The sequence below is a fragment of the Nomascus leucogenys genome, chromosome 13 (genome assembly GCF_006542625.1).
Source record: "Nomascus leucogenys isolate Asia chromosome 13, Asia_NLE_v1, whole genome shotgun sequence".
Taxonomy (NCBI): Eukaryota; Metazoa; Chordata; class Mammalia; order Primates; family Hylobatidae; genus Nomascus; species Nomascus leucogenys.
The window spans coordinates 28,003,142-28,545,534 of NC_044393.1; the positions used below are offsets into that span (position 1 = coordinate 28,003,142).

Genomic DNA, 542,393 nt, shown 5'->3' on the forward strand with positions numbered 1-542,393 from the left:
ACTTCATCTTTAAATATTTTTGCTGTAAACTGTTTAAAACCACATTCCTGACATCCACCCCCCAACTGTGCTTCCCTCACAGCCTTCCTTATCTCAGGAAGCAGCTTCCACTTGCTCAAAAAACATTTCTGGAGTAATTCTTGATTCTCTTCCATTCCTCACATTGAGTCCAACAGCAAGCCCTCTCAGTTCTGCTGTCAAAATATGGCCAGGATTGGTCCCATCTCAACACCTCCACCACAACCCCTCTCATCCAAGCCTCCATAATCTCCTACTCGGATCACTGCAGTGCCTTCCTCCCCGACCCCTTCCACGCTGGTGCTTCCCCAGTCTAGCCAGATTCTAGATCCTAGATCTCTGCTAAGAACCTTCCAAAAGCTCCCTTCACATGGTCATGATCTGGCCTCCACCCCACTTCTTGCAACTTTTTTCTCCTTTGACTCCATTCTGGACACACTGGCCTCCTTGCTGTCACCTAGCCATGCCAAGCATGGAACATTCCTCTGCCTGGAACATTCTTGGCCTCGATATCTGCAGGGCTCACTCCCTCACTGGTGTACTCACCAATGTCATATTCTTGATAAAGTGTTCTCTAATGACCCTTCACAAAGTAGTAGTCTCCAACCCACCTCCACCCCCTACCTACCCTGATTTTTCTTGTGCACTTCCTGTGCTCATCATCGATCCAGAACATAAGCTCCTAGAGGCCAGGGACTTTGTTCCATTTGGTTTGGTGCTGTCTCTCTAAACCTAGGCCAGCTCCTCTCTCCAGGGCATGTGTGCTGGTTGGATTCTTCTAGGTTTTAGATTCAGTGGTGCCAGCTCTCCTAGGCCTCCCTGTCTCATGGAGATGCCCAGGAGCCTGAAGGTGAGGGGACTGAGATGGACAGAAGACAAGCGCTGTTTGGAGGGAGGGGAGCAGGTAGCAGCCAATGGGCTCCAGGGTGCTTCTCTCAGAGGGGGCAAACCCCATGAGCTGATGATCATCGAAGCTGATGAGGATGTGGATAATGGAGCAATGAGCGAGTGCAGAATGATCGCTGGTGAGAATTTTTTTTTTTTGAGACAGTGTCTCCCTCTGTCTGTCGCCTAGGCTGGAGTGCAATGGCACGATCTCGGCCCACTGCAACCTCCACCTCCCAGGTTCAAGCGATTCTCCTGTCTCAGCCTCCTGAGTAGCTGGGATTACAGGGACCTGCCATCATTCCCGGCTAATTTTTATATTTTAGTAGAGACAGGGTTTCACCATGTTGAGCCATCAGAGAGCTCAAAGCCAGTTGTTTTGTTTTTTTTACAGGCTCTATTTTCTATCGCAGTTTTAGGTTCATAGCAAAACTGAGTGGAAAGCACAGGGATTTCTCATATACTCTCTGTTCCCGACACATGCACAGCCCCCTGATTGTCAATGTCCCAGACCAGAGTGGCACATTTGTTACAATTGAGGAACCAATACTGACACATTGTTATCACCCAGGGTCAGAGTTTACACCAGGGTTCACTCTGGTAAGTTTACATTCTATGGATTTGGACAAATAGATGATGGCATGGGTTTACTATTAGTAGTAGTATTACAGGGTGTAGTTTCACTGCTGTAAAAATCGTCTGTGCTATATCCATTCATCCTCCCCTCTCCTCAGCCCTTGGAAATGACTAATTTTGAAGAAAACTCCATAGTTTTTGCCTTTCCATAGTGTGATATAACTGGACATACATACAGTTTGTAGCCTTTTCATATTGGCTTATTTCACTTAGTAATATGCATTTAAGGTTGCTCCATATCTTTTCATGAGTTGATAGCTCATTTCTTTTTAGTGCTGAATAATATCCCATTGTCTGGACATACCACAGTTTATTTATCCATTCACCTACTGAAAGACATCTTGGTTGCTTCCAAGTCTTAGCAACTACAAATAAAGTTGCCATAAACATTTATGTACAGGTTTTCATATGGATATGTTTTCAACTCCTTGTGTGGTAGGAGAATGTTTAATTTTATAAGAAACCACTGAACTGTCTTCCAAAGCAACTGTACCATTTTGTACTCCTGCCAGCAATGAATGATGGTTCTTGGTCCACATCCTTGGTGGTGTCAGTGTTCTGGATTTTGGCTATTCTAATAGGTGTGTGAAAGCCAGGTTTTGTAATTATCATGGCTAATGCTTACACAAATCCATAGTGACTTCCTCCATTTTCTTCTTGGTCTTGTCTAATTTCTAATAAATATGTTTCTCTTTTTAATCCTGAATATCACGGAGCTTATCAATGATTTTTTTTTTTTTTCTTTGAGACCGGGTCTGGCTCTGTCACCCAGGCTCACTTCAATCTCAGCTTACTGCAACCTCCGCCTCCCAGGCTCAAGCGATCCTCCCTCCTCAGCCTCTTGAGTAGCTGGGACTACAGGTGCACACCACCACATCTGGCTAATTTTTGTATTTCTTTGTAGAGACAGGGTTTCATCATGTTGCCCAGGCTGGTCTTGAACTTCAGAGCTCAAGCAGTCTGCTCACCTCAGCCTCTCAAAGTGCTGGGATTACAGGTGTTAGCCACCATGCCCGGCCTCAACAAACTTAAAAATCAATTTTTATCTAATTATAAAGTCAACTAAAGCCAATATTTATGCATATCCATATTAGCTTCCTTCACTTTCTTCCTTTTTTCAGTTGTAATTTTTATTTTAAAATAATTTCACACTTAAAATTGCAAGAATGACAATGCCACTATGAAAAATATGGCAGTTCCTCAAAAAATTAAAAATGGAATTACGATAGGATCTAGCAATCCCACTTTTGGATATATAACCAAAAGAATTGACAGCAGTGGTCTCGAGGATGTATTTGCACCAATGTTCATAACAACATTATTCACAATAGCCAAAAAGTAGAAGCAACCCAAATGCCCATAGGTAGATGAATGGGTAAACAAAGTATGGTATATACACATAAAATGGAATATTGTTTAGCCTTAAAAAGGAATGAAATTCTAACACATGCTACAACATAGATGAACCTCGAGGACAACATGCTAAGTAAATGAACCAGCCCCAGAAAGACAAATATTGTATGATTCCACTACTCTAGGTGCCTCCGCCACTGCACTCTAGTCTGGGCAACAAGAATGAAACTCTGTCTCAAAAAAAAAAAAAAAAAAAAAGAGGCTGAGGCGGGAGGATCACGTGAGCCCAGGAGTTTGAGACAGGCCTGGGCAACACAGTGAGACCCCACCTCTGTTAAAAAAAAAAACTTTTTTAAAAACAATTCCTAAGTACACTTCATGCAGATTTGCCAGTTGTTATTTGACTATTTTCTTTGCCATTCTCTCTCTAAATGTACATATTACAATTTTCTCAATAATTTGGAAAGTAAATTGAAGAAATTATCTCTCTTAACTGCCAAGTACTGCAGTGTATATTTCCTAAGTACATGGAGATTCTCTTACATAACAGTACAATTACAGACATCAAGAAACACAATTACGGCCGGATATGGTGGCTCACACCTGTAATTCCAACACTTTGGGAGGCTGAGGCAGGCAGATCTCTTGAGCCCAGGAGTTCAAGACCAGCCTGGGCAACATGGTGAAACCCTGTCTCTACAAATAATAAAGAAATTAGGCAGGCATTGTGGCACACGCCTGTAGTCCTAGCTAGTCAGGAGACTGAAGTGGAAGGATCCCTTAAACCCAGGAGGTCAAGGCTGCAGTGAACTGTGATTGCACCACTGCGCTCCACAGTAGGCAACAGAGTAAGACCCTATCTCGGAAATAAATAAATAAATAAATACTATTATCTCTCCCACAGTTCATTTTCACATGTCACCATGGGGTTCAATAATCCACTTTCTTTTTTTTTTTTTTTTTTTTTTGAGACGGAGTTTCGCTCTTGTTGCCCAGGCTGGAGTGCAATGGCACAATCTCGGCTCACTGCAACCTCCGCTTCCTGGATTCAAGTGATTCTCCTGCCTCAGCCTCCCGAGTAGCTGGGATTACAGGCATGTGCCACCACACCTGGTTAATTTTTGTATTTTTAGTAGAGACTGGGTTTCTCCATGTTGGTCAGGCTAGCCTCGAACTCCCGACCTCAGGCGATCCGCCCACCTCGGCCTCCTAAAGTGCTGGGATTACAGGCGTGAGCCACTGCGCCTGGCCTCAATAATCCATTTCCTTGATCCTGACTTTCTGTTGGGGGTGGGTGGTTTTGGAAGTACAAGATAAGTGAGGACAAAACAAAAGAGAGGCAGGTGGGGCCCTGCTCAGCCCCTGGGGTGGGGGCTATGTGTGCAGAACACCTGCTGGACCCCTGGAATTGCACAGATGCTAGGCATGAAGCTCAGGAAAGGGATGGAGCCTGGCTGAGAGTCACACAGCACACATCTGAACTCTGCCACCTCTCACTGCCCCAGCCCTCGAGTGTCTGTCCCCAAAGCCCACAGTTTGGCAGCAGCCATGAAAAACCTTTGTTTATGCTTTGGTCCTGCTTATCAGCCACCTAGAAACTGCTACTCATCCTCATTGTTTGCTCTGAACCAGTGATTACAAATTCGGCAACTCAGCACCCTTGCAGTTAAGTCCCATAAACGCCCCAGCAGTAGAAAGGCATCATGGTAAAATGGCCTGTACATGTACTGCCCTGAAAGTATTTCCCTATGACGTAGCCTTGCAGATGAGCGAAAGGACCCATTTCACCCCTTAACTGGAAGGTAAGATTTTCCTAGGAGTTAGTTATATGAAAGGAATAGAAGATTTTTCTTTTTTTTTTTTTTTTTTTTTTTTTTTTTTTGAGACAGAGTCTTGCTCTTGTCACCCAGGCTGGAGTGCAGTGGTGCAATCTTGGCTCACTGCAACCTCTGCCTCCTGGGTTCAAGCGATTCTCCTACCTCAGCCCCCCGAGTAGCTGGGATTACAGGTGCCCACCACCACACCCAGCTTTTTTTTAATATGTTTTAATACAGATGGGGTTTCACCATGTTGGCCAGGCTGGTCTCGAACTCCTGACCTTGTGATCCGCCCACCTCAGCCTCCCAAAGTGCTGGGATTACAGGCATGAGCCACCACGCCCTACCAGAATAGAAGATTTAAACAATGCCTTTCTTCCAACCCCAAGTTGGGACCTTAAACACTACCTATAACAAACGCTGGTAATGTGTACTGTGTTTATTTTTCAAGTGGGTTTTTTTATTTTTCCCCCAAACAGTGGAAGCTTTTCGCACTAGGGGCTATATTTTTGGCTCAAGCTTCTTGGGCGTGCTTCTCCAAGTATGACTATGCTTATTTACATGTGGAAAATAATTCCAGAGGGCAATTATATTCTCCCCAGCACAGTTTCAGGGCTGTGTGTGCAGACCTCCTTTTTTGAAAATAGGTGGCTCATTTGGGATAGATGAGTAACGGTGGTGTAACTGTCCACACACGTCAATGCTGATTAACTAGGAGGGTGCTGGGCTGTGGTTTTCCTGGATTTTCTGGAACTACCACCTGGCAGCTGAGTGAGCTTTGCCTTCGGGGCCTCGGGCTCCTCATCTCTCAAATGGATGCTGCCATCCAGTTAGCTGCCAGGAAATAGTTTCAGAGTAAGTGATGGCCTCTGTAGAGTGCCTCGCATAATGCCTGGCACACACTGGGTACTCCATACCTGAGCCCGGGGCCCTCTCCCTGGCTTCTTAGGCATGGCAGATCACCCCAGGCTTCCGGGACCCTTGGATCTGTGCCTAGGTGGCAGTGAGGACCTCTGCAGCACTGAAAATGTCATTTGTTCCAAACACTTGTGCCAGGGGGTATCATATTTACTCCTTCTGGGTGAACTCTCCCAGGTAAATGCTCATGTCATGTCTTCCACTGCCCACTGCCTGATTCTTTTTTCTTTCTTTTCCTTTTTTTTTTTTTTTTTTTTTTTTTAAGAGAGAGTTTCACTCTGTCACCCAGGCTGGAGTGCAGCAGTGGCATGATCATGGCTCACTGCAGCCTTGACCTCTTAGGCTCAAGTAATCCTCCCACCTCAGCTCCCTTAAGTAGCTTGGACCACAGGCATGCACCACCATGGCTGGCTAATTTTTGTATTTTTTATAGAGACAGGGTCTCACTATGTTTCCCAGGCTGGTCTTGAACTCCCGCCTCAGCCTCCCAAAGTGCTAGGATTATAGGCATGAGCCACCACACCCAGTCTCCTGCCTGAATCTGATCCCATGTTGTTGTGTATGTACGTATGTGTGTATGTGTATGTGTGTGTGTGTATGTGTGACGTGTGTGTATATGTGTATTTATATATATGTATGTGTATATATATGTGTATGTGTATATGTGTGTGTGCATGTGTATGTGTGTGTGTGTGTGTGTGTGTGTGTGTTGGGGAAAGGGAGACTTGAGAACTGGCGCTCATTCTGCAGCTCACAGCCTGGAAGCTAGGCTCACACACAAGTCCCACCGCCCCCCGCCCTACATTCCCCACACTATCCCACTCATTCTTTTTCCAAACAGTACCCTCCCCACACAGTGCTTGGTATGGTTTGCTGCCCTGTCTCCACTCTCCCCTGAGAGGCTGCCGTTCATGTTCCCATGAGCTCCTTCACCTAGAGAAGAGTGTGGGGGTTGGGTGAGAAGTCATTCAGGCTCCTCCTACCCCAATCCACTCAGTGATGGCCTTTATCACTGATTATGAGGTCTCAGCTTTCCAAAGTCTCAGTTTCCTATTCCACTGAAGGGGAAGAGAGTTTCTAGATGATCAAATTGACCTTGGTCTAAAAGACGTGAATAACACTTAGCGAGTGCTGAGCACTTACTCTGCCGGGGACTTTACACCATACGCTAAATATAACAAGCACCTCTTACTGCCCCCTCCCTGCTTGGTTACTGGATTCAAAGAGACAGCAGTTCTGCCTAACCCTATAATTCTATTCAAATGTTCACTTGGTTTCTCAAACAAGTGCCAAAGAGGGACATATTCTCAATGCACAGAAAAGCACAGAGGACTCCTTGAAGTCCTCTTCAGACATTTCTCCTTCTCAAGTTCTTTTGTCACACAGTGGCTTCAGGAACTTTGCTCTTCCTCAGCTTCCCTCAAGACCTCCTGAAGCCCAACCCAGAGTCTCTCTCCCTTCTCAGTACCCTCACCCTCAGTTGCTCTTCCAGGCTATTTTCTCACCCATTACTGCCCTAGAAAACATGTCCTGCCTGTTATTCTGGAAGCATTTTCTTATTTCCCAGGAAGCAGGACCCAGAGATCTTGGTGAAAAAAATCTTCCACCTTGTTATACACATACCACCTCTTTTAATCCTCAACAGCCATTAAGTGGCAGAGCCTACAGGATTCAACTGGTCACTGAACTCCACAGTCAGATGCTCAGCAAGGTGACTGTCACGTAATAAGTGCTCAACATGTGACCCCTTACATAAAGAGTTTGGGCTGGGCACAGTGGTTCACACCTGTAATCCTGGCATTTTGGGAGGCTGAGACAGGAGGATCACTAGAGGCCAGGAGTTTGATACTAATCTGGACAGAACAGTGAGGCCCTGTCTCTACACACACACAAAAAAAAAAAAAAAAAAAAAGAAAAGAAAAAATTAGGCATGGTAGTGCACACCTGTAATCCCAGCTACTTAAGAGGCTAAAGCAGGATGATCACTTGAGCCCAGGAGTTTGAGGCTGTAGTGAGCTATGATCATGCCATTGCACTCTAGCCTGGGTGACAGAGAGCGACCCTGTCTCAAAAATAAATTTTAAAACATAAAATTTAAAAGGAGTTTGGTGACCCCTAGCCAAGAAAATAAAAGGCAACAGAAAATGCATCTTATCTACCCTTTGACTCTCTCTGCAGTGCTCAATAAATAAATTTCAAGGCTGGGCACGGTGGCTCACGCCTGTAATCCTAGCACTTTGGAAGTACCAAGACAGGTGGATTGCCTGAGCTCAGGAGTTTGAGACCAGCCTGGGCAACACAGCAAAACCCCATCTCTACTAAAAATACAAAAAATTAGCTAGGCGTGTAGCCAGGCCTGATGTCACACACCTGTAGTCCCAGCTACTTTGAGAGGCTGAGACACGAGAATCGCTTGAATCCGGAAAGTTGCAGTGAGCTGAGATTGCACCACTGCACTCCAGCCTGGGTGACAAAGCAAGACTGTCTCCAAAAATAAATAAATAAATAAATTTCAAATGGACGAATAAGAAGCCCACACCATCATCTTGGAGCCACAGCCCTAAAAGCAAAAAGATACCTAAATATGGTCAGACACCCCAACTTACTTGGTCCCCAAACAGTGACCCCTTGTCCTTGTAGGTCACAGTCGACCTTTCCAGGACTGCTGCAGACATCCCTGACTCCTTGATTCTGGAGCTATCAGGGAAGTGAAGATCTGTAAGTCCACTGCTTCTTTACCCTTTACGTCCACACCCCCTTCAGAGAGAAAAATTTCATACTTCTTTTCTGGTATGCAATGAAAGCGGTTTTCTTTTAAATTCAACAGAGTCCCAGTGTAGTGGCTCTGTATGAGTTTGTCCTCACATTGCTAATAAAGACATACCTGAGACTGGGTAGTTTATAAAGAAAAGAGGTTTAATTGACTCACAGTTTCACATGGCTGGGAAGGCCTCAGGAAACAGAATCACGGCAGAAGGGGAAGCAAACAAATCCTTCTTCACATGGCAGCAGGAGAGAGAATGAGAGCTGAGCGACGGGGAAAGCCCCCTTATAAAACCATCAGATCTCGTGAGAACTCACTCACTATCATGAGAACCGTATAGGGGAAACTGCCCCCATGATTCAATTATCTCCACCTGGTCCTGCCCTTCACACATGGGGATTATTACAATTCAAGGTAAGATTTTGGGTGGGGACACAGCCAAATCGTATCAGGCTTATACCTGTAACCTCAGCACTTTGGGAGGCCAAGGTGAGCGGATCACTTTAGGCCAGGAGTTTGAGACCAGCCTGAGCAACTCAGTAAGACCCTGTCCCTATGAAAAAAAATTTAAATTAGCCCTACATGATGGTGCATACCTGTACTCCCAGCTACTTTGGAGGCTAAGGCAGGAGGATTGCTTGAGCCCAAGAGTTCGAGGCTGCAGTGAGCTATGATCGTGCCACTGCACTCCAGCCTGGGCAACAGAGCAAGACCCTGTCTAGCAGCCATAAAAAATGATGAGTTCATGTCCTTTGTAGGGACATGGATGAAACTGGAAATCATCATTCTCAGTAAACTATCGCAAGGACAAAAAACTAAACACCACATGTTCTCACTCATAGGTGGGAATTGAACAATGAGAACACATGGACACAGGAAGGGGAACATCACACTCTGGGGACTGTTGTGGGGTGGGGGGAGGGGGGAGGGATAGCATTAGGAGATACACCTAATGCTAAATGACGAGTTAATGGGTGCAGCAAACCAACATGGCACATGGATATATATGTAACAAACCTGCACATTGTGCACATGTACCCTAAAACTTAGAGTACAATAAAAAAAAGACCCTGTCTCAAAATAAAAATAAAAAATAAATTCAACAAACAAAACTATAATGTTGAATATACTTTTCAAACTAGACTCACCCCCATTCATGAAAGCCATCGATCTTGTCCAACTTGCTCATTTCACCACTGGAGAAACTGAGGTACAGATAAGGGAATCAAAGTGCTCAAGAGGGTCCAGTGAGACAGAAGCACATCTGGGACTGCCAGAGCTCCTGGTGCCCAGCAAGACGCCCAGGTGTTCCTCAGAGTCTATGCCTTGCCAGGGACAGGGTGGGTGACTTGGAAACAGGCAGGCTCCTGTGCCGCCATGGCCTCCGCCAGGCTCCTCAGTGCTCTCAAGCTAACCTATGGGGTTCTTGAAGGGAAAGAGGTGTCTGGAGCTTGGTCTGTGGTGCTGAGGCTGCTGGAGACAGGAACCCTGAGTTCTAGGCCTAGATCAGTGTTGGGCAGCTCCAGATTAAAGACCCAGCAGAGAGAGTGAGGAGCCTTCTTTTGTTCCGACTCTGCAGCCTCCTTGTCTCCACCTTCTCTATCACAGCTGCTCACTCCTCATCCTGGACCTGATGCCTGCTCCTGTCATGCTGTCCCATCAGCGTCTCTCTGGCTCCTGTACCCTCCTCCCAACCAGTCGCAGCCTCACTTCACTCTCTTGACAGGGACCCAGCCCACCACCTGCAGGCCCATATATGTTTTGTTTGACACTATTTGAAAACAATCTGAATTAGTTGCTCGTGTTTAAAAACTGGTAGGAATCATCTAAAATATTGAATTTCTTGATTCTCTTGAAGAATCTACAGACTGACAATATGAGGCCGAATTATTTTCTGACAGGGCAGCAACTGACTGGGCTAAGGGGCAGCTGCCCCATCTGGATGGGGAACTTACACAGCAGGCCCCAGCATCCCTGCCGCTGCACTCCTTTAGATGACCTGTCTGGCCTTGGAAGGCATTTGCAACCCTAGTCTTGACCACTTTGATTTGAGCCTTCCCCACATCCAGCTTATCCGACAAGACCCTCCTACCCTGAAACTATGCCCAGTGATTAACCCGTCCACACACAGCCTCTGACCATTCATTCACTCAGCCCAGCCCTCAAGCATCAAGGGAGACTGTGCCCCCATTGCTGTCCCCCAAACACCTCTCTGGACCCACAGCTCAGCCCTCCAGGTCCCCTTCCTCCAAGTCCCACAACTCCCATGGTGGTCATTCAGAAAGCATGGCGGCCAATCCACCATCCTTTATTTGTCCTAAATAAGGACCCCTGCGCTCATATACTAAGCCAAGAGTTCTCGGATTTTGTACCGAGGTGCTTTGATGGCTTGGACAATCCTCAATGGAGGGAGGTATTTCTGGGGTGCCATAAAAATAGGATAACAAGGTTTAGTCGTCTTGTTGATGCTGCACAAATCCAGGACCACAGACCTAGGGTTGTAGATCTCTTTCTTCTTGGGCTGGTTTGGAGTGAACAGTTGACTTTGGCGAGGCTCCACGAGCAGCCGCAACAGGTCCTTCCGAAACATATTCCAGCTATTCTCCTGGAGGAACTTCTGGCACATATCTTCATCACTAAAGGGCAGGCACAGAAGCCGAGGTTCTCATGCCAGTCCCACCCCTCCAGCCTTGCCTCCTGCTACTCTCCCCTCCCTAAGCATGTGGTGCTTCATCCTGCTCCTGTGACCCTCCCAGACCCTCCCTCTGCACCCTTTCCCTTTCCACAATTTTCTTCCCTTAGGCCTGTGCTGTCTCATGTAGTAGCAATGGGCCACATGTAGTTACTGAGTACCTGAAATGCAGCCAGTCTGAAATAGAGATGTGCTGTGAGTGTAAAATACATAAACAGATTTCACAGACTTAGAACAACAAAAGAATGTAAAATAGCTCATTAATCATTTTATATTGATAAATGGATAAAGTGTGGTATATACATATTACATGATTCCGTTTACGTGAGATGTCCAGAACAGGCAGGTCTGTAGAGACAGAAGTAGATTGGTGGCTGCCTTGGACTGGCCATGGTGCTCTGGCTCCACTCTGCCCCCTCCCCTCATAGCAAGTGAGGCTGAGGAAGGTGGAAGAAGGACTGGGGCCTCCTGAGACCACAGCAAGGCAAGGGGGTATTAAGCTTCAATTAACTCACCTGTACTCTCTTACCTAAGCAGACAAGCTGAATACATCACTAACAAGTCAGAACATTCTTCCAGCCAGATTATATCGACAAAGATAAAGCCAACTTTGATCCATAGAGATTGGCTTAAGAAAAAACCCAGAGGTCAGCATGGCTATAAGCTGGTCCTGTAGTGTCAGCAATATGACAAAGCCAGCTTCCACCCGCTCATGAAAGCTGACCGTGTGCACCTCTTCTCAACTCCATGCTTGTGGCAGCAGGTTGGTAGTGTGAAACTGGCCATGGTAGGAGTATTTACACTATGGAAATCAGCAAACACTGCAAGCCAGGGTCCTCCTCTGGCATCTTGGAGAGCTGGTTGTTAAACATCCATGAGCACACTACTGGGTAGTCCTCACTTAAAAAGTTCCATTAACTCTCAATTTCTTAGATAATAAATAACAAAACATCTCACTCTGACTTAGAACTTACCATGTGTCAAGCACTTTACATTTGTTAACTCATTTAATTTTCACAACCACCCCATTTCAGAAACATAGAAATTGGGGTGAGGCTAAGGGATTCACCAAAACCTAGGAGGGGGCAAGCATGTGATGACTAATTCTTAGGGGATAGTTTTTTTTTAACCTAGATTCTAAGCTAAGACAGACAAGACTCCATGTCACTTCCTGATGCTGATGGTCACAATGATTTCTAGCCTACTTTTTCACTGAACAGGGTAGCCTCAGCTTCACACAGCGGTCTCAGTTCCAATCCCCTGTCTCACTTGAACTGAAAGCTGCATCTGTTCTTTCAGGCTTTAAAAAATCAACCCATGGCTGGGTGCGGTGGCTCATGCCTGTAATACCAGCACTTTGGGAGGCCAGGCAGGCGGATCACTTCAGATCAGGAGTTTGAGACTAGCCTGGCCAAGATGGTGAAACCCTGTCTCTACTAAAAATAACAAAAATTGGCCAAGTGTGGTGGTGCACGCCTGTAATTCCAGCTATTCAGGAGACTGAGCCACAAGAATCACTTGAACCCAGTGGGGGAACATTGCAGTGAGCTGAGATCACGCCACTGCACTCCAGCCTGGGAGACAGTGAGACACCGTCTCAAAAAAAAAAAAAATCAGCCCGTGACGCCCTTAAGCCCTCCTGGGCAATCCCCGGCATTAGTTCATACTATCTGTCTGTTTTGGGTGATCCTCTTCACTTTGGCCTTGGGGGATTTCCTGACTTTCTTGTGGATGCAGCCATGCATTCTACCCCGAACGGGCCGCCCCGTGCTCTGTAGGGGTGATTTTCAGGATATCCAGCCTGCCGCTGTTCACAGGACAGGTACCTCTGCCACCGGCTCTGTGATCTTCAGGACCTCAGAGTCTTCGGTTACAACGTGAGGGATTTGAGCTAGATAATGGATATGTTTTCTGCCTGTTTTAGCAGTCTAGAAAGGCATGAGTTCAACGATTAATGAATAAGACAGAATTCTGTGGGTCAGCGTTTTAGATGAGGGCTGCAAATGCTGACTGAGCAGGGCGGATGCTGAATGTTCCATCTGCCCTCGCTCAAGTCTATGTAAACCTTTTCTGAATTTCCATTCAACAGATATTAACTGATCCCCATCATGTGCCAGGCAATATGCAAGGAGCTAAGGCTCCTTAAACCCTTTTTTGAGTGGCAGGTCTAAATGGCCATTTCCTATATTGGTAGTACCCAGGAATCAGAGAAGTGTGGCATCCTTGAACCAGAAGGAACCACCAGTATTTTTCAGCTTGTTTTTCTCACAAGACTGCCCCAGTGTTGGCCTTATCTACATATCATCTGCTCTTTAAATTTACTAATGATTTTCTGGGCTGGGCACGGTGGCTCACACCTGTAATCCCAGCACTTCGGGAGGCCGAGGTGGGCGGATCACCTCAGGTTGGGAGTTCGAGACCAGCCTGGCCAACGTGGTGAAACCCCATCTCTACTAAAATTAGTCAGGTGTGGCGGCAGCGCCTGTAATCCCAGCTACTTCGGAGGCTGAGGCAGGAGAATCACTTGAACCCGGGAGGCAGAGGTTGCAGTGAGCCAAGATCACACCACTGCACTCCAGCCTGGGTGACAAAGCAAGACTCTGTCTAAAAAAAAAAAATTACGAATGATTTTCCTTCAATCTGTTCAGTTCCTTTTACTTAAATATTTACTTTAACTTTGTCTTAAGCAACCAGATCTGTCAGATCACATGGTTAGTAAGCTAGTCATGCTGCTTTTTCTAATTCACACAAATAAATACATAAATGTTAAAACTAAAAACGTCAATCTGTGAGCCGCCTAAAATTATCCTGTAACCCTCCTGTGGAATATGTTTCATACTTTAAAAAATACTGATCTATTCTAATTTTCTTGTTTTGCTGATTGGAGTTGGAAGCCTACAGAAGGTCATGAAGACCTCACATTGCTCAAGGTCATGAAGATCTCACGTCAGAGCCTTTTGTGTGCTTATTGGCCAGGGCTGGAATCACCTGCAGCTCTGTCTGCCTTCATACCCCCTTTCTCTACCATTGGAATCACTCGCTTCCCACACCTGCTGCCAAAACCGTGTCTGACCACAGTATCACCGTAAGTAAAGAAAATGTGTAAGAAGTATGAGCTCCATTATGAAAACAGAGCATGACAATAAATGCATATTTGGCACATATTCACGAAGTGAATAAAACACTAAAAGGAAATACAGAAGATGCTAACTGGGATTGCTGGAGGATTGCAAATAATTTGGGTTTTGTCTTTTTCGCTGTTCAGTGTTTTTCAATCTTCTGCAATGAGTACGGCCGAATCACATTTAGTTAACATTTGTTAAGCACCTTCTGCATGCTGGGCACTGTACAGGTGCTAGAGACCAAGGGCGGATAAAGCACAGCCTTGCCTTCCTGAAGCACTTAATCAGGTGGAAGGGAAGGAGCTGTGCAAACATGTAACTGTATGACAACATGATACGATCAATGACAGAGCTGTGTAGAGAATATTATGAGTGTGCAGAAAGGGGGTACTTATCCCAAACTGGGGTTAGTCTGAGGAGGTTTGCTGCAGAAGATGAATCTTCCAGAATAAGCAGGAATTTATCACAAAGGGTGGAGGCAGGACCGGGGTTAGCATTTCAGGCAAAAGGGCCAGCATTGGCAAAGGCAAGGTATGTGCAGCATCTAGCAGGCAACCCGCCTGAGTTGCTGGAGTGAGTTGGAGGTGGCAGGAGATGCTGCAGGGGGCTTGAGTGGGGGGTCAGACTGTGGTGGGTCATTGAGGTAGCACTGAGTTTGGACTTTATCCTATAGGCAGTGAGATACCATTGAAAGGTTTCAAGCAGGAGTTTAACACAACTAGATTAGGGTTTTAACAAGAACACAGTGTGCAGAAAGAATCCAGCAGGGAGGAGACTGAAGGGGAGGAACCCGTGATAAGACTTTTGCAGGAGTCTAGCTAGGTGGTCCCGAAGTGGGGGTGGAGGCCAGGCGCGATGGCTCATGCAATCCCAGCACTTTGGGAGGCCAGGTGGGTGGATCCTTTGAGCTCAGGAGTTTTGAGACCAGCCTGGGCAACATGGCAAAACCCCGTCTCTACCAAAAAATACAAAAAAATTAGCCAGGCATGGCGGCGCCTGCCTGTTGTCCCAGCTACTGGGGAGGCTGAGGTGGGAGGATCACTTGAGCCCGGGAGGCAGAGGTTGCAGTGAGTTGAGATTCAGCCACAGCATGCCAGCCTGGATGACAGAGTGAGACCCCGTCTCTCACACACACACACAAAACAAAGCCAGGGTGGAGAGACACGTCACCCAGGGAGATGTACAAGATCCACTAGAGTATGTGAATAGTAGGATTTCATTTATACTTATCTTTCTCTTATTCTTTTAAAAGATCAATTTTTATATGTTTGTAATATATAGGTACAGTAATATTATATGTGGATATAATAAAAACAAATTAACAGATGTTATTTATATTACATATACATACCAGGGAGTGCATGCTTGAACACTTTTTAGTAATAGCAGTGTGAGATGAAAACAGTTTTGAGACCACTGGTCAGGGCAATAAGTTAATTTTTATATTTTAAAAAAGTTATTTGTTCCCATTATAAAAGCATTAACATTCACTCTAGAAAATTTGGACACTATGAAAAAGTAAAAAAAAAAAAAATTATCTAATCTTTCAAGATACATATTTATTTTTAATAATTATAAACGTAAATCTCAGCATTTTGGAAGACCAAGGCAGGAGGACTGGTTCAAGACCAGCTTGGGCAACATAATGAGACCCCCATCTCTACAAAAAAATTTTCAATTAGCTGAGGATTGTAGTGCACATCTATAGTTCCAGCTACTCAGGAGACTGAGGTGGGAGGATCCCTTGAGCCCAGAAGGTCAAGGCTACAGTGAGCCATGATTGTGCCACTGCACTCCAGCCTGGGGAACAGAGTGAGAACCTGTCTCAAAAAAATAAGTAAATATAAAATGAAATAAAACATGAGAGGAATATATAACCAGAAAGTCCCCTTTAGTCTCACCTCCCAGAGAAAATGACTCTTACCACAGGCATTGTCATTTTTGCTTCTTTCCTTCTAGGTTTCTCTGGGATAAGTGTTTTACAAAGGCATGGTCATAGCACATGTACAATTCTGTACCGCCCTTTCCCAGTATCATTATACCGCCCATTTTACCCTGCTGTTACACAGCCATTAAGCTGACCATTTTTAAATAAAACAATTATGTTCTATCAAGAGAATATACCACAATTTTATAAACTATCCCTTTAGTGTGGCACACACGAATGTTGTTGTCATTGTTTTTCTATTATGAATATGGCTGCTATGAACATCTTATTTTATTTATTTTTTATTATTATTATTTTTGTTTGAGACAGAGTTTCGCCCTTGTTGCCCAGGCTGGAGTGCAAAGGGGCAACCTCGGCTCACCGCAACCTTCGCCTCCCAGGTTCAAGTGATTCTCCTGCCTCAGCCTCCTGAGTAGCTGGGATTAAAGGTGCCCGCCATCACATCTGGTGGTGTGTTTAGTAGACTATGTTTAGAGAGACAGGGTTTCACCATGTTGGCCAGCTGCTCTTAAACTCCTGACCTCAGGTAATCCACCTGCCTCCGCCTCCTAAAGTGCTGGGATTACAGGCATGAGCCACCACGCCCAGCCTATCATTATTATTATTTTGAGGTGGAATCTTGCTCTGTCACCCAGGCTGGAGTGCAATGGTGTAATCTTGGCTCACTTCAACCTCTGCCTCCCAGGTTCAAGTGATTCTCCTGTCTCAGCCTCCTGAGTAACTGGGATTACAGGGGCCCACTATCATGCCCGGCTAATTTTTGTATTTTTAGTAGAGGCAGGATTTCACCATGTTGGCCAGCATGGTCTCAAACTCCTGACCTCAGGTGATCCACTTGCCTTGGCCTCCCAAAGTGCTGGGATTACAAGCATGAACCACTCCTCCCGGCCTTATTATTATTATTTATTTTTTATTTTTTGAGACAGAGTTTCGCTCTCGTTGACTGGGCTGGCGTGCAATGATGCGATCTTGGCTCACTGCAACCTCCGCCTTCTGGGTTCAAGTGATTCTCTTGCCTCAGCCTCCTGAGTAGCTGGGATTACAGGTGCCCGCCACCATGCCCAGCTAATTTTTGTATTTTTAGTAGAGACAGGGTTTCACCATGTTTGCCAGGCTGGTCTCGAACTCCTGACCTCGGGTGATCCACCCACCTCAGCCTCCCAAAGTGCTGGGATTACAGAAGTGAGCCACCATGCCCAGCCTTATTATTTTTTAACACAGAGTTTCACTCTGTTACCCAGGCTGGAGTGCAGTGATGCCATCTCGGCTCACTGCAACCTCTGTCTCCCAGGTTCAAGTGATTCTCCTACCTCAGCCTGCTGAGTAGTTGGGATTACAGGCATGTGCCACCATGCCTGGCTAATTTTGTGTTTTTAGTAGAGATGGGGTTTCACTATGTTGGCCAGGTTGGTCTCAAACTCCTGACCTCAAGTGATCTGCCTGCCTCAGCTTCCCAAAGTGCTGAGATTATAGGCGTGAGCCACCGCGCCTGACCCTGCAATGAACATCTTAATGTAGGGGCTTTCTTCATATTTTGGCTCTATAAATTCACAGATGAATCTCTGTCTCAAAGTGTTGGGACAGTTGTATAGCACTTGAAATGTAATGCTAAAATTATTATCAAAAGGATTGAGCCTATCTAGAGTGTACCAACAACTCCCAGTTTCATTTCACCCTTGTCAGCAACAGGTATTATATTTTTCCTTCTTTTACTAAAATAACAGGTGAAAAATTGTTCATTTCACCTGATAGGACTTACGCACATTTCCAGTACTGACCTGGGGAATGCGATATTGAGCTTTAACAACTTTTTCATCATCTCGTCATCATTGTCAATCAGTTTGTAAAATATTTTCTTCCTTATCCGTATCAACTCATTTCCCAAGCTCATCAGGATCAAGGGTCGTGTGTCGCATTCACCCTCTGGAAGGAAGGCCTGGTGGAGACCCTCGGGAGAAGTCACAGAAAGTTAGACCTCAGAGACTGGCCAGGTCTGCCCGCAGATTTTCATTATTTTTTTTCCTTTTATTTTTTGAGACGGAGTTTTGCTCTTGTTGCCCAGACTGGAGTGCAATGGCCCAATCTCAGCTCATTGCAACCTCTGCCTCCCAGGTTCAAACGATTCTCCTGCCTCAGCCACCCGAGTAGCTGGGATTACAGGCATGCACTACCACGTCCAGCTAATTTTGTATTTTGAGTAGAGATGGGGTTTCTCCATGTTGGTCAGGCTGGTCTCGAACTCATGACCTCAGGTGATCCACCCGCCTCGGTCTCCCAACGTGCTGGGATTACAGGCGTGAGCCACCGTGCCCAGCCTACCCGCAGATTTTCTAGATGGGAAAAAGAAGGCCTCAAACAGGAGGAGAATTTATCTAGGATCACTGAGCAAATGACAGGCAGGAGAAATCCTGGGCCCCTTTTGCTACATCACATGGAATTCCTCTAACCGTGGAATTAGAAGAGCACCTAAATCAGATTACCCACTGTCCCACTCCAGCAATCTCACTGCCACTATTGCTCTCAAGTTTTCCCCAATGTCCAATTAAAGCTTTTTGTTTTGTTTTTGTTTTTGTTTTTGTTTTTGTTTTTGTCGAGCAAATCTGTTTTCTCTTCCTAAGGACTTACAACAAAAATCAAACAGCTAGGCACCAGGTGCAGTGGCTCACACCTGTAATCCCAGCACTTTGGGAGGCCCAGGCGGGTGGATCACATGAGCCCAGGAGTTTGAGACCAGCCTAGGCAACATGGTGAAACCATATATATACACAAATTACAAAAGTTAGCCAGGTGTGATAGTGCATGCCTGTAGTCCCAGGCTGAGGTGAGAGGATTTCTTGAGCCCAGGAGGTGGAGGTCGCAGTGAGCTGAGATCGCACCACTGCACTCCAGCCTGGGCGACAGAGCAAGAGACTATCCCAAAAAAGTAAAATAGGCCAGGTGTGGTGGCTCACACCTGTAATCCCAGCACTTTGGGAGGCCGAGGCAGGCTGATCACCTGAGGTCAGGAGTTTGAGACCAGCCTGGCCAACATGGTGAAACCCCTACTAATAATACAAAAATTAGGGCTGGGCGCAGTGGCTCACGCCTGTAATCCCAGCACTTCGGGAGGCTGAGGCGGGTGGATCACGAGGTCAGGAGATCGAGACCATCCTGACAAACACAGTGAAAACCTGTCTCTACTAAAAATACAAAAAATTAGCCAGGCATGGTGGCACGTGCCTGTAATCCCAGCTACTTGGGAGGCTGAGGCAGGAGAATCGCTTGAACCTGTGAGGCAGAGGTTGCAACGAGCCAAAATTGCACCACTGCACTCCAGCCTGATGACAGAGCGAGACTCCATCTCAAAAAAAAAAAAAAAAAAAAAAAGAAAAAGAAAAAGAAAAAAAAAGAATTAGCCGGGCATGGTGATGGTGGCCAGTGCCTGTAATCCCAGCTACTCGGGAGGCTGAGGCAGGGGAATCATTTCAATCAGAGAGGTTGAGGTTGTGGTGAGCCAAGATTGCGCCACTGCACTCCAGCCTGGGTGACAGAGTGAAACTGTGTCTCAAAAAAAAAAAGTAAAATAAAAAAATCAAACAGCCAACCAGTCCTCTTCTAGACCTTATCTTTGCAGCCACCTACCCCACCCTTTCCTGCAGGCCTCTGTTTCTCCTCCATCCCTCACAGACTTTGGTGGCCACAGGTCCTCCTCTCTCCAGCTGCCCTCCTGCTCCTTGGCTTGAATTCCTACTTTGTTCTATCTGGAAGGGAGATGGAAGTCCACAGGCATACTTGCTTCTGTGATGAAGGGTGTAATCCGCTTTTTAAGGAGACACCCTGGGACAGGCATAGCCAGGACTAGAATCCTTGTTGCTAAACTCCCAATCCAGTGCTCAGTCTTCAGCCTCTCAGCTGTTAATCAAGGCTCAGGCAAGGAAGGGGCAGGGGCGGGAATGGTTAGTGGCCCCAGAGCCACCAATGCCAGCTGTGTAGGGCTCAAGAAGAAAAAGGGCCACAAACCAAGAGGCCCACTCTGTGGAGGACACATGGGGTTGGGACTAATCCTGGATCCAAGTTGCTGTTGTTAAAGTACAATATACACATCTAGTTTACCATCTTTACCATTTTTAAGCATACAGTTCACTGGAAATAAAAACAGGCATATTCTTTCTTTTCATTCCCTCTCTTCCTCCCCATCCTAGCCTCTGGTAACCACCAATCTACTCTCTATCTTCATGAGATCCAGTTTTTAGGTCCCACATATGAGTGAGAACATGCGATATTTGTCTTTCTGTGCTTGGCTTATTCCACTTAACATAACAGCCTCCAGTGCCATCCACGCTGCTGCAAATAACAGGATCTCATTCCTTTTTATGGCCGAATGATATTCCATTGTGTATATGTCCCACATTTTCCTTATCCATTCATCTGTTAATGGACACTTAGATTGATTCCATATTTCAAAATTGTACTTATGTGATTTGGGGCACACGGTACCTCCTGGGCCATTGCTCGCCTGTGAAATGCAGGTGAGAATATCTACCGACACGTCTCCAAAAGATTCTGAATTTGAAAGATGTGAAGCGGGATCTGGAACACCGTCCCCACCTCCACCATTTGGGTTCTAGACCTTGAAATATGACCACGTACAAATTTTTGGGTGCTCTGAGCCCTGGCCTTGTCTCTCTTTGGCAAGACTGGGGTGGAGCTATGCCACCTTTCCTCTAAAGCTGCTGAAGGTCTACACGAGATGGCATGTGTGAGAGTGCTCTGGGGGACAGGAAGCACCTCGTGTGTCTCTCATGTTGAGTACAGTGGGAACAAAGGCCCTCCTAGCCAATGCCAGGACTTGCACAGAAACCAGAATGGCTGCTCTTTAGCTAGCTCCTACTCTGGGGAGGAAACATATATATATGAATTTATACCTTATAACCATCCTAGGATGTGGGGGTTATCCTCAGATGTGGAAAATGAGGTTCAGGAAAGGAAATTTACCTATCCACGGTCAATCATCTTATAATTACAATAGCAATGATGACAAAATGGTAATAATAGCACCAACGAACATTTATTGAGCACTCACTAAATTCCAGGCCCTCTTGTAGTTTTTGCGTCTATAACCCATTTAACCCTCACCACAATCCAGTGAGCTGACTCCTATTCTCATTCTCATGTTACAGGTGAGGATGCTGAGGTTAAGAAAATCGTCCAACATCGGCCGGGCACAGTGGCTCACGCCTGTAATCCCAGCACTTTGGGAGGCCGAGGTGGGTGGATCACGAGGTCAGGAGATCGAGACCATTCTGGCTAACACGGTGAAACCCTGTCTCTACTAAAAATACAGAAAATTAGCCAGGCGTGGTGTGGGTGCTTGTAGTCCCAGCTACTTGGGAGGCTGAGGCAGGAGCATGGCATAAACTCGGGAGGCGGAGCTTGCAGTGAGCGGAGATCGCGCCACTGCACTCCAGCCTGGGCGACACAGTGAGACTCCGTCTCAAAAAAAAAAAAAGAAAATTGTCTAACATCACACATCAGGAAAAGCAATAAATCTAAGCTTTGAACCAGGTGGTCTGTCTTCAGAGTCTGTGCTTTCAGCAACTACAATGAGGAAACAGAGGCACAAAGAGGTTAAGTAGCTGGCCCAAGGTAATGAGACTAAAGTGGCAGAGCCCAACCTTGAACCAGGGATCCACTCAGGACCACTGCTGTCCTGCTTGCTCTCTCAGCCACCTCCAACCCACTTGCTGCATGCACACAGCTGGAGTCAGTTGCTTCTCTGGCTAGATGCTTCAAACAGCGTTCCAAAGCACGTGGGATCAAATAAATCTCATGCCTCCTAAGGCCTGGGCTGTCTCACCCTTCCAGGCCCTCCATCTCAGCCTCATGTCACCGCTGCCTTGCTTAGTCTGTTCCAGCCACCCTGCCCTCCCTTCCAATCCCCTCAACACACCTTCTCCTTCCTGCCTTGAACCTTGAACTTGCTGCTTCTCTGTCTGGAACACTTTTCTGCCAGGTCATTCCATAGCTTATTCTTTTTTTTTTTTTTTTTTTTTTTTGAGACAAGGTCTCACTCTGTCCCCAGGCTGGAGTGCAGTTGCATGATTTCAGCTCACTACAATCTCAACCTCCTGGGCTCAAGGGATCCTCCTGCCTCAGCCTCCCGAGCAGCTGGGACTACAGGTGTGCACCACCACACCTGGCTAATTTTTGTTTTTGGTAGAGACGGGGTTTCACCATGTTGCCCAGGCTGGTCTCGAACTCCTGGCCTCAGCCATCATCCTTCCTTGGCCTCCCAAAGTGCTGGAATTACAAGTGTGAGCCACTGTGCCCAGCCCCATAGCTTATTATTTTCATCATTCAGGTCTCAGCTTAAACATCACCTCCTCGGAGCAGCCTTCCCTTAGCCACCCCATTTAAGAACCTCCCCACCCACCCTGCTTTTCATTCCATTCCTAACAGCAATTTGTAACTTTCTATGTATTTACTAGTTACCTGTTTGTTGTCTGTCCTGACTAGATCATAAGTCCCATGAGGGCAGGAATTATGACAGTCTACTCAGCCACAATGGCACTTTGTGCCATGCTTGGAGCATGGTAGGTGCTCAAGGAATATCTGCTGAATGAGTGACCCAAATGGAGCCACACAACTTTAGAGGTGGCAGCTCACCCAGATGAATCTCCTCATTTTCCCATGACATAGATTCAGAAAGGGAAAGTGATTTGCCTGCAGCCACACAGCTAACTATTAGAAGCAAAATCAAAATAAGAAATGCTGCTTGCCACCTCTCTTCTGCGCTGCCCATGGCTCTGGCCTGCCCAGTCTTGACCACCTCAGAGGCCTCAGCCTGCCTGTTCCTTGGAGAAGTTGGACTTCCTATATCTCCTGGCTCAAAACCTGGGTCCCTCTACCCTAGGCCCCACCCTCTGCTGTTCCCAGGGCTGATCCAGCTCCACACTGCTACTCCCAAGGGTGAGGACGATGTGACCTACCTTCCAGGGGGCGGGTTCAGTCAAGCAGTTACCACTCTCATTCTCCTACAGCTGAAGCCAGGGCCTCAACACAGGGAGCTCAGAGTCCTACCACAGGCACCTCACAAAGGCATCCACAGACATTTTCTTCAAAGGCGTCACGTTAACAAATATTTGTTGAAGGCTTTCTATGTGCTGGCCCTATGTGGGAAGCAGCAGCCAGGTCCTTGTGCTAAGTTCCCACCCAAAGCCTTCCAGAACTTCTAGGAAATCAAGGCCTTACTCCCTGTTCCAGCATTGCAGGGCCTGGACAAAACAGACCCTGTTGTTCCTGTTCCTGACACAGCCTCCCCTCCTGTCACCGCCTACCAAACTGGGCAAGGCCTTTTCCGTCCTCGTGCCTCCATCCTGCCCAGGCCTCAGTGTCCCTTAGTGCCCTGTGTTCAGCTCTGAGCACCTTACTCTGAAACATTAACAAATTGAAGTGAAGCAGACACCGCCTTCACTAACTCTAACAAAGACGTATTAATGTAAGATGTTAATAACAGGGGAAACTGGGCGTGGGCCATATGGGGGCTCTCTGTACTATCTTCTCAGTTTTTCTGTAAATCTAAAACTGTTGTAAAAAATAAGACCACTGAAACAATGAATCCAGTAGTGGGGGTGGGGGGAGTGTGGGTGACCATGCTTGGCTGTGAGCTGATCACTATGGAGGCTGGGAGGCAGGTGACAGAGCTGAGTGGCAGGAGGAGCAGTGTGTGGGTGCAGAGGTGGGGCAGGCAGAAGGGCTTTCCAGGAGGAGCAATGGGCTGGAAGGCTGGAAACTATGCCCCTTGAAGAATGACCGAAAGAATGGAGGCCACTCTGTGTGAATATGAAAATAATTAACGGAACACTGGCACTGTGCCTGGCTACATAAATGCTGAATGAAAAACAAAACAGCATTCTTTAAATACCTAAGGGCATCACATGCTAAGGAAGTGGATTTCTTCTGTTTTGGGGGACAGGGCAGGGAGAGGAGAGGAGCTAGTTTAAAGTTGTAGGAGGCAATGTTTTACTAAACAAAAGGAAGAACTTTCTAAAAGCTAAAAAATAATCAGCATTGACAGAGGGCTGTGCTAGAGACTGGACCTCCCAGACAGTACTGGACTGACCTTCCCAGCCCTGAGGTCATACAGGCTGGTGTGAGTGGAGGGAAGGAGCATGCACAGTTCACCATAACACACGGGGAGAATGGCGTAAGGACAACCTTGGAGAAAGTGACAGAGGAACAGAGGAGAGGGCTTGGTGAGGGAACAGTTTCCCAGATGCCGAATAACCACACATGAGGCTTCAGGAGACAGCCCTCTGCAGGCACAGATGGGCCAAGGCCCATTGCTCCTCCTGGAAAGCCCTTCTCCCGCCCTACCTCTGCACCTGTACACTGCTCCTCCTCCTCTCATTCAGCTCTGGCACCTGCCACCCAGCTTCCATAGTGATCAGCTCATAGCCAAGCGTGGTCATCCATACTGCCCTCGCTCCCACAACTGCATTTTTTTTTTTTTTTTTTTTGAGACAGGCTCTCACTCTGTTGTTCAGATTGAAGTACAGTAACACAGTCATGGCTCACTGCAGCCTTGACTTCACAGGCTCAAGCAATCCTCCCACCCCACCCTCCCAATTAGCTGGGATCATAGGCAAATGTCACCATGCCCAGCTAACTTTTTAATTTTTTGTAGAGACAGGGTCTCGCTTTGTTGCCCAAGCTGGTCTCGAACTCCTGGGCTTCAGCAAGTGTGAGCCACCATGCCCAGCCTTGGATTCCTTTTTTTTTTGAGACGGAGTCTTACTCTGTCACACAGGCTGGAGTGCAGTGGTGCGATCCTGGCTCACTGCAACCTCCGCCTCCCAGGTTCAAGCGATTCTCCTGCCTCAGCTTCCCGAGTAGCTGGGGTTACAGGTGTATGCCACCACACCTGGCTAATTCTGTATTTTTAGTAGAGATGGGGTTTCATCATGTTGGCCAGGCTGGTCTCAAACTCCCAACCTCAGGTGATCTACCCGCCTCAGCCTAGCAAAGTGCTGGGATTACAAGCATGAACCACTGTGCCCGGCCTGGTGGTCTTATTTTTTAAAACAGTTTTAGATTTACAGGAAAATTGAGAAGATAGTACAGAGAGTCCCCATATACCCTACATCCGGTTTCCCACATCTTACATGGGTATGTCTTTGTTACAATTAGTGAACCTCTACTGCTACATTATTGTTAGCTAAAGTCAATGAGTTGCTTAGATTTCCTGTTTCACCTAATGCCCTTTTTCTATTCCACTATCTTATCCAGGATACAACATTACATTTAATAATAGGGCTCTTTAGGCTCCTCTTGGCTGTGGCATTTTCTCAGGCCATTTTTGACGACCTTGGCAGTTTTGAGGGTACTCATTGAGTATTTTGTGGGATGCCACACTGTTAAAATTTGTCTCATGTTTTTCTTCTAATCATGTCTCATGATTAGACCGGAGTTATAAGATATTGAGAGGATGGCCACAGAGGTTAAATGACATTTTCGTCACATCCTATCAAGGGACAATACTATCAACATGATGCTTTACTGTTGATGTTGGCCTTGACGATCTGGCTGTGTTTTTCAGATTTTTTCCACTGTAAAGTTACTTCATTCCCCCCTTGCCATACTGTACTCTTTGGAAGGAAGTCCTATGCATGGCCCACATTTAAGTAGAGAGTTAGGCTCTCTCTCCTTTAAGACAGCGTATCTACATAAATTGCTTGAAATTTATTCTGCAGGGAGATTTGTCTCTTCTCCTCCATTTATTAATTCATTATTAATTCATTTATATCAATATGCACTCATGAATGTTTATTTTGTACTTTTGGTTATAATCCAACACTGCTTTACTTTGTTGTTCAAATTGTTTCAGCTTTGACCATTGGGAGATCTTTTAGGTGGCCCCCATGTCCCTTGGACATGCTCCCATATTAAAGTAGTTCCTGCCCCCTCCCCCAGCTCTTCCTTACTTTCTGGCGTTTACAATATGTTCTAGACTCATCCTGTGTATTTCCTGCCCTAGTCCTAGATTCAACCATTCTTCCAAAGAGCCCTTGTTCCTTTTATTGGGAAATTGTATTAGAAATCATGATCTGGTTTCTTGACCTTGGCCTGGGCAATGGTGTTTTTGGGGTATGACCCCAAAAACACAGGCAACAAAAGCAAAAATAGACAAATGAGATTGCATCAAACTAAAAAGCTCATGCATAGCAAAGGAAACAACCAACAAAGTAAAAAGACAACCTAAAGAATGGTAGAAAATATTTGCAAGCTGTACATATGATAAGAAGATAATATCTAAAATGTACAATGAACTTAAACAACACAGTCTCAAGAAATCAAATAGCCTGGTTTAGAAGTGGGCAAAAACTCTGAATAGACATTTCTCAAAGGAAGACATACAAATGACCAACAGGTATATGAAAAAAATGCTCAACATCATTGATCATCATGGAAATGCAAATTGAAAATCCAATGAGATGTTGAGTCATACCTGTTAAAATGGTTACTATCAAAAAGACAAAATATGACAAATGTTGGCAAAGATTTGCAAAAAAGGGACCCCTCACACACTATTGGTGGGAATATAAATTAGTACAGCCATCATGAAAAACAGTATGGAGGCCAGGCATGATGGTTCACGCCTGTAATCCTAGCCCTTTGGGAGGCCAAGGTGGGAGTATTGCTTGAGGCCAGGAGTTCCAGACCAGCCTGGGCAACATAGTGAGACCCTGTCTCTAACGAAAAATAAAAAAAATTAGTTGGGCATGACAGCACACACCTGTAGTCTCAGCTATTCAGAATACTGAGGTGAGAGGATTGGTTGGGACCAGGAGTTCAAGGCTGCAGTGACCCATGATCACTTGCCACTGTACTCCAGCCTGAGTGACAGAGCAAGACCCTGTCTCTTAAAAAGAATAAAAGAGCCCAGGTACAGTGGCTCATGCCTGTAATCCCAGCACTTTGGTAGGCCGAGGTGTGCAGATCACAAGGTCAGGAGTTCCAGACCAGCCTGGCCAACATGGTGAAACCCCGTTTCTACTAAAAATACAAAAAGTTAGCCAGGCATGGTGGCGCATGCCTGTAATCCCAGCTACTCAGGAGGCAGAGGCAGGAGAATCACTTGAACCCAGGAGGCAGAGGTCACAGTGAGCAGAGATGGTGCCACTGCACTCCAGCCTGGGTGACAGAGCAAGACTCTGTCAAAAAAAAAAAAAAAAAAAAGAAAGAAAAGAAAGGAAAGAAAAGAAAAGAAAAAAGGAAAGAAAAGAAAAGCGAAGAAAAGAAAAGAAACCAACCAAGATCCAAGTGCTAAGTGTGCTCATTGCTGGAAGGGTATCATTTCTTTTAGGCCCTATTATCTGACAGAGCAAAACAGTTGTATGTTTCTACCCATACCTATACATATTTCTTTTTTTTTTTTTTTTGAGACGGAGTCTTGCTCTGTCACCTAGGCTGGAATGCAGTGGCACAATCTCGGCTCACTGCAAGCTCTGCCTCCCGGGTTCACGCCATTCTCCTGCCTCAGCCTCCTGAGTAGCTGGGACTACAGGTGCCTGCCACCATGCCCGGCTAATTTTGTTTTTATATTTTTAGTAGAGACGGGGTTTCACTGTGTTAGCCAGGATGGTCTCGATCTCCTGACCTCGTGATCCGCCCTCCTCGGCCTCCCAAAGTGCTGGGATTACAGGCGTGAGCCACCATGCCTGGCCTACCTATACATATTTCTATACATAATTATCTGTAAGTATATATTGAGTTAAATTTGAGTGTCTACTGATGTTTTCAACTCTAATCCATTACTACATGTAGCATTCTAGGCTCCCCCTGCTTTCTACATATTCCTGCTTAAATTGTGAAAAACCTGGCTCCCAACCTCTGCCATCCATTTACTGAACTGATTTAGTTCAGTGTTACCACTGTGTACATGTATAGTAGTAGAAGTATTGTTAATCCCTACCTTCATGAGAAACAGCTTTATCACTAGGGCACAGTGCTCAGACACAGTTCCTTTTTGCTTTACTCTTACCAGCTCCACTCACTTCCAAAGTTACTTAAGTCAGCATCTTTTCCCCCCAACTCCTTCACAGAGATGGTTTCATACATTTGTAATGGTTAGTTTATCTTGTCATAGTTTGTATTCCTTCCTCAGATCCACTGACCTCCTAGATAATTTTTTTCTTTTCTTTTTTTTTTTTTTTTGAGATGGAATCTCGCTCTGTCGCCCGCACTTGAGTGCAGTGGCGCAATCTCTGCTCACTGCAAGCTCCGACTCCCGGGTTCAAGCAATTCTCCTGCCTCAGCCTCCCGAGTAGCTGGAACTAAAGGCACCCACCACCACGCCCGGCTAATATTTTGTATTTTTAGTAGAGACGGGGTTTCACCGTGTTAGCCAGGATGGTCTCAATCTCCTGACCTCGTGATCCGCCTGCCTCGGACTCCCAAAGTGCTGGGATTACAGGCGTGAGCCACTATGCTAATCAGCCACTAGGCCAATTTTTTTCTTTTTTAACAAATTGCATACATTAAGATTCACTCTTTGTGCTGTAAAATTAAATGGGTTTTGACAAATGCTTTTGTATCCACCATTACAGTACCATAGAGAATAATTTTACGCCCTAAAAGTCCCCTGTGCTTCACCTATTCATCCCATCTCCTGAACTCCAAACCTCTTGCAACCACTGATGATTTTACTATCTCTATATTGTTTTTCTTTTCCAGAATGTCATAGAATTGGAATCATGCAATATTTAGCCTTTTCATAATGGATTCCTTAGAAATTGAATTCTTTTTTTTTGAGACGGATTTTCGCTCGTTGCCCAGGCTGGAGTGCAATGGCGTGATCTCGGCTCACTGCAACCTCCGCCTCCCAGGTTCAAGCAATTCTCCTGACTCAGCCTCCCGAGTAGCTGGGATTACAGGTGTCCACCGCGCCTGGCTAATTGTGCATTTTTAGTAGAGACAGGGTTTCTCCATGTTGGTCAGGCTGGTCTTGAACTCCCAACCTCAGGTGATCCGCCCACCTTGGCCTCCCAAAGTGTTGGGATTACAGGCATGAGCCACCATGCCTGGCCTAGGAATTGAATTCTTTAGAAATTAGATTCTGTAAAAATATTAGCTAATTTATTTATTTGGTATTAATTTTTTTTTTGAGATGGAGTTTCGCTCTTGCCACCCAAGAGGAGTATAGTGGCACAATTTCGGCTCACTTCAACCTGCGCCTCCTGAGTTCAAGCAATTCTTGTGCCTCAGCCTCCCAAATAGCTGGGATTTCAGGTGCCTGCCACCATACCTGGCTTTTTGGTTTGGGTTTTGGTTTTTTTTTTTGGAGATGGAGTTTCACTCTTGTCCCCCAGGCTTTAGTCCAATGGCATGATCTCAGCTCACTGCAACCTCCACCTCCCAGGTTCAAGTGATTCTCCTGCCTCAGCCTCCTGAGTCGCTGGGATTACAGGTGTGTGCCACCATGCCTGGCTAATTTTTGTATTATTAGTAGAGATGGGGTTTCACCATGTTGGCCAGTCTGGTCTTGAACTCCTGACCTCAAGTGATCCAACCTGCCTCAGCCTCCCAAAGTGCTGGGATTACAGGTGTGAGCCACCATGCCTGGCCCCAGCTAATTTTTGTATTTTTAGCAGAGACGGGATTTCACCACGTTGGCCAGACTGGTCTCGAACTCCTGACCTCAAGTGATCCGCCCGCTTCAGCCTCCCAAAGTGCTGGGGCTACTGTGCCCAGCTGGTATTGTGTTTTTTAATGTCAAATTCCAATTGTTCATTGCTGGTATAAGGAAAGCAATGGACTCTCGTATATTAATCTTGTATCCTGTGACCTGGCTATAATCTCATTAGTTTCAGGAGGTTTTTCTTTTTAAAAAAATTGTTTGGAATTATCTACATAGACAATAATGTTATCTGCAAACAAAGATAGTTTTATTTCTTCCTTCCCAATCTGTATAACTTTTATTTCCTTTTCTTGAATGGACTAGCTAGGACTTTCAGTACAATGTTGAACAGGAGTGGTAAGAGGGAACATCTTTGCCTTGTTCCTGGATTCAGCTGGGATTACAGGTGTACACCACCATGCCCGGCTAATTTTTGTATTTTTAGTAGAGACAGGGTTTCACCATGTTGGTCAGGCTGGTCTCGAACTCCTGACCTTGTGATCTGCCCACCTCGGCCTCTCATAGTGCTGGGATTACAGGTGTGAGCCACCGCGCCCGGCCTATTCTTATCACATCTTTACAAATCAACATAATTCCTTAATATCATCAAATATGGAGGGAAGTGTTTTTAAACTTTTACTGTCATTACTTAACATTCCAGCCCATTCATGTTATGTACTCCATGGTGAACAAAACTCTTGGCACACTCACCAAAATTTCTCCCTGCTCCACAGTGTGCACCTTCACGTAGGCCCCCACTGCAGCCTCCTTGGGGAGCTCACCAAGCTTGGTATTGATCATGGCACATTTGATCGACTGAGCAGGCCTGGATCTGAAATGTGACAGCTTGTTAGAGGCTCATCTGTAACACAGTCTGCTCCTGAGGCCCTGGCTAATCAGCCCTCACTCTTCTGCACATGGAGGGCTCCCCTCCCTGGGGAATTCACAGCTTCCCCAGAAGGCGAGAAAACTCAAAATCAAGCCCTGGGAGAGATTGACTCCCATTGTCAGGAATTGGAGGGTGCAAAAGAGGAGACTTGGGAGAGGAAGGTGATACAGGCCCTCCCCATAAACACCTGAGGGCTGTTCTCCTGGAGGCAGGGGCTGATGATCCCATGCAGCCAAGCCAGGCCTAATGGGTGGGAAGTCCAGGCTGGCCTTCTCATGCTCAGCATGAGGAAGGAATTTCTTTCTTTTTTTTTTCTTTTTTTTTCTTTGAGACAGAGTCTCACTCTGTTGCCAGGCTTGAGTGCACTGATGGGATCTCTGCTCACTGCAACCTCCACTTCTGGAGTTCAAATGATACTCATGCCTCGGCCTCCCAAGTAGCTGGGACTACAGGTGCCCACCACCATGCCCAGCAGAGATGGGGTTTCACAATGTTGCCCAGGCTGGTCTCAAACTCCTGGCCTCAAGTGATCCACCCGCTTTGGCCTCCCAGGGTGCTGGGATTATAGGCGTGAGCCACTGCGCCCAGCCAAGAGGAAGGAATTTCTTTTCTTTTCTTTTTTTTTTTTTTTTTTTTTTTTTGAGACAAGAGTTTTGCTCTTGTCGCCCAGGCTGGAGTGTGCAGTGGCACAATCTTGGCTCACTGCAACCTAGATTCTTCAGAAGGATTATCCATAACACCTCAAAAGTCACAGGGTGCTCGTTATGGAGGCCAGGAGCTTGGAAATGTTAACAGGCAAAGGACTCATGTGAAGTGGCCCTTGTAGGAATGCAGGGATTGTGACACTGGTGCCATTGTTAGTCTCATTATGACACTTCAATTTCAAAAGTAGCAGGGGGAGGGGGCTGTGCTGCTCTGGGCCCAGCAGTGAGCTGAATCTAGGCTGGTCCCCACTGAGTCTCCTCTTCTGCTCCTCAGTCTCTCCAGAAAAAACAAAAGCACAGCACCCCAATGTGCATCCGCCTCACACCAGTTGTGACAATCATACCGATAACAACACTGAGCTGCTCAGGTTTGAATCCTGGCTCTGCCACTTTCTACCTGTGCAACCTGGAACAAACAACTTAATCTCTCTCCGTACCTTGGTTTTCTCACCTGAAAAATGGGAATGATTATAATAGTACTCTTAGAGTTGTGATAGAGATTAAATTAGATAATTCAGTACTGGGCACAGAAAAGGGGTTTTGTTTTGTTTTTGAGATGCAGTCTCGCTCTGTTGCCCAGGCTGAAGTACAGTGGCGTGATCTCAGCTCGCTGCAACCCCCGCCTCTTGGGTTCAAGCGATTCTTGTGCCTCAGCCTCCCAAGTAGCTGGAACTACAGGCGCCCGCCACCACACCCAGCTAATTTTTGTATTTTTAGTACAGACGGGGTTTCACCATGTTAGCCAGGCTGGTCACGAACTCCTGACCTCAGGCGATCCACCCACCTCAGCCACCCAAAGTGCTGGGATTACAGGCATAAGCCACCATGCCCAGCCTGTTTTCTTTTTCTTTTTCTTTTTCTTTTTTAAGAGACGGGTCGGTCAGGCGCAGTGGCTCACGCCTGTAATCCCAGCATTTTGGGAGGCTGAGGCGGGTGGATCACGAGGTCAGGAGACCAAGACCATCCTGGCTAACACGGTGAAACCCCGTCTCTACTAAAAATACAAAAAATTAGCCAGGCACAGTGGCAGGTGCCTGTAGTCCCAGCTACTCGGGAGGCTGAAGCAGGAAAATGGTGTGAACCCGGGAGGCGGAGCTTGCAGTGAGCAGAGATCGTGCCACTGCACTCCAGCCTGGGCAACAGTGCGAGACTCCATCTCAAAAAAAAAAAAAGAGAGAGACAGGGTCTTGCTCTGTTGCCCAGGCTGGGGTACAGTGACAAGATCACAGCTCACTGCAGCCTCAACTTCCTAGGCTCAAGCGATCTTCCTGTGTCAGCCTCCTGAGTAGCTAGGATTACAGGTATGTGCCACTATGCCCAGCTACAAAAAGTATTCTGTAAGTGTTAACTATAATTATCATTATCTCATTTAATTGCTGGCTTGCAACAACCCCAAGACTTAGATGCTATTATCTACGAAGAAATACAGCTTAGAGAGGTCAAGTCCTTTGCCTGGGGACACAGAGCTAAAATAAGTGGCCAAGCCAGGATTAATTCCAAACACAGGCTCTTATCTACTATGCTGTAAGTGCCTTCCTTAGATGGACAGAATTTTCTGAAGTAGCTCAGAATCAAAAGGGCCCAGAAACACACAGACTGACAGAATGTCAGAGCCAGAAGATCTGTCCAGCCTCTTCTTCCTTAAATGGGTTACTGAGGCCCTGAGAAAAGAAGTGGCTGAATGCCTGACGTAGCCTTGCGAGTTACAGGTGGAGAATGCAGGTCTTGGCTCTCAGACCCAGGACATCTCTAGGCTGCCTCATGCACAACCGTTTGGGATTGACTTGTGTCCTCCACCTTTGCCCCCTCTCCACATCCCTGACATTCTGCCATATAAATATTATCTCCCTTTGCAACCACAATCTGGACCTGTCTATCTGCCAAGGGCTGAGCTTACTGGATCTTCGGGCCCAGCATCTTGGGGAGAGTGTCTCCTGAGGTTCTGATCTTCCTGCTGAAGCTTGTCCCCTGTAGCCCCCAGGCTTTTTTGAGATGCAGAAGTTTCAAGGAGCTAAAGTCTTGTAGAGGATATGATTTGATCTGGAATTCCTTAAATCTTTCCATAGGAGAGTATTCTGTTAGAGAAAGCACAGGAAAAGATACTTACGGATCTTTGCATATATGATGGTTATGGCGGTAGTAGGTGAAGCTTATCACAGGAACCTGCCTGGATGGTCTAGCACATGGGGAAATTTTTTTTTTAAAAAAAAAGATAAGCCGGGCGAGGTGGCTCAAGCCTGTAATCCCAGCACTTTGGGAGGCTGAGGCGGGCGGATCACGAGGTCAGGAGATCGAGACCATTCTGGCTAACACGGTGAAACCCCGTCTCTACTAAAAACACAAAAAATTAGCCGGGCGTGTTGGCGGGCGCCTGTATTCCCAGCTACTCGGGAGGCTGAGGCAGGAGAATGGCGTGAACCCAGGAGGTGGAGGTTGTGGTGAGCCGAGATCGCGCCACTGCACTCCAGCCTGGGGGACAGAGAGAGACTCCGTCTCAAAAAAAAAAAGATAAAACACTGTGGCCTCCATGTAATGTCCCTGGGTGGCAGGCCCTGTGCTAGAGCCTTTACATCTATTACATCTGGAGAAGGGTGATTAACATACTTTAAGAGATAAGATGAACAGCAGAGAGCTCAAGTCACCCAGAAAAAGGTTAAAGCTTAGATTTGAACTCAGGTCTCTTGGATTCAAAGCTCATATATTCCATTAACAGACCACATTTATCCCGGCCTTCAAACTGGGCTTTCAAATTGGGGCAGAGTCAGCAATAAAAGATAAATGGATGACTGGTCATGGAACCTTGGACAAGTCATATAATCATTAGAGCCCTCATAGAACTATTGTAAGAATTACAGGCTGTGCATGGTAGTTCATGTTTGTAATCCCAGCACTTTGGGAGGCCAAAGTAGAGGATCACTTGAGCCCAGGAGTTCAAGACTAGCCTAGGAAACATGGCAGGACCTCATCTCTACAAAAAATTAAAGAATTAGCCAAGCATGCCGGTGCCCACCTATAGCCCTAGTGACTGGAGACACTGAGATGGAAGGATTGCGTGAGCCCAGGAAGTTGAGGCTGTAGTGAGCTGTGTTCACAACACTATGTGCAATCTGGGCAACAGTAAGACTCTGCCTCAAAAAAAAAGAATTACAGATAAAGTATGTGATATGCCTAGCATAGTGCCGGCATATAATAGGCCCTCCATGAGAATTATTTAAAAAGATCACCAAAAACCAGTTGCAGTGGTGCACACCTGAGTCCTAGCTACTCAGGAGGCTGAGGCAGGAGGATTGCTTGAGCCTAGGAGCTCAAGTTCAGCCTAGGCAACATAGAAAGACCTCATCTCTTAAAATAAAATAAAATAAAAACTCGAAGGAAATATAATTCAGAAATAAAAAGGAGTAAACTACTCAGCATGCTAAGTAAAAGAAGCCAGATACAAGAGTCCATACTGTATGACTTTATTTATTTATTTATTTATTTATTTATTTATTTATTTATTTATTTTTGAGAGGAGTCTCACTCTGTCGCCCAGGCTGGAGTGCAGTGGCGCGATCTCTGCTCACTGCAAGCTCCACCTCCCGGGTTCATGCCATTCTCCTGTCTCAGACTCTCCAGTAGCTGGGACTACAGGCGCCCGCCACCATGCCCAGCTAATTTTTTGTATTTTTAGTAGAGACGGGGTTTCATCGTGTTAGCCAGGATGGTCTCAATCTCCTGACCTCGTGATCCGCCTGCCTCGGCCTCCCAAAGTGCTAGGATTACAGGCATGAGCCACCGCGCCCGGCCTGTATGATCTCATTTATATGAAACCATAGGAAGACAAATCTAACCTATAATGATAGAAAACAAATCAGTGGTTGCCTAGGGCAAGGGTGAGGGGTAGAGATTGACTGGGAGGGGGCACAAGGGAACTTTCTGGGGTGATGGAAATGTTCTATAACTTGATTGTAGAGGTATAAATTTGTCATGGAACTATGGCCGGGCGCAGTGGCTCACGCCACTGTAATCCCATGCTTTGGAAGGCCAAGGCAGGAGGATCGCTTGAGCTCAGGAGTTCGAGACCAGTCTGGGCAACATGGCAAACCCCCGTCTCTACAAAACATACAAAAATTAGCAGGGTATGGTGGCACATGACTGTAGTCCCAGCTACTCAGGAGGCTGAAGTGGGAGGATTACTTGAGCCTGGGAGGTCAAGGTTGTATTGCGCCATGTTCATGCCACTGCACTCCAGACTGGGTGACAAAGTGAAACCTTGTCTCAAAAAGAATTTTTTTTCTAATTTGTCATTTAACTATACACGTAAAATATGTGCACTCTATTATATAAAAATTATATGTCAAGAACATTGATTAAAAAAGAGATCTCCAGCCGGGTGTGGTGGCTCATGCCTATAATCCCAGCACTTTGGGAGGCCGAGGCGGGCAGATCACGAGGTCAGGAGTTCGAGACCAGCCTGGCCAACATGGTGAAACCCCATCTCTACTAACGATACAAAAAATTAGCTGGGCATGGTGGCGCATGCCTGTAATGCCAGCTACTTCAGAGGCTGAGGCAAGAGAATTGCTTGAACCTGGGAGGCAGAGGTTGCAGTGAGCCAAGATCGTGCCATTGCACTCCAGCCTGAGTGACAGGGCAAGACTATATCTCAAAAACAAAAAAAAAGAAAAAAAAAATCTCCAGTATGAGAATCAACTCTTCAAATTAATGTCTTTTGTTTGTTTGTTTTGTTTTGTTTTGTTTTGTTTTTGTTTTTGAGATGGAGTCTTGCTCTGTCGCCCAGGCTGGAGTGCAGTGGCTCGATCTTGGCTCACTGCAAGCTCCATCTCCCAGGTTCACACCATTCTCCTGCCTCAGCCTCCCAAGTAGCTGGGACTACAGGCGCCTGCCACCACGCCCGGCTAATTTTTTTGTATTTTTAGTAGAGACAGGGTTTCACCGTGTTAGCCAGGATGATCTTGATCTCCTGACCTCATGATCCGTCTATCTCGGCCTCCCAAAGTGCTGGGATTACAGGTGTGAGCCACCATGCCCGGCCACTCAAATTATTGTTACTGGGAATAAATCCAAATTCCACAAGGAGTAGGTCTGGCCTAACAAAACACATATAAAAAGCCCTGAGTATGATCTTTCGGAAAGGCACTTCAAAAACATCTATCAACATTTTAAATGTACGTAGCCAGTATGCACTGGATTAACTATTTCAGGGGTCCCCAATCCCCTGGCCATGGAATGGTACACATCCGTGGCCTGTTAGGAATGAGGCTGTACAGCAGGAGATGAGTGGCGGGTGCTGAGCATTATCACCTGAGCTCCACCTCCTGTCAGATCAGTGGCGGCATTAGAGTCTCACAGGAGCACAAACCCTATTGAGAACTGTGCATGAGAGGCATCTAGGTTGTGTGCTCCATCTAATGCCTGATGATCAGAGGTGGAACAGTTTCATTCCAAAACTGTCACCACCTGCCCCCATCTGTGAAAAAATTGTCTTCCACGAAACCAGTCTCTGGTGCCAAAAAGATTGGGGACCGCTGAACTATTTGATCCAGTAATTCTCAGAATTTGTCTAATACATTTCCTTGCACACAGATGCAAAGATAAACACACCAGGAAGTTTGCCACAGTAGGGTGAACATTTGAAAAAGAATTCAAAATATCTGTAAAAGGTAATTAAATTAATTATGATATATGCATATAATAGAATAAAACTCAACTATTAAAAACATAGATCTAGACTTCTGCTTTTGCGTCCAGCCAAGATAGAATAATAGGGACTAAATTTTCTCTTCTACTTGAAAATATTGGGCAACATTTATGGAAAAAATTGTTTTAAAGACATTGAAGGATGGATGCGGTGGCTCATGCCCGTAATCTCAGCACTTTGGGAGGCTGAGGTCGGAAGATCCCTTGAGGCCAGGAGTTCAAGACCAGCCTGAGCAACATAGTGAGACTCTCTCGCTACAAAAAAATAAAAAATTAGGTGGGTGTGGTGGCTCATGCCTATAGTCCCAGCTACTCAGAAGAGGCGGGAGGACTGCTTGAGCCCAGGAGGTCAGGGCTGCAATTAGCTATGAATGGATCACTGCACTCCAGCCTAGGTGACAGAGTGAGACCCTGTCCCCCCAAAAAAAACAAAAAAAAGGCATTGAACATCAGGCAATAAAGGACAATCATCCATGAAAGACAGAAAACAGATGAGGTGAGCCCTATTACTGCCCCAGCTTGCTGCCTAAAGATTTTCTGGGCCATGGTGCAAGGAGGGGGAACTCAGATGGAGCCCAGCAATCTCCTTGAATTGATGAGACAGAAGACATAGTCAGGGGAGGGCAAGGCAGCTAGAGTCCACAGAGCAGGGAACCAGAGAGAAGAGAGCTGCGTAGAGACAGAATTCCAAAGATCTGCAGAGAGTTTCCCTTGACGCTCAGCTGAGTATTGATCAGCACATGTGTATTGGGAAACTACCAGTGGTAGGCAGCCTCTGAGATGGCCACCAGTGACCCCCACCTCCTACTAGTCACACACTTGTGTAATACCCTCCCATTAAGTGTGGGTTGGGCTCACGTCTAACAGGATACAGCAGAAGTGATGAGATTTTATTTCTGAGATTAGGTTATAAAAAAACTGTGGCTTCCATCTTGGGCATGTTCTCTGTTGCTCTCTCTCATTCTCAGGGAAGCATGTCATGAAACAGCCCTGTAGAGATACCCATGAGGCCAGACACTTGGCCAATGGCCATGTGAATTAGCCTGGAAGCAGGTCCCTCCCAGATGAGCCTTCAGATGAGACCACAACCCTGGCTGACAATGGCAACCTCAAGAGATTTTTTTTTTTTTTTTTTAGATGGAGTCCAGCTATGTTTTCCAAGCTGGTCTTGAATTCCTGGACTCAAATGATCCTCCTGCCTCAGCCTCCCAAGTAGCTGGGTCATAAGAGGTCTTCAATCAGAAGCACCAAACTAAGCTATGCCCAAATTTCTGACTCACAGAAATTGGGAGAAGTAAATGTCTGTTATTTTAAGTTGCTAAGTTTTGGGGCAATTTGTTACATAGTATACTACCCAAGGCTGGGGAAAGAATCACCCCAAATGATTAGAAGAATAAATCATCAGAGCTCAAACAGGACCAGAAATAGTCCTGTTCCCAATAACTAGAATAGAAAACCTCCCAAGTCATGGGGCATTCTGAAATACACAAAATGGTTTTACTTCATGAATGGGAAACTAGCTCTAGATTAAATACTGTTCTGACCCCACATAACAAATTTAAAAGCTAGCCTTGAAAAGATCAAAATACTTCCAAGTAACTACATCTTAACGTTCAGAAATATTTATAGGAATAAAACATATGCAGTACCCAAAATTCACATTTTCTAGCATCGTATTAAAAAATCATGAAGAATACACAAAGAAGTAGGAAAATATAAACTATGTGAAAAGGAAAAAAATGAATTGAAACTGACTCAGAAATGACACATATGATGGAATTAGTACATAAGGGCATTGGAAGAGCTATTATAATTATATTCCAAGGAAAAAAATATTGTGTATATTAAGTAGAGTTGTGGAAATTATAAAAAGACCCAAATCAAACTTTGAGATATAAAAACTAAAATGTCTAAAATGAAAAGTACACTAGGTGGAATTAACAGCAGATTAGACAATGCAGAAGGAGGATTAGAAAACTTGAAGACATAGCAATAGAAACTATCCAAAATGACACAGAGAAAAAAGAAAGAATAAAAAAAATGAACAGAACATCAGTGAGCTGTGAAACACAGCAATCCAATATACATGTTGCAATCCAATATACATGTAATTGGAGTTCTCCAAGTGGAGGAGAGGGAGAGACAAATAATTTTTTTGAAAAAATCATGGTCAAAATATTCCAAATCTGATTTTAAAAATACAGACCCAGGAATCCAAGAAACTAAATGAACCTCAAGCACAGAAACATGACAAAAATTATACTGAGGCGCAACATAATCAAATTGCTTAAAACTATTATAAAAAAATTCAAAATCAGCCAAAGCAAAAAGGTACACTGTGTACAGAAAATATACAAGGTTATATAAAGAGGTTATACAAAAATAAAAATGTTGGCCAGGTGCAGTGGCTTATGCCTGTAATCCCAGCACTTTGGGAAGCCAAGGCAGGTGGATCACTTGAGGTCAGGAGTTTGAGACCAGCCTGGCCAACATAGCGAAACCCCATCTCTACTAAAAATACAAAAATTAGCCAGGCGTGGTGGCGGGCACCTATAATCCCAGCTACTCGAGAGGCTGAGGCACAAGAATACTTGAACCTGGGAGGCGGAGGTTGCAGCTAGCCGAGGTCGTGCCATTGCACTCCAGCCTGGACGACAAGAGCAAGACTCCATTTCAGAAACAAACAACAACAATAACAAATACAAAAATTAGCCAAGTATGGTAGCGCATGCCTGTAGTCCCGGCTATTCAGGAGGCTGAGGCAGGGTAATCGCTTGAACCGGGTAGGTAGAGGTTGCAGTGGGCTGAGATTACACTACTGCACTCCAGCCTGAGTAACAGAGTGAGACTTTATCTCAAAAATATAAATAAATAAATAAATAAATAAATAAATAAATAAATAAAATGTTAACGAACTTCTTGTTGAAAACAATAAATAAAAATGTGAACGGACTTGCTGAAAACAATGCAAGCCAAAAAACAGACTTTAATGCAACATCTTTAAAGTAGTGAAAGAAAAAAACCTGTAAACTTAGAATATTACATCCAGCAAAAATTTCTTTCAAAAATGAAGATAAAATAGTTTTCAGACATAGAAAAGCTGAAATAATTCATCATTAACAGACCTGAAATACAAGAAATGTCAAAGGAAGTACTTCAGGCAGAAGGAAGTGGTTATTAGGTAGAAATCTGGATCTATACAAAGGAACAAAGAACATCAGAAATAGTAACTATGTAGGTTAACGTAAGAGTCTTTTCTTATTATTTTTTAAATATACTAAAAATATACTTGCTTAAGCTGGGTGTGCTGGCTGATGCCTCTAATCCCAGCACTTTGGGAGGCTGAGGCGGGTGGATTGCCTGAGGTCAGGAGTTCAAGACCAGCCTGGCCAACATAGTGAAACCCTGTCTCTACTAAAAACACACAAAATTAGCTGGGCATGGTGACGGGCACCTGTAATCCCGGCTACTAGGGAGGCTGAGGCAGGAGAATCACTTGAACCCAGGAGGCAGAGGTTGCAGTGAGCCGAGATCGCACCATTGCACTCCAGCCTGGGCAACAGGAGTAAAACTCCATCTCAAAAAAAAAAAAAAAAGATACTTGTTTAAAGCAAAAGTAATAACCATGTATGGTAAGGTTTTTAATATACATTAAAGTAGAATATATCACAATAGCATAATATCTAGGAGGAGAAAATGGAAATATATTGTAAGATTCTGATTCTATACATGAAGTGGTATAATATCACTTAAAGGTAGACTGTGATAAGTTAAAAGTATATACAATGATCATAAAGCAACCGTGAAAATAATACCACAAACAGCTAATAAGCCAACAAAGAAAATAAGATTGAATTATACAAAATACATAATCCAAAAGGCAGGGAAAAACAGAAGAAAAAGGGAATAGATGTGACAAATAGAAAAAAAAAATAGCAAGATGGTAGAGTCAAATCCAACCATAATCAATATTAACATTAAATGTCAATGATTAAACATCTCAATAAAAATTGGGTCTTTAAGCAAGATCCAATTATATGCTGCCTTTAAGAAATTCACTTTTACATATAAAGACACAAATAGGTTAAACACAAAAGGATGGAAAAAGATATACCAAACTAATACTAATCAAAAGGAAGCTACATTAAATCAAAAGAAGTGGCTGAATTTATATAAGAAAAAGTAGGTTTTAGAGCAAAGAATATTACCAGGGACAAATAAGTTCATTTCATAATGATTAAGAGTTCAATCCCAAACATCTATGCATATAATAAAAGAGCTTCAAAATATATGAGGCAAAACAGACAGAAATACAAGGAGAAAAATGTATCTATAATTATGGCTGGAGATTTTAACAACTCTATTAAGAATTTTTTTTTTTTTTTTTTTTGAGAGACAGACTGGAGTGCAGTGGCACGATCTTGGCTTACTGCAACCTCCACCTCCCGGGTTCAAGCAATTCTCCTGCCTCAGCTTCCCAAGTAGCTGGGACTACAGGCATGTGCCACCATGCCCAGCTAATTTTTGTATTATTTTAGTAGAGATGGGGTTTCACTATATGTTGGCCAGGCTGGTCTTGAACTCCTGACCTCAGGTGATCTGCCCGCCTCAGCCTCCCAAAGTGCTGGGATTACACGCGTGAGCCACCACGCTGACCTCTATTAGCAATTGATAGAGCAAGTAGACAGAAAGTTATAAGGGTACAGATGACTTGACCAATACTATCAACCAACTTCACCTACTTAACATTCATAGAACACTGCACCCCAAAACAGCAAGTTTTTTTCAAATGCAAATGAAACATTTACCAAGACAGACTATATTCTGGACCATAAAACAAGTTTTAATACATTTCAGAGGATTCAAATCATATAAAGTATGTTATCTTAGAATTCAGTCACAGAGGCCAGGCGCGGTGGCTCACGCCTATAATCCCAGCACTTTGGGAGGCAGAGGCAGGCAGATCACCAGAGGTCAGGAGTTCAAGCCCAGCCTGCCCAACATGCTGAAACCCCATCTCTACTAAAAATACAAAAATTAGCCGGGTTTGGTGGTGCGTGCCTGTAATCCCAGCTACTCGGGAGGCTGAGGCAGGAGAATTGCTTGAACCCGGGGGGTGGAGGATGAAGTGAGCTGAGATTGCACCACTGCACTCCAGCCTGGGTGACAGAGCAAGACTCTCTCTCAAAAAAAAAAAAAAAAATGAAAAGAAAAAAGAAATCAATAACAGAAAGATAGCTGGATAATCCCCCAAATGTTTGGAAACTAAACACTCTTCTAAATATTCCATGGGTCAAAGAAGAAATCAAAAGAGAAATTTAAAGGTATTTTGAACTGAATAACATTGAAAATACAACATATCAAAATTTGTGGTATGCAGCTTTTTCTCTGGTGGATTGACAGTGGAAAAGTGACAAACAAGAAATGACATGAGAAGAAACATTTACTGAGTACTTATAAGGCCTCATGCATACATCATCTCACTCGGCCTTCCTAGTAGCCTGTGTGGTAATGATAACAAACATCTGCCATCTGCCTATGCAGCCAGGTAGTGTTCTAAGAGTTTTTATATATTAATTTGCTTAATGTCATTACAATCCTACGAGGTAGGGACCATTATTTACATTTTACAGACTCTGAGGGCACTGGTACACGTGGACATAGGGCCCACTTGCCCAGTATCACATCACTATAAGAGAAGGACCCTGTATTCAAACAGAAGCAGTGGACTCTGAGCCTATGCTGCTCACCATGACACTAGGTAGATATGAAGAAACCAGGCCCAGAGACTTTGAGTACTCACCAAAGCTACCCAGCTAATAAATGGGACTCAAACCCAGCTCTGTTCAGCTCCAACCTCTCCTTTTTCCACCCTTCTCTGCCTCCCTGTGTTGGCCTCAGTTCTAATCTCAGGAGGACTGGCTGTATCTATAAGGCAATCCTTGGGGAGGAGGGACCAGGATACATAGATTACAATCTCAAGGGATGTGGGGGGAAGCATGCCAGTACTGAGCATGAGGTAAGAGATAAGACATCTGAGCCACTGCAAATACCTGTTGAGGGCTGGGGTCCTTGACCCAAGTGTGTGACACAAAAAGATCTGCAGAGGATGGAAGGGGAAAAGAACAAATAAAAATGCCATCACAGAGCTGTGAATGGAAACAATACTACCCTGGCCAGTTCCAGAGGCTGCTACTTGACAATGTCTATGTCCAACAACAGGAAATGGAGAATGAAGAAGGCTGGAGATGTTTACGAAGAGAAGAAAGTCTGGGCTCTGGAACCAGTTGTCCCTGGGTTGGAATCCCAACTCTACAGTCCTACATTGCTACTTATTTGCCCTATGAGCCAGTTTCCTCATGTGTCAGACAGTACAATCGTACCTTCTTAAAGAGTTATTAGGCCAGGCGCAGTGGCTCACGCCTGTAATCCCAGCACTTTGGGAGGCCGAGGCGGGCGGATCACGAGGTCAGGAGATCAAGACCATCCTGGCTAACACGGTGAAACCCCGTCTCTACTAAAAATACAAAAAATTAGCCGGGCGTGGTGACGGGGGCCTGTAGTCCCAGCTACTCGGGAGGCTGAGGCAGGAGAATGGCATGAACCTGGGAGGCGGAGCTTGCAGTGAGCCGAGATCACGCCACTGCACTCCAGCCTGGGTGACAGAGCGAGACTCCGTCTCAAAAACAGAAAAAAAAAGAGTTATTAGGCCAGGTGCAGTGGCTCATGCCTGTAATCCCAACACTTTGGGAGGCCAAGGCAGTCGGATCACTTAAGGTCAGGAGTTCAAGACCAGCCTGGCCAACATAGTGAAACCCCATCTCTACTAAAAAAACAAAAATTGGCCGGGCATGGTGGCGTGTGCCTTTAATCCCAGCTGCTCGGGAGGCTGAGGCAGGAGAATTGCCTGAACCTGGGAGGCAGAAGTTGCAGTGAGCTGAGACTGCACCACTGCACTCCAGCCTGGGCAACAGAGTGAGACTCTGTCTCCAAAAAAAAACAACAAAAAGAGAGCCATTATGAGAATTATGCAATATGTATAAACAGTCAAGCTAACATAATAAACATACAATTAGAATTCAATAAGTGATCACTGTTATTCATACTTGTTACTAGATATATGAGTTTGGATAAGGCTGTGGAGAGTACACATACATTCACAGCCTGGGATGCGTCCAAACCACATACAGCAGCTGAAATATGTTTATCCATTAACCCTGTAATTTGCTTCTGAGCACCTCCTAGATGCCAGGCATGATACGAGGCCCTGGGAATGCAAAGCCCTCACAGAGCTTATATTCTAGCAAGGGAAACAAATGTTTAATAAGCATTTCAGACTCAGTTGTATGATTTCAGTGGGGTTATATAACACGGAAGAGTACTTGAATGGTACTTGAAGGGTACTTGAATGGGATATAGCAGAGGATGGAAGATCTGGTCCAGCATGAGAAATCAGGAAGACTTCTTCAAGGAAGAATGTATAGTCTAAGATCTCAAAGACAGAAGTGCTCCCTCTCCATGTGATGCCCTTTGCTGCCCTGGGACTCTGAAGAGTCCCCACCAGCAAGAAGTCCTTCACCAGATGCAGCCCCTCAACCTCAGACTCCCTAGCCTCCAGAACGATAAGAAATAAATTTCTTTTCTTTATAAGTTACCCAGTCTCAGATATCCAGTTATAGAAATAGGAAACTGACTAAGATACCATATGACCCAGAAATTCCACTCCTAGGCATATAGGTAATACCCAAGAGAACTGAAAAATATGTTCACACAAAAACTTGTATACAAATGTTCATAGCAACACCATTCAAAACAGCCAAAAAGTGAAAACAATCCATTCACCAACTGATAAGTGGACAAAAAAAATGTGGTATATGCATACATTAGAATATTATTCAGCCATAAAACAGAATGAAGAAATGATGTCTGCTACAACATAAATAGACCTTGAAAACATGGTGCTCAGTGAAGGTAGTCAGACACAAAAAGCCACATAACGTATGATGCTATTTATATGAAAAGTCCATCATTGGCAAATCCAGAGACAGAATGAATAAATGAATAAATTTTAAAAAGCAGAAGAGAGCTGGGTGAAAAAAAGGGCGGGGGATATGTGAGACAAGGAGTTGATGGTCACGTGGGAGAACCTGAACAGCAAAAGGGAAAAGGCTCAATAAAAAAAAAAAAAAGGCTGGAAAGGAGGGCAGGGCCTTGCAGGCCGGGTTTCCACCGCTGGTAGAAGGGCGCAGATGATATACGCTGTCAGGCCGGCCGACTCTAGATTTCTAAGGCTCTGTGGGCTGGGAACTGGAAACAGGACAGGCCCCGGCGCCCCCTGCTGTCAGACAGGCCAAGGCGGCTTACCACTCAGGTGGGTCTTCAGAGGCCTGTCATCTATCAGCTCCAGGTGCTGCCAGACCCATCTGTGGTAGGAAGGGGAGGCCCCAAGGTCCAACAGCCGCAGGACTTCACAGCTGCCCTGAACACAGCAAGGGACACAGCAAAAGGGTTAACCCCTAAGCCTCCAGGCAGGCCAGGCTTTGAAGAAAACCTCTCTGAATTGCATCTTATCCCATTTTGTTTTATTTGCTTAATGCAAGTGGTTTCAGGTTCTTTTTTTTTTTGTCTGAGATGGAGTCTCACTTTGTCACCCACGCTGGAGTGCAATGGGGCAATCTCGGCTCACTGCAACCTCTGCCTCCTGAGTTCAAGCGATTCTCCTGCCTCAGCCTCCTGAGTAGCTGGGATTATAGACATGTGCCACCATGCCCGGCTAATTTTTGTATTTTTAGTAGAGACGGGGTTTCACCATGTTGGCCAGGCTGGTCTCGAACTCCTGACCTCAAGCAATCTGCCTGCCTCGACCTCCCAAAGTGCTGGGATTACAGGTGTGAACCACCACGCCCAGCCTGGTTCTTTTTTTTTTCTTTTCTTTTCTTTTTTAATGAAAACGTTAATTACTCACCATAAGTAGTTCAAGTAACTGAAGAAGCATAAGAACTAAATATAAGCCAGGCACAGTGGCTCACGGACTGTAATCCCAGCACTTTGGGAGGCTGATGTGGGAAGATCACTTGAGCCCAGGAGTTCAAGACCAGCCTGACCAACATGGCAAAAACACAAAATTATTTTGTCTCTACTAAAAATACAAAAATTAAGCCAGCGTTGTGGCTCATGCCTGTAATCCTAGCACTTTGGGAGGCTGAGGCAGGTGGATCACCTGAGGTTGGGAGTTCGAGAGCAGCCTGACCAACATGGTGAAACCTCATCTCTACTAAACTACAAAATTGCCAGGCCTGGTGGCTCACGCCTGTAATCCCAGCACTTGGAGAGGCCAAAGCAGGCGGATCACCTGAGGTCGGGAGTTCGAGACCAGACTGACCAACATGGATAAACCCTGCCTCTACCAAAAATACAAAATTAGCCGGGTGTGGTGGCACATGCCTGTAATCCCAGCTATTCGGGAGGCTGAGGCAGGAGAATCGCTTGAACCCAGGAGGCAGAGGTTGCAGTGAGCCAAGATCACATCATTGCACTGCAGCCTGGGCAACAAGAGCGAAACTCTGTCTCAAAAAAAAAAAAAAAATACAAAATTAGCTGGGCATGGTGGCACATGCCTGTAATCCCAGCTACTCAGGAGGCTGAGGCAGGAGAATTGAATCGCTTGAACCCAGGAGGCAGAGGTTGCCATGAGCCAAGATCACGCCATTGCACTCCAGCCTGGGCAACAAGAGCAAAATTCTGTCTCAAAAAAAAAAAAAGATTAGCTGAATTAGCTGGGCAAGGTGGTGCATGCCTGTAGTCCCAGCTACAGGAGTTCTTTGTACTGTTCTTATAATTTTTTTATAAATTTAAAATATTCCAAAATTGAAAGTTTAAAAATATTCAAACCAGACAGAAAAACATAGAGACAAAAACTACATTAGTCCTGACACCCAGAAATAACTAGTAGTAACGTATTAGTGAATATTATTTCAAACTTTTCTCTATGAACATATAAGATGTATATCTACAATTTTTCATCAACGAATTCATTTACATAAAACAGACTCTTGTAACTTTTTAAGAAACTCAATAATATATCAAATACCTCTTTTCATGACAGACAATATGGTTCTATAGTATCATGTTTAATGGTTACATATTATTCTATGCACACCATAATTTATAAAATTAAAAATAACAAATATTCAGTGGAGCAAAAGAAGTCAGAAACAAGGAATACACACTGTATGATTCCATTTATATGAAGTTCAAAAACATGCAAAAGTAACCTGTGGTGACATAAGTCATAAGAGTGTTAAGCTTTGTGGGGGGATTTTGTCTAGGAAGGGGGACAGGAGAGCCTTCTGGAGTAGTGGAAATGTTTTTTATCTTGATCTTGATTTGGGTAATGATCACTCAGGTGTATACATATATAAAAATTCATGAAGCTGTAAAGTTTAGATTTGAAATCTTTACTGCATACTTTTTTTTTTTTTTTTTTTTGAGATATAGGGGAACTGCAGGTGCCAGAGAAACAACATAAATCCTCAAGTATTTAGTGGGTCTTTAATTGCATCTATGGAGAGAACAGTTCCACTATGTGTTCCCCAGTGATAAACTGTTAGAAATGAGTTGATAGTGTGCATTAAGTTTTCGATGCCATCAGGAAGTCTCTAGCTTTCTGAGGTGCCAAGGGTGTCCAGCCACCCGCAGCTGATTTCGCCCTCTAGTGGCAATATGAGTAAACTACAGGAGTCGGGACAGCTTGGTCTCCCAGAGATGAACACTCAAAAAACGCTGGCCAGGTAGGAAGAAAAAAAAGAGAGAAAAGAGCAGCCCTTTAGAGGGGGCTGGTGCTTTTCATTTCCAGCCAGGGTCGGGGGACGGGGGAGGGGGTGCTGTACCAAAATATGGCTTGGTGTTGCCTGATCCTCTGAATTCTCAAAAGCCAGAAATCAGAATTTTTATGTAAAATCTTCACATTGATGATTAAATCAGATTTTAATAAAACACTGTAAGGAACAAACCAGACTCATCTTCTGGCCAAGGGCTCCCTACCTTGCTGTCCTTTAGTGACTTCCGCATTATTTTTCTCAGAATGAAGGCTCAGCACTCCTGCATTAGAATCCCCTACAGCACTTGCTCAAATGCAGATTTCAGAGTTAATGAATCAATCTCTGGGGTGAGACAGCAATCTGCCTTTTTAAAAGCACCCTACATATTTGTATGCTTACCAAAATTTGAAAATTCCTCCCTTAGGAAGCACCCTACATGTTTGTATGCTTACCAAAATTTGAAAATTCCTCCTGTAGGTCAGGGGTTCTCCTGCATCAGTGTGCATTGGAATCACCTGGAAGCCTTGTTCAACCACAGATCATTGATCCCTTCCTCCTAGAGTTTTGGATTGAGTAGCTCTTGGGTGGGCCTGAGAATTTGCATTTTGAAATGAGTTCCCCACCAGGTGCTGTGGCTCACGCCTGTAATCCCAGCACTTTGGGAGGCCGAGGCGGGTGGAACACCTGAGGTCAGGAGTTTGAGACCAGCCTGGTCAACATGGTGAAACCCCTTCTCTACTAAAAATACAAAAATTAGCCAGGCATGGTGGCGGGCACCTGTAATCCCAGCTACTCAGGAGGCTGAGACAGGAGAATCACTTGAACCCAGGAGGTGGAGGTTGCAGTGAGCCGAGATCGTGCCATTGCACTCCAGCCTGGGCGACAAGAGTGAAACTCCATCTCAAAAAAAAAAAAAAAAAAAAGGAAGAAAAGAAGAAGAAGAAAGAAGAAAGAAGAAGAAGGAGAAGGAGAGGAAGAGGAAGAGGAAGAGGAAGAGGAAGAAGAAGAAGAAGAAGAAGAAGAAGAAGAAGAAGAAGAAGAAGAAGAAGAAGAAGAAGAAGAAGAAGAAGAAGAAGAAATAATGAGTTCCCAGGTGCTGCTGGTGCTGCTGGTCCAGCCACCGCACTTTGAGAAGCACTGGATTGCTTCTCACAAACCAGTGAGGAATGCTGTGGAGGAATGAATGCTCCACTCAGTGGAGGAATGCTCACTGAGTAAGCATGTACTAAACTGATTCTCATCCTTACCAGACTTTACGGGGTGAGTGGTACCATTTCACAGGTGAAGCAATGGAGGCAAAACAGATGAAGAACCACCCCCCACTTTCTGCCAGTCAGAATGTAATCATTATGCTGATTAAAGAAAATATTGTAAAGGATTTCTATTCCTCACCACACATCCCCCCATCTTTCCTGGCTATATAGTATCAAAGAGCTTAGAGTTAAATTTGGAGAGATATGGCAGAGGTGATCACCTCAAAATTTTAGCACAGAGAAAGCAAGTATCAAGGAGGAGAAGGAACTGTCAATTGATATCTGGCAATAAATCTTTTGCGACTTATATTAACTAGACTTGATTCTGTTCTCTGGGACTGAGCTGAGAATAACAACACACACACCACTCCCCTGGTTGTGCTGGTAAGTTTAACAACCAACTCTCCTAAAAAACATATGCCTGCAAATAAACCTTACTGTTACAAAGAATGTGTTACACACAATTTATAAATAATAAAATATACCATACAGGAAATTCCATACAGCCAATCAGCTCTCACGGACTTCTTTTGCGGGTTTTGACTGAACTCTTGTATCCATGGCCAGTTTATAGTTGCAACTCAACTCAAGTTGGACAAATGAAGTTGCATCCCAATCCATTCTCTCCCAATAAATTCAATGTTATTAAATCTGACTTGTGATATACTGTTCTATTTCTCACTCTCACATAAATTATATTAAACTGAAACTTTTTTTAGCTTTAGCACTATGTACATTAGAACTTCACTTGTTCAATGGTATAACTTCTATGATGAATGATATAATAGCTTTTTTTTAATTAATTTTTTTTTGAGACTCTGTCACCCAGGCTGGAATGCAGTGGCATGATCTCGGCTCACTGCAACCTCCACCTCCCAGGTTTAAGTGATTCTCCTGCCTCAGCCTCCTGAGTAGCTGGGACTATAGGTGCGCACCACCACACCTGGCTAGTTTTTGTATTTTTAGTAGTGACAGGGTTTTACCATGTTGGCCAGGCTGGTCTCAAACCCCGGCCTCAAGTGATCCACCCGCCTCGGCCTCCCAAAGTGTTGAGATTACAGGCATGAGCCACTGCACTCAGCCAGATAATAGCTTTTATTTGTTTTGATTTATTTTATTTTTTTGAGATGGAGTCTCATTCTGTTGCCCAGGCTGGAGTACAGTGGTGAGATCTCGGCTCACTGCAACCTCCGCCTCCTAGGTTCAAGCAATTCTCCTGCCTCAGCCTCCTAAGTAGCTGGGATTAGGCGTGTGCCACCATGTCCAGCTAATTTTTATATTTTTAGTAGACATGAGGTTTCACCACGTTGGCCAGGCTAGTCTCGAACTCCTGACCTCAAGTGATCCACCCACCTCAGCCTTCCAAAGTGCTACGATTACACGTGTAAGCCACCGCGCCCAGAGAGATAATAGCTTTTAAATATTGTTAGACAATTTCATTCTCTTTGCAGTGTAGCAGCTATAGACCCAGGCCACTTTTAAATTTAATCTGCATTACAAGCATTTTCTTTTAGCACTTTCCTAAGACAATCAGCAAAGCCCTAAACCAAGACCTGACTTAGGGTGTTTGCTGATTCCATTGTATAAATTATCCAACCATGGCTGATTGTAAGCTACCAACATGAGGTCACTGAATATGGAGTTGGGAAGAGATACTCACAATCGCATAGTATTTCTACCATAGAGACACAATAGACGTAACCTGAAGAGAAGAACTAGTAAAAATGCAGTAACATCAGTAGGAAATGATGAGTTTTCAGTATGTATTACCCTCGTTTTCTTTCTTTCCTTCTCTCTTTTGTTTGCTCCTTCTTTCCTCCCTTCCTTCCTTCCTTCCTTTCTTCCCCCTCCCCTCCCCTCTTCTCTCTCTCTCTCTCCCCCTCTCTCGTCTGTCTTTCTTTCTTAGAGATAGGGTCTTGCTATGTTGCCCAGGCTGCTTTCAAACTCCTAGGCTCAAAAGATATTCCTGCATGAGTCTCCTGAGTCGTTAAGACTATGGGCGTCAGCCACCATGCCCAGCTCCTAATTTTCCATATAACTTATTTAATTGTAGGTTTATAGCATCTAATTTTTAATAATTATTATGTTTACCAAAACTCCTGAAAATTTAACAATCAGCTCTCACAGGCAGGTACAAGCCAATGCCAGCACACAACCAATCTTGCTTCCTCCTTTTGTCTAATGGTTCAATATGTCAGGGCTCATCTCCCACCTCACCTCCTCCAGGAAGCCCTTCTTAAAGCCTCCAGCCTTTAGAGAGTTCCCTCTCCTGAATTCTTGTAACTTGCAGAGTTTGCACCAATCACTTGGTACTTGGCATTGACACTTTTCTTTGTCTATGTGTGGAATCTGGTGGAGGAGATCTATAAAGAGAGAAAACCAGTCTTTTTCATCTTTGTATCCCTCCAGAGCCTAGACCAATGTGTCATGACCTTGGCAAAAACTCAACAAATGCCTGTGATGGCTTAATCTGTAAGAAACAGACAGAAAGGTCAGCCCAAATCCTGAATCCAAGTTCTTGAAAAGAGCTTTGCAGTCAGAGAGACTTGGGTTGAACCCTGCCTCTGCACTTCATCAGCTGTGCGACCTTGGATAACCACTTCACCTTACTGTGCCTCAGTTTCCTCCTCTGTAAAATGGGAATAATGACAATACCAACCTCCTCCGGGCTATAGAGACTAAAATGAGATGAAGCATGTGAAACATAGAACCTGGCATACAGTAAGCACTTGAGAAATGGGAGATTTTCTTTTCATTATCAACCAACAGAGAAGATGGCAAAGGACATAAAGCAATTTGCAAAAGATAAAATGTAAATCATAAACAAACATGATAAATCTCACTAGTAATCAGAAAAAAATATCAAATCCTCAGTATGGCAGCAACTGTGACCTATTAAACTAGAAAACTTCTGAAAAAATGACATGCAAGGCTGGCAGAGCTGTGGTGGCACCAACAAAAATGTACATCCTGGACACTAGATAAGGTGGGGCTCTCCTTTTGGAATGCAATTTGTTGCAGGAGCCATTAAAATTATGATACTGAGAGTTGAGTCCAATCTCTCTCTCTGGCTGCAAGACTCCATTGCAGTGGTTCCTATACTTATGGCTATGGCCCCTTTGAATAAAGTCTGCCTTACAAAACAAAATTATGATACCAAGAAATTCCACTGTTGAAACTCTACTCTGAGATGATGGTTTATGGATGATTTCTTCCCTTTTTCCAGAAAGTTTCCTAATGTGGTCATATCACTTTTACAATTTAAAGATAATTTAAGGTTGGGTGTGGTGGCTAACATCTGTAATCTCAGCATTTTGGGAGGTGGATCGCTTGAGGCCATGAGTTTGAAACCAGCCTGGCCAGTATGATGAAACCCCATCTCTACTAAAAATACAAAAAAATTAGCCAGGCATGGTGGCACATACCTGTAGTCCTAGCTACTCAGGAGGCTGAGGCAGGAGAATTACTTGAACCCGGGAGGCAGAGGTTGCAGTGAGCCAAGATCTCATCACTGCACTCAAGTTTGTGCCACAAAGTGAGCAAGACTCTGTCTCAAAAATAAATAGGCTGGGCCTGGTGGCTCATGCCTGTAATCCCAGCACTTTGGGAGGCCGAGCAGGCAGATCACCTGAGGTCAGGAGTTCGAGACCAGCCTGGCCAACATAATGAAACCCTGTCTCTACTAAAAATACAAAAATTAGCCGGGCATGGTGGCAGGCACCTGTAATCTCAGCTACTCGGGAGGGTGAGGCAGAAGAATTGCTGAAATCCAGGAGGCAGAGGTTGCAGTGAGCCAAGATTGTGCCATTGTACTCCAGCCTAGGCTGACAACAGCGAGATTCTTGTCTCAAAATAAATAAATAAATAAATAAATAAATAAATAAATAAATAATTTTAAAAGTGATCTGGCATCACTAAGATTCAACAGCCAAATGCATAATTTAAATATGCATCTATATGTAAATAAGCATGCTTAGGAGCTCAAGGTGGGAGAATCCCTTGGTCCTCTTTCTAACACGATAGCCATATATCTAACGTCTCTAGCCACGCTCTGAGAGAAGCAGGCCTCTTACAGCTGGGACATGGAAAGTCTGAAAAGGAAGTGAATTGCACAGGTTGCAGAAAGGGGCTCAAACTCTGACCATCAGGTCACAGGACATGATCTTAGGCATGCTCCTCAGAGGTTCACCCTCATCCCAACCCCCAGACTTTTCACCTTGCTGATAAACATGATGAAGGATGACTCTCCAAAGTCTTTTGAGATCAGCTGCCCATACGAGAACCTCTCCGTCTTCGCCATGGTTACAAGCTGCCAGAGCTTCTCATCAGACCATGATGCAAACAGATCCATTTTCCTGTGGGAAGAGCCTGTTAGAATTCATCAACTCCATCACACAAGGTGCCCAGACCTTAGCAATCTGCAGAGGGCACATACTCTTCTCCTGTCGAAGATGCCTGGGTGGAAGATTTCGCTGCTACCTGTGCGATTACCTGGCCTTGCCTGTAGCCACTCTCCTACCTGCTATCACCTTGGCTCCCTCCACCTTTTCCCAAGGCCCTCCCCTCCAGCCAAGCTCCCCTGTTTGCTGTTGCTCAGATGTCCCTGGGTGATCCAGCCTCTGTGCTTTTCTCACCTCTGCTCCTCCTTCCAAGAACCTTCTCCTCCTCCAGCCCTGCCAACCCGCCCCACCGTGGCCCATGAAGCTAGTCCCCACTCCAGCTCACAGCTGCTCTGTCCCCCAACTTAGCAGTTCTGGCCCTACCTTTGCTTTGGGCAGCTCATCCAACCCCTGTGTCCCCCTGGCCTGTTGGCTTCAAATACTCAGCTCTGGGCCTGGAGAGTGGGACATGTCTGGACTCCCCTCTTTCTGCCTGTTGCTCCCTGTGGGTGAACCCACCCCGCAGTGACTGCCCCTTCCTCTGACCTTGAACACCACCTTCACAGGCTTGCCTGCCTTCATATGCGGCTCCAAGGGCTGCCAACAATCATCTCAGATTTTCTCACCTCCAACAGGTTAAGGGCTCGTAACTTAACTGACTCAGGTGGACTGAGTTCATTGAATCAGGTTAACTCAAGGTGACTCAGGCCTCGATGCGTGCACTGAGTTAAGGTCAGGGCACCAGAGGTGAACACGCTCAGTGCCATGTCAGGGACGAAGGTCTGGAGACACCAGAAGAAAAGTAGGGCCACCGTAGAAGAAGTACCTACCATGCGCCAAGCACTGGGCCATACACTTCCCATGATCATCCCATTCCATCCTCACCATGACCTTGGGAGAAAGGTATCCTTATCCCCATTTTACAGAGCAGGAGGCTAAAGCACAGAGAAATGACATGACCTATCTAGGGTCACATCGCTGATAACCTAAGAGCTGAGATTGGAGCCAGACCTATTTTTCCAGAGTATGGAAAAAAAAAAAAAAAAAAACAGCTCCTCCCTTTAGGACTAAATCCCCACTTTTCCAGGGGATGAAGCTACCTCTCTGAGCCCCAGCCACAGGAATCAGATCCCTCAGCCATCACACTTCTCTGTAGCTGTGCAGCCCTACAACCTGAATTTTCAGGGCCAGTGCAGATACTTCATTGGATTTTTACTCCTTTTACATAAAGGCAAATAACTGAAGAGCAATTAAATGAGATTTCACTTGCATATCCTTATGTGGCCTTTCATGTAAGCAAGTATTCAAAAACCAAAAATCTTTTGCTGTGTATGAGTTCTGCTTTTAAATATGATATCCAGTTATGGTGCTTACTTTCTGACTCACATGTGATTGTAATTATTTATATCCTGTTATTCACCTTACCCAATATTTATTAGTTGAGCACCTGCATGTGTCTGGCAGTGTGACAACATAAGGATTATAGTAGGGACAAAGACAGATCTGGTCCCTGTCACCATACTGCTTACTGCCTGAGGGGGCATATAAACTGTGAAGAAATTACTATGCAATCAAGAATTATAGTTTGGGCCAGGAGCAGTGACTTACGCCTGTAATCCCAGCACATTGGGAGGCCAAGGCAGGCAGATCACTTGAGGCCAGGAGTTCAGCACCACCCTGGCCAACATAGTGAAACCCCGTCTCTACTAAAAATACAAAAAAATTAGCTGGGAGTCATGGCACGTGACTGTAATTCCAGCTATGTGGGAGGCTGAGGCAGGAGAATTGCTTGAACCCAGGAGGCGGAGGTTGCAGTGAGGTGAGATCATGCCACTGCACTCTAGCCTGGGCAACAGAGCAAGATCCTCTCTCAAAAAAAAAAAAAAGAATTATAGTTTGGGCTGAGCACGGGGGCTCATGTCTGTAATCCCAGCACTTTAGGAGGCCAAAGTGGCAGGATCACTTGAGACCAGGAGTTCAAGACCAGCCTGGGCAACATAACAAGACTCCATCTCTACAAATAATAGAACAATTAGCTGGATGTGGCAGCACACCTATAGTCCTAGCTACTAGGACCACGCTCTGTCACCCAGGCTGGAGTGCAGTGATGTGATCACAACTCACCACAGCCTCAAACTCCTGGGCCCAAGTGATCCTCCCACCTCAGCCTCCCAAGTAGCTGAAACTATAGGTATGTGCCACCACACCCAGCTAATTTTTTTTTTTATTTTGTAGGAACAGGATTTCACTATGTTGCCCAGGCTGGTCTTGAACTCCTGGGCTCAGGGATCCTCCCACCTTGACCTCCCAAAGTGCTGGGATTACAGGAGTGAGCCACTGTGCCCAGTCCTGTGTTAGCTATTCTTACTATTACTATCAATAAGGAAGGGATATTTGAGCTGAGACCCGAAGGGATAGTAGGAGTCTGCAGAGAGAGAAGGTGGGTACGAGGTGGGACTTCAGAGCATCCCAGACAGAGAGAACAGCAACCAGTATGTTTCCCACCAGGCCTAGGACAGACAAAGTCAGGCAGCTAATAAACACACAAGGGGAAAAAAAGGTTGAATGAAGGCAGAGTTACCTAAAAAATTCAAACTGATACTGAGTATCCTTCTGAACTTCCTGGTCCAGCTTATTAGCAAAGAAGTCCTCCCGGTCAACAACCAGGAACTCCGTTTCTTCCATACAGACGATGGTGCACCTCCTCATTGAAGCATGCAGAACATCCGTTTCCTGTTGGGTGGACAGGGCAAGGGCAAGTGTGAGGCCACCTCCACTTCCTGTCCTCAGCCTTACGCACATCTTCCCTGCCTCCATCTTCCCCCTGAATTCTCTCCTCACCAGACTGTGTGTTCCCCAGCCCCCTCTATTCTCCTGCACATTCTCCCACTGGGGCCCACTCCCCTTCTTCTTAATCTGCTGCTTATGGAAAAAGAGGCAACAGGCCTGAACAGGCCAGAGGGGAGGAAGCTGGAGAGCCCTCACTGTGGAGTCATTTCATCTCTAAAGGGCTGTATCAGGAACATACTTCTTAAACATCACAGATGAAGAGGCTGATCTTGGTCCAACTCAATTAGCATTTGACAGGTAAGGGCACTGGGGCCCACACGGGACAGTGACTTGTACAGAGTACTAGGCAGGACTGGGCCTGGCTGAGAGGTTGTAGCAGAAGTCCTGTCACCTCCACCCACTCCACCCCAGGAAACCGGGTCCTTCCCCTGGGCTTACCCCAAAACAGCTACCCTTGTGCAGCAATTTTGGGTGGGGATCTAGGAAGGCACTGCTGCCATCCTCGTCCTTGGTTATTGCAACTGTGCCCAGGTAGATGAAATAAAAGCTGTTGCCCTTCTGCCCCTTCTTGATGATCACACGCCTACGACCGAACCTGGGAAAAGACCACTGCTAGTTGATTGGGTAGTGACACGGGGGCAGGTCCAAGCTGGGAGGAGCTCTGGACTGGTTGTGCTCTTTGCTCTGGGATATAAGAGCACAGACTTGGACCAGAAGGGCCCTCAGGACAGCCCAGCCCTGCCAGTCAAGCTGGAGCCTTTCACTAACACCTATCCCGTTGCCTGCCTCGGTTGGACTGAAGCTTCCTGAGAGCAGAGTCTTTGCCAGTCTGGGTCACTGCCGCGTGTGCTTGGACACAGTGAATGTTCATTGAACATAGTGGAATAAATGAGTGAACACATGCTGAAAGCAATGAATGGGTTAGTAGAGTCGCTAAATGATTAGGAGGACTGGCTTTAGCGTTAGCCCAGGATCCAAATCCTGGTTCTGCTCTTAGCTGTGTGACACTGAGCAATGGATATCCCCTCTCTGATCCTTGGTTTCTCTTGTCTCTAAAATGCAGATGAGTATGCCTAGGATGAGACACAGATAATGGTCTTATCATAATTACCAGCAGCCCACTACCCAACTGGGCACCCTTAGGGTAGAAGTGCCCAGGCCCAGAGCAAACAAGGAGTTCTTAAACTCAGAGGGAAGTTTCATTATTTCGTATGCATGTCCAAATCTCAATTCTTTCGATATTTATTCTTTTCCTTCATTCATTCAATAAGTTAAATATCAGTGGTGTCTATTAGGCACCGTGAGGTCAAGTGTGGTGGCACACGCCTGTTAATCCCAGCACTTTGGGAGGCCAAGGTGGGAGGATCGTTTGAGCCTAGGAGTTTGAGATAGGGATAGGGTCTCACTATGTTGCCTAGGCTGGTCTTGAACTCCTGGGCTCAAGGATCCTCCCACCTTGGCCTTGCAAAGTGCTGGGATTACAGGAGTAAGCCACTGTGCCCAGTCCCATGTTGCCTATTCTTACTATCAATAAGGAAGGGATATTTGAGCTGATACCTGAAGTTGCCACATCCAGCTAATTGTTCTATCATTTGTAGAGACGGAGTCTTGTTATGTTGCCCAGGCTGGTCTTGAACTCCTGGCTGGGCAACAAGGTGAAACCCCATCTCTACAAAAAATGCAAAGATTAGCCAAGTGTGGGGGTGCACACCTGTAGTCCCAGCTGCCTGTAAGGCTGAGGTGGGAAGATCACCTGAGCCTGGGAGTTTAGGGCTATGGTGAGCCATGATCATACCACTGCACTCTGGCCTGGGTGACTCTGTCTCAAAAAAAGAAAAAAAAATAAGGCACAATGAACAACACAGACTTTGTTTTCAAAATTATGGTCGCATACAGGATGTAAATGAGGTTTAAAAATGCTTTAAGAGATGTCAGTGCAGGCTACTTGAGGAGCACAGAGAAGGGGCCTTTATCCAAGCTTAGGAAGGTCAGACAAGGCTCTAGCATGGTGCTTCAAGTGAGTCATGCAGGTGGGCAAAGAGATGGAATAGGGTTCCAGGCACAGGGACCACCATGACCAAAGGTGCAGAGGTGGCCCAAAGCACGGCACATACAAGGGATAACGTGTACTTCATAGGTAATGTGCACTTCACGGGAAAGGAAAATGAGAGAAGGCAAGGTCAGGGGAGTGGTGGGAGAAAAATTCGACTGGTCCCACCATAAAGGGCCTCCAAAGCTCAGCTAAGTTTGGATTGTACCCAGGAGACAATGGGTAAAAAAAAGTCTGCCCTTTAGTCTCTGCCAGGACTGATGAGCAGCCATTGTGGAAGTACCCCGATAGCAGGGCCATTGTCCCCAGCTCTGAGCTCATGGCCCTGCCCTCAGCAGTTCCTTCTCTTCCTCCTCCCCCTCCACACTGCCACCTTCTGTTCCTTCCTGACTCATTGGCTTGACCAGCAGCAGGGGAACCAACACTCTGCTCAGGGCAGATGATACCCACTTTGTTCCATCAGTTTGTCCATGTTGCTCCCCTGCCTGCAATGGCCTTCCCTCTCTTCTCCACTATTCAGATCCTTTCAGGAACTCAGATCCTACTTCCTCCAGGAAGCCTTCCCTGACCCAGCCCCCAGCAGCATCTCCTCTTCTGACCTCTTAGAGAGTACTCACTGGCCTTGTGATTCTGTGGCAAACTCCTGAGGGAAGGGATCAGAGGACAGACAGAGGACCACACCAGGCTGGAGTCAGTACTGCCCAGGCTCCACTGTGGCTGTGGGCTTCATGAGCTACAAACCAGTATCAGCCTGGAATCTTTATCAATGTAGGAAAGAGGCAAGCCAGGTACAGTGGTACATGTCTGTAATCCCAGCATTTTGGGAGGCTGAGGTGGAAGAATCACTTGAGCTCAGGAGTTCAAGACCAGCCTGAGCAACATAGTGAGACTTTGTCTCTACAAAAAATAAAAGATAAATTTAGCCAGGAAAGGTGATGCCTACCCCTTGTCCCAGCTACAAAGGAGGCCGAGGTGGAAGGCTCACATGAGCCTCGGAGTTAAGAGGCTTCAGTGAGCTGTGATTGCACCACTGCACTCCAGCCTGGTTGACAGGATGAGACCCATCTCAAAAATACTAATAATAAAAAGAAAAAAGAAAGAGGAGATGGCCCAGGTGATAATGACTAGCTGGGAGATAGCAGGAATATTCAGCTAGGAAATGAGATTTTGAAGATGAGGGAGCACAGGCACTGTTCAGTGAAGTAAAGATGACTAGAGCTAGAGCCAGAAAGACCCTCAGAGACCATCAAGCTCAACCAACATTTTTGGGAAGGGGAAAGGAGGACCCAAGGAACCCACAGCTTGCTGAAGGTCACGGCAAGCCACAATCAAGTCAGAGCTAGAACCTGAATCTCCAAAAGCAGACATCTGTCGCTTTTGCTGTCAAGCATCTGGTCATATTTTTCCATCAGTCGCACCCTGATTCTCCTTTGGGGAAACTACCCTTTCTCAACTCTCAATCAGAGCATCACTGACCTCAGTGGTAATTCAAGCAAAGCCAAGCTGTTTCAGAAAGAATTCATCCCAAGCTCTGATGTGAGTGACTGAAAAGAGCTTCAGCGCTGTTTCTTTTTGTCTGGGTGATGTAGGAGGAGCCATTTTCCCCCACAGAGCCTCAGTTTCCTCATCTGAAAAATGAGGGAATTGGACCAGATCCTCTCTGAGGTTCCTACTAGATCCTCTCCAGATTTAATGGCCCTTTAATTATCTAAGAGTCTCAATAAGTGTGCAAGATAAAGGGTGCTGCGACCACAGCAGTGGGAGCTGAAGTGAATGGACAGAAGAATTCATTCATGGCTGACAATATGCAGAGGGGTGGGCAGGACCTGCCACACCTTCTCAGCCAGGCTCTTTTGCTCAGTCCAGCCTCAGCCTGGTGGCCAAGGGCTGTGCCCCTCACTGACCGTTCAAAGCGCATGACTTTGGCCAGGAGCAGCTGCAGGGGCTCCGCGTAGTTCCGATAGCTATCCAGAACCTGCAGGATGTTACAGAGGGCCTGGATCTCATCCTCTGTTCTCCAGGAAGGCTTCTTCTGCAATATTTGAATGGCCTTTGGAGGAAAGTGACCCTAAGGAGAGAGGACCAGAGTGATACAGGGGACCCAGCAATTTCGCTCATGGGCCAGCGGGCAACACCCTACAGTCCTGCTTGTATACTTTCCCGTTCCCTGTACCACAGTGGCTGACATGTGATGAGTGCTTACTGTGTGTCAGGCACTGGGATAAACATTTTACATGCCCATCTCACTGCATCCTGCCAGCCCAAGAGCTGTTATTCCATTTGACAGATGAAGAAACTCAGGCAGGATTAGGAGTAGATCTGACACATATGAATGCTGACATCCCCCCGACCTGTGCTGTTCATTGACCTTCCTAGGCAATACAGGCTTCCCCGGGCTTCAGTGGTCCTGCAGAGTCTGCTCAGCACATACACAAAGCAGTCAGGGGAGACCTTCGCCTGTGTCTCAGCCTAGAGCTCGGCATGCTACAGGAGACTAATGAGCAAAGTGAACCTTCCGGAGACTATTAGCTAAACCTTTTCTTCTCCAGTGAATCAGGCCTCATGGACCAGCACGTTCACCTACCACTCCCACCTGCTGAAGAAGTGACACCGTGAGTTGTGAACACCCTCAATGGCTTCTCTCCAACATCATCTCCTACCTCTCCCCTTTGTTCTCTACTCTGGAACTTTCTACCTGTCCCTGGCATGTGCTAAGCTCGGCTCTGTCTTGAGGTCTCTGCCTGGGCTGTTTTTTTCTGCCTGGAATATTTGTCCCCTGGGTTTTCTTGTGGACATGGCTGACTCATCATTCTGGTCTCAGCTCAGATGCTGCCACACCCTCAGTGAGTCCCCACTGGGTCATCTTAGCTAAAAGAGTTGCCCCTTCCCCAGTAGGCTCTTGCTATAGGGTAAACGTCCCCTCCAAAATTTGTGTCGAAATATAATTGCCATTCTGACATTATTAAGAAGTGGATGCTGGGCGCAGTGGCTCATGCCTATAATCCCAACATTTTGGGAGGCCAAAGCAGGGGGATCACTTGAGGCCAGGAGTTTGAGACCAGCCTAGGCAACATAGCAAGACCTTGTTTCTACAAAAAAATTTGTAAAAGTGAGACCTTTAAGAGGTAATTAGGTCACAAGGACCCTGCCTTAGTGAATGGATTAATGTAATTATCATGAAAGTGGGTAACTTACTAGTTAAGTCTCGTCATAACTCCTAGTTAGCTCCTCAATGGCAGGGTGGGGACGTTACACAGCCTAGTATTCCTCAAGACCACACACAGATCTAGGCCTACCTTAGGAGCTCAAAAAAATGTCTGGGATGGGGAAAAGGGAATTCACTTCAAACAGGGCCTAGGAGACTTGGCCCGTCTGCTTCTCAAACACCATTTCTCACCATTTTCCCTTCACTCACTGCAGGTCAGCCATACTCCTACTGTGTTCCTCCATCAGACAGGAAGGATCAAGAAAGAATGATTGACCATAATCCCACTACCCAAAATTAGCCATTAACATCTGGCATACTAACTTCCTCTATTTTTCTCAGGTATAAGTAAAATTTTTGGAAACAACACATATTTTCCATTAGAAATCAGAACAACACAGATGGTTAAAATCCTCTTATATGTATACACCACCCCAATCCAGATCTGCTCCCCACCATCTAAGTTTACCACTTTTATGTATGCATATATATGTACCCACAGAATATATAAGACTATTTCGTATTTTAAAATTTACTGCTGGGCATAGTGGCTCATGCCTGTAATCCCAGTGCTTTGGGAGGCCAAGGCTGGAGGATCACTTGAGCCCAGGAGTTCGAAACCAGCCTGGGCAATATGGCAAGACCCTCATCTCTACAAAAAATTTAAGAATTAGCCGGGCATTGGGCCAGGCGCGGTGGCTCACGCCTGTAATCCCAGCACTTTGGGAGGCCAAGGCAGGTGGATCACGAGGTCAGGAGATCAAGACCACCCTGGCTAATACGGTGAAACCCCATCCCTACTAAAAATACAAAAAATTAGCAGGGCATAGTGGCGGGCGCCTTTAGTTCCAGCTACTCGGGAGGCTGAGGCAAGAGAATGGCGTGAACCCAGGAGGCGGAGATTGTAGCGAGCCCAGATTGCTCCACTACAGTCCAGCCTGGGAGACAGAGCGAGACTCCGTCTCAAAAAAAAAAAAAAAAAAATTAGTCGGGCGTAGTGGCACACACCTGTAGTCCTAGCCACTGGGGGGCACTAAAATGGGAGGACTGTTTGAGCCCAAGGAGGTTGAGGTTGCAATGAGCTGTGATTGCATCACTGCACTTCAGCCTGGATGACAGAGGAAGGCTCTGTCTCAAAAACTAAAAATAAAAAATTTACATAAATGTCAGACTGTAGACATCACTTGTGCAATTTGCTTTTCTTCACTCAGTGTTTTTCTAAACAATGTTTTTTAAATGTATCCATTGTTTCCACTATCTGACAGTTGCTGCAATAATTGAGTCTGTGATTCTAAGCCTCCCTAATACTAAGGGTTCTCTGTGAGAAGTTTAGCGTTATTAGAAGCCCAATATGGACTATACTGAGGCTTAGTTTTCCATCAGAATCCAAATGCTGTGCTGAGGGGCAGGTTATATAACTATATATGTGTGTGTACTATATATTATATGTCATTTTTACTTAGATATAATTCACATGCCATGTAAATCACCATTTAAAGTGTACAATTCAGTGTTTTTTAGTGTATTCACAGAGTTGTACAACAATCACCACACTGTTTTGGAAGCTTTTCATCACTCCAAAGAAACCCTATACTCATTAGCATCACTCAGAGGGCTGGGATTGTTGTTTTTTTGGGGTGGGGTGGGGGCAGGGGGACAGGGTCTCACTCTGTCACCCAGACTGCAGTGCAGTGGCACAGTCATAGCTCACTGCGACCTCGATTTCCCAGGCTCCAGCAATCCTGCCACCTCAGCCTCCCAAAATTCTGGGATTACAGGTGTGAGCCACCATGCCCAGATAATTATTTTTATTTTTTAATTTTTAGTAGAGACAGGGTCTTACATGTTGCTCAGACTGGTCTAAAACTCCTGAGCTCAGGTAATCTTCCTGCCTCGGCCTCCCAAAGTGCTGGGATTACAAGCGTGAGCCAGCACATCTGGCCAAAGGGCTGGTTTTTAAAATGAGTCTCCAGCTGGGCTCAGCAGCGCACACCTGTAATGCCAGCTACTCAGAAGGCTGAGATGGGAGGATAAATTGGCTCTCTACTCTTCTCTGTGTTGGAACCAGAGTCAGGCATGATTCATTTGAGGACCACCTATAGGCCTTGCCCGTAACAAAGAATTTTCCCTTTGTGCCCTCTTCCCGCCCTCTACTGCGGTGCACAGAATTGCCCTCATATCTAGAGTTCTGTGGCTCTCAGATAGGCCCCTAGTTTCTCCTGCCTGAAGGAAAGAGGCTGATTAACCTTCAGTGGTCAGTGTCACACAATAGCCAGCCTGAAGAGCTGAAGAGTCACAGAGCTTGAATGACTTAACTGAGCATGCTTCATACACAAGGGGGCACGAAAAAATAAGGCTGTGCCCAGGAGAGGCAGGCAACAGAAGCCATACCTGGGCTCCATGAAGAGAAAGGGGTGGGTCAGGAGATGGGCACAGGTGGCCCTGATACCCATTATAAAGTTCTGTTCTTTCCCCTTTCCCTGAGGAAAAAAAAAACAACATGGCTACTCCAAGCCAGGGTCAAGTCAGGTCTGCATTGGTGAGAATTTCAGATCTTCCCTATAAATAGGTAGGCTCTTTTAAATTTTAAATTGGATTTTAATATTTAAAACTCAGGATATCATGGAGAGAAGCCAAGAAGAGAACAATGATGAGATTGAAATTCAGGGAACAAGTCACACAGTCCATAGCTCCCACAGATATAAAAGCATTCCCTCATCAAAATGAGAGGACTCTTTTTTAGAGAGGGGGCCTTGCTCTATCACCCAGACTGGAATGCAGTGATATGACCACAGCTCACTGCAGTCTTGAACTCCTGGCCTCAAGTGATCCTCCCACCTCAGCCTTCCAAGTGTGAACAGGTGCGCTGCACCTGAATAAGACTCTAAGGGTATCTGACACCCAGGTGTGAGAGGTATGCCCAGCATCTCTCAGAGAATTCAGGGCAGAACCAGAATTCACACAGGTCAGCCCTTTCTCACCACCCAAATTCTTCCTCTCTCTGGGACTCTCACATCCTCTGCTTTATCTTTTCCTGCTGTTTTCCCACGGGTCCAAGCCCAGGAACTCTCTCTCATTGGTTCTGCTCAACTGTGCAGTGACAGCTGGTTCCTAGATGCTCACAGTCTTGGAGCTCCAGGGCTGGAGGAATCACTGAGATCAGCTATTTTATTGATGAGGAAACAAAGTGGCCAACTCAGGGTGACAAGCTGAGTTGGTGGCAGAGCCTAGACTGAAACCAGCTCTGCTGATGCCCAGCCAGGGTTTCTTCCAAGCCAGGGTGCAGAAGGAAAATTCCACCACAGCAAGGTTCGAGCTATGCATACCTCCTCTGCAATGAAGTCCATGGTATCAAATGTGACTCGGCTTTGCATCTTTTTCTGAAAGAAAGAGGGCAGGGAGAAGAGGGAGAATCAGTAAGACTGCCCCTAGAACTTTGCATCTAGAGCCCTCCTGTGTACCTGGACCACCATGGTGGGCAGGAAGCCATGGGAAACCTCATAGCAGCCAGCCCTTTCAGGCCTGCCTCTGCTCGAAGGCCGCAACTCAGCACCAGGCTTGGGTCCAGCATTGACAATATATTATTGTGAAGGCAGAGAAATATGGGGGAGGGGAGAAGGAAAGGAGGATAAGGAGGAAACAGGAAAGGAGAGAGAAAAGGAAGGGGGAAAAGCAGCAAACAAACAAGTATAGAGGAGGAAGAAAAGGAGGGATAAAAAGAAAGGAACAGGCCGGGCGCAGTGGTTCACGCCTGTAATCCCAGCACTTTGGGAGGCCGAGGCGGGCAGATCACGAGGTCAGGAGATCGAGACCATCCTGGCTAGCACAGTGAAACCCCGTCTCTACTAAAAATACAAAAAATTAGCTGAGCATGGTGGCGGGTGCCTGTAGTCTCGGCTACTCAGGAAGCTGAGACAGGAGAATGGCATGAACCGGGGAATCAGAGCTTGCAGTGAGCTGAGATCGCACCACTGCACTCCAGCCTGGGCAACAGAGCGAGACTCCATCTCAAAAAATAAAAAAAAGAAAGGAATAAATGAAGCCAACCTTTGTTAAGTGTCTTTAATGAGCCAAGCACAGTGTATCTTCCCTGCCTTACTCCATTTAGTCATCAGGACACAGCAGGTTTTATTAAGCCCCATGTGGGACTGAGATGGTGAAGGAACTTGCTCAAGGATCACACAGCAAGTCAGTGGTCTAGCTGAGACCCCAACTCAAGGTTTTCAGCAAACCCAATTCCGTGTCTGGAGTGTGGCCTCAAGCCACATGTCATTTGTTCCTTTGAGCCACTCAGACCCGTCTTGCCCCCACCACCTGTTTATCCTTTGCATAGCCATGTGGTGCTGCTCAGGGAGGCTACTGAAGGAAAGAGGCAGTGCTCAGAAACATCCAGATTCACACATCTACTGAAGCAGTCTAGGGCTCCCCACCTGATCCTGCACTCCAGCCACCCAGTGCTCTGCCTGACAACCCTATGACCCTTATAGGCCGCCTTCGAGAGGCTTCTGCTCTGCTCAAGCCACTCTGGCTGGCCAATGTGGTTAGGCTTCAGCCTCACATTCCCCTGACAACAAGTGACTCTGCATCTTAGCTTCCAACTGCCCCATGCATCAGGCCATATCTTCTGGTAACCAAAGCCCTCTAATCTCCAGGGCCCATTGCATCACCATTGCATGCCACCCTGAGAGTCAGGAGGTCCTTCCTGAGAGCTAATCTGAGTCTTTTGGTTACAGTTCTTCTACTCCATTCGTTTTTCATCTCAGCCCAACCATAGGGCTGCGGCCTTCTTTGGTTTGGCCAGCACAGGGTCTTAAAATATAATCTTTGTATCTGAATGTCTTTAGATGAGGTGTATCTTTCCTCTCCAGCTAGCCTGCTGTATCTTAAACTCAGCTACATACACACTAGTTATATCACCTGCTGGCCCCTCAGAAACCAGTTTAAGGCTGCCTTTCCTTCCCCCATCACCAGCCCCGTATCCCCCTTTCTTTGGCCACTATCTGTCAGAAGCCCTTTAGGGAAATTTCTTGGAGTGAATCACTAGATGTAGAGGGGTGGGGACTGGCTCTAGTCATTCCTGAAACAACAGAAAAATGGGCAGGATTTGTCCAGGTGATTGCTGGGGCAACTTTGAAGCCCTGAACAACACACCCAGTAGCAATGAAGATACCTCTGGGGAACTAGAACAAGTTAGCAGAAGGGTGACCAACTTTTCTGAGCTAAAGAAGGGCACATGATCTACCACTGGGATAAAATATTTTAAATTGGGACCTTCTAGGAAATCTAGAAACACGGTCACCAGGCCGGGTACGGTGGCTCACGCCTGTAATCCCAGCACTTTGGGAGGCCGAGGCAGGTGGATCACAAGGTCAAGAGATCGAGACCATCCTGGCTAACAAGGTGAAACCCCGTCTCTACTAAAAATACAAAAAATTAGCTGGGTGTGGTGACGGGTGCCTGTAGTCCCAGCTACCAGGGAGGCTGAGGCAGGAGAATGGTGTGAACCCAGGAGGTGGAGCTTGCAGTGAGCCAAGATGTACCACTGCACTCCAGCCTGGGCAACAGAGTAAGACTCCGTCTCAAAAAAAGAAAAGAAACATGGTCACCACAGTGAACAAGGCCCTGAAAATGCCCCCTGCACCGAAGTAGGGGTGTAGGAAAGAAAGTAGAGACGCGAATAGAGCAAGTGTGTGGGCATTTAGAAAACCCTGGTTATTGTGACTCCTGGATTGCTTCTGGCTCTTTTGATCACCATTGAAATGGAGACCACTTCTCTACTCCCAAGGTTTCTTTCCACATGGAGGGAGGTGTATTAGTAGAACACTACTGGCTTCTCTCCTTTTACACTGAAGAGTGACTTAAACTCTTCAATGAATTTGGAAAAAGAAAAACTAGGCATGATCGTCTCCTTCCCTCTGAGCCCATATTTTGCTCCACCTTTCCCTGCCATGAGTTTCGGCAGCAGGCCTGCTGTTGCAGTGGAGACTGCCTTGGTCCAGCGTTGCCTGTGGCTAGGCATGTAAGGCTGTCTAAATCTGGGGTTCAGTATTAGATAAACCTCTTGGTTGATGATATAAGTCACCCTCTCCAACAGAAGTCTGGCCATTAATAAAAGTGACCATTGGGTCTCTCATCTGCTTCTCCTTTTGTCTTCTTTCTCAGTTCTAGCCTGGGCCAGGAAGTGGGATGCAATTTATTGGGCCTCTTTAAGCCCTCATAATCCTGCTGAGCCCAGCTGCTTACATCCCAGAAGGAGAAGATAGGGTGCTTCCAGTGAGCAGTCTCAATGATTTGATATTCCCGGAATCCCCTGAGACCTTGGCGGAACATTTTACACACTCGGATCATTATGATGATATCCATGGCGAGCTGGTACAGTCCCTATGGAAACAAAGCAAACAAGGTCAATAGAAACCATCTGTTCTCAACAGTCAACAGCAGGCTGGATGGTGCTGAACAAGGTGAAATTTACCAGGATTAAATGCAGTATTGTGCTGGAGTGATGGTTACATTTTCAGGAAGTTTGCAAGCCTGCTGAAATTAAGTTGGTAACTTAAAACTGGCCATGGTAGGAGTACTTATGCCACAGAAATTGGCAGCTACTAGTCAGGGCATCTCCTCTCCCCAGAAGCTAGTTGTTATGCACCAGCAAACCAGCTAAATGTCAAATCCTTCAATTCCATCCACAAAGTAAGTGGCACGACTAATTGCAGGCAGTATAGGTATGATGTACAGAGCCTGGATTTTAGAATCAGATAGATCTGAGGAAATAATGGTAAGAGGAATGCAACACTGCTGGCTGTCAAGATGAAGGAAAGGCCCACAAGCCAAGGAATGTGGGTGGCCTTTAGAAGCAGAAAAGGCCGTGAGCCTTGAGAAAGGAATGCTCACACCTTGATTTTAGAACAAGAACATCCATGTCAGACTCTCGCCTATAGTACTGTAATATAATAAATTTGCTTTGTTTTAAGCCATCAAATTGTGATAATTTGTTATGGCAGCCATAGAAAACTTATATAACACCTAATCCAAGATGGGCCACCCTACCTTTTCCCCAGGAATTTGGAATTGGACTGAGAACATGTGAATACAGAGGATAGGGAAAAATCCAGGATGTAGAACAATCTATAAATCAATGAACCTAGTTTCTTCAAAAAGTCAATTTCATGATGAAAAAAACAAGGCATGGGGGCTGCTCTAGACTAATAAAGATTCAAGAGACATACCAACGGTATGCTTCTTGATTGGATCCTGATTCAACGATAACAAGCTATAAAAGGCACTCTAGGTCAGGTGCGGTGGCTCACGCCTGTAATCCCAGCATTTTGGGAGGCCAAGGTGGGTGAATCACCTGAGGTCAGGAGTTTGAGACCAGCCTGACCAACATAGTGAAACCCCTTCTCTCCTAAAAATACAAAAATTAGCCTGGCATGGTGGTGCATGCCTGTAGTCCCAGCTACTCGGGAGGCTGAGGCAGGAGAATCACTTGAACCTGGGAGGCAGAGGTTGCAGTGAGCTGAGATCGTGCCTCTGCACTCCAGCCTGGGTGATAGAGCAAAGCCATTCTAGGGACAAATAAGGAAATTGAATATGACTGTACATTAGATAATATTAGGAAATCAGTGCCGATTTTCTTAGCATGAGAGTGGTATTTGGTTATGTGGGTAACGTCATTATTTTTAAGAAAGATATGTCATAAAGTATGCAGCTTACTTTCAAACAGTTCAGCAAACAATATACAAATACATAAAGCCAGGATGGGCACGGTGGCTCATGCCTATAATCCCAGCACTTTGGGAGGCCGAGATGGGTGGATCACCTGAGGTTAGGAGTTCGAGACCAGCCTGACCAATATGGAGAAACCCCGTCTCTACTAAAGATAAAAAATTAGCCAGGTGTGGTGGCGTATGCCTGTAATCCCAGCTACCAGGGAGGCTGTGGCAGGAGAATCGCTTGAACCCAGGAGGCGGAGGTTGCGGTGAGCCAAGATCGCACCATTGCACTCCAGCCTGGGCAACAAGAGCAAAACTGCGCCTTAAAAAAAAAAAAAAAGAAAAGAAAAAAGAAAAAAAAATACATAAAGCCAATACTGCAAAATGGTGAATGATAGATCTAGAGGATGATACATATATATATATATATATATATATATGTAAAATATTTCACATTTTATGTTTGAAAATTTTATGTTTGAAAATAAAAAATGTAAAAACTTTAGTTTAGGGAGGGGTTAGAAAAAAATGCAAAAACTAAATAAAAGTCTCTGTTTACTAACTTCTGTTGAAAGTACATCGTTAGCTAGGCACAGTGGCACTCGCCCTTAGTCCCAGCTACTAGGGAGGCTGAAGCAGAAGGACTGCTTGAGCCCAGGGGGTCAAGGTTGCAATGAGCTATGATCGCGCCACTGCACTCCAACCTGGGTAACAGAGCAAGACCCTGTAACAACAACAACAACAACAACAAAAAAAATGAAACAAACAAACAAAAAAAAACAGCTCTGGAACCATGACTCATGCCTGCAATCCCAGCACTTTGGGAGGCCAAGGTGGGCTGATCGCTTGAGACCAGGAGTTTGAGACTAGTCTGGCCAAAATGGTGGAATCCCATCTGTACTAAAAAAAAACAAAAATTAGCCGGGCGTGGTGGTGGGCGCCTGTAATTCCAGCTACTCAGGAGGCTGAGGCACCAGAATCACTTGAGTCTGGGAGGTGGAGGTTGCAGTGAGCTGAAATTGCACCACTGCACTCCAGCCTGGGCAATATAGTGAGACTCTGTCTCAAAAAAATAAATAAAAACAAACAAAAAAAGGAAAAAAGAGAATGTTCTTTTTAAAGTGTATCATAAACAAAGTCACATGACGAACTGCAGACTGGAAAAATATACTTGCTATGCATATAATCAACAAAGGATTACAATTCAAAATTTATTTTTTGTAATCCTACAAATCAAAAGAAAAATACAAATAACCCAATGGCAAAACGAGCAAAGGTAATTCAAAGGGAAAGTTCAAATTACCTATAAATTGTGAAAAGATTGTTTTTATTCATTTGTATTTATATTTACATTGTTTGTAAAGAGGGGGTTTCACTTTGTTGCCCAGGCTGGTTTCCAACTCTGGCTTCAAGTGATCCTTCCGCCTCATTACAGGCATGAGCCCTCATGCCCCAACCAAATTGTGAAACCATTCTTAACATTGCTAGAAATAATGGAAATGGAAATTAAACATGATATTATTTTGCACTTATCACTGGGAACTGGGAAACATGGTACAACCATGTTGAAGAGCAATTTGGCAACATTATATAAAGTTGAGGATGTGTGTACTTCACAATGGAAGAATCGTATGTACTTTATATGTCCTCTTCAGAGAAACATACATGTACAAGGGGATAGCCATGAGGGTAATCATGGCAACATTGTGTGTAACAGTGAATGGCTGAAAACAAGTGTTCATTAGTAGGGATCGAAGGGATCAATATATTATGGTTCAGCCACAGGATTGAACATAGCACTGTCTATGTGTGTCAATGTGGATAAAGCTGAAATGATTTTCGGGAAAAAAGAACTATGATGCTATTTATGGTATCATTTTTAAAAAGTGTGCCACATACTATATATTGTTTATGGATATATACACATGTGATAATATATAAAAATATAAATAGGAAGGGTGACACCAACTTCAGGAAAGTGGTTACTAGTAAAGAGAAATAAAGGGGCATGGGATGGTAAAGAGCTTTCCCTACACCTGTAATGTTCTATTTCTCAAAAATAAGATATCTATAGAAATATGGGGAAAGGTACTTTATGAATAAAATTATACTTATTGAGTACAATTTACTATTGTCAGGCATTATCCAAAGCACTATTCTAATATGTAAATCATTTAATCAGTAAATTTATGCAGTAGGTACTAATATTATCATCTCACTTTACAGAGGAGAAAATAAAGGCACAGCAAACCAAGCAACTAGCCTAGGGTCACATGACTAATGGGTGATGGGGATTTAAACCTAGGTAGCTGGCTCCAGAGTTCACAAGCTTAACCTATGACTCCATGTTGCCACCCTGCCTTGTTCTCTCTGGATCTCATAATAGCAGGAAGAGTGGGTACAGAACAGGATTCAGTGGCTCCGAGTGTGGCCTATGGCTTGCCCAGTGTGAGGGGCTGGTAGGCTACAGGGCAGGGGTCCCTCCTTTGTGCCATGCTGTGACTCCAGAAGGTACAGGATGGCCACCATTCATCCAAGAACCCCTCCCACACCTGCATCTACCTTCCTCAAAACACCTGTCTGTTCAATCTTCTGCTCTTTCCTCCCAGGGCCCTTGCCCCTCCTCACCAGTTCCTTCTTCGGGAGCTGCCAGGCATAAGTTACCATATATCTCCTCATGGTTCCTGGGCGGGCAAATGGCACAACTAGCCCCTTTGCCTTTCAAGGGGAGGACTACAAATTTTTCCCCAAGAATCCAGTAATACTAGAAAAAAATAAATTTCCTCAGTAATAAGGCAAGAGCTCCTCTCCACTCCTCCCACCATACCATCAGCTACTGGAAGCCCTGCTCTGAGAAAATCATTCTCAGAATCTCCTAAGGTCACAATGAAAGATTCTGGAGGCAGGGCGCACAAGGATTGGAATGTAGGAGTCTAACATTTATTGGATACTCACAGGCATTATCTCAGCTAATCCTCACAACCACCCAAACTTTTACCCAACTCCATACATAGGAGACTGGGGCTCAAAGTAGTTAAATGGCTGCCAGAGCCCTGGTGAGGTAGGAGAATGGCAGGACTTGTTTTCTGGTCAAAATCCTGCTGACCAAAACAGGATCTAGGACCCCCTAGCTGTCCCCATCCCTCATTAGCATAAGACACTCCCACCAGTGCCATGACTGTTTACAAATGTCTTGGCAATGACCAGGAAGTTGCTACCTCTTTCCTAGAAAGCTCTAAAAACCCACCCCTCAATTTGCATTAACCTGCCCCTTAATTTGCATGTGGTTGAAAGTGGGTAGGAATGAGTATACTACACTTGATCTTAGCCAAAAGGCTGAGAAGGGACTAGGTGAGTATAAATACAGGTGCCAACATCCCATACACTGGGTATTCACTCTGGATTCACTGCCTATGAGTTAGCCCTGCTCCATAAGGAGAAGCACTATTCAATAAAAGATTGCTGTCTAACACCGCTGGCTCACCCTTGAATTCCTTCCTTGGGCAAAGCTAAGAACTCTCCTGAGCTAAGTCTCAATTTGGGGGCTCACCTGTCCTGCAAAGATAGGGCTTTTTTGTTTTTTTGAGACACTGTCTCACTTTGTTCCCAGGATGGAGTGCAGTGGCCCAATCTCAGCTCACTGCAACCTCTGCCTCCCAGGTTCAAGTGATTCTCCTGCCTCAGCCGCCCAAGTAGCTAGGATTACAGGCGTGTGCCACCACGCCCGGCTGATTTTTGTATTTTTAGTAAAGACAGGGTTTTACCATGTTGCCCAGGCTGGTCTCAAGCTCCTGACCTCAAGTGATCCACCCGCCTCGGCCTCCCAAAGTGCTGGGATTACAGGCATAAACCACCACTCCCGGCCAGGGCCTTTTTTTTTTTTTTTTTTTTTTTTAAGAAAGCAGTGTAGCTAAAATTCAGGTACACTTGCTCTTCATTTGTAGCATCCAATGAACAGAAGCAAGGTCTGGTCCAGCCTGGCCAATGTGGTGAAACCCCATCTCTACTAAAAAAAATACAAAAAAATTAGCCAGGTGAGGTGGTGGGCACCTGTAATCCCAGCTACTCGGGAGGCTGAGGTGGGAGGATCACTTGAACCCAGGAGGCAGAGGTTGCAGTGAGCCGAGATTGTGTCACTGCACTCCAGCCTGGGTGACAGAGATTTCGCCTGAAAAGAAAAAAGGAAGGTCTGGTATAAAGAAAGTGACTTTTGCTTCCAAAGCTAGCTTAAGGGGAAGAGTATAGGCTTCCTGCCTTACAGTATCTCTTTGCTTTTGGAGCAGAGAGCGGGGGCTTTTAAAAGAGGACTTGGGGGCTGGACTCGGTGGCTCACACCTGTAATCCCAGCATTTTAGGAGGCTGAGGCGGGCGGATCACAAGGTCAGGAGTTCAAGACCAGCCTGACCAACATGGTGAAACCCCGTCTCTACTAAAAATACAAAAATTAGCTGGGCGTAGTAGCGTGTGCCTGTAATCCCAGCTACTCGGGAGGCTGAGGCAGGAGAATCGCTTGAACCCAGGAGGCAGAGATGGGGCAGAGTTTCCTGGTAGGCATACTTTTGGTTGTAAATTCACTATTGTCTCTCAAGGCAATCTGGTGGGAGAGGTTTCTACTCTGGAGCTTTGAAGTAAGCACACTGATACACTTGCTCTAGGAGTATCTGGTGAAGGGAAAGTAAAAGGTTATACATCTCTAATCAGCTAAGTAGGAAGTGGGGAACAGAAGAAAAAGATGAAAGAGAAAGAAGAAAAAAGCTGATTTTAAAAGGTAACTCATTCTCTATCTCAAAGAAAAATGGGTGTACTTGGTTACAACGGGAGGCTTCTAGGCTGGGAGTAGGTTCATCCAGCACCTTAGCCCAGGGACCACTCTGAGGCTTAGAACTTGGAGGCCCTGGAACGTGGGTGCATAGTACTGTCCCATAAGTCTGGTTAAATCAGGACAATTAAAAAAAACTCAGCAAAACAGAAGACCTCACCCAAATCACGTGTCAAATATTGAATGGAACTTGGTGACTAGAACTCAAACCTCTGGGGCCCTTCTAAAGGTATAGAAAAATATAGGATCTAAAATGCTTTTTTCTATTACAGATGACAACTGAGTATCTCAATTTGCTCTTGCACCAGGATCCTCAGTAGAAAACTGATTTCAAGCATCACCTGCTCTGCCATTCCTATCCCGTGGGGTGTATCTGTCAACCTCCTCCAACTGATAGGTAGACAGAAGGACACTGAGTGCAGCAAAGATGGCTGGACAGCTGAGAAGAAAGACAAAGGCCACTCTTGGGTGGGACAGTAATCACACACAGAGGTGAGAAGGGACAAAACTGGTTTTTCCCCATACCCTGAGAAAAGATGTAAAGAATTCAGGGAGAGAAAGAAGAGAAAGTTTTAGAAAGAGAGACGGAGAGATGAGGTATGGAGTTTTTGCCTCCCCTACTGCAAACCTAGTCTTAAGGAAGGAAATATAAGAGGATCCCCTTCAAAAGTTTAGGAGGCTTCTGAAAGAAACAACTGGGCCTGGAGAAAGCAAGAGAGATGGTAGGAGATGGCTATAGGCAGGAGGGGTGTCCCATCAGTCCTCTGAACTGCCTGAGGATCCAAGAGTGACAAGGAAAGTATCCAGGCTCATAAGGGGCATCAGATGATGCCAGTAAGACCTGATGAGACCCCAAAAATGGTTACTGCCAACCTCACCTCTTGCCAGCTGTGGTTGTACAATTTCTCTAGGAATTAGATCAGCTTTGGGGAAGAAGAGGCAGGAAGTTTGGAGAGCTTTGAATGGGCCCACGAGGAATCAATAAGCCTGAAGTTATATCCACTCAAAATTACTGGATTATATCTCAATTTACCTGAAGACATCCTAAATTAAATTATCTGCAAGGAGGCAGGCTGGGGATTCAGAGTCAGACATTTAAGTCAGTTCTAGAAACTAAGAAAGTTTCGTTTCTATTACAGTTCCTGATTTTATAACTGGAACTATTACAGGGTAGAATGCCAAAAAGAGCACTGGTCCTATTCCTATGTGATCTTAGATAAGTCACTTAACTACTTGGGGCCTCATTTTCATAATGTATAAAATGGAGTTCGATTCAATTCCACAAACAATTTATGAGAAGATTCGGTCAAGCGCGGTGGCTGACGCCTGTAATCCCAACACTTTGGGAGGCTGATGCGGGTGGATCACCTGAGGTCAGGAGTTCAAGGCCAGCCTGTCCAACATGGTGAAACCCAGTCTCTACTAAAAATACAAAAACTAGCCCAGCATGGTGGCATGCACCTGTAATCCCAGCTACTCGGGAGGCTGAGGCGAGAGCATCATCTGAGCCTGGGAGGCGGAGGTTGCAGTGAGCTGAGACTGCGCCACTACACTCAAGCCTAGGTGACAGAATAAGACTCCGTCTCAAAAAAAAAAAAAAAAAAAAAAGAGAGAAAGAGAGAAGATTCTTATTGTTTTGCTGATTATAAAAGCTATACAACAAATGTTTGCAAAGCATATGAAGGTGAATAAGATATGGTCCCTGCTTACCAGGAGTTCACAATATGGTGGGGAAGTAAAATCCTCAGAGAAAGTCTTGCTATAATAAAGCTATGAAAGATATATGAGGCCAGGCGTAGTGGCTCACGTCTGTAATCCCAGCACTTTGGGAGACCAAGGTGGACAGATGATGAGGTCAAGGGATTGAGGCCATCCTGGCCAACATGATGAAACCCTGTCTCTACTAAAAATACAAAAATTAGCTGGGCTTTGTAGCGGGCACCTGTAATCCCAGCTACTTGGGAGGCTGAGGCAGGAGAATTGCTTGAACCTGGGAGGCAGAGGTTGCAATGAATCGAGATCATGGCACTGCACTCCAGCCTGGCGACAGAGTGAGACTCCGTCTCTTAAAAAAAAAAAAGAAAGATATATGAAGAGGTGGTCGGGTGCAGTGGCTCACGCCTGTAATCCCAGCACTTTGGGAGGCTGAGGCAGGTAGATCACGAGGTCAGGAGATCGAGACCATCCTGGCTAACATGGTGAAACCCCGTCTCTACTAAAAATTAAAAAATGAAAATAAAAAAAATTAGCCAGGCGTGGTGGCAGGCGCCTGTAGTCCCAGTGACTCAGGAGGCTGAGGCAGGAGAATCACTTGAACCCAGGAGGCAGAGGTTGCAGTGAGCCAAGATTGAGCCACTGCATTCCAGCCTGGGTGACAGAGATAGACTCCGTGGTTGGAGTTTGAGACCAACCTGACCAACATGGAGAAAACCCATCTCTACTAAAAATACAAAATTAGCTGGGCGTGGTGGTGCATGCCTGTAATCCCAGCTATTCGGGAGGCTGAGGCAGGAGAATCGCTTGAACCCAGGAGGCAGAAGTTGCGGTGAGCCGAGATCACACCATTGCACTCCAGCCTGGGCAACAAGAGCAAAACTCCATCTCAAAAAAAAAAAAGAAAAAAGATATATGAAGAAAGGGCAGGGTCTGTTCAGGGAGCATGAGACATAGCTAAAATGTGAGATGCTCAGGAGGTGTGGTTATGAGGAAGGAGGCTGGGCTGGCAGAGGCCATAAACTAGCTATGGCACGTGATGTGCCAAGTGAACTTGCAGACTGTTTTATTTGACCTGCATAGTGTTTTGGTTTAAATATTGTTTAAAATTAACTTGTTTGTCTTTAGTTGAGGTATTGGCTCTCTAATTCACCAAAGTCTTCACCTCACATAATTAAGTCATCTGCCAGGCATCTTACCTGTTTGCAACCCCCAGTATGGATCCATAGGGCCTCTTTCAGGTAGAAAATTCTCTATCTAGTGATTGCAAAATGGCAGTTCACAGGCCATAGCTAGCCTACTGACATGTTTCAACAGAGGTTATTTTTAGGAATTTGAATGGGTCTTTTAACACTTAAATACTAGATTTTTATGAATAATCTTTTAGGAAAAAATAATTTACCAAAGTGACCCCAATAGAAACTATTTATTTATTTATTTATTTATTTATTTATTTATTTTTGAGACAGAGTCTCTCTTTTGCCCAGGCTGGAGTGCAGTGGCACGACCCTGGCTCACTGCAACCTCTGCCTCCTGGGTTCAAGCGATTCTCTTGCATCAGCCTCCTGAGTAGCTGGGATTACACGCACCCACCATCGTGGCTGGCTAATTTTTGTATTTTTAGTAAAGACAGGGTTTCACCATGTTGGCCAGGCTGGTCTTGAACTCCTGACCTCAAGTGATCTGCCACCATGACCAGCCGAAACCATTTAAGCAGACTAATTTTCTGATTTTCTTCCCTTTTTTTTTTTTTTTTTTTAATTTGGAGACAAGGTCTCACTCTATGCCCTAGGCCAGTGTGCAGTGGCATGATCACAGCTCACTGCAGCCTCTACCTCCCCAGACTCAGGTGATCCTCTCACCTCAGCCTCCAAGTAGGTGGGACCACAAGTGTGCACCACCATGACTGAGTAATTTTTTAATTTGTAGAGATCTGGTCTCACTACATCGCCCAGGCTGGTCTTGAACTCCTGGGCTCAAGCAGTCCTCCCACTTCAGCCTCTCAAAGTGCTGGGATTACAGATGTGAGCCACCACGCCCAGCCTAAATAGATTAATTGTCATAGAAGTAGAGAAGCTGTAAAAGAGGTCTCTCACCACCACCACCACCTAAAAAGAAAAAAGCAGTGCCATGATCTCGATTCATTGCAACCTCTGCCTCCCAGGTTCAAGCAATTCTCCTGCCTCAGCCTCCCAAGTAGCTGGGACTACAGCTGGGACTAAAGGTTTCATAGGCAACTCCAAATAACCTCAATGTTTCTTCAACCGTTCCAGAGCCTAAAAAGAAGGAAAACTACCAAATTATTGTAATGAAGTGAGAACACTGACACTAAAACCTAATAGAGGTTGCACAAAAAGAGAAAGCTACAGATTCATCTCATTTATAAATATTGTTTTTAAAATCTTAAAATATAAGCAAATAGAATTCAGCAGTACCTGTAAAAATAACATATCAATTTGGGAGTGCAAAGATGGTTAATTATATAAACATAATTAATTATGTTAACATAGCTAAGGAGAATAATCACAGGATCTTCTATAAATTTGTTTTTTGACAGAGGTGCATGAACATGTCACCCCTGTGGGCCAGTGGGGCTCCAATGTCCTGGGGACCTTAGTAAGACTGCAGGGGGCTGGGCGTGGTGACTCACACCTGTAATCCCAGCACTTTGGGAGTCCAAGACAGGCGGATCACAAGGTCAGGAGATCAAGACCACCCTGGATAACACGGTGAAACCCCATCTCTACTAAAAATACAAAAAAAATTAGCCGGGCGTGGTGGTGGGCGCCTGTAGTCCCAGCTACTCGGGAGGCTGAGGCAAGAGAATGGCGTGAACCCAGGAGGCAGAGCTTGCAGTGAGCCGAGATCGTGCCACTGCACTCCAGCCTGGGCGACAGAGCGAGACTCTGTCTCAAAAAAAAAAAAAAAAAGATTGCAGGGAGCATGCCTCAGAATTGTCGACTTGAGAGCTGCTCCTGGAGGCATTAACTTCCCAGCCTTTCTGGGTTAAGCACTCCAGTGGCCAGAGGGTGACGGGTGACGGTGCCGAGAGTAGCAAGCTATCACATCAGCCTGTGCGGCAATGAGGGGTGCTGAGAAGATCCAGGTTAATGCCAATAGAGAACGCTATGGCTGCAGGCCTCAGGGAGAGCTGTCAAAACTCGAAGTTCTCCAAAAAAGTGGGCTACACCTTGAGGGCACAACTCACAACACCTTCAGTAGAACATTGGGATGGAGATGGACAGGCTGGCTCTGGGAGCCTCTCTGGTCCCACTGGGACCAAGGAGAAGTAGGGGAGTGGGGTGACCAGGGAAACACACAAATGTTCCATTTTTATAGCCCTACAGCTGCCAAGCTCCAACTGATCGGAAGAGGAAAGGGCTAAACCAATTCACATACTCACACAAAACCCTGTCAGAAGGAGCTTCACTATGAAGCCAAGAGAATTCCTGCCAGCCTGGAATTCTACTCTAGACCTTTCTCCACACACAATCCCACAAGCAGCTGGTCCAGAAGAACTCACTTCATCTAAAGGGGAGTTATAGTAAAAAAAAGAAATAGCAACAGACTTACACAAATATATTACTGAAAAAAGCAGGAGAGGGAGGCAGGGAACAGGAAAAACAAATGGCAGATGAAAGACAATCACCAAAAAAAAAAAAAAAAAGAAAAAGAAAAAAGCTAACATGAAACAGATGATAATCATGAACAACAAAGAAGTCAAAGGGCTTAATGAATTTTAAAACAAGAGATCAAAGCAAAGATGTAACAGTTCGAAGAAAAGACACTGAGACAGCCAGAGGAGAGGACACTGGCAGAACTCAGGAAAGAAGGGATTTTAAAAATAACCATCTCAGAAGGGAAGATCATTCCAGAAACATCAAAAAGAAAGCTAGCCTTGCTGAGAACAGAAGATAGGACTGCAAAAACAAATGAAGGAATTGGGAACGAATGATTTAAAAAGAGCCAAGAGGCCGGGCGTGGTGGTTCACGCCTGTCATCCCAGCACTTTGGGAGGCTGAGGCAGGTGGATCACCTGAAGTCAGGAGTTTGAGACAAGCCTGGCTAACATGGTGAAAATCTGTCTCTACTAAAAACACAAAAAATTAACCGGGTGTGGTGGCAGGCGTCTGTAATCCCAGCTACTCGAGAGGCTAGGCAAGAGAATAGCTTGAACCTGGGAGGCAGAGGTTGCAGTGAGCCAAGATCACGCCACCACACTCCAGCTGGGTGACAGAGCGAGAGGAAAGAAAAAGGGGGGGTGGTGGTGACAGAGCAAGATGAAAGAAAAAGGGGAGGGGAGGGGAGGGGGGGAGGGGACGGGAGAAGAGAGGAGCGGGGAGGGGAGGGGAGGGGAGGGGAGAAGAGAGGAGCGGGGAGGGGAGGGGAGGGGAGGGGAGGAGAGGAGAGGAGAGGAGAGGAGAGGAGAGGAGAGGAGAGGAGAGGAGAGGAAGAGAAGGGAAGAGAAGGGAAGAGAAGGGAAGAGAAGGGAAGAGAAGGGAAGAGAAAGGAAGAGAAAGGAAGAGAAGAGGAGTATGGCAGTATAGAGACAGAGAAAGTGAGAGGTAGGGCCAGGCATGGTGGCTCATGCCTGTAATCCCAGCACTTTAGGTGGCTAAGGCAGGAGGATTATTTGGGCCCAGCAGTTTGAGGCCAGCCTGGGCAGCATAGTGAGACCCTGTATCTACAAAACAAACAAACAAAAAAACAATTAGTGGGGCATGGTGGTACGCGCCTATAGTCCCAGCTACTCATGAAGCTGAGGCAGAATAGTTTGAACCCAGGAGTTTGACGCTGCAGTGAGCTAGGACTGCAACACTGCACTGAATTTTCTGAATAACTAATGACACTGAGCTTGGATGACAGACTCTATCAAATGAAATACTAAGTGCTGATGAGGATGTAGAGCAACTAAAACTCTCATTCATTGCTGGGCCCTGGATTCTACCGTGGCTAGTACTTCTACTTTCTGAACTTTATTTTGCCCATCTGTGAAGTAAAGGGGTTGTCCTAAGGTTCTATGAATCAAACACATGTCTATAGAAAGAAAGGTGGCAATATGTAGCAAAACATTTCAGTCAGTCCTCTTTTGGGATTACAGCTTAAGGAAGTACTGGTATCCCTTACCATCCAAGCTCTTGCTATCAGAATGCTTCCTTTTCAAACTCAGAAACCAAATAGATTTGATAGCAATAGATGCTTATAATTCAAAATCAGAAAAAGCTTAAAGCACTATATGATTATCACATTATTTTCATGAAAAATCAGAAATAATCTAACTGTTCAGCAATAAAGCAATATTCTTTACAGTGCATCCAGACTGAGTCTCCTAAAACACAAATCTGATCACATCCTTCCCCTGCTTTAAGTCCTTCCATGGTTCCTACTGCCTATGTTAAACATGGGTTTGAATCCCAATCTTGCCATGGACTGGCTGAACCTGGGCAAGTTAATTAATCTCTCTAGACCTTAATTTCTCATCTGTAAATAAAGTATCACACATACACAGATGTTCAAGAATGACTAATTGATATGGTTTGGCTGTATCCGCACCCAAATCTCATCTTGAATTGTAGCTCTCATAATTCCCATGTGCTGTGGGAAGGACTCAGTGGAAGATAATTCAATCATGGGGGCAGTTCCCCCATACTGTTCTCGTGGTAGTGAATAAGTCTCACGAGATCTGACGGTTTTATAAGGGGAAACCCCTTTCACTTTCTCATTCTGTCTGCCTGCTGCCATCCATGTAAGATGTGATTTGCTCCTCCTTGTCTTCCACCACGATTGTGAGGCCTCCCTAGCCACGTGGAGCTGTGAGTTCATTAAACATCTTTCCTTTATAAATTACCCAGTCTTGGGTATGTCTTTATTAGCAGCATGAGAACAGACTAATATACTAATAATAATATCAATGCCTGTGACTTTTAAAAATACATACTAGAACTTACAAATTCAAGGAAGTATTATCTCTTCATAACCATCATTGTTTTAAAAAAGTGACTAAGTATATACTCTGTGCCAAACCCTGCACTAGTTCCCTTACATATATTTCTCCTCCTCGACTATTCAGAGCCATCCTGTGTGGTAGTTACTATTTCCAGGCTCAGAAAGATAAATGATTACCCAAGGCCATGTCATAAAACAACTCATAGCAGTTCTATTTGTAACAGCTCAAAGGTGGAAATAACCCAAATGTCCTTCAATGGATGGTTAAATATACCATGGTACATCTATACCATGGATTAGTACTCAGCAATAAAAAGGACAAACTATTGATACAAGCAACCACTTGGGAATTGTGCCAAGTGGAAAGACCCAAGCCCAAATGATTACACACTATATGATTCCAAGTATATAACATTTTTTAAATAACACAGTTATAGACATGGAGAATAGATTAGTGGTTGCCTGTGGTTAGGGATAGGGGAAGGGAAGATGAATGGATGCCATTATAAAGAGATAGCACGAGGGATCTTTGTGGTGACCAGACAGTTCTAGATATTGTGGTAGTAGCTGCATTAATCCACACATGATAAAATTGCATAGACCTTCACACACACATACACACACAAATGTAGGTATGTAAAACTGGGAAAATGTGAATAAAGTCTGTAGATTGTACCAATGTCAATTTCCTGGTTTTGATATTGTACTATAGTTATGCAAGATGTTACCATTAGGGAAAACTGAGTGAAGGGTACATGAAACCTCTCTGAACTATTTTTGCAACCTTCTATGAATCTACAATTTCCAAATAAAAAACTTATTTTTTTGAGATGGAGTCTCACACTGTCGCCCAGGCTGGAGTGCAGTGGCACGATCTCAGCTCGCTGCAACCTCTGCCTCCCAGGTTCAAGTGATTCTCCTGCCTCAGCCTCCCAAGTAGCTGGGATTACAGGTACCTGCCACCACGCCCAGCTAATTTTTTTGTATTTTTAGTAGACATGGGATTTCACTATATTGGCCAGGCTGGTCTCAAACTCCTGAACTCGTGATCCGCCTGCCTCGGCCTCCCAAAGTGCTGGCATTACAGGCGTGAGCCACCGTGCTTGGCCAATAAAAAGCTTTTTAAAAGACGTATTCTCCAGTGTGATGGCTCTGATAAAAAAGAAAAGAAGTATCCAAGCTTCTTTTCCACAACCCTCAACAACCAAGTGCCATCAAAAGGCACTGAGGTCTCTGAAAGAGTCTGGGACTCATGAGAGCTCTGCCTTCTCAGGGATGGTCCGCAATCCACATTTGTCCTCTTTCCTTTAACCAACACTGAGGCTGGCTAGAAGTCAGGCCTTGTGTTGGAAGCTAAGTGATATGAGATGAATGAGTTATGATCCCTTCCCAAGTGAACTCCCAATCTAGGGATAAAGAGGCATAATAAGATAAGAGTTTGGACTAAAAGTCAAAAGATTTCTGTCCTCATGGAATCACTTACTAGCTTTCTTATTTTGGACCAATCCTTCATCTTCTGACATCTTGGTTTCTCAATCTGCAAAATTCAAAAGAATGAAATATAAATGTATATTTTAAGCTTGATCTGGGACTTCTGGGAGGGTTCAAGGATATATGTAAATTACATGAAAGTAGGTAACTGCATCCCTTTTAGAAGAAGAGGCATTATATATTTTTTTTCAGACTCTGGGAATCTGAATGTTTTAACTTTTATCATGGACATTTTCAAGCATATACAAAAGTAGAGTGTACATATTGCCAATCTTTCAAGCCTTCCAAAGTGCTGAGATTACAGGCATGAGCCACCGAGCCCAGCTAATTTTTTGTATTTTTAGTAGAGACAGGGTTTCATCTTGTTGCCCAGGCTGGTCTTGAACTCATAAGCTCAGGTGATCCGCCTGCCTAAGCCTCCCAAAGTGCTGGGATTATAGGCATGAGCCACGGTGCCCGGCCAATAAATGAAACTCCTTGTTTCATTTATTCCCTCCACATTATTTATTATTTACTGCTGAATCACTTTAAAGCAGGCTTACCGGCCCATAAAGGGCTGGATTTTTAAATTCAATTTCTAAGGGCCCTTCCAGTCTAACATTCAATGATTCTAATAGATCTCTCAGGTCCCTCCTTCCATCTCTAATAATTCATGATTTCAATAGGGATGGAAGAAATAGACTAGAGATCTAACATAACATCTCATGATTCCAGGTGCCACAAAAGTTCATTCCCTTTCACAAGAAGAACTAAATTTTAAACAGGGAATTCTAAGACATTTATGATTCAACCTCCACCAGTGTTCCAACCTCATCTCTCACTCCTTCTCCAGATCCCAACCACTTTCCCATATAGCCTGCAGTTTCCACAGTTTTGCTCCTACTCACTGTGTGCCTTTGTACAGGCAGTACCTTCTACCTGGAATGTCCCTGAGCCCCACCCATTTTCTTCTTGAGTCTCAGCTTGAAGTCTCCTCCCCAGTGAAGACTTCTATCACCTCTTGCCTCCACAGAAGGGTTTAGTGTGCTCCCTTAGGCCTGGAAACTGAGTACCCGTTACCACACAGGGAATAGCACTGTTGGTCACTCTGGGCAGCAAACCCAACTACTAAGGGGCCAGATAGAAGTCAAAGTTTGAAGCCAGTAGGCATAACAAACACTAGGACCCTGCTTTCTCACCTCTAAAAAAAAAGAGAGAAAAATATCAACTCTAAATAAAGCAACAATCTGAGAGCAACGGCAAATGCAAACAACATTCTATTTCAGAGAACCACAGGGAATGGTTGAGATTGAGACCAAATGGGACAGAGTATCTTGTCTAAAGGAAGTCGTCTCTACTCAGTGTCAGCTGATTGTTGCCTGGCAGGAATTTGGGTCCAGTGTGGCCAGCGCTTCCATTTATTCAAGAAAAACTAGAAATCCAGATTTGCATGTGAAATCTCCGAATTTTTACATGTCAGCAACTAAAAAACATTAAAGGCCCATTGCAATGACTTTCAAGGTTTTCAGGCTATGGAAATGATTTCATGAGGGTCCACTTCTACCCATCCAAAGGAAACATCCTATGGTAGGGCTAAGTTTTATATCAGGGCTAATGGCATGTTACTGGTTGTTAAACCTGCTCCTCCGTCCTGCACAGGGCTCAAAAGGACTGCAAAGTCATACAAAACCTTTCATACGAGGCCCCTGTCGTTTCAGGGCCTCAGTTTCCCCTTCTGTAAAATGAGGATATAAAACCTATTTGTGGCCCGGCGTGGTGGCTCACGCCTGTAATCCCAGCACTTTTGGAGGCTGAGGCAGGCGGATCACCTGAGGTCAAGAGTTCGAGACCAGTCTGGCCAACATGGTGAAACCCCCCATCTCTACCAAAAATATAAAATATTAGCCCGGTGTGGTAGTGGGCGCCTGTAATCCCAGCTACTCGGGAGGCGGAGGCAGGAGAATCGCTTGAACCCGGTAGGCGGAGAATGCAGTCTCAAAAAAAACAAAAACAAAAACAAACTATTTGTGAGTCAGCTATCAAACAGAAAACCACCTGGCCGAGGGCTGTCAGGGCCACGTGCTTTTACCTACATCATCTCACTGAATTCTCAATTACCTCTGAGAGGTAAGTTCTATTACATCCACATTTTACTGATAAGAAAACAGTAGCTCAGAGATAGCAAGCAGTTTACCTAATAAAAACAAGAGCAAACTTCTTAAAAGCCCTTTCTCTCCAAGGGCTTAACTTATTTAATCCTCCTAACAACTCTGAGCTGGGTATCATCAAAGGAGATTCCACCAAGGCAGCCTCACTCCAACACTCTAACCCAAGGCTGCTCAACAGAAATATAATGTAAACTGCACATGCAATTTAAATGTTTTTAGTAGCTGCATTTAAAAAGTAAAAACACAGATGAAATTAATAACATTTTTATTTGACCCAATATATGCAAAATATTATATTCCAACATGTAATCAGTATTAAAAAGTATTCAGATATTTTACATCAGTTTTTTCGTACTAAGTCCCGTATTTTACAATACAGCACATTTCAATTCGCTATATTTCGAGGGTTATCAACTAGCTACGTTGCAAGAGCTCAGTCAACTCGGGCGGCCAGCGGCCACCATAAGGGGCAATGCATTTACAGTTCACTTATTAAATGCTGAAGTTAACAGAACCCAGAGCCGCATTTCCCTTGGTTTCGGAGGACACGCGAAAAATAACAATAGCAAAGGGTTCTCGAGCATTTCCTTCGCGCCAGACGGTGTGCTGTAGTTTGTCATCGTCGCAGTAAGGCGGGTGCTATCGCCCTCCTAGTTTGACCAAGCGAGAGGACTTTCTCCAGATGGGCCCCTCCCGAGAGAACGGCCGCCGTCCCGCTCCCCTGTTTGGGTCACCGGCCGGGCGCCACTCGAACGAGCCCCGGCCAGCCGTCACCCTAATCATTCCCGAAGGAGGGGCCATCAGAGCTACAGCTCATCAGGGTCAATCAGGAGTGGCGCCCGCACGCAAAGGTCACCTGCAAACCGAAGCGGCGCACGGATAAGGTCCGGGACTTGAAGTCTGCCTCGAAACATTCAGGCTCCTCCTCCGACTCCTCCTCGAACTGGCGCTCAGAGGCGCCACCATTCGGAAGGAGCCCAGGCCACGCGCAGCTCGCCCTCCCGCACCGCGAGGGCAGCAGCCGCCTCATGCGACTAGAGAACGCTAGGGGGCGCCGCTTCCGGGAGACCGCAAGCGGCTTCCGGGGGCTCGCGCGCCGACCTGGACGCAGAGAAGCCAGAGACTTTCGCTTCCGGCTGCCGCAGGCGCTTCGCTGGTGCAGGTAAGCTCCGCGCACTCTCGGCCAGTCCCGAGTCCGCCTCCCTCAAGGGTGACGCGAGCTCTGCCCTTTAACCGGAAGCGTCTCCCTGCTTACCCCGCCCCCGCGCAGACGCAGTGCTGAGCCCACAGCTACCGGACAAAGAGTGACGCCCGGAGCTGGAGTTATGGCGGCTGTGGATTCGATCTTGGCGGCCACTGGGAGTCCCGCGGCGGTGCCACCGGAGAAACCGGAAGGAGCCGGTTCGAGCTCAGACCCTGAGCGTAACTGTGTGGGCTCCTCGCTGCCAGAGGCCTCACCGCCTGCCCCTGAGCCTTCCAGCCCCAACGCCGCGGTCCCTGAAGCCATCCCTACGCCCCGAGCTGCGGCCTCCGCGGCCCTGGAGCTGCCCCTCAGGCCCGCACCCGTGAGCGCAGCGCCTCAGGCCGAAGCTGAAGCGCGCTCTACACCAGGCCCCGCCGGCTCTAGACTCGGTCCCGAGACGTTCCGCCAGCGTTTCCGGCAGTTCCGCTACCAGGATGCGGCGGGTCCCCGGGAGGCTTTCCGGCAGCTGCGGGAGCTGTCCCGCCAGTGGTTGCGGCCTGACATCCGCACCAAGGAGCAGATCGTGGAGATGCTGGTGCAAGAGCAGCTGCTCGCCATCCTGCCCGAGGCGGCTCGGGCCCGGCGGATCCGCCGCCGCACGGATGTGCGCATCACTGGCTGAGCGGTGGAGCTGCGGGCGGCCAGGGCCGGGCGCTCTGTGCGGACTGGGGCCATGATCGGGTCTGGGGGCCTGAGCCTGGGACCCCACCCCGTGTTAATGAAAAATGAGTTTTGGCAGCGCCTGTGGTCTGGTGTGTCTCTTTCATTCGTTCTTTATTGGGTTTATTTTACCAAGCCTATTTCCTACCGCTTTTCTGGCTGGTGGCGAAACGAAGTTGGGAGTCCATAACAATAAGGCCTTCGTTGGCTATAGTGGGATCTTTAGATGTTGACCGAACCTAGGTTATCCCTGTACCACATATGGGAAGTTTTTCACCTGGGCTCCCAAGGACCCACTTGGGTTTCTTACACGCAAAATAGCTGGCTCTATTAAATGCTCACTTAACTGGCTACCTCTGTACCAATATGGGCACCCACTTGCACCTGCCCTTTGGGTACAGGCTTCCCAAAATGTCCAAGTTACTGGGCCATTTTAATGTGAAGTGTTTACTGCACACCTTCACAGAGATAGGCTAGTTGTTGTGAGCTCTGGCTTATGCCGCCGGGCTTGCTCAACTTCCTTGCCAAATTTTAGGCCTGTGGTAGGAATTAAGCAGAACTAGTTGAAGTAATGGATTATTTACATTACTGAAGCTACTCATTTTAATGTCTCTCCGGCTGGCTCCGTTTTGGTTTTTTAAACTAGCATAATCGTTTACAAAGGGAAGAAAGAATTTGGCAAATAATGAGGACCTGTTCTGAAATCTTAAACCTACTCTGTTTCCAGAGGCTTCTGCCCAACCAGGAAGGAGCTAGTTAGGGTCCATGGACAGCTTGGATTGGTCCCAGATAGGTCCTATTGCAGTGTGTGCCATTTGTTAATATAAGGAAGGCCAGACTTGTCTTCCTTGCACTGCTCTCAACAATCAAAATCAGCCTGCAGTTCACACCACAAAGCATGAGTGAGACTGGGCTGGAAGTTGGTGAGGGGCATTTTGCTTTTGAATATTAAAGACAGACAAATTGACAAGTATTTTTGCATTCTTGGGATTTCTTGGCAGAGTTTGCACCTGCCTCACTGGAAAAAGATAGTTGTTTAGAAGTTAAGAACAGCCTTCTTTAAAAGGGAATGTTTAAAGAAGATTAGGTGAAGAAGGACAAGCGCAGTGGCTCACGCCTGTAATCTCAGCACTGTGGGAGGCAGAGGCGGTGGATCACTTGAGGTCAGCAGTTCGAGACCAGCTTGACCAACATAGTGAAACCCCCATCTCTACTAAAAATACAAAATTATCTGGGTGTAGTGGCACATGCCTGTAATCTCAGTACTTTGGGAGGCCAAGGCGGGCGGATCACTTAAGGTCAGGAGTTTGAGACCAGCCTGACCAACATGGTGAAACTGTCTCTACTAAAAATACAAAATTAGCCAGGCATGGTGGCGCACGTCTGTAATATCCCAGCTACTTGGGAGGCTGGGGCAGGAGAATCGCTTGAAACCGGGAGGCGGAGGTTGCAGTGAGCAGTGATCACGCCATTGCACTCCAGCCTGGGCAACAAGAGTGAAACTCCGTCTCAAAAAAAAAAAAGAATGGTGAAGAACTTTATACAGTCATGCATCTCTTAATGGGGATACGTTCTGAAAGATGAGCCCTTAGACAGTTTTATTGTGTGAGCCTCACAGAGTGCACTTACGCAAACTAGATGGTATAGCCTACACACACCTAGGCTTTGTGATACAGCCTACTGCTCCTAGGCTACAGCCCGCACAGCATGTTACTGTACTGAATACTATAGGCAGTTGTAACAATGGTAAGTATTTGTGTATCTATACATGGAAACGGTTAAGTAAAAATACAGAATAGGCCGGGCGCGGTGGCTCACACCTGTAATCCCAGCACTTTGGGAGGCCGAGGTGAGTGGATCATGAGGTCAGGAGTTTGAGACCAGCCTGGCCATCATGGTGAAACCCCATCTCTACTAAAAATACAAAAATTAGCTGGGCTTGGTTGCGGGCACCTGTAATCCTAGCTACTCAGGAGGCTGATGGAGGAGAATTGTTTGAACCTGGGAGGCGAATGTTGCAGTGAGCTGAGATCGTGCCATTGCACACCAGCCTAGGCAACAGGGTGAGGCTCCATCTCAAAAAAAAAAAACATATACACACACACACACATATACATATATACACATACATATATATACATATATACACATATATACATATATACACACATATATACATATATGTATATCAAGGTAAAAAAGATTTTGTAGGACTGGACATTGTTCTGGCTGGGTAAGTGGTGAGTGAATGTGAAGATCTAGGATGTTACTGTACGCTACTCCAGCATTTATATAAACACTGAACACATAGACTAATTTTTTTTTTTTTTTGAGACAGGATCTCACTTTGTTGCCCAGGCTGGAGTACAGTGGCACAATCTAGGTTCACTGCAACTTCTGGTTCCCAGGCCTAGGTGATCCTCCTGCCTCAGCCTCCCAAGTAGCTAGGAATACAGGTGCATGCCACCATGCCTGGCTAATTTTTGTAGAGATGGGGTTTCACCATGTTGCCCAGGCTGGCCATGAACTACTAAACTTATTTTTTTAATTTTCTTTCTTCAATAATAAATTAGCCTTAGTTCACCATAACTTTTTGTTTTTGTTTTTTGTTTTGTTGAGACAGAGTTTCACTCTGTTGTCCAGGCTGGAGTGCAGTGGTACGATCTCGGCTCACTGCAACCTCCTCCTCCTGGGTTCAAGCGATTCTCCTGCCTCAGCCTCCCAAGTAGCTGGGACTACAGGCATGCGCCACCATGCTAATTTTTGTATTCTTAGTAGAGATGGGGTTTTGCCATGTTGGCCAGGCTGGTCTTGAACTCCTGGTGATCTGGCTGCCTTGGCCTCCCAATGTGCTGGGGTTACAAGCGTGAGTGACGGCACCCAGCCTTTCATTTAGAGACAGGGTCTCCAGCCTCAGCCTTCCTAAGTGCTAGGATTACAGATCTGAGGCACCTTGCCTGACCAACTTTTATACTTTGTAAGCTTTTAAATTTTAACTTTGACTTCTGTAATAACACTTTGTGTTTACACACATGGTACAACTATACAAATATATTTTCTTTATATCCTTATTCTATGAGTTTTTTTCTAGTTTAATTTTTTTAATATATTTTACTTTTTAGATTTTTGTTAAACACTAAGACAAATCCACGCATTAGTCTAGGCCTATGCAGTAGGACCATCAGGACATCACTAGGCGATGGGAATTTTTCAGCTCCATTATAATCTTATGGGACCACCCTGTGTATGGGGTCCATGGTTGACAGAAACGTTATATGATGCATGACTGTTAACAATATGTAACTGAAACATAGCAACAAGAACCTGTTTTATTTTTTCCAAATACAGATACAGAAGTTAGCGCGTTTTGCAAATATTGCTTCAAAGCAACATTTCTATATACAGCGCCTTCTGTTCTAATAGCGCGTAAACATAGATAAGTATCCACAGTGCAATGTTGGCTCATCAAGGATCCACCTTGCATACACTTACCACTTAAAGAAACAAAATGATGAGTCAAACCGGAACTATTTTTGTCAAGGTAATTTTTTATAGGTGGATAGTTTTTCTAAAAAGACAAAACTTAGGTAGTGCACATATTTCTTTCTTTTTTCTTATTTTTATTTTTTTGAGACGGAGTCTTGCAGTTGTCGCCCGAGCTGGAGTGCAATAGCACAATCTCGGCTCGCTTCAACCTCCGCCTCCCAGGTTCCAGCACTTCTGCTTCAGCCTCCCAAGTAGCTGAGATTACAGGCGTCTGCCACCACGCGCCCAGCTAATTTTTGTATTTTTAGTAGAGACGGGGTTTCACCCTGTTGGCCAGGCTGGTCTCGAACTCCTGACTTCAGGTGATCCACCTGCCTCGGCCTCCCAAAGTGCTGGGATTACAGGCGTGAGCCACCGCACCCGGCTGATAGTGCACATATTTCTAAATGGTAACAGCAATGTTTGCAAATAACGGTTTCCAGTGCCCCAACATAGGGTTAATTCACCTTGACCCAGGAATTGGGAATGGAGCCCCTCAACATGGCTTTAAATTAGGGAAGCACACTGAGGTTATAAGAACTTGGGGAGTCTTCTCTGCTTCCCTAAGAACAAAAGTCAACAATGAATGAAACGGGATTACTTCCTTTACCAAAAACTTAAACAATAAACCCAATAATGGCCAGTTGGCAAAATTAGGGCAATTCAGTTTCTGCTTACATCGTTGAACAAGACATGAAATTGACTACCTTAAAAGTTACAGCTTCCACAGATGTGATTAAAACTCAAATGTATTTTCAGAAGAGAAAAATCAGTAATCTAATAATACAACAATCATCACACCTCACAGTTGTGGCTACAGAAAGCCATCCTGTTTCTTCCCTTTTCAGACTGCATGACAGAACTCTTACGATGCAGTGTCAGAACGTGCATGCCATGCACGCCTGTGCATTTCTTCCCACGCCAGAAACACCAATGTTAGCTGTGAGAAACAGCCTCTTGTAGAGGAATCGTCAGTTTTGTTATAGATGTTATAGCCACGTGTATTCTCTCTGATGGATCAGCTATAGCAGATCAGCTTATACTTGTCCTATAATTCATTATATATCAAATGGTGAGCAAATCACTAGACAGAACATTCCCTGAAATAGATTTTAGTACAGAGGCCTGAATTCATGTCCACAATGACCTGTGCTTAACTATTCCAAAGGTTGCTAAAGATACTGTTACTACTATTGAGATATTATTGGCTACTTCACGTTTACACAGTAAATGTTTGCAGCATATAACATTACAGACTCATAAACCCATAATTAACTTATAAGTGTTAATGGACAACTGTGCTTTGATTTTTGCCTTTAGCGATAAGAAAACAAAGTAGTGAAATGGGTCACTCCTCAAAGCATGGAACATTTTAACTTTGCCTAGTAAGGAAAAACAAAACAAAATATAGCAATTACATGTGGAACCGTAACCTGCAAAAGTAACACAAATATTGTCTCAAAAGGTACAAATAGGTTGTACCTGGACCTTAAGCAGCATAATCACCTTGATCTCACAAAATAATACAAACAGGAAATGTAAAATGTTAAAGTATAGTAACAAAACAATTCTGAAAATGCTGACTATTGAACATACCCTTCAGGAAGGAGAAAAGCGGCACATGTAGAATTTGAAGTTTGTTTACAACAATATAAAATAAGGTAATTCCCCAAACCACATTCTTTGTAACAAATCTTTACAGTGAAAGAGTTTCAAATTTTGGGAAACATTTTTGGACATTAAATAGAACGGGGAAGCTGTCAATATTAAGAAGTGGGTAGAAAATGCTGTCCTTTGGGTTCCAGACCCTGCCTGCTTCGGTTTGGAATTCCTCCTAGATTCTTATTACTGTGAGATTCTAGTTCTTCCATAGGCTGTATGGGCTCTGCTACAAAAGCCATAACCCAGCCAGCTCTGGGGTGAAAGCATACAAACTTGTCCCCGGTACCATGAAGTCATGCAAGAGATGTGGTGAGAAAAGTGAAGAGTCCTAAGGAGAAAGCAGGGCAGCCAAGACTCTGCTCCTTCCCAACCTCCACAGCATGGTGAGCTCACAACATTCCTATGAAGCTAGAAAAGGAAAATGATGCCTGCTGCCCAAACACCATGCCAGGAAGAAACCAAGGAGTTGGCATGTGCCCCAACCTGACAGGAAAGTCAATTAAATAAACTGCAAATTGAATTTACAACTGTTTCCAACTAAACTTTTTTGGCTCTCATTCCATTTATCATCAGTGGCACGATTTCAAGTGAAGTTTGTGCAAAAAGACTCTCTTCATTCAACGATGTGCACAGAAGAGGGGAATCCCAAGAGTCTATTTGCTACCTTTATGGTAGGCTTCGAGATCAGAGTGTCCTCCCGCAGCCAAAATGGCCTCTTTGTCCAATGTCCACCACACTCCTGGCCCAGATCCCTGAAGTCAGTCGGTGTCACGTGCATTCAGCATGCTAGGTTTATTTATTTAAATATGCGAAGCTCCTCCTGCAGGTGCCCCAGGATTGTGCCCCCATGAGTTTTGGGTGCCCAGTTTCATGTTGAGCAGCAGAGGGCGATCTGCTGCACCTTGCCCAGGTCCATCAGCAGCTGCTTGATACAATGCTTGAGCTGCGGAAGCCTGGCCAGCGGCTCAGGGGGCTCCAGTTCCCCAGTGTAGTCCAGCCAGCTCTCCAACACTGTCGGCAGAAGAGAGAGATGAGACCTAGTGAGCTCCCAACACTGGATTTGCAAGAACATCAGCAAGCATTTCAGCACCTTATTCCATCAGACATGGGACAAGGGAGGAAGGGCCATTTCAGCTAACACTGTGTCAACACCTGCTTTACAAAGTGTTACTCCCAGGACAAAATACAAATGCTTTAGAGCAGCACAGTCCAAAAGAACTTTCTGCGATGATGGAAATGGTCCAAGTCTGTGTCATCCAATACAGTAGCCACTAGCCATATGCAGCTATTGAGCGCTGGAAACATGGCTAGTGCAACTGAGGAACTGAATTTTAAATTTTATTCAGTTTTGGTTAAACAGCCACACATTGCCAGATGCTACTGTTACCAGAGTCTAGAAGTCTTGGAAGGAAGCACCTTTCTGAGTGTTACCACTCACTCTTTAAAAAGCTTTCCCGGCCGGGCGCGGTGGCACATGCCTATAATCCCAACACTTTGGGAGGTCGAGGTGGGCAGATCACAAGGTCAAGAGATCAAGACCATCCTGGCCAACATGGTGAAACCCCATCTCCACTAAAAATACAAAAATTAGCCAGGCATGGTGGTGCGCACCTGCAGTCCCAGATACTCAGGAGGCTGAGGCAGGAGAATTGCTTGAACCCGGGAGGCGGAGGTTGCAGTGAGCCAAGATCGTGCCACTGCACTCCAGCCTGGCGACAAAGCGAGACTCCATCTCAAAAAATAAAATAAAATAAAATAAAATAAAATAAAATAAATAAAATAAAAAAGCTTTCCCATGTTGAAAATCAGAGAGCCTGGTGTTTTAGCATCCTGTCAAGAAAAATGCAAATCTATAGGGTCTTGAAAAGGTCTATTTGTATATCATAAACTCTGATTTGCTTCGTATTAATTCCTGATTGATACATAATCATCAGTGGCACAGAATACTCTGATATTATTTTCTCCCTTTATTTATTTATTTATTTATTTATTTATTTATTTATTTATTTATTTTTGAGATGGAGTCTCACTGTGTCGCCCAGGCTGGAGTGCAGTGGCACGATCTCAGCTCACTGCAATCTCTGCCTCCCGGGTTCAAGCGATTCTCCTGCCTCAGCCTCCCAAGCAGCTGGGATTACAGGCATGTGCCACAATGCCCGGCGAATTTTTGTATTTTGGTCTCAAACTCCTGACCTCAGGTAATCCACCTGCCTTGGCCTCCCAAAGTGCTAGGATTACAGGCATGAGCCACTGGGCCTGGCCTTTTTTTTCTTTTGAGACAGAGTTTCGCTCTTGTTGCCTGGGCTGGAGTACAATGGCATGATCTTGACTCACTGCAACCTCCACCTCCCGGGTACAGGCAATTCTCCTGCCTCAGCCTCCTGAGTAGATGGTATTACAGGCACACGCCACCACGCCTGGCTAATTTTTGTATTTTTAGTAGAGACGGGGTTTCGTCATGTTGGCCAGGCTGGCCTCGAACTCCTGACCTCAGGTGATCCACCTGCCTTGGCCACTTTGAAAGTGCTAGGATTACAGGCATGAACCACCATGCCCGGCCCCTTTAAATATTTATTGTAAGATTTCAGGTATTAATTAACGTTATCATCATTGATTGAATATCTAGAAAGCTGTCTTGCTTGTGAGAACAAGTATTTCTCTACAGAAAGATGTTTGTTCTTCCCTAAGCTACCCCCTAAAGCTCTGGCATTTGGGGAGAGACCATCTGGGAACCCTGCACCTTTGACAAGAACCACCCCCTGCAAGTAGCCCCTGTGCTATCCCAGCCTGCCTGTAGCCTTTCTAGTTCATGCACCAACCCATACTGAGCACCTTCTGGACCCTGGAGTGCAGCAAAAGGAAGGCCCACCCAGTACCTCTTCATCAAGCAGCCTGCAACCTACTGCACAATCCTCTCCTGTCCTCAGATTCAGCCCTACCTTCCTCTCCACCTTTCTAAATCTTCTGTTTCCTGTGAGCTATTCTTTAGGGAAGCCTTCCCCAACCCTATACCCTGAATCTGGTCCTTGCGTTACAGGTGCTATAGTATCACATGTTCTCCTTTGAGCATTTACTATGGTTTGTCATTACAGATAATGGGATGATTTGATTAATATATGTCTCTCCCACTAGATCAAGTTCCATGAGGGCAAAGGCTGAGTCTGCCTTGCTTGCCACTATATCCCTAACACTCACCTGTGTCTGAAACGTGGCAAGCCTGCAACTAACACAGTGAGAGAAGGAATGTGTGGTCCAGCAAAGTGCCCTACCCATTGCTCTGGGCCCTATGTAGCTTATCCTCCTGCATCATATTTCTTGTTGGTATTTGGGGGTTCCAAGAAGGAGGAACCTTCTCTCTTCCTAATTCCAGCAAGTACAAGGACTTGGAAATAAGAAAAATAAGACCACCTCCTCAGACTTAAGCTTGAAAACCATGAGTAAAAGATCAGTCACATGAGAGGAACTAGTGGCCTGCTAAGCAAGAAAACTGCATAGTGACCAGTTTCAAAACACCACTAAGTCTTTAAAAAAAACTAGAAGGAGACAGGGGACTGTTCAGCAAACAGGCACAAGAATAAATGGAGAGGCCGGGTGCGCATGCCTGTAATCCCAACACTTTGGGAAGTCGAGGGAGGTGGATCACCTGAGGTCAGGAATTCAAGACCAGCCTGGCCAACATGGTGAAACCTCATCTCTATTAAAAATACAAAATTAGCCAGGTGTGGTGGCAGGCATCTGCCTGCTACTTGGGAGGCTGAGGAAGGAAGAATCGCTTAAACCGGGGAGGCAGAGGCTTCAGTAAGCCGAGATCGTGCCACTGTACTCCAGCCTGGGCGAGAAAGAGCAAGACTCCGTCTTAAAAAAATAAAATAAAATAAAAATAAATAAATGGAGAAAAGGCAGTCAGGACTGGATGGGTCATTCCAACAGCAAAGAGAGTCAGTCAATCTTTTGCAAGATGATCCTACAGTTGCTGAGAGGCCCCCCTTAAGGTCACCCTAACTACCTTGGATCTAGTTCCAGGCTCACCAAAGACATCCCGATACTACAGTGGCCCAGGAGGCATGCACAGTGTGAAAGCGCACCAACGCTCAGACTGGAAGAGTCTAAGCCACTCAGTAGTGCCTGAGCTTGTTTAACAGGAATGTGTGGAGTTCCTGGGATGGAAGCTGTCTGTCTAGGTCTGCTAGGCTGAAGAACAAAGCCAGGACTGTGGGAAGTCAACAGCATCTCCTCTGGACCCCAGCATCCAGCAGGCCACCCTCTCCACACCATGTGCTGCACCATCCCAAGTGTCTCTTTTAAAGATGCAGAACAGCTTCCAACTAGTATAGTGGTTGCTAGCAAGACAGAAGGTTACAGAGCAAATATTTCTATTCAAATACACTAAGATTATGTGTATAGAGACCACTGCTCACCAAGGCAACATTTTTTATTTAAGAAAATAATATCTCTAATGCCAAAAGACTTTTTTACTTTTCATGGTCATTAAATATCCTTTGTCTTTTAGTTTTAAAGTACTGTTAAGGCCGGGCACAGTGGCTCACACCTATAATCCCAGCACTTTGGGAGGCCAAGGCAGGCGGATCACAAGGTCAGGACTTCGAGACAAGCCTGGCCAACATAGTGTAACCCCGTCTCTACTAAAAATACAAAAATTAGCCAGGCATGGCGGCGCATGCCTATAATCCCAGCTATTCGGGAGGCTGAGGCAGGAGAATCGCTTGAAGCCAGAAGGTGGAAGTTGTGGTGAGCCGAGATCGTGCCACTGCACTCCAGCCTGGGCAACAGACCGAGACTCTGTCTCAAAAATAAATAAATAAATAAATAAAGTACTATTCACATAACTACATAAATAATTAAATAATGGCCAATTGTAAAACAATGGCATATATATATATATATATATATATATATATATATTTCATATAATAGCTTACTAGGCTTTTTTTTTTTAAAGAAATGGGGTCTTGCTCTGTCACCCAGGCTGGAGTACGGTGACACGATCATAGCTCACTGTAACCTTGAACTCCTGGCCTCAAGTGATCCTCTTGCCTTGGCCTCCCAAAGCACTGGGATTACAAGTGTGAGCCACCACGCCAGGTCAGCTTTTAAATTTTTTAAAATTTTTTATTTTTTAGACTGAGTCTCACTCTGTTGCTCAGTCTGGAGTGCAGTGATATGATCTCGGCTCACTGCAACCTCCGCCTCCTAGATTCTCCTGCCTCAGCTAGGATTATACGTGTGCACCACCACACCCAGCGAAGCAGGCCAGCTTTTTAAAAAAGGAATGTTACATCCAAATTCCTATTTTAAAACTTGGTTATGAAAGCTTAGTTTATCTTGGTGTTTAAATAAAGAGTTGATTCCCTAAAAAGGGATTCTGATTAATCTTAAATACTATGCAAAAGTCTGTTTACCTAAATAAAATCTTTAAGCTTTATCATTTATTTTAATGCTTTCTTGGTATCTCTCTCAGGGCCTAGAGTCTTAGAAATGTACAGAATATGTGGCTCTGAATTAGCAAGACACACAAGAGGTCATCTGTGAGGCCAAAGAAGGGGGTTCAGGCCTACCATCCTTGCCACACTGCCTATTCGGCAGGGCTAGAGAGGTCGAACCTGGCTGAAGAGAGGATTAAGGAGGTAAGATGTGAGTAGACTTTAAATTCTCCCCTGAGGGAAGGTCCCTGTGGCAACAACCGAACATCCAACCTGTTTCCATGGTGCTAATCCTCTTTTCAGGGACTCAGAGCCACTCCTACTCCCATTCTCTCGAGAGCTACACTTTTTTGTCTAGCATTATATCCTCCTTCAGCTCTCTAATAATATGTTTTTCACAGACAGTGGCATCAGTTACAATTCCTTTTTTTTAGTTTATTTTTTTAGAGACAGGGTCTGTGTTACACAGGCTGGAGTACAGTGGTGTAATCACAGCTCACTGCAGCCTCCAACTCCTGGGCTCAAGCAGTCCTCCCGCCTCAGCCTTCCAAGTAGCTGGGACTACACCCCTACTACACCTGGCTAGTTTTTTATTTTTTTGTAGAGACTGTGATGCCCAGGCTGGCCTCAAGCAATCCTCCCACCTTGACCTCCCAAAGTACTGGGATTATAGGTGTGAGCCACCACACCCAGCCTAGGTCTTGCTGTCTCTCTCACTGTCCTCCAACAGGGCAACCCTTTTTCCAGTCTAGCCAGATCATCCACCCTGAGTCCTCTCCAGTAGGAAACACCATCACTCTGCTTAAAGCTCAACTTCAGTCTCAGGAGTTTTAGGAAGCCCTCCTGTTAGCACTCTCCTCCCCTGGCATGACATCAGCCACATGTGTCCCGGCCACACCTCATGGCCTCACTTGTACAACAGATGGCATTTTCTCCTGAGTTATTTCATGTATGTTTTATATTCCCAGTTACAGTAAAAAACCATAGCCAGACTGTACCCAGAATCCTCAAACAACATTTCTTTCTTAACTGGGCTCCATTTTTAACATGAAAACAAATAATTAGGGAATATTTCATCAACCAAAACCATCAACTTCCTGTAGACAGACTGAACTTGATCGTGTTCATCATCACAGGTTTGATCCTCCAGGCCTGTCCATAACCACCAATATCTGGAAGGAATACCTGGGGCCATACAAATGACTCAGCCAAATTCTCAAATCTCTACTGGCTTACGAGGAGAAAGCTTCATTTTAGATTTTATCAAAGATTGGAATAAGAGGTTTTTCAGATTAAATCCTCAGATATCCTAAAACTCAAGTCAAAATTTTAATTTCTCACAGAACTTGTTTGTAAAGATTGGCTTAGATCACACATTTCCTGCAAGCAGGACTGCCAGTTGCCCTCTCTCTGCGTACTCAACTTTACAGAAGGGATCAGACAAGTGAGGCAGGACCCAACATCATGCAGATCTTGCGCCTGATAAATACTAAAAGTAAGGCTCATCCATCCTGAGGGGAGAATGGAGGTGGGGAGAGGCTGAAAAGAAGAGAAGCAAAGAGTACAGCGGTCCCTGTAAACTCAGATTAGGGGGCTCAGAAAGCAGCTCGTCTTGGGGTGCTCGGAGTGCATGCAATGCACAGGGGGCCAAGGAAGGAGCCCTACCATCCAACTCCTTCTCAATGGAGTCCATCCTGTGCGTAACTTCATCCTGAAGAGATTCCACATGGGTCAGCAGGTTAAACTGCCACTGGTGCTGGGAGCTCAGCAGCCCCTCTCCACCTCTGTCCAGCAGCTTCCGAGCAGGGGCTTCCTCTGATAGGGCCTTTTTGGAGACATATTCCTTCACCTGGGGATGCAATGGCATGGAAATTACTGAATGGAGATAGCCCCTGGCCCATTTTTCAAACAGCCAGCGTTTCCAGCCATCTGAAATACTAGCTGCAGTTTCAATACTCCTAATCCTTACCTCCCTTTCCTATTTTCCACTTAGGAACTGGGCAGAAGCTTGCCCACTGTACCAATTCCAGCTACCTCAGGGTAACACTCTAGCTCAGGGGACCCACAGCTGCTTCCTACTGACTAGGCCAATGTCCTAGCCTAAAGTAAGCCTCACAGAATGGCTTCCAGAGCCCCGAGAGCTGATTAGAGCAGGGCTAGTGCAGACAAGGGTTAGTACGTGGGAGTCGCACCAACATGTGTCAAGTCTGAGCTCCATCTCCTGCGAATGTGCGAGTCTGGATGGACTACTTCGTGTCTCTGAGCCTCTGCTTCCTCGGTGGGAGGATGGGGATACTAAAACCTATTTGGAAGGTTCATGAGGATGAAATAGGGTAAGGCACATAAAAGCAAGGCCAGCTTACAGTCAGCTTACCATCAATGGAAGAGACTGTTAACCCTGGTTGCTTTGCTGAGGCCTAGTATTTCCTGGCTTTATGTGCCAGATATCTCCAGGAAACCTGCCTGATCCACAGGACCACAAACCTTTTCTAGGATTCGGTAACTCAACCTTTCATTCATCCATTTGAAATGAAATAGATTCTAGCCAATGTTTATTTAGTACTTACTATGTGCAAAACAATGTACTGAGGGATTTTCACAAATATGTTCCACAGTAACTGAGGGGGCTTCACTGGCCCCATTCTACAGGCGAGAAAACAGGTCTGGTCAGAAAGGTGAAGTAACCCGCTCAGAATCACACAGTAAGGGGCTGAGCTCAGAACTGAAACTGTGTCTGTCTCAAAAGACTGTGTCCTTATCACCTTGCCCAACACTGTTTAGACACAGTCAAGGGTACAAGGATGAATGAGGTACAATCCCCTCCCTTGAGGGGCTTGTAATCTAGGATCCCCTTGGCACTATGCAGCAATGTATTTAACGCTGGTGGCACCAACCTGCAGGAGAAAGTCTGGGAAGTAAGGATGAAACTCTCAAATCATACAAAGCCTCACTGACAACTGAGGACAGGGCACAATGAGCCTAGTGAGCAGTTAGAGATGAAAACACCGGCAATGAGGTGACACAAGGGGGTTCTAGAAGAGAATGACTTGAATAACAAAAAACCAAAACTGGCTCTTGGGAAAACTGATGAAACCAGCAATATTTTGACAAAGCGTACCATTTTTATCACAGGGCTTCAAAGTTAAAAGTCAAAATAAAGCTATCATGCAACTGTATTGAAAAAATTCTGCCTGGCCGGGCGCGGTGGCTCACGCTTGTAATCCCAGCACTTTGGGAGGCTGAGGCGGGCGGATCACGAGGTCAGGAGATCGAGACCACGGTGAAACCCCGTCTCTACTAAAAAAAATACAAAAAATTAGCCGGGCGTGGTGGCGGGCGCCTGTAGTCCCAGCTACTCGGAGAGGCTGAGGCAGGAGAATGGCGTGAACCCGGGAGGCGGAGCTTGCAGTGAGCCAAGATCGCGCCACTGCACTCCAGCCTGGGTGACAGAGCGAGACTCCGTCTCAAAAAAAAAAAAAAAAGAAAAAATTCTGCCTAACAAAACATTTGACTCATTGTTTGCTCATGCTAAGAATTAACATCTAGGTGCAATTATAATGCAAACTGCCTTAAAGAAAAGATGAGTTTTCCTAACCCATTTCTCCTTGCTACTTCCCACCTCTCCCTCCCTCCGCACCCGCGCCCCCCTCCCCAGGCGCCACACTTGACTATGCCATTTTGTGGGTGCTTCCTGGAACCAAGGATCTTTGGCTTAAGAGAGCTCTCCTGACTTTGCACCCATTTTGGCAAACCAAAAAATATCTATGGTAAGCAAATTTAAATACAGTTTTATTAATAAATACCTTCTATAGAGTATTCAAACCTAGGAGGATAACTTACAAGCACTCACGCAATGAATGAAGAACAAGTACAAGGCAGCCACATACCTTTGGGGAGGTGGGTTTGGGGTCACTGTCCCCCTTGCTCCTGTCTTGGTCTAGAGGCCAGCCTAGGCGCGGGGAAAGGGAATCATCGCCGTTCTCATGGAGGGGGTTGACTGCATCGTCGAGGGCAGAGCCCCTCGTCTCCACCACCAGCTTCTGCTCCACGGCAGGGTAATAGGCGCGGGGCTTCTGGTAGCAATGCTCACTGGTGATATAGGACTCCTCCACAGAACGCGGCAGGGGCAGGGCCAGGGGCCTGGGCTTCTCCACTGCCCCGTTCAAAGTTCTATAGCTTGGAGCTTCCTCCTTGCTCCTGGTGTCAGTGACAGGGATGTTTCTGAAATGAGATCTCCCCTCCCCTGAGTGCTGTTTCCAAGGCTGGCACCACAGCGGCAGATCAGGATGCTCCCGGCTTCTGTGGAGAGGACAAAGAGGGCATGGGCTTTGGAGTAACTGGCACCATTGCGGGTATTCTCAATTCCTAAATACTCTCCCAGTAGGGACAGCAGCTCCACCTGGGCCATCTGACCACACACTACCATTTGCTAAACAAGAGGGAATGTGAATCCGTGGTCTCCAAGGAGACCACTCCTTAGTGAGCTCCCACTGTGGTCACACACAGTGAGTGGGACTGGACTCTCCGTCAGAAGACCTGACTGGATTTCAACTCTGGGACAACTCACTCAACCAGAATCATTCCTACTTCCTCCTCTGTGAAACTGGGCTGATTACCTGTCTGATCTGTCTGCTATTGTAAACCAAAAATAAAATTCTAAGCCCCTCAACCAACTTGAATGGACCCCTCCTTTTGGCCAAGAGCATTCCAGCATTAACCTGAAATACTAGTTCAGGCCATGATGGGAAGGGAGTCAGACAAGCCACATTATACCCTTCTCCCTTTGGAATTCATGCACAACTGACCAGCATTAACATTAAAACAGAGACCCTAAGACTGACAAAACAGACTGTTTGTAGCAATTGAGATACCAACATAACAGATAGCAGGTACTGAAACAAATCAAAGTATTTTACCCCAAAATATACTTCTTTGACATATTTTGAACTAGCCCTGGAAGCTGTCTCTTGTAGGGAAATCTACATTCTATAGAGAACCCCCTTTCCTTTCCAGGTCCTTTCCTGATCCAGGAGAAAATTAAGGAAGAGTCTGGCACCTTTTTAGGTCTGATAAGAAACATTTACAATCTATTCTCTCTGAAGCCTGCTACTCGGAGGCTTCATCTACATGGTAAGAACCTTGGTCTCCACAACCCCTTATTTTAACCCAGACACTCCTTTCTTTCTTTTTTTTTTTTTTTTTTTTGAGACGTAGTTTTGCTCTTGTTGCCCAGGCTGGAGTGCAATGGTGCGATCTCAGCTCACCACAACCTCCGCCTCCCAGGTTCAAGCAATTCTCCTGCCTCAGCCTCCCAAGTAGCTGGGATTACAGGCATGTGTCACCATGCCCAGCTAATTTTGTATTTTTAGGAGAGATGGGGTTTCTCCATGTTGGTCAGGCTGGTCTCGAACTCTCGACCTCAGGTGATCTGCCCGCCTTGGCCTCCCAAAGTGCTGGGAGCCCAAAGGCGTGAGCCACCGAGCCTGGCGACTGGCCTTTAGATAATAACTTGACTCTTTAGATAATAACTCTTTCAACCAATTGCCAATCAGAAAATCTTTGAATCTACCTATGACCTGGAAGCCCACCCACCCCTCAAGTTGGTCTGCCTTTCTGGACCCAACCAACGTACTTCTTATATGTATTGATGTCTTATGTCTCCCTAAAATGTGTGAGACCAAGCTGTATGTAGCCTGACCACCTTGGGCTCATGTTCAGGACCTCTTGAGGGTGTCTCACAAGTCAAGGTCCTCATATTTGGCTCAGAATAAGTATCTTCAAGTATTTTACAGAATTTGACTCTTTTTGCCAACACCATCAACCACTGAATTTCATAACAAGTGAATTAATGGTGGTAAAGTGCTCTTCAAATGTGACTTACTAAAAATAACCTTAACTTATTAATAAACAGTCACAATGATCCCAGCATGTAATGGCATTCGATTACAAAAATGCAATGATTACCCAGGGGTTAAAAAAAAAAAAATCAACTGTCCTTTATGTATAGGTCATTAATGATAAAGCTTCTAAAAACTATTCTGAAACTTTGTTCTCACCATTCCAAAGAAAAAAGTTTGTTATTAAAGAAAAGAACAGGGATTCTTATCCTTTTTAGGGCCACAGACTCCTGTGAGCATCTACTGAAAGCTGTGCCTCCATGTATGTGCACATAAAATGCTGTGGATGCCTTCCTGCACCTTCCTGTGAAAGTGGAAGTGGTCATATACATGAAAGCATAGAGTGATGTTACAGAACTAAAATTCTGCTCCCAAGGGCCTGCAACTATCCCGTCTCAGCTCTGCCACTCCAGCAATCCCATACCACTGCTAGCCACTGAGGAAGAGGGGAAACAATTGGCATCAATTGTTTGGGACACCTCCAGACAGGGTATCAGCCTGTCCCAGGAGCCTACCCAGGACCCAGACACACCACTAAAATCACAACTACTCAAGGGAAATGGGAGTCATTGTTAACTTTCAGGTCCACTACCTGTTAACATGGAACACACGAGCCATAGTACAGACCTGCTCTTTATTAAAAAAACCATTAAAGTCTTTGCTTCCTCCCACCTACAATTTTCATCCTTTCAACTGGGATCTGAAGGTGCTACTCCTCACAAGCATGACCCTGCCATTTCCTTGTAAGCCCTGTCAATCATGAAGAAGGTAAGCACAGCCATCCAGGCCATGTTTTTTATGATGACAGATGCTCTGAAGTTACTCCCAGTTTTATTGTTCGTCTTTGAAAATAAATTCACCAGGTCACTGGGGAACAATATTTCTGAGAATAAAGACCCAGAGCCCATGACAACAGAGACCATACATGAATACAGAGACATACTGGGGCCACCTTCCCCTTTCCCAGGATCTTTTCTCCATCTGTAGTACCAAGATCTTCCTATGCCCTCTTCTGAATTGCTAGAAGACAGATTTAATTCTACTACAAACAAAGTCATTTCTCTAAAGATGGAGGATCTAGATGAGGATTCAGTAGGGACAAGGGGCTAGGCACAGTGGCTCACGCCTATAATCCCAGCACTTCAGGAGGCCGAGGCAGGCAAAGCACTTGAGCCCAGGAGTTTGAGATCAGCTTGGGCAACATGGCAAAACCCAGTCTCTACTAAAAATATGAAAACTAGCCAGGTGCGGTGGTACATGCCTGCAATCCCAGCTACTGGGGAGGCTGAGGCATAAGAATCGCTTGAACTCGGGAGGCAGAAGTTGCAGTAAGCCGCGATTGTACCACTGCACTCCAGCCTGGGTGACAGAGTGAGACCCTTGTCTCAAAAACATAAAAAAGAAAGGGCAAGGCTTCAGAATATGGGCCAGGGCCAGGAACACTGGCATTTCAGTAAGAAAAAAGAGAACAGCATCTGACAAAACCCTCAAATGAAAAGAAATGCAGGCGCCTATAGTCCCAGCTACTCAGGAGGCTGAGGTGGGAGGATAACAATTATTATTTTTATAAAGTTCAACCCTATTAAGACTGTTGAGAAGAAAATAATAAAAATAAAAGAAATATGAGCTAGACACAGTGGCTCACACCTATAACCCCAGCACTTTGGGAGGGCAAGGCAGGTAGATCACTTGACCAGCCTGCGCAACACAGCAAGACTCCATCTCTAAAAAAAAAAAAAAAATTTTTTTAAAGAAACATAGCAAAGTTTACAATCAGGAGTAGCCTCTGAGGTTTCCCAGGCACTCACGTGGAGCACCATCCACCTACTTCATTTAATTGCTGCCATCTCATTAAAAACAAACTCATTTGGTTTATATGGGGTTAAGTTTTCCTGTTTTATGAAATGTGAGGAAATAGCTAGTCTCTGACATCCAATCCAGGGCAGTCATTTGATTCAGTTCACCTCAACAGATTCTCTCACAGCAACTGCTAATCGCCCCAGCATCCAATCTCTCCTTCTCCTTTTATCCCCACTCCCACCCCTACTCCTAAGTATAAGCAGGGCCTGTGGCCACCTGCCCAGCCTGCCCTGCCATTAGGCCTGTCCATGAAACTATTTGCCCTCCCTCTTCTTTCTCTCTTTTCCCCCTCCTGGGGACTGGGGTAGAGCTGAGGTGCAGGTGAAACTGCTTCAACCATGCAAATGGGGGTATCCCAAGAGAATGCCAGAGCAATAAGACAAAAGGAACCTAAGACCATGCAGATAAGGGGAACCCTAAGAGAATGCTGGAGCCGTAAGACAGAAGGAAACAAGGTTCCCAACCCCACGGATGGAATCCTGGAGAAAAGTCTCCTACCTAGCCTAGATCCCTGCCTAGCCTTGAACCATTCATTTATATGCGAAAGAAACTTCTGTTTTGTTTGAGCTTCTATGTGGGGAGTCCTTGTTATAGCAGCTCAGCTTTTACCCAAACCAAAGCAGACCCGTGTTGAATGTTCCCTCCTCCACCAACTTTGTCACGCAGATCTTGAAGCCAGGCCTCTATGTGCCAGAGAGCACAAGAGGAAGCAGATTCCCATCTCGCCATCTCAGGGCCCTGATACTCCACTCTCCCTGACACCAGGCCTCCTCTAGGACAATCAGCACAAAGGAAATCCTATCCAGGAGCAGCCTATCAAGTTTTAACTCACTCATGGCACTAGTCTGCCACTGTTTACAACTTAAATAAAAGCAGTCCCTGACACAGACTATACTAAAACCAAAAGAAAGCTCACAAGGTCACACAGTATCACATAGAGAGACAGTTAGAAAAGTACCTGACAGAGCCAGGATTTGGATTCTAGTCCAGGCTCCACCCATGGAAACCATGGAAGAGGCCTACCCCACTCAAGGCCCTGTTGCTGTATTTGGTAAAGTAGGGTAGGTTATAACAGCCAAGAGACTGACCGGGCGCAGTGGCCCACGCCTGTAATCCCAGTACTTTGGGAGGCCAAGGTGGGCGGATCACTTGAGGCCAGGAGCTTGAGACCAGCCTGGCCAACATGGTGAAACCCCATCTCTACTAAAAATACAAAAATTAGGCCGGGTGCAGTGGCTTACTCCTGTAATCCCAGCACTTTGGGAGGCCGAGGTGGGTGGATCTCAAGGTCAAGAGATCAAGACCATCCTGGCTAACACGGTGAAACACCGTATCTACTAAAAATACAAAAAAATTAGCCGGGCGTGGTGGCAGGCGCCTGTAGTCCCAGCTACTTAGGAGGCTGAGGCAGGAGAATGGCATGAACCCAGGACGCGGAGCTTGCAGTAAGCCGAGATCACGCCACTGGACTCCAGCCTGGGTGACAGAGCGAGACTCGGTCTCAAAAAAAAAAAAAAAATTATCCAGGTGTGGTGGTGTGTGCCTGTAATCCCAGCAACTCAGGGGTTTAAGGCAGGAGAATCGCTTGAACCCAGGAGGTGGAGGTACCAGTGAGCCAAGATCACGCCACTGCATTCCAGCCTGGGTGACTGAGTGAGACTCTGTCTCAACAACAACACAACAACAACAACAAAAAGCCAACAGACCCCAATAAGAGCCACATGTGTTTATCACAGCTTACATGAAGTTGGGTCATCTGACATATAGAATGCAACCACAAGAGGAAATTCACACTAAATTTCATTCTCTGGCCACTAAAAGCCAGAAGTCCAGCTCCAAAAGGTTTAAAGCTTTTCTGTATGAGCAAACCACCAAGAGACATTTTTATTGAGCAATCACTGTGCTAGAGAACAGGCCTGCCAACAATATCTGTTCCAGCAGCTTTTTCAATTTTACCTTTTTTACCAATCAAGAATGTTTAGAATGAGCTGAGGCAAGCCCGGGCATGGTGGCTCACGCCTGTAATCCCAGCACTTACAGAGGCCAAGACGGGCAGATCACCTGAGGTCATCTGGCCAACATGGTGAAACCCCGTCTCTACTAAAAATACAAAAATTAGCTGGGCATGGTGGCGGGCACTTATAATCTCAGCTACTCAGGAGGCTGAGGCAGGAGAATCACTTGAACCCAGGAGGTGGAGGTTGCAGTGAGCCGAGATCACGCCACTGCACTCCAGCCTGGGTGACAGAGCAAGGCTCTGTCTCAGAAAAAAGAAAAATAAAATAAAATAAAAAAAAAGAATGAGCTGAGTTGCTTGAGCCCAGGAGTTTGAGACTGCAGTGCTTGATGATCGCACCTGTGAGTAGCCACGGCACTTCAGCCTGGGAAATAAAGCAAGACTCCATCTCTCGTTAAAAAAAAAAAAAAAGGAATATTTAGCATGAAAGGGATAAACAAAGTGTGGCATACACATAAAACAAGTTATTACTCAGCCTTAAAAAGGGAGGAAATTCTTACATACGATATAACATGGACGAACTTTGAGGACACTATGCTAAGTGAAATAAGCCAGTCACAAAAAGACAAACACTATATGACTCCACTTACATGAGGTCTCTAGAGAAGTCAAATTCAGAGAGGCAGAAAGTAGAAAATACTGGCTGTCAGGGGCTTTGGGGAAAGGGAAGTGGAGAGCTGTTGCTAAAGGGTATAGAACTTCAGTTTCACCAGGGTTTTAGAGACTGGTTGTAAAACAATGTGAATGACAACTGTGCAGAACTGTACACTTAAAAATGGTTAAGATGGGGCCAGGTGCTGTGGCTCACACCTGTAATCCCAGAAATTTGGGAGGCCGAGGTGGGTGGATCACCTGAGGTCAGGAGTTCGAGACCAGCCTGGCCAACATGGTGAAACCCTGTCTCTACTAAAAATACAAAAATTAGCCAGGTGTGGTGGCGTGCGCCTGTAGTCCCAGCTACTCAGGAGGCTGAGGCAGGAGAATCACTTGAATCTGGGAGGCAGAAGTTGCAGTGAGCTGAGATCGCACCACTGCACTCCAGCCTGGGTGACAGAGAGAGACTCTGTCTCAAAAAAAAAAAAAAGTGGTTAAGATGGTAAATTTTATATTATGTATATCTTACAGCAATTAAAAACAAATAACTCAGCCAGGTGCAGTGGCTCATGCCTGTAATCCCAGCACTTTGGGAGCCCGAGGTGGGTGGATCACTTGAGGTCAGGAGTTCAAGACCAGCCTGGCCAACATGGTAAAACCCCATCTCTACAGAAAACACAAACAATTAGCCAGGCATGGTGGCATGCGCCTGTAGTCCCAACTACTTGGGAGGCTGAAGTGGGAGAATCGCTTGAACCCAGGAGGTGGAGGCTGCAGTGAGCCATGATCTCGCCACTGCACTCCAGCCTGGGCGACAGAGTGAGACTCCATCTCAAAAAAAAAAAACAAAAGAAAAACTCAGAACTGTACACCAAAACAAAAAACAAACCAAAATACACACACCATGTATTGATTCTGGTGGTGGCTTCACGGCTGCATACAATGTCAAAATTTAATGTTTTTTTGTTTTTTTGTTTTTTTTTGAGACGGAGTTTCACTCTTATTGCCCAGGCTGGAGTACAATGGCATGATCTCAGCTCACCCCAACCTCCGCCTCCCGGGTTCAAGCAATGCTCCCGCCTCAGCCTCCCAAGTAGCTGAGATTACAGGTACACACCAGCACACCCGCCTAATTTTTGTATTTTTAGTAGAGACGGGGTTTCACCATGTTGGTCAGGCTGGTCTCGAACTCCTGACCTCATGATCCGCCCGCCTCGGCCTCCCAAAGTGCTGGGATTACAGGCATGAACCACCATGCCTGGCCTCAATGAACTCTTAAAATGGATGAACTTAATTATATGTGAGCTATTACTCAATAGTTTTGTTTTTTTTTTTTTTAAAGAATGTTTATCCTGTAACTGATAATTTTTAGTAAAGGTCTCAAACTCAGTTTTATGATTTGGTTGCTTTGGTAGCTTTCTAATTTCTCAGATTTACCCAGCCCCCAGACCATGCCAAACCAGACTGCTCCCAGCACTGCAGGTGCCACACTTACTGCAAGATGCTCATCTTGAGCTGCAGGCCATGCAGAACCTCAATCACTCTCTGCACATCACCAAGAAGCTGGTGGGTGGCCACGATCTTCTTGGAATTCTGATGGGAGTAGTTCTCCTCTAGAAATGCCAGGCCATGCATATGTCCCCTGCTCAGCCACTCCTTGTCATACCAGTACTTGAAGCCAGGCCTCTGACCTACAGCAGTGACAACAAGAGGGTTAAAACATAGCCTGAAGGAAACCCAGGCCATTTCATCACTCTCACACAATTATCATACCAACTACTGGAAGAACAGATTAGTATATTCATTTTGTTCATTTATTCATCCAGTGTACATTTTCTTGGCACCTACAATATGCTGGGCTCTCTATTCGGCAGTGGGGATAACGTAGTGAATAAGGCATGTACTTCCTCATTTCCTGGAACTGGCCAGAGGTGAGCTGGGCACCTGGATTATCTCTAAATTTAAATCATAATATTCTCTCCCCTACTTAAAACCTTCCACTGCCTCCTCCTGCTCAAAGGAGAATTCCCAAAGCCCTAACTCTCTAACTCTGGCTTACTGAGGCCCACAGGACCCAGTTCCTTCCTGTCTTCCCCTCCATACCCTTACACTGGCCTCATTTCAGTTTCTGAAACACATCAAACTCTTTCCAGCCTCAAGACCTTCACTTGCGCATCCCTTCTGTCTGCAGCACTATTCCCTAAGCCTTTGCAGGGTTGGCTCCTTACCACCTCCTCAGAAAGGCTTTTATTTTTTTTCCTTTTTTGTTGACAGGGTCTCACTCTGTTGCCCAGGCTACAGTGCAGTGGCATGATCATGGCTCACTGCAGCCTCAACCTCCCTGGGCTCAGGTGATCCTCCCACCTCAGCCTCCCGAGTATCTGGGACTACAGGTGTGCACCACCATGCCTGGCTAATTTATTTTTCTCTCTTTCTTTCATTTTTTTGATGGGGTTTTGCCATGTTGCCCAGGAGTGGGGCCTTCTGCTACTTCCCAAAGTTGAGAACATCATCAGTGCCTCAAGTCATCTTATCAATTTTCCTGTCACGGCATTCATTACTACCTTACACAGTCTTGTTTACTTGTTTTAACTTCTGTTTCTGGCTCCCAACCCAGCTAAGAGCCTAAAGAGTGGAACTATCTTGTTCATGGTTGTATCCCCAGTGCCTGGCAAAAGGCATCTTGAATGGACTTACCAAATGAATGGAAAGATGCCTCGAGTCCCCCTGCAAATGTATCTTCTACCACCTAACTCAACAGATGATCAGGCCCCTTCCCTTCTCTGTACCTGTTACCCATTCATTAGAACGACATAGGAACTGGATGGCTTCAGCCATCCTATTTGTTACAGGGCTCCTTAGGAAGGACTGAAAATATAAGCACATGTGACTTATCAACATGACCTGCTCCAAAGTCCCAGGGAAAAGCTTTCAACCAGACTGTTGTTCGACTGTCAATATCTATAAAAACCCTGAAACACCCAGGTGATTCCTATTAAGGTCTTTGAGCTACTTCTGGCTTTACTAATACACATGGTGGGGATACACCTTGATTCTGTGAAAAATATTTTTTTTTTTTTTTTTTTTTTTTTTTTTTTTTTTTTTTTTTTTTTTTTTTTGAGACAGAGTCTCGCTCTTTCACCCAGGCTGGAGTGCAGTGGCGTGATCTCGGCTCACTGCAGGCTCCGCCCCCCGGGGTTCACGCCATTCTCCTGCCTCAACCTCCCTTGTAGCTGGGACTACAGGCGCCTGCCACCTCGCCCGGCTAATTTTTTGTATTTTTAGTAGAGACGGGGTTTCACCGTGTTAGCCAGGATGGTCTCGATCTCCTGACCTCGTGATCCGCCCGCCTCGGCCTCCCAAAGTGCTGGGATTACAGGCGTGAGCCACCGCGCCCGGCCGAAAAATATTTTTAAGTAGCCTTTAAAAGACGAATCTGTTAAACTTTTGGTCCAACCCTCTGCAGAGTCAGTCTATAAATGTAGACCCTGTGGCAGACATGCTGTGCTCAGTTCAAGGAAGAGTCTATTCACAGTATTGGCGATTAAAGTCGTAGAAGTTCAGTAAGTGCACAGGATTTGATGAAGATGGTGTGTGTGACTTCTAAAGACGGAAAAGTAGAGAGCAAGACACGGTAGGGAAAAAAAGATTTTTAAAAGGTATGCTAAGGAGCCTTCAGGATTATATGGGGGAACCCCAGAGGCAGCTGCTGCAGGCAGTGCCTAGAGCAGCAGGATTCAGAGCTGCACTACCTGTTTTACAAGGCAAAGGTATGAGACAACTGGTTCTCACCGCCTGTCTGGCATTAGCTGGTGGCGTGATCTTGGGTCAGTCATGTCCCTTCTGGACTTGTTTGCTCACCTGTCAAATCTTCTGATTATTCTTTCCTTTGGATAAAGGGACAAGTGGAGGCAGATGCTTCTAGGTCTATGGACTCATTTAGTACAAGGAGACAGTGTCACAACAGAGGCCTTCAGGCCCAGAGGGGACCTGCTTGCTCTTAAATGAACTGGTGGCCAGTCCCCCACTAGACAACCAACAAAATCAAGAGATCTGGCTCTGCAAACCAGTTCTAATTCCAATTTGCTTTATGAGGAAAGTCAATTGTATCCTCAAGGATCAATTTCTTCCTCATAAGCAAAACTGGCAGTAGGAGAACCAGGCCCACCTCATCGGACAGAAAGGAGTAACGGAAGCAGAGGCTTTCAAGCACTGTATAGCTCTAAAGGAATCAGGGGACTAGAGCTGAGGGAGAACCTTACAGGTGTTAATGGGAGACAATGTCACCATCCCATGGAAACCAAGACAATGAACTGCATATTTACAATCTACCCCTTCTAGAAAGGAGCAATCAAGAGCCACAGGTGACCCCTATAGCCATGGAACTAACTGATCCTGCTAAGGAATTAAGTCACTGCTCAGGGTGGCAACAGGCTCTACCCAACCATGCCTTCCTCCTTCCCCTCAAGGGCATTTCTCCCTTCACGATGGCAATGATATGATGAAGGGCAGATGTTGCCACAGGGGGCAAAGGCAAGTTTCTAACCCTCCAATAGCCCCCAAAAGCCAAAGACAGAGCCCACACGCCCATCCTCATGAGTCCTCAAGAAAAGGAAAAGGTGCCACTTCGGCAGCACATACACTAAAACAGGAACAATACAGAGAAGATTAGCATGGCCCCTACACAAGGATGACACTCAAACTTGTGAAGTTTCTACACTTTTCTACAGAGCTTCAATCACGCAGGATGAAAGTTCTAGAGATCTGCTGTACAACATTGTGCTTATAGTTATTAACAACAATACTGTATTGTAAACTTAAAAATTTGTTGAAGGTAGATCTCATGCTGGTTTTTTTTTTTTTTGAGACAAAGTTTTGCTCTTGTTGCCCAGGCTGGAGCGCATTGGCATGATCTCGGCTCACTGCAAACCTCTGCCACCTGGGTTCAAGCGATTCTCCTGCCTCAGCCTCCCAAGTAGCTGGGATTATAGGCGCCTGTCACCATGCCCAGCTAATTTTTGTATTTTTAGTAGAGACGGAGTTTCACCACATTGGCCAGGCTGGTCTCGAACTCCTGATCTCAGTTGATCTGCCCGCCTTGGCCTCCCAAAGTGCTGGGATTACAGGCGTGAGCCACTGTGCCCGGCCTCATGCATTTTTTTTAAACCATAATTAAAGAAAAGGAAAAGTTCTAGCTCAAGGCCAGGCCTTCCACTAGGTGGGCCCCTTCACACATGTGCTCTTATTGCTACGTTCAGGATAGCTGGCCACCAGGCAGGACAGCAACAGAGGCGAGGAGGAGCTGGAGTATAGCCGATGCTGAAGAAATGAGTCTCAAGACCACAGACATTTAGAATGTGTCACAGCCAGCTGTGCCAAGGAAAAGGCTACATACTGTTATATCCCTGACTCCAGAAATCTCTACCTGGAGGGTCTTGGCAAACATAACAGGTGTATTTCTCGGGCACATTTTCTTCCAGTAATCCCATGCAGACCCCATGCTGCCAGCACTGGCACTCTTCACACTGTTAGAATTAAAGAAGCAACAAAAATTAAACTCAGAAGGTGTTCTCCATCCAAAAGTAAGACCCACCTGCTGAGGGGAGGGGCGTGGGAGGATAAAAGGAGACGGGAGGAAGGAGCACTCCCTCCTGACTAACGTGGAACTGAGCTGCTGCCACACATCTGGAACTGCACTGTCCAATATGGTAGCCACTAGCCACATGTGGCTCTACATTGAAATTAACAAGGTAAGCTAAAAATTCAGTTCCTCAGTCCCACGAGTGACATCTTAAAGCTGAGTTTGAATTATGGCTCAGACACTCATTAGCTGTGTGACTTTGCACAGGTTAGTTCTCCTGGGCTTTATTTTCCCCATCTGCAAAATGGGATACACAATTCTTACCCTCCTCCTGGGGCTGTTTGTGAAGATTCAATGGGTCATATGTAAAAGCTCCTATTATAGAGCCCAGCACACAGCTTTATGTAATAAGCTACTATTAATACTACTAACCACTAATGAGCAAACCAATTCACTAAGACCCCTGCTGGAGTAATCATGGGTTAATACTTTGCATTTATTCTCTCTAAACCTTACCAAAGATCACACAGCTATTGAAAGGCAAAGGTGGATGAGAACATAACCCTGAGTCGTTGCTAAGCCAGTTCTTTCAACCCAAGGCTCCACTTCCTTCCCTGAGTATTGAGGGGACAGGGGGAGAGGGCCAGAAGGCAGAGAGGGAAAGGAAGGAGTTGACAATGAGGGTGGCGCTGGGAGACATGTGGACAGCCTGAGGATAGTAGGTCTGAGAGCTAAGGGTCCAGAGGAGGGAATGAAAAGGAAAGGCGAACTCCCGAGGAGATACTAGGGCACTTCAAGCAATTCCAAACCAGGACCCTAAACCTTTAACTACCCAACCAAACAAATTAGCTCTAAAAGGTGGACAGTGAGCTTCCTGACATGACCTTGATGTTGGCCCACCAGCCTGGCCACAAGGGACTAGAAATCCAGAGCTCAGATGGTCCTCAACCACTGGGAGTCACATAGGTGCCAGCATCAAGAGGGCTTCCCTGAGCAGATATAAGGCCTTTAGGAAGTTAATCACATCAGAATCAATGTGGGCAGAGTGGGAAGACAGGCTTTAGATATCTGTTTTAGAGTCTTCAATTTATAGATGAGGAAACTAAGGCTCAGAGAAGAAATGTAAAGTGACAAAAAGGCGGTCAGTAGCAGAAAACAGACTAACAATTAAAAATGAAAGTCTGTCTCATCAATGACTTCGTGTTTGGAAAACCAGGATTCACCAAAAATGAATCAAATACAGTTCAGTTTCAAAATGATAACTTTTTTTTTTTTTTTTGAGATAGAGTCTCGCTCTGTCACCCAGGCTGGAGTGCAGTGGGACAATCTTGGCTCACTGCAACCTCTGCCTCCCAGGTTCAAGCCATTCTCCTGCCTCAGCCTCCTGAGTAGCTGGGACTATAGGCACATGCCACCATGCCCGGCTAATTTTTTGTATTTTTAGTAGAGATGGGGTCTTACCGTGTTAGCCAGGATGGTCTCGATCTCATAACCTCATGATCCACCTGCCTCGGCCTCCCAAAGTGCTGGGATTACAGGCGTGAGCCACCGTGCCCGGCCAATGATAACTTTTCTCATGTGCATGTAGCTAAAACACATTATTCCTTTAAATTAAGAAATGAATGAGAATAATAAACAAACTAAAAGATAAAATACCTAAGAATAACCATAAGCATGTATTGCCTCTCTAAAAAAAAAAAAAAATGTAAATACTATTTGAAGAACACAGAGACTTAAGTCAATGGTACAGTGCACCCTGTTCCTGGACAGCAAGAGTTAACATATGGATATCAATTATCCTTGGGTTAATTTATAAAAAGAATGTAGTCCCAGCCAGGCACAGTGGCTCATGCCTGTAATCCCAGCACTTTGGGAGGCTGACGCGGGTGGATCACTTGAGGTCAGAAGTTCAAGATCAGCCTGGCCAACATGTTTGAAACCCCGTCTCCACTAAAAATACAAAAATTAGGGAGGCATGGTGGCAGGCACCTGTAATCTCAGCTACTTGGGAGGCTGAAGCAGGTTCAAAATCACTTGAACCTAGGAGGCGGAGGTTGCAGTGAGCCAAGATCACACTACTACACTCCAGCCTGGGCGACAGAGCAAGATTCCATATCAGAAAAAAAAAAAAGTCTCAATAAAGTAATAAATTAATAGCTTTGGAACTAGAAAAAATTCTAAAATTCACAGCTGGGAAATGTGTGAAAAAGAAAGAGCAATAAGGAGACACTAGCCATACCAGATATTTTTAAAATATTATAAAGGTACAATAATTAAAATAGAATTGTACAAGCAAATATACAGACAGATGAATCACTGGAAGAGAGAACCAGAAAAGGATTCAAATGCATTTAGAAATGAAGTAAATAAAGGTGGCATTTCAAACAGTGAGGTATGGTATTAGTACAATGGGGAGTCATAGTTCTCACTATATACCTGGCAAAATTGCAGGTGGATCAAATATTTATATAGCTTAAAAAAAAAGAAAAATGGGCCAGGCGCAGTGGCTCTTACCTATAATCTCCGCACTTTGGGAGGCCGAGGTGGGAGGATCTCCTGAAGTCAGGAGTTGGTCACCTGAGGTCAGCCCGGCCAACATGGTGAGACCTCATCTCTACTAAAAATACAAAAAATTAGCCAGGCGTGGTGGTACACACCTGTAGTCCCAGCTACTCAGGAGGCTGAGGCAGGAGGATCACTTGAACCCACGAGAGGAAGGTTGCAGTGAGCTGAAATCATGCCACTGCACTCCAACCTGGGTGACAGAGCGAAGCTCCGTCAAAAAAATAAAATAAAATAAATTAAGTAAAATAAAATATGATCCAACCATTATGCAGAAAATAAAACGGTTTTTAATTTACATATTGCTAAATGAAAAAAGATGTTAAAAACACTATACATGCGGCCGGGCACAGTGGTTTATGCCTGTAATCCCAGAACTTTGGGAGGCCGAGATGGGCGGATCACCTGAGGTCGGGAGTTCAAGACCAGCCTGACCAACATGGAGAAACCCTGCCTCTACTAAAAATACAAAATTAGCCAAGCGTGGTGGTGCATGCCTGTAATCCCTGCTACTTGGGAGGCTGAGGCAGGAGAATCACTTGAACCTGGGAGGTGGAGGTTGTAGTGAGTCGAGATCACACCATTGCACTACCCCAGCCTGGGCGACAAGAGCAAAACTCCATCACAAAAAAAAAAAAAAAAGAAAAGAAAATACTATACATAAAATGCAAACATTTGCATTTAGACAAAAAAAGAGATGGTTGCAAAGCAATGTGAATGTACTTAATATCACTGACTTGCATGCTTAAAAATGGTTATAATGGTAACTTTTAGGCAGGGCAGGGTGGCTCACACCTGTAATCCTAGCACTTTGGGAGGCTGAGGAGGAAGGATCATTTGAGGCCAGGAGTTTGAGACCAGCCTGAGAAACATAGCGAGACTCCATCTCTACAAAAAAAAATTAAAGAAATTAGCAAGGTGTGATGGTGTGTGCATGTAGTCCCAGCTACTCAGGAGGCTGAGGTGGGACAATCACTTGAGCCCAGGAGCTGGAGGCTGCTATGAGCTGTGATTGTGCCTCTGTACTCCAGCCTGGGTGACAAAGCAAGACCCTGTCTCAAAATAGGAAAATATAAAAATAAAAAGGGTAACTTTTAATGTTATGTGTATTTTACCGAAAAATTTTTAAAAGGAAAAAATACATTTGCTATTGTTTGTTTAGCCATAGAATGTTTCTGGAAGGATATATAAGAAACTGATGAGGGCTGACTCTAGGGAATGGGTAGTTGGGGATAAGGTGGGGATAAGGTATTTTTCTGTGTGCTTTCTGGACTTTGAATTATGTCAGTGCATTAGGTACCAACAAATAATATGAATTTTAAAATAACCAAAACTTTCAAATGGGCTTCTTTGTTTAAATTTTTATTTACTTAATTTTTATTTAATTTCTTGTAGAAATGGGGTCTATGTTGCCCAGGCTGGTTTTGAACTCCTGGACTCAAGCGATCCTTCCGCCTCAGCCTTCCAAAGTGCTAGGATTACGGGTGTGAGCCACAGTGTTAGGCCATTAAAATGGGCTTCTTTTTAAAACTGCTATAAAATCTTTACTGGAGTTGGGCACTTAATACATATTAATACTTATTGTTGTAGGGCAAAGGTCAGCAAACTACAGCCCATGTGCCAATGCCAGCTTGACTTGTTTTGTAAATAAAGTATTATGTGAACACAGCCATACTCATTTGTTTAGGTGTTTTTGTTTGTTTGTTTCTTGAGACAGGGTCTCACTCTATTGAACAGGTTGTAGTGCAGTGGTACAATCTCGTCTCCCTGCAGCCTTGACTGCCCAGGCTCTAGTGATCCACCCACCTCAGCCTCCTGAGAAGCTGGGACTACACGTGTGCACCATCACAATTAACTAATTTTTGTATTTTTTGTAGAGACAGGGTTTGCCATGTTGCCCAGGCTGGTCTGGAACTCCTGGCCTAAAATGATCTGCCCACCTCAGCCTCCCAAAGTGCTGGTATTACAGATGTGAGCCACTGCACCCAACCATACAGGTGAAAATTTGTTTTACATATTGCCTACAGCTGCTCGAAGAAGAATCCAGTAGGTGCAACAAGACCATATGGCCCTCAAAACCTAAAAATTTATTATCTAGCCATTTAAGAAAAAGCTTAACAAAATCTGCTCTACAGCAGCACTATGTTACAACAGCAAAGAGTTGGAACCAACCCAAATGTCCAACAACGATAGACTGGATTAAGAAAATGTGGCACATATACACCATGGAATACTATGCAGCCATAAAAAATGATGAGTTCATGTCCTTTGTAGGGACATGGATGAAACTGGAAAACATCATTCTCAGTAAACTATCGCAAGGACAAAAAACCAAACACCGCATGTTCTCACTCATAGGTGGGAATTGAACAATGAGAACTCATGGACACAGGAAGGGGAACATCACACTCCGGGGACTGTTGTGGGGTTGGGGGAGGGGGGAGGGACAGCATTAGGAGATATACCTAATGCTAAATGACGAGTTAATGGGTGCAGCAAAACAACATGGCACATGGACACATATGTAACAAACCTGCACATTGTGCACAGGTACCCTAAAACCTAACATATAATAATAAAAAATAAAATAAATAAAATAAAATAAAATAAAATAATTTAAATATCAAATGTATTTCCTGATGTTCATTTTTATGTGGTAGCCAGATTTCTCAAATACCGTATTTATTAAGTAGGATTTTAACCTTCCAGTGATTTAAATTAGCACTGGTAAATAAGATAAAATAATGATATACATGAACAATGTTGATACTACTCATATAATGAAAATGATCCAAAAAGTTATTTCTCTATAGTAATACATGCACTTCTAGAAAACACACTCTAAATGTATTCTAGGGTTATTGAAAATATCAATTTAAGGTAAAGATTTAAGAAAAATTTATTCATGTCTTCCTAATTAGATGGTGAATACATTTTAAAGGTTTAAACTGTATTTGTTCTAGCTAGCTCCCTCTAAATTTATGCCTTTTGCTAAAGTTATTGAGTGGGAAAGGTACGTTGCTCACAGTGACAGGACAGTCAGAAACTGTCCCTCCTTAACACAAAGCCAGGTGGACACTCTTGGTTCAGGTGGACAGCACAGAAAAGTCCTCTGGAACAAAAGCCAAGAAGCTCTGAAGTGAGCTCGAGACACAAGGTCTTGTGGAGCCTGGGAAGCAGGAGATCAAGTTGACTCCTGACTCTGCCATGCTCGTGGTGGCCCCAATTGCCCCGAAATTAGTTTCTTCATATAGCACATAATGGCATATTAACCTCTACCCTCAAACACCCCAAGATCCTTGCTACTTATAGAAAAGTCAATGGAGAAAGTACCAGAGTGGATCAGAAATGGGTTACATACCGTTAGGCAGAATAGCCTTGCCAGGAGGGACATTCATTACTCACCCACTGAAGATTTTAACAGGCAGTAAAGGGCAAATCTGTCAGGCTAACAAGGCCTAGAACTGAGCATATGCTCAAGGATGACAGAGTAGAAACTAAAGATCTTCAACGTCCTTTTAAAAACAAACTTAAAAAAAATCTACTAAAAAATAATAGTCTTCATGTTATATAACATTTTTTTCTTTTCTTTTTTTTGGGGGGGGGGGTGTGGGGGGACAGGGTCTCATTCTGTCACCCAGGCTGGAGTGCAACAGAATGACCAGGGCTCGCTGCAGCCTTGAATTCCCAGGCTCAAGTGATCATCCCACTTCAGCCTCCGGAGTAGTTGGGTCTGCTGGCATGCATCACCATGCCCAGCTAGTTTTTTTATTTTTTTGTAGAGATAGGGTCTTGCTATGTTTCCAGGGCTGGTCTTGAACTCCTGGGCTCAAGCAATTCTCCCGCCTCTGCCTCCCAAAATGCTGGGATTACAGCATGCCCAACCAACAATTATCTAATAGTAGTCCACAGGGCTTCAGAGAGTCTGCAAAATGTGTGTGTTTTTAAGATAGGACAATTAAAAAAAAAAAAGATGCACACTCAAACATGTTCCAAGCCAAATGTTAAGACAATGAAGCCCACCACCACACATAATTTTGTATTGCTAGGGTAGCTCAGTATTATGTTGACCTCAAAATGGAGCTTGTCCTCCCATCTCTGATTAATCAAAGTAACTACACAGCATGTTGCTCAGGAAAAGTCACCCTGACAATGGCTGTGTGCATCACGCTTGTCTCACTGTTGTGCAACCAAATAGAGAAAAACAAATGAGCCATTGAAGTGCTCCAAGTCAGCAACTGTCTGTCACTCATAGCTCTGACAGCATATCAGAATCATGGGAATATGCCCACCATTCACATGTCTGACCTCACAAGTAAAGATTATCCATTTTGAACTTTCAAAACTATTGCTATTACCTGTTACACATTTTGGGGTTCTATGAAACAGTCCATTAAGAAAAGGGGTTCTGATATTCAAAAATATTTGAAAATCACTGAACCAAGGTTTACTAAAGGTCTTAAATATCAGGTACCCTTGAATCCCAGAGGTTACTATGAAGGCTATTCAAAAAGACAAGACTCTCCCTCAGCCTAAAGTGTGTGTATGTATGTGTGTATGTATATGCGCATGTCCACTGGTGGTGCTGGGGAAGGGTTGGTCAGCCAGGCTAGATGGGACTATTATGTTTCAAAAACAAATTTTTCTTGTTTCACTTCTCAACTGTAAATGTAAATCCCCATAGCTAAGGCCCCATAGGGAAAGAGCACTTGATTAGGTGCCCTGGGTTCAAATCATAATCTGATGACTTATTTAATGGTTCTACAACAATGAACGAAATCATATCTTCGTAATTTTGTTTTCCCAAATAAGTGACTTGAGATAGCCTTGTTACAGGTGAGATGGTATTTCTGAAAACACTCCAGAAACTTTAAATCACTACTCAGCTGTACCCAGTTACCTTAGCTCCATAGAGTTGCTTTAGTTCTATTAACAAAAAGAGCACCACTGTGGTACATCCATAGCATGGAATACTACTGGACAATAAGAATAAATGACTACTGAAACACACAACAACATGGATGAATCTCAAGGATATTATACAGAGTAAAAAGGGCCTTTCTCAAAAAGATACATACCACGTGATTCCATTAACCAAGAATCATAAATTACGTAATTATAGACAGTTAAAACAGTTTAGTGTTTCCAGGGTTAGGGATAAGTATGGCTACAAAATATAGGTACCAGGAGGGAATCTCACGGTCTTAGTATACCTAAATACCTTGATTGTGGGAGTGATTACACAAGGCTATACTTGTAATGAAAGCACACAGAGCTATATGCACACACAAATGATTATGTGTATATCACTGGTAAAATCTGAATAAGCTCTAGTGATTATGCCAATGTCAACTGGTTTTATAGTTTTGATATCCTACTGTGGGTTTACGGGCTTTTGCCATGGGAGGAAGACCAGCAGAGGAATTCATGGGACTTTCCTGTACATTTCTTTGCAATCTCCTGTGAATTTATAATTATTTCAAAATAAAAGTGTTTTCTAAAAGCCCTGGAAAAATAAAAAGCAAAAAAGCAAATACATCTACTCATCTCTAGTTGTTCTGAAAGTTTAAAGAGCTACGGAAAAGTCCCAATGTTTCAAGAAATAAAAGGAAAGGGGACCGTTGAGTACAAAGACAAAAATTCGAAGATGAGAGGAAAAAATGCAACTGTATATTAAGTCAAGATCCAAAAGTGAATTTCAAAATTCCATGCCATGCAGATCACAAGGTCAAGAGTTTAAGACCAGCCTAGCCAATATGGTGAAACACTGTCTCTACTAAAAAATACAAAAATTAGCCGGGCATGGTGGCAGGCGCCTATAGTCCCAGCTACTCGGGCTGAGGCAGGAGAATCGCTTGAACCCCGGAGGCGGAGGTTGCAGTGAGCCGAGATTGCGCCATTGCATTCCAGCCTGGGTGACAGAGCGAGACTCCGTCTCAAAAAAAAAAATTACCATAACAAAAATATTTTGCCAGGCGCAGTGGCTCACGCCTGTAATCCCAGCACTTTGGGAGGCCAAAGCAGGTGGATCACCTGAGGTTGGGAGTTCCAGACAAGCCTGACCAACATGGAGAAACCCCTTCTCTACTGAAAATACAAAAATTAGCCAGGCGTGGTGGCACATGCCTATAATGCCAGCTACTTGGGCAGCAGAGGCAGGAGAATCACTTGAACCTGGGAGGCAGAGGTTGTGGTGAGCCGAGATCGCACCATCGCACTCCAGCCTGGGAAACAAGCGTGAAACTCCGTCTCAAAAAAAAAAAAAAAAAACATGCCATGCCAACCTACAGTACTGAAAGGGCAAGGAAATAATATTCTATCACAGAAAGCAAGCCAAACGGGCTGGGCCTGTTTCTCATAATCTCAATAGGCTATATAGATTCTTACTGGATGATGGGCAGCCACCCCCTTTACTGGGAACAATCCCTGAACCCCCATTAACGCTATAATATAACACAGGTGGGCCCCAGGCAGTCTTTTTGCGCCTGTTGATAATCTGTAAGCTCTACTACCACCAGATCAGATAACTAGACCAGGGAGAGCATTTGACCCATAACAAACCTCTTTCCCCTCTGGCCACATGTGACTGTTCCAAAAACTAATATCTGATCTAAATTTGGCTGGAATTGCTTACTCAGAAATTAAGAATCGGGACTAAGATTCTGACCTTGGTCTACCTAGTCTCTTGAACACAAAAATGTAAAATTGGGGCGAGGCCAAAGGTGACCATTTTGCATTTTCCAAGAAAATAAACAAGGAGTAAAATCAAAAAGAACCAAAAGGACTCCAGAGAAGCAGGAAACAAGGCAGACCAAGGCCCTCAAGATGGAATTCCAGGTTCTGAGCCTGAAGGCAGCCCTGCCTCTGAGTCCTAGGACCCAGTCTATTTTCCCAACAATATTTGTACTTGCCCCTAAAAAAATCCTAACCAATATAACAATGACTTTTAAAAACTCAGGTTCCCAAGCCAGTTGGGCAGCTGTCAAGACACCCAGGGAACTTGTGACACCCTTAGGAGCCAGCCAGCCAGCACCACCTCTCCCAGAACTGTGATTTACAGACAAGGGCCAGGGCAGGCAGGTGCTGGCCAGGCATGGTTTTCCCAAGCAGGTAAGGAGGTCCCACCCACCATAGGCACATCTCAGAGATGGAGATGACAGACTCAAATGTCAGGAAAATAAGGAAAAAGAAACATAGAAGTTATAAAGCCAGCCTGCATGACTTTGGAACATAAAGAAAATTTACCTCAAAGAGAAGATAAGAGTCCATGGGAAGATTAAACTGCCACTCCAAAGATTTCAGTCCCTGCTGCTCAACTCCTCACTTTGTGACCACAGGCATGGCCCTTCCCATTTGCAGGTCCCAGCTGCCTCAAGCAGAGCATGAGAGGTTTAGACTCAGTGATCCCTAAAGTCCTCTCTTACTCCATCAATGGACTACGTATGGCAGCCTGGAACTCTGAGGAAGCCAAACAAAAAAGCGAAGCTCAGTCTGCTGCTGTTCATGCTGTGTATCTGGGCTCTGTTATGACTTGCCATTGTTGCTGGCCTCAAAATTCCCTCCAAGGACCAGTTTGTGCTTCTCTAGACCTGTTTCCTGGAAGCTCTGCCTACCTGAATCATGAAGTCATTTTCCTCCTGGACCTCACAGATGCAACGGACCACCTCAAAGTCATAGCGGTCATCCCCATCAAGTTCCTCATCTGGGTTGGTGGCCACATCCACATCTTGGCCGTACTCATCATCGCTCCAGAGAAAGCTCTCAGAAGAGGACTCACTCAAATTATCCTCCTCTATGAGGAAAAGGAAAACAATAGTTACTATTTTAGGTTATAAAATTAAGAAACCTTTGATTGTCAAGAATGAAAAATGACCTTATAGTCCCATACCTCCAAGCAAGAACATTCATAGGGCAAGGAAACGAGGATGCCGATCTGTCCTTGGATCTGTCATTTAGTAACAGCCCAAACGAAGCAAGCTGCCTGGCAGTGAACTCAACTCCACTTCCTTATTTCACTGAGAGAATGAAGCCCAAGGGCAGTGGCTACTCAAGATCACAGAACTCAGTGGCAGAGGAGCTACAACTCCCCATGAACCACATAGACCACCATCCATGACAACTGTAACATGTTCTTCAGCCTCACCCCATCCAGTCAGGACGTGGCTTACAGTCTGTCTGTATCCAGAGCTACCTTTAAAACTCTGTAAACAAAGGTTGAGCATGGTGGTTCATGCCTCTAATACCAGCATTTTGGGAGGCCGAAGGAGGAGGATTGCTTGTGCTCAAGAGTTCAAGTCAAGCCCGGGCAACATGGCAAAACCCCATCTCCACTAAAAGAAAAAAAAAATTAGCTGGGCACAGTGATGCATGTCTATAATCCCAGCTACTCACGAGGCTGAGGCAGGAGGATCCCTTGAGCCTGCGAGTTTGAGGCTGCAGTGAGCTATGATCACACCACTGCACTCCATCCTGGGCGACAGCGTGAGACTTTGTCTCAAAAGACAAACAGGCTGCACACAGTGGCTCACGCCTGTAATCCCAGCACTTTAGGAGGCCAAGGTGGGCAGATCACTTGAGCCTAGGATTTGAGACCAGCCTGGCCAACGTGGTGAAACCCTGTCTCTACTAAAAATACAAAAAAATTAGCCAGGTGTGGTGGTGTGCGCCTGTAATCCCAGCTACTGGGGAGGCTGAGGCAGGAGAATCACTTGAACCCAGGAGGCAGAGGTTGCAGTGAGCCAAGATCACGCCACTGCACTCCAGCCTGGGTGACAGAGTGAGACTCCGTCTCAAAAACAAAAATCAAAAACAAAAACTCTGTAGACGGTGAGGAATGAGGAAGAGGAAGATTCCAGGGATAATCAGAGGCAGAATCACTTGATGCCTGATTAGTTATAATCACAGCTAACTTTTACTAAGCGCTTGTTCTGAACCAGACACTGTTCTAAGTCAGGCATAACTTAATATTTTATTGCACTTCACAGATATTGTATCTTTTTTCACAAATTAAAGGTGTGTGGCAGCAACCCTGAAAGTCTATTGACACCATTATTGCAAAAGGAAATACTCACTTTGTGTCTGTCAGCATTTTTAAGCAATAAAGTATTATTTTACTTTTTATTATTTTTATTTTATTTATTTATTTTTGAGACGGGGTCTCATTCTTTCTCCCAGAGTGCAGTGGCATGATCACAGCTCACTGCAGCCTTGACCTCCTGGGCTCAGGTGTTCCTCCCACCTCAGCCTCCCAAGTAGCTGGGATTACAGGTGCATGCCACAACAACCGGCTTTTTTTGTATTTTTTGTAGAGGCAAGGTTTGCCATGTTGCCCAGGCTGGTCTTGAACTCCTGGGGTCAAGCAATCCACCCGCCTCAGCCTCCCAAAGTGTTGGGATCACAGGTGTGGGACACTGCACCCAGCTTTCATTTTTTAAATTGTCAGTTAATATAATGAAATGTATTGCTAGTTCAAATTTTTGAACATTACATCAAAACAAGATTGATTTAATGAACACATATGTCACATTTTTCAGAACACATGGAATAACTAAATGAATTTTATCTCAAAGAAAGTTTTAAGAAATGTAACAGTCCAGGCGCGGTGGCTCATACCTGTAATCCCAGCACTTTGGGAGGTCGAGGTGGGTGGATCATGAGGTCAGGAGTTCAAGACCAGCCTGACCAACATGGTGAAACCCTGTCTACACTAAAAATACAAAAATTAGCTGGGCATGGTGGCGCATGCCTGTAATCCCAGCAACTTGGGAGGTTGAGACAGGAGAATTGCTTGACTCCGGGAGACAGAGGTTGCAGTGAGCCAAGATCGTGCCACTGCACTCCAGCCTGGGCGATAGAGTGAGACTCTGTCTCAAAAACAAAAACAAAGCAAAACAAAACAAAACAAAATATATATATATTTTTTTTAATATAAATATACATATAAAGCCTTTCACAAGAGGGCTCAAAGATGTGTTTTAAGAGTCATATGTGTGAACAAATACCATCATTCACCTGCACATCCACTTACACTTCGATGCCTTCATATGTACTATCCTGTAGCAGGACACACTGGCCAATGCAGCAAGTGAGAAGGCTTTTCAATGCCAGGAGGACTCTGTAACAGCCGGATGAGTGGACGCCTCCCCTTCCAGGGCCCATATTAGGTTGAGCGCATATATATATGTGTGTATGTGTGTGTAGATCTATATATATAAAAAACATTTTACCGATTTTTTTACATATATACATATATATGTATATATATAACATATTTTATCTTTTTTTGTTGTTTTGTTTTGTTTGTTTGTTTGTTTGTTTTGAGATGGAGTCTGGCTTTGTCACCCAGGCTGGAGTGAAGTGGCGTGATCTTGGCTCACTGCAACCTCTGCCTCCCAGATTCAAGTGATTCTCCTGCCTCAACCTCCCGAGTAGCTGGGATTACAAGGCAGACACCATTACACCCGGCTAATTTTTTGTATTTTTGTAGAGATGGGGTTTCACCATGTTGGCCAGGCTGGTCTCAAACTTCTGGGCTCAAGTGACCCACCTGCCTCACCTCACAAAGTGTAGGGATTACAGGAGTGAGCTACCGCGCCTGGCCACCAATTTTTACATTGAATAATTTTTCTATTCAGTTGAGTTCTTATATATTCTGGTTACTAATCTCTTGTTGATGTATCATTTACAAGTATTTTCTTTCATTCAGTAGGTTTTTGGTTCACTCTATTAATCGTTTAGTTTGCTGTGCATAAGCTTTTCAGCTTGATGCAATCCCACTTGTCCATTTCTGTATTTGTTGTCTATGCTTTTGAGGACTTACTCCAAAAAACTTGACATTTCTCAACACAGCAATATTTTTCAATTAAGGTATATGCATTGTTTTAGACATATGCTGCTGAACACTTAAGAGACTACAATATAGTATAAACATAAGTTTTGTAAACACTGGGAAAATAAAAATTACGTGTGACTAGCTTTATTTGTTTTATTGTAGTGGCCTAGAACCAAACCTGTAATATCTCCCAGGTATGCTTGTATTTTCCAATAAATGATCAGCAAATGATCAGGACAGAAGAGCCTCCTTACCCAATGCTTTCCCTTTCCCTTTGTGGTGTCCAGATTCTGGGCCATGAAGCTGTGGGCTCATATGGACCCCTGGCTTGTATGAGGACCCACATCTCGTAACAGCAAATGCCTTGGGTGGAGAAGGTTCCTGGGAGGTGTCACTGATCTCCTCACTGCAGGGGCATTCTGGAAGAACAGGATCAGGAAGGAATGAATAACCCTAGTTAACACTGGTGCATTCTAGAATCAATCTCATCCAACCAACAAGCCTCCTTTTCAAGCAGCACAAAGGCTCAGGGACAATTCAACCAAAAAAGAGGTGTGGAGAGCAGATGTAGGGGCCCAGACGCCTCCTCTTCAGCATTGCCCCTCTCCTCTTTTTCTGATAAGATTGTTTTTCTAAGCTAGAAGATACACCGAGAATAAAACGTGGCATCCTTTAAGTCCCAAGTCAGAATATAGATTTTTCTAAACATTTTTGTAAGGGCTAGACACAGTTTTTAAGAAGGAAATCCTTTCTCAAGAGGGCTCAAAGATGTGTTTTAAGTGTCGTGTGTGTGAACAAATACCATCATTCACCTGCACATCCGCTTACACTTTGATGCCTTCATCTGTGCCATCCTGTAGCAGGGCACACTGGCCAATGCAGCAAGTGAGAAGGCTTTTCAATGCCAGCAGGACTTTGTAACACCTGGGTGAGTGGATGCCTCCCCTTCCAGGGCCCATACTAGGTTGAGCCCACAAGCCCTAGTAAGGGACTATTGGTCCTTCCTCTGCTCAGCACAGGCCCAGAGGCCATAATGGGAGAAAGCAACCCCTCCCCATTCATAGTAAGGAAACCTAAGTGAAACCCCCAGGAAAAAAAATTACCAGGTTTGGTTTTCTTTTTCTTTTTCTTTTTCTTCTTTGGCTTCACTCTCACAAACTCCTTGAATTTCTTATCTTTATTCTTTTCCTTGTCTTTTGTAGCTAGAATTAAACACAAATGTTGGCATTTTAACATTTTGTTTTCAATGCTGGGGTGCTTATTCTTTTCCTAAGTAAGCATGTCCGATGGGCCTGGCTCTGCCTGGGAAGTCTGGAGCAGATTGCCCATGGCAGAGCCACGCCTCCATCACTTAGCCTTTCAGTCCAGCTCAGCACACTCTGGCCCACTGCCCGTCATTGTAAATGGATTTTAGTGAGACACGCCATGCTCATTGGTTACGTGTCTTTCACACTTCAACAGCAGAGCTGAGTAGTGAGGACAGAGACCTTTCAATCCCAAGGTTGAAAGTGTTTATTATCTGGCCCTTTACAGAGAAGTTTGCAAAACTCTACTTAGATCACTGCTCCTCAACCCTGGCTACATACTGGGATCACCTGGGAATCTTATTTTTGTTGTTGTTTTTATCACCATGTCACCCAAGCTAGAGTACAGTGGCGTGATCTCAGCTCACTGCAACCTCTGCCTCCTGGGTTCAAGCGATTCTCCTGCCTCAGCCTCCAGAGTAGCTGGGACTACAGACACACGCCACCACACCTAGCTAAATTTTGTATTTTTAGTAGAGACGGGGTTTCACTATGTTGGCCAGGCTGGTCTTAAACTCCTGACCTCAGGTGATCCAGCCGCCTCAGCTTCCCAAAATGCTGGGATTATAGGTGTGAGCCACTGCGTCCAGCCAGGATTCTGTTGCTTGTTTCATTCTTTTTTTAAAAACTGAGGTACCATTCATATAACATAAAATTATTTTTAAATGAACAGTTCATGCCTTCTAAATACCAAAACTTCATCCTCTCTACTCTACAACAAAACTTCTTAAGATGTCAGTCCTCCCTGTCTAAACTTCTCCCTTCACAGTTTTTCCTAATTACATTCTAAAAAGCTTCCCACTACCACTCTGAGATCAGTTTTCAAAATTAATATCCTCACCATTGAAAAATCCAGTCGTTGCTGGGTGCGGTGGCTCACACCTGTAATCCCAGCACTTTGGGAGGCCAAGGCAGGCAGATCACAAGGTCAGGAGTTCAAGACCAGCCTGACCAACATGGTGAAACCCCGTCTCTACTAAAAATACAAAAATTAGCTGGGTCTGGTGGCACGTGCCTGTAATCCCAGCTACTCGGGAGGCTGAGGCAGGAGAATCGTTTGAACACGGGAGGTGGAGGCTACAGTGAGCCGAGATCGTGCCACTGCACTCCAGCCTGGCGACAGAGCGAGACTCCATCTCAAAGAAAAAACAAGAAAGAAAGAAAAATTCAGTCGTAGCTGGGCACGGTGGCTCATGCCTGTAATCCCAGCACTTTGGGAGGCCAAGGCAGGTGAATCACCTGAGGTCAGGAGCTTGAGATCAGCCTGGCCCATGTGGCAAAACCCTGTCTCTACTAAAAATATAAAAATTAGCCTGGCGTGGTGGCAGGCGCCTGTAATCCCAGCTACTTGGGAGGCTGAAGCAGGAGAATTGCCGAATCGGGGAGGCGGAGGTTGCAGTGAGCCCAGATTGCACCATTGCACTCCAGCCTGGGCAACAGAATGGGAATCTGTCTCCAAAACAAACAAACAAACAAAATCCAGTTGTTTCTTCTTCTCTTACCAAATATATTTGTAGGATTTCAAGTAATTCACCATGTCTTACTTTTTAGATATCAACAAGAGTTTACACGTACATATATCCTATGACCTTGCCATCCACTACAACATATTCATTCAAGATAAAGCATCACTTATGTCCACACAGAGACTTATACATGAAGGCTCATAGCAGTTTTAGTTGTAATCGCCCCAAACTGAAAATTGCCCAAATGTCCATCAAGTGAATGTACAAATAATTCATGATGTATCCATACAATGGAAGACTTTTCAGCAATAAAGGTAGGAACAGCAGGCCAGGCGCGGTGGCTCATGCCTGTAATCCCAGCACTTTGGGAGGCCAAGGCGGGCAGATCACGAGGTCAGGAGATTGAGACCATCCTGGCTAACATGGTAAAACCCCGTCTCTACTAAAAATACAAAAAAAATTAGCCAGGCGTGGTAGTGGGCACCTGCAGTCCCAGCTACTCGGGAGGCTGAGGCAGGAGAACGGCGTGAACCCAGGAGGCGGAGCTTGCAGTGAGCTGAGGTCTGGCCACTGCACTCCAGCCTGGTACAGTGCGAGACTCCAACTCAAAAAATTAAAATAAAAAAAAAAGTACAAACAGCAACATAAGTGAATCTCAAAGTATGCTGGGTGAAAGGAGCCAGACAAAACAAGTGCACACTGCAGGATTCCATTTCTACAATAGTCTACAAAATGAAAACAAACCGGCTGGGCGTGGTGGCTCACTCCCAGCACTTTGGGAGGCCAAGGTAGGCAGATCAGCTGAGGTCAGGAGTTCAAGACCAGCATGACCAATACGATAAAACCCCATCTGTACTAAAAATACAAAAATTAGCCGGGTGTGGTGGCTCATGCCTGTAATCCCAGCTACTTGGGAGGCTGAGGCAGGAGAATCGCTTGAGCCCAGGAGGCAGAGGTTGTAGTAAGCTGAGATCGTGCCACTTCACTCCAGCCTGGGCGACACAGTGACTCCGTCTCGGGGGGAAAAAAAAAGAGAAAACACACCATAAGTAACAGTAAGCAGAATAGTGGTTGCCTGGAGCTCAGGGGGAGGGGAGAGGTGGGAAGGAGGAACTGAAAAGGGACATGAGGAAAATTTGGGAGGAAATGGAATATGTTTACTATCTTGACTGTGGTGATAGCTGGGTACAAACACATGTCAAATCTCACCAATTATACCATTTAAATATGTATAGGCTGGGCGCGGTGGCTCACGCTTGTAATCCCAGCACTTTGGGAGGCCGAGGCGGGCGGATCACGAGGTCAGGAGATCGAGACCACGATGAAACCCCGTCTCTACTAAAAATACAAAAAAAAAAATTAGCCGGGCGCGGTGGCGGGCGCCTGTAGTCCCAGCTACTCGGAGAGGCTGAGGCAGGAGAATGGCGTGAACCCGGGAGGCGGAGCTTGCAGTGAGCCGAGATTGCGCCACTGCACTCCGGGCTGGGCGAAAGAGCGAGACCCTGTCTCAAAAAAAAAAAAAAAAAAAAAAATATGTATAGTTCATTGTACAATTAAGTCTCAATAAAGCTATAAAGAAAAACAACCAATTCAGTTGCATTTAGTACATTCACAATGTTGTACGACCACTTTGAAATAGTTCTAAGAACATTTCCATCACTCCAAAGTAAAACCCTTTACCATTAAGCAGTATTTCCCCTCCCCTAAACCCCTCCCCTCAGCCCCACCAACCTGCATCTGACTCCATGGGCTTATCTATTCTGGATATCTCATAAATATGGAACCATACAATATGTGACCTTTTGTGTCTGGTTTCTTTCATTTAGCATAATATTTTCAAGGATATCACGATTTTTAAAACTTTCCAAGTGATTCTGATACGGAATCAAGATATCCACAAAGCAGGTGTGGGGCAGGGTAGACAATCAGATTCCATTTTAACTAAGCACTTGTGTGCAAGGAAACCACAAATATCTCATTTAATCCTTACAACAACTTGTGTGTATATCATTCCCATTTTACAGGCAGGGAAACTGAAGCTCAGAGAGGTGAAATCACCCACCTGACATCACATAGGTATTTAAAAGCAAATTGGTCTGACTCTCCAGCACCATGTCTGCTCTGCAACCCAGGCCCCTCTCCCAAATTAGCACTTGGTAACCATCAGAAAGGAACAGTGGGCTGTGCCTACTGGCTGGCAATCCTGGAATCTATAGGTAGAGTTGATCTACTGGCTAGAGAACATAGGACTTAAGGGTATTTGAGCTCCTTAACTGTTAAAATACCCTGCAACTAGAAAGAAAGTCAACAAACATGAAAGCTGGAGAGAACTTAGACCAATTTGTAAAAGCACTCAACTCATTTTTAAAACCAAGAAACCAAGGCCCAAAGACAGTAGATTGGCAAAACATGGTCAGATGCCTTCTGAATTTCAAAAAAGCTATCAATAATGTTTACTTTTCATTGATCCTGAGAACAGGGTCTTCCCCAAACATAAAAACAAAACTCATTTTTACACAGTTTGACTACCACCGTATTATTAGCCATGGTTTCAATTCATTTAGGCAACAGATATCATGCATATACTATGCTCCAGGCACATTCTAGGGAGGAGGGATATGGCAATGAACAAAGACACCCTCTGTCCCTCACAGAGCTACATTCTATTCAGTTGGTGCAAAAGTAATTGCTGTTTTTGCCACTGAAAGTCACAGCAAAAACCACAATTACTTTTGCACCAACCTAAAAAGCTGATTGGGCAGCAAACTATGAATAGGAGGGAATTTCCTCAACTGGATAAAGAACTTCTTACTAATGGTAAGAAACTGGATGCTTTCCCCTTAAGATCAGGAACAAAGCAAGGTGCCTCTCTCACTACTCCTATTCAACATTTTACTGGAAATCTTAGCTAGCGGAATAAGTCAGAAAAGGAAATAAAAGCTCTACAGATTGAAATGGAAGAAATAACACTATCTTTGTTTGAAGATGATCTGTCTATGTAGCATATCCGAAAGAATTGATCAAAACAAAAACTGCCAGAACAGCACTTACAGCAAGGTTACAAGATACAAAGTTAATATACAACAATCTATTGCTTTTCTATATGCCAGCAATGAATAACTGGAATTTGAAATCAAGAAATAGCAAGGAGATCGGTATGGCTCCAATGGAACTGAAATTAGAATTAGGTTGAGTGAGGGAAAGAAGCAGATGGAGGTTAGCAGCAGATCATGATGAAGGGCCCTGTGAGGAAGTTGGCTTTTACTATGAGTGATTTAGGGAGCCACTGGAAGGATCTCAGCAAAGGAGGGATATTATCTGTTGTACCTTCACCCACACTCCCCCACAACACACACACAAACTGCTCCCTGATCCAGTTTTTATTTGTAAATTCAGGTTTTAGTGACCTCCAACTAAAGTAATTATACCCATCAGCTTAGTGAAATGCTAACAGAATTTATCCTGTCAGCAGCAGAACTGCCTGAGGCAGCAATATAATCTAGGTCCTAAATCCTTGAGACAGAGAGGGCAAGATGTAGAGGAAAACTGCCCAATGCTAAGGCATACCTGGTTAACTGGCTAAAGATGGTGGTCATTTGTAAACTCCAGTGGCAGAACTTGCAGGCCCTGGAGAAGACACAGAGAACTGCCCAGCAAGGACTGAGCTAAGGCAGGTGAGTCCCTGAGGAACAGGGGTAGACAAGGTGACAACAGGCAGAAATCCCCAGACTGCCAGGTGCACAGGAAGTCTCCTGCAGGGAGGCACTCCTATCTCCCACTCCAGGGCCTGGGACAGGCACTCTTCCCTGGAATCATAAAAGACAGCAGAGCCTCAAAGTGAAGAGTATGGGCTTCACAACAGATTCAAATCATGGCTCCACCACCTGCTAGAGCTGTAAATATTGGTTCAAGTTAATCCATCTCATCTGTACCTTAGTTTCTAATCTATAAATTAGGCATTATAGATGCCTAATATGCCAATATTAGAGCATCCAAATTCTTAAAACAAGTACTTCTAGACCTAAAGAATGACTTAGTCACATAATTTTAGTGGGGGACTTCAACACCCCTCTGACACAGCATTAGAAAGATCATCAAGGCAAAAAACAAAGAAATACTGGACTTAAATCCAGCAATGACAAACTACACATTCCACCCATCTGCAAATGGCAAATAATCTAAAATTGACGACATGCTTGGCCATAAACCAAGTATCAATGAATTCGAATCATTGAAATCATATCAACCACACTCTGAGACCACAGTGGAATAACAGCATAAATTAGGCATAACAGCACCCACCTCAGAGGGTTTGTTCTGGTGACTAAATAAGACAATACAAGTAACGAACGTGGAAAAGTGCCCAGCACATGAAGTACTCAAATGTCAGCTGTTATTATCTTGCTTGCAATACTCTTTCCCTGGAAAGCAGTGCTGGTCGCTGGTCTGCTGTCAGCTCTCTCTCTGGACAGCTTTACCAATTGTTCCATGACCCACAGAGCATGTACTGGCTGTAGAGCTTCCTCCCGGCTGCCCTGACTAGGTTGGACAAAGAGTGACTTCCTGCCAGGGTTCTGGATCAGAGAGCAGCTTGTCACCTAAGCAGGGTGAGGCTTTCCTCCAGGATGGCCACTTGTCCTCTCCCCAAGCCGCAGGTGTCCATCAGGAGAAATACCAGAGGCCCTCTTGCTCCTCCATACAGCTGACTCTGGAGTATTCCATTCAATCACTGACTTATGAGAGCAGAGGGACAACTGTCATCAGACTGCCGTTTCCAGGAGGGAAAAGAATAGCATCACCACCACCTATGGGGTAACTGCTTGTACACCACAGAGCTCAGCCACGAGGCTGGGACAGTGACCAGAGCATGTTCTGATCTGCACAATGGGGTGGCAGCTCAAAGGCAGAACAGAAGCAGATATGGGCTTGGAGGGGTTCTCTCTGCCTATCAGAGAAGTGGTAGTCAGGGCCTGCCACCATCATTTCACCATGTCTACCTTCCCAACTTCATCTCTTATTAGTCCCCTACCACCGGTCCCACCCAGACACCAACCTAGGACGGCCCTCCAATAATCCCTCCCTCCTCAAGCCCTGCATTTTTCTTAGCTCACGTGGTAGAGGCTGCAATACCCTTCCCAACACTATTTCTCCACTTCTTCCATAGGAAGAGTTCATGTTCCATGTTCCCTTGAGAGAGGGGTGGAAGATGTTCTGCCTATTGGATACAAGAAGTGATGTGTGGCACTTCTGGGTTGTGCCTTAAAAGAAAGGAGCATACTTTCCCTTCCCTTCCCTTCCCTTCCCAGCAGCTGAAAGATAAGCAAGACGGGGAGCCATTTTGGACGCCAAAGAAGAGCAGCACCTGGGGCAACAACGGGGAGAGAGCAAGGCCCAGGAACCTTCAGAGCCTGGTGGAACAACGGGGAGAGAGCAAGGCCCAGGGACCTTCAGAGCCTGGTGGAACAACGGGGAGAGAGCAAGGCCCAGGGACCTTCAGAGCCTGGTGGAATAACGGGGAGAGAGCAAGGCCCAGGGACCTTCAGAGCCTGGTGGAACAACGGGGAGAGAGCAAGGCCCAGGGACCTTCAGAGCCTGAGCACAACCACCATGGGTAACTTGCAGTTCACCCTGAGAGGGAAATAAACTTCTCTGATTTTAGCCAGCTATGTTGTTCTCTCTGTTATGGCACCATAATCCATATTCTAATTAAGCTCACACTGCTCTTTTTGTTTTAACGGGAGGAGAACATGCTCCTGCAATAAGGCCAGTGTAGTCCCATGAGAAAAGGTGGAGATGGCAATGAAGAGGTGCCCACTCCAGTGCCCCAAGGCTCACTTTGGCCTAAAACTGAGGTTTACCCAGGGTGAGAGCACGACTCAAACAGATGTAGCAATAAGTAATAATAAGCACAGGAGAGGCCTTCTTTGACACTAGAAAATTCTTTCTGAGCCTAACCTGTATTCAGGACTGAACTCACCTACATAGAAAGAAACCCAAGGGAGCCTGAGCTGGCTCCTGGAAGAGAATTTATTAAGTGACTCTGGTATACTGAGAAACCTCATTTGGAAAAGCAAATCTAAACTGACCTTCTAAATTCATTTTGCATCTAAAGGCTTGGCTGAGAGCAGAACCATATGAGTGACAGGATTACAGAAGGCTGGCATCAGAAGGGGCACCTTAGGGACAGGTGATTGGTTTATTCCCCTTGATGCCTCTGAACGCTTGCTATGCCTATTCCTGGCACAGGGATGCTTTTCCTCTTCCCGGCTTCTGGTCCAACTCCTATCTAGCCTCACTCCTTAAGGCATGGGTTAGTCTGCTCAGGCTGTTATAACAAAACATTACGTTATATGTGTCTTAAACAACAGATATTTCTTTATCACAGTTCTGGAGGTTGGAAACTACAAGATCAAGGTGCCAGCCTATTTGGTTCCCAGTGAGGCCCCTCTTCCCAGTTTGCAGACGGCCATCTTCTTGCTACATCCTCACATGGGGGGATAGGGGGAGCTCTCTGTTTTCTTCCTATAATGCCACTAATCCCATCATGAAGGCTCTACCCTCATGACATCATTTAAACTTAATTACTGCCAAATACCATCACACTGAGGGTTAGGACTTCAACAGATGAATTTTAGGGAGGAAGGCAGGACACAATTCAATTCACAGCAAGGCCTAACTCAAATGTCACCTTCTCCTCTGAACAGTCCAGCTCCTACCCTACAGGCAAAATCTGAATCTGTGTTCCCACAGCACTTTACATGTTCCTAACACAGAACTTAGCCTTCTCACGTTGTTTATGAGCTTTTCTCCCCACATGAAAGGGCTTGGTCTCATGCATACCTAGCTCTACATCATCACTTTAGAAATGAGGAGATCAGCCAGGCACGGTGGCTCATCTCTGTAATCCCAGCACTTCGGGAGGCCAAGGCAGGCAGATCATCTGAGGTCGGGAGTTTGAGACCGGCCTGACCAACATGGAGAAGCCCCGTCTCTACTAAAAATACAAAATTAGCCAGGCATGGTGGTGCACGCCTGTAATCCCAGCTACTCGGGAGGCTGAGGCAGGAGAATCATTTGAATCCAGGAGGCGGAGGTTGCAGTGAGCCAAGATCGCACTATTGCACTCCAGTCTGGGCAACAAGAGTGAAACTTCATCTCAAACAAAAAGAAAAAAAAAAAAGAAAGAAAGAAAGAGAGGGAGAGAGAGAAAGAAAGAAAGAAAGAAGAAAAGAAAAAAGAAAAGAAAAGAAAAGAAAAAAGAAAAGAAAAGAAAAGACATCAGATCTGTGAGGAGACCTGCCTGAGATCAGAAAGGGAACAGTGGCAGGTTGCTACTAAGATCAGTCTACAGACTCTCAGACCAGAACTACTACTTCTGCCCAACCTTACCGGCCCAGAAATTGAGGAGTCCAAAGCCAAGAAATCTCTGCAGGGTACTTTCGAGTCCCAGTGGTTTTGCTGGAAGCCCCAGGAATCTCCATCAGAGAAATCCATGAGAACCCAAGTTCGGAACCACTTGAGGCCAGGAGTTCAAGACCAGCCTGGACAACATGGCAAAACCCCATCTGTACTACAAATACAAAAATTAGCTGGGTGTGGTGGTGCATGCCTGTAATCCCAGCTACTTGGGAGGCTGAGGCAGGAGAATTGCTTGAACCCCGAAGGGGGAGGTTGCAGTGAGCCAAGGTCATGCCACTGCACTCCAGGCTGGGCAACAGAGTGAGATTCTGTCTCAAAAAAAAAAAAAAAATCAGAGCATTCAGCATAAAGGGGGTACTTTTTTACAGTTACTATTATCGCGCAGCACAAATCCTATAATATTCTGTTTTTCACTTAGGCAGAATGTCAAGTTCACACTGCCTGTAAACTAAAACACAGACTGCCTGGTATCAGAGTCCCACTGTGAAACATCTCCCCGTGAAACGTCTCCCCAGCTGAACTCCCCACACTGTCTGAAATTCCACCCTAGAGATAAGAGCTTTCTCAGAAGCCTGAGGTGAAACCAGGATACTATTAAGTTGGTTCTATTCTTTCAAATTTTTGGTTATCAGATTAGTCAAGTATCCAGTAAAACCCTGACAAACTGGGGCAAGGCTTTGATGAGAGAAAGGTAAGGGGTGATGCCTGGAACAGGGGTGCCTTCTGGAGAGCTGGGGCAGAATAAGGTGGCCACACTACAGAATCTTCAGCATACACTGCTGTGTTCACTCTCATTGATAGCCAGCTACGTGATAAACGCTGAACATGTCTACTGAGCCCCATCCACATATGATAATACCGAGGCTCTTGCTGGTTAGTGGCACAGTCAGGGCTGGTGGCCAGGCTTTCAATTTTCCATCTGGATCACAGCAAGATGGATGGTCTAGTTCCTTCGGTCTGGTAACTGCTAAACGTATCAGCAATGAGGCATGGGAGATACATTTGGGTAATCGCCATGTTGTCTAGGAGGCTGTGTCCACCTGACATGTGGGTGGGGGCACATTCCTTCCTGGCTGCACAAATCCTGCCCTCACTGAGAGGGTACAGAAATGATCAGGCTGTGCCCTCACTGAGAGGGTACAGAAATGATCAAACAGTGGGTGAGTGGTCTGTGTGGCACATTCTGCTGCCAAATTGATCAATTTTATAAAGGACCACTTTAAATAAATTAAAACATAAGGACTTAAAAAACCTTTTGGCAACAAGTTAAACCACAGGGATTTAAAAGACTCTTGTTTCCCTTAAAGCATTTTATAATTGTCCAACCCTACTAGTCTAGTGAGTAGACAGCAGGCCTTATTTTTAAAAACTGGTAAACAAAAATCTCCAATTCACCAAGAAATTTCTAAATCCCATTGAAAAGGATCCTTCAGTATTAACAGAAAGAATAAAATCCCAGGTCAGTATAATGCATGAGACCCAAGAGGGAGACATGAAAGTAGAAAATCAATTACTCAAAAAAAAAAAAAAAGAAAGAAAGGACAGGACAGGAAAGGAAAGGAAAGGAAAATCACTCAAAAAAAAAAAAAAAAAGAAAAAAGAAAAGAAAATCAGTCACTCAGGCTTCTTAATTATACCAAAATGGCAATGTTTTGTCTATTGGTTTCGTAGCTCATCAGTGGTTGGCTGAGTTCAGAACTCAGATCTCTGACTGCCTGGGTAAATACTTTCACTGAGATAAAGAGAGAGTATGTATTCAGAGTTTATTATAGGCCAGACATTTTACAAAGCATTTCCCCTTGGGTCATTTAGTGTAACAAAGTTATGAGGTAGGTAGTACTATTACCTCTATTTCACAGATGGGAAAATTGAAGTTTAGCAAGTTCTCTGCCAAGGTCCTAGAGCAAGCAAGTGGTAGAGCCTGTATTCAAACTCAGGTGAGCTGACACATATTACTCAACATAAACCAAGTCATGCAAGTACAATTAGCCAAGAATCCCAAAGCCAGGTGGTGGATCAGCATCTGGCCAGGAATACCTGCCCCACACTCAGGTGCATTATACTGAGCAAAGTCCCTCCTCAGACAATTACCATGAACAGGGAGAGGCAGAGGTACTATGTCCTAGCACAGACAGCACACACCACGATGGTCAGGCAAGCAGGACTTCCTTGGGTCCCTTGATGGCCTCCTGCCTGTCAAGCCTTAGCCTTTGGAACAACCTGACTCTGGTGGCTTTGTGCTGTCTGGGGTAGGCTGCACTCTACTTCCAGTGTTGTATCCTCATCCTGCCTAGATGTCAATCCATTACAATATCCAGTGCCTGCTATTTCTACTGGCTCCTGACACCTCAATGACCTCCATTTACTCAACATAATCTCCACTCCTTCAGTGCTGGTTGTTTCCACAGCTCTGCAGAACCCATGGGATACTGTAGTGACTCAAGATGACTCAACATAATTCCTCCTCAGTAGCACTCAGAATCCAGCTAGAGAGCTCACACAAATGTACCCAACTCAGCCACATATGGCTGGATGAGAAGGATGAAATTCTGGAAAGCAAGGGGAAGAAGGAAATCCACTTCCCCACACCAGGCCTTGAAACAGGCTTATTAAAAAGATTGGCTCACAAACTAATCACAAGAACTGAGGTTTACACCCAGAAAGAGACAGTGAAGTCTGGAGACCTGAAGAGAGTCCAACAGTGACTGAGGCAACAGATGGGATTCACAACCCATGTGCCCAGCTCCAAAACTTATGCTTTGCAGAAGCATCATTCTGTCCTTACATATTATTTAGCAAGGGAGTGATATAATCAGGTTTGTACTCTCAAAGATCGATCTGACGGCAAAATGATGGATAACCACAGTGAGTAAAGAAGGATAGGAGGAAAACTGATTAAGAAATGACCACAACAACCAGGGCAAGAGGGGAAACCTTGATTAGTGCCATGGGACTGAAAAGGAGAAGATAAATTTGGAGGTAAGTCAGATAAAAGGAAACAAACAAACATTAAAATCCTCTCAATTAGGCCGGGCGCGGTGGCTCAAGCCTGTAATCCCAGCACTTTGGGAGGCCGAGGCGGGCGGATCACAAGGTCAGGAGATCGAGACCATCCTGGCTAACAGGGTGAAACCCCGTCTCTACTAAAAATACAAAAAATTAGCCGGGCGTGTTGACGGGCGCCTGTAGTCCCTACTCGGGAGGCTGAGGCAGGAGAATGGCGTGAACCCCGGGAGGCAGAGCTTGCAGTGAGCCAAGATCGCGCCACTGCACTCCAGCCTGGGGGACAGAGCAAGACTCCGTCTCAAAAAAAATAAAAAAAATAAAAAAAAAATAAAATCCTCTCAATTACATTCATTATTTCAAGTAAAAAGCCCAATCCTTTATCTTGGTATCTCTCTGTAGTTTCTTACTGCATTTTTACCATTTCCAAGTATATGTTTTAAGCACACTTTTTTTTTTTTTTTAGACAGAGTTTTGCTCTGTCACCCAGGCTGGAGTGCAGTGTCACGATCTTGGCTCACTGCAACCTCTGTTTCCTCAAGCGATTCTCCTGCCTCAGCCTCCCGAGTGGCTGGGATTACAGGCACCTGCCACCACGCCTGGCTGATTTTTGTATTTTTAGTAGAGACGGGGTTTCACCATATCGGCCAGGCTGGTCTCGAACTCCTGACCTCAGGCGATCCAGCTCCCAAAGTACTGGGATTACAGGTGTGAGCCACCATGCCCGCCTAAGCATGCTTTTTACTGAGGCATAAAACATACACAGAAAAGTACACACAAATAAACATATAAATCAATACTTTTTCATAAATGAACACACCTGTATAACCACCATGCAGATCAGGAAACAGAACATTTCTGGAGCCCTAGAAGACTCCCTCCTGCCCAGTTTCCAGTCCTATCCACCTCCTCCCAAAGGTAACTACTGTCCTGACCTCATATACCATAGATTGTTTTTCTTACTCATTTTTGAACTTTATATAAGCAGAACCATATAATCTGTTTGAGTTTATGCCAGCTTATTTGGTTGTTGTTTTGAGATGGAGTCTCACTCAGTCGCCCAGGCTGGAGTGCAGTGGCACAATCTCGGTTCACTGCAACCTCTGCCTCCTGGGTTCAAGCAATTCTCCTGCCTCAACCTCCAGAGTAGCTGGGATTACAGGCATGCACCACCAAGCCCGGCTAATTTTTTTGTATTTTTAGTAGAGACGGGGTTTCACTATGTTAGTAAGGCTGGTCTCGAACTCCTGACCTCAGGTGATCCTCCTGCCTTGGCCTCCCAAAGCGCTGGAATTACAGGCATGAAACACTGTGCCTGGCCTCACATTATATTTCTAATGGATAATACAGCACATATAAAGTCTTGACAGCATAAATGAAGGCTGACCGCTCGGAGGGTCAGAGTTCACCTTAGTCTGCATGGCTCTGCCCCTGTCCTGAAACCTGATTGTATACTCTACTGGGAACACTGTCAGATGTCCTAGGAGTTCTGTATACCACTTAAGACCTACACATTTTAATAGAAAACCTCTAAGCCAAGAAGTAGGTAGTGATATTACAACAGCAAGTAAAAAGCTGGGAAGATTATAGAATTTATTGGAAATCCATTAATTCTTCTGAAATTCCCCTGGAAACATGTAATTTTTCAATTTCTGTAAGCTTTAGAAGATATTTCCTAAAAGGTTCTCTGTAATAAGTTAAAAATGAGATTTTATGGTAACCGCTACTACTACTATTATGGTTTCTATATGCAAAACAAACAGTGCTATTATAAATATCTTCAGTTGCACTTAAGATGAAACAGGATTCACATTCGGACCTGGCAGTAGAATCACATATCACCTTTTGGTTATCGTGCTCTTTTGTGCTGCTGGCAAGGAAAATGCACAGGTTTGGGAGAGTGGGACGATGGCACCCATGCTGCTCTGAGCACGAGTTCTCCTGCTGGCTTCTGAATGAGGTCCTTTTGCTTGACTGTCCCCACTCATACTGGAAGCAGCAAGGCCTTCAGAGGCTAAGCGACTTTTTCAAGGTAACTCTCAGTTAGGTATTCCTGCTTCCTGTAGGAAGGCTGCAGCTCCGTGGCGCAGCCCAGAGGCTCACTTAATATGTTCAGTCCTGTGGGATTCAACTGGAACAGACAAACCTAATGCCTGCTTTGTGTGTCAGAAAACACAAGCACTGTGGCCAAGCAACCAAGCCATCCATGACACAATGAAGAATGAAGATACTTACTTGGGGAACTGGCAGAGACCCGCTTCCTGGTCAGGGTCTCCTGGCTGGGCTTGTCTGAAGCTGAAGGGCCCCTGGTTTGGACATGCCTCTTTCCCGGGCTCTCCTCTGGCTCCAGTGACTTCTCCATTCCATGGAAATACTTCATGTGATAGTGCAACAGTTTGGCTTTGCGGAAAAATTTTAAACAGTCCACAACCTTGCATCTAAACTTATGGTCTAGGTCGACAGCTGGTGCATTAGATGACCCAAAATCATCTGTTTTCTTAAAAGTATTTGTTACTGAAAAAAATAAAAACAAAAGCAAAGGTTCCTTGTATTTATCCCACTTATTACAAAACATGCATTAACACATGACAACTGAGGGTGGAAGACTAGCATGCATATGTAGCCTGAGACATCAGACTGCCATTACTTCCTCAAATTACTGTTTAGAGAGAATGAAAACAACTTCAGGTCAAATAAGACTCAACTGTGATTCATCTTTAGGAAGAAGAAATCAACATGTTTATTTTAAACAGTAGTACAAGTTTTCAGGGTTTCATATACTTTAAGGAAAAATCCTTAAAAAAAAAAAAAAAAATCAAGGATCTCAGGCCAGGCAGAGCAGCTCACACTTGTAATCCTAGCACTTTGGGAGGCCAAGGCAGGTGGATCACTCGAGATCAGGAGTTCATGACCAGCCTGACCAACACGGTGAAACCCCATCTTTATTAAAAATACAAAAAAATGGGCTGGGCATGGTGGCTCACACGTGTAATCCCAGCACTTTGGGAGGCCAAGGGAGGCAGATCACCTGAGGTCAGGAGTTTGAGACCAGCCTGGCCAATATGGTGAAACCCTGCCTCTATTAAAAATACAAAAATTAGCCGGGCATGACGGCAGGTGCCTGTAATCCCAGCTACCTGGGAGGCTGAGGCAGGAGAATTGCTTGAGCCCGGGAGGTGGAGGTTGCAGTGAGTCGAGATCATGCCATTGCACTCCAGCCTGGGAGACAAGAGCAAGACTTTGACTCAAACAAAAAACAAACAGATAAAAAAATTAGCCAGGCATGGTGGAGCACACCTGTAACTCTAGCTATTTGGGAGGCTGAGGCATGATAATCGCTTGAACCCAAAGGCAGAGGTTGCAGTAAGCTGAGATCATGCCACTGCACTCCACCCTGGCCAACAGAGCCAGACTCTGTCTCAAAAAAATAATAATAAAATAAAATTAAAATTAAAAAAATCAAGGATCTCAAGCTAGCACTTGTGAGTTGGACCAGACTTACATTTACTACCATCCTGGTACCTATCTGTGTGGACAGAAATAGGGAACATTCCTCAGTATCTCTCTATGAAACCTAAGAGATTTTACGTCAGTTTTTATGCAAGGAAAGTGTAACAGTCACAAAGGTTTTAGTATTGAGTCTTTGAGATTTCAACACGTACTTTGTTTTACAATATATTTTGTCTGATCAAAAGGATCCAGAACTGGCGAGTGCAGTGGCTCATGCCTGTAATCCCAGCACGTTGGGAGGCCGAGGTGGGTGGATCACCTGAGGTCAGGAGTTCGGACCAGCCTGGACAACATGGTGAAACCCCGTCTCTACTAAAAATACAAAAATTAGCTGGGCATGGTGGCACATGCCTGTAATCCCAGCTACTCGGGAGGTTGAGGCAGAAGAATCGCTTGAACCTGGGAGGCGGAGGTTGCAGTGAGCCAAGATCACACCACCGCACTACAGCCTGGGTGACAGAGCAAGACTCTGTCTCAAAAAAAAAAAAAAAAAAACCAAAAAGGCCGGGCGTGATGGCTCACACCTGTAATCCCAACACTTTGGGAGGCCGAGGCGGGCAGATCACAAGGTCAGGAGATCAAGACCATCCTGGCTAACATGTGAAACCCCGTCTCTACTAAAAATACAAAAAAATTAGCCGGGCGTGGTGTCGGCTGCCTGTAGTCCCAGCTACCTGGAAGGCTGAGGCAGGAGAATGGCTTGAACCCAGGAGGTGGAGTTTGCAGTGAGCCGAGATCGCACCACTGCACTTGAGCCTGGGTAACAGAGCAAGACTCCGTCTCAAAAAAAAAAAAAAAGGGATCCAGAATAGGAGGAATAAGTTCTAGCATTCTACAGCACTATGGGGGGAACTATAATTAATAACAATTTATTGTATATTTTCAAATAGCTAGAAAAGCAGATTTTGAATGTTCTGAACACAAAGAAATAAATGCTCAAGGTGATGGATTTGCTAATTATCCTGATTTAATCATTATACATTGTATACATGTAAGGAAATATCACTGTACTGCATGAATATGTAAAATTATTACATGTCAATTAAAAATAATAATAAATGAGGCCAAGGCAAGAGGATCACTTGAGGCCAGAATCCTTAAGACCAGTGTAGACAACTCAGCAAGACCCCATCTCTAAAAAAAAAAAATTTTTTTTAATTAGCCAGGCATGATGGCATGTGCCTATAGTTCTAGCTACCCAGGAAGCTCAGGTGGGAGGATCCCTTGAGTCCAGCAGGTTGAGGCTGCAGTGAGCCATGACTGCACCATTGCACTCCAGCCTGGGCAACAAAGAAAGACCCTGTCTCAAAAATGAATGAATAACAATAATAATAAATGCAAAACAAACAACAACAAAAAGGACCCAGAGACTGCAAGAAAAACCAACTAACTAAATGGAGGTGGAAAGCATAAGGAGGACTCATAGGACTCAATGATCAATTTCAAAGAAACAATAAAAGCATGACCCTAAAAGACAAATAAGCAGAAGGCAATAGTCGGTCAGGCACCAATGACAAAAAGTAAACCCATCACATGGACTTTTTTTTTTTTTTTTTGAGATGGAGTCTCGCTCTTGTTGCCCAGGCTGGAGTGCAATGGTGAGATCTCGGCTCGCTGCAACCTCCACCTCCCCAGTTCAAGCGATTCTCCAGCCTCAGCCTCCCAAGTAGCTGGGATTATAGATGCCCACCACCATGTCCAGTTTTTTTTTTTTTTTTTTGTAGCTTTAGTAGAGACTGGTCCAGGCTGGTCTCGAACTCCTGACTTCAAGGGATCTGCCCGCCTCAGCCTCCCAGAGTGCTGGAATTACAGGCATGAGCCACCGCCCCCAGGCCACAAGAATCTCTTGTGTGTTAGAAATGCAGTTTATTGAGGACTCCCTTTAGAATGTCTTCCCACCAACAAAAAATCACATTAAGTCACTCCTATGCTACAGATTTGGTCACCCAAGAATATATTATATTAAATGGACCTTTTTTAAAAAAAAAAAAATTAGGGGCTGGGCGCGGTGGCTCACGCCTGTAATCTCAGCACTTTGGGAGGCCGAGGCGGGCAGATCACGAGGTCAGGAGATCGAGACCATCCTGGCAAACACAGTGAAACCCCGTCTCTACTAAAAATATAAAAAATTATCCAGGCGGGGTGGCGGGCGCCTGTAGTCCCAGCTACTCGGGAGGCTGAGGCAGGAGAATGGCGTGAACCCCGGGGGGGTGGAGCTTGCAGTGAGCCGAGATCGCGCCACTGCACTCCAGCCTGGGCAACAGCGAGACTCTGTCTCAAAAAATAAAATAAAATAAAATAAATAAATAAAAATAAAAAATTAGGAATTCAGTGTGCAATGAATGGCCCTTTCTTGAGCCTGGGTGACAGAGCAAGACTCCGTCTCAAAAAAAAAAAAAAAAAAAAAAAGGGATCCAGAATAAGAGGAATAAGTTCTAGCATTCTACAGCACTGGGGGGAACTATAATTAATAACAATTTATTGTATATTTTCAAATAGCTAGAAAAGCAGATTTTGAATGTTCTGAACACAAAGAAATAAATGCTCAAGGTGATGGATTTGCTAATTATCCTGATTTAATCATTATACATTGTATACATGTAAGGAAATATCACTGTACTGTATGAATATGTAAAATTATTACATGTCAATTAAAAATAATAATAAATGAGGCCAAGGCAAGAGGATCACTTGAGGCCAGAATCCTTAAGACCAGTGTAGACAACTCAGCAAGAGTTGATTTAATCAAATTTTTTGGAAACACAATCACACAATCTCCACTGGAAGCAGGTAGCCTGTTAAACCTTTGGTAAGTATTATGATTATTTTTTCAAGTGTCATCCCATAATCAGAAGTAATTTAAAAATTCTTAAATTTGATTTAAATTATACTCTACACTTCAAAATTAGGTTTGGTGGTCTGAAGGATGCTGTTATAGAGCCAATTTAAACCAACAAAAACCTATACACACACACATTCCAAAGCAGAATGCCTTAAAATCACTTTCTACCTATAACAAGAGATATAAAAGACGCCAGATCAATTAGTTGCAGGTAAGAGAAGAAAAAGTTGGCCAGGCACGGTGGCTCACGCCTGTAATCCTAGCACTTTGGGAGACCAAGATGGGCGGATCATATGAGGTCAGGAATTACAGACCAGCCTGGCTAACATGGTGAAACCCCATTTCTACTAAAAACACAAAAAATTAGCTGGGCGTGGTGGCATGCGTCTATAATCCCAGCAACTCCAGAGGCTGAGGCAGGAGAATCGCTTGAACCCGGGAGGCGAAGGTTGCAGTAGCTGAGATCGTGCCATTGCATTCTGGCTTGGGTAACAAGAGCGAAACTCTGTCTCAAAAAAAAAAAAAAAAGAGGAGAAGCAAAAGTGACACGATGTGAAATAGAATACACACTTCTTAGACAAATAATTGGACAGGAAAAATACGTCAGTGGAGAAGTTCAAAACACAAACCTTTAATACATCCAATTCTTTCCTAAAACAAAAAATAGTTTATTTGGAATATCCTTCTCTTGATCTATATCAGGTTAAATCATATAAACTTGCCATTTTGTAGATTAAAAAAGACTAAGGCTGGAACCCTGTGCAGTAGCTCATGACTATAATTCCAGCACTTTGGGAAGCTGAGGCAGGCAGATCACTTGCAGTCAGGAGTTCAAGACCAGCCTGGCCAACATGGCAAAAGCCCATCTCTAAAATACAAAAATTAGCAGGGCATGGTGGCTCACACCTGTAATCCCAGCACTTTGAGAGGGTGAGGTGGGCAGATCACTTGAGGTCAGGAGTTTGAGACCAGCCTGGCCAACATGGTAAAACCTCGTCTCAAATAAAATTATAAAAATTAGCCAGGCATGGTGGCACATGCCTGTAGTCCCAGCTACTTGGGAAGCTGAGGTGGAAGAATTGCTTGAACCCAGGAGGCAGAGGTTGCAGTGGGTCAAGATCACGCCACTGTACCCCAGCCTGGGCAACAGAGCAAGACTTTGTCTCAAAAAAAAAGAAGAAGAAAAATTAGCTGGGCATGGTGGTGCACGCCTGTAGATCCAGCTTACTCAGGAGGCTGAGGCAGGAGAATCACTTGAACCAGAAGGTGGAGATTGCAGTGAGCCGAGATCGTGCCGTTGCACTCCAGCCTGGGTGATAAGAGTGAGACTCCGTCTCAAAAACAAAAAAACTTTGCACTCTTGTATATACACAATGGTCATCTACATAAAGCAAACAGCACAGGGGCTAAGTGTGGGTTCTGCAGCTGGACAGCCTATTTCAAAACCGAGTTCTTCCACCTACACCCCTTGCCTCAGTTTCCTCATGTGCAGGATGGAGACAATAATGGTAACAACTTCGCTGAGTTGTGACAATTAAATAAATTACATGCAAAGAGCCTGGAAAGGTGTATGGCACATAAGTGCTCAATATTGCCTACTATGACTATTCAATGTCATTTTAAATTTCAGGAATTAACCTGATCATAAGCAGAAGAGGGGAAGTGTCCACCACCCACAGCCTCACTGCATGCTCATGCCAGAGGCAGTATGGTATAATACAAAAAGCACAACGTTAAATCCCAGATCCACCTTTCATTAGCAGCATAAATTAGCTGTGCAAGCTAGTCTAATTATCTAGATTCTTAAGGGAAGAATACCACCTATTTCAAAGATTTGGAGAAAAGGTTATGGATAATGTATGTACTTAACACAAAGTAGGTGATCAACACATGGAAGCCATTATCATTTCAAATATAAAATACATCACAAGCAGGCTTATGTTATTTCTGGAACATGGCTGGAGACAGCTATTATAATTATCAACCAAGTGTGAAACATTTCTTCAACCAGTCTTCATATGCCCTGGCTGGGACACATATCACCCTGAAAGCACTTCATTTTGTCTACGTCCTCCTGAAAGTGTGAAATTCAAAACCAACCACAAGGTTCCTAGTATGACTATTCACATTTCAGTGGGATTATTATCTCCACCTTTTGGGACATCTTTTATTATGACATCTAAAGATTTTCTTTTTTAATACTCACTTTATACAATGCAGGATAGTACCAAGCTTGTTCCACCAAAATACTGAACATTGTTTTATCTTTTTAAAACATAAATAACAGTACATGTTGGCGGGGCACAGTGGCTCATGCCTGTAATCCCAGCATTTTGGGAAGCCAAGGCAGGCAGATCACCTGAGGTCAGGAGTTCAAGACCAGCCTGGCCAACATGGTGAAACCCCATCTCCACTAAAAATACAAAAAATTAGCCGGGCGTGGTGGCAGGTGCCTGTAATCCCAGCTATTCGAGGGGCTGAGGCTGAAGAATCGCTTGAACCTGCTAGGTGGAGGTTGCAATGAGCTGCGATCACACCATTGCACTGCAGCCTGGGCAACAAGAGCCAAACTCTGTCTGAAAACAAAAGGAAAAAAGAAAAAAGACATGGCCGGCTGGGAGTGGTGGCTCACGCCCTGTAATCCCAGGACTTTGGGAGACTGAGGTGGGTGAATCACTTGAGGTAAGGAGTTCAAGACAAGCCTGGCCAACATGGCAAAACCCCATCTCTACTAAAAATACAAAAATTAGCTAGGTGTGGTGGTGCATGCCTGTAATCCCAGCTACCTGGGAGGCTGAGGCAGGAGAATTGCTTGAACCCAGGAGGCGGAGGTTGCAGTGAGCCAAGATCACACCACTGACCTGGGTGACAAGAGTGAAACTCCGTCTCAAAAAAAAAAAAAAAAAGAAAGCCATGGCCAAGCTATCTGTCGAAAGATAGATATGACTGGGCTAATAATCAGACTAATAATCTGCCAATCCAGTAAACCTTTCAAAGCAAGCGAGTTTAGTTTACAGGATAAAAACTCCCCCTGTAAAAGCAAAATCCTTGATTCCTCACAGCTAAGCAAAAGTTAGTACAGCTGAAACTCCAAAGGAGAGCAAGCTTGGCACTCGGGTGGACCAGCTGCCTCTGACAGGCAGTACTGGGATCAGAGAGGCTCAGGTGAGCATGGATGCTCCTCAGGAGGGAAGACACTGCTAGGTGTCACTATCACAAAGACCCTGGCCAAACCAAAGGCTCTTTTCAATTTGGCAACACTAAGACAAAGTAGTTTCTGTTTTCTCTGATGGAATAAACATCAAAAGAAGATTTGGGCATTACAAATCTTTAACCATGGAAACTCAGGAAGTAAGATTTCCCAGTGAAATCAGTGAAGTATAACTCACTGTGATACAAGCAAGCTCTTCTGATTACAAGCCAGTTGATAATCTACCCTGCACTGCTGGAAAAAACAATCAACACAAGCATCGGAGTGAGAAAAGCTGCAAACAGGATATGAATCAGTTATGCATAATAGCCTGTGATAAAATCTGACAAATTACACAATTTGCTATCATTTCAGAACCACAAATCAAAAAGTAGATTCTTCCAGAAGTAGAGCTCTAAAGAAAAAAAAGTAGATAAAAATATTATATATGAATAAAATTTTTTTGTTTTGTTTTGTTTTGTTTTGTTTTTTGAGACGGAGTCTCGCTCTGTTGCCCAGGCTGGAGTGCAGTGGCGCAGTCTTGGCTCACTGCAAGCTCCGCCTCCCGGGCTCACGCCATTCTCCTGCCTCAGCCTCTCCGAGTAGCTGGGACTACAGGCGCCCGCCACCACGCCCAGCTAATTTTTTTTTGTATTTTTAGTAGAGACGGGGTTTCACCATGGTCTCGATCTCCTGACCTCGTGATCCACCCGCCTCGGCCTCCCAAAGTGCTGGGATTACAAGCGTGAGCCACCACGCCCGGCCAAAATGTTTATGCTAACTTTTTAATGATGAGAAAATGTTTGGGATATGTTAAATTATAATACAAGAAAAAAGGTCAGACGTGGTGGCTCATGCCTGTAATCCCAACACTTCGGCAGGCTGAGGCAGGTGGATCACCTGAGGTCAGGAGTTCGAGACCAGCCTGACCAGCATGGTGAAACCCCATCTCTACTAAAAATACAAAATTGGCCTGGTGCGGTGGCTCACACCTGTAATCCCAGCACTTTGGGAGGCCGAGGCAGGCAGATCATTTGAGGTCAGGAGTTCAAGACCAGCCTGACCAACGGGGTGAAACCCCGTCTCTACTAAAAATACGGAAAAAAAAAAAAAAAAATCAGCCAGGCATGGTGGTGCATGCCTGTAGTCCCAGCTACTCAGGAGGCTGAAGCAGGAGAATCGCTTGAACCTGGGAGGCAAAGGTTGCAGTGAACCAATATCGCGCCACTGTACTTGAAACTGGGCGACAGAGCGAGACTGTCACCCGCTAAAAAAAAAAAAAAAAAAAAAAAAAAAATTAGCTGGGGGTGGTGGCGGATGCCTGTAATCCCAGCTTCTCAGGAGGCTGAGGCAGGTGAATCGCTTGAACCCGGTAGGCGGAGGTTGCAGTGAGCTGAGATTGCGCCATTGCACTCCAGCCTGGGCAACAGAGTGACAAACTCTGTCTCAAAAAGTAAATAAATAAATAAATAATATTAAAAAATAGAACAACAAAAAAGACACATAAACACCAAGACTTAAACGCAATGGTCCCTTTCTCGTTAAGGTTTTGCAAATTGGACTATTTTACTTTTGAACCCAAATATTTAGAGACATGAAAAATTATATTTTCCAGACTTCACAACCTTATCCTAATTTTTGCACAGCCAAAAGGAGACCTCTGTATGCACAATAAAAGCTGCCAGTTCAGCCAGTCTAGGCCATGTGGTTCCCTCTATTTGGCATGTTGTTCCCACATGCAAACCAAGTCTTGCTCATCCTTCAAATACCACCTCCTTGCACAATGCCTTCACCCTAGTCTTTCAGCAGAAAAGATTCTGTCCTGCCTTGAAGAATTCCTGTAAGTACTTTATGGATCCTATAGTCCTTCCCTTTCTATTTGTATAACAGTTGGTTTTGTTCATTCCTTTTTCTAAAATGTTGAAATACCCAATGTGCTGCTTTTGTTTTTTTTTTTTTTTTTTTTTTTTGACACAGAGTCTCTCTCTGTGGCCCAGGCTGGAGTGCAGTGGCGTGATCTCAGCTCACTGCAACCTCCGCCTCCCGGGTTCAAGCGATTCTTCTGCCTCAGCCTCCCAAGTAGCTGGGATTACAGGCACCCACCATCACGCCCGGCTAATTTTTGTATTTTTAGTACAGACCAGGTTTCGTCATTTACGACAGGCTGGTCTCAAACTCCTGACTGCAGGTGATCCACCCACCTTGGCCTCCCAAAGTGCTGGGATTACAGGCATGAGCCACTGTATCTGGCCTGGAATGTGCTGCATTCTTTACTTCTCTTACTTATGTTAGTGTACTGTCACATCAAACATGGGAGCTAGCCTCTCCAAGACTGTTTCCTCATTGTTAAATGGAATAAGAATACTTATTTCACAACTCTCCTATATGTTTCCATGAGGCAGTTAAAGACAAAACCCAGTTTTGTTTTGTTTTGTTTTATTTTTGTTTGTTTTGTTTTTGGGACAGAGTCTCACTCTCTCACCCAGGCTGAAATGCAGTGGAGCGATCTCGGGTCACTGCAACCTCCACCCCCCGGGTTCAAGCGATTCTCCTACCTCAGCCTCCCGAGTAGCTAGGATTAGAGGCGTGTGCCACCATGCCCAGCTAATTAATTTGTATTTTTAGTAGAGATGGGGTTTCACCCTGTTGGCCTGGATGGCCTTGAATTCCTGACCTCAGGTGATCTGCCCACTTTGGCTTCCTGAAGTGTTGGGATTACAAGGCGTGAGCCACCACGCCTGGCCACAAAACCCACTATTAACAGCAAGAGGTTACTTGAATATTATTTGTCATTATTGTTGTCACTGACCTCACAGTTGTTTGCTCAAAACAATCAAAGTTATGCATAATTCTAGCCAAGGGACCATGTGTCACTGGTACAATCTGCAAAATTCTAACATCTAATTGCCCTCCTTTATTAATCAAACAATGAAGGACTAGTGGTAATTAACAAAATCACAATAGGAACATTAAAATTATGTATTCAGAAAAAATATTCTACATTTTAGGCCGGGCGCAGTGGCTCACACTTGTAATCCCAGCACTTTGGGAGGCCAAGGCGGGCAGATCGCAAGGTCAGGAGATTGAGACCACGGTGAAACCCCGTCTCTACTAAAAATACAAAAAAAAAAAAATTAGCCGGGCGTGGTGGCGGGCGCCTGTAGTCCCAGCTACTCGGAGAGGCTGAGGCAGGAGAATGGCGTGAACCCAGGAGGCGGGGCTTACAGTGAGCCGAGATTGCGCCACTGCACTCCAGCCTGGGCGACAGAGCGAGACTCCGTCTCAAAAAAAAAAAAAAAAAAAAAAAAAAATTCTACATTTTAAAATAGGCCAGGCGTAGTGGCTCACACCTGTAATTCCAGCACTTTGGGAGGCCAAGGTGGGTGGATAACTTGAGCCCAGGAGTTCAAGACCAGCCTGAGCAACACAGTGAGACCCCATCTCTACGAAAAAATACAAAAAGTAGATGGGTGTGGTGGCATGCACCCATAGTTTCAGCCACTCAGGAGACTGAGGCAGGAGGATCGGCTGAACCCAGGAGGTCGATGCAGCAGTGAGCTGTGATCCTACCACTGTACTCCAGCTTGGGCAACAGAGTGAGAGAGAACTGTCTCAAAAATAAATAAATAGGGCCGGGGGTGGTGGCTCATGCCTGTAATCCCAGCACTTTGGGAGGCCAAGGTGGGTGGATCACTTGAGGTCAGGAGTTCAAGACCAGCCTGGACAACATGAGGAAACCCTGTCTCTACCAAAAAATATAAAAATTAGCCAGGCATGGTGGTGCATGCTTGCAGTCCCAGCTACTCGGGAGGCTAAGGTGGGAGAATCACTTGAACCTGGGGACGGAGGTTGCAGTGAGCTGAGATTGTACCGCTGAGGCTCCAGCCTAAGCAACAGAGTGAGACCCTGTCTCAAAAATAATTTAAAAATAATAATAAATAAATAAATTAAGAAACAGAATATGCATGGTATAACTATGTGAAATAAAACTCAAAATATGGCCAAGCACAGTGGCTCATGCGTGTAATCTCAGCACTCTAGGAGGCTGAGGCAGGCAGATCACTTGAGGTCAGGAGTTGAAGACCAGCCTGGCCAAGATGGTGAAACTCTGTCTCTACTAAAAATCCAAAAATTTATCTGGGCGTGGTGGCGTGTGCCTGTTGTCCCAGCTACTCGGGAGGCTGAGGCACGAAAATTGCTTGAACCCAGGAGGTGGAGGTTGCAGTGAGCTGAGATTGTGCCACTGCACTCCAGCCTGGGTGACAGAGTGAGACTCTGCCTCAAAATAAAAATAAAAATAAAAAATAAAACTCAAAATATTATGAGCAAAATAGAAAATTATATATAGGGCCGGGCACGGTGGCTCATGCCTATAATCTCAGCACTTTGGGAGGACAAGGTGGGCAGATCACAAGGTCAGGAGTTCAAGACTAGCCTGGCTACCATGGCAAAACCCCGTCTCTACTAAAAATACAAAAGTTAGCTGGGTGTGGTAGGGTGCACCTATAATCCCAGCTACTCGGGAGGCTGAGGCAGGAGAATCGCTTGAGCCCAGAGGCAGAGGTTGCAGTGAGTCAAGATTGTGCCAGTGCACTCCGGCCTAGGTGACACAGCGAGACTCCATTTCAAAAAAAAAAAAAAAAAAAACAAAAAACAAAAAAAGAAACTAAGAGGGCCACTGGTTGTCAAATGGGCCTGCTGGGCCAGAGTCTACATAAATCCCAGTCTCACACACAGGTGTGTATTCCCCTATGGGAGGACAGTTCATTCAGAACATACATGGCAGCAGCTGGTGACACCAGTAAGTGACATCATCCACTCTTAGCATACTAATATGGTTCTTGTCAACATGAGAGCAGTTACTCAGAGACAGAGGGCAGAAGACATGTAAATTATTATTAAAAAAAAAAAAAAAGAGAGATGAGGGTCTCCCTATGTTGCCCAGGGCTGATCTCCAACTCCTTGGCTCAAGTGATCCTCCTGCCTCAGCCTCCCAGAGTGCTGGGATTACGGGCATGAGCCACCATGCCCAGAAGAAAATATTGTAAATTAAATCCTAAAAGGTACTGGTTCAAAAGTGAGAGGGAACTCAATTACTCTTGGGATAAGGTCATCTACTGAAACCAGTTTACTCCTCTTTTAAAAGCAGTATGAAAATCACTATTTTCAAGTAGTTACTGGTATTATCATTTACCTGCTCTGTCCTCTCTCTCCTGTTTAACAAATTATTGTTTGGAGGAATCAAGAAATAGCACAGAGCTCTCTCCTGGGCATGCAGGCTAAAAATCTCAAGAGTCACCCTTTGCTCTTGTTGCTCCTAAATTACTACTATACTTTGGTATGTGCAGAGAAAAACAGTCCACAAATTTTGCTTTTAATAATGGTAACCCTAGGCCGGGTGTGGTGGCTCGCACCTGTAATCCCAACACTTTGGGAGGTCAAGGTGGGTGGATCACCTGAGGTCGGGAGTTGGAGACCAGCCTGACCAACATGGAGAAACCCCATCTCTACTAAAAAATACAAAATTAGCCAGGCATGGTGGTGCAAGCCTATAATCCCAGCTACTCAGGAGGCTGAAGCAGGAGGATTGCTTGAACCAGGGAGGCGGAAGTTGCAGTGAGCCGAGATTGTGCCGTTGCACTCCAGCCTGGGCAACAAGAGCGAAACTCTGTCTCAACTAAAAAAAAAAAAAAAAAAAAAAAAAAGAAAGAAAAAAAAAAAGGTAACCCTAAGCAGTGTTTTCTTTATCTATTTTCGTGGGAGGGTGTGGAGTTAAACCCTAAAATGTTTCCTAATAATCCCTGCCTCCTGGTATTCATGCCCTGATATACTCTCTTCCTCTTGAGTGAGGGCAGAACCTGTAACTTCTTTTTTTTTTTTTTTAATTCAGTCTCTGTAGAGATGTCAAAAATTGCCATTGCCAGCCTATGTTGCAAGTTGTCACCGCGGTGTATTGGGAAAAGTTTTCAATTATTTTAATAATCATGCCTCGGATAAACCTCATTGGCTAGGATACTGCCACTGGGCAAAGCTGTAACCTGTCTCTAACAGAATATGGCAAAGGAGACAGCATGTCACTTTCATGATTGTATTAGGTAAGACTACAGTGTCTGTCTTCCTAGGAAACACTCTTCCTTGCTGTCTTAGTGAAACAAGCTGCTACATTGTGAGCTACTGTATGTGAGGCAAGGAACTGAGTGCACCAGCAAAAACCAAGGCCCTCAGTCTGACAGTCTACAAGGACTGAATGCCGCCACCCATCAGGTAAGCCTGGAACCCTCCCAAGTAGAGTGCTCAGATGAGAACACAGCCTGAGCCAACCCTTGGATTGTAAGCTTGCAGAGGACCTGGCTAAGCTATGCTTGAACTCCTCACCCACAGAAACTGTGAGAAAACAAATGTGTTGTTTCAGCTACTATATTTGTGGTAATACTGTCACACAGCAATAGATAATATAGAGTGGGATCAGTAGCTCACTCATTTTCTATATATACTTGAGTAATGTTTTATACTTTTCCTTTTTTAGTAAGCATACACTATGTTTATACTAAAAAAAAGTTTGTAAATTGTTTTCTGAAACTTGGCTGACCTCGTGATCCGCCCGCCTCGGCCTCCCAAAGTGCTGGGATTACAAGCGTGAGCCACCGCGCCTGGCCTTTTTGTCATTTTTTTAACCCATGCTGCATAGATGTATAAATCTAAATTATTTCCAAATAAAAACTTCCTAAAAATATATTCAGGAAAAAATATGCATCTACATACGTAGGAAAAATACTTTGAAGCCACAAATATTTAAGTGGAAGGAAAGGAACCACACCAACATACAGTCCTGGTGAACATTTCAAGGCTAGCCCTTAGAATGCAGATCTCTGCACTAAACCCCCACAAAAATCACTGAGCACTCATTCCACAAGGTGGCAGAGCTGCCCCAAATGCCAGAGTTAGGTTGGAACAGCTAGCTCTAGACTAGATGTGTTGCCCTCCCAGCTCCTCCTCCTCCTGCTGCCCATGAGCCTCCTTCACACCAATTTCTCGATTGTGACTCCATCTCGGTTTAAAAACGCCAAGACTATGGCACCAGCTCAGGAAAGCAATCACTAAACAGTGACTAACGCAGCATCCCATATTCCAGGGGCCTGGCTGGACGCTTCTGAAGATGGTCATGGTCCCGCCCTATTTCCTGCTTACTTACGTAACACATTCCTGGTGAATGAGTTCTGCAACAACCTCCCTTTCCCCCAGCAATCTTTCTGGATCGTCCTGTACTCACGAACCACTAAACCTATGTTTCCAAAGAAACACCAGAAACACCATTCAGTTTCCAGATCAAGACATTTTCCACAACTCAAAGAATTCAAAAGGCACCACCCAGTCCTGGAGTACTGACATCACTTGTACCACACACTACCCTCCAAACCTAGCCACCCTACTAAGCCTGTTACTCTGAGTGTACACACTGCTTTAATGAGTGCCCCGAGAGCAGAAGTTTCCATCACATACTGTGCAATGCCCCTAAAGGCAGGGACTCTTGTTCATTTCACTTGATTTATATAGCACCCAGCATCTTACCAGATGGAACTAGGCACTCAGCAGGAAAACAACAGTTACAGACTCTGGGCCAGACACACTGGCTCACACCTGTAATTCCAGCACTTTGGGAAGCCAAGGCAAGTGGATTGCTTGAGCTCAGGAGTTCGAGACTAGCCTGGGCAAAATGGCAAAACCCTGTCTCTACAAAAAATACAAAAATTAGCCAGGAGTGATGGCGAGTGCCTGTGGTCCCAATGATTTAGGAGGCTGAACAGTGGGAGGATCACTGAAGCTCTGGAAGTCAACACTGCAGTGAGCCGTGACAGCGCCATTGCATTCCAGCCTGGATGACAGAGTGAGACCCTGTCTCAAACAAAAATTTAATTTAATTTTACCAACCTCTACAATACCAACCATTAGGAAGTGTGCCACTCTAGCTAAGTCACTCCTTCATGCCAAATATTAGGCTTTTTGTCTGTAAAACAGGGAGAATTAATAGGGAAAAGTTAGAAAGAACTTAAATATCTTTCAGCAGGGGCTAGGTAAATAAATTATGGAACATCCATACAATGAAATAAATTATACGTAATTGTTTTTGTTTTTCCAGAGACAGGGTCTCACTCTGTTGTCAAGACTGGAGTGCAGTGGTAGGATCATAGCTCACTGCAACACCGAATGCCTGGGCTTAGAGCAATCCTCCCATGTCAGCCTCCCAAGTAGCTGGGACTACAGGTGTGTGCCACAATGCCTAGCTAATTATATTCTTTTTCTTTTTTTCTTCTTTTTTTTTTTTTTTTTTTTTTTTTGAGACAGAGTGTCGTTCTGTCACCCAGGCTGAAGTGCAATAACGTGATCTCAGCTCACTGCAACCTCCGCCTCCCACGCTCAATCAATTCTCCTCTCTCATCCTCCTGAGTAGCTGGGACTACAGACACACACCACCGCACCTGGCTAAACTTTTGTATTTTTAGTAGAAACGGGGTTTCGCCATGTTGTCCAGGCTGGTCTGCAACTCCTGACCTCAGGTGATCTGCCTGCCTTGGCCTCCCAAAGTGCTGGGATTACAGACTTGAGCCACTGTGCCTGGCCTAATTATATGTAATTGTTAAAGAAGATAGGGCTGGGCATAGTGACTCACACCTCCAATACCACCACTTTGGGAGGCCAAGGCGGGTGCCCAGAGTTCAAGACTAGCATGGGCAATATATCTAGGCCCCGTCTCCACAAAAAATTTAAAAATTAGCCAGGCTTGGTGCCACATGTCTGTAGTCCTAGCTACTCAGCAGGCTGAGGTGGAAAGATGGCTTAAGCCCAGGAGGTCAAGGCTGCAGTGAGCTATGATCATGCCATTACACTCCAGCCTGGATGACACAGCAAATCCCTTCTCAAACAAATAAATGAATGAATACATAAATAAATATTACCCATCACATTACTGATATGTTTCCCAATGGATCTACTTGCTCTGGCTGGGGATAAAAAGTACTCAATAAAAGTATGCTTGAACAAGGCCCAGAGGTAGGAGTGTAACAATACATATACCATGTTACTACCATGGAATGTAAATTCAGGTTAGACAAGAGAATTTCACAAGTGTATTAACATTCTATGGTATATAAAAGTTTGGGTATACTGTCTGGCCAAACCAGCTTGCTCTTAAGTCATTAATCAAAACCATTATGGGTAATTTGTTCAGTTTAATGTTTACAATTCTTATGGAAAAAATAAGCAGTGCACATATTTAAACAGTGTTCATTTACCTTTGCATGAGTGCTTAAAATACATATTTCTATTTCAAGATGACATTTTTTTTTTTTTTTTTTTTTTGAGACGGAATCTCGCTCTGTCGCCCAGGCTGGAGTGCAGTGGCGCAATCTCGGCTCACTGCAAGCTCTGCCTCCCGGGTTCACGCCATTCTCCTGCCTCAGCCTCTCCGAGTAGCTGGGACTACAGACGCCCGCCACCACGCCTGGCTAATTTTCTTTTGTATTTTTAGTAGAGACGGGGTTTCACCGTGGTCTCAATCTCCTGACCTCGTGATCCACCCGCCTCAGCCTCCCAAAGTGCTGGGATTACAAGCGTGAGCCACTGCGCCCGGCCCAAGATGACATTTAAAAATTATTCTAATATAACAGCAGCAAAAATATAATTTGCAATTACTAAAGAACTCAACTAGAATCCATAAGTTATGCCTGCAGGATAGCAAGGAGGCCATGTGGCTGCAGCAGAATCAACAGGAAGGTGAGGCAACAGGTGGCCAGAAGAAGCTGGGCCCTGCAGGCCAGTGTATGGCCCTGAGGCCCGCATGACAAAATACTAACAGTAGTGGGCCATGGGACTATGGGAGACAAGAATGTTAGTTGAATTATCCTTGTATATTTCTGGAGTTCTTTTCAAATTTATGAATATTTTTTCAATTGCCCAAAAAAAGTATACAGAATAAAGACAAGATGGTTGCCATAAATGGGGTGAAAGGCACAGACTGATAAAGTCTGAAGAAGGTCCCAATTTTGAAAATTACATTGTGGTAATGTAAAAGAATGTCCTTGTCTTTAGGAAATATGGAATTTTTTTTCTTTTTCTTTTCTTTTCTTTTTTTTTTAGACAGAGTCTTGCTCTGTCGCCCAGGCTGGAGTGCAGTGATGCTATCTCGGCTCACTGCAACCTCCGCCTCCTGGGTTCAAGCAATTCGCCCACCTCAGCCTCCCGAGTAGCTGGGATTACACAGGCGCACACCACCACGCCCGGCTAATTAAATATGGGATTTTCTAAAAAGTACTTAGGGAGGCCGGGTGCGGTGGCTCATGCCTATAATCCCAGCACTTTGTGAGGCCAAGGCGGGTGGATCACCTGAGGTCAGGAGTTCAAAACTAGCCTGGCCAACATGGTGAAACCCAGCCTCTACTAAAAATACAAAAATTAGTCAGGCATGGTAGCATGTGCCTGTAATCCAAGCTACTTGGGAGGCTGAGGCAGGAGAATCTCTTAAACCCAGGAGGCGGAGGTTGCAGTGAGCAGAAATCGCACCACTACACTCCAGCCTGGGTAACAAGAGCGAGAAACTCCGTCTCAAAAAAAAAAAAAAATTTAGAGATAAAGGTCTGGAACTTATTTTTAAACAATTCAGAAAAAGTACTTTCTAAAAAAAATTTAAAATTTTTGTTTTCTTTGAGACAGAGTCTCGCTCTGTCATCTAGGCTGTAGTACAGTAGCACGATCTTGGCTCACTGCAATCTCCGCCTCCCGAGTTCAAGAGATTCTCCCGCCTCAGCTTCTCTAGTAGCTAGGACTACAAGCATGTGCCATCATGCCCGACTAATTTTTTTATTTTTGTAGAGACAGGGTTTCACTATGTTGGCCAGGCTGGTCTCGAACTCCTGACCTCAAGTGATCTGCCCGCTTCAGTCTCCCAAAGTGCTGGAATTACAGGCATGAGCCACCGCATCCCAGCTAGAAAAAGTACTTTAAAAAATAGAATAATAAAGTAAATATGGTAAATTGCTAGCAATTGGGGAATTCGGTTAAAGGTATATTCTTTGTACCATTTTTTAACAACATTTTTAATAACAAATTATTTCAAAATAAAAACTTCTTTAAAATATATGCAGAAAAAATACCTTATGGCCACAAAATAGCTAAATGGAAGGAAAGCAATCCTGCCAACACAGGCTATCTCCCTATCCTGAAAATGAAGCATTTTTCAGTTTCTCAGTAAATTCCTCAAAGCAACCAACCTCAGTTTGGCAGCAACTTACCCTACCTTAACCCACTTCAGGAAGTCTGCAATTAAGTCAAAACACATACCTGACAGTCTCAGAAATTGCCCTGTGGTCATACTGTGCTAGCTGCTTTGCCTCCATTTTCAAATGCCTAACTGCTGCCCATCCTTCAGGGTCCTGTGCAAGTACCACCTTCTTCCATCCCTGCCCCTAAAGCACCAACCTAAGTATCACCTCTCCCCAAGAGGTAAATAGCGAATCCAAATAGCAGTTAATGAACACTAAGACCAGGAGTGCCCACTCATCTTTGCATACGCAACAGTCAGCAGTCCTAGGCATATGGTAAAGGCTCAGTAAGTGAGTTGAAGTCAATTAATTCCTTTCTCTCTCTCTCTTCTTTCTCTTTCTCTCTTTCGTTCCTTCTTTCACAGGGTCTCACTCTGTCACAGCTCTGGAGCACAGTGTTGCCATGATCATGGCTTATTATAGCTTTGACCTCCTGGGCTCAATCGATTCTCCCACCTCAGCCTCACAAGTAGCTGGGATTACAAGCACATGCCACCACACCCACCTAATTTGGTTTTTAGGGTTTTATTTTGTTTTGTTTTGGAGGGTTTTTTTTTGTTTTTTTTTTTTTTTGGAGAGATGGGGTTTCACCATGTTGCTCAGGCCGGTCTTGAAGAGGTCAATTTCTTTTTTTTTTTTTGACATGGGTCACTTACTTTAATAACAATACATATACCATGTTACCACCATGGAATGTAAATTCAGGTTAGACAAGAGAATTTCACAAGTGTAATAACATTCAATGGTATATAAAAGTTTGGGTATACTGTCTGGACAAACCAGCTTGCTCTTAAGACATTAATCAAAACTATTATAGGTAATTTGTTCAGTTTAATGTTTACAATTCTTACAGAAAAAATAAGCAATGCACACATTTAAACAGTGTTCATTTACCTTTGCATGAGTGCTTAAAATACATATTTCTATTTCAAGATGACATTTAAAAATTATTCTAACAACAGCAAAAATATAATTTGCAATTACTAAAGAACTAAACTAGAATCCATAAGTTATTCTCATGTTTACAATTGTGATTCTTTAATAAATACTACTATTATGCAGCTGTATTGTAAGTTTTCTAGATTTGGTTTAAATACACGCACATATATATATTTCAGTTGTGGGAAGCTTTACAAGTTATATTCCATGCACTTTTTGGACAGAGTTCTAAAAGAGCCAGCCAGTCCACAAAACAGGCAGAAAAATGGTTAAATTAACTGGGGCAAATAGGACCCTTCTATAACATCCAAAATATGTGAGATTCTGCAGCAAACTGGGAGTACTTCAGGGTTGGCCTGTTATCTTCTTTAGAACTAAGTTCATCTTAACAGTTTAAGAAGGTGGACATTCAACACCATCAAGTGCATTTAGGTGACATGTTTCTTTTAAGTTAACTTGACTTCCTTGAATGACCTAGTTAGTAAACTAGTCACTAGTAATTCGGTCAACAGGCAAATCAAGCCTGCAAGAAAGGAAGCCAATATTCAAAATGCCGTGTTACCATCTAAACCCATACAAATTAGTTTATTTTCAACAATAATACGTAACTTCAATAATGAGACATCTAACTAAAGCAAGCTCCTCCTACAAGACCAAGACAGCATCTCTTCTTCTAAGGCTTAGGTTTCGCCCAGAATTCTCCATACATGATATAACAACAGTCATCGCTCCTACAACAAAGCCTTGGGCTGACACACGCATGTTGATCAGATGAAGGGACATTTTAGTATTTCCCCTGCTCTTCAATTTGTATAATCCATATGCAACAATTGCTGCAAAACCTTCTATTCCAACAAGTACGAATGGTGCCTCTTTAGCTTTTTGAATAAGTTTGGATCCCTGATCTTCATCATATGAATTCAGAAAGGGAAACATCTGTGTTTGTCGACATAGTGATTGCTTAAAGAATCTCCCTAGAGCAAGAAAACCTCGCACACGCCAATCTGAAGAGATCAATTTCTATGTAGCAGGCACACATTATCACTGTCATTCTTCTCTCTATTCTCATAGTTTTATTCTAAGTTTGTCATAACATCATCTTACTTTCTTGTATCATAGGTATCTGAAGTCTCATCCATTCGTCTGGACAGAAAGACCTGGAAGGGCCTAGAACAGATGTCGCATTCATCTCTCTAACCCCCAGAATAATGAATTCTCTATCAGTTTTCCATCACAATACATACTTGATGATATGAAAAACCACAGACACACACAACTTTCCAAACTAAAATGGCTGTAGATCTATGAATCTCCTGCTCAAGAAACCATAGAGAACACAAATTCATTAAAGCTAAAATACTATAGGCATTACACTAAATCTTAACTGGTTAATTTAAAAGTAAATAATTTGCAAAAACTATTACAGACATCTTGCTAAATCTTAACTAGTTAATTTACAAGTAAATCATTTGTTAATTTTTGATACTTCAGTGACCATTCATTTTATAACTAACAACAAACACAGCAAGATTTCATGGGTTAGAATCACTGATCTGGATACTGTGGCAAAGTATCCCACTTCTACCAGGTATTTAGTAAAAAGAACTTAACTGAATGGACCTGTACTTCTATTTGTTTTTCTCCCTTGTGTATTCTGTGCTTCTTGTAGAGTATCAACCAATGAGACAGCTTAGAATAGGGTCTGAGGCAGAAGCAGGAGATCACTTGAGACCAGGAGTTAGAGGCTGCAGTGACCTAAGATCATACCACTGTACTACAGCACGGGCGAAAGAGTGAGACTCTGCCTTCAAAAAAAAAAAAAGAAAGTGGGAAGCTGAGGCAGGAGAATCGCTTGAACCTGGGAGGCAGAGGTTGCAGTGAGCCGAAATCACACCACTGCACTCCAGCCTGGGCAATAGAGTGAGACTGACTCAAAAATAAAAAATAAAAATAAAAATAAAAGAAAGGAATAGGGTCTGGCATTGGCACTTACTAGGCAGTTGCTAAATATTTGCAGCAGCCCATTTTCAGAGAATAATATGACCTCTAAAATTCTTTTTTTTTTTTTTTTTTTTTTTGAGATGGAGTCTCACTGTCTCTCAGGCTGGAGAGCAGTGGCACGATCTCAGCAAACTGCAACCTCTCCCTCCCAGGTTCAAGCAATTCTCCTGCCTCAGCCTCCCAAGTATCTGGGATTACAGGCACCCACCACCATGCCCAGCAAATTTTTGTATTTTTTTTTTTTTTTGAGATGGAGTCTCACTCTGTTGCCCAGGCTGGAGTGCAGTGGCATAATCTCGGCTCACTGCAAGCTCTGCCTCCCAGGTTCACGCCATTCTCCTGCCTCAGCCTCCTGCGTAGCTGGGACTACAGGCGCCCGCCACCATGCCCAGCTAATTTTTTTGTATTTTTAGTAGAGACGAGGTTTCACCGTGTTAGCCAGGATGGTCTTGATCTCCTGACCTTGTGATCCGCCCGCCTCAGCCTCCCAAAGTGCTGGGATTACAGGCGTGAGACACTGCGCCCAGCCAAATTTTTGTATCTTTAGTAGAGATGGGGTTTCACCATGTTGGCCAGGCTGGTCTCTAACTCCTGACGTCAGGTGATCTGCCCGCCTTGGCCTCCCAAAGTGCTGGAATTACAGGCGTGAGCCACCACGCCCAGCCTGAGACCTCTAAACTTCTAGGGGAATTACTAACTTCTGTTTTACTGCATAAATGAATGCTTGCCCAATTACAATAGTCACAACTGCATTCTTCTCCGGCTTTTTTATTTTTTTATTTTTGAGATAGAGTCTCACTCTGTTACCTAAGCTGGGTGCAGTGGCACAATCTCAGCTCACTGCAACCTCCACCTCCCAGGTTCAAGCAACTATCCTGCCTCAGCCTCCCGAGTAGCTAGGATTACAGGCGCCTGCTACCATACCCGGCTAATTTTTGTATTTTTGGTAGAGATGGGGTTTCACCGTGTTGCCCAGGCTGGTCTCGAACTCCTGACCTCAAGTGATCTGCCCACCTTGGCCTCCCAAAGTCCTGGGATTACAGATTACAGGCATGAGCCACCAGGCCCGGCCATCTCTTCTGGCTTTTAAGTCACTAAAGCAAAAAGCAAATACCTCATTCAAAAAAAAAAAAAAATAATACAGTAATGGGTTCCATGCTATATTTATTCCTCTCAGCTCAAGCTCAAAGTAATTTGACCTCCACCCTTACTATTAACCCTCTTGGAAAATAGATAAGTGCTTCAATCAGTTGCAATGGTTTCAAAATTACTCCCTTAGAAAGGCTACTGTGAGATCTTTGCAAAAGACGACATGAAATCTCACCATCATCCTTTTCCCCTAGACTCACCTGTCCCACCCTTACTATACTTGATTCTGTCCTCTCCACAATCCAGAAACATAACTAAGTTAGCTCAACACAAGACAGAAATTATGTATGTGTATATTTTGGGAAAAAGTAGAGCCCAAGACCCCATAAAATATGTAAACTTTACAAAAGGCACTGGAGTTAGCTTCTAATCTAGCCTCCTCACTTATATGCATGGCGTATTTCCTAGTGGTTGTAGGGACAACTAACTACAAATTTCAAGTGACGTCTAACATAACACCACCCTTAAGACAACATAATTAAAAGCTTAGTCTGCTGAGTCACAAGGGATGTGGCTGTCATCTAGAGCTCTCCCTGCCAAGACAGACAACTAAATTCCGAGATTAAATTTCCACCTCATTTATATATGAACTTTAGTAATTTGCCCCACATGTCAGAAGAGCAGGCTGGGAAGAAAAGAGCCCTGACACTGAGAGGAGGATTAGCAAAAAAAGGAAGATCCCTTGCCCTGACAAGCCCTCGAGGCTGAAACACAACACTATGGACTAAGTTAGACAGAGGACTAAGAGAACAGCAGCAGAGATGAGCCAGGAATGAATAATTCAATACTCTTTTAATTTTTTTTTTTTTTTTTTTTTTTTTGAGATGGAATCTCACTCTGTCACCCAGGCTGGAGTGCAGTGGTGCGATCTCAGCTCACTGCAACCTCTGCCTTCTGGGTTTAAGCGATTGTCCTGCCTCAATCTCCAGAGTAGCTGGGACTACAGGCATGCGCCACAACGCCCAGCGAATTTTTGTATTTTTAGTAGAGATGGGGTTTCACCATGTTGGCCAGGTTGGTCTCGAATTCCTGACCTCAAGTGATCTGCCCGCCTAGGCATCCGAGAGTGCTGGGATTACAGGCGTGAGCCACCACGCCTGGCCAATTTTTAAAAATTTTTTAAGACATAGGGTCTTCCTGTCACCCAGGCTGGCAGTGGTGCAATCACAGCTCAAGGCAGCCTCGACCTCCCTGGTTCAAGTGATCCTCCCACCTCCGCCTCCCAAGTAGCTGGGACTACAGGCATGAACCATCATGCCAGGCTAATTTTTTTATTTTTTGAAGAGAGAGGGTCTCACTATGTTGATGCAAGGCCTTCAGTATAGCTAGTCTTGAACTCCTGGCCTCAAGTGACCCTCCCGTCTCGACCCCCCAGAGTGCTGAGATTCACTATTTTCAAACAGCTGCTCTACCACATTTATGTTAACTATATAGCAACTGGCCAAGAAAAAAAAAACTATTCAAAAAAAATTTTTTTAAGTTATCCAAATGAAAAGTAGGCAATTCTATAGACACATAGTCTTGTTTGTTTTTTAACTAAAAGTTGAGAAAAGAAAAAAAATTAGCTGGACATGGTGGCACACGCCTGTAGTCCCAGCTACTCAAGTGACTGAGACAGGAGGATCACTTGAGCCCAGGAGGTCCAGACTGCTCTGAGCTGTGATTGTGCCACTGCACTCCAGCCTGGGAAACAGAGTGAGACTCTATCTTTAAAAAAAAAAGTCAAGGCCCGGGGCAGTGGCTCACGCTTGTAATCCCAGCACTTTGGGAGGCCGAGGCGGGCGGATCATGAGGTCAGGAGATCGAGACCATGGTGAAACCCCGTCTCTACTAAAAATACAAAAAATTAGCCAGGCGTGGTGGCGGGCGCCTGTAGTCCCAGCTACTCGGAGAGGATGAGGCAGGAGAATGGCGTGAACTCAGGAGGCGGAGCTTGCAGTGAGCCGAGATCGCGCCACTGCACTCCAGCCTGGGCGACAGAGCAAGACTCCGTCTCAAAAAAAAAAAAAGTCAAGTTTAAACAAAAACCAGAAGAATTTGTCATCAGGAACCTACAAGAAAATCTGAAGGAAATTCTTCCTGCTGAAAAGAAATCTTCGAAGAAATAAAGAACATTGGAAATAGGCATGTGTAAATATGACTGCCGCTTTTTGCCTTATTGTCTTTAACATACATAATTGTGTAAAGCAAAACTTATAATACTACATTATGAAATTTATAGCAGGCCAGGTGTGGTGGCTCACGCCTATAATCACAGTACTTTGGGAGACCAAGGCAGGTAGATCACTTGAGGTCAGGAGTTCCAGACCAGCTTGAACAACATGGTGAAACCCCATCTCTACTAAAAATACAAAAACAATTTAGCCAGGCGTGGTGGCACATGCCTGTAATCCCAGCTACTTGGGAGGCTGAGGCAGGAGAATCACTTGAATTCAGGAGGCGGAGGTTGCAGTGAGCCAAGATCGCGCCACTGCACTCCACCTGGGCAACAAGAGTGAAATGCCATCTCAAAAAAATATGTAAATAAAAATTTTTTTAAAAAGGAATTTATAGCATATGTAGATATAATTCATGTGACAACTACAACATGGGGGAGGTTAATGGAACATTTTTACATAAAGTGGTTAAATGTTAACTCTAAGTGAACTGTGAAAAGTTAAGGACGTATACCATAATCCATACAGTAACCTCTTTAAAAATGCTAGAAATACAGCTAGAAGCTAACAGATGAATTAAAATGAAATTCTTAAAAAATCAGTTAACCTAAAAAACAAGAAACAAAAGAACAAAACACAAATAACATAAACAGACAACCAGCCTGGCCAACATGGTGAAACCCTGTCTCTACTAAAAAATACAAAAATTAGCCGATTGTGGTGGCAGGTGCCTATAATCCCAGCTACTCAGGAGGCTGAGGCAGATGAATCGCTTCAACCTGGGAGGCAGACGTTGCAGTGAGCAGAATCGCACCACTGTACTCCAGCCTGGGCGATAGAGCAAGACTCTGTCTTTAAAAAAAGAAAAAAAAAAACAGACAAAACACAGCCAAATGTTAGACCAAAAACCAACCATATCAACAATTATATTTAGGCCGGAAACGGTGGCTCACACCTGTAATCCTAGCACTTTGAGAGGCCGAGGTGGGCAGATCACCTGTGGTCAGGAGTTCAATGCCAACTTGGCCAACACAGAGAAACCCTGTCTCTACTAAAAATACAAAAATTAGCTGGGCGTGGTGGCACACTCCTGTAATCCCAGCTACTCGGGAGGCTGAGACATGAGAGTTGCTTGAACCCAGGAGGCAGAGGTTGAAGTGAGTGGAGATCACGCCACTGCACTCCAGCCTGGGTGACAAAGCAAGATTCTGTCTCAAAAAAAAAAAAAAAAAAAAAAAAAATTATACATGTGTATGCATCTAAAAGATCTTCAAAATATACAAAGCAAAAATGACAAAATTAAAGGGAGAAATGAACAAATCCACAATAACAGAGATTTTAACAACCTAACAACCTTCTCTTAGAAATTGACAGAACTAGACCAAAAGGAAAAAAAACCCACAAAAATCAATTTATCAGAGAAACACCATCAACTACCTTGATCTAACTGACAGATATAGAACAAACACACGACAATGGTAAAATACACATTCTTTTCAAGTACATATGAAACACTCACCAGGACAGATCATATGCTGGACCATAAATTAAACCTCAACAAATATAAAAAGATTGAAATCCTACAGAGTATGTTCTCTGACCACAGTAAAACTATATTAGAAATCAATAGCAATAAGGTATCTACAAAAACATAAAATAGTTCAAACTAAAACAACATACCTCTAAGTAACCCATGGTCAACAAATAAATCACAAGATATATTAAATTGAACAAAAATAGAAACACAACATATCAAAATGTGTAGGATGCTGCTAAAGCAGTTCTCAGTAGGAAATGTAGAATTTCATTATTTATTTATTTATTTATTTATTTTTTAGACTAAGTCTCACTCTGCTGCCCAGGCTAGAGTGCAATGGCGTGATCTTGGCTCACCACAACCTCCGCCTCCTGGGTTCAAGCAATTCTCCTGCCTCAGCTTCCCGAGTAGCTGGGACTACAGGTGCCTGCCACCATGCCCAACTAATTTTTGTATTTTTAGTATAGTCGGGGTTTCACCATGCTGGCCAGGCTGGTCTCGAACTCTCGACCTCAGGCGATCCACCCACCTCGGCCTCCCAAAGTGCTGGGATTACAGGCATGAGCCATTAAGCCCAGCCAGAAATTTATAACTTTATTTTATTTTATTTTATTTTTTGAGACGGAGTCTTGCTCTGTAGCCCAGGCTGGAGTGCAGTGGCGCGATATCGTCTCACTGCAAGCTTTGCCTCCCGGGTTCACGCCATTCTCCTGCCTCAGCCTCCTGAGTAGCTGGGACTACAGGTGCCTGCCACCGCGCCTGGCTAATTTTTTTTGTATTTTTAGTAGAGACGGGGTTTCACCGTGGTCTCGATCTCCTGACCTTGTGATCCAACCGCCTCGGCCTCCCAAAGTGCTTGGATTACAGGTGTGAGCCACCGTGCCCGGCTGAAATTTATAACTTTAAATGCTCATATTAGGAAGAAAGATCTTTTCACCAGCTAATGAAAAAAAAGGAAGAAAGATCTAAAATCAATTAGGTAAAGTTCTAGAAAAAGTTGAAGGAAGAAAGCAAGATCAAAACAGAAATCAATTATATTTTAAAAAATAAACAATAGAGAAAATTGAAGTAAAAAGTTAGTTTTTTGAAAACAAAATAGATAAAGCCCTAGTCATACTAAGAGAGGAAACACAAATTATCAAAATCAGAAGTAAAAGGAGCATAACATTAAAATGATAAGGGAATATTAATAAAAGGTGAAAAACATCAACAGAAAAGTCTTTTTTTTTTTTTTTTTTTAGTTCACAAAGCATAAGCAAAAGTGTATATAAAAAGAGGATTAATTTAACTCTAAATATGAACCTTCCACAGTCGAAATCTCTTGTAATTCCACAAGGGGAGAAGTCGGTTCCGTTTTCATCGTGTTTTCTCCCATTGATGGGCAGTTCAACTCCAAGCCTGCAGCCCTGGATCCATCCCCAAAGGAGTGGCAAGTCAGTGCAGATGAGACCTGGCCAGCTTCCAAAGTAGACTTCAACTGACCTAGAAGAAAAAAAGAAAGTTTGGGGGAAATATACACGTATGTAATTCTGAAACCAAAAGTCCTACAACAGTCTAAGAAAGCCAGGGACTTTTTAGAGGAAGGAATTAATCTAACACATAAAAGTATACATTCAGAGGTTCCAGTACATACAGGCTGGCTTGTGAGCTTCTCAAAGAAAGAGGTTAAAGTGAAAGGAGAAATTGCTGGAAGTATAAACACAAAGGCACGAATGAGATGGCAGCAGAGACAGAGAAGCAGGGCTCTTCGAACAGTGTACCTCCAGGCCAACATTGAACGGTAGATAAGCAAAACCAACCACAAATGCGTCCAAAAAGTATGTCTATTGAATAAATCATAGTGAAGAGCAATACATTATAAAAACACTGCAGCACATTCAATAGTTTGATTTCAAGACAATTTAATACTTGTGGAAGGCAGAACATAATGATTTAGATTGATTCTCACTAAATAGGCACCAGGTTGGCAAGACAATTCCTGAACAGACTGACTCACCTTCTTCAGATTCCTTGGTACTAGACAACGTGTCTTGCAAAGGATCCGTATCAACCAAATCTGATACAACCAAGTCAGGATCTAGGATCTCATGGGTCCCATTAGTGGACAGCCTGGAGGAACGTCTCCTCGATAAGTCTTTGTCAGTGTTTTCCGAGTAGTTTTTTGACTTTTCCTGGGCTATTAAACCATTAAGAGAGTTGTAGTCAAGAGACCAACAAAAAGAAATAACTGTGCTACTACAGATTTCAGGGCTGGATGTCTCTAAAAGGACTTTACAGAGAGACTACTGGAATGTTAGAGTAGTGATAAAAGGAAATACCCTTTACTAGTTTACAGTTTTAAGTAAGGGCAAAGCGTTCCTGCCAGGATAGAATTTCACCTCTTTAAGGATTCATGGTCTGAAAACATGTGCTAGGTCATGTCCCAATCTTGACAACTATGTTCTATTTTGGGGCTTCCCAAATGTGCTAACTTCCAAAGTCGACTTAATAAGGTTTATAAGAGCCTTACTTAGAGCTATCACAAATCCTTTTTGGAGCCAACAGGATACTTTTTTATTTTAAATTTATTTAAACATTTGAGCCAACTCACTCCAGAGGGTATTTTTTTAAATCAATAAATAGTATTTTATTTTATATTTTTATTTTTTATAGGACAGAGTCTCACTCTATCACCCAGGTTGGAGGGCAGTGGCACAGTCTTGGCTCACTGCAACCTCCGCCTCCCAAGTTCAAACAATTCTCCTGCCTCAGCCTCCCAAGTAGCTGGGATTACAGGCACCCGCCACCACACGCGGCTAATTTTTTTTTTTTTTTGAGACAAAGTCTCGCTCTGTCGCCCAGGCTGGAGTGCAGCGGTGCAATCTCGGCTCACTGCTGGCTCTATCTCCCGGGTTCACGCCATTCTCCTGCCTCAACCTCCTGAATAGCTGGGACTACAGGCACCTGCCACAACGCCTGGCTAACTTTTTTTTTTTTTTTTTTTTTGAGACAAAGTCTCACTCTGTCGCCCAGGCTGGAGTGCAGTGGTGCGATCTCGGCTCACTGCTGGCTCTGCCTCCCGGGTTCACGCCCTTCTCTTGCCTCAGCCTCCTGTATAGCTGGGACTACAGGCACCTGCCACAACGCCTGGCTAATTTTTTATATTTTTAGTAGAGACGGGGTTTCAGTGTGTTAGCCAAGATGGTCTCAATCTCCTGACCTCATGATCCGCCCACCTCGGCCTCCCAAAGTGCTGGGGTTACAGGCGTGAGCTACCGCACCTGGCCACACCCGGCTAATTTTTATATTTTTAATAAAGACAGGGTTTCACCATGTTGGCCAGGCTGGTCTCAAACTCCTGACCTCAGATGATCCACTCACCTCAGCCTCCCAAACTGGGATTACAGGCATGAGCCACTGCGCCAGGCCAATAAGTAGTATTTTTAAAGTTTCACTCTGCATATGAAACCCATCCCTTCCTAAGCCATTAAATTTCCAGTGGCATCCAAATCAAATGTGATTTATGGATATGGAGATGATACCACAGAACCCAACATTAGTACAGTTTGTGCTTTGGGATTTATTTTTCTTCTAGCAAAAACTCCTTCTGATCCAACTGCATCCAACTCACATTACCTCATGTGACCAGAGACAAACATTAGAGCCTATAGGGAATAGGGGACAGGATGAATATAGAGGAGGTTGACCCAAACAATGTCAAATTCTAGCCACACATAAACAAACTGGAGACTCACATGAATTTTTGTCAAGCCGAGGACGTTTTAATGGGACTTCACATCCTTTTGATATTTTCCTTCTTCTCAGTTCCAATGTTATTGGTTGCAAAGTTTGAGAGTTTGAATCCACAGCTGCCATGTTTATAAAACCACACAAAAAAAGATACATAATTTCTTAGTGTCTGTCATTTTTATATATAAATAAAACATATATATATGCAGAAATCACTGCATTATAAATGGACCATCAAAAAGGCATTCTTACTTAAGATAAGAGAAAAAAAGTAAAATGAGTGAGAAATTACTTCCTTACAGGAGATGGTAATACCTTGCCAATTGACCTCCTGAATCTTTTCTATGATCCAGCTCCAGTTTTCAACCTCTACTTGCTACATTAATTATCTTAGCACTGGGCCTAGTTTTGAGGGTACAAGAAAAATGTCCAAGAGTATTTGTGGATTTTTTTTTTTTTTTTTTTTGAGACGGCGTCTCGCTCTGTCACCCAAGCTGGAGTGCAGTGCCGCGATCTCTGCTCACTGCAACCTCCGCCTCCCAGGTGCAAACGATTCTCCTGCCTCAGCCTCCGGAGTAGGTGGGATTACAGTCACCTGACACCACACCCGGCTAATTTCTGTAATTTTAGTAGAGTCACAGTTTCCCCATGTTGGTCAGGCTGGTCTCGAATTCCTGACCTCAAGTGATCCAGCTGCCTCATCCTCCCAAAGTTCTGGGATTACAGGCATGAGCCACGAGACCCGGCCGAGAATTTGTATTTTCTTAAACAAAATCCTAAAAAAATTCTTGGGAGACTATGCTAGTTAACAGTCAATGTTCCAGGCAAGGCTGCTGGTCCCCAGCAAACCCAGCTCTGACATAATTTAGCAGTACAGATGCTAAGCCTTTGAAGAGTACTTACTACTTAGTTTTTTGTTTGTTTGCTTGCTTGCTTGCTTGCTTGTTTTTTTGAGATGAAGTCTGGGTCTGTTGCCCAGGCTGGAGTGCAGTGGCGCAATCTCGGCTCACTGCTACCTCTGCCTCCTGGGTTCAAGCGATTCTCCTGCCTCAGCCTTCCCTGTAGCTGGGATTACAGGCACCTGCCACACCTGGCAAAAAAATTTTTATTTTTTGTATTTTTAATAGAGATGGGGTTTCACCATGTTGGCCAGGCTGGTCTTGAACGCCTGACCTCAAGTGATCTGCCCGCATCAGCCTCCCAAAGTGCTGAGATTACAGGTGTGAGCCACCTGCCCAGCATAGTACTTATTATTAATATGTTTTTGAGATGGAGTTTTGCTCTTGTTGCCCAGGCTGGACTGCAATGGTGCGATCTCAGCTCACCACAACCTCTGCCTCCCGGGTTCAAGTGATTCTCCTGCCTCAGCCTCCCAAGTAGCTGGGATTACAGGCATGCACCACCATGCCTGGCTGATTTTGTATTTTTAGTAGAGACAGGGTTTCTCCATGTTGGTCAGGCTGGTCTCGAACTCCTGACCTCAGGTGATCCGCCTGCCTTGGCCTCTCAAAGTGCTGGGATTACAGGCGTGAGCCACCACGCCCGGCACTTACTATTTAGTTTTAAACCTACCACCTAAGAAGCTCTCCCCAAATCAGAAAAGATGAGAATCAAAAAGGCAGGCAGAAGAAAGAAACTGGGAAGTTGGGCAGGAAGGCAGAGCTAAGGGGTCTCAGGAAGGGTGAAAGGAGGAGAGAAAACAGGAAGGAGGAAAGGAAGAGGGTGGAAGAGAAGTAAATGGGAGGAAAAGAGGAAGGGAAAGGAGAAAGATGAGAAGAGGGGAAGAGGGACAGAACTTCAGGTTGGTTGAATGGCTCAACAAGACACAGGCCTGAAGTATGAGGAAGCAAACCAGAGAAGATCATTGAACTCCGAGGCTCTTTCTGTGTTCCAGCTTCCCAACGTGCCAATATTATTTTGTTCCAACTGGCAGAACTTGGAAATCCCACACATTCCAAGTTAAACATAAATACAAACAGGCTGGGCGTGGTGGCTCACGCCTGTAATCCCAGCACTTTGGGAGGCAGAGGCAGGCAGATCACCTGAGCTCAGGAGTTCAAGACCAGCCTAGCCAACATGGTGAAACCATGTCTCTACTAAACATACAAAAAATTAGCCAGGCATGGTGGCACATGCCTGTAGTCCTAGCTACTCGGGAGGCTGAGGTACAAGAATCGCTTGAACCCGGGAGGCAGTGGTTACAATGAGCCGAGATCATGCCACTGCACTCCAGCCTGGGAGACAGATTAAGACTCCATCTCAAAAAAATAAAAATAAAAAAATATATAAACATTCCTCGCTAAATAGCTCAAATCCTGTTCCCAATCAAGTCTATACAATCTAGGGTGCTCAAGGAAGGCTCTACAAATCAATGAACTTATTCCAAGTAATGTTTTAAGGGGATGTGAACAATATATGGGATACTTGGCAAGTCTTCTTCCCTTCGATACCGTATATAAATAGGAGCTGACTATGCAGAACTTGAGTGTTTCCCAAACTCTTCTTACAGTATAAGTCATCTGGGAAGCTTGTTAACAATTCATATTCCCAGATTCCCATCCAGACAGTCTGACTGGAAAGGAATCTGTTTTTACAAATGCCTTGGGCAAGGATTAACCATAAACTTGGGAAACATCCTTTCTATATTAAATTTATCCTACTCATTATGAAATCCTACACTTATAAAAATATAAAAACCGAATGTCTTTGTTCTTATCTCAATGGAGTCATGTGGCTTCAAAGGAGCAGTCTGCTTGTTGGGGTACAACTGCTCCTGTACATACTTTCTGGAGGGTATAAGCTAGGGCATGAAGAGCTAAAGGAGAATCAGTTTCAAAACACTCCGTTCTCATACATACTCTTTCCTAAACTGAGCTAAGGACATGTCAGATTTCTGCCTAAGGACATGTCAGATTTCTGCCAGTTTACATTTTCCACCTCTCCTTGTATAATAACTGCCTTTAACTGCCCTTCTCCCACTTTACATAAAAGGGCCTGCCTTTCACTCATCCCACATCTTAACATGGTGCTCAGCCTGGAGGTTTAAAACTTCCAGATTTTCTCAACTGGGGTTCCTCATCTGAACAGAGATATATTTTCTCTGTTTTCCTAAGGGTGGTATACAGCTAGTACCATTCTCAATGCACTAAGGTCAATCCATTACAGATCAAGGATGCCTTGGGTATTGTGGCTTCTCTCCCAGAAATCAGTTGAGAAAGCCAGTGAACATAAAGCCAGTGCTGTCCAACAGAAATATACTAAGAGTGCAAGCCACATGTAATTTTATTTTATTTTATTTTATTTTATTTTATTTTATTTTATTTTATTTATTTTATTTTTTGAGATGGAGTCTCGCTCCGTCATCCAGGCTGGAGTGCAGTGGTGCGATATCGACTCACTGTAACCTCTGCCTCCTGGGTTCAAGAGATTCTCCTGCCTCAGCCTCCCAAGTAGGTGGGATTACAGGCACGTGCCACCACGCTTATCTAATTTTTGTGTTTTTAGTAGAGATGGGGTTTCACCATGTTGGCCAGGCTGGTCCCAAACTCCTGACCTCTGGTGACCCACCCACCTTGGTCTCCCAGAATGCTGGGATTACAGGCATGAACCATCATGCCCAGCCAATTTTTGTATTTTTAGTGGAGATGGGATTTCACCATGTTGGCCAGCCTGGTCTCAAATTCCTGAGCCACCAGGCCTGGCCAATTTTGAATTTTTTACTCATCACATAAGAGGGTTTGGTTTTTAAGTGCCAGGCATGGTGGCTCATGCCTGTAATCTCAGCACTTTCAGAGGCCAAGGCAGGATTGCTTGCTTGAAGCCCGGAGATTGAGACAAACCTGGGCAACATAGTGTCTCTACAAAAAATAAATTAGCTGGGCATGGTGGCATGTGCCTGTAGTCCCCGCTACTCAGGAGGCTGAGATAGGAGCATCACTTGAGCCTAGGAGGTGGAGAATGGAGTGAGCCACAATCACACCACTGCACTCCAGCCTAGGTAACAGAGTGAGACCCTGTCAAAAAAAAAAAAACAAAAAAAAAACACAATTTAAAAAGTTTACTATTTTATTTAATCCAATACCCTTTTAATTTTTTTTTTTTTTTTCCTAAACTGGGCTCAGCAACCTTCCTACCTCAGCCTCTGGAATCGCTGGGACTACAAGCACGTGCCACCACTCTCAGCCAATTTTTTCATTTTTTGTAGAGATGAGGTCTCATTACGTTGCCAAGGCTGATCTCGAACTCCTGGACTCAAGTGATCCTCCCTCATCAGCCTCCCAAAGTGCTGGCATGATTACAGGGATGAGGCACTGCACCCAGCCTCTAAAAACATTTCAACATGGAATCAATTTTTTTGTTTGTTTTGTCGCCCAAGCTGGAGTGCAGTGGCCTGATCTCAGCTCACTGCAACCTCCGCCTCCTGGGTTTCAAGCAATTCTCTTGCCTCAGCCTCCTGAGTAGCTGGGATTACAGGCACCCACCACCAAGCCTGGCTAATTTTTCTGTATATTTTTTCAGTAGAGATGGGGTTTCACCATGTTGGCCAGGCTGGTCTCAAACTCCTGACCTCAAGTAATCCACCCGCCTGGACCTCCCAAACCACTGGGATTACAGGCCTGGGCGTAATCAATATGTTAAAATTGAGGTGTGTTACATTCTTTTTTTGTACTAAGTATTTGAAATCTAGCATTTACTTATACTTACAGCACATCTCAATTCAGACTAGTTACATTTCAAGTAGTCAATAGCCCCATGCGGCTAGTGGCTACCATATAGACAACAGAGGTCTAGGCCCTATTTAGGCCTAGGGACAATTGCAGCACCCTCAGCTCTTGAGGGCAAAACCCAGTTACAAGCACTATAGGGGAAAATCCCTTATTTCATATAGAGACAAATCAACCTATTACATAATTTCCTATCTTACAATGAGTACTAATACACTTATGTGAAGTAAGTTAAATTTTTTTCCACAGAAATTAAGTCTGATAGTCTGATTTGATAAGGAAGACTGGCTTTGCATTCTCTACATTGTTAGGGAATAATGAAAAGGCTTGCTCTGTAGTTCCACAGTTTTGATGAAAATATGTGTGTGTGTGTGTGTGTGTGTGTGTGTGTGTTTTGAGATGGGGTGTCACTACATTGCCCAGGCTGGTTTGGAATTCTTGGGCTCAAGCAATCCTCTCACCTCAGCCTCCTGAGTAGCTGGGACAACAAACATGTACCAACGCACTCAGCCTTCATGTTTTGTATTTTAAATATATCCACTGCAACTATTTAAACTTGTGAGAAAAAGATAAATACTGCTTTAAAACGTGCTAGGGGATTCACAGTTTTTCAACTGAACACATGAATGCACAATCAAGAATGTCTGAAGGTCACTGCACATATTAATCAATGGCAGGCTCAGTCTAGAGAACCAGGAGGGCCTCTTCATGCCACTGAATTGATTTGGAGAACGAGTGTTTGGCTTAGGAAGAAATCAGGGCTTGTTCCATTCTTGGTTACTCTAGAAGAATTCCAAATTTTAAGTTTTTTAATAACTGCATTCTTCCCTAAACCTATATCCTCTAACCTTGACCCTTATCAATTAGCCATCTCAGCTTTTTATTTAGACTGTGAAAATTTCTAATCAATAATCACTCTCCAAGGAGTTCAATTTCAAAATGCACCCATGCTTTTCTAGTTCCAATGGTCCTTTGTTCCCATCTCCTTCAGAAGCCCATACCTTTTTACTATTTCTTTTCTTTCATGTCTGTCTCATTAAAACTCTATTTCCTGATTCTAGGTTCTATTAAGCTGACTTAAACTGAGATCATTTGAAAAAGCATAAGCAAAAGGCCTTGGTTTATCAGGTTTTATCATATAAGCTGAAGTATCTAGTCAACAGTTAACCACTACTTTAGGAAGCTCAGTTATGAACATGCTTCCCAACTTAGATTCACTTGGATATGTACCTCACTTAAATTCAGCTTCATGAACACAACTTGTTTCCAGATCATAAGACAATTCAAAATCAGTCACAAAAACAAAGGATTGAAGTGCACAAGTTACAGAGAACCACAAAGGGCCACAGAAGAATACTCTGGCATTGCCCACTGCAGAGCCCACATGAAAAACTCACCAGTAGGAGCTATGGAAGGGGGTCTGCCTCGTTTTCTTTTGGGTTCCCTCAAGTTTTCTTGTGGACTCTTCACAATGTCATTTTCAGGTTTCTTATCCACTTGGGCATCTCCAGAATACTCCCTGTCATTTTCGGAAATGTTTTCCTTGTCTTCCTTCTCGTTCTTGGGAAGACTTTTCTCTGACACTTTCCCCTTTTCAGAACAGATTAACTTTCCTTCTTTATCAGGCTGCTTGGGTCGCTTTTCTGTCTTTAAGGGTTTATCTTCTTTGTCTTTCTTCACATTCACTGTCGCTTTTCTCTGTTCTTTAAACTTCTCTCGTTTATCAGGAGATGATGAAAGAGTTTTGTGATCTGCTTCTTTAGGCCTAGCATTATCCACAATATTCTAAAATGAGCAAAATAGTGATGAAACACTTCGTGGTTACTTGCAAATACAAAATTAGGAGTTTCTTACAAACTTATGAAGACAAACAAAGAAATTAAAACAAGACATATGCCAGGTCACATATACAAAGCACCACTGATAACAGCCACCTGTACTAAGAGTTGAGAACCAATCCTTAAATTTAAAACAATTCAATTATTCCGGAGACAGTGCAATCTCCCTTATTATGACAAATAAGTCACTAGAAAATAAAATTCTGGGTTTTTGTTTGTTTTTGTTTCTGAGACATAGTCTCTCTCTGTTGCCCAGGCTGGAGTGCAGTGGCACAATCATGGCTCATGCAGCCTCGACCTCCCAGGCCCAAGTGATCCTCCCATCTCAGCCTTCTGAGTAGCTGGGACCACAGGCATGTTTCACCATACCCAGCTAAGTTTTTTATTGTTATTTTTTGTAGCAATAGGGTCTCCCTATGTTGCCTAGGCTGGTCTCAAACTCCTGAGCTCAAGCAATCCTCCTGCCTCAGCCTCCTAAAGTATTGGGATTATAGGCATGAGCCACCATGCCTGGCCTTAAAATTCTGGAAAGCAATCTTTCTGGCAAAGGTGTTCAAAGAAAATGCCTTCATGCTCTGTCCTTATCCCCAGCATGACTATACTAACCCAGAGCTTTTCAGAGGCCTGGTTCAGTTTGCCAGCATATGCTGATGTCTTGTGTACAGAAAAACAAAAACTGATAACTGGAAGCTGAACAGGAAAACTATAAAGATTATCCAACCCAGAACCAGGGTCTCTGCTTCCTCTACCAGGTAAAGGCTGTGCTCAGTTCAACAAGCCACCTACCATGTTCCTGAGCTACTTGGAGTTTTTGTCTATTGGTAGGAAATACTGCTTCTTAGTTACGTTCTCCCTAAATTACATTCTTTAAAATTCACACTAAAAATTGAGGGTCCTCTATTGTGACTGTTTCATAATAAGGCCAGGTCTAAAAGCTCTAGAGATTCCAAAACTATAATTATTTGTGTACGTATCTCTCTTCTAGGACCTCAAAAGAGCAGAGACCACCATACTATGTTCATATGGGATCCCCAGCACCTAGCACACACTAGGCACACAGGTTTTCACTGGAAGCAGGAAGGAGTACCTAAATACTCAACAAATAAAAGTTTAATTTGTTCTACAGGGAAAAATAATAAACAAGGAAATATTTTTTCAAGTCCCCCAAATTATTCTGAAAGCAGCCAGGTTTGAGAACAGGCATTCTCGGTAACGGCCAGCAGAAATATAAACTGAAATTGCCCTTCTTGTTGGGAGTTCGGGGAGGAGATGGCAATTTTAGTCAAAACTAAAAAGGTTATACCTTTGAACTAGAATAAATTCCTAGAAATAAAATTAGCTAAAATAATAATCAGACTTGTGTGCCTGGATTTACAAATATCCTAAATGACCATTTGGGAATTGGTTACACAAAGTACAGCTACATACATATTACAGAATACTACATAGCTGTTAAATATTATATTCTCAGAATATTAAGGAACTTGGGGAAATGTTAGTTAAAAGAAAAGAGCAGTACTATATTAATGTACCACAACTCCAATTTTGAAAAGAAATAGATACACACACGTATGTTTAATAAAAAACACAGAAAGATGTATACATCAAATTGTTAAGCCAAGTTATACACCAAAACGTTAAGAACAATTATATCTGTTTGATGGAATTATAGTTTTTATTTTCTTTGTGCTTTGTACTTATATATTTTTCTACAGTAAACATGTATTATAACTTCAAAAACATAAGTGTTACTAATATAGAGACTATCAAAACATTTATAAGGCAGTGCAGTCCTACAGAAAAAAAAAAAAAAAACTCAATCTATTCCAATAGTATATGAAAAACCTTTGAAATTGCCCATGACAGATAACTCTAGCCAAACCACTGTACCCTCTTGGAAAAGAAGCCAAGTCCAGCAGCCATGGGCCTGTGCTTAAGGGCCTACCGGGCTAAGGTCAGACACTCAGAGGCCACTGGGAAATGAGAAATGAAGCACGGCACCCAGAAATCCTCACTGGTAAGGCACCCACCTCCAAGCCAAAGCACTATGAGTGCTATTCATCAATTTACTGAGTAACGCGGAGTAAACAGATGAACAATTGTTATCTGGAGCCCTGGACTTCCACTTGGGAAGGTTCTGGATATAATCTGCCAATTCTGGACAAGTTTATAATTCTGTCCTCTATATTAACTCGTTCCACAAACCTAACACAAAAATTGCCAAATTTAAGGCCAAAATAATGTTTTAGAGTACTGCATGGCTCCTTACATGCCTGAGAGACAAGTGATCAAAGAAAAAGCATCATCAGGGCCAAAGCTTTATGTAATAATTTTGTTAATTTTCTGAAGAGGAAAACCAGCAAAAAGCAAAAACATTCTTGAGGTTACCACTAAAGGTATCACATATCAAAATCCTTTGAAGTGGCTGGGCATGGTGGCTCATGCCCTGTAATCTCAGCACTTTGGGAGGCCAAGGTAGGCAGATCACCCGAGGTCAGAAGTTCAAGACCAGCCTGGCCAACATGGTGAAACCCCCGTCTCTATTAAAAATACAAAAATTAGCTGGGCATGGTGGTGCATGCCTGTAGTCCCAGCTACTCGGGAGGCTGAGGAAGGAGAATTGCTTGAACCCAGGAGGTGGAGTTTACAGTGAGCCTAGATTGCATCACTGTACTCCAGCCTAGGCTACAGAGTGAGACTCCATCTCAAAAAAAAAAAAAAAAAAAAAAAAATTCTTAGAAACTTACGAATAGGCCGGGCATGGTGGCTCACACCTGTAATCCCAGCACTTTGGGAGTCCAAGGTGGGTGGATCACTTGAGGTCAGGAGTTCAGGACCAGCCTGGCCAACATGGTGAAACCCCATCTACTAGCAATACAAAAATTAGCCAGGCGTGGTGGCACATGCCTGTAATCCCAGCAAATCGGGAGGCTGAGGTGAGAATCACTTTAACTTGGGAGGTGGAGTTTGCACTGAGCAGAGAGATCAGGCCACTGCACTTCAGTCTGGGTGACAGAGAGAGACTCGGTCTCAAAAAAAACACAACTTACAAATATACATACAGAAGAATTCATTAAAAATCTCTGATAAGTGGAATCATTTCATCATCACAAAGACACAACAGAGGGCCAGGCACAGTGACTCACGCCTGTAATCCTAGCATTTTGGGAGGCCGAAGCGGGCAGACTGCCTGAGCTCAGGAGTTTGAGACCAGCCTGAACAATGTGGTGAAACCCTGTCTCTACCAAAATACAAAAAATGAGCCGGGCGTGGTGGCATGCACCTAGTCTCAGCTACTTGGGAGGCTGAGGCAGGAGAATCACTTGAACTGGGGAGGCAGGGAAGTTGCAATGGGCCAAGATTGCGCCACTGCACACCAGCCCAGGCGACAGAACAAGACTCTGTCTCCAAAAAAAACAAAAAACCAAAAGCCAAAGACACAACAGGTTATAGTATCACCAAATATTGTCAAATCAACTATCATCCAAGCAGATGAGTAACCAGTTATGATGCCCAGGTGATAAAATACTTTACTAAATTGCTAAATTAGCTGTCTCAACAGCTGAAATTAGTAATAATCAGGATTTTTAAAAACACCAATATCCAAATTTCGATCTCTATTTTCCCCTCAACTATTAAAACATAAACACGAAAAAGACAAAAGGGGAAAAAGCATGAAGAAAGTAGGCAACACTTCTAGATGGCCCATATCTATACAAACCATATTTCCAGGATCAAAACTGAGGCCCCATGCTCAGGCAAGTACATGCATGGTAACTGGAACAACAGGATACCAAATTCACAAACCAGGCACATCTAGCACAAGTGGCTGCCAAATCTGTGCCAAATGATAGCTCTGTAAACCACCAAGTAATGGTCCTAAGCTAAAAGACAGAGCTAGATGGAGAGAAAACATACTGGAGGTCTCCTCAAGCAATTCAACAAGTTCCCTATGACGACTAACAGCTCTTGTGGGGTGCAGGGCACAGAGAGAAGAAAAGAATAACCACTGTTGAAAAAAGATGAGAACAGAATATAGGCAATGGTATCCAAGTATCTGGCACTTTTGAAAAAAAGTCTCTGTTAAAAGGAAACAGTGGCCAGACACAGTGGCTCACATCTGTAATCCCAGCACCTTGGGAGGCCTAGGCAGGTGGGTCACCTGAGGTCAGGAGCTCGAGACCAGCCTGACCAATATGGTGAAACCCCGTCTCTACTAAAAATACAAAAAAATTAGCCAGGTGTGGTGGCGTGCGCCTATAATCCCAGCAACTCAGAAGGCTGAGACAGGAGAATTGCTTGAACCCAGGAGGCAGAGGTTGCAGTGAGCCGAGATCGCACCATTGTACTCCAGTCTGGGCGACAGAATGGGACTCTGTCTCTAAATAAACAAATAAATAAATAGGAAACAGCAAAGAGACAAATATTTACAACTTCTGAAAATTTGTGTATTATTTTCTGGTGAAATTGTGTCAGATGGAGGAAATAAACACTTGCCATCATAAACAAATGTAATGTCTTTATTTGAGGAAACAAAACTATAATGTTAGCATTATTCATAACACAAAGCACAAAACCGCATTTCTCACCTGATCTTTGGAAAAAGCTTTGACATGAATATGTTTGACAGTCTGAACTACTCCATCATAAAATTTCACAGTGTAAGTACCTAAAATTCAAGAAGATATCATGATTTTAACTCACAATTTCATGAAAGTGGTAACTTTTCAAAGTATAAACACAAGGGATCTCCAACCACATAATAAGCTTATAGGAGTTTAAAACTGTTTAAGAATCATATTCAGTCTTACTTATGTCCAAGATACCAGTGTGCTTGTCTTCACTTCTTAGTTAAGATTACACAGTTTTCTACCTACATAAATTGAAATTCATCAAAAAAAAACCTCGTTTTTAGATGCTTCATTAAAATAAATTTTATTTTATTCTAAATAAATATAAATATAAATTCAATTTATAAACTGAATTTAAGTGAAGAACAAAGAGCAGTAAAACAATTAAGAATGTGAGTAAAATGCAGACTTATTTATTCCTTGGTGAATTTTTCACTTTTATAATTTAATCTTTACGTTCCGGGATCGGGGGCAGTAATAGCTCTCAAGTTTTAAAACGAACATCATGGCTCACGCCTGTAATCCCAGCACTTTGGGAGGCCAAGGCAGGTGGATCACAAGGTCAGGAGTTCAAGACCAGCCTGGCCAACACAGTGAAACCCGTCTCTACTAAAAATACAAAAAATTAGCCGCGCTTGGTGGCAGGTGCCTGTAACCCCAGCTACTCGGGAGGCTGAGGCAGGAGAATCACTTGAACCAGGGAGGTAGAGGTTGCAGTGAGCCGAGATCCTGCCATTGCACTCCAGGCTGGGCAACAGAGCAAGACTCCGTCTCCAAAAAAAAAAAAAAAAAAAAAAAAGGAACATCATTCTGCTAAAGGTATTGTGTTTCAAGAGATGTGTTCTATTTCCACATCTCAGAATCCATTTGAATTATCTTCATGATACAATGTTTTAAAATAGAGACTTGGCCAAAACACAAAATGTTTGCTGCTACATTGTTAGTTTTTTTCTGCTACATTGTTAGTTGTTTTCTGCTACATTGTTAGTTTTTTTCTGCTACACTGTTAGTTTTTTCCCATTAGAAAAAAATCATTCAATAAAGATCCATCCCTGCTAAAAACCTTAAGCTGGAAACCCAGATAATCTTATCTTCCCAAATAAGGTGTCCAACTACAGAAGTTCTCATTAGTTGTACCCAAACAACACTTCCAAATTTTGCATCTTAGAGCCAATTCATGCCCCACCCATTTTTGCCCCAAGGATTTAAAATAATCACAATTAATCTTTTCAAGATTCAGTAAACCATTGGTAATCACGTAATGGTTTCCACTAGTAAACAGGTTTTTCTCTTTTTAGAACCAATTCCCCCACCCCCTGCAAAAAACCCTGAGGTCTGGGAGCCGAAGAATGCAACAACAAAGTTAAGACCTGGTTTTCTCCTTCTGATACATTCTCTTCCCACACCCCTCCACCGCCAGTCCTCAGCAGGGCCTAGTCAATGGCTAATCACGGGTACCAAATGAAGTCCAAAAGTATTCAACCTCCAACACAATCTGACCCCAATAATTTTCCAAACCTTATTTCTCATTACCACCATCCAATACCCACCAACTCAAAGTGACAAGCTACCCACTGAAACTGCCAGCGACACTTCTAACTCCACATCTGTATTAAAGTGTTTTCCTTCTGGGAATGTGCCACTCATTGATCTTTAAGTGCCCGGCTCAAATACTCACAACAGTTCTGTAAAAGCGTCCGGGCTTTTCAGCTACTAATGATTACCCCCGATCTGAACTTCTTAGGCTCATTTGGCACCAGCCTACAGAGCTTCAAACTTAGGTCTACCTTCATATAAGTACAGATCGCAACTCAAAAGCAGGCTCTTCAAGGCCAGAGACCACATCTTATACCACTTTCTTCCACACACAGTACCTGCCTCAGAGTAAACCAGTGCTTCTCAAAGTGTGGTCCCACAGCAGCAGCATGAGCAACTCCTGGGAACTCATTAGAAATGCAAGTTACCAGTCCCACCTCAGATACACTGAATCAGCAACTGGGAACAGGGCACAGGAATGTGCGTTTTTAACAACTCCTCCAGGTGATTCTGATGTCCACCAAAGTCCAAGAACCACTGCCATAGACAATTAGTAATTATCTACTGACCTTTATTCCTGGTAATTACAAAATAAAGGTGATTATTTGTCACAAGTGTCACCAATACATGACGAAACTAGCTAGCAAGACATAGAAAGACAAACTTTGATGTTCTCACTTATTTGTAGGAGCTAAAAATTAAAACAATTGAACTCATGGAGATAGTAGAGGGAGGGTTACCAGAGGCTAGGAAGGGTAGTAGGCAGGGGTGGGGGAAAGTGTCGATGGTTAAGGGGTACAAAAAAGTTAGAAAGAATGAATAAGACCTAGTATTTGCTAGCATAACAGGGTGACTATAGTCAAAAATAATGGTACATTTTAAAATAACTTGGCCACGTGTGGTGGCTCATGCCTGTAATCCCAGCACTTTGGGAGGCCGAGGCGGGTGGATCACTTGAGGTCAGGAGTTCAAGACCTGTCTAGTCAACATGATGAAACCCTGTCTCTACTAAAAATACAAAAATTAGCCAGGCGTGGTGGCACACACGAGTAATGCCAGCTACTCGGGAGGCTGAGGCAGGAGAATCGCCTGAACCCAGGAAGTGGAGGTTGCAGTGAGCCAAATCACACCACTGCACTCCAGACTGGGCGACAGTGAAACTCTGCCTAAAAAAAATAAAAATAAAAATAAAATAACTACATAATTGGATTGTTTTTAACAAAGGATAAATGCTTGGTGTGATATATACCCCCATTTACCCTGATGTGATTATTACACATTGCACACCTGTATCAAGATAGCTCGTGTAACTCATAAATACATACACCCACTTATGTACCCACAAAAATTAAAAAATTAAAAAAATTAAAAATATTTAAAAAAAGAAACTGGCTAGCAAACAAGATATAAGGATACATAGTTATGCCTGGTTGGGTTAAAACATCAGCAATTAGATGATAACAGCAATTAGATGAACAGGCTATGATAAAAGGATAAGAGCATAAAAGGATAAAAGCATAAACAATTATCTACACAGGCAGCTCAGCAATGACTTATAAGTACTTACAACAAAGGTCTGGGTTCCTGTTTTTCCCTGCCTATATTGTGAGGGTGTTGGCAAGCAAAGCAGTTATGATAAACAATGCTATGGAATTCTAAACAGACCCTTCTTAAGCAACCATGGTCCAACTCTGGCAAGTCTGGGGAGGGAAATGGGGTGATGGGAGTTTTAAGACTCCAGTTATCTTGATATCTTAAATATTATGTGTGCCAACAAGCCACACAAGACTCTATTTTCAACTATTTTATCAACAAAGTTAGTTCAGCATCAGTTACATCAAAATGAAAACTGTCGTTTTTACAGGCATTTCCAACATCCAAAAGTCAATATTGAGTAATGTTACCTAACAGTCCAACATTTTCAGCTACTTGGAGTTAATTTTGAAGCTTACTCCTGATGGCAGATTCCAGAAGGAGGACTTACATAAAAGGAACCTGAGTCCCATGATTAAGTCTGAGGCAGCTATCTTTGGAATCCAAGCCTGTCTACTGACCTCCAACCAATTTTTTCCCACCACCCCACACTGCCTATTGCTCAAGCTCCTCAGCCTAATTCCAAACCACAGACCCCTTTCAGAGTGCTGAAATGACCCAAACTATGGCCAAAGGTGCTAAGTGAAGACCGTCCTTAGATATATCTCAGTCTTTGATCCTTTTAACTTCCAAAGGACTACAAAGGATCATCTTGAAACTTTCCCCTTTAATCAAGCTAAACACAGACTAACTTGGGCTTCAATAAATCAGAGAGAATAATGGACAACAGAGAGGCTCAAATTTTACTCTGATGGTTTCATGTATATTACTAAAAGATTGTCTTCACATGGAATCCTCCCGTAGGTGGCTAATAATAGAGTTCTCCTGTGGCCACAAACACTACCTAACAAACAACATGTAAATGAAGGAACTCAAAAGAAGTGTATCCTGTTCCATCTCCTCTAATGTGACAGAAGGGCTACCTGCCTCAGACTCCCTTAAGGAGTTTTTGTCCCTAGACTTTAAGATGAAACAAAGATTCCTGGTCTTGCCCCTCTGAGGGTTAAGGACTCAGCATCGCAGACAATCTTATAGCAGTCAGTAATACTGAATGGGTTCTAAGAACAAAACTAGAGATGCATAACAAGCTCACCTTCTCTAGGACCAAAGACATAGGGATAATACATCGGTGATTTTGGATTGGACAGATTTCTGTTGCTCATGAAATCTACCACAGCTAATATTCCAGGGCCTCCTTTTTTCGTAGAAACAGGGTCTTCATCGGCCGGGCATAGCGGCTCACGCCTGTAATCCCAGCACTTTGGGAGGTCGAGGCGGGCGGATCACTTGAGGTCAGGAGTTCAAGACCAGTCTGGCCAACGTGGTGAAACCCCGTCTCTACAAAAATACAAAAATTAGCCAGGCATGATGGTGGGTGCTTGTAATCCCAGCTACTCAGGAGGCTGAGGAAGGAGAATCACTCGAACCTGGGAGGCAGAGGTTGTAGTGAGATGAGATTGCGCCACTGCACTCCAGCCTGGGCAACAGAGCAAGACTCCGTCTCAAAAAAAAAAAAAGAAACAGGGTCTTCGTCACCCATCCTGGAGTGCAGTGGTAAGAACCTAGCTCACTGCAGCCTCAAACTCCTGGGCTCAAGCAATCCTACTGTCTCTGCCTCACAAGTGGCTGGGACTACAGGCATGCACCAACATGTCCAGCCAATTTTTTGTTTTTTAATTTTTTGTAGAGATAGCAGGGCATGGGGGTCTATGTTACCCAGGCTGGTCTCAAACTCCCAGCCTCAAAGAATCCTGCCTCCTCGACTTCCAAAAGCACTGGAATTATAGATGTGAGCTATCCTGCCCAGCGTCCAGGGCTTCTTTTCTATCTCATTCACTCTTCGGAAGTCAGATTATTCCAGAATGCCACAGATGGAAAACGGAGGGTTTTCAAACACGTTTTCTCAGGCTGGTCTGAAAGTAGTGAGTTATCTCAGTTGATTGTTCACAGTTAGTTACAGATCGAACTTCTTGTTCTACTCTTTCCTTTCTTCTCACAACTGCTTTCAACTAGTCTTTTCTTTTTCTTTCTTCTTTTTTTTTTTTTTTTTTGAGATGAGTCTTGCTCTGTTGCCCAGGCTGGAGTGCAGTGGCTCGATCTTGGCTCACTGCAACCTCCGCCTCCTGGGTTCAAGTGATTCTCCTGCCTCAGCCTCCCGAGTAGCTGGGATTACAGGTGCACGCCACCATGCCCGGCTACCTTTTGTATTTTTAGTAGAGACGGGTTTCACTGTGTTGGACAGGCTGGTCTTGAACTCCTGACCTCAGGTGATCCACCTGCCTCGACCTCCCAAAGAGCTGGGATTACAGGCGTCAGCCACCACGCCTGGACCAGCCCTTTAAAAAAAAAAAAAAAAAAAAAAAAAATTAGGTTGGGCACGGTGGCTCACACCTGTAATTCCAACACTTTGGGAGGCCAAGGCAGGTGGATCATGAGGTCAGGAGTTCAAGACCAGCCTAACCAACACAGTGAAACCCTATCTCTACTAAAAATACAAAAATTAGCCAGGCATGGTGGCACACACCAGTAATCCCAGCTACTCGGGAGGCTGCGGCAGGAGAATCACTTGAACCCAGGAGGCGGAGGTTGCAGTGAGCTGAGATCGAGCCACTGCACTCCAGCCTGGGCGACAGTGGGAGACTCCATCTCAAAAAAAAAAAAAAGCTTTCTTGAAGTCCTTAGGCTTCCACAGATTGAGGGGTGGGGATGTGCATATGTTTGCGGGCATGCCTTCCCCTCCCTCTAAGTATTTTCTTCTTAGCAATTTTACATTTTGGGTTTAGGTTCTGTGGCCAATACAACACTCATCTATTCCCACTCCCTCTTTGACTTCTAACTGCTCAAAAGAGTCCAGAGCAAAGGCAGCGAACCGCCCATAATCACTGAGCAGGAACTGGGACCAGACCCTGTCTCCCAACCATGGTTCTCAAGATAACACCGGCTCCAGAAAGTGCAGACCACTACATACACTCTCGCATTCTATCAGTGAACACCTGGACCTAATTGACAACACCTGCCCTCTTAGGAAAACCCTGCTCCAAAGAGGCAGCCTAGTACTGTGGGAACGACAGTTTAGGGACTCTGTAGAACCACAGACCTCCATGCAGATCTCAGCTCTACCATCCAAGCGCTTTATAACCTCAAGCAGTTTCCCCCTGTGAGTTTTGTTCCTCATCTGCAAAATAAGAATGGGGGCAATAACCTTTCCATGTTTGTGTAAAGACTAAATACGATAAGATATGGAAATAACCTAGCACAGGGCCTGTCACAGACCAAGGGATCAATACCACCAAGTCCCCCTAAAAGGGAAGCACAGCACATTGACATCTTTTTTTCTTTTTTTTGGAGACGGAGTCTCGCTCTGTCGCCCAGGCTAGAGTGCAGTGTGGCGCGATCTCGGCTCACTGCAACTTCTGCCTCCTGAGTTCAAGCGATTCTCCTGTCTCAGCCTCCCGAGTAGCTGGGACTACAGGCACGTGCTACCACGCCTGGTTAATTTTTGTGTTTTTAGTAGAGACTAGGTTTCACCATATTGGCCAGGCTGGTCTCGAACTTCTGACCTCAGGTAATCCGCCACCCCGGCCCCCCAAAGTGCTGGGATTACAGGCGTAAGCCACTGCGCCTGGCCAGACATTGATATCTTTAAAGGCTATCTAGGCAAAAAAAAAAAAAAAAAAAAGGGGGGGGTCGGGGGAAGCACAATCCCTCTTCCCCCAATAGAAGAAAACAGCCAAGCTAGCACCTGCACGTGTGGGCCTAAATCTTCCTTTTCTCTTTCTACAAAGCTGTTCACATAGTATCAGCCTCCCCACATTTCAAATGTAGAATCAGTTACAGCATGAAGAAAACAAAAAATAAAAGCTGCTTCAGCCAGAGACTCTAGAAACAAGATCATTTCCATAACATCTCCTGTTATAAAGGCAGACCTCAGTCACTGCCCCAGAGACTGAACTGGCAGGGTAGGTAGGGGACATGACCCAAAAATATGCATATTTTTTAGGAAGAAGGAGCTGATTTACCTGCTCATTCAAGCTAAAGAACCACAGATCAACAGAAAGGAACAATTCCCCATTTTGTCATAAATGCTAATCTACACAGTAGTTTCCTTAAAGAAAATCACTTACAGAGCAGAGTTGTACACTACTGGGGGCAAAAAGCCCTGACAGACAACTGACTCTGCTATTCCTTGTGTGGAAAAAAAGGGGAGATTTGGGAGGCTGAAGCGAGTGGATCATTTGAGGTCAGGAGTTCCAGACCAGCCTGGCCAATACAGTGAAACTTTGTCTCTACTACAAATGAAAAAATTAAAGCAGCAGCTTTATTGCTGCATTTCTGTCTTCACCTTCACGATGTTTCCCGTGGTCAAAAACAAACTAAGTCATCTCCAAGTTCGAAGCATTCAGCAAACAATGGCAAGGCAGAGCCACCAGAAACGTACACCTGATTTTCATAACAAATATGGTAATACTGTATTAGCTAGGGGAGACACTTTCTGTGTTGCTATATGGACATATATAACAACACAAATTGGAATAGAATGGAACCCGTCCCCTGTTGGCAGAGTCACCCCCCCAAAATGGAGAGAACAGTAATCATACCAGCTGGTGTAATAATTAATTGTTTAAAAAACAGCTCATAATTGATGCCAAGTTAAAGCACTGTGTACCCATTAGGATATGGCATTAATGAAGAAATAAAGTACATTTGAAACCTTAAAAAAATATATATATATAAATTAGCCAGGTGTGGCGTGGCATGTGCCTGTAGTCCCAGCTGCTCAGGAGGCTGAGGCAGGAGAATCGCTTGAACCCAGGAGGTGGAGGTTGCAGTGAGCAGAGATTGTGCCACTGCACTCCAGCCTGGACAACAGAGCAAGATTCTGTCACAAAAAAAAAAAAAAAAAAAAAAAAAAAAAAAAAAAAAAAGGGAGGGGGAAGCTAAGCAGCCCCAGCAAAGAGGTGAGGTCAGCTCACCAGAGATGGCTTCCAAACAAAGATTCCCTGAAAGTAGAAACCCATCTTTTACTGTCTTTTATAACAACACAGACTGAGAGTCTAACAAGGCTACCAACTGCCACTGCCTTCACACTAAATAATGCTTATTCTCCACTGCTGAAGAACCATTCCAGATGAAAACAGCTAAATAATATGGCATTATATGCCCTATTTTCCAAGTGCTAACAGATGCCCTTAAGAAACTAAAGTTGTTATTTAGTTCTGATTCAATCATGCCAGACTCCTCAGTGCCAGCATCTGCCACTTCCACACTCTGGCTAGAGTCCCCACCCACCAGCCTGCTCAACACTCAGCCTTAGCAAAACACCCAAGGAGATTAAGAGTGGCAAGAAAATCAGATCAAGCCTTCTAAAGATAAATCTACAAGGCGTGACTTCACTATATCCCCTGCCTCCTCCTGGCAGCACCAACAAGACATAGTGACATTTACAGGAAATAAAGGGGCCGCCTTGCCGGCAGAGCCGCTCCTCGCAGGGCCATTAAGCTGGTGGCCACTGCTACGGATGAACCTGAGGCATGGCAGAAAATATCAAGGAAAGAGTGAAAAGAGAGACTAGCACTGTCGCTCCCAATCCCACAAGTAATCCCACAGTGAATCGTGATGAAGCAGAAACTGACCATCAGCTCTAATCCAAACCTAATCATTTTTGAAATCATTATTTCAAAGAGTTTCTGACCCATCCCACACACAAACACAAAACCTTATAGAGACAGGTGTCTACCATGATTAAACTGCACCATCCTGCCCTGCCTCCTCCTGGTAGCTCTATTTCAGCACCTACTTCATTCTACCTTGAAGCAGGTCTTCTTTTGTTTTACTTCATGATGCCATGCTCTGGGCTCTGCAGGTATTAGATCTAAACAGTAGATTACTAAGCCTTCATTGCCTCCACCAAGACACTTTCCCACCCCTCTTAGAGGCATTAATTATCTTCATCTCCAAATCAGACATAGATCTGAGCTCCTACAAAGGCTGGCTTTCCTTCACAATCTGGGTGGCCAATAGTACTACCCAGCCTGTCTCATTAACTTTCTGTTTCAGGATTGCCCCTCTCCCATATCCTCTCCTCTCTCTTCCAGTTAGTCCCAAAAACCAGTCAGTGTGTCGGCGTAATACAGGACTTCATACCCAAGAACCTCAGGACAACAGGTTTTGGCAGAAATTTGCATTCATTTTCATGTCCTTCAACTAACTAAGTTTCACTGGACAGAATATGGAGCTTCAGAAACAATATATTAGCGTTGCAAACGACCATTTTAGGAACTACCATAGCCTCGAGACTCTCCCTCCTATAATTTTAGCTTATGGAGGAAGCACAACTGAAAAGACTTTTTTTTTTTTTTTTTTTTTAAAGAGACAGAGTCTCGTTCTGCTGCCCAGGCTGGAGTACAATGACACTATCACAGCTTGCTGCAGCCTCAAACTCCTGGGCTCAAGGGATCTTCCCACCTCAGCCATGCGAGTAGCTAGGACTACAGGAACATGTCACCACACTCGTCTAATTTTTTTCTCATAGTGAGATGAGGTCTCACTATGTTGCCCAGGCTGGTCTCAAATTCCTGGCCTCAAGTGATCCTCCCACCAGAGCCTCCCAAACTGCTGGGATTACAGGCAAGAACCATCGTGTTTGGCCTGAAAAATACTTTTCTAAAAAGTTGCGGCTGGGCATAATGGCTCACACCTATAAACCCAACACTTTGGGAGGCCAAGGTGGGCGGATCACATGAGACCAGCCTGGCCAACATAGCGAAACCCGGTCTCTACTAAAAATACAAAATTTAGCTGACCGTGGTGCACGTTGGTAATCCCAGCTACTCAAGAGGCTGAGGCAGGAGAATCGCTTGAACCCAGGAGATGGAGGTTGCAGTGAGCTGAGCTGGCACCACTGCACTCCAGCCTGGGCAACAGAGCAAGACTCTGTCTCAAAAAAGAACAAGAAAAGAAAAATCATTCTCAGACAAAACTTGGTCAGCCTGAGGCCCAGCAGTTAGCAGAGTATTAATAAATATCTGAATAACTTCATCAAATGAAAAGTCAGTCTGGCCTAATAGTCAACCCTACAGTGGCATCAAGAGGCCTGACTTCCCTAAACACTCACTTCAGAGATCATGGAGACCATACACACCCTAGTGGAATGTGCTTACGGTGGTATCACTAGGACCCAGACTCTATTCTCCAGGTGCCAGGATCCTGACCATACATATTATCCTCATAACTCTTTGTCTGCCCTTTTACTAGCAAAATTGAGCCTCTGTTAGTCAAGTTCCCCATCCTGTCTCTTCACATGTTCAACTCTGGCAAATGAAACCCAACTCAGTCCTCTAAATTCCGGCGTCCCAGTTTCCACTAGCAACTCCAATGTTACAGACCACCCTCAGTCACCTTGCATCCAGAAAGCACATTTTTTAAAGTTTGTTAGTGTTCATTTAATTTCTAAGCTATTCACAAATATTCAGGGCTATCTCATCAATTATATTAGGAACTCCTAGACAGCAAGTACTTGCACACGTCCAGGCAGAGTGACAGATGAACTGTGACTGTTTTAGAAAACAATGACTGAAATTTAGGGGGTAAAAAGTCAAACTACCTTTTTTGTCCAGTTTTCTTTACTTATAATTTCTTCCAAACTCCTGACATAGTGATTAACTTGAATAAAGCGGATACCTAGGCAATAAATACTGAAAATATACTATCAAGCTCTGATATTACAAACATCCCCCACCCCCCACCTAAGTCATGAGTAAAAACAACTACAACTCAAATGCCTTACCATCCTTGTTAACAGCAGTGACTTTGGCCGGGTAAAAACGACAATCAGACCAGCAAGCAAGGACCTGCTCATTTATTTGAAATTCCTAAAAAACATAAAAAAAAAAAAAAAGATCCTGTTACCAACCTAATTTCACAGGACATACAGGACATACTAGATCTCATAAAAGAGGCTGGGATTGATAAGAAAGTGTGAAGGGAAAGTAGCTATTGGGATGGAGGAAGATATTTCTGTTGTTCAACACTAGGAGTTGCTATAATTTCGGTGTCATTTGTCCTCGCCAAAAGTTAATGTTTTCAGTGCAGCAGTGCTGGAGATGGGGCCTATGAGAGGTGTTTGGGTCATGGTAGCAGATCCCTCATGAATAGATTAATGCTGTCTCAAGGAGTGACTTCTCGCTCTCCTGGGAATGGATTCATTCCCAAGAAAGCAAGTTGTTATAAAGCAAGGCTCCTCCCCCTGTTTGGTCCCTCTCTTCACACTTATCTCCCTCTTTGACCTTCCACCATGTATGACACAGCACAAAAGCCGATGCCAGAAGCCAGTACCATGCACTTGAACTTCCCAGCCTGCAGAATTGTGAGCTAAACAAACCTCTTTTCTTTATAAATTACCTAGTCTCAGGTATTCTATTATAGCCACACAAAAAAGACTAAGACAGGAGTCAAAACAAAAGGGCTGGGACACAAGACCTCAATAAGCCCAAGAGGTCTAGGCAGGCACAGAACAGCACTGATGATAATTCCACCCTAACCAGCATACATTCTGAAAATGAGTCTAAGAGGCCAGGACTACTAGGATACACATCAGGGATAGGAGTTAGAAGACATGAGGCTACTTCATACTCAGGGAAGCAGCATTTAATGCCACCTACACTTCTAAAGTGTCTTTTGCCAGGGAAAGCAATCATTCACCTTTAATATTTTATACTCTTTTCCCAGCACACAGTTTGCACTGATAAATAATGGGCCAGGCGCAGTGGCTCACACTTGTAATCCCAGCACTCTGGGAAGTCGAGGTGGGCAGATCACCTGAGATCAGCCTGGCCAACATGGTGAAACCCTGTCTCTACTAAAAATACAAAAATTAGCCAGTGCGGTGGTGGCCACCTGTAATCCCAGCTTCTCAGAAGGCTGAGGCAGGAGAATCACTTGAACTCGGAGGTGGAGGTTGCAGTGAGCCGATATTGCGCCATTGCACCCCAGGCTGGGTGATAAAGTAAGACTCCGTCTCAAAAAAAAAAAAAAAATTTGTAGAATGAACATTGAAAAGTCAAATGGAACAATACTGAATAATCCTTAACTGGGAAAAAGAAAAAAAAGGCCAGGAAGAGTTCAAGTTTCCTAATAGGGTTAAAATAGAAAATAAGCCGGACACAGTGGCTCGTGCCTGTAATCCCAGCACTTTGGGAGGCTGGGGCAGGTGGATCACCTGAGGTCAGGAGTCTGGCCAACATGATGAACTCCCACCTCTACTAAAAATACAAAAATTAGCCAGGTGTGGTTGGATGCACCTGTAGTCCCAGCTACTCAGAAGGCTAAGACTCGAGAATCACTTGAACCCGGAAGACAGGTTGCAGTGAGCCAAGATCATGCCACTGCACTCCAGCCTCGACAGTACAGTAAGACTGTCTCAAAAAAAAAAAAAAGAAAAAGAAAATAGAAGGCAGGGCTGAGTCAGATCCAAAAGCAGCAGCACCATTATAGATGTCCCAATGGCTGTTTAAAAACCTTAAAACTAGCCAGGCACAAGGGCACACGCCTATAATCCCAGGACTTTGGGAGGTACAAAGGATCTTCCTTCTTTGGCAGAAAGGTCCCTTAAGGCCAGGAGTTCAAGACCAGCCTGGGCAACATAATAAGACCTTGTCTCTACAAAAAAAAAAATTTAATTAGTCAGGCATAGTAGTACATGCCTATAGTCCCAGGTACTCAGGAGGCTGAGGAAGGAGGATTGCTTGAGCCCAAGAGGTCAAGGCTACATTGAGCCAAGACTGCACCACTGCACTCCAGACTGGGCAACAGAGCAAGAAAACATCTCTTTAAAAAAAAAAACAAAAAAAGACGAGTTAATGGGTGCAGCACACCAACATGGCACATGTATACATATGTAACAAACCTGCACGTTGTGCACATGTACCCTAGAACTTAAAGTATAATAAAAAATAAATAAATAAATAAATAAAACTTAAAAAAATAAAATAAACTGTTATTACAGGAACAGAAAAACACCATAAATGAAGCTTCAAAAGATATGCTAATTGAAGTAAGTCAGACCCAAAATGTTACATATAGTATGATTTTATTTCAAATGAAAAACCAAACAAAAATAGGACTATAAGCAGAAAACAGATCAGTGGTTGCCAGGGTCCAGAACTGGTCCAGGACTGGCTGGTGAACACTGAATGAAAAGCAATTTGAGGGAGAGCTTCTTTTTGTCATAATGAAAATATTGTGTATCATATGGCAGTGGCTATCTGACAATATAAATTTGCAAAACTTATTAAACTATACAGTTAAAATGGGTGATTTTTATATCACAAATTTAAATGCTTATTAAACTTAAGCTTATTACACAAAACTTATGAAATCATACACTTAAAATGGGTGTAGTTAATTTAAATAAAGTTAGTTAAAAAACAAGATAGTCTATAGTGCCTTTACCCTTGTTTTAATATGATAAAATTTCTAAAAATATTCTAAATTAGGGCTTAATCTGTAATCTTAAAATATCATTATTTTATGATTTATTTGCTTCTTTTCTAAAGTTGATAACCCTCTTTGGACTTGCTATGTTCTTCTTAGGATGAACTTTGTATTTTATTGTTTCAGCCAGTGTGTGTGTGTGTGTGTGTGTGTGTGCAGCGATGGTGAAGAAAAATGGGAGATTCTTGGGGTGGGAATTTTATAATGACAGAGTGAGGAGCTTGACAAATCTTCTTTGGCAAGAAAGCAAAAATAAAGCTGGACAACATTATCCAAAAAAAAACAAAAAACAAAAAAGCAGGCTAGGCGCGGTGGCTCACACCTGTAATGCCAGGACTTTGGGAGGCCGAGGCGGGCGGATCATGAGGTCAGGAGATCGAGACCATTGTGGCTAACACAGTGAAACCCCGTCTGTACTAAAAATACAAAAAATTAGCCAGGTGTGGTGGCACGCACCTGTAGTCCCAGCTACTCGGGAGGATGAGGCAGGGGAATCACTTGAACCCAGGAGCTGGAGGTTGCAGTGAGCCGAGATCGAGCCACTGCACTCCAGCCTGAGCGACAGAGCAAGACCCCATCTCAAAAACAAATAAACAAAAAAAAAAAACAGCTCTTGAGCTACTTGCTCGAGCCTGCTCCCACTCTGTGGAGTGTACTTTCATTTCAGTACATCTGTGCTTTCATTGCTTAAAACGAAACAAATCAAAAAAACCTTAAAACTAATACTTCATACTGCATTTTGAAGTCAGTAAAAGCTCCAGGCATAGAGATAAAATTTAGAAAAATGGAATACAGTCCAATCAATTCCACGTTCTTTAAGGGCTTATAAAAGACTTTGCAGGACGAGCTTACACCTATAATCCTAGCACTGTGGGAGACCAAGGTGGAAGGATCGCTTGAGCCCGGAGTTCAAGACCACCCTGGGCAACAGTGCAAGACACTGTCTCTATAAAAAAATTTAAAAATTAGCCAGGTGTGGTAGGCCCGTGGTCCCAGCTACTTGTGAAGTTTAAGTGGAAAGACGGCTTGAGCCTGGGAGATAGAGGCTACAGTGAGCCATGATCGTACCACTGCATTCCAGTCTGGGCAACAGAGCAAGACCCTGTCTCAAAAGAAAAAGACCTTGCATATGAGACTAGTACAATGCTCTACATGGAATGATCACTTTTTATTTTTCTTTTTTTTTGAGACGGAATATCACTCTGTCACCCAGGCTGGAGTGCAGTGGCATGATCATCTTGGCTCACTGCAACCTCCGCCTCCTGGGTTCAGGCGATTCTCCTGCCTCAGCCTCCCAGGTAGCTGGTATTACAGGCGCCTGCTACTACATCCAGCTAATTTTTTGTATTTTTAGTAGAGGTGGGGTTTCACCATGTTGGCCAGGCTGGTCTCAAACTCCTGATCTTGTGACTCGCCGGCCTCCACCTCCCAAAATGCTGGGATTACAGGTGTGAGCCACCGTGCCTGGCCAGAATGATCACTTAACAAAAGATCAGACAGCTTAACAAAAGATCAGAAGATCTACTATGTGCCAGGCAGTGTTCTAGAAGTTAGGGATACAATGCTATAAAATCAGTCAGGAGTTTGAGACCAGCCTGGCCAATACAGCAAAACCCCGTCTCTACTAAAAATATAAAAATTAGCCATGGTGGGCACCTGTAATCCTAGCTACTAGGGAGGCTGAGGCATGAGAATCCCTTGAACCCGAGAGGTGGAGGCTGCAGTGAGCAGAGATCGCACCACTGCACTCCAGCCTGGGCAACAGAGCGAGACTCCGTATCAAAAAACAAACAAACAAACAAAATTAGGATTCTTCAAGAGCCCCAGGTGTCATAGAGGTCTCAGGGTTACAACTATAGGCCTAAATAAGAACTTGTCTCCAGCTGCTACTAACATCAAAGATTGAAACACAAACAGCCCAATGGCTGACCTTGCGTACTACAGAACTTCCCAGATTTGTTACTCACAGAAGATCCATCCTCTTCATGCAAGCCCTCTTTCCTCAGCTGTATTTTCTCTAAAGGGCGTAAATAAGGACTGTCCCAGCAGAACCACTCATCATAACGATGGTTCCAACGCTTGAAATGGATGAGTACTTTTCCTTCCTCGTAGTCAATGTCTTCTATGTGAGCTGGATACCTGAGTCAGAAAAAAAAAAAAATTGGCATTCCTTTAATACCCACCCCAAATATCCAAATATCCATAATGGTACATTTCCAAACCTCTTCCCAAAAAGAGAAGGTTACCAGGCCTACCGTTTAGAGACTCTGTGTAATTGGGTCAAATCACAAATTATGGAGGGTAACAGACTTGAGGTCCAAATCCTAACCTGCATATTCCTTAGTTTATGAACTGTTTTATTTTATTTTATTTTTGAGACAGAGTCTCGCTCTGTCACCCAGGCTGGAGTGCAGTGATGTGATCTTGGCTCACTGCAACCTCCTGGGTTCAAATAATTCTCCCTGCCTCAGCCTCCTGAGTAGCGGGGATTACAGCGCCCGCCACCACGCCCGGCTAGTTTTTGTATTTTTAGTAGAGATGGGGTTTCGCCATGTTGGCCAGGCTGGTCTCGAACTCCTGAGCTTAGTTGATCTGCCCACTTCAATCTCCCAAAGTGCTGAGATTACAAGGGTGAACCACTGTGCCTGGCCAGTTTATGAACTATTAAATTAAACTTTCAGAGCCTGAGTTCCCTCACGTAAAGTGGAAGAAGCACATTGGGTTGTAGTGTGGATTAAACAAGATGACACACACGAAAGATCTGAGCACACAAGAGGCAGGAAGAAAACATTTAACAACTAGATTAGATTTTACATGTGCCAATAAATCAGAATGACCATGCAACCCAGACTGTATCAGACAGTCTCAATTTTAAGCATTTATAAGCAATATAATGGAATACTATGCAGCTTTTTTTGTCGTTGTTTGTTTTTTTGAGACGGGGTCTCACTCTGTCGCTATGCTGGAGTGCAGTGGCGCGATCTCAGCTCTCTGCAACCTCCACCTCCCTGGTTCAAGTGATTCTCCTGCCTCAGTTTCCCGAGTAGCTGGGACTACAGGCACGTGCCACCACGCCCAGCTAATTTTTGTAATTTTAGTAGAAACGGGGTTTCAACATGTCGGCCAGGATGGTCTCGATCTCTTGACCTCATGATCCGCCCGCCTCAGCCTCCTAAAGTGCTAGCATTACAGGCATGAGCTACCGTGCCCGGCCTTATACTACGCGGTTATTAAAAAGAACAAGATGATTTTATCTGTCAAGATATGGAAAGCTCTTCTAAGATACACAGTTATATGATTCAGAACACTGTATATGCTAAGCTATTGTTTTGTTTTATTTGATTGATTGATTGATTAATTGATTGATTGAGACAGGGTCTCTGTCACCCAGGCTGAAGTGCAGTGGCGTGATCTCGGCTCACTGCAACCTTCCTCTCCCCAGCTCAAGTGTCCCTCCAGCCTCAGCTTCCCAAGTAGTTGAGACTACAGGCATACACCACCATACAGGGCTAATTTTTCTATTTTTTGTAGAGATGGAGTTCTGTTATGTTGCCCAGGCTGGTCTCAAACTCCTGGGCTCAAGCTATCTGCCCACCTCAGCCTCCCCAAATGCTGGAATTACACGCATGAGCTACCACACTTGACTAATTTTTTAAAGAGGAGAAAAAAGGATATGTATTCGCATATGCTTATATATGCACAAAGTATCTGCAAGGATGCCCAAGAAACAACAAAGGTTACTTGTGGAAAAGTGTGGTCAGTTCAGTAGATGGTTTCTTTCAACCTCCATTCAACCTTCTTTCTAGACTGAGAGTTAGGAAAATCAACAACTACATTTCCCTGACTTCCTTACAATTGGTGGCCAAGGTCATAAAGACCCTTGGGTTAGTGGCCAGGTCCAGTACCAGGCCTATCAAGCTTCCACATACATGTAAATCATCAGGGTATCCTATTGAAATCAAGATTCTGATTCAGTATGCCACGCTGGGGCCTAAGAGTTCTCACAAGCTCCCAGATGTTGCTGCTGCTGCTGCTGCTGCTGGTCTGCAATAGCCAGAGCCTATTGTCTAATCATCAGCTTCATGCATGTCAAGCAGCAGTGGTGCAGATGGCAGTGCCAGTAGTGACTTCCTGACCTCCAGATCACAGCTACAATTGTGGGCCTTTCAAGATGATACCCTAAGGGCAGCCTCCTTGAGTCCCACTCTTCCAGCCCTTCCAACAACTTTAAAAGTACCCAGTTCCCTACGTTAAATCCTTTTGTGGTTAAAATATTCAGGCTGGTTTCTGTTTCCGGCATTTATTCCTGACACAAGAGAGATATCTGGATAAGACGCGGGGAGGGGCAAAAATAGGAGGGAGACGTTTTGCAGTATACCTTATAATATTTTTTTATTTCAACTGTATAAAGGTATTGCTCATTCCAAAAAATAAACGGTTAAAAATAAAGAAAAATATTGTATGCAGTTTTTCTCTGAAAACACTTGTATTAATCAAATAGCTATTCTAGACTGAAAAAGTTTACATTCTATCTGTATTTTCTCCCTGCAACCTGGTTTGTACCATTTCCTTCCTTTCTTATATCCAGCACCTAGTACAGTGCTGTGCTAATAAACACATGCTACCTACCTAAATGAACAGGCCTGCTTTCTTGTGTCTGTATACTGTGTACTTTTCAACCCTACACTAGCACTCTCTAAGGCAGTTTGCTTAGCGTTAACTTATCGCAGTACTTTGCACATACTAGGTACTCAATAAATGTTTAGCAAATGAATTCCACTCTTCTTACTCTTCCCAAAGGTCATGCATTCTGTCAGTTTTTTAATTCCAACATTCTCAGACTCCAGCAACCTATTCCAATTTCATTCCTCAAGTTCAGGCCCCCATCACTTCATGTGTGTATTCCTCACAGAGGACTGGAAGCGTATGTTTTCCATAATTCCTAATTGCTACTATACATACTTTAATTGCTCAAAAATATTAACAAAAGACATAAACAGCCCTGAAACTAGTCTTCCTACTCCAATCCAACTGACAGCTGCTATAAATACAAGACATCTTGACAGCAGACTGGCTAATTGATCTGACAAATGAAATAGCACAATTGTAGGAGACAAGAGAGGATTCCCTAAATCCACTCCTTTCTGTAAAATGGGGAGAAGGACATCAATATGGCAATTACCTATCTCTTACCCTCTCATTCATTCAGCCTACCTGAGAAACTAGTAAACCTCTCTAAAATAACACAATCTGTGCTAACACATTCCTATTCAAGCCACTTTCTTTTTTTTTTTTTGAGATGGAATCTTGTTCTATCGCCCAGGATGGAATGCAGTGGCACGATCTCGGCTCACTGCAAGCTCTGCCTCCTGGGTTCACGCCATTCTCCTGCCTCAGCCTCCCAAGTAGCTGGAACCACAGGCGCCCGCCACCACGCCCAGCTAATTTTTTTGTATTTTTAGTAGAGACGGGGTTTCACCATGTTAGCCAGGATGGTCTCGATCTCCTGACTTCGTGATCCACCCACCTCGGCCTCCCAAAGTGCTGGCATTACAGGCATGAGCCACCGCACCTGGCCTCAAACCACTTTAATGGTTTACTATCCCTAGCAACAGTTTTCTCACACAGGGTCCTTGGACTAAGGCAGAAAATTTTCTTTACATGGAAATCACTTTTTTTTTTTTTTTTTGAGACAGGGTCTCAGTCTGTTGCCCAGGCTGGAGTGCAGTGGCACCACCATGGCACACTACAGCTTTGAACTCCTGACCTCAAGTGATCCTCCCACCTCAGCCACCAGAGTAGCTGGGACTACAGTCTCATACCACCATGCCCAGCTAATTTATTGTTATTTTTTTGTAGAGGTGGAGTCTCACTATGTTGCCCAGGCTGGTCTTGAACACCTGGGCTCAAGTATCCTCCTGCGTCAGCCTCCCAAAGTGCTGAGATTACAGGCATGAGCCACCATGCCCCACTTGTAATCGCATTCTTTCTAACTTTTAGTATTTAAATATACCTTCTATGTTAAAACGATAACAACTGTTTTTAATACCCTTCCTAATATTACACAGCCTTCAAAAAGAATAAGGCAGCTCTATGTATTGACTTTATTTTTTTAAATGTATTGATTTTAAAAGATCTCTAAGAAATGTGTGAGGTAAACTCAAAGATGTCAAACAGTATTTGAATGCACTACCATTTATGTGGGGGAAGGGAGAGAGCCAATACAGTCATACCTGTTGTTAAATGCGTGGCCTACCTCGGGAAGGAGGATCAAGTAACCCAGTTTGCCTCCCAGAAGGGGAACTGGATAGTTTTAAGCAACTGGAGAGGAAGCATGAGACCCATTTTATTCGCTGTATATCCTTTTGGACATTTTGAATGCTATATCATGAGCACATATTAACTATTAAAAGTACATAATTACATACTTATTTTAAATGTCCTTATTTGGCAAAATTAAAAGTTGGCAACCTCAGGGAAAACCTTAAATTCTTTTGGATATGCACTGGTCAGAAGTGAGGATTCATTCATAGAATCAAGTGTGAACTCCTAGGCCAGCAACTCCACTCGCTCTGAAGGGTCTTTATGTCCTCGGCTAATGTAAAGCTTCTCCCTCATTCTGGGCACATGTATCCCACTCTCTGCAGACCTAAACAAACCCCTCCAAGAGGCTCAATGGTAGCCAAGGCGCAAAATTTTCCAAAGATTAAGTGGTCCTCCCCACTTCCCTAAAGTGTGACAAAGATGCAAGTCACTTACGGTGGTGGGGACCCAATTACATTTCAGAGAAGAGGGAGGCTGCAAAAACCATCTTAGAGATCAACCTGGTAAGACTTAGTGGATCACAACTCTGCCTGCCTTGGTGACAGCTTAGCTTCATCAGTCAACAGGAATTTATTAAGTGCTTTTGATCTGACCAGCCAATTCTAGGCCTTGGAAGGGATTATACAAACACGTGTTCTGGCCCCTGCCCTTGAGGAGAACTAGACACACAAATGGATTAGGCTTTATAACTATTAGGTTGAACCACATTTAATTGCTGATAATCAACTGCTTTTTACCTACCAAAATAGCAGTTTTATCCGGTTCAACCTAAATATTTGGACAACCATAAAGCAGGCTGAAGATGATGAGACAGGGTTAACAAAAGAGATGTGAATGGAATTTGTACAAGCAGAAAAAGGAAGAGAGAATTTCTAGCTTCCATGTGTAACTAACAGCCACTGATGAGACTCTAGTTTCCAAACTAACATTGCAGCTGGGAGTTACATTTCCAATCAATGGGAATACTAGCCAGAAAGGGGCAGATAATCAAACTAATAACAAAAATTAGCTCTTAGGAGGGGACAGGGATTAGGAATAACCAAGAGATTTTTGCTTTAGTGTGAATTTTTTTAAAAATTTAGTTAAATATTACTTGTATAAGTAAAAAATAAGTACTTTTGGGGTTTTGGGTTTGGTTTTTTTTGTTTTTGTTTTTTGTTTTGTTTTTGAGACAGGGTCTTACTGTGTCACCCAGGATGGAGTACAGTAGTGCAATCTCCACTCACTGCAGCTTTGACCTACCAGGTTCAGGTGATCCACCTCAGCCTCCTGAGTAGCTGGGACTACAGGCTCACTCCACCATGCTCGGCTAAGATACTTTTTTGGTATTTTTTGTAGAAACGGGGTTTTGCCACGTTGCTGAGGCTGGTCTCAAATTCCTGGGCTCAAGCGATCGCTGGCCTTGGCCTCTGAAAGTGCTAGGATTACAGGTGTGAGCCACTGCACCCAGCCAAAAAATAAATACTTTTAAATTAAAAGTTTAAAAAACTTTTTTAAAGATCTCAACCGATAGCTTCATGAATATTATGTTTATGTGCTGCTATGGCACACCCACAAAATGGCATATTATGCAGCCATCAGAAAGAATGAAGACACACTCTATGAACTGATATGGAAAGACTTCCATGACACATTAAGTTTTTAAAAAACAAGCTACAGAATAGTGCATATCTTATGATACCTTTTATGTTATAAAAGAGGAAAATAAGAATATTGGCTGGGCATGGTGGCTCATGTCTATAATCCCGGCACTTTGGGAGGCCAAGATGAGAGTATCACTTTGAAGCCAGGAGTTTGAGACCAGCCTGAACAAGACAGCAAGACCCTATCTCTAAAAAAAAAAGGTTAAAAAAAAAATTTGCTATGAGTAGTGGTGTGTGCCTGTTGTCCCAGCTACTCGGAAGGCTGAGGCAGGAGGATCACTTGAGCCCAAGAGTTCAAAGCTGCAGTGAACTATAATTGTGCCACTGCACACTACTCTGGGGAGAGAGTGAGACCCCATCTAAAAAACAGGTAATAATAATAAATTTTTAGAATTTTCAGCCTTTGTCAAGAAGATTATAAACCTTTTCTCTTTTATTTTATCTTATTTTTTTTTGAGATGAAGTCTCATGCTGTCGCCCAAGCTGTAGTGCAGTGGTGTGATCTCGGCTCACTGCAACCTCTGCCTCCCGGGTTCAAGTGATTCTCCCAACTCAGCCTCCCCAGTAGCTGGGACTACAGGTGCACGCCACCACGCCTGGCTAATTTTTTGTATTTTTAGTAGAGATGGGTTTCACCATGTTGGCCAGGCTGGTCTCAAACTCCTGACCTCAAGTGATCTACCCACCTCAGCTTCTCAAAGTGCTGGGATTATAGGCGTGAGCCACTGTGCCCGGCCTCTTTTATTCTGTAGATATAATGAACTGATAGATTTCTTAAATTTAAGTTATCATTACTCTGCTAGAATAAATCATATTTGGTTTCATGCATCATTCATTTAATAAGTTTCTACTTGGTGTTCCGGGATTTTATTGACAAGAATTGTACCTCTTATAAGTGAGATCCGTCCAAGTTTCCTTGTATTACGCCCTTCCTGCCCAGTTTCAGTATTAGGCTATGATAATCTCATAGAACAAACGAGAATGCTTTATTTCATTTTCTATGAAACCACCTATGCTGAGGGCCTTCTCAGAAGGTAGTTCCTTATCTACCTTTCCCATCACTTCCGTGGTTACTAGTCTGATCAAGTTTCCTACCTCTTCTTTTTTTTTGAGACGGCGTCTCGCTCTGTTGCCCAGGCTGGAGTGCGGTGGCGTGTTCTCGGCTCACTGCAACCTCTGCCTCCCGGGTTCAAGCAATTCTCCTGCCTCAGCCTCCTGAGTAGCTGGGATTACAGGTGTGCGCCACCACGCCTGGCCAATTTTTGTATTTTTAGTAGAGACGGGGTTTCACCATGTTGGCCAGCCTGGTCTTGAACTCCTGATTTCATGATCTGCCCGCCTCAGCCTCCCAAAGTGCTGGGATTACAGACATGAGCCGCTGTGCCCAGCCTATTTTTTATTTTTTTTAACCCTTCATTCTAAAGCCCACATTAAACTTTTTCATCAGAGTCCCATTTTTTCTAACTAGAGGGTTGGGGAAGGCTTCAGAGAAGACTTAGCCTTTGGGTCAAACCTTCAGAGATCAAGAGTCTGAATCTCCCCCAGGGTATCCTGCATATATTAGACATTCAATAAAGGTTCACCAGATGTACTTTTTAAAAAGATCTGGAGCCACAAAACAGTAATAGGAATATATAAACAAACCAAGATGAATCATCAAAATAAACCAGTGATATTCATGTTGTAGATGTCAGGAGGACAAACATACCCCAGTATGGGAACTGTTAATTTGGAGGGGATATATGCACATGGTGGTCACCATGACAAAACTAGTCACAAAACTATTTTCCAAAGGCCAAAAAGCATCAAAAACTCTTTATCTAAAATTCAACCTGGAAAGGACAGATAAGCAAAAATTCATAATAAACAAGGTTACCATAATAAGCTTAATTTAAGCAAGTCGTATAACTGGTCACTAAGCCAACCAAGAAGCCACAGAAGACCAGTATAGCCAATGTCAAATGGAAAAGGACAAGGAGAATGAATAGAAATCAGCAGAAGAAAAATTCACTGAACCATAATTCCACAAACATTTTCTGAGTACCTACTCTGGGCCAGGAAGTATATTAGGGTTTAGAAATACAGAATCAAATCTTTTTTTTTTTTTTTTTTGAGACGGAGTCTCACTCTGTCACCCAGGCTGGAGTACAGTGGTGCGATCTCAGCTCACTGCAACCTCCACCTCCCCAGTTCAAGTGTTTCTCCTGCCTTAACCTCCCAAGTAGCTGGGACTACAGGCGCCCACCACCACGCCCAGCTAACATTTTTTGTATTTTTAGTAGAGACAGGGTTTCACTATGTTGGCCAGGCTGGTCTCGAACTCCTGATCTCGTGATCCACCCGCCTTGGCCTTCCAAAGTGCTGGGAATACAGGCGTGAGCCACCACATCCAGCCAGAACCAAATCCATTAAGATGTATGATCACAGCAACCGGCAGAGGATGACAGGCCCTACGTTACAACACACAGTAGACTTTCAATTCCTCAGACACACCACACACCTTCCCATACTGAGTATGCTCCCTTTACCTGAAACAACAACCCCTGCCCACTCTTCCCAGGCAACATCCTTATCCTCCTATAGCCTCAGAATCTCTAACTACATTATCTCAAGTAGCCCCCATTTCCTTCCAGTCTGTGTCAGTTTCCTACACGTTTCCTTCATAGCATTTACCCCAATCTGTCATTATTTCATTTGTTTGTGTTTATGGCCTGCTTCCCCAGGAGACAACAGGCACTGCTAGAGGCATCTGTCTCTTATTTACTGTAGTATCGTCTGGGGGAATAAAAGTATCTAAGTATGTCTATAGGTACAAATAATTGTAATAAAGTATACCAGGTGCAACAACAGAGGACTCCTTAAGGTAGAGTAAGATACAGAGGTGCAAAAGGGGAGAGGGAGAGGAAGGGGACTGAGTGAGAGGAGGGCCCAAGACAACCCTGGGGAAGAGGAGACATTTGATCTCCATTCTGAAAGATGAGTAGGCATTTTCCAGCTGATCAAGGAGGCAGTGAAGCTGGGGAGAGTTTCTTGGAGAAGATGTAATAGGAGTAAATCAGCATAGTACAGAGGAAAGAAAGCAAAAAAGAGAAAAAGGAAATTCAAGGGGATGGAGGAAACAACAACTCCGTTTGAGGGGCCAGGAGGATCTTATGGATGGGCTGCTGAGCCCTAAATGAATGTTTGCCAAGAGCAGTCCATGGACCACTGCGTGTTGAACACAGAGCTACTGGTCCACAAGGTCTCCATGAGGGATGAAGAATATTATATTGTGCTTTTCTGTAATCTGGACCTCTTTACCAGAGCTTCCCAACTGAGGTACCACAAATGGGTTACAAGTGGGCAATGACATGAAGAACGTTGAGATACCAGATGACCACCATATAATCAAGAACTACTAGAAAATTTTAGTGTGTGAGGCTGGGCGCAGTGGCCCATACCTGTAATCCCAGTGCTTTCAGAGGCCAAGGCAGGAGGCCAGGAGTTCAAGGCCAGCCTGGGCAACATAGGAAGACTCCGTCTCTACAAAAAATTTTAAAAATTAGCCAGGCCTGTAATCCTAGCTACTTAAGAGGTTGGAGCTGGGGGATCACTTGAGCCCAAGAGTTCGAGACTGCAGTGAGCTATGATCAAAACACCACTGCACTCCAGCCTGGGCAAGAGAGTGAGACCCTATTTCTAAAAAAATTTAATCAGCCCAGCACAATGTCTCATGCCTATAATCCCAGCACTTTGGGTGGCTGAAGGAGGATCCCCTGAGCCCAGGAGTTTGAGATCAGTATGGGAAACATAGGGAGACACCATCTGTCTGGACAAAAAGAAAAAATTTTTAATTAGCCAGATGTGGTGATGCATGCCTGTAGTCCCAGCTACTCAAGAGGCTGAGGTGGGAGGATCACTGGAGCCCAGAAGGTTGAGGCTGTGGTGAGCCATGATCACACTACTGAACTCCACCCTGGGTGATACAGTGAGACCCAAAATAAATGGGAAGGAAGGAAGGAAGGGAGGGCGGGAGGGAGGGAGGGAGAGAGGGAGGGAGGGAAGGAAGAAAGAAATAACTTTAATGTGTATATTTGTAACTAACCTGGCATTATAAAATCACTCCCAAATAGTAGCTGGAACAACTTTATATGTCTGCAAATTTGGCACTCATTCCTTCAAAAGGTAGATTTTAATTGTTTTATCCTTGAATATGGCCTCATTTCTAACAAGCAGAATGTGGCAAAAGTGATGGTGTGGGACATCCAAAGCTGGGTTATTAAAAGCACTGCAGCAGGATGGGGGAAAGAGAATATCAGGAAGAAGAGCTAATGGATGCTGGGCTTAATAGCTAGGTGATAGGATGATCTGTGCAGCAAACTACCATGGTACAAGTTTACCTACGCAACAAACCTGCGAATCTTGCACATGTACCCCAGAACTTAAAATAAAAGTTGAAGGGGAAAAAAAGCAATCTTTTGAATTAATAAAGTGATGGATTATCTAACTATAAAGTTGATGTGAAAAAGAAAAAAAGCACTGCAGCAATTCCACTTCTGGGTATATATCCAAAAACACTGAACACAAGGACTCAAACAGATGTCTGTATTCCAGAATTCACACAGCATTACTCACAACAGTCAAAAGACAACCCAGTAGTCAAAAAGCCACCCAAGTGTCTAACACATGAATAGATAAAATGTGGTATATCCATACAATAGAATATTATTCAGCCTTAAAAAGGAGTAAAACTCTAATACATGCTACAACACAGATGAACCTTGAGGACTTATGCTAAGTGAAATAAGCCACTTGAAGGACAAATACTGCATGATTCCATTCATCTGAGTTATCTAGAGTAGCCAGATTAATGAAAGCAGAACAGAGGTTACCAGGAGCTAAGGGGAGAAGGGAGGGGGCAGTTGTTGATTAAGAGATACAGGGTTTCAGTTTGGAGAGATGAAAAAATCGGGCCCGGCACAGTGGCTCACACCTGTAATCCTAGCACTCTGGGATTACAGTCCGAGACAGGTGGACTGCCTGAACTCGGGAGTTCGAGACCAGCCTGGCAACACGGTGAAACCCCGTCTCTACTAAAATACAAAAAATTAGCCAGGCATGGCAGCGTGAGCCTATAGTCCCAGCTACTTGGGAGGCTGAGGCAGGAGAACTGCTTGAACCCAGGAGGCAGAGGTTGCAGTGAGCTGAGATTGTACCACTGCACTCCAGCCTAGGTGACAGAGCAAAACTCCATCTCAAAAAAACAAAAGAAAAAGAAAAAATCTTGGGCTTGAGGCTGCAATATGCCTGCCTCAGCCTCCCAAAGTACTGGGATTATAGGCATGAGCCATGGCGCACGGCTAAGGCCAGGAGTTTGAAACCAACATAAACAACATAGTAAGATTTTATCTCACCATGAAAAATTTTAGGTCAGGCTCAGTGGCTCATGCCTGTAATCCCAGCACTTTGGGAGGCTGAGGCAGGTGGATCACCTAAGGTCGGGAGTTTCAGACCAGCCATGGCCAACATGGTGAAACATTATCTCTACTAAAAATACAAAAATTAGCCAGGCGTGGTGGCACAAGCCTATAATCCCAGCTACTCGGGAGGCTGAGGCATGAGAATCACTGGGAGGCAGAAGCTGTAGTGAGCTGAGATCGCATCACTGCACTCCAGCCTGGCAAAAGAGTGAGAATCTGTCACCAAAAAAAAAAAAAGAGAAAGAAAAAAGAAAGAAAGAAAATATTTTGGAGAAGGATGGTGGTAATGGTTGCAGAACAGTATGAATGTATTTAACACTACAGAACTGTACTGTACACCTAAAAATGATTAAAATACTAAATTTTATGTTATATGTATTTTACCACAAGCATGTACACAAAGCACTGCTGCTTCTGCCCTGCACTCTCTGATTCCCTATTCTAGGGTAAGTCAGGTGTTACATCGTGAGAACATTCTAGATGTCTACGGAGAGGTTCACATGACAAGGAACTGAGGCTACCTGTCAGGAACCAGCACCAACTTGCCAGCCCCGTGAGTGAGCTCCCTTGGATGCAGCCTTTATGAGATCCTGGGCCAGAAACCCCCTCGGCCCCCCATTACGCCGCTCCTGAATTCCTGGCCCATAGACACCTAGAGAATAATAAATGTTTATTATTTTAGGCCACTAAATTTTGAGAAAATGTGTTACACAGCACTAAGTAGCTAACAAAGTAGCATTTTGCTAGACTGCTTTGGTATCTAGAAATGGAGTCTATCGATAGTTTATAGGTTAGAGGTGCCAGTCCTCATGTTTTCAGGTTTCAGAAACACTGCTCTAAGCTACAAGATAAGCCAACATGTCCTAGGGCTCCACCAAGGGAGGGAGAGGGCTGTAAGACAGTGAAGCACTGCCACTGGTGGCATGACTCCATGTGCACGGCCAGAAGGCAGAGAACAGTGCAGGTCTAATTCAGGGAAAGTGTTGACATGTCTGCACTATATGACCTTAAGCCCCAGGAAGGCTTGCCGCTCAGAGTCTTGCTGCATCTGTGTAAAATTAAGCTGCCTAATACTACACACCGTGTACGTGCTTAAACTAGAGCAGCCAGACAGTGCTTGGCAGGAATCTGTCTTGTTCCCCGCTACATACCAGAAATACTAACTAAAGAAACATCATGGGGCGGGGGAGAAAAAAACAGAAAGGATGACAATTTCCTTCTGAATTCCCACTACAACTCATCAGTGTTCACCCACATGGCTATTAATAACTAATGAGGCTGGGCGCGGTGGCTCACGCCTATAATCCCAGCACTTTGAGAAGCCGAGGCAGGCGGATCACCTGAAGCCTGGAGTTCGAGACCAGCCTGACTAAAATGGAGAAACCCTGTCTCTACTAAAAATACAAAATTAGCCGGGCATGGTGGCGCATGCCTGTAATCCCAGCTACTCGGGAGGCTGAGGCAGGAGAATTGCTTGAACCCGGGAGGCGGAGGTTGCGGTGGGCCGAGATCATGCCATTGCACTCCAGCCTAGGCAACAAGAGCGAAAGTCTCAGAAATAAATAAATAAATAAATAAATAAATAAATAAAACTAATGAGTGTAGCTTACTCTAGGGTTTGTAAACTATCTTTATCTAAGGTATTTCACTTGATCATGCCATGAAGACTTAAGGAGTCATTATTATTACTGCCCCCTTTTTACATTTGTGGAAATGGAGCCTCAAAGAGAATGACTAGGAAGAGGCACGATCAAGATCAATATCTACATCTAACTCTAAACCCGGTGAAGAGCCTTCTGCTCTTTTTTTTTTTTTTTTTTTTTTGTTTTCCTGAGATGGAGTCTCGCTCTGTCGCCCAGGCTGGAGTGCAGTGACGCCATCTCGGCTCACTGCCAGCTCCGCCTCCCCGGTTCACACCATTCTCCTGCCTCAGCCTCCCAAGTAGGTGGACTACAGGCGCCCGCCACCACGACCGGCTAATTTTTTGTATTTTTAATAGAGACAGGGTTTCATCGTGTTAGCCAGGATGGTCTCGATCTCCTGACCTCATGATCCGCCCGCCTCAGCCTCCCAAAGTGCTGGGATTACAGGCATGAGCCACCGCACCCAGCTATGAGCCTTCTGCTCTTAACTGGACTCCACATGTAAACATTCCTGTAGTGACCACATCCACATGGGTGTCTTTTGTCTTAGCCATCTAATAGTCGGCTTAACTGGTGGCTAGCCCAGAATTTGACTTGACTTTCACCCAGAGGTTGAGCATTCAGACTGCTTCCAGATTCTTTGCTATATAAACAGTGTGTCTGCAAACATACAGTACTCATTTTACTTCAAGAATCAGAAAACTACCCAGACATGGTGGCGCATGCCTGCAATCCCAGCTACTTGGGAGGCTGAGGCAGGAGAATCACTTGAACCCAGGAGGCAGAGGTTGCGGTGAGCCGAAATCGTACCATTGCACTCCAGCCTGGGTGACAAGAGTGAAATTCTGTCTCAAAAAAAAAAGAATCAGAGCTTGCCTCTATTCCTGGCTCAGGGCACACACCAGAAGCAAAATACTTCTATGCACAAAAGGAACATTCTAAGCCATCACCAGCCTTTGCTGGAGAGGAGATGGGGATGGAAGATATATTTAGTAAAAAACAAAAGGCTAACTATTAAACTGCAGAAAAACTGCTGTTTTGAATGCCTTAACTCTTTCCCTACCCCTTCACCACTTCCATTAATCAACATCTGATATAAGAAAGGTCTTAAATTCATCTTTCCTCTCTATCTCAATCATTTCTTACCAGCAACAACTGAACAGTCAGTATGTACAGATGACCCCTAAACCCCCTCTATCAGTACCCAGCAGAATGCCTGATACAGAGCCACTCAGCAAATATCTTATGACAGAATGAACACTGCCAATTTTCTGTTACTAAGAAGGATCAAAACACGTTTCTCTCCTGCTTAAATTCTCACTCTTCAGTTCAATCTCCCACCACTCCTGTTACCTCTCTGGATTCTCAGAACACACCAAGTTCTTTCAAGCCCTGAATATTTTTGCTGATGTTATTCCTTCTGCCTTCTCCCCCTGCCACTCTCTTCCTGGAAATCTTCTCATTCTTTAATTTCACTTCCTTGCATATGCCCTCAAATTACTGGCGACGCTCTTCCTCATCACAACTGCCACCCAACCCTGGTTATTTCAGACTCCACATTCTCCATTCCTGTACCCAGACAGCTAAATGTGGCTAGAGAAAACACTCAACATGCTGATGGGTCTCACTTTAAATGCATGTCTAGGCCAGGTGCAGTGGCTCATGCCTGTACTCCCAGCACTTTGGGAGGCCGAGGGGGGCAGATCACCTGGGGTCAAGAGTTCGAGCCCGGCCTGGCCAACAAGGCAAAACCCCATCTCTACTAAAAATACAAAAATTAGTCAAGTGTGGTGGTGGGCACCTGTAATCCGAGCTACTCAGGAGGCTGAGGCAGGAGAATCACTTGAACCCAGGAGGCAGAGGTTGCAGTAAGCCAAGATCGTGCCACTGCCATCCAGCCTGGGGGACAAGAGCAAAACTCTGTCTCAAACACACATACATACATACATAAAATGCATATCTGCAAACAGGTATTAAACAGTAATTCTCTTTGGGGGTAGGAGAGGGACAAAAAAGCTTTTGGAGCGCCCATAGTGGTCCACATCTTGATTTGGGTGGTGGCTACAGAAGTGTATACATATGTAAACGTTCATCAAGCTACACACTTAGGGTTTATACACTCTACTATAAATTAAAACTCAACAAAAAATATTTTTAAAATAAAAGTGTAAGAGCTGGGTGCTATAGTGCATGCCTATAGTCCCAACTACACAGGAGGCTGAGGCAAGAGAGCTGCTTGAGCCAAAGAATTGAAGGCTGTAGTGTGCTTTCATGGCACTCGTAAATAGCCACTGTACCCTAGCCTGGGCAACAAAGCAAGACCCCCCTCTCTAAAAATAATTAACCTAATTATAGAGTAGCAATTTTGCACTCTTATTAATTCAATGTCTTATACCTGTAAGGAGCCAGGAAAATTAATATCAAAAAAGTTTTTAGCCAGTCATGGTAGCTTACACTTGTAACCCCAATGCTTTGGGAGGCCGAGGCAGGAGGATAACTTGAGGCCAGGAGCTTGAGGCCTGTCATTAGCTACTGAGTAAAGCGGAGACTGAGGAGGGAGTGCAAACTCCTAAATATTTCATACCTTATCTTCTTTCCTCAAACCTAAGCCCTCCCCGTCCTGATCTCAGTCTCAGCTGACAATTTTACTTCTTATTGAATGTAAAAAATAGCTGGGCACAGTGGTATGCACCTGCAGTCCCAACTATCCAGGAGGCCTGAGGCAGGACAATCACTTGAGCCCAGGAGTTTGAGTCCAATCTGGGCCAATACCAAGACTCCCATCTCTTCAAAATAAAAACAAACAGGATTCCCATTGCTGGTGGGAGTGTAAAATGGTGCAGCTACTATGAAAAACAATTTAGCAATTCCTCAAAAGGTTAAATAGAATTACCATATGATCCAACAATTCTATCTTAGGTATATACCCATATGATGTAAAATAATACGTCCACACAAATGTGTACTCATAATACCCAAAAAGAGGAAACACTGTAAATACCCATCAACTGATGAATGAGAAAACAAAATATGGTATATTCATATAATGGAATTATTCATCCACAAAAAGGAATAACGTACAACATAGATGAATCTTGAAAACAGCATGCTAAGTGAAAGCAGCTAGTCACCTACTGTATGACTCCGTATCTATGACATGTCCAGAACAGGCATATATATAGAGGGAAAGTAAATTCGTGTTTGCCTAGGGCTGGGAAGGGCAGGGAGGAAATAGGGTCTGACTGCTAATGTGTATGAGGTTTCTTTTTGGGATAATGAGAATTCTGGAATTAGATAGTGGTGACAATTGTACAACTTTGTAAATACACTGAAAACCATTGAATTATCGAATTGTATGCTTTGAAATGGTAAAATTTTTTTTTTTTTTTTGAGACAGAGTCTCACTCTGTCACCAGGCTAGAGTGCAACGGCACGATCTTAGCTCACTGCAACCTCTGCCGCCCGGGTTCAAGCGATTTTCCTGTCTCTGCCTCCCGAGTAGCTGGGACTACAGGCGTGTGCCACCACACCCAGCTAATTTTTGTATTTTTAGTAGAGACAAGGTTTCACCATGTTGGCCAGGATGGTCTCGATCTCTTGACCTTGTGATACGCCCACCTCAGCCTCCCAAAGTGCTTGGATTACAGGCATGAGCCACGACGCCCAGCCTAAAAGGGTGAATTTTATAATATGTAAATCATATCTCAATTTTTTAAAACAGTTAATAAAAAAAAAGGAGGGAAAAAAAGAATCCCACCAAGTGCTGGCAACAATGCAGAGCAACTGGAATTCTCCCTGGTGGAAATACAAAATGGTACAGAGACTCCGGAAAAGTTTGGCGGTTTCTCACTTGGTTAAATATATACTTACATGACCCAGCAATCCAACTCGCTGGTATTTATCCAAGAGAAATAATAACTTATATTCTCACAAAAACCTAGATACAAATGTTTATTCGTATTAACCCAAAACTGGAAACAATCCATATGTCTTTGAACACATAAAGAGATAAGCTGTGGTATATCCATCCAATGGAATACTTACTTACTACTTGGTTCTAAAAGCAACAACCCTTTATTTTGCTCATGCAAAAATACGGGAGAGTCTCAAATGCATTATGCTAAGCTTAAGAAGCCAAATCCAAAAGGCTATGTACTGAATAATTCCATTATAACACTCTATGGAAAACGCAAAACTGTATAGACAAAGGACAGATCAGTGGGTGACAGGAGCTGGAGGTGCCAGGAGAGGATGATTACAAACGGACATGAGGAAATTCTGTGGGTAACAAAAGTGCTTTATATCTTTTCTTTCTTCACCCCTTTTTTTTTTTTTTTTTTTTTGAGACAGGGTCTCGCTCTATCACACAGGCTGGAGTTGGAGTGCAGCGGTGCAATCACAGCTTGCTGCAGCCTTGACCTCCTGGGCTCAAGCAATCTTCCTCCCACCCCAGCCTCCTGAGTAGCTAAAACTATAGACACACACCACAACACCCAGCTATTATTATTACTTTTATTATGATTTTTTTTTTTTTTTTGAGAGACAAAGTCCCATTATGTTGCCTAGGCTTGTCTTGAACTCCTGGGCTCAAGCAATCCTCCCACCTTGGCCTCCCAAGGTGCTGGGATTACAGGCATGAGCCACCATTCCCGGCCTATATCTTGATTGTGGTGGGGCTTGCGTGAACTGTCGAATTTGGCAAAACTCAACTGTATTCTGAAAAAGAGCGAATTTGACTATGGGTTGAGCATCTCAAATCCAAACATCCAAAATCCGAAACTTTTTGAGCATCAAGTTGTCTTTTTATGAATATTGTACCTTTTTTGTACTTTTGTAGCTTTTATGGATTTTGACGAATGTATAACGTACACATATGGATTTTGATAAATGTGTAACATACACGTAGACGTTATACATTTGTCAAAATCCATAAACAATACAACACCAGCAGCAAACCTTAATGTAAACTATGGTCTTTGGGTGGTACTGAGGTGTCAATATTGGTTCATCAACTGTAATAAATGTACCACTGTGGTGCAGGATGTTGAAAGTGGGGGAGGCTGGAGGGAGAACACAGGAATAAGGGAACTCGATACATTCTTTTTTTTTTTTTTTTTTAATTTTTTTAGAAGCAGTGTCTTGCTCTGTGACCCAAGCTGGCATGCAGTGGCATAATCATGGCTCACTGCAGCCTCAAACTCCTGGGCTCATGTGATCCTCCCACCTCAGCCTCCCAAGTAGCTAGGACTACAGGTGCAAGCCACCCCCTACCCCAGCTAATTTGTTTTATTTTTTGTAGAGACAGGATCTTGCAAGGGTGTCCAGGCTGGTCTCAAACTCCTGGGCTCAAGCAATCCTCCCACCTCAGCCTCCCAAAGTGCTGGAATTACAGGCATAAACCACTGTGCCCAGCCAGAACTCTGCACTTTCTGCTCAATTTTGCTGTGAACCTAAAACTGCTCTAAAATATAGTCTAATTTTTTAATCCCACTTACTCATTACCAACTCCCAAATTCCTTTACTTTTTTTTTTTGGAAACAGGGTCTTGCTCTGTTACCCAGGCACAATCATACAGTATAGTAGCACAATCATAGCTCACTGCAGCCTTGACCTCCCTGGCTCAAGTGATCCTCCTACCTCAGCCTCCCCAGTAGCTGGGACCACAAGCTCACACCACCATGCCCAGCTAGGTTTCTTGGGTTTTTTGTGTATATATGTGTTGTGAGACAGAGTCTCACTATGTTGCACAGGTTGGTCTCGATCTCGGGATTCAAGCAATCTTCCGTCTTGGCCTCCCAAAGTCCTGGGATTACAGGAGTGAGCCACCACACTCAGCCCAACTCCCAGATGTCTATCTCTAACCCAGGGCTCACACTTGAACATCTGACTCAGTTATTCAACTATCCATTCAACATCTCCACTTAGTCATCTCAAAGGAATCTCATATATTTAACATGCCCAAAACCAAACTGCTTATTGTCTCCCTAGAACCTGGTTCTGCTGAAGTCTACCCCACTGCTTTTTAGTTCAAACAACTATCATCTTTCATATGGACTAATACAAAAGATCCTTGCTCTTCTTGTTTCTGCCCATGGCTGCCTACAGCATATTCTATAAACAATAACCACAGTGACTTTGTTTTTTTGAGACAGGGTCTGGCTCTGTCACCTGGGATGGAGTGAAGTGGCACCATCTCAGCTCACTGCAACCTCTGCCCCTCAGGTTCAAGTGATTCTCCCACCTCAACCTCCCAAGTAGCTGGGACCACGGGTACACACCACCATGCCTGGCTTTTTTTTTTTTTTTTTGTATTTTTGGTAGAGATGGCGTTTTGCTATGTTGCCCAGGCTCACAGCCGCTTTTTTTTTTTTTTTTTTTTTTTTGAGACAGAGTTTCGCTCTTGTTGCCTAGACTGGAATGCAGTGGCGCAATCTCAGCTCACTGCAGTCTCCGCCTCCCAGGTTCAAGCAATTCTCCTGCCTCAGCCTCTCGAGTACCTGGGATTACAGGCGCCCACCAACACACCAGGCTAATTTTTTGTATTTTTAGTACATGTCGGCCAGGCTGGTCTCAAACTCCTGGCCTCAAATGATCCACCCACCTCGGCCTCCCAAACTGCTGGGATTACAGGTGCGAGCCACCGCACCTGGCCCACAACCACTTTTAATACCTGAAATCAGAAAACACTGATTCCCTGTTTAAGACCTTTCAATGACTTACTATCACATTTAGAATAAAGTCCAAACTCCTTATTATGGCCGATCTGGCCCCTGCTGATCTTTCTGGGCTCAACTCCTACCTCTGGCCTCTCACTCTCTACCCTCTCAGCCACGTGTTCCTACCTATTATTGCTTGAATGCCCTGCTTGTTCCTACACCAGGGCTTGTGCCTTGGCTGCCTCTGTCTGCAACCCTCTCTCCTCTGGATACTAACATGACTCACTCCCTCACTTACTTTAGGACTCTATTTAAATGTCTCTCTGCCAGAGAGATCTCCTCTGTTCACCCTCTATATAAAAAAAGCAAAACACATACACACATAGAGGCACTCTCTACCCACTTGAAAGTACTTATTCTGGCCAGGAGCAACGGCTCACACCAGTAATCCCAACACTTTGGGAGGCCGAGGCGGGCAGATCACGAGGTCAGGAGATCGAGACTATCCTGCCTAACAGAGTGAAACCCCATTTCTTCTAAAAAATACAAAAAATTAGCCAGGCGTGGTGGCAGGCGCCAGTAGTCCCAGCTACTTGGGAGGCTGAGGCAGGAGAATGGTGTGAACCCGGGAGGAGGAGCTTGTAGTGAGCCAAGATCATGCCCCTGCACTCCAGCCTGGGCGACAGAGCGATACTCCATCTCACACACACAAAAAAAGTACTTATTCCACTTTCTCGCATTTATCACCACCTAACATTATCTATATATATCAGTCTGCTGGTTTATGTTCTATCCACCTCCACTGGAATGTCAGCTCCTAAAGATCAGGGACTACGTCTGTCCTAATCACCATTTCTCCAGCATCTAGCATTGAATGAATGACTTGGCATCAAAAATCATCTTTCTGAAGCCTTCTGAAATTCCCACATATGAAATTAACTATTCTCCCCCAGGGTTTTTTGTAAACGAACTTTGTACAGAGTAAATATCTCCTCATAATATATTTAATTTCAGGGACTTTATTCTAGTTACTGAACACGTGGGGATCAAAGCCACACCCGAGCATGCTCAGAAGCCAGCCTAGCTAGACTCAAATCCTAAATTCACCATTAACAGCTACATAGCACTGGGAAACTTAACTGCTTTCTGCTTCTATTTCCTCAGATATAAAATAGAATAAAAGTACCCCCTTCATAGCATCTTGAGGATTAAAGGAGGTATAACATATAAAGCCTTTAGATTTGTGCCTGGCACAGAGTAAATCACTCAATAAATGTGAGTCACTAGCAAAGATATAAGCATTAGAATACATGATTAACAACCCTTGGCTATCAATACTAAAAACCAAAGCCAAATACTTGACTTGTCTCTGAACATCTTGAAGTACTTATTTTCCTTCATTTCATAGCACCTAGTGTACCACCTGACTCACAGCATTCAATACACGTTTGTGGAAAGCTCAGAAAAGATTGCTTAAAAAAAAAACACACACACACACAGATGGTGTAAGAAGTAAAGAGGTATGAACCAGAAACTAGATGTGATCAGTACAAATAACCCTAATGAAAAAGAAACCAAAAATGATCTAAGGACATTATGAAACTCAGATTTTTAAATCTTCTGTACAAGAAATGGAAATAAACTATGATCAACTTAAATGGAAACACAGTAGTGGAAAGGTACCAGAGTGTCAGGAAAGCAACAGACAGAAAGAGCTTTTTCGTTGTGTTTGGAGCAAGAACAGGGAAGGCCAGCCTACTGCTTGGAACAGATGGCACACTCCTGACAGATGACAGGAAGAAGGCGAAGGCAGCAGAGCAAGCAGATTCTATTCTATCCACCAAGCATCACTACGCGGAAACTGCAGCCTCTCAGATTTTAGTTCATCTATAAAATGCAGGAAGTAAATAGGGAAGGCAGGGCTGGGCACAGTGGCTCACGCCTGTAATCCTAGCACTTTGGGAGGCTGAGGCGGGCGGATCACGAGGTCAGGAGATCGAGACCATCCTGGCTAACACGGTGAAACCCTGTCTCTACTAAAAAATACAAAAAAATTAGCCGGGTGTGGTGGCGGGTGCCTGTAGTCCCAGCTACTCGGGAGGCTGAGGCAGGAGAATGGCGGGAACCCGGGAAACAGAGCTTGCAGTGAGCAGAGATTGAGCCACTGCACTCCAGCCTGGGAGACAGAGCGAGACTCCGTCTCAAAAAAATAAAAAAATAAAAATAAATAAATAAATAAAAAGCAGGGACTGGTCTGGGCACGGTGACACATGCCTGTAATCCCAGCACTTTGGGAGGCCGAGGCAGGTGGATCACCTGAGGTCAGGAATTCACAACCAGCCTAACATGGCGAAACCCTGTCCCTACTAAATACAAAAAAAATTAGCTGAGTGTGGTGGCGCATGCATGTAATCCGAGCTGCTTAGGAGGCTGAGACAGAAGAATCGCTTGTACCAGGGAGGCAGAGGTTGCAGTGAGCTGAGATTGTGCCATTGCCCTCCAGCCTAGGCAACAAAAGCAAAACTCCATCTCAAAAAAAAAAAAAAAAAAAAAAAAAAAGCTGGGACTTAGTTTCTTTAGGGCCCAAAACTAAGAACAAATAATTCAAGGATTCAGAGGCAAAAAATCACAAGGAAATAAGCAATTAAAAAGTGAGCCCTAGCCCAACGCGGTGGCTCACACCTGTAATCCCAGCACTTTGGGAGGCCAAGGCGGACAGATCATGAAGTCAAGAGATCAAGATCATCCTGGCCGGCCAGGCGCGGTGGCTCACGCCTGTAATCCTAGCACTTTGGGAGGCCAAGGCGGACAGATCATGAAGTCAAGAGATCAAGATCATCCTGGCCGGCCAGGCGCGGTGGCTCACGCCTGTAATCCTAGCACTTTGGGAGGCCGAGGCAGGTGGATCACAAGGTCAGGAGATTGAGACCATCCTGGCTAACACACTGAAACCCCGTCTCTACTAAAAACACAAAAAATTAGCCGGGCATGGTGGCGGGCGTCTGTAGTCCCAGCTACTTGGGAGGCTGAGGCAGGAGAATGGCATGAACCCAGGAGGCGGAGCTTGCAGTGAGCCGAGATCACGCCACTGCACCCCAGCCTGGGCGACAGAGCAAGACTCTGTCTCAAAAAAAAAAAAAAAAAAAAAAAAAAAAAGATCATCCTGGCCAACATAGTGAAACCCCATGTCTATTAAAAATACAAAAATTAGCTGGGCGTGGTGGCACACACCTGTAGTCCCAGCTACTCAGGAGGCTGAGGCAGGAGAATCACTTGAACCCTGGAGGCGGAGGTTGCAGTGGGCCGAGATCACGCCATTGCACTCCAGCCTGGTGACAGAGCAAGACTCTGTCTCAAAAAAATAAAAATAAAAATAAAAGTGGAACCTAATTCCCACACATTTCATTTCGATGGACTGAAAATACACACATACACACACACAGAGACACAGACACACACAAAGAATATGGCTGTACCTTGCAGCAATACTACCTACTATAATGTAAACAAATCACTTATCAGGGTAAAAACATAACCACTTTCAGTCTAGAGATAATAAAACAAACTCTCCATTGTTTTTGGCAAAGCATTCAAAGTCAAAGATTTCACCAAACAATTAAATGTCCAGTACTCTAGATTAGGAAATCAGGTGAACATGATCAGAATGCATTTTCCAGTGTTTTGTTTTGTTTTGTTTTTTGATTTAGGAGTCAGGAACATTCAGACACTCTGGAGAAATTTGGTTATTACAAAAATGCTATGAACCCAGTCTACTTTGATTCAAACCCTAGTCCTACCACTGTGTGACCTCGGGCAAATAACTTCATCTCTCTGAGCCTCCTTTTTCTTACTGCTAAAATGAGGCTCATAAGAGCACCCACGTGAGGGTACTCTCCCACCTGAAGACGGGTAGTCTCCCTCTCAGTGTGGCAGGGCTTTTATGGGTTCAGAATGGGGAACGCATGCTGACTGCTTTGTGCGTATGCCAAAAAGGCTAAAACAAAGGCATCACTCAAAGGTGGGCATGACAGTGTAAAAAACCAATCAGGGAAGGGTAAGTACATGTAAAACAGGTGAAGGGTGGGGATCAATCCGAGGAAACCTTGCCAAACTGGGAGAGAGGTTCTCAATCCAGTCCACGGATTTACCCAGGACTTGTAGCTTGGCTTTCAGGCTTTAAACTGTCCTTGGAGGCCAGGCACAGTGGCTCATGCCTATAATCCCAGCACTTTGGGGGGCCAAGGCGGGCAGATCACCTGAGGTCACGAGTTTGAGACCAGTCTGGCCAACATAGTGAAACCTTGTTTCTACTAGAAATACAAAAGTTAGCTGGGCATGGTGGCACCTGCCTGTAGTCCCAGCTACTTGGGAGGCTGAGGCAGGAGAATCGCTTGAACTCAGGAGGCGGAGGTTGCAGTGAGCTGAGATCGCGCCACTGCACTCCAGCCTAGGCGACAAGAGCAAAACTCCGTCTCAAAAAATAAATAAATAAACAAACAAACTAACTGTCCTTAGTTTGACAGTCAGGTTTCACCAGGGAACTGTGCCTATCTGCCTAGGCATTTGACTGCCACCTGCGGCTATCAGCACAATTGCAGCTCACTGCAACCTCAAACTCCTGGGCTCAAGCAGTCCTCCTGCCTCAGCCTCCCAAGTAACTGGGACTATAGGCATGTACCACCATGCCCAGAATTTTTTTTTTTTTTGAGACAGGGTCTTATTATATTGTCCAGGCTGGTCTTGAAATCCTTGAAATTATATGTAAGATATTACTCAATAAAGTTTTTTTTTTTTTTTTTTAAACTCCAAAACCCGCCGAGTGCAGTGGCTCACGCCTGTATTCCCAGCACTTTGGGAGGCAGAGGCGGGCGGATCACGAGGTCAGGAGATCGAGACCATCCTGGCTAACACGGTGAAACCCCGTCTCTACTAAACAAAAAATTAGCTGGGCGTGGTGGCAGGTGCCTGTAGTCCCAGCTACTCAGGAGGCTGAGGCAGGAGAATCACTTGAACCCGGGAGGCGGAGTTTGCAGCGAGCCGAAATAGCGCCACTGCACTCCGGCCTGGGCGAAAGAGCGAGACTCCATCTCAAAAAAAAAAAAAAAAAAAACTGGGCTGGGCGCACTGGCTCACCCCTGTAATCCCAGCACTTTGGGAGGCCAAGGCAGGCGGATCACCTGAGGTCATGAGTTCAAGACCAGCCTGGCCAATATGGTAAAACCCCGTCTCTATTAAAAATATAAAAATTAGCCGGGCATGGTGGTGGGCCCTTGTAGTCCCAGCTACTCAGGAGGCTGAGGCAGGAGAATCACTTGAACCCGGGAGACGGAGGCTGCAGTGAGCCAAGATCATGCCACTGCACTCCAGCCTGCGCGACAGAGCAAGACTCCGTATCAAAAAAAAAAAAAAACTGTTCCAGAAAATAATGGGAAAAACCACCCTCCTCATTTTCTAAGACTAGTATAATAATACCACACTAAAACTGGATACAGACGGCACAAGAAGAGATCAAAAACCAAAAGTATAATGAACATGGATATCAAAATCCCAAATAAAAGATTAGTAAACTAAATCTAATAATTTATTATATAAATGACCTAAAATGCTTATCCAGGAATACAAGCAAGAATTGTTCAACGTTACAAAATCTGTTAATGTCATATACCATACTAATAAAGGGGAAGCAAAATTTTAAAAAATAAAGATTAGGCTGGGCGTGGTGGCTCACTCCTGTGGTCCCAGCACTTTGGGAGGCCGAGGCAGGCAGATCACGAGGTCAGGAGATCGAGACCATCCTGGCCAACATGGTGAAGCCCCGTCTCTACTAAAAATAGAGAAAAATAGCCAGGCATGGTGGCAGGCGCCTGTTACTTGGGAGGCTGAGGCAGGAGAATGGCGCGAACCCAGGAGTCGGAGCTTGCAGTGAGCCGAGATGGGCCGCTGCACTCCAGCCTGGGCGACAGGGCGAGACTCCGTCTCAAAAAATAAAAATAAAAATAAATAAATAAAGATTAAAGGGGAAAATACGAATGGTCAATTAATTACATGCCCGAAAGCATTAAATTCAACATTACTCAGGCTGAAAAAAAAAAACTTCCAGCAAACAAGGAATAGGCACGAACTTCTTTAATCTGATTAAACACATCTACCATGATCCTATGATAAACATCATACTTAATGGTGAAATCTCAGATGTGTTCCTGTTAAAGTCAAACAACAAACTATGGAAGGCTGCTATCATCACTATCATTTAACATCTTGCTGCTATGATCCTAGTCAATGAACACAGAAGGGAAAATGGGAAGGAAAGAAAAAAAGGAAGGAAGAAAGCAAAAGAAATGAGAAGCAGAAGATTGGAAAGGAAGAGGCAAAATAGTTGTTTGCAGATACATGATGGTCTATGTAGAAAATCCAAAAGAACCATTAAAATGAACATGAAAATGGAAAAAGGTTTCTGTGTAAAACCAGATACAAGACTCAATAGCGATAAAGACTCATGTACCCATTACACATGGCCGCTTTTGCTTCCTCTATCTTCCCACCCTTTTCCCCCTTCATATTATCTCCTTTTTCTTCCTACTGCATATAATCGCAGAATCTTCATATTATCTTGAAGCAAATCACAACATATCATTTTATTCATAAGTGTAGGTATATAATCTCTAAGAAATAAGAACTCTTAAAAAACAAAATTACAATATCATTTCCACATCTAAAATGTTAACAATGATTCTTTAATATCAAATAACCAATCAATGTTCAAACTTCCAACAATCTCATAAATGTTATAAATCTTTTTTAAGCAGTCTGCTTTTGTTTTCGAACTATATAAAATCCATATACTGAATTTGGTTAACAACAATATTCCTTCATCCCAGCAATAACCAAAGAGAAAAAATATATATAAAAAGATCCGGCCAGGTGCAGTGGCTCATGCCTGTTATCCCAGCACTTTAGGAGGCCGAGGTGAGCAGATCACCTGAGGTCAGGAATTCAAGACCAGCCTGGCCAAAATGGCAAAACCCCATCTCTACTAAAACATACAAAAATTCCAGGCATGGTGGTGGGCGTCTGTAATCCCAGCTACTCGGGAGGCTGAGGCAGGGAGAACTGCTTGAGCCTGGGAGGCAGAGGTTGCAGTGAGCCCAAATCGCTCTACTGCACTTCAGCCTGGGTGACAGAGCAACACTTCATCTCAAAAAAAAAAAAAAAAAAAAGATCCATTCACAGAAGCAACAAAAACTAGACAGTACTTAGGAATAAATCTAATAGATAATATGCAAAATCTTTATAGAAATTATAAAACAACACTAAAGTTCATAAAGTAAAATATGAATAAGTATAAAGATATATTTTCATGAATGAAAACTTTTTATCAAGATACCAATTAAATACAATTTATTTCAAAACTCCAAAAACACTTTTCAAGAAACTCAACACTACTATAAAAATCCACATTAAAGAGTAAAGGTTGACCGGGTGCGGTGGTTCACGCCCGTAATCCCAGCACTTTGGGAGGCCAAGGCGGGCAGATCACGAGGTCAGGAGATCAAGACTATCCTGGCTAACACAGTGAAACTCCGTCTCTACTAAAAATACAAAAAATTAGCCAGGCGTGGTGGCGGGCACCTGTAGCCAGCTACCCGGGAGGCTGAGGCAGGAGAATGGCGTGAACCCGGGAGGTGGAGCTTGCAGTGAGCCAAGATCACGCCACTGCACTCCAGGCTGGGCGACTGAGCAAGATTCTGTCTCAAAAAAAAAAAAAGAGTAAAGGTCTAAGAATACAACAAATAAAATAAAACCTGTCTTACCACATATCAAGGGTTATGTTAAAGCAATATCAATTAAATAATGTGTTATTATAAGCACAGGAGTAAACATAAATCAATGGAATAGACTAAAGAGCTGAGAACAGGCCTATGTAAATATGAGGCTTAATACATACAAGTGGTATTGCAGGTCAATGGGGAAAGAATGGACTGTCCTAAACTTGATATTGGAGCAACTGGTTATTCATTGAATTAAAAAATAATAATTAGATACAAGTTCATACTATACATAAAATGAATTTCAAGTGGATTAAAAACCTAAATATGTGCCGGGCATGGTGACTCACGCTTATAATCCCTGCACTTTGGAAAGCCGAGGCAGGTTGAAACACTTGAGGTCAGGAGTTCAAGACCAGCTTGGCCAACATAGTGAAACCTCATCTCTACTAAAAATACAAAAAATTAGGCCGGGCGCAGTGGCTCATGACTGTAATCCCAGTACTTTGGGAGGCCGAGGCGGGCAGATCACGAGGTCAGGAGATCGAGACCATCCTGGCTAACACAGTGAAACCCTGTCTCTACTAAAAATACAAAAAATTAGCCGGGCAAGGTGGCGGGCACCTGTAGTCCCAGCTACTCAGGAGGCTGAGGCAGGAGAATGGCGTGAATCCTGGGGACGGAGCCTGCAGTGAGCCGAGATTGCGCCACTGCACTCCAGCCTGGGCGACAGCGAGACTCCGTCTCAAGAAAAAAAAAAAAAAAATACAAAAAATTTGCCTAGCATGATGGTATGTGCTGGTAGTCCCATCTGCTCAGAAGGCTGAGGTGAGAGGATCACCTGAGCCTGGAAGTCAAGGCTGCAATGAGTTGTAACTGCACTGCTACACTCCAGCCTAGGCAACAGAGTGAGACGTATCAAAAAAAAAAAAAAAAAAAAAAAAGGCCAGGCATGGTGGCTCACGCTTGTAATCCCAGCACTTTGGGAAGCCGAGGAGGGCAAATCACAAGGTCAGGAGTTCGAGACCATCCTGGCCAACACAGTGAAACCCTGTCTCTACTAAAAATACAAAAATTAGCTGGGTGTAGTGGCGGGCGCCTGTAGTCCCACCTACTCGGGAGGCTGAGGCAGGAGAATCGCTTGAACCCAGGAGGCAGAGGTTGCAGTGAGCCGAGACCGTGCCACTGCACTCCAGACTGGGCGACAGAGCAAGACTCTGTCCCAAACGAAAAAAAAGAACAGAAAAAAATACCAGAGTATAATGCATGCATTAAGGTTAAATACTACTTCATAAAATTTGTGTTTCAGTTAAATTTATGTAGGTCAGGTATGGTGACTCATGCCTGTAACCCCAGCATTTTGGGAGGCCAAGGCAGGAGGATCACCTGAGCCCAGGAATTCGAGACTAGCCTTGGCAACATAGTGAGACCTCATCTCTACTAAAAATTTAAAAATTAATCAGGCATGTGGCCGGGCACAGTGGCTCACGCCTATAATCCCAGCACTTTGGGAGGCCAAGGCAGGCAGATCACGAGGTCAATCCTGGCTAACACAGTGAAACCCCGTCTCTACTAAAATTACAAAAAATTAGCCAGGAAGCTGAGGCAGGAGAATGGCGTGAACCCGGGAGGTGGAGCTTGCAGTGAGCCGAGATTGTGCCACTGCACTCCAGCCTGGGCGACAGAGCAAGACTCCGTCTCAAAAAAAATAAATAATTAATTAATTAATCAGGCATGGTGGCATGTGCCTGTGGTCCCAGCTGAAGCAGGAGGACTGCTTAAGCCAAGGGAGGTCAAAGCTGCAATGAGCTCTGTTCCCACCACCACAATCCAACCTGAGCAACAGAGTGAGACCTTGTCTCGAAAAATAAAAATAGGCCGGGTGCCGTGGATCTGGCCTGTGGTCCCGGCACAGGTTGGGCGGATCGCCTGAGGTCAGGAGTTTGACCAGTTTCACCAGCCTGGCCAACATGGTGAAACGCTGGCTCTACTAGAAATAAATAAAAAAAAAATAGCCAGGCATGGTGGTGCACACCTATAATCCACATACTCAGGAGGCTGAGGCACGAGAATCGCTTGAACCTGGGAGGTGGAGATTGCAGCGAGCCAAGACCATGCCCCTACATTACAGCCTGGGCAACAAAGTGAGATGCTGTCTCAACATCATTTCAAAAAAATAATAATAAAAACAAAATAAAAATAAATTTTTATGTACATATGGGTGAGTACCACACTGGATTTAAAATACATTTCTTACTGTAGGTTGTGGTCAAAAGCCACTGCCCAAGTAAAAGTCTGTGTATGTGCACAAAGAGACATTCACAGCAGCACTGTGTCTCAGGTGAAAAACTGGAATTTAAGCACCCATTAAAAAAAAATACAATAAAAAATAAAAAATAAATAAATGGGCCAGGAGTGGTGGCCCACACCTGTAATCCCAGCAATTTGGGAGGCCGAGGTGGGTGGATCACCTGAGGTCACAAATTTGAGACCAGCCTGGCCAAAATGGTGAAACCCCGTCTCCACTAAAGATACATAAATTAGGCCGGGCGCAGTGGCTCATGCCTGTAATCCCAGCACTTTGGGAGGCTGAGGAGGGTGGATCATGAGGTCAGGAGATCGCAACCATCCTGGCTAACACAGTGAAACCCCGTCTCTACTAAAAAAATACAAAAAAAAATAGCTGGGCATGGTGGTAGGTGCCTGTAATCCCAGCTACTCGGGAGGCTGAGGCAGGAGAATGGCGTGAACCCAGAAGGCAGAGCTTGCAGTGAGCAGAGATGGAGCCACTGCACTCCAGCCTGGGCGACTGAGCGAGACTCCGTCTCAAAAAAAAAAAAAAAAAGCGACAAAAAAACCATAAATTAGCCAGGCAAGGTGGTGGGCACCTGTTATCCCAGCTACTCGGGGGGCTGAGGCAGGAGAACTACTTGAACCCAGGAGGCGGATGTTGCAATGAGCCAAGATTGTGCCACCACACTCCAGCCTGGGTGACAGAGCTAGATGCTATCACAAATAAACAAAGAAACAAACAAATGTCCATTAGTAGGGGACTAGATAAACAAAATGTGGTATATTCATACAATAAAACTCTATACAGAAGTTGAGATGTAGTCCCAGATACATGGAGGGCTAAGGCAGGAGGATCACTTGAGCCCAGGAGTTGGAGGCCACAGTGAACTATGATTGTGCCATTACACTCCAGCCTGAGCAATAGAGTAAGACCCTATCTCAGGGGTGGGCAAGGTGGGTGCAGAGTTAAGTATGGGCAAACCACAAAAACATACTGAATATAAAAAACAAAGATACAGAAAAAAACAAGCTGTATGATACTACTTATATAATATATATATACACGGTATATAATATAGACATATATATATATACACACACACACATATATATACTGAAACCAAAAAAGGAAATAATTATAGATAATACAAATAGCCCAAAAACAGGCCGGGCTTGGTGGCTCACGCCTGTAATCCCAGCACTTTGGGAGGCCAAGACGGGCAGATCATCTGAGGTCAGGAGTTGGAGACCAGCCTGGCCAACATGGTGAAACCCCGTCTCTACTAAAAATACAAAAAATTGGCAGGGCATCATGGTGCTTGCCTGTAATCTCAGCTACTCAGGAGGCTGAGGCAGAGGAATTGCTTGAACCCAGGAGGCAAGGACTGCAGTGAGCCGAGATCACACCACTGCACACCAGCCTGAATGAAAGAGCAAGACTCGTCTCGAAAAAAAAAAAAAAAAGCCCAAAAACAACTGTGTTGAAAGTGTACCTAATTACCTAATTATTTTTTCTTTTTTCTTTTTTTTTTTTTTGAGACAGAGTCTCGCTCATTCACCCAGGCTCCAGCCTGGAGTGCAGTGGCGCAATCTTGGCTCACTGCAGCCTCCACCTCCCAGGTTCAAGTGATTCTCCTGCCTCAGCCTCCTGAGTAGCTAGGACTACAAGCGTACACCACCATGCCTGGCTACTTTTTATATTTTTAGTAAAGACGGGGTTTCACTATGTTGGCCAGGCTGGTCTTGAACTCCTGACCTCGTGATCTGCCCACCTCAGCCTCCTAAAGTGCTGGGATTATAGGCGTGAGCCACCACGACTGGCCAAGTGTACCTAATTCTTTTTTATTTTTATTTTTTTGAGACCGAGTCTCACTCTGTTGCCCAGGCTGGAGTGCAGTGGCGCAATCTTGGCTCACTGCAACCTCCACCTCCTGGGTTCAAGCAATTCTCCTGGCTCAGCCTCCCAAGAAGCTGGGATTACAGGCATGCACCACCATGCCTGGCTAATTTTTTGTATTTTTAGTAGAAACGGGGTTTCACCACTTTAGCCAGGCTGGTCTCGAACTCCAGACCTCAGGTGATCCACTCACCTCGGCCTCCCAAAGTGTTGGGATTACAGGCATGAGCCACCACGCCCAGCCAAGTGTACCTAATTCTAATAGCAAAGACAGTTTTCTATACCAACTGCTTCCATGCCTCTCTTCTCCTGTATTATCTTCCTACACCTGAAGAGCTGATCAATCTATTTTGAAAGAATCTCAAAAAGGGTTAAACTCTTCCTTCTTTAACTCAAAAAGGAATTAGCCAGGCATGGTGGCACACATCTGCAATACCAGCTACTCAGAAGGCTTAGGCACGAGAACTGCTTGAACCTGGGAGGCGGAGGCTGCAGTGAGCCAAGATCTGCCTGGGTGACAGAGCGAGTCTCTGTCTAAAAAAAAAACAACACTTAAAGAGGTATAAGTTCTGAAAACCCCACCCTCACCTTGAGCACCAACAAATTCTAGGATGCCCTCAACCACAACAATCACTTCACAGTCTATAAGGTCTTTCCCTACATATTCTATCATTTGATTCTCAGAATAACCCTATGAGGTCAATATTACCAATACCCACATTTACAGATAAGCTAATGCACAAAGCAGCTAATTACCAGCCAGAGGTCACAAGTCATTGACACAGTTGGGACTATAACCCCTCAGCTTCTGAACCTAATCACCCTGACAGTGTGCCCTTATGTGATGTCTGTATTTAAACATACAACATCATGCCCAGAAAACAGGATGGGGTGTTCACAACATGTGAGCTGCTCCAATCGAACCCCTTTTTTTTCACTATTCCATCCCTGATCTTTCCTCTTTTTTCAGACAGGCAGCCAAGAGCAAGAGAGCTGCCACTATTAACTCTTCCCTTCCCTGTAGCCATTCCTGCTTCTTTTTCCCAGAACTCTTTCAGATGAACAGGCAAAAGGGGGAAACAAATATCAACAGGGGGTTACAGGACAGTCACCCTGACACTGGGATCCCTGCAGCAAAGAGGAAAGACTGACGTTTCCTCCCATCTTCCAAGAGTCAGGGAGTAGAAAAACACCACAAAAAAAGCCTAAGCTACCACTCTATCAGTGCTGGCAAAAATCCTTTACTAAAGGGCTTTAATTAACAGAAAAAGGTAAAAGTACCAGTTTTTTAAACGGTCCCGGGCTTCCAACTGGGCTCCCACTTCAAAGCTGATTCCTCGTCTGTTAGGTGGATGCTTTGTCATTTTCAGTCATCAACGGGGCTGCCTTTATTCTCCTGAAAAAGCCAATTAAATATTTATGAAACTTAGGCAAAGTCCACCCAGAGTGTAGCATCATTCACTACACATAAAAAACAAACAGACATTATTCAAAACACAAAGCTCCATGAAACCCTGTTGGTGTCCTCATTCTAACACAGGTGTGCCTTCCACTGGTTCCTACTCCTCCACCGTGCAGCTTCCTGTGGTTTCTGGACTGAGAAGACCCTCCCTCAACACTGCTTACCAAAGACTCACCTACAAGGGCCAGAACTACGAAAAAACAACGGTTTTCGCAGTTAAATTCAGTCATCTGCTGATGCATTATTCAACAAATATTTGCTCAACGACTATTGAAGGAAACAGTCAAGACCAAAAGTGACACAGTTCCTGTCCTCAAGAACCCTTCAGTCTACTGGGGAAACACAAAAATTTAGCCAGTAAACTGATAAATAAAATAACTGCAAACTGTAATTGCAATGAAATTTAAAGAGTTACAAAGGAAGCAAACAAATGCCAGGCACAGTAATGTATGCCTATAGTCCCAGCTACTTGGAAGGCAGAGCCAGGTTGTTTCTTTGAGCCCAGGAGTTCAAGACCAGCCTGGGAAACACAGCGAACCCTCGTCTCTTAAAAAAAATTAAAAACGAAGCAAACAAAAGCTGAGATACTAACACTTGGTCCTACTTTTGGAAGGCTGTACAAGGTCTGTTTATACTTTCTTTTTTTTTTTTTTTTGAGACAGAGTCATACTCTGTCGCCCAGGCTGAGTGCAGTGGTACCATCTCAGCTCACTGTATCCTCCACCTCCCAGGTTCAAGCAATTCTGGAGCCTAGGCCTCCTGAGTAGCTGAGATTACAGGTGCGCGCCACCACACCCAGCTAATTTTTGTATTTTGATTAGAGACTGGGTTTCACCATGTTGGCCAGGCTGGTATCAAACACTTGACCTCAAGTGATCTGCCCACATCAACCTCCCAAAGTGCTGATATTACAGGCGTGAACCACTGCGCCCAGAATTGTCTATACTTTCTTTGATCTATGTATATTTCCTACTTCTTTTTTTATTTGTTGGTTTGTTTTTTGAGAAGGAGTCTTGCTCTTGTTGCCCAGGCTGGAGTGCAATGGCACAATCTCGGCTCACTACAACCTCTGCTTCTCGGGTTCAAGTGATTCTCCTGCCTCAGCCTCCCAAGTAGCTGGGATTACAGGCGCCTGCCACCACGCCCAGCTATATTTCCTACTTCTTGAGTCCATTCTGATCATTTGTATTTTCCTATAAGTTTTACCCAGATTTTCTTTTTTTAATCATAGAACAATAAAACAGTAAAATTGCCGGGCGCGGTGGCTCACGCTTGTAATCCCAGCACTTTGGGAGGCCAAGGCGGGCGGATCACGAGGTCAGGAGATCGAGACCACGGTGAAACCCGGTCTCCACTAAAAATACAAAAAATTAGCCGGGCGTGGTGGCGGGCGCCTGTAGTCCCAGCTACTCGGAGAGGCTGAGGCAGGAGAATGGCGTGAAACCGGGAGGCGGAGCTGGCAGTGAGCCGAGATTGCGCCACTGCACTCCAGCCTGGGCGACAGAGCAAGACTCCGTCTCAAAAAAAAAAAAAATAAAACAGTAAAATTATTCTCGTTTAATTCCTTTAATTGCTTTTGAATCTGAAGTCACAATTTGAATCTCTCCTTTCTCAATCCTTCTTGTGTACTTGTGCTGCAATGAATAAAATTTATATTTCTGATCAGAACCAAACAGTAAAGCCAATTTCCTTTTGATGGAAAAAAAGGGTGTACTGGATTAGGCCATTTACAAGAAAAATGGCCCCCATAAAAGAACACTTCCGGCTGGGTGTGGTGACTCAAGCCTGTAATCCCAACACTTTGGGAGGCCGAGGCAGGCGGATCATGAGGTCAGGAGTTCGAGACCAGTCTGGCCAACATGGTGAAACCCCATCTCTACTAAAAATACAAAATTAGCTGCGCACGGTGGCGGGCACCTGTAATCCCACCTACTTAGGAGGCTGAGGCAGGAGAATAGCTTGAACCTGGGAGGCAGAGGTTGCAGTGAGCCGAGATCACGCCACTGCACTCCAGCCTGGGTGACAGAGCAAGACTCCGTCTCGAAAAAGAAAAAACAAAAGAACACTTCTTGGGATCACTGAGGTAATTAATCTATTAATCTGCAGAGTCCTAAATGAGGACTCTAGTGGTGGTTCTGATGGACATGTAGCCACTCTGAGCTCTAAGGGCACTTGAACAGACCACTTCCTTACAGCAGACTTACCCCAGCCTAACTCCTTCCTCCCACCAAACTCTGGACTTTTTAAAATTATTTTTTGACAGGGTCTCATTCTGTTGTCCAGGCTGGAATGCAGTGGCGCTATCATAGCTCACTGCAGCCTCAAACTCCTGGGCTCAAGCAATACTCCTGCCTCAGCCTCCCGAGTAGCTGGAATCACAGGCATGCATCAGCACACCCAGCTTTTTTTTCTTTTTTTGCAGAGACAGCATCTGTGTTCCTAGGCTGGTCTCAAACTCCTGGGTTCAAGCAATCCTCCCGCCTGGGCCTCCCAAAGTGCTGGGATTATGGGATTACAGGAACGAGCCACTGCATCCAGCCCTATACTTTGGCTCTTGACAGCCTACACTGCCCAAGCGATGCCAGAGCACTGCCAGAGAAATGCCTGCCTCCTACCAGAACACTTTCTCTGCAATAAATGAATATGGAAAAAAATCACAGGAGTACTCATATCTAATGTTTAATAGCAGCACATTTTATGAAGAATTTGCTTGCAATATATTACATAAAAAGGCAGGATGCAAAATTGTACCACATGGAGCTCACATTAAAACTCATACACAGCCAGATGAGGTGGCTCAGGCTTATAATCCCAGCTACTGAAAAGGCTGAGGCAGGAGGATCACTTGAGCCCAGGAGGTCGAGACTGCAGTGAACTATGATTGTGCTACTGTACTCCAGCCTGAGTGACAGAGCAAGAACCTGTCTCTTTAAAAAAAAAAAAAAAAAAAGGCCAGCGGTGGTGGCTCATGCCTATAATCCCAGAACTTCGGGAGGCCGAGGCTGCCGGATCACCTGAGGTCAGGAGTTTGAGACCAGCCTAACCAACATGGAGAAACCCCGTCTCTACTAAAAATACAAAATTAGCTGGGCATGGTGGCACATGCCTATAATTCCAGCTACTTGGGAGGCTGAGGCAGGAGAATCACTTGAACCCAGGAGGTGGAGGTTCCAGTGAGCCAAGATCGCACCATTACATTCTAGCCTGGGCAACAAGCGTGAAACTCTGTCTCAAAAAAAAAAGGAGGTGGGGGGGAGAAAAGAAAAGAAAAAAACTCGTATGAATTTATTTTTTTGGAGACAAGATCTTGCTCACTCTGTCACTCAGGCTGGTCTATAGTGGCTCAAACCCGGATCACTGTAGCCTCGACCTCCTGGGCTCATGTGATCCTCCCTACTCAGCCTCCCAAGCACCTGGGACTACAGGTGCAAGCCACCACACCCAGCTGATTTGTTCTTTGGTAGAGACAGGGTCTTGCTATGTTTGTCTGGGCTGGTCTCAAACTCCCAGGTTCAAGTGATCCTCCTGACTCAGCCTCCCAAAGTGCTGGAATTAGAGGCATGAGCCATGGTATCCAGCCACTGATTCTTTTTGTAAAGACAGGAAGAAAAAAATAAGTTACAGGTTATTGGTGATTGTTCCTTTCTTCTTAAATACTTTCCTAAATTTTAGTTTTTCACAATGAAAATTTTTCATAAGTGTATAATGTGAAGGATTATACATGTGAAGGACAATAAGCTATCTATTAAACAACCCATTCCAGGCTGGGCGCAGTGGCTCATGCCTGTAGTCCCAGCACTTTGGGAGGCTGAGGTGGGAGGATCACAAGGTCAAGAGATCGAGACAATCCTAGCCAACATGGTGAAACCCCATCTCTACTAAAAATACAAAAATTAGCTGGGCGTGGTGGCACGCACCTGTAGTCCCAGCTACTCGGGAGGCTGAGGCAAAAAAATCACTTGAACCTGGCAGGCAGAGGTTGCAGTGAGCTGAGATCATGCCACCGCATTCCAGCCTGGCAACAGAGCGAGACTCCGTCTTAAAAAAAAAAAAAAAAAAATTCTGAAGGGCTGATATTGGGAAACACATAAAGCAAAGCAAACTGAGGCAGAAATGGTTGACAGCTGTAATTAAGGAAGATGAAACTTAATAAACTGAAAAGCTGTGTTGGCAAGAGTGTTCTAACTATTTGGACCCTAGGAAAGGAAGTGTCAGAGGTTTGACAGCCTTTACCAAACATTCTCTAAGAAAATGAGATATCAAATCTGACATACACATGGCCGGGCGCGGTAGCTCACACTAGTAATCACAGCACTTTGGGAGGCCGAGGCAGCTGATCACTCGAAGTCAGGAGTTCCAGACCAGCCTGGCCAACATGGTAAAATCCTGTCTTTACTAAAATTACAAAAATTAGCCAGGCATGGTGGTGCGCGCCTGCAATCCCAGATACTCAGGAAGCTGAGGCATGAGAATTGCTTGAACCCAGGAGGTGGGAGTTTCAGTGAGCCAAGATCAAGCCACTGCACTCCTACCTGGGTGACAGAGCAAGACTCTGTCTCAAAAAAAAAAAAAAAATCTGACATACAGGTATAACCCAATCAGTAGAAAGGTCTTCATTTTGGCTTGCCTGAAATACCACGTCAAATTTTTTTTTTTTTTTGTATTTTTAGTATAGACAGGGTCTCACTATGTTAGCCAGGATGGTCTCGATCTCCTGACCTCGTGATCCGCCCACCTCGGCCTCCCAAAGTGCTGGGATTACAAGCGTGAGCTACTGCGCCCAGCCAATACCACGTCAAATTATCTTGTTCTCTGACTTCATTCATACCAAGTAATATTCTGATTATTAATTTCCCCTCCCGGATTATATAAAAAGGTGATGCCCAACAAGAAAGCAGGATGAAACTTAACACTCACTGAGCTGCTATTATTTGTCAGGCTCTATGTAGCCTGACAGTCTTCTTTTACCAAAGTAACGGAGTTTAATGTAACGGGGTTAAATGCTTGGCCTTGAATCCCCAGCCCCACTCATCATTAACTGAATGAATTTATATAAATTATTTAACCCCTTATTAGCTGAATGAATTTGTGTAAATTATTTTCCTCTCTGTAAAATAGGGATGGTGATAATAATAATATCTATCTCCAGGCAGTGGATGTGAGGATTAAAATACATAATCCATTTAAAGAGCTCAGGACCGGCACAAAGTAAGAACTACATAGTTAGTAGCTGTTAATAACTATGTTATATCACAGATGAGGAAACTAGGCTTAAAGTAACTTGGTTAAAGTTCAGGTGCTAAGTGACAGGCCCCAGAACAAAAGCCCAGGTTGGCCTGACTTCTGAATTAATTGTTTCTTCATTACTTTCCCCCAGGCACCCCAGGAGGCCTTCCATTAAAATGTAGGAGTGAGGGAGCAAGGCAGTGAATGAATGAAGATGAGCAAATTATTCCCAAAAGCTCAAGAAAACCAATTCCTCTTGAGGCTGAATCCTCAGAATTCTTGCTACGTATGAACTAAAACGTGTTTCATTGTAACTCTGATCCATCTGTTTGAAGTTTCACTCTCTGGTATCACACAGAACACAAAACTGGCCTTCCCATCCCATTACCAGTTTCCCCTCCACCCCTCTGAGGTGGCAGAGTTTGTTTTTAAATTCACATTAATTCACCCAACAAACCACTAACAAGTATTATCAGTAAGTCACTATGCTGGAAATGCTGAAAATTAGGAATCCAACTCAGTTCCAGCTCTAGTCCACCCAGCAAGACAAACGCAAACACTGAGAAGACAAGAATGAGCTCTAGCAAAGGGTGAGGGGAGGAGCAGAGGGGAAATCATCTGAAAGTATCTATTTAAATTGACAATATCTACTAAAGAATAAAAAAGAGTTCAATACAGAAGCAGGGATTTCAGAAAAATTACATAAATAGTACATTTTTACTTCTTTCATTTAGTTTTAAACACAATTTTTCTGAAGATGCAATAGGGCTAAAGATTCCATAGCTTTTAACTTTTCTTCAGGGCCTTAGCTTTTTCTTCCAAAAATCACCAGCTTCCAGAAAAAGAGGAAAAGGGAACATGTTCAATATGGACATGGAGAGAATTTAAAAAACTCATGCAATCTGTATTCACATAGGATTCCATTTTAAAAGACCTTGGCAGGATTTCAAATTACTCCTTTACATTCAAATTTCCCTACAATGGGAACTCGCTGCTACACAGGAGACACAGGGCCTAGTTTATTTCCTTAAATACAGTATTCGTCAATGTCCCCTGCATCAATGACAATGAAAGCTTGAAATGCACTGTGCAGCACAGTTTAAAGGGCACTTTCACAAACGACAAACTGGGAGAAAATAACTGCAACCCATATGACAAAGAGCTAACTTCCATTATTAACAAAGAGTGCATACAAACCAAGGACAAAAAAGTCAAACAACTTACTCTTTTTTTTTTTTTTTTTTTTTTTTTTTTTTGAGATGGAGTCTCGCTCTGTCGCCCAGGCTGGAGTGCAATGGCATGATCTCAGCTCACTGCAACCTCTGCCTCCCGGGTTCAAGCGATTCTCCTGTCTCAGCCTCCCGAGTAGCTGGGATTACAGGCATGCACCACCACGCCCAGCTAATTTGGTATTTTTAGTAGAGACGGGGTTTCTCCATGTTGGTCAGGCTGGTTTTGAACTTCCGACCTCAGGTGATCCACCCGCCTCAGCCAACCAAAGTGCTGGGATTTTGGATTATGGGCGTGAACCACCGCGCCTGGCACAACTTACTTTAAAATGCACAAAGTGGGCCAGGCACGATGGCTCACGCCTATAATCCCAGCAATTTGGGAGGCCGAGGAGGATGGATCACCTGAGGTCGGGAGTTCAAGACCAGCCTCACCAACATGGAGAAACCCCACCTCTACTAAAAATACCAAATTAGCTGGGCGTGGTGGTGCCTGCCTGTAATCCCAGCTACTCGGGAGGCTGAGGCAGGAGAATCGCTTGAACCCGGGAGGCGGAGGTTGCGGTGAGCTGAGATCACGTCATTGCCCTCCAGCCTGGGCAACAAGAGCGAGACTCCGTCTCAAAAAAAAAAAAAAAAAGCGCAAACTGTAAGAACTGACAGATTTGGAGGTCGAGTACAGATACAAAGGTCTAATGAACGTGATAATACATACACATAACATCACCCTAAATTAAAGGAAATGCAAATTAAAATAACAAATTTTTCACTTCTCAAATTTGGCAAAAATTTGAAGGTAGTGTTTGCAGGGGTGAGGAGAAAAGACCATGCTCAAATGCTTCTACCAAAAGCATAAACTAGAAAAGCTTTCTAGAGGCAATTTGGAACCACCTACAAAAACATACTCTCTGCCCAACAATCCCACAGCCAGTAACTTATAATGAAGACATACCCTCAAAGCCTAGCAAATTATCTATAACAACAATTAATACAGCTTTGCAATTTCTGCAACCAAAACATACATCAAAAGTTGATTGTGTCTCAGCCACTCGGGAGGCTGAGGTGGGATTCTTTGAGCCCAGGAGTTTGAGGCTGCAATAAGCTACAATCATGCCACTACAGCTATTAAAAGGAACAATGGGCCAGGCACAGTGGCTCACGCCTGTAATCCCAGCACTTTGGGAGGCTATGGTAGGTGGATTGCTTGAGCTCAGGAGTTCAAGATCAGCCTAGACAACATGGTGAAATCCCATCTCTACAAAAAAATACAAAAAAATTAGCCGGGCATGGTAGTGCGTGTCTATAGTCCCAACTACTTGGGAGGCTGAGGTAGGAGGATGGTTTGAGCCCAGAAGGAAGAGGTCACAGTCAGCGGAGATTGTACCACAGCACTCTAGCCTGGGCAACAGAGCCAGACCTGTCTCAAAAAAAAAAAAAAGGCCAGGTGCAGTGGCTCACGCCTGTAATCCCAGCACTATGGGAGGCCGAGGCAAGTGGATCGCCTGAGGTCAGGTGTTCGAGACCAGCCAGGGCAACATGGTGAAACCCCATCTCTACTAGAAATACAAAAATTAGCCGGGCGTGGTGGCAGGCACCTGTAATCCCAGGTACTCAGGAGGCTGAGGCAGGACCGAATCGCTTGAACCCGGGAGGCGGAGGTTGCAGTGAGCTCACATCGCGCCACTGCAAACCAGTCTGGGTGACAGAGCCAGATTACATCTCAAAAAAAAAAAAAAAACCAAAAAACAAAAACAAAAAAAAACCACCACAGAAGTAATTGTCAGCAGGAATTATTTAGAAGGTAAAATTTTATTTTATTATGGTGGTGGGGTTGCTTCTTTATGTTTCTTCATGTTTTCTTTTTTTTTTTTGAGACAGGGTCTCACTCTGTCTCCCAGACTGGAGTGCAGTGGCACGATCTCAGCTCACTGTAACCTCTGCCTCCTAGGCTCAAGCAATTCTCCCGCCTCAGTCTCCTGAGTAGCTATGATTACAGGCATATGCCACTACTGCCCAGCTAATTTTTGTATTTTTAGTAGAGACAGAGTTTCACCATGTTGGCCAGGCTGGTCTTGAATTCCTGACCACAAATGATCCAGCCACCTTGGCCTCCCAAAGTGCTGGGATTACAGGCATGAGCCACCATGCCCAGCCCATATTTTTTTAAATGTTATTTAAATATGTAAATTTTTGGCCAGGTACACTGGCTCATGCCTATAATCCCAGCACTTTGGGAGGCTGAGTATAGGCCCATGCCTGTAATCCCAGCATTTTGGGAGGCCAAGGGGCAGGTAGCTTGAGTCTACGAGTTCAAGACCAGCCTGGGCAACTTGGTGAAATCTCATCTCTACAAAAAATCCAAAAAAAACCTGCAAAATTTTTAAATGCAAGAATTTAATTCTTATACTATTTTACTATTTACTGGATCTTCACAACTGCCAGATGACATAATTAGGACTAATATAATGTTACCATGGTATACAAGTAAAATTAAGTTACAGGGAGGAAACTGACATGCAGAGGTGCTAGCCAATTTCAAGGTCCTCCGAGGCAGGAGAAATCCCTCTTACCAAAAGTAACAGGATGTCCACAGAAGTAGACAAAGTACTTCTCAAAGGTCCTTCCTCTTTCTCTGACCAAAGTCGTTGCTATGCTTATATTTATATCTTTAGATATAAACATAACTTGAATACAGGAAGATAAAGCAACCGGATGCTTTTCAAATGTTGTGTCAGAATTATCACACCGTTTTGTAACAAGCAGAAATACTTAATTATTTAGAAAAGACAAAACCTAACACTGGTCCAGCTGCGGGGAAACAGGTACACCAGAACACCTCCTGGGGTCCTGACCATGGCCATCTTTTTATACCTTAATCTAGAAGCAAAGAACAAGCTGTGGAACTGCTTATACTCTTGGACTCAGCCATTTCAGGATTTCGAGCTGAAGAATACAGTCCAGGATAAAAATAAATCATTTGTAAAAATGAGAAAAACCAATAGCTCTTTACATAAGATTCTGGGCAAACTGGATGTAGTTCATCCATTAAAAAACAAGAGAATAATCAAAATTCAATACAGTAGGACTACATTATAAACTTAACAAATATGTGATAAATTAAATAAAGAATGCTATTAAGCTACTACTATGATAAAGATATAAACTAACCTTACAAAAAGAGAGTAGATGTAAAATACCCTTATGCAAACTAACGAAACCCACATAAAAAAAAATTTATAGTCTGGGCGCGGTGGCTTACGCCTGCAATCCCAGCACTTTGAGAGGCCAAGGCAGGCGGATCATGAGGTCAAGAGATCGAGACCATCCAGGTAAACATAGCAAAACCCCGTCTCCACTAAAAAAATACAAAAATTAGCTGGGTATGGTGGTGTGCACCTGTAGTCCCAGCTACTCAGGAGGCTGAGGCAGAACAATCACTTGAACCCTGGAGGTGGAGGTTGCAGTGAGTTGAGATCGCACGACTGCACTCCAGCCTGGGCGACAGAGTGAGACTGTCTCAAAAAAAAAAAATTTATAATAATTAACCTTACATATATTAACTAATTTAATTCTTACAAAAATCACAGAAGTACTATATTAATCCCCATTATAAAGATAAGGAAAAAGAAAGTGAAGGACACTCACATAGTAAGGAGCTGAGCCAGCAATCGAACCTCAGCCCAGTAGCTCCTGAGTTGATTCTTACCCCAACTTTATTTACAAGCTACATTGTTGAGCTCTTTCTTCACTTATGATATGGGGATAATGGCCCCTATCGTGGGTGCTATGAGAATTAAATGAGAAAGGTCTGCAAAACCCCTATTAAAATGTCTAACACAAAGTAGGTAGTCAGCTGGGCACAGTGGCTCACACCTATAATCCCAGCACTTTGGGAGGGCAAAGTGGGCAGATCACTCAAGGTCAGGAATTTGAGACCAGCCTGGCCAACATGGTGAAACCCTGTCTCTACTAAAAAAATACAAAAATTAGCCAGGCGTCATGGCACACACCTATAATCCCAGCTACTCAGGAGGGTGAGGCAGAAGAAATTGCTTGAACCAGGAGATGAAGGTTGCAGTGAGCCAAGATGTCGCCACTGCACTCCAGCCCAGGCATCAGAGTGAGATTCGTCTCAAAAAAAAAAAAAAAGTAGGTACTCAATAAATGATAGCAGATTTTTCTTTTTTTTTTTTTTTTTTTTTTTAGACAGAGTCTCGCTCTGTCCCCAGGCTGCAGTGCAATGGTGCAATCTCAGCTCACTGAAACCTCCTCCTCCTGGGTTCAAGTGATTTTCCTGCCTCAGCCTCCCAAGTAGCTGGGATTACAGGAGCACACTACCACACCCAGCTAATTTTTGTATTTTTAGTAGAGACAGGGTATTGCCATGTTGGCCAGCTGGTCTCAGGTGATTTGCCCGCCTCAGCCTCCCAAAGTGCTGAGATTACAGGCATGAGACACTGCACCCACGTTTTCTGAATTCATGTCACATTTACAGATAATGTTGTACTGACAAAGACTCTGGGTTTTATTTTGGGAGAGGCAAAAGAGTACTGTCGCTATAGTAACTGGAAGTCTTGCCCTCTGGGACAGGGGTAGAGGGAAATAAACTCTGGAACTTTCGAGGAAAAAAAGTCTCTGGGACTCTCAAGGAATAAAATGCCAACCACCAGAAACTACAGAGCAGGCTTTGGGATAATCTAATGGTGCTTACCACAAGGCTTGGATTCAACCTCCATTAAAGGGTGACAGTGCCTTTTAACTCAATACAACCACTTTAAATTGAGGGACACTTCAGGTGAAAGACCAGCTTAAATCTTTATGCCCCCCTCATTCAAGAAATATTCACTGAGTGCCTGCTGTGTGCCAGGTACTGGAGACAGATAAATAATGGGAGGACAAGGTACCTGGACCCTGTTCTCTAGTGAGGAAGGCAGCTAAGAAACAAGATAAGCACATATATAAGGGTCATTTTTTTTTTTTTAGACGGAGTTTCGCTCTTGTTGCCCAGGCTTGAGTGCAGTGGCACGATCTCAGCTCACTGCAACCTCCATCTCCCAGGTTCAAGCGATTCTCCTGCTTCAGCCTCCTGGTAGCTGGGATTACAGGTATGTGCCACCACGCCCGGCTAATTTTTGTATTTTTAGTAGAGAAGGGGTTTCTCCATGTTGGTCAGGCTGGTCTCGAACTCCCGACCTCAGGTGATCCACCCACCTCGGCCTCCCAAAGTGCTGAGATTACAGGTGTGAGCCACTGCGCCTGGCCTTTTTTTTTTTTTTTTTTTGACACAGAGTCCCGCTCTTGTCGCCCAGCCTGGAGTGCAAGGTGTGATCTTGGCTCTCTGCAACCTCCGCCTCCCAGGTTCAAGTATCTCCTGTCTCACCCTCCCCAGTAGCTGGGATTACAGGTGTGCACCACCACGCCTGGCTAATTTTTGTATTTTTAGTAGAGACAGTGTTTCTCCATGTTGGCCAGGCTGGTCTCGAACTCCTGACCTCCGGTGATCCGCCCACCTCGGTCTCCCAAAGTGCTGGGATTACAGGCATGAGCCACTGCGCCGCACGAGCATATAAAGATTATTTCTCACAGAGATAAGTAATTGTGGGAAAAACAACAAAATAACGTGAACCAGCGACATGGGAAGGACTATTTTAGATACGGCTGTTAGAAAGGACTCTCAAGACGGGCGCGGTGGCTCATGCCTGTACTCCCATCGCTTTGGGAGGCCGAGGCAGGCGGATCACCTGAGGTCAGGAGTTCGAGACCAGCCTGGCCAATATGGTGAAACCCCGTCTCTACTAAAAATACAAAAATTAGCCAGGCTTGGTGGTGGGCGCCTGTAGTCCCACCTACTTGGGAGGCTGAGGCAGGAGAATTGCTTGAACCCAGGAGGTGGAGGTTGCAGTGAGCCGAGATCGTGCCACTGTACTCCAGCCTGGGTGACAGAGAGAGACTGTCTCAAAAAAAAAAAAAGAAAAAAAAAAGAAAAAGAAAGGACTCTCCGAGGAACTGAGGTCTGAACAGAGAACTAGATGACAAGAAGGAGATCTAAAGGAAGTGACTTCTAAGCAAAGGGAACGACTAGAGGCAAAGAATCTGGCAGAAAGGAGCTTTCCCCACACACAGCCTGAGCCTAGAAGGTTGAGACTTCCCGCAGCCCATGCTGCTGTCCCAGGAAAGCATAAACAATTTTAGCTTGTCCAGTGATACCTGGGTCTCCCAGGAAGAAGCCTCCAAGAGGACCTTTTGCCAAAGTTCTGCCGTGGAGAAAGGCCAGGGAGTGCCTAGGGATAGGTGCACAGACAGGTTTTAGACTCAGATTCTAACCAATTCTGGCTCTAGGCATTGTTGGCTGAGTGACAACAAGAAAAATCACTGAGCCTGTTTGCCCAGCTGTAAAATGGGATCAACAGCCCCAATTTCCTAGGGTTGTTGTGAAGAATAAGTGAGCTAATGGATGTCAAGTGCTTAGCATAGCAAACTCTAAATGGTACTGGTGATGGCAATGGTGGTATACTAGCAAAAAGGACATCAGACACAAAGAATTCCAGTCAATATTATTAAAAATTAACAAATAATATCCAATACACTAAAGTGCATAAAGAGCGTATCTTTAGTCCTAGGGAAGTGACAAATTGATTCAAGTGGGACCTCTTCCCAGGTCACACTAGAAGAAAGGGAATTAGTCCCTTTACTTGACAAGGTAGGGAAGGAGGGAGGAAAGGCAGAAGAGGTAAGGAGGAAGAAAAAGAAAGGAAGGAAGGAGGGGAAGGTAAGAATGAAAAGAGGGAAGAGGCCAGGCATGGTGGCTCACGCCTGTAATCCCAACACTATGGGAGGTCAAGGAAGGCGGATCACCAGAGTTCAGCAGTTTGAGACCAGCCTGGCCAACATGGTGAAACCCCGTCTCTACTAAAAATACAAAAAATTAGCCGGGCATGGTGGCAGGTGCCTGTAATCCCAGTTACTCAAGAGGCTGAGGCAGGAGAATTGCTTGAGCCCAGAAGGCGGAGGTTGCAATAAGCCGCCATCGAGCCACTGCACTCCAGCCCGGCGACAGAGCAAGACTCCGTCTCAAAAAAAAAAAAAGAGTGAAGAAAGAAAGAGGCCTCAAAACTTCCCCCACTTTCTTCGCAGATACTTGAAATGCTTTCTCCAAGAGTCAAGCTTTTCCTTCCATAATTAAAATGCAAAGAGACAGCAAAAATGAGTTGAGTTTACTCATTCCAAACTACTGAGAATGAGTCGATTAAATCAGTGGATTTTCCCAGAAGCAGTGGAAAGGGCCTGTGCCAGGGTTGGCCCTAAAATGTATCTGCTGTATGACCTTTGGCATATTACTCAATTTCACTGAGCTAATCATCTTACCCTTACAAGTTCCTTCTCCTTTTGTCCCCATCAAAGAATAAGGCCTCAAGATTGGCAAGTGTGCCATATTAGAAAAATGGGCACTTCCCTTACCTCCTTCTCCCTCCCTCATCTCCCACACTCGGACACCATTTTCTAGGACCTGCTTCTAAGTCTCGGCCATTGCCAAGTGGATGCCCAGTTCAGCCCTGCATCAGTTCTAATCTTGATTACTCCAATAGCTCTTGACAGAGCTCCAAGCCTCCAGCTACACCTTCCCCAGATCCAAATCAATACTGTCTCATGAGATGACATCTTCTCAGTGGTTATTTTATGACAAATACTATTCTAAGATATATATATATATATACTTCTAAGATATATATATACTTCTAAGATATATATATACTATATATATATACACTATCCTAAGATATACATATACACTATTCTAAGATATATATGTATATACTATTCTAAGATATATACATATATATATATATAACTATATCAGCCCATTTAGTGTCTACCTCTTAGGTTTGTAATGAGGATTATTCCCATTTTATGGATGTGAAAACTGAGGTTCACAAAGTAAGTTTCCCAAATACCAAGGCTAGCCAGGTATTGGGACAAGGAATCGAACCGAGGTAAGGCTGACTCCAGTTAATTACACCGTTGCTAATCTTCATCACTGCTACTACAGTGATATTTCTAAAATGTAAGTATGATCATAAGATTTCTATTTTAAAACAGCTCAGGCCAGGCGCAGTGGCTCACGCCTGTAATCCCAACACTTTGGGAGGCCGAGGCAGGTGGATCACAAGGTCAGGAGTTCAAGGCCAGCCTGGCCAACATGGTGAAACCTCGCCTCTACTAAAAATACAAAAATTAGCCGGGCATGGTGGCACACGCCTGTAATTCCAGCTACTCAGGAGGCTGAGGCAGGAGAATCGCTTGAACCCAGGAGGCAGAGGTTGCAGTGAGCCAAGATCGCGCCACTGCAGTCCAGCCTGGGCAACAGAGCAAGGCTCTGTCTCAAAAAACAAAAACAAAACAAAACAAAAAAAACAATTCAGTGGCTCCCCTACAGAACCATATTCAAAGTACTCAGTGCAGCATTTGGGCCATTAGTGAGTTGGCCATTAGTGAGTTAGCCATTATAACCAAGCCAAAAGAAACTCTCCTTTGGAGCTTAAAAGGAGAGAAGCAGGCAAGCTTTAGCAGAGGGGCTGTGGGACACACTGGTTATGAGCCAGAACTCTGGAATAAGAGTGCCTGAGTTTGGACCCCAGCCCCACCACTTTCCAGATAAACTTGCACAAGTCATTTCCTCTCTGAGCTTCAGGCTCCCCATCTGTAAAATGAGGATATCACCAGCACCTACTTCAAACCATCGTATAGGTGTTGTGAAGATAAAAGTTACTTAACACAGGCCAGGCCCGGTGGCTCACACCTGTAATCCCAGCACTTTGGGAGGCTGAGGCAGGCAGATCACCTGAGGTCAGGAGTTTGAGACCAGCCTTGTCAACATGGTGAAATCCCGCCTCTACTAAAAACACAAGAATTAGCCAGGCATGGTGGCATGCGCCTGTAATCCCACCTACAGGGGAGGCTGAGGAAGGAGAATCGCTTGAACCCAAAAGGCAGAGGTTGCAGTGAGCTGGGATCACACCATTGCACTCCAGCCGGGATGACAGAGCGAGACTCCGTCAAAAAAAAAAAAAGTTATTTAGCAGAGCATGGCACACAATAAGCCTGCAGGGTTATTACTGTTCTTGCTGGGCATGGTGGCTCATGCCTGTAATTCTAGCATTTTGGGAGGCAGAGGCGGGCAGATCACCTGAGGTCAGGAATTCGAGACCAGCCTGGCCAATGTGGTGAAAACCCATCTCTACTAAACACACAAAAAATTAGCTGGGCAGGCCGGGCGCGGTGGCTCACGCTTGTAATCCCAGCACTTTGGGAGGCCGACGCGGGCGGATCATGAGGTCAGGAGATCGAGACCACAGTGAAACCCCATCTCTACTAAAAATACAAAAAATTAGCCAGGCATGGTGGCAGGCGCCTGTAGTCCCAGCTACTCGGAGAGGCTGAGGCAGGAGAATGGCGTGAACCTGGGAGGCGGAGCTTGCAGTGAGCCGAGACCGCGCCACTGCACTCCAGCCTGGGCGACAGAGCAAGACTCCGTCTCGAAAAAAAAAAAAAAATTAGCTGGGCATGGTGACAGATGCCTGTAATCCCAGCTACTCAGGAGGCTGAGGCAGGAAAATTGCCTGAACCCAGGAGGCGGAGGTTGCAGTGAGCTGAGATCGAGCCACTGCACTCTGGACTGGGCAACAAGAGCAAAACTGTGTATAAAAAAAAAAGGGGGGGGGGGGGGAGCAGGGGCTGGGCGCCATGGCTCACACCTGCAATCCCACCACTTTGGGAGGCAGAGGCAGGCGGATCACGAGGTCAGGAGATCGAGACCAGCCTAGCCAACATGGTGAAACCCTGTCTCTACTAAAAATACAAAAAATTAGCAAGGCATGGTGGTGCATGCCTGTAGTCCTAGCTACTCAGGAGGCTGAGGAAAGAGAACTGCTTGAACCCAGCAGGTGGAGGTTAGAGTGAGCCAAGATCCCGCCACTGCACTCCAGCCTGGGAGACAGAGCGAGACTGCGTCACAAAAAAAAAAAAAAAGAAAAAAAGGTTATTACTGTTCTTACCGCCCATACTCCTGCAACATCCAAACTCCCTGCAGTTCCGACCTCCAGGGCCTTTGTATAAACGAGCTGTTTTTTGGGTTTTTTTTTGACGGAGTCTTGCACTGTCCACCTAGGCTGGAGTGCAATGGCACAATCTTGGCTCACTGCAACCTCTGTCTCCCGGGTTCAAGCGGTTCTCCTGACTCAGCCTCCCGAGTAGCTGGAATTACAGGAGCACGCCACCATACCAGGCTAATTTTTGTATTTTTACTAGAGACAGGCTAGTCTCTAGTTTCACCATGTTGGCCAGGGTGGTCTCGAACTCCTGACCTCAGGTGATCTGCCCCCCTCAGCCTCCCAAAGTGCTGGGATTACAGGCATGAGCCACTGCACCCGGCCAAACAAGCTGCTTTCTCTTCCTGGTCCTTCATGACCAGGATTAGCCATTGGAACTTCCCTGAAGGACTTCCTTCACACCTGCATTCTCCCATGGCAACCTAACCTACCCTCTGGGCCACAGCATTCATCACTCTACACTCAAACTGCCTATCTAAGCAGATCTCTCCCAAGAGGCAATGAACTCCTCATAGGCATCCCCAGCATCTAGCAAGCAGTGCCCTTAACATGGTGGTCAAATGCTTGTTAAATGATATAACATGGCCAGGCCCAGTGGCTCACACTGGTAATCCCAGCACTTTGGGAGGCTGAGGTGGGTGGAACACCTGACGTCCATTCAAGAACACCCTGGCCAAAATGGCAAAACTCCATCTCTAGTAAAAATCCAAAAATTAGCCAGGCGTGGTGGTGTGCACCAGTAATCCCAGCCACTCAGGAGGCTGAGGCAGGAGAAACGCTTGAACATGGGAAGTGGAGGTTGCAGTGAGCAGAGATCATGCCATTGCACTCCAGCCTGGGCAACAGAGCAAGACTATGTCTCAAAAAAAAAAAGAGATAACCTCAGCCTTCTCACTGGCAAAATGGAAATAAAAACAGAAAAGAGGCCAGGTGCAACGGCTCACACCTGTAATCCCAGTACTTTGGAAGGCCAAGGTGAGAGGATCACTTGAGTGAGGCCAGGAGTTTGAAGCCAGCCTGGGCAACATAGTGAGATCTCATCTCTACAAAAAATAAAAATATAGGCCAGGCACGGTGGCTCACACCTGTAATCCCAGTACTTTGGAAGGCCAAGGTGAGAGGATCACTTGAGTGAGGCCAGGAGTTTGAAGCCAGCCTGGGCAACATAGTGAGATCTCATCTCTACAAAAAATAAAAATATAGGCCAGGCACGGTGGCTCACACCTGTAATCCCAGCACTTTGGGAGGCCGAGGCGGGTGGATCACGAGGTTAGGAGATCGAGACCATCCTGGCTAACATGATGAAACCCTGTCTCTACTAAAAACACAAAAAATTAGCCGGGCGTGGTGTTGGGCACCTGTAGTCCCAGCTACTTGGGAGGCTGAGACAGGAGAATGGCGTGAACTTGGGAGGCGGAGCTTGCAGTGAGCCGAGATTGCACCACTGTACTCCAGCCTGGGCGACAGAGCGAGACTCCATCTCAAAAAAAATAAATAAATAAACAAATAAAAATATAGAGCTGCGCTAGGTAGCTCACGCCTGTAATCCCAGCACTTTGGGAGGCCAAGGCAGGTGGATCACTTAAGGCCAGGAGTTCAAGACCAGCCTGGCCAAAATGGTGAAACCCTGTCTCTACTAAAAACACAGAAATTAGCCGGGTGTGGTGCCAAGGGCCTGTAATTCCAGCTACTGGGGAGGCTGAGGCAAGAGAATCACTTGAACCCAGGCGGAGGTTGCAGTGAGCAGAGATTGCGTCACTACATTCCAGCCAGGGCGAAAGAGTGAAACTCTGTCTCAAAAAGTAAAAATAAAAATAAAAAATTAGGCTGGGCACGGTGGCTCACACCTGTAATCCCAGCATTTTGAGAGGCCGAAGCGGGCAGATCACCTGAGATCAGGAGTTAGAGGCCAGCCTGACCAACATGGTGAAACCTCGTCTAGACTAAAAGTACAAAATTAACTGGGCATGGTGGTGCATCCCTGTAATCCCAGCTATTCAGGAGGCTGAGGCAGGAGAATCTCTTGAACCTGGGAGGCAGAGGTTGCAGTGAGCCGAGATCACGTCATTGCACTCCAGCCTGGGCAACAAGAGTGAAACTCTGTCTCAAATAAATAAATAAATAATTAGCCAGGCACAGTGACACACACCTGTGGTCCTAGCTACTCAGGAGGCTGAGGCCGGAGAATCACTTGAGCCCAGGGGTTCAAGGCTGCAGTGAACTATGATTGTACCACTGTACTCCAGCTTGGGCAACAGAGCAAGAGACCCTGTCTCCAAAAAAACAAAACAAAACAAAAAAAAAAACAGGAAAGAGATCAGTATCATCTACCTCAATGGGTGTAGAGATTCAAGGAGATAATCATATGGAGGTTCTTTGAAGAGTGCTATCCACAGGTAAACGTAGGAACTATTATTGCTCCTTGCATGCAGAGGAAGGCAAAGCATGCAGAATGAAGCAATTGAAGACTGACCACAATTTTATCCCCGGGGCTTAAGAAAAGCTGTATCCATTTCTTCAGGCACTGGGGGCTCCAATCTATCAATACTCTACACTCTCTGAGTGATACAGTCTATAGCTCTGGAGTGAGTCATGAGATGGAGTCTTGCTCTGTCGCCAAGCTAGAGTGCAGTGGCTCAATCTCGGCTCACTGCAACCTCCACCTCCTTGGTTCAAGTAATTCTCCTGCCTCAGCCTCCCAAGTAGTTGAAACTACAGGCGTGCACCACCACACCGGGCTAATTTTTTGTATTTTAGTAGAGACGGGGTTTCACCATGTTGGCCAGCATAGTCTCGATCTCCTGGCCTTGTGATCCACCCACCTCGGCCTCCCAAAGTGCTGGGATTACAGGCATGAGCCACTGCTCACAGCCTAGGGGAAGTCTTATTTATGTATTTACTTATTTATTTATTGAGACGGAGTCACGCTCTGTCACCACACTGGAATGCAGTGGCGCAATCTCGGCTCACTGGAACCTCCAACTCTCTAGTTCAAGTGATTCTCCTGCCTCAGCCTCCCGAGTAGCTGCGATTACAGGCACGTGCCACCACACCCAGCTAATTTTTTTTTGTATTTTTAGTAGAGATGGGGTTTTACCATGTTGGCCAGGATGGTCTCGATCTCCTGACCTCATGATCCGCCTGCCTCGGCCTCCCGAAATGCTGGGATTATAGGCGTGAGCCACCATGCCCAGCTGGGAAGTCTTTTTTTAAACACACCTGACTAGCTATCCTTACAAGATTTCTTTTTTTTTTTTTTTTTTTTTTTGAGATGGAGTCACACTCTGTCGCCCAGGCTGGGGTGCAGTCACGCAATCTCAGCTCACTGCAACCTCTGCTTCCCGGGTTCAAGCGATTCTCCTGCCTCAGCCTCCCAAGTAGCTGGGATGACAGGCACCTGCAACCATACCCAGCTAATTTTTTGTATTTTTAGTAGAGACGGGATTTCACTGTGTTGGCCAGGCTGGTCTCAGCTTCCCAAAGTGCTGGGATTACAAGCGTGAGCCACCACGCCCAGCCTATTCTTACAGAATTTCTTAATTGAAATATCACCATATTACGAAGGAAAACAATTTGGAGATGAAATCATTACTCAACAGGGCCTCGAGAGACATTTTCACGCCTATGGAGTTTTAAATACCTAAGATATTTATGAGACAATTCATTAATTCCCTTATCCTAGCAGCGCATGGTGGCTCACGCCAGTAATCCCAGCACATTGGGAGGCTGAGGCGGGAGGATCACCTGAGGTCAGGAGTTCGAGACCAGCCTGGCCAACGTGGTGAAACCCCATCTCTACTAAAAATACAAAAATTAGCCGGGCATGGTAGCAGGAGCCCGTAGTACCAGCTACTCGGGAGGCTAAGGCAGGAGAATCACTTGAACCCAGGAGGCAGAGGTTGCAGTGAGCCAAGATTGCACCACTGCACTCCAGCCTGGGTGACAAGAGCAAAACTCTGTCTCTAAAATAAATAAATAAATAAAAGTCCCTTTTCCTTTAAGTATTAATTTATATTCCTAGCCTTTATTATTAATACCAGGAAATATTTAACATTTACTGATTTATCACCACATGCTAAATCCTTGACAAACATCTCATTCCCAACAATGCAGAGAAGTCAGCAGTATTTCACGAAGGAGGATAAACAATAAACAACTTGCCCAAAGTCACCTGGCTAGATAGAAGAGCTGGGACTTCAGAAGCAAGACTTCCTTCCTCCAAAACCTACTACCGTCTTTTTTTTTTTTTTTTTTAAGACAGTGTCTGGCTCTGTGGCCCAGGTTGGAGTGAAGCGGCATGATCCTGGCTCACTGCAACCTTTGCCTCCCAGGCTCAAACCATCCTCCCCACCTCAGCTCCCCCAGTGCTGGGACTACAGGCACATGCCACCACACCTCATTTTTGTATTTTTTATAGAGGCAGGGTTTTGCCATGTTGCCAAGGCTAGTCTCAAACTCCTCAGCTCAAGTGATCTGCCCACCTAAGCTTCCCAAAGTGTTGGAATTACAGGTGCGAGCCACCACATCCGGCCCCCACTAACCTTCATTGCTTTTAAAAACAAGGGGCTAGGCCGGGCGCGGTGGCTCACGCTTGTAATCCCAGCACTTTGGGAGGCCGAGGCGGGCGGATCATGAGGTCAGGAGATGGAGACCACGGTGAAACCTCGTCTCTATTAAAAATACAAAAAAATTAGCCAGGCGTGGTGGCCGGCGCCTGTAGTTCCAGCTACTCGGAGAGGCTGAGGCAGGAGAATGGCGTGAACCCGGGAGGCGGAGCTTGCAGTGAGCCAAGATTGCGCCACCGCACTCCAGCCTGGGCGACAGAGCGAGACTCCGTCTCAAAAAAAAAAAAAAAAAAGGGGGGGGCTGAGTACAGTGGCTCATGCCTGTAATCCCAATACTTTGGGATGCTGAGGTGGGCAGATCATCTGAGGTCAGGAGTTCAAGACCAGCCTGGCCAACATGGTGAAACTCCATCTCTGTTAAAAACATAAAAATTAGCTGGGCATAATGGCACGCACCTGTATTCCCAGCTACTCGGCAGGCTGAGGCAGGAGAATCTCTTGAGCCCGGAAGGCGGAGGTTGCAGTAAGCAGAGATCATGCCACTACACTCCAGTGTGGGAGACATAGTGAGACTCCATCTCAAAAAAAAACAGAAAAACACAGTCTTTGGGATATTTCAACATTAAAAATGTTAAGGGATTACTGTTAGTTTTGAATGTGTGAAAATTAGGGGAAAAAAAATGTGGCCGGGTGCAGTGGCTCACGCCTGTAATCCCAGCATTTTGGGAGGCCAAGGCAGGCGGATCACAAGGTCAGGAGTTCAAGACCAGCCTGGCCAATATGGTGAAACCCCGTCTCTACTACAAATACAAAAATTAACCAGGTATGGTGGCAGGCAACTGTAGTCACAGCTACTCGGGAGGCTAAGGCAGAAGAATCGCTTGAATCCTGGAGGCGGAGGTTGCAGTGAGCCGAGATTGTGCCACTGCACTCCAGCCTGGGGGACAGAGTGATACACTGTCTCAAAAAAAAAAAAAAAAAAAGTGAGGGCGGGACAGTGGCTCATGCCTATAATCCCAGTACTTTGTTTTGAGACAGAGTTTCACTCTTGTTGCCCAGGCTAGAGTGCAATGGCATGATCTCGGCTCACTGCAACCTCCACCTCCTGGGTTCAAGCGATTCTCCTGCCTCAGCATCCCAAGAGTAGCTGAGATTGCCGGGTGCGGTGGCTCACACCTATAATCCCAGCACTTTGGGAGGCTGAGGTGGGTGGATCACCTGAGGTCGGGGGTTCGAGACCAGCCTGACCAACATGGAGAAACCCTGTCTCTACTAAACATACAAAATTAGCCGGGCGTGGTGGCGCATGCCTGTAATCCCAGCTACTCAGGAAGGCTGAGGCAGTAGAATCGCTTGAACCCAGGAGGCCGAGGTTGCGGTGAGCCGAGATCATGCCATTGCACTCCAGCCTGGGTAACAAGAGCGAAACTCTGTCTCAAAAAAAAAAAAAAAAGAGTAGCTGAGATTACAGGCATGTGCCACCACGCCCGGCTAATTTTTTGTATTTTTAGTAGAGATGGGGTTTCTCCATGTTGGTCAAGTTGGTCTCGAACTCCTGACCTCAGGTGATCCGCCCACCTCGGCCTCCCAAAATGCTGGGATTACAGGAGTGAGCCACCATGCCTGGCCAATCCCAGTACTTCCGAAGGCCGAGGCAGGAGAATCACTTGAGCCCAAGAGTTTGAGACCAGCCTAGGCAACATAGCAAGACCTCGTCTCTATAAATAATAAAAAAAAAAAAATTAGCTAAGCGTGGTGGCATACACCTATAGTCCCAATTACTCAGGAGGATGAGGCAGGAGGATCCCTTGAACCCAGGAGGTTAAAGCTGCAAGAGAGCTGTGATTATGCCACCGCACTCCAACCTGAGCAACAGAGTGAGACTCCATCACAAAGAAAAAAAAAATGTAAGAGTCTTTTTCTTTGGCATACACTACTGATAAAGTTATAGATGAAATACAAACTAACAAGGCCCACTGAAGGGCCCATGGAGGAATTTTACACACATTTTCTGAGAGGAATAAAAGAAAAGTAATAATGGTAACATATACTCAACTCTTCCTAGATCTTCAAGCCAGGAAAACTCTATAAACTATGTTTTCTTTTTCTTTTCTTTTTTTTTTATTTTTAAACATAGGCTCTTGCTGTCACCCACACTGGAGTACAGTGGCAGGATCATAGCTCACTACAGTCTTGAACTCCTGGGTTCAAGCAATCCTTCCACCTCAGCTTCCCAAGGAGCTGGGACTACAAGGCGTGCACCACCATGCCAGACAAATTTTGTTTTTTTTTTCTGTTTTATAGAGACAAGGTTTCACTCTATGGCCAGGACTGGTCTCAAACTCCTGGCTTCAAGCAGTCCTCCTGCCTTGGCCTCCCAGAGCGCTGGGATTACAGGCACGAGCCACTGTGCCCAGCCAAACCAGGTTTCTTTAATTTCCTTTACACATTAGGAAATGGAGGGAAAGGGTAACATTTACTGATATTTCCAATGACTGATGTCAGACAGTTATGATAATACTTGGGTGAGGAAACAGGCTCATATAGGCTAAGTAACTTGCTAGGCTGGAAAGTTCTGCCTCCAATGTGCATAACACAATGAAAGGTTCAAGAGGTTTAAGCCATATGCCCAAATTACATGTGGCCCCAAGAGAGTGGCAAATACAGGCACTCAAACTCAGGCATTCCACCTCCAAATCCTACATCCTCACCACCACATACCATGCAGCCTGGACATGAAAAGCGGCCTCTTGGCCAGGCACAGTGGCCTGTAATCCTAGCACTTTGGGAGGCCTAGGAGGGTGGATCACTTGAGGTCAGGAGTTCAAGACCAGCTTGGCCAATACGGTGAAAACCCATCTCTTCCAAAAATACAAAAATTAGCCGGGCATGGTGGCACGCGCCTGTAATCCTAGCTACTCTGGAGACTGAGGCAGGAGAATTGCATGAACCCATGAGGCAGAGGTTGCAGTCAGCCCCGAGATCATGTCACTGCATTCCAGTCTGGACAACAGAGTGAGAATGTCTCAAAAAGAGAAGAAAAAAAAAGAAAAAAAAAAAAAAACAAGAAAAAGAAAAGTGGCCTCTTTAATTACCTTGCCTTTACAAATTGCATATGTCTAATTATCATATAGGTCACAGCATGACCAATTTCCTACTCATCAAAGCACATTACACAGAATTCAATACTCCATGGAACCAAGGGACAGTCAAGCAACCCAAACCAGTCATGCCCAGGAGCCTCAAGAAAGGCAGAAAAGTATTCAAAAACATGGAGACAGAAAGTAGAATGGCAGCTGCCGGGGATGGGAGGAGGTTCATGAAAGAGGGAGTCAGTGTTTAATGGGTACAGAGTTATAACTTTTTTTTTTTGAGATGGAGTCTCGCTCTGTCACTTTTTTTTTTTTTTTTTGAGATGGAGTCTCGCTGTGTCACCTAGGCTGGAGTGCAGTGCAGCAATTCTGGCTCAGTGCAACCTCTACCTGCCCCCGGGTTCAAATAGTTCTCCTGCTTCAGGCTCCCTAGTGGCTGGGATTACAGGCAGGTGCTACCATGCCCAGCTAATTTTTGTATTTTTAGTAGAGATGAGGTTTTGCCATGTTGGCCAGGCTGGCCTCGAACTCCTGACCTCAAGTGATCTACCTGCCTCAGCCTCCCAAAGTGCTGGGATTACAGGCATGAGCCATTGGACCCGGCCCAGAGTTTCAATTTTGAAGAGTTACAGAGATGGATAGTGGTGATGGTTGCACAACATTATTTAATACCAGTAAGCTATATAACTTAAAAATGGTTAAGATGGCAAATTTTATATTATGTGTATCTGGGCACGACAACAACAACGACAAAAACTGAAGAAGAAAGAAAAATGTAGAAAGGCAGCCTGAGTTGGGAGAACTGGGCTTCTACAATTAAAGGATGTTTTGCATGGTCAAGAATGAAGGCCAGGCACAGTGGCTCACGCCTGTAATCCCAGAACTTTGGGAGGCTGAGGCGGGTGGAGACCAACCTGGCCAATACGGTAAAACCCGTCTCTATCAAAAATATGAAAATTAGCCAGACATGGCGGCACGCGCCTATAATCCCAGCTACTCGGGAGGCTGAGGCATGAGAATCGCTTGAACCCCAGAGAAGGACTTTGCAGTGAGCCGAGATCGTGCCACTGCACTCCAGCCTGGGTGACAGAGCAAGACTCCGTCTCAGAAAAAAAAAAGAAAAAAAAGAATAAAATCTTGCTCATGCCTGTAATCCCAACACTTTAGGCCGAGGTGGGTGGAGCACCTGAGGTCACGGGTTCGAGACCAGACTGACCAACATGGTAAAACTCCATCTCTACTAACAACGGAAAATTAGCCAGGTGTGTTGGCACATGCCTGTAATCCCAGCTACTTGGGAGGCTGAGGCAGGAGAATCACTTGAACTCAGGAGGCGGAGGATGCAGTGAACCAAGATCATGCCATTGCACTCCAGCCTGGGTTACAAGGCGAAACTCCATCTCAAAAAAAAGGCCAAGCGCCAGTGGCTCACGTCTGTAATCCCAGCACTTTGGGAGGCCGAGGCTGCTGGATCACCTGAGGTCAGGAGTTCAAGACCAGCCTGAGCAACATGGTGAAACCCCGTCTCTACTAAAAACATAAAAGATTAGCCGGGTGTGGTGATGTTCGCCTGTAATCCCAGCTACTCAGGAGGCTGAGGCAGGAGAATCACTTGAACCCGGGAGGCAGAGGCTGCACTGAGCCAAGATCGTGCCACTGCCTTCCAGCCTGGGAGACAGAGTCAGACTCTGTCTCAAAAAAAAAAAAAAAAAAAAAAAAAAAAAAAAAGAATGGGCCGGGCATGGTGGCTCATGCCTGTAATCCCAGCACTTTGGGAGGCCGAGGAGGGTGGATCATGAGGTCAGGAGATCGAGACCATCCTGACTAACACGGTGAAACCCCATCTCTACTAAAAATACAAAAAATTAGCCAGGCATCGTGGAGGGCGCCTGTAGTCCCAGCTACTCAGGAGGCTGAGGCAGGAGAATGGCGTGAACCTGGGAGGCGGAGCTTGCAGTGAACTAAGATGGTGCCACTGCACTCCAGCCTGGGCAACAGTGTGAGACTCCGTCTCAAAAAAAAAAAAAAGAATGAAATCTGGGGTTAGGGTGGCAAAGTGCCTCAGTGCTGGTTTCCAGGCTGCCACCTGTTTGATTTGTAGTTAAAATGACTTACTCAAATTTCTAGGGGATAAAGCACAATACCTAAAGAGAAAGGGATGTAAGAGCACTGGGACAGGAGGCAAAGAAACCTGGACTCCAATCCAGGCCCTGCTTATTAGCCAAATGACCTTGGACAAATTACTCATCTCAGTTTCCTCCTCTGTTACGAGAGGATAATAGGTCAGATGTAAGGATTCAATGACATTTAACAGAGTGCTCCAAAAATGCTAGCTATAGTTATCATTATTGTAAAATGCCCACATTTCCAGACCAAGTTTCCACAACCTAGAAATTCCAACACCTGTGCACCTGTAGAAGCAAGAAAGGCATTGGCCGGGCACGGTGGCTCACGCCTGTAATCCCAGCACTTTGGGAGGCTGAGACGGGTGGATCACTTGAGGTCAGGAGTTCAAGACTAGCCTGGCGAACATGGTGAAACTCCATCTCTACTAAAAATACAAAAAATTAGCCAGGCATAGTGGCGGGCACCTGTAATCCCAGCTACTCAGGAGGCTGAGGCAGGAGAATTGCTTGAACCCAGGAGACGGAGGTTGCAGTGAGCCGAGGTTGCACCACTGCACTCCTGGGCGACAGAGCGAGACTCCGTCTCAACAAAAAAAAATAAAGAAAGGAACGTCATTCCACCAGCCATGGACTTTTTCCATATGAGAAAGAGATCTCTTGAAAATCAGGTCTCTACTAGGACAGAGACCCCCAAATACCCATCTAAGATACCTGGAAGTCAGCCTTTAAAATCCTAGAATTATGCTCCTGACATGGAATAAACTGTCATTGAATAAAAACCTTGGTTTAGGCCGAGCGCAGTGGCTCACACCTGTAATCCTAGCACTTTGGGAGGCCCTGGCAGGCGGATCACAAGGTCAGGAGTTCGAGACCAGCCTGGCCAATATGGTGAAAGCCAGTCTCTACTAAAAATATAAAAAATTAGCCGAGTGGCCGGGCGCGGTGGCTCACGCTTGTAATCCCAGCACTTTGGGAGGCCGAGGCGGGCGGATCACGAGGTCAGGAGATCGAGACCACGGTGAAACCCCGTCTCTACTAAAAAAAATACAAAAAATTAGCCGGGCGTGGTGGCGGGCGCCTGTAGTCCCAGCTACTCGGAGAGGCTGAGGCAGGAGAATGGCGTGAACCCGGGAGGCAGAGCTTGCAGTGAGCCGAGATTGAGCCACTGCACTCCAGCCTGGGCGACAGAGCGATACTCCGTCTCAAAAAAAAAAAAAAAAAAAAAAAAAAAAAAAAAAAAAAAATTAGCCGAGTGAGGTGGCACACACCTGTAGTACCAGCTACTCGGGAGGCTGAAGCAGGAGAATCGCTTGAATCCGGGAGGCAGAGGTTGCAGTGAGCCGAGATTGCACCATTGCACTCTAGCCTGGGCAACAAAGTGAGACTCCACCTCAAAAAAAAAAAAAAAAAAACCCTTTGTTTAAATCCCAAGCCCCTCCTCTTGCTCCTTCCCCAAAGTCCACTGATTCAGGCTCCACCACTCTTTCCTAAAACTGTCCTATTTACATTTAGTCGCTCATATTAGGCTTCTAAAATTGTACAGGATTTCTGCTAGCTCATTAGTTCCATTATTTGGCAAAAGAGAGCAAGGTCCAGGTAGGACCTAGCCCAAGATCTAGCAAAGTTGTCAAAGCATTATTACAAATAAAGGTTTCAATTTTTTTTTTATTTTTTTTTTCACTCTTGTTGCCCAGGCTGAAGTGCAGTGGCGTGATCTCAGCTCACTGCAACCTCTGCCTCTCGGGTTCAAGCCATTCTCCTGCCTCAGCCTCCCAAGTAGCTGGGATAACAGGCACCTGCCACCACGCCTGGCTAATTTTTTTGTATTTTTAGTAGAGACGGAGTTTCACCATGTGTTGGCCAGGCTGGTCTTGAACTCCTGTCTTCAGGTGATCCATCCAACTTGGCCTCCCAAAGTGCTGGGATTACAGGTGTGAGCCACAGTGCCTGTCTCAATTTTCATTAGGTTACCCTATATTCAATAGCCTGTAAGGGGCAGTCACTGACAAAGATGGATAAGACAAAGACATCACCCTCCCTTTCTCTAGGCTCATAATCCAATCAAGGATCTTGACTAAGCATACATTTTGGTTTCAAGAATGTTTATCAAGAAAAATGTCCCAGCTTAACCAACACAGTGAAACCCTGTCTCTACTAAAACTACAAAAAATTAGTTGAGCATGGTAGTGCACGTCTATAATCCCAGCTACTCAGGAGGCTGAGGCACAAGAATCGCTGGAATTCAGGATGCAAAGGTTGCAGTGAGCCAAGACTGTGCCACTACACTCCAGCCTGGGCAACAGAGCAAGACCCTTTCTCAAAATAAATAAATAAATAAAATTAATAAAAAGACTTTATCAAGAAAAATGTAAACATCCTCCCTATTATTTCTTAGGAAGATGATGAAAGAAGAAAACTCCAGAGGTTAAATATACGTTTAAGTCCTGACTTCCAAGTCCCCTCAGCAACTGTCTTTGACAATAATCAGGTGCTCTCAAAAACCTGTTAGTTTTATTCATTTGTTAAGTTATTTGAAATACAGATTTCTTAGCATTATCCTTAACAATTCCTTGTCTGGGTTTTGTGGCTGTGTGTTCCTAGAACAGCACTTGGAAGCAATGGGGTCTCGCGCTGTCACCCAGCTGTAGTGCAGTGGTACAATCCTAACTCACTGCAGCCTCTGAACTCCCACGTCAGCCTCCCAAGGAACTGGGACTACAAGCACGCACCACCATGCCTGACTACTTTTTTTTTTTGGTGGGGGGGTAGAGACAGGAATCTCACTTTGTTGCCCAGGCTGGTCTTGAACTCCTGGCTTCAAGCAATCCTCCCACTTTGGCCTCCCAAAGTGTTGAGATTACAGGCGTAAGCCACTGCACCCACCCAACCACAAGTAATTGTCAAATAGTATTTGCACTTAGGATACACTTTCAAACTTCAGAAAGGAAGTTTAAGCACCTTTACCATCCAGGAAGACGTACCAGGCAACTGATTCCCACAGATACAGGAGATCTTGGGGAAGGGGACTAAAAACATTACATCTCATACTTTCCCCAAATCCCAGCCAAAGGCAAACAACCTGCTTGCTTCCTCTTTAAATTTCATGCCACCTGCCCTGCTAATTCAAACCAAAAAACAAAGCTGTGGTATGGAGGAAATGAAGTCCCTTTTTAAGTATACATTAGATAAGAGAACTGATAAGTAAATACGGGGTATATAAGGTACAGACTTCTTCTTGGTAAGGCAGGGAAGTCAGTAACATTGAATGGAGAACTCAGGAAGACTTATTTGAGGATTTCAGGTAGTTCTGAATGAAATACAGCGTGGAACTGGAAGAAGACATGGAGGCAAGAAGAATGCTTTAGTTGGTTTGAGAACAAGCTGGCTGCCTCAGCTGGAAAAAAAGATAGTGGCAGAAGTGACTCGGACAAGGGAATAACTGGCAGGCTGCCCAAGGGAGCACATGAAAGAAATCAGATCTGCTGCAACAAGCTTCCACAGGCAATTGGGTTTCTAAGCAAGGTAGCGACCAAGATTCAGCCAGGGTGGACACTGCAGATCATCAGCCCCTCATTTTACAAATGAGGAGAAGCAGGCCCATAGCATCAAGTGACTTGCCTGAGGTCTCACAGTGAGTGGAAGAGCTGGGACTAGAGCCAAATCCAGATCAAATCCGTTACTGAATAGGATCTGACATTCATGTGAGGAATAGGGGTTGGGGAGGACAGGGACACAAAATAGTCTAGTCATTCAGGTTTGTCCTGATTAGGGCTGGCAACAGGATCACGTGGAAGAGGGCCAGACAGGTGACAGCCAGGGAAATAGGTACAGATGATCCAACACACTTAGAAAGGAAAAACGCTTTCAGAGGTAGTCTTTGTCTCCAAAAAATTTTTTTGAAAAAAGGAAAAATCCACTTGAGACTTAGAATAGACATGTGGGTACAAAAGGAGAAAGATCATCATAACGCATGATCACCATCAAAGAATATCATCTTCTCCCCAGCATTTGCCTTTCTGGAGCACCCATTTAGAGAAAGCCAGAAGCTTCCATTCGAGGTTGGGGCACCTACCTTTATCCTGGCTTTTCCTGGCCCATTTCTAGAACCCAGAAAACCAAGATGGACTCCTTGGAAATTCCAACGCCTGTGACCCACTGATTTAGGGTATCACAGACTCCCTACTCATGGTAGGATGAAAGGTAAGGAACCAGAGAGACAAGCTGGCTATGCAGTATTTATTAGACTGATTCTATATCGGCCGGGTGCGGTGGCTCACGCTTGTAATCCTAGCACTTTGGGAGGCCGAGGCGGGCAGATCACGAGGTCAGGAGATCGAGACCACGGTGAAATCCCGTCTCTACTAAAAATACAAAAAAATTAGCCAGGCAAGGTGGCGGGCGCCTGTAGTCCCAGCTACTCGGAGAGGCTGAGGCAGGAGAATGGCGTGAACCCGGGAGGCAGAGCTTGCAGTGAGCCAAGATCGCGCCACTGCACTCCAGCCTGGGTGACAGAGCAAGACTCCGTCTCAAAAAAAAAAAAAAGAATGATTCTATATCAATAATTATGTTGACATTCAAGTAAGAAATATGTAACCATTTAAATTTGGCAATAGCCAGGCATGGCAGCTCACACCTATAATCCCAACACTTTGGGAGGCTAAGGTGGAGGACTGCTTGAACCCAGAAGTTCAAGACCAACCTGGGCAAAATGGCAAGATCTCGTCTCCACAAAAAATTTAAAATTAGCCAGGTGTGGTGGCACGTGCCAGTGGTCCCTGAAACTCAAGAGGCTGAGGGGAGGATCGCTTCAGCCCAGAAGGTTGAGGCTGCAGTAAGCCATGATCACACCACTGCACTCCAGCTTGTGTGACAGAATGAGACCCTGTCCCCACCCAAAACCAAACTCCTGGAGAAGTTTTGGCTTTTTTTTTTTTTTTTTGAGACAGAATCTCACTCTGTGGCCCAGGCTGTAGTGCAGTGGTGCACTGCAACCTCCACCTCCCAGGTTCAAGCAGGTATCCTGCCTCAGCCTCCCATGTAGCTGGGATTACAGGTGCCTGCCACCACGCCCAGCCAATTTTTGTATTTTTAGTAGAGACAGGGTTTCACTGTGTTAGCCAGACTGGTCTCGAACTCCTGACCTTGTGATCTGCCCGCCTCAGCTCCCAAAGTGCTGGGATTACAAGCATGAGCCACCACACCCAGCCAGTTTTGGCCAGTATTTAAAAAGCTATGTGCTAGAATAACTAATTGATTATAACTAATAAAGGGGACTATGGCCTTGTATAAACTTTTAAGGGATGTGTGTCTGGATAAAGATAAAAAAATATAAGGCTAACCACCACTTTCCTATTTTCACAGAGAATCTTTGTCTTCGTGTATGAAACCTCACTACTAAAAGTGTAGTTCAGTAACATCAGCATCACCTGCAAATCAGAAATGCATTCAGGTCCCATCCTAGATCTACCAAATCAGAATCAGCATTTCAACAAGATCCCTAGGTGACTTATATGCACATTCAAGTTTGAAAAGCACTGGTGTAGAATACTTTAAGGGTGCACTGTACAGCAGTACACAGATAAAGTATCACGCAGCCAAAGAAAGAGACAAAGTACCTGTTCACTTTCAGTATACTGTATTTTATTAGGTACTGCTCAGACAGACCTCCAGTGATTTTTATAAATTTGGTACTTACTAATGGCCACATGATCTAACTGTGGGATCTATTTCATTTCTGGAAATAACACAACTTAGTTCTAGGGGTTTCATGCACATGAAATATAAAACAGCTTGGTTGTTCTGAAAACATGATAATGGTTAATTTTATTCAAGTCCCAACACTGAGTTCATAGCACTTCTCCATAGGCCCCATTAATCTCTCCAGGTTTCTGGGAGTATCATTAAATCCCTCGGCATCCTTAAGAAGCAGGTGCTTAGCAAACATCCAGTTTCCAAATGAGAGTCAGAGGGGCTTGATCCTGAAAGTGTAGTATTTTCCTGCCTTGTCCTACTGGTATAGCTTCTTGGACCTAAAATCTCTCTCCTGCTGAGGCCTCATGCAGCTGCACACTCAAGTACTTCCCAAAAGGAAGAAAGGTCAGAGGTATCATTATGCCCAAGCACTTGGAATTCCAGCTGTGGAGAAATTAATCTGGTTGGGGGTTCAGGCTGAGAAGCCCTGAATAAGATCTGTAAAGGCAGAAGGAAACACAAAAGAAAGAACTATTGAGGCTCTTAAGAGATAGAAGGTCCCAGATATTTGCAGATTTTAAAGTGAGGATTGGGGGTAAAGATTGACAAGAGGATGATTGGGAGAGAAAAATATCCATTTCCCCACCGACACCCCAGGGACAAGAACAAAAAGAGTATCCAAGGGATTCCTCCAAACGACATCTTTTCTTCATAAAAGATAGTAAGAAAGCCAATGTAGGGAAGAAGTTTATGGGCTAGAAGCAGTGCTGGAAAAATCTGAGAGTTTTGTTTGTTTTTGTTTTCCAGCACAAAGAGATAAAGCAAAGGAGAAAACAGTATGCACCTAAACAGAATCTTAGGTCTTCTATGAAGTAAACCACCAGGAGGATTCAGAGTCCTGTGATTAACCAAAGAAATGGTTTCCACTTTGAATCCAGTGCTGGGGGCCCAGGCAGTCCTAGACTTGAGGCCACCTCCAGCACAAGGAAAATCTTTGTCTTTTGTTGTTTTTTTTTTTTTTCTTTTTCGGGAGAACGGGGTCTCGCTATATTGCCTGGGCTCAAGCTATCTCGCTATACTCCTGGGCTCAAGCTATCCTCCCGCCTTCTTGCCTCCCTGAGAGCTGGGATTGCAGGCGTGAGCCACCGCGCCCGGCCAAGGAAAATCTTTATAGCCACTACATAAACAGAACAGTTCCAAAGAAAGACAGAAACCAGAAAAATGTTTGGGGATTGGGCAAGTCAAGAGAGAAGAGATCCTGCTAGCGGAAAGATAAAAGATAGGCCTATGAAAAATAATGTGCAGGTAGCCCTTTAGGAGAGGAATCCTTCCCTGGAGGAGAGGAGAATTCAGGAGGTGTGACTCTGGCAAGTGTGCTCAGAAAAAAAAAGGCCGCAGAAGCACAGAGAAAAGTGCCCTGGTGAACAAAGATACGCACTCGCCAGAGGAAGGAAGAGGAAATGGGTGCACTGACCAGACTGGGGAGAGCACCTCAAGGGGAATGTGGCTCCAAAAATGAAGGAAACTGAGGAATGAAAATGTCTTGGATGACAGAAAAGCTAAACAGGGTAGGAAGGCATGCTCCAAACCACAGACAACTCGCCACCTGGAAATGAGAGGACTCACAAAAAAGGTGTGTCCCCCAAATTTAAGAAGCATCTGGAAAGTGGCTGCACCCTGAGAGTTGTATAACTAAAAGGGGTTCACCTCGTACACTTGGGGGGCACAAGAAACAAATATACTCCCAGATATGAAAATTAGTCTCCTTCAGGAAATAAGGTAGTTTGATTTGGGGAACACGTGAAAAGTGTGTAACCCCAAGAATACAGTCTCGGGAGAAGGCAGCGAATTCCCTTATTTGTGAAACTGGAAATAAGTACCCATAAACTTCAGAATTTGGACATCGTTTTCGGCCCAACCTCAGGTTTGAAGGGCTGAGGAAAGGAAGTGGCCCCTAAATGTAAGAAATTCCAGAAGGCATGCTGTCAGATTTGGGACCTGGAAAAAGGGGATTCTTCCTTGGAGTGGAGGGGATACTAGAAAGTATCCCAAAACTTTGGCTAATGGACCCCAGATCTAAATTGGAATGGAAATGCAGAATCAGATTGGAGGCCCGAAAAAAGGAATGTGCTCCCACTTTGGGGGCTGAGGAAAGAGGGTACGCCCTAAATTGGGGGGGAGGGCTTTTAGAAATTTAGATAAAACTCCAGAGCTAGAGCTTAAGAAAGGGGGTGTGCCGCCCAGTTTTCAAAACTATAAAGAAAAGGGACACTCCCATATTTGGGGTCTTGAAAAAGGAATGTGCTCCCCAGAATAGGATAAAAAACGCCAATTTTAAAAAACATATTCCCAAAGCGCAAGGCAATAGCAGAGGCTGCTGATGAGGCTCTAGGGGCCCACCCAGCTCAGGCTCGGGCCCTAGGGCTTACCCGCACCCCCAACACGGCCCGCTCCGCGCCCCGGGCCCGCACCCCACGGCCCAGCCCCCTCGGGCGGCGCTGATTGGCGGCAGGCGCCGTCACTCTTGCGGGTAGCCCCGGGGATTGGGCACCGCTCGCACGCCCGCCACGCTCTCAGCAGCAGTCCCAGGGCCTCCCTCCAGGCTGGGCGAGCGGGGCCAGGCGGGGAGCGGGGCCGGGCAGGGGACCAGAGCAGCGGTGGCGTCCGTCGCCGTCCCCGCCCGGACGGCGCGCGCGCAGCGCAGGCCCGGCCCAACCCGGCCCGTCCAGCCGGCTTCGCCATGCCGAGCCTTGCCGCGAGCTCACCTCACGGCCCCACTCCGGCTGCGCCGCTCCAGGACCAACCGACAGAAGGACTCTGCGTGCTCTGCACCACGTGACCCCCGGGACGCGCCCAGCGTATCCCCCGCCCCCCACACACACGCATCATCGCCACCACCGAGTGACGTAAGGTCCCAGCTGCCCCGCCCCCTGCCCCGTCCGCCCGATCGCTGTGGCAACGGCCAGCGCAGGCCACGCCCACTGCCCTGACGCGCGGGAAACAGGCCCGCGCCCTAGCAGGAACACGAAGTCCCCACTCACTCGTAATCACTGAGATCACTGAAGCCGGGGAATGGACGCTATCCATCACCCGTTAATTTTGCCACCTAAATGCGTCTCAAAGCTTCCCACTGCTCCATCGAAGCGACCACCATCTCTCTCCAAGATGATGATGGTCTCCACCCTATTACTCTTCGCCGTTCTAATCCATTCTTCGTACACCGGCAGAGAGGTCTTTTCAAAACGCCATCCCCTCCCTGCTCAAAGCCCGTTTCCCTCCCTACTCCGGATTAAGATCTAACTCTTCACCTGGACTATCTAACCAGGCTCTTCCAAGTCTGGACCTGACCTGCCGCTTTCTTATCCTCACACATCCAGCTCCCCCACATTCTCAGCGTCCTTCAACTCCGCTAACAATCCAGGTTCTTCTCATCTCAGAGCCTTTGCACTCATTTCTCTCCCACTTTATCATTAACTCCTAGAAAAGTTTCCAATTGCTGCTAAGGATAAGGAGCTATATTTTGTCTGGAGACGAAGATCGGAGTTGAAGCCACCCCAAAAGAATATGAGGCCAGGAGCAGTGGCTCACGCCTGTAATCCCAACACTTTGAGAGGCTGAGGTGGGTAGATCACTTGAGCTCAGGAGTTCGAGACCAGCCTGGGCAACATAGCCAGACCCCCGTCTCTCCAAGAAATACAACAATTAGCCAGGGGTGAACGTGCGCACCTGTGGTCCCAGCTCAATCTTCTGAGTAGCTGGGACTGCAGGCCCATGCCACCATGCCTAGCTAGTTTTTTTTTTTGAGACACGGTCTCAACTGTGTCACCCAGGCTGGAGTGCAGTGGCGCAGTCTCAGCTCATCATAACCTCCACCTCCTAGGCCCAAGCAATTCCCCCACCACAGTCTCCCAGATAGCTGGGACCACAGGTGTGCACCTGGCTAATTTTTGCATTTTTTTGTAGAGATGCAGTTTCACCATGTTGCCCAGGCTGGTCTTGAATTCCTGGGCTCAACCAGTCCACCCACCTCAGCCTCCCAGAGTGCTGGAATTAACACCGTGCATGGCCAATTTTTTTTTTTTTTTTTTTTTTTTTTTTTTTGAGATGGAGTCTCGCTCTGTAGCCCAAGCTGGAGTGCAGTGGTGCAATCTTGGCTCACTGCAACCTCTGTCTCCCAGGTTCAAGCAATTCTCTGCCTCAGCCTCCCAAGTAGCTGGGATTACAGAGGCGCACGCTGCCAGGCCCAGCTAATTTTTTGTATTTTTTTTAGTAGAGACGGGGTTTCACCATCTTGGCCAGGCTGGTCTTGAACTCCTGACCTCATGATCCACCCGCCTCGGCCTCCTAAAGTGCTGGGATTACAAGCGTGAGCCACCGTGCCCGGCCGAGTTTTTTTTTATTTTTTTTAGAGACAGAGTCTCACTTTGTTGACCAGGCTGGTCTCAAACTCCTTGGCTCAAGTGATCCTCCTGCCTCAGCCTCCAGAAATGCTGGAATTACAGGCCTCAGCCAGCAAATCCAGCCTGAGGGGTGCTTTTTAAACCAGGGCTGGAGACTAAGGAGGGTATTGCCTCAGTTGAGGTAGTCAGGGCAAAGAGCAGCCCTTAGGTAGAGATACTGTGGAACCAGGGACAAAAGCTTCAGCTATACTTGCTTGGGCAGTACATGTATTCTATTAAAATTGTAACATGGCTGGGCGCGGTGGCTCACGCCTGTAATCCCAGCACTTTGGGAGGCCAAGATGGGCAGATTACCTGAGGTCAGGAGTTCGAGACCAGCCTGGCCAACATGGTGAAACCCTCTCTCTACTAAAAATGCCAAAATTAGCCAGGCGTGGTGGTGCATGCCTGTAGTCCCAGCTACTTGAGAGGCTGAGGCAGGAGAATGACTTGAACCCTGGAGGTAGAGGTTGCAGTGAGCCGAGATAGCACCACTGCACTCTAGCCTGGGTGACAGAGCAAGATTCCATCTCAAAAAATAATAATAAAATAAAATAAAATTGTAACAAACAGAAAAGATTCACATGACCCCTGCACAAGGATAAACATGCAAATTCATGATACATTTCATACTTTTTAAAAAATCAGCAATTTAAGAATCAGTGCCACTCAGTCAAGTAAGTGCTCACATATAGGAAGGACCTTCCCAAGATCCTCTGGGTTTATGTTTATTAATATGAAATTGCTCAGATGTCAGTGGCTATGGTAGCACACAAAGAACTTTTTGCCCCCCAACCACAATAATGCCAAGAACTCCAGACTCTGTAGCCCTGTATAAATATAGCATGTTTCTTTACTTATTCAACCTGCATTTACCGAGAGTCAAATTCAAGATGGGCACCAAACACTCAGAGCACAATGAGACTTAGGCCCTGCTCTCAATGAGTTCACAGACTGGTGAAGTAATCATGGCAAGCAAAAGAGAAATATGTTGCAAGGGCCCCTGAGCTACAACAGGAGTGCAGGCTTGGAAAACAAACAGGCACAAGGACAGCTCCACCAAGAAAGAGCAACAGCTGCTGCCCCCAGCAATACTGCGCACCACTGCTGTGATTCAATCTTAGTATCCCTTTGTCTTTGAGTCACTCACTCAAGAGGCAAAGTCTTGGCCAGCAGCCACTGTCGATTGGCCAATCTCAGGTCACATGGATGAGTCCAGCCTGCCAGGGAAAGAAGAGAGGAATGAACTGCCCCTAAGGGTACTCCCCAAGATGGAAGTGAGGGTTGGACGGAGACCGACACTGATCAGGGAAAAATAACTGAATACAGATATGAAAAAAGTACCTTGTGAGCTAAGCTCTTTCTGATGTAAAAACTTGCAGAAATTTGACTTACCAGCTTCTTCTGAACTGAATATTAATGGAATGCTAGCCAGAGAGCTCCAGTTTACAAGAGTTTGGTCTAAAGTCCACTGACTCCTTAGTAACATCTACCTTCTGCCTTAAGATCCTCCCCAGCATCTTACTAATACTGTATTTCAAAACTGTAGTCCCAGCCCATAAACTAAGAGCTCCACAATGAAACCCTGTGTGCATGCATACGAAGTATAGGGTAGCACAGAAAGCATCCACCTGCATGGAAGAGTTGTCACTCTCCGTAGGCATCACTTTTCTTCAATGTTCACTTTTTTCACTCAATGAGATAATATATATCTACCAACACAGAATTGTCACGTTTAAGTTCAATAATATGTGAGAAAATGTACTGAACTACACAGTTCTATACAAATTCATTTCTAATTTCTTTTTTACTAGATTCAGCATATTCAAAATATTCCTAGCTAAGAGAAGCAGAATTAAAGATCCAACATGAGATAAAATATTCAATTAGGAAACTGATCTTTCTCAGCCTCTACCCAGTAAATCTCTATTCTCTATCCTTATGCAACCCTGAAGAACTTACAGTGAGTCTGTGAAGGGAAAAGAGAGAAACTAAAACACAAAAGTAAGCCCTCTAGATCTCACAGACCCCATGTACTGAGTATCACCAAACTTGAGCATGTCAGTCCCCAAAAGCAGGAACTGGGGTGTGATCTCTGCAGCACCAAGCTGAGTGTGAGAACTCAGGAAGCCGGAAACCACAGTCACAGTAGCATCTGAAAGGTCTAAGACCTCAACAAGGCACCAGAGGCCCGAGGGAAGCGGGTTGTCTTGGCCCTGGCCTGACATCTCTCCAGTCTGGGCTCCACGGAAAGTTCCTCAGGCCTTAACTGCTCTCCAAGTGAGAGGAAGGAGAATTAACTAGGAATTCCAAATTACTTCTGGCATTTTGCAAGATTACAAGGAGGGAGGGAGCAGTAGGAAGGAGAGGAAAGCATTTTGTATTCTTGTCCTAGTCACTAAAAAGGCTGATAAGGCCAGGCAGGAAAGCTCATGCCTGTAATCCTAGCACTCTGAGAGGCCAAGGCGGACGGATCACCTGAGGGCAGGAGTTCGAGACCAGCCTGGCCAAAATGGTAAAACCCCATCTCTACTAAAATACAAAAATTAGCTGGGCGTGGTGGTACATGCCTGTAATCCTAGCTACTGGGGAGGCTGAGGCAGGAGAATTGCTTGAACCCGGGAGGCAGAGGTTGCAGTGAACTGAGATAATCATGCCACTGCACTCTAGCCTGGGCGACAGAGCCAAACTCCATCTCAAAAAAAAAAAACAAACAAAAAAAGGGCCAGGCTTGGTGGCTCACTAAAAAACTCAGCACTTTGGGCGGCCAAGGCCGGCAGATCACCTGAGGCCAGGAGTTCGAGACCAGCCTGGCCAACATGGTGAAACCCCATCTCTACTAAAATACAAAAATTTGCCGGGTGTGGTGGCGCGTCCTGTAATCCCTGCGACTCGGGAGGTTGAGGCAGGAGAATCACTGAAACCCAGAAGGCAGAAGTCGCACCATTGCACTCCAGTCACTGTTACCTGTAATTTAAACATATCTAATAAATATTTATTGTGGGTTAAAATTCTTACGAGCCTAGAGATAAAGGGAAAGGGGGAGGATTTTAGCCTCAGGGACTAAGAGAATGGAGGTTATAAAGAGGTAGATTAAACAAACAGTCGTGGAATGTCCAGGTAATCCACTTCAGTCTCCAAACTTCTTAGTAATTTAATTTTAAACAGTTAATGTTGTCACATGGTTCAAATACTGGAAATTACATCAACGTTGTACAATACAAAGTCTCCCTGAAATTCTTGTCCCTCATTGGTCCAGTTCCAATTGGTAAACATGACACTTACTTTTTTAATGAATCGTTTGTGTCAGGATCTTGCTCTGTTGCCCAGGCTGGAGTGCAGCACCACGATCACAGCTCACTGCAGCTTCAAACTCCCGGGCTCAAGCAATCCTCCCACCTCAGCCTCCCAAGTAGCTGGGACCACAGGTGCACACCATCAGTATTTCTTTACATATATATAAGCAAACTTTAATACAGTTCTTATATTGATCCTTTAACACAAAAGGAACATTTATTCATGTTGTTGTTCACCTTACTTTTTTCATTAAACAAAACTTGCTTTTTCTAGAGACAGAGTCTCACTCTGTCACCCAGGCTGGAGAGCAGTGGGGTGATCTTGGCTCACTGCAAGCTCTGCCTCCCGGGTTCACGCCATTCTCCTGCCTCAGCCTCCCAAGTAGCTGGGACTACAGGCGCCCACCACCACGCCCAGCTAATTTTTGTATTTTTAGTAGAGATGGGATTTCACCATGTTAGCCAAGGTGGTCTTGATCTCCTGACGTCGTGATCCTCCTGCCTCAGCCTCCCAAAGTGCTGGGATTACAGGCGTGAGCCGCCGTGCCCGGCCGAATTTTTTTTTTTTTTTTTTTTTTTTTTGAGATAGAGTTTTGTTCTTCTCACCCAGGCTGGAATGCAGTGGAGCAATCTCAGCTCACTGAAACCTCTGCCTCCCGGGTTCTATCGATTCTCCTGCGTAGCCAAGATGGTCTTGATCTCCTGACCTCATGATCCTCCTGCACAGCCTCCCAAGTAGCTGGGCTTACAGGTGTCCACCACTATGCCGGGCTAATTTTTGTATTTTTAGTATTTTGTATTTTAGCCAGGATGGTCTCAATCTCCTGACCTCGTGATCTGCCCACCTCGGCCTCCCAAAGTGCTGGGATTACATGCGTGAGCCTCTGTGCCTAGACTAATTTGATTTATTCTCTTACATAATTGTATTTGCTTTTACCATCAGATTGTGAACTTCTCTGGGAACATGGACTGCTTCTTGTTTATCTCGATCCCCCCAGCTCCTAGCATCCTGCCTAGAATGTGCTGGTTGTTTAACAACTATTTGTTGAATTGATTGGAGTTGCTTTGGAGATGCATCAGTGGAGAGCCAAAGGAAGGAAGGATAAAAGTATTTCCAGAAATAGAGCACATTACTCAGTGAAAATAAAATATAGACAGGGACATGCTTATTTCTCTTTTTTCCTATTTTTTTTTTTTAACATACAGACGGGGTCTCGCTATGTGGTCCAGACTGATCTCAAACTCCTGGGCTCAAGCAATTCTCCTGCCTTGGCCTCCCAAAGTGCTTGGATTACAGGTGTGAACCACCACACCCAGCCAAGGGCATTTTGTTTGTTTTTTTATTTATTTTATTTTATTTTATTTTATTTTATTTTATTTTATTTTATTTTATTTATTTTTGAGACAGAGTCTCACTCTGTTGCCCAGGCTGGAGTGCAGTGGCGAGGTATCAGCTCACAGCAACCTCTGCCTCCCAGGTTCAAGCAATTCTCCTTCCTCAGCGTCCTGAGTAGCTGGGATTGCAGGTGTCTGCCACCATGCCCGGCTAATTTTTTTTGTATTTTTAGTAGAGATGGGGTTTCTTTTTTTTTTTTTTTTTTTTCAATCTCGGCTCACTGCAAGCTCCGCCTGCCGGGTTCACGCCATTCTCCTGCCTCAGCCTCTCCGAGTAGCTGGAACTACAGGCGCCCGCCACCACGCCCGGCTAATTTTTTGTATTTTTAGTAGAGACGGAGTTTCACCATGGTCTCGATCTCCTGACCTCATGATCCACCTGCCTCGGCCTCCCAAAGTGCTGGGATTACAAGTGTGAGCCACCACGCCCAGCCTAGAGATGGGGTTTCATCATGTTCGCCAGACTAGTCTCAAACTCCTGACCTCATGATCTGCCAGCCTCAGCCTCCCAAAGCACTGGGATTTAAAGCATGAGCCACTGCACCCAGCCCTAATTTTTTTATTTTTTTAAGACATTGTCTCACTCTGTCACCCAGGCTGGAGTGCAGTGGTGACGTCTCGGCTTGCCACAACCTCTGCTTCCAGGGTTCAAGCAATTCTCATGTCTCAGCCTCTTGAGTAGCTGGGATTACAGGTATGCACCACCACCCCTGGCTAATTTTCATATTTTTAGTAGAGTCAGGGTTTCACCATGTTGGCCAGGCTGGTTTCAAGCAATCTGTCCGCCTCAGCCTAACAAAGGGCTGGAATTACAGCAATGAGCCACCGTGCCTGGCTGGGCATGTTTTCATGCATATAGGAATTCTGTATGAAAGTGAGTTGCATGGGTGGGGTAGAGAGTTGAGCAGATTCCATTAGAATGGCAGATAAGAGGCCAGGCAGGGTGGCTGACACTTGTAATCCTAGCACTTTGGGAGGCTGAGGTGGGTGGATCATTGAGGTCAGGAGCTCAAGACCAGCTGGGCCAACATGGTGAAACCACATCTCCACTAAAATACAAAAATTGGCTGGGCGTGGCCAGGCATGGTGGCTCATGCCTGTAATCCCAGCACTTTGGGAGACTGAGGTGGATGAATCACATGGTCAGGAGTTTGAGACCAGCCTGGCTAACATGGTGAAACCCTATGTCTACTAAAAGTACAAATATTAGCCTGGTGTGGTGGCGCATGCCTGTAATCCCAGGTACTCAGGAGGCTGAGGCAGGGGCTGAGGCAGTGAGCGGAGATCATGTCACTGCACCCCAGCCTGGGCGACAGAGTGAGACTCTGTCTCAAAAAAAGAAAAAAAATGGCAGATAACGGCTAATCTGTGAAAGGACATGATGAAAGGATTTTCTTTTTTGAGATGAAATTTCGCTCTTTTTGCCCAAACTGGAGTGCAACGGCATGACCTCAGCTCACTGCAAACTGCCCCTCCCTGGTTCAAGTGATTCTCCTGCCTCAGCCTCCGAAGTAGCTGGGATTATAGGCACCCACTACAACACCTGGCTAATTTTTAAATTATTTTATTTTATTTTATTTTATTTTATTTTTTTGAGACATAGTTTCTCTCTTGTTGCCCAGGCTGGAGTGCAATGGTGTGATCTTGGCTCACCACAACCTCCACCTCCCAAGGCGATTCCCCTGCCTCAGCCTCCAGAGTAGCTCGGATTACAGGCATGTGCCACCACACCCAGCGAATTTTGTATTTTTAGTAGAGATATGCTTTTTCCACGTTGGTCAGGCTGGTCTTGAACTCCTGACTTCGGGTGATCCAACTGCCTCGGCCTCCCAAAGTGCTGGAATTACAGACATAAGCCACTTCGCCCAGATTGTGGTTTTTTTGTTTTTTTTTTTTAAAGAAATGTTGGCTGGGCATGGTGGCTCACGCCTGTAATCCCAGCACTTTGGGAGGCCGAGGCGGGCAGATCACAAAGTCAAGAGATCGAGACCATCCTGGCCAACATGGTGAAACCCCGTCTCTACTAAAAATACAAAAATTAGCTGGGCATGGTGGGGTGTGACTGTAGTCCCAGCTACTCTCGGGAGGCTGAGGCAGGAGAATCGCTTGAACTCAGGAGGTGGAGGTTGCAGTGAGCTGAGATTATGCCGCTGCACTCCAGCCTGGCGACAGAGCAAGTCTCCATCAAAAAAAGAAGGAAGGGTTTTGGAGTTTTGTTTTTTTTGTTTTTTTTGTGTGTGTGTTTTTTGTTTTTTGAGACAGAGTCTTGCTCTGTCGCCCAGGCTGGAGTGCAGTGGCGCAATCTCGGCTCACTGCAAACTCCGCTTCCCAGGTTCACGCCATTCTCCTGCCTCAGCCTCCCGAGTAGCTGGAACTACAGGTGCCCGCCACCGCGCCTGGCTAATTTTTTTGTATTTTTAGTAGAGATGGGGTTTCACTGTGTTACCCAGGATGGTCTCGATCTCCTGACCTCGTGATCCGCCCACCTCTGCCTCCCAAAGTGCTGGGATTACAGATGTGAGCCACCACGCCCGGCAGGTTTTGGAGTTTTTTAAATACAATTTTATTTTTTTAAATTAATTAATTTATTTATTTTTGAGATGGATTCTCACTCTGTTGCCCAGGCCGGAGTGCAGTGGTGCAGTCTTGGCTCACTGCAACCTCTGTCTCCTGGGCTCATGCGATTCTCCTGCCTCAGCCTCCGTAGTAGCTGGGATTACAAGTGTGCACTACCATACCCGGCTAATTTTTGTATTTTTAGTAGAGGTGGGGTTTCACCATGTTGGCCAGGCTAGTCTGGACTCCTGACCTCAGGTGATCTGCCTGCCTCGGCATCCCAAAGTGCTGGGATTACAGGTGTGAGCCACTGCACTGGGCTAAAAAAAATAATTTTTATTTTAGCCAGGTATTTGAAGATTTCTGCCTTCAGTTTACTTCCTCTAATAAATAGGCTCCCCTGAAAATGAAAGGAGATAGCAAAGAGGAGGAGGGGCAGTGATGTAGCTTGTAGGATAAATAACTCTGAAAAGAATAAAGGGTGAAGGCTGGACGCAGTGGCTCATGGCTGTAATCCCAGCACTTTGGGAGGCCAAGGCAGGTGGATCACGAGGTCAGGAGTTCGAGACCAGCTTGGCCAACATGGTGAAACCCCATCGCTACCAAAGTTACAAAAAATTAGCCAGGCGTGGTGGTGGTGCGCGCCTGTAATCCCAGCTACTCAGGAGGCTAAGGCAGGAGCCTCTGCTTGAACTCAGGAGGCGGAGGTTGCAGTGAGCTGAGATGTCGCCATTGCACTCCAGCCTGAGCGACAGGGCAAGACTCTGTCCCAAAAAAAAAAAAAAAAAAAAAGAATAAAGGCTGAAAAGAGCTTGGTGTTTGTGAAGTAGTCGTGGGTTGGGGCAAGGGGATAGGACAATGAGATAGTCAAGGAAAGCAGGGAAAATTGAATAAGGCGTGAGAGTGCCTGTCAGTGCCTGTTTTTCCATAATTGTTCCTCCAGTGACTTTCTTTAGTGGTGCTATTTAGAGTGTGGAATTTGGAATTCAGATTGGACTTCAGATACATTTTTAGGCCCAAGGGAAGTATGTGCTAGGCTGGGGAGGGTGAAATGAAGGAAGCAAGATTTCAAACCTGTTAAGTGTAGGGTGACAGTGAAGGGAGAGAGAGCCTTAGGGTCTTGGTGAGTCAGTAAGCAGACAAGAAGGGATTCGCAGAGGTCCCGGTGGCTGAGCATTAATTATCAACATTTCTTTTCCTTCTTTTTTTTTTTTGAGATAGAGTTTTGCTCTTGTTGCCTAGGCTGGGGTGCAATGGCGCGATCTGAGCTCACAGCAACCTCCAATTCCCGAGTTTGAGCGATTCTCCTTAATCCCAAGTAGCGATTCTCCATAATCCCAAGAGAATCCCAAGTAGCTGGGATTACAGGCATGCGCCACCACGCCCGGCTAATTTTATATTTTTACTAGAGACAGGGCTTCTCCATGTTGGTCAAGCTGGTCTCAAACTCCCGACTTCAGGTGATCCACCCGCCTTGGCCTCCCAAAGTGCTGGGATTACAGGCGTGAGCCATCGTGCCCAGCAATTATCAACATTTCTACTGTCCCCTTTTTTTTAACCTCAAATGCACATAATTACACAGATACACTCAATCGTGCTTTTGTTTCTTGGCACCCAATTCCCACTAAGCCAAAAACAGCCCCACTTTTTCTTTCTTTTTCCTTTCTTTTTGGTTTTTGTCTTATTTTTTGAATATAAAAGGATGTTTATTGAAGCACGGTTTATAGCAATGGAAAGGTTGTGATTGACTATCAGTAGGGAAATTATTTATTGCAACATTGTTTATAAACATATAAACATTGGAAACAAAGTAAATGAATGGCTCCTTTTTGTTACTCTTTTTTTTTTTTTCTTTGAGACACTCTTGCTCTGTCGCCCAGGCTGAAGTGCAGTGGCATCCTGCTTCAGCCTCCCCAGTAGCTGGGACTACAGGCACGTGCCACCATGCCTGGCTAATTTTTTTTTTTTTTAATTTTTTTTTTTTTTTTTTTTTTTTTGAGACGGAGTCTCGCTCTATCGCCCAGGCTGGAGTGCAATGGCGCAATCTCGGCTCACTGCAAGCTCCGCCTCCCGGGTTCACGCCATTCTCCTGCCTCAGCCTCTCCGAGTAGCTGGGACTACAGGCGCCCGCCACCACGCCCGGCTAATTTTTTGTATTTTTAGTAGAGACGGGGTTTCACTGTGGTCTCGATCTCCTGACCTTGTGATCCGCCCGCCTCGGCCTCCCAAAGTGCTGGGATTACAAGCGTGAGCCACCGCGCCCGGCCTTTAATTTTTTTATTTTTTATTTTATTTTATTTTTTTTTTTGAGACGGAGTCTCGCTCTGTCGCCCAGGCTGGAGCGCAGTGGTGCAATCTCGGCTCACTGCAAGCTCCGCCTCCCAGGTTCATGCCATTCTCCTGCCTCAGCCTCTCCGAGTAGCTGGGACTACAGGCGCCCGCCACCATGCCCGGCTAATTTTTTGTATTTTTAGTAGAGACGGGGTTTCACCGTGGTCTCGATCTCCTGACCTCGTGATCTGCCCGCCTCGGCCTCCCAAAGTGCTGGGATTACAAGCGTGAGCCACCGCGCCCGGCCAATTTTTTTTTTTTTTTTTTTTTTTAAACGGAGTCTGGCTCTTTCACCAGGCTGGAGTGCAGTGGCGTAATCTTGGCTCACTGCAACCTCCGCCTCCCTTCTGTCTCAGCCTCCTGAGCAGCTGGGACTACAGGCAAGCGCCACAATGCGCAGCTAATTTTTGTATAGGCACAGGGTTTCACCATATTGGCCAGGATGGTCCAGATCTCTTGACCTCGTGATCTGCCTGCCTCGGCCTCCCAAAGTGCTGGGATTACAGGCGTGAGCCACTGCGCCCGGCCTAATTTTTTGTATTTTTAGTAGAGACGGGGTTTCACTGTGTTAGCCCAGGATGGTCTAGATCTCCTGCCGTCCTGATCTGCCAGCCTTGGCCTCCCAACATGCTGGGATTACAGGTGTGAGCCACCACACCTGACCTGTTACTCTTCTTTAGCTTCCATTCTGTCTCATTTCCCTAACACTTCTGAGACTATCCATGTGTATATGTATATCCATGAATAAAATATAAATATTTTATGTACTTGAATTTATAATATTTTCTTTAACGTCTTGTCCTTTTTGTGTGTTCAGAATATTTCCCACACAAGATCATCACAATAATTTCCAAGACTTCTCTTTTTATTTTATATATTTATTTAAGAGACAAAGTCTGGCTTTTTAGCCCTGGCTGGAGTGCAGTGGCACGATCATAACTCACTGCAGCCTCGACCTTTCCTGACCAAGCGATCCTCCCACCTCAGCCTCTCGAGTGGCTGGAACTACAGATGCATGCCATTATGCCTGGCTAACTTTAATTTTTAAATTATTTTTATTATTTAAAAATTTTATTTATTTACATATTTTTTGAGATGGAGACTTGCTTTGTTGCTCAGACTGGAGTGCTATGGTGCAATCTTGGCTCATTGCAATCTCTATCTCCTGGGTTCAAGAGATCCTCCCATCTAAGCCTCCCAAGTAGCTGGGACTACAGGTGTGAGCCACCACATCTGACTAATTTTTGTATTTTTTTCATAGACAGGGAGTTTCACCATGTTGCCCAGGCTGGTCTTAAACTGCTGGACTCTAGTGATCTGCCTGCCTCAGCCTCCCAAAGTGCTGGGATTATAGACATGAGCCACCAGACCTGGCCTTTTAAATTTTTTTGTAGAGACAGGGTCTCACCATGTTGCACAGGCTGGTATTGAACTCCTGGGCTCAAGTGATCTTCTAGCCTTGGCTTCCCGAAGTGCTGAGCTTACAGGCAGAAAATTGGAAGTCACCCACGTGGCCATCAATAGGGGACTGATTAAGCAAATTTTTTTTTTTTTTTTTTTTTTTTGAGCCGGAGTCTCGCTTTTTCACCCAGGCTGGAGTGCAGTGGCACAATCTCGGCTCACTGCAAGCTCCGCTTCCCGGGTTCACGTCATTCTCCTGCCTCAGCCTCTCCGAATAGCTGGGACTACAGGCACCCGCCACCACGCCCGGCTAATTTTTTTTGTATTTTTAGTAGAGACGGGGTTTCACCGTGGTCTCGATCTCCTGACCTCGTGACCCACCCGCCTCGGCTTCCCAAAGTGCTGGGATTACAAGCGTGAGCCACCGCACCCAGCCGATTAAGCAAATTATAATATGTCCACACAAGGAATATTATGCAGCAGTAAAATAAAACAAAATAATAAGGACATTATCTTTATTCCATTGTATAAAATATATTGTTGGGCTGGGCACAGTGTCCCATGCCTGTAATTCCAGCACTTTGGGAGGCCGAGGCAGGTGGTCAGGGGTTCGAGACCAGCCTGGCCAACATGGTGAAACCCTGTCTCTACTAAAAAAATACAAAAAAAAATTAGCTAGGCATGGTGGTGCATACCTGTAATCCCAGCTACTCAGGAGGCTAAAGCAGGAGAATCACTTGAATCCAGGATCCAGAGTTGGCAGTGAGCCCAGATCATGCCAGTACACTCCAGCTTGAGCAACAGAACAAGACTCCATCTCAAAAAACAAACAAAAAAACTTTATGAAGTAGCCAGGTGTGATGGCAAGTGCCTGTAGTCCCAACTACTTGGGAAGCTGAGGTGAGAGAATTGCTTGAGTCCAGGAGTTTGAGGCTGCAGTGAGCCGTGATTGTGCCACTGCATTCCACTGGGTGACAGAGCCAGACTGTCTCAAAATAACTAAGTAAGTAACTAAATAAATATAAGAAAATGTAGAGTATCTTTTTTTGTTGTTGTTTTGAGACAGAGTTTCACTCTTGTTGCCCAGGCTGGAGTGCAATGACGTGACCTCAGCTCATTGCAACCTCCACCTCTCGGATTCAAGGGATTCTTCTGCCTCAGCCTCTGGAGTAGCTGGGATTACAGGTATGCGCCACCACGCCCAGCTAATTTTGTGTTTTTAGTAGAGACAAGGTTTTTCCATGTTGGTCAGGCTAGTCTTGAACTCCTGACCTCAGGTGATCTGCCCACCTTGGCCTCCCAAAGCGCTGGGATTACAGGCGTGAGCCACCGCGCCCAGCCGAGAGTACCTTAACAGTTTTGTCCAATGAGCCGAAATCACACCACTGCACTCCAGCCTGGGCAACAGAGACAGACTCCGTATCAAAAAAAAAAAAAGACGCCGGGCGCGGTGGCTCACGCTTGTAATCCCAGCACTTTGGGAGGCCGAGACGGGTGGATCACGAGGTCAGCCGAGATCGAGACCATGGTGAAACCCCGTCTCTACTAAAAAATACAAAAAAATTAGCCGGGCGTGGTGGCGGGTGCCTGTAGTCCCAGCTACTCGGAGAGGCTGAGGCAGGAGAATGGTGTGAACCTGGGAGGCGGAGCTTGCAGTGAGCCGAGACTGCGCCACTGCACTCCAGCCTGGGCGACAGAGCAAGACTCTGTCTCAAAAAAAAAAAAAAAAAAAAAGACGGAGTCTTGCTCTTGTCGCCCATGCAGCATTGCTGCATACTGGAGTGCAATGGGGCAATCTCCGTTCACTGCATCCTCCGCTTCCTGGGTTCACACCATTCTCCTGCCTCAGCCTCTCAAGTAGCTGGGATTAATAGGTGTGTGTGATGACTCCCAGCTAATTTCTTTTTTTGAGTCAGAGTCTTGCTCTATGGCCCAGGCTGGAGTGCAGTGGCTTGATCTCGCTCACTGCAACCTCCACTGCACGAGATTCTGTTTCAAAATTTAATAAATAAATAGAAACAAAAATTAAAAAAAATTTGAAGTAAAAATTAAAAAAAATTTTAAATAAAAATAAAGACATGGAAGTCAAAATTATTCCTTCATTCATGGACTACAGAATGAATGTTGTTTTAGCAGGCATGTATATCTGTATATCTCCTTGTATATCTCCCTGAGAGCTTTTGGGTGACCAGGTGCATTGTCAATGAGCAGTAATAGTTTGAAAGGAATCTTTTTTTTTTTTTTTTTTTTTTTTTCTGAGCAGTAGGTCTCAACAGTGTGCTTGAAATATTCAATAAACTATGTTGTGGCCGGGCACGGTGGCTCACGCTTGTAATCCCAGCACTTTGGGAGGCCGAGGTGGGCAGATCACGAGGTCAGGAGATCGAGACCGTGGTGAAACCCCATCTCTACCAAAAATACAAAAAATTAGCTGGGCGTGGTGGCGGGCGCCTGTAGTCCCAGCTACTCGGAGAGGCTGAGGCAGGAGAATGGCGTGAACCCAGGAGGCAGAGCTTGCAGTGAGCCGAGATCGCGCCACTGCACTCCAGCCTGGGTGACAGAGCGAGACTCCGTCTCAAAAAAAAAAAAAAACTATGTTGTAAACAGATGTGCTGTCATCCAGGCTTTATTGTTCCATTTATAGAACATAGGCAGAGAAGACTCAGCATAACTCTTTTTGTTTTGTTTTGTTTTGAGATGGAGTCTTGCTCTGTCATCCAGGCTGGAGTGCAGTGGCAACAATCTTGGCTCACTGCAACTTCCTCCTCCCAAGTTCAAGCAATTCTCCTGCCTCAGCCTCCCGAGTAGTTGAGATTACAGGTGCCTGCTTCCATGCCCGGCTAATTTTTGTATTTTTAGTAGAGACAGGTTTCACCATGTTGGCCAGGCTGGTCTCAAACTCCTGACCTCAAATGATCCACCCACCTTGGCCTCCCAAAGTGTTGAGATTACTGCACTTTTATATTATGAAGATGGCTTATTTCCTTAAGCCTCATGAATCAATCTCTCCTAGCTTCAAACTTTTCTCCTCCATCTTCCTCTCCTCTCTCAGCCTTCAGAGAATTAAAGAGAGTTAGGAACATGCTCTGGTTTAGGCTTTGGTTTGGGAAATGCTCTGGCTGTTTTGATTTTCTAAACCAAACTTTCTCCATATCAGCAATAAGTCTTTCACTTTCTTATAATTTGTGTGTTTACTGAAGTAGTACATCTAATTTCCTTCAAGAACTTCTCCTTTGTGTTCATAAGAAGAGGCCTACTTGGCTGGGCACGGTGGCTCACGCCTTTAATCCCAGCACTTTGGGAGGCCGAGACGGGTGGATCACAAGGTCAGGAGATCAAGACCATCCTGGATAACACAGTGAAACCCCGTCTCTACTAAAAATACAAAAAATTAGCTGGGCATGGTGGCAGGCGCCTAAAATCCCAGCTACTAGGGAGGCTGAGGCAGGAGAATTGCTTGAACCTGGGAAGTGGAGGTTATAGTGAGCCGAGATCGTGCCACCGCACTCCAGCCTGGATGACAGCGCGAGACGCCATCTCAAAAAAAAAAAAAGTAGAGGCCTACCTTTAGGCATATTTTGGCTTTCAACATGACTTCCTCACTAAGCTTAATCACTTGTAGCTTTTGATTTAAAGTGAGAGAGATGTAACACTTCCTTTCAGAACTCTTAGAGGCCATTGTAGGATTATTAATTGGCCTACTTTAGGCCGGGCGCGGTGGCTCACGCTTGTAATCCCAGCACTTTGGGAGGCCGAGGCGGGTGGATCACGAAGTCAGGAGATCGAGACCACGGTGAAACTCCGTCTCTACTAAAAATACAAAAAAATTAGCCGGGTGGGGTGGCGGGTGCCTGTAGTCCCAGCTACTCGGAGAGGCTGAGGCAGGAGAATGGCGTGAACCCGGGAGGCGGAGCTTGCAGCCACTGCACTCCAGCCTGGGCAACAGAGCGAGACTCCATCTCAAAAAAAAAAAAAATTGGCCTACTTTATTTTCCTTCTTTCTCCTTCCTTCCTTCCTTCCTTCCTTCCTTCCTTCCTTCCTTCCTTCCTTCCTTCCTTTCTTTCTTTCTGTGCAGCAAGATTTATTATGAAGAGCAAAAGGAAAAAGTTTCCACAGCATGGAAGGGGACCCGAGCGGGTTGCCCTATTTCTTTATTTTTTTGTTTGTTTCAGAGATAGGGTCTTGGGCCGGGAGTGGTGGCTAACGCTTGTAATCTCACCACTTTGGGAGGCTGAGGCAGGTGGATCATGAGGTCAGGAGATCGAGACCATCCTGGCTAACATGGTGAAATCCCATTTCTACTAAAAATGCAAAAAATTAGCCAGCCATCGTGGCACGCACCTGTAATCCCAGCTACTCAGGAGGCTGAGGGTGGAGAATCGCTAACACCCATGAGGCAGAGGTTGCAGTAAGCCGAGATCACCCCACTGCACTCTAGCCTGGGTGACAGAACGAGACTCCATCTCACTCACTCAATCAGTAAATAAAATAAAATGCAAAAATTAGCTGGGCATGGTGGCACGAGCCTGGAGTCTCAGCTACTCAGGAGGCTGAGGCAGGAGAATCACTTGAAACTGGGAGGCAGAGGTTGTGGTGAGCCAAGATCATGCCACTGCACTCCAGCCTGGGCAAAAGAGCAAGACTCCATCTCAATAAATAAATAAAGGTATCCCTGCAACTTTATTTTATTTTATTTTTAAATTTTATTTATTTATTTATTTATTTATTTAGAGACAGAGTCTCACTCTGTTGCCAGGCTAGAGTGCAGTGGCACGATGCTAAGATTATGGGCGTGATATTTATTTTATTATTACTCTTGCTCTGTTGCCCAGGCTAGAGTGCAGTGGAGCGATCATAGCTCACTGTAATCTAAAACACCTGGGTTTATGTAATTCTCATTCCTTAGTCGCCGGAGTAGCTGTGACTACAGGTGTGAACCAGCATGCCTGGCTAATTTTTACTTTTAATTTTTTTTCTTTTTTTTTTTTTTTTTGAGATGTAGTCTTGCTCTGTTCCCCAGGCTGGAGTGCAGTGGCACAATCACTGCTCACTGCAACCTCTACCTCCCGGTTTCAAACGATTCTCCTGCCTCAGCCTCCCGAGTAGATGGGATTACAGGGGCGTGCCACCATGCCCGGCTAACTTTTGTATTTTTAGTAGAGATGGGGTTTCCCTATGTTGCGCATAGTGGTCTCAAACTCCTGAGCTCAGGCAGTTTGCCTGCCTCAGCCTCCTAAAGTGCTGAGATTACAGGCGTGAGCCACCGTGCCCAGTTGGCACTTTCTTATTTTTAAAAAGTATGTTATTGGCCAGATGCGGTGGCTCACGTCTGTAATCCCAACACTTTGGGAGGCCAAGGCAGGTGGATCACCTGAGGTCAGGAGTTCGAGACCAGCCTGACCAACATGGTGAAACCCTGTCTCTACTAAAAATACAAATGTTAGCCTGGCATGGTGGCACATACCTGTAGTCCCAGCTACTCAGGAAGAGAGGCAAGAGAATCACTTGAATCGAGGAGGCAGAGGTTGCAGTGAGCCGAGATTGTGCACCTGCACTCCAGCGTGGGTGACAGAGCAAGACTCCATCTCAAAAAAAAAAAAAAAAAAAAGGCTTTAGCTGCCCTAAAAACAAACAAACAAAAAAGCGCGTTCTTGGTACACATTACTGGATAAATTGTAAACTAATAGCAAAAATAATAGTTCATATATATATATATATATTTTTTTTTGAGACAGAATCTCGCTCTGTCACCCAGGCTGGAGTGCAGTGGTGTGATCTCGGCTCACTGCAACCTCCACTTCCTGGGTTCAAGTGATTCTCCTGCCTCAGCCCCTAGTAGCCAGGATTACAATGCCACCATGCTCGGCTAATTTTTGTATTTTTAGTAGGGAAGGGCTTTCACCATGTTGGCCAGGCTGGTCTGGAATGCCTGACTTTGTGATCCACCCACCTCGGCCTCCCAAAGTGCTGGGATTACAGGCATGAGCCACCGCGCCCGGCCAATAGTTTATATTTATTGAATACTTGGGGCATTAGACAGGCACTGCAGTAAACGCTTCACACATATTATCTTACTTAATCCTTTCCACATTTATTCTACTTAATCCTCAGAGCCGTCTGTGAGGCTAGAGAAACAAATTTAACTAAGAGTTTAAGTAAATTCTGCAGAATTACAATATGTAATTGAATGGATTAGAACCCATGTTTGTTCCTTCTTGCTCTATACCTACTCTTCTCTATTATAATGGGTAGGCAATTTTTTTGGATCAGAGTTAATTTGAGTAAAGAAGTTTCAGTATAACTGTAGGACAACAAAGAGATGTGAGTAGGCATATGAGTATGACTGGGCATATAATTATAAAAACAAATGCCTATTGGCTTTTCAAGAAAGACATTATGAATTAACTGGATGGATAGTTTTAACTGATGATAATGGAAAAGACACATTAGAAGGTAGCATTTGAACTGGACCTTGAAGGATAAATAACAATCCTTATATATTAGTCAAGGTCCGGTAAGGAGGTAGAAATCACATGGCATTTGGACAGAGACAGTGTAACTTAGTGGGTTGTTAACTAAGTAACTGAAGAAGTAAAAGGTGAAACCTAAAGTTTCATGGTGGTAGTAACTGTAGGAACAGCTACCATCCCTAGGGCTGAGGGAACAAAAGGAAGAGGTTGGAGTTTTTTTTTTTTTTTTTTTGAGACGGAGTCTCGCTCTGTGGCCCAGGCTGGAGTGCAGTGGCGCAGTCTCGGCTCACTGCAAGCTCCGCCTCTCGGGTTCACGCCATTCTCCTGCCTCAGCCTCTCCGAGTAGCTGGGACTACAGGCGCCCGCCACCACGCCCGGCTAATTTTTTTGTATTTTTAATAGAGACGGAGTTTCACTGTGGTCTCGATCTCCTGACCTCGTGATCTGCCCGCCTCGGCCTCCCAAAGTGCTGGGATTACAAGCGTGAGCCACCGCGCCCGGCCGAGGTTGGAGTTATTAAAACATAGAAATTTAGAGGGGGAGGGGTCAAACACAGCCGACACTCAGCCCTCTGAGGAGGAGGTATTGATTGACAGGTGCTCGTGTCTCTGAACTCAGAGGAAGAACCCCAAGGGGTAGAAACCAGACTTGTGAGTATGGGGCACTGGGCAGCCAGGTGCTGGTATCTCTGAAGAAGAGGCAATGAGACTAGTTCTGTAAGTGTTGAAAAAACTGCAGAGCATGGAGGTTCATATCTGTAATCTCAGCACTTTGGGAGGCCAAGGTAGGAGGATCGCTTGAGCCTACGAGTTCAAGATCAGGCTGGGCAACAAAGTGAGGCCCTATGTCTATAAAAATAAAAATTAGGCCAGGCGTGGTGGCTTACGTCTGTAATCCCAACATTTTGGGAGGCTGAGGCAGGGGGATCACGAGGTCAGGAGTTCAAGACCAGCCTGACCAACATAGTAAAACCCCGTTTCTACTAAAAATACAAAAATTAGCCGGGTGTGGTGGTGTGTACCTGTAATCCCAGCTACTCGAGGGGCTGAGGCAAGAGAATCGCTTGAACCCGGGGGGCAAAGGTTGCAGTGAGTCGAGATCTAACCACTGCACTCCAGCCAGGGTGACAGAGCGAGACTCCGTCTAAACAACAACAACAACAACAAACCAGACTCATCTTCCCCGGCTTAGAAGGTATTACATGGTTGGGCTCTTCCTAAGCATCTTTGCTATAGCCACATGGTCTTCCTGCAGTCCTTAAAGACACCATGCTTCATTCTGCTGCAAGGCCATTGCACAGTCTATTATTTGCCAGGAATATTCTTTACCTGTTATATGCTGCTCCTCAAATCTTACTTTTTTGTTGTTGTTTTTTTTTTTTTTTTTTGAGATCAGCCCATCTCAGCCTCCCAAAGTGCTGGGATTACCCGTGTGAGCCACCGAGCTTGGCCCAAATCTTCCTCTTATTTCCTCTTGTAGCACCATAAATGTCTCTTACAGCAATTGTTGCAGTTGTGCATCTTCATTTATTTATATAGTCTTTTCTTTTCTTTTCTTTTCTTTTTTTTTTTTTTTGAGTCTCACTCTGTCTACGAGGCTGGAGTGCAATGGTGTGATCTCGGCTCACTGCAACCTCCACCACCTGGACTTAAGGGATTCTCCTTCCTCGGCTTCCTGAGTAGCTGGGAATATAGATATGTGTCACCATGCAGCTAATTTTTTTGTATTTTTAGTGGAGACAGGGTTTTGCCATGTTGGCCAGGCTGGTCTTGAACTCCTGACCTCAGGTGATCCACCTGGCTTATCCTTCCAAAGTGTTGGGATTACAGGCCTGAGCCACTGTGCTTAGCCCTATTCATATAGTCTTTTGATCAACGCCTGCCTCTTCCAACAAGGTTTGTAAGCTCCAGGAGGGTAGGGGCCATGACTGTTTTTTGCACTCCATTGTTTGTTTTACCAGTGCCTAGTTTAGTGACTGCCACATAGTAGACTGCCACATATATACATATAGAATATATGGCTGGGTATGGGGGCTCATGCCTGTAATCCCAGCACTTTGGGAGGCCAAGGCGGGTGGATCACGAGGTCAGGGGTTGAAGACCAGCCTGGCCAAGATGGTGAAACCTGTTTCTACTAAAAATACAAAAAAATTAGGACCGGGCGCAGTGGCTCACGCCTGTAATCCCAGCACTTTGGGAGGCCGAGGCGGACAGATCATGAGGTCAAGAGATCAAGATCATCCTGGCCGGCCAGGTGCGGTGGCTTACGCCTGTAATCCTAGCACTTTGGGAGGCCGAGGCAGGTGGATCACAAGGTCAGGAGATCGAGACCATCCTGGCTAACACAGTGAAACCCCGTCTCTACTAAAAATACAAAAATTAGCCAGGCGTGGTGGTGGGCGCCTGTAGTCCCAGCTACTCAGGAGGCTGAGGCAGGAGAATGGCGTGAACCCGGGAGGCGGAGCTTGCAGTGAGCTGAGATTGTGCCACTGCACTCCAGCCTGGTGAGAGCAAGACTCCGTTTCAAAAAAAAAAAAAAAAAAAATTAGCTGGGCATGGTGGTGGGGGCTTGTGATCTCAGCTATTCAGGAGGCTAAGGCAGAGAATTGCTTGAACCCAGGAGGCAGAGGTTGCAGTGAGCCGAGATCGCGACACTGCACTCCAGCCTGGGCAACAGATTGAGACTCCATCTCAATTAATATATACATATGTATATATATAAAATATATATGTAGTAAATATATAAAATATATATGCAGTAAATATATAAAATATATATGCAGTAAATATACATATATTCGTGTATATGTATATACATATATATATGGAATTACTTCAATATTCTGCAAGTGCAGAATGTAGCCATGACACGAAAAGAGGTGGGTATTTGAAAGCAGGGATTTGGCCGGGCACAGTGGCTCATGCCTGTAATCCCAGAACTTTGGGAGGCCGAGGTGGGTGGATCACTTGAGGTCATGAGTTCGAGACCAGCCTGGCCAACATGGTGAAACCCGTCTCTACTAAAAATAGAAAACGATTAGCCGGGCGTGGTGACGCGTGCCTGTAATCCTAGCTACTCGGGATGCTGAGGCAGAAGAACGACTTGAGTCCAGGAGGTGGGGGTTGCAGTGAGCCGAGATCGCACCACTGTACTCCAGCCTGGGCGACAGCACGACTCCGTTTCAAAAAAAAAAAAAAAAAAAAGAAAAGAAAAAGAAGAAGAAAGCAGGGATTTGAGTCTCTTTTTGTTTTTTTTGTGTGTGGGTTTTTTTTTTTTCTTTTTTGAGACAGAGTCTTGCTCTGTCACTCAGGCTGGAGTACAGTGGCACGATCTCAGCTCACTGCAACCTCTGCCTCCTGGACTCAAGTCGTTCTTCTGTCTCCCGAGTAGCTGGGACTACAGGCACGTGCCACCACGCCTGGCTAATTTTTGTATTTTTAGTAGAGACAGGGTTTCACCATACTGGCCAGGCTGGTCTCAAACTCCTGACCTCATGATCTGCCCACCTCTGCCTCCCAAAGTGTTTGGATGACAGGCGTGAGCTATTGCACCTGGCCGAGGGTTTTCATTTCATTGATCATCCAGCATCTCGCTCTTGATTCTAGAGGTTCTGAGGAGGTCCCTTGTTTCTTTCCTTTTTTAAAAATATCTTTTTTTTTTTTTTCCTTAAGAGACAGGGTCTTAATCTGCTGCCCAGGGTGAAGTGCAGCAGTGCCATCGTAGCTCACTGCCACCTCAAACTTCTGGGTTCAAGCAATCCTCCCACTTCATCCTCCCATGTAGGTGGGACTACAGGTGCATGTCACCATGCCCTGCTAGTTTTTTTTTTTTTTTTTTTTTTTAGGATAGGGTCAAGGCCAGGTGAGGTAGCTTACCCCTGTAATCCTAGCACTTTAGGCAGCCAAGGTAGGCAGATTGTTTGAGCCCAGGAGTTTGAGACCAGCCTTGGCAACACAGAAAAACCCCATCTCTACCAAAAAAGATATGAGGATTAGCTGGGCATGGTGGAATACACCTGTCATCCCAGCCACTCCTGGGAAGATCACTTATACCCAGGAGGCAGATTTGCAGTGACATCAATCATACCAGGCCACTGCAATCTAGCCTGGGTGACAGAGCAAGACCCTTGTCTCAAAACAACAACAACTAAAAAAAGATAGGGTTCCTCTCTGTTGCTCAGGCTGGCTTTGAGAACTCCTAATTTCAAGCAATCCTCCCCCTTGGCCTCCCAGAGTACTGGGATTACAGGCATGAACCAATGCACCCAGTCTATTCTCTTTTTATTGAGATAAGAGTCACATAAAATAAAATTAACCATTAATCATGTTAAAGTGTTCAATTCTTGGCATTTACATCCACAATGTTGTGCAACTTTCTCCAATGCCTAGTTCTGGTAAATTCTTTTTTTTTTTTTCCATAATTTCTTTTAAATTATTTTTGACTTTTTCTCCTGGTCTTCTGTTATCCTTTCTGCAGGTTGCTTCTTCAACCCCTTCATTTTCCTGGTTTGTAGGTTGCTTATCTTGGTTCTACACATGAATCCTTCCATAAGTTGTACCAAAAGTATCATTGGAGATATTTTTCTTCTTCTTTGGCTTGAGAGCTTTTGGCATTTTCATAGATAATTTATAAAGGTCATCGGATGCCAGGTGTGTCCTCCTCAGAAACAGATCCAATGAGGGTCCTATCTCTTCCAATTCAATCCGTGGTGTTCTGCAACCAGATTTCTTCAACAGCAACTTATAGCTTCGAAAGTAAGTCTTCCCATTCAGTGCAGTGAAGTGCAGAACATACTCTAATCCAGCCAGGCAGATATTTGATACTGTGGGGCCTCTGAAGAAATCAATAAGAAGACTTTTTAGTCTTCTATAATCTTCTGTTACATTGAAATCATCACCAGCAAATATTAGCATGGGTTTTGTTCCCTCAGGACATTTACTGTTCTTAATGTCTTTTAGAGAGACAAAATTCTCAATACCTAATTCAATCATATCCAGCACATGGTAGTCATACATATGACCTATTACTAGATTATTTGGCTGCTTCTTATTATAGGAGCCAAACATGAATAAAGAACAATCTGACTTCTTTGAAAATAATTCCAGTGATGTCTGATCCTCAAAAGGTCTTGTAATATTTTTCTTTTTATACAGTACACCATATGTTTTTTTCAGTGCACACACATCTTTAAGCACTTGTGTCACTGTTGCATTTGCATTTCCCCCTTTAATCAGCATGGCATTTTTAATATTTTCATTGAGTTTTGGTTCTCTCTTCTCAAGGAATCTCTTGACTCTTTTCATTTTGGGCTTTACAACTCAATGCAGAGCATCTATCGCTACCACTACCTGGAACTCTTAACTAGGTGGATCTAGTTCTTGTAAATTCTTATTACTCCAACAGGAAACCTTATAGCCATTAAGTAGTCACCCCACATTCCTCCTTCCCTCCAGCTCCTGGCAAAGACCAATCTGTTTTCTCTCTTTTTTTTGAGACGGAGTCTCCCTCTGTCGCCCAGGCTGGAGTGCAGTGGTACTATGTCATCTCACTGCAACCTCCGCCTCCGGAGTTCAAAAGATTCTCCTGCCTCAGCCTTCTGATTAGCTAGGATTACAGGCACCTGCCACCATGCCCGACTAATTTTTTGTATTTTTAGTAGAGATGGGGTTTCATCGTGTTAACCAGGATGGTCTCTAACTCCCGACCTCGTGATCTGCCCACCTCAGCCCCCCAGGGTGCTGGAATTACAGGAGTGAGCCACTGCACCCAGCCCACCAATCTGATTTCTGTCTCTATGGATTTATCTACTCTGGATGTTCATATAAATGGTTTCATACAATACGTGACCTTTTGTGTCTGGCTTCTTTCACTTAGCATAGTGTTTTCAAGGTTCATCTACATTATAGCATGTATCAGTATTTCGTTTTTATGGCGGAATAATATTCCATTGTCTGAATATACTACATTTTGTTTATCCATTCATCAGTTGATAGGCATTTGGGTTGTTTTCATTTTTTGGCTATGGTGAGCAGTGCGGCTATGAACACTTGTGTATGAGTAATTATTTGACTGTCTGTTTTTTTGTTTTGAGATGGAGTCTTGCTCTGTCTCCCAGGCTGGAGTGCAGTGGTGTGATCTTGGCTCACGGCAACCTCCACCTCCTAGGTTCAAGTGATCCTCCCACCTCAGCCTCCGAAGTAGCTGGGATTATAGACGCCACAATGCCTGGCTAATTTTTGTATTTTTGGTAGATACAGGGTTTCACCTTGTTGATCAGGCTGGTCTTGAACTCCTCTCAAGTGATCTGCCCGCCTCAGCCTCCCAAAGTGCTGGGATTACAGGTATGAACCACTGTGCCCAGCCAAATGTCTGTTCTAAATTATTTTGTTATGCCTAGGAATGTATTTGCTGGGTCATAGGGTAACTCTATGTTTAACTTTTTGAGTAACTGCCAAACTGTTCTTTATAGCAGCTACATCATTAATATGTAAACATCGATACCAATAAACTATAAGGGTTCCAATTTCTCCACATTCTCACCAAAATCCCATGTTGGTTTTTTGTGTTTGTTTGTTTGTTTTTTTTTTGTTGTTTTTTTTTTGAGACGGAGTCTCGCTCTGTCGCCCAGGCTGGAGTGCAGTGGCGCAATCTCGGCTCACTGCAAGCTCCACCTCCAGGGTTCAAGCCATTCTCCTGCCTCAGCCTCCCGAGTACCTGGGACTACAGGCGCCCACCACCACGCCCAGCTAATTTTTTGTATTTTTAGTAGAGACGGGGTTTCACTGTCTTGGCCAGGATGGTCTCGATCTCCTGACCTCGTGATCCGCCCGCCTCGGCCTCCCAAAGTGCTGGGATTACAGGCGTGAGCCACCGCGCTCGGCCTGTTTGTTTGTTTTGAGATGGAGTCTCACTCTGGTGGCCAGTCTAGAGAGCAGTAGCGCAATCTCCACCCCCTGCAACCTCCGCCTCCTGGGTTCAAGCAGTTCTCTTGCCTCAGCCTCCCGAGTAGCTGGGATTACAGGTGCGCACCACCTCGCCTGGCTAATTTTTGTATTTTTAGTAGAGATGGGGTTTCACCATGTTGGTCAGGCTGGTCGTGAACTCCTGACCTCGTGATCCACCCACCTCAGCCTCCCAAAGTGTTGGGATTACAGGCTTGAGCCATTGTGCCTGGCATCCCTTGCTTCTTTTACAACAATAGCATACAATTCATGTCTATGATGCACATGTTCCAACTCTGATGTTTCATTTATATATTGAGATGGCACCTGGTTATTTATTTCACTTATTTTAGAGATGGAGTCTCACTGTGTTTCCCAGGCTGTACATGAATCCCGGGGCTCAAGAAGTCCTCCCACCTCAGCCTCCTGAGTAGCTGAGATTACAGGTTCCTGCCACCTAGGTAGGCTAGGGAGCTGGTTATTCAGAGATGTTTGGGCAAGATGTATGTCTGTAGACCTCTTACAGAAAATGACTGTTAAGAACCTATTTTTTTCAGACCCCAAAAGAATGAGTCTATTAGCTATATCCTTTCAGAGATGCTGTGTCTTTCTGGGCTATTCATTGTACAAGGTCATTCACTCATATCATGAAATCACATGCCTTTCATTCAAAACCACTGTTGAGTTGATGCTTCTTTTGTTTGCCATCCTTCATTTTCAAGGTATATCTCCATCCTGTGATGCCTTGTCAGCAGAATCTTTCTCTCTATTGCTAGATTTGCTTAATTCCTAAATCTTTTGCAATGCTGTGCCTGATTGCATTATTTTTGCCTCTGTTAGCAGATGTTTTTAAACAATACTCTGCCTCCTAATTTGCAATGGTTTATCCATTTCTCTGGTTGTCAAATCAGGATATTTTGGGACAAAATACAATGCTTTCTCTGACCCTCTGTGCCTGTGTCTGCCATTTCTTTACTTAATAAAGTTAACAGAACATTACCCGATTTGTAAGCATTTGTCAGAACTAATCTATTGGTACATTTAATATTTGTGCGTTTTGCCATATGTAAATATTATGTCATTTAAAAACATTGTGAATACTATTAAACTCTAGTTAAGATTAAAAAAAAACTCTAGTTAAGATTATGCAATGCTGAAGTGTTTAGAAATAAAGTATACTGATGTCTGCAATTTGCTTTGAAAAGCATACAAAAATTAAGTTGGATGAATGGATGGACAAACGGATAGATGAATATGTGATACAGCAAACACTGAAAAATGTTAAATGTAAAATAGATGGTGGGCATCTGTACTATTCTTACAACCTCTGTTTGAGAATATTCATAATAAAATGTTGAAAAAAAATCTCCCTAACTGCTCTGATAAAATATATAAATCAGGTGCTTTCAGAAGCAGATTCTGCGAGCACTTCCATTATAGTCTGATCATTTCAATGTATTTCATTCAAGGAAATAAACAAGGCTGGGAGCGGTGGCTCATGCCTGTAATCTCAGCACTTTGAGAGGCTGAGGCAGGCGGATCACCTGAGGCCAGGAGTTCGAGACCAGCCCGGCCAACATGGTGAAACCCTGTCTCTACTACAAATACAAAAATTAGCCAGGCGTGGTGGCATGCACCTGTAATCCCAGCTATTTGGGAGGCTGAGGCAGGAGAATCCCTTGAATCCGAGAGGTTGCAGTGAGTGGAGATCGCACCACTGCCCTCCAGCCTGGGTGAAAGAGTGAAACACTGGCTCAAAAAAAAAAAAAAAAAATACAAAGGAAATAAACTGATTTAGAGGAATAAATGGGATTTTATATAGAAAAAGGTTTATAATGTGTGAAGTGCTATGTAAATATGCTATTATTGATACTATTAGCCAAGTTAGGTGGCTCACACCTATAATCCCAGCATTTTGGGAGGCTGAGGTGGGAGGATTGCTTCAGACCAGGAATTCAAGACCAGGCTGGGCAATACAGAGAGATCCTGTCTCTATGAAAAAAAAAAAGAAAAAAAAATAGCCAGGTGTAGTGGCGTGTGCCTGTAGTCCTAGCTACTTGGTAGGCTGAGGTGGGATGATCTCCTGATCCCAGGTGTTTGAGGCTGCAATGAGCTATGATCATGCCACCAAACAATGCCTGCTGGGACACACTGCCAGACTCCATCTTTTTTTCTCAGACAGGGTCTTGCTATGATGACCAGGGTGATCTCAAACTCCTGGGTTCAAGTGATCCTCTGCCTTGGCCTCCCAAAGTGGTGGCATTATAGGTGTGAGCCACCGTGCCTGGCTGAGACCCTGACTTTTGATGTTTAAAGTATTGAGTTTATGCAAAATCTTATTAGTACAATGCAAAACAGTATCTTCAATATGGTTTTATGTTCCTTCAGGTGTTCTCAAAAAACTGGAAACTCTTGAAGGAAAAAGGATTACCCTTTTGATTAGTTTTGTGCTCACAAACTGTCTTTTTTTTTCTTTTTTTTTTTTGAGTTGGAGTCTCGCACCGTCGCCTGGACTGGAGTGCAGTGATGTGATCTTGGCTCACTGCAACCTCTGCCTCCCAGAGTCAAGGGATTCAGCCTCCTAAGTAGCTGGGATTACAGGTGCCCGCCACCACGCCCAGCTAATTTTTTGTATTTTTAGTAGAAATGGGTTTTCACTACGTTGGCCAGGCTGGTCTCGAATGCCTGACCTCATGATCCACCTGCCTCGGCCTCTCAAAGTTGGGAATACAGGCATGAGCCACCGCACCTGGCCACAAATAGTCTTAATGAGTATTTTACCTACCAAATGTACTAAATAAACACTTACTGATTGAATCAGTAAACAGTATATTTCATTGATAAGCTCTAAATGAGTGTTGTAAATTACATTTTATGTTACCGTGTATTGAATCTTTTTGCTTTTATTTTTAATCTAAAGTAGCATTTTGGGCAATCCTTTTGGCCATGGAATGGACACATGGGCTATTATGAGTGCCTCTTAATTTTCTTCATTGCCATAACTATGATGAGTTCAAAACACTTTACTTTTTTTTTTTTTTTTTTGAGACGGAGTCTCGCTCTGTCGCCCAGGCTGGAGTGCAGTGGCGCGATCTCGGCTCACTGCAAGCTCCGCCTCCCGGGTTCACGCCATTCTCCTGCCTCAGCCTCTCCGAGTAGCTGGGACTACAGGCGCCCGCCACCACGCCCGGCTAATTTTTTGTATTTTCAGTAGAGACGGGGTTTCACCATGGTCTCGACCTCCTGACCTCGTGATCCGCCCGCCTCGGCCTCCCAAAGTGCTGGGATTACAAGCGTGAGCCACCGCACCCGGCCAAAACACTTTACTTTTTTGACCAAAGATAAAACTCTTGACAGAAAGCATCAGTTATTTCCCTATCTAGTTCACATCGGATCTAACGAAATTATCTTGAGTTTGAGGACAGGATTTTTGACAGTGATCCCAAGCAAAGTTAATGTGGTATCAACCTCAAGTAGGTAGCCAGGGATGTACCCTTGAAAGATTTCTTTTTTTTTTGAGACAGTCTCCCACTGTTGCCCGAGCTGGAGTGCAATGGTGCAGTCTCGGCTCACTGCAACCTCCGCCTCCCAGGTTCAAGTGATTCTCCTGCCTCAGCCTCCCAAGTGGCTGGGATGACAGGCGCCTGCCACCACCCCCTGCTAATTTTTTTGTATTTTTAGTAGAGACGGGATTTCACCATGTTGGTCAGGCTGGTCTCAAACTCCTGACCTCATGTGATCTGCCCACCTTGGCCTCCCAAAGCGCTGGGATTACAGGCTTGAGCCACCACGCCTGGCCTAGATTTCTTCTTCTTTTTTGTTTTTTTTGGAGACGGAGTCTCACTCTGTTGCCCAGGCTGGAGTGCAGTGGCGCAATCCCGGCTCACTGCAAGCTCCGCCTCCTGGGTTCACGCCATTCTCCTGCCTCAGCCTCCTGAGTAGCTGGGACTACAGGCGCCCGCCACCGCGCCGGGCTAATTTTTTGTGTTTTTAGTAAACAGGGTTTCACCGTGGTCTCAATCTCCTGACCTCATGATCCACCTGCCTCGGCCTCCCAAAGTGCTGGGATTGCAGACTTAAGCCACCATGCCCGGCCTAGATTTCTTCTTAAAAACTAATCATTCCGCCAGGCACGGCGACCCACACCTGTAATCCCAGCACTTTAGGAGGCCAAGGAGGGCCGATCACTTGAGGCCAGGAGTTTGAGACCAGCTGGGTCGACATGGCGAAACCCCATGTGCATTAACAATACAAAAATTACCTGGGCCCACTTGGTTGAAATCCCAGCTACTCAGGAGACTGAGACATGAGAATTGCTTGAACTCAGGAGGTGGAGGTTGCTGTGAGCTGAGATCTTGCCACTGCACTGCAGCCTGGGCGACAGAGTGAGACTATTTCAAAAAAACAAACAAAAAACCAGGCTGGGTGCGGTGGCTCAGGCCTGTAATACCAGCACTTTGGGAGGCCAAAGTGGGCGGATCACCTGAGGTCAGGAGCTCAAGATCAGCCTGGTCAACATGGTGAAACCCCATCTCTACTAAAAATACAAATATTAGCTGCGCGTGGTGGCGCATACCTATGGTCCCAGCTGCTTTGGGAGGCTAAGGCAGGAGAATCACTTGAACTTGGGAGGAGGAGACTGAAGTGAGCTGAGATCAAGCCACCGCACTCAACTCCAGCTTGGGTGGACTGACTGAGTCTCCGTCTCAAAAAAAAAAAAAAAAAAAAAAAACAACAGGCCGGGCATGTTGGCTCATGCCTGTAATCCTAGCACTTTGGGAGGCCAAGGCAGGCAGATCACCTGAGATCAGGAGTTCAAAACCAGCCTGGCCAACATGGTGAAACCCCATCTCTACAAAAAAATTAGCCAGGCATGGTGGCAGGTGCCCGTAATCCCAGCTACTTAGGATGCTGAGGCAGGAGAATCGCTTGAACCCAGGAGGCAGAGGTTGCAATGAGCCAAGGTTGTGCTACTGCACTCCAGGCTGGGCAATAGAGCGAGACTCCATCTCAAAAAAAAAAACAAAACAAAAAACCTAATAATTCACTTTGGGAAGCTAAACCCAAGAGTTTGAGTCTGCAGTAAACCATGTAAACCATAACTAAGTATCTGCACTCCAAGCAGCCTGGGAGACAGTGCAAGACTGTCTCAAAAAACATGATTCACAAATTTAAGTTAAAACCTTTGGATATGTCACTAGAATACCCTTGACATTGTGCCAATAGACAGGCAAGTATTTAAAACAATTCAATCAATCAGTAGATTGATGAGATAATCAAGTGCAGAAGGAACCTGGGTGGGGAGATACAATTTCATCTGCCTAAATCAGGCAAAGGTCATGAGTGTTAAAATTAATTACATCTGTATGAAACGGGCTTAAGTTTCCCATTGTCCTAGCCATATAGGGGGAAAAAAAAGGGTCAGGCATGCTGGCTCACGCCTGTAATCCCAGCACTTACGGAGGCATAGAGGAGAGGATTCCTTGAGCCAGGAGTTGGGGACCAGCCTGGACAACATGGCAAAAACCCAACTCTACAAAAAATACTAAAATTACCTGGGCCTGGTGGCATGTGCCTGTAGTCCCAGCTACTCGGGAGGCTGAGATGGGAGAATCTCTTGAGCTCAGGAGGTCAAGGCTGCAGTAAGCTGTGATTGTGCCACTGCACTCTAGCATGGGTGACAAAGTGACACTGTTTCAAGAAAGAAAAAGGCTGGGCGAGGTGGCTCACGCCTGTAACCCCAGCACTTTGGGAGGCCGAGGTGGGCAATTCCCTTGAGGTCAGGAGATCGAGACCAGTCTGGGCAACATGATGAAACCCCATCTCTACCAAAAATATAAAAAATTAGCCAGATGTGGTGGCATTCTCCTGTAATCCCAGCTACTTGGGAGGCTGATGCAGGAAAATTGCTTGAACCTGGGAGGCAGAAGTTGCAGTGAGCCGAGATTGTGCCATTGTACTCCAACTTCGGCGACAGAGCAAGACTCCATCTCCAAAAAAAAAAAATATATATATACATATATATATACACACACACGCACACACACACATATATACATATACATATATATATATAGAGAGAGAGAGAGACAGAGAGACAGAGAGAGCCGAGAACGTGCCATTGCACTCCAGCCTGGGCGACAAGAGTGAAACTGTCTCAAAAAAAAAAAAATGAAATGATAAATGCTTGAGGTGATGGATTTACCCCAATTACTCTGATTTGATTATTACACATAATATGCCTTTATCAAAACATCACATTTGAAACCCAAATCTCTACAAAAAAAAAATTTTTTTTTGAGACAGAGTTTCACTCTTGTTGCCCAGGCTGGAGTGCAATAGCGTGATCTCGGCTCACTGCAACCTCCACCTCCCAGGTTCAAGCAATTCTGCCCCAGCCTCCCAAATAGATGGGATTACAGGCATGTGCCACCACGCCTGGCTAATTTTGTATTCGTAGTAGAGACTGGGTTTCTCTATGTTGGTCAGGCTGGTTGCGAACTCTCAATCTCAGGTGATCCACCCATCTTGGCCTCCCAAAGTGCCGGGATTATAGGAGTGAGTCACCACACCCAGCCCAAAAAGTTTTTTTTTTTTTTTTTTTTTTTTTTTTTTTTTGAGACAGAGTCTTGCTGTCGCCCAGGCTGGAGTGCAGTGGCGTGATCTCGGCTCACTGCAGGCTCCGCCCCCCAGGGTTCACGCCATTCTCCTGCCTCAGCCTCCCGAGTAGCTGGGACTACAGGCGCCCGCCACCTCGCCCGGCTAATTTTTTGTATTTTTAGTAGAGACAGGGTTTCACCATGTTAGCCAGGATGGTCTCAATCTCCTGACCTCGTGATCTGCCCGTCTCGGCCTCCCAAAGTGCTGGGATTACAGGCGTGAGCCACCGCGCCCGGCCAAAAATTTTTTTAAAAATTAAGCTGGACATGGTGATGTGCACCTGTTTTTCTAGCTAATTGGAAGGCTGAGCTGGGAGGATTGCTTGAGCCCAGGAGTGCAAGGTTACAGTAAGCTATGATGGTGCCACTGCACTTCAGCCTGTGGGACAGTGTGAGACCCTGTCTCAATTAAAAAACCAAACAATTCTACTTGCTGTAGATTTTTGGGGACAAAAAACGAAACAAAACCAAACCAAACCACATGTATCTGATAAACATATACATTTAAAATGTACCCTTAATAATTAAAAAATTAAAAATCCACATTGGTAAAATACATTTAGTTTTCAGCCAAATTCTCTAAGTATATTCATTCCCTTTTTGGCTCTATTTCAGGCTCTATTCCTCTATCTTTTGAGAGCACTATTTCAGGCTCTATTCCTCTATCTTTTGAGAGCAAAATGATGAAAGGGGAATTAATTTACATAGAAAGTTCATGAACCAGAGTTGGTGAAGTTTTGTAAAGTGAATGAAAAGTATATTATGTTCGTGATATTTTCTTTTGTGTTAAGAGACAGGGTCTTGCTCTGTTGCCCAGGCTGGGGTGAAGTGGCACATGATTCTAGCTGACAGGAGTCTTGAACTCCTGGGCTCAAGCTATCCTCCCATCTCAGCCTCCCAAATATTTGGAACTACAGACATGCATCACCACATCTGGCTAATTTTAAATTTTCTATAGAGACAGGATCTTGCTATATTGCCCAGGCTGGTCTCAAACTCCTGGACTCAAGCAATCCTCCTGCCTTGGCCTCTCAAAGTGCTGGGATAACAGGCCATGAGCTGCCGTGCCTGGGGATATTTTCTTTTAAACATAAAAAATACTTGTTTCAGAAACTTGATTTTTCCAAATGGTGTTTTTTGATGATCTGCTAAGTTGCCGCATTGCCTCTGATGGTCCTTGAGCAGAAAACTATTTAAGGGATCTTAAATCATCAAGCGACTTAGAGCTTAAATCCTTCCTCTTCCCAAACAAGTCTAGAGGTTAAGGTCAAATTCTGTCATGTCATGTTCCTAAACAAACAAGAAAAACCAAGTGCCACCTTCATGCTTTCATTTTGCACAAGTCATAATACTGGAATTACCAGGGGGCAGGAAGAGATAGCAGAGGTTAGCTTGCTTTATTTCTGACATATTATGCTTCAATTTCCTGTGACGGTTTTCTTTTCTTTTTTATTCTTTTTTTTTGAGATGGAGTCTCTATCTCTGTCACCCAGGCTGGAGTGCAGTGGCATGATCTCAGCTCACTGCAACCTCCGCCTCCCAGGTTCAAGTGATTCTCCTGCCTCTGCCTCCCGAGTTGCTGGGAATTGCAGGCGCCTGCCACCATGCCCGGCTAGTTTTTTTTTATTTTTAGTAGAGACAGGGTTTCGCCATGTTGGTCAGGTCTTGAACTCCTGACCTCAGGCGGTCCACCCGCGTCGGCCTCCCAAAGTGCTGGGATTAGAGGCATAAGCCACTGAGCCCGGCCTCCAGAGCAAGACTCTGTCTCAGAAATGAAATAAAAAGAGGATTGAATTTTCAGAAAAAGGATTAAGGGAGTATTCTAACCACAAAATAACTGTTATTAATAATCCTCTGAGATAAATCCTAACCTGTGTGTAAAGTTAACCTGAGAGGCAAAACCACTTAACATCTATATTTTCTCTAAATAATTTTGTTTAGCAGAAACAGAAGTTACCTGTTTTGAAGATTAAATATTTGCCAGGCGTTTTACAGACATATTTAATCTTCACTATAGCCCTTTTGAGCCTTCATTCATTAATTTACTGAGGGTCCACTTGGGCAGACATGCCCTGCTAACCTCTAAAAATTCAGTAGTGAGCATTACCTGCCTTCTTCAGTCTCAAGTAGCTTAGACTAGCTACTAAGTATGTCCTCTTTTAAATCAGGAAATAAAAGATCCGCTCTGAGAGGTTAATTTGCTTGTCCAAGGTCACACAGTGTTGGAGCAGCTAGTTACACTAATCAAGGCGTCTCATTTCGAATCTTTTCTGCCCTCAATCATCAGACTGTTAAGATTAGAGGGTAAGATTTTTGCTTTGAAGACTTCTTTCCAGTTTTTTTTTCCAGCATCTAGGAGGAAACCTCACACACTACTGACCAAAGAACAAATGGCTAATTCATACTCTAATTACCTGGCATCTGGAAGACTTCAGGGGAGAGGAGCCAGGTCCCAGGGGGAAGGGGGACATTTTTTGTGGGGGGTGTCTTTTTTTTTACTAAATTCTTCAGTAATATTCAAGAAGGGGAATATTTTTGAAAGAACAGTAGCAACTCTGACACAAGAGCTGATTAAATTCGGGGCACAAAACTGATCCCATGCCAAGGGAAGCAAGAGTTTATTTTTTCCACCTTTTCTTTGCTTTTCTCCACTATTTCCAAGGTTGTTTCAAAGCTCGACAGTGGAGGCCGCGCCATTGGCTCCAAATGACAGGGAAATCTATTTTTTATTATCTCCCCCTACCCCTAAAGGTCTCTTCTTCTGGCCTTCTGATACACTTTTCCACTTCGTCTCCACCCTCGGTGGATAATCTGAATATGGCCGTTTTATCCTATCGCCATAAGGACTAGGTTGCCTTATGACGACCTTGACAGCCATCTGTGTGGGAGGCCGGAGCGGGGGCAATCGGCTGTGCCGGAGGAATCTTCAGATGGCCGTGAGGAGGCGCCACGAGGGGGAGGTGACCGCTGAGCTCCACTCAGCGAGGAGCTCTCTGAAAGATTGACAGGCAGCCTACCAACTGTCTTTGCCCTAGACACCCGCTCTGTCTCGCGAGATTTGGGTGCTTACGCGGAGGGGGAGTAAAAGGCCCCTCTCTGAATGGGGGATGGGAATGTCTATGGCGCAATCATTGCGCGAGATTGGGCTACGGTCGCTGGAGCCATACTTAGGTCTCGCGATACTTCGGCCGCTCCAATTTGGAGCTTGAGGCAGCTTCTCGCGAGAGCCCGTGCTGAGGGCTCTGTGAGGCCCCGTGTGTTTGTGTGTGTGTATGTGTGCTGGTGAATGTGAGTACAGGGAAGCAGCGGCCGCCATTTCAGGGAGCTTGTCGACGCTGTCGCAGGGGTGGATCCTGAGCTGCCGAAGCCGCCGTCCTGCTCTCCCGCGTGGGCTTCCCTAATTCCATTGTTTTTTTTAGATTCGCTCGGGCCTAGCCGTCCTTGGAGCCTGATATTCGGGCTGGGCGGTTCCGCGGCCTGGGCCTAGGGGCTTAACAGTAGCAACAGAAGCAGCGGCGGCGGCGGCAGCAGCAGCAGCAGCAGCAGAAGTCTCTTCCCGAACACGAGCACCACAGGCGCCCGAAAGCCGGAACAGGTACGGGGCGTTGCGGACCCGCGTATTATCCCAGCTTTCTCGAGGTTTGGCTCCATTTTGGGCTGAGGGGCGCTCTTGGCGCTCTTTGGCGACCGGGGTGCGGGGTGGTTTTCGAGTAATCGGCCCTGTTTCAGTGACCGCGCCCTTATTTTCCGGTCGGGTATAGTCTGGATTCTTGGGGCGGTAGGGACCCCCGAGAGGCCGCGGTAGAATGGTGACCTGTCTCCTTTGAGGACTGGGCCGGCCGCGACCTCCCAACATGGCGCCAGTTGAACGCTGCCTTGGCTCATAACCCCTCCCAATGGAGGGAGTTTCCCTTTGCCCCTAAAATGGCAGCGCGGGTTTTTGCGCGGAAAGAGGCGCTCTCGTTGGGGTCTCCCAGTTTCTGTTTTTGGAGTTGATAGCAGAGTTTTAAATATTGGATATTGAAGTCTTCATTTTCGTGTGTTTCGTGTAAGAGGCGTGTTGGATTTACTTACATAAGCCAAACCTGGTTAAAGTGCGTGTCATTTTAGTCATTCATTGTAGGGCTTTTGGAGGTTTTTCTTAAGTTTTCGAGTGTGTCGGCTGAGAAGAAAAAGTCGATTTGAAAAACGTTTACCAGGCCGGGCGCGGTGGCTCACGCCTGTAATCCCAGCAGTTTGGGAGGCAGAGGCAGGCGGATCACTTGAGGTTAGGAGTTCGAGACCAACCTCATCAACACGGTGAAACCCCGTCTCTGCCAAAAATACAAAAATTAGCCGGGCGTGGTGGCAGGCGCCTGTGATCCCAGCTATTCGGGAGGTGAGGTAGGAGGATTGCTTGAACCTGGGAGGCGGAGCTTGCAGTGAGCCGAGATCGCGCCACTGCACTTCAGCTTGGGCAACTAGAGCGAAACTCCGTCTCAAAAAAAAAAGAAAAATGTTTACTCACCGAATCGTCTTGTTCTTTTCCTAGGCGTTTAGAGAAAATGTTAGAGGCAACAAGAGTGAAACTCGTCTCAAAAAAATGTTTACTCAAGAAATTGTCTTGTTCTTTTCCTAGGCGTTTAGAGAAAATGGCAGACGATATTGATATTGAAGCAATGCTTGAGGCTCCTTACAAGAAGGTGAGAAAAAACATGTCGGTGAGGTTTATATATTTCTTAATTTAGCATTATTCACGAAACTACTGCTGAAATGTAAACTAACCTCCCCGGAGCCCTCTTGATTTATCTTATCAGAGATGCATTACGTGTAACTTACAAAAGTAAATATATGCTATTGATGTAATAATATTGTGCAGTAGTTTCACTTCAGCGTGATGAATAAATGCCCATCTATCTCTCTTTGTAGACTTGCCTAACGATATCTCACCTCTACTCCCATGAATTCACCTTTGATTCCAGTGTGAACTGTCAATCATAAGGTAGTAATTGAGTGACTTATCGCTGTACCGTGGTCCCCTAGGTAAAATGACTCAACTAAGAATTACCACCTCCAGTTTGGTATAGCAAAAAGGTGAATGTAGTGGTTTGGGAAAAAGCAGGGGTCCAAGAATAACAAAGCATGACCAGTCTGTGGCAAGTTAAATCTTCTAATAGTCTCAGAAGAAGAAATGGGTGAGATTTTAAAATTTATGTATCTATGTAAGACTGGTGATAGTAAATCTTAAAAACAGTCCAGTGGCAATCTGCTGCGCAGTTAATAATTACTAAAATTCTTGGATCCCTGAATAGAAATTAAAAAAAAAAAAATACAAGAGGCAGTATCACAGCTTAGAGTCACTTGACTGTTTTACTGTTCTCCATATTGTTTTTATTTTTAATTAGGCCCTACCATAGTATTTCACACTAAAAACAAAGGAATTATATTGGCTAATATAGTCTTTGACTCATTTCGGTATCTCAGTAAAAGTAAACTGTCTTTTCATTGTTTCACCAGTTGGTGGTGAAAATAGCAGTATGCATGCATTATCACTGGTGTCACAAACTGTAAGCTTTGTAAGTTAGCACTTTACTCCTATAGCTGATGTGATCAAACTTTAAAATAAACATTTCACTAAACCTTTTAAAAATAATACATTTGTTTTGGATTGTATAGCACGACCATGTGGTACCAATTTGGATGAATTCTTGATAGATTTAAATAGCGTATGTAATTTTGTAATGCTTAGACTCTTGAAGAGCTACTTTCTGTTTTAATGTTAAGATTCTTGTGTCTTAGTTTTTTTAACATGGATGTAATTCCATGTAAACAGGTATGGAAGTAGGAAATGTTTAGGCTGGACTTGGTGGATTATTAATTGACTTTCTTGGGTTCTTGGGAGTCAACATTACTAAAGCAGTGTGAATCCCTGTTTGCTTCAGGGCGAGATGTGTGACAGAGGTGGCATCAAGCTCTTACAGTCCCAACCCTCCAACGGAAATGGGCGAAGATCTCAGGAATGGCATCGGTCACAGGAAATCGATAGTGGCTGGCTGCTAGCATGGCCACTTGGGGCTTAGGCAGAAATAGAGCCATGGTACTGACCAAAGGGACCATAGCACATGGAATAAAACTCAAAACAGGACTTCATGTTTTATGGAAATTATATTTAACCACTTCAACATTGTAAATCTGGATAACTTAATATCTAAACTATATAAGAAAGTAAAATTTAACATGTTAATATGGAAATTTTTTTTATTTTTGTATCTTGATGACTTAAATGTAAGCAACAAAGTGGTTAAACACATACCCATCTAAATTTTTTTATAGCCTTCCATGTTAAACTATAAGTAAATAATTAGTTTTAAAATTGTTTTGTATTTTCTTATTCCTGTTCCCTTTACCCTTTGACAACTTGAAATGTTACCACTTCGTCCTCATGATGTTCTTCTATCAACCCTGCTTAGGATGAGAACAAGTTGAGCAGTGCCAACGGCCATGAAGAACGTAGCAAAAAGTAAGTTTTAAGAAGGGGCTTGGGGGAGGGTGGTGAGCTTTTTTGTGGTTTTAGACCTTAAGTTGTGTTCCTGTGGCTAAAGTATACAAAATTCTCTTCTGAAGCTTTTCTTTGCTGCTTTTAGAAAATTGGTTCTTTGCCTTTTGGGACAAACTCTTGGAGGAACTGTGGGATTTTTTGCTTAGATTTCAGAATATGGTTTCAGATACCTTCCCCTCCAAGTCCATCATGACAGTCTGGTGACAAGTTCTGTATTAGAGGTTGTCTTGTTGTAAATTTGTTAACTTTGGTTTATTTATTTATTTATTTACTTACTTACTTATTTATTTATTTTTTTGAGACGGAGTCTCGCTCTCTCACCCAGGCTGGAGTGCAGTGGTGCGATCTCGGCTCACTGTAAGCTCCGCCTCCCGGGTTCACACCATTCTCCTGCCTCAGCCTCTCCGAGTAGCTAGGACTACAGGCGCCCGCCACCACGCCCGGCTAATTTTTTTGTACTTTCATTAGAGACGGGGTTTCACTGTGGTCTCGTGATCCGCCCGCCTCGGCCTCCCAAAGTGCTGGGATTACAAGCGTGAGCCACCGCGCCCGGCCAAACTTTGGTTTAATATTTGGTTATCTTACTGATAAAACTATTATATCCATTGATCTTAAAAGGGAGAAAGAGTTAAATTAAGTGATAACTAGGCCATGGAAAGTATTGTTTGCCCTAAATTGCCGAAGGAGTCAAAGCTGTGAATTATTTCTGCAACTTGCTGCTCAGAGGCCCTTTTGGAAGTGATGCAGCAGAGTACTTAAGTACTTCTAAAGGTGGCTTTCATTATCTTAGGCCTTTTAAACTCTAGACTTAACAGGGTGGGATTTTGGAAATTATGAATATATTTGTACACGTTATTTGGGTAAGATGAGTGACTCAGTAGAACTCTACTATAGACTAGTATAGAAAACAGTGTACGAAAAGTCTTAGGTAACAGATGACGAGATCCACTTTTTTCTTCTTTTCCTTTGAGACCGAGTCTCACTCTGTAGCCCAGGCCGGAGTGCAGTGGCACAGTCTGGGCTCACTGCAACCTCCGCCTCCCGGATTCAAGTGATTCTTTGATTTTTTCTTTTTTTCTTTTGAGATGGAGTCTGGCAGTGTCTTTCAGGCTGGAGTGCAGTGGTTCGATCACGGCTCACTGCAACCACCGCCTCCCAGATTCAAGCGATTCCCCTGCCTCAGCCTCCAATTAGCTGGGACTACAGGCGCGCGCCATCTCGCCTGGCTAATTTTTTTTGTATTTTTAGTAGAGGGGGGTTTCACCGTGTTAGCCCGGATGGTCTCAATCTCCTGACCTCTCATGATCCTCCTGCCGTGGCCTCCCAAAGTGTTGGGATTACAGGCGTGAGCCACCGTGCTTGGCCTTTTTTTTTTTTTTTTTTTTTTTTGACACTGAGTCTTGCTCTGTTGCCCAGGCTGGAGTGCAGTGGCGCAATCTTGGCTCACTGCAACCTCTGCCACCTGGGCTTAAGCCATTCTTCTGCCTCAGCCTCCCGAGCAGCTGGGATTACAGGTGCCTGCCACCACACCTGGCTAATTTTCGTAGTTTTGGTAGAGGTGGGGATTCACCATCCTGGCCAGGCTGGTCTTCAACTCCTGACCTCGTGATCCACCTGCCTCAGCCTCCCAAAGTGCTGGGATTACAGGCATGAGCCATCATGCCCAGCCAATTTTTGTGTTTTTAGTAGAGACAGGGTTTCACCATGTTGGCCACGATGGTCTCCATCTCTTGACCTCATGATCCGCCTGCTTCGGCCTCCCAAAGTGCTGGGATTACAGGCGTGAGCCATGGACCCAGCTGAGACTCCGTCTTAAAAAAAAAATCTGGGCTTGGCGCGGTGGCTCACACGTGTAATCCCGGCACTTTGGGAGGCTCAGGCGGGCAGATCACAAGGTCAGGAGATAGAGACCATCCTGGCCAACGTGGTGAAACCCTGTCTCTACTAAAAATACAAAAATTAGCTGGGCGTGGTGGTGCACGCCTGTAGTCCCAGCTACCCGGGAGGCTGAGGCAGGAGAATCGCTTGAACCTGGGAGGCAGAGGTTGCAGTGAGCTGAGATTGTGCCATTTCACTCCAGCCTGGAGGCAGAGCGAGACTCCGTCTCAAAACAAACATAAAGACTCCGTCTCAAAACAAACATAAAAATCTGTCATACTTACGACCTTATATTAATGAAAAATGAGAGAAAAATAGCCACTTACTTGATTTTGGCTCTTTTCCTCCTAAGATCCCTAAATGCTTCATAGTAAGTACGTCAGTCATTCTCACTACAACTGTGTTAGGTAGGTTGATAAAATTTCATAAAATAGATGAGAAAATTTTATATAATATTATTCAGGGCTTGCTAAGCCAATATTTTTTTTTGTAGTTCCCCTAATATAATGTGGTAATGCATTAAAAATGATATAATTTGTAGAAAATGTGCTCCTTTTTTCTGGTATATGCTTGGATGGGAGTCATTTATAGTTCCTCACCAATCACAAGAAATTGTAGGGATCAGGTCGGGTTTAGTCTTGATGTGGAATCTGAGGCAACCAGCTAGAGGTATGGTTTATGTCATCTGGTTTTGGACTTTCTGCCACAGTAATGGTTTCCTAATGTTTTTATTTTGCAATTCTCTAATCAAAAGAAAACCCAGGAAGGTGTATCCATATAAATTGACATAAATTATCCAATTTAGGGGTCAGGCCGAGTGGCTAAAGATTTTGCTTCAAGTGCCAGAAGGATAAGAACATACACTTTTGGCCGGGTGCGGTGGCTCAAGCCTGTAATCCCAGCGCTTTGGGAGGCCGAGGCAGGCGGATCACGAGGTCAGGAGATCGAGACCATCCTGGCTAACACGGTGAAACCCTGTCTCTACTGAAAATACAAAAAATTAGCCGGACGTGTTGGCAGGCGCCTGTAGTCCCAGCTACTCGGGAGGCTGAGGCAGGAGAATGGCGTGAACCCGGGAGGCAGAGTTTGCAGTGAGCCGAGGTCGCGCCACTGCACTCCAGCCTGGGGGACAGAGCAAGACTCCGTCTCAAAAAAAAAAAAAAAAAAAAAAAAAAGAACATACACTTTTGGGTACAGACCTTCGTTACTGTACCATTCTCTCATGTCGCTCTTTGCCACTAAGGTCATTTCCGGTGTCTACTTGTTTTTATCCTGTGTATAAGCTGATTAACGGCACAAGCTTTTACAAGGAAGCTGAGCATCAAGCTCTCCGTGTGTGATACTCGGTGGCCTTTATCTAATGTAGAGAACCACAGGACTAAATAGAAGAATGGACATTTTTCTTTAACCATGAGATTGTCTAAGGGAAGATCCTTTCAAAACACTTTGGTAATTTTAAAATACTTTCCAGTTAGACTTCTCGTCAATTATAGGTGATAAATAAATGATTTCCTTGTTCAATCAGGACTCTTGATTTTCTGAAGGAACTTTATATTTCAAATTAATTTTAAAGTTACCTGGAAGAAAATTTTTGTATTTAGGAATAGATATAAAACATACAAAACACTCTGCTTTAAACCTTTAGTACTAAATTAAATTTCTTAACCAAAGGAAAGTGCCATGTTGCATTTTTCATTCTAAAACTTCATTGTCTTAAAAGCCACATTGAGCTGTAGTTTGTTAGGTAGTAGAAAAACGGTATGTTCTGAGAAACAGTTGACTTGAGTATAAATTTTTTTAATTGTGTAATTCTAATTCTTAACATACACTTCATAGTATCCTAGAATAGTAAAAGGAACAAAGTTTTATTGTGACACAGACTTTTTGTCAACCTATTTTCTGAAGAGCTGTAAACCTGAGTTTTTGCATACGTCAAGGTATGCATCCTAAGTGCTTGAGCTTGCCCTCATGGGAATATTATTTGTTAGAGTAACCAGTTTTGCAAAGTCTAAATCAGCGTCCATTCCGTTAAGCTCTTTAGAGAATTGCTCAATAAAAGATAACATTAAAATGACACAGTTGAAATATATTGGCTACTGTGGTGTGGATTATCTATAAATTTTGGAATAAATGACTTTTCTATTTTTTTTCTTATTTTCCAGAATACTTTGCATTTAAAATTTAGATCTTCTTACATGGAAGAGGTCAAATCCAGTTATAGCAAAACACCTTTACTGCAGAGGCCATATAACCAAAAAGTCCAAAGGCCCAGCCCAGTGGACCATTTACTTCAGTGATGTTCAGTACAAAATTTCACTGCCATTAAAGACTTTGGAAAGTCCCTTTTAAGTTGTAACAGGATTTGACTATTAGTGTGGATTTCAATAACCCTTCTTTAGTTAATGTAATAAATGCTCTTTGAAGCTGGAAATATACCGGTTTTTTGTACCCTTATAGTTTTCTCTGGGATTTTATGCAAAAGATTGTATTTTCTGAATGTCTTAGTATGTTGCTGTCTTTTTACCTGCCTGGGGTTGCCTTCAGATGTGGGTGGGGACTTTACAAAAAGTCCTAGAAGATTTTAAGTTAAAATTAGCTCTCCAATTTTCAAGTATTTTCTTTTGGCAGAATAAGTTTTGGGTCCTATGAGAGGTAAATAGGTTGGTTGCCTCTCTTGCTATAGCCCATCTGTGAGCAGAACAAAAACTTTGTTTTTGAGGGGGATGGAGTTACTTTTTACCTTGTCCCCTAATTGAATATATTTAGGACTTCTGGTTTTAGAAATCTCACAGAATTCTGTAGTTAGAATAGTGTCGCAGAGATAGTGTTAGGTTTTTCAGGCAACAAAATTGGAGTGTTACCTGTTGCCCATCTGGGCGTGGCTTTGATGAGTTCTGTATAAAGAGTGTAGCCTAATTTTCTGTCATGTGCTACTGGCATATACATTTCTGACAGTCAGGTGGATTATCTTGAAATTTTAGACAAACTTTCTGCCTCCTTGGAAAGCTCTACATCTCCTTGTGATTGGAGTGTGGGTTTCAAGATTCCAGAAGGTGGGTGTCTTCATTTTCTATTTTCAATGCACTCTAAAGATGACCTGCTTACAGGTTCTCTGAGGCAGACCTCAGTTGTTCTTGTGATATGTAACTTTGCTTTGATAAGAAATAAACAATTACATATCCAGATAATGATACAGAATTGTCAAAATGTTTAATCATTAAGCCACTGCAAATTGACATTTTAGTGGAATAAATTGATTTTGCAATGTCTTTCAGTTTATATTGAAATATCTGAAGGCACCTCTAAAATTTGGGTGATGACACAGAGGTATAGATCATAAGATTTAATTGTGAACGGGTGGTACACTGTGAAGACTATGGAAGTGAGCAGAAAGATATGTTCGGCTTTTTTGGTTTTTAGTTTGAGATTTTAAAAAGATCTGTGAAGGTCAAGTTGATCATTGGTTTTGATTGCATCCCACAGGCTTCTATAAACTAGCTTAAAAATAGCATACTCCATTTTCTGGTGTATTCATTGTAACTTTAAGAAGTATTTGAAATGGTGACATTAAAGTCTAATTAAAGTCTAGAAGTGTCAAAATGTATTTTAATACGTTAGTTCTTTTTCTTTTCTTTTTTTTTTTTTTTTTTTTTTTTTGGAGACAGTCTTGCTCTGGAGTACAGTCAGTGGCGTGATCTCGGCTCACTCCAACCTCCGCCTCCCAGGTTCAAGCGATTCTCCTGCCTCAGCCTCCACAGTAGCTGGGACTACAGGCCTGTGCCACCACGACCCACTGCTTTTTGCATTTTTTAGTAGAGATGGGTTTTCACCATATTGACCAGGCTGGTCTTGAACTCCTGACATCAGGTGACCTGCCTGCCTCAGCCTCCCAAAGTGCTGAGATTACAGGTGTGAGCCACCACACTTGGAGTTTTTGTTTGTTTGTTTGTTTGTTTGTTTGTTTTTTGAGATGGAGTTTTGCTCTTTTTTGCCCAGGCTGGAGTGCAATGACATGGTCTCAGCTTGCTGCAACCTCCACCTCCTGGGTTCAAGCAGTTCTCTTGCCTCAGCCTCCCAAGTAGCTGTGATTACGGGCATGCACCACCAGGCCTGGCTAATTTTTGTGTTTTTGGTAGAGGGGATTTCACCACAGAGGGGATTTCACCATGTTGGCTGGGCTGGTCTCAAACTCCTGACTTCAAGTGATCTGCCTGCCCCGGCCTACCAAAGGGTTGGGATTACAGGCGTGAGCCACTGCACTGGCCTGCATTAGTTCTTATTGTCCTTTGTCATTACGGTTTTGCCCATGAAAACCAAAATGTTGATGTCTATGTGACACTTTGAACGTATTAAATATTTCCATATGTAAATGGGGGCAAAATTGACTTAATGGTAAATTACTATATTTGATGAAAATTTTTATAAATGAACTGGTACTAGTACTTGAATGTGAACATATTCTATTGTAAGTTTGTTTTATTAATGTATCTTGCGGATTACGGTAATGCTTTTGTTGGCCTGTTGTATGACAGACTGTTTAAAGGTTCACATTTTGATTTGTATTTGCCAACAAGCCCTTTTCCTTGTTAAAGCTGTAGCTAACTCAGGAGATAATTGCAGTTCCTACTCTTAGAGGATGGTGTCTTTCAAATAATGTCTTGTCTGCTGATTTTCAGTAATGTTAATATAAGGAAAAGGGATATTGTTTACCATATGTAGCAATTTTTTTTTCTTTTTTTAGACAGTCTTACTCTGTCGCCCAGGCTGGAGTACCAGTGGCGGGATCTTGGCTCACCGCACCTCCGCTTCCCGGGTTCGAGCAATTCTGCCTTAGCCTCCCGAGTAGCTGGGACTACAGGCGCACAGTACTATGCCCGGCTAATTTTTGTATTTTTATTAGGGACGGGGTTTCGCCACGTTGGCCAGGCTGGTCTTGAACTCCTGACCTTGTGATCTGCCTGCCTCGGCCTACCAAAGTGCTGAGATTACAGGATTTTTTTAAGTATGATTGTGTACCATTGTATCATAGTAAAACTAGCCAAAGAAATTTATGAAAGGATAAAAACATGATTCTGGCCATAAAAGGTAGTATATTTGGGTGGGTTCTTAAGCCGGAATGATAATGGTGAGTTTTTTTCTTCTCAGGAGGAAAAAAAGCAAGAGCAGAAGTCGTAGTCATGAACGAAAGAGAAGCAAAAGTAAGGAACGGAAGCGAAGTAGAGATAGAGAAAGGAAAAAGAGCAAAAGCCGTGAAAGAAAGCGAAGTAGAAGCAAAGAGAGGCGACGGAGCCGCTCAAGAAGTCGAGATCGAAGATTTAGAGGCCGCTACAGAAGTCCTTAGTATGTAACTCTAGTTATGATTTTGGTTTGAGGGTTATTCTCTGGGTATTCAGATAGCAGTTTAACTTGAGTGATTTGAATTGTGAAATTTTATTTTTTTTAATGGTTGGTTAAAAAGTTTTGAATTAAGGATATTGGCATTGAATACTAGTAAAGTGAAAATACAGTGCATAGACAAATAAGTAAAAATTTGCTTTTACTAGGCATACTGATTATTTTCTGTTAAACTATCAAAGTTTCTAAATTGTATGCCGATCAATGCAAACTGGATGAAAGCACTAGAGTGCTTGAAAAAGATGACATTGTAATGCCCAAATACCTGACAAAGCTTAACAAATGTCTGGGCTGTTATGGTATTTGCTAAATACATATTAAAATTGTACAGTTCTGATGAATACTAAGTTACACAAGTATAATTAGTTAACAGTAAGTAAAAAGTCTTTGTCACTGTGGCTGTTTTCAGCTGAAATGTCAGGCCAGTTGTGAATTTGTTGTGTATGCTCCTTGATAAAGATCCTTTTTTGGGCTCATCTGTATTTAAGGTTTGTTAATAATAGTAAAAAGTATTTCAAACTAAAAGTGTTTTGAAGATAGATCACTGGAAGTTTGGATGTGGATATTTAAAGTTGGAAACAAATTTATTATTAACCACGTACAATTCTAAGGATTGCATCTAGCAATCTTTAATGCTTTATGAGATTAATTCCTCTTAATAAACAGTGCTGTAAACTCTGGGATATATTAAAAATAACCCTTCTAACTTTAAGATTTGAATGGTTAAGGATGGAATTCAAAGACAAACAGACCTGAATCACTTGGGCAAGATACTTAACCCCATAAACTAAGCATTTGTTTTCTAACCTTTTAAGGAGATAACAAGTTTCAGATACACTATTAATGAGTAATGAGTGAGAAGAAAATGTAAAGTGCTCAGAGGACTTAATGGATTCATGAAATGTTTTGGTATTACATGAATTCTGATTCTGGCTCTTTTATCTTTAATATAAAAAGAATTAAACTCCGTGATGCTGGGTTCCTCCAAGCTGCTTATTTCATTAACTTTTTAATAGCTGAAGATGGGACCACAATGCTATTTTAATTTCGAATGCTGTACAATGTTAGGAAATTCTCTGCTTTTGTCCCATTTATCAAGATTCTGAGCATTCTTAAAATGGGATTGTGTTAATTCTTTTTACCAGGATGAACTAAATGAGGGGAAAGGAATTAGCTTAATTCCCTTGAGTGACTTTGTTTGCTGGGATCCTGGCCTAACTTTACTAAAAAATTACTTAGTTCTTATGTTGGGTTTGAGGCTATAACTGAGAATATTTTATAATTAAAGGGGAAAAAAAATAGCTTATAACTAATTACTTGAGAACTGTAATACATCCAGTAAATGATTCTCAGTCATCAGCATTAGTCTGAATTGCCAAGGGCCAAGTTAATATAAAGTGTTTTATTTGGAAATACTTGCATGTTGTAGGTAGGCATAGTGTTCATGAAAACTAATTCAAATGTGTGGATCACAGGCCACGATGTATTTACTTATTTCGCTGTTCTTTGGAATAAGATAGCAGGATGAGCACTAAGGACAACTGGCTAGTCCCTTTAAGTTAGCCTGGTCTTTAAAAAGTCACAAAAACTGTTATTACAGAATAATTATCTTTATGATCTTTGTGAAAACACTCTGTTAGTCGTGACATGTCCTCACAACATTTTTCTAGGGAATTGGTAAATTACCTTCACATCTTCACGATGGAATATTTTGCAACAAACAACTGAAGTATGTAGTGTGTTAAGTGGTGTCATGCTGTCTTAGAGTTACTGGTGAATGGGGAAATATCTAAGTTGCATGACTAAAGAATTCACTTTAGTTTTTAAAAGAAGTCTTTCAAAAAGAAGACGTATATGAAAATTGTATATGTACATGTACACACATACATTCCCAAGAGAGGATCTGCAAAGATACACACCAAATTGTTAACCATAGTTACTGCTGGTGTGAGGGAAATTCAGAGGGATTTATTTTTTATGTATGTGTCTGTGTGTGTGTTTTTTTTTTAATTCTCAAGACTGTATATATATGTAGCTTACAAAGATACCTAAAGTCTGAAAATGGGTGTGTGCATTTTCAGAATCTAAAAATTTTGAGGCTGTAACCTTTGGTCTTGGCACCTCTCAGTGGTCCAGGATGGATAAATACAAGGGCAGCTTGCCTGGGATAAAGTAAGAGAAAAGTATTTTTGTTTCCTCTTCATAACTGAGGTGGAAAAGCAGCAGCCTAAACAATGTTAGTCTTGCTGGAGAGCGCATGAATGCGATCTTAGCAAGACCCTAAACCTGTAACTAGTGTAATTTTGTGTTTCCTTTTTAGCTCCGGACCAAAATTTAACAGTGCCATCCGAGGAAAGATTGGGTTGCCTCATAGCATCAAATTAAGGTTTTTAAACATACTTCTGAATTGTTTAAATTGTTTTTCAAGGAACTAACATGCTGTACTTGTTTGGATAACTTCTGAAACTTTTTAACTTTGCAGCAGACGACGTTCACGAAGCAAAAGTCCATTCAGAAAAGACAAGAGCCCTGTGAGGTAGTTTACTTCTTTAAAGCCTTTAGCTCTTAAAAAGCTTTTGCAGCTTATGGTACTGTTAAATTTGATGATATTTAGTAATTTGGACCATATTAAATCTTGCTTTTGCTTTCTTTTGCAGTTCTAGTGCTTCAAAGTCAAGTGAATTTCTACTGAGTTTTCAGTAGTTTTCACTTCTAATTTCATATAATTAAAAAGCAACAGTTATATATTTATTTATTTATTTTGAGACAGAGTCTCACTTGCAGTAGTGCAGTCTCGGCTTACTGCAACCTCTGCCTCCTGGGTTCAAGCCATTCTCCTACCTCAGCCTCCCAAGTAGCTGGAATTACGGGCATGTGCCACCATGGCCTGGCTAATTTTTTTATTTTAGTAGCGATGGGATTTCACCATGTTGGCTAGCCTGGTGTTGAACTCCTGACCTCAGACGATCCACCCACCTTGGCCTCCCAAAGTGGTAGGATTGCAGGTGTGAGCCAACACACTCGGCCACAAAAGTTATTTATTTATGAGATGGAGTCTCCCTCTGTCACCCAGGCTGGAGTGCAGTGGTGAGATCTTGGCTCACTGCGACCTCTGCCTCCCGAGTTCAAGTGATTCTCCTGCCTCAGCCTCCCACGTAGCTGGGAGTACAGGCATGTGCCACAATGCCTGGCAAATTTTTGTATTTTAAGTAGAGACAGGGTTTCCACCATGTTGGTCAGGCTGGTCTTGAACTCCTGACCTCATGATCTGCCCTCAGCCTCCCAAAGTGCTGGGATTACAGGCAGGAGCCACCACACCCAGCCTAAAGTTATTTTAATGTTATCTTATTTTCCTATTTTAATTAAAATAAACTTTTTGCATTTATTATTTTTAATGGACATGTAATGATTATCTATATGGGATACAGTTAAGTTTTGATAACATGTATACAGTGTAATGATCAAATCTGGGTAATTAGCATATTCGTGTTAAACATTTCTTTGTGTTGGCAACGTAGCAGTTATATCAAACTTTACACTTACCTTTGGAATTAATAAATAATGAGTTATTTGAAATAGCCTCATGTGGAGAAGTAGTTGTAACAGTAAGTTTTAGTATTTGGCTATCTTGAGGAAAACGGTTTCATCTCAAAAGTCTTAGTGATTTGAATTGTTACTCCTAGGTTCTTGAATGAAGTTTCCATGGATTATTTTACTCTTAAGAATTGTAGGCCGGGCGTGGTGGCTTACGCTTGTAATCCCAGCACTTTGGGAGACTGAGGTGGGTGGATCCACAAGGTCAGGAGATTGAGACCAGGCTGGCTAACATGGTGAAACCCTGCCTCTACTGAAAATACAAAAATTAGGCCAGGCGTGGTGGCTCACGCCTGTAATCCCAGCACTCTGGAAGGCCGAGGTGGGCGGATCACCTGAGGTCAGAAGTTCAAGACCAGCCTGGCCATGGTGCAAATGGCCTCTACTAAAAAATACAAAAAATTAGCTGGGCGTGGTGGTGCGCGCCTGTCATCCCAGCTACTCGGGAGGCTGAGGCAGGAGAATCGCTTGAACTCGAGAGGTGGAGGTTGCAGTGAGCTGAGATTGCACCATTGCACTCCAGCCTGGGCAACAAGAGCGAAACTCTGTCTCAAAAAAAAAAAAAAAAAAAAAAAAATGCAGAAATTAGCTGGGCATGGTGGTGCGCACCTGTAGTCCCAGCTACTCAGGATGCTGAGGCAAGAGAATCACTTCAACCCGGGAGGCGAGGTTGCAGTAAGCTGAGATTGTGCCACTGCACTCCAGCCTGGTGACAAAGCAAGACTCTCTGTCTACAAAAAAAAAAAAAGAATTGTATTTATTCAGTCTACTATTTTGGTTCAAGGAATATTTTGTCAGGTGGTAGCATTGTGGTTATTTTTTTTATTTTTTATTTTTTTTGAGACCCCCGGCTAGAAAGCTTTTGTTTTTTTATTTTTATTTTTTATTTTTTTTGAGGTAGGGTTTCTCTTCGTCACCCAGGCTAGAGTGCAGTGACCCAATCATGTCTCACTGCAGTTTCTAATGGCTGGTCATAAGCAGTCCCACCCAGCTTAGCCTCCTGAGTAGCTGGGACTATAGGTGCAGCCACCATGCCCTGCTAATTTTTCTTTTTTTTTTTTCTGGGACGGAGGCTCGCTCTGTCACCCAGGCTGGAGTGCAGTGGTGCAATCTCGGCTCACTGCAAGCTCCGCCTCCCGGGTTCACGCCATTCTCCTGCCTCAGCCTCTCTGAGTAGCTGGGACTACAGGCACCCGCCACCATGTCCGGCTAATTTTTTGTATTTTTAGTAGAGACGGGGTTTCATCGTGGTCTCGATCTCCTGACCTCGTGATCCGCCCGCCTCAGCCTCCCAAAGTGCTGGGATTACAAGTGTGAGCCACCGCGCCTGGCCATGCCCTGCTAATTTTTCTACTTTTTTTTGTAGAGACAAGGTTTTGCCGTGTTGCTCAGTTGGTCTGAAAATCCAGGGCCAAGCAATCTGCACGCTACTCATGGCCTTAAAAGCTTTTGTGCCTGGCATGGTGGCTCATGCCTGTATCAATAAGGTCAGGATATCGAGACCAGCCTGACCAACATGGTGAAACCCCATCTCTACTAAAAGTACAAAAATTAGCCGAATGTGGTGGCGCGTGCCTGTAATCCCAGTTACTAGGTAAGAGAGGCAGGAGAACTGCTTGAACCCGTGAGATAGAGGTTGTGATGAGCCAAGATCATACGACTGCACTCCAGCCTGGGTGACGGAGCTAGACTGCGTTTCCAAAAAAAAAGAAAGCTTTTGTGACAAATCTTACAGGTGGAGTGACCACCCCAACCCCCGTACATCCTGAGAGTGTCCAAAAAATGGAAAAGAGCGTGTTTAGGCTTACATCTTAAAGGATGACTTACAACATTAGCTGACATTTTGTAACAGAGATGATGTTAATAGACACTGTATCTAAATTTGTAAAGTAGAATATTTAGAATCATTTGGGGTTTCACTTCAAGTTTGCCATTTGTGATTGTCAAACTTAATTTGACTTTACAGTTACATGGTTTTGTTGTAAAGAGTCATCCATTACACTGATTTTGGATCAGTCTGGCATTTGTGATTGGTCTGGTGATATGTTTTATGACTATGATTAAACTGTCAGGCTTCTGGTTGACCCTCGTTTTAGAAAAATTACCCTTTTGGGGCCAGGCGTGGTGGCTGACGCCTGCAATCCCAGTACTTTGGGAGGCCGAGGTGGGCGGATCACGAGATGAGGAGATCGAGACCATCCTGGCTAACACAGTGAAACCCCGTCTCTACTAAAAATACAAAAAAAATTAGCCAGGCGTGGTGGCAGGCGCCTGTAGTCCTAGCTCCTCGGGAGGCTGAAGCAGGAGAATGGCATGAACCAGGGAGGCGGAGCTTGCAGTGAGCCGAGATCGCGCCACTGCACTCCAGCCTGGGCGACAGAGCGAAAGTCCGTCTCAAAAAAAAAAAAAAATACAGAAAATTAGCCAGGCGTGGTGGCACATGCCTGTAGTCCCAGCTACTCGGGAGGCTGAGGCAGGAGAATCGCTTGAACCCTGGAGGTAGAGGTTGCAGTGAGCCGAGATCGCGCCACTGCACTCCAGCCTGAGCGATAGTGAGACTCCATCTCAAAAAAAGAAAAGAAAAATTACTTTTTTTGAGATTGTAAGGCCAGTAGACTTCTGTGCTAATGCCATGTAAGATGTGATTACAAGAAACAGTAAACCTTAGTCTTTAGAAGGAATTGAGTTACGTTGAATAGTTTTATGCACATTTTTTGTCAATAGATCTTACTGAAAATGGGCTTGGGTTGGCCGAGTGCGGTGCCTCACACCTGTAATCCCAGCGCTTTGGGAGGCCGAGGCGGGCAGATCACCTGAGGTCAGAAGTTCGAGACCAGCCTGGCCAACATGGTGAAACCCCCTCTCTACTTAAAATACAGAAATTAGCTGGGTGTGGTGGCAGGGTGGTAGGCGCCTGTAGTTCCAGCTACTCGGGAGGCTGAGGCAGCAGAGTTGCTTGAACTCAGGGAGGCAGAGGTTGCAGTGAGCCAAGATGGCGCCGTTGCACTCCAAGCCTGGGGGACAAGAGCGAGACTTCCTCTGAAAAAAAAAAAGAAGAAAGGAAAATGGGTTTGGGAATGTGACAAACCAGTTTCACAGCTTACTCTGTTTACTGAGCATGTTTGAGAATTATTTAAGGCCAGGCGTAGTGGCTCACACTGTTATCCCACCACTTTGGGAGGCCAAGGCAGGTGGATCATCTGAGGTCAGGAGTTCGAGACTAGCCTAGCTGGTGAAATGCTGTCGCTTTGGAGGAGTCTAGGGCAAAAGGATTGCTTGAGTTCAGTAGTTCAAGACCAACTTGTGCATCATAGCAAGACCTGATTTCTAAAGATGAAAATATTGGTGTGGAGTTGGGAAAGGAGTGAGGGTACAGTATATACTGCTCAGGTGACAGGTACACTAAAATCTCAGAATTCACCACTAAAGAACTCATCTATGTAACCAAAACCCACCTGTACCTGAAAAACTGTTGAACTATATGAAGAAATAAGAAAGATAAAATTATTTTAAAATCTGTTATGATGTTAATTTTACATTTTTTACTCCTATTAGGGAACCTATTGATAATTTAACTCCTGAGGAAAGAGATGCAAGGACAGTCTTCTGTATGCAGCTGGCGGCAAGAATTCGGCCAAGGGATTTGGAAGAGTTTTTCTCTACAGTAGGAAAGGTAATCTTAACCTGTTTAGGGAGGTCAAGTAGGTAGAAATTGCAAGAGAAAAACATCTAAACATCAAATACTTCATTTAATTTAGTACCAGTATTTGTTTGTGGTAATGTTTCCATTTTGCCTCTTACAGTATTGGAGTTGATAAATGTTACCACAAATTGGTTCAGAGATACAGATAGGATATGGGAATTGTCCTACAGATTTACTTTTTTAATTAAATTTTTAAAAATACCTTCATCCTTCAACATTAATGTCTCTTGAAATAATTCTACATGCGTTACAATGGATGGTTGCACAAACAACTGTGTTTTCTTTCTAGGTTCGAGATGTGAGGATGATTTCTGACAGAAATTCAAGACGTTCCAAAGGAATTGCTTACGTGGAGTTCGTCGACGTTAGCTCAGTGCCTCTAGCAATCGGATTAACTGGCCAACGAGTTTTAGGCGTGCCAATCATAGTACAGGCATCACAGGTAATTTTTTTCTTGGTTAAGAGTTTGATTATTGATGGTATTGAAAGCCTCCTGTTGCATGGTATAGTGCTGTTGTGTTCTGTGACTGCTACTCATTACGTTGAGTTGGATGTTCTCAGGACTTTTTTTTTTTTTTTTTAACTTTGCCTTTATTAACATTGATATAGTTTTCTCAGGACTGTCGTCCTGTCGTTTCTCCTTGTGTTTGAAATGTAATAATTTTGCCTTTTTTTGGTTTTGTTTTTGAGCTGGAGTCTCGCTCTGTCACAGGCTGGAGTGCAATGGCATGATCGCCGCTCACTGCAACATCCACCTCCCAGGTTCAGGCGATTCTCCTGCCTCAGCCTCCTGAGTAGCTGGGATTACAGGAGCCGGCCACCACGCTTGGCTACTTTTTGTGTTTTTAGTAGAGATAGGGTTTCATCATGTTGGCCAGGCTAGTTTTGAACTCCTGACCTCAGGTGATCCACCTGCCCCAGCCTTCCAAAGTGCTGAGATTACTGTTGTGAGCCACCACACCCAGTCTTGTTTTTGAGATAGAGTCTTACTCTGTTGCTGGGGCTGGAGTGCAGTGAGATAATCACAGCTCACTGTAGCCTTGACCTGCTGGGCTCAAGCAGTCTTTTCTCCCCAGTTTCCTGAGTAGCTAGGTCTACAGGTGCATGCCACCACTCCCAGCTAATTTTTAGATTTTTTGAAGAAACAGGGTCTTGCCATGTTGCTCAGGCTGGTTTCAAATTGTCAGGGTCAAGTGATCCTCTGGCCTGGGCCTCCTGAAGTGTTAGGATCACTTGAGCCACACTGCACTTTGACAGCATTTAATATTTTAGTTTTTTGGCCGGGCGAGATGGCTCATTCCTGTAATCCCAGTACTTTGGGAGGCTGAGGTGGGCGGATCACCTGAGGTCAGGAGTTTGAGACCAGCCTGGCTAACATGGTGAAACCTTGTCTCTACTAAAATACAAAAATTAGCTGGGCATGGTGTCATGCGCCTGTAATCCCAGCTACTCAGGAGGCTGAGGCAGGAGAATTGCTTAAACCCTGGAGGCAGAGGTTGCAATGAGCCGAGATCACGCCATTGCACTGCAGCCTGGGTGACAAGAACCAAGACTGTCTCAAAAAGAAAAAAGAGTTACTCAAATTATTTCCTATATTGGAAGACAAACTTAGTGGCTGGGTGTGGATTGGCAGGACCCAGGGCTGAGAAGTAGCATATTAAGAGGTTTTTAATTCATGCAACAACCCGTTGTAGAGCAGTACTACCCAATCAATGTACTCTAGTTTGTTAACAAGAGAAGCCTGTGTTAGAATGCAAATGGACAACTTTTTTTTTTTTTTTTTTTTTGGGGGGGGAGGAGATCTTGGTTATGGAGGGATGACAGCTGACTCAAAATGTTTGCTTGGTGATAAGGTTTATGTTATGGCATATACCCCTTATTTTATCACAAAGTACGTTCGGTTATACCAATCTCGAGTATTTTAGTGAATATTGGTTGTGTCTAACAATTCCAGGAAGGATTTTTCTCTGTATTTAGTATTTGTGATATTAGAATGCATCTTAAGATTGTTGTCAGAATGTAGGTTTGTGATTCATTTTAGGTGTGAAATGTAGCCTGCTTACTTTTTTTTTTTTTTTTTCCTTGAGATGGAGTCTCGCTCTGTTGCCCAGGCTGTAGTGCAGTGACGCAATCTCGGCTCACTGCAAGCTCCGCCTCCCGGGTTCATGCCATTCTCCTGCCTCAGCCTCCCAAGTAGCCGTGACTACAGGCACCCACCACCACGCCTGGCTAATTTTTTTGTATTTTTAGTGGAGACGGGGTTTCACTGTGTTAACCAGGATGGTCTTGATCTGACCTCGTGATCGGCCGCCTGCCTTGGCCTCCCAAAGTGCTGGGGTTACAGGCGTGAGACACTGCACCCAGCCAGCCTGCTTACTTTATATGTGACTGGTATATGCTCTGAAAACATTCTAAAATCAGCAGGGTGTGATGTGGGGTGTGCTGTAGTCCCTGGCAGTCTCTAGTGGATGAGAAGGAAGGATGATCACTTAAGTTTAGGAGTTCCAGACCAGCCTGGGCAACATAGTGTGAGACTCTGTCTCAAAAAAAAAAAAAAACTCTAAAGAAATAAAATTATTTTCATTGTGGTTTTATACACACACATTTGGCATTTTAACCATTTTTTTGACCATTTTTAAAGTGTACAGTTCAATGCTATTACATTTATAACGTTGGAATAATGCCACTAATCATTTCCAGAAGTATTCATTACCGCAGATAGAAACTGCACTCTTTTTTTTGTTTGTTTTTGAGACGGAGTCTCACTCTGTAGCCCAGGCTGGAGTGCAGCCGTGTGATCTCAGCTCACTGCAAGGTCTGCCTCCTGGGTTCATGCCTTTCTCTTCTCCTGCCTCAGCCTCCTGAGTAGCTGGGACTACAGGTGCCCACCACCGCACCTGGCTAATTTTTTGTATTTTTGGTAGAGATGAGGCTTCACCATGTTAGCCAGTATGGTCTCAATCTCTTGACCTTGTGATCTGGCTGCTTTAGCCTACCAAAGTGCTGGGATTACAGGTGTGAGCCATCGCGCCCGGCCAGAAACTGTACTCTTAAAGCTGTAACTCCCTAATTTCCTGCAGGCCCTTGGTAAAATGTAATCTACTTCCTCTCTCTGAATTTTGCATGTTCTAGATGCCTCCTATTATGTTGATCCGTAGTATCTGACTTTCGTAGGGTAGTATTTTTATCACTCTAAACTTTGACATTAGTTGTTATGCAAATAGAAGGTGTATGTCTTTAAACTGCTCTGTATTATCTCTATGTGACGTGTATTTTGTCTTCTAGGCAGAAAAAAACAGAGCTGCAGCAATGGCAAACAATTTACAAAAGGGAAGTGCTGGACCTATGAGGCTTTATGTGGGCTCATTACACTTCAACATAACTGAAGATATGCTTCGTGGGATCTTTGAGCCTTTTGGAAGGGTAAGTCCACGTTCTTCAATGAATCTTCAGTAGGTTGTTGATCTGAGTATAACTACGTAATTTCCGTATGTCTTGCTTTGTTATCTTTCTGTGAGATTAATATTAAGAGGATAAGGGCTGGTTTTATAAAAATTGCTGTGACAACAGATTAAAATAGGTCACTTGATAGAAGATACTTAAAGAATGTTACTGTTATTCATAATGCCATGTGAAATGCATAATGGGTATTAGAGTTATTAAAAAGTCCACGTTGGCTGGGCATGGTGGCTCATGCCTGTAATTCCAGCTACTTGGGGTGCTGAGGCAGGAGGATGACTTTAGCCCAGGAGTTCAAGGTTGCAGTGAGCCATGATTATGCCACTTCACTCCACCTTGGGTAACAGTGTGATCCTGTGTGAAAAGAAGGAAAATTGTTAAATCATACGAAGACTATTATTTTTTAGTAGGATTTTTTTTTAAAGATTGTTTTTAAAAGAAAGTTGAATATCTTAAGATTCTTCTCTGTTGGCTGGGTGCAGTGGCTCATACCTGTAACCCCAGCACTGTGGGAGGGAGGCCGAGGTGGGTGGATTATGAGATCAAGAGTTCAAGACCATCCTGGCCAACATGGTGAAACCACGTCTCTGTTAAAAATACAAAAATTAGCTTGGCATGGTGGTGCGTCTCTGTGTTCCCAGCTACTCAGGAGGTCGAGGCAGCAGAATTGCTTGAATACAGGAGGCAGAGGTTGCAGTGAGCCGAGATGGCACCACTGCACTCCAGCCTGGCGAGACTCTTATCTTTTTTTTTTTTTTTTAAAGTTCAACTTTTTATTGAACACGTTATAAAAGAGGTTTAGTCAAAAAGACCAAAGCCCATGTCATCATCAGACTCCTTGGATTCTTCTTTCTTTGCTTCCACTTTCTTCTCCTCAGCTGGAGCAGCAGCAGTGGAGGGGGCAGGACCTCCTGCGGGTGCAGCACCAGCTGCTGGAGCAGGTCCACCGGCCCCTACATTGCAGATGAGGCTCCCAATGTTGACGTTGGCCAGGGCCTTCGCAAACAAGCCAGGCCAAAAAGGTTCAACATTTACACTGGCTGCTTTAATGAGGGCATTGATCTTATTCTCCGTGACTGTCACCTCATCATCGTGCAGAATGAGGGCCGAGTAGATGCAGGCAAGCTCGGAGATGGACGCTATGGCGTGGGCGAGTGTAGGGCTGGCGCTGCCGGACGCTGTGCTAGTTGCTGGATGAAGTGAGGGCCTCACCCCAACGCGGCCTTAGCTTCCTTGGAAGGACGGAGCACCTTGGCCGCAGCTGAGGAAAAGGGTCAAGACTCTTACTCTTATCTTAAAAGAAATTAAAAAGACTTTACCCGGCCGGGTGCGGTGGCTCACGCTTGTAATCCCAGCACTTTGGGAGGCCGAGGCGGGCAGATCACGAGGTCCTGTAGTCCCAGCTACTCGGAGAGGCTGAGGCAGGAGAATGGCGTGAACCCGGGAGGCAGAGCTTGCAGTGAGCCGAGATTGCACCCTGCACTCCAGCCTGGGCGACAGAGCGAGACTCCGTCTCAAAAAAAAAAAAAAAAAAAAAAAAAAGACTTCGTCTCCCTGGTTATGTGCTCAGTTCCAGGCCTTGGTAGCCTGATTAGATTTGCCGTTTTTCTGTCTGTTGAAATCTTCAGTGGGTGAATGCTCCTCTGGCAAGGCTGTTCTGCCTAACAGTATGTGATCCACTTCTGATCCACTCTGGTACTTTCTCCATTGACTTTTTGAGACAGAGTCTTATTCTGTTGCCCAGGCTGGAGTGCAGTGGCACAATCTCACCTCGCTGCAAACTCCTCCTCCTCTGTGTTCAAGCGATTCTCCTGCTTTAGCCTCCCGAGTAGTTGGGTTTACAGGTGCCTGCCATCACGCTCGACTAATTTTTTTTTTTTTTTTTAAGAGACAGGGCTTTACCAGGTTGGTCTCGTACTCCTGACCTCAGGTGATCTGCTTCGGCCTCCCAAAGTGCTGGGATTACAGGTGTGAGCCACTGGACCTGGCCTCCACTGACTTTTCTATCAGTAACATGGATCTTAGGTGGAGGTTGACATGCCATTTTGTGCTATATGGAGAAACGAAGTTCAGAGCAGTTGGGGCCACATGAGCTGTTACGTGGCAAAGTCAGGAACCAGCTTGATCTGCTTCCCAGGCTCCATGAGGCCTTGTGTCTGGCATTGTGGTCTTGAGCTCAATTCACAGCAGCTTGGCTTTTGTGCTAGAGGACTTTGTGCTATCTACCTAAACCAAGAGTGTCCAGCTAGTTCTGTGTTAAGGAGAGACAGTTTCCAAGACTGTCCTGTCACTGTGAGGAATGAACCTTTTCCACTCAATAATTTTAGCAAAAGGCATAAATTTAAAAGGAGCTAGATAGAACAAATAAAATGACTTTTAAAAATATATTCACCGGCCGGGTGCAGTGGCTCACACCTGTAATCCCATCTCTTTGGGAGCCTGAGGCAGGTGGATCGCTTGAGGTTAGGAGTTTGAGACCAGCTTGGCCAACGTGGTAAAACCTTGTCTCTACTAAAAATAGAAAAATTAGGTGGGCGTGGTGGCGCATCCCTCTAATCCCAGCTACTTAGTAGGCTGAGGCAGGAGAGTCACTTCAACCCGGGCGGTGGAGATTGCAGTGAGCCGAGATCACGCCTGGATAACAGAGCCAGAGTGTCTCCAAAAAAAAAAAAAGAAAGAAAAGAAAAAGAATAATCATGGATATTTGAGAAATCTGTGTACCATATAAAACTGAACATCAGGAAACAGTTGATATTTAAATTATTTTTATTACTCTAGAGTATGATTTGTCAAACTGTTTCTTAAATTTTGAGATGGGAGTTTCACTCCTTGCGCCTAGGTCGGAGTGCAGTGGTGCAGTCTCGGCTTTACTGCAACCTCCGCCTCCCGGGTTCAATTGATTCTCCTGCCTCAGCTTCCTGAGCAGCTGGGATTACAGGCTCTGATCACCACGCCCAGCTAATTTTTGGTATGTTGGTCAGGTTGGTCTCGAACTCCTGACCTCAGGTGATCTACCCGCCTCGGTCTCCCAAAGTGTTGTCATTACAGGCGTGAGCCACTGCGCCCGGACCCATTTTAGGTTTTCAGTGCCATATGGTCTTGTTGCAAGTACTCAACTCTCTTCCAAACAGCTGTAAGCTATTAAGAAATTGAGTATGGGGTGGGCACAATGGCTCATGCCTGTGATCCCAGCACTTTTGGGGGTTGAGTCGGGTGGATCGCTTGAAGTCAGGAGTTTGAGACCAGCCTGGCCAACGTGGTGAAACCTCTTCTCTACTAAAAATACAAGAATTACCTGGTCTTGGGTGGCATATGCCTGTAGTTCCAGCTTACTCTGGAGGCTCAGACAGGAGAAACATTTATAAAACAAGTCAAGCTGGAGTTGGTTCATGGGGTATATGTAGTTTGCTTACCTTTGCCCTAGAACAATTAGTATGTATTAAGTGCCCAACTCCAGTAAACATAATGTAGCAGCTTTAATAAGAAGCCCTTTTTAAAGGTTTATTTAGTTTATTTTTTTTTTTTTTGGAATCTGAGTCCTGCTCTGTTGCCTGGGCTGGAGTGTGGTAGCTCACTGCAACCTCTGCATCCCAGGTTCAAGCAATTCTTCTACAGCTTCCCTAGCAGCTGGGATTATAGGTGCATGCCGCCACGCCTGGTTATTTATTTATTTTTTTTTTTGAGCTGGAGTTTTGCTCTTGTTGCCCAGGCTGGAGTGCAATGGCATGATCTCAGCTCACCGCAACCCCCATCTCCCAGGTTCAAGTGATTCTCCTGCCTCAGCCTCCCAAGTAGCTGGAATTACAGGCATGCGCCACCATGCCCTGCTAATTTTGTATTTTTAGTAGAGACAGAGTTTTTCTCCATGTTGGTCAGGCTGGTCTCGAACTCCCAACCTCTGGTGATTCGCCCTTCTCAGCCTCCGAAAGTGGTGGGATTACAGGCATGAGCCACTGAGCCCAACCTAATTTTTTGTGTTTTAGTAGAGACAGGGTTTCACCGTGGTGCCCAGGCTGGTCTCGAACTCCTGAGCTCAGGTAATCTGCCCACCTCAGCTCACACCTACAGGTGTCAGCCACCAAGCCCAGCCTAAATGTTTATATTGTTTATTTTTTGCTAGCTAATGCTCCTAGAATATCTTATCCCTATCATAGCCCCGCTTCATCCACGACTACCCCTTTTCTAGAGGCAGCCCTTACCCGTTTTTTTGTTTTGTTTTGTTTTTTTACATCCTTCCATAGACTTTCTGTGGCTTAGCAAATACTAGCAAATAAACTTTCCGTCTCTTTTTTAAAATTTTGGTAAAATATACTTAACATTAAAAGTTCCTTCCTTGGGCTGGGCACAGTGGCTGACGCCTGTAATCCCAGCACTTTGGGAGGCCGAGGCGGATGGATCACGAGGTCAGGAGATCAAGATCATCCTGGCTAATGCAGTGAAACCCTGTCTATACTAAAAATACAAAAAATTTAGCTGGGCGTGGTGGCAGGTGCCTGTAGTCCCAGCTACTTGGGAGGCTGAGGCAGGAGGATGGTGTGAACCCGGGAGGCAGAGCTGGCAGTGAGCCGAGATCACGCTACTGCACTCCAGCCTGGGCGACAGAGCGAGACTCCGTCTCAAAAAAAAAAGTTCCTTCCTTGTTTGAGACAGAGTCTCCGCCTGTGACTGAGGCTGGAGTGCAACAGCATGATGCAAGCTCACTGTGTAGTGTCCACCTCCTTAACATGGGATCCTCCTGCCTCCCAAAGTGCTGGGATTACAGACCTGAGCCAACCCACCTGGCTGGATGCTCTGTTTTAATTTTTCATACCTTTTTTTAATGGACAGCTAAATTGGGAGATTGTGTTACAGTTCACTGATTGAACGTAAACTCACTGGTTTTTAGTTAGTACCATTCACAGAATTGTGCAGTTATCGCCAAATTCATTGTATATCGCCAAATGCATTGGAATAACTTTTAGTTATTCCATTTTTACGATTCTGTCTGGTATAATTGGAAGTTACTGCTTGGTGTTTTTAGCATAGTGGGAAGGAAACATGTTGATATTGTTTCTACCTTCTAATGGTAATTTACAAAGGATTTCTGTTTTTCAGTGATTTAGTATTGATATAAAAGTTAATCTTAGGTTAAAATCATAGTTTTTTTTCTCCCCTCTGCTCCCCAATGCATAATTTCTCGCTTGGGAAGTTTCTAGAGTTTATTTTATTTTATTTTATTTTGAGACCAGGTCTTGTTCTGTTGTCTGGGCTGGAGTACAGTGACGTGCTCTGGGCTCGTTGCAACCTCTGCCTCCCGGGTTCAAGCTATTCTCCTGCTTCAGCATTCCGAATAGCTGGGGCGTACAGGCTTGTGCCACCAAGCCCAGACAATTTTTGTATTTTTGGTGGAGACCTGATTTCATCATGTTGGCCAGGCTGGTCCCAAACTCCTGACCTCTGGTGATCCGCCTCCCTCAGCCTCCCAAAATGCTGGGATTACAGGCGCCAACCACCATGCCCAGCCTAATTTTTTTCATTTTAAATATAAAATTATAGTTTCTAGACTTTAAAAAGACTTCTTGGTGATGAAGTTTTGTGGTAAGTCTTCTATTTTGTAGGATGAGGAGACTGGTAGATTTTTAAAACCATGTCTCAGGGAATAAAGTAGTTTTGTATTCTGCTTTTGAGTTAAATAGTAATTATGCTTTTCAATTATAGATTGAAAGTATCCAGCTGATGATGGACAGTGAAACTGGTCGATCCAAGGGATATGGATTTATTACAGTAAGTAATTACCATAATTATATTACTTAGGGGTTTTGTTTGTTTGTTTTGTTTAACTGCGTTTGCTATGTTGCTCAGATCAGTCTCTAGCTCCTGGCCTTAAGTGATGTCCCACCTTAGCCTTCCAAACTGCTGGGATTACAGGACTGAGCCTCTATGTCCGATCAAAAAAGTTTTTTTCACAGCAAAGGGTAATATGCCCTTGTAAGAAAAGGCAGGCACAGCTCACACATGAATGTGAAAACCAAATCATCACACTTAGGAACTCCTAAAATTTTTTGATCCAAGTTGCATAGTAGAAGTACAATAATAGTTAATAATGGTGGGGAAGGTGGCATGTTTAATATTTTCAAGTGCTTTAAATTAGTTTTTGTGGCCAGGCGCGGTGGCTCACTCCTGTAATCCCAGCACTTTGGGAGGCCGAGGCGGGTGGATCAACTGAGAACACCAGCCTGGCCAACATGGCGAAACCCTATCTCTACTTAAAAGTACAAAAACTAGCCAGGCATGGTGGCGGGCGCCTGTAATCCCTGCTACACGGGAGGCTGAGGCAGGAGAGTTGCTTGAATCGGGGAGGCGGGGGTTGCAGTGAGCCGAGATCGCACCACTGCACTCTAGCCTGGAGAACAAGAGTGAGACTCCGTCTCAAAATAAATAAATAAATAAATAAATAGTATTTCACACAGTTGCTACTTTTTAGTAAGCAGCGCTTACCATTTATTATATGATGAAAGTTTATTAGACGATGTGTTAGTCCATTGTGTGTTGGTATAAAGTAATACTTAAGACTGGATACTTTATAAAGAAAAATTTTTTTTTATTAGAGACGAGTCTTACTGTGTTGGTTTGGCTGGTGTCAAACTCCTCGGCTCAAGTGATCTCCCACTTCAGCCTCTCAAAAAGTGCTGGGATTATATGCATGAAGCTCTGCTTCTGGCTTTTAATTTTTAATTAATTAACTTGTTTCATGAGCTAGAGTCTTACTCTGTTGCCCAGGCTGGAGTGCAGTTGAGACCAGCCTGGCCAACATGGCGAAACCCCGTCTCTACTAAAAATACAAAAATTAGCTGGGCATGGTGGTGCTCAACTGTAATCCCACCTACTCGTGAGACTGAGGCAGGAGAATTGCTTGAACCCAGGATATGGAGATTGCAGTGAGCCAAGATTGTGCTATTGCGTTCCAGCGCTCCAGCCTGGGCAACAGAGTAAGACTCTGCCTCGAAAAAAAATAAAAGTAAAAATGAATAAATATAAAATAATTTAAGAAAATAGGTTTATTAGGTTCTGCAGGCCATGCAAACATGACACTAAGAGCTGCTCAGATTCTGTGGTGGCCTCAGGAAGCTGTTACTCGTGCTTCGCAGAGCCTTTACTTGTGGTTATTGCTTGGAGGAGCAGGTGTGTCACTTGGAGAGAGGGAGAGGAAGAGAGAGGAAGATGTCCTGTGAAGTAACAGAGCAAGGACCCTCGCCCATTAGCAGGGGGGAGTGCACCAAGCCATTCATGAGGGATCTGCCTTGTCATACCTCTTGCCAAGTCACACCTTCCACAGTGGGGATCACATTTCAACATGAGGTTTAGAGGGGACAAGGATCCAATGTATTACTGTGTTCCTATTATCCTTTACTATATGCTATATATACATATAGAATATATATATGGTCAGCCAGCTATTCATATAATTGAATGTTTTATACGTCCATCTCTGATAACCTTTTGACACATTCTTAACAGTTAAATAAATGAAGGTCTGTTAACGATTCTTTTTTACTTAAGATCCTTTTTTTAATGTACATACCTCACAACCAAGACCAGAATTGTCTTGTCAAGTGTTTTGGGCTGTGCATGGTGGCTCACGCCTGTAATGCCAGCATTTTGGGAGGCCGAGAGGGGTGGATCACCTGAGGTCTGGAGATCAAGACCATCCCGGCAAACATGGTGCAACCTCATCTCTACTAAAAATATAAAAAATTAACCGGGCGTGGTGGCCGGCGCCTATAATCCTATCATCTAGGGAGGGTGAGGAAGAATTGCCTAAACCCAGGAGGCGGAAGTTGCAATGAGCCGAGATGGTGCCACTCATGTTATGAAACTCATATACATGGTGGAACTTTTTTCAGATGTGTGAGCTCTATAACCTTTTAAGGTCCTGGAAACATAGTATTTTTTAAAGTACATTATATATCTCTATCAGGAAATTAAAATCGTTAGCTTATATCTACATTTCAATAAAATGTAAGTCTGTTGCTATGTTGATAGCAAATCTGTTTAACTTACTGGTCATTGGGCTGTTACCTACGTCAATGAACTGGTGAAAGGAGAAAATTTATGAAACATAGCTCACCAATTTTATTTTTTTATTCTAGTAACTTTAGAGTGGATATTTTCCACCTTTTCTTTTTCTCCAAATAGCCATTGTGGGTATATGTGTGAACCAAAATTTTATGTATATGTAATTTATATCAAGTTACATATTTAATTGCTTATGTATGAAGTATTTAGTGTTTTATATATGAGGATTATATTGACTATTTTGTCCCTGGGCACATTTTTATTAGAAAAGTACTAAATTCTACCTCAGGTGATCTGCCTGCCTAGGCCTCCCCAAGTGTTGAGATTACAGGTGTGAGCCACTGCACCCAGCCAGTTTTCACATTTTCTAACCACAATCCCCATGTTCTCAAATATAAAGTTGTCATTACTTGTAATATCTTTTATTTAAACTACCACATCAACAAGCCTAATTTGCATTAGCTAGTGTTGTTGTCATGTATATTATGTTTGCTACTTATACAGCTTGTAATTTCTGCCTTAGTATTCAGGAGTAATTATTGAATATGCTAAAAATATAAATAGATTTTTAAGTATAGTTTATATTTTAAAAACTAAAACACTGTCTCCTGTCCTTGCCTCCCCCATCATACAGTTTTCTGACTCAGAATGTGCCAAAAAGGCTTTGGAACAACTTAATGGATTTGAACTAGCAGGAAGACCAATGAAAGTTGGTCATGTTACTGAACGTACTGATGCTTCGAGTGCTAGTTCATTTTTGGACAGTGATGAACTGGAAAGAACTGGAATTGATTTGGGAACAACTGGTCGTCTTCAGTTAATGGCAAGACTTGCAGAGGGTAAATGTTTCTTGCTATTATGAATGATTTACTGTGAGTATTGTAGTGGAAAAGAAAGGTAGCCATGTAAACTAAGAAAGGGAAAAAGATTTTATCTTATTTTGTAGTTGGCGTTATCCTTGGTCACACTGCATATTATTTTATAGATGATGTGCCTTGTATTAATGTATGGAAATCTATATTATGTGTTTTGAACGCCACAGCATAATTTGCAAGATTTCTTTTCCTTTATGTAATGTTTATATGTCATACTTAGGAATAAATTTAGTTGCAGCTATTATAATGTTACAAGTTTTTCTTTTTGTAATTTCTTATTTTTTGATGCAGGGTCTGGCTCTGTTGCCCAATTTGGAGTGCAGTTGTGCGATCCTGGCTCACCGCAACCTCTGCCTCTTTGGCTGAAGCCATCCTCCCACCCTAATCTCTAAATAGCTGGGACTAACAGTTGCAAACCACCACCACCACACCTGGCTAATTTCTGTGGTTTTTTTTTTGTTTTTTTTTTTTTTTTGGTTGGTTGGTTGGTTGGTTGTTTTTAAGAGATGGGGTTTCTGCCGGGTGCGGTAGCTCACAACTGTAATCCCAGCAGTTTGGGAGGCCGTGGCGGGTGGATCGCCTAAGTTCAGGAGTTCGAGACCAGCCTGACCAACATGGAGAAACCCTCTCTGCTAAAAATAAAAAATTAGCCGGTCATGGTGGCGCATGCCTGTAATCCCAGCTACTCAGGGGGCTGAGGCAGGAGAATCACTTGAACTTGGGAGGGGGAGGTTGCAGTGAGCCGAGATTGGGCCATTGCACTCCAGCCTGGGCAACAAGAGCCTGTGCAACAAGAGCGATACTCTGTCTCAAAAAAAAAAGAGAGCGAGAGATGGAGTTTCACAATTGTTGCCCAGGTTGGTCTCAATCTCTGGGATTTAAGTGAACCACCTCCCTTGGCCTCCCAGAGTGCTAGCTAAGTTACAGGCGTCAACCACCACACTCGGCCCTCCTTGCAATTTATTTTAGTGAAGTGATCATGATATTAATGACCCAGGAAACTTCGTTTCTCTGCTCTCAACATAGTAAGAACTTTAAGACTATTCTTTTACAGGTACAGGTTTGCAGATTCCACCAGCAGCACAGCAAGCTCTACAGATGAGTGGCTCTTTGGCATTTGGTGCTGTGGCAGGTAGGAATTGAATCTTTTCTAATTTTAAATCGTTTTTTCATCTAATTCGAAAATTTTCCAAATTTTTACATTTAAAAGGACTTACTGAGAATTCAATTCATCAAGTACTTACAGCCTGTTAGTTTGTAGTCTTCTATTTAAGGAAGTGGAGACGTAGGGTAGAATTAACCATGCATCAAAATGAGCTGTCAGGACAATTTTAAACCTTGCACCCCAGTTTTTAGTCGAAATTCATTGACATAAGTTTCTTTTAAAATATATCAGTTTTATTGAATACTACAAGGTGTATGTTGTTTGATCGAAAAAATATTTGTAATATTTGAATTCAGAAAATACCAGAGGCACTTAAAAAAGCTTTACTTAAAACTAAGAGTGTTGAGACAGTTATTTTTCTTTATTGTACATAAAAATTTAAGATCATGAAATGGGAGATGGAGCTTTTGGAGGCAACAGGAAAAGAAGGGTGAATTGACGTTTTTACAATTGTGTAAAAAGGGATTTAGTTCATAAAACACTCATTCCCCTGCGCCCCCCCAACCCCTCTTTTTTTTTTTGGATAACGGTAGACTTGCTCTGTTGCCCGAGCTGGAGTGCAGTGGCGCAGTCTCGGCTCACTGCAACCTGTGCCTCCTAGGTTCAAGCAGTTCTCGTGCCTCAGCCTCCCGAGTAGCAGGTATATTTTTAGTAGAGATGGGGTTTCACCATGTTGGCCAGGCTAGTCTTAAATGCCTTACCTCAAGTGATCCGCCCACCTTGGCCTCCCGAAGTGCTGGGATTACAGATGTGAGCCACTGCGTTGGGCGCTCATTTCTTAATTTAATTACCTGTAATTTTTACATTGACCCAAATCTAGGAGATACGATAGGATCTAATTTTGAAATGTCAAAGACATGCTTTTAGAACATTTTAAGAGGAACCTTTTGTTATTTTGTTGGTGGGGGATGGAGTCTCACTCTGTGGTCAACCTCTTCCTCCTGGGTTCAAGGAATTCTGGTGCCTCAGCCTCCTGCATAGCTGGGATCACAGATATTTCCCACCACACCCAGCTAATTTTTGTATTTTTAGTAGAGACCTGCCTGCCTTGACCTCCCAAAATCCTAGGTTACAGGCATGAGCCCCCTCACCTGGCTGGTCCTTTGACCTTATATATATATATGAAGTGAGACTGTAATTGAGAAGATATAATTTAGACCCTGGTAGTACCACATCTGAATATATGAAGAGGTCCTGTGGTTGCTTCATGATTTTCTTCTAGATTGAAAGCTCAATATTCAATTAAAGTAGAAGATAATTTTTGTTTTTACATTTATTTTTTCACTGTTTTGCCTTCTTAGTGGTTGTTCTTAAGTGTTGTGAGTTACCTTTAGAAAACCTGCCTTTGGTTTCATTTCCTTTCTATAAATTGTATGACTTATCTTGAAATTTGACAAGCAGTTACTCCCTAGAATTTCTGACAACGAAGCCAGTTTATACTTATAAGAATCAGAACCAGTAAGGCATTTGTGTATTTAACAGTCATTTGATCCCTCCTCAAGTATCTTTATTCCATTGGATTAATATATAATTTATTTTGAGCTTATAGTGTTAGCTATTCGATCCTTTAATTGTCGATTGGTACGTGCTCTAATTGATAGTAAACTCATTACTTAGAGACTTATACCCTATTATTACAGTTTGAAAGGTTTTTTTTTTTTAACCAGAAAACTTTACCTGTATTGCTTCCCATTGTTCATATTGTTCTTTGACAATATAGAAAATTTTTAGTTCATGTTCTAGGTATTCCACTAAAGGGTGGTGAAAGATTTCTTCCTGCCTTCAGGGAATTGATACAGTGACAAAGGTGTCATTTATAGACAATTTTCTTACACCCTGGATGCTGTATCAGATACATTGATTTGCTCTTAATCTTTAGTTAACTGAAGATGATCCACTGTTAAATATCAGTTCTACCGTTAGCCTTTATTTTATTATGTATGAATGTACCTCTCAGGTTCTTTCTCATCGTGTAGTTTATATTAAGATTGTTTGAATGTAGTCAGCTAAAATCCTAAAGCTCCGTATGGATTCCTGACAATAGTGTCCCTACCCTTTATCTATGTATCTAGTTACATTCCCTTTTTTAGTGCTGGTGGTAGAGATGATTTTAAAGATCATTCTGTTTTATTAGACTTGCTATAAATTTCTTCTGCATTAATAACCCTCACGTTTTAGGTGAATATCTGTGTAACTGGGTATTTTTCTCCAGATGGTGGTCATTAAAATATTACATATAACTTGTTGAAATAAAATTGTTGAGTGTTTACTGTGTTTGAGGTGCTTGTCCCCTAAGTCTTTTAAAGCTATTGAGTGAAACTAGGGATGGGTCATCACTATATCCACATTATTTTATTCTGCCAGTTTGATAGGCCCTTTCTAAAATAGGTTAGAGTCCTTATCTTTATGAAACCCATGCTTTATTTTTTACTTCGTCACAAATGATATGACAAATCATTTTTGAAATTAGGATTGGGTTGATAGACAAAATAGCATGGATTTCTGATATCTATACATTTTTTCCCATTTTAGGAAAAAAAAAGACAAATTCTGTTATTATTTAAAGTTTATTGACACTGTTCACATGGTCATATCTTCAAGTTCCTTCAGTATACACCAGTTACATTTCTTCAGCTCCCTGAGATGCCAATTTTGAGCACCTAGGACTCAGGTATTTTATCCCAATATAACTTGGGCTGCAGATCCCTGTACATTTTTGCCCATGTTGCAAGAAACCCATATATGTGGTAATAAAGTGTTGCAGTTGAATCAAATTTTAATGAAAATTAGGTTACTGAATCAAGTTGTATATTTCTATAAAAACTTCAAGAGAGCATTATAGCACTGTGGCAGATTTACTGTTCAGACTTGCTACTGTTTCACTCTGTAGCAGCTTTAAGATGGCGTGCACTGTAGAAATCTAACAATTATATGAGAAAATATATTGGTCACATCCCTCTTATTTTTAATACTGATTAGATGTTTTCATTTTCCTAAACTTCATAGCTTTTAAGAAAACTCAAGAGATTTTTATTTCTGCCTTGCTAAATTTTTACACTAGGCCAGGAAATCATTAATCAAGTTGCCCCATTATGGGCTAGATTTGACAAGTTAAATCTTTGAAAAGTCCTTAAAAAAATAATATATGCATACTGTTGGAATGGTGTATTTCCCAATGGTGATGTTCTTCCTAAATTGGGAAATCATTGAAACTGTTACAGCTTTTTGATGTGCAGTATTTACAATTTTATAATATCCTTTTAAAGTGTTAAGTACTATGGCCACTAAAATATAAATACTTGTATTTCCCAAGTACTTGGAATTGAATTCTCAAGATCAGGGTTTTTCACTCATTTTCTGACCGGTGTGCTTCCCTTTCCCCATTTCCCATTATTCCCAACTGTATAGTAGTGTAGTGGAAAGGATCACTTGAGATGTGAAAGAGTAGTCTAGTCTAGGAAGAGAGAGGGAAAAGTAAGTTTCCCAGGATAAGAGGGGGAAAAAAAGGCCCCAAAGCCTTCTCAATGAGGAATGGGGAAGGAGGTTTTGCTGCCAGGTTTTACTAAGTACATTTGAATAAACCCTGCTATTGTAGTCCTCTTTTATTAATACTTTCCTGACATTTACCCTGTTAGTTGAGGCTCTTCATTGTTCCTGCACTGAGCTGTAGAATTCTCTTTTGTTATAGATTTGCAAACAAGACTTTCCCAGCAGACTGAAGGTGAGTTGAAGTGTTCATATTTTTTATTTTTGTCTTTGAAATAGAATTAAATGTAGTAAGACAGTTTTCTGTACTTATTGTCATATTTTTATACCAGTAATTTGGACCGAATTTTGACACAGTGGCACATAGTGGTATACTCATAGTAATCTGTCTGTATTTCAGAAGACCTAACCCAAGTTAACGGACTTTAAAAAAATCAAAATAACAATTTTTTTTTGCTTTAGTTTGCTTAAAATTTTCAACCTTGTTTTTGTTTTATGCCTATCTGTGTGTTCTAAGTGTTGGTAAGTTGCATATAGAAGTCAGGAAATGAAGTATTCTCTTGTTAAGGAGTAGGCAAGTATTTTAGAACATGGAATCTGGCAGTTGTCTTAGTATAAAGTTATGAATCACGCTATAAAACTCACCTTTTTTGCTTAAGACATAGTACTCAGTGATTTATTTAAGCCAGTACCAAGCAATAAGAGGTTTATCCATATTTAAATTACATGCACATTTCAGAGAAACCATTCATTAAGTAGGCTATGATTTCTTGTTTTTAGTTATCACTAAATCTCTGTTGCTTGACATGAGCATTTCGCTATTAATGTAAGTTCTATATCTTTTGTAGGAGTATGCTTAATGTTTAGGGAAATGATTCTGTATGAGAAAGATATGTCATGTTCCATCATAGTCAAGAATTAAGTTTTTTCACAAACAAGATGCTTCTACTCAGTGCTGTTTTGTTAAGAGATTTTTAAAAGATTTTCCTAGATTTACTGTGTTCTGCATTGATCTAGCTTGAACGTGAATGTTTGTATAGTACGTTTTCTTAATATTTTTTAGTATTCTTAGTATATAATCATACTAAACTTGAGAAACTGGAAGAATCAAGTCTTCCTCAGTTCTGTTTAGACTTTCTAGTTTTTTCAAGGATATTTCCGTATCTTCTGTAAGCTACATAGTGAGCTTCATTTTTGCAGTTATACACTCTTGAATCTTTTTTTTTCTAGTAGAATTTGACGTTATATTAAAATTTTGTTTTATTTAAAATAAAACTTTATTAAAGAAAGAAAAAATACTTACATGTTACAGAGAAGCTAAAGCACTTGTTGTAATGCTACCAGAAAGTCATCATTTATGATATATTTCATGCACAGTCCTAATTTCTTGGTGTATTATTTCTGATACTTTAAGTGATCGTTTATTTTAATTACCGTAATTTCTAATGCACTGTTTTATCCTTAGCTTTGTTTGTTATTATGTTTTGGAATGAAATTTGGTCAGATAATATGATTACGGTGAGTTCTGTAACAGCTACTGGTAATATTTTTGTAAATCACGTGAAAGCATTGGAGCAACTGTCTTGGAAAATGCTCTTTAAACTTCAAACTCCAGTATGTTTTGGTAGTAGTGGATATTACACATATATGCTGCTCTTTTCAGTGTTCTTTTATTGTGCTAAAACATTTTTAAAACATTTGATTTATTAATAGGATTTATTTTTCTTAATAGGATTGTTAATAGGATTTATTTTTCTAGGATATTGTCTTTAAACACTTGGATGATTTTATATGTTTTTTAATTCTTTTATAATTAGTTTGTAGATTTAAAAACCTTCATGGGCAGAAAGCTAAGAAATAGGAAAGGATATAGATTTATTTGGCATTTCAAAGGATTTTGTTTTATTATCCTCTCTTATTTGGGTATAAACTCAAATCTGTTTTATCCTTTGTCTATTTGGATTGATGCATATTGAGATTTTGTCTAATTGAACTGATTTTGATAACACGTAAAGTTTAATTTTCCTGTTAAAATAGGACTCCCAGATTTCTGAATGTCTGTTTCAAGTATTAGGTTACCTCAGTTTTCTGGCACCTAAAAGCTACTGATACATACATTAGTGGCAGTATAAAATAAGTTAAAATACTCCAGTGACATCCTAGTTACATGCTTGGGGTGGGTTTTTGGTTTCGTTTTAAAGTATTTATGAGGGATACTTTCATGCATTTTCCATGAAACTAATTTTTCTCTCTCTCTTTTTAGCTTCAGCTTTAGCTGCAGCTGCCTCTGTTCAGCCACTTGCAACACAATGTTTCCAACTCTCTAACATGTTTAACCCTCAAACGTAAGTAATGGACTTTATTCTTGATATTTCCTATCAAGGTGTCAATAGAGTTTTACATATTTCTCTGTTTTTTTTTTTTTTTTTAAAGATGGAGTTTCGCCAGCAGTTGAGGGTTTGCTATGTATGACATTTCTGTATTTTATCACCCTCTTCCTGCAACATTATTTCTGTGGAATCTACCTGCCCTTTTGTTTTTTAGATACAAGGGCTTGGTTTTGTTACCAAGGCTGGTTTCAAGGCGCTAGCTTTAAGAGATCCTCCCACCACAGATTTCCAAAGTGCTGGGATTACAGGTGTGATTCATGGCACCCAGCCTTTGCCGCCTTTCTTACGTGATCCAGGCCCAGAACCCAAACTCAGGCACTGTATAGATGACCAGTTTGGTAAACTACTAACCTAGCTTGTTGCCAGTTGTTGATTGAGCTTCCCATTACTCCACTTCGTTTCTGTTCCTCTGTATACAGCCACTTTCTATTCCCATCATGAGCCTTTAGGTCTCCATTTGCATATTGCAAATACTATGTTCCATGTAGGTAGCTCAGTCAGGGCCTTGTTCTTCACTTCAAAAAAGGTTCCCTTGAGGACTGGCTGTCAATTTGTGTTGCTGTGTTGGTTGTTGATGAAAATAATAAAATGATTGATTACATTAAAGAAAACAAAAAGGATGGAGTTTCGCTCTTGTTGTCCAGGCTGGAGTGCAATGGCGCGATCTTGGCTTACTGCAACCTCCACCTCCCGGGTTCAAGCAATTCTCCTGCCTCACCCTCCTGAGTGGCTGGGATTACAGGCATGCGCCACCACACCCGGCTAATTTTGTAGTTTTAGTAGAGATGGGGTTTCACCATGTTGGTCCAGGCTGGTCTCAAACTCCCAACCTGAGGTGATCCGCCCACCTTAGCCTCCCAAAGTGCTGGGATTACAGGCATGAGCCACCGTGCCCGGCCTGCTATTTCCATATTTCATTTGAAACTGCATAGTTTTGATCCTTTTAAAATAACTTTTCGGCCAGGTGCGGAAACTATGCCTAGCTAATGATTAGGATGCTAATAACTATTAACATTAGAATGCTAGTAACTATGCCTACCTAGTGATTAGACTGCTATTTTTTAACTCTTCTCATTGGTTTTATAAATCGTATTTATAATATAGTACATCCAATCAAAATGTAGATTTTTGTTTCGATTTCGATAAGTTACATTTCATATAATGGCAATTGTATGACTGTTTCATCCAAAGAGTCTTGAATTCTTTTGTTTTCCTAGTACCAAATTTACTTTAGTTTTATCTATGAAATGGTGATAAACTTTTGTTGTAAGTATCGTTTGATAGCATTGAAGTATTTAACTTTTTTTGTTGGAGCCAGAGTCTCACTCCAGGTTGGAGTGCAGTGGCGCCACCGGCTCTATCTCAGCTCACTGCAACCTCCATCTCCCAGGTTCAAGCAATTCTCATGCCTTCCGAGTAGCTGGGATTACAGGGCACACCACCACACCCAACTACTTTTGTGTTTTTAGTAGAGACAGGGTTTTGCCATGTTGGCCAGGCTGGTCTCGAACTCCTGACCTTAAGTGATCTGCTCGCGTCAGCATCCGAAAGTGCTGGGATTACAGGCGTGTGCCATGATGCCTGGCTGATTTTTGTATTTTTATAGTAGAGATGGGGTTTCGCCATGTTGGCCAGGCTGGTCTTGAACTCCTGACCTCAAGTGATGTGCCCGCCTCAGCCTCCCAAAGTGCTGGAATTACAGGCATGAGCTGCTGCGCCTAGCCCATTTAACTATTTAAAAGTCACTTTCAAGTTATGCAGTCATAAAGTAGGATGGGATCAATATTTTCTATCTTATTTTGCTTTGATTTTCCCCAGAGCCCTATCTATATCTTTTTAAATTTTTTTTTTTTTTTTTTTGAGACGGAGCCACCTAGGCTGGCGTGCAGGGATTTGATACTGACTCACTACAACCTCCGCCTCCTGGGCTCAAGGAATTCTCCTGCTTCAGCCTCCTGAATAGCTGGGATTACAGGCACCTGTCACCACTCCTGGCTAAATTTTGTATTTTCAGTAGAGACCGGATTTCTCCATCTTGGCCAGGCTGGTCTCCTGACCTCTGGTGATCTGCTCACCTCGGCCTCCCAAAGTGCTGGGATTACAGGCATGAGTCACTGCGCCCGGCCCCATTGAAAATTTGTTTTTCAATACTAGACTGCAGTGTTCTTTGGGGCAGAGACGTTCTCTCAATGTGCTTTTTTTCCCAAAGTATTTTTTTTTTATTCATAGAATATTTAAATTTTTTGATACATTTGTAAATATATAGTTTGTTAGTTTCAATAGTATTTAAGAGTCCTTAATACTTTCTTACAGAGAAGAAGAAGTCGGATGGGATACTGAGATTAAGGATGATGTGATTGAAGAATGTAATAAACATGGAGGAGTTATTCATATTTATGTTGACAAAAATTCAGCTCAGGTATTTTCATCTTTTTTATAAATGATGTTAGGTTGTTCATCTCTACCTTAATCTTCACACATATGTGGCGCATGTTATGGTCACTGTCTTCCATTATAGTTTTTGTGTGTGTGTGTGCCTGAAAGTAGCTTTAATATAGTGGCTAAATAAACCCTCCAAAATAAAATCAGTAACAATTTGATCAGGGCATGAGAGGATTTCTAGTAATGCTTAAAGCTTGCCATGAAACCTTGGCATCTTGATTCATTCTTAGGCTGCATACAAATCATAGAGAAAAGATAAAACGGCAAATTTGGGAGTAGAAGTCATTTTTTAATAAAATTCTACGTATACTTATTAGCCAGTGGAACAATTATGGTAAACCATTTTGTGGTTATAGAGCACTAAGTTTCTACAGGCAACTTGAATAAACATAACCTGGGTCCATTTTGCATACAGCAACATCTTTACCTTTTTTTCATTTTTTTCTGTAGGGCAATGTGTATGTGAAGTGCCCATCAATTGCTGCAGCTATTGCTGCTGTCAATGCATTGCATGGCAGGTGGTTTGCTGGTGAGTTTGAATTTATTTTTTTGACTGATTGTTATTAAGGCTCTAAAATGAAGATGCTAAACCCAACATGTGTTTCTTTTAATAGGTAAAATGATAACAGCAGCATATGTACCTCTTCCAACTTACCACAACCTGTTTCCTGATTCTATGACAGCAACACAACTACTGGTTCCAAGTAGACGATGAAGGAAGATATAGTCCCTTATGTATATAGCTTTTTTCTTTCTTGAGAATTCATCTTGAGTTATCTTTTATTTAGATAAAAATAAAGAGGCAAGGATCTACTGTCATTTGTATACAATTTCCTGTTACCTTGAAAAAATAAAAATGTTAACAGGAATGCAGTGTGCTCATTCTCCCTAAATAGTAAATCCCACTGTATACAGAACTGTTCTCTTGTTCTGCCTTTTAAAATGTTCATGTAGAAAATTAATGAACTATAGGAATAGCTCTAGGAGAACAAATGTGCTTTCTGTAAAAAGGCAGACCAGGGATGTAATGTTTTTAATGTTTCAGAAGCCTAACTTTTTACACAGCGGTTACATTTCACTAATGTTGATATTTGGCTGATGGTTGAGCAGGTTTCTGAAATTACACATTTAGTGTATGGAAATACAAGACAGCTAAAGGGCTGTTTGGTTAGCATCTCATCTTGCATTCTGATCAATTGGCAAGAAAGGGAGATTTCAAAATTATAATATTTCTTGATGGTATCTTTTCAATTAATGTATCTGTAAAAGTTTCTTTGTAAATACTGTGTGTTCTGGTGTGTCTTAAAATTCCAAACAAAATGATCCCTGCATTTCCTGAAGATGTTTAAATGTGAGAGTCTGGTAGGCAAAGCAGTCTGAGAAAGAAATAGGAAATGCAGAAATAGGTTTTGTCTGGTTGCATATAATCTTTGCTCTTTTTAAGCTCTGTGAGCTCTGAAATATATTTTTGGGTTACTTCAGTGTGTTTGACAAGACAGCTTGATATTTCTATCAAACAAATGACTTTCATATTGCAACAATCTTTGTAAGAACCACTCAAATAAAAGTCTCTTAAAAAGGCCACAGGAGATCTTCATTTTTCAAATGTTTTAAAGTTACAGAAATTTGAGAATAGAATTAGCTTCTTTTAGTCTCAATTCAGTAGTTGCCTCTTGGGGGGAAATGTGCCCGAGTCTGCGGAAACTTGCCCTCACGTTGCCCCCCATGAATTCCTTTATTCCATTATAGCCTAGCCCTGTGTATTTTAGAAGAATGTATCAAAACTGAGGGGTTTACCAAAAAGAAAAGCAAACAGCCTGGCCTTAAAACCTGGGCATTCTTGGTCTGCATTGTCTGGACATATTTGTGAAGAAATTTTCACCATTTACAATACATACCTAACAAAATGGCTTAACTTCAAACTGGTTTCCCAAATTGACATATATTAAATCAATATATTAAATAAGGTGCATATATTACTCTATTAAGGGGTTTTGAGCTTTCATACTAGTTGGGAAGCAAGCTGTCACCATTTATACTCAATTCTCTTCAACTGTTTATATCTTGGTAAATCTTTTGAGTAGAAAATGCTGCTCCTAACTTAACCTTCAAATACTGATTTCCTTACCTCATTTGTTCAACATTTTTTGTGAGCACTGAAGCACAAGTTTTACAGGCTTATTCAGAATTTCATATCAGTCGTTTTGTTTGACATTTATCCCATTAATTGTTCTAGTGATTTAATTTGTATGGAAACTCCCAAGGTTCAATTTCTTTTTCTTTTTGAGATGGAGTCTTGCTCTTTGGCCCAGGCTGGAGTGCAGTGATGTGATCTCGGCTCCATCTCCCAGGTTCAAGCAATTCTCCCACCTCGGTCTCCTGAATAGCTGGGACAGGTGCGCACCACCGTGCCCAGCTAATTTTTGTATTTTTAGCAGAGACGGTGTTAGCCTGGCTGGTCTCAAACTGACCTCAAGTGATCTGTCCGCCTTGGCCTCCCAAAGTGCTGCGTGCGATACAGGCATGAGCCACCGCGCCCAGCCTCATTGAAAATTTACTTTCCAATACCAGACTGCAGAGTTCTTTGGGGCAGAGACGTTCTGTCAGCGTGCTTTTTCCAAAGTATCTCCTGTCAGTTTTTCCCCTTGAACCAAGTCTTCCTAACAAATTTGTTGCGTCATTGCTTTCTAGGGAGCTGGACCAGCAAACATGGCCTTTAGTGATTAGTCTCATCTGTGCCAAAATTTAGTCGCTACCACAGAATGAAATTTGGTGTGTAAATAACGTTCAGAGGAAATGTGGTTGGAGTGTAGTACCTTAAATAGTGTCGTGCATGGAAAACAGCTCATTCTGAGTGAAACTGTTTTATGTCCAATCAGTTCCTGAGTCAGCATCTCACTGGTTCGAAAATCTGTAGCTAATCTGGTAATGTCCTTAATTTCCTCCTGCCTGTCAGTGTTCCAAAGTGTTCATCTAGTTTTATCTTTATAATAATGACTACCATCTTTGAAAGTTTTGTTTAAGAAATGCTTAATGGGCAATGCAGGTTAGTAACTCCAGGGTCTGTGTGGCCTAGGCAGATGAGATGGACAACTGCCTCATTACAGAAGCTTTTTATCATCAAACTAGTAAGTTTTGTGGAGGGCAAGCTATATAGATTGTTGATGACTGGTTAGAAAATCATCTGTAATTTAGCCAGTTGAGAAGCTACAGAAGTGGTTGCTGTTTCTATTTTTTTTTTTTCACAGTGGATAAACTTCTGCTTTTTCTGATAAAGCCACTAGGTACATCTAAACAATTACCTCGGGCTGGACGTGATGCCTTATGCCTGTAAGTCCCAACACTGGGAGGCTGAGGCGGGTGGATCATGAGGTCAAGAGTTCAAGACCAGCCTGGCCAACACAGTGAAACCCTGTCTCTACTAAGAATACAAATTTTTTTGTTTTGAGACAGAGTCTCGCTCTGTCGCCCAGGCTGGAGTGCACTGGCTCAATCTCAGCTCACTGCAACCTCCACCTCCTAGGTTCAAGCGATTCTCCTGCCTCAGCCTCCCGAGTAGCTGGGAATACAGGCACGTGCCACCACAACCCGCTTAAGTTTTTGTATTTTTAGTAGAGACAGGGTGTCACCATGTTACACAAGATGGTCTCCATCTCCTGACCTTGTGATCCACCACCAGCCTTTGCCTCCCAAAGTGCTGGGATTACAGGCCTGAGCCACCATGCCCAGCCTAAAAATACAAAATTTACCTAGGCATGGTGGCGCATGCCTGTTACCACAGCTACTTGGGAGGCTGAGGCAGGAGAGTCGCTCAAACACAGGAGGCAGAAGTTGCGGTAAGCCGAGATTGTGCCACTGCACTCCAGCCTGGGCGACCAAGCAACCAACCAACCTCAAGATGAACAATGCTTTGGAAATTATGCAATGTGTGACCTTGAGGAAATTTCGGCTTAATCCATTTTTTGAAGTAGTTTTTCTCCTTTAAAATGGTGACCGTAGTAACAAGCACAGAGTTGTACTGAGTAATTAGTTGAATAGTATCTATGGAAGGTACTAGACACTCCCAAGTTTTCCAATTTTGGATTAAGAGAGGCAGGCCTTGTGAAAGAGATACTAACCCTAGTCATTACATTCGTCCATCTCTCTAGTGCAGAAGATCCTTGGCAAAGCTGGATAATAGGCTGAGAGAAGAATATTCCTTTAAGAGAGGGACACTGACTACTCAAAGACTTTCTTTTATTAGTACATGGGCTGGGATTGATGGGAAGGGATAGATGTAGTGGGCAACCATGGTTAGCATCGGATGCCCATCCCAATGGCCATGAATGTGCCAAAGGTGCCGCCACTCTGCATCATGGTTTTCCCAATGCCGCCCATCAGCTCTCGACCCCGCATTCCGATCCTGAGGAGGAAACCAAGATGGAGCTATTTGGTAACAAAAATATCAGAAAGAGTATTAACTGCTCCTTTCCAATTTTTTTGCTAACACTAGTCTAGCAACCCCTACATCTCATTTTCCACTTAGTGGATATTATATCTTACTACCCGGGGTGGGTAATGAGAAGGAAAAAGATCCATCTGGGTCTCCAGGGTATTTTTCTGGTGGATGTCGTATTAACTGCCTTCCGTTTGTGGGAGGCAGCAGATGCAGTGTAAAATACATAGAGAAACCAGCTTTTTGGACTGGTGTTGTCTGCAGTTTAAGACCCAATAAAGACATCTGTCTTTTAGTTTCTTGGTGTTAATGATTTTGGAGTAAAGTTGGGGTTCAAGAGTCAGCTCTACAATTTACACATAGTGCCAAGTGTAAAATGGGCATCAACATTATTTACAGGATTTTGGAAACTATTTAGCACAGTGCTTAACATAGAGTAAGTGCTCTGTAAATGGTAATTTACAATCTAGAGATATGGCAATAACAGCCTCTAAATGTGAAAATGACCTTTAGAGTGTAAAGTTTAACTGCTTTATCTCTGTATCCTGTATCCAGAATAGTAAAACCGCTGAACGAGTTTCTTATGCGCAATTGGAAATAAAAATAAAAGCAACAGTAGTAACTAGTTACTGAGCACTTAATATGTGCCAGATGCTGTGCAAAGTGTGCTGATCGAATTTTTACAACTCTATAAGTTAGATGCGACTGTCTTCATTCTACACTTAAGGAAACCCAGTCTTCAACTTGCCTAAAGTCACCGAACCAGTAAAAGGGCCAGAAAGCGTTTTGCTCTAAAGCTAAAATTCTTAAGCACTGACGCTTCCAACCTGACCTTTCAGATTGAAGGTGGTTTGGAATGAGTCTGGCTCGCGAGGGGACAGAGGGAAGTCGAAAGGTGGCTGTGTTCAGGCTCCAGGCCGAATGGGGTAGGGCCGGAAGGTCTGGTTGTCCTGCCCAGAGATCACCGCCCGCGCCCCTCACCTGAGACAGGAAAAGGTACCGAAGAGCGCCCCGGCCGCCATGCCCACGGCGCAACCCATCACGAAGCCCATCTTGACGCGGTCGAAGCAGCTTGGCTGGGACTGTCCGTAGGGACCCACGGCCACCGGCATCTGCGGGGGATAGGAAAGTGTGGGCCCAGGCGATGGCCCAAGAGTCGGGCGGGGACGAAAGCGGCAGGCTGGGAAGTGGGCCCAAGGGCTCAGGGGAAGTAAGGGAAGGAAAATCAGTGGGTAGCCCGACTCCACCACCCTCTTCGCGTTCCGGCCTCGCGTCGCCCGGCGCCTACCTCACCTCGCTCGCGGCCTCGGTCGCTCAGCTCTACGTCTCTCAGGGAAAACGACGGGGAGGGCGCTCGCGGCCCGATGAATCGCTTCCGGAGCGCCGGGCAGCACTTCCGGGAGCCTGGGGCCCAGGCCTGCAGCGGCTTCGGAAGGTGGGCTCTGCCAGCGGGACCATGCTGCTCCGAGCCGCTTGGAGGCGGGCGGCAGTGGCGGTGACAGCGGCTCCAGGGCCGAAGCTCGCGGCGCCCACTCGGGGGCTGCGCCTGCGCGGTACGCTCGGGTCCCGCTCTCCGGGAGGCGCGGACCTGTCCCCTCTGCGCGGCGACGCAACTGAATATTCCGGAGCCTTCCTGTCCACCCTGCTGCCCAGACCCTCTGACCCTTTGTCTCAAACGACACATCCCTCAAACTTTCTTAGGCGGGTCCCCGAACGGTTGACCCCGGCGCACCACCCCTCGCACCCTGCGCAACAGGCCCCCAGAGCCGCGGGGACGCGTCCTTCAGACCGCTCCTGGCCAGGTTACAGATGCTGCTCCCGGCTCCCGTGCAGACCTTTACCTTCAGTCAGAAGGGACTGCACCTACTCTGGCTCCACGTTCCTTCTAAACGTCTTTGCCCTTTAGAGCCTTCCTTCCTATGAGACCATTTGAATATCAACTCAACACTCCCTCCAGGAACCCTCTCTCCCTCTCCCTTACCTCCTTTTACAGCGTGTCAGGTATCTGGTGTTGTTTTCTTTCTATTGAGATTCGACCCCAGCATCCCTTACACTTATCTCACCTCCAGCCAGATTTTTCCTTCTGCCCTTTGGATGCCATGCGTTCGTAGTTGCCTTCGGTCTTACTTGGCCACTCCGTTCCATTTTTTATCAGTTGGAGACCATGCTCCTCAGTCTGCTGTTCCCGCAGATACAGCCGCTGCCCCGGAGGCGGGGCCAGTGCTGCGACCTCTCTATATGGATGTGCAAGCTACAACTCCTCTGGTAAGAATGGAGCTTTTCCCAAGGCTGCTTATAGGAAGTAAATGATGGGCGTGATCACGCAAAGAAATGGCTGAATCCCTGGAGAAGTGAGAGCCATGAAGGTGTGGTGGAAAAAGCACTGAGCCAGGAGTCGGGAGGCTTAAATTCGAGGCCACTGGCAGTGGCTTTACTACTCACCAGCAATTGGCCTTGGTCAAATCACTTCAGCGCAGGCTCTATAGTAGTAGTTAAAAGCATGGGCTCTGGAATGAGCAGAACGGGCACTTAGTAACAGTGTGAACTCGGACAAGTATTAAACGGGTTAAAAGACTAATGCAAGTTTTCACCAATGTGTGACAAGGGGTGTTTGCCTAGACCCTGTCCTGTCCCAGCCCCTTATAGATCACATTGCCTGGCAGGAATGGAAACACCAGCAGAAACAGATGTCTGAACAAGGCAGTGTTTGTAGACTACCTGAGGGGAGGCAGAACAATCCGAGTTGGGATGGGTTGTGAGTGGGAGTGTATTAGGTTGATATTTGGTGGGTAGTTTCGTGGGAACAAAAGAATGTTTGAGGCCTCCTCTAGGCAGTGCCTGAGGGGTTGAGAGTGTCTTAAGGCAGGGTGGCCAGGTCTGAGGGGTGGAGTGGGACCTGAATTGACGATGGGCTCAAGGAAAATGATCTGTTCTGTTGTGCTCAGGACCCCCGGGTGCTTGATGCCATGCTCCCTTACCTAGTCAACTACTATGGGAACCCACACTCCCGGACACATGCATATGGCTGGGAGAGTGAGGCAGCCATGGAACGTGCTCGCCAGGTTAGTACAGAGGAGTCTAGGAGGTTCTAAGGTCAAAGAGGGGCAGTGGCCTGTGGGAGGCATTTCTTTCTTGGTAGGTGTGCATGGAGGTAGCAATGGTTTTGGATTCTTTCTGGAAGAGATTCAAACAGCAGCCTCGGAGTTTGACTGCAGGAATTTGATTAGTTCCCATATTTCCTGGCTAAATGACTTGGGCAGGTTATCTAATTTCTCTAAGCCTTATTTTCCTCACATTTAAAACGGAGATTGTGGTAGTTTCTACTCTGTAGGGTTACTGGGTGGATTAAATAAGACAATGCTGGTAAAGTGTTTATTAACACAACACCTGTAAGTAAGAAGTACTATAAATAGTAAGAGCTCAATAGTTCTTTTTTTTTTTTTAATGAGATGGAGTTTTCACATTTGTTGCCCAGACTGGAATGCAGTGGCACGCGATCTTGGCTCACTGCAACCTCTGCCTCCCAGGTTCAAGTGATTCTGCTGTCTCAGCTTCCCAAGTAGTTGGGATTACAGGCACACACCACCACGCCTAGCTAATATTTTTGTATATTTATTTATTTATTTATTATTTGAGACAGAATTTTGCTCTTGTTACCCAGGCTGCAGTGCAGTGGCATGATCTCGGCTCACTGCAACCTCTGCCTCCTGGGTTCAAGCAGTTCTCCTATCTCAGCCTCCCGAGTAGCTGGGATTACAGGCATGCGCCACCACACCCGGGTAATTTTGTATTTTTAGTAGAGATGGGGTTTCTCCATGTTGGTCAGGCTGGTCTTGAATTCTCAATCTCAGGTGATCCACCTGCCTCAGCCTCCCAAAGTGCTGGGATTACAGGCTTGAGCCACCATGCCCGGCCTAATATTTTTGTATTCTTAATAGAAATGGAGTTTCACCATGTTGGCCAGGTTGGTCTCGAACTCCTGACCTCAGGTGATCTTTCCACCTTGGCCTCCCAAAGTGCTGGGGTTACAGGAGTGACCCACCACGCCTGGGCAATAGTTCATCTAAAAAAAAAAGTTATTATTTTGCATTGGGCTGGAAAAGAGCCTGGGATCTGGGATATAACTAGAATCTGATTCTTGTAGGTGCAGAGCTTCATCCAGGGCAATTTGGTGGAATGCAGTGGAGATCTTCTTGCTCCAGGGCTGTCCCACCTGTGTCTGCAGCTCTATTTCTGCCTGGGGAACTGATGTTATATATCTCTGTTTCTTGGCTTGCAGCAAGTAGCATCTCTGATTGGAGCTGATCCTCGTGAGATCATTTTTACTAGTGGTGCTACTGAATCCAACAACATAGCAATTAAGGTAAGAGAAGGGAACCAGAGGGCATATGTGGGCTTTCCTGACCCAGGCGATCGTGTCCGTCCATCATTTGGACTCGTATATGTATTTCGCAGCCACCCATCCCCACCCTATTGTGAAGAGAAGGCTTACAGTCTTTCTGATTTGTTGCTTCCTTTAACCCTTTGCAGTCTACTCTTTCTTAAGTCTTTGCTGCTGTTGGTCTGAGTTGAGTGAGGTAGTTGGATAGCAAAGGAGGTGGCCCTCAGGCCATTAACTACTTGGTTTTTTTTTTTTGTCTGGCAGTCACTTCAGAGAGTGGATAATGGTGATTGAACCTTTTCTCCATTCTTCTTTTTTTTTTTTTGATACAGAGTCTCACTCTGTCGCCAAGCTGGAGTGCAGTGGCGCAATCTCGGCTCACTGCAAACTCCGCCTCCCAGGTTCAAGTGATTCTCCTGCCTCAGCCTCCAGAGTAGCTGGGAGTACAGGTGCCCACCACCATGCCCAACTAATTTTTGTATTTTTAGTAGAGATGGAGTTTCACCATATTGGCCAGGATGATCTCAATCTCTTGACCTCATGATCCTCCCGTCTCGGCCTCCCAAAGTGCTGGGATTACAGGTGTAAGCCACCGCACCCGGCCTTTCTCCATTCTTTTTATCTAGTAACAACAAGTTATATGTGTGATTTCAGGGCTGCCCTCCTCTCAGCCTTCCCTTTTCTTTCTGATCAGATCTATTTCCAACAAGTTCCTCCTGTTTCTTTAGATATCTCCATTTTGAAGTGCTTGTCTTTGTGGTGCCCTCTGCAGGCATTCACATGGTCACCCATTCTGGGATCAGTCATTTTGTCCTTGGTACATAAAAGATCTTTGGTGCTAATGCAAGGAAAAGGTACTTTTAGTGGTCATGTTGGTGTTTCATAGAACATAGTCACATTTCACTGGGCCTGGTTGCCAGGATTACGTGAGTAAATGCCAAGGCTCTGAGAAATTGTGGCTTGCTGTAGTTTGAACTCTGGCTCCACTTGCTCTCATCTTTGTCTTTGAACTGTGCTGCCAGTGTTGGTTTCTTTGACCTTGGCCTGAATGTAGGAGGCCTAGGATGGGCTTCAAGGTCATCAGCACTCTGCCTGATCATGTTAGCAGGAAGATGTCCTTCCTTGGGACTGCAGAGACCAGAGAGTCGGGGTGAAGTTTCCTCCAAAGGTGGAGATGGTTTCTGAAATGGAGAGCATTTTCAAAACTTTGAAAATATTTTCTTTGGAAGTCTCCACAGATTCCAAACCAACAGTTCAAGGATCGCTAAGAGTACCTGTGATGATGTTTCTTTTAATCTCCATGACTGATAGAGTAAAATAATCTATAAGTTGTTAAAGAAATCTACATCATGGGTAACTGAGATAAAATAAGGTGGGTGGGTGGTGAGATGTCATTTAAATGAAATTTTTATAAACAACTGTAACATTTTGAACTACCATCACCATCCCACAACCATTTTTACTTTTTTTTTTTTTTTTTAGACGGAGTCTCGCTCTGTCACCCAGGCTGGAGTACAGTGGCGTGATCTTGGCTCACTGCAAGCTCCACCTCCCGGGTTCACGCCACTGTCCTGCCTTAGCCTCCTGAGTAGCTGGGACTACAGGCGCCCTCCACCACACCCGGCTAATTTTTTGTATTTTTAGTAGAGATGGGGTTTCACCGTGTTAGCCAGGATGGTCTTGATCTCCTGACCTCGTGATCCGCCTGCCTCGGCCTCCCAAAGTGCGCCACAACCATTTTTGCATTACTGATGTAAATACTTTTTAGGATAAAATAGAGTATAAATCAATTATAAATGTTTCTCATTTTTGTTCTTTGTCCTCATGAACAGACCATTTTTACATAGTTATAATTTTGGCCTACATGGTTTAATATTCTGCTTTTATTTTATTTATGTATTTATTTTTTATAAGACAGGGTTTCAGCCGGGCCAAGTGGCTTACACCTATAATCCCAGCACTTTGAGAGGCTGAGACCGGCAGATCACCCGAGATCAGGAGTTCAAGACCAGCCTGACCAACATGGTAAAACCCCGTCTCTACTAAAAATGCAAAAACTAGCCGGGCGTGGTGGCGCACCCCTATAGTCCTAGCTACTCGGGAGGCTGAGGCAGGATAATCGCTTGAACCCCGGAGGCAGAGGTTGCAGTGGGCCGAGATCGCACCATTGCACTATAGCCTGGGCAACAAGGGCGAAACTCTTGTCTAAAAAAAAAAAAAAAAAAGACACGGTCTCACTCTGTCACCTAGGCTGGGGTACAGTTGCACAATCACAGCTCACTGAAGCCTTGAACTCCTGGACTCAAGTGATCCTCTCATCTTAGCCTCCCAAGTAGCTAGGCTTACAGGCGTGTACTAGCACGCCTGGCTAATTTTGTTATTTTAATTTTACTTTAATTTAATTTTTTTTTGAGACGGAGTCTGGCTCTGTCACCCAGGCTGGAGTGCAGTGGCGCGATCTTGGCTCACTGCAAGCTCTGCCTCCCGGGTTCACGCCATTCTCCTGCCTCAGCCTCCTGAGTAGCTGGGACTACAGGCGCCACCAGCATGCCTGGCTAATTTTTCTGTTTTTAGTAGAGACGGGATTTCACCATGTTAGCCAGGATGGTCTCGATCTCCTGACCTTGTGATCCACCCGCCTTGGCCAACCAAAGTGCTGGTTTTACAGGTGTGAACCACCACGCCCGGCCTGTTATTTTAATTTTTGTAGAGATGAGACTCTCACTGTGTTGCCCAGGCTGGTCTTGAACTCCTGGGCTCATGTGATCCTCCTGCCTTTGCCTCCCAAAGTTCTGGGATTACTGGCTTGAGCCACTGCACCTGGCTTTTTATTCTGCTGTTAAAGGTAATAGTATTTTATAAGCTCTGGGGGGAGATGTACATTTTCTTTCAAGTTTTTAATTTTTGAAAAATAATTCTGTCACATATGGTGTGTTTTTTTAAAACCAATGGAAAGATTTAAAATGAAGTGTAGGCCGGGTGTAGTGGGTCACGCCTGTAATCTTAGCACTTTGGGAGGCCAAGGCAGGCAGGTTGTCTGAGCTCAGGAGTTCAAGACCACCCTGGGCAACATGGCGAAACACCATCTCTACTAAAAAATACAAAAAATTAGCTGGGTGTGGTGGCCGTAGTCCCAGCTACTCGGGAGGCTGAGACAAGAGAATTGCTTGAACTCGGGAGGCAGAGGTTGCAGTGGGCCGAGAGCACGCCGCTGCACTCCGGCCTGGGTGACAGAATGAGACCGTCTCAAAAAATAAATAAAAATAAAATAAAATAAAATGAAGTGTAAATCTTCCTCTCCTTCCCCAAGGACCCCAATCCCTGATCCTGTTCTACAAAGTTGATACTGTTAATTCTTTTTTTTTTTTTTCAAGGGAGAGTCTTGCTGTGTCACCCAGGCTGGAGTGCAGTGCCATAATCTTGGCTCGCTACAATTTCTGCCTCCAGGGTTCAAGCGATTCTCCTGCCTCATCCTCCCAAGTAGCTGCGATTACAGGAGCCTGCTACCATGCCCAGCTAATTTTTGTATTTTTAGTAGAGACGGGGTTTCACCATGTTGACTAGGCTGGTCTCAAACTTCTGACCTCAGGTGATCCACCTGCCTCAGTCTCCCAAAGTGCTGGGATTACAGGTGTGAACCACCGCTCCTGGCCCATTTTTTTTTTTCTTTTTTTCTGTTTTTTGAGACAGAGTCTTGATCTCACCCAGGCTGGTGTGCAGTAGCCAGATCTCAGCTCACTGCAGCCTTGACCTCCTTGGCTCAGGTGATCCTCCTGAGTAGCTGGGACTACAGATGTGTACCACCACGCCGGGCTCATTTTTTTTTTTTTTTTTAGTATAGATGAAGTCTTACTGTGTTGCCCAGGCTGGTCTTGAACTCCTGAGCTCAAGCGATCCTCCTGCCTTAGCCTCCCAAAGTGGTGGGATTATAGGCATTAGCCACCACCACATCCAGCCCCTTTTTTTTCTTTTTTCTTTTTTTTTTAAATTAATTAATTTATTTATTTTGAGATGGAGTCTCACCCTGTCGCCCAGGCTAGAGTGTAGGGGCGTGATCTCGGCTCACTGCAACCTCTGCCTCTCAGGTTCAAGCGATTCTCCTGCCTCATCCTCCTGAGTAGCCGGGATTACAGGTGCGTGCCACCACACCTCGCTAATTTTTGTATTTTTTTTTTTTTTATGTTTTCAATTTTTGTATTTTTATTTATTTTATTTATTTACTTTTTGAGACAGAGTTTTCTCTTGTTGCCCAGGCTGAAGTGCAATGGTGTGACCTTGGCTCACTGCAGCCTCCGACTCCTGGCTTCAAGCGATTCTCCTGCCTCAGCCTCCAGAGTATCTGGGATTACAGGCATGTACTACCACGCCTGGCTAATTTTTGTATTTTTTTTAGTAGAGACGGGGTTTCTCCATGTTGGTCAGGCTGGTCTTGAACTCCTGACCTTAGGTGATCCTCCCTTCTCGGCCCTGAAAGTGCTGGAATTAGAGGTGTGAGCCACCGTGCCCGGCCATTTTTGTATTTTTGGTAGAGATGGGTTTCCACCATGTTCGTCAGGCTGGTCTCAAACTCCTAACCTCGTGATCCACCTGCCTGAGCCTCCCAAAGTTGTGGGATTACAGGCATAAGCCACCGCGCCTGGCGTTCCTTTTTTTTTTTTCTTTTTTTGAGATGCAGTCTCGCTCTGTTGCCCAGGCTGGAGTGCAATAGCACTCTTGGCTCACTGCAACCTCTGCCTCCTGGTTTCAAGTGATTCCCCTCCCTCAGCCTCCTGAGTAGTTGGGATTACAGGTGCGTGCCACTGGGCCTGGCTTATTTTTTTGTTTTTAGTAGAGATGGGGTTTCCCCATGTTGGCCAGGCTGGTCTCAAACTCCTGACCTTAGATGATCCACCCACCTCAGCCTCCCAGAGTGCTCGGATTACAGGCGTGAGGCACTGCACCTGGCCGCTTTTTTTTCTTCAATGAGATAAATGGTTTTTTTAGTTTCTTGTAATAGTTGAAATTCCAGGAATTTTTAAACATACCTTTAGGCCGGGCGCGGTGGCTCACGCTTGTAATCCCAGCACTTTGGGAGGCCGAGGCAGGCGGATCACGAGGTCAGGAGATCGAGACCACAGTGAAACCCCGTCTCTACTAAAAATACAAAAAATTAGCCGGGCGTGGTGGTGGGCGCCTGTAGTCCCAGCTACTCGGAGAGGCTGAGGCAGGAGAATGGCGTGAACCCGGGAGGCGGAGCTTGCAGTGAGCCGAGACTGCGCCACTGCACTCCAGCCTGGGTGACACAGCGAGACTCCGTCTCAAAAAAAACAAAAAAAAACAAAAACAAAAAACATACCTTTATTGTTTCTTCTGATACTAACAGTAATACCTACTCATGACTTGTTTACTGTTATATCACTGGCACCTAGAAAATTACTTGGGATACTGGAGGTGCTAAATATTGGTTAAATGAATGAATCATAAATTCCAATAATATAGAGTAGAACTCTAAACACATTTTCACTGCTAATTTGCTGCATATTTCTCCAGATTTTTAAATGCCTACATTAATCTGTATACTATTATTATTTTAATAGATTTTATTTTTTATAGCAGTTTTAGGTTCACAGCAAAATTGAAAAGAAGGTATAGAAATTTCCTATATATGCCCTGCCCCTGGGTATGCACAGCCTTCTGCCCTTATTAGCATCCTCTATCAAGTGGTACATTTGTTCCAATTTATGACCTGATATTGATACATCATTATCACCCAAAGTCCATAGCTTATATTAGGATTCACTGGTGTTGTACATTAGATGGGTTTGGACAAATGCGATTTATTCTAGTGAATCATTGAGCTTGAGTGGGCTTCGGGAAGCCCTGAATTTGTATTTGACTGGGCAGAAGTATGGGTAGCTTGAGACCCCTGGGACTTATGTCTGGTATCTCAACTAGGGGCAGTCTTGTACAATTGAGCCCTTAACCCATGGGGTTTTCACTAAGTCTGGAGAGTTAGCCTCAGAATTGAATTATAGGATACTCAGTTGGTATGAGAGAACTGGTGTTGGATCATACTGTTCTTGCCCACTTTTCCTTTACAAATGAAATTGAAGTCATTGCTGTCTCTCTGAGTATGTTCTCCTTCCATCTGTCACCACCAATTTCTAGGGGGTGGCCCGATTCTACAGGTCACGGAAAAAGCACTTGATCACCACCCAGACAGAACACAAATGTGTCTTGGACTCCTGCCGTTCACTGGAAGCTGAGGGCTTTCAGGTTACCTACCTCCCAGTGCAGAAGAGTGGGATCATTGACCTAAAGGTAGGAGTGGCTATGGCAGGAGGAGCAAAAATGGAGGAGCCTGGCTTCAGCTTGTAAATTTCTCTCTTGGGCCCTAGCTGGAGCTTGAAGGAATAGATCTAACAGTTAGGATAAAGTTTAGAGAAATAGGCCTGGCAGAGAACGAGATCATGTTCCCCTTGAGTGTGCACTATCCTCCTTTTCTCTGGAGGACTTGTTTCTTTTTCTTTCTTTTTTTTTTTTTTTTGAGATGGAGTCTCACTCTTTTGCCCAGGCTAGAGTGCAGTGGCTTGATCTCGGCTCGCTGCAACCTCTGGAGGACTTGTTACTTCTTTTTTTTATTTTGAGACAGAGTTTTGCTCTTATAACTCAGGCTGGAATGCAGTGGCGCGATCTCGGCTCACTGCAACCTCCACCTCCTGGGTTCTAAAGATTCTCCTGCCTCAGCCTCCTGAGTAGCTGGGATTACAGATGCATGCCACCAGGCCCGGCTAATTTTTGTTTTTTTTTTTTTTTTTTTTTTGAGGCAGAGTCTCATTCTGTCACCTAGGCTGGAGTGCAGTGGCACTCCACTGCAACCTCCACCTCCCAGGTTCAAGTGATTCTCCTGCCTCAGCCTCCTGAGTAGCTGGGACTACAGGCATGTGCCACCACACCTGGCTAATTTTTTTTTTTTTTTTTTTTTAAGACAGAGTCTCGCTGTGTCGCCAGGCTGGAGTGCGGTGGCGTGATCTTGGCTCACTGCAACCTCTGCCTTCTGGGTTCAAGTGACTCCCCTGCCTCGGCCTCCCAAGTAGCTGGGATTACAGGCATGCACCACCATGCCTTGCTAGTGTTTTTTTGTATTTTAGTAGAGACGGGGTTTCACCATGTTAGCCAGGATGGTCTCGATCTCTGGACCTCGTGATCCACCCACCTCGGCCTCTCAAAATGCTGGGATTACAGGCGTGAGCCACTGTGCCCGGCCACACCTGGCTAATTTTTTATATTTTTAGTAGAGACGGGGTTTCACCATATTGGCCAGGCTAGTCTCAAACTCCTGACCTCGTGATCCACCTGCCTCGGCCCCCCAAAGTGCAGGGATTACAGGCATGAGCCGCCATGCCTGGCCCTAATTTTTGTATTTTTAGTAGAGACAGAGTTTCACCATGTTGGTCAGGCTGGTCTTGACCTTTTGACCTCAGGTGATCCACCCGTCTCGGCCTCCCAGAGTGCTGGGATTACAGGCATGAGCCACTGTACCTGGCCTGGAGGACATGTTTCTTGCATTTGTTGGTGTTTTCTGGTTTGTATGGGAGCCACTGGCCACATGTGCAGGATGCCAGGGACTCACATTCACCATGGCAAAGCTCTGGCCTCCTCCTTCCCTGCACTGATGCTTCTCATCCTGCTAAAGAAGTAGTATCATTTTCTTGAATCTTATCCACCAGATTTTGGATATCAGCATTCCTAGACAAATCCTAACATGCTGTTTGTAGATGGACCCCTCAATCCAAACTCCAAAGTGTTCTCATCATTCATTATTTCCTCCCTTTTTCATCTTACTTACATTCAGTCATCAATCAGTAACATTTATATCTATGGCCATTTCCTTATAATGTCTCTGGAATTATACTTTCCCCTCCCTCACTCCCACCCTCTCTTCCTCCCTCCCTGCCTCCCTTCCTTCCTTTCTCACTCCCTCTTTTCCTCCCTCCTTCCCTCCCTCTCTCTCTCTCTCTCCCTGTCTTTCTTTTTTTGGAGACAGGGTCTTGCTGAGTTGTCCAGGCTGGAGTGCAGTGGTATGGTCATACCTCCCTGCGGTCTCAGACTCCTGGGCTCACCTCACCTGGCTAAATTTTTATTTTTGTTTTGTTTTTTGAGATGGAGTATTGCCCTGTCACCCAGGCTGGAATGCAGTGGCATGATCTCGGCTCGCTGAAACCACCACTTCCTGGGTTCAAACGATCCTCCCACCTTAGCCTACCGAGCAATGAGGACTACAGGCATATGCCACCATACCCAGATAATTTTTTTGTATTTTTAGTAGAGAAGGGGTTTTATCATCTTGGCCAGGCTGGTCTCAAACTCCTGACCTCAAATGATCCACCTGTCTTGGCCCCCCAAAGTGCTGGGATTATAGGCAAGAGCCACTGCACGGGCGCCTGTAGTCCCAGCTACTCGGAGAGGCTGAGGCAGGAGAATGGCGTGAACCTGGGAGGTGGAGCTTGCAGTGAGCCGAGATTGTGCCACTGCACTCCAGCCTGGGCAACAGAGCGAGACTCTGTCTCAAAAAAAAAAAAAAAAAAAGAGCCACTGCAGCTGGCCTGGGTAAAATTTTTTTTTTTTTTTTTTTTGAGATGGAGTTTCACTCTTGTCGCCCGGGCTGGAGTGCAATGGCACAATCTTGGCTCATTGCAACCTCTGCCTCCTGGGTTCAAGTGATTCTCCTGCCTCAGCCTCCCAAGTAGCCAAGATTACAGGCATGTGCCACCACCACGCCAGCTAATTTTTTTGTATTATTAGTAGAGTCACGGTTTCACCATGTTGGCCAGGCTAGTCTCGAACTCCTTACCTAAGGTGATCTACCCACCCTGGCCTCCCAAAGTGCTGGGATTATAGACGTGAGCCACCGTGCCTGGCCAGCCTGCTAAATTTTTAAACATTTTTTATAGAGGCAGCATCTCAGTACATTCTCCAGGCTGGTGGTGAACTCCTGGACTCAAGTGACCTCCTACCTTGGCCTCCCAAAGCACTGGGATTACAGATGTGAGCCACTTTTCTCGGCCTCCTCTCATTTCTTTGTTTGGATTGTATCCTGCATCTTAGCTACCTCTGGACTTTAATCTCTGTTGCCTGAACTAGTCCTTTTGTAGGGTCCAGCCCCACAGGGTGGGTGGGTTTTCTCCCCATGTGCGGAGATGAGAGAGCATAGAAATAAAGACACAAGACAAAGAGATAAAAGACAACCAGGCCCGGGGGACCACTACCACCAAGGCATGGAGACCGGTAGTGGCCCGGAATGCCAGCCTGCACTGATATTTATTGGATATAAGGGGCAGGGTAAGGAGTGTGAGCCATCTCCAATGATAGGTAAGGTCACGTGGGTCACGTATCCACTGGACAGGGTGCCCTTTCCTGCCTGGCAGCCAAGGCAGAGAGAGAGAGAGGAGAGAGAGAGAGACAGCTTACGCCATTATTTCTGCTTATCAGAGACTTTTAGTACTTTCACTAATTTGCTGCTGCTAGCTAAAAGGCAGAGCCAGGTGTACAGGATGGAACATGAAGGCGGACTAGGAGCGTGACCACTGAAGCACAGCATCACAGGGAGATGGTTAGGCCTCCAGATAAGTGCGGGCAGACCTAACTGATGTCAGGCCCTCCACAAGAGGTGGAGGAGTAGAGTCTTCTCTAAACTCCCCCAGGGAAAGGGAGACTCCCTTTCCTGGTCTGCTAAGTAGCGGGTGTTTTTCCTTGACACTGACGCTACCGCTAGACCAGGGTCCGCTTGGCAACGGGCGTCTTCCCGGATGCTGGCATTACCGCTAGACCAAGGAGCCCTCTGGTGGCCCTGTCCAGGCATGAGAAAAGGCTTGCCTCTTGTCTTCTGGTCACTTCTCACTATGTCCCCTCAGCTCCTATCTCTGTATGGCCTGGTTTTTCCTAGGTTATGATTGTAGAGTGAGGATTAGTATAATATTAGAATAAAGAGTAATTGCTACAAACTAATGATTAATGATATTCATATATAATCATATCTAAGATCTATATCTAGTATAACTATTCTTATTTTATATATTTTATTATACTGGAACAGCTCGTGCCCTCGGTCTCTTGCCTCGGCACCTGGGTGGCTTGCTGCCGACACCTTTAGCAACAACCTTCCTGTGTGTCCTGCACATCCTCATCAGACTTTATTTCTAAAGTACTTATTTGGCCTTTTCTCACTTTACTCAAAAATCTTGAGAGATTTCCCATTTCCTTTGACATGAATTATAACTTCATTTTGCCTGATATTCAAATTTCTTTACATGGTGCCTTTTTAAGCACTTAGAAATTTCTGATATAATTCACATACCATAACATTCATCTTTTGAAATTATACAATTCACTGGTTTTTAATGTATTCACAGTTTCCAACAATCATCACTGTCATATTCCAGGACATTTTCATCACTTCAAAAAAGAAAGCTATGTATTTTTCTTTGTCGTTTGTGCTTTTTTTTTTTTTTTTTTTGAGACAGAGTTTCGCTCTTATTGCCCAGGCTAGAGTGCAATGGCATGATCTCTGCTCACCACAACTCCGCCCCCCGGGTTCAAGCGATTTTCCTGCCTCAGCCTCCCGAGTAGCTGTAATCCCAGCACTTTGGGAGTTGGATCACCTGAGGTCGGGAGTTGGAGGCCGAGGTGACCAGTTCACCTGAGGTCAGGAGTTCAAGACCAGCCTGGCCAACATGGTGAAACCCCGTCTCTACTAAAAAATACAAAAATTAGCCGGGCATGGTTGAGGGCACCTGTAATCCCAGCTAATTGGGAGGCTGAGGTAGGAGAATTGCTTGAACCCAGGAGGCGGAGGTTGCAGTGAGCCGAGATCGTGCCATTGCACTCCAGCCTGGGCGACAAGAGCAAGACTCTATCTCAAAAAAAAAAATAAAGAAAGAAAGAATTCATTTTGAAATCCAAGGTCATGGAGTTTTATCCCTGTGTTTCCTTTTTTTTTTTTGGGACTGAGTTTCGCTCTTGTTGCCCAGGCTGGAGTGCAATGGCGTGATCTTGACTCACTGCAACCTTCACCTCCTGGGTTCAAATGATTCTCCTGTCTCAGCCTCCTGAGTAGCTGGGATTACAAGCGCCTGCTACTACGCCCGGCTAATTTTTGGTATTTTTAGTAGAGACGGGGTTTCACCATGTTGGCCAGGTTGGTCTCGAACTCTTGACCTCGGGTGATCCGCCTGTCTCAGCCTTCCAAAGTGCTGGGATTACAGGCGTGAGCCACCGCGCCCAGCCTGTGTTTCCCTTTAAGAATTTTATAGTTTTAGCTATTACATTTAGGTCTTTGATCCATTTTGAATTAATTTTTGTATATAGTATTAGATAATAGTCAACTTCATTCTTCTGCTTGTGACTATCCAGTTGTCCCAGCACCATTTGTTGAAAAGACTGATTTTCCCTATTGAATAGTCCTGGCATCATTGTGAAAATTCAATACACCCCAGTGCTTTAGGAGGCTGAAGTGGGGGAGGGTTGGACTTGAGACCAGGACCTCAGCCTCCAAAAGTGCTAGGATTACAGTTATGAGCCACCGTGCCTAGCCAGGGATGTTGATCTGTAGTTTTTTTTGATACCCCTTTCTGGTTTTGTTATCAGGGTAATACTGGTTTTATACAACATTTTGGTGGTAACCTACTTTTTTTTTTTTTTTTTTTTTTGAGACGGAATCTTGCTTTGTTGCCCAGGCTGGAGTGCAGTGGCGCGATCTCAGCTTACTGCAACCTCTGCCTCCTGGGTGCACACCATTCTCCTGCCTCAGCCTCCTGAGTAGCTGGGAGTATAGGTGCCCACCACCACACCCGGCTAATTTTTTATACTTTTAGTAGAGACAGGGTTTCACCGTGTTAGCCAGGATGGTCTCGATCTCCTGACCTCGTGATCCACCCGCCTCGGCCTTCCAAAGTGCTGGGATTACAGGCATGAGCCACTGCGCCCAGCTGCTAACCTACTTTTTAGTATTGCTGACCACCGCGCCCCTTCATAAAAAAACCTGTTCCAGCCACACTAGCCTTCACATCTCCGTAATGGTCGTTGCTAATCCTGTCCTTTTTTTTTTTGAGACAGAGTTTCGCTCTTATGGCCCAGGCTGGAGTGCAGTGGCTTGATGTCAGCTCACTGCAACCTCTGCCTTGTGGGTTCAAGTGATTCTTCTGCCTCAGCCTCCCAAGTAGCTGGGACTACAGGCATGTGCCACCTTGCTCGGCTCATTTTGTATTTTTATTTTATTTTATTTTTTTTAGAGACAGAGTCTCGCTCTGTCACCCAGGCTGGAGTGCAGTTTCATGATCTTGGCTCGCTGAAAGCTCTGCCTCCCGGGTTCACGCCATTCTCCTGCCTCAGCCTCCCAAGTAGCTGGGACTACAGGTGCCTGCCACCACGCCCAGCGAATTTTTTTGTATTTTTAGTAGAGGCAGGGTTTCACCGTGTTAGCCAGGATGGTCTCGATCTCCTGACCTCGTGATCCGCCCGCCTCAGCCTCCCAAAGTGCTGAGATTACAGGCGTGAGCCATCGCGCCTGGCCTCATTTTGTATTTTTAGTAGAGACAGGTTTTCTCCATGTTGGTCAGGCTGGTCTTGAACTCCCGACCTCAGGTGATCTGCCTGCCTTGGCCTCCCAAAGTGCTGGAATTATAGGTGTGAACCACCCCGCCCATCACCAATCCTGTCTTGAGCCTTTCCTCACATACCCCACTTTGATCTACTTACCTTATTTTTTCCTTTTCCTTTTCCTTTTTTTCTTTCTTTTTTTTTTTTTTTTTTTTTTTTGAGATGGAGTTTCACTCTTGTTACCCAGGCTGGAGTGCAGTGGCGCAATCTCAGCTCACTGCAACCTCTGACTCCCAGGTACAAGCGATTCTCCTGTCTCAGCCTCCAAGTAGCTCGGATTACAGGCATGTGCCACCATGCCCGGCGGTTTATTTTTATATTTAGTAGAGACAGGGTTTCACCATGTTAGGCTGGTCTCGAACTTCTGATGTCAGGTGATCCACCCGGCTTGGCTTCCCAAAGTGCTGGGATTACAGGTGTGTGCCACCGCGCCCAGCCTTTTTTTCTTTCTTATTTGTATATACATATTTATTTTATTTAATTAGTTTATTTTTTTGAGACGGAGTTTTGCTCTTGTTGCCCATGCTGGAGTGCAGTGGCGAAATCTCAGCTCATTGCAACCTCCACCTCCCAGGTTCAAGCAATTCTCCTGACTTTGCCTCCTCAGTAGCTGGGAGCTGGGATTATAGGCATGCGCTACCACACCTGGCTAATTTTGTATTTTTAGTAGAGATGGGGTTTCACCATATTGGTCAGGCTGGTCTCAAACGCCTGACCTCAGGTGATCCGCCCGTCTCGGCCTCTCAAAATGCTGGGATTACAGGCGTGAGCCACTGCGCCCAGCTGCTATATATATATATAATTTTTTATATAATATTTTATATATATAATATATAATTTTTTTTATGAGACACAGTCTTGCTCTCTTGCCCAGGCTGGAGTGCAGTGACAGGATCTCGGCTCACTGCAGCCTCCGCCTTCTAAGTTCAAGCGATTCTTGTGCCTATGCATCCTAAGCAGCTAGAACTAGAGACGTGTGCCACCACACCTGGCTGTATATTTATTTATGAATGAGACAGGAACTTGCTCTGGAACCACCAAGGCTTACAGCAGCCTTGACCTCCTAGGCTCAAATGATCCTCCCACCTCAGCCTCCTTCCTGAGTAGCTGGGACTATAGGCGCAGGCTATGATGCCCAGCTAATTTTTTTCTTTTTTCTTTTTGTAGAGACAGCGTCTCCCTTGGCCGGGTGCTGTGGCTCATGCCTATAATCTCAGCACTTTGGGGGCCAAGGTGGGTGGATCACCTGAAGTCAGGAGTTCGAGACTAGCCTGGCCAACATGGTGAAACCCCATCTCTACTAAAAATACAAAAATTAGCCGGGTGTGGTTGCATCTGCCCATAATCTCGGCTACTCAGGAGGCTGAGGTAGGAGAATTGCTTGAATCTGGGAGGCGGAGGTTGCAGCGAGTGAGACCCCACCACTGCACTCCAGCTTGGGAAACAGAGCAAGACTCCATCTGAAGAAAAAAGAGACAGGGTCTCCCTATGTTGCAAGGCTGGTCTCAAACTCCTTGGCTCAGGCTATCCTCTGATCTCAGCCTCCCAAAGTGCTAGGATTGTAGGTATGAGCCACCATCCCCAGCTATATTTATTTTTATTTATTTTTTATTGAGATGGAGTCTCGCTCTGTCACACAGGCTGGAGTGCAGTGGTGTGAACTTGGCTCATTGCAACCTCTGCCACCTGGCTTCAAATGATTCTCCTGCCTCAGCCTCCTAAGTAGCTTGGATTACAGGTGTCTGCCACCATGCTCCACTGATTTTTGTATTTTTAGTAGAGACAGGGTTTCACCGTGTTGGCTGGGCTGGTCACAAACTCCTGACCTCAAATGATCCACCTATTTCAGCCTTCCAAAGTGCTGGGATTCCAGGCGTGAGCCACCATGCTTGGCCCTTATTTTATTTTATTTTATTTTATTTTATTTTATTTTATTTTATTTATTTGAGATGCAGTCTTGCTCTGTCGACTAGACTGGAGTGCAGTGGCGCGATCTCTGCTCACTGCAACCTCCGCCTCCCGGGTTCACACCATTCTTCTGCCTCAACCCCCTCCCCAAGTAGCTGGGACTATAGGCGCCTGCCACCACGCCCGGCTAATTTTTTGTATTTTTAGAGATGGGGTTTCACTGTGTTAGCCAGTATGGTCTCGCTCTCCTGACCTCGTGATCTGCCCGCCTTGGCCTCCCAAAGTGCTGGGATTACAGGCGTGAGCCACCACACACAGCCTATTGTATTGTAGTTTAGTTTAGTTTAGGTTAGTTTAGTTTAGTTTATTTGTGAGACAGAGTTTTGCTCTTGTTGCCCCGGCTGGAGTGCAATGGCACAGTGTTGGCTCACTGCAACCTCTGCCTCCTGGGTTCAAGCAATTCTCCTACCTCAGCCTCCCAAGTAGCTGGGATTACAGGCACCCGCCGCCATGCCCAGGTATTTTTGTATTTTTAGTAGAGCAGTGGTTTCACCATGTTGGCCAGGCTGGTCTCGAACTCCTGACCTCAGGTGATCTGCCCGCCTTGGCTTCCCAAAGTGCTGGGATTACAGGCATGAGCCACCATACCCAGCAATTTCTTTCTTTTTTTTTTTTTTTTTTTTTGAGACGGAGTCTCGCTCTGTCGCCCAGGCTGGAGTGCAGTGGCGCAATCTCGGCTCACTGCAAGCTCCGCCTCCTGGGTTCACGCCATTCTCCTGCCTCAGCCTCTCCAAGTAGCTGGGACTACAGGCGCCCGCCACCACGCCCGGCTAATTTTTTGTATTTTTAGTAGAGACGGGGTTTCACCGTGGTCTCGATCTCCTGACCTCATGATCCACCCGCCTCGGCCTCCCAGAGTGCTGGGATTACAAGCGTGAGCCACCGCGCCCGGCCTTTCTTTCTTTCTTTTTTTTTTTTTTTGAGATGGAGTCTCACTCTGTTGCCCAGGCTGGAGTTCAGTGGTGCAATCTTGGCTCACTGCAACCTCTGCCTCCCAGGTTCAAGCGATTCTCCTGCCTCAGCCTCCCGAGTAGCTTGGGACTACAGGTGCATGCCACCACGCCTGGCTAATGTTTTGTATTTTTAGTAGAGACAAAGTTTCATCATGTTAGCCAGGATGGTCTTGATCTCTTGACCTTGTGATACGCCCGCCTCAGCCTCCCAAAGTGCTTGGATTACAGTTGTGAGCCACCGTGCCTGGCCTCTTTTTTTTTTTTAATTTTTTTGAGATGGAGTCTCACTCTGTTGCCCAGGCTGGAGTGCAGTGGCTTGATCTCGGCTCACTGCAACCTCTGCCCCCCGGGGTTCAAGCGATTCTCCTGCCTCAGCCTCTCAAGTAGCTGGGATTACAGGTGCCTGCCACTGCGCCCAGCTAATTTTTGTATTTTTAGTAGAGACGGGGTTTCACCATCTTGGCCAGGCTGGTCTTGAACTTCTGACCTTCTGATCCACCCGCCTCCGCCTCCCAAAGTACTGGGATTACATTTGTGAGCCACCACACCCGGCTGGCAGTTTCTTTAATTTTGTCATTTCATACTGTCATGTGAATGGAATCATACAGTATGTAACCTTCTGGGATTGGCTTTTTTGTTTTTGTTTTTTTGTTTTGTTTTTTGTTTTTTGGAGATGGAATCTTGCTCTGTTGCCCAGGCTGGAGTGCAGTGGCGTGATCTCCGCTCACTGCAAGCTCCGCCTCCCAGGTTCACGCCATTCTTCTGCCTCAGCCTCCCGAGTAGCTGGGACTACAGGTGCCTGCCACCACACCCAGCTAATTTTTTGTATTTTTAGTAGATACAGAGTTTCACTGTGTTAGCCAGGATGGTCTCAATCTCCTGACCTTGCGATCTGCCTGCCTCAGCCTCCCAAAGTGCTGGGATTACAGGCGTGAGCCAACATACCTGGCCTTTCTTTTTTTTTTTTTTTGAGGCAGAGTCTCACTTTGTCACCCAGGCTGGATTGCAGTGGTGCAGTCTCAGCTTACTGCAACGTGGGTTTAAGCATTTCTCCTGCCTCAGGCTCCGAAGTAGCTGGGACTACAGGTGTGTGCCACCAGGCCCAGCTAATTTTTGTATTTTTAGTAGAGATAGGGTTTCTCCATGTAAACCAGGCTGGTCTCGAACTTCTGACCTCAGGTGACCCACCAACCTCAGCCTCCCAAAGTGCTGGGATTACAGGCATAAGCCATTGCGCCTGGCCTTGATTGGCTTTTTTCACTAATCATAAGTCTTCGGGAATTCATTCACTGCTGCATGTGTCAGTAGTTTGTTCCTTTTGATTGATAAGTAGTAGTCCATGTTATGGATGTACCAAAATTGTCTGTTGAAGGAATCTGGGTAGTTTCTAGGTCTTTGCTATTATGAATAAAGTTACTGTGAACATTTGTGTAAGATGTTTTGTGAATTTAATTTTTCATTTCTCTGGGATAAATGCCCAAGCGTACAGTTACTGGGTTGTATGGTAATTTCATGTTTAGTTTGATGAGAAACAGAAACTGTCAAACTCTTTTCCAAAGTGGCTGTGACATTTACATTCCCACTAACAATGTATGAACCATTCAGAGTCTGTGCATCCTTACCAATATTTTGTGTTGTCACTGTTTTTAGTTAACTATTCAGATAGGTATGTAGTATAAGACTCCTTTTCATAACTAAGTTTGCCTATATTCTGATTTAGGAGGACTTTGTACTATCTAGTCACCTTACTCCTGCATATCCCTAGGAACTAGAGGCTGCTATCCAGCCAGATACTAGCCTGGTGTCAGTCATGACTGTGAACAATGAGATTGGAGTGAAGCAGCCTATTGCAGAAATAGGTGAGTATCATGGCTTATCCCTGATCCCTGCCCACCATGGGGGTCTGTATGAGGTAGTAAACTGAGAGCTATAATACTCTATGGAGTGTAGTTAGGAAATCAAGGGAAAGAGAGCCCAAGTACTTTGTTCAAGGACATTGGAAGTGTCATAGGCAGTGTTTGAATCCAGGTCTATTACCATTTTTTTTTTTTTTTCATTGAGAGAGAGTGTCACTCCATCACCTAGGCTGGAGTGCAGTGGTGTGATCTCAGCTCCCTGCAGCCTCCTCCCCCTGGGTTCAAATGATCCTACCGCCTCAGCCTCTCAAGTAGCTGGGACTACAGGTGTGTACCACTATGCCTGGCTAATTTTTATATTTTTAGTAGAGATGAGGTTTTGCCATGTTGGCCAGGCTGGTCTCGAACTCCTAACCTCAGGTGATCCGTCCGCCTTGGCCTCCCAAAGTGCTGGGATTACAGGCGTGAGCCACTGCTCCTGTCCAGGTCTAGCACCTTTTATGGTTTTTAATTTTATTGCAGTTGCTGCCAAAACCAACCACAAAACAAAAGAGTCTTCTACTCTTTTTCCTTTCAGAACATCTCTTTATTCTCCCCACATAGAGCTCGCCCTGTAATTTCTTTAGGCACATTAGCACAAAGATCTGTTAATCTTGTTTTTTTTTTTTTTATTTTGTTTTGTTTTGCTTGTTTGTTTTTTTTTTAATCAAAAGGGATCTAGAAAGTAATCTGACATTTTGAAAGGCTGGTGTTAATGAGGTGGTAAGAATCGTATGAATAAGAATATCAGGAGTGTTTTGATCTGGTACTTTGCCCTTCATCTTTTTTATTCTAAAGAAGGGAAGCTACTGAGAGACAGAGAGGGAGGAAGGGGGAAGGGGGAGGAGGGAACGAAAAGAGGAAGGAGAAGGGGTAGAAGGAGGGAGGGGAGGAGTTTAATATTGACAGAGGTCATTTACTATTGGTGGAGATAATTCACAGTGCACTGTGGGACACTGACAGATGACTTTCCAACATTGTGCTGTGGGTCTTCCCCTGTTTCCTCAGGGCGGATTTGCAGTTCCAGAAAGGTATATTTCCATACTGATGCAGCCCAGGCTGTTGGAAAAATCCCACTTGATGTCAATGACATGAAAATTGATCTCATGAGCATTAGTGGTCACAAAATCTACGGTCCCAAAGGTACCAGCCCCTTCTAGAGTTCCTTCTCTCTACCTTCCAGCAAGACCTTTGATAGATGTTTTTCAGAGTCATTTGGGACTACTGTTGCTCTCAGAAGAAGTTGTACATTCAGAGTCCCTTGTAGAATGCAAATGTCATTTAGCAATAGCCAGAAACACTTGCCTATTTGTAGACCTTAGCAGTTACTATACATCAGGCCATTCTTTCTTGCTCTCTTTAACAAATCCTTAGCAAGCATGTAGATCTTAATTTGGTTGAGGAAAAAGGGGTTTTGTCAAATCAAATTTATCTAGATAGTCCCAGCTATCTTGTTTTCCCCACTATGATGTGCAGAGCAACTATTTGAGTCCTTCATTCCCAGTGTCTTGCTATAGCTCAGGGGATTTGACATCTCTTTGTGTTCTTTTTTTTTTTTTTGAGACAGAGTCTCACTCAGTCGCCCAGGCTGGAGTGCAGTGGCTCAATCTCGGTTCACTGCAAGCTCCGCCTCCCTGGTTCACGCCATTCTTCTGCCTCAGCCTGTCGAGTAGCTGGGACTACAGGCGCCCGCCACTACGCCTGGCTAATTTTTTTTGTGTTTTTAGTAGAGATGGGGTTTTACCATGTTAGCCAGGATGGTCTTGATCTCCTGACCTCGTGATCTGCCCGTCTCGGCCTCCCAAAGTGCTGGGATTACAGGCGTGAGCCACCATGCCCTGCTATCTTTGTGTTTATTCTGAGAAGACTTCATAGTCTGTTATCCTGTTAGTCTCTCAAGGATACATGTTTGTTCCCTATGGTCCTATTGGAATGTGTTCAAGCTTGAGTTATGCCTCTTTCCCTTAACCCTCGGGAATAGACTGTTGTCCTCTGTTTTGTGAAAGTAACCATAAAATATAAATATAAAATATAACTCCTCTTTCTCAAGTGAGGGCCTTTTTTGGGTTGATGTCTGTGCTGGTACCCTTTTTGTGTCTGCAGGGTGTATTATCTGGGTGTATACCTTGTGGAAGTAGGTGTAATAGCTTCTGGAATTATGGAAGATGGCTTCTTCTAAGGGTTCCCAGAGGTTGTAAAGAGTGTTTTTTGTGAGTTATTATTTCAAAAAGCCCAATAAGCATTCTATCTTTTAATAAAATGTTGCTTTTATTGTAGATAAGTCTTTTTGATAAAAACCAATGAACTCAGGCTGGATACCCCATTCTTCATCATGTGCCTATTTCACATTATATGCCTGTATTAAAACATCTCATGGGCTGGGCACGGTGGCTCACACCTGTAATCCCAGCACTTTGGGAAGCCAAGGCGGGTGGATCACGAGGTCAGGAGTTCAAGACCAGCCTGATCAACATGGTGAAACCCCGTCTCTACTAAAAATACAAGTTAGCCGGGTGTGGTGGCATGTGCCTTTAATCCCAGCTACTCAGGAGACTGAGGCAGGAGAATCACTTGAACCCAGGAGCCGGAGGTTGCAGTGAGCCGAGATTGCGCCACTGCCTGGGCGACAGGCGAGACTCCCTCTCAAAAACAAAAAAAACTCATGTACTCCATAATATATATACCTCCTGTGTACTCACAAAAATTTAAAAAACAAAAAACCAATGAACTTATTGAGCAGAAGCTCTGATCAACACTTACATGTGTACAGGTGTCCCTCATTATCCGACCTCCTGTTTTCCAAGTCCAGAATCTAAATAGATTTAGATAATGTAGTATTCTTCACTGTCCAGACATGGTATTTGAGCACTTGCTGTTTGAATTTGGGAACTGTATAGACTCAGATAGTATAAGATTCTTGAATTTTTTAAAATGGAGAAATGAAATAATTCTTAATAAATACAGTTTAGTACATTATTTTATTCATTTGTTTTTTAGGGACAAGGTCTCACTCTGTTGCTCAGGCTGGAGTGCAGTGGTGCTATCCTACCTTGCCGCAGCTTCAATGTCCTGGGCTCAAGCAACCCTCGTAGGACCAGCCTTACCAGTAACTAGCACTACAGGTGTGCACCAACACGCCTGACTAATTTTTTTTTCCTTTTTTTTTTTTTTTTTTGAGACAAAGTCTTACTCTGACGCCCCGGCTGGAGTGCAGTGGTGTGATCTCGGCTCACTGCAACCTCTGCCTACTGGGTTGAAGGGATTCTCCTCCCTCAACCTCCTGAGTAGCTGGGATTACAGGCCCACTGTGCCTGGCCACACCTAATTTTTTTTTTTTTTTTTTTTTTGAGACACAGTCTCGCTCTTGTCCCTCAGGCTGGAGTGCAATGGTGAGATCTCAGCTCACTGCAACCTCCGCCTCCCGGGTTCCAGCGATTCTCCTGCCTCAGCCTCTCGAGTAGCTGGGATTACAGGTGCCTGCCACCACGCCTGGCTAATTTTTGTGTTTTATTTTATTTTTTGAGATGGAGTCTCACTCTGTCACCCAGGCTGGAGTACAGTGGCACGATCTTGGCTCACTGCAAGCTCTGCCTCCAGGGTTCATGCCATTATTCTGCTTCAGTTTCCCAAGTAGCTGGGACTACAGGCGCCTGCCACCACGCCTGGCTAATTTTTCTTTTTTGGATTTTTAGTAGAGATGGGGTTTCACTGTGTTAGGATGGTTTCGATCTCCTGACCTCATGATCCGCCCGCCTCGGCCTCCCAAAGTGCTGGGATTACAGGCGTGAGCCACCGCACCCGGCCTAATTTTTGCATTTTTAGTAGAGACAGAGTTTCACTATGTTGGCCAGGCTGGTCTCGAACTCCTGACCTTGGGTGATCCGCCCCCCTCGGCCTCCCAAAGTGTGGAATTACAGGCGTAATCCTGTGCCCAGCCTAATGCCTGGCTAATTTTTAAAACAGTTTTTGTAGAGATAGAGGTTTCACTATGTTATTCAGGCTTGAATTCCTGACCTCAAGCAACCCTCCCACCTCAGTCTCCCAAAGTGCTGGGATTACAGGCATGACCCACTGCACCCAGCTTATTATTTAAAATCTGGTGTCCTTCATGATAGATTTGGAAACCACTGCCTTAATTTTTATAGTACCTCCGTTCTCAGCATAAACAGTTTTTCTGTGTGGGAGAACTGTCAAGTGCCAATTCTATTCAGAAGCCCTGATTACTTGGTGAATAACTTTGCACGCTCATGCTCATATTTTGGCACAAAATTTCTGTAATTCGGCTTGTTTAGTCACAGGTTATATACATTTTTAAGTTTTTTGTTTTTTTGAGTCAAGGTCTCAGTCTGTTGCCCAACCTGGAGTGCAGTGAGTGGCACGATCATAGCTCACTGCAGCCTCGACCTCCTAGGCTCAAGTGATCCTCCTGCCTTAGCCTCCAGAGTAGCTGGAACTATAAGTGCATGCCACCATGCCCAGCTAAATTTTAATTTTTTTTTTTTTGTAGACACGGGGTCTCACTGTATTTCTCAAGCTGGTCCCAAACTTCTGGTCTCAAGTGATTCTCCTTCCTTGGCCTCCCAGAGTGCTGGGATTGTAGTCATGAGCCACTGTGCTCCACCAATTTTTTTTAAATTTAAATTTTATTTTGAAAAAATAATATTCATGTGATTCAAAATTCAAAAGCTACAAAAAAGTGCACAGACAGCCAGGCGCAGTGGCTCACGCCTGTAATTGCAGCACTTTGGGAGGCCGAGGCGTGCAGATCACAAGGCCAGGAATTTGAGACCAGCCTGGCCAACATGGTGAAACCCCGTCTCTACTAAAAATACAAAAATTAGCCATGTGTGGTGGCGGGTGCCTGTAATCCCAGCTAATCAGGAGGCTGAGGCAGGAGAATCACTTTAACCCGGAAGGCAGAGGTTGCAGTGAGCTGAGACCGTGCCATTGCACTCCAGTCTGGGCAACAGAGCAAGACTCTTGTCTCAAAAAAAAGAAAAAAAAAAAGGCACAGACAAAAGTGTACCTCTCACCTCTGTCCTCCAGCTATGCAGTTCCCTTCTGGGGAGGTAATTTCTTTCTTTTTTTTTTTTTTTTCTGATTTTCTCTGGTTATTGGGAGGCAATTTCTTGGATTTTTCTACAATTATCCTATGTGTTTACAAACAAATATATACTTCTCCTCCAGCTTTGTTTTTTATCTAGATGATAGCATACTGTACTCACTGTTTCAATCTTGCATTTTTCACCTAATAGTACATCTTTTTTTTTTTTTGAGACAGAGTCTTGCTCCATCGCCCAGGCTGGAGTGCAGTGGCGCAATCTCGGCTCAGTGCAACCTCTGGCTCCCAAGTTCAAGCGATTCTCCTGCCTCAGCCTTCTGAGTAGCTGAGATTACAGGTGCGTGCCACCACGCCCTGCTAATTTTTGTATTTTTAATAATATGGGGTTTCACCATGTTGGTCAGGCTGGTCTCGAACTCCTGACCTCGTGATCTGCCCGCCTCGGCCGCCCAAAGCGCTGGGATTACAGATGTCAGCCACACCATGTCCGGCCCATAATACATTTTTTTTTTTTTGAGGTGGAGTTTCACTTTTGTTGCCCAGGCTGGAGTGCAATGGTGCCATCTCAGTTCACCGCAACCTCTGCTTCCCGAGTTCAAGCGATTCTCCTGCCTCAGCCTCCCTAATAGCTGGGATTACAGGCATGTGCCACCAAGCCTGGCTAATTTTGTATTTTTAGCAGAGACGGGGTTTCTCCATGTTGGTCAGACTGGTCTCGAACTCCCAAACTCAAGTGATCCGCCCACCTCGGCCTCCCAAAGTGCGGGTATTACAGGTGTGAGCCACTGCGCCTGGCCAATACATCTTTGTTTTTTAAAGCTAAAGTACAGACTTTTTTTTTGGATTTCACCAGTCTTCTAACAATGTATCTTGGAGATTTTATGGTGTCAGTTCAGAACAAGCTTCTTCTTTTTTTTTTTTTTGGAGACAGAGTCTTGCTCTGTCACCCAGGCTGGAGTGCAGTGGCTTGATCTCAGCTCACTGCAACCTCTACCACCTGGGTTCATCTCCTGTCTCAGCCTCCCGAGTAGCTGGGATTACAGACGCCTGCTACCACGCTTTGCTAATCTTTGTATTTTTAGTAGAGAGAGGGTTTCACTATGTTGACCAGGCTGGTTTCGAACTTCTGACCTCAGGTGATCCACCCGCCTTGACCTCAAGTTGGGATTATAGGCGTGAACCACCACACCTGGCCCCCTCATTCTTTTATACACCTGCTTGGTACTTCGTTGTATGGACATGCCATAATCTATTTGACCATTACCCTGATGATGCACATCTAAGTTGTTTCCAGTATTTTTGCTATTATGAATAATACTGTAATGTATGATGGTATTTCATATAGCATAGGGAGCTACTTTAAACCATTTTGATCATTACTCCTTCTGGCATTTATCCTCCAGATGTTAAATATTTTACTAAATACTATGCTTTTACTGCTGTTTCTTCTTTTCCTTAAAATTTTTTATTTAGAAAAATTTCATGCTTACAGAAAAGTTGAAATAATATTTTGATCCCTTTGGAAAGAAATATTTTATTTTATCTACTTTTCTCTCTTTCTGTTTTTTGTAACAAACTTTGTTTCCCAGGGGTTGGTGCCATCTACATCCGTCGCCGGCCCCGTGTGCGTGTGGAGGCCCTGCAGAGTGGAGGGGGGCAGGAGCGGGGTATGCGGTCTGGGACAGTGCCCACACCCTTAGTGGTGGGGCTGGGGGCTGCGTGTGAGGTGGCACAGCAAGAGATGGAGGTATGGGGAGAGCAGTTCCCTCCCACAACTTCTTCCCCTGTGCTGGGTCTCCTATTTAGAGGCTTCTCAGAATGACTGAGGCAGATCTATGCAGGGAGAGAGGGCTTAAGAAAACTCTTCCTTGTCCTGGTGCTGCTGGCACCTTGTTCTGAGGGAGACATTATGGGCTCCAAAACCCATGGCCTTCTAGTAGTTATCAGCTCATTTATTTCTGGATAAGTAAATGAACCCTGTGTCCAGTTATCAAGCGCCTTTTGCATACCAGGCACTATGCTCAGTACTGGAGATACAGTGGTCTCCATGAGTACATAGGATGGGGATAGGTGGGGCCTTTTCCTAGTTATAGGAGAAGGGCTTCTCAAACTATGTCTTTCTGAGCTGGTTGATGGTTACTGCCTAATCCTTCCTTGCCTGCTCGTTAGTATGACCACAAACGGATCTCAAAGTTAGCAGAGCGGCTGATACAGAATATAATGAAGAGCCTTCCAGATGTGGTGATGAATGGGGACCCTGAGCACCATTATCCCGGTATGGACTTGCTCTTTCTATCCTCATTCCGGTAGAGGCTGCAACTCTGAGACCTCTCTCACAGTATTTCTTTCCTCTAGGCTGTATCAACCTCTCCTTTGCATATGTGGAAGGGGAGAGTCTGCTGATGGCACTGAAGGACGTTGCCTTATCCTCAGGGAGGTGAGCTGGATGGCATAGACAGGGCCTGTGGCAGGGCCACTTAGAAGAGTCATACAGGCTATTAAACTTCCCAGTGTGGAGATGATAGGCACAAGACCTCTTGATTAAGGGTAAAGGTAGTTTTGTAAGTGCCTCTGTTTTTTTGGTTGGCTGGGTAGCTGGGTACAGACTGAAGTTTACCACCCTAGGAAGGCTTCCTGGGGTAGAATTTTGTGCCTTTTATGGTCCCAAGGGATGTATGTATCTGTTGTGGGGTTATACTAGCAGTTCTGTTACAGGCCTCCAGAACTGAAGATGCTCCAAAGGCCACTAAGTGTTTGGCTGCCCTTCAGGCTGGTGCAGATGGTGTATTGTGTCCTGGGGAAGTGAGCACATGGTCCTCTGCTGCCTCTTCTTGTCAAACCCATGTGGTATCATGCTTTGTCACACTTTGTCAGTGTCCTTGCTCAAGGAAGTCATCCACCATGGGGGCCAGAGGAGCTAGGTTCACATATCCTAGGATGTGCAGGGGAGCATCAGGTCCTTTAGTTCTGCCAGATTAGAAAGTCTCTTGTTTTCTCCAGGGTATGACTCCAGGGCCCTGGGGCATGGGAACAAGACTGAGGGTTTGTAACTAAAAGTAGATGTTGATGATGAACTGAACAGGGTTCGTGTCTCTCTCCTCAGTGCCTGCACCTCTGCATCCCTGGAGCCCTCTTATGTCCTTAGAGCAATTGGCACTGATGAGGATTTAGCGCACTCTTCTATCAGGTCAGTGAGTTGAGCTGCAACATTTATGAAAGGCATCCTCTTATATTTTTCATCTCCTGTTAACAGTTTTTTTCTTTTTCCACCCTGAAGTTTTTCTCAATCGAGTTCTCCTTATCTCTTCTCATAACCTTGTGAAAGTTTCTAGAGCAGTGGTTCTCAGACTTCACTGAGTAGAAAGATGATATCTGAGTCCCACATTCAGATATTCTGATTCACTAGGTCCGGAGGAGAAGTAGAAAACATCTCAGGTGATTTTAATGTTGGTGGTCCGTAGACCATGTTCCTTTTTTTTGAGACAGAGTCTTACTCTGTCGCCCAGGCTGGAGTGTAGTGGCATGATCTCAGCTCACTGAAACCTCTGACTTCCAGGTTCAAGCAATTCTCCTGCCTCAGCCTCCTGAGTAGCTGGGATTACAGACGTGTGCCACCAGGCCCAGCTAATTTTTATATTTTTAGTAGAGACGGGGTTTCACCATGTTGGCCAGGCTGGTCTCGAACTCCCGACCTCATGTGATCTGCCCGCCTTGGCCTCCCAAATTGTTGGAATTACAGGCGTGAGCCACAATGCCCGGCCGATCCGTATACCATGTTTTGAGAAACTCTGCCCTAAAGGGGAAGGACCATGTTCTTCTCTCCATATCTTTTGTGTCGTAGATCCTTAGTGAGTATTTGCGGAATGAATTTATCCCAGTGCCAGAGCTCTGATGAGGAGCCATTCTCCTGTGCCTTTTTTCAGGTTTGGAATTGGCCGCTTCACTACAGAGGAGGAAGTGGACTACACAGTGGAGAAATGCATTCAGCATGTGAAGCGTCTTCGAGAAATGAGGTATACATATTGTATCAGAGACCCTTTGGAAGAAACTCTAGTGCTGTCTCCCCTCTTGTCCTTAGGCTGTGTGTTTACACTGCCAAAACCAAAGTTCAAGAGTACTTGGATTTTAGGATTTAGAGATTCCACAAAGCAAGAAAGTAGATCTTCTTGGCTACTTGTCTTCACAATGAGAAAGTGTTTTTTTTTTTTTTTTTTTTTTTAATCAATGTTGACCAGGTTGGCCTCGAACGTGTAGCCTCGCCTCCCCGAGTGCCAGGGCAACCAGCCTGAGCCACAGCGGCTCCCGAGAAAGTGTTTTTAAAAACTAAAGAACTAGGCCGGGCAGGGTGGCTCACGCCTGTAATCTCAGCACTTTGGGAGGCCGAGGCGGACAGATCACCTGAGGTCAGAAGTTCGAGACCAGCCTGACCAACATGGAGAAACCCCGTCTCTACTAAAATACAAAAAAATTAGTCGGGCGTGGTGGCGCATCCCTATAATCCCAGCTACTTAGGAGACTGAGGCAGGAGAATCACTTCAACCTGGGAGGGGGAGGTTGCGTTGAGCCAAGATTGCGCCATTGCACTCCAGCCTGAGCAACAAGAGCCAAACTCCATCTCAAAAAAAAAAAAGAAAAAAAAAAAGCTGGGCGCAGTGGCTCACACCTGTAATCCCAGCACTCTGGGAGGCTGAGGCGGGCGGATCACAAGGTCAGGAGATTGAGACCATCCTGGCTAACATGGTGAAACCCCGTCTCTCCTAAAAATACAAAAAAATTAGCTGGGTGTGGTGGTGGGCACCTGTAGTCCCAGCTACTAGGGAGGCTGAGGCAGGAGAAGGGCGTGAACCCAGGAGGTGGAGCTTGCAGTGAGCCGAGATCGCACCACTGCACTCCAGCCTGGGTGACAGAGCGAGACTCCGTCTCAAAAAAAAAAAAAAAAAACAAAACAAAAAACAAAAACAAAAACAAAAAAACAAACTAAAGAACTAGATGAATGCAGGTAATGCAGGTAGTAGTTTTTTTTTTTTTTTTTGGAGACAAGTTCTTGCTCTGTTATCCAGGCTGGAGTGCAGTGGCACAATCACACCTCACTGCAACTTGTGCCTCCCAAGCTCAAGTGATCCTCCCACCTCAGCCTCCCAAGTAGCTGGTACTACAGGCATGTGCCACTATGCCTGGCTAGTTTTTGTATTTTTTGTAGAGACGGAGTTTTGCTATGTTGCCCAGGCTGGTCTCAAACTCCCGGGCTCAAGCAATTCTTCTGCCTTGGCCTCCCAAAGTGCTGGGATTACAGGCACAAGCCACCGCACCTGGCCCAGGGAGTAGTCTTCATTATGATTATTATTATCTTTAGAGAAAGTGTCTCATTCTGTCATCCAGGCTGGAGTGCAGTGGCACAGTTGTAGCTCACTGTAACTTTGGACTCTTGGGCTCAAGTCATCCTCGTGCCTCAGACTCCCAAGTAGCTAGGACTACAGCTGTGTGCCCCCACACGTAGCTAATTTTAAAAATATATTTTTTGTGGCTGGGCACAGTGGCTTATGCCTGTAATCCCAGCACTTTGGGAGGCCGAGGTGGGCGGATCATGAGGTCAGGAGATCAAGACCATCCTGGCTAACACGATGAAACCCCGTCTCTACTAAAAATACAAAAAAGTTAGCCTGACGTGGTGGTGGGCACCTGTAGTCCCAGTTACTTGGGAGGCTGAGGCAGGAGAATGGCGTGAACCCAGGAGGCAGAGCTTGCAGTGAGCCGAGATCCCACCACTGTTCTCCAGCCTGGGCGACAGAGCAAGACTCTGTCTCAGTCAGTCAATCAATCAATCAATCAATCAATCAATCAATCAATGTGTTTATAAAGTTAATGAGGTCCTTGGCCAGTCAGCTGGCACCAGGGCTTCCCCTAGTAGCCACAGAGCTCATCTTCCTCCTGGGAACCTTGAGGCCTCTAGATTTTTTCAGAGCCTGGCTCTGTCTTGGTTAACCTTGACTTTCAGGATTCTCTTGGTCCAATTGGTAGAGAGAGGAATTTCAGGTATATACCCTGCTTCCATTTATGAGCTCTCCCAGGCCTTTCTGTGTTCTGGATTTTTCTTTGTAGGTTCTAGCTGTATTGCTTAAGTGTCTATAGCTTGCTCAACTGCAGGATCCTTCCTTTGTCCTCGCTTTCTGGTATTCTGTGGTGTACTCAAGGCATTTCTACTGACCACGCAGCCAGCAAAGCCTTTTGTTTCCTATCTATGTGGCTTTAGCATCTGCACCCTATTCCTTCTGACCCTTTACAAACTGCAGCCTGGTCCCATTAGCTCTCAGAGTCTTATTTTGTGAACCTATAATAATAAGTGGCCTTCCCTAAAGAGGAAGGACAGGAAGGAGATGGCTAACTTTAAGGGCCATGGAAAATCTCATGAACAGAAAGGCGTTCTGGGAATGTTTAGTGTAAAAGAGAGGGGCAAGTCAAGAATATAATGAAATTTGATAAAATTACCTGGTGAAGCCTAAACTGTAAAATCCCATATTCATAGCACACTGAAGTAATATCTGGTCTGGGAATATTATCCAAGATATCCAAGCTTCTGCTTGGGGATCGATCAGAGCTTAGCAGAGATTTCTTAGCAGCAGCTCTTGTGTGAGATGGGATGCTCAGGTCTAAGATCCAAGGAATTCTTTTGGATTAGAGCCAGGGATATTGGAAGCACAGGCCAACTCTGGGGAGATGAAGCTGGCAAGAACTGGGTAAGGGTACAGCATATCAAGATGATTTAGGGTTAAGCTCAACCCCTAACTGGGAACTAGAACAAAACCAAGAAACAAATGCTGAAAAGCGGGTAATATGTGGTGGGCTGAAACTAGCTGCTTATACATGTCATATGAAGAGAGGCTTAAACTAGATGCTTATACAAGTCTCAAGGGTCTTAGTTCCTCCAGGGGAAACCATGGCCATAGCCTCTTACAAGTGGGATGAAAGCTTCAAAAATATGACCATGTTTGGTGTCCATTGGCTCAGGGCCCCACTGCAATTGAGCCTGAGGAACCTAGTTATTCCTGTTTGTTGGCAGTGGGGAGCTCTCAGGAGAGCTGACAAGGACTTACAGGGAACTGGGAAAGACTTGTTAATCACCTGTGTTAGGGTCTACCAGGGCAAGAGGCAGAGGACAGACAGGGACAGAAGGAGGCAAGCCATTGCTCAGGGCCTTGGGGCCAATGTTGTTCACTTCCTATCTAAGCCCTCACTCATTTAATGCCTCTTCTCTTTGGCAGCCCTCTCTGGGAGATGGTTCAGGATGGCATTGACCTCAAGAGCATCAAGTGGACCCAACACTAGAAGAATAGGGCCCTGACTGTACTGGTCTGGCCCCTCCTGCCTCACTAACGCATGCACAACCAGACACCTTGTTACGCCTAGTGGATGCTCCAGATTGGTATAGACCAGTTGACTTCAGCATCAGTCCACCTCTATGACAGAAACACAAGAAAACTGTCTTTCCCTAGCTTCAGTTCCTTGGGTGTGGAGCACTCCCTATTTCTTCTTGGGTCTTACAGTGTGTGGACATTTTCATCCTGAAGCCATAGAGACATTTGCTGTCATATTGCTGCTGGACACATCTGTGCTCTTGGTGAGGAGAGCAAGAGGAACCAGAAGTCTCTTTGGTCAGGGACCATGATGCTCTACATGGACATTTGAGTCTTCGTCTTCTGCTGCTGCTCGGGTGGACCAGCTTCTTTAACAACAAGCATAATCCACTTCAATTTAATATTTTCTGTAGCTCCAAAGGGTATCTCTTCATATTGACTGCAGACATACTGAATGGACAGTTTCTTAGAGGGCTTGTCTCCTTTCTACCCTTGTCCTCTTTCCTTTCCTTTTACCTAATGGAGCTAGAAATGTCTATGACTCCACTAGTTATTCTAATAATTTGTTTCCTTGAAAATTGTTAATTTCAAGACTGGAGAAATAAACTCACCTTCTATTTACTCTGTGACTTTATGAGAGGTTGAGGGAAAAGTGGAAGCTGTACTTGGGAATTGTGGAGAAGACCGCCACTCCATCTAATTTGCATAAATGACTCAGTGGGCTTTTGTATCTCTTCATTTAACAATTATTTGAATGCCTGCCAGGAGCCAGATTTGTTCTGGGGTATTAGGAATACGCTGGTTAACAGGACCAAAAAAGACCCTGCCCTCACTGAGTTTTAAATTTTAGTGGAGAGATGGAAAATAAGTAAACAAATAAACAATGTTATAGATTGTGATAAGTGCTATGAAAGAATTAAGTGGTAAGAGGACATAGCAGGGAAAACCTACCATGCTGAGTGTTTGAGGAAAGTTTTTCTGAGGAAGTAGTGGTTAAAAATATGAAGAGCTCACTAATCTAGGAATGAAAGGTGAGAAGGAATGGCAAGAGCTAAGGGCCTGAAGTGTGATAAAGCACAAAGTATTATACTTCAGAAACCAAGAGAAGGCCATTGTAACTAGAGCTTTTCATTTGTGGGTCTGAACCCATAGGTGGATAGTTACCAGTACTTAAAAAAGGAGAGAATATGTTAGAGTACATTTATGCATATTTTAAGAATATATTTTGATCATATATTTGAATTTGTATACCACGTTATAAATGTATTTCTTATTGTGGATAATGGTCAAAAAAGTTTAATTGCTTTTCATACTTGCCAGTAGCAGGGGGACAAGAAAGTTTGAAAGCCACTGGGCTAAAGTTTGGTAAATGTAGATGGACAGTGGAAGGAGGAGATGAAATTATAGAATTTTTCTTGTTTAAAAATATCTTTTTTACTTAGAATAATTTTAGATTTACTGAAAAGTTGCAAAGATAGTAGAATTGTAGATCTATTACCAGTTTTCCTCTAATTAAAAAGTCTTACATAAAACTATGCTAATTTGGCTGGGTGTGCTGTGGTGGATCACACCTGTAATCCCAGTACTTTGGGAGGCCAAGGTGGATGGATTGCTTGAGCTCAGGAATTCAAGACTAGCCTGGGCAACATGGCAAAACCCTGTCTCTACAAAAAAATACAAAAATTATCTAGGCGTGGTGGTGCCCACCTGTAGTCCAAGCTATTTGGGAGGCTGAGGTGGGAGGATCGCTTCAGCCCGTGAGATCAAGGCTGCAGTGAGCCTTGATCGCACCACTGTATTCAAGCCTGAGTGACAGTGAGACCCTGTCTCAAAAACAACAATAGGCCAGGTACTGTGGCTCATGCCTGTAATCCCAGAACTTTGGGAGGCTGAGGTAGGCAGATCATGTGAGGTCAGGAGTTTGAGACCAGCCTGGCCAACATGGCGAAACCCTGTCTCTACTAAAAATACAAAAACTAGCTGGGCATGGTGGTGGGTGCCTGTAATCCCAGCCACTTGGGAGGCTGAGGCACAAGAATAGCTTGAACCCTGGAGGCAGAGGTAGCAGTGAGCTGAGGTGGCAGTGAGCCGAGATGGTGCCACCACACTCCAGCCTAAGCAGCAGAGCAAGACTCTGTCTCAAAAAACAAGGCCAGGCGCGGTGGCTCATGCCTGTAATCCCAGCACTTTGGGAGGCCGAGGGAGGTGGATCACGAGGTCAGGAGATGGAGACCATCCTGGCTAACACGGTGAAACCCCCGTCTCTACTAAAAATACAAAAAATTAGCCGGGCGTGGTGTCACGCACCTGTAGTCCCAGCTACTCGGGAGACTGAGGCAGGAGAATTGCTTGAACCTGGGAGGTGGAGGTTGCAGTGAGCTGAGATCGTGTCACTGCACTCCAGCCTAGACGACAGAGTGAGACTCTGTCTCAAAAAAACAAAACAACAAAAGAAAACTATGGTACATTTGTCAAAACTTAGAGGTTAACATCGGTATATTAGTATTAATGAAACGTGATTTTCTAAAATTATTATTTTTTTATTAATTTTTTTTGCACACAAAACAATAAACATTTTCTAAAAATACATACAAACAAAAAGATGCGTATCAAACATATTAGGAAGGTTGCACATGGGAAGACAGGGAATAGAAATGGGGAGTGGGAATTAAAGAAAATGAATGAGAGAGGGACTTTGTATGGATCAATGATAATAACTCAATCCTCTATTTGACAAAGAAGAAGGAGAAGGAAGAGGAAGAAAAAGAAAGTGGGATAAAGGATCAGAAAGGGAGGAAAATAGGCCGGGCGCGGTGGCTCACGCTTGTAATCCCAGCACTTTGGGAGGCCGAGGCGGGCGGATCACGAGGTCAGGAGATCGAGACCACGGTGAAACCCCGTCTCTACTAAAAATACAAAAAATTAGCCGGGCGTGGTGGCGGGCGCCTGTAGTCCCAGCTACTCGGAGAGGCTGAGGCAGGAGAATGGCGTGAACCCGGGAGGCGGAGCTGGCAGTGAGCCGAGATTGCGCCACTGCACTCCAGCCTGGGCGACAGAGCAAGACTCCGTCTCAAAACAAAAAAAAAAAAAAAGGGAGGAAAATACAAAAAATTAGAGTATGACTCCAGGATAGACCTGTTTTGTTGTCGCTGGGTTGGTTGGTTTGTCTGTTGTATTTTTCATATGTTTCGCCATGTTGGCCAGGCTGGTCTCAAACCCCTAGCCTGACAGTGATCAACCCGCCTCGGCCTCCCAGAGCGCCGGGACTACAGGCGTGAGCCACCACGTCCAGCCCCTACATTGCTTCTGGCCTCCGTGGTAGACCTCCCAGACGGGGCGGTTGGGCAGAGGCGCTCCCCACATCCCAGACGGGGCAGCCGGGCAGAGGCGCTCCTCACTTCTTCCCAGACGGGGTAAAATTGTTATTTTAAAAATTTTTTCTACAGACTGGGCCTATGTTGCTCAGGCTGGTCTTGAAGCAATCCTCTTGCCTCTTGGCCTCCCAAAATGCTGGGATTACAGGCGTGAGGCACTATGCCCGGCCTAAACTTCAGATTTTATTCAGCTTTCGCCAGTTTTCCTAATGTCTTTTTTTCTGTTCCAGGATCCAACCCTGGATGCTACGTTGCATTTAGTAGGTTTTGTTTTTAATGGACTATGTTTTACCTACACAGAGCAAACCTATAAAAACCTATAAAGCATAGGTTTAGTTTAACAGCATGGCCTGGTTTTCCAACTTGCTGTTTTTGGCATACTGGGCTAGCACCAGTCCAGTCTGCCATAGAAATCCCAAAAGGTTGTTGGAATTGTGATAATTTCAACCCTTTTTTTTTTCTTTTTTTTTTAAGTGCTCGTCACCTGGGCTAAAGTGCAGTGGTGCAATCATAGCTCACTACAGCCTCGGACTCCTGGGCTCAAGGGATCCTGCCTCTAACTCCCAAATAGATAGGACTACAGACTTAAGCCACCACAACCAGCTTTTAATTAGCAGGGGCATGAAGTTCGGGGGGCTAGGACCAAAGCAGCTTGAGAATAGCCTTTTTTTTTTTTTTTTTTCCCCGAGATGTAGTCTCGCTCTCCTGGTGGTCTCCATCTCCTGATCTCGTGATCCTCCCACCTCGGCTTCCCAAAGTGCTGGGATTACAGGCGTGAGCCACCGCGCCCGGCCGGAGAATAGCTTTTTCTATAATAAAATAATACCATAGTGAAGCTGTGGAGAGGTCATGATGGATTGAATTTTTTTTTTTTTTTTTTTGAGACGGAATCTCGCTCTGTTGCCTAGGCTGGAGTGCTATGGCATTATCTTGGCTCACTGCAACCGCCACCTCCCGGATTCAGGCGATTCTCCTGCCTCAGCCACCCAGGTAGCTGGGACCACAGGCGCCAGCCACCACGCCCAGCTAATGTTTGTATTTTTAGTAGAGACGAGGTTTTGCCATGTTGGCCATGCTGGTCTTGAACTCCTGACCTCAGGTAATTCGCCCGCCTCGGCTTCCCAAAATGCTGGGATTACAGGCGTGAGCCACCGCGCCCTGCCCTAGATTAAAACTCTTGTTTTTTTCTGAGACGAAGTTTCGCTTTTGTCATCCACGGTGGAGTATAATGGCGCCATCTGGGCTCACTGCAACCTCCACCTACCGGGTTCAAGCGATTCTCCTGCCTCAGCCTCCCAAGTAGCTGGGACCACAAGCACCGCCACCACACCCGGCTAGTTTTTGTATTTTCAGTAGCGACTGGGTTTTGCCTTGTTGGCCAGACTAGTCTCGAACTCCTGACCTCATGATCCGCCCTTCTCGGACTCCCAAAGTGCTGGGATTATAGGCGTGAGCCACCGCGCTCGGCCTGTATAAACTCTTTTTTTTTGAGATGGAGTCTCGCTCTTTCGCCCAGGCCAGAGTGCAGTGGCGCAATCTCGGCTCACTGCAAGCTCCGCCTCCCGGGTTCACGCTATTCTCCTGCCTCAGCCTCCCGAGTAGCTGGGACTACAGGCGCCCGCCACCACGCCCGGCTAATTTTTTGTATTTTTCAGAAGAGACGGGGTTTCACCGTGTTAGCCAGGATGGTCTCGATATCCCGACCTCGTGATCCGCCCGCCTCGGCCTCCCAAAGTGCTGCGATTACAGGCGTGAGCCACCGTGCCCGGCCCCCGGCCTGTATAAACTCTTAAATGGGAAAAAAGAATCAGGTTTTGGCTGTTTTGTCAGGATATAATAACCAGCCACCACGTTGTGGTCCATTTAATCCTGAAAAAACTTAGAGGTAAGCACATTTTGCTCCTTCCGCGGAAACTGGAAGACGTGAAGCAATTTGCACAGTCTTGCAGTGAAGGGCCAAGCTGGACACTCATACCCAGCCCACCCGGCAGGGCCACTAGCCCAAGGTCGGTCCTGTGCGCAAACAGTCGCAAGCAGGGACTGAATATCCCCCTCTTAGCACAAAACCCAGTAACTTCCGGGACATCGACCGAGACCGTCAGCGCGCTTGCGCGGCCCCTTGACGTCAACCACGCCGTTCCGCCCCCTTCTGGAACGCGGAGCCGCTGAGCGGGCCGACGGCCATTTTGTGAAGCGGCGAAGGAGGTGGTGGCTGCGTTGGGCTCCGGGAAGCCGTTCGGTCTGGGGCTGTCGGCCGCGGGGCGGAGGCACTCGCGCGGGGGGTAATTCGGGGTCTGGGTTCTGGTGCCGCGCAGCTTTCCCCGGTAAGACTCCCGCAGCCCCTGAACGGGCGGGGCTGTGCGGGGCTCGTGGTGCCCCTTGGTGGCCCGGGGCGGGGCCTTCGGAGGCCTTCGAGCCCGCGGCAGCTAGCGCCCCACACAAAGGGTCGAGGCAGGGCTGCAGGGGGAGTGGGGTGCCACTTAGGCCTCTCAGATCTGAGAGGATGCAAGGAGGACGCAAGAGAGGATGAGCCTGCGTACCGAAGTGGGGACGAGGCCATAGCGAGGACGCCCCCGTGGTCTGAGAGGGGGCAGGCCAGAGCTGGCTGGCTCAGCGGCCTGCGAGCTAACGGGGACTGCAGTAAAAACACGCCTACATCCCGAGTACGGAGGATTTCTTGTCTCCCCCAGTGAAGCAGAGGTTATAACTACATCTCTGTGCCTCGAGGTGGGGAGATAATCGTAGTGAGGACACTCCCTCGACCCGAAATGGAAAGGAGGCCTTTGTGGCCTACCAGCAAAAGGGGACCCAGGTCACACCTGTGGGGAGGAAGCTGTAGTCGGTACACTCCTGTGAGTTCAGAAAGGGAGTCTCACAACCGGCCGCCTTCGTGGCCTGAAGGTGGAGGGGGTTGCAGTGAAATGCCTCCGAGGTCCATTGCTGGGGGCCGGCTTTGCTCGAGGGTGTAGCAGTTTTGAGAAGCCGGCGTCTGAAGCTAGGAAATGAGGGGGTGGGGTGAGTACGCCTCCCGAGGCTCTGAGAATTATAGTAAGATGCCAGGCCTTGGTCCCCCAGTAGGGAAGGGGCTGCTGTGAGCAGCACTTTCACGGCTCTCTCGGGAGAGGATCCTCTGGCATTTCAGGAGGACGAGATCCAGTTGGGCTGCGGAGGGTGGGTGCTTTTGATGGAGAGTTAATTGAGTTTCTCTGAAGCTTGGCTGCATTAGTTTGCAGCCACGTGAATTCGGTGGTGGGAGGGACTTTGAGGATCTACAGGTTAGTGACGGGGATGGACGCCAGTGCAGCAGGCTTAGCTGCTAGGTCGTAAACGTACGGGCTTTTTGTGTGCCTCCAACGTATGCTGTATAGTGACAAATCTGAGGGGCTCTTGTGAGGGTTACTCAGTATTAAGTGCTAAACATTATTTACTCATCTGCGTGGTGTCATGCTGAGAATTGCAGACTTTAAGAGATTTCTGGGCCCTAAAACCCTCCTTGGCTCCAGGATTCTCAGAGATAACCTAATATAAATTGAGGAAGTTGGTAGGGACCGTTTTATATTATTCAAGAATAGAGTCAGTATAACCCACCGGAAAAAAAAAAGTGATGGCAACTGAAGGTTTGTTGAAGGGAGAGGCTAGGCTTGTGATTGCAGTATTTCTTTTAGAGCTTCTTGCTTGAATGGTTTGAAATGGTGTAATTTTTGCAAAATGCAGTCTTAGCAACAAGAATTGTCTAGGACCTTGTTAACTAGTGTATATTGTTAATGCATCTCAGAGCATTTGCAGTCGAGAAAAATCCCTCAAGTCTGGACACATAGGGAAATCCTTGTTTTTTAAATTATAGAACTACAATACAAGACTGGTTGTACTTGTTTTTGAAATTTGGTAGTTTTGATAAGAATGGAGGATTTCTGGATTTAGTGGAAAGTGTGCAGACATTTTCAAAGAATATAAAAAGTTGGGAAGAACCGTTACAGGTGATTCAAATAACGTTATGGTAATTTATGAAGAAAGTGAAATGTTTGGCGTGTTTATACAAAACAGACAATGAAGATGTGTTTAGTATATATTATTGGACAGATTTTTAATGAAACAGGGAATGCATTTTTATATATGCTCGATTAAATGTTGATTGCTTATGGATTGTAATGTATAATTTTCATTTTCTTTATGTTCAAATCTGTTAGATGAAAAATGTGAAGCTTTAGAAATAATTGTGTAGTTACTTGCAACGTATTGTTACATGCTAATACTCTTTGGGCTTCTTTCACCTTCTTTGACACGTCAAATGTTTTGATGACTGAGTATTGAGAGTTTGGGAGTTGTTAGTACAATTTTTAGATGTGAAACTTGATTTTGTGGGCCAGTGTGTTCCAGGTGCTGGAATCCAGTGACAGTGTTGATAGTTTTTACTCCATTTTGCAGAGAGCCACTCTGTCATTGTTTGAATGTATGTTTTCTTCTGTAGATGTTGTAGGAAGAACCAAGTGTCAGTAGTTGGTTGCACAAAAGATGCTTTTAGATGTCCCTCCCTAAAATGCAGAGACTGATGATGTCCACTTTTATATCTTTTGTCTGGTCCACAAGTGCTTAATAGTAAATGTTCATGGAGTAAAGGAATATTGTTAAATGTTTTCAACTAAACAGAAAAGATAATTTTATCTAAACTACAGTTTTATCAGATTTCACTACCACACCCATATACCTTTTGGTTTGCACAAAATTTAATTAAGTTTAAAGCTAGCTTTTAAGACTCAAAAACATCGAGTGAATGTGGTTGTTTAGGTTAGAAGTATAATTTTGCTCTGAAGTGAAAATGAAGGTAGCAACATTTTTGTTGGCATTTGGGGGGATTGAAACATAACAGTATTTTTGACAGGAGGAATATCTTATTTAGAAATGTCTTCTGATTTGCTGCCTTTGAGTACGGAATGGAGGTTAATGGAAAATGAGTAATGCGTTATAAAAAGTATACATCTCCATCAGTGTCAGAATAATTTTTTCATTAAGAATGATTCCAGACTTTGAAATATGGTCCATTTGGGAATGGGGAACAAAATCAAGTGGCTGAAACTGTGGTTGTTTCATAATGTTTATTATAATGTGATTATGCTGTTTTTAGCATTGTGCCCGTTGTGATTGGTTCTCTGTTGCTTATCTCTGAGGTGAACATTTGAGAGTTTAATTGTTTCTTTTGGATCTGAAGAACCTAGCTCTGCTGTACCCTGGTTCTTGTTGATTAAAGAGTGATAACTGAACAAAGTTAAAGTTCACTTTTGGATGTTTACTACCAGATGAAGAGTGAAAATAGTCGTTTTAGTTTGTGCCTTGACTTCTTGATGAAGAGATTTGTTGTCAGACATTTTTTTCTGAAATTCCAAGTGATTAGAATGGCTAGTAAATATGAAAGTCTGTCTTGTCATAATATGTTAAGTTTTTGTAGCAGATACTTGTGATTTGTGCATGCATCTGGTATTTTGTCAAGTTGAAGCAAGCCTTTATGTTAGGACTAATTCCTAATAGTATGAATGGAAAACATACTAAAGCCAGCTTCTTGTTCTAGATCTTCCGAAGTATATCAGTAGCTTTAATGACAAATCAGGCCCATTTTCTCCTTTCCTATCATTATGCTGTATGTATAGATAGAATATGTATTTTAGATGTTTTATTGTTATTATTTTAGTCTTATCCTTCTAAAGTTCTGCAAAGCTTTAGGTGAATGGCGTGGATTTTTGAAATCCTGCATTCAGTCGCCAGCTGACATTTAGAATACAGGAATAGTAGTTTCCTGGAAAACAGTGACACTTGTATTAAATTCTTGTGGTTTTTACAAAGTGAGGTGTCAACACAAAAGTATTTCAGTTCTATTTCCATTTACCTTTCCCTTTTGAAGAGGTATAATACCAAGGGTTGTGAAGTTCTGGCTTGTAGCATCAACTTTCTGCATATTTTTCCTTGGTATATGTTCCCCTTTGCTGAAATAGAAGAGAATCATAAATTTCTATCTGGACTGATTTTGTGCTTTAAGTTGTACACATAAAACTTGAACTAAGTTGTCAAATTCAGTTGGGCCTTTCAGCCTTGCCTTGTGGAATGAGAAATTTCTTCCTTTTAAAGGTAATTTCTGGTAACCTTTTAGAAATTTTTGAGAGTAGACCTGGTGAGTTCCCTTTGAGCTTAACTGGCTGACCCCAGATTTGTCCTTCTCAAGATGGACATACGGTATCTTTTGAGTTTGCAAGGGAAGAGGCTGAGAGGAACCTTCTTACCTTATATTCAGGCATATGCCCTGGCCCCGTACCTGACCTTTTGAATTGGAATCTCCAGTAGGGATCAGATGTTTATTACAAGTTCTAGAAACTAGAAAGTTACACTGTTACGTGGCTGCTGGAGTCAAACCTGTATATAAATATTGCAGTACTTCATGCTCTTGCTCATTCCTTTACTTGGAGCAGGTTTTTTTCTGTTTCACATTTCCCTTTGTGACCTGTTAAACTACTAGATACGGCTTTTAAATGAAGAATTTTAAAACTCCTTAGACTTAGTTAGGCGAGGCCAGGCGTGGTGGCTCACACCTGTAATCTCAGCACTTTGGGAGGCTGATGCGGGTGGATCACTTGAGGTGAGGAGTTCGAGACCAGCCTGGGTAACATAGTGAAACCCCTGTCTCTACTAAAAATACAAAAATAAGCTGCGGGTGGTGGTGCACGCCTGTAGTCCCAGCTACTCCAGAGGCTGAGGCATGAGAATAGCTTGAACCCAGGGAGGCGGAGGTTGCAATGAGCCTAATGAGCCTAATGAGCCTAGATCGCGCCCCTGCACTCTAGCCTGGGCGACAGAGCTAGACCCTGTATCAAAAAAAAAAAAAAAAAAAAAAAAAAAGACTTAATTAGGCTAGATTTCTACAACATGTAAAAGATTAATACAATGCTCTAGGCTTTTGAGTGTGTTGATTACATATTTGCATAGCTTTTTGTGGCAAAACAATCTCATTGTTCTTTAGCAACTTGAGTAGTTGACTAGAAGATGAATAGTTTGTCCTTTAGAAAATCACACAGAATTTTTGAAATATGTTTTACTTTTTGGTGATGAATATTAAGGTCATTAGTTGTATTTTGGTCTTGGAAGATACTAATTTAAGATGAGCGTCATTTGGAAAAGTAGTCATAGGTAATCTTAATACTGAACAGTGGCAAATTTCTTCTCTCTCCGAATTAAAACATGACCTTTGGAAAAAAAAAAGTAAAAAATGACCTTTGAATATAGTTGTCTAGGCATTTGGTCATATATGCTTGTGACTTGTTAATAACTTCACCAGTTTGGAAGAAATGACAGTGAAAGATGAGTGACCTGTTTTTATTTTGGGATATACTCTTAATATGTCAGGCATTTTTAGGGTGTTTTTAAATTTTTTATTTATTTAATTTTTTTTAATTTTACAAGTTTTTGAGAACTGTTGTGGTGTCAGAGGAAAAAACACTTTCCCTTAATATTTTGTTAATATTTTGAGCTCCAGTGGAGTTAGTCCTTATAGCAAGAACTCATACTTCATTTGTTTTGTGATGTTGGATGCTATTTTATGCAAAATAAAATATATTGAAAGAATAATTGCAGTAATTTCCATTGAGTACCCTTGAATTGCTATCTTAAGTTGTCCAAGAATTGTTATTGTGCGAACTTGTGCCTTTTCATCACAAATTTGGTGAGAACCTGGGGAAGTAGACTTGTGTTACGGAGTTTTCTGGACTGGTTTAATTATAAAGTGATCAAAGCAATTAGCTGTGAAGCTGAGCTTTATGACTGTTTTAATTTTCAATGGATTCGTTATTGGGCTAAGTTATGACACTCTTGATGTATGTAAATATATAAATATTTTGAGATACTCAAATTTGAAAGCAATACCAACCAAAAAGCATGTGCGGGATTTTGTTATGGTGTCTTTCCTTTTTTTTTTTTTTTTTTTTTTGATATGCATTCTAATGAAGTACTCTGGTGGTTTCAGACTCGCCTTCGTAATGTACAGTGTGGCCTGTGCGTGTTGTTTTGTGTTTCCTGCATTGATTTTTGCCTCCGTTTATTCTCTATTGCAGTCTAAAAGTTGGTTTTAATTGGTTGCCCACAGGATTGACTTGGCCTCTACTTCTTGTTAAGAAAATACATCTCTTGTTTTATCAGGTAAGAGATTTTGAATAGAGAGTTCATTTTTATACAAAATAAAATGAGATAGCTTATTAAGAAATATGAAAATATGTGTAGCAACTATATTGTGTGTGTTTTTGTTTGCTTGTTTTTTGTTTTGAGACAGAGTCTTTTTCTGTTGCCCAGGCTAGACTCTGTTGCCCAGGCTGGATTGCAGTGGTGCCATCTCGGCTCACTGCAACCTCCGCCTCCCAGGTTCAAGCACTTCTCTGCCTCAGCCTCCCGAGTAGCTGGGATTACAGGCGCCTGCCACCACACCCGTCTAATTTTTTTGTGTTTTTAGTAGAGATGGGGTTTTATCCTCTTGGCCAGGCTGGTCTTGAACTCCTGACCTTGTGATCCACCTGCCTTGGCCTCCCAAAGTGCCGGGATTACAGGCATGAGCCACTGCCCAGGCTGGTGTGGTTTTTTACAAGTTTATCTGAGAGATGGGGGTGGGGTAGATGGTGCTTTGAGTAGTTGTTCCTTTGGGGGTCAATTTCATTTATATGGATCTGTTTATCTTGCGATTTTCCTGATAGGCAGTAAGTTTTATTCCTTAGTAGCATTTTAGACTAATTACAAATACAGATGCTTGTTATTGATAATGTTTATTTATATTTCCTAAAAGTTTAAGTATAGATATTGGGTCACATGTTTTAGAGTACAAATTTTAGACTTTAAATGGAACCTTAGCAAGTGGATTCTAACCCTCTTGTTTAAGTAACTAAGATAGGCCCAAGTTAGGTTGAAATGACTTCGCTGTCAGTTACTTAGTAACAAGAACAGCAGATACTTTTTAAAATTTTTTAAAATTTTTGTTTTATCTATTTATTTATTTTGTGACAGAGTTTCGCTCTTGTTGCCCAGGCTGGAGTGCAATGGTGCGATCTCCGCCTCCCGGGTTCAAGTGATTCTTCTGCCTCAGCCTCCCTAGTAGCTGGGATTACAGGCACCTGCCACCATGCCCAGCTAATTTTTTGTATTTTTAGTAGAGACAGGGGTTCACTATGTTGGCCAGGCTGGTCTTGAACTCCTGACCTTGGGTGATCCACCCGCCTCAGCCTCCCAAAGTGCTGGGATTACAGGTGTGAGCCACCGCACCTGGCTGCAGATATTACTTCATATTTTTTGGAAGCTAGAAACAATTTTCCTCATCAGATGGCTTTATGAATAAATCTTGTATTCCACTTTGGTTTAATATTCAGCCCTTTCCAGCTGGTAATCTGAGGCAGATTTTCAATAGCATATTCTCATGTGTACCTTGTACAAACTTTCTTTTTTTTGAGACCGAGTTTCGCTCTTGTTGCCCAGGCTGGAGTGCAATGGCGCAATCTTGGCTCACCGCAACTTCCGCCTCCCGGGTTCAAGCGATTCTCCTGCCTCAGCCTCCGAAGTAGCTGAGATTACAGGCATGCACCACCATGCCTGGCTAATTTTTTTGTATTTTTTGGTAGAGACGGGGTTTCTCCATGTTGGTCAGGCTGGTCTTGAACTCCCGACCTCAGGTGATCCACCTGCCTCGGCCTCCCAAAGTGCTGGGATTACAGGCATGAGCCACCACGCCCGGCCACCTTGTACAAACTTTCAGTAAATCCCTGCTCTTAACAGAAGATGGCTTGAAGACTTAACTGTGTATGTCACTTTAGCCCTGTGTTTAATTTTTGTGTTCTTGGAACTATATCAAGTTCCTGTTTGATTGTCCCAGTGCAAACTAGTCTCTCTCTCTCTCTCAAGTTGTTTTGAGTACCTGGATTGCCCATGATGTTTCCCCTATACAAAGTGATTAACCACTTTTTGAAGTTGAACAGGAAATGCTATCACATTTTGCATATAGCCACATATTCTACATTGAGCAAGGAATGTGAATTTGATTTAATGACTTGGAAACTGCTTGATGAACCTCCTTATAGGCTGCTAAATAGTAAATGAGAAAAGAGACTGTTGGTGTGATGTTTTTTAGCGTTAATTTTTCTTGTTGACTCTTTAAGTTTGTGAATGAAAAGCTTCCCCACCCTTCCCAAATTCTAGTGCTTTATAATGGCCTCACAAAAAGCATTTTCTGTTTGCTAGTCCATTTTTCTGGATTAAATTTGAAGGTGGCTTTTTATTTTTGTGTATGTGTCTGTGAGAAAATTGTCAAAGCCAAGCAGTTTGTTTCTTGTTTGTATAAAGCAGTCGTAATATTGAGATATAATTACAGATTTTGTTGCATTGAATTAGTATTTATTAATATTTGATATTGAAGTTAGAGAATTCTTAGAGCATATAGTAGAAAATCTTGCCCCTTGTAATGTTCTTGAGAAATGATAAAACCAAATCTCTTCATTAATTTATAACCTTTCTGAGGGTCATGAGCTGATTTTATGGGCTTATATTTAAAAGTTGACTTTTCAGGCGGGGCGCAGTGGCTCACGCCTGTAATCCCAGCACTTTGGAAGACTGAGGAGGGTGGATTACCTGAGGTCAGGTGAAGTCCCATCTCTCCTAAATACAAACAATTAGCCAGGCATGGTGGCGCATGCCTGTAATCCCAGCTACTCGGGAGGCTGAGGCAGGAGAATTACTTGAACCCGGGAGGTGGAGGTTGCCGTGAGCTGAGATCATGCCATTGCACTCCAGCCTGGGCTACAAGAACGAAACTCTGTCTCAAAATAAATAAATAAATAAAAGTCGACTTTTCAGATGGGTTGGAAAACACCCTATGTTGTTGACCACCTTAATTTCAAAGTAGTATGTTTCCCAGTCCCAATAATTCGGTTTGTGTCACTTTCCAAAGGGTTGCCCTTGGATTTGCTCTTAGAAGCCTTTAGAACTGAAATACTGAAATTTGAGGGGAACATTTCTTTTTTGATTATGTCAAAACAGGCATGATCTAAGGAGATCACAGAGATCCTGCAGGAGTTGTGTAGGTCCAAGACTGTAACAACCACCGAGTAATTCACACTCTGGTTCTAAAACAAAAACAAAAAATATTTTTATTGTCAGCTCTCTCCTAGGGGAAAATAATACTTTAAAAAATTTTATTAAATAGAGGATTTGGTTATGAGTCATTGGACCTGAGTTTTAATTAAAATAGTCACAGTGAATGGGACTATAACCAGGTTCTACTTTTGGGGGTAATGAATCAAGGTAACTCAGATTTTGGCTGTCCTATTCAGTAGTTCTTTTGGCTTCTTAGTATGTCTTAACCTTGTTTATAATAAATAATTCCATATGTAATGTTTTGTAATCTATAAGGCAGATTGAAAAGTTTCAGGATGAATAAAATAATGGAACCAGTTCTCATTTAAGACTTGAAGCTACTTTTAGTCTTAAGTATTATTTACAGTTCATTAGTATTCTAGTTTTTTGCTTCTGTTGGATTTTGAGGCTGAGCTCTATAAAATCACACTCTTGATAATTCTATGAAATTATCAAGTATATAGGGAAGATGCTAAGCCAGTTTTAAATACTAACTTTGATAAATTCTTTGCATGTTTTTTCCCTATAGATTGTTAAACTTTGTTTCCTGATTTGACTTACACATTTCTTTTAAATCTTACTGAATGATTAGTGGTCTGAATGATGTGTATGTATTTTACTGTCCTACAGTTATTTTTTCTTGAACTTTTTGAGTCTTGGGACTGAACTGTTTCCAAAATTAATGCCTTCTGGAAGTTGAAATTGTCTACATTTTACATTGTAAATGGCACGTAATGTTCAGTTTTTAGAATATCTAAATTAAAGACATTGCCTGTGATAGCGTGAGGGAATATTTGAGGGCCTAATATGGTAGCTGGTCATTCTTGTAGCTAAAAACTTGGTGTGATAAACAGGAGTCTGACCTGGCCGTTGCCTTTTCTCATCTGCAGGTGTGTGTGGTTTCAGCGCAGCATGGCTGTGGTCATCCGTTTGCAAGGTCTCCCAATTGTGGCGGGGACCATGGACATTCGCCACTTCTTCTCTGGATTGACCATTCCTGATGGGGGCGTGCATATTGTAGGGGGTGAACTGGGTGAGGCTTTCATCGTTTTTGCCACTGATGAAGATGCAAGGCTTGGTATGATGCGCACAGGTGGTACAATTAAAGGGTCAAAAGTAACACTATTGTTGAGTAGTAAAACGGAAATGCAGAATATGATTGAACTGAGTCGTAGGCGTTTTGAAACTGCCAACTTAGATATACCACCAGCAAATGCCAGTAGATCAGGACCACCACCTAGCTCAGGAATGAGTAGCAGGGTAAACTTGCCCACAACAGTATCCAACTTTAATAATCCTTCACCCAGTGTAGTTACTGCCACCACTTCTGTTCATGAAAGCAACAAAAACATACAGACATTTTCCACAGCCAGCGTAGGAACAGCTCCTCCAAATATGGGGGCTTCCTTTGGGAGCCCAACGTTTAGCTCAACCGTTCCAAGCACAGCCTCTCCAATGAACACAGTCCCGCCGCCACCAATTCCTCCAATTCCAGCGATGCCATCTCTGCCACCAATGCCATCCATTCCCCCAATTCCAGTTCCTCCTCCAGTACCTACATTGCCTCCTGTGCCTCCTGTGCCCCCGATTCCCCCAGTTCCTTCTGTGCCACCCATGACCCCACTGCCACCCATGTCGGGCATGCCGCCCTTGAATCCGCCACCTGTGGCACCTCTACCTGCTGGAATGAATGGCTCTGGAGCACCTATTAATTTGAACAATAACCTGAATCCTATGTTTCTTGGTCCATTGAATCCTGTTAACCCTATCCAGATGAACTCTCAGAGCAGTGTGAAGCCACTCCCCATCAACCCTGATGATCTGTATGTCAGTGTGCATGGAATGCCCTTTTCTGCAATGGAAAATGATGTCAGAGATTTTTTCCATGGGCTCCGTGTTGATGCAGTGCATTTGTTGAAAGATCATGTAGGTCGAAATAATGGGAATGGATTGGTTAAGTTTCTCTCCCCTCAAGATACATTTGAAGCTTTGAAACGAAACAGAATGCTGATGATTCAACGCTATGTGGAAGTTAGCCCTGCCACAGAAAGACAGTGGGTAGCTGCTGGAGGCCATATCACTTTTAAGCAAAATATGGGACCTTCTGGACAAACTCATCCCCCTCCTCAGACACTTCCCAGGTCAAAATCGCCCAGTGGGCAGAAAAGATCAAGGTCAAGATCACCACATGAGGCTGGTTTTTGTGTTTACTTGAAAGGGCTACCATTTGAAGCAGAAAACAAACATGTCATTGATTTTTTTAAAAAGCTGGATATTGTGGAAGATAGTATTTATATAGCTTATGGACCCAATGGGAAAGCAACTGGCGAAGGCTTTGTAGAGTTCAGAAATGAGGCTGACTATAAGGCTGCTCTGTGTCGTCATAAACAGTACATGGGCAATCGCTTTATTCAAGTTCATCCAATTACTAAGAAAGGTATGCTAGAAAAGATAGATATGATTCGAAAAAGACTGCAGAACTTCAGCTATGACCAGAGGGAAATGATACTAAATCCAGAGGGGGATGTCAACTCTGCCAAAGTCTGTGCCCACATAACAAATATTCCATTCAGCATTACAAAGATGGATGTTCTTCAGTTCCTAGAAGGAATCCCAGTGGATGAAAATGCTGTACATGTTCTTGTTGATAACAATGGGCAAGGTCTAGGACAGGCATTGGTTCAGTTTAAAAATGAAGATGATGCACGTAAGTCTGAACGCTTACACCGTAAAAAACTTAATGGGAGAGAAGCTTTTGTTCATGTAGTTACCCTAGAAGATATGAGAGAGATTGAGAAAAATCCCCCTGCCCAAGGAAAAAAGGGATTAAAGATGCCTGTGCCAGGTAATCCTGCAGTTCCAGGAATGCCCAATGCGGGATTGCCCAGTGTGGGACTGCCCAGTGCAGGACTTCCCGGTGCGGGTCTGCCCAGCACAGGACTGCCTGGTTCAGCAATAACCAGTGCAGGACTGCCTGGTGTGGGAATGCCCAGTGCAGGAATACCTAGTGCAGGAGGTGAAGAGCATGCCTTCCTGACTGTAGGATCAAAGGAAGCCAACAATGGGCCTCCATTTAACTTTCCTGGTAATTTTGGTGGATCAAATGCCTTTGGGCCACCAATCCCTCCTCCAGGATTAGGAGGCGGGGCCTTTGGTGATGCTAGGCCTGGTATGCCTTCAGTTGGAAACAGTGGTTTGCCTGGTCTAGGACTGGATGTTCCGGGATTTGGAGGTGGACCAAACAATTTAAGTGGGCCATCGGGATTTGGAGGGGGCCCTCAGAATTTTGGAAATGGCCCTGGTAGCTTAGGCGGTCCCCCGGGTTTTGGAAGTGGCCCTCCTGGTCTTGGAAGTGCCCCTGGGCATTTGGGTGGGCCACCAGCTTTTGGGCCTGGCCCTGGCCCTGGCCCTGGCCCTGGCCCAATCCATATTGGTGGTCCCCCTGGCTTTGCATCTAGTTCTGGAAAACCAGGACCGACAGTAATTAAAGTGCAGAACATGCCCTTTACTGTGTCTATTGATGAGATTTTAGATTTCTTTTATGGCTATCAAGTAATCCCAGGCTCAGTGTGTTTAAAATACAATGAAAAAGGTATGCCCACAGGTGAAGCCATGGTGGCCTTTGAGTCTCGGGATGAAGCCACAGCTGCTGTCATTGACTTAAATGACAGGCCTATAGGTTCAAGAAAAGTAAAACTTGTATTAGGGTAGCCATTCACATCATTCTTTATAGGGTAGATCTTCATATTGCTGTGATTAATGCATCCAGATTGTTTTCCTAGTATTTCCAGGTTAGAACCTGTGGATTGTTTCAATTGCATATAGCTTGGTTTCCATAACATAGAGCATTGGTTGACTGTTTACAGAAGACTCACTCACCAGGATAAACATTGCTGTATGTTACAGTAAATCTCTCTGGAGAGAACACATAAATGATTTTGGCATACCATTAGAGAAACCATTTGTAAAACTCAAATGACCACATAAAGCTATCAAGGAGTCTAGATTGGTTTTGTTTTGTACCATATGGGTTGAAGAAAATAGAAATGTCAGTAGAACTCATTGAGGGTGCTCTTGCCAGCTGCTGAAAATAGAAGTTGGCTACTCTCAGAATTTGGTTTAAAGCTGGACAGATTTGCTTTGTTATAGGGTAAAGCTTTGTCTAAAGTCCTCATTTTCTTTTAAAATTGAATAAAATTTCTGTATACAGATTCATTGTATGTACCTTTATTGCTTCTTAAGGGTCCTTGCTGTATAGACAGTCCTGCTTCAGAAGTTGCTGCTTTGTTTGTCTAATTGACTAATTTGTAAATGAGCAGAACTGTTTTGTTGGTTTTTTTCCCTAAATATAAAAGTCCACACTTCGTTTGTGCTATAACCTCAAACTTTGATTTCTAATGTCACACTTAAAACTGTGTGGAATAAGACTTTTGCCATAAAAATAAACTATGGAGTCCTTTCTCTACCAGAGCCTTTTTGGTTTGACCGCCACGATTTAGGTTAGTCAGTTTAAAAATTGTTCATGTTGTTTGGATGGTATCGAAAACCAGAAACCACTTTTAATAGTGTGTTTAAGATACTTGATTTGAAGTCCTTTTCATGATGGACTAATTGTAGTATCAATTTCCTCCTGTCCCGATTTATGTGAAATTTTGGCCTTTAAACAAAGAGGGGCCCATTCATAAGAGAGTGTCATATCTAGGTTTTTCAAACTGAAGTTGAAATTATCTTTGTTAGCAGTAGTAATATAGAATAAAAGATCCGTATGCTGGTTCATAGATTGATACGTGTTAGTCCTGTTATTTGGAGGCTTTTTGGCATAGTTGTTTGATCAGGAGCCTGTTTACTAAAAGTCTTCATACAGAATACAAGTGCAGCTGCCAGAGGGGAGAAAATTGAGATTCTTGACCCTTTCATACTCTTTTCTTTGGTATTCAGGACACTAAGGCAGGAGGACCACATGAGTTCTGGTTGGTAAGTGTCCTTGTCATGAAAACACTTGCCTTACAAGGCTCTAATTATGATTTCCCTAGTCAATGCTCTGAAGATGTGTCACATAAACAATATGGAAGGGGAGATAGGTGAGATGATACGAAAAACAAATTTTCTTACTGTCATAAAAGGCTCTAATTATGGTTACTTTCCCTAGTCAGTGCTCTGAAAATGTGTCACATTATATTATAAACAATACAGAAGGAGAGATAGATGAGAGATCATGAAAACCAAATTTTATCTTTTACATGGCCCCTTTGTCTTCGTTTGAAACATCCCCAACATTTCTTACAAATTAGTGTACTTACAAAGGGGTCAGTCTTTTAAAATAAGTATTTCCTGTTAAAATATATATATATATATACAGTGCCTTTTTGGTGTTGTGAGTCAGTGGAACACTGAAATACAGTGGTTGTGTAATTTAGATTTAAGAGTGGCAACAGTTTGATTTGATAAGATTTGAAAAGGCTTTTTATCACTACAATCTTAGAGGATTGACAGTACAGGATTTTTGTTTAAGGGAAGGATTGTTTAGACTCAAAGAAGAGGTGACTGTTGTGGATCTTTTGATAATTCATGAATACAAATTTGCTTTGACAGATCACTAGATACTGCCTCCTCAATTTCAAAAGCAATATAACGTTTGTATATGCTGTTTAATTTAAGTTAATGTTAAGTAATCATTTCTCATTCCAAAGACAATGCAAAAAACTTCAGCACTGCTTGAGAGTTGTATTTCAACCACAGATATTTTCCCCATTGGAAAGCTATTTTCATTTTAGAAAAATGGGTTGTTTGAAGATGAAAGTCTTTTATCTTTTTTTCACAATTTATTTTGGTTATATGTTCGTACATTCTTATTAAATATTTCATACACTTTATTGCAACTACTTTGTTATTTCTACATCTTAGATAAATGCTGAAAAGGAAAATGATTTCATTGTTCATCTAATTAAATAAATTAAGAAAAGAGCAGTTTGTGTAGAAATTGGAGAGAACTGTGTTTTATATGAATCACAACAGTGCTCGTTGTGGACTGTAATTAAATGCTTTGCCCTCTGGAACTTGATTTTTGTGTATCTGAGACTTATTAACAGTGCTAACTGCTAAGGATACTGTTTATCTTGTTCTGGGCATTGGAGTTTCGGTTTTTAAAAAATTCTTGAAAATGTATTGTGTGAAACTACTCATACCTCTCTTCCTGCGAATTTTCTCCTCAGAACTAGGTTTGGGGTAGAAATCAATTGACATTATTTTCTCATTTGCTTTGTATGGTATGAAGGATTTGTAAAGCTTTGCTCAAAGTTGTGTGCATTTGTAAACACTATCATGATATTTTCAATTTTATGTGTAAATTTTATTGTCTGTTTTTGGTGATTCTGACATTAATGGAAGAGAATATTTTCCATTAGATTTAATTTTTTTCCTCTCCCTTCTGATTTTTTTTATTGGTGTTCATTTTTCTTTTGATTTAAAGAATTAGAGAAATCTACAAATGTATGTCATGAATAAGCAAATTTGTAAACTTTTCTGAACTTTAGTGAAACATTTAGTTCACAAGCATAATTTGGAGGTGTGTTCTGTGTTTACACAGTAGTTTGGATGTATAATTATTATTAGTGGCTTTTTAAAAAATGAAACAGTGTTAAGTGAAATGTAGTTCCTAGCTTTGTACTCCAAGTTGTCAAAGCATCAACAATGAAAATTCGATTAGGAAACTTTATTTAAAATTTCAGATAGTAATATTCAATGTAGTTAAGGCTAGTCTTAACCCACTGGATGAAAATCTAGGACTGTATGGAAGTAAGCAAACATTACATTTTTAGATGGAAATAGTCAACCTTGCATAAAAACAAGGATGCGTGAAAGCCTTAAACTCCAGCTCCCTTTTACTGGAGTCTGTGGTTGTGTACAGGTATGGGCCAAGTGTAAAATCTCATCAATTTTAAGAACACTCGGGAAATGAGTAAAGAAAATGTAAAATTGCTGCTAGTCAAATCTTTTGGAAAGAATTTCTGGAAGTGGTCACTTTAAAAATTATTTTCCACCCTTGCAAAATTGCCACATTTAAATTGTTTTACTGGCAGTTCTATAATAGTCCAGACTTTAGAAACCAAACACAATAAAATGGCTTGTTGCCAATATGGCCACAACATTGCCAGCAAATACTGCCTTGGCATCACTCAGCAGAGGTTTTTGTTTATAAAGATGAAGTCTTGAATACTGTTCAATAAACTTGTCAAAAAATAAAACAGGCTGATGCTTTTAATGCTTTAACTGCACAAAAGTACTTCACTGAGCTATAATATTATCCTGTCAGGGTTTTTGTTTTGTTTTGTTTTTAAACCTGAAGATATTTTGTGCCTTTGGAAAGGTAGATTTGGTAATCTTGGAGAGGTAAAAATTGCTTATCCTTGCCTGCTAATGCTGAAGTGTCAAGAGAAGAGGATACTTGGAACAGCAGGGAGGAAACTTGATTCTAGTTCAAGTCCATAGTATCCAGCTTTTCAGAATTTTATGTGTATGATGTGTTGGCAAACAAAGCCCTTAAATGTTGAAAACTTTATCTTGAAAGAGTTTAGCTTGTATTAGAATTTGGATACCCAGTGTGTTTTAGAGGGGTCTAGACATACATAATTCCAGGTAGTAGCTGAGCCATTATTAAATAATCAGGATTTGACTAAGCAGTGGACAAATCACTGAGTGAAATCAGCTGCCTACAGATATCCAGAATGGCTTTTACCATCTGAAAGGGGTGGACTGTGTGATAATATGTCTCCTTTTCTTGTTCAGGAGAGATCAGTTATGTAATTCATTGTTACCTGCTTTCCAGTGTTTTACAGCAAGAAATAGTTTATCAACTATGTGCATCATCACTAATCTCCCAAAAGTAGAGCTTTTACGGGGTATGGTAGAATCTAAACTTACGGCTTTCCTTTTTTTATTAAAAATAGCTTTATTTCAGTCTCATCTTTTTAGTATAGAATCTGATCATTTTGACTCGTGAAATGTTCTGGAAAGAGTGTACTCTGGTAGTAGCACAATTCTCTGATGTTATAGTGACTTTTCTGGGAAAACCCCTCTCTATTCAACAACATAAGCAAGTTCATCTCCTGCTCAGGTAAATGGTAATTCTTTTTTTTTTTTTTTTTTGAGACGGAGTCTCTATCTGTCTCCCAGGCTGGAGTGCAGTGGTGCGATCTCAGCCCACTGCAACCTCCACCTCCCGGGTTCAAGTGATTCTTCTGCCTCAGCCTCTCAGTAGCTGAGACTACAGGTGCGCGCCACCATGCCCAGCTAATTTTTTTGTTTTTTGTATTTTTAGTAGAGACGGGGTTTTGCCATGTTGGCCAGCATGGTCCCCACCTCCTGATCTCGTGATATGCCCACCTCAGCCTCCCAAAGTGCTGGGATTACAGGCGTGAGCCACCGTGCCCAGCTGGTAAATGGTAATTCTTTACCATGCTGTTCTTGGGTTTATTCTTGGTGCTTTGGCTGCTTTGTGTTAGAGTCTCAAAAGCATCCTAGAGTATGACTCCTTTTCTGGATCAACGTAACTAGCAGTGAGCAGCCACGGTGGCATGCTCCTCTACATGCTGCTCTATCGCTGGAGTCCAGAAGGAGAAAAAAGCCACCTGACATAAACATTTCAGACCCAGGGACAGAAGGGCAGCACTCTAAAAGTCTAAGGGCAGGAAAGAGTGCTGGGAAAAATCACAACCAAATCCCTTGAATTCTGTCACTAGCCCCACGGACCTCTTTCCAGTGAAAATGTTTAAGGTGTGCTTGCTTCAGCAGCACATATTAAAAATTAAACAGAGAAGATTAGCATGGCCCCTGCACAAGGATGACACGCAATTTGTGAAGCGCTCTTTTTTTTTTTTTTTTTTTGAGACAAAGTCTCACGCTTGTCCCCCAGGCTGGAGCGCGATGGCACAATCTCAGCTCACTGCAACCTCCACCTCCCGGGTTCAAGCGATTCTCCTGCCTCAGCCTCCTGAGTAGCTGGGATTGTGGGCACCTGCCACCGCGCCCAGCTAATTTTTTTGTATTTTTAGTAGAGACGGGGTTTCACCATGTTGGCCAGGCTGGTCTCAAACTCCTGACCTCAGGTGATCCACCCACCTCAGCCTTCCAAAGCGCTGGGATTATAGGCGTGAGCCACCACGCCCGGTTCTATTTTTTTTTAATTAAAATGTTAAAGGTTAGCGCATAGAGACTCAGCAAATGTCATGAGAAGTGGTAAATAGCACAGCTGAGCATTGGAATTGGCTCCCCAGTTGTTCCAGACATCTGGATATTGACCTTAGTAACTTACTAGTTTCAAGTCATTTTGCTTAATTAATGGCTTGCCATTTCATGGTAGGAGGAGATGACTATTTTGTTATGGAGCAATGACCAGCAAGAGAACATAATTCAGTATGAACAGTCAAAGGCGTTGAGTGAATTTAACTCATTTTAGGAATGTGCTGTACTGTATTCAAATGGGCTACTTGATGGTTCATTCCCTCCATTCTGCTGCTGTTCATTTCCTCCCTTTGCTTGCTTATATAGTAAATCTGCTCGTAACCAGGACTTAAAACTCTCAGACTGAAGCCCCTTCACTGCTGTCTCTAGCCTCAGCCTCCTAATGGGTGGGAGTAGTTCATTCATAGCTTTTGATTAGTGGATAAGACTTGTCAGGCTGGGTGTGGTGGGTCACACCTGTAATCCCAGCACTTTGGGAGGCCGAGGTGGGAGGATCACTTGAGCCCAGGAATTGAGACTAGCGTGAGTAACATAGCGAGACCCTGTCTCAAAAAAAAAAAAGCCTTGTCACTTAGAGTTTGTGCTTCATATCAAATGATAACAACCACATTGTGCTACCACAAGTCACACAGTGGGAATGATTTAAGAAGGTTAAATAGTTTATTTTTGTTGTTTCTTCTTTTTTTTTTTTTTGAGACGGTCTTGCTCTGCTGCCCAGGCTGGAGTGTAGTACAGTCAGCTCACTGTAACCTCGACGTCCTGGGCTCAAGCAATCCTGCTTCAGCCTCCTAAGTAGCTAGTTTTTGTTGTTTTTTTTTTTTTTGTAGAGACGAGGTAATTGCCGGGGGAGGGGGGGTGGTGGAGTGGAGGGGTAGTTTCACTATGTGGCTCAGGCCGGTCTTGAACTCTGGGGCTCAAGCAGTGCTCCCGCCTTGGCCTCTCAAAAGTGCTGGGATTACAGGTGTGAGCCACAATGCCTGGTCTCAGTTTCTTAAAAGGTTTTAAATTACACCAACTGGTACCAGTGCCTCTGATTGCCTGGATTTTTCTTTGATCCCACTTAGAAGTTTGTTAATGCCACGCTCCACTATACTCCACACATTAGATTGCAGTGGGGGCTGGAGAGTGGCCCAGCCTTTATACATAACTCCCTTCTGTGGTTTGGCCTGTGGGACCAGTAGGGTCCCTGTGCTGTAACTCTGACTGAAGTGATGGACATTAATACAACTACTAATTACTGATGTAGATGAGCTGCTTTACATCTATGACCATTGAATTGACAGATTGGAATTGGAAACACCTGTCACCTTCAAGCTTTTAAGACAACTTCACATGAATGTACAGCTTAGCCATAGCTGTATCTCATACTAACAGATTTTTGCAGTGTTGTGCACCCAGCACTTATACTTTCGTGGAAAAGCAAAATAAGGTACCTGTTCTTCAACAGTTTAGGGTTTTAAGTCACAACTAAGTGCTTGGTTGTGCTTATACTAGGTACATTCCTATACCACGGGAACCAGGTAGTGGCTTTCCTGGCCATTTGCTAAGTCATGGTTAGACAGGAAAAAGTGTAAACTAGTCTTTGTCGTAGTGTAGTTTCCTGTTGTTGAAATATTCCTTTGCTTTCTTGGCTTCCCTAACATGTAAATTCTGAAGACCCATCTTAAACTCTCCCCAGTGTCCCAAATGAATTTATTCCAGTGAAGGGTAAGGGGCTTGCATTATGAACAATAGGTAGGTTTGTTTTCCAAGAGCTCTGGTCTGCTTTTGTTCATTTACTCATCTCCTTTTGTACTGTAGGAGATATACACTGCTTTTGTGCACACTGTAGATGCACAGGTATTTGGTGATGCCTCAGTCCTGGAGATCATCAGGAAGGCGGGATAGTACTGTTGTCTCAGACACCCCACAGGTGATAGACATTAAAAGAATGTAGATTTCAGCCGGGAGGGATGGGGGCAGAATTGACTACCCTATAAATGTCCTTTGAAAATGTTGATACAGATCACATTTTTTAGAGGTGAGTTCTACCTTATTTGCACTGTGCATGCTTGCTACTTAAAATTTATTCCTTTGATCAAGTCTTGTAAATGTGGAGTCCAGGATTTCCTACCTTCCTGCCCCAGCAGTCAGACAAATAGAATTATATTCCATCTTTGTGCAAGGCTAACATTAGCATAGATCATGAGGGGAGACCATATGAGTCTCACTGCTCTTGTAGTGGCAGGGTAGATTTCAGATTGGGGTGAATTACAAAATGTGAACTGTTGCTAAAATGGTTGGATATAGAAATAACATTCTCGGAATCGGTTCGTGGTTCCATCAGTTATGTGACTTAGGACAGATTATTTCCCTCTGGCCTCAATGTTTCTTTTACAATATGGGATTAAATTAGATAAGCTTGTGTCCAGTTTTAAGCTTCTGTGATTGTATGAACCTAGCCATTCGGTTTCTGGAAATCTGTACTGAGTTTGGACCTTAAACTAAAGTGACCAGGAATGGAGCTCCAAATTTTGATCTGGGTACTGCTCTCCTGGTTTCCCTAGTGTGGTAGTGATGCCACACTGCAGCTTGAGAAATTCAAAGGGGAAGAGTCTTCATCTCTCCTTTTGGAGGCTGTCCCTGTCCTGCTAGTTATATCCTGGAGCAGGTAGACCAGAGGCTACCTCCTCCTGGATCCACTCCTCCTTGGTCCAATTAACCAAGAAGGAGTTAATGATACTGCAGAAGGACCCAAAGATGCACTTCCCTGTTTGTGAGCACCTAAAGGGACAGTTGACACTGAGTACTTACTCTGTGCCGGGCAGGGGATACTTTCCACGACTGTCCCCATGTAATCCTCACAAATAACCCTGTAAAGTTAACATTATTATTCCTACTTTACAGGTGGGGTAATCCAGGCAGAGAAAAATAATTAATAGTAAGGAAAACAAAGATGTTTTAATCATGGATGCCTGTATGACTCCACAGGTAGAAACCCTCCCTCAACTATCCCCAGCCCCTCCCTGACTTTTAAGGAAAGTGGGAGGCCACTGGCAGCAGTCTTCTGTCATGGATTCTGAGCTGCTGGGGAAGGAGCCTTTTCAGTTTGCCAACTCCAACTATAGTGTGGAGGGCCCTTACCTATTGGTAAGGCTTCTTGGCCTCCACAGTGAAGCTTATGATTGCAGAGGGGGACCTGAACTTATTTTGTTGTTTTTTTGTTTTCGCGACAGAGTCTCACTCTGTTGCTTAGGCTGCAGTGCAGTGGCGTTATCTCAGCTCCACCTCCTGGGTTCAAGCAATTCTCCTGCCTCAGCCTGCCAAGTAGCTGGGATTACAGGTGTGCACCACCACACCTGGCTAATTTTTGTATTTTTAGTAGAGACAGGGTTTCACCATGTTGGCCAGGCTGGTCTTGAACTCATGACCTCAGGTGATCCAGCCTCCCAAAGTGCTGGGATTACAGGTGTGAGCCACTGCACCCAGCCTGAGCTTATTTTGAAGTGCTCACATGAAGACTTAGTGTGTTCAGAGTCTCTGGGCAGAGAAAAACACCCACTCCACTACAGTCCTATCCTGCTTTTGAGAGCCTGTTTGCAGGTTCTAGCAGGGGAGCACTCGTATATCCTTGACCGAAGACCAGTCCTCCTCTCTCAGGGATGGTCCTCTTCGCTCGAGCATGCAGCTTCGGGACGGATGCACGTGGAGCGGTGAGGGAGGAAGGGGACACCCACCTAGCCAGCCAGATTAGCCAAATCAACCCTGGTGATCAATGGGGTGACAGACGCCGCAGCCCGATCGTCCTCACTTCCCTATCCTGCATTTGAAGACCATGTAGTCCTCCTCAGTTTGCTTCCTTCTCCATATCCAGTTTTGTCCTCAAGTTAGGTTCTTTTTGAAGAGTTAGTTGTACAGTGGTTAGATTTGTTCAACTTTTGGATAAGCCTTTGGGGATGTTGGAGTTAGATTAGTGGCTTCCGGTTTTTTGTTTTTGACCTTCACCCAGTACAGCAAAGTGGGAAACCTTGTGGCCATCTTCTTTCTCATATTTTCCCACCTTTTAGTTTTTGTGTGCATATGTTAAGCTTTGTAGTGTTGCCAAATACTTTGTGTCAGCCTGACTCCTTAGTAGTATATAGATCTAAGCCAAATTTATTGTTGAAAATTTCAGTTTATGGGTACCATTCAGTAGCCCTTAGTCATATGTATGAATAAGGAATGTGTAGTTTTATAGAAAGGATTTTCATTTTTGGTTAAGTTTGTGACCTATGAGGAATATCCTTAGAGCTGCTGATGTAAATTTGGAGAATCCTCGAGTTAGAGAAGTAGGGATAAGAAAACGTGTCTAACTTCTCCATGTCCTTTGATGAGGCCAAAAAGGAAAAAGAAGAGTGGTCGTGGTCGGTGTAGTTTGTCTTTTCAGTCTTACGGGAAACAGTGTTCCATGGGTGGTCCTTTGTAAGCCTATGGAGGCTTTTCTGATTGGCTTTCAAGACTTGATCCTGCATCTGTGAGCTGATCCAGCATGCCAAGGTAGGCAACAGGAGTGTGAGCATGACATTGGTTTATTAAAGGAGTGATCCTGCCACCCAGACCTTCAGCCCTCTATGCCACCTTCTTGCAGCCTCTGTGCAACTTCTGGTCATTACCTGGGGTGGATAAGGAATTGGGAATTGGAGGCTGGTGCCTTTCCGGGTTAGGACTTTGGAAGTGGAAGAGGGAAGTGTTAAGGACTGATGAATGAATTTCAGCTCATTTGGCACTGAAATAGATCCCACTGGACCCAGGAGAAATCTGTTCTTGGTTATGAATAGGAAAATTAGAACCTCCCAAGGCAAGGGAAGGGCGGCCATAGAAAATGAAGGGCAAGTTACTCCCTTGTAGCAGAGAATGGGATTCCCTATCGACAGTAGTATGCTGGTAAACTGGCTGGCAGGGTGAAGGAAGCCATGACTTTTTGCAGTTGCCCAATTTCTATAGTTTTAAACTTAATCAAGGCCACCTACTTACACAATTTCTAATATGTAACAGTTGGCTCTCGCAAGCCATACAAGCTTGCGCCAGCACACTGCTGCAGACTTCCCTCAAGTATTTGAATTCTCATTATGTGCTCAGGTATATGCTGTGTGGCAGGAGATGCTGAAACTGTTTATTCTGAAGAACTTTGTCATTTAATTGACAGGCAAGAAGCTGGAGAAACATCGACAGAATACAGTCGTGTGGCATGAATTGAATATAGTGGTCCAGAGTGAGAAGTTGAGTGCTAGAAAGATCATGAAAGGGGAGCATATGTAAGCTAGGCTTGAAGGATAATGATAATAGCTAACACGTGGTCACAGCAGTTCCAGACTCTGTACTAAGCACCATGCATACGTCATTTATATTAATCTTCAGAAATAGATACTATCCCCCACTTTACACCTGAGGAAACTGAAGTTTAGTGAGATTAAGTATTCACCCAAGTTATATAGATATGACATCAATTTAGTGTTGTATTATGTCATTATTGTGGCTAGGAAGGAATAAGGCCAGTATTTGGAGCCTGGTCACTTCAGTGCAGAACCCACACTCTTGCCCACTGCATCAGATTGCAATTGAATATAAAAAGGGAAGCTTTTCAAAGAAAAGTCTAACAACAGTCCAAGGTTCGAGATTAGGTAGGAATCAGAATATCTGAGTTCTAGTCTTCATTTCACTTATCCATATATGTGGCCTTAGCCAAACCACATCTTCCCTCTATGCCTTGGATTGAGGGACTTGAATTAGATGGCCACTCAATTCTTTTATATTTCTGATACATTGTGACTTTTAAGTTGTAAAAATGGGAATGAGTATGCCTTTCTTAAGGGACAGTGAGAGAATGTGCCCTGCTAGGGCACATTGAGGTTGGCAGAGGGAGTAACCAGAAGAAAACAAACTATAAAGGGTGACTCCCAAGTGGTAGAAAGCAGAGGCAGAAAAATGTTGGAGCTGTAGACTCAGCTGTTCCATTCACAACACCTGACTAGCCCCAAATGGAAGGGTCAGGGGGGTGGGGACATAACAGAGATGATAAACTGGTGTTTTGTGTTGGATATTCCTAGAAAGCCTACTTCTCTCGCTGGCTCAGCAGCAGGTCAGAGCTAGATTTGGGTCATTTCTGAGGATCCTTGAGTATCACTCCTTTCCTAGCATCATAAATTTAACATACCAATAGAGCATCTGCTATGTTCCAGGCACTGGCACAGAAGCAAGACTAATCTGGTCCCTCTGCTTGTTGAAGTTACAGTCCAAGAGGAGAAATACATAATAAGCAAGTTACACATTTTGATAGGATTATAAGAATTGGGGTTTTGTTGGATTAGAGTCAGGGAATATCTGTGACTTCAACATAACAGATTGGAGGGGACTGAGAGTGGAAATGGTAAAACCAGTTAGACTATTAGAGACATCGAGCCAAGATGTGCTCAGTGATGAAAGACTGCACCAATATCACAAAAATCAATGATAAAATTTTTTTTTATTGACTCAAATGTGATATTTAATACAGTTCTGGAAGATTTTGGTCCTAAAAAGGAGGTTGAAAGTCCATGGGGTTAATTATAATGGCAGTATATGAAAAATGCATGAGTCTGGTTTAAAGTAGGTAGTGTTCAAGAGATGTAGGACAGAAGAGTAACATGAACAGTTTTAATCACAGATTTCTAAGCAGAGACAGGCTTAGAGGTAGATTTCAAAGGAGATTAAACATGTTTTGGAAGAGATTAATAATACCATGGTTTATAGATCATTTAAAGGAAATGTTGCTCAAAGGATAGAAAACTACAGATGGAAAAGATTTGTTTATAAAGAGTTGTGATTCCAATGAGAAAGAAAAGGAGACAAATCTGTGAACAAAACTGCTTGCACAGGAAGCTCTGACCTCAGAATGGAAGCCAGGCCACCTTAGGGGGCATCACATCAGTGAGAGTTCAGCCCCTTATGCTCCTGAGGCACACATGAGCCCACAACAGTATGGCTGGGGTTTGATTCTGGGTTCAAAAAACTGAAAAAGGATGTAGTCCAGGAAAAGTGGTGTAATGATAATGATTAGGAAGGAATAGTCCACCAGAAATTGAGGCCTACACAGGAAGATAATCGTACCCCGCTACATGTGTTTGGCCCAGACCAAGGGCATCTCTTTTGGGGACATTTGAGAAGTCATGGAGTGAGAAGACAGCAGCTCCAATTGTTGCCTGTAATCTTACCACCCAAATAATGACTGCTAATGCTTTTGTCATTCACAACAATCTCTTACCAGGGGGAGGACCTGTAGTTCTCCAATTAAAAATTTCCCTAGCTGGGTGCGGTGGCTCATGCCTGTAATCCCAGCACTTTGGGAGGCCAAGGCGGGCGGATCACCTCAGGTCAGGAGTTCAATACCAGCCTGGCCAACATGGTGAAACCCTGTCTGTACAAAAATATGAAAATTAATCGGGCTTGATGGCAGGTGCCTGTAATCCCAGCTACTCTGGAGGCTGTAGTGGGAGAATCGCTGGAACCCAGGAGGCGGAGGTTACAGTGAGCCGAGATGGTGCCATTGCACTACAGCCTGGGCAACAAAGTGAGACTGTCTCAAAAAAAAATAGTTTCCCCAACATTTTATTATGAAAATTTTCAACATGTAGCAAAGTTGAAAAAAATTATACCCATATATCCACCATTTCAGATCCTACAACTTAAAATCTTGTTTTATCACATTTCTTCAACAACTCCTTTTATTTTTTGGTGGATTTCAAAAAAGTTGCAGGCATCAGTACACTTCTAAACATTTCAACATGCCTTAACTTTAGTGCAACATTTGTTTATGGGTTGTTGGGTTTTTGTGTTTTTTGTTGGTAAAATTTTACAATCAGATGTGTACACTCAGAGTTCCTTTAGATGGAAGTGGCAAATGCACACACTCCTGTGACCCACATTCTTAGAATGCTAAGAACGTTTCCCTTCCCACTGGGAGCTCTCTGCCTCTGTTCAGTTAATACCTGCCCTTCCCCTGGGGGAGAAGGGAGGACAACCAGTGTTCTGAATATTTACATCACAGATTTGTTTTGCCTGTTCTGAAACTTCATAAATGGGATCTGTTTATTCTTCATTTTTATTCATGTTACAGATACTAATAGATTTTTTTGTTGCTGAATAGTTTTCTATAAACATCACAATTTGTTCTCATATTGATGAATACCTGGGCTGTTTCAAGTTTTTGGCTATTGTGAATAAAGCTGCTGTGAACATTCTTATACAAATCTTTGTGGACATAATGTTTCCATTTCTTTTGGCTAATAACATAGCAGTGGAATCGCTCTTGGGCTAGGTGTATGTTAGGTTTTTTGATAAGCTGCCAGACTGCTTTCTAAAGTGGTACATTTAATGCTTTCACTGACAATATATGAGAGTTCTATATCCTTGCCAGCATTTGGTGGTGGTGGTCTTTTTAATTATACTTTTAGCCATTGTGGTGGGTATGTAACAGTATCTCATTGTTTTATTTTTCATTTCCCTGATAACTAATGCTGTGGATCACTTTGCTTATTTCTGATTCACATATTTTCCTTTATGAAGTGCCTGATCAACTCTTTTGCCCATTTTAATTGACTATCATTTAATATTGAATGGTAGGAGTCCTGCATTTAAATTTTAAAGTTGAACTGTACAAGTTTAGGATAGGGGAGATTACTGTTACACATCACTTCAAGGCCTGAAGTGTGACTTGAGCAAAAGCACATTCACCATTTGTTCAGCAAATGGTTATTAGTACCAGCTATATACTAAGTACTAATACTAGTGATACAGAGATAATATCCAGCCCTAGTTCAAGGACCCCATAGTTTACAGGGTAGACAGACAAAAGTAAAAATTATGGTGTGGCTTCAATGTTAAGTCAGTCACTAAATACTTACTGATGAGTATCTACTGTAGGATAGATAGATACTGCTGTGGGTCCTGGAGCTAGCCAGAGTTCCTACTCTAGTATAGCTTATTTTCTGGAGTGTATAAGGAGGGAGACAGAGTGCAAAAGCCCTGAGGTGGTAAATAAGGTTGGTGTTAGGTATATGTGGATCAGAAAGGCCAACCTGGCTGGAGGATAGTTGAGTGGCTAGATCAGTTGAGTGGTTAGGCAAGGGTAAGGTCTTGCAGGGCCTTGAAGACCATGGTAAGAACTTTAAGTTTTATCTTAAGTGTTTTAGAAAGGCATTCCAGAGTTTTCAGTGGAGAAATGACATAATCAGGTTTCTGTTTGGCTAATAAACCCAGAAATGTGTGTGTGTGGCCGCAGAAACACTGATGAGGAAACATCGCAGTCATCCAGAGCAGAGACAAGAAAATCCTTCTTGGGGAAAACAGGCAAGGGTTCATAAAGGAATAATGTCATATTAGAACCATGGATGACAGGACATTTGCTAGGCAGGAAACTCAGGCATGTGTGTTAGATGAACCAGAAATAACTTAGGATGACTAGTTGGGTGGGTGGGTGAGTGAGCGGCAGGAGGTAGAGCTGATGGCAAACTGGGAAGGGCTTTGAAGGTTGATCTAGGGATGCAGGGTTACCAAATTGCACAACTACCAAATTCTATGTAGGTATGTCCTTTGGAGTTGTGCAGCAAGGTAGCTTTGCTAGGGAGTTTGACTCTGAACCTAAAGGCAGCTATATGGGGCTTTTACTTAGGATAGAGACTGGAAGCTGGCATCTGGGATGACCAGGTGGGGCAGTGCTAGGACAGAAACCAAGCAGGACACAAGAGACTAATAAGGCCTGAAGTTAGGTAGGAGCTGTTGAACTGGAAGTGGAGGCTTTGGGCTTAGAATGAACAGTCAAGAAGATTTGAGGTGTGGATTGGGGGGGAAAGCTAATGAGGCCTTTTTACTTATTTTGCCTGTTTTGTTTTTGTTTTTTATTTCATATGAGGCCTTTTAAAAAATACAAAACAGTATAAAATATTGAAACAATCAGAAGTATGGAGTTCACAAAATTCTCATCTTCCACTCTGAGCTACCTAAAACATTTGGTGTATCTTCCATTTTTCTGTGTGTGTATTTATTTATTTTATGTTTGTATTCAAATCTATTATAAAGATACACCTACAATTGAAATTTAAAATGGAAGTTTACAATTGAAGTAAAAAATGGTCATACTCTTCTTATTATTATTATTTGAGATGGAGTCTCCTGTACAGTGCGGTGATCTTGGCTCACTGCAGCCTCCAACTCCCAGGTTCAAGTGATTCTCCTGGCTCCCGAGTAGCTGGGACTACAGGTGTGCACCACCACACACAGCTGATTTTTGTATTTTTGGTAGAGACTGGGTTTCACCGTGTTGGCCACGCTGGTCTTGAACTGACCTCAAGCGATCCGCCTACCTCGGCCTCCCAAAGTGCTGGGATTACAACAGTGAGCCACTGCGTCTGGCCTATTTTTTATTTTTTCATAGGATACCAATATAATATAGTTCTGGCTTGTTTTTTAGCCACTCTTCAGCATGCCGTTGTTCAGATGTATCATATTTAGTTGACAGACCTTTAAGCTGCCTTAGATTTTTCGCTATTCCCAGCATTAGTGAAATGAGCATTCTTTTTTATTTGTCTCTGTACTGTGTAAACACTGCCTTGGAGAGCATGTGAGGTGACATGCATGGAGTTCAGATTGTGACTTGGAGGAAGCTGTGATCCTGATCCCTTGAGGGAGCATGTATTCTGCTCTGGGTCTGTCCTTGGGGAACCTCCAAGGGAGTGATCAGGATGGTCAGAAGTCTGCAGGCCACATTCTAGGGGCAACAGTCAAAAGAACTGGGGCTGTTTCTCCAGATTTCAGCTGGGACTGTTCACAGCTTCCAGGTATCAGAAGAGTTCTCATAGGGAGATAGGGTAGGGCCTTCCCATGGAGCCCTAGGCTGGGGAAGAACTACCAGGTAGAAGTAAGAATTCCACACAGTTAGGTCAGTTTGGGTAGGATTTATATGGACCTAGACTTTCTGATGATTGAATTGTAAAACTGGGTTTTCTATCACTGGGAGTGTTCATGCAGGGGCCAGGGTGCTGTGGAGGGGCAGTATGTGAAGGAAGTTGAACTCTGAAGCATTCCAACCTTGATAACAGCATTCCAGATGGAGACTATGAGGGACCAAGATGGGGTGCTGTGGGCTGCGAGGGAGGAGCGATTGACTGAGGATCAGTATAGGGGAGGGCTGACGCTGGAGGCATCTCAGGGTATAGCTCTGGGAAACCTGGAATGCTGAGTGAAGCTCAGTGAAAGATCTGACCTCGTGTGCACTGCTGGTAGAGTGGTCTTCAGGTATATGGGCCAAGGGGGACACAGGGATAACAAGAGGTCTGAGGGTGATTGTTATGGTGGCTGCAGGAGGACGGAATACCCAGGTGTTGTCGTGATCCATGCAAGAAAATAATGTTTCCAGCAGAGGGAAGGGGTGAATCAGAGAAGCTTGGTGCTGCCTGATTACAAGGGCAAGACATCAGTTAGTTTGGAGCTGGCTGGGCAGGGAGCTGGGGCTGGAGATGAACTTTCAGATTTCATTCTGCAAATACGTATTGTCTAGGTGCTTGGGATAGAGCAATAAACAGAACAGCTAAATATTCCTTTCTCACAGAGTTTATATTCTAGTGGGGGAAACAGTATATACATGTATATAATGTTAGACATTGAGAAAAAGCAGAAAAGGGGTATGCAATGCCGGGGCAGTGGGGTTGAAATTTTAGAGGGGCTTAAAGGGAGCCTTTATATATATATATACACACACACACACACTCACATATAACAGGGAAGATTATTTTGAGTAAAGACTTGTGGGGAAAGGGAGCAGTGAGCCATGTGGGTATATATAATGTAGAGAAAGAACACATTCCAGGTACTGCAAAGTGTTTGGGGTAGAAACAAACCTGGCTGGCTGGGTGTGGTGGCACACACTATCATGCCAGGACTTTCGGAGGCTGAGGTGGGTGGATTGCTTGATCCGAGGAGTTGCCCAGCAGCCTGAGCAACGTAGTGAGACCCTGTCTCTACAAAAAAAAAAAAAAAAAAAAAAATTAGCTGGACGTGGTGGTGCACACCTGTAGTCCCAGCTACTTGGGAGGCTGAGGTGGGAGGGATTGCTTGAACCCAAGGGGCAGAGGTTGTGGTGAGCTGAGATCTCACCACTGCACTTCAGCCTGGGTGACAGTGAGGCTCTGTCTCACAAAAGAAAGAAGGAACAAACAAACTTGGCTTATTTGAGGAGTGACAGGTGGCTGAAATGGAGTGAGCAAGAGAGATGATATTACGAGATCAGGTTAAAGAAATCTGGACCTTCCAGGACCTTATAGGCTGTGGTATAGTTTGGATTGTTTCTTTTCTTTTCTTTTTGGAGATGGAGTCTAGCTTTGTTGCCCAGGCTAGAGTACAGTGGCACGATCTTGGCTTACTGCAACCTCCACCTCCCAGGTTCAAGCAATTTTCCTGCCTCAGCCTCCCAAAGTGCTAGGATTACAGGCGCCCACCACCATACCAGCTAATTTTTTTATTTTTAGTAGAGACAGGGTTTCACCATGTTGGTCAGGCTGATCTCTAACTCCTGACCTCAAGTGAGCCACCATATCTGGCCAAGTTCGGAGTTTTTCTAAGCTCAGTGGAAAATGGGAAATATTAGAGGGTTCAGGCAGAGGCGTGATATGACCTCACTTTTTTTTTTTTTTTTTTGTGACGGAGTCAACCTCGGTCCCCCAGGCTGGAGTGCAGTGGCGTGATCTCAGCTCACTGCAAGCTCTGCCTCCTGGATTCACGCCATTCTTCTGCCTCAGCCTCCCAAGTAGCTGGGACTACAGGCGCCCGCCACTACACCTGGCTAATTTTTTGTATTTTTAGTAGAGACAGGGTTTCACCGTGTTAGCCAGGATGGTCTCGATCTCTTTACCTCGTGATCTGCCCACCTTGGCCTCCCAAAGTGCTGGGATTACAGGCTTGAGCCACCGTGCCCGGCCTTTTTTTTTTTTTTTTTTTTGAGATGGAGTCTTGCTCTTGTTGCCCAGGCTGGAGTACAGTGGCACGATCTCGGCTCACTGCAACCTCACCTCCTGGGTTCAAGCCTCCTGGGTCCTGCCTCAGCCTCCTCAGTAGCCAGGATTACAGGCACACGCCAACATGCCTGGCTAATTTTTGTATTTTTTTTAGTAGAGACGGGGTTTCACCATGTTGGCCAGGCTGGTCTCAAACTCCTGACCTCAAGTGATCTGCCCACCTTGGCCTCCCAAAGTGCCAGGATTACAGGCATGAGCCACTGTGTGCGGCCTCACTTATGTTTTAATAGGATCACCCTGATTGCTGTATTTAGGACAGCCTGCTGGGGTGGATATGGGGGAATGGAGGTGGAGATGGCATAGAATAAGGGAGACCAGTTGAAGAGGCTAATGCTGTAAGCCAGGTGAGAAACAGTGATGGCTTAGATTGGGCAGCAGCAGTGGAAATAGGAGTTGGACATTAGCAGTAGAGGTGAGGAGAATTAGTAGGGGGATCATAACTCCACCACAAGAGTTAGGTCCCCAGAGTTAGTGAGAAATCATTGGAAGAAGATACTTTGTGGAGGATATTATCTGGATCATAGTTATATTTGGGGTTATGTTAGGATCAGAACTTGGATTAGGGTCTGACCTGTGGCCAGTAAGAGGGTCAGAAAGATTTATCGGTCTTTGCAAAGACCAAGATTAGAGTCTGGGTTTGGACAGCCCTATTGGGATTAAGACAAATTTTAGGGTGAGGATAGTTTGGGGTCACAGTTGTAGATGGAGGCTAGTACCCCTTTTCAGTATCTTCAGACCAGGGTTGGTTGTAACTGCCATCTTCTGTGCCAGTGAGCTCACCTAGGGGTGGAGGGATTTGAAGGCTATAAGGCCCTCTCTTCCTTGGGTGTCACGGGGATGGACGTATGCTCAGCCCTGCCTGGGGGACGCCTGCTGGCCTTCTCAAGCTGGGACCTGCAGTCGGGGAAGGGGAGAGAAGGCTCTCTGGTGCTTGACACAGCTTCTTTTCCCTCAGATGGCCCACTGCGTGACCCTGGTTCAGCTGTCCATTTCCTGTGACCATCTCATTGACAAGGACATCGGCTCCAAGTCTGACCCACTCTGCGTCCTTTTACAGGATGTGGGCGGGGGCAGCTGGGCTGAGGTGAGGCGGATTATGGAGGTTAAGGTTGTGGAGGGAGGCTAGGATTGTGTTTTGGGGTGGAGGCTGTGACTGTGATGCTTACTGGCCTCTGCCCACAGCTTGGCCGGACTGAACGAGTGCAGAACTGCTCAAGCCCTGAGTTCTCCAAGACTCTGCAGCTTGAATACCACTTTGAGACAGTCCAGAAGCTACGCTTTGGAATCTATGACATAGACAACAAGACGCCAGAGCTGAGGGATGATGACTTCCTAGGGGGTGCTGAGTGTTCCCTAGGACAGGTATGTAGGGCTGGGGATTAGGATGCTTCAGATGCAGGTCTGTGAGACAACCTAGCCTGCCTGGAGGTAGGGGGCAAGCAGGACCTAACCCTGCCTGTTATCCTGAAACTCCCTTCCCTGCTTTTCCCCAGATTGTGTCCAGCCAGGTACTGACTCTCCCCTTGATGCTAAAGCCTGGAAAACCTGCTGGGCAGGGGACCATCACGGTAAGGAACCCAGCAAGGGTTGGGGAGGGACTTAACATCAATGAATTCATGAGGTGATGTAGTCTCCCCTACCTAGGTCTCAGCTCAAGAATTGAAGGACAATCGTGTAGTAACCATGGAGGTAGAGGCCAGAAACCTAGATAAGAAGGTGTGTCTGGAAGTAGGCCCTGGTAATCCAAGAGTTAAGGGGCCAAGGATGGTATATGGGGGATGGGGGTGTGGACAGAGGGATGGCATAGTGGTTGTTTGTTCCTGAGTCTTGTAACTGGGGTCTCGCATTGGCAGGACTTCCTGGGAAAATCGGATCCATTTCTGGAGTTCTTCCGCCAGGGTGATGGGAAATGGCACCTGGTGTACAGATCTGAGGTATGAGACCCCTGGGATTGGGTAGGTTGGGGTAGGAGAGAATCTCCTGGGGCCTGTGACTAGCAAGGTTTGGAATTCAGGGAGAAAGAGACTGCAGGTGGGTAGAGAAGTGTGGCAGCTGCTCACTGGCAATGCCAGAGCTCACTGGAGGCCTTGGCCTCCACCTTCAGGTCATCAAGAACAACCTAAACCCTACATGGAAGCGTTTCTCAGTCCCCGTTCAGCATTTCTGTGGTGGGGACCCCAGCACACCCATCCAGGTGAGGAGCTTGCCCCCTGAGTGGACTGCGCTGGGGAAAACCTGGGGAGAGACTTACTCTCATCTGCCACCTGACTTGTTTATGTCCACACACACCTTCCCCTCAGGTGCGATGCTCCGATTATGACAGTGACGGGTCACATGATCTCATCGGTACCTTCCACACCAGCTTGGCCCAGCTGCAGGCAGTCCCGGTGAGTGCTGGTCCTGCCAGGGGTGTGGAAATGGGCCTAGATAGCTGAAGCTTGGGGGAGAGAGGAAGGAGAAGGCAGCTCGAGTCCTTGACTGATGCTCTGAGAATTTCCTACCCTAATTTTTCTGTCCTCACCAGGCTGAGTTTGAATGCATCCACCCTGAGAAGCAGCAGAAAAAGAAAAGCTACAAGAACTCTGGAACTATCCGTGTCAAGATTTGCCGGGTGAGACAAAAGCCCATGTAACCAAGGCTCTGATTCCTGAGCTCCATGACACCAACTGCTATCACCCCAGGCATGACCCTGGTTTCATTTGCAGGTAGAAACAGAGTACTCCTTTCTGGACTATGTGATGGGAGGCTGTCAAATCAACTTCACTGTAAGTTGCTTTACCAAGGGCAAGAGAACAGGTCTGGGGCTCAGGGTGGTCTTTAGCTGCCTTCCTCACCTCCTCCCAGGTGGGTGTGGACTTCACTGGCTCCAATGGAGACCCCTCCTCACCTGACTCGCTACACTACCTGAGTCCAACAGGGGTCAATGAGTATCTGATGGCACTGTGGAGTGTGGGCAGCGTGGTTCAGGACTATGACTCGTGAGTACCTGCTTCTCTTGGCTATACCCGCTCCCTGCAGATGCTTCAGCCTCTGGGCTTACAGTCTCCTCACTGCCTCTTGCCCAATACACTGTCCTCCCACAGAGACAAGCTGTTCCCTGCATTTGGATTTGGGGCCCAGGTTCCCCCTGACTGGCAGGTGAGCTTCCTCTCTTTCTGCCACTCCTATTTTCAGTTTCAGGGTCCTGATTTTGGGGGATGTGGTAAATTTACTTGCTACCTGGCACTCAGCTTTAAGAGGAGATGCAGGGATGGATTCCTGCAGGCATGTAGACAGCCAAGTGCTCAGGACTCCATAGCTCCTATAGGAATCTTGGCACACGCCAGTGTCCTTTTTCATTCTTAGCAGAGGTCATGGGGAAAGAACCTCATTTTCATTCTTGTCTCTAGGTCTCGCATGAATTTGCCTTGAATTTTAACCCCAGTAACCCCTACTGTGCAGGTGAGTTTCCCCCATCCACCTTGAGGCAGGTCTGTCCACACAAAGAGGGGCAAGCCTGCACGAGTAAAAGGGAGAGTGGGGACAGATACCTGCCTTCATTGTCCAGAGGGTGGATTTTATTTAATTTTAATTTATTTTTTGAGAAGGAGTCTTGCTCTGTCACCCAGGCTGGAGTGCAGTGGTGTGATCTTGGCTCACTTGCAACCTCTGCCTGCTGGGTTCAAGCAATTCTTCTGCCTCAGCCTCCCAAGTAGCTGGGACTACAGGCGCTTGCCACCATGCCTGGCTAATTTTTGTATGTTTAGTAGAGATGGGGTTTTGCCATGTTGGCCAGGCTGGTCTCAAACTCCTGACCTCAGGTGATTCACCTGCCTTGGCCTCCCAAAGTGCTGGGATTACAGGTGTTGAGCCACAGCGCCTGGCCTAGAGGGTGGATTTGAGAGCTAGGCCTCTGGAATCAAATTGTCATGCCAGGCCAGGAGTGGTGGCTCACACCCGTAATCCTAGCACTCAGTTTCGAGGCCAAGGTGGGTGGATCTCTTGAGCCCAGGAATTCGAGACTAGCCTGGGAAACATGGCAAAACCCCATCTTTACTAAAATTACAAAAATTAGCCGGGCATGGTGGCAGGCGCCTGTAGTTCTAGCTACTCAGGAGGCTGAGGTGGGAGGATCACCTGAGCCCAGGAGGTTGAGGCTGTGGTGAGCCATGATCATGATCATGCCACTACACTCCAGCCTAGGTGACAGAGTGAGACCCTATCTCAAAAAAAAAAAAAAAAAAAAAAATCATGCCACATGACTTGGGGCAGGTTGCTTAATCTCTGTGTGCTTTGGTTTCATAAGAAGACTAAACATAGGAAATTGAGTACTCAAGGAGAGGATACAAGTAAAGCAGTAAGCCTGGTACTTAATAAGTGTTCTCCAAAAAATGGTATCTGTTATATTATCATTATTATCTTTGCCTAGAAGCTAACAGGTACTTATTTGAGCATCACTGGAAGCCTTGTTTACCTCCTTGCAGGGTGCATTTTGCCAGAGTCCACCAAGCCCTTTTGTTCTGGGCCAAACCTTTTGACTCCCCAGCACCCCCAGGTGGGCACAAGCTGAAGTGGAAAATCTGACCTGACCTGATCTGATCTGGGTTTTAAAATTTTAATTTTGTATTTCAACATAAGTTCAGACTTAGAGAAAAGTTGCAAGAATAGTCATAGGAGCTCAGTTCCTTGGAACTCAGGGGTCAGGGCCTGAGTTCACAGGGGCTCTTCACCTTTATCCCAATTACCCTAACATAACATTTTACCACATTTGCTTTCTCTTTTCTCATACATGTATACAGTGTGTATGTGTGTGTGTGTGTGTGTGTGTGTGTGTATATGTTTGTGTGTGTGTGTGTGTAAACATGTATACATATACACACACATTCACACATTTCAAGGGAAAAATTAAAAATGTATGTGTTTATGTATGTACACACATGTATACATGTGTTGGAGAATGCTGTAGTGAATAGCCCTGCCTCAGGTTTGCCTCTGTGGCCCTACCAGCTTTGTACCCATCATTATCTACCTGGCTTTTTACCTCTGAGTACTTCAGTATCTCCTAAAATCAAAGACTCTTTCTTACATTATCACAGACCAATCCTCAAAATCAGGAAATTAACATCTATACTATTATCCAACCCATAGCATTTATTCAAATTTTGCCAATTGTCCTAATGTCTTTTACAGCAAAAGAAAATCTCAGATCACACATTGCGTTCAGTTAGCACGTATCTTTTTATATGGAAGACTTCTTGCCTTTCATGATATTCTCATTTCATTATATAAACAGTATAGGCCAGATATTTTCTAGAATGTCGCTCAGTTTGGGTTTACCTGATAAATCCTCAGGATTAGATTCAGATTGTACATTTTTGGCAGGAATACCACCAAAGTGATGCTGTATATTCTCAGTGCATCATATTCAGAGGAACATGATGTTGATTTGTCCTATTACCAGTCATGTTAACTTTGGTCACTTAGTTAAGGTAGGATCTACCAGGTTTCTCCACTATACAAGTACTATTTTCTCCTTTCTATTTAATAAGTATATTTTGGGAAGAGACTATATAAATACCCATCACATACGCATCAACTGTCCCCTCTAGTTTTTTTTATTTATTTATTTTTTGTTTTTTGAGACGGAATCTCGCTCTGTCACCCAGGCTGGAGTGCAGTGGTGCGATCTTGGCTCACTGCAAGCTCCGCCTCCTGGGTTCATGCCATTCTTCTGCCTCAGCCTCCCGAGTAGCTGGGACTACAGGCGCCCGCCACCACGCCCAGCTAATTTGTTTTTTGTATTTTTAGTAGAGACGGGGTTTCACTGTGTTAGCCAGGATGGTCTTGATCTCCTGACCTCGTGATCCGCCTGCCTTGGCCTCCCAAAATGCTGGGATTACAGGCGTGAGCCACCGTGCCTGGCCTTAGTTTTTTATTTTTTAAGTGACGGGGGGTCTCACTATGTTGCCTAAGCTGGCCTTGAACCCTTGGGCTCAAGCAGTCCTCCCACCTCAGCCTGATGAGTAGCTGGGACTACAGGCACATGCCACTGTGCCTGGCTATACTCTCTAGTTTTAACATCCATTGATGATCCTTGCCTGAATCAGTCATTTCTGTGATTGTCAAATGATTGTGTAATTCTTCCTTATACATTTATTAGGAGCTTTTCCTTCTCCCCCAGTAATTAATCCATAGTATGGATCCTTATTGTATCAAATGGATCATTATTAAATAGGTTATAATCTGATGCTCAAACTCCCCTGGATTTGTCCAGGAGAATCCCTCTTATCTGGGTGTTAATTCAAGCTGTGATTTAGGGCAAGTCCCCTCCTCTCTTTGAACCTTAGTTTCCTCATGTGTAGGAGAGTTAAGTACCCTGGTTTATAAGGGTGAATGAATGAAATGCACCCAGGTTCTGAGATCTCCTGGGCTGGGATGGGGTGATTTCAGGACTGGTGTAGTCCTGAGAGGTCCAGGATTTTACGGTATTTCTTGCTGTCCTCTGCAGGCATCCAGGGCATTGTGGATGCCTACCGCCAAGCCCTGCCCCAAGTTCGCCTCTATGGCCCCACCAACTTTGCACCCATCATCAACCATGTGGCCAGGTTTGCAGCCCAGGCTGCACATCAGGGGACTGCCTCGGTGAGAGTCGTGGGCAGCAGTGGCAGTGGTGGCAATCAAGGCCTTCCTTGAGGGTTATGGAACAAAGGACTTTTTTTTTTTTTTTTTTGAGATGGACTCTTGCTCTGTCACCCAGGCTGGAGTGCAGTGACACAATCTCGCTCACTGCAGCCTCCACCTCCTGGGTTCAAGTGATTCTCCTGCCTCAGCCTTCCTAATAGCTTGGATTACAGGCGTGTGCCACCATGCCCAGCTGGTTTTTATATTTTTAGTAGAGACAGGGTTTCACCATGTTGGCCAGGTGGTCGCAAACTCCTGACCTCAAGTGATCCAGCTGCCTTGGCCTCCTAAAGTGCTGGGATTACAGGCGTGAGCCATCGCACCCGGCCTGTAACAAGGGACTTCTTATGAGTGTGGGGATGTGTGGCTGGGGTGTTTGCAGGGGTTTGGGAGAGGATCTGTTTCAGGACATGAATGGGCTTGTCCCCAGCAATACTTCGTGCTGTTGCTGCTGACTGATGGTGCTGTGACCGATGTGGAAGCCACACGTGAGGCTGTGGTGCACGCCTCAAACCTGCCCATGTCAGTGATCATTGTGGGTGTGGGTGGTGCTGACTTTGAGGCTATGGAGCAGCTGGATGCTGATGGTGGACCCCTGCATACACGTTCTGGGCAGGCCGCTGCCCGCGACATTGTGCAGTTTGTACCCTACCGCCGGTTCCAGAATGTGAGTGGGTGCAAATTTGATCTGGGAGTTTACCCTTTCACTTTTCCCTGATGTGAGTAGGGTTGAGGCCCAAGGGATGCTCACCTTTTCCTCTAAGTCTGGGGTATGGTTGGGTTCTTGGGTATGAAATACAGATTTTGGGCAGCTGTTCTGGGCCACCACTGACTTTTCCCTTTTCTTGGCAGGCCCCTCGGGAGGCATTGGCACAGACCGTGCTCGCAGAAGTGCCCACACAACTGGTCTCATACTTCAGGGCCCAGGGTTGGGCCCCGCTCAAGCCACTTCCACCCTCAGCCAAGGGTCCTGCACAGGCCCCCCAGGCCTAGGTTCCCTTGGAGGCTGTGGCAAGTCCTCAATCCTGTGTCCCAGAGGTCCCTCTGGGCCACAACCCAACCCTTCTCACTCTCCTCAGTGCTAGCACTTTGTAGTTTTTGATACTTTTATACTTGTTTCTGCTTTTGCTGCTCTTGATCCAACCTTTGCTCCTGACAACCCTCATTCAATAAAGACCAGTGAAGACTAATGCTTTGCCACCACTCTGTGTGTTTTTAGGTGGGAGGCTGCTCTAAGCAATGTTTACATCCCCTCTCTGCACCTCAGTTTGTTGACTTAGGGGTTGTTAAGTGAAGGATGCCTCTGGTGTAAAGCCCCACTCAAAGTTGAGTATTTCTGGGCAGATACCTATTCATTCTAGAGACACTGACTCACTGTTTTTGAAAATACAGCCAGGGGTGGTGTCATGTACCTGTAATCCTCAGCTTGGGAGGCTGAGGTGGGAGGACTGCTTGAGCCCAGGAGTTCCAGAGCAGGTCTGGGCAACATAGCAAGACCCCATTACACACACAAGAAAAGGAAGTACAAAGTTTGAATGTAAGCTAAACACCCAGCCTTCACCTTCCCTCCCTCAGGGCAGAGCTGGACTGGGAATACAAAGATGGAAAGTGTCAGACCTCATAAAAAGTAGCAAAAGGAGAAGGATGGATGAGTTTTAAGGTGGAGCAAAGGCTATGTTAGACTTCCTGGAGGGGAAGGAGTAGTGGTAATTTTGGTCCTAAAGACAGGTGAAAATCCTGAATTTTTTTAACAGCTAATTTTTTCTTAATAGAGAATACATGTATTCATTGTAGAAAAATTCTGGCTGGGCGTGGTGGCTCATGCCTGTAATCCCAGCACTTTGGGAGGCTGAGGAGGGCAGATCATTTGAGGTCAGGAGTTCAAGACCAGCCTGGCCAACATGATGAAACCCCTTCTCTACTAAAAATACAGAAATTAGCTTGGTGTGGTGGTGGGCGCCAATAATTCCAACTACTCAGGAGGCTGAGGCAGGAGAATTGCTTGAACCCGGGAAGCGGAGGATGCAGAGAGCCAGTACTGCACCACTGCACCCCAGCCTGGGCTGCAGAGCAAGACTCTGTCTCAGAAAAGAAAAAAATTTTAAGTGCAGAAAAAATACCACTCAAACTCCCATGTCCTGATAAAACATTGGGCACATAACGTTTTGTCTACACATACTGTTTTAGCATGTGTTAAAATTTGTTTTTCTAATTTTAAAATATGTGCTTGTTAGTATGAAGTTATTTCAAATATAAATACTGTACAAATAGGCCAGGCACGGTGGCTCACACCTGTAATCCCAACACTTTGGGAGGCCGAGGCAGGCGGATCACAAGGTCAGGAGATTGAGACCATCCTGGCTAACATGGTGAAACCCTGTCTCTACTAAAAAATACAAAAAAATTAGCCGGGCGTGGTGGCAGGCGCCTGTGGTCCCAGCTACTTGGGAGGCTGAGGCAGGAGAATGGCGGGAACCCGGGAGGCAGAGCTTTCAGTGAGCCGAGATGGTGCCACTGCACTCCTGCCTGGGCGACAAAGCGAGACTCCCTCTCAAAAAAAAAAAAACAAAAAACACACACACACATTGTACAAATAGTGGAGTAGGTAAGGGCCCCTGTTTTTCCTAGATCTGAAAAACAGATTTTTATCAATGGGATATTTATACATACTACTTGGACCTTTTTATTTAATACATTTTGGTGTCTTACCTATCAGAACCTATTGCTTCTTTCCTTTTTTCTTTTTTGAGACGTAGTCTCTCTGTATTGCCCAGGCTGGAGTGCAATGGCACGATCTGCAACTTCTGCCTTCTGGGTTCAAGCGATTCTCCTGCTTCCGCCTCCCAAGTAACTGGGACTACAGGCACGCACCACCATGCCTGGCTAATTTTTGTGTTTTTAGTAGAGATGGGGTTTCACCATGTTGGCTGGTCTTGAACTCGAGACCTCAGGTGATCTGCCCACCTTGGCCTCCCAAAGTGCTGGGATAAGCCACTGCACCCGGCCATCTTTTTTTTTTTTTTTTTTCTTGGTGGGAGTGTAGCTTATTTAGCTAATCTCTTATTTATGGAGATTTGAGTCCTAGTTTCTTTCAATGCTATAATGAACATCCTTGTACATATATGTCTGTGCACTTAACTGGAATGTTTCTGAAGAAACAATTGTTCCTAAAAGTGGAAATGCTATATCAAAGGTTATATTTAAAATTTTAATAGATATTGCAAATTATCCTTCATAACAAATATTATGGTCAAACTTACCCCTTTTGTTAATCTGACAGGTAAAAAGAAGCAAAAAATCATTTTTAGTTTGAATTTCTTTCTTATTTTTTTTTTTTTTTTGAGATGGAGTCTCGCTCTGTCACCCAGGCTGGAGTGCAGTGGCGCGATCTCGGCTCACTGCAAGCTCCACCTCCTGGGTTCACGCCATTCTCCTGCCTCAGCCTCTCCGAGTAGCTGGGACTACAGGCGCCCGCCACCACGCCCGGCTAATTTTTTGTATTTTTAGTAGAGACGGGGTTTCACCGTGGTCTTGATCTCCTGACCTCGTGATCCACCCGCCTCGGCCTCCCAAAGTGCTGGGATTACAAGCGTGAGCCACTGCGCCCGGCCTTCATTTTTTATTTTATTTATTTTTTTTGTGACGGAGTCTCACTCTGTTGCCCAGGCTGGAGTGCAGTGGCACAATCTCAGCTCACTGCAACCTCCGCCTCCCAGGTTCAAGTGATTCTCCTGCCTCAGCCTCCTGAGTAGCTGGGATTACAGGCGTGCGCCAGCACGCCCGGCTGATTTTTGTATTTTTAGTAGAGACCGGGTTTCACCATATTGGTCAGGCTGGTCTCGAACTCCTGACCTCGTGATCTGCTCACCTCGGCATCCCAAAGTGCTGGAATTACAGGCGTGAGCCACCACGCCCAGCTTGAATTTATTTAAATATGAAGGATAGGTATCTTATATGGTTATTTGTAAATTATAGTTCTTCTCAATAGCCTATTCATAGTCTGCATGTATGTGTTATAGCTTTTATTTTGTTAAGGTTATTAGCCCCTTCATCTCATACATGTTGAAAATATTTCTTCCCAGGTTGTCTTTTTATAGTATCCTTTGGCATGTAGAATTCTTTTAATATGGACATATTATTTATGCCACTTTAACTTGCTTTTTAAAAAGTTATCCATATATCATTTATTATTATTACTATTTAGACAGAGTCTTGCTCTGTTGCCCAGGCTGGAGTGCAGTGGTGCGATCTCAGCTCACCGCAACCTCTGCCTCCCAGGTTCAAGCGATTCTCCTGCCTCAGCTTCCCTAGTAGCTGGGATTACAGGCACCCACCAGCACACCCAGCTAATTTTTTGTTTGTTTGTTTGTTTTGAGACGGAGTCTCGCTGTGTCGCCCGGGGTGGAGTGCAGTGGCGCGATCTCGGCTCACTGCAAGCTCCACCTCCCAGGTTCAAGCAATTCTCCTGCCTCAGCCTCCTGAGTAGCTGGGACTACAGGTGCCTGCCACCATGCCCGGCTAATTTTTTTGTATTTTTTTAGTAGAGATGGGGTTTCACAATGTTGGCCAGACTGGTCTCGAACTCTCAACCTCAGGTGATCCGCCCACCTCGGCTTCCCAAAGTGCTGGGATTACAGGTGTGAGCCACCATGCCCAGCCTATATATCATTAATTACTTTCAGTGGCTTCAGACATTCTCTTATATTACCATTTCTATTGGCTGCTTATTTTTTATAACAGTTTATCTGCTTGGTTACTAAGTTTCCAATTTTCTTTATAAACAACACTGTGTTAAATTTCCTTATAAATATTACCTTTGAATACATCTATGTATGCTATGGATAAATTCTTAGGAATGGAATTTCTATGAGTAAAGAGTACAAACAGTTGTAAGGCTTTTGGTTCCTGTTGTGAAACTGCCCTCCAGCAAAGCTGCATTAGTTCATAATTCTAAACTTAGGCTTTGATAAACGAAAAATAAAAATAGGCCTCGAGAGCACTCAGTGGGGTCTCTTTCATCTTCAAATTATAAAAAAATTCCCCAGATTATTTATTTATTTACTTGAGACAGAGTCTCACTCTGTCGTCAGGCTGGAGTGCAGTGGCATGATCTTGGCCCACTGCAACCTCTGCCTCCCGATTCAAGTGATTTCCTGCCTCAGTCTCCCAAGTAGCTGGGACTACAGGCACATGCCACAACACCCAGCTAATTTTTGTATCTTTAGTAGAGATGGGGTTTCACCATGTTGGCCAGGATGGTCTTGATCTCCTGACCTCATGATCCACCCTCCTCAGCCTCCCAAAGTGCTGGGACTACAGGCATGAGACACCACGCCAGGCCAAATTTCACTTCTTAAAGGTATAAACACTATTAATAGTCTGTATATTCTTCTAAAGCATGAACACATTGGGAAGGTGTTAATGCCTACATCTTATTTTTTTGTAGGAGTATACCAGTCTCTTATTCATGGAGATTTGAATCCCAGTTTTTTTCAAACAATGCTATAATGAACATCTTTGTACACGTAGTATCTTTGTGCACTTAACAGGAATGTTTCTGAAGAATTTGTTCCTAAAAGTGGAAGTGCTAGATCAAAGGGTATATTTAAAATTTTAATAGATATTGCACATTGCCCTCCAAGATGGTGCATGTTGCTTTGCTCATTCTGGTCCTCCTTTCCTACCCCTAGGTAGAACTCATTAATCCTTTGTTGCTTTCTCCTCCGTCTTTTTTCCCTGCAATTCCACTTTTGATCCTTAGAGTGAAGAATTCTTGGATCTGTAAATGCACTGTCCTGTTTCCTGGAGCCTCTTCTTTCCCCTGTCAGGCTCCTCGAGGGCAGGGACTGGTGAACACTAAATCATCTATGCTGTGCCTCACACAGAGTTGGGAACTCAGGTCTCAGTAAGACAACCTATGTAGGGGCTACCAGGCCTGCATCAGCTCTGTGACTCAGAAGCTTCCTAGAGGTTATAAAGTCTCCTTAGCTTTTGAGTGTGTACCTGCAGAAAGGGGGTAGCTACCCCTCCACCTGTACCTAGCAGGAGTTGGGGACTTTCCCACTGAGCACAAAGGTAGGTTCAGGCTGCCTGCAGCTCTGCAGTTAGAGGACAGCCTCTGGAGGAAGGTGGGCCTGGGTACTGCTCTGGTGCTGCCTTTCACTAGCTGTGTGACATTGAACAAGTTTCCTGACCTGAGCAGCTTCCCTCTCTGGTTGTGAGAATGAAGTTGGGTAACGTGTGTAATGTCCACAGCACTGTTTCTTGTACGTGGTAGGCACTCCATAAACAGGAGCCGCTATTATGATCTTGATCTAGACTTCTCCAAGAAAAGAGGGTGCATTGGGAAGTCACCCCCACCATACTTAGATGCAGCGGCAGCCAGAGCTCTCCCAACAGAGCCCCCCGAAGCACTGATCCAGCATCCTTCAGCAGAACTCAATTCTACTCCAACAATCAGCATGTTTAATGGGGCCCCCCTGTGGCACTGCCCTCTGCCCCCTCTGAGGTTCGCACACCATGGGCACGGACTCGATACAAGCACGTGAAATGGGGGTGGCCCCAGTTGCTTAGAATCTGGATCTTCACCTTGGGAAAGGCAGCTGGGGGGTCATTCTGGGAAGACAAATAGATCATGCCAAGGGCTGCCCTCCTCCTGGGTCATTCATCCCTCACTGCCCCACTCCCTTGGCACCTTTACCCTAGAGACAAACACACCTGCAGGTGGAAAGTCTGAATCTCCGATTTCTCAACATCGAAGGTGAATTTCCCCAAAAAAACTTCAGTTTCATCATCAACCTGGAGGCCCTGGTGGGTGAAGAGTGAAAGGAGGAACTATGAGGGGGACAGGTGGAGGGGGAAGAAGAAAACTTTGCTGAGGATCTTCTATGTATTCAATAGCTATATGTATGTTCTCATGTATTTTTTGATGGTCGTATACTGTAATTCAGAATGTGGGCTCTAAGAAACCAGGCTTTTATTTATTTATTTATTTATTTTGAGACAGAGTGTCGCTCTGTCACCCAGGCTGGAGTGCAGTGGTGAGATCTTGGCTTACTGCAAGCTCTGCCTCCCGGGAAGAAACCAGGTTTTTTTATTTATTTATTTATTTATTTATTTATTTATTTATTTTGAGATGGAGTCTTGCTCTGTTGCCCAGGCTGGAGTGCAGTGGCGCGATCTCTGCTCACTGCAAGCTCCGCCTCCCGGGTTCAAGCCATTCTCCTGCCTCCGCCTCCCGAGTAGCTGGGACTACAGGCACCCACCACCACGCCCGGCTAATTTTTTGTATTTTTAGGAGAGACGAGGTTTCACCATGTTAGCCAGGAAGGTCTTGATCTCCTGACCTCGTGATCCGCCTGCCTCGGCCTCCCAAAGTGCTGGGATTACAGGCGTGAGCCACTGCGCCCGGCTGAAACCAGGTTTTAAATTTAATCCTGCCAACTGTTAGTTGTGTTACCTTGGACAAATAACGTCCCCTCTCTGAGCATTACTTTCTTCATCTTTAAAGGGGGAGATAATAACAGTACATCATAGGTTGTTATGTGGGTGCACAGCAGGCGCGGTGGCTCATGCCTGTAATCAGCATTTCAGAAGGCCAAGGAGGGCGGATCACTTGAGGTCGGGAGTTTGAGACCATCCAGGCCAACATGGTGAAACCCCATCTCTACTAAAAATACAAAAATTAGCCGGGCATGGTGACGCACGCCTGTAATTCCAGCTACTCGGGAGGATGAGGCACAAGAATCGCTTGAATCCCAGAGGCTGAGGTTGCAGTGAGCTGAGATTGCACCACTGCACTCCAGCAGCCTGGGTGACAAGAGCGAGACTCTGTCTCAAAAACAACAACAAAGGCCGGGCGCAGTGGCTCACGCTTGTAATCCCAGCACTTTGGGAGGCCGAGGCGGGTGGATCACGAGGTCAGGAGATCGAGACCACGGTGAAACCCCGTCTCTACTAAAAATACAAAAAATTAGCCGGGCGTGGTGGCGGGCGCCTGTAGTCCCAGCTACTCGGAGAGGCTGAGGCAGGAGAATGGCGTGAACCCGGGAGGCGGAGCTTGCAGTGAGCCGAGACTGCGCCACTGCACTCCAGCCTGGGTGAGAGAGCGAGAATCTGTCTCAAAAAAAAACACAAAAAACAAAAAACAAAAAACAACAAAATAAGAATGCCTGTAAACTGCTTGGCACGGAGTGCTTTGCAAGCAAGAACTAATATCTGGATATGGTTATGACTATAACCTACAGCAGCTCTGAGAGGCAAATAGTAGTATCTCCATTTTATAGATGAGCAAGCGAAGACTCAGATAATGGCACCAGTTCTCAAGACTGCTTGGGGCTCTCTAGGCAAAATCCCCCACCTCCTGACCTCGTCCGCACTCACAAAGACCGCGAAATCGCGGGGGGCGCTGTTGGCTCCTCCGGTGTGCTCCACCCTGGGCGGTGGATGCTGCAGAGTGATGTCGCTCAGCTGCACTCGGCCCGGCAGTTGGATCACCACCTGGCCTTGGTCGCCTTCAAAAGCCCAGCAATTCCCAGGGAACACGTGGGGCTGCAGGCGGGCGGAGGGACCATCAGAACCGTCGGACAGAGCGACTGCTGCCGCTCCCCAGCCCGGGCCTCAGCTCGACCCCATCCCTCGGCCCGCCCGGAGCTCCTCCTCCAGCCCGCCCAGGACCCAGTCCCCAGCATTGCCAGGTCTCTCCTTGGGTTAAACGCCATCCTCGGGCTCGTCCAGAGCCCGACCCAGGCCAAGCCAGGCCCCGCCTAGCGCCACGCCCTCGGCTCAACCAAGCTCCGCCTGTAGGGCGGGGTTTTGATGCTTTTCCCAGCGTCCCGCCCCGGCTCCCATCCCGGGATGTTTCCAGACCCACCTCCAGGATAACCGTGGGAGGCCGTGCGTAGTTCCAGAAGCTGAAGCGATTCCAGAAGTAGGCAGTGTTCCTGTCTGCGTAGTCGTGGGATGTCTTCTGCAGGTCGATGGAGGCTCCTGGAACAGTGAGAAGTAACCCTCAGAGGCTCCCAGGCCTTGCCTGGGGTTGGGGCGCGGCGGGGGTCGGGGGCTGTCCGAGGCTCTGTCTTCGGCCCGTCAGGTGCATGGGTCTGTCTGTGTCAGTGTCTTGGCCTCTTTCCTGTCTGCGTCTCTGTCTTCCAGTGTCTCCGGGTCTTACCCACAGAGCTCAAAGCATAGTCGGGCTTCCGCACAAAGTCCTCATTCAGCTTCTGGAACACGAGCTTGGCCACTCTCTGAAAGGAGGGAGGGCGAGGCCTGGAGGGGCGAGGCTTGCGGGCTGCTTTTACAGGTGGACGGGACCTCTGGGAGCTGGCTGCTTTGGGATGGACTTCGTGGGCACCGGGAGAGATCCCGCAGGGCTCTGGGCGGAGCTTAAGTCTCAGGACCCTGGGAGTAGGGATCCATCAGGGGTTTCCAAGGTGGACCGGGGCTCACCTCGCTGTTGGCTGCCCGAACAGTGGACACCTCCTTGTGGAGTTTATCCAGCTCGGCCTGGAGCTGCTGCAGCTGCTGCCCCTGGGAGCGCACGCGCTGGTGGTACTCACTAGAGGTGGGAGGTGGGCGCCGTGGGGTTGGCTCCGTGTCCCCCTGGACACCTCCCAAAGGCCCCCACGCCTTCCAGGTTCTCAAAGAAGCAACTTTGAGCCCCCCAATTTCCCACCCTAGGTGTCCTCTTTCACCTTAGAGTCAGCATCTCCTTAGGTTCCTGTTGGATGAAGGGACAAAACACAGAGCCGCTCAGCTCCGGTCGTCCTTGCTCCTACCTCAACCTGGAAACGGCCAGGGCTTCCTTTTTGAAGACTGTGTCCCCTTTCCTCGACTCCTCCTTGACCTCCCAGTATCAGAGACCCCAAGAGACCCTCAAGCACAATCCCTCATAAATCTGTTTATATCCAGCCCTTCTTAAGGATTGTAGCCTCTGGCACTACCCCCACCCCAGCAGACCAACAGTCCAGGGGACCCCCACAATCTCCAGGTTCACAACCTGCCAGCCCCCGACCCCAGGACAGTCTCCCCAACTCACATTCTCCAAAGGAGAGACCAGGTACAGAAGCCCCAGCCAGAATGCTGCGGAAAGAGAGGAAGGGGTCTCAGGAGAAGGAAAAGGAAGAGAATGGGTTTCCCCGGCAAAGCGGGACAGTGGAAAGAGGCTTGAGGGGGTTAAGCCTGGGGAGGACCGTGGGAGTCTGAGGGGGAATTAGGGGGTTCTGCAGGGGAATGCCAGGAGCTGCAGGAGCGAGGATGTAGGAGAAAATGTGCTGGGTTTGCCTCCAAAGCACCCAGGGCAGGGGCTCCAGGAAATTCACTGCCCCTCACCTGACAGAAAGAGGCTCAGCAGCGACACAGCCGTGAACAGGAAGCGGATGGAACAGACCTCCCTGAGGAACCGGAGGGAGGCTGAGGCCCCGACCTGCTCAACCCTCCAGTCCCCACCCCAGTGTCCTAGACCCAGCTCCTGCCAACATGACTCAATCAGATCTGAATCGGCTCAAGCGCCAGCAAGGTCCCGGCCCTGCTCCCCACCCCCTCCAAAGAGCGGCCCCTGGGGCGCCAGCGTCCCTCCCTCTGACCTGTACATGCTGACCAGCACGTCTCCTGCCAGGGATAACAACACGCTCAGCCCCTGGAAGAGCAGGCCTGAGGCCAGGACAGAGGGTCAGAGAGGGGCCCACGGCAGGGAGAGGCGGGGGCTCAGCCAGCGTGGTGTCCGGGTTCAGAAGGGGCTTGGGAGGGGCCGGGGGTGGGCCTGGGGCTCACGAAGAGAGGGGTGGGCTAGGATAATTAGATGGGGGCTAGGAGAATGAGTTGAGGCTCGGAGAGGGGCTCGATACTCAAATGGGGGCCGGGGGCTCAGAGAGAACTGGAGTTCGGAGAGGGGAACCCGAGGGTCAGAGGGGATCGCAGCTGGCCTGGCCCGTACTCAGAAAGCTCTTGAACACCCGCGGGGGAGGCATCTCCTGCCTCATATCCAGGGTCGGGAGAAGGTCGAGCGGCTCCTCAGAGACTACTGGAGACCCAGTCGGTTCTGCGGGAACCCAAGGGCTCCATTGGGGCCTTGCGGACCACAGACCTATTTTCCCCTCGAGACCCGGCCGCAGATTGCTCAGTCCAGAAGCCAGAAAGCTGGGAAGCCTCTCACAGGCTTTGGTCCCACGGCAGCCCTATCCCAGCTCCCGCTCCGCCCTCTGAAGCCCCGCCCCTCAGGGAGGCTCCGTCAAGAGTTGGTCTCCCGGCCGGACGCGGTGGCTCACGCCTGTAATCTCAGCGATTTGGGAGGCCGAGGCGGGCGGATCACCTGAGATCGGGAGTTCGAGGCCAGCCTGATTAACATGGAGAAACCCCGTCTCTACTAAAAACACAAAAATTGGCCGGGCATGGTGGCGCACTCCTGTAATCCCAGCTACTCGGGAGGCTGAGGCGGGAGAATCGTTTGAACCCGGGAGGCGGAGGTTGCGGTGAGCCGAGATCATGCCATTGCATGGCATGGGCAACAAGAGCGAAACTCCGTTGCATAAAAAAAAAAAGAGTTGGTCCCACCCACAAACGGATGACCCGCCCCCAGCCTTAGATCTTGGTGGAACCCAATTGTCCTGGGAGCTACTCACGCTAACATTGAGGCCACGCCTCCTCGGTGACACCCAACCACAAGATTTTCCCCGCCCCTTCCCATAACCGTCCAGGACACCGAGGCTCCGCCCCTTAAGGGATCTCATTTAGCACCATCCCTTTACCCTACAGGACCCACCTTGTAGGAGGTGCCCAGATATCATCTTAGCCCCGTCCCCGCCCAGCACCGCCCTTTAGGCCCCGCCCCCTCCACTGGCTCACCCGGGGTAGACTCCGCCCGCACCCGAGGCCCCGCCCCTCACGGTTGCCGCGCCACAGGCTGTCTGCCAGTTGTGGCTCCGAGGCGCCGGCTTCTGCTGAGAGCTTCCTGCCCATGTGGTTCCTCCGGGCACTCCCGCGCTCAAGGCGGGCTCACCGCAGCTCGGGCCCCGGGCTCTTCTGCCCTCGGGCTCCCCAGGCCCCGGCCCCGCTGACCGGAGCCCTTTGCTGTCCTCCGAGGTGATGCTCATTGAGCTGTTCTCGCTGAAAAAGTCGGGGGTGTGCTTGCGCGAGGACGCGGCCGAGCCCGGGCGGGAGCTTCGCCGCATCCTGACGCCCTGCTGCTTAGTCACTGAGGCTAAAGCCGCCGCCGCGGTCGCCAAGGCCCTGGGGCCTCCTTCAGCCGCTGCGCGCCGCGGGGACCCCACGGACCCTGCGTGAAGCCGGCAGGCCCCGCGGCCGCATCTGCCCTCCCGCTGTGTCCCGGCCGGCTGCTGACGTCACAGAGGAGCCTCGGTCTCCGCGGGCTGCCCTGGCCGCGCGTTACGGAGCTGGCCGTGACGTCACCGGGAGCTGTAACCATGGTAGCCTTTCCTTCTGACTTTGTTGTTGTTGTTTAAGAGACAGGGTCTTTCTCATTGCCCAGGCTGGAGTGCAGTGGCCTGATCATAGCTCATTGTAACTTCGAACTCCTGGGCTCAAGTGATCCTCCTGCCTCGGCCTCCCAAAGCGCTGGGAGTACAGGCGTCAGCCACCGCGCCCGGCCTCTTTTAAAGCAAGCGATGATGTTACTGCACTTCCCAGAAAACCCCATCCAAAGTGGCACTCAGTCTGTAACAGTTTTTTTCTTTCTTTTTTGTTTTTTTTTGAGATGGAGTCTCACTCTGTTGCCCAGGCTGGAGTGCAATGGCGCGATCTTGGTCCACTGCAACCTCCGCCTCCCGGGTTCAAGCGATTCTCCTGCCTCAGCCTCCTGAGTAGCTAGGATTACAGGCATGCACCACCACGTCTGGCTAATTTTGTACTTTTAGTAGAGACGGGGTTTCTCCATGTTAGTCAGGCTGGTCTTGAACTCCCGATCTCAGGCGATCCACCTGCCTCGGCCTCCTAAAGTGCTGGGATTACAGGCATGAGCCACTGCGCCCAGCACTTTTTTTTTTTTTTTTTTTTTTTTTTTTTGAGACAGAGTCCTGCTCTGTCGCCCAGGCTGGAGGGCAGTAGTGCAATCTCGGCTCAGTGCAACCTCCGCCTCCCGGGTTCAAGCGATTCTCCTGCCTCAGCCTCCCGAGTAGCTGGGATTACAGACACCCACCATCATGCCTGGCTAATTTTTGTATTTTTGTAGAGACGGCGTTTTACCATGTTGGCCAGGCTGGTCTTGAACTCCTGACCTCAGGTTATCCGCCTGCCTGGGGCTCCCAAAGTGCTGAGATTACAGGAGTCAGCCACTGTGCCTGGCCTCTTTTAAAGCAAGCGATGATGTCACAGCACTTCCTAGAAAACCCCATCTAAAATTGCACTTAGCAAATACCAGTTTCTATCCCCCTTCCCTGTTTTGTTTTTCTCCTCAGCACGTGTCACTAACATGCTATATATTTCATTTCTTTCTTTTTTTGAGATGGGGTCTCGCTCTGTTGCCCAGGCTGGAGTGCAGTGGCACGATCTCAGCTCACTGCAGCCTCCATCTCCTGGCCTCAAGCAATCCTCCTGCCTCAGCCTCTTGAGTAGCTGGGACTACAGGCTTGCACCACCACACCCAGCTAATTTTTGTATTTTTTTTTTTTTTTTTTTTTTTTTTTTGAGACGGAGTCTCGCTCTGTCACCCAGGCTGGAGTGCAGTGGCACGATCTCAGCTCACTGCAAGCTCCGCCTCCTGGGTTCACGCCATTCTCCTGCCTCTCCGAGTAGCTGGGACTACAGGCGCCCGCCACCACGCCCGGCTAATTTTTTTGTATTTTTAGTAGAGACGGGGTTTCACCGTGGTCTCGATCTCCTGACCTCGTGATCCGCCTGCCTCGGCCTCCCCAAGTGCTGGGATTACAAGTGTGAGCCACCGCGCCCGGCCAATTTTTGTATTTTTTGTAGAGATGGGGTCTCGCTATGTTGCCTAGCCTGGTCTTCAACTCCTGACCTCAAGTGATACACCACTTCTGCCTCCGAAAGTGCTGAGATTACAGATGTGAGCCACCATGCCCGGCCCGTTTATTTATTTCCTTATTGCCTGCCATGCCCACTAGAACATAAACTTAATCAGGGCACAGATTTTCATTCACTACTGTATCCTCCAGCACCTAGATAAGCCTAGCATGTAGTAGGTGCTCAAATATTTGCAAATAATGAATGTTAAGAAGGAGCAGGGCATCACTCAGGCCACTTCTAAATACTTAGTCCCCTTTGCTCTGCAAGCCCTTCAGCCCCCTCCTCTCATCCTAGACATCAGGTCAGAGAGCTCATTCAGGATCTGTAGGTCCCTCCCCCAGACCCATGTTTCCCAGGGGTCTGTGGGTTGAGAATTCAGCACCCACCAATCATCATACCCACACTCAGGCTGCACACCTGAGCCATGGAGGAAAGAATGAGGAATCAGATGGTCACAGCCAGAAGACTAGAGGTCCCCAAACTCTTGCTATGTAACAGAATATCAGTGCAGCTTATAGAAATTCAGCTTCCCAGGCACACCTTGTGATTCTACTGCAGATACTGCGGAATTTGAGTTGGCCCAGGAATGTGCTTTTGTTTTGTTTTTATTTTTTAGACACAGTCTTGATCTGTGGCTAGGCTGGAATACAATGGTACGATCTTGGCTCACTGCAACCTCTGCCTCCTGGGTTCAAGCAATTATCCCGCCTCAGCCTCCAAAATAGCTGGGATTACAGGCATGTGCCACCATGCCTGGCTAACTTTTTTTTTTTTTTTTTGGTATTTTTAGTAGAGACGGGGTTGCACTATGTTGGCTAGGGTGGTCTCGAACTCCTGACCTCAGGTGATCCGCCCACCTCGGCCTCCTAAAGTGCTGGGATTACAGGTATGAGCCACTGTGCCCGGCTAAAGCATGCATTTTTTTTTTTTTTTTTTTTTTCTGAGATGGAGTCTTGCTCTGTAGCCCAGGCTGGAGTGCAGTGGCGCAATCTCAGCTCACTGCAAGCTCTGCCTCCCGGGTTCAGGCCATTCTCCTGCCTCAGCCTCCCGAGTAGCTGGGACTACAGGCACCCGCCACCATGCCCGGCTCATTTTTTGTACTTTTAGTAGAAATGGGGTTTCACCGTGTTAGCCAGGATGGTCTCGATCTCCTGACCTCATGATCCGCCCGCCTCGGCCTCCCAAAGTGCTAGGATTACAGGTGTGAGCCACATTTGTGATCCTGATTGAAGACCACATTTTGGGGCCAGGCTTGGTGGCTCATGCCTATAATCCCAGCACTTTGAGAGGTTGAGGCGGGCAAATCACCTGATGTGAGGAGTTTGAGACCAGCCTGGCCAACATGGTCAAACCCCGTCTCTAATAAAAATACAAAAATTAGCCGGGCTTGGTGGCCCGTGCCTGTAGTCCCAGCTACTTGGAAGGCTGAGGTGGGAGAATCACTTGATCCCAGAAGGCAGAGGTTGCAGTGAGCCAAGATTGTGCCACTGCACTCCAGCCTGAGCCACAGAGTGAGACTCTGTCTCAAAAAAAAAAAAAAGAAAAAAACAACAACCACATTTTGAAAGACAATGCAGTGCATCATGCACAAGTTGCACAGCTAGGCAGACAGGTCCAGGTAGGGGAATAACACTGCATCACATTAGAATTCCCAAATCCTGCCCTTGAGTGCAGTCCTCTTACTGCCATCTCACACCTTCCTTAGAATGTTAGGAACTGGGGCCGGGCATGATGGCTCACACCTGTACTCCCAGCACTTTGTGAGACCCAGGCAGTGGATCACTTGAGGTCAAGAGTTCAAGACCAACCTGGACAATATGGTGAAACTCCGTGTCTACTAAAAATACAAAAATTAGCTGGGTGTGGTGGCGTGTGCCTGTACTTCCAGCTACTTGGGAGGCTGAGGCAGAAGAATCACTTGAACCCGAGAGGGGGAGGTCACAGTGAGCTGGGATCGCACCACTGCACTCCAGCCTGGGTGACAGAGCAAGACTTCGTCTCAAAACAAAACAAGAATGTTAGGAACTGGAAGTGGCAGGTTTTGAGGGGTTGAGGCACACGGACAATCTGTTAAGCTATGTTCTAGCCCAGAGGGGAGATGCCCATGCCAGGCTCCAGAGGGATGACATCAATACCTTGCTTCATTATGTGCCACAGGGCCCACACGGAAGAAGGGAGAGGAAGGCGAAGGCACTGCAAAACTACAAATTCTGGTCCATACCACCCCATCTCTGCCTCTGCCACGTTTTCTGTCCGTTAACTCCTTTGGGTCCTTTTAATAGAGGTGAGCCGGGCACAGTGGCTCACGCCTGTAATCCCAGCACTTTGGGAGGCTGAGGCGGGCTCACAAGGTCAGGAGTTCAAGACCAGCCTGACCAACATGGTGAAACCCCGTCTCTGTACTAAAAATACAAAAATTAGCCAGGCGTGGTGGTGCATGCCTGTAATCCCAACTACTGGGGAGGGTGAGTTAGGGAATTGGTTGAACCTGGGAAGCGGAGTAGAAGTGAGCTGAGATCGCACCACTGTACTCCAGCCTGGGCAACAGAGTGAGACACTGTCTGGTTTTTTTTTTTTTTGAGACGGAGTCTTGCTCTGTCACCCAGGCTGGAGTACAGTGGCGCGATGTTGGCTCACTGCAAGCTCCGCCTCCCAGGTTCACACCATTCTCCTGCCTCAGCCTCCCGAGTAGCTGGGACTACAGGTGCCCACCACCACGTCCGGCTAATTTTTTATATTTTCATTAGAGATGGGGTTTCACCGTGTTAGCCAGGATGGTCTCAATCTCCTGACCTCTTGATCTGCCTTCCTCAGCCTCCCAAAGTGCTGGGATTACAGGCGTGAGCCACTGTGCCTGGCCGACACTGTCTTAAAAAAAAAAAAAAAAAAAAAAGACTGTGGGGAGGTGAAGCCTTCCCCCAGCATCTGAGGGTTTCAGGTCTAATCTGGGCCTTTTTAAAAAACAGAACAGCCTGTCCCTCTTGTCTGATGTGTTTTAGACCCTCAAACTCATTTGAATACATAACAACTGGCCAGGTGCAGTGGCTCACTTCTGTAATCCCAGCACTTTGGGAGGCCTAGAAGGGCGGATCAGCTGAGGTCAGGAGTTCAAGACCAGCCTGACCAACATGGTGAAACCCCATCTCTACTAAAAATAAAAAGATTAGCCAGGTATGGTGGTGCACATCTGTTAATCCCAGCTACTCGGGAGGCTGAGGCAGGAGAATCACTTGAACCTGGGCGGTGGAGGTTGCAGTGAGCCAAGATCACACCACTGCACTCCAGCCTGGGTGACAGAGTGAGACTCCATCTCAAAACAACAACAATGGAGAAATAGGCAGAACAGGGATTTCCAACCCAGTACTGAGACGGAAAAGCTGAAGCACAGGAAGGGACCATGACTGGCTCAAGGTCACACAGCAAGACCCAGCTCCTCCGTCTAATCTTATCTGCTGCTGCTGCCGCCGCCCAGTACATTCCTTGTGTTCAAGCCAAACTGTACACATTACATGGCCCAGAACACGTTCAGCATTTCTTCCCACTGCCTGGGTTTCTATCTTTGCTCTTAGCTCCTGTCCTTTGAGCCAGGGGTCCCCAACCCCCAGGCCACGGACTGGTACCAGTCCATGGCCTGTTAGGAACCAGGATGCACAGCAGGAGGTGAGCAGTGGGTAAGGGAGCATCACCACCTGAGCTCCGCCTCCTGTCAGATCAGCGGCAGCATTAGATTCTCACAGGAGCGCGAGCCCTATTGGTAACTGTGCATGTGAGGGATCTAGGTTGTGTGCTCCTTATGAGAATCTAATGCCTAATGATCTGAGGTGGAAGAGTTTCATCTCCAAACCAACATCTGCGCCCGCCGCCCCTGCCGCCCCACCCTGTCCATGGAAAAATTGTCTTCCACAAAACCGGTCCCTGGTGCCCAGAAAGGTTGGGGACTACTGCTGTAAGCCAATTTTCTTTTCTTTTGAGGTGGAGTCTCGCTCTGTTGGCCCAGGCTGGAATGCAATGGCCCGATCTTGCCTCACTGCAACCTCTGCCTCACCGGTTCAAGTGATTCTCCTGCCCCAGCCTCCTGAGTAGCTGAGATTACAGGTGCATGCCACCATGCCCGGCTAATTTTTGTATTTTTAGTAGAGATGGGGTTTCACCATGTTGGCCAGGATGTCTTGAACTCTTGGCCTTGTGATCCACCTGCTTTGGCCTCCCAAAGTGCTGGGATTACAGCAGTGAGCCACCATACCCGGCTGCTTTCTTTTCTTTAAAAAAAAAAAAAATTTTGTTTTTTTTTGAGACAGTGTTTTGCTCTATTAATAGCCTAGACTGGAGTGGAGTGGCATGATTACAGTTTACTGCAGCCTCGAACTCCTGGGCTCAAGCAATCCTCCTGTCTTGGGCTCCCAACAGGCGTGAGCCACTGTGCTGAGCCTAAACCCGTTTTTGTTGTTGTTGTTGTTGTTTTTGAGACAGTGTCTCGCTCTGTTGGAGTGCAGTGGCGCAATCTCTGCTCACTGCAAGCTCCGCCTCCCGGGAGCCTAAACTCATTTTAAACATTCCTTTTTTGGGGAAGCGCCTCTGGTCTCCTCCTCTGAGCTCCTGGGCCCTGACCCTTTCTGCTCTCAGGGTAATTCCAGTCTTTCTAGGCTGTGTTAGTTATTGGAGTCATGAAGTTACTGGCAGACAGACACATGTGATTCTCCTCTCTCTGCCTGCACACCCTGCAGGGTGCCATAGCACAAGTCCTGCAAATAGAAGGTGCAGGACATGGTAGATCATGCCTGTAATCCCAGCACTTTGGGAGGCCAAGGAAGGAGGATTGCTAGAGCCCAGGAGACCAGCCTGGGCAACACAGTGAGACCCCACCTCTTAAAAAAACTAGCTGGTATGATTGCATGAGCCTGTAGACCCAGCTACTAGGGAGGCTGAGTCAGGAATATCACTTAAGCCTGGGAAGTTGAGGCTGTAGTGAGCTGTAACTGTGCCACTGCACTCCAGCCTGGGTGACAGAGCAAGACCCTTTCTGAAAAAAAAAAAAAATTATATATATATATATATATATATAATTAAAAGGCCTGGCTGTGAACTCCAATAAATACATACTTTCACATATTATGGGTTCAGATTTCAAGATACATTCATGACTTCACTCAGCAAAAGTATTGTACTCTGTTTTAGGGTTATTAACCGAAGCGATGAGCTCTTTGTCCATAAAAGTGTACACACGCCCAACATTTTGCAGAAAATTTCAAAGATTTGCAGCCTCCATGGAGCCTTTCTATGTTCCCACTAGGATCTTAGGACCCCAAGTTAAGGACACCTGGCTTCCAGCTGAATGCTTACTATGTTGCAAGCTAGGAACACACATTTAATCACTTTTTAATTCAATAAATGTGTTGAATGCCTACAGCACTACTTCTGAGGGCTAAGGGATTCATTTATTAGTTCATCCATTTGTTCAGTGTTTTAAGGGTCTACCATGTGCCAAACCCTGATCTGGGCACTGAGAACAGGAAGATGAACAAGAAAAAACATGAGGCCAGGTGTGGTGGCTCACATCTGTAATCCCAGCACTTAGAGTCCGAGGTGGGAGGATCACTTGAGGCCAGGAATTTGAGACCAGTTTGAGCAACATGGCAAAACCCCATCACTACAAAAAATACAAAAATTAGCCAGGCCCACTGGCACATGCCTGTAGTTCCAGCTACCTAGGAGGCTGAGCCTGGGAGATTAAGGCTGCAGTGAGCCTTGATTGCACCACTGCACTTCAGCCTGGGTAACTGAGTGAGATCTTGCCTTAAAAAAAGGAAAAAGAAAAGAAGGGGCTGGGCATGGTGGCTCACTCCTGTAATCCCAGCACTTTGGGAGGCTGAGATGGGCAGATCACTGAAAGTCAGGAATTCGAGACCAGCCTGGCCAACATGGTGACACCCCGTCTCTACTTAAAAACACAAAAATTAGCCAGGGCGCAGCGACTCATGCCTGTAATCCCAGTACTTTGGGAGGCTGAGGCAGGCGGATCACAAGGTCAGGAGTTTGAGACTAGCCTGGCCAATAGGGTGAAACCCCATCTCTAGTAAAAAAATACAAAAATTAGCCAGGCATGGTGGCATATGCCAGTAATCCCAGCTACTTGGGAGGCTGAGGCAGGAGAATTGCTTGAACCCGGGATGCAGAGGTGGCCGTGAGCCAAGATCACACCATTGCACTCTTGCCTGGGTGACAGAGGGAGACTCCGTCTAAAAAAAAAAATATTAGCCGGGCATGGTGGCGGGCTCCTGTAATCTCAGCTATGTGGGAGGCTGAGGCAGGACTATTGCTTGAATCCAGGAGGCAGAGGTTGCAGTGAACCAAGATCACATCACTGCACTCCAGCCTGGGTGACAGAGCGAGATTTCATCTCAGGAAAAAATAAAAAAAAGAAAGTAAAAAGGAAGAAAGAAAGTAAAAAAAAAAAAGAGAGAGAGAGAGATAGAAAAGAGGAGAGGCCGGGCACGGTGGCTCATGCCCATAATCCCAGCACTTTGGGGGGGCTGAGGCGGGCAGATCACCTGAGATCAGGAGTTCGAGACCAGCCTGGCCAACATGGCAAAACCCTGTCTGTACTAGAAATACAAAAAATTAGCTGGCTGTGGTGATGGACACCTGAAATTCCAGCTACCCGGGAGGCTGAGACAGAAGAATTGCTTGCACCCAGGAGGCAGAGGTTGCAGTGAGCTGAGATCGCGCCATTGCACTCCAGCCTCGATGACAGAGCAAGACCCCATCTCAAAAAAAAAAAAAAAAAAAAAAGAAAACAAAGAAAGAAAAAAGAAACGAAAAGGCATGAGGTCCATGTCCTTGAGGCCTCATCGGCTGGCGGGGAGCAGGCTGGGGTCCTGTTCACTCCCCTTGCCTCCCTCCCACCCTATCACAGCTCTCACTCCCTGAGGATGCAGGATGGAGGCTGAGGCAGTCCTGCCAGCTTGCAGCTGGTGGAGGCAGGGAGGGCTGAATTGACCTCCAGGACCTTACCCCTATCTCTTGGTCCTTTCTTCCCTCCCCACCCATGACCCTCAGGCCTGCTCCCTGTGTGTTTGACTAAAGGGCAGGGATTGCTAAACCTGCTGGGTGAGTCCAGTGAGTCAGAGGCGATTCAGGTGGGCGGGCTGGTGGGCAGAAGGGCAGATGGGCAGAGGAAGTGCCAGTGCCACTGGGACCATGGCTCTGACGGTACGCGTGCAACGACTAACAGGGCTGACCGGCACCCACGACCGACAAGTGAAGCTCACCTTTCGAGGTGAGGCTTGCAGGGGCGCCCTAAGGACATTTGAAACTGGGGGCTCTGGATCCTCCATTCCCTGGGCCCTTGACCCAATGCCTTCCCATCTCTACAGCCCATCTCTTTTCTCCACCCACCCTGGTATCTCCAACCCTCTGCCTCTCCTTCCCATTGTCTACCTTTCTTTAAGGGTGAATCCAGGAGGGACTTGAAACTGGGCCAAGGGTGGGGGAAGCAAATTATTTTTTTGTGTATGTGGGGAGGGGCTGATATATGACTAGTTTCAGTTCTGAGCAGGCTTTACCCAGAAAACAAGAAAAATTCACTGTGGTCAAGAAGCAGATATCGGTGAGGTCAGTACAGTTGGTTCCTGATCTGTCTCCCATCCAAGTCCAACCTGGGGTTCAGGGGCTCATTCCTGGGTTTGGGGAAGTATAGTCTTGGGAGGTGGGGTCAGTTTGAGGCCTGAGAGATCAGACCCAGATTGGAACAAATTAGTTGCAAGACTGGGGGAATTCATTCTTGATCACTAGTTAGCCCCAGATCAGCCCTCACTCAGATTCAAACCCATGTGCAGGGATCCCTTCCAGGTTTGGGGACGTTAGACCTAAAGTTAGCTCTAAGTCTGGAGGATTGGCTCCTGTCTGAGGGTTAGGAATAGTTTTTGTTTTTTTTTTTTTTTTTTTTTTTTTTTTTAGACAGGGCCTCTGTCACTCAGGCTGGAGTACAATGGCACAATCTCAGCTCACTGGAACCTTCACCTCCCAAGTTCAAGCTAGTCTCCTGCCTCAGCCTCCTGAGTAGCTGGGATTACAGACATGTACCACCATGCCTGGCTAATTTTTGTATTTTTAGTAGAGAATGGGTTTTACCATGTTGGTCAGGCTGGTCTTGAACTCGTGATCTCAAGTGATCTGCCTGCCTTGGCCTCCCAAGGTGCTGGGATTACAGGCGTGAGCCACCGCACCCAGCCAAGAATAGGTTTTGGATTAGAGTTTAGGATCAGCACAGCATGGGTGTCACAAGCTTCCTCCTGTCCCCAGCTGTTCCGATGGCCCCACTATGGGGCTCCACTGGCTGGAGAGTGTCTGTCTGTGCAGGTGGTCAACTGCAGCCGTGTATTCAGCCCTAGGTGAGTAGGCCTGGGGAGACAGGGATGCAGGTCGGGCTGGGGGTGACTTAGAGCCATTCCCCTGGGTCACTGTTTTGCTCTATGCCACTCCCCTAGGCCTCTAGGGACCCTGGTAATCTCCCTGCAGCAGCTACAGAATGCTGGGCATTTGGTGCTACGGGAAGCCCTAGTGGATGAGAATCTTCGAGTGTCCCCGGTGAGCCCCTCCGGCCCCCAGGCTGCCACCCTCAAGTACCTCTAGATGAAGGGTTCCATTTCTCACAGGGGAAAACCTAAGACCCAGAGAGGAGTGGTAACAAGGCCTCTAGCCAGGATTCCTTTCAGCAATCAATTCTTTTGGGAGACAAAGATGAACCTGGCTGGATTTTCCTGGTGTTTCATGGAAGGGCTCATAGCCTAGTAGACGTGGACCTAACTTCAAATCTCAGATCTGCCATTTCCTGTCTGGGAACTTGTACAAGTTCTTTAGCATTTGGAAGCTGTTTTCTTTTTTTTGTTTTGTTTTGAGATGGAATCTCGCTCTGTCACCCAGGCTGGAATGCAGTGGCGCAATCTCGGCTCACTGCAACCTCCATCTCCCAGGTTTAAGCGATTCTCCTGCCTCAGCCTCCCAAGTAACTGGGACTACAGGCGCCCACCACCACGCCCGGCTAATTTTTTTTATTTTCAGGAGAGACTGGGTTTCACCATCTTGGCCAGGTTGGTCTCGAACTCCTGACCTTGTGATCCACCCTCCTTGGCCCCCCAAAGTGCTGGGATTACAGGCATGAGCCACTGCACCTGGCCTGGAAGCTGTTTTCTCATTTATATAATGTGGAAATTTTGAGCTCTTATGATAAGCCAAATGCTGAGCTGAGCAATGAGGATTCCGTGGTGAGCAAAACCAGATAAGGATTCACACCCTTGGAAGGGAGGCAAACATTAAACAAATATTCACACAAGTAAATGTGAAACTGGAACTGGCAGGTGTTAGAAGAAAGCTGGTAGGGGCTGGGAGAGGGTACAACAGGGGAGTATGATCTACTTGGGGGCCAGAGAAGGTTCCCTGAGGAAATAGTGCCTGAACTTAGACTTGAAGGATAATAGATGTTAACTGGGAGGAGAGAATGTTCCAGGCAGAGGAAAAGGCATATGCAAAGGCCCAGCACCTTGAAGGAGCACAGCTGGGGTGCCTGGAGTGAGATGGAGCTGGAAAGGTTGGTGGGGCCAGACCAGGCAGAGTACTGAAGGCCACTGTAAGGGATTTCCAACAAAAATGAGAGAATTTTGGAATCCTGTTGGGCCTCAAGAAGTAACTTGTGGCTGGGCATAGTGGCTCATGCCTGTAATCCCAGCACTTTGGGAAGCTAAAGTAGAAGGATCATCTGAGCTCAGGAGCTCAAGACCAGCCTGGGCAACATACATAATAAGACCTCATCAATACTAAAAATGAAAAAAGAAAAAAAAAAGAAGAAAGAAAATAAATAACGAGGAAACTTGCCTAGTTACTTATTTCTTAATAGGTTATGAGTAGTCTACATTATTAATGATCAGAGAGGAACCACAAGGCACCATGGATGCTGGCCAGAAAGATCTCTGCCGCCTGGAGCAAAAGGCATTGGCATTGTCCTTGGGCCTCTCTTAGACCCAGGGCAGTTAGAGGGGGGGCCCTAGGGGATACTGTATCTGGTTTTAGATCCAGGTGGAGCTTGACCTGAAGTACCAGCCCCCAGAGGGCGCTACTGGAGCCTGGTCAGAGGAGGACTTCGGGGCACCCATCCAGGACAGGTAATCCCCCCAGCAACTGAAGCAAGACCTGGTGGTCCCAGCCCAGGCAGACCCTGGAAAGGGAGAAGTAGTGCCCAGTTCCACTCTGGATCTGCCGATTCAGTGACCCTTGGACGTGTGCTGAGCAGGTGCCGCTCTGTAGCCAGGAATGTTCCTCTTAGTCCTTTCATTTATTTCCCCCCAGCTTGGAGTTAATCATCCCCAATGTGGGCTTCCAGGAACTGGAGTAAGTATGTGGGGATGACCTGGAGTCACCGAGGTCAGTCTTGGAGTTAGGAGCCAGTGATATGGGGGCAGCCCCAGGGTCTTGGGTCAGAACTGAATCAGTTCCAGGATCAGAGGTCAGTCCTAGAATCAGAGGTCAGTTCTGGAATTAGAAAGGTCCCAGGGTTAAGAGTCTGTCCTGCGAACAGTGAAGTCAGCCAGCCACAAGGTCAATAACTGGTCCTAGGATCAGTGGGATCAGTTCAAGGGTCAGGGGTCAGTCCAAGGCTCCAGGAAGTCAAGGGATTGCCCGGAGATGAGTGATGGGTTCCAGGCATGTCCCTTGAGGGCCTTTCCTATCAGGCCTGGGGAGGCCCAGCTGGAGCGGCGGGCAGTGGCTCTAGGCCACAGGCTAGCTCGAAGCCTAGGCCAGCAGGATGATGAGGAGAATGAGCTGGAGCTTGAGCTGGAGGAGGACCTGGATGATGAGCCTGACGTGGAACTTTCTGGTGTTATGTTCAGCCCCCTCAAGAGGTAACTTGTACCCATGGCACACCTGCTCCCACCCCCATCTGCCCTCACAGACACACCGCCCCGGGGTGTGTGGGAAAGGTGGGCTCTCCGGTCACTTGCTCATAGGCATAGACACTGCCATGTTCACACACATAGTTACAGTGGCTCACACACATGCAGGGGATGAGAGCTGGAGGAGGGTAAGATTTGTCTCTTCACTACAGCGTCCCAGTGCTTGGGACAGTGTTAGCACATAGTAGGTACTCAATAAACCTCTGTTGCATGAATGAATGGTTTCCGGCTCCAGGAATGAGTCAAATTCTGGGTGTAGGGTTGAGATAGAGGCAGCAAGACATGACCTGAAGGACTTGGAATCCAAAAATTCACAGGGAGAGAAAACATCATTCCCAGCACCAAGCGTGTGTGTGTGTGTGTGTGTGTGTGTGTGTGTGCACGCGCGCGCGTGTGCAGGGGAGGGACCAAGTGAGTGCTAACCTTAAGCTTCTCTCCAGCCGCACCAGGGCCCTGGCCCACGGGGATCCCTTCCAGGTGTCCAGAGCTCAAGACTTCCAGGTACTGCTCTTTTTCCAAGGCCTAACCCTTGGGAGTACTACCTCTTCTGGCACCATTGTTCTTTCCCTCCACCCAGGAAGGTCTGGCTTCCTTTCCTCATCCTTCTGTACCTCTCAGGTGGGAGTCACCGTGCTGGAAGCCCAGAAACTGGTTGGAGTCAACATTAACCCCTATGTGGCCGTGCAAGTGGGGGGACAGCGCCGTGTGACCGCCACACAGCGTGGGACCAATTGCCCCTTCTACAATGAGGTGGGTGCCACCACAGAAGAGGGCGAGCCTGACAGAATGGGAGGGGTTGATGTGAGAACTATTCCCGGAGGGGGTGCGGCCTAGGTGGAAATGGAGCCAGATGCTGGGCCTATGGATTGGGTTTGGGGGGTTGCTGATCCAGGAAAAGGTTGCAGTGAGAGGGTTGGGGGTGGGAGAAGGAGGGTCTTCTGAGCAAGAGACCTGGGTAAGCTGGCGGGAGCCCTTCACATCTAACCTCTCATCCCCACTTCAATTCAGTACTTCTTGTTCGAATTTCATGACACACGGCTTCGCCTCCAAGACTTGCTGCTGGAGATCACGGTGAGTGGGGTAGGGGTGACCAATGTCCTTCAGAGAAGGGGGGATGGGAAAGCTGCAGGACTAACACCACCTTCCCCCCAGGCTTTCCACTCGCAGACCCTCCCCTTTATGGCCACCCGGATAGGCACGTTCAGGATGGACCTGGGCATCATCTTGGACCAGCCAGGTATGGAATCGTCCCCTTATTGAGACTCTGCACGGACAAGGGCCCCAGAGATTGACCCTGCGGTGACTCCACATGGACCCCTATACACTCACTTCGGAGAGGGCCATCTCTGAATTCTTGGCACTTCCGCTCCTCCCTGCTGAGCCAGAGAAGCCCTGGCCATTGTCCGTCACTCCGATGACAGCCTCACGGCCACCCTGTGCGTCCCACCGGTCGCCCCTTACCCCTGGCTCGCCCCTTCGCCCTTAGATGGCCAATTCTACCAAAGATGGGCTCCGCTGCATGATCCCCGGGACACCCGCGCCGGGACCAAGGGTTTTGTTAAGGTCACCTTGTCCGTGAGGGCGCGCGGGGACCTGCCCCCTCCAATGTTACCCCCGGCCCCAGGGCACTGTTCGGACATCGACAAGTGAGCCGGGGTGAGGTGGGGAGGGGTACATGGATCCGGGGGTGGCCGTGGGGCGCGGATAAGGGGAGGGGCCGAGATCCCAGTTTCTCCCCCCGGCTCGGTGCCCCCTCCCCTAGGAACCTGCTCCTGCCGCGCGGGGTGCCCGCCGAGAGGCCGTGGGCGCGGCTCCGCGTGCGTCTGTACCGCGCCGAGGGGCTTCCCGCGCTGCGCCCCGGGCTGCTGGGCAGCCTCGCCCGCGCCCTGCACGACCAGCGCGTCCTGGTGGAGCCCTATGTGCGGGTGTCTTTCCTGGGGCAGGAGGTAAGTCCCTCCGTGGCCCACGGCGCCGAGGCTCCGGCCCCGACTCCGCGCTGATCTCCCTCCTCCTGTCTTTAACGCCACCTTCAGGGTGAGACGTCGGTGCGCGCCGAAGCGGCGGCGCCCGAGTGGAACGAGCAGCTGAGCTTCGTGGAGCTCTTCCCGCCGCTGACGCGCAGCCTCCGCCTGCAGCTGCGGGACGACGCGCCCCTGGTCGACGCGGCCCTCGCTACGCACGTGCTGGACCTGAGGCGGATCTCCCATCCGGGCCGCGCTGGTGAGAGCTTCCGGCCGCGGCAAATCCGGCCTCACTCGCCTCGGTCCATAGGGCGCTGTAGGGCCCATTCCCAACCGCAAGCCCCATCCTCGCGACCCCGCTCCGCCTAGGAGTGCTGGTCCGCCCGCAAAACAAACTGCTTCAAGCCGCCCCCAGACTGTGAACCCCACCATCGGTTTGGCTCCGTTGGCAAGATTCTGACCACAGCCGCCTGTCCAGTAACCAGCCCAGTCCCACCCTTCTACAGCTGTGCACGCGCTGACACTGCCGGTCCACTCCTTTCCCCGACCCCCAGGCCTGGCGGATCGCCCGTAGCTCCGCCCCAATCCCGCCCCCGCCCCAATCAATCCCGACTCCGCCCCCAGAGCTCAGGCTGCGTCCCCCGAGCCCGGGCTCCCGCGGTTTCTAGCTCCTTGGGGCGCTGAGCTGTTTTGGAGGCGCCCCAGGTCGTGTTTCACAGGGGCGCGTCCGCAACTGCTGACCAACTTCTTCCCTTTCAGAGCGGCTTAGTCCCCCTCCCCTGCCCTCAGCCCCGAACACTTGGAGGAGATCAGGGTGAGGTGCAGAGATTTACCAGCACTCGCCCTCCCCGCGCTCCCCTCCAACACGCTGCTCTTGTTCCCCACAGCGGGGTTTAATCCTACCTTCGGCCCGGCCTGGGTGCCCCTCTATGGCTCGCCCCCCAGCGCGGGGCTCCGGGATGGTCTTCAAGGTCTCAACGAAGGCGTTGGCCAAGGCATTTGGTTCCGCGGCCGCCTTCTGCTGGCTGTGTCCATGCAGGTGTTGGAAGGGAGAGCTGAACCTGAGCCTCCCCGGGCCCAGCAGGGGTCCACGTTGTCTCGGCTCACCCGAAAGAAGAAAAAGAAAGCCAGAAGGGATCAGACCCCAAAGGCGGTTCCGCAGCACGTGGACGCCAGCCCCGGTGCCGAGGGGCCTGAGATTCCCAGTGCCATGGAGGTGGAGGTGGAGGAGCTGCTGCCGCTGCCAGAGGTGGGGGCTGGGGGGTAGCAAAGGGGGCGGGGTCACCTCAGCTCTGGAAGGTGGAATCCACTCTCAGGCATTAAACACCACGACAGGGGTCTCAATTTGGGGGCCTGGGCGAAGAGTGAGGTGTGTGCCCACATGGGCTCTGGTATATGCACACATGTTGTGGGAGAGACGACCCATACCCAGGGCCAATGCTGGGGCCGCGAGGAGGGAGAGGGAGTAAGAAACCTGCAGTGACTTCCAAGCCTTGGTCGCACTTCTTTATGTGGGCATTGCGGCCAAGCATAGTCCAGGCTGTTCCCTGGGAGAGTAGGTGCTGACTCCAGCCTGATGGCCTCCCCCAGAATGTCCTGGCGCCCTGTGAAGATTTCTTGCTTTTCGGTGTGCTCTTCGAGGCCACCATGATCGACCTCGCCGTGGCCTCCCAGCCCATCAGCTTCGAGATCTCCATTGGTGTGTGGCCTAGCCAAACCCGAGTGCCATGGGTTTGAGGGTGGGCACTCTCATTTCAGACCTTAGAACCCTGGAAGGGGCTGTTGACTTTCAGTAAGGGGTGGGTTCTGACTTCTATTGAGGCAGAGGTGGTTGAGGGGGGGTTCCGGCCCTCAGCCTGGCGCCCACTGACCCTTGCTGCCCCGGGGCAGGTCGCGCAGGCCGCTTGGAGGAGCAATTGGGCCCAGGGTCCAGGGCCGGGGAGGGAACTGAGGGTGCGGCGGTGGAGGCTCAGCCTCTGCTGGCAGCCAGGCCAGAGGAGGAGAAAGAGGAGGAGGAACTGGGGACCCCTGCTCAGCGGCCTGAGCCCATGGACGGCAGTGGGTGAGTGCTCCCGGTGGCTGGAAGGGGCGGTCTGGGAGGTCCCCAAGAGCCCAGAATGCCCGCGAAGCCTCCTCTCCACCTGCCAGTCCATATTTCTGCTTGCCCCTCCGTCACCGCAAGCCATGCATGCATGTGTGGAGTCGCTGGGAGGACCACACCTGGCGCCTGCAGAGCAGCAACTGCGTGCGCAAAGTGGCCGAGAGGCTGGTAAGGGCAAGACCGGTGCCCACAGGGAGAGACTGGGCCGTAGGGACGCCTAGGACACTGCAGCCTTTGAAGGAAGCTCTGCAGTGGGGCTAACGGGCAGGCACTAGAGAGCCAGCACCTTGTTGGTGCAAGGCCAGGGGGGCAAGGGCCAAAGAGCACAGCTTCTGGGTGAACTGAGGATGCCAGGAGTTGTGGGAGGACAGAGTTTCAGAATTGCTGGACCCTGGAAGGGGCTGAATGGAGATGGGTAGAGGTACTGCTGGTGGGGCCCCACTTTTGGTGGAGCCAGTAGGGGGCTGGAAAGATGGAGCCATCAACCTGATGGAGCCAAAGAAGGGCAGCCCAAGAGGTGTGGTCATGAGTGGGTGGGGCCCAGGTGGGGGTGTGGTCTACGAGGGGTCTGAGTCAGGGACCCTCAAGACTCTGACCCTCTCCCACCTTGCACAGGACCAGGGGCTGCAGGAGGTTGAGAGACTGCAGCGCAGGCCAGGGCCTGGCGCCTGTGCACAGCTCAAGCAGGCACTGGAAGAGCTGGTGGCTGGGAGCAGGTGAGCTGAGAGCCACCCCTACTGTTGCCTGTACTTGGGCCAACTCCAGGGCAGGGGAGACTCTCGGTGGCTGTCTGGACCCAAGGGCGGCTTGCAGCTGCATTTGCTCAGCACCTTACAGAAAAATGAGAAGACAATTTTTCCTATCCAGGGAGCTGATGAGATTATTGGGAGTTAGGCTTCCCTGATTCTCTGGCACCTCAGCTGTTTTCCATCTCCATGAGTTCCCTTTCCCACGCTCCTAGAGGCTTATCCCGTGTCTCTTTTCAAACCTCGCCTCCTCTCCTCCACACTTGTTCCTGCTAATCACCTTACACCCAGTCTACCTCCTTGCCGGCTTCTGCATCCATCTGCTCTCCTCTTTTCCTGCTCCAGTGACCACAGCTGTGATCTGGATTTCATCACTGGAGGAATTAGCTCTGTAATTGTCAATTTTCTCCCCTTCATCATTGATTGGTCCCTAGTTACCAGGTCATTGCTGTAACTACATAAACATGTTCAGCCAGGCGCGGTGGCTCACACCCATAATCCCAGCACTTTTGGAGGCTGAGGCGGGCAGATCATTTGAGGTTAGGAGTTCAAGACCAGCCTGGCCAACATGGTGAAACCCCGTCTCTACCAAAAAAATACAAAAATTAGCCGGGCATAATGGTGGGTGCCTCCCAGCTACTTGGGAGGCTGAGGCAGGAGAATCACTTGAACCTGAGAGGCGGAGGTTGCAGTGAGCCAAGATTGAGCCACTGCACTCCAGCCTGGGCGACAGAGCGAGACTACATCTCAAAAACAAACAAAACAAACAACCAAAAAAATGTTCTAGTTACTTCCATCTTTGACCTTCACTACTGCCCTGAATTCCATTATCTGCTCCAGGTACTTAAGTGATTTTCAGATCCTCTTCTCAAAAGGGTTCTTTATTTGATAACTATTTATGGCACTTACTATGCCAGACACTGTTTTAGGCACAGGAATATCAGTGAAAAAGCATTCCTGCCCACAAAAATCTCTGAAGTTGGCCAGGCACAATGGCTCACACCTGTAGTCCCAGCTACTCGGGGGAGGCTGAAGTGGGAAGAGCCCAGGGGTTCAAGGCTGCAGAGAACCATGATTGCGCCACTGCACTCCAGTCTGGGTGACAGAATGGGACCCTGACTCTAAAAAAAAAACCCTGAAGCTTACGTTTGGGTGTAGAGGTTGGGGATGGGTGGCGACATGTAAAATAAGCATATAAACAGATAGAAAAATACTAAGTAGGAGAAGTGTTAAGGAAGAACACGAAGCAAGGAAGCATTAGAAAGAGGTACTGCAATTTCAGAAAGGGTGTGGAGGGGAGGCCACCGTGAAGGTGACATGAAGATGGAGGAGAAAGCCTGCCTGTAATGGTGTTCCAGGTGGAGGGGACAGCATGCCTGGAGTGTTTGAGGAGGAGCACAGAACCAGTGTGACTGCGGCAGTGTGACATAGTAGAAGAGGCTGGAGGAGGCCGGGGGAAGGAGGATGATGGTGGGGAGGGACAGATCCTGTGGGAGCCTCACAAGCCATTTTAATGACTTTGGCTTCTTCTGTGAGTGAAATGGGGGGGCAGTGAATGTTTCGAAAAGGAAAAAGATACACTCTAACACATAGATCCTTAAAAGGGATCAGTGGGGGAGGAAGCAGGGAAATTAGTAAAGGGGCTATTGTGATAATCCAGGTGACAGGTGGTGATGAACTGATCTAGGGGATGGTTGCAGTGGAGATGGAGTGCTGTGAATGGATTCAAGAGAAAATTTGGAATTGGGGGTGATACCTCAGGACTTGCTAAGATTTTGGCTTGTGGGCTGGGCGTGGTGGCTCACACCTGGAATCCCAGCACTTTGGGAGGCCAAGGTGGGAGGATCAATTGAGCCCAGGAGTTTGAGACCAACCTGAACAATATAGGAAGACTTTGTCTCTATGAAAAATACAAAAGTTAGCTGGGTGTGGTGGTGCACACCTGTAGTCCCAGCTACTCAGGAGGCTGAGATGGGAGGATGGCTTGAGTCCAGGAGGTTAAGGCTGTACCAACCGCATAGTTATGCAAGCCAAAATCTTCTTTTTTTGAAAAAAAAGAAAAAACCTGTTTTCAATAGAAAACAAAAGGAGAAGGTCTGAGGGAAGCAGGGATGAGGTGGGATCTGAGGGAAGGCAGATAGTAGGAGCTTAGTTTTGGACATGCTAACTGAAATTCTTATTGAATTGTAAGTGGACATGTGTGGTAGGCAGTTAGCTATAGGAGTTGAGTTCTGGGGAGAATTCTAGGCTGGAAATGTCAATTTGGGAGCTGTCATTATGTAGATGGAGCTGGATAACAGCATTAACAGAGCATAGAAAAGAGAAATCTGAGAACCTGGAGTGCTCCAGCATTTAGAGGAAGGGAGAAAGCAGGGACTCAGTCAAGGACCCTGATCAGGAGAGGCAGTGAGGTAGGAGGCTGTAGGTGGTCACTTTTCTGTTTTCACCATGCTCAACCTTTCAGCGTCAGTAGACACAGTTGTTTCACCATGTTGGCCAGGCTGGTCTCGAACTCCTGACCTCAAGTGATTCACTGCCTCGGCCTCCCAAAGTGCTGGGATTACAGGCCTGAACCACCACACCTGGCCAGATTCTGGATATTTTTTGAAGGTAGAGCATAAAGAATTTGCTGATGAATTGATGTGGAATAAGAGAGAAAGAGCAGTGAGAGATGACTCGAAAGTTCTGAGGTGAAATAGGGTTTTTTTTTTTTTTTTTTTTGCAGGGGGAAAGTATGCATTTGGCTTGGGCATGTAATGTTCAAGCTATACGTTAGCCAACCTGTTGGAGACTAAACCACACCATCGCCATCTGAGGCTTCAATGCGCTTAGGAATCCTCTAGGGCGTAAATGCAGCTTCTGATTCATCAGGGCCTGGGGTGGGGCTGAGGTCCTGCAGTTTTAAATAGCCTGCAGGTGATACCAGTGCTGTTGGTCCGTGGGCCACACCTGGGATAGCCAGGGTAGTAGGTGGTTAAATATTAGTGAGCTCTGGAGCTCAAGAGCAAAGCTGGCCTTGATGATTTTTGGGAGTGGTCCAAATAGAGATAGGCCATCTTTGCAGGAGAAAGGTTGCCTCTTCAGAGCTCAAGACTGAGAGGGCTATGAGGGAGGCTGGGGGTGGGAGGTCGGCTCGGAGGGAAGTGGCTCCAAGGTCAGCGTCCTTCTCCTTTCCTTTGACTCCTGTCTGCTGCACATATCCCTGCTCACTGCAGACAGTTTTGCCGCGGTGCCGAGCGCAGGACGATGACCCGGCCCAATGCCCTGGATCGATGCCGAGGGAAACTCCTGGTGCACAGCCTGGTACGGCCTCGGGAAGGGACTCAGGGGCGCCTAGCTGGGGCCTTCCGCTCATGCAGTCTTTTTGCCCTCCCAGAACCTTTTGGCTAAGCAAGGACTGCGACTTCTACGTGGCCTGAGACGGGGCAACGTGCAAAAGAAGGTGGCATTGGCCAAGAAGCTCCTGGCAAAACTGCGCTTTCTGGCTGAGGAGGTAATGCCTCGCCCACCCCACTTTCCTACCCTGTACACCCTTTTCCCTGAGCTTTTGAACCATTCCAGAGGCCTCTGGCAGGTGTGACATAACATTTTTCCTTTGGAATGATGCCAGGGCTGGGACTCATTGCTATGGGCATAGGACCAAGATCCATTTGCAGTAGCTAAGGGTGAGGGCGAGAGTTCTAGAATCCAGCAGAGACCCAGGGAACATTCAGGATCTCTTTGGATGAAGATTTGAGAGTAGGCTGCCTTGAGCATGACCTCCCTTGTCTGAAGCACTAAATATGACATGCGTGAAGGGTGAAGGGAGTTGACAGGAGCAGAAACTGAGGGTTAGACACGGAAAGTGATTGGTCCACCATGCTGCAGCTGCTTAAGACAGAAGCTCCGTCCTTCCCAAAGGCACAGGATGTTTAGACCGCTTAGGCCAGTAGGTTCTCAAACAGTGAGGAAATGTAGTCTCAGACCTTAAAGGATAAATTGGAGTTGGGCAAGTGAGAAAGAAAAAATAGCACATACAAAGGCCCAGAACTGAGAAGCCTGGGCAGCTGGAAGACAGAGCGTTGGATGAAGAGATGGGATACCTTTTTTTTTTTTTAAGACGGAGTCTCACTCTGTCACCCAGCCTGGAATACAATGGCGCAGTCTCGGCTCACTGTAACCTCTGAGTTCTGGGTTCAAGCAATTCTCCTGCCTCAGCCTCCTGAGTAGCTGGGATTACAGGCACCTGCCACCATGCCCAGCTAATTTATTTTATTTTTAGTAGAGATGGGGTTTCACCATGTTGGTCAGGCTGGTCTCAAACTCCTGACCTCATGATCCACCCACCTCGGCCTCCCAAAGTGCTGGGATTACAGGCATGAGCCACTGCACCCAGCCTAGAAGCTATTATCTTAAATGTTGGTGCAAAATTGCTTTTAAAATTGTGGGTGGTGGCTCATGCCTGTAATTCCAGCACTTTGGGAGGCTGAGGCAGGAGGACCACTTGAGCGCAGGAGTTTGAGACCAGCTTGGGCAGCAAGGTGAGACCCTGTCTCTACAAAAATTAGCTGGTTGTGGTGGTGCACACCTAGAGTCCCAGCTACTCCGGAGGCTGAGGTGAGAGGGTTGCTTGAGCCCAGGTGGTCGAGGCTACAGTGAGCTAAGTTTGCACCTCTGCATTCCAGCCTGGGCAAAAGAGCGAGACTCTGTCTCAAAGAAAAAATTGTATTGAAAACCTCCTTTTGTCATCTGACATTTAACAATTTTTTATGAGTCCAGGTGTGGCGGCTCATGCCTATAATCCCAGCACTTTGGGAGGCCGAGGCGGGTGGATCACCTGAGGTCAGGACCAGCCTGGCCAATATGGCAAAACCCCGTCTCTACTGAAAAAAAATTAGCTGGGCCTGGTGGCATGTGCCTGTAATCCCAGCTACTTGGGAGGCTGAGGCAGGAGAATCGCTTCAACCCGGGAGGTAGAGATTGTGGTGAGCCAAGATTGTGCCACTGCACCCCAGCCTGGGCGACAGAGTGGGACTCTGTCTTAAAAAAATAAAAAAATATATTTTATTTTGAACCTGCCTCCCGGGTTCAAGTGATTCTCCTACCTCAGCCTCCTGAGTAGCTGGGATTACAGGCGCAGGTGACCACACTTGGCTAATCTTTTTTTCTGTTTTTAGTAGAGACGGCGTTTTGCCATGTTGGCCAGGCTGGTCTTGAACTCCTGACCTCAGCTGATCTGCCTACCTCGGCCTCCCAAAGTGCTGGGATAACAGGCATGAGCCACCATGCCTGGCAAATAAAATTTTTTTATGGCCAGACACAGTGGCTGATGCCTGTAATCCCAACACTTTGGGATCCTCCAAAGTGAGAGGATCACCTGAGCCCAGGAGTTCAAGACCAAGCTAGGCAAAACAGTGAGACCTCATCTCCTCAAAAAATAAAAAATAAAAATTAGCCAGGCATGATGGAACATGCCTGTAGTCCCAGCTACTCAGGAGGCTGAGGTGGGAGGATTGCCTGAGCTTGGGAGGTTGAAGCTACAATGAATTGTGATTGTGCCACTGCACTCCTGCCTGGGTGACAGAGTGAGACCCTGTCTCAAAAATAAATAAAAATAAAAAATTTTCATGGTATAGATGTGCATTCTGAAATAATATAGTTTTGTGTTGCTGTTTTTCAGATTTTATATTATTTTGCTTTTAAAATCTCAATATTATGTGTATGAGATTTATCCATATCATTGCATGTAGCTGTAATTTTTCAATTTTCATTGCCATATAACATTATATTGTATAAACATACTATAATGTGGCTGGGCACAGTGGTTCACACCTGTAATCCCAGCACTTTGGGAGGCTGAGGAAGGAGGATCATGAGTTTAAGAGTTGGAGACTATCCTGGCCAACATGGCAAAACCCCATCTCTACTAAAAATACAAAAATTAGCCAGGCATGGTACCCGTAATCCCAGGTACTTAGGAGGCTGAGGCAGGGAGAATTGCTTGAACCTGAGAGGTGGAGGCTGCAGTGAGCTGAGATCGGGCCACTATACTCCAGCCTGGGCGATGGAGCGAGACTCCATCTCAAAAAAAAAAAAAAAAAAATATATATATATATATATATACACACACATATATATATATAAGATATTGTGCTGCCGATGGGTATGTGAGATGTTCCCAATGGGTGGTGATTAGAAACAATGCTTCCAAGACCATTTTGTTACACGTCTTGGTGCTTTTCTATGGCAGTGGTTCTCAAACTTTTTGGTCTCAGGACAGGTCTTAGATTACGCCACTGCACTCTAACCTGGGTGACAGAGAGAGTACTCTATCTCAAAAAAAAAAAAAAAAAAAAAAAAAAAAAAAAAAAAAAATGGAGATGGGGTCTTGCTGTGTTGACCAGGCTGGTCTCAAACTTCTGAGCTCAAGCAGACCCCCTGCCTTGGCCTTCCAAAGTGTTGGGATTACAGGTGTGAGCCACCATGTAGTAGCTGGGATTACGGGCATGTGCCACCATACCTGGTTAATTTTTGTATTTTTAGTAGAGATGGAGTTTCACCATGTTGGTCAGGTTGGTCTCAAACTCCTGACCTCAGGCGATCTGCCCGCCTTGGCCTCCCAAAGTGCTGGGATTACAGATGTGAGCCACTGCACCAGGCCGGGAGTGAGTCTTTCTACATCCAACTAATAGTGGGCCCCTCCACCGATTTTTCTTTTTCTATTTTTTTTTATTTTTTTGAGATGGAGTCTAGAGCTGTGTCGCCCAGGCTGGAGTGCAGTGGCGCAGTCTCGGCTCACTGCAACCTCTGCCTCCCGGGTTCAAGAGATTCTCCTGTCTCAGCTTCCCGAGTAGCTGGGATTACAGGTGCCTGCCGCCATGCCCAGATAATTTTAGTATTTTAGTAAAGACGGGGTTTCATTTTGTTGGCCAGGCTTGTCTCGAACTCCTGACCTCGTGATCTACCTGCCTCAGCCTCCCAAAGTGCTGGGATTACAAGCGAGAGCCACCACACCCAGCCCTCTGCTGATTAAAAAAAAAAATTAGTGTTTTCCTCTGATGTACAATTTACATATAATGAAGTGTACAAATACATATATATTTTTAAGACAGAGTCTCACTCTGTCACTTAGGCTGGAGTGCAGTGGCAAGATCTCAGCTCACTGTAACTTCTGCCTCCAGGCTCAAGTGATTCTTCTGCCTCAGCCTCCTGAGTAGCTGGGAGTATAGGCGTGCGCCACCATGCCTGCTAATTTTTGTATTTTTAGTAGAGATGGGGTTTCGCCATGTTGGCCAGGCTAGTCTTGAACTCCTGGAGTCAAGCGATCTGGCCACCTCGGCCTCCCAAAGTGCTGGGATTACAGGCATGAGTCACCATGTCTGGCCAAGTGTACAAATCCTAACACACATTTGCTGAATTTTGGCAAATACATGTATCTGTGTAACCCAAATCCGTATCAAGATCTAGAATATTACTTTCACCCCAGAGTTGTTCCTTTATGTTCCTTCCCAGTCAGTCTCCATTCACCCCCCTAGAGATAACTACTGATTTTTTCAATATATTTTGATTTTTTTCATTATAGTTTTGCCTGTACTAGATTTTAATACAATGCAATCATGCCATATGTATAGTCAATTCTTGTTATTGGTGGTCATCATAGTCTATAAAGTTGCTGCAAACGCTGAATTAGCAAATACTGAATCACTGCCCCCAGAGAAATACAGGGTTAGGTTCCTAGTAGGCGATGGTCACATTTTTTTGGTCAACTGATCAGTACAAAACCTTGTTTTATGTGTGTTTGTTTAAAGATACTTTCTTTAATATAATATATTGTTGACCATTGCAGTGGGTCACGCCTGTAATCCCAGCACTTTGGGAGGCCGAGGTGGGTGGGATCACCTGAGGTCAGGAGTTTGAGACCAGGCTGGCCAGCACGGCGAAACCCCGTCTCTACTAAAAATATAAAAAGTTAGCCAGACGTGGTGGCCAGTGCTTGGAGTCCCAGCTACTCTGGAAGCTGAGGCAGGAGAATCACTTGAACCCAGAAGGCAGAGGTTGCAGTGAGCTGAGATCGTGCCACTGTACTTCAGCCTGGGTGACAGAATGAGACTCTGTCTCAAAAAACAAAACAAAACAAAGCAGAAAATGCTTACAGTATCAGAGCTCACAAAGGCAGAGTATTGCTTTATTCCAACTCAGGGCCCTTCAAACTTTTTTTTAAAATCTAAGTCTCAGTGTGGTGGCTCACGCCTGTAATCCCAGCACTTTGGGAGGCCAAGGCAGGCAGGTCACTTGAGGTCAGGAATTCAAGACCAGCCTGGCCAACAAGGCAAAACCCCCTCTCTATTAAAAACACAAAAAGCTGGGTGTGGTGGTATGCATCTGTAATCCCAGCTACTCAGGATGCCGAGGCCAGAGAATTGCTTGAACTCGGGAGATGGAGGTTTCGGTGAGCTGAGATTGTGCCACTGCATTCCTCCAGCTTGGGTGACAGCAAGATTCCATCGCAAAAAAAAAAAAAAAAAAAAAAAATTTAAACCCATTTCCCGTTTAGAGAAAAAAAGTGCAGCTCACTGCCAGCACTCATTTAATTTTACATAAACTCACTCTTTGAGGCTGAAGCAAATATGACTGATTTTCAATATGAAAATAAAATATAAAAACCTTACTTGGAGTTATTTCTAAGCAGAACTTGTCTCTAATCCTGATGTAACAGAAGTATATATGATGTTACATCAGGATTACAGACAAGAGTATTCTCAAGGCAAACAGGAAATAGGTTAAAAAAATGTCTTTTTGTATTTTTAATAAACCAGAACATTTTTTGCATGACTCGTTGAAATTCTTTTTTTTTTTTTTTTTTTTTTTTTTTTTTTTTTTGAGGCAGAGTCTTGCTCTGTCGCCCAGGCTGGAGTGTGGTGGCTAGTTCTCGGCTCACTCTAACCTCCGCCTCCCAGGTTCAAGTGATTCTCCTGCCTCAGCTTCCTGAGTAGCTGGGATTCCAGGCGAGCGCCATCACGCCCGGCTTGTTTTTGTATTTTTAGTAGAGACGGGGTTTTACCATGTTGGTCAAGCTATTCTGGAACTCCTGACCTCGTGATCCGCTCACCTCGGGCTCCCAAAGTGCTGGGATTACAGGCATGAGCCACCGCACCCGGCCAGTTGTTGAAATTCTTAAGATGAACTGGATGCTGCAACGGGTACCCTCTTGTGTTTAGGTGTTGTTCCTTCACGGAATCCATGCCTGAATCTGCAGTATACAATTTTTAGGTGCCTCATTCGATCAGTCCCAGTGGTATTTTGTCTTTTAGCCAGTTATGCTTCCTCTAGTGCTTGGCAGGGTAGCCACATTTGCCACAGGTCAACTTCTGAAGTTGGCAGGCCATAGAGCCACAGTGGCGGCACAAAGTATGTGTCTTATTGCGATGCTTTCCAAACGATGACTTTTCCTTCGTCATCTTGCTTCTGTGGCTTCAACCAAAGAAGGGTTAAAAATTTTTAGTAGAGGCCGGGTGCGGTGGCTCATGCCTGTAATCCCAGCACTTTAGGAGGCTGAGGCAGGAGGATCACCCGAGGTGAGGAGTTTGAGACCAGCCTGGCCAGCATGGTGAAACCCCATCTCTACTGAAAATACAAAAATTAGTTGGGCATAGTGGCACATGCCTGTAGTCCCAGCTACTCAGGAGGCTGAGGCAGGAGAATTGCTTGAACCTAGGAAGCAGAGGTTGCAGTGAGCCGAGATTGCACCATTGCACTCCAGCCTGGGTGACAGAGCGAGACTCAGTCTCAAAAAAGAAAAATTTATTATTATTTTCAATAAAGCTGAGGTCTCACTTTGTCGCCTAGGCTGCTGTTGGACCCCTAAGCTCAAGTGATCCTCCCACCTTGGCCTCCCAAAGTGCTGGGGTTACAGGTACAAGGCCACCATGCCTGACCTGTTCAAACTTTTGACTCTTTGCCCATACTCATGTGATTACAAAAGCATCAGGGGTATTTATTTGGGGGTTACAGATTTTAGCTGGTAAGCAAATTTGCAAATACAGAATTCACAAATAATGAGGAACGACTGTATTCTCTTGTGAGAGGCTTCCTTTACTCAGTGTACTGTTTTGAGATGCATCCAAGTTGTTGCAGATATCTAGTTTCTTTTTATTGTTGAGCAATTTCCCATTGTATAAATATATCACAGTTTGTTTATTCATTCTCATATTGATGGACAGCTGTGCTGTTTCATGTTTTTGGCTAGTATGAATAAAGCTGCTATGAATTTTTTTTTTTTTTTTTTTTTTTTTTTTGAGATGGAGTTTTGCCCTTGCTGCCTGGGCTAGAATGCAATGATGTGATCTCAGCTCACTACAACTTTCGCCTCCTGAGTTCAAGTGATTCTCCTGCCTCAGCCTCCCAAGTAGCTGGGATTACAGGCGCGTGCCACCTTGCCTGCCTACTCTTCTGTATTTTTAGTAAAGATGGGGTTCACCATGTTGGCCAGGCTGGTCTCAAACTCCTGATCTCAGGTGATCCATCCGCCTCGGCCTCCCAAAGTGCTGAGATTACAGGCATGAGCCACTATGCCCAGCCTCAGCCACCATGCCTGGCCTCTCAATGATATTTCAAGTCCTCCTGTGTGCCAGGCTCTGTATTAGGCCCTGGGTCAGCCCCTGCCATATTCCTTGCCCTTTTGAGGCTTATGTTCTAGGGAGACAGACTATACATCTGTAAATGAATGTGAAGAATAATTGTGATCTATAGGAATTGGTAAGAAAGAGGTTACAGAGGCTGAGGGGTGGAGGAGAACCTGCTTGGGTAAGGTGGTCAGGCAAGTCTTCTCTGCAAAGACAACATTGCAGCTGACACCCAGAGGACAGGGAGAAGCCAGCCAGCCATGGCAGAGTGGGTAGGAAGGGAGGACTCAAGGCAGGAAGACTGCTTAGGAGCCTGTCACAATTGTCTAGCCAAGAGTGGGTGGTCTTTTGGCTGGGCATGGCGGCTTGCATCTGTAATCCCACCAGTTTGGGAGGCTGAGGCGGGAGGATTGCTTAAGTCCAGTAGTTTGAGACCAGCCTGGACAACATAGTGAGACCCTATCTCTACAAAATTTTGAAAATGAAAAGATTGCAAGACATGGTGGTGTGTGCCTATAGTCTCCAGAGACTCGGGAGGCTGAGGTGGGAGGATCGCTTGAGACCAGGATGTTGAGCCTGCAGTAAGTCATGATTGTGCCACTGCGTTCCAGCCTTGGCAACAGAAAAAAAAAGCAGATGGTCTTGAAGTGGGGCAGGGAGGAAGGGAGAGAAGGGGGAAACTGCCAGGACTGGGTGATGGGATGTTGGAGGAGAAGTGTCACCCGCCCAGGTATTTGGCTGATGTGATGGGCACCACATGTGCACACTATGCACATTGGGGAAGATAAGACTGGGGAGGAGGGAAAGGTGAAGAGACAAGGCTGGCACCAGGTACCACGTGCATGAGCCTTGAGGACATTATGCCTAGTGAACTGGGCCAGGCACAAGGGCACGCACTGTATGATTCCACTCATGTGGAGGGCTTGTTGTAATCAAATCCAAACACAGAAAGAAGAATGGTGGCTGCCAGGGGCTGGGATGGAGAGCGGGGAATGGAGAGGTATGGCTTAATGGGCAGAGTTTCTGTTCTGCAAGATGAAAAATGTTCTGGGGATGAATGATGGGGATGGTTGCATAATAATGTGAATATATTTCTTTTTTCTTTTTTTTTTTTTTGAGACGGAGTCTTGCTCTGTTGCCCAGTCTGGAGTGCAGTGGCGCGATCTCGGCTCACTGCAAGCTCCGACTCCCAGGTCATGCCATTCTCCTGCCTCAGCTTCCCGAGTAGCTGGGACTACAGGCAACCGCCACCACGCCTGGCTAATTTTTTGTATTTTTAGTAGAGACGGGGTTTCACCGTGTTAGCCAGGACGGTCTCGATCTCCTGACCTCGTGATCTGCCCACCTCGGCCTCCCAGAGTGCTTGGATTACAGGCGTGAGCCACTGCGCCTGGCATTGTGAATATATTTCATGCCCCTGAAGTGTACATTTAAAAATGGTTAGGATGATGGTCAATTTTATAAGTATTTTTCCACAAATAAAAAAAAGCCAAGTGTGGTAGCTCATGCCTGTGATCCCAGCCCTTTGAGAGGCTAAGGCAGGAGGATCTCTTAAACCCAGGAGTTCGAGACCAGCCTGGGCAACGTGGCCAAACCCCATCTCTACAAAAAATAAAAAATTAGCCAGGCATGGCGGCATGTGCCTGTAGTCCTAGCTCCTTGAGAGGCTGAGGTGGGAGGAATGCTTGAGCGTGGGTGGTCAAGCTGCAGTGAGCCGCGATCGTGTCACTGCACTCATGCCTGGGCAACAGAGTCAGACCCTGTCTCGGGGAGATAGGAGCTGGAGTGGCTATTTGGTCCATTCAGTTCAAGCCGTGAGAGCAGGAGAGGTCGGCTCCAGATCCACCTCTGTGACCAGTTATCCACCCGCAGCCCCAGCCACCCCTCCCCGACGTGCTGGTCTGGATGCTCAGCGGGCAGCGCCGCGTGGCCTGGGCCCGGATCCCTGCCCAGGATGTGCTGTTCTCTGTGGTTGAGGAGGAACGGGGCCGAGACTGTGGGAAGATCCAGAGTCTAATGCTCACGGTGAGGGGACCCACGGGTGAGGGGCCGGGAGAAGGGGAGTGGAGCTTATAGGGCAAGGGTAGGATAGGCCTTGGGTAGAGGCCTGTGCTTCCCAACTAGGGGCCCCTGAACACTTTCCAATTGTCCAAAACACCAGAAAGGGATTGTGCCTTTGCCTGGGGCAGCTTTGAAATCAGATAAACCCCAAATCTTCCCTAGCTTTGGGACTGCATGGGCCATTTTGCTGACTAGGCCCTGACAGATAGGCAGGGTATCAAAAATGAGAGAGTGTGACTCACCCCTTACAAGTGTGGCTGGTCTGGCCGGGGGTGGTGGCTCATGCCTGTAATCCCAGCACTTTGGGAGGCTGAGGCAGGCGGATCACCTGAGGTCAGGAGTTGGAGACCAGCCTGGCCAACATGGTGAAACCCAGTCTCTACTAAAAATACAAAAATTAGCCGGGTGTGGTGGTGTATACCTGTAATTCCAGCTACTAGGGAGGCTGAGGCAGGAGAATCTCTTGAACACAGGAGGTAGAGGTTGCAGTGAGCAGAGATCACACCGCTGTACTCCAGACTGGCAACAGAGGGAGACTCCATCTCAAAAAAAAAAAAAAAAAAGTGTAGCTGGTTTGTGGGCCAAAGATTTCTAAATGAGGTGTCCCTGGAAAAGATACCGAAAAGGGTCCCAAGGAGGGAGATGCCGTGACCCTTGGGGTTGGGGACAGGGAATGTAAACGTGGGGGGGGGTGGAGGGGACAAAGGTGGGAGAGCAGAGCTCAGAGAGTAGTTAGGGGTCTGGGGTTTGGGGTACAGGAAGTGGCAGTGTTAGGGCAAGAGGTATAGGGAGTGAGAGCGTGAGGGTCATGGCATAGGGTGGAGGGCAGGAGGAGGGTAAGGCTGGGCAGGTAGGGAGTGGACTGGGAGTTTGGCATGGTATGGTGATGTGCAGTAGAGGTGTGCCCTGGGGAAGCAGGATTGCGAGGTCTAGCTGGGGTCATGAGAAGTGGTATCGGGGCCCTGACATGCCTTCTTCACACACAGGCACCAGGGGCAGCCCCTGGTGAGGTCTGTGCCAAGCTGGAGCTCTTCCTGTGGCTGGGCCTGGGCAAGCAAGCCAAGGCCTGCACCTCTGAGCTGCCCCCGGATTTGCTGCCCGAGCCCTCGGCCGGGCTGCCCTCCAGCCTACACCGGGACGGTGAGTGCAGAGGTGGGCAGGGCAGGTATAAGGCCCACCTGGCTCTCTGCCCAAGGTGTGGGGCTCAGTCAGGGGACTTCAGTGGTTCCCCTGAGCAAACATGACACCTTCCTTGCCCCTCACCCCAGACTTTAGCTACTTCCAACTCCGGGCTCACTTGTACCAGGCCCAAAGTGTGTTGGCAGCAGATGACAGTGGCCTCTCGGACCCCTTTGCTCGAGTCCTCATCTCTACCCAGTGCCAGACCACACGGGTGAGGGCTGGGATGACAATGGGGGTGGAAGGGACCCAGGAGACAAGTTAGGGTGGGTCTGAGCTTTTCCCCAAGGCCCCTCTCCTCCCACTCCGGGTTTGCAGAGCAGGGTATCAGGATGGGGTACTAGATGGCCCTAACTTAGCAAGTGATGTAGAACTGGAGGTCTTAGCGGTGAGGAGTCATTTTCTGGGATTGACTTTAGGCCTGGACTCTGAGGGCAGCCAACTGCAATGGGGAGGCAGGGCTGGGAGGGGCTGGCTGCAACACCATCTGAAGATGGTTTCATCTTCCTCACATCTCACTCTTCTTGTGATGAGCATTTACTTAAAGTATTCCTTCAGAGCAGGGGTGCTCACATGGCATGGGTGTTGGGAGCCTTCTCCTGATTATCTGCTGCTACCCACTTCTCTGTATGGTCCCCAAGGTCCTGGAGCAGACGCTGAGCCCTCTGTGGGATGAACTCCTGGTATTTGAGCAGTTGATCGTGGACGGGAGGAGGGAGCACCTGCAGGAGGAGCCTCCATTAGTGATCATCAATGTCTTTGACCACAATAAGTTTGTGAGTGTGGCCTGGGCCCTCCCTGGGTTCCTGGCCCGGAGTTTCCCCCTTGATGCCCACCTTCCCCGGCTCCTGAGCCTCTTCTCCTTTGTCTTCACTGCCCTGCTCCCCCTAGGGCCCCCCTGTGTTCCTAGGCAGGGCACTGGCTGCCCCGAGGGTAAAGCTGATGGAGGACCCATACCAACGCCCAGAGCTGCAGTTCTTCCCCCTGAGGAAGGGACCCCGGGCAGCCGGAGAGCTCATTGCTGCCTTTGAACTCATTGAACTGGACTACAGTGGCCGACTTGAGGTCAGCATGCCCTGGCGTGGCTAGCACAGGCTGTGAGCCCAACTTGTTAGTCCATCAGGCCATCCAGCCCCAGGGAATATAAAACATGGGTATGTCCCAGGACCAGCCTCCAGATCTCTTTTCCCCAGAGAATACAGACTGCAGGTTTGTCTTGAGGTCACCTCATTGGACCACTTGACCCCAAGGAACATTGCAAGTATTCATGTGCTAGGTTCACCTTGTTGGGCCATCCTGCATGCCTCAGACACCCTGCTCCCTTCCTGCTTCCCGAGACCCCCTCCCTTCCACCAATCCAGCCTTGGTTGGTTCCTGTGCATTTATATTTCACCAGTACCTCTCCATGTCCCCTCCCCACACCTAGGCTTTTCCTCCTTTGGCCTGATTCCTCTTTGCCCTCTGACTGTTTCCCTCCTACAGCCCTCAGTGCCCAGTGATGTGGAGCCCCAGGATCTGGCACCCCTGGTTGAGCCCCACTCTGGACACCTGTCCCTTCCACCCAATGTGTGCCCAGTGCTCAGGGAGTTCCGTGTTGAGGTATCACCAGGCACTCAAAGCCCCCTTGTTCCCCAACATCCGTGTGCCCGTTTGTCTGGTGCAGGCCCCTGAATCTCCCACTTTCTGACCCCAGGTGCTGTTCTGGGGTCTTAGGGGCCTTGGTCGTGTGCATCTGTTCGAGGTGGAGCAGCCCCAGGTTGTACTGGAGGTGGCTGGGCAACGTGTGGAGTCTGAGGTCCTGGCCAGCTACCGTGAGAGCCCCAATTTCACTAAGCTTGTCAGGCATCTGACAGTGGTGAGGCCACGGGCTAGGGGACAAAGGGGGCAGAATAATGAAAGAGGGCAGTGGATGGTGACTTTCTAGCTGGTTATCTTAGGTGATCCAAGGGTCAGCAAACTCTCTATAATGGGCCAAATAGTAAATATTTTAGGCTTTGAGGGCCATCCAGTCTGTTGCAACTACTCAACTCTGCCATCGTAGCATGAAAACAGCCATAGAGAATATGTAAATGAATATTTACAAAAACTGACAGCAGGCCAGACTCTGTCTATGGGCTGTAGTTTGCTGATCCCTGGATTAATTCATGGACTTGTGGTACTCTGTAGGCATTACTGTTATTCAGACCTCTTGAACAAGCTTCCTTGATTATTTTCTGTCTATCCATTATTGAGAATAGGGTATTGAAATCTCCAACTATTACTAATGAATTGTGTATTTCTCTCTTCAATTCTATAACTTTTTGTATTTTGAGACTCTGTTGTTAGGTGCATATATGTTTATAATTGTTATATCTTCTAGATGAATTGACCTGTTTACCATTATAAAATATCTGTCTCTAGTAATATTTTTTGTATTAAAGTCTATTTTCTCTGGTGGTATAACTACTCCAGCTCTGTGGTTACTATTTGCACAATATATTTTTTTCCTATACTTTGTTCTTTATGTGTCTTTGAATCTAAAGAGTATCTCTTAGACAGCATGGAGTCGCATCTCTTTTTTTAATCCAATTAACAATCTCTGACTTTTGATTGATATTTAATATGATCACATTTGATGCTATTGATATTATTGGTTGAATTTACATCTGCCATTTTGCTGTTTGTTTTCTGTGTCTTGCGGACTTATTGTTCCTCTTTTACTGCTTTCTTTTGTGTTAAATAGATGTTTATTATATTTTGATATTTATTAATGTACTATTTTAATTTGTTGATTTTTACTTAGTAGTTGCTCTAGGGATTACAATATACATACTACTATTTCACAGTCTACTTCAGATTAATACTAATTTAATTCCAGTAAAATATACAAACTTTTCTGTGGTATAGCTCTATTTTTCCTCTTTTGTGCTAAACTTGTCATATATATGTGTATATATGTGTATATCTACAAATACATAAAATAAACCCATCAATACAGTAGTAAAATTGTTTCCCTTAGGATCCATTGATAGATATGGAATTCCATATATATATATATATATATATATATATATATATAGCCTTTAACCATAAAATAAAATAAATCATAATATATATTTTAAGACAGAGTCTCACTCTGCTGCCTAGGCTGGAGTGGCGTGATCTCAGCTCACTGCAACCTGTGGCTCCCAGGTTCAAGCTATTCTCCTGCCTCAGCCTCCCAAGTAGCTGGGATTACAGGCACCCATTACCACACCCAGCTAATTTTTTTGTATTTTTAGTAGAGACAAGATTTCATCATCTTGGCCAGGCTAGTCTCAAACTCCTGACCTCAAGTGATCTGCCTGCCTTGGCCTCCCAAAGTGCTGGGATTACAAGCGTCAGCCACCATGCCCAGCCAAAAAATATATATGCGCACACGTGCGTGTGTGTGTGTGTGTGTATACACATATATATTTTAGACAGGGTCTCTTGCTCTGTCACCAAGGCTGGAGTGCAGTGGCACAATCTTGGCTAACTGTAACCTCTGTCCCCTGGGCTCAAGTGATCCTCCCACCTCAACCTCCTGAGTAGCTGGGACCACAGGTGTGCACCACTATGCCCGGCTATTTTTTTGTATTTTTGGTACAGATGGTGTCTTGCCATGTTGCCCAGGCTGGTCTCGAACTCCTGAGTTCAAGCAATCTGCCTTCCTCAGCCTCCCAAAGTGCTGGGATTACAGGCATGAGCCACCGTGCCTGGCTTCTGACAGCACTTTGTAGGCTCCAAAGTACTTATGTTTCTATTATGTCATTTGATATTTACAACAGTCTTTTGAATCCAGGATTGTGTCCCCCTTTTTTTTTTTTTTTTGAGATGGAGTTTTGCTCTTGTTGCCCAGACTGCAGTACAGTGGCGTGATCTTGGCTCACTGCAACCTCTGCCTTCTGTTTTCAAGTGATTCTCCTGCCTCAGCCTCCCGAGTAGCTGAGATTACAGGTGCCCACCACCACGCCCAGCTAATTTTTGTATTTTTAGTACAGACGGGGTTTCACCACGTTGACCAGGTTGGTCTTGAACTCCTGAACTCGTGATCTGCCCACCTTGGCCTCCCCAAGTGCTGGGATTACAGGCATGAGACACTTCGCCTGGCCTGTGTCCCTTTTTTAGCTAGGAAACAGGATGAGAAGGCAATGGTTTACCAGAGATTACACAGTGAGGCTATGGCAGAGCTGGACTTAGAATGCAGGTTTAGATGTATTTTTTTTTCCTGCCTGTCTCTGTGGCTACCTTTCCCTCTTCCCCAGGTCTTCAAAGACACAGTTCCTCTCTTCCACCCCCAGGACTTGCCGGAGCAGCCTTACTTGCAGCCCCCACTCAGCATCTTGGTGATTGAGCGCCGGGCCTTTGGCCGCACAGTCCTTGTAGGTTCCCACATTGTCCCCCACATGCTGCGATTCACATTTCGGGGTCGTGAGGATCCTCCTGAGGAGGAAGGAGAGATGGAGGAGACAGGGGATATGATGCCCAAGGGACCTCAAGGTTAGGAACCTTCTCCTTCAGGGCCACCAGACAGAAGCCCCTCTGATTCCTGGTGGACGTGGCTTCAGAGGCCCTCCGATGGGGTGTGGAATCTGACTTCTACTAATCCAGTCTCCTTATGCTGCCATTTTTCCCCTCCCAGGACAGAAGTCCCTGGATCCCTTCTTGGCTGAAGCAGGTGTATCCAGACAACTCCTGAAGGTGATGGGGTAAAGGAGATAGATGGGGAAGGGGCTGACAGTACTTAGGATGGTGCTGGGTTAGAGGGACAAAGTCTGCTCTTCCTCAGCCTCCTCTGAAGAAGCTCCCACTAGGAAGCCTCCTGAATCAAGGCCCTGGGCTGGAGGAGGACATTCCAGATCCAGAAGAGCTCGACTGGTGGTCCAAGTACTACGCGTCGCTGCAGGAGCTCCAGGGGCAGGTTGGGGCAGAGAAGGGTGCCAGGGAGGGGGCTGGGGTATAAATGGTAAAAAGAATGATATCTTAGCTGGGCATGGCGGCACGCACCTGTAGTCCCAGCTACTCAGGAGGCTGAGGCAGGAGAATTGCTTGAACCCAGAGGCAGAGGCTCCAGTGAGCTGAAATCATGCCATTGCACAACAGCCTGGGTGACAGTGAGACTCCGTCTCAAAAAACAAAAACAAGAATGATCTCATTGAAGGTGGACCTCTACAGATTTTCAGAGCTCTTCATTATAGTTCTCTCTCTTCACAATTCTAGAAGCTGGGGATTATTAACTCCATTATCTAGAGCTGTGTTGTCCAAAAGACATAATACGAGCCACATACGTAATTTTAACTTTTGTAGGAGCCACATTTAAAAAAAGTAGAAGGGGCCGGGCATGGTGGCTCATGCCTGTAATCCCAGCACTTTGGAAGGCCAAGGCGGGTGGATCACGAGATCAGGGGATTGAGGCCATCCTGGCTAACAAGGTGAAACCCTGTCTCTACTAAAAATACAAAAAATATTAGTGGGGCGTGGTGGTGGGCACCTGTAGTCCCAGCTACTCAGGAGGCTGAGGCAGGAGAATGGTGTGAACCTGGAAGGCGGACCTTGCAGTGAGCCAAGATCGCGCCACTGCACTATAGCCTAGGTGACAGAGCGAGGCTCCGTCAAAAAAATAAATAAATAAAAAATAAAAATAAATAAATAAAAGGAAACAGGTGAAATTAATTTTAGTAATATATTATTCAAAATATCATTTCAAGGCTGGGCACAGTGGCTCATGCCTGTAATCCCAGCACTTTGGGAGACTGAGGCAGGCAGATCACTTGAGGTCAGGAGTTCGAGACCAGCCTGGCCAACATGGCGAAACCCCGTCTCTACTAAAAATACAAAAATTAGCTGGGCGTGGTGGTGGGCACCTGTTAATCCCAGCTATTCTGGAGGCTGAGACAGGAGAATCGCTTGAACCTGGGAGATGGAGGTTACAGTGAGCCGGGATTGTGCTCCAGCCTGGGTGACAGAGTGAATCTCAAAAAAAAAAAAAAAAAAAAATTTGAACAAGTAATCATTATAAAATTTCTGAGATATTTTATGTTCTTGTTTTTTGTAGTAAGCATTTAAAAATCTGGTGTTTATTTTATACTTATAGCACATCTTTTTCTTTCTTTTCTTTTTATTTTTAGAGATGGGGTCTTTATCTGTTACCCAGACTGGTCTCAAACTCCTGGGTTCAAGTGATCTTCCCACCTCAGCCTCCCCAGTAGCTAGGACCATAAGTACATACCACCACACTCAGCTAATTAAAAACTTTTTTTTTTTTTTCCTGGGTGTGGTGTTTCATGCCCGTAATCTCAGCACTTTGAGAGGCTGAGGTGGGAGGATCACTTTAAGCCAGGAGTTTGAGAACAGTCTGGGGAACATGGTGAGACATGATCTCTACTAAAAATGAAAACAAGTAGCTGTGCGTGGTGGTGCACGCCGGTGGTCCCAGCGACTCAAGAGGCTGAGGTGGGAGGATCACTTGAGCCTTGGAGGTTGAGGCTGCAGTGAGCCATGTTCACACCAATACTCTCCAACCTGAGCTACACAGCAAGAGCCTGTCTCAAAAATAAATAAATAAAAATTAAAAAGCATTTATTTCATAGAGACAGGTTCTCACTGTGTTGTTCAGCCTGATCTCGAACTCCTGGCCTCAAGTAGTCACCTCAGTCTCCCAAAGTGTTGGGATTCCAGGCATGAGCCACCAAGCCTGGCCACTTACAGCACATCACATTTCAGACTAGCCATGTTTTGAGTGTTCAGTAGCCACGTGTGGCTGGTGGTGACTGCCCTAGACACAGGGCAGGCTGGATGATAAATTGGAGCTTTAAAAATGCAAGTGGTGGCCGGGCGCAGTGGCTCACGCTTGTAATCCCAGCACTTTGGGAGGCCGAGGCAGGCGGATCACGAGGTCAGGAGATCGAGACCACAGTGAAACCCCATCTCTACTAAAAATACAAAAAATTAGCTGGGTGTGGTGGCGGGCGCCTGTAGTCCCAGCTACTCGGAGAGGCTGAGGCAGGAGAATGGCGTGAACCCGGGAGGCAGAGCTTGCAGTGAGCTGAGATGGCGCCACTGCACTCCAGCCTGGGCGACAGAGCGAGACTCCGTCTCAAAAAAAAAAAAAAAAAAAAAAAAATGCAAGTGGTATACACAGCGGGAACTTGAATGAAGGTTTCCCAACTCTCCTGGAAAAGGGGGTAGACTAAGGAGTTGAAGGGGTTGGGGAAGAATCTCTGGATCTGCTCTTTAATTTCAGCACAACTTTGATGAAGATGAAATGGATGATCCTGGAGATTCAGGTAAGAGATTGGGCTTTTTGCTCTTGTTCCATCTGCCCATCCCCTACCCACCCAGATATTTCTGACTGGGGCATTTTTGCTGTTTGCAGATGGAGTCAACCTCATTTCTATGGTTGGGGAGATCCAAGACCAGGGTGAGGCTGAAGTCAAAGGCACTGTGTCCCCAAAAAAAGCAGTTGCCACCCTGAAGGTGACTGGGTACTGGGAAGAGGAAAGTCTCCTTTAGATTCTGGACATTGGGCTGTCACTGAAGTCCTTGCCTTTTAGATCTACAACAGGTCCCTGGAGGAAGAATTTAACCACTTTGAAGACTGGCTGAATGTGTTTCCTCTGTACCGAGGGCAAGGGGGCCAGGATGGAGGTGGAGAAGAGGAAGGATCTGGACATCTTGTGGGGAAATTCAAGGTACATTTGGGGAAGGAAAGCGGAACCAGGGAGCCCAGGTGGGGATGCAGGAGGACAATTCTCTTACCAGAGCCTTTTCTGTCTCCCCCCAACTCAGGGCTCCTTCCTCATTTACCCTGAATCAGAGGCAGCGTCGTTCTCTGAGCCCCAGATCTCCCGGGGGATCCCACAGAACCGGCCCATCAAGCTCCTGGTCAGAGTGTATGTTGTAAAGGTGAGTCTCCATAGCCCTGGCACGCCTCCAACTATAGCTAAGGTAATGTACACGAAACCTACAGAAGGAAGGCTTCGGGAGGAACCCCGGGATCACAGAGTTCAAGTTCTTCATTTTTCAGGTGAGAAATCTAAGCCACAAATTTAGGAGATCTCCCAGGGTTATAAAGCATGCTCATGGCAGAACCAGAATTGGGAGTTGGTCTCCTGTCCCCTGTTTGTAGTTCTAGTCCTGTAGACGGGCAAGTATAATTCTAGGATGAGAGCAGGGCTGAATCTCAGGCTTCAGAAGGCTTGTTACCAAATACCTTTGTCTAACTTTGTCCATTGGTGCAGTTTTCATACTGAGTTCAGCAGGGCCTTGAAGTATTCTTAAAGATACCTCGGGGCCGGTCACGGTGGCTCATGCCTGTAATCCCAGCACTTTGGGAGGCCGAGGCGGGTGGATCATGAGGTCAAGAGATTGAGACCATCCTGGCCAACCAACATGGTGAAACCCCATCTCTACTAAAAATACAAAAATTAGCTGGGCATAGTGGCACATGCTTGTAGTCCCAGCTACTCAGGAGGCTGAGGCAGGAGAATCGCTTGAACCCAGGAGGCGGAGGTTGCAGTGAGCCGAGATTGCGTCACTGCACTCCAGCCTGGGTGACGGAGCGAGACTCTGTCTCCAAAAAAAAAAACAAAAAAGAGGGTGAGTGACAAAGGGATGGAAAAAAAGGGGAAAGGGGTCAGGGTTGCGAGAATGAGGACAAAAATGACACTTCTCAAAGTAGATCTTTTTGTATACCTCTGACTCTTAGAACTGTAGCAATGTTTCACATGCCCCTACAATAGACAAAAAATTAAAAGCAATCACCGTGTTGAGGAAACCTAACATGGAATACAAACACTAACAAGTGACCCTCACTGTATTACAAATGAACAATATAACCACACTGAAGGAAATGAAGAACAAAACCAAGTAACTCTGGAAAACAGTAATTTGACAGGGTTCTATAAAACTCAAGATGGGCCTGGTGCAGTGGCTGAGGCCTATAATCCCAGCACTTTGGGAGGCCAAGACAGGAGGATCACTTGAGTCCAGGAGGTCAAGACCAACCTGAGCAACAAAGTGAGACTCCATCTCTACAGAAAATTTAAAAACTAGCTGGATGTGGCTGGGTGTGATGGCTTATGCCTGTAATGCCAGCACTTTGGGAGGCTGAGGCAGGTGGATCGCCTAAGTTGGGTGGATTGCCTGAGGTCAGGAGTTTGAGACCAGCCTGGCTAACAGGGTGAACCCCATCTCTACTAAAAATACAAAAATGAGCTGGGCATGGTGGCACGTGCCTGTAGTCCCAGCTGTTTTGGAGGCTGAGGCAGGAGCATTGTTTGAAGCTGGGAGGAGGAGGTTGCAGTGAGCCAAGGTTGTGCCACCGCACTCCAGCCTGAGGGACAGAGTGAGATGTCGTCTCAAAAAAAGGAAAAAAATAGCCTGATGTGGTGGCGTGTATCTCCGGACCCAGCTACATGGGAGACTGAGGCAGGGGAATCACTTGGGCCCAGGAGGTTGAGGCTGCAATGAGCCATGATTGTGCCACTGCACTACAGCCTGAATGACAGGGACAGAGCTTGTCACAAAAACAAAAAACCAACTAGACTAAAGATAGAGAGCTGAACATAAATGCTGTAATCTAGTTAGAAGTATGTGTTAGCAATTCTGAAACTATATTATGTGTATACTGGTATACATGAATAAGTAAACTATATTGTAGATAATGAGAACCAGGTTTCTTATGTTGGAGAAAGAAGTTACAAATAAGGAAAGGGGATTAAATGAATGCTGTGGTATTAGAATCAGAAGTATCTGTATAAACTCATGTTTTTAAATATACACAGATGGAAAGATACAGAAATATAGATATATGTGTATATATATGTGGATTATGTTACTCATGTTTGCTATCTCTGTCTGCTGAGAAGGTCTAGAAGCAACAACATCCTAGTAGCAGTGAACACACAGGTGCCCAGATTTTGGTTTCTAAACACCATTATTTAATAAAAGGATTGAGGACTCCTTGGAGTTGATTCTAGGACTAGGACTGGGAAAATATAAGTCAAATCTGGAGCATTTTGTGGGGCAGGAGTAAGGAAGTGCTCAAAAAAGGATGCGGGCTTGATGAGTGAACACAGGAGCCAAACTGAAGGAGCTCCTAATGGTTAAGACTTGAAAAATTGGGGCAAAAGAATAAGTAATGAGGCTGGGCGCAGTGGCTTTCGCCTGTAATCCCAGCACTTTGGGAGTCTGAGGCCAGGAGTCCAAGACCAGCCTGGCCAACATGGTGAAACCCTGTCTCTATTAAAAATACAAAAATTAGCTGGGTGTGGTAGCACATGCCTGTAATTCCAGCTATTCAGGAGGCTGAGGCAGGAGAATCGTCTGAGCCTGGGAGGTGGAGGTTGCAGTAAGCCGAGATCAAGCCACTGCACTCCAGCCTGGGTGACAGAGCAAGACTCTGTCTCAAAACAAAACAAAACAAACAAAAAAAGTGGCCGGGCACAGTGGCTTATGCCTATAATCCCAGCACTTTGGGAGGCTGAGGCGGGTGGCAGATGACCTGAGGTCAGGAGTTTGAGACCAGCCTGGCCAACATGGTGAAACCCCATCTCTACTAAAAATACAAAAATTAGCTGGGTGTGGTGGCGGGCACCTGTAATCCCAGCTACTTGGGAGGCTGAGGCAGGAGAATCACTTGAACCTGGGAGGTGGAGGTTGCAGTGAGCCAGGATTGTGCCATTGCACTCCAGCCTGGGCAACAAGAGCAAGACTGTCTCAAAAAACAACAACAACAACAACAGTAATGATAGTATTGGATATTCAGACTTTTTTTTTTCTTTTTTCTTCTTTTCTCTCTCTCTAGCTCTGTCTTTTTTTTTTTTTTTTTTTTTTTTTTTGAGACGCGGTTTCGCTCTTGTTGCCCAGGCTGCAGTGCAATGGGGCACCATCTTGGCTCACTGCAACCTCTGCCTCCCAGTTTCAAAGGATTCTCCTGCCTCAGCCTCCCGGGCAGCTGGGACTGCAGGCATGTGCCACCACACCCTGCTAATTTTGTATTTTTAGTAGAGACAGAGTTTCTCCATGTTGGTCAGGCTGGTCTGAAACTCCCGACCTCAAGTGATCCGCCCGCCTCGGCCCCCAAAAGTGCTGGGATTACAGGCCTGAGCCACCGCGCCCTGCCCATCCACTCTTTTTGAGAGTGCTTTTAGGTTTAAACTTCTCCATGCGTTGCTGCAAATGAAGTCCATTCCTTTGGGAAGAGATTAGAGATCTGTTCTATGGTCTCCTTCTCCCTCCAGGGAAAATCTCTGAGCCCTTGCTCTGGAACCTGGGGTGGGGACTAGGACAAAATTCTCTCCAAGTGACAGCCCCCCACTCCAGGACCTGAGACTTTGCGGCAGGAGGGGACAGTTGGCTGAGGTCCCCTTAGCTTTCCTGTCCTGGTGTGGAACCACCATCTTACCAGCCAAGGCAAGGATGATCAGGGCCCCTGTGAGCCCTGATCTTAGTGAGCTGCACCCATGGTTGAGCCTCCATTCCATGGGCGGGGGGTGGGGGTGGGGCTGGGCAGCAGAACCCCCACTTACTCTCAGCTGCACTTGCCTGAGACTTTGCCTCAGCAATAGGGCAGCTGGAGGCAGGATGAAGGACGTGATGTCTTGCTCTCTGGTTGGGAGCTAGGAGGAGGAGGAGCCCAGTGCCCTAGGCAGCAGCCCTTTGGAGGGGAGTCTCTGCTTCTGAGCTAGGAAGGGGGTTGGGAAGGAGTGGTCTTGATTCAAATACCACACACTCCTTTCTTACTATATTTTCATAAATTTTTTTGACTAGGTGTTTCTTCACTTTCTGTTTGCCCTTAAGACCACTACCAGAAGCTTTCAATGGCTGATTACACCTGTAATCCCAACATTTTGGGAGGCTGGGGTGGGAGGATCACTTGAACCCAGGAGTTCCAGACCAGTTCGGACAACATAGAGTGACCCTGTCTCTATATACAATTTTTAAAATTAGCCAGGCATGGTGGCGCATACCTGTGATCCCAGCTACTCAGGAGGCTGAGGTGGGAAGATTGCTTGAGCCAGGAGGTCGGGGTTGTAGTGAGCTGTAATCGCACCACTGCACTCCAGCCTGGGTGACAGAGCAAGACTCCATCTCAAAAAAATAATAATAATTACATTAATAGTGTATGAACTTAAGTACTCTGGATAAAAGAAAAAGTTTGCATTAAAAATCTAATATATGCTGCCGGGCGCGGTGGCTCACTCCTGTAATCCCAGCACTTTGGGAGGCCGAGGCGGGTGGATCACGAGGTCAGGAGATCGAGACCATCCTGGCTAACGTGGTGAAACCCCGTCTCTACTAAAAATACAAAAAATTAGCTGGGCGTGGTAGCAGGTGCCTGTAGTCCCAGCTACTTGGGAGGCTGAGGCAGGAGGATGGCGTGAACCTGGGAGACAGAGGTTGCAGTGAGCCAGGAGTGCGCCATTGCACTCCAGCCTGGGTGACAGAGCAAGACTCTGTCTCAAAAAAAAAGAAAAAAATCTAATATATGCTGTTTTTCAGAGGCACATCTGAAACGTATGGATTAAGGATACCGAAGAAGGTAAAAGGAAGAGAAAGTTACATCTGGCAAATTCTAGCCAAAAGAAGGCTGGTATAGCCAAATTAATCAGACAAAATAGATTTAAAGCCAAACACACACACACACACAAACAACAACAACAATACACATACACACACACACACACAAAACCTGATACTACTAGACTATCTTTTTTTTTTTTTCTTTTTTTTTGAGATGGAGTCTTGCTCTGTCACCCAGGTTGGAGTGCAGTGGCGCAATCCTGGCTAACCGCAACTTTCACCTTCCGAGTTCAAGCAATTCTCCTGCCTCAGCCTCCTGAGTAGCTGGGACTACAGGTGTGTGCCACCACGCCCAGCCTAGAGTATCTCTTTATAATGATAATTTTAAAATCCAGTTTTTGGTGAAGATACAATTTTAAGTTAAATATATAAAGCAAAAACTTATTTAATTATAAGGAGAAAGAAAATTCATAAGTATAGCAGAATATTTTAACACACTTCTCTTTTGATAAAATGATCAAATGAAAAATAAGCTAAGCATGCTGGCATGCGCCTGTAGTCCCAGATATTTGGGAGGCTGAGGTAGGAGGATTGCTTGAGCCCAAAACACTGAGACTACAGTGAGCGATGATCGTGCCCCTGCACTCTAGCCTGGGTGATGGAGTGAGGCCCTCTCTCAAATAAATAAGCAAGGACACAGAAGATTTGACCTGCTCAGTTAACAAATTTGATCTAATGGATGAAGTGTAGGTACCTCAAAACTGTAGAATAAACATATTTTTTAAGTACTCATGAGACATTTACAAAAATTGACCAAGTTGGTGTATAAAGCATGTCTTAACTGTCAAAAGTCTGAAATAATAGATAGCATGTCCTCTGACAATAATGTAATTAAGCTAGATATCAGCAACAAAAGATATCTAAAACATTACATGTTTGAAAATTAAGAAATGCATTTCTAAATAACATGAGTCAGAAGATAAATCATAATGGAAATTATAATGTGAACTGAATGACAAAATACATCCTATCAAAATTGTGGATGCAGCTAAAGCAGTAGGTAAAGGAAAATATATAGCTATCAATTAATGCATTAGAAAAGAAGGGAGGTTAAAATTAGCTCAGTCTATCTCAAGAAATTGAGGCTGGGCCCAGAGGCTCACACCTGTAATCCCAACACTTTGGGGGGCCGAGGCAGGTGGATCAGGAGTTCAAGACCAGCCTGGCCAAGATGGTGAAACCTTCTCTCTACTAAAAATACAAAAATTAGCTGGACCCAGTAGCAGGCGCCTGTAATCCCAGCTACTTGGGAGGCTGAGGCAGGAGAGTCACTTGAACCCAGGCGGCAGAGGTTGCAGTGATCCGAGATTGTGCCACTGCACTTCAGGCTGGGCAACAGTGTGAGACTCCATCTAAAAAAAAAAAAAAAAAATCGATGAAATGGATAAACATAAAATAGAAGTGATCCTAAAGTGCTGGGATTATAGGCATGAGCCATTGTGCCCGGCCGAGACCCTGTCTCTACAAAAAAATTTAAAAGTTAGGCCAGGTGTGGTGGCTCGCCTCTGTAATCCCAGCACATTGGGAGGCCAAGGTGGGCAGATTATCTGAGGTCAGGAGGAGTTCGAGACCAGCCTGGCCAACGTGGTGAGACCCCTATGCTCTACTAAAACTACACAAATTAGCAGGGCATGGTGGCATGTGCGTAGTCTCAGCTACTGGGGAGGCTGAGGCATGAGAATTGCTTGAACCTGGGAGGCAGAGTTTGCAGTGAGCTGAGATCATGCCACTGCACTCCAACCTGGGCGACAGAGCTAGACTCTGTCTCAAATAAAAATTACCTAGACGTGGTGGTTCCTGCTTGTTGTCCCAGCTACTCGGGAGGCTGAGGTGGGAGGATTGCTTGAGCCACTGAGGATGCAGTGTGCCAGAAAAAAGGGAAGAAAATTTATTTATTTTTGAGACAGTCTTGCTCTGTTGCCCAGGCTGGAGTACAGTGGTGCAATCTCGTTTTACTGCATCCTCCACCTCCTGGGTTCAAGCAATTCTGCCTCAGCTACCTGAGTAGCTGGGATTACAGGTGCCTGCATCCACGCCTGGCTGATTTTTCTATTTTTTAATAGAGACAGGGTTTTGCCATGTTGGCCAGGCTGGTCTCCAACTCCTGGCCTCAAGTGATCCACCTCGGCTTCCCAAAGTGCTGGGATTACAGGCGTGAGCCACTATACCTGGCCAGAAAACCTGAATAGTACTATAAATATTAAAAGAAATTGTGTCAGAAGCTCCAGACCAAATGGTCTCAGCAGCAGTTTCCACCAGTTATGGATGAAACAATTTTAATCTTACACAAACCATTTCAGAGAATATAAAAAGAAACAACCCAGTTAATTCCATGAGGGTGGCATAATCTTGATGCAAAACCTGAGAAGAATGACATGAGAAAATATAATTATAGGCCAGTTTCACTCACAAACATTTATTTCACAGGTATTTCTTGCTTTTTTTTTTTTTTTTTTTTTGAGATGGAGTTCTCTCTTGTTACCCAGGCTGGAATGCAGTGGCGCGATCTCGGCTCACCGTAACCTCTGCCTCCTGGGTTCAAGCGATTCTCCTGCCTCAGCCTCCCAAGTAGCTGGGTTTACAGGCATGCACCACCACACCCAGCTAATTTTGTATTTTTAGTAGGGACAGGGTTTCTCCATGTTGGTCAGGCTGGTCTCAAACTTCCGACCTCAGGTGATCTGCCCGCGTTGGCCTCCCAAAGTGCTGGGAGTAGAGGTGTGAGCCACCGTGCCCGGCCTTTCTTGCATTTTTTGTGAGGTACTAGGCAGTGTTCTGGGTACTGGTGATAAAAAGCAGTGAGTTAAAACAGACGAAGATCAGTGCCCTCGTGAACTTTACATTCTAGTGAAAAGAGATTAACAATAACCATAATCAATAAGTAAATTATATAGCTTATGGGCCGGGCGTGGTGGCTCACGCCTGTAATCCCAGCACTTTGGGAGTCTGAGGAGGGGGTGGATCACCTGAGGTCAGGAGTTCGAGATCAGCCTGGCCAACATGGCAAAACCTCGTCTTTACTAAAAATACAAAAATTAGCCAGGCCTGGTGGCACGTGCCTGTAGTCCCAGCTACTCAAGAGCCTGAGAAAGGAGAATCGCTTGAACCCGGGAGGCAGAGGTTGCAGTGAGCCGAGACTGCACCATTGCACTCCAGTCTGGGCGACAAGAGGGAAACTCCATCTCAAAACAAAAAAAGTTATATATCTTATTTATATGTTAGAAAATTATAAGTGCTGTGGAGAAAATATGTCAGGATAAAGGGATGGGGGAGTGCTGGGGGTGGGTTGCAAATGGATGGTCGGAGTTGATAGACCTCAATAAGACTTTTTTTTTTTTTTTGGTAGAGACGAGGTCTTGCTATGTTGCCCAGACTGGTCTCGAACTACAAAATGCTGGATTACAGGAATGAGCCACCATGCCCAGCTGAGAAAGTGTTATTTAAACAAATACTAGAGTTGGGCACAGTGGCTTGCACCTGTAGTCCCAGCTACTAGGAAGGCTGAGATAGGAGGATTGTTTGAGCTTGGGAGGTTGAGGCTGTAGTGGGCTGTGATGCCACCACTGCAATTCAGCATGGGTGACAGAGTGAGACTCTGTCTCTTAAACAAATACACACTAGGAGGGGGCCAAGGAGTTATCCAGGTGGCTACCTGAGGGAGAAAGCATTCCAGGCGGAACAGCTGGTACAGAAGCCATCAGGTGGAACCATGACTCTGTGTGTGACAAACAACAAGGAACCCCTTGTGGCCGTAGCAGGCAGGATAAATGAGGAACGGGTTTTAGGAATTAAGGCTTCAGAGGAAATGGAGCAGCGATGGGCGGAGGAAGCAGATCATGTTGGGTTTTGTTATTCACTTTATTCTGAATTACATGGGAAGCCATAGGAAGGTTCTGAGCAAAGGAGTGCCAGAATATAACTTACATTTTCTTTTTTTTTTTTTTTTTTTTGAGACAGAGTCTCGCTCTGTCACCCAGGCTGGAGTGCAGTGGTGCTATCTTGGCTCGCTGCAACCCCTGCCTCCTGGGTTCAAGCGATTCTCCTGCCCCAGCCTCCCAAGTAGCTGGAATTACAGGCGCTCGCCACCACGCCTGGCTAATTTTTGTATTTTTAGTAGAGACAGGGTTTCGCCATGTTGGCCAGGCTGGTCTCAAACTCCTGACCTCAGGTGATCCACCCGCCTAGGCCTCCTAAAGTGCAGGGATTACAGGCGTGAGCCACTGCTCCTAGCCTTTATTGTCCTTTTAAAAAAATGAATGTCAGGCCAGGCACGGTGGCTCATGCTTGTAATCCCAGCACCTTGGGAGGCCGAGGCGGGCAGATCACGAGGTCAGGAGTTCGAGACCAGCCTGGCCAACATGGTGAAACCCAGTCTCTACTAAAAATACAAAAAATTAGCTGGGCATGGTGGCGGGCGCCTGTAATCTCAGCTACTCAGGAGGCTGAGGCAGGAGAATTGCTTAAATCTGGGAGGCAGAGGTTGCAGTGAGCCGAGACCGCACCACTGCACTCCAGCCTGGGCAACAGAGCGAGACTCTGTCTCAAAAAAAAAAAAAAAAAAAGAAAAAAAATTAAGGTCATCTTAGTGGGTATAAAGTGGTATCTAATTGTGGTTTTGATTTGTTTCCTAATGACACTGAACAGTCTTCGTGTGCTTTTTAGACCTTTGTATATCTTGGAGACACGTCTAAAGTCCTTGGTCCATTTTAAAATTAGATTGTTGTTTTGTTGTTGAGTTGTAAGAGTTCATTGTATATTCTGGCTACTAGATTCTTATATGGCTTGCAAATATTTTCTCACTTTCTAGGTTGCCTTTTCACTCTATTGATAGTGTCCTTTAAAGCATAAGAGATTTTAATTTTGATGAAGTCTATTTTTATTTCTTTTATTGACTATGTTTTTTGGTCATAGCTAAGAAACCTTTGCAAAATCCAAGGTCATGAAGACTTTTGCCTGTTTTCTGCTGTGAGTTTGAGTTTTGACTCTCATGTTTAAGTCTGATCCATTCGGGGTTAGTTTTTGTATCTATTGTGAGGTGAGGGTCTGACCTCACACTTTTGTATGTGACTGTCCAGTTGTCTTAGCTCCATCTGCTGGAGAGATGGTTCTTTTCCCATTGAATGGTCTAGGTACCTTGGTTGAAAATCAATTGATCATAGATATGTGGATTTCTTTCTGGACTCTCAATTGTATTCTACTGATCTATGTTTATGCCACTACCATACTCCTTTATTACTGTCTCTTTGTAGTAAATTCGTGGGTTTTTTTTTTTTTTTTTTGAGACAGGGTCTCACTCTGTTGCCCAGGGTGGGCTGCAGTGGCATGATCACGGTTCACTGCAGCCTTGACCTCCCAGGCTCAAGCGATCATACCTCAGCCCCCACAAGTAGCTGGGACTACAGGCACATGCCACCATGCCCAGCTAATTTTTTCTGTTTTTTAGTAGAGACAGGATTTCACCATGTTGCCCAAGCTGATCTCGAACTCCTGAGCTCCTGCCTGTCTTAGCCTCCCAAAGTACTAGGATTACAGCCGTGAACCACTGAGCGGAGCCAGCACAGGAAATTAAGGCTTGACTGAGTATCTCTAAGTAGGATTTGGACAGGACAAAAGAGGAAAGAGATTTCAAAGAATAAAATTAATATGTAATCACAAGGAGAAAAAAAAGCTTTGCCTTTATGAAGACTGCATTCTAGTAGGAGAAACAAACATTAACAAAATAAGTAAATGTTTCAGTGCGTTAGAAAGGCGTAAGTGTGGCCAGGCGTGATAGCTCACGCTTGTAATCCCAGCACTTTGGGAGGCTGAGTCAGGCGGATCACCTGAGGTCAGGAGTTCGAGACCAGCCTGGCCAGCATGGTGAAACCCGGTCTCTACTAATAATACACAAATTAGCCAGGTGTGGTGGTTTGTGCCTGTAATCCCAGCTACTCGGGAGGCTGAGGCAGGAGAATCGCTTGAACCTGGGAGGTAGATGTTGCAGTGAGCCGAGATCATGCCATTGCATTCCAGTCTGGGCAACAGAGCGAGACTCTGTCTCAGGGAAAAAAAAAAGAAGAAAAAGCATAAGTGCTATGGAAAATATAAATATCAAAAAAAAAAATCAAGTTGGCACAGTGGCTCATGCCTATAACCCCAGCTACTCAGAAGGCTGAGGTGGGAGGACTGCTTGACGCCAGGAGTTCTGGAGACCAGCCTGGGCAACAGAACAAGACCCAATCTCTAAATTAAAAGATGTAAAGATCATCAGAGAGAAAGTACAGATTACTACAATGGAATGACAGTCAGCCCATCAACTTCTCTACAGGAACCAAAAGTGCTGGAAGAAAAATAGAATAATATCTTCAAAGCACTGAGAGAAAAATAACTATCGCCCTTGAATTGTGTGTCCTAGGAGTCACTCATGCAAGAGAGAAAAAAATGAAAGAGCTCTTTAGGCAAACAACAATGGAAAAAATCACCCAAAACCTTTCAGTCAAGAAACTACACAGGGCTGGAGGTGCAGTGGCTCACACTGTGTAATCTCAGGACTTTGGGAGGTCGAGGTGGGAAAATCATTTGAGGCCAGGAGTTCAACACCAGCCTTGGTAATGTAGTGAGACCCCTGTCTCTATAAAAAGAAAAGGGGGGAAAAACTACATAGGATATAATTATTTATTTATTTCTTTTTTTTTTTTTTTTTTTGAGACGGAGTCTCGTTCTGTCGCCCAGGCTGGAGTGCAGTGGCGCAATCTCGGCTCACTGCAAGCTCCGCCTCCTGGGTTCACGCCATTCTCCCGCCTCAGCCTCCTAAGTAGCTGGGACTACAGGCATGCGCCACCATGCCTGGCTAAGTTTTGTATTTTTAGTAGAGATGGAGTTTCTCCATGATGGCCAGGCTTGTCTCAAACTCCTCACTGCAAATGATCCACCTGCCTTGGCCTCCTAAAGTGCTGGGATTACAGGTGTGAGCCACTGCGCCTGGCCCAGGAGTTTGAGACCAGCCTGGGCAACATAGCGAGACCCCCATATCTATTAAAAAAATTCATAAATTAAAAAATAAGTCAAACCATATAGAAAGTTATGAGTTGAATAGTAAGTCCCTTATACATCTTTCAACATATTTTGTTTCATTATACTTTTCGTTATACCTATTTGTATGACTTAACTATTTCATAACTAATTGAAAATAAAAGTCATCTTGTCCAACCTCTCCATTAGCTCCTCACAGTGGGAGATCTCTCCTTGATAACTTTCTGTTTTCACCCAATGGGAAATTAGGTCCTACAAAGGTAACCTTGGGTTATCATAATGACATTTCTCTCAGTTTCACTCCATGCTGTTCCCCTAGGCTACCAACCTGGCTCCTGCAGACCCCAATGGCAAAGCAGACCCTTATGTAGTGGTGAGCGCTGGCCGGGAACGGCAGGACACCAAGGAACGCTACATCCCCAAGCAGCTCAACCCCATCTTTGGAGAGTGAGGCTGGGCCCTGTGGGGTGGAAATGGGGTAGCTGGAGGAGCATCCAGCCCTGTGGCCTTGTGGCAGCTGGCCTAGGGATGGCAAGGGAATGGACAGGGGCTGCTGACATGCCCACGCCATCCCCAGACCACCTCCTGGAGCATGGAAGTGACCTCAGCCCCTCTCCCTCCTTCCAGGATCCTGGAGCTAAGCATCTCTCTCCCAGCTGAGACAGAGCTGACGGTGGCTGTATTTGATCATGACCTTGTGGGTTCTGACGACCTCATCGGGGAGACCCACATTGATCTGGAAAACCGATTCTATAGCCACCACAGAGCAAACTGTGGGCTGGCCTCCCAGTATGACGTGTAGGTCCGGCAGGGCTCACAGAAGCCATTCTAAGTTTCTGGCCAAACACATTCAAGCTCACATTCCCTTTTGTGTCTCCAGATCCTATGATTTCATGGAAGGGGACCCTCCCACCCACCACCACTGCCAACCAAGACATAGCTCAGTGGTAAAGAGTTGGGTTTGGGAGTCGGGATCCTATAACGAATGTCACTTGACCTTTTTTTTTTTTTTTTTTTTTTTGAAACAGAGTCTTGCTCTGTCTCCCAGGCTGGAGTGCAGTGGCACGATCTCGGCTGACTGCAACCTCCGTCTCCTGGGTTCAAGCGATTCTCCTGCCTCAGCCTCCCCAGTAGCTGGGATTACAGGCGTGGGCCACCATGTCCAGCTAATTTTTATATTTTTAGTAGAGACAGGGTTTCACCACGTTGGCCAGGCTGGTCTCAAACCCCTGACCTCAAGTGATCTGCCCACCTCTGCCTCCCAAAGTGCTGGGATTACAGTTGTGAGCCACCACGCCAGACCCACTTAACCTCTTCAAATCTCAGCTTTCTCATCTGCAAAACAGGTAATAAGATCAGTATCTTCTAATAGAAGCACCTGGACTACATTTTTTTTTTCATTGTTATCCTAAACAAGGACTAACCTGTCTCCCGTTGAGAGTTTTGAACCTAGACCTCATGTCTTCATGATGTCATCCCTGCCCCAGGCCCAACTGTGTCCCTACACCAGCCTCAGCTGATGCATCTTCCTTTTCTGCCTGTAGGGATGGTTATAATGCTTGGCGTGATGCATTCCGGCCCTCACAGATCCTGGCGGGGCTGTGCCAACGCTGTGGCCTCCCTGCCCCTGAATACCGAGCTGGTGCTGTCAAGGTGGGCAGCAAAGTCTTTCTGACACCACCGGAGACCCTGCTCCCAGGTATCAGCCCCTTTCTGTTCAAGCAAGATATTGGTAGAACAAGGTACAGGGGGCCCAGGTGCCCAGTCTTGTGTGCTCTCCACAATAACCCATTGCTTCAGGAAGTAGATGTGAATTTGGTTGAGTAAGGACGAGGTTCTTGGGTATTAGGGAGAAAACAGTCTTTATTGGTGAGTGTGAGATTACCCCAAAGAGCCAAAGTGGACCCATAACTAATCAAGTTCCTGGAACACAGAGGTCCCATAGAGCGTCCCATATAACAGAATGTGGCTGCAGAATTAAATGGCTGGAGGCTTATTTTTATTTTTATTTATTTATTTTTTTGAGACAGGGTCTTGCTGTGTCACCCAGACTGGAGTGCAGTGGTGCCATCTCAGCTCACTGCAGCCTGGACCTCCCAGGCTCAAGTGATCCTCCCACCTCAGCCCCCTGAGTAGCTGGGATTACAGGCACACACCATCACGCCTGCCTGTTTCTTTCTTTCTTTTTTTTTTTTTTTTTTGGTAGAGATGAGGTTTCGCCATGTTGCTCAGACTGGTCTCAAACTCCTGGACTCAAGCAGTCCTCTCACCTTGGCCTCCAAAAGTGCCCGGATTACAGGCATGAGCCAGTGTGTCTGCTCTGGTGGCTTATTCTCTAAATAGGGTCTAGGCAAAGGTGGCAGTACCTCCAATCCCACTGTCCCACTGACTGCTGGCTTTTCACTGGGTGAAGTTACAGCAGCATCTCCCACTTTTTGTGCATTACAGAGCTGCTCTCCTAGTCCACAGGGCTTTATCCAACAGTGGCTTCCCCAGCTTAGCGCTTCTGTGGTGGGGGAGGGAGGGAGGTGAGGTGGAAGCTGTGTGGAACCCTAAGCTCACACACCTCTTGTTTCAGGCAGCAGCAGCTCCACAGTGGCGAGTGGGGACCCTGAAGAGGCCCAGGCATTGCTTGTGCTGCGGCGCTGGCAGGAAATGCCGGGTTTTGGGATACAGCTGGTACCCGAGCATGTAGAAACCAGGCCTCTCTACCATCCTCACAGCCCAGGGCTGCTGCAGGTGAGGGAGGGCTCAGCACCCAGGCCTAGAATCACAAGACTCTTAGAATCCCAGGACACCCACCTGATCCTGGACCCTGGGCCCCCAGGACAGCCTTTCCCTAAGATGTCCACCTGGGTGCCACCTGCAGCTCCTGACTACGGCTCCTGTTGCTGGTCCCTGTGTCCCCGCTCATCTTGGACCTCCATCCTGGACCACACCTTCACCCCAACCCTAGTCCTACAGGATCCCTACCCCTGGGCACCAAGACTCAGATGTGGGGTTCCTAACCTGACCTCCCCCCACATCCCTAAGATCTGGACCTTGGAACACCAGATATTACTTTTAATCTCAACTTCCCCTTCTGGAACCTCACTTTTTTTTCCTTTTTGACATGGGGTCTCACTCTGTTGCCCAGGCTGGAGTGCAGTTGCATGATCTCGGCTCACTGCAGCCTCCGCCTCCCAGGCTCAAGTGATCCTCCCACCTCATCCTCCGGAGTAGCTGGGATTACAGGCGTCTGCCACCACACTCGGCTAATTCTTGTATTTTTTATAGAGACAGGGTTCTGTCATATTGTCCAGGATGGTCTCAAACTCCTGAGCTCAAGCGATCTACCCTCCATGGACTTCCAAAGTGCTGGGATTATAGGCATGAGCCACTGCGCCCAGCCTGGACCTCACCCTTGAACCCCTAATCTAACCTTGATCCTGGAACCCACACTTCAGACTCCACCTTCATCCTCATCCCCCAGGATCTGCCTGACCCTGTCATTTTGACCCTAGCTCTTTTCTCCACTTGGGGACAAGGCACAGCCTGTGGCCACAGAGCTGTCAGGGAAGGTTGGGAGCCTGGCAAGACCCTCCAGCCTGGTCCTGTCCCCCCAGGGATCTCTTCACATGTGGATTGACATCTTTCCTCAAGATGTGCCTCCTCCACCCCCAGTTGACATCAAGCCTCGGCAGCCAATCAGGTGAGAGTTCTGTCGCCTCCTTCCAAGGTGGGTGCACATCCTGGTCTACCTGTACAAGGGTCCTCTGAAAACCCGGGTCCCCAGTGAAGCAGGCAGAGGTTGTTATTCACAGGCTTTTCAGTTAGGTGTCATTAAATTCCCTGTTATTCATAAGCCATTGCAAGTTGAGTGTCTCTTGTAAACTGAGTTCAAGTACCTTTTGGTAAGCCCCCTTCCCACCTAAGCTCATCTGAGTGGAGTTCTGTGTGGGGCACAGCCACTTCACACAGGGCTGAATGCAGATGCTTGGATATCAGCAGCCTGTCACTTTCTGCCTCTAGGCTCTGCTTTCCTTGGTGTCACTCTCAGGGAGCCCCCTCTGCAGTGGGGGCACAGTGGCATCTAACAGTGCAAGGCTTACATCTCAGCCAGGCCACTTGAGCAGAAACAAACATCTCTTTCCCAGTTACAGCAAAAGCCTCAGGGCTGACTCAGCAGACCAGCTTGGGTCAAATGCTGTGCCCTGAACCAATCATTGTGGTCAAGGAGCTGTAATACTCGAATTGGCCAGTCCAGTGATGTCTCCCCTACCCTGTCCAGCCAGGGAGGGAGGGGCCTGCCCCACCAGAATTCCATAGATTGACAGTGGTGGTGGGGAGGGGTGGTTGGGGTGGGGGTGGGTCACCAGCAGAAAATCATGGTGCTGTCAACAAATGAGGGGAAATTGATGCTGGGCTGGAGAAAACAGCTATCCAGGCAACCCCATGGCAGCCAAGGACAGGGCTACATGAGGGTAGGGTCCAGAGTGTCACAGCCCTCCTGTCCCTCAGGCGCTGTACACTCCTGTCCCCCGTCTCTCGTCCTCCCTCTTCTCCCTGCAGACTGGCTTTCTCTGTTCACTCATTTTTTTGCATCCCCAAACTCTGGCTTGTGGCTCCAGCTTTGCATCTGACGCCACACCATGCAACGGTGCAGGGCCCTGATTCTAAATTCATAGGAAGAACCTCGCTGGGCCCCACAGACCATTCCTGGGGCCATCTGCTGTGGCCAGGGTGGTCAGTGACACCTGGGGCTGTCCTTTCATGGCACCACAGGCATTGGATTCCCCTGCTGGGCACACAGGTGCCCAGTGAATGTCAGTGGCCCCGGCCCAGGTCCCTCCTGCTTCCTGCAGCCCCTTTTAGGGCCCCGCTCGAGAGTCTGAAGCCACCCCCTAATGTGCCCCTCAGCTATGAGCTCAGAGTTGTCATCTGGAACACGGAGGATGTGGTTCTGGATGACGTGAATCCATTCACTGGAGAGATGTCGAGTGACATCTATGTGAAGAGGTAGCTTGCAGGCTGGGCGGGGCAACGGCGGTGCACTAAGGGGGGAATGCAAATGGGTGTGGGCCCTCGGGCTGAGTCTAAAGCCCCAACCCCAGGCCCTCCGTGATGCTGAGAGCTGGGTGAGGAGTGGGTTCTCCATGTAGCTCCAGCCCTGACGCTCACCCGCCCCGGCCCCAGCTGGGTGAAGGGGCTGGAGCATGACAAGCAGGAGACAGACGTTCACTTCAACTCCCTGAGTGGGGAGGGGAACTTCAATTGGCGCTTTGTGTTCCGCTTTGACTACCTGCCCACGGAGCGGGAGGTGAGCGTCCGGCGCCGGTCTGGACCCTTCAACCTGGAGGAGGCTGAGTTCCGGCAGCCTGCAGTGCTGGTCCTGCAGGTCTGGGACTATGACCGCATCTCCGCCAATGACTTCCTTGGTATTACACTGCCTAGCCTTCCCCACCCTCAGCCCCTGCCTCCATCCCTGCCTCCAGCCCTCACCTCCATCCCTGCCTCCAGTCCTCACCTCTGTCCCTGCCTCCAGCCCTCACCTCCGTCCCCGCCTCCAGCCCTCACCTCCATCCCTGCCTCCAGCCCTCACCTCCGTCCCTGCCTCCAGCCCTCACCTCCATCCCTGCCTCCAGCCCTCACCTCCGTCCCTGCCTCCAGCCCTCACCTCCGTCCCCGCCTCCAGCCCTCACCTCCATCCCTGCCTCCAGCCCTCACCTCCATCCCTGCCTCCAGTCCTCACCTCCGTCCCTGCCTCCAGCCCTCACCTCTGTCCCTGCCTCCAGCCCTCACCTCCGTCCCCTGGTTCCCTACTCTGACCCAACCTTGAATCTTGGGATTTTGGACCCGAAGTCTGAAACCTTTGCTTTCTGGCCTAATTACTGAGTTAATCAAACCCAGACCACAGTAACCTCCATTCCCACCCAGAGTCTCTGATTCACCTCTGATTTGACCCTAGCTTGTCACCCTGACACCGACTCCATAGCCTTTGGTCCTTGGCACTCTGATTCCAACCTTTGGCACTCTGATTCCAACCCTTGGCCCTCTTCCACTGGGAAGTAGCAATGGGTGGACCGCTGGGCTGTGGTCTGGGTGGTCTATAGCTGTGGCCTGACCACACACTGCAACTTTCGATGCCCCAACTTACAACCTTGGTGTGTTGCCTCCTCACCCCTGGCACAGAGACTTTGATCCCATGCCTAACCCGGTGTGCTCTGGACTTGCAGGATCCCTGGAGTTGCAGCTACCAGACATGGTGCGTGGGGCCCGGGGTCCCGAGCTCTGCTCTGTGCGGCTGGCCCGCGATGGGGCCGGGCCGAGGTGCAATCTGTTTCGCTGCCGCCGCCTGCGGGGCTGGTGGCCGGTAGTGAAGCTGAAGGAGGCAGAGGACATGCAGCGAGAGGCGCAGGAGGCTCAGGCTGGCAAGAAGAAGCGAAAGCAGAGGAGGAGGAAGGGCCGGCCAGAAGATCTGGAGTTCACAGACACGGGTGGCAATGTGTACATCCTCACGGTGGGTGCCCGTGGGCAGAGGCCAGGCTGAGCTGGGGCCTGAGCCCACCCTCTGCTCCCAGTGATGCAGGAGTGTCTTTTTTAGGGCAAGGTGGAGGCAGAGTTTGAGCTGCTGACTGTGGAGGAGGCCGAGAAACGGCCAGTGGGGAAAGGGCGGAAGGAGCCAGAACCTCTGGAGAAACCCAGGTGAGTCAGGCATGGGGGCCGGGGCCACAGCCTGGGCCGACGGGGAGGTGGGGGTGGCCAAGGGGCTTCCTCCTCATCCTGACAATACCCTTCTCAACAGCCGCCCCAAAACTTCCTTCAACTGGTTTGTGAACCCGCTGAAGATCTTTGTCTTCTTCATCTGGCGCCGGTACTGGCGCATCCTGGTGCTGCTGCTGCTGCTGGCGCTGCTCACCGTCTTCCTCCTCCTGCTCTTCTACACCATCCCTGGCCAGATCAGCCAGGTCATCTTCCGTCCCCTCCACAAGTGACTCTCACTGACCTTGGACACTCACCCAGGGTGCCAACCCTTCAATGCCTGCTCCTGGAAGTCTTTACCAACGTGAGCTACCCCAGAGTCTAGTGCTTCCTCTGAATAAACCTATCACAGCCACTGACCCGTGGTCACGTGCTATGCAAGGCTGGCTCCAGATGGCAGAGAACAGAGATGTTCTTGGGTGACCTCAGGTGCTGGGGACTTCCTTGAAGAATGCACAGGGATAGAAGGCTGGCCCCATCCCCACCACAGGGAAGAAAGGGGCCCCAGCAACTGAGTTATCACACCCTCTGAGCAACTCCACCACTGCTCCTGCTCCTGCTCGTGGCCAGGTCCCTCTCACCTAATCTGTTTCTGGCTTCCACCGCTCCAGGCCAGCTAAGGACCTGACGGACTCCATTAACTTGTCCATTCCTCACCATCCCTGAGAGAGGCTTCCATCAGAGGTGGATCTCGGGTCTGACTCCAGAAGTTCTGCTGTCACTACCTGACTTCGTTTCCTTTCCCCTCTTGCTTTTCCCCTGCCACAGTCTTGCATCAACATTCAAGACATGATCTGATAAACTGGCTGTTTAGGTACCCCTGGCTCTGTAGGCTGTAGACTGGTGCGGTCGCTGGGCCCTGGTTCTCCATATGTATCCAGAGTTCTAATGGGAAACCCTGATTAGGCCCCAAGCCAGGGGTCTGGTGCTGGCCCTGCTCCAGAATGGCCACTGCTACTTTCGCACCTCAGTGTTCAGTTTTGCTTCCATCTAGGAGACTGCAGAGGACCTGGAGGGACTCCTCTCTGCAGTGTGAGCCAGCGCGGGGCTTGGCACAGAGTGGGATCTGGGAGTGTGACAAGATCAGGTGTATTGAGCCCAGGGTGGCGGAGAGCGGCCCCAGCTTTACCCATCAATGAAGAAGTGCCAAGCCCCAATATGCACTCAGGGCCCTGAATTAGTGGCCTGGGGTTGATCACTCACGAGTCTGGGGGCCATGGTGACTCCAGGAAGCTCACACTGAAAAGGTCCATCTGAGCCCTGGGGCTGAACCCGAGAGGCCCGAGGACCACAGTGGAGGAGGGACCTAGGACAGGGCTGTGGGCTGGACATGAGTCTGGTTTGAATAACCCCCGTTAACTAGGGGATGCCCATGTGGGGCTCCCGAGGGCTCTGGGCCCTGATCCGTCAGTCACAATTGCCTTCAATGAGTGGCCAGGATCAGGCTCTGGCCACGACAAGGATCACACGGAGACCAGTGAGTACTATCACAATCAATAGATTTATCAACCTGGGGCTGGGGCTGACCGAGGAGGTGGAGGGTGGCAGAGGCTGGGGGACAACCACAGGCCAGGGAGAAAGAGGAGACAGAGGAAGCGCCGAGGGTGACTACGTTGTCTTCCCTAGATCAATTTTCTTCTGGATGGCTCGTGCTGAGTGGTAGATGAGCGAATCGATGAGTCCAGCCACTGGGAGGGAGACAAGGGCTGGCACTGGCCCAGTGGGGGCCTTGGCTTTTGATGCTGAGAGCCTTGTCACTTAACTGGCCAGGTCAGCATCTGACCCTTCACCCCCAACCAAACCTGGGGTACCCAGGCTTTACCCTCCCCACCCCACAGCTCACAGACGCCCTGGGCCTCTTACCTGTGAACATGCCCCCAATGATGGCGCACACGCCTGTCAGGAAGTGGGTGAAGGACCTGGCAGAAGGAGAGGGCGGGCTCAGCAGGCACCCTCCTCCCTCAGGCCCAGGCCCCCAGAGGCCGCTTTGCCCCCACCCTCACCTGTGCTTCTCTGTCAGCTTCACCATCATGGGCGAGAGCTCATAGAGGACGAAGACTCCAGGAAGGCCTTGGTCGCCCAACAGCCCATTGGCGACCTTCTCATGTCTGGTCACAGAGAACTGATTTGTCCGCAGCACCTGGGGTGGGAGGGGAGCCTGGGCCAGGGCTAGGGCTAGGACCTGGCTCCAGCCACCATCAGCCCCACCCCTGCTCCTTCCCCTTTCCTGTTGAGCCTTGACCGTGTAGGGAGAGAACACAGCACTGTGCTAGTGGCCCGCCAGACCCCCTCTCCTAGCCCTGGCCTCAGCTTTCCCCTCCAGGTGCCAGCTCTTTACAGTTTACCTATCCTGGCAGCATTTGGTGGGTGTTCTCACGGGGGTCCAGGCTGAGAAGCAGCTCTCCAAAGACGTACCACCAAGGCTGACCTGACTTCCTCTGCCCACAGCCCCTCGCATCCTGCCACTCTGCTGGGATGCTGTTCCACAGGCCAGGGCAGCCTCGAGAGCGGGTCCACAGAGGCTTGCCCTGCCTAACCCCCAGCCCAGGCAGACCACAGGGGACAGTGAGGCAGGCAAACGGTGGGCACCGGAGGAACGGATGGAGGCGGTCAGGGCAGCAGAAAGAGCAGGCGCTTCGAATCTGAGAGCCCCAGGCCTGCACTCTGCCTGGGAGGGCAAATCCCCCACTCTCTCTGTGCCTCAGTCTTTCATCCGCCATGTGAGGACAAGGCAGCTTTCACTCCCCAGGCTGACGGAACGAAATGCAGGAACTCCAGTGCTTGGCACCGCGCAGGAGACTCTGGTAGGGAGCTCCCTGACTCACCTCTCCGTCCACCTTCATGTACACAGTGGGCACCACCTTCACAAAGTACTGGAACATCATGGAGGCTGAGGGGAAAACAAAGCACTGGGTATGGGTGCCCGGCTGGCCTTCTGCAGCTGGGGGCTGCCTCCCGGGCTGGTACCTTGGGGCGCAGTGACATTGGTGTGGTCCAGGGGGTTCACGATGCCTGGATAGTCCTCCCCAAATGACAGGTGCTGGATGTAGTGGGTCATGTTGATCTGCAAACAACACCATCCAGAGCTCATCCAAAGCTCTGATGACGGTAGCAGACAGGGACACCTGGGTCTGTCTGCGGAGATGTGGGAGGAAGGGGAGGCTATGGTCCTAAGGGGACAACCCCCCCAAGACAGGAATCCCCCATTCCCCACCTAGAAAGTCCTCCTTCCACAGCCTGCAAACTCCTGGGGTTCCAGATTTTTTTTTTTTTTTTGAGATAAGGTCTCACTCTGTTGCCCAGGCTGGAAGAGCAGTGGCGTGATCTTGGCTCACTGCAGCCTCACCTCCTGGGTTCAAGCGATTCTCTTGCCTCAGCCTCCTGAGTAGCTGGGATTACAGGCATGAACCACCATGGCTGGCCAGGTTCCAGATTTCTTAAAATACCAGCTTCACTTGTATGTTAGGCACACAGAGTAGCAGGTGCTGGCTTTGCCTGGAGGCCTAGGCTGGAGGCTGTGAACCCCCAGATGCACTCCCTTCCTGCTCTCTTGTGTATCAGACTCAGCCACCAGAAAGATCTTTCCAAAAATGCAAATCTGGTTATGTCATGACCCTGCTTAAAGAAGGCCAACAGCTTTCCACTGTTCTCATGAGAAAGACATGATTCCTCAGCGTGGCCTCTGAGTCTGGTGTGGTCTGGTCCCTGCCGACTTCTCCAGCCTCACCCATCCACACCTGCCCTGCAGTTCCTTAGAAGGGCCATGCTCCCGCCTGACCTTGCGCTGAGGCTTTGTCTGTCTAGGATGCTCTTATCCAACCCCAATCTTGCCCCTAGCCTGCTCAGAGCTCAGTTCAAAAGTCACTCTCACTTAACCCTCAGGCTGGATCCCCATTCAGAACATGGTGTATTTTTCCATATGCACTACCCCGTCCCAGGATGTTCCTACCAGGAAATGAACGCAGCGACCAAGGCTCCCACCCCCACCTGCCCTCCATGGTTTCCATCTGGTACGTACATTGTCAAGGCCAAAGCTCTGCAAGTCATGGACTAGGAGAGAAGGGAGAAGGCAAGGGAGAAGGCGTCATTAGTAGGAGCAGCACTGGCCTCCTCATTACTCCCCCTGGACTGCAAACCACCTGTCTTCTCTGACCCCTCATTCTTTCTCCAGCGTGGCACCTCCTGGTCCTGCTTAAGGACAGCCAGAAAGAGCAAGCCTTGGGCCTGTGTGAGAGTTCACGCCCTCCTCAGGAGTCATTAGAACAGATGCTGGTTCCTCCCTGACGTCCACAGGGAACTGTAGGCCTTGACTACCACCATGGCCCTGCCTGCATCTCCGGAAACAAAACCCACTGACTATGGGCTCTCACTAGCTAGAGGTGATGGCAAATCACTGAACCTCAAAGTGAGGTGGGACCTGAGAATGCCATCCACACTTTCCCTGCCTCCACCCTCAAAGCTCCCCAGAGGAAATCCCATGGGGACCCTGTAACAACTGTTCCAGAACAATTTATTCCTGCCCTCTAGCCTCAATCCCTCCTGCTGCAAGGAACCATACTTCAAAGATACATCCCAGACCTTTGTACAGTCACCCAGCAGCCAGGTCAGAGGAGACCCAATCACAGCCCCGTCCAACCTCCCCCCATCCTGGTAGGGCAGGCTGCCCCAGAAGTAGGGGCTTGGCCTCCGTGGGGGCAGGGCCACTTACTCTCCACAGCATGTACTGCAGCATGGGGGAGGGAGGAGAGAGAAGAAAGATTCAGAGCTTCACAATGAGAACTATGAGAGCAAGATATGTGGCAGGAGGGAAGACTGGAACATTCAGCCTCAGCAACACAGTCTGGCCCCAGCTAACAAGCCACCTCCTGGGCCCCTCCTCGAGAGTGAACTAATCTGGCCAGAGAGGAGCAAGAGAGATAGTGGCCTAGGAAGGACAAGAGGCCTGGAGCCCAAAGAGCCAAGTTCTTGACTGTGTGGCCTTGGGCAAATCACTTGCCCTTTCTGGGCCTCAGTGTTCTCCTTTGCAAAGGGCTGTCCTAAGGATCACGTGGGATCTAACATGGAAAAATACTTGTAAACTTTACTCTGTAAGAGATTATTACCCACCCCGGCCCCAATCAACAAGGATGTTAGAAACTCACTCCCAGGCCTCAATTCAGCCAGATCTCTGGCCTTGGGCAACTGTACCTTTGCATTTATATATCCTTCCAAATACAGTGCACCCCCGGCCCCGGGATCCACAAGTCTAACAGTCCCAGGCCGAGAGGCTGCCACTCTGGCTGTGTGTCTACTGAGTGCCCGCCAGACCTTGTGCCAACAGCTTGACACTGATCATCTTCCTACCATCCCAGCAAGACCCTTTTCTCCCAGCTTCCTCCAGAGTGAAGAGGGGGTTCCAGAGCTCTGCAGGGTCCTCCAGCCCCCACACTGGCCCCTCCCCAACACAGCCCCACCCCCACAGACTGCCCTGAAGACCAGCAGAGCTACCCTCCAGGGGGCCCTTTCCTCCTGTTCACTTCAATCACTTTGAGAGGCCATCTTCATACCCTGGGCTCTGTCACTGTGCGGCTCTGTCCATCCTTTACTGTGACCCCAACTCCCACCTTCCCCAGCCCTGCCTTCAACCCCTGGGTTCCTCTTTACTTTCTTGCTTCAGCCTGGCTCTTCCTTTCAGGCACTAACTCCCTGGCATCCCCTCAATGCGCGACTATCTTCTCTCCATACACAACCTCCTCCCTGGCCTAAAGAGAAGTCTTTCTTGCTCCTTACTGCCACTTCCAGATCACTTTCCCTTTATCTGCCTTAAAAATGCACAATGGCTCACATCTGTGATCCCAACACTTTGGGGGGCCAAGTGGGAGGATCGCTTGAGCCCAGGAGCCTGTGCAACATGGGAAGACCCTGTCTCTGCAAAAAAAAAAAAAAAAAAAATTAGCCAGGCATGGTGGCATGTGCCTGTGGTCTCAGCTCCTTGGGAGGCTGAGGTGAGAGGATCTCGAGTCCAGGAGGTCAAGGCTACAGTGAGCTAAGATTGCACCACGGCACTCCAGGCTCAAAAAAAAAAAAAAAAAAAAAAAAAAAAAAAAAAAAATTCCCCAGCTTTGAAGCTCAGGGCAAAGCAGCCCTGCTTGTTTCAGTCACCTATATATCGATATGGAACCTCCAGAACAGTTTCCCATGCCATTTTTCAACAGCTTGGACAACTGCCTGTCACTCTCTCCTGTACTACCTCTGTCACACTTTCTAGTGATTTCCATATCCACGTAGATGATCCTTCCAGTACCCGGGCCTCCCAGTTCCTGGACATCCTTTCCTCCCTGATCTTGTGCTCTGCCTACCTGACCACTTGCTCTGTTGGCCATTCCCTAAATTTTGTCATTAACAAAGCCCCTTTGTAACTTCAATTTTAAGCAACTCATGCTCCACCAGCTTTCTAATTTCCTCCAGTCCCCCAATTCCAATAACTTGTTGACACCACACTCAGGACTTGCAGTCCCTTGTTCCTCCTGCCCCCTCACTGGCTTCCCCACATCCTGTCTTTCCTCCTTTCCTAGCTTATATGCTGTGGTCCAGAATCAAGATGACTTCTTTACATATTTGACTCCCTCACCTCTGCAGGCACCTGGCAACACCAAACCCCAGGCGATTGCAATGTTCTGTCGACTGAGTCCATTCCCACACAGACAACCATGCTGACTGCTCTCTTTGCATTCACAGCCGCAGACTCCAGGGAGGCCCTAGTGCTGCATTAGTCCTACTCAATCTCCCCAGTCCACACACTCTTCCACCCCCAAATGACCAGTCACACCTTTTCTTCTTTCAAATCTCCAACATCTGTGGGCAGCAAGCCACCCAGGCGCCGAGGCAAGAGACCGAGGACACGAGCTGTTCCAGTATAATGAAATATAAAACAAGAATAGTCATACCAGGTATAGATCTTAGATATGATTATATATGAATATCATTAATCATTAGTTGGTAGTAATTACTCTTTATCCCAATATTATAATAATCCCTGCTCTATAATCTTAACCTAGGAAAAACCAGGCCATACAGAGATAGGAGCTAAGGGGACATAGTGAGGTGTGACCAGAATACAGGAGTGCGAGCCTTCTGTTATGCCTGGACAGGGCCACCAGAGGGCTCCTTGGTCTAGCGGTGACACCAGCATCTGGGAAGATGCCCGTTACCAGGCGGACCGTGGTCTAGCGGTAGCAAAAGGTGTCAAGCAACAACACCCACTACTAGCAAACCGGGAAAGGGAGTCACCCTTTCCCCGGGGGAGTTTTAGAGAAGACTGCTCCTCCACCTCTTGTGGAGGGCCTGACACCAGTCAGCCTTGCCCACAGTTATCCAGAGGCCTAACCGTCTCCCTGTGATGCTGTGCTTCAGTGGTCACGCTCTTAGTCCACCTTCATGTTCCATCCTGTACGCCTGGCTCTGCTTTCTAGATAGCAGCAGTAAATTAGTGAAAGTACTAAAAGTCTCTGATATGTAGAAATAATGGCGTAAGCCGTCTTTCTCTCTGTCTTCTCTCTCTCTCTGCCTCGGATACCAGAAAGGGAAGGGCCCCCTGTCCAGTGGACACGTGACCCACCTGACCTTACCTATCATTGGAGAAGACTCACATTCTTTACCCTGCCCCTTTTGCTTTGTATACAATAAACAACAGTGAAGCCAGACATTCGGGGCCACTACCGGTCTCCGCGCATTGGTGGTAGTGGTCCCCTGGGCCCAGCTGCCTTTTATCTCTTTGTCTTGTGTCTTTATTTCTGCACTCTCTCGTCGCCACACGCAGGGAGAGACCCGCCGACCCTGTGGGGCTGATCCCTACAACACCTCCCTCTCTCCTCATTCTCAAAGGAGGACCTTCCTTCCTACAACACGGAGAAGACGGGAAGACTCAGAAGAGACTCTCCATGTACTTCTGCCACCCCAGGTACCACCCTACCTGTACCTACAGAGCCTGCCCTTCCTCCTATTGCTAAGTTTGGCCTTTCCACGTGTGTAAGGCACTAGATTCTGTCTTCTTTCTCCTTCTCCAGGACTTCACTCAGGTCACTGTTTGTCTCGTCTCTGGAGCATCACTTATGCTCTCTTTAGTCAATCATTTCCAACAGCATATTAACATTCTGCTACATCACCCTCCTCAGAAAAGCCTCCCTCGATTCCACATTTCCCTCCAGCTTCAGCTCATGCTCTCTCCTCCCCTAGGCAATTTCCACTATAGAGCTGTCAATACTCACTCGCTCCAACTCCTCCCCCATTCCCTCCCGAACCCACTCTAGGGTGGTCCTATCACAGCCCTCAAATGACTCAGTCAAGGCTATAGTAAGTGACTGTTGCATGTACATCCCATGGTCAATTCCTGCTCGACATCCAGAAGCATCTGATGTGGTATTTGAAACACCCGTCCGTGGCTGGCAGGATGCCACACTCCCGGCTTACACTCCTCCTCCAGTCTCCCCTACCAATTCCCCCTGACACCCTTGGCCTCTAATGTGGGAGGCCTGGCACCCAGCCCTTTGGGCTTCCCTTCCTCTCCATCTGCCCTCACCTCCAGGGTGATTTCATCCAGTCCCACGGCTCTATACACACGCTGATGACGCCAACATCTGCATCTCCAGGAAAGTCCTCTCCCTGAACTCCAGGCTTGAATGGAAAACTTACTTGACACTTTGGGTATCTAGAAGGACACCCAGATGCTATTGGTATGAACACGTCAAAAGCCGAATACCAGCTGTGCGATCCCATTTCCGAACATCTAAACCTGCTCTGAGTCTCCTCATCTTGCTAAATGGCAACTCCATCCTTTTTTTTTTTTTTTTAAATGGAGATGGAATCTCACTCTGTCACCCAGGCTGGAGTGAAATGGCATGATCTCGGCTCACTGCAACCTCCGCCTCCTGGGTTCAAGCAATTCTCCTACCTCAGCCTCCCAAGTAGCTGGGACTACAGGCGCATGCCCCCACGCCCAGCTAATTTTTTGTATTTTTTAGTAGAGACAAGGTTTCACCATGTTGCCCAGGCTGGTCTCAAACTCCTGAGCTCAAGCAATCCACCCGCCTCAGCCTCCCAAAGTGCTAGGATTACAGGCAACTCCATCCTTCTTACTACTCAGGTACAAAACTTTGGAGGCATCCTTGACTCCTTTTTCCTTTATCCCTCATGCCCATCAGGAACTCTTCTCAGCTCTACCTTCAAAATACATCCAGAAGCCAGTCACTTCCCACCACTTCCACTGCCACTCTGGGCTGAGCCCCACCATCTTTTGCCTGGACTGATCACTGCAACAGCCTCCTAACAGACCTCTCTGATTCTGTCCTTTCCCCTGCCCAGTCTTGTCCACAGAGCAGCTGGAGAGCTTTTAAGCACCCGGCTTCTCTCACTTCATTTCTAAGCATGCTCCTCTGCTCCAGCCACCCTAACATTCTTACTGTATCTTGAACTTGCCAAGCACATTCTAGCCTTAGGAATTTGCATTTACTGTTCTCTCTGCTTGTAACACTTCCTCCCCAGACATCCACATGGCTGGCTTCCTCACTGTCTTCAGGTCTTTGCTCAAATATTACCTTATCAAAGAGTCTTTGCCTGACCTCCATATTTAAAATAGGACCCTCACTGCCCTACCCTAGCCCCTCCCCACTGACATCTTTATCCTGCCTTGTTTTGGTCCATATGACTTAACAGCATCTGATATACCATATACAGATGCTCCCTGACCTACACTGGGGTTATGTCCCAATAAACCCATTCCAAGTTGAAAATATTGTAAGTCGGCCAGGTGCGGTGGCTCCTGCCTGTAATCCTAGCACTTTGGGAGGCCGAGGTGGGCAGATTACTTGAGGTCAGGAGTTCAAGACCAGCCTGGCCAACATAATGAAACCCCATCTCTACTAAAAATACAAAACTTAGCTGGGTGTGGTGGCTCACACCTGTAGACCCAGCTACTCAGGAGGCTGAGATAGGAGACTCACTTGAACCCGGGAGGTGGAGGTTGCAGTGAGTCAAGATCACGCCACTGCACTCCAGCCTGGGCGACAGAGTGAGACTCTGTCTCAAAAAAAGAAAAAAAAAGAAAAAGAAAATATCGTTAAGTGAAAAATGCATGTAATACCCATCATAAAGTAAAAAATTGCAAGCTGAACCATTGTTAATTGGGGACTATTTATATTTTATATACTTATTGTCTATTTCTTTACTAGAATGTTCTGAGGGCACAGACTGTTCACTACTGTACCCTTAGCAACTAGACTAGTAGGTGATTACTAAATATTTTGTGAATGCATGAATGAATGAATGAATGAGAATAAATCTCATTTGTTCACCCCAACAGCCCTGTGAGTGGGTACTATTATCATCACCCCCATTTTACAGAAGCAGCAACTAAATAGGGCTCAATATTTCCCAAATATGACATAGCTCAGGAGTGGCAGAACCTGTGCTCCAACCTAGCTCTGCTTCTCCCAAAGCCTCATGCACTGGTCATCATCGGACACTGGGGGCTACCACTTCAACAAGCACCTACCACAAGCCAGGCTCCGTGCTATCATCTTTAACCTGCACACACACCCTGTGAGATAAGTGCCCTCATCACCATTTTATAAAGTAGAAAATAGGAGTCAAAAAGATTAAGAAACCTTCTCAAAGTCACACAGCCAGTAAGGTCTGAAACTGGTATCTGAATGCAGGCAGTCTGGCTCCTCAGCCTGTGCTCTTAGCCACCGTGCCAAACTGCTGCCCTGAGATGAAGGCCTGCTCTGGCCACATGGTTGCCCAAGACAAATGAGCAGCAGGCAGGAGGGGACCACTCAAACTCACCAAGAAGGTGGCCAGCATCTAAATCTCCCCAGCTAGTGCAGATCACTCACCGTGCACATGGGACTGCTGGAAGCTCTTCCCAGGGGCAAAGTGGAAGTTTCCGGCCACCTGTAAGGAACATTCTCTCTCATTCTCTGGCTGTGTCCTCCTTTTGCCTACTCAGGGCCTGAGTGGGCCCTCAGTTCCCAGCGGAGCTTGCCCAGCCCAGCTGGCCCTATCTTGCCTTGATCCCTCCTGATACCTTATTGACTTCCAAGAAGCCATACACCTGGCAGCCTTCATTCTTCTGCTCCTGCATCTTCTGGCTGAAGCCCTCTCGCCGGCACTGCTCAATAGTATCTGGGTTCTTGAAGGCCCAGCCTCGACGGCGATATGCCTCCCGCACATCTTCACAGGTGTTACAGCACCTGTAGGGCAAGGAGTGACGGTCAGAGTGTTAAAGAGGCATAAGTCCAGTGCTGGCATCTGGGGAAATAGGGCCCGAGCAGCTCTGCCTGCTAATGAAGGCTCTGCTAGCCTCATCCCTGACCACCAAACATTCTCCAAATGCGTTTCCTCAGTGGCAGAAGGACTGTTTTCTTTTTTTAATTTTTAAAATTTTTTGTAGAGATAGGGTCTTGCTATGTTGCCCAGGCTGGTCTCAAACTCCTGAGCTCAAGTGATTCACCTACCTCGGCCTCCCAAAGTGCTGTGGATTACAGGTGTGAGCCATTGTGCCCAGACTAGGACTGTGAAAAATACATATTCCCATTCTGTTTGAGGTGATGACAAGTTTTAGGACAGAGAGTGGTGACCGCATGACACTGTGAAGATACCTAATCCCACTGAGTTGCACACTTAAAAATGGTTAAAATGGTAAATTTTATGTCACATATTTTTCCACAATAAAAAAAAATCTAAGTACACATTCCCAGGCCCCACTCCAGACCTGCCGAATCAGTCTTGCGGAAGTCAGGGCCTGGGAAACAGCAGCAGTTATCAGATACTGAGGGTCTAATAATCTGGGCCGGACCTTCCACCTCAGTGCTTTACATACAGTATACAGCTAATCCATATGTGACTCTTATGAGAAGATGTTATATCATCCCTCTTCACATAGAGAGGTTACATGGCTTGGCCCAACCAAGGAAACGGGTAGAACCCAGGCAACTGGACTCCAGAGACCACCTTTGAACCATTTCTCTAGATGGAAGAGCAGAGACCACTTCAGCTTCATCTCTAGGTCTGCAGCTCCCAGGTAGGGCCTGGTTACAAAGCCTCAGTCATTTGCACCAGGATCAATGACAGAGGCACATACCCCGCCCACTCTAGATTCTTGGTCTGACCTCCCCACCTGCCACAGTCTGACTGAGGCTGAGGCTGACTGACAGATGGTGCCTGATGGGAACCCTGCTCCCGCTCCCCACCGGCTCACTTGATATCTTCTGCCTCAGCACCATAGCAGCTCTCACAGCGATCAGGGTCCAGGGAGTCAGGGTCAAACACCGTCACCTCGACCTTCCCAAGCTCTAAGGGGAGGAGAGAAGCAGAGGCATCAGCTGGGGCCAGACACAGTGAAATTGGTGGCCCCAGTCCCTGCACAAGCCCTTTGGCCAGTGGCCTGGGGATAATAAAATTTATAGTAACTAATATTCATATAGTACATGCTACAGGTCAGGCATTAAGCACTTCTACACACATATCAATTCTTTTAATAAAAGAAACAGTAAGAAAACAGTCAACAGTAAATACTGAACATTAGCTGGGTACAGATCACTGTACTTCACAACCATCATCTCATTTCACCCCCACAATGACTCTTTGAGGGTGGAGGTAACTATCCCTGTTTTACTGAGAAGATGCTGAGGCTCACTGATGAGAAGTGACTTTGCCCAATGCAACCGAGGAAACAGATTTCAGCTAATTCCAACGTGTATGCCACTAACCTCTTGCCATGACGCTTCCCCTCAGACCTCTCCCTCTGCACCGGCTCCTTGCCTCACTCTAGTCACCCCATCATAACTGGTGATTTCAATACTGAATACTGACCTTCCGACTCATGATAATCTTTTGATTTTGCCATCTCACCTCAGCTGCCCATTTCCATACTCATACCTAGATCCTGTCATTGCCAATAACTGCAAATCTTTCAAAATTCAACTTCAAGTGTCTGAGTCTTCAACTACTTACCCTTATTTTCCAAGTTCATTATTTAGTCCCTGAAATCCACCAATTCTTTGACACTACTGACACTATCATGTCCTCACTTCCCTCCTGAAATCCCATGGTCCACTGTAATTATTCTCTTGCACATAACCACAACTCCCTGTTCCTCTCGTCTTTCGTTTTACAAATCCAGCAAAACCCACACCCTGGTTCCATTCAACTCTCTGTACCTACTTCTTGCCTGAAGCTCCCTTAGGACTGCCTGGCAATTCCACTTCATTTCTCTCATCAGTTCACTCTCCCACTCTCTAAGGTGACTTAGACCTTCTCCTCTCTCCTTAGGCTCCCAAAACCCCTTCCTCTTTCTTCACTTAGCTAATGTCCTTGCTTTCAATTTCCACTAAGAAAAGAGAAGCAATGGAACTTCACTTGCTCTCACCACCAAACCCACCATCTCACCACTTTCTCCTTCAGACCCCACCCCATTTCTCAGCTCTCCCTTACAGTGAAACTCCCAAGAGTCACCTATAGGTGATGTCTCCACTTCCTTTATTGCTCTTTGATCCGATTTCCATCCTCAACAGTATCAAAATTCTTCCTTTCAAAGTCTCCAGGAATCTCTGTGTTGCTAATTTCAATGGTCAATTCTCACTCCTCATTTTACTGGACTATCAGTAGCTTCTGATACAACTGCTCACTCTCTCTTCTTGAAACTCTCTCCACTTGGCTTTTGGGACACCTCTTGGTTCTTCTATGCCAATGGCTAATCCGTCTCAATCTTCCTTACTGTCCTGACTTTTAAATATTGGAGATGCCCAGGGTACAGGCCCTAGACCTCTCCTCTACCCACATTTACTCCCTAGGTTTCCTCACTTAGTCCAATTGTTTAAACTACTCTGTACCTGCTGATAACTCCTCTAAATTCTAGACTGGTACATCTAATTGACTCTTAATATCACCAGAGTATAAAATAGGAACCCCAAATTTAATGTACCCCAAACCTGAGATTCCTCTTTCCCACAAATCCTGACCTTACTCTGTGGAAGCTAGTTTCCAAGATGTCCTCAATGATCCCCACTTCCTAGTATTCACACCCTTATGTAGTCCTCTCCCACAACGAATAAGGCTGACCTGCGTAAGCACTAGTATATTGCAGAAATGACGGTGTACAACTTCTGAGGCTGGGTCATAAAAAAGGTTACAGGTTTTTTTGTTGTTGAGACGGAGTTTCACTCTTGTTGCCCAGGCTGGAGTGCAGTGGCGTGATCTCGGCTCACTGCAACCTCTGCCTCTCGGGTTCAAGTGATTCTCCTGCCTCAGCCTCCTGAGTAGCTGGGATTACAGGTGCCCACCACCACACCTGACTAATTTTTTTTTAATTTTTTAATTTTTTTTATTTTTAGTAGAGACGGGTTTTACCATGTTGGCCAGGCTGGTCTTGAACTCCTGACTTCAGGTGATCCAACTGCCTCAGCCTCCAAAAGTGCTGGGACTACAGGCATGAGCCACCATGCCAGGCCAAAGGTTATGGTTTCTACTTTGTTCTCTCACCTCACTTGCAAGATCCAAGTGGGGGAAGCCAGTTGCCATGATGTAAGGACACACAAGCAGCCCTACTGAGAGGCCCATGTGATGAGGCACTTTGGCATCCTGCCAACAGCCCTATGAGTAAGCCCTTTAAAAGCAGATCCCCTGCTGGGCGTGGTGGCCCATGCCTGTAATCTCAACACTTTGGGAGGCCAAGGCGGGTGGATCACCTGAAGTCAGGAGTTTGAGACCAGCCTGGCCACCATGGTGAAACCCTGTCTCTACCAAAAATACAAAAATCAGCTGGGTGTGGTGGCAGGCGCCTGTAATCCCAGCTACTCAGAAGGCTGAGGCAGGCGAATCACTTGAAGCCGGGAGGCAGAGGTTGCAGTGAGCTGAGATGGCACCATTGCACTCCAGCCTGGGTGACAGAGCAAGACTCTCAAAAAAAAAAAAAAAAAAAGTAGATCCCCACGCAGCACCAGCCCTTCTGCCACAGGTGCCACTGGAGAGCAGCAGCCATGGCTCTGTGCTACCCACTATGGCCGTGTGCCTCGACAAGGGCCACAAGGATGACCAAGAACATGAGCAAGCCCAGGCATAGCTGCCGCTGCGGGCGCCTGACCAAACCTACCAAATTCATGTGGGACATGATCCGAGAGGTGTGTGGTTTCGCCCCGTATGAGCGGCACGCCATGGAGTTACTGAAGGTCTCCAAGGACAAACGGGCCCTCGAGTTCATCAAGAAAAGAGGACACAAATCCGCACCAAGAGGAGGCAGGAGGAGCTGAGCAATGTCCCAGCCATCATGAGGAAAGCCGATGCCAAGAAAGACTGAGCCCCCTGCCCCACCCTCTCTCTGAAATAAAGAACAGCTTGGCAGAAAAAAAATAAATTTAAATAAGTAGGCCAGGCGTGGTGGCTCATGCCTGTAATCCCAGCACTTTGGGAGGCCGAGGTGGGTGGATCACGAAGTCAAGAGATCAAGACCATCCGGCCCAACAAGGTGCAACCCCGTCTCTACTAAAAATACAAAAAATTAGCTGGGCATGGTGGCACGTGCCTGTAATCCCAGCTACTCGGGAGGTTCAGGCAGGAGAATCACTTGAACCTGGGAGGCGGACGTTGCAGTGAGCCAAGATCATGCCACTGCACTCCAGTCTGGGCGACAGAGTGAGACTCTGTCTCAAGATAGATAGATAGTGAGCCAAGATCGTGCCACTGCACTCCAGCCTGGGCGACAGAGTGAGACTCTGTCTCAAGATAGATAGATAGACTCTGTCTCAAGATAGACAGACAGACAGACAGACAGATAACAGATAGATAGATAAAAGTAGATTCTGCAGTGCCCCATCAATCCTTAGATGACTGCAACCTCGTGATATACCCTAATCCCGAATCACCCAAACAAGCCACTCCTAAATTCCTGACCCAGGGAAACTGAAAAAACAAATATTCTATCAAACTACTAACTTTTGGAGTACTTTGTTACACAGCAGTGGATATCTAATAGCCACTCCTCCCTCCCACCAAAAAAACCTTCTCCTCCAGTCGTCTCCATCTCAAGTCATTCATTTGCTCAGGCTGAAAGCATTGGAATCAACAACCATGACTTTGCTCTCTTACACTCCACATCCAATCCTATAGCAAATTATGTTGGTTCCACTGGTGTCCTGCATTAATCTGCTGAAACAACAAATGATAAAACTCCCCACCAGAGTAATCTCTAAGGTGTTAGAAATCCCAGCTTTGAGGACAGTTTTGCTGTGGTGGGAAACTGAGTTAACGGAGGCATTGGGAAGCCACCAAGATAAAGGAAAGGAGGGTAAAAGTGGGTACCCACTCTGTACCAGGCATTTTACACTTATTACTTCATTTGATCTTGCAATTCCATGTGGTTGGTACTACTGTTTTATCACCACTTTCTAGCTGAAGCTCACAGACTGCAGGAGACAAAGCTAGATGTGAACCCAGGCAATCTGACTTGAGAACCTAAATTCTCATCTTAAACCACCTGCATTCCAAAGGGGAAGAGCATTAAGGGCTGAATTAAGCCAATGGGCTGGGAAAGCAAACACTCAGAGAAGCCTGGGTCCATCTAGACAGTTCTACCAAGGCAAGAGCACATAAGACCTATCTTCAAACCTCTGGTATTCAAACCACCATCTGCAGGTATTGAGGACCTCTGAGAATAATAGCCAGGTAGGTTACCTGATTCAATATGTATAGAGTATTTTAGCTCACTCTGACTCTTACTAGCTGAGGGACCCTAGGCAAGTCACTTGACTTCTCTAGCTCTTAGTTGTTTAATATATCACTATGCCTGCCACAGTTCACTTGCTAGCAGGTAGGCTTGGGCACGTCCAGCTTTGGGATCTGAGACCCGGCCCCCTCCCCTGGTTACCATGCCGCTCAGCCTCTGAGCTCACGGGGATGCCATCTTTATCTAGTCGTTGCTTGAACAGGTTGTGTTCCACGTCCAGCTGCTGTTCCCCGGCCACATCCATGGCATCAATACTCAGATCTGGAAGCAGGAAAATCAGGCTAAGGTACTGGGACCCTAGGGACAAGGCGATGTGGGTTTTGGAGGGGAAGGGGATACTGCGCCTGTCTTGGGGCAGAACGGGATTAGGAGAACGAGGTTGTCCTGGGGTCCAGTCCAAAACCTAAGGGTGGAGCTGTTAATCTGGCAGCCCACATGAGAACCCTGGGTCTCTCCAGTCCCACCCATGGTGAGGTACTCACAGGCACAAGGCATGTGCGGAAAAAGTACATCGATGTTGATCTTCAGTTTATCTCCCCGCGACTTGTCCACGTAGAGTTCAGGATGCACCTGGGGCAGCGCTACCTCAGTAAGACTTGGCCCCAAACGTCTCCTTCCCCACTCCCACCCCTAAAGGTCCTACTCCTAGAATGCCAAGCCCCGCCCACGCACTAAGCCCCGCCCCTTACCTCCGTGGTGAGGTAATACTGCAGCTCGGACAGGAACAGTAGCAGCATGAGAAGGCCACTGACAATGGTCACTGCAGGACAAGGGGCGAGGGTCAGAATGGCCTCGAATCCGCTCCCTCAGACACCGGCAGGCCAGTGAGAGTCCAGGAGCCCGGGCCAAGCTCTAGGACGCCCCCCTCCCCGCGACCCCCGCCCCGCCGCGGCCTACCCGTGGCGCCCCCGCAGGTCTTGACCCGGAAGTCCTCCAAAGTCTTAGGGTAGGCATCGAACTGCTTCAGCTTCCCCAGCGCCTCCATGGGGACCGGCCGGAAAGGGGACGCCAACCGGCCCGGCCCTACAGACTCCCTCTTCCGGCCTGGAGCCACGCCCCCCTCCCCCCTCCCCCTTTTTCCTCACGCAGGCGCAGCAAACCGCACGCTTGGCCCCACCTTTAGCCGCGTTCTCTTACAGGCGGCCCCGCCCACCGATGCTGCCACGCCCCCTTGCGCAGGCGATTGGGTCTGGAAGCTACTGCCCCGGCCTCCGCTGTCCGGGGCGGGTTTTTTGAGGACCGGGGTGCAAGGAGTTCTCTGTGGGGTTAGAAACGCTAATAGCACCGTTCGTGTGCCTTGTGCTCGGAACTGCGCCAGGTGTTTAAGACTCTTGGAACATCCTGGAATATCCTGGAACAGTGTTTTTTCGCGTGTACCGGACCGGCCGCATCATTATCAACTGATTACCTATTAGAAATGCAAATAATTGATTCCCACCTGCTGAAGCCGAAACGCTAGGAATGGCACCCGGGTGATTCTGATGTAAAGTAAGGATGTCCGCCCTGAAAGCAGGTATGACTTATCTCCGTTTTCCAAAGAGCAAACTGTGACCTGGAGAAGTTAAATAACTTGCCCAAGATCACAGCCAATTAATAGCAGGACCTGCTTCCAGCCCAGTTCTTCTGTACCTCAAAGTACTCTGGGAACCAGGCTCTTCTGGGTTGATTTTACCTAAACAGCGTCCCAGTGCTTCTCCTGAGCGCTGCTTTCTGAATATTACCCTAAATTGCTCTCCAGGCCCTGGGATCCTCACGGACACGCTCTACCCCTCCAGGTTTAGACTCAAGTGATGTGGAGCTTAAGCTCCTGACACTTCCCATTGCAGCCCAGTGTCTCTAGAGGGACAGCTCCCACAGTAATGCAGTTGCAATGAGTAAGATATAAAAGCTCATAGGCTTTCATACAGGAATTCCACTTTAGGAAGTAAAAGCACCATGTCAAGGTTAACAGAAAAATTTTAAAAAAGAAAAAATATGTAAGCAGCTATCCAAGGTTAATAGAAAAAAAATTTTTAATATAAGGATAAAAGTACCATGATCTGGGTGGTTGTTACACCTTAGGATATTGAATCTGTCTCTTAAAGATTTTAAGTGCACCACATCATAAAGATGTATGCATGAGATTGTTCAATGGCAAAAATCTGAAACCAGCCAGAATGCCCATTGATACATTAAATAACTTGAATAAATCACGGTACACCCATTCTATGGACTATTAGGCCACTTTTCAAAAGAATGAGGTAGATTTACTCCTTTAGGTATACTAAGAATGTATTTTTAAGGGGGAAAAGATGCAAAGTAATGTGCATTCTATCATTCCATTTTTTAAAAATTGGGCTGGACACAATGGCTCACACCTGTAATCACAGCACTTTGGGACGTCGAGGAGGATCACATGAGGCCAGGAGTCTAAGACCAGCCTGGGCAACACAGCAAGACCCCACCTCTACAAAAACTTTAAAAACTACACCTGTAACTCTAGCACTTTGGGAGGCCGAGCCAGGCAGATTACTTGAGTTCAGGAGTTTGAGACCAGCCTGGTCAACATGGTGAAACCCCATCTCTACTAAAAATACAAAAATTGGCTGGGCGTGGTAGTGTGCTCCTGTAAACCCAGCTACTCAGGAGTCCGAGGCAGGAGAATCGCTTGAACTTGGGAGGCAGAGGTTGCAGTGAGCCGAGATCACGCCACTGCATTCCAGCCTGGGCGACAGAGTGAGACTCTGTCTCCAAAAATAAAAATAAAAATAAACAAATTAGCCCGGTGTGGTGGCATGCGTCTATAGTCTCAGCTACCCGGGAGGCTGGGCTTGAGCCCAGGAGAGTTTGAAACTGCAGTTGTTACCAGGATACAGTTGTCCAGGTTCTTGGCGTGTTGAACAAAACGCATAAAGTAACAGAAGGGCAACGAAAGACAAACAGCAGCAGAAGAACGGAATAACAAAAGCATAGATTTATTGAAGACAATTCAGAGCAGCAGCTGGTTAGAGCAAGCTGCTCAAGAGCCTCCTCAATCAGGGTTTGTATTAAGCTAAAGGGACCCAGCAACACCCCCAGGTGCCCTTTAGAGGCCTCCAATTGGCTACACCCTATGAAGGATTGGCCTGCGACCAAATCAGAGGCTGAAGTGGAGACTTGGCCCACAGCCAGTCAGAGGCTGAAGTGGAGATTTGGCCCCACGGTCAATCAGAGGCGGAAGTGGAAACTTCTGTCTTGTTATCATAGGATTGAAGATGTGGCCTGTATGCTGCCTAGAACTGGCTGCACCCGTTCATTTGCTTATGTCTTTTTTTTGTTTTTTTTTTGAGATGGAGTCTCGCCCTGTCAGCCAGGCTGGAGTGCAGTGGCGCGATCTCGGCTCACTGCAAGCTCCGCCTCCCGGGTTCACGCCATTCTCCTGCCTCAGCCTCTCCGAGTAGCTGGGACTACAGGCGCCCGCCACCACGCCCGGCTAATTTTTTGTATTTTTAGTAGAGACGGGGTTTCACCGTGGTCTCGATCTCCTGACCTCGTGACCCGCCCGCCTCGGCCTCCCAAAGTGCTGGGATTACAAGCGTGAGCCACCGTGCCCGGCCTCATTTGCTTATGTCTTAACCCCCGGTTACCCTGATTCCCTGTTCTCCTGCCTCATAGTGAGCTATGATCACACCACCGCACTCCAGCCTGGGCGACAGAGCGAGTCTCTCTCTCTCTCTCTCTGTATATATATATAAACTGTTATATATATTATATATATAGTTATATATAAATTGTTATATACATAAAACATAGGCCGGGCGCGGTGGCTCATGCCTGTAATCCCAGCACTTTGGGAGGCCGAGGTGGGCGGATCACGAGGTCAGGAGATCGAGACCATCCTGGCTAACATGGTGAAACCCCGTCTCTAGTAAAAATACGAAAAAGTAGCCGGGCGTTAGTGGCGGGCGCCTGTAGTCCCAGCTACTCGAGAGGCTGAGGCAGGAGAATGGCGTGAACCCGGGAGGCGGAGCTTGCAGTGAGCCGAGATAGTGCCACTGCACTCCAGCCTGGGCAACAGAGCGAGACCCCGTCTTGAAAAAAATAAATAAATAAATAAATAAATAAAACATATATATATATATAAAACAATCTTAATCTTATATGGGGGAATATGTATTTGTATAATCATGAGAAAAGATTTGGAAGGACTCATGGTACACCTTTGGGGACAACTGGAGGAGGACTTTTCATGGAAGCCAAAGTTTTTGTGTCTCCCTCAGCTAACGGGGTGGCAGAGGACACCTGGGATGTCCCTCTATTATCTGCGTTTCAGATTCCTGAGAGGACCAAGAATTCTATCAGAAATAGGTAATAAGGAATCTGCTGATAGAATTAAGTCTAAAGCTCTGCTACCCTAAGTGTGATCCTTGGACCAGAAACATTGGCCTTATCTGGGAACCTGTTAGAAATGCAGAATCCCAGGCCCCACCCCAAACCTGCAGAATCAGAATCTGCATTCTAACAAGACTCTCCAGATAATTAGCATGCACATTAAAGTGTGAGAAGTACTTTCCTGAAAGGTTCCTTGTTTTATTGCCCACATAGGACCAAAACCAGCAGCACAGGGAAAAAAAAATCTGAGTGCCTCAAATATTGCACTAAACCCAGGCACGGTGGCCCATGCCTGTAATCCCAGCACTTTGGGAGGCCGAGGCAGGTGGATCACTTGAGGTCAGGAGTTTCAACCTGGCCAACATAGCAAAACCCCATCTCTACCAAAAAATACAAAAATTTAGCTGGGTGTGGTGGCGGGTGCCTCTAATCCCAGCTATTTGGGAGGCTGAGGTGGGAGAATCGCTTGAACCCAGGGGTAGGGGGCAGAGGTTGCAGTGACCCGAGTTCATGCCACTGCGTTCCAGCCTGGGCGACAGAGTGAGACCCTGTATCAAAAATACTTTAAAAAAAAAGGCCAGGCGTGGTGGCTCATGCCTGTAATCCCAGCACTAGGGGAGACTGAAGAGGCCAGATTACCTGAGGTCAGGAGTTCAAGACCAGCCTGGCCAACATGGTGAAACCCCATCTCTACTAAAAATACAAAAAATTAGCCGGGCGTGGTGGTACATGCCTGTAATCCTAGCTACTCAGGAGGCTGAGACAGAAGAATTGCTTGAACCCAGGAGGTGGAGGTTGCAGTGAGCCAAGATCGTGCCATTGCACTCCAGCCTGGAGGACAAGAGTGAAACTTTGTCTCAAAATAAAATAAAATAAAAAGTATTAAAAAATAAAAATAAAAAAATTGCACTAAATTCAGATTTTAAAATGTAATATCCATGTATGCAAGCAACACTCAAATATACACACACACACACACTGTGCTCCCTACCCTGTGTTGAGTCCTCCAAAGACAGAGTTGAATTAGAGCAGTCCTTGCCTTCAAGAATGTTAATCTTGGCTGGGCATGGTAGCTCATGCCTGTAATCCCAGCACTTTGGGAGGCCAAGGAGGGTGGATCACCAGGTCAGAAGTTTGAGACCAGCCAGGCCAGAAGACCAGCCTAGCCAATATGGTGAAACCCCATCTCTACTAAAAATACAAAAATTAGCTGGGCATGGTGGTGAGCACCTGTAATCCCAGCTACTCAGGAGGCTGAGGCAGGAGAATTGCTTGAACCTGGGAGGCAGAGGTTGCAGTGAGCCGAAGATCGCGCCATTGCACTCCAGCCTGGGCAACAGAGCAAGACTCCGACTCAAAAAAGAAAGAAAGAAAGAAAGAAAGAAAGAAAGAAAGAAAGAAAGAAAGAAAGAAAGAAAGAAAGAAAGAAAGAAAGAAAGAAAGAAAGAAAGAAAGAAAGAAAGAAAGAAGAAAGAAAGAAAGAAAGAAAGAAAGAAAGAAAGAAAGAAAGAAAGAAAGAAAGAAAGAGAAAGAAAGAAAAGAAAGAAAGAAAGTTACAGTCCTAATAATGGATATTAACATATCCCTTAATAAAATAATAAAAATAAAAACAATAGCTAATAATAATTTTTTTAAATAGCTAGCATTGGCTGGGCGTGGTGGCTCACACCTGTAATTCCAGCACTTTGGGTGTCAGAGGTGGGAGGATCACAAGGTCAGGAGTTTGAGACCAGCCTGACCAGCACAGTGAAACCTTGTCTATACTAAAAATACAAAAAATTGGCCAGGCATGGTGGTGCGTGCTTGTAGTCCCAGCTACTTGGGAGACTGAGGCAGGAGAATGGCTTGAACCCGGCAGGCAGAGGTTGCAGTGAGCCGAGATCGCATCACTGCACTCCAGCCTGGGTGACAGAGGGAGACTCCATCTCAAAAAAAAAAAAAATAGCTAGAATTTATCAAGCCGCTACTATGTGGCAGATACAGTGGTAAACTTTTTTTTTCTTTTTGAGACAGAATCTCATTCTGTCACCCAGGCTGGAGTGCAGTTGTGCAATCTCAGTTCACTGCAACCTCCGCCTCCCCGGTTCAAGCGATTCTCATGCCTCAGCCTCCCGAGTAGTGGGATTACAGGCGTCTGCCACCACACCCGGCTAATTCTTTATATTTTTGGTAGAAATGGGGTTTCACCATGTTTGCCAGGTTGGTCTCGAACTCTGACCTCAAGTGATCTGCCCGCTTTGGCCTCCGAAAGTGCTAGGATTACAGGCATGAGCCACCGCACCTGCCCTGTTGTAAACTCTTTTATCTTCATCTATGTCATGTCAGTTCATCTTCACAACAACCTTAGGCCGGGCACAGTGGTACACACCTATAGTTCCAGCTACTTGGGAGACTGAGGCAGGAGAAGGAGGATCACTTAAGCCCAGGAGTTTGAGACCAGCCTGGGCAATATAGCAAGACCCTGTCTCTAAAAACAAAACAACAACAAAAACAACAACCTTGGACGCTAACTGCTACTATTATCCCTGATTAAAAGCTTTGAGTGGCTAATAAGCTAATATCTAAACTCCAGTCTGTTTTATTTCAAAGTGCATAGCTTAAATCATTCAATGACTTAAGATCAAAACTTTAATAAGAGGTGGCACAGGGGACCATGGGAGTCTGTAAGAGAGAGTAACTAACATGCTGGGTTAGGGAATGCTTCCATAAAAAGGAAGAGGAGGGACATTGGAGTTGGGTGACTTGTGGCAGCTTGACTGCAGCTCACCAAGGAAGGAGCAAAGGCAAGGAGAAACTAATACTAACTGAACATGGACAATATGCCCATTGCTGTAATCCATTTCACCCTCCAAACAACGTGGGAGTTAGGTGCTTTTTTTTTTTTTTATTGAGACAGAGTTTAGCTCTGCCACTCAAGCTAGAGTGCAGTGGCGTGATCTCAGCTCACTGCAACATCCGCCTCCCAGGTTCAAGCAATTCTTGTGCCTCAGCCTCCTGAGTAGCTGGGATTACAGGTGCACACCACCATGCCCAGCTAATTTTTGTATTTTTAGTAGAGATGGGGTTTTGCCACGTTGGCCAGGCTGTTTTCTAACTCCTGGCCTCAGGCAATCCACCTGCCTCAGCCTCCAAAAGTGCTGGTATTACAGGCGTAAGCCACCGCATGCGCAGCCTAGGTGCTACTTCAAGTCTCATTTTATAGATGAGGAAGCCAAGAGGTGAATTGACTTTCCCAAGATGGCAGCGCACACCTGTAATCCCAGCTACTCAGGAGGCTGAGGCAGGAGAATTGCTTGAACCCGGGAGGTGGAGGTTGCAGTGAGCCGAGATTGCACCACTGCACACCAGCCTTGGCGACAGAGTGAGACTCCATAGCAAAAAAAAAAAAGAGTGAAAATACATTTCAAAGAATTTCTAGAAATGAAAAATAGTCATTTAAGTTTTAAAACCAGTAGAAGGGCTAAACAACCAATTAGGCACAGTTAAAGAGAGAAATATTGGCCGGGTGCAGTGGCTCACACCTGTAATCCCAGCACTTTGGGAGGCCAAGGCGGGTGGATCACTGGAAGTCAGGAGTTTGAGACCAGCCTGGCCAACATGGTGAAACCCTCTCTCTACTAAAAATACAAAAATTAGCCAGGCATGGTGATGAACGTCTGTAATACCAGCTACTTGGGAGGCTAAGGCAGGAGAACTGCTTGAACCTGGAAGGTGGAGGTTGCAGTGAGCTGAGACTGGGCCACTGTACTCCAGCCTGGGCAACAAAGTGAGAACTCCATCTCAAAAAAAAAAAAAAAAAGAGAGAGAGAGAAATATTGAACAGAAAGATGGAGCTGAAAAAGATTACCTATAATGTAACATAGAGAAATAAAATCATAGATGTAAAAGAGAGATTCAGATACTTGAAGGATAGAAAGAAAAAATCCAACATTTGCCTAATAGGAATTTCCTAATAGGAGGGAATACTGAGAATAAGGGAGAGGCAATATTTGAAAGAAATGGCTGAGAATTACCCAGAATTGATGAAAGGCAAGAGTTCTCATATTTAGGAAGCCTGAATGTACTGTAACAGGATAAATGAACATATATTCATACCTAAACACCAGAACAGCAAAAGCAAAGAAATGTTAAGATCTGGAAAAAATGGGTAGTGGGGATATGAATGTCATATAATTGATTCTAGTTTTATTCAATGTATTATTCGCTAGAGTATGCTTGGAGTGATGAATGCATTCTGAGACTAGATAGTGATGATGGTTGCACATAAAAAATGGATAAAATGCAATGAGAGCACATGGACACAGGGAGGGGAACAACACACACTGGGGCCTGCTTGGTGGGCAGGCCAATGGGAGGGAGCGCATCAGGATAGCTAATGCAGGCAGGGCTTAATGCCTACGTGATGGGTTGATAGGTGCGGCAAACCACCATGGCACACATTACATAACAAACCTGCACATGTATCCTAGAACTTTCTTTTTTTTTTTTTTTCCTGAGATGGAGTCTGTCACCAGGCTGGAGTGCAGTGGCATGATCTCAGCTCACTGCAACCTCTGCCTCCCGGGTTCAAGCAGTTCTCCTGCCTCAGCCTCCCAAGTAGCTGGGATTACAGGCACATGCCGCCATGCCTGGCTAATTTTTGTATTTTAGTAGAGATGGGGTTTCACCGTGTTGCCCAAGCTGGTCTTGAACTCCTGAGCTCAGGCAATCCGCCTGCCTCAGCCTCCCAAAGTGCTAGAATTACAGGCATAAGCCACCACACCCAGCCAAAATATTTTTTAAAATGGTTAAAGTGGTAAATTTTATGAGTTTACAAAAATTTTAAAAATTATACAAGTTGGCCAGGCACAGTGGCTCATGCCTGTAATCCCAGCACTTTGGGAGGCCGAGGCAGGCAGATGACAAGGTCAAGAGATCGACAGCATACTGGTCAACATGGTGAAACCCTGTCTCTACTCAAAATACAAAAACCAGCTGGGCATGCTGGCTCGGACCTGTAGTCCCAGCTACTCGGGAGGCTGAGGCAGGAGCATCTCTTGAACCCAGGAAGCAGAGGTTGCAGTGAGCTGAGATCAGACCACTGCACTCTAGCCTGGCAACAGAGCAAGGCTCCGTCTCAAAAAAGAAAAAAAAATATAGCCGTTGATGTAAATGAAATTGCAATAAAACTTGCTTTGCATCTTTTCCTAGATGATTTTCTTTTTCTTCGAGACAAGGTCTCACTCTGTCACTCAGGCTGGAGTGCAGTGGCGCAATGACAGATCACCGAAGCCTTGACCTCCTGGGCTCAAGTATTCCCTACCTCAGTCTCCTCCTGAGTAGCTGGGACCACAACGGCCAATTTTTGTATTTTTTATAGAGATAGGGTCTCCCTACGTTGCCCAGGCTGGTAGATAATTTTTAAAACCTTTTTATTTTGAAATAACCATAGGCACAGAAGAAATTGTAAAAATAGTACAGAAAATTCCCACGTACCCATCATCCATTTTCCCATTTTATTCTTTATTTTTGCCTTATTTTATTTTTTTTTAGAGACAGAGTCTTGCTCTGTCACCCAGCCCGGAGTGCATAACTTGCTATCCACTAGCAGCTATGGCTGCTATCATAACTCACTGCAGCCTTTAACTCCTGGACTCAGGTGATCCTCCCACCTGAACCTCCCAAATAGCCAGGAATAAAGGCACACACCACCAAGCCTAGCTAATTTTGTGTGTGGGTGTGTGTGTGTGTGTGTAGAGAAGGGGTCTTGCTGTGTTGTCCAGGCTGGTCTCAAACTCCTGGCTTCAAGCTTCAAACCCCACCTTGGCCTCCCAAAGTGCTGGGATTACAGGCATGAGCCACTGTGCCTGGCCTTCATTTTCTCTTAATGGTAGTGTCTTACCGTATAGTACATATAGTAATTTTTCTTTTTCTTTTTCTTTTTTTGAGACAGAGTTTCGCTCTTTTTGCCCAGCTAAAATCATATTCAGTGGCGCGATCTCGGCTCACCGCATCCTCTGCCTCCCGGGTTCAAGCGATTTTCGTGCCTCAGCCTCCCGAATAGCTGGAATTACAGGCATGCGTCGCCACGCTCGGCTAATTTTGTATTTTTAATAGAGACAGGGTTTCTCCATGTTGGTCAGGCTGGTCTCGAACTCCTGACCTCAGGTGATCCACCCACATTGCCTCCCAAAATCCTGGGATTACAGGCGTGGGCCACCGTGCCCAGCCCATATGGTACTTTTTCAAAACCTGGAACTTGACATTGGTATGATATAATTAACTAGCCTACAGACCTTACTCAGATTTTTGGGTGAATTGATTTAAAAGCTATACAATATCCAGTGCAGCTTTCCACTAGTTAAGATGAAGAATTTTACTGTTCTTATCCCATTGAATAAAATGTTTTTATTTTTTAGTATATGTGCTGCCGAAGCGAGTACTGTTTTTATTTTTTAAAAAACCAAAATGTTCTGTTTTTTCTTAAACCTTAAAAACAACTCAAAAATTTTCATTTTTTCCCTATCTTTACAAGACTACAATTGAATTAAGGGGGTGGCAGTGGAGTCGAAGAAGATGACTTAGAAATAGAAACAAATGAATTAAAAAATGGATTTGAGGCCGGGCGCAGTGGCTTATGCCTGTAATCTCAGCACTTTGAGAGGCGGAGAAGGGTGGATCACTTGAGCTCAGGAGTTCGAGACAGGGCTGGCACGGTAAACCCCATCTCTACTTAAGAAAAAAAAAATGGCAAGGCTCGGTGGCTCACACCTGTAATTCCAGCACTTTGGGAGGCCGAGGTGGGTGGATTGCTTGAGACCAGGAGATGGAGACCAGCCTAGCCAACACTGTGAAACCCTGTTTCTACCAAAAAAATACAAAAATGAGCCACGTGTGATGTTGTGCACCTCTAGTCCCAGCTACCTGGGAGGCTGAGGCATGAGAATCACTTGAACCTGGGAGGTAGAGGTTGCAGTGAGCTGAGATTGTGCCAGTGCACTCCAGCCTGGGCGACAGAGTGAGACTGTGTCTCAAAAATAAATTAAATAAATAAATAAGTCTAGTGTGGTGGCACACTTCTGTAGTCCCAGCATCTTGGCAGGCTGAGGTGAAAGGCTTGCTTGAACCTTGGAGGCAGAGGCTACAGTGGGCTAAGATTGTGGCACTGCACTCCTGCCTGGGTGATAGAGTGAGACTTTGTCCTAAAAAAAAAAAAAAAAGAATTTGGGTATCATAGGAGTAGGAGGACTTAAGAATACATGAGTTCTGGTTTCAATAACTGGGTACATGGTGGAACCATTTATTGAGATAGAGAAGTTCTGAAGCTGGGTGCAGTGGCTCACGCCTGTAATCCCAGTACTTTGGGAGGCCGAGGTGGGCAGATTACCTGAGGTCAGGAGTTTGAGATCAGCCTGGCCAACATGGTGAAATCCCGTTTGTACTAAAAATACAAAAAATTAGCCGGGCTTGGTGACATACACCTGTAATCCCAGCTACTCGGGAGGCAGAGGCAGGAGAATTGCTTGAGCCCCGGAGGCAGAAGTTGCAGTGAGCTGAGATTGCGCCACTGCACTCCAGCCTGGGTGACAGAGCAAGACTCTGTCTCAAACAAAACAAAAGAGACAGAGAAGTTTTGGGAAGGGTTGGTTTACAGGGAAAATCCTGGGTTCAGTCTCAGGCTTATTCAGGTGAGATGTCTCTGAGCCATCTAAGTGGCAATTCAGTAGGCTGTTGGATGTGAGGTCTAGAGACTACAAGAGAGGATTGAGTTGATGTCACACAACTCCAGAGAGGGCATCACACACAAGTACATTTAAAGTTCCCAGCTGGGGTGGGGTGCAGTGACTCATGCCTGTAATCCCAGCACTTTGGGAGGCCAAGGCAGGTGGATCACCTGAGGTCAGAAGTTCGAGACCAGCCTGACCAACATGGGGAAACCCCGTCTCTACTAAAAATACAAAAAAAATTAGCCAGGCGTGGTGGCAGGCACCTGTAATCCCAGCTACTTGGGAAGCCGAGGCAAGAGAATCACTTAAATCCCGGAGGCAGAGGGTGCAGTGAGCTGAGATCATGCCTCTGTACTCCAGCAGGGGTGACAAGAGTGAAACTCCATCTCAAAATAATAATGATAATATAAATAAAAAAATAAAGTTCCCGGCTGGGCATGGTGGCTCATGCCTATAATTCCAGCACTTTGGGAATCTGTCTCAAAATAATAATAATAATAAAAATTAAAAAATAAAGTTCCCGGCTGGGCATGGTGGCTCATGCCTATAATTCCAGCACTTTGGGAGGCTGAGGTGGGTGGATCACTTGAGGTCAGGAGTTTGAGACCAGCCTGGCCAATATGGCGAAACCCTGTCTCTACTAAAAATACAAAAATCAGCCAGGCGTGTTGGCAGGTGCCTGCAGTCCCAGCTATTTGGGAGGGTGAGGCATGAGAATTGCTTGAACCAGGCAGGTGGAAGTTGCAGTGAGCCAAGATCACGCCACTGCACTCCAGCCTGGACAACAGAGCAAAAGCTCCATCTCAAAAAAAAAAAAAAAAAAAAGTTCCCTCTCAACCCCTGTTTATTTATCCCATAAATATTTATTAAATGATTCTAAGTCTTAGAGCTGCAGAGGAGAAGAGAGACTAGGTCAGGCCCTGTCCTCATGGATCTTACATCCAGTGGAGGTCGTTTGGGTGTCAGAGAAAGGGAAGGGTGGTGGCTTTTTCCAGGCAGGTTAAAGGAGGGAGGTCACAATGCGTACTTTGTGATGAGATCTATGATATAACTGGGATAACACCAAGGGCCCACTGAGGTATTCCTTCCCCTCACAGGACTAGCCACATGCTGTCTCTCTGCCTCTTCCACCCCATGCCCAGTCAGAGACCGTTTTGGGGGTGAGCAAATGGATAGTGAGGCAGCAGAGGAGGGGTTGGAAGGAGGTGGAGGGTGGAGGGTGGGGAGTTGTGGAGGCCGAGAGGACAGAGGGAAGCTGGTGCTGTCTGTGGCCTCAGCCCTTCGTCCTTCCAGGTAGAGAAGCCAGTCTGCGGCCCGCCACGGGAGCCACTGCCTGGGCCAGACATGCAGCGCTGGCAGATTTTTGTCCTGTGGGTCTTTTGGGTGCTCATCCTCTGGCTGATGACCCCCTATCTGGATCTGACACCTGAATCGGCACCCCAGGAAAAACGAATGTACTTGGTACCACGGCGTTGCAACTGCCCTTGGTTCAGTTCCGGGAAGTGTGGCTGCTCTTCTGAGACCCTCAACTGCTCCTCCTGCCACCACACAGCCGACAAATGGAACTGGCTTGATGTGTGCTCCAGGAAGACCATGGGGTACCTGATGAGGACAAGAGAGTCTATGAACTCTGACACTGTGCTCTGGTGGTTGGTCAGTGGTCAACACTGGGCCCGGCCCCATCCCCCATGCTTCCCGGGCCTCACCCATCTCCCACTTTCCGCCCAAATCCCTGCCCTTGGCCCTGTCTTCACAGCCTCTGGATGGAGATCTCACCCACCCAGCTCTGTTTTCTCTCCCCTGGGCCCAGCCCCCAATCTCCCTCTTGCTGTTTCCAGGGCATGAACTCAGGGAGCGAGCTTGGGAAATTGTGGAGGAAGCTGTTTAAAGGGATTCCCAGGCTCTCGGTGAGCCATTTTGATTTCTACTGTGGGACTTGTGTGCTGTTGGGGTGCCCACAGATCCCGCAGGGCTCCAGCCTTGGCAACGACATTGACCAATACCCCGTGGTTTTCAGGTGGGTGCGGGGGAGAGGGCGGGAGCAGGAGGGCCAGGCCTGCCCCACAGTTCTGTCAGTTTCTTCTCCCCTTCCCAAGATGAAGCGGGCCCCAAGTCCAGGGCTTTGAGATGGACGCAGGGAACCAAACCATACACAATGCTTCATCTATCCCAGGAATGCCAGTGACCAGGGCTCCTGGATGCAGCTGGAGATGCTACTGTGGAAGCTCTCTGACCTGGTGTGGACTTCAGATGCTCTAAGTGATGAGGTGATGGAGGAGGTGTCCCCAGACATTCTCTGTTTGGGGGTGAGGGGAGGTCACTGCAGGGAATAATAGCAGGGGCTCTGGGAAGATCCTCTATTGGCTTACTGGGGACACTTGCAGGACTTTTCCAGGTCTTGTGGCCCAAACTCCCCCACCTCCAATTCTTTCTCAGATTTTGGAAGATGGTCTGATTCCCTAGTGGAGTGGAAGATAGCAAGGACACGGTGAGGGGTAATAGGAAAAGGGGTAGGATGTGGCTGTGGGAAGGGCCCCAGGTCAGTTCCCTCCCGCTTCCTCCCCAGGTGCAACCAGGATAACTGGCTGACTTACCAGGGTCAGGGTCATCCCTGGAGCCCAAGGCTTTGTTCTGTGTCTTGCGCAACTGTGCCCAGGCAGGAAAGATTCTTGTATCTTCTTCTCTTAAAATTTCTGCTCCTCAATGCCTTCAGCATGGAGCCTAAAGTTTGCTGCCTAGCTTTCAAGACTCTACATGTAGGCCAAGTGTGGTGGCTCATGCCTGTATCCCAACACTTTGAGAGGCTGAGGTGGGTGGATCATGAGGTCAGGAGTTCGAGACCAGCCTGGCCAATATGGTCAAACTCCATCTCTACTAAAAATACAAAAAATAGCCAGGTGTGGTGGTAGCCTCATCTCTACTAAAAATATAAAAAATAGCCAGACATGCCTGTAGTCCCAGCTACTCGGGAGGCTGAGGTAGAAGAATCGCTTGAACCTGGGAGGCAGAGGTTGCAGTTAGCCGAGATTGCGCCACTGCACTCCAGCCTGGTGACAGAGCGAGACTCCATTTCAAAAAAAAAAAAAAAAAGACTCTACATGTTCTGACTCCTCCCCTTGCCTCCTGTCTCCCAGGCTCCCATAATGGGCTCTTAGAATTCCCCAGACACATGAGCTGCCTCATGCCTTCTCATGCACCATTCCGTTTGCCTGGAATGCCCTTCTCTTATGTCCTGGGGGTGCCCCTCTCTTCCTCCAATATCATGAGGAGAAGCGAGTTGACATTCTCTTTTTTGGGATCCTCAGTGACTCTAGGAGAGTGTCCAGAGTCTGTTTCCTGGAGGTGAGCTCCAGTCTCCTCCCAGCTCCCAGGGGCAACCTGTCATCCTAGGTGCTGAGTGAAGGGAGGCAGGGGTGAGGACAGGAATCCGCCTGCTGACGCACATGTCCCTCTCTCATCCACTAGGTCACCCTCTTTGGATTTGGATCAGAATAGCAAGGAAAGTGTTTCTATCACTGGAAGGAGAATAATCAGACCAAGGGCTCCAAGGAAATACTGCCCACATCTAGTGCAGAAGCAGAAATCGAAGTCATCCATCAGCTAGTGTGTGGACAAGCTCGCTGTTCACACAAACTCAGCCTAGCTGAGTCCATACAAGTCCTATTTCTGGGTGGGTAAAGGGCAGGAGGAAATTGTAAGATCAGTCTGGTACTAAATAAAATCCTGGCCTGATTGTCTTACCTGCAACCACAGTGTCCGGGAGGGATGGGCCAGACGTGCCTTCCAGATCTCAGGGGCAATATTTGAGTTGATTTCTTTGCCTGGTCCCCTGGATCATGTAGGAGGTATAAGTTTAGATTCAATTTCATGCCAAGTGCAAACCCAGACTTTGAGTTGTTGGGGGAGGCTCTTTACCCACTTCGATAAAAGAAGTAAACCTCCTTGTTTCACCCATGCCGGAGGGTGAGGGTTTTTTTTTTTTTTTTGCCCAGCTTTTCACAGAAGGTTTAGCATTTCGAGGTTCCCAGTTTTTTTTAGGTGCCTCAGTTCCAATTCGCTTTTTTTTTTTTTAAAGACAGAGCTTGCTGTGTTGCCCAGGCTGGAATGCAGTGGCACAATCATGGCTTATTGCAGTCTCAACCTCCTGGGCTCAAGGGATCCTCCCACCTAAGTCCCCTGAGTAGCTGGGACTACAAATGCACGTCACCACACCCAGTTAATTTTAATTTCTGTTTTTGTAGAAAGGGGGTCTTGCCATGTTGGCCAGGATGGCCTTGAACTCCTAGGCTCAAGGAATCCTCCTGCCTTGGCCTCCCAAAGTGCTGGGATTACAGGTGTGAGTCACTGTGCCTAGCTCTTACAGTGTCACTTCTGCAGCATTCTATTGGTCAGATCAAGTCATAAAGTGATCCAAGATCCAAGAAGTGGGGAAATGAACTGCTCTTCCATATGGAAAGAGCTGAAAAGAATCTGCCATAATAGGACTACCACAGTGTCAAGGGCCCAGTTGTGTTGGCAGCAGTGGTGGCATTCCAAGCGGGCCATTCCTGGGGTAGTCTTTGGCCATGTTTTGCATCTCATGATAGACTGAGCCCGGTTCTCTAGCTTTTGCATCATCCTGTAAACTACTAAATATTTAGCTGGCAAATTGTTTTTCTCTGAAGTTTACCAGTCTGTTGAACAAGACCAAGAATCCAACTGCTACAGTTAACAAAGAATAAAAAATCAGACTTTTGGCTGGGCTCAGTGGCTCACACCCAGCATGTTGTGAGGCTGAGCCAGGAGGACTGCTTGTGCCTGGAAAACTTCTGCATAATTCACCCCTTAATTTGCATGTAGTTGAAAGTGGGTATAAATAGGATTGCAGAGCTGCTGCTGAGCTGCTAACTCTGGGCATACTGCCTATGGGGTAGCCCTGCTCCACAAGAAGCAGTGTACCTCTGCTGCTGCTGTGCAATGCTGCCTCAATACAGGTTGCTAACGCCACTGGATTGCATCAGGGCAAAGCCAAGAACCCTCTCAGGCTAAGCCCCAATTTTGGGGATTGCCTGCCCTGCATCAAAGGCATCACTCCAGTCTCTACCTCCAACTTCACATGGCATACTCCCCTGTGTCTTCTGTTTCCAAATTTCCCTCATCTTTTTTTTTTGAGATGGAGTCTTGCTCTTGTCACCAGGCTGGAGTGCAGTGGCATGATCTCAGCTCACTGCAACCTCTGCCTCCCAGGTTCAAGCAATTCTCCTGCCTCAGCCTCTTGAGTAGCTGGGATTACAGGTGCCCGCCACTACGCCTGGCTAATTTTTTGTATTTTAGTAGATACTGGGTTTCGCCATGTTGGCCAGGCTGGTCTCAAACTCCTGGCATCAAGTGACCTGCCTGCCTTGGCCTCCCCAAATTCTGGGATTACAGGCATGGGCCATTGCGCCTGGACAATTTCCCTCATCTTATAAACACACTAGTCATTGGATTAGGGCCCATTCTCATGTATCTGCAAAGGCCCTACTTCCAAATAAGGTCACATAAGTATCAGGGGTTAGAACTTAAATATTTTTTTTTTTTTTAGTAACACAATTCTACCTCCTGCAAGCAGAATAATGGCTTTTCTAGACATGCAAACTTAAAAGTTTTATCTCCTACACACCCTTTCTTAGAAAGTTACCATGAACAAAAGGCCAGGCGCAGTGGCTCATGCCTGTAATCCCAGCACTTTGGGAGGTCAAGGCGGGTGGATCACCTGAGGTCAGAAGTTCGAGACCAGCCTGACTGATGTGATGAAACCCCGTCTCTATTAAAAATACAAAAATTAGCCAGACGTGGTGGTGTGCACCTGTAATCCCAGCTACTCGGGAGGCTGAGACAGGAGAATTGCTTGAACCCAGGAGGCAGAGGTTGCAGTGAGCCGAGATCGTGCCATTGCACTCCAGCCTGGGCAACAAGAGTGAAACTCTGTCTCAAAAAAAAAAAAAAAAAAGTTATCATGAACAAAAAAAAGTAGTCTTAGTTCATTTACAAACTCTATAGGAAATATTTATCTAGTTACAATAATGTAAACACTGATAGTAGACTGTTGACTTTTAGAATTAAATTAGCCCGTAGTTCTGTACCATCCAATATGATGGATGAGCACTTGAAATGTAGCAAGTGCAAGTGAGGAAGGAATTTTTAAATTTATTTTAATTAATCTAAATTTCAAAACAATTCCGTTCTTAGAAAACTTTTCGGTATGCTTGTTATAACTTGAGTATGTAAATCTTTTTTGACTGTAAAATTTTATCAAATTTATAAATCATGTATTTCTGACAAAACGGTTTGAATTTAGATACACTATAAGTGTAAGATATACACTGGATTGGCTGGGCACAGTGGCTCAAACCTGTAATCCCAGCACTTTGGGAGGCCGAGGTAGGCAGATCACTTGAGCTCAGGAGTTTGAGACCAGCCTGGCCAACATGGTGAAACCCCGTCTTTGCTAAAAGTAAAAAGAAAATTAGCTGGGCGCAGTGGCATGCACCTGTAGTCCCAGCTACTTGGGAGACTGAGGCAAGAGAACCATTTGAATCCAGGAGGTGGGGGTTGCAGTGAGCCAAGATCACACCACTGTACTCCAGCCTGGGCAACAGAGCAAGACTCCATCTCAAAAAAAACAAAAAACAAAAAACAAAAAAAACAGTTCTTAAAAAGTCGACCCCTGAGAGGTGTTAAGAGCTAAAGGTATCAAATATTCACTTTCATCAGTATAGTAAATTCTCTTCAGAAGATTCCAGGTGGCCCTTCTTGAACTGCTGGGCTCAAGTGATCCTCCTGCCTTGGCCTCCCAAAGCTCTGAGATTACAGGTGTGAGCCATCGCCAAGGTGGCCCTTCTGTTTCCCTCTTTGCCTCCTGCTCACCCACCCCAGCCTGGACACAACCTCTCCCTGTGTGCCCTCCTGTCCCCTGGACCCTTGACTACCACATCTCCCTGTTCATCTGGGCTCTGGGCTGAATGCCAAGGTGAAGGAGGGGCCTTGGTGTAGTAGGTCACAATGTGGCCTCTGTGATGAGTCCCTGATATCACTGGGCTGGCACAGAAGACCCCATTAGGAATCAGTTTCCTCAGGGAGGCCACAGAACACAAAAAGTGTCCTCTCTCCCTTTCTTTCTGCCTCTAGGCCAGGCTTTGGCAGTTCTGGTAGTGATCAGTAGGTGGCCAGGGAGGCAGGAGGGAGGTTTTGGGAGGAGGTGTAGTGTCAAGGGTTGGGAGAGGGATGGAAGCCATTAGGATGGGGGATGCTGGGGACGTCTGTGGCCCCAGCCTCTTCTCCTTCCCAGTGCCAGGTGTCAGGGCCAATCTACTGTCTGCCAGGGGCACCATCATCAGGGCCAGAGATCATGATTCGATACAGGAGTTTGGGCCTGGTGGCTGCCTATGTCCTTTCATTGTGGCTGATCGCCTCCTTCCTACACCAACACTCCAGCCAGAAGGACCTCTGTAATATGGCCAAAATACACCCGGGAATCTGCCACTGTCCCAGCAACTTTTCCAGAAAATGCAATTGCTCATCTGAGGTCCAGACATGCTCTGCCTGCCTCCACATGCCTGGCAAGTCTGATTGGTTTGACAGACGCTTCGACAGCACCGTTGAACCCCTACAGAGGCCACAAGATCCCACGTCCAATGATGCTCTGATATTCTGGCTGGTCAGTGCACAAACTTGGTCTTTGTCCAGTCCCTGACCCAACCCCAGGTCCTAGCCATCTCTCTATCATGGCCCCAGGCTCTAACCTTCTTCCATAGGTAGGTGGAGCCTGGGTCAAGCCCCTAAATTCTTCCCTCCTATGCTCCTAGGGACTCAAGAGAGTCAAGTCAGAGAAGGAGGTTGAGGATAAGCAGCAGCAGCTGATTAAAGCACCTCCCCTATGCCCACTGGTCCAACTGCCGGGTCTGTGCAGTGGTGGGAAACTCAAGGTCTCTACGCAGCTCTGGTCTTGGCTTCAGGATTAATCAACATGAAGTGGTCCTCAGGTGGGTGCAGGGTAGGAGGTGGGGACCAAGGCCAAGCCGAAGGCTTTTCCTCCTCTAAATGACCATCCTAACTTCCTTTTCAGGATGAACCAGGCCCCGTCCAAGGCTTTGAGGCAGATGTGGGGAACAGGATCACCATGCGCATTATGTACCCTGGGATTGCCAGCTCTCAGGACCCCGGTACCCGACTGCTGCTGCTTCCGTTGAATTCATCTGGTCTGGAGTGGTTCATAAGTGTACTGCATAAACAGACAAGCATGTGGAAGCAAAAAAACCCTGGGTATGTCAGGGAGGGAGGTCACTGTAGGGAGTGACAGAGGTAACTCCAAAGAGACCCTGGCTGGATACTGGGGCACCCCCAAGGCTTACTTAAGGCTGAAGTCTGCTTGTCAAATGACTCTGAAATCCTCCCAAACCTCAATTTCTTTTTAGATTTCAGATGGTCCAGGTTCCTGGTGGAACCAAAGACAGCAAAGATAAGGTGAGGGTCCCAGGAAGGAAAGAGAAAAGTGGTAGGACAACACGACGGTGTGTAGCCATGGGACAGGCTTCAGGTCAGTCTCCTTCTCCATCTTCCTAGGTGCTGGTGATCAGCTTCTACTTCCTCAGGTATATCCAGGAAAGTTGCCTGGAGAACCACGGTCAGTATCCATCCTTGGAGTTTGTGGCTCTGTTGTATGCCTTGCATACCTGTGACCAGGTAAGAGATCTCCTACAGCTCACAGACTTTCACTCCTCTGCCACTCAAAATTTCTGTCTTCTTGGCTGGGCATGGGGGCTGACGCCTTGTAATCCCAGGACTTTGGGAGGCCGAGGCGGGCTGATCACCTGAGGTCAGGAGTTCGAGACCAGCCTGAACCAACATGGAGAAACCCCGTCTTCACTAAAAATACAAAATTAGCTGGGCTTCGTGGCGCATGCCTGTAATCCTAGCTACTTGGGAGGCTGAGGCAGGAAAATCGCTTGAACCTGGGAGGCGGAGGTTGCGGTGAGCCAAGATCGTGCCACTGCACTCCAGCCTGGGCAACAAGAGCAAAACTCCATCTCCACAAAAAAAAAAAAAAAAATCTGTCTTCCCAGGGACTTCCCATTAAACCTAAAACTTTCTGCCTGGCTTTCAACACCCTACATGATCTGACCCCTCTCCTCTCTCCCAGATTCCCACACTGGACTTCCTGGGGTTCCCCAGACATACCAGCTGCCTCATGCCTTCTCACACCCTGCTCCCTCTGCCTGGAATGCGCTTCCCTTGTCTCCCAGGGGAATCCTCTCTTCTCTCAATATATAATGAAGAACAACTAGTTGGTGCTCTCTTTTCTGGGCTCTGGGGTCACTATAAGTATTTAGAGTCTGTCTTCCTTGAAGAAGGTGAACTCCAGTCTCCTCCCAGCTCCAAGAGGAAGGCTGGCACACTAGCGGTTGAGTGAGTGGTGCTGAAGGCATGATAGGTGTGCATGGGGGCAGGGCAGGATCCAGCCCGTTACCCCACCACCATCTCTTGTCTTATCCCATCTCCCAGGTATCCTCGTTTGGTTTTGGGGCAGACAGTTGCAAAAAGTAGTCCCATTACTGGGATGACAAATATGAGTTTGAGAACACCAGGCAAAATTTCCCAGCAGAATACCAGATCATCTTGAAACCGCAGTGTGAGAGGAAGATTGCTGTCCATGGCTGAGATGTTTCCACTGGAGTCTCCAAGAGGCTGACAGGTAGCCAAGGGGACCTTGTGGTGTCAGAGAGGGAGTCCATCCAAGCAGACCCTGGATGGAGATCACTCTGCTACTGAATAAAACCCTAGCTTATTTCTCTCTCTGGATTTCTGGTGGCATTAAAGGGCTACATTCTATTACTGATTCTGTCTTATCACCATGTGACTCTCTTATGCTGTATCTTATCAAAAAATAAAATTAAATGAGAAAAAAGTGAACCCTGAAGTTGAAAACACATCAAACGGACCTAACTATATTTAATTGATAATATAAACACCAGAGAAATAATTATTTCAAGTTCCTTTAACTCAACACCTTGATTGTATATTCTTTGTAGGATAGTCTCTGTGGACAAAAAGAACTACAAAGAAATGTTAGGCCAGGCGCGATGGCTCACACCTGTAACCCCAGCACTTTGGGAGGCCAAGGCGGGCAGATTACGAGGCCAGGAGGTTGAGACCAGCGTGACCAACATGGTGAAACCGCATCTCTACTAAAAATACAAAAATTAGCTAGGTGTGGCAGTGCGTGCCTGTAATCCCAGCTACTCAGGAGGCTGAGGCAGGGGAATCGCTTGAACCTGGGAGGCAGAGGTTGCAGTGAGCCAAGATTGCACCACTGCACTCCAGCCTGGGCGACAGAGTGACACTCTCTCTCAAAAAAAATAAAATTTTTTTTTGAAACTTGATTCAGTATTTTCATTATAGTGTTGGTATTATTATTATTATTTAGAGACAGGAGGACACTCTGTCACCCAGGATAGAGTGCAGTGGCATGATCACGGCTCACTGCAACCTCTGCCTCCCAGGCTTAGGTGATCCTTCCACATCAGCCTTCTGAATGGCTGGGACTATTGGTGCGTGCCACCACCCTCAGCTAATTTTTAAATTTTCTTGTAGAGTTGAGGTCTCACTATATTGCCCAGGCTGGTCTTGAATAAGTAAATAACTACTTATATTAACAACATTAGAAACTAAACACAGGCTGGGCGTGATGGCTCACGCCTGTAATCCCAGCACTTTGGGAGGCCAAGGGAGGTGGATCACTTGAGGTCAGGAGTTCGAGACCAGCCTGGCCAACATAGTGAAACTCTGTCTCTACTAAAAATACAAAAATTTGCCAGGCGTGGTGGTGGCTGCCTGTAATCACAGCTACTTGGGAGGCTGAGGTAGGAGAATCACTTGAGTCTGGGAGGCAGAGGTTGCAGTGAGCTAAGTTCACACCACTGTACTCCAGCCTAAGTGACAAAGTGAGACTTCGTCTCAAAAAAAAAAAAAAAAAAAAAGAAACAATACAAAATTGGGCAGGTGGACAGGTTAAAAACTCTGTGACGTTAAATTCTATCTGGAATTTTTTTTTTTTTTTTGAGACAAGTCTCACTCTGTCGCCCAGGCTGGAGTGCAGTGGCGCGAGCTCAGCTCACTGCAAGCTCCGCCTCTGAGGTTCACGCCATTCTCTTGCCTCAGACTCCCGAGTAGCTGGGACTACAGGCGTCCGCCACCATGGACGGCTAATTTTTCTGTATTTTTAGTAGAGACGGGGTTTCACTGTGTTAGCCAGGATGGTCTCGATCTCCTGACCTCGTGATCCGCCCGCCTTGGCCTCCCAAAGTGCTGGGATTACAGGCATGAGCCACTGCGCCTGGCTTTTTTTTTTTTTCGAGACAGAGTTTCACTCTTGTTGCCCAGGCTGGAGTGCAATGGCATGATCTCGGCTCACTGCAACCTCCGCCTCCCGGGTTCAAGTGATTCTCCTGTCTCAGCCTCCTGAGTAGCTGAGATTACAGGCGCACACCACCACGCCTGGCTAATTTTTGTATTTTTAGTAGAGACGGGGATTCACCATGTTGGTCAGGCTGGTCTCGAACTCCTGACCTTGTGATCCACCTGCCTCAGCCTCCCAAAGTGCTGGGATTACAGGCGTGAGCCACCATGCTCGGCCCAAACTGGAAATATTATGAACTCGATTTTCAAACTTTTTATTGTGACAAAATATACATAAAATTTACCATTTAAGTTATCAATGGCAATAAAGATCAGTGGCATTAAGTATGTTCACATTGTTGTGCAATCATAACCTCGTTGAACTAACAATTTACAAAGTACATTTTCTTCCTGTCATCTGAACAGCCATAACACCCCATTAACAATGATCAACCCTGCAATCCAGATTACGTTTTTTGTTTTTTTGTATTTTTTTTGGAGACGGAGTCTTGCTCTGCCACCCAGGCTGGAGTGCAGTGGCGCGATCTCAGCTCACTGCAACCTCTGCCTCCTGGGTTCAAGCAATTCTCCTGCCTCAGCCTCCCAAGTAGCTGGGACTACAGGTGCACGCTGCCACCCCCGGCTAATTTTTTGTATTTTAGTAGAGATGGGGTTTTACCGTGTTGCCCAGGCTGGTCTTGAACTCCTGAGCTCAGGCAATCCGCCTGCCTCAGTCTCCCACAAGTGCTAGGATTACAGGCGTGAGCCACCGCGCTCAGCCTGATTTTTGTCTTCTAAATACTTTTTTTCCACTAAAAGATTCTAGGCCTAGACAAGTACAAAGAACACTTGGACATTAGATTTGCGGCAATTTGAGCATCAAAAATAGCAACTGTCATGATTGAATCATAGTGAATATATAAAAAACTTTGAGCTCATAATGATACTCAAAGAGAAAGGGAAAACTGGCGGTGGCTGTTACCTCAACCCCTTACTCTGAGAATTGGTAATTAAAGGTGTGTGTTGAGGGAGCATTTATCCTGCCTTTTTGGTAGAAACAGTAGTTTAGGGTAACCAAATAGCCTCAGTAAATGAGTTTCCAGTTGCTGTGTATCTAAAACAAATATCCACCGCATGCTACCCTCTTGGCTGCTCAACTACCACACACAACCTAACAAAATGCAAATATCCCACATAAACCGAAAGCACATTTACCCACATCCCTGACACATTGTGGTGTACCAGGTGTCTAGGAATGAGGTAGCTCAGAGTCAGGATCCAAGAATCCCCAAAGGTGTAGGCAGTGTGGCATCGTGTCCAGAAACTGGACCTGTTACGGTACCACATAGACAAGTTACTATTTTAGAGGAATAAAGTGAGCCAATAGAAAAACAATTTAAAAAAAAAAACAACCGGCTGCCTCTGAAGAGGAGTTTGAGAAGAATTAAGTGGGAAACTGCTGTCTTCCTTTCTACTTAATTTCTTTTTTTTTTTTTTTTTTTGTTTTTTTTTTTTGAGACAGTCTTGCTCTGTTGCCCAGGCTGGAGTGAGTGCAGTAACATGATCATGGCTCACTGCAACCTTGACCTCCCTGGGCTCAGGTGATCCTCCCACCTCAGCCTCCAGAGTAGCTGGGACTACAGGCACATCATCACACCGAGCTAATTTTTACATTTTTTGCCCAGGGTGGTCTTGAATTCCTGAGCCCAAGCAATCTGCCTGCCTGGGCCTCCCAAAGTGCTGGGATTACAGGCGTGAGCCCCCAAGCCCAGCACTGTTTAACTTCTTTTTTTTTTTTTTTTTTTTTGAGACAGGGTCTCACTTTATCACTCAGGCTAGAGTGCAGTGGCATGATCTCGGCTCACTGCAGCCTTCACCTTCCAGGTTCAAGCGATCCTCCTGCCTCAGCCTCCCAAGTAGCTGGGACTACAGGCACGCACCATCATTCCTAGCTAAAATTTCTTAACCACATACATGCACTTGTTTCATTTTAAACAGACAAGAAAGGCTACCAAAGAAAAAAGTTGGATGCATGGGAAATTTACTTTTAACCCTATTACAATGTTTTCCTATAGATTCTGTCCTCAAGAGGAACCAAAAAGCTCTTGCTTTTCTCTCCCTGCCTCCAGCTTGACAACCCTATGCTGTGAATAGGCAACTCCTCTCTCAGACATACACCATGCCAGCCTTGGTACAGGGTGATGCCTCTTTTCATTCTTATCTCCAACATCCTTGGTTGTCAAGCCTTCCCTTGGCAGCCGGACCCTGGGCTGAATGCCAAGATGAAGGACTCTATTGGGCATCAACCCCTTCATCAACCCCAGGGAGGCCACAGGACACATTGAATGCCACCTCTCCTCTTAGCTTTCAGCCCAGCCTTTAGCAGGGCACCCTTGAGGACTGAATAGGTCCAGAGGGAGGCAGGAGCTAAGGTGCTGGAAGGAGGTGTTCTGCGGACGGTTGAGGAAGGGATGGAGGCCAACAGGAGAGGGGGATGTAGAGTCTGTGATCATGGCTTCCCACTTTTCCCAGTGCCCGGTGTCTGAATCAGCATGCCACTTGTCATGTGCTCTGCCCTGTGGGACAAGAATGTAGCCTTCAATGGGGGGTTTGAGCTTATGCTCACCTGTAGCTGACATTTCTGCTGTCTGCTCAGAGGTCTAACCTGAATGAATGGATAACACCTGCCATTGCTCCTGGATGTACCCCTCAACTCCACATATCCCGTGCATCCAACTGGCTTGACAAACACTTTGAAAGGGGCTTCAAGTCCTCTCTTTGTCCAAGATGCTCTGTTTGACTCTCCCTGGCCTCACTGAGAGCAGCCAGTGGGTCTCTTCTGCACAACCGGGTCATTCTGCAAACTTTCATCTGTGTCCATGTTCTGTGTGCCTAGAGGTGAGCTCCTTTTCAGAGCTCCTTGTGGAGCTTTGTTTAAATGAGTATTTGCCAAATGACTGAAGAGCTGGGGCAGGAGCAGCAGCCAGCCAATCTCATTCACCAGGTAATGGAGTCGGGCAGACAAACTTCAGAGCTGGCCCTTATACAGGGAAGAGGGTTATAGCCAAAGGCTCCCGCATGAATCATCAAACCACATGCAACAGCAGAAGCCGAGGCTATCAGTCAGCTAGAATGTGAGACTACTCCTGGCCAGCAATCTGACCTGCAGGGCTGGAATGTTCGTAGATATGGGAGAGGTTTTGATAGGAAACCAAGACAGGAGGTGCAGGGGCAATGTGTGGATTATTAATCTGGCACTGAAACAGCCTTCCCTGATTCCCTCACCTGAACAACTAGTAGTAATTAAGAAAGAATCACATTTGAATATGAATTCTCATCCCCCTCCCTGGCTCTAAATAAATGGCCATGTGCTGGGAATAGGGAGATACCCACTCTCTCAGATGACACATCATACAGCCTTGGCAGAAACTCATCTCTCCTCCTACCCCTGACCCATTCAATTATTTTACCTCCAAGCCCGCCCACCTGAGCCAAGGTTCAGGCCCTATAAGGGCATATATAGAGCTGGTAGTATTGGCAATGAAAGGCTAAGAAGAGGTCAGTGTCCACCCTGTGACCAGCCTACTGATGTAATGAGTTGGGTGACATCAACTGGCCAGGAGCACAGTCCAACGAAGTCTCACCTCTCATCCTCACCTCCAGCAGGGTAGTGGGAGTAAAAGGGCCTCAGGACCCCATGTTTTTGCCCTTCATCCTCCCTTGCCTGCTTCTTAAGTGTGGTGAGCAGAGTTGAGCTTGCACTCCTCCTCAGCTGTGCCCATAATCATGCGGAGGGGTCTCTTGGTTTGGAGCACACTGGCAGCTCTTGCTTCTTCCTCTTCCCTGCCCCTGTCCCCTGGCCCCATTCCCCTGCTCTGCAGGGTAGTGAGTCAGAAGGCAGGAGGTGAGGTATTGCAGGGTGGACAGCTGAAGGTGTCATCTGCCCCAAGGCCAAACTAAAAAAACCAGGAATCTGTCCCATGGGCTGAGATGAGGCCTGCAGGCTAAGCCTCAGGCCTGGAGGTCAGCTCGCTGCTTTTGTGGCTGGGGTTTCCCACCCCACAGGTACTTCTAGAAGTTCTGCCACTGGCCCCAGAGCTGCAGAGGTTCTGCGGCTGCTCAATTCAGCCCCACATCTACAAAGCCTGCCTTCACCAGCACGGTGTATCTGCCTGGTTTAATCAGCTCTTCAGATGGGCCCTGAAGCTCCGATGCAACTGGAGACCACCCCAAATCCACAGGCCGGTGGATGCTCGGTCCTGGGCTCTGGGCTGCATCCTCTCCTTGATCCCTTCCACTGCTGGCCCTCCAGTTGCAATGGCTCCAGCCTTTCCTTGGTACTGGAATCAGGGGTGAGTTCTGTGTTCTTCTCCATAGGCACCAATGCTAGGACACCTAACCCAATTCCAGCTGGTCAAGAAGCTACTCCAACCGATCTCCAGGTCACAGCTAGACTCTGAGCTCCGTCTCTGCCAGTCCTGGGCCATGGGTATTTGGAATATAGGATAACCATCACTGAGCGCCACGCTGTGCTCAGGTGGGGGCAGGAGGGTGAGGGTGGGAAGCAGCACCACTCTGTGAGCCCCAGTGCCTTCCTATCTCTGTAGAATGAAACAGGGCCTATTCTGGGCTTTGAGAATAATGTGGACAACAGAACCCCCCTGCACTTAAAGCACCCGGAACACTCATGGTTTTATCAGGCAGTATGACCAGTGGGGGCCCCAGACCTGGTGCAGACAGCCTTTGGCACTTCGGTGTCAACATTGATCTTGCCCTCCCTGTGCAGCCTGTAACTGTACACTCCCCACCCTCCTTATCTCAACATATACCACCAGCTTCTCCTCCTTTAACGGGTATATTCATGCCAGGCAGTTTTTCTGCCTTCAGGGTGCTGGCAGTCCCACGTGGGAAGCAGAGGAGCAAAGGTCATTGGGTTGGGAGGTGATGGTCACTGCTCTAACACACAAAGCACGCGCAATCCTTGAGAGAACAGGGGCAGCACCCGCCAGACCCCAGTACTCCCCGGAAACAAGAACATTGCCCAGCCTCTGACGACTCTTGTCTCCTTCTGCTTTCAGGCCTTTCTAGCCAGTACCAGCTTCTATCAAAGGAGACAAGATTAGGAAGTGGGAAAGTTTTCTGCAAGAAGATAACCTCTGTGGCTGAGCTCTAACCTCTACTCCTGCATGTTCTGGCGACCAATTGCACCTTCCTCAAGTACATCCACGAGAACTGGCTGGACTGCCAGGGACTCCTCCCATCCGCTGGATTCACCATTCTGGTTATACCCCGCCACATGTGACAAGGTCAGGAAAGGAGGCTCTGGCCTCATGCCCTTAGGCAAAGTTGGGTCCCCCCTGGATGACACATATTCCTTCCTTCACGCTTCCCCACTTCAGGTCTCTTTGGGTCTGGAGCTGATGAAAACAGCAGTTGTCACCATTATTGGTGGGACACCCCACAGAGGCAATCCTGCTACTGGGCAAGGAAAGTGTACTTTAGAAAGCCGGAGCGGAAGATCGTCCACAAGCTCGAGTGTGAGGGCAAGAGCACGGTCTACACTTGAACTGAAGGCCAACCCTGCTCTGAATATCTGGTGGGGAGGGGAGACCCTAGGCCGAGGTCTATAATGGAGCTGGGGGGCTCTTGAGGGTTGGATGGAAAGAGAAGAGCAAATACAGATTAGTCTAGTCCTGAATAAAGACCCTGCTTGGCAGCCTCTAAGATGTCTTTCAGCTGCTGGAACCTCTCTGAGGCCCAGAAAGTATGTGGGGCCTGAGGCCCTGGCTCATGACCTACAGAAAATGATGCTGAGAAGAAACTCTAAGGTAAAAAACAGGAATCCTCTGTCAGCCTGAGCCTGAGAACCAGGGCTGGAGGACATAACAAGTGAACAACCAAGAGAAGTCTTGTCTCTGACAACTCCTAGCATAGAAATGGCCTAAAGGGCCGGGCCTGGTGGCTCATGCCTGTAATCCCAACACTTTGGGAGGCCGAGGTGGGTGGATCACCTGAGGTCGGGAGTTCAAGACCAGCCTGACCAACATGGAGAAACCCTGTCTCTACTAAAAATACAAAATTAGCCGGGCATGGTGGCGCATGTCTGTAATCCCAGCTACTCAGGAGGCTGAGGCAGGAGAATTGCTTGAACCCAGGAGGTGGAGGTTGCCACCGGTGAGCCGAGATTACATCATTGCACTTCAGCCTGGGCAACGAGAGCAAAACTCTGTCTCAAAAAAAAAAAAAAAAAAGGAAAAGAAAGAAATGGCCTAAAAGCCAGGTAAGGATTTTGAGCTACAGGGACTCTGACTGGAAGTAGGGACGAGGACAGCATTTCTGGGGCCCCAGATCCGTTTCTGGGGTTTCAGAAGTTTTCACTAAGCATCTGTTGCTGAGCTGCATGTGTAGGTTTCTGGAACAAAGCTCTAGTCGCTGTGAACAGCCCCATTTCCACTCCGTGTGGTGCAATGAGACATAATGGGGCTGAGCCCCAAATTAGGAGGTCTGGGTGAGTGGGTGCTGCTCTTACCCCCCTAGATTCTTGGCTAGGTCTCAGTTCCATCCCCAGGCTTAGTGAAGTGGAATTCCAGATTATGGTGGGAGTGTCAGAGGACGGTAATGGCCTGCTTCTTTAAGGAAAACTGTTCTGGTTGGGCATGGTGGCTCATACCTGTAATCCCAGGACTTTGAGAGGTTGAGGTGGGAGGATCACTTGAGCCCAGGAGTTTCAGGCTGCAGTAAGACGTGATTGTGCCACTGCACTCAGGCTTGGAAGACAG

General features: G+C 45.7%; 11 protein-coding genes, 3 non-coding genes and 8 pseudogenes across 46 annotated transcripts; 11 read left to right on the forward strand and 11 right to left on the reverse strand.

Annotated features, from left to right (window-relative positions):
- Nucleotides 1-10,684: 10,684 nt before the first annotated feature.
- Nucleotides 10,685-86,652, reverse strand: CNBD2 (cyclic nucleotide binding domain containing 2). 2 transcript variants are annotated; one of them, XM_012511971.2, is made up of 13 exons: nucleotides 86,285-86,468; nucleotides 83,274-83,327; nucleotides 67,844-67,981; nucleotides 64,927-64,980; nucleotides 60,300-60,463; nucleotides 56,784-56,940; nucleotides 56,137-56,288; nucleotides 53,393-53,531; nucleotides 45,468-45,582; nucleotides 33,301-33,478; nucleotides 30,522-30,642; nucleotides 17,932-18,101; nucleotides 10,685-11,027 (listed from the first exon to the last, which is right to left on the reverse strand). In XM_012511971.2, exons 1-13 carry the CDS (start codon nucleotides 86,456-86,458, stop codon nucleotides 10,736-10,738), a joined length of 1,908 nt encoding a protein of 635 aa, XP_012367425.1. In that variant the 5' UTR covers nucleotides 86,459-86,468; the 3' UTR covers nucleotides 10,685-10,735. The 2 variants fall into 2 exon arrangements, with proteins under 2 accessions (XP_012367425.1, XP_030682576.1); XM_030826716.1 differs by lacking the exons at nucleotides 56,784-56,940; nucleotides 60,300-60,463 and having other exon boundaries at nucleotides 86,285-86,652.
- Nucleotides 86,399-87,414, forward strand: SCAND1 (SCAN domain containing 1). The gene is made up of 2 exons (XM_003273591.4): nucleotides 86,399-86,590; nucleotides 86,699-87,414. Exons 1-2 carry the CDS (start codon nucleotides 86,457-86,459, stop codon nucleotides 87,291-87,293), a joined length of 729 nt encoding a protein of 242 aa, XP_003273639.1. The 5' UTR covers nucleotides 86,399-86,456; the 3' UTR covers nucleotides 87,294-87,414.
- A 3,228-nt stretch (nucleotides 87,415-90,642) lies between these two features.
- PHF20 (PHD finger protein 20) lies at nucleotides 90,643-267,713 on the reverse strand. Its single transcript, XM_030826717.1, has 18 exons — nucleotides 267,617-267,713; nucleotides 232,636-232,750; nucleotides 199,642-199,813; nucleotides 194,970-195,054; nucleotides 184,013-184,092; nucleotides 178,983-179,370; nucleotides 172,867-172,980; nucleotides 171,129-171,308; nucleotides 170,435-170,614; nucleotides 142,729-143,007; nucleotides 128,405-128,503; nucleotides 127,556-127,720; nucleotides 124,084-124,262; nucleotides 113,753-113,852; nucleotides 109,823-110,018; nucleotides 101,847-102,258; nucleotides 99,625-99,808; nucleotides 90,643-93,529 (listed from the first exon to the last, which is right to left on the reverse strand). Exons 2-18 carry the CDS (start codon nucleotides 232,716-232,718, stop codon nucleotides 93,387-93,389), a joined length of 3,039 nt encoding a protein of 1,012 aa, XP_030682577.1. The 5' UTR covers nucleotides 232,719-232,750; nucleotides 267,617-267,713; the 3' UTR covers nucleotides 90,643-93,386.
- Nucleotides 112,947-113,052, forward strand: LOC115838193. The gene has a single exon (XR_004033222.1). It is a non-coding gene; the product is annotated as a U6 spliceosomal RNA (small nuclear RNA).
- Nucleotides 155,927-156,068, reverse strand: LOC115838184. Its single transcript, XR_004033216.1, has one exon. It is a non-coding gene; the product is annotated as a U4 spliceosomal RNA (small nuclear RNA).
- On the reverse strand, nucleotides 161,930-163,682 carry LOC115838020 (annotated as a pseudogene).
- On the forward strand, nucleotides 191,471-191,775 carry LOC115838021 (annotated as a pseudogene).
- A 2,126-nt stretch (nucleotides 267,714-269,839) lies between the features above and the next one.
- LOC115838096 lies at nucleotides 269,840-269,927 on the forward strand (annotated as a pseudogene).
- A 21,342-nt stretch (nucleotides 269,928-291,269) lies between these two features.
- LOC100606164 lies at nucleotides 291,270-292,043 on the reverse strand (annotated as a pseudogene).
- An 11,493-nt stretch (nucleotides 292,044-303,536) lies between these two features.
- On the forward strand, nucleotides 303,537-344,903 carry RBM39 (RNA binding motif protein 39). 5 transcript variants are annotated; one of them, XM_030826529.1, is made up of 19 exons: nucleotides 303,537-303,935; nucleotides 304,959-305,022; nucleotides 305,249-305,321; nucleotides 306,790-306,839; nucleotides 311,738-311,809; nucleotides 313,902-314,096; nucleotides 316,471-316,536; nucleotides 316,633-316,686; nucleotides 321,300-321,417; nucleotides 321,737-321,889; nucleotides 324,733-324,870; nucleotides 330,604-330,669; nucleotides 333,596-333,800; nucleotides 334,891-334,968; nucleotides 338,672-338,722; nucleotides 340,751-340,832; nucleotides 343,191-343,296; nucleotides 343,770-343,848; nucleotides 343,934-344,903. In XM_030826529.1, exons 9-19 carry the CDS (start codon nucleotides 321,355-321,357, stop codon nucleotides 344,032-344,034), a joined length of 1,122 nt encoding a protein of 373 aa, XP_030682389.1. In that variant the 5' UTR covers nucleotides 303,537-303,935; nucleotides 304,959-305,022; nucleotides 305,249-305,321; nucleotides 306,790-306,839; nucleotides 311,738-311,809; nucleotides 313,902-314,096; nucleotides 316,471-316,536; nucleotides 316,633-316,686; nucleotides 321,300-321,354; the 3' UTR covers nucleotides 344,035-344,903. The 5 variants fall into 5 exon arrangements, with proteins under 5 accessions (XP_030682389.1, XP_030682388.1, XP_030682385.1 ...); XM_030826528.1 differs by lacking the exon at nucleotides 311,738-311,809; XM_030826530.1 differs by lacking the exon at nucleotides 305,249-305,321 and having other exon boundaries at nucleotides 303,613-303,935.
- LOC105740659 lies at nucleotides 325,673-329,929 on the reverse strand (annotated as a pseudogene). The gene is made up of 2 exons (XR_004033046.1): nucleotides 329,911-329,929; nucleotides 325,673-326,129 (listed from the first exon to the last, which is right to left on the reverse strand). The product of XR_004033046.1 is annotated as a 60S acidic ribosomal protein P1 pseudogene (transcript).
- LOC115838165 lies at nucleotides 330,847-330,946 on the reverse strand. The gene has a single exon (XR_004033204.1). It is a non-coding gene; the product is annotated as a small nucleolar RNA U13 (small nucleolar RNA).
- A 2,635-nt stretch (nucleotides 344,904-347,538) lies between the features above and the next one.
- ROMO1 (reactive oxygen species modulator 1) lies at nucleotides 347,539-349,189 on the reverse strand. Its single transcript, XM_003273586.3, has 3 exons — nucleotides 349,048-349,189; nucleotides 348,736-348,866; nucleotides 347,539-347,721 (listed from the first exon to the last, which is right to left on the reverse strand). The coding sequence occupies exons 2-3, from the start codon at nucleotides 348,864-348,866 to the stop codon at nucleotides 347,613-347,615; spliced, it is 240 nt and encodes a 79-aa protein (XP_003273634.1). The 5' UTR covers nucleotides 349,048-349,189; the 3' UTR covers nucleotides 347,539-347,612.
- On the forward strand, nucleotides 349,126-382,623 carry NFS1 (NFS1 cysteine desulfurase). Of its 4 annotated transcripts, none has more exons than XM_003273589.4 (13): nucleotides 349,126-349,307; nucleotides 349,910-350,019; nucleotides 350,700-350,816; nucleotides 352,034-352,117; nucleotides 358,283-358,435; nucleotides 369,458-369,551; nucleotides 370,596-370,730; nucleotides 376,239-376,396; nucleotides 376,819-376,924; nucleotides 377,005-377,086; nucleotides 377,753-377,836; nucleotides 378,573-378,662; nucleotides 381,909-382,623. In XM_003273589.4, the coding sequence occupies exons 1-13, from the start codon at nucleotides 349,211-349,213 to the stop codon at nucleotides 381,970-381,972; spliced, it is 1,374 nt and encodes a 457-aa protein (XP_003273637.2). In that variant the 5' UTR covers nucleotides 349,126-349,210; the 3' UTR covers nucleotides 381,973-382,623. The 4 variants fall into 4 exon arrangements, with proteins under 4 accessions (XP_003273637.2, XP_030682392.1, XP_030682393.1 ...); XM_030826531.1 differs by lacking the exon at nucleotides 349,126-349,307 and adding an exon at nucleotides 349,310-349,755; XM_030826532.1 differs by lacking the exon at nucleotides 370,596-370,730.
- Nucleotides 382,624-387,502: 4,879 nt separating this feature from the next.
- LOC100581084 (RNA-binding protein 12) lies at nucleotides 387,503-426,668 on the forward strand. Of its 20 annotated transcripts, none has more exons than XM_012511778.2 (18): nucleotides 387,526-387,699; nucleotides 393,466-393,550; nucleotides 397,408-400,216; nucleotides 419,774-419,902; nucleotides 420,001-420,180; nucleotides 420,312-420,386; nucleotides 420,463-420,534; nucleotides 420,672-420,752; nucleotides 420,923-421,012; nucleotides 421,119-421,205; nucleotides 421,343-421,429; nucleotides 421,524-421,583; nucleotides 421,663-421,796; nucleotides 421,902-421,956; nucleotides 422,208-422,259; nucleotides 425,306-425,439; nucleotides 425,909-426,145; nucleotides 426,331-426,668. In XM_012511778.2, exons 3-18 carry the CDS (start codon nucleotides 397,430-397,432, stop codon nucleotides 426,469-426,471), a joined length of 4,401 nt encoding a protein of 1,466 aa, XP_012367232.1. In that variant the 5' UTR covers nucleotides 387,526-387,699; nucleotides 393,466-393,550; nucleotides 397,408-397,429; the 3' UTR covers nucleotides 426,472-426,668. The 20 variants fall into 20 exon arrangements, 16 of the variants coding, with proteins under 16 accessions (XP_003273624.1, XP_030682603.1, XP_012367232.1 ...); XM_030826749.1 differs by having other exon boundaries at nucleotides 387,527-387,657; nucleotides 397,408-397,550; XM_030826748.1 differs by having other exon boundaries at nucleotides 387,543-387,699; nucleotides 397,408-397,550.
- LOC115838070 lies at nucleotides 405,292-405,390 on the forward strand (annotated as a pseudogene).
- A 5,248-nt stretch (nucleotides 426,669-431,916) lies between the features above and the next one.
- On the reverse strand, nucleotides 431,917-437,886 carry SPAG4 (sperm associated antigen 4). 2 transcript variants are annotated; one of them, XM_003273583.3, is made up of 12 exons: nucleotides 437,342-437,886; nucleotides 436,412-436,516; nucleotides 436,062-436,128; nucleotides 435,808-435,869; nucleotides 435,515-435,558; nucleotides 435,171-435,196; nucleotides 434,926-435,034; nucleotides 434,648-434,723; nucleotides 434,351-434,466; nucleotides 433,861-434,028; nucleotides 432,196-432,285; nucleotides 431,917-432,093 (listed from the first exon to the last, which is right to left on the reverse strand). In XM_003273583.3, the coding sequence occupies exons 1-12, from the start codon at nucleotides 437,643-437,645 to the stop codon at nucleotides 431,944-431,946; spliced, it is 1,317 nt and encodes a 438-aa protein (XP_003273631.1). In that variant the 5' UTR covers nucleotides 437,646-437,886; the 3' UTR covers nucleotides 431,917-431,943. The 2 variants fall into 2 exon arrangements, with proteins under 2 accessions (XP_003273631.1, XP_012367234.1); XM_012511780.2 differs by having other exon boundaries at nucleotides 437,361-437,433.
- An 8,766-nt stretch (nucleotides 437,887-446,652) lies between these two features.
- Nucleotides 446,653-495,746, forward strand: FER1L4 (fer-1-like protein 4). The gene is made up of 45 exons (XM_030825361.1): nucleotides 446,653-446,731; nucleotides 447,011-447,066; nucleotides 447,757-447,845; nucleotides 447,942-448,041; nucleotides 449,521-449,612; nucleotides 449,797-449,838; nucleotides 450,180-450,350; nucleotides 450,842-450,902; nucleotides 451,020-451,151; nucleotides 451,410-451,472; nucleotides 451,554-451,638; nucleotides 451,888-452,047; nucleotides 452,164-452,347; nucleotides 452,435-452,621; nucleotides 453,250-453,611; nucleotides 453,953-454,061; nucleotides 454,253-454,424; nucleotides 454,511-454,631; nucleotides 455,079-455,179; nucleotides 458,425-458,512; nucleotides 458,586-458,702; nucleotides 467,683-467,835; nucleotides 468,858-469,011; nucleotides 469,140-469,264; nucleotides 469,692-469,826; nucleotides 469,942-470,115; nucleotides 470,533-470,649; nucleotides 470,744-470,905; nucleotides 473,316-473,550; nucleotides 473,693-473,751; nucleotides 473,840-473,971; nucleotides 476,294-476,336; nucleotides 476,426-476,526; nucleotides 476,604-476,741; nucleotides 476,839-476,955; nucleotides 488,966-489,093; nucleotides 489,274-489,444; nucleotides 490,191-490,345; nucleotides 491,225-491,385; nucleotides 492,252-492,337; nucleotides 493,546-493,644; nucleotides 493,822-494,063; nucleotides 494,862-495,145; nucleotides 495,230-495,330; nucleotides 495,431-495,746. The coding sequence occupies exons 1-45, from the start codon at nucleotides 446,653-446,655 to the stop codon at nucleotides 495,618-495,620; spliced, it is 6,033 nt and encodes a 2,010-aa protein (XP_030681221.1). The 3' UTR covers nucleotides 495,621-495,746.
- On the reverse strand, nucleotides 464,363-464,646 carry LOC115837921 (annotated as a pseudogene).
- Nucleotides 495,747-496,869: 1,123 nt separating the features above from the next.
- Nucleotides 496,870-513,200, reverse strand: ERGIC3 (ERGIC and golgi 3). 2 transcript variants are annotated; one of them, XM_030825362.1, is made up of 14 exons: nucleotides 513,041-513,200; nucleotides 512,833-512,903; nucleotides 512,626-512,713; nucleotides 512,285-512,404; nucleotides 507,623-507,716; nucleotides 506,450-506,615; nucleotides 506,259-506,316; nucleotides 500,096-500,110; nucleotides 499,406-499,437; nucleotides 498,355-498,451; nucleotides 498,213-498,277; nucleotides 497,391-497,527; nucleotides 497,251-497,306; nucleotides 496,870-497,075 (listed from the first exon to the last, which is right to left on the reverse strand). In XM_030825362.1, the coding sequence occupies exons 1-14, from the start codon at nucleotides 513,126-513,128 to the stop codon at nucleotides 496,996-496,998; spliced, it is 1,167 nt and encodes a 388-aa protein (XP_030681222.1). In that variant the 5' UTR covers nucleotides 513,129-513,200; the 3' UTR covers nucleotides 496,870-496,995. The 2 variants fall into 2 exon arrangements, with proteins under 2 accessions (XP_030681222.1, XP_030681223.1); XM_030825363.1 differs by lacking the exon at nucleotides 500,096-500,110.
- LOC105740660 lies at nucleotides 510,363-510,718 on the forward strand (annotated as a pseudogene).
- Nucleotides 513,201-525,059: 11,859 nt separating the features above from the next.
- On the forward strand, nucleotides 525,060-534,322 carry C13H20orf173 (chromosome 13 C20orf173 homolog). Of its 3 annotated transcripts, XR_001116767.2 has the most exons (11): nucleotides 525,060-525,359; nucleotides 525,493-525,852; nucleotides 526,038-526,216; nucleotides 526,373-526,466; nucleotides 526,636-526,687; nucleotides 531,492-531,877; nucleotides 532,026-532,202; nucleotides 532,286-532,482; nucleotides 532,635-532,683; nucleotides 532,783-532,902; nucleotides 533,722-534,322. XR_001116767.2 is itself a non-coding variant. In XM_012511782.2 (6 exons), the coding sequence occupies exons 2-5, from the start codon at nucleotides 525,544-525,546 to the stop codon at nucleotides 526,660-526,662; spliced, it is 609 nt and encodes a 202-aa protein (XP_012367236.1). In that variant the 5' UTR covers nucleotides 525,060-525,359; nucleotides 525,493-525,543; the 3' UTR covers nucleotides 526,663-526,687; nucleotides 531,492-531,695. The 3 variants fall into 3 exon arrangements, 2 of the variants coding, with proteins under 2 accessions (XP_012367236.1, XP_003273621.1); XM_012511782.2 differs by lacking the exons at nucleotides 532,026-532,202; nucleotides 532,286-532,482; nucleotides 532,635-532,683; nucleotides 532,783-532,902; nucleotides 533,722-534,322 and having other exon boundaries at nucleotides 531,492-531,695; XM_003273573.2 differs by lacking the exons at nucleotides 531,492-531,877; nucleotides 532,026-532,202; nucleotides 532,286-532,482; ... (1 more) ...; nucleotides 532,783-532,902; nucleotides 533,722-534,322 and adding an exon at nucleotides 527,665-528,219.
- Nucleotides 534,323-542,393: the final 8,071 nt, after the last annotated feature.

Bases quoted from the DNA above. Each gene is read 5' to 3' on its own strand.
- RBM39 (XM_030826525.1), top strand. From the start codon at position 304,972: ATGGCAGACGATATTGATATTGAAGCAATGCTTGAGGCTCCTTACAAG. The intron at 314,097-316,470 runs GTATGTAACTCT...TTTCCTTTTTAG, and splicing joins GGCCGCTACAGAAGTCCTTA to CTCCGGACCAAAATTTAACA. The intron at 333,801-334,890 runs GTAAATGTTTCT...ATTCTTTTACAG, and splicing joins AATGGCAAGACTTGCAGAGG to GTACAGGTTTGCAGATTCCA.
- NFS1 (XM_003273589.4), top strand. From the start codon at position 349,211: ATGCTGCTCCGAGCCGCTTGGAGGCGGGCGGCAGTGGCGGTGACAGCG. The intron at 369,552-370,595 runs GTGAGTATCATG...CTGTTTCCTCAG, and splicing joins GCAGCCTATTGCAGAAATAG to GGCGGATTTGCAGTTCCAGA. The intron at 376,397-376,818 runs GTATGGGGAGAG...CCTGCTCGTTAG, and splicing joins TGGCACAGCAAGAGATGGAG to TATGACCACAAACGGATCTC.
- FER1L4 (XM_030825361.1), top strand. From the start codon at position 446,653: ATGGCTCTGACGGTACGCGTGCAACGACTAACAGGGCTGACCGGCACC. The intron at 452,348-452,434 runs GTAAGTCCCTCC...CGCCACCTTCAG, and splicing joins TGTCTTTCCTGGGGCAGGAG to GGTGAGACGTCGGTGCGCGC. The intron at 494,064-494,861 runs GTATTACACTGC...CTGGACTTGCAG, and splicing joins CTCCGCCAATGACTTCCTTG to GATCCCTGGAGTTGCAGCTA.
- ROMO1 (XM_003273586.3), bottom strand. From the start codon at position 348,866: ATGCCGGTGGCCGTGGGTCCCTACGGACAGTCCCAGCCAAGCTGCTTC. The intron at 347,722-348,735 runs GTGAGGGGCGCG...TTTCCTCCTCAG, and splicing joins GGTACCTTTTCCTGTCTCAG to GATCGGAATGCGGGGTCGAG.
- SPAG4 (XM_003273583.3), bottom strand. From the start codon at position 437,645: ATGCGGCGAAGCTCCCGCCCGGGCTCGGCCGCGTCCTCGCGCAAGCAC. The intron at 436,517-437,341 runs GTGCGGGCGGAG...GGGTTCCCGCAG, and splicing joins CGTGAGGGGCGGGGCCTCGG to AACCGACTGGGTCTCCAGTA. The intron at 434,029-434,350 runs GTGGGTCTGGAA...GCCCGCCTGCAG, and splicing joins CTCCCACGGTTATCCTGGAG to CCCCACGTGTTCCCTGGGAA.
- ERGIC3 (XM_030825362.1), bottom strand. From the start codon at position 513,128: ATGGAGGCGCTGGGGAAGCTGAAGCAGTTCGATGCCTACCCTAAGACT. The intron at 497,307-497,390 runs GTGAGGGTGGGG...TCCTTCTGCCAG, and splicing joins AAGCTGACAGAGAAGCACAG to GTCCTTCACCCACTTCCTGA. The intron at 497,076-497,250 runs GTAAGAGGCCCA...TCTCCCTCCCAG, and splicing joins CATTGGGGGCATGTTCACAG to TGGCTGGACTCATCGATTCG.
- C13H20orf173 (XM_012511782.2), top strand. From the start codon at position 525,544: ATGCAGCGCTGGCAGATTTTTGTCCTGTGGGTCTTTTGGGTGCTCATC. The intron at 525,853-526,037 runs GTCAGTGGTCAA...TGCTGTTTCCAG, and splicing joins ACACTGTGCTCTGGTGGTTG to GGCATGAACTCAGGGAGCGA. The intron at 526,217-526,372 runs GTGGGTGCGGGG...CATCTATCCCAG, and splicing joins CAATACCCCGTGGTTTTCAG to GAATGCCAGTGACCAGGGCT.
- CNBD2 (XM_012511971.2), bottom strand. From the start codon at position 86,458: ATGAGGCGGCTGCTGCCCTCGCGGTGCGGGAGGGCGAGCTGCGCGTGG. The intron at 67,982-83,273 runs GTAAGTGATTCC...TTGTTTCCATAG, and splicing joins GGTCCAAAATAAGAAAGCTA to GGACTGTACCAGCTCGCCAT. The intron at 60,464-64,926 runs GTATGCATAGCT...CTCTCTCCTTAG, and splicing joins TGGACTTCATTGCAGAGGAG to GGTCACTTTCCTCCAAAGGC.
- LOC100581084 (XM_012511778.2), top strand. From the start codon at position 397,430: ATGGCTGTGGTCATCCGTTTGCAAGGTCTCCCAATTGTGGCGGGGACC. The intron at 419,903-420,000 runs GTGAGGCGGATT...CTCTGCCCACAG, and splicing joins GCGGGGGCAGCTGGGCTGAG to CTTGGCCGGACTGAACGAGT. The intron at 421,584-421,662 runs GTAAGTTGCTTT...ACCTCCTCCCAG, and splicing joins GCTGTCAAATCAACTTCACT to GTGGGTGTGGACTTCACTGG.
- PHF20 (XM_030826717.1), bottom strand. From the start codon at position 232,718: ATGACAAAGCATCCACCTAACAGACGAGGAATCAGCTTTGAAGTGGGA. The intron at 99,809-101,846 runs GTATGTGGCTGC...TTGCATCCCCAG, and splicing joins CCAAACCCACCTCCCCAAAG to GTGAAGGAATATGTCTCCAA. The intron at 93,530-99,624 runs GTAGGGCTCCTT...TTCTGCCGACAG, and splicing joins CATTGAGAAGGAGTTGGATG to TGTTGGAGAGCTGGCTGGAC.
- SCAND1 (XM_003273591.4), top strand. From the start codon at position 86,457: ATGCGACTAGAGAACGCTAGGGGGCGCCGCTTCCGGGAGACCGCAAGC. The intron at 86,591-86,698 runs GTAAGCTCCGCG...GCCCCCGCGCAG, and splicing joins CAGGCGCTTCGCTGGTGCAG to ACGCAGTGCTGAGCCCACAG.